At 46.0% G+C, this 573,685-nt stretch overlaps 27 protein-coding genes, 3 long non-coding RNA genes and 5 pseudogenes across 70 annotated transcripts; 28 read left to right on the top strand and 7 right to left on the bottom strand.

The window, feature by feature from the left end:
- Positions 1 to 35,756: 35,756 nt before the first annotated feature.
- On the bottom strand, positions 35,757 to 37,193 carry SLC25A2 (solute carrier family 25 member 2). Its single transcript, XM_527046.6, has one exon. The coding sequence runs from the start codon at positions 36,985 to 36,987 to the stop codon at positions 36,082 to 36,084; it is 906 nt and encodes a 301-aa protein (XP_527046.1). The 5' UTR covers positions 36,988 to 37,193; the 3' UTR covers positions 35,757 to 36,081.
- A 14,385-nt stretch (positions 37,194 to 51,578) lies between these two features.
- TAF7 (TATA-box binding protein associated factor 7) lies at positions 51,579 to 54,162 on the bottom strand. Its single transcript, XM_009449821.3, has one exon. It carries the CDS (start codon positions 53,131 to 53,133, stop codon positions 52,084 to 52,086), a length of 1,050 nt encoding a protein of 349 aa, XP_009448096.3. The 5' UTR covers positions 53,134 to 54,162; the 3' UTR covers positions 51,579 to 52,083.
- A 5,098-nt stretch (positions 54,163 to 59,260) lies between these two features.
- On the top strand, positions 59,261 to 62,866 carry LOC134809983 (uncharacterized). The gene is made up of 2 exons (XR_010157028.1): positions 59,261 to 59,709; positions 60,837 to 62,866. It is a non-coding gene; the product is annotated as an uncharacterized LOC134809983 (long non-coding RNA).
- Positions 62,867 to 63,626: 760 nt separating this feature from the next.
- Positions 63,627 to 245,522, top strand: PCDHGA1 (protocadherin gamma subfamily A, 1). Its single transcript, NM_001082555.3, is given in 5 exon segments — positions 63,627 to 66,008; positions 74,311 to 74,466; positions 227,350 to 227,408; positions 237,925 to 238,013; positions 243,490 to 245,522. Coding segments are annotated over 5 exon segments (2,799 nt in total). The 5' UTR covers positions 63,627 to 63,740; the 3' UTR covers positions 243,717 to 245,522.
- PCDHGA2 (protocadherin gamma subfamily A, 2) lies at positions 71,817 to 245,525 on the top strand. The gene is given in 4 exon segments (NM_001082568.3): positions 71,817 to 74,466; positions 227,350 to 227,408; positions 237,925 to 238,013; positions 243,490 to 245,525. Coding segments are annotated over 4 exon segments (2,799 nt in total). The 5' UTR covers positions 71,817 to 72,042; the 3' UTR covers positions 243,717 to 245,525.
- PCDHGA3 (protocadherin gamma subfamily A, 3) lies at positions 77,104 to 245,523 on the top strand. The gene is given in 4 exon segments (NM_001082544.3): positions 77,104 to 79,527; positions 227,350 to 227,408; positions 237,925 to 238,013; positions 243,490 to 245,523. Coding segments are annotated over 4 exon segments (2,799 nt in total). The 3' UTR covers positions 243,717 to 245,523.
- On the top strand, positions 83,143 to 245,525 carry PCDHGB1 (protocadherin gamma subfamily B, 1). Its single transcript, NM_001082569.2, is given in 4 exon segments — positions 83,143 to 85,710; positions 227,350 to 227,408; positions 237,925 to 238,013; positions 243,490 to 245,525. Coding segments are annotated over 4 exon segments (2,784 nt in total). The 5' UTR covers positions 83,143 to 83,301; the 3' UTR covers positions 243,717 to 245,525.
- PCDHGA4 (protocadherin gamma subfamily A, 4) lies at positions 88,002 to 245,525 on the top strand. Its single transcript, NM_001082560.2, is given in 4 exon segments — positions 88,002 to 90,583; positions 227,350 to 227,408; positions 237,925 to 238,013; positions 243,490 to 245,525. Coding segments are annotated over 4 exon segments (2,889 nt in total). The 5' UTR covers positions 88,002 to 88,069; the 3' UTR covers positions 243,717 to 245,525.
- On the top strand, positions 92,292 to 245,525 carry PCDHGB2 (protocadherin gamma subfamily B, 2). Its single transcript, NM_001082562.2, is given in 4 exon segments — positions 92,292 to 95,517; positions 227,350 to 227,408; positions 237,925 to 238,013; positions 243,490 to 245,525. Coding segments are annotated over 4 exon segments (2,796 nt in total). The 5' UTR covers positions 92,292 to 93,096; the 3' UTR covers positions 243,717 to 245,525.
- On the top strand, positions 97,123 to 245,525 carry PCDHGA5 (protocadherin gamma subfamily A, 5). The gene is given in 4 exon segments (NM_001082563.3): positions 97,123 to 99,712; positions 227,350 to 227,408; positions 237,925 to 238,013; positions 243,490 to 245,525. Coding segments are annotated over 4 exon segments (2,796 nt in total). The 5' UTR covers positions 97,123 to 97,291; the 3' UTR covers positions 243,717 to 245,525.
- PCDHGB3P (protocadherin gamma B3 pseudogene) lies at positions 103,091 to 105,887 on the top strand (annotated as a pseudogene).
- On the top strand, positions 106,862 to 245,525 carry PCDHGA6 (protocadherin gamma subfamily A, 6). The gene is given in 4 exon segments (NM_001082564.2): positions 106,862 to 109,455; positions 227,350 to 227,408; positions 237,925 to 238,013; positions 243,490 to 245,525. Coding segments are annotated over 4 exon segments (2,799 nt in total). The 5' UTR covers positions 106,862 to 107,031; the 3' UTR covers positions 243,717 to 245,525.
- PCDHGA7 (protocadherin gamma subfamily A, 7) lies at positions 115,323 to 245,525 on the top strand. Its single transcript, NM_001082556.3, is given in 4 exon segments — positions 115,323 to 117,963; positions 227,350 to 227,408; positions 237,925 to 238,013; positions 243,490 to 245,525. Coding segments are annotated over 4 exon segments (2,799 nt in total). The 5' UTR covers positions 115,323 to 115,539; the 3' UTR covers positions 243,717 to 245,525.
- PCDHGB4 (protocadherin gamma subfamily B, 4) lies at positions 120,338 to 245,525 on the top strand. Its single transcript, NM_001082561.3, is given in 4 exon segments — positions 120,338 to 122,921; positions 227,350 to 227,408; positions 237,925 to 238,013; positions 243,490 to 245,525. Coding segments are annotated over 4 exon segments (2,772 nt in total). The 5' UTR covers positions 120,338 to 120,524; the 3' UTR covers positions 243,717 to 245,525.
- Positions 124,555 to 245,523, top strand: PCDHGA8 (protocadherin gamma subfamily A, 8). Its single transcript, NM_001031620.4, is given in 4 exon segments — positions 124,555 to 127,867; positions 227,350 to 227,408; positions 237,925 to 238,013; positions 243,490 to 245,523. Coding segments are annotated over 4 exon segments (2,799 nt in total). The 5' UTR covers positions 124,555 to 125,443; the 3' UTR covers positions 243,717 to 245,523.
- PCDHGB5 (protocadherin gamma subfamily B, 5) lies at positions 130,565 to 245,525 on the top strand. The gene is given in 4 exon segments (NM_001082565.3): positions 130,565 to 133,146; positions 227,350 to 227,408; positions 237,925 to 238,013; positions 243,490 to 245,525. Coding segments are annotated over 4 exon segments (2,772 nt in total). The 5' UTR covers positions 130,565 to 130,749; the 3' UTR covers positions 243,717 to 245,525.
- On the top strand, positions 135,436 to 245,525 carry PCDHGA9 (protocadherin gamma subfamily A, 9). The gene is given in 4 exon segments (NM_001082557.3): positions 135,436 to 138,008; positions 227,350 to 227,408; positions 237,925 to 238,013; positions 243,490 to 245,525. Coding segments are annotated over 4 exon segments (2,799 nt in total). The 5' UTR covers positions 135,436 to 135,584; the 3' UTR covers positions 243,717 to 245,525.
- Positions 140,630 to 245,525, top strand: PCDHGB6 (protocadherin gamma subfamily B, 6). The gene is given in 4 exon segments (NM_001082566.3): positions 140,630 to 143,264; positions 227,350 to 227,408; positions 237,925 to 238,013; positions 243,490 to 245,525. Coding segments are annotated over 4 exon segments (2,793 nt in total). The 5' UTR covers positions 140,630 to 140,846; the 3' UTR covers positions 243,717 to 245,525.
- On the top strand, positions 145,312 to 148,563 carry PCDHGA10P (protocadherin gamma subfamily A, 10 pseudogene; annotated as a pseudogene).
- Positions 150,268 to 245,525, top strand: PCDHGB7 (protocadherin gamma subfamily B, 7). The gene is given in 4 exon segments (NM_001082570.3): positions 150,268 to 152,899; positions 227,350 to 227,408; positions 237,925 to 238,013; positions 243,490 to 245,525. Coding segments are annotated over 4 exon segments (2,790 nt in total). The 5' UTR covers positions 150,268 to 150,484; the 3' UTR covers positions 243,717 to 245,525.
- PCDHGA11 (protocadherin gamma subfamily A, 11) lies at positions 153,595 to 245,525 on the top strand. Its single transcript, NM_001082559.3, is given in 4 exon segments — positions 153,595 to 156,285; positions 227,350 to 227,408; positions 237,925 to 238,013; positions 243,490 to 245,525. Coding segments are annotated over 4 exon segments (2,808 nt in total). The 5' UTR covers positions 153,595 to 153,852; the 3' UTR covers positions 243,717 to 245,525.
- PCDHGB8P (protocadherin gamma subfamily B, 8 pseudogene) lies at positions 158,712 to 161,085 on the top strand (annotated as a pseudogene).
- PCDHGA12 (protocadherin gamma subfamily A, 12) lies at positions 163,204 to 245,525 on the top strand. The gene is given in 4 exon segments (NM_001082567.3): positions 163,204 to 165,796; positions 227,350 to 227,408; positions 237,925 to 238,013; positions 243,490 to 245,525. Coding segments are annotated over 4 exon segments (2,805 nt in total). The 5' UTR covers positions 163,204 to 163,366; the 3' UTR covers positions 243,717 to 245,525.
- On the top strand, positions 172,516 to 175,203 carry PCDHGB9P (protocadherin gamma subfamily B, 9 pseudogene; annotated as a pseudogene).
- PCDHGC3 (protocadherin gamma subfamily C, 3) lies at positions 208,489 to 245,525 on the top strand. The gene is given in 4 exon segments (NM_001082571.3): positions 208,489 to 211,088; positions 227,350 to 227,408; positions 237,925 to 238,013; positions 243,490 to 245,525. Coding segments are annotated over 4 exon segments (2,805 nt in total). The 5' UTR covers positions 208,489 to 208,658; the 3' UTR covers positions 243,717 to 245,525.
- On the top strand, positions 217,536 to 245,525 carry PCDHGC4 (protocadherin gamma subfamily C, 4). Its single transcript, NM_001082554.3, is given in 4 exon segments — positions 217,536 to 220,154; positions 227,350 to 227,408; positions 237,925 to 238,013; positions 243,490 to 245,525. Coding segments are annotated over 4 exon segments (2,817 nt in total). The 5' UTR covers positions 217,536 to 217,712; the 3' UTR covers positions 243,717 to 245,525.
- Positions 221,557 to 245,525, top strand: PCDHGC5 (protocadherin gamma subfamily C, 5). The gene is given in 4 exon segments (NM_001082558.3): positions 221,557 to 224,242; positions 227,350 to 227,408; positions 237,925 to 238,013; positions 243,490 to 245,525. Coding segments are annotated over 4 exon segments (2,835 nt in total). The 5' UTR covers positions 221,557 to 221,782; the 3' UTR covers positions 243,717 to 245,525.
- A 2,061-nt stretch (positions 245,526 to 247,586) lies between these two features.
- DIAPH1 (diaphanous related formin 1) lies at positions 247,587 to 351,211 on the bottom strand. The gene is made up of 29 exons (XM_016953957.4): positions 351,000 to 351,211; positions 320,365 to 320,391; positions 319,183 to 319,338; positions 316,265 to 316,366; positions 315,622 to 315,752; positions 315,343 to 315,429; positions 314,446 to 314,509; positions 312,884 to 313,023; positions 311,228 to 311,336; positions 310,655 to 310,765; positions 310,365 to 310,483; positions 309,615 to 309,731; positions 308,897 to 309,012; positions 308,371 to 308,435; positions 307,108 to 307,287; positions 305,615 to 306,349; positions 304,359 to 304,473; positions 303,861 to 303,869; positions 266,905 to 267,003; positions 262,211 to 262,305; positions 261,780 to 261,881; positions 261,310 to 261,549; positions 261,065 to 261,194; positions 260,181 to 260,306; positions 258,902 to 259,065; positions 258,643 to 258,778; positions 256,748 to 256,834; positions 251,512 to 251,564; positions 247,587 to 249,577 (listed from the first exon to the last, which is right to left on the bottom strand). The coding sequence occupies exons 1-29, from the start codon at positions 351,114 to 351,116 to the stop codon at positions 249,539 to 249,541; spliced, it is 3,771 nt and encodes a 1,256-aa protein (XP_016809446.4). The 5' UTR covers positions 351,117 to 351,211; the 3' UTR covers positions 247,587 to 249,538.
- Positions 290,761 to 297,684, top strand: LOC134809984 (uncharacterized). Its single transcript, XR_010157029.1, has 3 exons — positions 290,761 to 290,937; positions 294,257 to 294,360; positions 295,490 to 297,684. It is a non-coding gene; the product is annotated as an uncharacterized LOC134809984 (long non-coding RNA).
- On the top strand, positions 320,688 to 321,604 carry LOC134810041 (ubiquitin-ribosomal protein eS31 fusion protein-like; annotated as a pseudogene).
- Positions 351,212 to 353,082: 1,871 nt separating the features above from the next.
- Positions 353,083 to 369,042, bottom strand: HDAC3 (histone deacetylase 3). 6 transcript variants are annotated; one of them, XM_001151495.8, is made up of 15 exons: positions 368,902 to 369,042; positions 368,714 to 368,796; positions 366,978 to 367,120; positions 362,217 to 362,298; positions 362,033 to 362,089; positions 361,857 to 361,912; positions 361,346 to 361,479; positions 360,732 to 360,812; positions 360,287 to 360,360; positions 360,066 to 360,130; positions 358,366 to 358,455; positions 358,185 to 358,243; positions 357,857 to 357,936; positions 357,380 to 357,537; positions 353,083 to 353,739 (listed from the first exon to the last, which is right to left on the bottom strand). In XM_001151495.8, exons 1-15 carry the CDS (start codon positions 368,954 to 368,956, stop codon positions 353,670 to 353,672), a joined length of 1,287 nt encoding a protein of 428 aa, XP_001151495.1. In that variant the 5' UTR covers positions 368,957 to 369,042; the 3' UTR covers positions 353,083 to 353,669. The 6 variants fall into 6 exon arrangements, with proteins under 6 accessions (XP_001151495.1, XP_063666844.1, XP_063666846.1 ...); XM_063810774.1 differs by having other exon boundaries at positions 361,992 to 362,089; positions 368,902 to 369,011; XM_063810776.1 differs by lacking the exon at positions 366,978 to 367,120 and having other exon boundaries at positions 368,902 to 369,018.
- A 16-nt stretch (positions 369,043 to 369,058) lies between these two features.
- On the top strand, positions 369,059 to 374,050 carry RELL2 (RELT like 2). Of its 9 annotated transcripts, none has more exons than XM_054685247.2 (8): positions 369,059 to 369,901; positions 370,323 to 370,562; positions 370,948 to 371,013; positions 371,108 to 371,174; positions 371,617 to 371,802; positions 372,073 to 372,448; positions 372,565 to 372,598; positions 372,740 to 373,230. In XM_054685247.2, exons 2-7 carry the CDS (start codon positions 370,379 to 370,381, stop codon positions 372,595 to 372,597), a joined length of 912 nt encoding a protein of 303 aa, XP_054541222.1. In that variant the 5' UTR covers positions 369,059 to 369,901; positions 370,323 to 370,378; the 3' UTR covers position 372,598; positions 372,740 to 373,230. The 9 variants fall into 9 exon arrangements, with proteins under 9 accessions (XP_054541222.1, XP_063666854.1, XP_063666853.1 ...); XM_063810784.1 differs by having other exon boundaries at positions 369,082 to 369,894; positions 372,824 to 373,230; XM_063810783.1 differs by having other exon boundaries at positions 369,093 to 369,894.
- On the bottom strand, positions 373,135 to 383,649 carry FCHSD1 (FCH and double SH3 domains 1). 20 transcript variants are annotated; one of them, XR_010157024.1, is made up of 21 exons: positions 383,527 to 383,618; positions 383,199 to 383,296; positions 382,538 to 382,583; positions 382,066 to 382,133; positions 381,574 to 381,709; positions 381,351 to 381,487; positions 381,136 to 381,199; positions 380,147 to 380,275; positions 379,566 to 379,688; positions 379,303 to 379,398; positions 378,770 to 378,889; positions 378,255 to 378,359; positions 377,939 to 378,100; positions 377,181 to 377,309; positions 377,020 to 377,103; positions 376,734 to 376,851; positions 376,380 to 376,600; positions 375,158 to 375,245; positions 374,553 to 374,659; positions 373,858 to 373,913; positions 373,135 to 373,719 (listed from the first exon to the last, which is right to left on the bottom strand). XR_010157024.1 is itself a non-coding variant. In XM_016953963.3 (20 exons), exons 1-20 carry the CDS (start codon positions 383,545 to 383,547, stop codon positions 373,654 to 373,656), a joined length of 2,067 nt encoding a protein of 688 aa, XP_016809452.1. In that variant the 5' UTR covers positions 383,548 to 383,620; the 3' UTR covers positions 373,135 to 373,653. The 20 variants fall into 20 exon arrangements, 15 of the variants coding, with proteins under 15 accessions (XP_016809452.1, XP_016809451.1, XP_063666830.1 ...); XR_010157023.1 differs by having other exon boundaries at positions 381,574 to 381,730; XR_010157027.1 differs by lacking the exon at positions 380,147 to 380,275.
- A 1,951-nt stretch (positions 383,650 to 385,600) lies between these two features.
- Positions 385,601 to 414,072, bottom strand: ARAP3 (ArfGAP with RhoGAP domain, ankyrin repeat and PH domain 3). 9 transcript variants are annotated; one of them, XM_009449832.5, is made up of 33 exons: positions 413,991 to 414,072; positions 411,771 to 412,279; positions 411,569 to 411,630; positions 411,353 to 411,464; positions 405,423 to 405,626; positions 405,219 to 405,288; positions 404,832 to 404,952; positions 404,560 to 404,744; positions 404,371 to 404,477; positions 403,921 to 404,120; positions 403,724 to 403,809; positions 403,398 to 403,580; positions 403,093 to 403,228; positions 402,340 to 402,456; positions 401,744 to 401,891; positions 401,531 to 401,633; positions 398,255 to 398,474; positions 397,149 to 397,212; positions 396,760 to 396,923; positions 393,880 to 394,092; positions 393,522 to 393,627; positions 391,928 to 392,075; positions 391,557 to 391,625; positions 390,730 to 390,804; positions 390,516 to 390,630; positions 388,884 to 389,012; positions 388,670 to 388,803; positions 388,360 to 388,442; positions 388,230 to 388,265; positions 388,036 to 388,099; positions 387,788 to 387,925; positions 387,527 to 387,565; positions 385,601 to 386,634 (listed from the first exon to the last, which is right to left on the bottom strand). In XM_009449832.5, exons 2-33 carry the CDS (start codon positions 412,058 to 412,060, stop codon positions 386,149 to 386,151), a joined length of 4,407 nt encoding a protein of 1,468 aa, XP_009448107.1. In that variant the 5' UTR covers positions 412,061 to 412,279; positions 413,991 to 414,072; the 3' UTR covers positions 385,601 to 386,148. The 9 variants fall into 9 exon arrangements, with proteins under 9 accessions (XP_009448107.1, XP_009448106.1, XP_518000.4 ...); XM_009449831.5 differs by having other exon boundaries at positions 404,371 to 404,435; positions 411,771 to 412,311; positions 413,991 to 414,067; XM_518000.9 differs by having other exon boundaries at positions 411,771 to 412,311; positions 413,991 to 414,067.
- Positions 414,073 to 529,923: 115,851 nt separating this feature from the next.
- On the bottom strand, positions 529,924 to 567,997 carry LOC107974886 (uncharacterized). Its single transcript, XR_001717944.4, has 4 exons — positions 555,567 to 567,997; positions 552,018 to 554,242; positions 540,066 to 540,264; positions 529,924 to 539,714 (listed from the first exon to the last, which is right to left on the bottom strand). It is a non-coding gene; the product is annotated as an uncharacterized LOC107974886 (long non-coding RNA).
- Between the last annotated feature and the right edge of the window lie 5,688 nt (positions 567,998 to 573,685).

Here is a 573,685-nt window from a genome sequence, read left to right on the forward strand (position 1 = left end):
TATATTTTGTACCAGAATTTGCAGGCAACAAACACCAAAGAATGAAATTTAGGATAGATTATATGACCTAGATAGATCAAAGGCAATGATAGTCCCATATCCTCTAGAAAATAAGATATTGGTAGTCCCTGGTAAGCAACAGCAAAACATTTACTCAGGTTATCACTTGTGTTTATCTGGAATTAATTGCTTATTGAAGGTAATTCTCTGGTAAGCAAAGTGGCTGGTGTACCAAAGCATTATGGTGGGGAAGAGAAAGGTTCAGGGGATGTGGTGATTACTTTTGACTGCACTAGAGAATTTAATTAAAGAAAATAACGAACTTAGGGTTTTAAAATTCTTGGGTCAGGAAAGATATGAAAATCAAATATTTTTATGACTGCTTTAAAAACATCTCTTTTATCCCATGGCTACAGGACTACATAGATAAAAATCAGATGAAAAGTCTGATTCTTCAGGTTGACAAATAATTACAAAGCTGAATTCACAACCACAGCATGTTTTTTAATGAAATTGCTAGAGCATTGATCCAGAAAGAGTAGTATCCTTAGAATGGGAATGGGGACAGCTAGGTGAATTCAGACGTGATTGTATCTTGAATCCCCAAACCAATTGAGCCCTTTTTTATCCCAGCAGAAGCAAACTCATTTTCCTTTTTAATAAGACTGTCCTCTTTGCATGCATAGTCTGTAATGACCTCAGCTGAGACAGTTACATTGCAAGGGGTTGCTAATTTTCTCCATGCCCTTCATTTGCCAACTCTCATTGCCTCTAGACCTCTAATTAGATTCATATCCTAGCATGTTCAATGGGGACAAGCACAAAGCCAGTCCCAATATTAGAAGGCATATATACTGAAAGAATTGCATAATTTTGCTAACTACATCACAGAAACCTTAGGAATATGTTTGAGAACTGAGTATGCTATAACAGAAAACAAAGAAAAAACCTTTAGATTGAGTTGAATTTAGGTGGGTTTGTTTGCCAGAGATTCTGAATTCAGTGTTCAAGCTTTCACATGATTATCTCTAATAGTTCTTTTGGTCAGCTGACTCAATTCAATGACAGCCACAATTTAACAAAGGAAATTAAGATGCTAATAATGCCTTAGAATAATGTTATCCAGCAAAAGGGACTCACTACCTGATACGCTAGAAGCCAATAATATGACACTGCATTTTTGAGAAAAGAAAAGCTTTATATTGAAAGTCTTTGTTACAGCAACAAACACACAAAGGAAAGAAAATGGATTCCCAAGGAGACAGGAGTAAACGTCAAGTGTCTTCCCATGCTGGCTTTCAGGCAGTAATTTTGTTAGAAAAGCTTTACGGGGCTGGGCGTGGTGGCTCACGCCTGTAATCCCAACACTTTGGGAGGCCGAGGCGGGTGGATCACCTAAGGTTAGGAGTTTGAGACCAGCCTGGCCAACATGGTGAAACCCTACCTCTACTAAAAATACAAAAATTAGCCAGGCGTGGTGGCGTGCGCCTGTAATACCAGCTACTCAGGAGGCTGAGGCAGGAGAATCACTTGAACCTGGGAGGTGGAAGTTGCAATGGGCGGAGATCACACCACGGCACTCCAGCCTGGGCAATGGAGTAAGACTCCGTCTCAAAAAAAGAAAAAAGAAAAAAAAAGAAACAAAGGAAGAAAAGAAAAAGAAAAAGAAAATATTTACGGGGCAGATTCTGAGAGCGGTGATTAGCGGAAGGAAAGGGGAGGCATGGGAAGTCCTTGGGCATGTGCACTTACCTCTTCATGCCTCCGCAAGGGTCTTTGTGCAAATTCAGGGGAGTTAGTATGAAACCTGTGGTGGAAACTCAGGCTGTGATCTCAGCAAGCTCATTCTGTGCAAACTCCATTTATCTATCTAGGTTACAACCGATTTCAGCGAGTTCATTTCTTTTAAGCAGAGGGAGTCTCAGTGTTTCAGCAAGTTGTTTCTTATCTGCCATTATGAAAACTCAAGAATTTCTGTTAGTTACTGGTTTCTTTAACTCTTTGGGGCACAGTTTCAATAGCGTAGAGGAAAAAAACCAAACAAAACAAAACAAAGACTCAGGAAAATAAATCTCTATTTTTTTTTCTTTTTTCTTTTTTTTTTTTTTGAGACGGAGTCTGGCTCTTTCGTTTCGCCCAGGCCGGACTGCAATGGCGCTATCTCGGCTCACTGCAAGCTCCGCCTCCCGGGTTCACGCCATTCTCCTGCCTCAGCCTCCCGAGTAGCTGGGAAAATAAATCTCTATTTTTATTCTTGCCCTAGGTATCACAAATGTTAGGGGTGCTCCTGCTCCTCTGAGAGTCATACAAGGTTCTAATTATCTCACCATCCCATAGGACATCACATTTTTCCAGCACGCTAATGGGATCATGCTGATTGTACCTCTTCAATAGCAAGTAACATGTGCCCTAGATGCCTTCGTAAGACATATGTATGGCAGAAGAGGAGATAAGTAAGCCCCACAACAATTTAAGGAACTGTCCTCTCTGAAGTTTTGGGGGATTCAAAAATTTAGGGCATGTTAAGATATTTCCAAGAAAGTGAAAAACAAGTTGCTGCTGCCCTTCCTACACTCCCTACCATGAAGAAAAAGGCAAACTTGGTGAGCCTCTTGATTTTGGAGGCAACATGTTATCTTTTGGCATCCTTCTCTGATCTTTTTGCTGAGTCACTGTTAAGGCTGCCAGCTTTAAACTGAACTCCAAATCAAAGAAGGCTCTACAGGTACTCCAGAATGCATTAAGAACAGGAACACCACTTGGGAGTTATGACTCGGCAGATAAAATTATGTTTAACGCTGGGCGCAGTGGCTCATGCCTGTAATCCCAGCACTTTCGGAGGCCGAGGCAGGTGGATCACTTGAGGTCAGGAGTTTGAGAATAGCCTGGCCAACATAGTGAAACCCCGTCTCTACTAAAAATAAAAAAAATTAGACAGGTTTGGTGGCACAGGCCTGTAATCCCAGCAACTCGGAAGGCTGAAGCACGAGAATTGCTTGAACCCAGGAGGCAGAGGTTGCAGTGAGCCGGTATCACACCACTGCACTCCAACCTGGGCGACAGAGCAAGACGCTGTCTGAAAAAATAAATTATGTTTAAAGTGTCTACTATAGCAGAATGTTATATGAAGCCCAAGACATTCCCTAACAAGAGAATTGTAGCGTGGGCCTCTGGGATTTGGAACATAGTTCTACCTTTTCAGTAAATAACTATTATCCTGTTAAGAAATAGATCATTCTCGAAGCAGCTCCTCATATGATACTTGTTAATTACAAAGATATTGTTATAATATTTATTAATTACAGACGGCAAACAGTAACTTTACAGTGGAGACAAACTCTTTATCAAATAACCAAAGTTAACATCTCCAGTATGATACATTAACCTGACATATCTCCTGATATGACGACTGCACATCATTTCTGTATTATTCTTGCCAAAAATGTACAACCAAAATTTAGTCATAAGGAAATATCAGACAAACCCAAATTAAGAGACATTTAACCAATAGCTTGCCAGCACTCTTAAAAAGTGTTAAGGTCATAGAAGCTAAAGAACGACTGGAAAATTGTCCTAGATTGGAAGAAGTTAAGGAGAAGTTAATGACCAATTCCTAGACCAGAAAAAGGACATTAGTGGAACAATTGGCAAAATTTGAATAAAGTCTACAGGTTAGTTAATTGTATTAATGATAATTTCTTACATTGAGGATAAGATGTTAACTTTTGAGGAAGCTGTGAGGGAAGGACAAATGGAAACTCATACTATTTTTAAAAATGTTTTGGGTCTTAAATTATTTTAAAATTTAAAACTTTTTTTAATGTTTTTGGAGCTTCTAGATAGCTGCACATGTGGAGGCTCCTAGAGGGTAGTGCTCCCACAGAGGTCATGGAAGCTCCGCACCCCTTCCCCCATACCTCTATGCATCTCTTCATCTGTATCCTTTGTAATATTCTTCATAACACATTGGTAAAATTTATTTGGCTTTAAATGCTTCAGAGTGGAAGGGCATATTTGGGTCGATGCAGGGCACACAACACACTATTGAACAATTGCAGATGGCTATATGTGATCCAGGCACATAGGAGTGTTCCTGAGGGAACAGTCAGCCTAGTGAACTAGATAAAAGCCACTGTAAGTACTGACTATAAAACTGAGGAGCTGCTGGGTTCTGTCAACACTTGCACAGTGCCCTATAAACAGCTCTCAACTAACCACCCAACAACTGCTGAGTTTGTGGATGACAGCTCCAAGATTCCAAGGTGAGTGGGCAACCTCCTGTTTGGAAGGCTGCTCCTCAGATCAAAAAAGTGGTTCTAGGACCAGAGCTGTAACTACAAGTACTGGAAGCAGGGATGATTTCTAAATAAGAAACTGTAAATACGTTTTTAAGCCTCATATCAGAATTGCTAAGGGCCTGATGGGAGTGGGTTGTGCAAAATTGGGGTTAACAGTGAATGCAGCTATACTGCCTGGTGGTAAAAATGGTGCAATAATTTGGCACCTACATAACCTTAGCCTATCTGAATGGAAATGGACTGAGGAGAAGGTAATTACCAGTAGTGATGCCTACAATCTAGACCAGCACAGTATTGATTCTAATGTCCTTTGCAAAGCTTATTAATGAAGTGAAGAAAGAAGAGCAGCTGAGAATAAAGGAATAAATGGGTTATGAATTCAGATAAATCTAGTATCACATTACATTAACACCTTGAAAAAGGCTCAGAGCAAGAGATGACATTGTCTCTTAGTTCAATTATACCAGGTGTCTTACAGGGTGAAGCCAAGACCACTGCTGCTTTTAGAACCTGATAAGATCAATGAAAATCCTGCAAACTTGAGTGGCCTCACCCTGGGATACAAATTCATACAATATGATAATGGACTGAACTAATTATTAATAATTGAATAAGATTCTAGTAATGTGGCAGTGTCTTTTGAGTTGTATGTCTTTTTAAGTAAGGAATTACACATCGGAGGTAGACTGTGATATCATGAATTATGTATTTGGCCCTTGACCTCATTTCCTGGCATACCACTATTAAAATCCTTAGAAACTCCAGAGTGATGTCTTTGTATCCTAATGAGATGACTGGTGGCTGGAAGCCCCTGGGCAGCTTCAGAATTGGGGGCTGGTCACAGGAAAGACTAAGACAGGGTTAAAGGGTTAGGACTTTCCCACCCTGCAACCTCCAGGAAGAGGAGAGGTGCTGAAGGTTAAGTTGATCACCAATGATCAATGGTTTAATCAATCATGCCTATGTAGTGAAGCCTCTGTTAAAACTCCCAAAGGACAGGGTTTGGGGAGCTTTTGAATAGCTGCAAACCTGGCAAACCAGGAGGTTCCTGGAAGGTGGTGTGCCTTGATAGGGTATTGAAGCTCTGCTCCCCTCCTCTCCTATACCTTGCCCTATGCATTGCTTCTGTATCCTTTGGAACATTCTTTATAACAAACCAGTAAACATAAGTAAATGTTTCCCTGAGCTCTGTGGGGAAAAACAAAGGCTTTTTTCCCCACTTTATTTTGTTTGGTTTTTTTGAGACAGAGACACCCAGGCTGGAGTGCAGTGGTGTGACCATGGCTCACTGCAGCCTCAACCTCCAGGGCTCAAGTGATCCTCCCACCTCAGCCTCCTGAGTAGCTAGGATCACAGGTGCGTGCCACCATGCCTGACTAATTTTTTGGGGTTTTTTTGTAGAGATGGGGGTCTCACTATATTACCCAGGCTGGCCTTCTACTCCTGGGCTCAAGTGATCCTCCTGCCTCGGCCTCCCAAAATGCTGGGATTGCAGGTGTAAGCCTCTGCACCCAGCCTAAAAAATGTTTTTAATGGACATGAAGATGTACCACCCCATCCATCTTCAAGGAGGTCCTTTTGCCTAAGTGCTAGGAGTGTTATCAGTAGACAGAGTTTAGCTGTCAGGATCCTCAGGGATGTCCTCAGTTACACACATCTGCCTCATCTAAGGTCATGCCCTTCCTGGGGCATCCTGCATTTAATGGCAGATCAAGACAAAGGTATGAAGTTCCAGTCATTTTGGCTCAATGTGGAACAACTCTAAAGGTTCATTTTGGCTTCTGAGCTCCTGGTGGGGTTAGCAAGGCTATAGTAGGAACTGCATCATAGTTGGACTTTTCCCTCTGCCTACTTCCTTCCCCTTTTCTTCAACTGGTGGTAATCCCAAGGGTACACCCTAATAAACATCTTTTTCAATAAACTCCATCTCGTAGCCTGCTTCCCAGGGAATTATGTAACTATTGGTAATGGGAGTTGTCTTAGAAAGCAGGCAATAAGATGGGGGTTTCAAGCTGAATCATTTCTCAGCTGGCAAATAAGGGCCCTATAACTAGTAGTAGGTGGAACACAGCTCCTGCCACAAGGTGGCAGTCCAGTTGTTAAAATTTTCACTGGTGGTGAACTGGGATAGTGAATTCCGCTAGTGGAAGAGAATGCATTAACTGTTTCAATCTACAGGGCATTTGAGAAACAGTCAGCAAAAAGTAGCCATAGGGAAAATGGGAATGTGTGTCTATGGCCAAATTCAATTGACTTGAGAGTAATTAACAGAAATTGAAAGCCACACGTAAAAGCCAGCATGATTCCTAGGTGGAGTAAAAAGAGGCTTCTATTTCCTACAGAAGGAGGGCAGAGAAAGCTGAGGACAAGGCCAGGATATATAACTGTCAGATTAGCTAAAGGTTAACTCCCAGACAAGTCTACTGTGCCAGACTGAGGGCTCCATTTGGGAAAAGATGGTATCCTGAGTCATAAGATGAGAATATAGGGATCAATATCCCCTGCATCTTTAATTTCAAGATTTTCCTTGACCCTGTGAGCCTGCAGAAGTGGTCCACTCCTCCTTACTAAAAGATAGCCCTTTCCTCAAAGATATGCAGAGGCTTCTTCCCTATAAGACAATATATATTACCCTCAAAATCTGCCTCTACCTCCCCTTTCGGCCACTAAACTCACGTAGAGTTAGCTCACAGCATAACCCTGGAGATATGCTAAGCCTAATGAGGGAGTAAAAGAGCTCTACCCTAAAAGAGCTACAAGTCCTAGATAGCATATACCAGCAGGAGCCAGGGGAATGCTCCTGGTACTGGATTCTGAGGTTGCTCAATTAAGGCAGTTGGAGCATAAGATTAGATAAGAGTTTATTGATTTGGGAGACATAGGAATTAACACTCTGACAAGCATTTATATGGAATAAACACTATTAGTATGACTTCTAGAAGCATCAAAAAGTGATGGCACACACTAAGTTAAATCAAAATAACCAGAATTCTCATGGCAGACAGTAGAGGAAGAGATTAGAAAGCCTAGGAAAATTTGCATTCTTAAGTTTGGGGTCTTAGAGAAACAGAACCTACGATAGGGGGAAGTGTGTGTGGGGGGGGGTGGCTGTGCGATTTATTATGAAAATCAGCTCACACAACTATGGAGACTGAGAAGTCTCACTACCTGCTGACTGCAAACTTCAGGGCCAGGGAAGTCAGTGACATAAGTCCCAGAGTCCCAGGGCCCAAGAACTAGTAGCCCCATTATCCGAAGATGGGAGAAGATGGATGTCCCAGCTCAAAAAGAGAAGGAGAGAATTCGCTCCCCCTTAGCCTGTTTGTCTTATGCAGGGCTTCAAGAGATTGGATGATGCCTGCCCACATTGGTGAAGATGGATCTTGTTTACTCGGTCTACTGATTCAAATGGTGATCTCTTCTACAAATGCCCTCAAACACACTCAGAAATAATGTTTTACCAGCTATCTGGAAATCCCTTAGCCCAGTCAAGTTAACACATAAAATTAGCCATCAGAACTATGTAAGACCAGAAACTCCACTAGATAATTATGACCCATGAGAAGTCCTAGAGTTTACACCATTTACCAAAGCAATAAGTAAGGCACCAAGGAGAATGGCACAAACATCATTAAGAAATTCAGTGAGGCCGGGCTTGGTGGCTCACGCCTGTAATTCCAGCACTTTGGGAGGCCGAGGTGGGCGGATCACAAGGTCAGGAGATCGAGACCATCCTGGCTAACATGGTGAAACCCCATCTCTACTAAAAATACAAAAAATTAGCTGGGCGTGGTGGTGGGCACCTGTAGTCCCAGCTATTCGGGAGGCTGAGGCAGGAGAATGGCATGAACCCAGGAGGCGGAGCTTGCAGTGAGCTGAGATCGCACCACTGCACTCCAGCCTGGGCGACAGAGCGAACTCCGTCTCAAAAAAGAAAGAAAGAAAGAAAGAAATTCAGTGATGGCTACTCTCTGTGGATCATGACAATAGGAGACACCACTATAGAACCAGGCTTACTGATAGCCATGGGAATGACAGTAGTATGAAAAAAAAATAAAAGTCAGGTAGCAGCATTTAACTATCAAAATTTAGTGGGATGCAACTGAGTGGCAAATGTGAGGTGGTAGCCAAGGGTTCTTGATCCACAGAGAGCTGTGGAGATAGTAGAACATGGCTTCCCTTACAGGCATGATAGATGGACAGCTGATAAGGCTATTCTTCAACTTAAACTGTCAGAAGGGATAAAGGATGGATGATTCATTGGTTAAGGGCAGCTGTTCCAATAAAAGCCACAATCTCTTGCCCAATTTCTTGATCTCAGCCAGTTTCAGAACAGAACCCTTTGATTGGCCGGGCACGGTGGCTCACGCCTGTAATCCCAGCACTTTGGGAGGCCAAGGTGGGCGGATCACCTGAGGTCAGGAATTCGAGACCAGCCTGACCAACATGGAGAAACCCCGTCTCTACTAAAAATACAAAAAAAATTAGCCAGGCATGGTGGTGCATGCCTGTAATCCCAGCTACTCTGGAGGCTGAGGCAGGAGAATCGTTTGAACTTGGGAGGCAGAGGTTGCAGTGTCAGCCTGGGCAACAAGAGCAAAAAACTCCATCTCAGAACCCTTTGATTGAAGAGGAGACTGGGCTGCTAGGACAAAGGACTCTACAACATATGGCAAGGGTACACTGTAATGATTCCCCATCCTCCCCCAAATGTACCTACAGCCATTTACTTGTAAAACTGTTCACAGGCCGGGCGCGGTGGCTCACACCTGTAATCCCAGCCCTTTGGGAGGCCGAGGTGGGCGGATCATGAGGTCAGGAGATCGAGACCATCCTGGCTAATGCGGTGAAACCCCATCTTTACTAAAAATACAAAAAAAAAAAAAAAAAAAAAACTGTTCACAGGGAAAAGTAGTATATCCAAACACCTCAAGGACTGTTAGACACAGGGCCAAACTGACAATAAGATAGAGATCCAAAGTGTCATGGGCCCATTTAGAATGGAGCCATCTATGGATAAGGTAATAAATGAATTCCTCATCAAAGTGCAGTTCATAGTGGACCTACTGGGTCTACAGACCCGCACAGTAGTCATTTTCCTCATCTCCAAATATATAATTGGGGTAAACATTCTTAAGACACAACCTCGCATAGGTCCTTGCTGTATTGTAAGAACTATCATAACAGGGAATTCTCCCAATCCTGGAAAGATAGTATATCAAAAATGATATTATATCCTGAGGCATGGCAAAAATTAGTGCCATCTTTAGGTATCTAATGGAGATAGTCTCCATTGTGTCATCACTTAATTCATTGGTCTGGTTCCTCCAAAAACCAGATAAATCCTGTAGGATGACAATAAACTACCACAAACTTAACTAAGTAGTATCTCCAATAGCAACCTTCATATCAGATGTATCTTTGCTTGCTATGTGGTATGTAGCCATTGATTTGGCAAATGAATTCTTTTCCTATAAGAGGATCAAAATCAATTCACATTCACATGAAATGGACAATAGGACACAATTACAATCTTGCTCCAGGCCTATGTTATTTCTTCTGCCCTCTATCAAGTGCAGTCCAAAGAGATCTGGATTATTTGAGTATTCTAAAGATTTTCACATTGATCTATCAATGACATCATGCCAATTTGGCTGGGTAAGCAAAAATGGTTAGCATAGTGGAGGTCTTGATATCACACATGAACTTTAGAGGTTGGGAGACACGTCCTATGAATTTTCAGGTGCATTTCAAATCAGTAACATTTTTAGGGGTCTAGTGGCCAAGAGTATCCCATCCAAGGTAAAAGATAAATTATTGCATTTTGCACTTCAGCCACAAAAAATAGAAACAACACGTGGTAGAATTGTGCCACACCTGGGAATACTGCCTCTGTCTGTAGACTAAATGATACAAAAGGCTGCCTGCTTTGGGTGTATCCCATGAAGGAAGGGGCGCTGCAGCAGGTCCAGGTTGCAATCCAAGTGTCCTTACCCTTCGAGGACCAGGAGGATTGCATTAAAGCTACAAGTAGTGAGAAAAAATGCTATATGGGATTTATGGCAAGTCAGAGAAGAAGACCTACAACCCAGGTCCTGATGTACTAGAGCAAGGCCATATCACAGGCAAGAGAGAATTACTCACCTTAAAAACAAACTGATAAGGTTTGGATATTTGTCCCACCCAAATCTCATGTTGAAATGTAATCCCCAGGATTGGAGATGGGGCCTGGTGGGAGGTGTTTGGATCATGGAAGCAGATCCCTTTTGGCTTGGTGCTTTCCTTGTGATAATTAGTGAGTTCTTGTGAGATCTGGTTGTTTAAAAGTGTATGGCACCTCCCCTACTCTCTTTCTCTTGCTCACACTCTGGCCATGTGGTGTGCCTGCTCCCACTTCACCTTCTGCCATGAGTAAAAGCTTCCTGAGGCCTCCTCAGAAGTGAGCAGATCCCAGCACCATGCTTCCTGTATGGCCTGCAGAACCATGAGTCAATTAATCCTCTTTTCTTTATAAATTACCCAGTCTCAGATATTTCTTTATAGCAATGTAAGAAAGGCCTAACACACAAGCAAAAAAACTAGTATGCTATTTGGCCTAGTAGAGACTAAATACCTGATCAGGGGATACCAAGTTACTATGTAAATGGAACTACCTATCATGATCGGGGTTCTGTCAGACCTGTCAAGTCGTAAGGTGGAATGGATCCAGCAACAATCTAATGTAAAGATGGAAATGGTAACTATGGGATTGAATATAAGAAGAAACAGCATAAGCAAGCTGTATAGCTGTATTGAGTAGGTAGCATGGACACCCACCTCATCCACCCCTGTGGTACAGGAACCCCTCCCTCAGCTCCCACCTGTGGCCATAAGGAGGAACCCTTACAACTGACTGACAGGGAAATTCATGAATAGGTCAGTTTGGTATGTGGGTGCAAACTGCACATTAGTGTCAGCTGCACTATTGCCTCACTTAGGGGTTGCCTGGAAATTTGGTGATAAGGGAAAATCCTCCTTAAAGCTGGACAGAGCTTCCAGTGGTGCGCTTGGTCATCCACTTTGTGTAGTTAGAAAAGCAGCCTAAGGCTGGAATATAAGTAGATTTATGTTTAGTGGCTAATGATCTGGTTGCCTGGTAAGAGTCCTGAAAGCTTAGAAAATTGGGTATAAAGAGTTCTGGGTTAGAATCATGTTGATGGGCACAGGGGAGTGAATACAAAAGTGTGATGACATTGTGTGACAAGTCAATGGTCATCAGTGGGCATCCTACCATGGAAGAGGCACTAAACAATGAAGTAAACAAGAAGACTTATCCCATTGACATAAGACAGCCTCTCTCATCAGCCAGACCACTGCTGCAGTGATGAGCACTTGAACAGAGGCCACAGAGGCAAAGATGAAGGCTATGCATGTGCCTCACTTACCAATTCTGATCTAGCTGCTTCCTGTGTTGTAAGCGGGAGTGTAAGTCCCTATTGTGGGGTATTTAAGGACCACTCCAATGTGACTGTGGAAATTATACTGGGAAAGGCACATGAAATTAACATATTTATCATACACACAGGTGTCCTAGAGAGGGAAATGCAGCACGCCACGCGGGGGGCCCACAGGAAAGCCAAGGGAACACATTTCAACAAGCAGGTGGGGAACCAAGAGAGTGACCCCTGGGCAAATGCCTTTATTAGCAGTCAGAGTGGAGTGCACAGGCAAAAGGTGTGAGGGGATTTCATTGGTGTGTTTGACTGGAGTTATATCACAGTAGTCAGGGGAGGGCAAGAAGAGGAACTTGTGGCAGGGACCAACCTTGTTATACTTTTGCACCTAGTCACCTGGGCAGGGTGTTCACTGCCTGTTTGTGAGGATATTGGGCATCAGAACAACATGAAGTCTTAAAAATTTACTTAATAAACTTGCACAGCCAAATCTTCAACCTGCCAGCAATAGAGATCAGCGAGTGACCCAGTTACCATTGTTCCCAGTGACCTACTTAGGGAATTTGTGATTCCCATTTCTGCAACTCTGCTCTGCAGGGTTAGAAGTCCCAGTCCCTGAAGGGAAACATTTCTAACAGGGGACACAGCAAGAATCTCAATATATTTTAAGCCAAATCGGTGACCTCAATTCTTTGAGTTCCATGTGCTCAGGGTTCAGCAGGCAAGAAAAGAAGTCACCATCGCAGCAGGGGTACCTGACACTGATCATCAGATAGAAATAGGGCTGCTGTTACACAGTAGGAGCTAGGAAAAATATGTTTGGCACATAGGTGACCCACTTGGGTGCCTCCTGGTACACCCCTGCCCAATTATTTGGTAAGTGAATAAATGCAACAATCCCAGATAAGAAGGGAATGGTGACCAGGGCTCAGGTCTCTCAGGGATGAAGGTGTGGATTACACCACCAAATAAGCCACTCTGACCAGCAGACCAGCTAGTGGAGGATGAGGGAAAACTCAAATGGATAGTAGAGAAGACAGATTATGATTATCAGTTGTAACCTGAGACCAGCTTCAGTGGTGGGAACTGCAGTTCATCCCATTAAACTTTCTCGTCTAAGTTTCCTCCAGGAGGAGAGGCCCACTAGAATCAGAAGGAGCTGCTCTCTGAACATATATGAAGATATGAAAAGGATCTGAACAGCACAGAGGGTGGACTGTAAGAACATGGAGATGTACCACTCAGATCCCCCTTCCATGAAAGACCTGTTTTCAAGAGTGCTGCTGGGAGTGCCAGGAGTGCTGTCAGTAGGCACCCTTCAGCTGTCAATCCTTTGTGGGATCATCTCAGATCACACTTTTCCCAGGGTGGGCCACATCCAATGGCTAATAGAGATGGGACTATAAAGACCTGGCCTTGGCTAGGCGTGATGGCTCACACCTGTAATCCCAGCACTTTGGGAGCATGAGGTGGGAGGATCACTTGAGCCCAGGAGTTCAAACCAGCCTGGGCAACATGGCAAGACCCTGTTTCTACAAAACATCTTTTTAAAAATAGGCTGAGCATGGTGGTGTGAGCCTGTGGTCCTAGCTACTCAGGAGGCTAAGGTGGGAGGATCACTTGAGCCCAGGAGGTCGAGGCTGCAGTGAGCGGTGATCATGCTACTGGACTCCAGCCTGGGCAACAAAGCAAGCCCCTCTCCCCTACCACCCCACCCCCCAAAAAAACACACACACACAAAATAACCTGGCCTTTTTAGCTGAATGCAGCACAACTTTAATGGGCCATTTTAGCTCCAGAGCTCCCACTGCTCTTTCTGTTGAATCCTGCCTCTGTCACCTCCATCCTACAGATGCTAAATCCCCACAGAACTCCCTAGAAACCACCCTACACACTAATTCCATCTCAGAGTCTGCTTCCCAGAGATCCCAACCCTGTAACAATGTTCCTGACTTACTATTGAACCATGGTAGAGATTGAACATCTGACTATGGGACACTAAGTGAACATCTGATCCAAGCTGCCTATAGTGTACTAGATGTTACCTAATTTATCAAAACCCGGGCATAAGTAGCAGCACTCTATCTTTTTTCTTTTTTGAGATGGGGTCTTGCTATGTTGCCCAGGCTGGTCTTGAACTCCTTGAACTCAAGCCATTCTCCCATCTCAGCATCCCAAGTAACTGGGAATATAGGTGTGTGCTATGACGCCAGGCAGCACTCCATATTCAAGTGGAAGTGGTAATGCTAGATCATATATGAGCAGGTCTGGAATGCACAAGTATATTTCATGAGTAGGTAGTTTATACTAGCAAAGCACCTACTACTGCTGCATTACTAGTATAAAGACAGGTCTCTTTCAGCCTACATCTATGGCCTCATTAGGACTTTTTGGTGGTTAGATACTACAGAAAGAAAAATTTGAGCCCGATTTAGAAATACTGTCATGCAAAAATCTGGCACAAGCCAGAAAGAGACTTCTAGAGTATAACATCCCACAAGACTGGCTCAGGAAGAGGGAAGAGTTCCTCCTGAAAGGAAATATATCTGTTCATTTTTCCTGAAATATATCTGTTCAACTTTACTAAAAGGACAGTTGGCAAGAAGTATGGGTTTGCATTTGTATCAGTTTGCTAGGGTTGCCTTAACAAACTACCACAAAAGGAGTAACTTAAACAGAAATGTATTGTCTCACTGTTCCAGAGATTATAAATCCAAACTCAAGGTGTCAGCATGGTTGGTTCCTTCTGAGGGCTGTGAGGAAGAATGTGTTAGGCCTCTCAACTTGGCTTGCAGACAGCTGTCTTCTCCCTGTGTTTCTTTATATTTATTTATTTATTTAGAGACAGGGTCTCATTCTGTCACCCAAGCTGGAATGTAGTGGCACAATCTTGGCTCACTACAGCCTTGACCTGCTGAGATCAAGTGATCCTCCCACCTCAGCCTCCTGAATAGCTGGGACCACAGGTGCGCACCACCATGCCAGGCTAATTTTTTTGTTGTTGTTGAAGTTTTACCATGTTTCCCTGGCTGGTCTAGAACTCCTGAGCTCAAGGGATCCACCTGCCTCGGCTTCCCAAAGTGCTGGGATTACAGGTGTGAGCCACTGTGCCCAGCCTCTTGTCTCTTTATATGATCTTTCCTGTATACATATCTGTCTCTGTGTCCAAATTGTCCCTTTTTATAAGGACACCAGTTTTAATGAATTAGGGCCCACCGTAATTATCTCAATAATAATCTTGATTACTTTTGTTAAGATCCTATTCCCAAATAATATCATATTCTGAGGTACTGGGGGTTAGGACTCCAGGATTTCTTCTTTGGGGAAGACACAATTCAACCAATAACATCATGTATTCATGAGCAGTGGCTAATGCTTTGGCCTCCTGGTCATGGAATTAAAAGGAATAAGATTAGACTATTGATTATAAGAAAGCCTGGATACAGGATATGTTTATGGAACTCTATCAAAAGGAACACAGAGTATGTGGATATACGTGCCTCATATGAATGCCTATTAAATGTTCCACATTGCAGTTGTAGATTTTAATACTGAGGTAGAAAAGAAGGTTCACTACATGGATTTTTATTTAGCAAAACACTTACATAGTGCTTACTATGTGCCAGGCATAGTTCTTAGCACTCGAAAAAAATTAACTCATTTAATCCATAAAATATCAGATAACCCTTTCCTAAGCCCCAACAGTATTTGTTCAATGGGCCATCAGCAAAGTGGCCATAGCATTATGCATAGGTTCAACAAAATGATCATCTCTTTATCAAGGCTGATGTGGTTACCACCACTGCTGCATGCCAATCTGTTATCATCAAAGAAAAATGCCAAAGTCTAGACCCTCATGAGATAGCCAGCCACTGAACTTATGGACAAGACAGGGATTTGACCTTACTGGCATAGACATGTTTTCTAGATATGGATATGCCTTCCTGCCCTCAGTGCTTCTGCCAGCACCACCTCCATGAAATTAGTTCCATCCATGTTGCTGCGAATGAGAGAATTTTATTCTTTTTTATGGCTGAATGGTATTCTATTGTGTATATATACACCACATTTTCCTTATCCATTTATCCATTGATGGATACTTAGGTTGATTCTGTATTTTGGCTATTGTAAATAGTGCTGCAGTAAACATGGAGTGCAGGTATCTCTTCTTTACATTTATTTTCTTTCTTTTGGATATATACCCAGTAGTGAAATTGCTGGATAATATGGTAGTTCTATTTTTAGTTTTTTGAGGAACCTCCATACTGTTTTCCAGAGTGGCTGTGCTAATTTACATTCCAACCAGTAATGTATGAATTTTCCCCTTTCTCCACATCCTTGCCAGAATCTGTTATTCCCTGAAATCCTTGCCTTTAAATACAAATTTATACATATTATAATATGTTGTAGTTTAAAATGTCAAAGGCCCAACATAAATAACAAACAAATTTTTTAATTGTCTGAATTTTCATTTCTATTTCTTCTGCTATGTATTGATCAGACTCCTAATTTCTTTCCAGAGGAGTATGATTACATAAAAAAAAAAGTTCTTTGGAGACAGATTTGGCCACTTTTTTCCTTTAAGAATCTTGACCTGTAGTATCTTAGATTACTTAATAAGTCCCTAAGACTCATTAATCAACATTTCTACAAGCATGTTCTTATTTCTTCAGACTGATTAAAATAAGAATTTCATTAGGATTGGAGAATTTACTGCCTCAAGGATACATCTAAGATGTAAATTATGGGTAATGAATTCATTTTCATTAAGAGTCTATAGTCCTCATATGCACATTAAATGCCCTAATATTCAAGGCATTGCCTAGCTTCCATACTTTAATTCAAACAAGAATTATTTATATTTTGCAGCCTGGGTTCACCCTGAGTGAATTTGGGCTCAGTTGGCCGGTGCTTTCCCTTTACTGAGTCTTTATACTTAAGAACTAGGTGCTCTTGCTGGCTTGCAGGTGCCTCCTTGAATAGAAATTCAGAATTTCTGCCTAAACCAATACACATATCTGAGACTGTTTCTTCAAAGGCTTTACATAGAAATTATCTAGACTTCACTACAAACAAGTTGATAGAATATTTATTCTTAAGTCCAGACATTCTATCCATTTCTTTTCTTCCTTTTCTTTTCTAAGAGTGAGTTTATTTTACCTCTTAGCAAAAGGCTGAGTGGCATAATTCTAACCCAGAGATGGAAAAAATAGGCAGCTCTTCAATGGAAGTCCCCAAAAGAGATTTCAAAAAGCCTCTTGCCTCGGGGCTTGATTTCAAGAAAATCAGTGTGGGAAGTCTGTCTTATAATTTCTGGAGTAGAATAAATCTTAAGTCACAGAAACAATAATTGACAAAGGAACCAGTCCTTAAGTTATCTCTTCATTTAGATATGGTAGAGGCCTTCTATTGTACAATACTCCAATAATTCTTGGGACAAGTCTGAAAAAAAAAGTTTCTCAACCTCAAAACAAAATAGATTTTTAATAAAGAAACAGGTCAGATAAAAAAGTAGAACTGTGGGGCCAGGTGTCATGGCTCACACTTGTAATCCCACACTTTGGGAGACTGAGGTGGGTGGATTCCTTGAGGCCAGGAGTTAGAGACCAACCTGGGCAGCATAGTGAGACCTTATCTCTACAAAAAAATTTAAAAATTAGCTGAGTGTGAGGCTGGGCACGGTGGCTCACGCCTGTAATCCCAGCACTTTGAGAGGCCAAGGCGGGCGGATCACAAGGTCAGGAGATCGAGACTATCCTGGTTAACACAGTGAAACCCTGTCTCTACTAAAAGTATAAAAATTAGCTGGGTGTGGTGGCGGGCGCCTGTAGTCCCAGCTACTCCGGAGGCTGAGGCAGGAGAATCGCTTGAACCCAGGAGGCAGAGGTTGCAGTGAGCCGAGATCGTGCCACTGCACTCCAGCCTGGGCAACCGACAGAGCGAGACTCCGTCTCAAAAAAAAAAAAAAAAATTAATTAATTTAAAAAAAAAATTAGCTGAGTGTGGTGGCACATGCCTGTAGTCCCACCTACTCCGGTGTCTGAGGCAGGATAATCACTTGAGCCCAGGAGTTCAAAAAAAGGTAGAACTGTGATAATTTTTATGAGTGTTCAAAACTTATGGTGATCTCATATAAGCATATAAAGCATGTGGCTAAATATTCTGCAGAAGTCCCTGCTCCTCCATCTTCTAAAATGGTATACAAAAAGACACTCCCACTGTAAACTGGGTTCCCAAAGGAAGGGTGACCCAGAGAACGAGGGTGGACCTACTTTTGCATGGAATTTCCACATGAGTTCAAAACACCTGGATCTTCTAGAGAACTTCAAGTTTTGAATTTGGTTTACAAAAGTCCTCAATCAGTGCTCCCATATATTTGGAAGCTGCAAATGCAGATCCTCTCCAGAGAAGGTACCTTCACCACCTTCACCACAGGTCTCAAATTATTTTGCAAATACAACTATAACACAAAAAGAGTCAGGGAAACACTAGTGAGAAGCAGCTAAAAGAATATGCAAAAGAAACAGACCAACAAAAATTGGAATTATTAGACACAGACTACAAGACAACAGTTTTTTTACCTTTTTATATTGTAAAATATGACAGACATACAGAAAAATAACCAAAAATGTCCAGCTCAATAATTTTTCGCAAAACAAGCATGTAACCACCACTACATCAAAAAATAAAACCCTGGGCTGGGCTTGGTGGCTCATGCCTGTAATCCCAGCACTTTGGGAGGCTGAGGTGGGAGGATCACTTGAGGTCAGGAGTTCAAGATGAGCCTGGCCAACATGGTGAAACCCCGTCTCTACTAAAAATACAAAAATTAGCCGGGAGTGGTGGCAGGAGGCTGAGGCAGGAGAACTGATTGAACCCTGGAGACAGAGGTTGCAGTGAGCCAAGATCGCACCACTGCACTCCAGCCTGGGCAACAAAGTCAGACTCCATCTCAAAAAAATAAAAAATAAAAAAATAAAACATTGCCAATGTTTTAGCCACTCTCATGGCTCTTCTGAATTGCTACTTCCTCTCTCCTGCTCAGATAATCACCCTTCATGATAATCACTTCATTGTCTTTATTAACTTTTACCAGCTAAGTATTAGTTTTGCATATTTTTAAAACTTTCTATAAGTGGAATAATAATTATGTGTTATTTTGTGCCTGGCTTCTTTCATTAAACATTGTATTTGTGAGATTTATCCATGTTGCTGTGTGTAACTCAACTTTGTTCTCTTTCTCTGCTGCATAAAAATAACAAATTATTTTAAATTGAATTTAAATTTATATTTAAGTTTATATTCTAAAATTAAAGGATATGAGGATTGTTTCCAGTTTTTAGCTGTTATGAATAATGCTGTCATGAGTATTTGCTATTCCTGCATTTTTACATTTCTATATTAATTTTAGAATCATCTTGTCAAGTTCTAAAAAAGAAATAAGGACTTTGAATGAGACTGAATATATATATGAATTCTATATATTGTCTATGAATATATATGAATTCTTTTCAAACTTATATATAACATATATATTATGTTATACACTATACCTCAAATTTATATATATCCAACTGAGAGATATAAAAATCAGTTTGGAGAGAAATTATAGCCTTGTACTATTGAGTCCTGCTTTTGGTAAGGGCCTCAGGCTTCTTCCACTCATGGTGAAAGGTGAAGGGGAGCCATTGTGTGCAGAAATCACACGATGAGAAAGGAGGCAAGAGGGCCAGGGACTTCTTTTAACAACCAGCTCTCTCCAAAATGAGTAGAGTAAGAACTCCCTCCCTCCCTCAAGGGAGGACACTAATCTGTTTATGAGAGATCCACCCCATGCTCCAAACACCTCCCAGTAGGTCCCCCCTCCAACACTGGGGATCAAATTTCAATATGAGATTTGCAGAGGACAAACATCCAAACTATACCACAGTTCCTCACACTGTTTTTAGATCTAAGTCAGATCACCACACCAGACCCCATTGTTTGAAGGGGAAGCTGACTCCTTTTGAGGAAGGAAAATGCCCCTGCAACTATAGACTCCTGATGGTCCCTTCTGTCCTTTCTATCAGAGATCTGCAGCCATATGCCTGGGTAACCACACTTGGGAAAGTGGATTATCCAGACTTCTCAATGAAGGCTACATATAGTTCTTGAGCTACCTCTAATCCAAGGTGTCCTAAAACACCATCATGGTCCTCCAGTTACAGTGGAGGCTTATAGATATCAAGAGATGCATGGAATTTGGGCCCAAATTTATCTCTCAGTGGGTCCAAAGGATCAACAGACCTACCAAGTGGTTATTTCTCAGGCCTGTAAGTGTATAATTGGAGCAGATATTAGCTAGAAAAAGCTAGTGCAGCCGGGCGCGGTGGCTCACACCTGTAATTCCAGCACTTTGGGAGGCCGAGGAGGGTGGATCACCTAAGGTCAGGAGTTCGAGACCAGCCTGACCAACATGGAGAAACCCCGTCTCTACTAAAAATACGAAATTAGCCAGGCATGGTGGTGCATGCCTGTAATCCCAGCTGAGGCAGGAGAATCGCTTGAACCCAGGAGGCGGAGGTTGCAGTGAGCCGAGATCACAACATTGCACTCCAGGCTAGGCAACAAGAGCGAAACTCTATCTCAAAAAACAAAAACAAAAAACAAACAAACAAACAAAAAAACACTAGTGCAGAAAAGAGCCAACACAGTAGGTCTAATACTGCGATCCTTAGAAAGCTCTTCTTGTAAGGTTGGCTTTTGGCTGGCATCTGGGAACTGCGACTTTAAGAGTGTTCTCACCATCCCTTCTTACTGACTTTTTGGAAACCTGAATTCACATATCTTAATTGCCTGGACCTGACTCTAAGCTAAAATCTGACTATCTTCTGATGGACCATTTCAGTCTCAGAATGAGCTGTGCTAAACTGAAAGCAGGCATAGGCTCAAAATAAACAGAACATAGATTCTGCAACTGTTGCAGATTTAAGATACCTCTTTGTGGGGCCTTAATGAAAACGTCATAAATACTGGCTGGACCATCTATGGTGGTCAGATGCCCATGGGAAAGGGGTTATTCTCTGATGGAGCCATCTAAAATTGAGGTGCTGATTGGCTCTATATTTCTGATACAGAGAGATATACAGAGACTGGTTGCATTCCTAATTGCACTTTAGGACTGGGCACATCACAGTGACCGTAACCCCTCTCCCCATTCCTGACAGATCAGACTCTGGACCTCCTCTGGAGAAAGTCCCACTGCTGTAGATTTGTGTTTAGATTTCTGGATTGGTTGCAACTTGCAACAATTGACTTACAGCCTGAATCTACTTCCTTCACCTTTTTACTGGAATATTAAGACAATTTGATTGTTAAATGCAGCTGTCCCCAAAAAGGAACTGCTCTTCTCTGGGATGGTAGGCTGGCCACTGGATAAATGATTGTGACTAAAGGGATAAGAGTCTGTGTAAACTTAATTTGAAAAATCTTAGAAAATTCAGGTCATTGTGACCAATTCCTTACCATGATGTGTCTTTCTGCTTAAGTTGTGTAAAAATGTTTTTCTGTGAAAATGCTTTTTTCCCTCTTGCCTATAACCCTTCTGGATGAAAGGCCCTAGTGAGTAGGAGATGATTGAAAATATAAAGTTATAATTGTGAATGGGACACACTGATTTTGTAACAATGGAGAAACCACACCCAGCCCCTGGGAGGCACAGGGAGAGGTTAGGGTGTTAATGATTTTTGTTTTTCAGAACTGTTCCTGGAAGCTTTACCCCCTTCTTGAAGGAGAAGTCCCCATGCTGGCTTTCCAAGCTGCTGCGAGCACTCTGAATTCAAACAGATTGCTGAGCCCATGGTCACAGGTGACTATGAGACGGCAGAGGAACACTTCCAGATGTCACCCACACTTATGAGATGGATGAAGTGATATTATGCATGAACAAAACTGTTTGGAACTGACTGCCTCAGGCAGTCGTTATGAATCTAAGGACTGACCTGTGTTATTTGGACTGCACTGAGAATCCTGGAGCAGGAGGGCCCACAGTGGAAGGTTACATTAGAGGTCTTCTTAACCTTATTGCCTGACTAATGTATGTCCTGCTTGGGGTGTCCTAACAACTGTAAACTCATTGTTTCCAGGGGTACTGTGTGTGCCCTCTGGGCTTATATTTCTTTTGTGGGTACCCTGACTATCATGACACTGTCTCAGCCCTACAAGGCATTCGGATTAACTTTAACTTACTGGTCAGAGATGTGCTGTGCCTGAGTTGATGCCTTGGGCCAGATTAAAAGAAAAAAAAAAGGTTAATATAAAAACTAAAGGAGAAAGACACCTGGCTTTCTAAGATAGACCTTTATGGTTAATGGGATTTTTTTGTTTTGTTTTGTTTTTTGAGACAGAGTTTCACTCTTGTTGCCCAGGCTGGAGTGCAATGGCACAATCTTGGCTCACTGCAACCTCTGCCTCCTGGGTTCAAGCGATTCTCCTGCCTCAGCCTCCAGAGTAGCTGGGATTACAGGCATGTGCCACCACACCCGGCTAATTTTTTGTATTTAGTAGAGACGGGGTTTCACCATGTTGGTCAGGCTAGTCTTGAACTCCTGACCTCAGGTGATCCACTCACCTTGGCCTCCCAAAGTGCTGGGATTACAGGCGTGAACCACTGTGCCTGTTCCCAGGATTTGTTTTAATTGGCCAAATCTAGAAGCCATGGAGGACATAACTGAGGCCAATAATGTAGGCTGATCTCACCCTGCCATGTGGGATCCTATTGATAATAATCTTTTTGTAAAAAATGCCTTGGACAATGACCAAGTGGGTAGAAGAAAAGAGTTAATAAAACAGACCTGAGACTACTAAGCCTTCAAAGGCCGTGCTTACAAGGTAGGCCCTTGGCTTGCATTTGGGACTTGGATTTTGAGAGTGTCTGCATCATTTCATAACTGATAAAAGTGGTTTGCTGTGCCTAAACTGTATATACAAACAACATGGCTTATACTGAACACCTGCTTTCCTTCTGGGAATCTGGGATTTTGCTACCTACTAGGCAGAAGATGCCCACATGACCAGTCCCCAATAAAAACCCTGGATTCCTAGGTTTAGGCAAGCTTGCCTGGTAGATAACATTTTACACCTGTTGGTGCAATTTGATGCTGGAGGATTTAATCATATTCTGTGTGACTCCAATGGGAGAGGATTCTTGGAAGTTTATACCTAGTTTCCTCCAGACTTTATCTGATATACCTTTTCCCCTAGCTGAGTTTGCCTTGTATCCCTTTACTGTAACAAATCATAGCCACGAGTATGACTACATGCTGAGTGTTGTGAGTCTTAGAAAATTACCAAACCTGGGGTCTTGGGACCCTCTGACGCCAAACCTTTGTATTTATTCTCTGACAAATAAGAGAGTAAGACACATTATAGTGGAAACCCTGAAATGTCCCTTTCCCTAGCCAAGATAGTAAATCATAAGTAATGCTGCATCCTAGGAGGATTTTTAGAGATTAACACTACCTCCTGAGGCTTAAAGTGCACAGAGGTGATAGTCCTCATCAAATTCTCATTTAATTCATTTGTTCACCCTCTGCAAAAACTAGATAGATTGTTGTGATGACAATGGACTGCAATATACTTACTTAACCAAAGGGTAGCTCCAATTGCAGCTGTCATGCCAGATGTGGTATCTTTATTGGAGTAGATCAATGTAACTTTGGCAACTTGGTAGGTGGCTATTTTTCTGGTGAATGTACTTGTCTTAAATTCCACCAGGGAATAAAATCAAAAGCAGTTCATCTTCTCATGATAAGAAAACAGAACACATTCAACTGTCTTATTACAAAGCTATGTTAACTCTCTTGCTTTCTTTCATAATGTACTCCACAAATATTTCAACATTGAACATTCTATAGAACATAATGCTAGATCACTGCATAGATGACATGATTCTAATTGGACCTAGTGAGTAGTGAGTAGTAAGTAACAAGGACCCTAGATGGTCTAGCATGTCAAAGAGTAAAAGATTAACCCTATGAATATTCAGGTGACTGTCATATCAGTAATGATTCTAGGGTTCTTGGGCATGCAAAGAAATGCCCTCTGAGATAAAATATAAGTCATTATCACTTGCATTTCTTACCATTAAGAAAGAGGCACAGTCTCTTTGGATTTTAGAGGTAACATATACCACATCTGGAACTCAAAATGCTATCAGGTTTGAGAAGACTCTGGAGTAAGAGGTCCAGGCTATGATACTAGCCATCTGACACAAACCAGCCACTCCAGTGTTGCTAGTAATGCCCATGATGGATAACAATGCTGGGTGGAATTTCTGGCAGGGCACAGTAGGAAAGCTAAAGTGCAAATCTTTCAATGGTATAGACAGTAAATCTAAATGGGGTAGATCCATGCCTTCTACAGTAGGAAATTTCTCAGTGCTTATAAATAGATACTATCATGCTCCTTAGCCCTATTAGAGACTGAGTAGATGACAATGGGACACTGTGTTAGGTTGTTCTTGCACTGCTAGAAGTAGAAATAAAAGAAATACCTGAGACTGTGTAATTTATAAAGAAAAGAGGTTTAATTGGCTCATGATTCTACAGGCTATATAATCATGGTGCCAGGATCTGCTTGGTTTCTGGGGAGGCCTCAGGGAGCTTTAACTCATGGCAGAAGGTAAAGACAGATCTTGCATATCATATAGCAAGAGCAGGAGAAAGAGAGTGAAGGAAGTGCCACACACTTTAAACAACGAGATCTCACAGGAACTCACTACTGCGAGGACAGCACTAAGCCATGAAGGATCCACCCCCATGATCCAAACACCTCCCACCAGGCCCCATCTCCAACACTGGAAATTACAATTCAACAAGAGGTTTTGGTGGGGACAAATGTCCAAACTATATCAGACACCAAATGATTATGCCACCAGAGCTGCCAACAAGAACTTGGTATCATCAGATTTACTAAATTGTAAGGTTAAATAGGTATAAGAGAAACCCTTTGTATAAGAGAAATAGTAAATTCAGGATTAGCTCCAACCAAGTCCAGAAGGAATTTCATAAACACATGACCTAGACTCCTGTTTCACCAATCTCTACTGTGCCAAAGCAATTCACAATTCATACCTATATTTTCATTGGAAAATTCCCTATGACCAACTGACAGAGGAGAAAAGATATTGGTCCCAGTTTACAGGTGCTTGGTACATATGTTGGTGCAAGCCAAAAATGCTTAACTGCTAAGTTACTTAAGGGGAACCCTAAAGGACAGTGGTAAAGGAAAACCTTCTGTGTAAGCAGAGCTGTAAGAAATATACTTGGCCATTCATTTTTAATGAAAAGAGAAGTGGTCTGATGTGTGGCTATATGTAGATAGCTGAGCAGTGGCAAAGGGATTGGCTGGCTGGTCTAGCATCTGGAGGATACACAATTATTATATTAAAGACAAGAAAACTGTGGAAAATGTATATGGACGGGTTAGGAATTGGGCCAAAAAACAGCATAAAAAATCTTTGCATCTCACATTAATGCTCACAAGATAATTCTACCACAGGAGAGGTCTTCAACAACCAGGTGAATTGGATGACTTATTCTGTAGATATCAGTCAGCCTCTTTCCTCAGCCATCCCACTACTGGGACAACAAGTTGGTAAGCAGGGAGGCCATGGGGGTAGATGGAGATTTTGTATGGGGATAGCAGCAGGGGCTCCCTCTCACTGTGGCTGATCTATTACCCCTTCTGGGTTTTTTTTTTCATTTCTTTTTATCTTAATTATTTGAGCTTTTCTTTTGCAGAATATTACCACTTCTGAATGCCAGCAGAAGAATGCTGAGCCTTCAGTATCATTCCTTGAGGAAACCAGCCTGCCACTTAATGGCAAGTTGATTTTATCAGACTCCCCTCACTCTGGATAGGGCAGTAATTCATCACACCTACTCTAGAAAGTGGTGTTTTTTTTTTTTCTCCTCTCTTCACAATTCTTCTGACAGCAATATTATTCAAAGGTTTACAGAATGATGTATCAACAAGGTATCCTATAAACCCTGTCTTAGACTGAGGGACCCATTTGTGGCAAATTAAATAGATAGATATAGGACATTGGATACATGACCAAGAGATTCACGAATTTTACCATGTATGCCTTTACCTCCCACCACCATCAAACAATGAGCCAATAAATCAAGGCAAGATCTATTAAAAATCTTTACTAAGGCACTAGCTTTGGAGATCACTCTAAAAGATTCGGATGCTGTCCTCTAAAATGTAGAATAGGAGCTGAACCAACAATTCCATCCCAAGTAGCTAGAATACATGAGTCCATGAACCAAGTGGTGAAATAGGATTAACTCCTTCCACCAATGCTTCCAGTGATCTGATTGCATTTTTGCTTCCCATCCATGGAATCTCTAGGCTCTGCTGCACTTCAGTTGAATTTGAACCTGGTTACCGCCTGGTCATGTTGAGCTGTTCATACCAGTGGACAAACAAGCCAAAAAAGAGCTAATGTGATTACGGTGGTAAGTGACTTTGATTACCATGAGAAGCTTGGGTTGCTCCAACATAATTCGTTCAGTAAATCATATGTCTGGAATTCAGGAGATTCACTAGGGTATCTCTTGGTGTCTCCATTGCCAGTGTCAATGGTAAATGAGCAACTGCAGCAACCATGACATAGACAAGGCATTAAGCTCTTAAACTCCTCAGAGGTAAATGTCTCATCTCCAAGCAGGTCCAGAAGGAACCGTAGCTTGTTTCACTAACTCTTAAGTCTCTTCAGAAATCGTACTTGGTTATACCTTAGAGGAAAATCTTTTGTGGACTGGACTTACTCCTCTGCTGTCAGATAAGAAGTGAGGGCATACTCTCTGTCTCTCTCTCTTTCTCTCTCTCTCTCTGTCTCTCTCTCTCTTTCACACACACACATATGCATGCACACGCGCACACACACACAAATGGAGGCCCCATATTGAATAATAGCATGGAAGCTGGATACAACGGAGAATATGAGCAGGCCCATAGTGATACAGTGGATGGACTATATCAGATACTTCTTATGCTCCATTTCAGATGGCCTCAGCCTTGCCTATCTTGTGTTCCAGACATGGCTACTGGAAGCCAGCTCCGTGTGGGCACAGACTTCATATAGGTGCAACCTTAACAGTACTTTCTCCCTCATAACTATGTCACATGTCATTTGGCTCTCACCAAAGGCTTTCCTGTTGAAACCAATTTAACAGGATTGGAACCTTGCTCACCATGGAAACTTGCTCAGCACCCACACAGACACAATTCAGAAGTGTGGGGTAGTTCACGTCTGTGTGCTGAAACTTTGACCAGAGGGAGGTGAGGATAAAAAAATAAATTTTCCCCCATCACCACTCCTCCAACTAGCTCCCCTCAGACACAATATATATGACTTCTTGGAGAACTGGATTTAAGAAATCAGTTGCAATTAATAACAGCCAATTCAATAATGCACCCTCAAATTGGCTCTTCATCCTTTCTGGCTTCACTCTCCTGGCCCCTCATTTGTTTCCTAGGATTGCACTTCCTAATATATTAGTGGTATAAAAGCCCTTTGACATATTTTTTCTTTTTCGAGACAGGGTCTCACTCTGTCGCCCAGGCTGGTGTGCAGTAGCACAATCATGACACACTGTAGTCTCTATCTCTCCAGTCTGAAACAATCCTCCTATCTCAGCCTCCCAAGTAGCTAGGACTATAGGCTAATTGTTTTTCTATTTTGTAGAGACGGGGTTTTGCCATCTTGCTCAGGCTGGTCTTGAACTCTTGGGCTCAAGCAATCCATCCGCCTCAGCCTCCCAAAGTGCTAGGATTATAGCTGAGAGCCACTGCACCTGGCCTAGCCCCTTGTCTTCTACTCTGCTTTTGGGAGGACTCAGGCTAAAATAGCTACATTTTCTGTTACAAAAGGAGACATAGAACATATATTCATATTTGCATATTTGTGCATAAAAACACTATCATGATAGCCGGGCACAGTGGCTCACACCTGCAACCCCAGCACTTTGGGTGACAGAGGCAGGCAAATCTCTTGAGGCCAGGAGTTCGAGACCAGCCTGGCCAACATAACAAGACCCCATCTCTACTAAAAATACAAAAAATTACCTGAGCATGGTGGTATGGGCCTGTAATCCCAGCTACTTAGGAGGCTGAGGCAGGAGAATCGCTTGAACCTAGGAGGCAGAGGTTGCAGTAAGCCAAGTTCACACCACTGTGCTCTGGCCTGGGCAACAGAGCAAGACTCTGTCTCAAAAACAAACAACAAAAACAACAACAACAACAACAACAAACCCTACCATGATAAAAACGAAAAAATTATTTATCTATAGGAAATGAAGTGTAAAGGGGTAATGTGGGTGGGGTGGGAATAGGACTTCTCAGAGTAAGTTTTATATAGTTATTTGAATTGTGTAACTTATTATCTAATCAAAACAAAAACATTATGCCAAGCGAAATAAGCCAAACACAAAAAGATATTGTATGATTCTATTTGTATGAAATGTCTAAAAGAGGCAAATTCAAAGGGACAGAAAGCAGATTAGAGATTACCAGGGATGGGATGAATGGGAAATGGGGAATTATTGCTTAATGGGTACCAAATTTCTGTTGGGTAGTGAAAATGTTGGGAATAGGTAGTGGTGATGGTAGCACAACACTGCGAATGTAATTAATGTCACTCAATTGTACATTTAAAAGTGATTAAAATGACAAATTTTATGTTTTATATATCTATTTTACCACAAAAACAAAAGAAGTTAGGGAAAAGTGAACTCTTGTTTTTTTGAGACAGGGTCTCACTCTGTCACCTAGCCTGGAGTCCAATGGCATGATCTTGGCTCACTACAGCCTCGACCTCCTGAGCCCAAACAATCTTCCCACCTCAGCCTCCCAAGTAGCTGGAGCCACAGGCATGCACCACCACACTCAGCTAAATTTTAAAATTTTTTTAGAGATGAGGTCTCCCTATGTTGCCCAGGCTGGGTGAACTCATTTTTTAAAAAAGAACCATAAACAGCTGAGCAACACCCTGAAAAATATTCATCCTCAATAGTAATTAAAAAATGCAAAACTAGAAAAAATTAATTTAAAAGAATGAAAGTGAAATAAGGACAATCTAAAACAAAAATGAAGAGTCTTTGTCACTAGTAGACCCACATTAAAGGAAATTCTAAAGAATTTATTTTGGGTATAAGGCAAAGGATCATAGATGGAAACCCAGAGATAATATAAAAGCCAACACGTACACAGTTTACCAGACACCAGGCACCGCATTAACTAGTCTGCATATATTAACTCATTTAATTCTCACACAGCTCTATGAGGTAATAATCCTCATTTTACTGTTGAAGAAACCAATACACAGAGTTAGAAAACTTGACTAAGGTCACACACCTAGTACAGGACAGAGCCAGAGATATGACACCAAGTATTGAGGATTTTAAATCTGACACTGGCTAGGTAAGTAAATAAATAAAGCAGGCCATGTATGGACTAATGATGAGAGTCTATCATAATCCAATTCTGTGAATCTGAGGTCCAACAGGATTTGTTTTTAAAAAATTCTATATGTGGGCTGGGTGTGGTGGCTCACGCCTGTAATCCCAGCACTTTGGGAGGCCAAGGCAGGCAGATCACCTGAGATCGGGAGTTCGAGCCCAGCCTGACGAAAATGGTGAAACCCCATCTCTACTAAAAATACAAAAATTAGCCAGGCGTAGTGGCAGGCGCCTGTAATCCCAGCTACTTGGGAGGCTGAGGCAGGAGAATCGCTTGAACCCAGGAGGCGGAGGTTGCAGCGAGCTGAGATCGTGCCATTGCGCTCCAGCCTGGGTGACAGAGTGAGATTCCATCTCAAAAATAAAAATAAAAATAAATAACAATAAAATCCTATATGTGATAGAATATAAAGCACAGAAAATCACCAATGATGTATTCTTGCCAAACATGTTTAACTTCTCCCAGGCCTTTAGATCTTTTCTCCAGCATGGAAAACGCAGAACCTAGGAGACTTCCTGCCCAGCTCTATTGCAGGCACAGAACAGAATCAACCTGGAGAATCACTAGTGCTTGGACATAGAGCTAGGGTCTTATCGACTTGGATCAGCTTTGACTCCAGATGGCAAAGAGAAGAGGGGAGGCAAACAAAGAAACAGAAGCAGAAAGTAGAAAAATAAATCCCAGCTGGGCGCAGTGGCTCACGCCTGTAATCCCAGCACTTTGGGAGGCCAAGGCAGGCTGATCACGAGGTCAAGATATCTAGACCATCCTGGCCAACATGGTGAAACCCTGTCTCTACTAAAAATACAAAAATTAGCTGGGTGTGGTGGTGCGTGGCTGTAGTCCTAGCTACTTGGGAGGCTGAGGCAGGAGAATCACTTGAACCTGGGAGACGGAGGTTGCAGTGAGCCAAGATCGTGCCAATGCACTCCAGCCTGGCAATAAAGTGAGACTCCGTCTGAAAAAATAATAATAATAAATAAATCCCATAATGCATTCACCAGAAGACAGTCATGGTGCCGCAGCAGGCTGCAGACACAAGGGAAGACTAACTAACCTCCTGAGTTGCCTCTGCCTGTCTAAATGAGCATCTGAGTCCAGTATCAAGGAGTTGAAGAAGGCTTTTTTGTGGGCAACGTCGTGGAGAACCTAGATGAGAAACCCTGAGCACTGGCTAGAGGTGAGTCCACTATTTCTCCAAAGTCAGAAAAGCACACTTCTTCTAAACCCACAAAAGATCTGTTTGTAAATCAATGATTAAAGAAGATATGTAGAGAGATGCCCTAGTTCATGTCTGCTGAGAGACCAGGTTGTTGAGAAGGACCCAGTGAAACTCCTGCAGGCTGCAGTAGAAATACTCGCTATATACATAATTATCTGGCTTCCCAGTGGAAGAAATAATAATGCCCTTTCTGGGGACATTATTTTCACATGCAGAATGTGCATGATTGTTAAGAGACATCAATTATCTACAAAGCTACTTACCCACTTGTGATATTTTTTCTTCTCAACATGCAGACTAAAGCCAGCCTGAACTGATTTTGAAAAATCTACTAAGCCTCATGTAAGGAATAGAGCTTCACTACTGGTGATGCTACCAACCTTGAAGAGGTTGGGGAAACAGGAAGATAGCAGTCCACCTTTTAAACATCATTAACAAGAAGTCTGTATATAAGTGCTGGCATTAGGAGGAAGCCAAGAACAGTGTAGACAGTGGAGCTCAGAAAGCAGGCCACAGACCCTGATGATAGTTTTGTTGTAGTCTCAGCAATGCACCAAGATGTAACAGTCTCTCCTTGTCTGAGATAACACCCAGAGTTCTTTGTCCTACCTCCAAGAAGACACAAAGGTGAGGTTGGAGCGAAAGTTTAATAAGCGAAACAAGAAAGTTCTCTGTCAGCAGAGAGGGGGGCCTAAACAGGGTGCCCCGTGTGAGGCTGGGGTCCAGGGTTTTCAGGGACTGGGAAGAGGAAGGAATGTGCTTAGTCCCTGGGCTGTCTGGAGAACATGTGACTCAGCTTGACCTGACATCAACCAGAAAGGTTTGCCCGGGACCTTGGGTTGGGAACAATCAGGGGCTGAAGTGATGATTCATAGAGCCCAGACTTACAGTCCAAAAAAGAAAGAAAAGTGCCCACCAGAACCCACTAGAGCCCACTGTGCCCCTGCCCACAAAAGGAGAAGAAACTTTTTCCTGGGAGCCTGCTGACTATACAAAGGACAAAGGCATTTCTATGCCAGGCCTTGTTCCCTTATCTGAGTGGGCCGGAGGTTTATGTACGTTTTTATTTCTATGCCAGGCCTTGTTCCCTTATCTGAGTGGGCCGGAGGTCTATGCAAGTTTTTATCCAAATGGGCCGGAGGTTTTTCTATCTGTGCAGCTGTGGGCATGTCTCCAGGCACAACACCCTGTGCTAGTTCCTTATCGGTGCCTGCAGCTTGAATTTTTTTCCCAGGCTCCTTTTTATGTTATCTGGGGATGAGACACTGACCCATGGGCTGGGGGCTCTCCAGGGACCCTTCCCTTGCTCTCTACCTAAGGCAAGCTAACTAACTCCTTTCAGTTTCAACACTGAAATAATTTGCTTTCTAAAATGCATCTCAGGGAAGACTTCTGGCCTATTTCACATGAATAAATGAATCTCAGAGAAGATGTCTGGCCTATTTCACATGAATCTAGAGAGATCAGAGAGAGTAGAGAATTATAGACTTTGAAAACAGGGATTTTAAAGTTAAGGAGCTGCTCAAGTTGGAAGTGCAGGCCCTGGACAGAGGGATACTTTCTGGTCTTGAGCAAAAATCTCCAGTAGTTTCAGTCACACAACAACTTCCTGGAAATAATTATCACCCTCCTTAGAGGTCTGAGCCAGAAGAAAGAGAATCTACATTTCTTCTGAGTTCAGCAACAAGATCATGAAGAAAATGAGCAGCTTTGATACTCCATTGCCAGATATGATCCTTCTGAGATATCACATATACTTAACTACTACAGCTTAGCATCCAGTGAATGATAGGACACAGAAAGAATTTCTAAATACAATGTCTTTCAGCAATGCAAGATGCAGACCCTTTGGCCTTGACAATAGACCAAAAGGTATAATAAACTACAGAAAAGATTTTTCAAAATTAAGGGGCAAATTATGTTATGTGGAAGTGAAGAAAATTTTAAAATAAGGCTAGGCATCAGAAAAATGATTTGATCAATTTAAATCTTAGAAACAAATACCATGGCACTAATTTAAAGAATACAAAAAGCCACAATACAAAAACACAGTTAAGAGAAGGGGACAATCCCGGCACTTTGGGAGGCCGAGGTGGGTGAATCACTTGAGGTCAGGAGTTCGAGACCAGCCTGGCCAACATGGTGAAACCTCCATCTCTACTAAAAATACAAAAATTAGCCAGGTGTGGTGGCACAGGCCTGTAATCCCAGCTACTAGGGAGGCTAAGGCAGGAGAATTGCTTGAGCCCGGGAGGTAGAGGTTGCAGTGAGCCGAGATCATGCCACTGCACTCTGGGCGACAGAGCGAGACTCCATCTCAAAAAACAAACAAACAAACAAAAACAAAGAGAAGGGGACTGTTCGTTAAATTCAGAGATTCCATCACTGATTACACACACACAATATAAAATTTGGATTCCACTTTTTTCTTCTGAATTTTATTCTAAAATATCACTCTTCTAACTATAGAACAAACATCTAGACTGTCAGATCCTTAAAGTCAGAAACCAGATACCATTAGTGTCTGAATAGCCACAGTTCAATACAATACATTGTAAATGGTGTGAGTTAAATAAGTATTGTGTAGATAAATAATTTGGCGATAGAACCCTCAAATGTCTTTAAACACAGTATTTCAAATTACTATATTTTTGCTTAGAGATCTGAAATGATACAAGTTGTACCCAAATATTGAACTCTGAATTAAGCAAATAGGACAGGAAAAAAATTCTCCTGACTTAGATTTCTATTCCTCACTCCCACTATCCTTACTTGCCTCATACCATTTTTGTTGAAGGTATTGAGTTAAATCTTTAATGGATGACACATAAGAAGGTATGCTGACAACAAAGCTAACTTAGACTACCTCATGGGTGCCAGGCAGCGGGACGGTGGACTCTGAAATGATCCACTTCCTGTTAAACGCCAGTCCCGTTTTATATTTAATACAGGCCTGCTTCGATGAAGCACCACTCCATAGCTACTGACCATTTAAGTATGGAATATATAACTTAAATCTATAAATAACTTTAAAGTATAAACATGATTTTCTTTAAAAGTAAAAGTAAATAAATGGAAGATCAGCCATAGCTCTGGGGCACACCAGGCCTGACACTGAGCCTCCCCTCCCCTAAATGTCCGCAGCAACCCTTACTGGTCAGTATCTCATTTCCCTGACCATCTTGCTTCTGACACTAAGGCTAGAGTTACCACAGAGATTTCATAGATAGCAAAAAGCTTAAGGAAACAAAGTTTCCCACAGGAATTACATTCTGTCAAATAATAAACCCACATGGTACAGACTATTATTAAGACTGGTAGCCTGCTTCTTTTCAGCTTTAGAGGCTGCTTAAGAAAACTTGTTACTGAAAGAGACCCTGCTGGTGGTCTTGGAGCAACACAGAATGATGGGGCTTACTTTAGTGGTGACAAGAATGACATGGCCAAAGAACAGTTGCTTATCTCCAAGTCTGTGGGGATCAGATAAATGAAGTACGTTTTGGGGTTGGGGGTTGTTCTTTGTTTTGGAGGGGTTTTGACAGTGTACATATACATACATATGGTATATAGTTCAATAAAATTACTTTTCTTCTGTTTCATTCCTTAGTCACACCCCATACGTAGTTATCATTAAAATTTACTGATGAACAGTACCAAATTTAGAAGACTCTAGCACTGTAAAGGCATGGGAAGGTATTACGGACCCCAAGGTAAACTTCAAGAAAGGGTTGTCCCTAACATGACTCATTGTGGAGCAAAAGCACTAAGTTCTGTCTAGTTCTATCTGAGAGTAGATGACTTTTACCCACAAGTATTATTAGCAAACAGGGAACAAAAGCTTCGCTTAGCTTTGTCACTTTCTGTTCCCCAGGAAGGTTTCTGGCTGATGGAGGCAGAGAGGACAGTAAGTGACCCAAAATGAATCAACAACCTCTAAATGGGCCGACAGAACACCCTTGAGTCCTACCCAGGCCAGGACCCAGAGACTGGAAGCTAAGAACTGTTATCAGCCACATGGGTCTTCATCAAAGCATAGGTGCACAGCTCCTTCCTGGAACTAAAGCCCAGCTCCTTTGAGGGGGAGAACGGAAGCTGGCGCAGGAAGGCTGTGTGGATTCCCCAAGGCCTGATGATACTCTAGACCATCCCTAACCATATAGGCAGAGTGCAGAATATAATCCCGCTTTGAAAATGGATAACACTATATTAAGGGTATTGTTTCTTGGGAAAATCCACAATGCTTACTCTGAAACTTTTAACTCAAGAATGTCAAAGTCACACTGGTATGCAGGTACCTTCTCCTCTTAAAAATACAGATGAGGCCAGGCGCAGCGGCTCACACCTGTAATCCCAGAACTTTGGGAGGCCTAGGCGGGTGGATCACCTGAGGTTAGGAGTTCATGACGAGCCTGGCCAACATGGCAAAGCCCCATCTCTACTAAAAACACAAAAGTTAGCCGGGCGTGGTGGCGTGCACCTGTAGTCCCAGCTACTTGGGAGGCTGAGGTAGAAGAGTCACTTGAACCCGGGAGGCAGAGGTTGCAGTGAGCCAAGATCGTGCCACTGCACTCCAGCCTGGGCAACAAGAGTGAGACTGCATCTCAAAAAAAAAAAAAGTATATATATATGTATACTTTTTCTCATATATATATATATACTTTTTCTCATATATATATATACTTTTTCTCATATATATATATACTTTTTCTCATATATATATATATATATATATATATATATATATGAGAGAGAGAGAGAGAGAGAGGAGTATTTTGGTATCAAGCACCACACGAACATGTTTCAAAACTTGAACCGCCTAATGTAGTGCACATGTTAAGCAGACTTTAAAAGAGATCCTGGCCGGGTGCGGTGTCTCATGCCTATAATCCCATCACTTTGGGAGGCCGAGCTGGGTGGATCACCTGAGGTCAGGAGTTCGAGACCAGCCTGGCTAACATGGTGAAACCCCATCCCTACTAAAAATACAAAAATTAGCTGGGCGTGGTGGCGGGCACCTGTAATCCCAGCAACTCGGGAGGCTGAGGCAGGAGAATCGCTTGAACCAGGCAGGCAGAGGTTGCAGTGAGCCAAGATCATGCCACAGCACTCCAGCCTGGGCGGCAGAGTGAGACTCTGTCTCCAAAAAAAAAGAAAAAAAGAGAGAGTGATCCTGAGTAATCATTCATACCTATCTTCACAAAATATGGTCAATTCTGGGTTTGGGGGGCTGATATTTGAGATTATATATAGAACTAAATTCTTTCACTCACGACATAGAATCATCCAAACTGCATGTACACACAAATGGATTTATGCAAAGGCCCTGACAGAACGATATTTAGTTTTTCAGATTAGGTACATAGGGTCAACCAGCCCACCCTGTACATTCCAGCAAGTGCAAGAGCAGCAACTTTCCTATTTCAATACAATTATGGGCAGAAATTATATGATGTAAAGTAGAGGCCCTTCCATAAAGTTAAGATTTAGGGTAGAAGAAGGGAAGATAAAACCAAAATTCCCATGAAGTCAAAATTAGACAGTGGTCTTGTACTCTGTTGAACCCTGTGATGAACTGTAGTCCTCAAACTCATGGACTCGGATCCAGGTTCACCAAGACACTTCAGTATGCTTCCAACTGGTTCATCATCATCTTCCTGCTGTATTCGTAGGCCACAAACAGTGCCCCATTGGCAGGGATTGCTCGAATCATAGTAGCTTTCAGTCCAGAATATAAGGCTACTATTCCTTCATTTCTCACAACACTTAAGAGGGTACCAATAAATCCTGCCTGTTTCCCATACATGGAAAGAACTTGAATTCTGGATTTAATACAATCCACTGGGAACACGACAAGCCACAGGCAAATTCCAGCAACTCCACCACTTAACATCAAATGGACAGGGCCTAGTTCATCTTTTGATCTCCCTGACGCAAAAAACGATCGGCTCAGTTCATAGCCACCAAAGAAAAAGAAGTAACCCGGTACTTCTTGAAGTAGAGTACTCGAGAGTCCATGGTAGAAGCCCAAGGGGCCATCCTTTTTAAGGATACCCTTCACGACAGACCAAATTGTATTATGGCTTTTTGCTATCTTCCCTGACATCTCCATTTCATACATGGTCTGTAGCCGGCACTTCACAAGCTCAGTGGGGCAGAGAGCCAGTGCAGCAAATGCAGAGGCGAAGGACCCCGCGGCTGCAGTCTGGAGATCACTCAGCTTTGCCTGCTTGTCCATTCCAGCCACTTTCCTGACAAACTGCTGGCAGAACCCGTAGCACATGAAGAGGACCGAGTTTTCGGCGACGTAGGCCATAAGTGCCGGGCCGGTGCCCTTGTAGAAGCCCCGGAGACCCACTTGGGCGTATGTCTTCAGGAAGCAGTCGGTGAGGCCCTTGTACAGGTCAGGGAACGTCTGCATCTTCACTTTTATTGTGTCGAAGGGCTGCCCAGTCAGTACACACGCTGTCCCCCCTGCGGCCCCCGCTGTGAGGTCGATGGCGGCTTGGATGCCAGGACCGGACTTCATGTTCGCTCACTCGTCTGAGGGTCCCAGTGGAAGGCGACTAACTCCCCAGAGCGTGAGACCGGCTTTTCACGTCCAGCCGCAGCGAGCGCGGGGATTGGGGTTGGGGGTTGTGGGGTGGCTCTGCCGCCTGTTCTGGGCTCTCACCCCAGTGCGGGGGAAGCCGCTCAACCCCACGCTCCGCCGCGGGCCGCCCCCTCCCCGCGCACTAAAATAACCCCCAGCTGCCGGCCCCGCGCGCGGCTCACTAGCGTTCCTGCGGCTCCTGGCGCACTGGCCGGGCCCCCAGCCGCCTCCAGCCTGGGGCCGCCATCCCTGCACCCGCAGGCGGGGGACGCGGACCGAATAAATACTTTTAGTGTACTGCGACTGGGCGCGGTGGCTCACTCCTGTATCCCAGCACTTTGGGAGGCCGAGGCGGGAGGATCGCTTGAGCCCAGGAGATCGAGACCAGCCTGGGCAATATGGCAAGACTCCATATCTACAAAAACGAAAAAATACCCGGGCGCGATGGCGCGCGCCTGTGGTCCCAGCAATTCAGGAGAATGAAGCGAGGATCGCTTGAACCCGGGAGGTCGATGCTGCAGTGAGCTATGATCGCACACTGCACTCCAGGGTGGGCGAAAGGGTGAGGCTCTGTCTCAAAACAAAACCAAAACCAAGAAAACATGTAAAGCTTTTCGATAAATTCTTGCAATTATGGCCGGGAACTCTAGACGCCGCAGTTCAACTGGCGGCAAAAGAAATGCTGTCCTAATCAGTCAGCCCTGCTTCTTTTCTTTTCTTTTTCTTTCTTTTTTTTTTTTTTGAGTTAGGGTCTCACTCGGCCGCCTAAGCTGGAGTTCAGTGGCGCGATCCTGGCTCACTGCAGCCCCAATCTCCTGGCCTCAGGCGATCCTCTCACCTCAGCCTCCTGAGTAGCTGAGATTAGAGGGACTACAGGCGCAAGCCACCACATCTGGCTAAATTTTGTATTGTACAGACGGGGTTTCGCCATGTTGCCCAGGCTAGTCTCGAACTCCTGAACTCAAGCAATCCACCCACTGGCCTCCCAAAGTGTTGGGGCTTACAAGCATGAACCACCACACCCGGCCTATCCCACGCTTCTTACCATGCAAAAAACAAAAACAAACAACCTGAAAAGAAGATGCCCTCACTTGAATAGAGCCTGAATTCAGAGGGTCAATCTACAAGAAAACTGCTTTAAAGTAGATAAGACAGGCCAGGTGTGGTGGCTCATGCCTGTAATCCCAACACTTGGAGAGGCTGCAGAGGGAGGCTCATTTGAGCCTAGGAGTTCAAGGCTAGCTTGGGCAGCAAAATGAGACACCCCTTACCCCCTACAAAAAATAAAGTAGAGAAGACAAACTGTCAGAGGCGCTGGAACCACAGCAACTCCATCTTGACTAGGGACTGAGTAAAATAAGGCCGAGACCTACTGGACTGCATTCCCAGGAAGACAGGCATTCTAAGTCACAGGATGAGATAGGAGGCCGGCACAAGATACGGGTCACAAAGACCTTGCTGATAAAACAGGTTTCAGTAAAGAAGCCAGCCGAATCCCACCAGAATCAAGATGGCATAATAAGTGACCTCTGGTCGTCCTTACTGCTCATTATACGCCAATTATAATGCATTAGCATGCTAAAAGACATGCCCACCAGCGCCGTGACCACTTACAGATGCCATGGCAACAATAAGAAGTGACCCTATATGGTCTAAAAAGGGGGAGGAATCCTCAGTTCCGGTAACTTTGGACCCCTTTCCCAGAAACCTCATGAATAATCCACCCCTTGTTTAGCTTACATTCAATAAAAAACTGTAAGTATCCTTAGTCAAGCCGCCCAGGCCGCTGCTGTGCCTATGGAGTAGCCACTCTTTTGCTTCTTTACTTCTCTAATAAACTTGCTTTCATTTGACTCTATGAACTTGCCCCAAATTATTTCTTGCATGAGATCCAAGAACAATCTCTTGGGTCTGGATCGGGACCCCTGTCCGGTAACGAAACGATCTGAGGGTTGCTACATGAGAGACAGTGACTGCTTTTGATCAGAAAACCCTCAGCGATCTGCCCATGCTCCTCACTTTCCTGGGGGGCAAGGAGGGGAGTAAGGCACTGTGGGAATCCTTAGCCCTGGAGATGTGCTACTGCTTTCCTGCAGAGCTGGAGAAATGCTATCACATGGCAACATCCCCAAGGATCTGGGCTTGCAGCCCTGGGAACTGGTGGAACGTGGAGTCCTTATCATTTCTGAAGATAGAACACGGCACTATAAAATCAACTTGGAAAATAGATAGTATTTATATACTGCATTGCTAAGAAACTTGATAGAAAAGAGCTGGGTGGCTCAGCACTATGCTTTCTAAGTTTTGAGATTCTCTTTGAGGACCCACACAGCCTCATGCAGAAGTAGAAATTTGTCGTTTGTACACTGTTGGTGGGAATGTAAAATGGTCAACCCCTATGGAAAGCAGTATGGAGATTTCTCAAAGAACTAAAAATAGAACACCCATTCAACCCAGCAATCCCACTATTAGGTATCTACCCAAAGGAAAAGAAATCATTTTATCAAAAAGACACCTGTGCTGGGGACAGTGACTTACACCTGTAATCCCAGAATTTTGGGAGCCCAAGCCAGGTAGATCGCTTGAGCCCAGGAGCTCCAGACCAGCCTGGACAACATGGCAAAATGCCATCTCTACAAAAAAAATACAAAAAGTAGCCATGCATGGTGGCATGCCCCTGTAGTGGCAGCTACACAGGAGGCGGAGATGGGAGGATTGATTGAGCTGAGTTGGAGGCTGCAGTGAGTTATGATCCAGCCTGGGTGGCAAAACAAGACCCTGTCTCCAAAAAAAAAACCAGAAAACATCTACACTCATATGTTTATGGAAGCACTATTCACAACAGGAAAGTCACAGAATCAATGTAAGTGTTCATCAATAGTTGATTGGATAAAGAAAATGTGGTATATGTATACCACGGAATACTATGCAGCCATAAAAAAGAATGAAATTATGTCCTTCACAACATGGTTGGAGCTGGGGGCTGTTATTCTAGGTGAAATATCTTAGAACCAGAAAATCAAATACTGCATGTTCTCACTTATGTAAGTGGGAGCTAAACAGTGGGTACACAAAGACATAAAGATGGGAATAACAGACACTGGGGAATCCAAAAGTGGGGAGGGTGGGAGGGATTGAGGGTTGAAAACCTACCTGTTGGGTACTACATTCACTATGTGGGTGACGGGTTCACTAGAAGCCCAAACCTCAGCATTACACAACATACCCATGTAACACACCTGCACATGTACTCCTTGAATCTAAAATGAAATTCAATTTAAAAAGAAGTAGAAGTTCGGGATACAAATGACATGTCTAGCTTTCAAGGCAAGATGTTTTTTGGACATTAGTGAGGATACCACTGTCAGGACACACTTTTTCCTCCCAGATATTTATAATCCCAGCATTGGAATGAATTCTCTCCAGGCTTACATTCCAAGCCGTAGTCGGCCATGGGTAGTAAAAACAAAATCTGGGGGGAAGAAAGTATGCTGAAAGCATTCTCTTTCATTTAGAAAACTTTCCTTGTCTAATTATCCTTGGCTGTCAATTAGAAGTGAGGTACTTCAGAACAAAGGTCTCTGAGAAAATTTAAAAAAAAAAATTTTAATGAGGTACTAAAAAGCAAATTGTGCATGGATAATTTGTCACCAGGTAGTCTTCACTGTAGTAAATAGTAATCTGGGCTTTTCTTTGGGAAATGCCCAAATGTCAGCAGTTGCAGTTCTTTTCTCTGGTACCACATAGTTTCCTCAGAGAATGCTCTACGAGCCTTGACTGTGTGTGTGCAGGGTGTGGTGGGGGAGAGGTAGGTTATAAACCTAGATACTGATTTAAAGAGAACAAGAGAGGGGAAGAGGGGTGACACACCTGGAGTAAATATATAGACTTTCACATAATTTTTTCCTTATTTGACACTGTGCCTACTTTCTCTGAGTTTGGGCCTTCTTTGGTTCAATTTATCCAGAAAATAAAATTTCCATCTTCTGTGGGATGGAAAGAGTTATCTGGCTTCATAAAGTGGTATAGAGATCCTGGACACCCAACAACTCTGAACACAGACTTTAATGAATCTCACATCTCTAACCCTACACCTTCCCACCTTCCCTGGAATCTTCTGCTTGCAAAAATTTTGCATCTTACAAGGCTCTATCAAGTGGGTTTGTCTCTCTTTGGTATAACTACTTGCAGACATTTAGCATGTAACTTTTTCTGATCTATGAATTCATTTATCATTTCTCTGTTTTGGCCTTCAGATAATGGGTTGACATCTCTCATCCACTGTTGTCTCATTTCCTATTCTCTTTGTCCTTAGAAGTTAACATCTTTTAAAAATTCTTTCTGTTGTTTTATTTAGCAGCCTCTTAGGTAAAGCAGAAAGGATGAGAACAATCTGCAATTTGAAAATAGAAAACTTCATTAGGATTTTTAAATCCTTCATGTCATATTTGAGGAATTTTTTTCTATGTTTTGATTTCACTTTCAGGAAAGGGAAGGGGGGAAAAGGGTTTTGTTTTGGTTTGTCTTGCTCTGCTGCCCAGGCCAGAATGCAGTGGCACAATCATGGCTCACTGTAACCTCAACCTCTCAGGCTGAAGCAATCCTTCCACTTTAGCCTCCCATGTAGCTGGGCCAGAGGTGTGCACCATCACACCCAGCTAATTTTTAAATTTTTTGTAGAGACAGAATCTCACTATGTTGCCCAGGCTGGTCTCAAATTCCTGGGCTTAAGTGATCCTCCCATCTCAGCCTCCCAAAGTGCTGGGATTACAGGAATAAGGCACTGCGCTCAGCCCAGAAATTATTTAAATAATAACATATTATGTAGATTTTGCAAGGTCACCTAATATAAATTAGAAATTTGCCTTCGAAGCCTCCTGTAGTCTAAAAATAAACATTGAATGGCAAATGAAACAGATATTTGGAAATGGTTTAGCCATTAGATGTAGACCTTAAGACAAAGGGAGCCCATTATATGTGTAATAAATATAAGCAAGTCCAAGGCATTCCAAGTCTAGTGACATGGCATATAGTCTGCATTACTATTTCATTATGGAGAGAGCCTAAAACATATAATTAAGGTTATTTACTGTAAAGGTGTTATCTGAGTGAGATTTAAAAAATATTTTATATATTTTATCTTTCATTGCAAATAAATGGATTAAGTTCTACATTGCTATTTTATCTTCTTTTGCTGTATGAACAGCCATGCTAGGCTATTTTTGCCTCCATAAAAAGCATTTCACTGCATTCCAGCCTGGGTGACAGAGCAAGACAAAACAAAACCTTTTTTCCCCCCTTCCCTTTTCTGAGAATGAAATCAAAATATATGGATCCCACTGGGCTACAGTTCATGATGCACACATATTGCCAGTCTTTAAGCACTGTTTCTGTGAGTGGAAAAATGCACTCAAGATGTTTTGTGTCTGGTCACACCACAACAATCAACACAGCAGACTTCTGTGACCAAATGGGTCGGGGTTTCTCCCCACACACCAAGCAAGCAATCAGTTCTACAGCAGACACCAGCTGGGTGTTTTCCAATCCAATTCCAACACTATCTACCGGGAGAAAGCATCAGATCCCACAGGGTAAGTGCTCAGTATCCAAGACTGCACCCCACCCCACTCCTACCTCAGACACTAGTCGTTAAGTCCGGGGCTCCAGAACTTCTAACAGACCAGCTTCATGTTGAGGTTGCTATGGCCCCTCTTTGGGTTTAATTCACTAGAGCTGCTCACAGGACTCAGGGAAACACGTTTACTGGTTTACTATAAAAAATATTACAAAAGGATACAGATGAAATGATGCATAAGGTGAGACATAGGGAAAGAAGCACAGAAATTCCATGCCTTCCCCAGGGCTCCATCCTCCAAGAACCTCCATGTGTTTAGCTATCAGATAGCTTGCTGAACCCAGGGTTTTTATGGAAGCTTCACTACACAGGACTGGTTGATTGAATCATTTGCCAGTGGTGATCAGCTTAACCTTCAGCCCCTCTCCCCTTCTCTAGAGGTTGATCCTAATCCTGCCTTGGTCTTTCTGGCCACCAGACCCCATCCTAAGGCTACCTAGGGACTGCCAGCCTTCAAGTCAATCATTAGCATAGAAAAAAACATCACTTTGGAGTTTCTAAGGATTTTAGCAGCTGTATACCAGGAAATGAGTCAAAGACCAAATACATATTTCACAATATCACACTTTTCTTCACTTTGTCTCTCGGATCAAGAACACACAGAAATAACAATTGCTCCCAACTGATACCAACACCCAATATTATATCTTTTTTTTTCTAAACACTTGTACCAGGGGACCAATATTAGATCTTGAATTTAAGAGTTGAAGGCTCTCCATGTACTAATTCCATCTACTCTTCTAATGAACTCTGCTTATTTTTTCAAATGACATTTATGTACAAGCATTACTTATATACTTATGTACAATAAATCACTCCCAAAACTTAGTGGCATTAAAAAGCAATAAACATTTGTTATATCCCATAGTTTCTGTGTGTCCAAAATTCCAGAGTGGTTTCTCTCCATGTACAGACCTGATTTCTTTTTTTTTTTATACTTTAAGTTTTAGGGTACATGTGCACAACGTGCAGGTTTGTTACATATGTATGGATGTGCCATGTTGGTGTGCTGCACCCATTAACTCATCATTTACATTAGGTATATCTCCTAATGCTATCCCTCCCTCCTCCCCCAACCCCACAACAGGCCCTGGTGTGTGATGTTCCCCTTCCTGTGTCCAAGTGTTCTCACTGTTCAGTTCCCACTTATGAGAGAATATGTGGTGTTTGGTTTTTTGTCCTCGTGATAGTTTGCTGAGAATGATGGTTTCCAGCTTCATTCATGTCCCTACAAAGGACATGAACTCATCCTTTCTTATGGCTGCATAGTATTCCATGGTGTATATGTGTGCCACATTTTCTTAATCCAGTCTATCATTGATGGGTTGGTTCCAAGTCTTTGCTATTGTGAATAGTGCTGCAATAAACATATGTGTGCATGTGTCTTTACAGCAGCATGATTTATAATCCTTTGGGTATATACCCAGTAATGGGATGGCTGGGTCAAATGGTATTTCTAGTTCTAGATCCCTGAGGAATCGCCACACTGACTTCCACAAGGGTTGAACTAGTTTAGAGTCCCACCAACAGTGTAAAAGTGTTCCTATTTCTCCAAATCCTCTCCAGCACCTGTTGCTTCCTGACTTTTTAATGATCGCCATTCTAACTGGTGTGAGATGGTATCTCATTGTGGTTTTGATTTGCATTTCTCTGATGGCCAGTGATGATGAGTATTTTTTCATGTGTCTGTTGGCTGCATAAATGTCTTCTTTTGAGAAGTGTGTACAGACCTGATTTCAAAGCCACTCTCACACTTTATATTTTTATGGCAGCACCTCACTTCTAGGTAGGTAGCAAAAATTTGTACTGGTTATCTGCTGCTGCATCAGAAATTACTCCAAAATGAAGTGAAATAAATGAGCTACAAACATTTATATGTCATATAGTTTCTGTGGATCAGGAATTTAGGAGCAGCTTAGCTGGGTATTTCTCACTTAGGGGTCTCTCATGAGGTTTCTGTCAAGATGTCAGTTACAGTTTCAGTCATCTGAAGCCTTGACCAGGGGCTGGAAAATCTGATTCAAAGATGGATCACTCACATGACTGGCAAGTTCTGCTGGCTGTTCACAAGAAGGCCTCAGTTTGTCACCACTTGGACCTCTCTAAAGAGTGTCCCCACAATATTGTGGCGGATTTCCCTTGGCGTGAGCGATCCAAGAGAGAGGAAGCAAAAGTCACATGTCTTTATGACCTTGCCTTGCAAGTCACAAATCATTATTTCTGCAATAGCTTATCATTTACTCAGGACATTCCCATTCAATGTAGGAGGGGACTATACAAGATTAATACCAGGAGGTAAGAATCAATGGGAGCCATCTTGGAGGCTAGCTATCACAGTACCTGTGAGAAAAAAAAAAAAATCTAAGAAAAGATTGTAGAGAGAATGTGGGAGATAATTTCCATGGAAGGGTCACTCTCAGGCTTCAGGTGAATAGGAAGGGTGGGCATTGAGTTCAGGACATGTAGGAAATGGAAGTAAATCCAGGAAATGTAGCTCTTGCCTAGAAAAGAATATCCCAGTGATAAGGATACCCATGAAAAATTACTTTTTCTGCTTAGGAGTATGTTTTATTTATAAGAAAAAAATGTTAGGATTGTATAAAAATATATCATAAATATTGATAGGGGACATGAGAGTTTTGATGAGGCCAAGTGAATAAATTCATGAAGAGAAGAGCAGGAAATAAGCAAGAAAGGAGAAATGTTTTACTGGGTAAGTGCTCCTTTCTTGCTTATTTCTTGCTCTCCTCTTGATGCGTTTATTGTCTGGTACTGACTTGGAATGCGTGCACTTGGAAAGTCAATACTGGACTATAATTGTTTTATTTTCAATTTTCTCTCATGTTAGTACAGTACCTTACTTTGTATTCTGAATTTAGCTGCTCATTTATGAAGGAGAGAAAAGAGAGACATCTAACCTTTTCCCTTTTGCTCTTCTATAAGGAGATACAATATAGAAACTGCATATGGCAACAGAAAGAACAGGATTTTTAAAAATGAATATGCTACATTAACCATATGCCTGCTATTAATGGGAGTCAATGCACTGGCTACTATAAGAAAAAGAAACTGAAGCATAGATGTTAGAGAAATTTGAGGAATTAGAAGTACTAGAAAATGGCTGAACTGTGACACTGCCCCTGCAGTGGGCTTATTCTGGTGAGCTTCTTTTTTTTCTTCCCGAGACAGGGTCTCGCTCTGTTGCCCAGGCTGGAGTGCAATGGCCAGATCTTGGCTCACTGCAACCTCTGCCTCCCAGGTTTAAGCTATTCTTCCGCCTCAGCCTCCTGAGTAGCTGAGATTACAGGCACCCACCAAGATGCCCAGCTAATTTTTTGTATTTTTAGTAGAGACAGGGTTTCACCATGTTGGCCAGGCTGGTCTTAAACTCCTGGCCTCAAGTGATCTGCCTGCCTCGGCCTCCCAAAGTGCTGGGATTACAGGAGTGAGCCACTGCGCCCAGCCCTGCTGAGCATTCTTCATAAAATGTACCTGAAATGAGACAAGTCTTTCTCATGGGTAACAACCAAGGACTTCAGAATAGTGCTCTCTCAGGACATTGTCTCTTAAGGTAGAACACATTTCATGTGAAGCTTACAGAATGGGGTCATATGTTTCAATAGCAACAGTAATTAGAAAGAGATACATGATAAGAAAAGCCAAGGCCTTATACATTTTGAAAAACTGTACAAAACCCATGCTGATATTGAAAATACCTGCAGATGTTGAAAAACCAGATAGTGAAATTCTAGTTATGAGTGACAATTCATGGGTATTCTTTTGTTTTTTGATTTTTTTGTTCTTGTTGTTGTTTTTTATTGAGATGGAGTCTCGCTCCATCACCCAGGCTGGAGCGCGGTGGCACGATCTCGGCTCACTGCAATATCCACCTCCCAGGTTCAAGCAATTCTCCTGTCTCAGCCTCCTAAGTAGCTGGGACTACAGGTGCTTGCCATCACAGCCGGCTAATTTTTGTATTTTTAGTAGAGATGGGGTTTCACCTTGTTGGTCAGGCTGGTCTTGAACTCCTGACCTCAGGCGATCCATCTGTCTTGGCCTCCCAAATTGCTGGGATTACAGGCGTAAGCCACCATGCCCAGCCGGGTGTTCTTTTACAAGTAGAAAGACATCTACTAAAATTAGTGTAAGACTATTGCCTGACATGAGTTTCCAGTTAAGGGGTACCTGAAACTTCAACATGAGAATATGTTGTCTGCAAACTAGAATTTGAAAAGCAATGCTTATTTTTCCCTAGATATTAAAATTAGAACAAAAATAGACACCACCATGTAGCTGATCTTACAGAATGATTTAGAAAAGAAAGAGGAAGTCTTTCATCATCTCATTAGACCACCAGAGGTGAAACAGTGAGAGGAACCCACATACCCATAACTAAAGATAAATGTAAATGACAGTGTCCCAGTATGCCCCAGTTCCATTAAACAAAGTTATTTGGAGGAAAATATCACATTGGAAACCATACTCCATAACACCAAGGCCAGGGATCAGTACAAGAACATTAATACCTTCAATGAATTGTCAGGCATAATAACACAAGTAACAGAGGCAGATTCCCTGAGGTCAAGTTCTATGAAATACATTTGACCATACAGTTGGACTTGGAGAAAACAGAGCCAAGCATATACAGTAACATTGCCCAAGATAATAGGCAATCTTAAGCAATTAAAACCATTTCCCTGATTCCAACTAACCAAAATGATGCTGCTTCTGTTTTTAAGCACATATCCTCCAGAACACATATATTAGAAAATAGTAGCAAAGAACCTTCCAACTTTTTAATGAAGACCACTGCACTTGACATAGCACCTGACATGATGAAACATCTAAATCACATGCTTCTTAAGAATTAGATTGAATGGCCAGATAGGGTTACCAGAGAAAATAAGGGTTGAGTTGGGCCTTCAGTGACAAAAAGCTATCCATAAGAATATCTGGTGACTATTCCAAGAAAAGAGAACTGTAAGTGCTAAACTGTAGGAGGAAAGAGCTGAGTAAATTTGTTTATGCTGCAGATAAATTTGAAGCAAACCGTTTCTGCTGTAACCTAATTTATAAGCTTTCATTTAGAATTTTTTTTCCCATCTGAATTTGGTTGAAACTGATCTCTAAAATTTCTTAAATTTGAAAACAATTACATTTAGAATAGTTGTTTCCCTATAAACACTTTTTCTAACATTTCAGTCACTCTTTAATTATTTAGTATCTGTTATGGTCCATACCTTAATGGGTTGTAATAGTGGTAAATTTACTTCTGTTGTTTACTTACTATGTTCCAGGCATTGTTCTAAATAAGTCATTTATATGATTCAGCAGCCAGCAGCCAACAGCCCAATAACCCTATGAGGTAGGTAGTATTATTGCCTCCACTTTGGAGATGAGAAAATTGAGGTAAACAGATTGCTACCTGTGCAAGGTCACACAACTAATAGGTAACTGAGCTAGGATACGAACCGTGCATGACATGTCTTGATGTTAAGATTTTGATCTTTCTACTATTCTTCAGTAAGTTTACAGTCACTAATGTAGCAAAATATCTCAGTAAATTTAAAGCCAAGCAGGAGATACGAACAAAGGTAATTTACACTTTAGTTATAACAGATACTCATCCCAGTAGACCGTGCAGTGCATGAGTTTATAGACACTAAATGCTTTGTTCATCACTGCATATCCAGTAGCTTGTAGTTTGGTGCGCGCGCGCGCACACACACACACACACACAAAATGTTTGTCAAATAAATGAGAGAGGGAAGAACAAAATGCAAAGCCATAATAGGGTTGCTTAACCTAGAGGGAGAAAAGGGTCAGGAAAGCCTTGCTGAAGTCACTTAGGTTGAGACCTGAGGGTTAAGTAGGACTCAGACAAAGGGTAAAGTCATCTAGGTGGAGTGAACAGCTTGTTAAAAGGATCTATGGCCCAGGAGTGGGAGAATGAGTAAGCTCCTTGAAAAAAATGTAAGTTCAGAGTGGACCGACCATATACTGAATGCGGAGCTGAGGCTGAAAAGGTAAATGGAGCACTCATAATCTTGTGCATCTTTTTGAGAAATACAAACCTAGCCCTGAGAGCAATGAGATGTCACTGAAGGGTTTTCAGCATGGTAGTAACACAATCAAATATGTCTCAAAAAAATCAGTTTGGTGGCAGTGAAAACTAAATTGGATGGTAAAGAAGCTATTGCCATTTGATAGATAATAATAATGGCTTGAAATAGGACAGTGGCTGTAAGGATGAAGTAGAGTGAGTGAAGAACTTCTTAAGTAAAATCAAAAGTAGCAAGGGAAAGGGAGAAATGTAAAGTTATGGCTCTAGTGTCCAGCTTCCACAGTTGGGATGTGTGGTGGTGCCATTTATTTTTACTGGAACCCAGAAGGAAAAGCAAATTTTCGAGGAAGAGGAAAAGTTCCATTTTGAACCTGTATTTTTTTTTTTGAGATGGAGTTTTGTTCTGTTGCCCAGGCTGGAGCACAGTAGCATGATCTCGGCTCACTGCAACATCCGCCTCCCAGGTTCAAGCTATTCTCCTGCCTCACCCTCCCAAGTAGCTGGGATTACAGGTGCCCACCACCATGCCCAGCTAATTTGTTTTGTATTTTTAATAGAGATGGGTTTTGCCATGTTGGCCAGGCTGGTCTTGAACTCCTGACCTCAGGTGATCCACCTGCCTCAGCCTCCCAAGGTGTTGAGATATAGGCATGAGCCACTGCACCCGGCCATTTTGAACATTTACACTTGAGTTGCCTGAGAGATACTTTCAAGTATGTTTCTAGTACACATCTGGCTAAACTAAACCTGAAGCACAGAAGAATCAAGGTTGGAAATGTGGATTTTAGAATCCACTTAGAACTCATAACTGAAACAGGAATAGTGAGATCAATATACTATTTTGTTATTGTATCCAGAATCTTTCCTTTCTGTTATTGATGGAACTGCCACCATTGGTGTTGAGATCTTGGTAAGAATAAACTACTTGATAAATGATCCACTGTAAAGCCAGATATGGTGGGAGCTTTTCAGGTGTCAATCTTCTAAGTGTAGCAAAATACCTAGATTACAAAAACAGGAAATTTTGTCACCTAGCATCCTAAACTGTTTTTTTGTTGTTGTTTAATATATATTATTTGGAAACCTCAAGAAATAATACAAAACCTAGATATTGAGGGAAACCTTGCTTAAGCTTACATATTCTGCGCTAAAATCCTAGTCACGGCCAGGCACGGTGGCCCACGCCTGTAATCCCAGCACTTTGGGAGGCCGAGGCGGGTGGATCACAAGGTCAAGAGATCAAGACCATCCTGGCCAACATGGTGAAACCCCGTCTCTACTAAAATTACAAAAATTAGCTGGGCTTGGTGGCACATGCCTGTAGTCCCAGCTACTCCGGAGGCTGAGGCAGGAGAATCGCTTGAACCTGGGAGGCAGAGGTTGCAATGAGCCAAGATAACTGCACTCCAGCCTGGCGACACAGCAAGACTCCATCTAAAAAAAAAAACAAAAAACTTACTCATAAAAACGTTTCACTTAAAAAGATAAATTAGCCTTCTGAAGTCTGCAAATGTCAGCATATTTAATTATAGACCTGAGGACTAGGTAACTGACTTTTTTTTTTTTAACATTTTAATACTGTTTCTTGTCAGATAGAAGTAAAATGGACTTTAGGCCGGGTGTGGTGGCTCAGGCCTGTAATCCCACCACTTTGGGAGTCCAAGGTGGGCAGATCACCTGAGGTCATGAGTTCAAGACCAGCCTGACCAATATGGTGAAACCCTGTCTCTACTAAAACTACAAAATTAGCCAGGTGTGGTGGCACATGCCTGTAATCCCGGCTACTCGGGAGGCTGAGGCAGGAAAATCGCTTGAACCCAGGAGGCAGAGGCTGCAGTGAGCCGAGATCACACCATTGCACTCCAGCCTGGGCAACAATAGCAAAACTTTGTCTTAAAAAAAAAAGAGGCCGGGCGCGCTGGCTCATGCCTGTAATCCCAACACTCTGGGAGGCCAAGGCGGGCAGATCATGAGGTCAGGAGATCAAGATCATCCTGGCTAACACAGTGAAACCCCGTCTCTACTAAAAATACAAAAAAAAATTAGCTGGGCACGGTGGCGGGCACCTGAGTAGTCCCAGCTACTCAGGAGGCTGAGGCAGGAGAATGGTGTGAACCCAGGAGGCGGGGCTTGCAGTGAGCCGAGATGGTGCCACTGCACTCCAGCCTGGGTGACACAGCGAGACTCCGTCTCAAAAAAAAAACTTTAAATATTTTCAAACCCAAGCTTCTCATAAACCAACCTGTCAAACAAATTGCATACAACTCTGCCTCTTTTATCAGTAACTAATTTTTCAAAAATAGCTTATGTTGTGAGGCATTAGATTATCTTTAGAGCATGAGAAATTTGGTACCAACTTCCTTTATGAGCAATTTTGATGAAATAACATTGATAAATGACCTCAGTTCTCAGAATATTAATTATAGGAACTCAACTGAAGAAAATTAGAAATATTAATCCAAACCAATGGAATGGTTCATTGGACTGCACTTGATAACCACTGCTTTGTTTCCAACATTTTATGCAGGTAGATTTAGCGCTTTTTAAAAAAGGCACAAAGGCCTTCATCTACAAAAATTAGGGTACTTTAAGAAAGCTCTGTATCTAATGTTTCCCAGCTTTCAAGTAGATCAAATAGAATTGGAATCTTAATATGATGCAAACATGAACATTCCCAATTTCTTTACCCCTCTGTGTTCCTTTTTTTCATAAACCCTACTGCCTCTACCTGCAGAACGGGATCAAATTGCTTAGTCACTAAACTCCACGATGAAACCACCTCACAAGAGGACCTGACTCCCACCAACCATGAAAGAACAAGATACACTATAAAGTGAAAAACAGATGCTTTTATTTATTGTATTGGAAACAACTTAATAATTTGCATCTCTACATATAGAAAGCTGCTTTGAATAACTGGGAAAACAACTATTGCATGGGAAAACATATGCAAACTAGCATCATTGTCTCTAGACTAGGTTCTTCTTATTGATCTCACGTCATCACAAAGCAGCAACAGCAGCTTCTAGAAAATGGAGAAACAGTAAAGTCCTGCAATGAAGCTATAATTAAGGTTGAACCATACATTCCACTAATCCTGCAACTTTCCTACAATCATTTTTCTGCCTATACAATCCTGCTTCTTATAGGATGAACACCTAGCAAAACAATATAAATTTGCTGAAAAACAAAATTACAAACAAATGAAAGAACTTAACAGAACACACAGCATTAAAAGGACTAGGAAGCGCAAGGTCTTAATACCCAGTACAATAAAGCCAAGAATTTTCTAATGCTGACCAGTCTGAAGACTGAAATTAAATATCAGTTCTTTTTACTTCTCTAGGAGTGATTCTAGCTCCTCTTGCAAAGAGCTGAGTTGCTCCTTTTCTCGGTCTTCCTTTTGTTTGAGCTCATCCAGTACAGCCTGAAATCTGTTCTTGAGAGCCAGATTTTCCACTTTCATGATGAGATCCTCTTGTCGTTTTGCCCTGTCCTGGGTCTCTTGGAGCTTGCCTTTCATGTTGTCAATCTGCTTCTGAATTCCCATAACCAGCTGATTGGTTCCTTCATTTTCCTGGTGCTGTTCATCTGATTCATTTAGCTTGTCCTGTAGCTGTCTCTCCAGATCTTCCTCCGTGTCAATGATGTTTATATCTTCTTCATCTTGATGCTGGGTCTCATCTTCATCCTCACTGCTGCTGCTGAGGTCATTGAATATCTCCCGAAGCTCATCATGTTCTAATGAGTCATGGCCCTGCCTGTGACCAGACATTCCTGGAGAAGAGATATCCAGGCCTTGATTTTCTGCCTCCTTTGTTTCATCTTCGGCAATTATTTCCCACCGAGTACTAACAGCTTCAGCATCTGTACTCAGCAATCGTTTCACTTCTTTTTCAACATCTGGAGATTCAATATATTTCTTCTTTGCTGTCTTCCGGAACCTTCTCTTCCTGACATTCTTTAGAGGCAGAGTAATTCCGTGGTTCCAGATAAACTTTTTCTCTTTGTCCTTATCCTTTTTCTTGCTTGCTTTAGGATCAGTGCTAGCTACTGGCTCCTCCACAGGAGGATAGAGATCACCATCAACTGTGGATACAAGCATCTGACAGATATCAGCTGTCTTGTAAAAAGTTTTCTTATCAATGGTTTTCAAGCTCTCCATAACACAGGGCAGGTCTACTAATTTTGAGGCCAATGGAACACGATCCACTCTGACGATTCCATGACGCCCATCAGGATGTAACTCAATTGTCAGTCTGTCCTTGAGGTTGACATGACCAGACTGTACTGCCCTTCTCACAGTAGAGGCATATTCTGGAGGCAGACGTAAGATAAACTGGCTCTCCAGTTCGTGAGGAGCATCATCTTTGCTTTTACTCATCTTTATTTCCTTGTGATTCACTTCTCCAATAAATGCTGGTTACACTAAAAAGTTCCAGCTACTGCAATAGTTTAAAACACCAGTTTGCTATGAATTGAAATCTTTTAATTACAAGAAGTTCTCTGTAGATCAGCAGCTAAGCGTCTATTTTGCCTTAGTTTTTATTTAAGCTCCAAGTCTTTTCTCTAAATATGCTGTGACCGAATACCAGTCGTTAACACAAAGGCTTATTCACAGACTTAAGTTCATTAAATCAGATGCAATGCCAAGTCCCAACCTCTAGGTGCCGCTGCCGGACAACGCGGAGAGAGCTAGCGAGCTAGCTAGGGAACAGGAAAGCAAATGGCGGCTCCCCCGGAACGGTTTTCGGCCCAGAAAGCCCAGCAGAGATACTTTCAACTCACAAACTCTCCCGGAACAAAGACACAAAAAATCAGGGCTCAGCGAGCTCTCTTCGCCTCGGGTACTTACAATCCAGTGACGATTATAAGTTCAGTTTCACCGGGCCGGAGCGAAGGGAAGAGGAGGACGCAAGGAGCCAAGCGGGAGAGAGCCGAGCGTCTCCTTGTCGTTTCCTTAATTCTTCCTGCCGCTTGGCAGAGTGATCCACTACCGATTACTGATGAAAGGGCCCGGGATGGGCAGCGCGAAATCTTGCCGAGAGGCGCAGCTCGGATCACCAGACCCCGCACCTCGCCGGCCCTCCGTCCGGGTCGCCTACCCAGCAAAAACGGAAGTGCTGCGTCGCGACGCGGGGCGGGAGGCGGCTGTGAGTGACAGCCCCTCCGGGCGGAAGGGCGGAGCCCCAGCTAGCGCAGGCGCAATAGCGCAATTACGCTGCCCAGCGTGAAACTCATCTTTTCGCGAGAACTTGTTTTTCCGGGATGGAAATGACAGTGTTTCGGAAGAGCTGTTGGTTTCAAACTATTTAGAGCTTGGAAGTTCCAAGAAAGACACAGATTCGTCCCCCGCTAAGCCAGCACTTTTACGGGATCGCTGTGGGGCCGGATGGCTTCTAGACTTCCGGGTGATTCCGGGAGATGGGGGACGCCTTGCAGTAAGCGTCTTTGCTTCTGGAAACATCTCGGATGTTCCCTAGAGTCTAGCCTATCTGGTGCCAATACAAGAATGTGTAGTTACTATACAATGGATTTTAAAGTACCCAAATCAATGGAGTGAGGAGGACATGCAGCTTACTATATAATTCTAAGTCTCTATATATATGTTTGTTTGTTTGTTTGTTTTGGAGATGGAGTCTCAGGCTGTCACCCAGGCTAGAGTGCAGTGGCACAATATTGGCTGACTGCAACCTCCACCTCTGGGGTTCAAGCGATTCTCCTGCTTCAGCCTCTTAAGTAGTTGGGATTACAGGCACGTTCCACTACCCCAGCTAAGTTTTGTATTTTTAGTAAAGAAGGGGTTTCACCATGTTGGCCAGGCTGGTCTCGAACTCCTGACCTGAGGTGATCTGCCCGTCTTGGCCTCCCAAAGTACTAGGATTATAGGTGTGAGCCAGCGCCCATGGCCCAAAGTCTGTATTTTTTAATATAATTCCCTGTAGGGGAATTGTGCCTCTGGTTTTACTTGTGTTCTATAATACTTCTGGGGAAACAAGGGTGATTCCTTTTTATGTGCTTGATTTAGATGTAAATGTAAACAGAGAAGGAAGTGTTCTTTTGGACAGAATTGTCTGATAGACTGAGCATCTGGTTAAAGTAGATATAATTGAAGTATTGTTTCCTGTCTGTCATGTACAAGTAATTTTAAATTACTTTGACATTTTTTTTAACTCCACCTCTACTATTTTGCTGTTTTCTGCTTGTCTTTTCTATCAATAGTCAGGTATTCATCAACACATATTTTTATTATTTTAACATAACTGGGCAACAGTTGGTACTTATTTCTATTTATTTCCATTTATTTTTAAAATATCTGGGAGAGCATCAAGGCCGTTAATATTTCATTTCTATCCTCTAAAATATTAACAATTGCCCCTAAATTTAAGAGAATTCTCTTAAGATGTAATTAACATTTCCAAAATTCACTTTATTCGTGTATGATTAAAAGCTCCATGATAGTGATCTTTTTCTATCCTGGTCATTGTGTCCCAGTGCCTAGTACCGGAATGTGGGAGATACACAAAAAATATTTGCTAATTGAATGAAAAAACTGATCTGTCTAGAAAGATCATAGTCTCAAATCCTGTAGTGATTTCTGAGAGAAAATACATTCTTTGTCATTTTAAAATGAGATAGAGCCACTTTACATACATTTCCTTTCTAGTCAAGGACAATTCTAATTGTTATGAGGTGGGGAGGTTTACTAATAGTGTGTGTGAATGTGGTTTAGCTAGAATGAGATACTGTTGTGGGAGGAAATTAAAATGACCTGACGTTAGTTTGGTTTTTAATGTTAATTTTAAAAGAGAAAGTATGCCCTTCCAGATAACGGTAAATTATTTCTCTTTGCTTATAATGTGTTGAAGAATGTTAGCTGACTTACCTGTAATTTCCAGAATGATCTATTTCCTCTTTTTCAAAGATGAAGTTTTTTCTGTTACAGGCTTGAGCCACCTCGCCTGGCTGTGTTTTGTTTAACCATATAAAATGTGAGGTCATTATACATGAAAATAATCCAAATATTACTCAGCATCTTCCCTATGAGTTTTATGATGCTCAAATATTCTTATCATAGAAGGTAACTTGAGATAAATTGTATGCAATTTTTCATTTTCCAAAATTACTGTGTATTTTAGTTTCTAAATCTTTCTTTACATGGAATATTGCCAGACATAGTTAAAAGGATTAACTAAGGTTTTTTTTTAATGTATCTAGCTCCTTCAGTCCTGAAATACATTTTCTGCTTTTAACACATTTTCTATATGCTGTTTTAGAGGAGGAAATTATATTGACCCTAAATATTTTTTAAAATTGGATTTATCAGTAGACATTAAGATAATCTGCTGGGTGCAGTGGCTCATGCCTGTAATCCCAGCACTTTGGGAGGCCAAGGCGGATGGATCATCTGAGGTCAGGAGTTCGAGACCAGCCTGGCCAACATGGTGAAACCCCATCTCTACTAAAAATACAAAAAAAGGGCCAGGCGCCGTGGCTTACGCCTGTATTCCCAGCACTTTGGGAGGCCGAGGCGGGTGGATCACGAGGTCAGGAGATTGAGACCATCCTGGCTAACACAGTGAAATCCCGTCTCTACTAAAAATACAAGAAATTAGCCGAGTGCGGTGGCAGGCACCTGTAGTCCCAGCTGCTCGGGAGGCTGAGGCAGGAGAATGGCGTGAACCGGGGAGGCAGAGTTTGCAGTGAGCCGAGATCGCGCCACTGCACTCCAGCCTGGGCAATAGAGGGGACTCCTTCTCAAAAAACAAAAACAAATTAGCCAGGCTTGGCGGCGGGTACCTGTAATCCCAGCTACTCGGGAGACTGAGGGAGGAGAATTGCTTGAACCCGGGAAGCGACGGTTGCAGTGAGCCAAGATTGCACCATTGCACTCCAGCCTGGGCAACACTGGAGGAAAATTCCATCTCAAAAAGAAAAAAAAAAAAAAGATAATGTGATGTGGCAGGCCTCTGCCTATCACTAAGGCCTAAGGCCTCTGCCACATCACATTATCTTAATGTCTACTGATAAATCCCCAGTTTTTTTTTTTAAAAAGTTCCATTAGACATTCAGAAAAACTCTGAATTGATGAATTACACTCCTGTGGTTGTTCCATGGAATATCTGTGATACCAGTGAACAAAAGATTTGGGGAGAGCAATAAATTCCCCAGTGTGGTAACAAGTCCTCCAAAGACTTCCTGTCTGTGATTAAGGAGTGTGGCAATCAGGTTACTAATAATCGTGTATGTTTGAAAATTCCCTTTAATACACTTTCTAGTTCTTTAAAGGGCTCCAAAGTATAAGCTGCCCTTTAATACACTTTTTAGTTCCTTAAAGGGCTGCTTATACTTTGGAGGTTAAATTATGGGTGATGGGAGAAATCCTGCTTATATTTAGGAGGTAGAAAATTATAGGGGTGAGGAAATAGCAAATACCACAGAAAAGCCAGCTTACATATTGCTATATCACCATATATTTTAAAGATAAAAACGTTAACTAAAAATATTTAGCAGTTCTTGTATCTAGTAGGATGTTTTCTATAGGAAAACTTGAAATCTAATTTATGCTGGTTTAAACAGTAAGAAAATCTGTGATCCCAAAAAACAGGTAGTCTAGCACAGCATTGTCCTATAGAAATATAATGTGGGCCACAGATGGTCAGCCACAGATGTGATTTTAGATTATCTGGTAGCCACATTCAAATAGCAAAAAGAAACAAGTGAAATTTCAATAATTTTAATCCAATATATCTAAGATATAATTGCAACATATTTTTACAATAATGTAAAGATATTAATAATACATTTTACATTCTTGTTTTGTACTAAATCTTCAACACCTAGTGTGTGTTTTACAATTACAGCACATCTCAGTTTGGACTAGCTGCATTTCAAGTGCTCAGTGGCCACATGTGGCTGGTTGTTACTCTAGTGGACAGTGCAGGTCTAGAAGTTTCACTGCCTCTAGGCCAGATACAATCATGGTGTAGCACAAATTGTTTTTTCTTCCTAATTTTGAAGAATGAGCACTTATTTATACTTTTTCTATTGTTTCAGCTCTGCTTTCCTCTCCTTGTGGAATTCTAAAGGCTGTAGTCACAAGATACCAGCCAGCAGCAATAACTGGAGAACTTTCTTCCTTGTCCGTGACAAGAGAGTGACTCTCCCCAAACAGTCTATCTTTCAATCCAACTGGACCAACTTAGGCCATGTTCCTATTCTTAGCTCAGTAATACTAGGGAAATACCCTAAGCCTGTGTTTCTGAAAATGGTTGGGGAGAGGTGAGGTGACATTTGGTAATGTCTGGAGACATTTATGGTTGTCACAACTGTAGGGGGTGGGTCCTACTGGTATCTAGTACATAGAGGCCAGGGATACTGCTAAACATTTTACAAGACACAGAACAGCTCCCCCACCACAAAGAATTATATGGCTCAAAATAGTACCAGGGTTGAGAAGCCCTGCTTTAAGCTTATTATTTTAAGTCTATATTCCTAACTAAGCACTGTCAAGAGGATGAGATTATCATTATTAGATTAAATTTATCAGAACCTATTACAGCTCTGAATAGGTTCTGCTTCCCTAGGTACATTAAGGGCAAACACCTAAACTAAAAGGAAGTGTTACAAGAGGAAAAAGGGGCATGAGCAACCAATAGTATCCATAAAAGAGCTGATTATTTTCGTAATTGTGAAAGTATATATCTATTTTAAAAGTATGGATAAGCATTGAATGTAAATTCTTTGTATCAGTAGTTACATAATGCAATTATTCATAATTTTACATTTTTATTAGTATTTTCTATCTTTTATAGTGAAATTTTCTCCTTTAATATATTGAATTTACAGTGAGAATTTTTTATAATTTTTTTACAGTGGATAATTTCTTGAGTAGCCATTTTTACAAAAAATAAGTTTCAATAGTGTGTCATCTTGAAAAGGAAATGTCAAGAGGGAAAAATTTGTAAGAATTCTTAGTCGAATTTTAATGTATTTTAGGCTGGGTGCGGTGGTTCACACCTGTAATCCCAGCACTTTGGGAGGCCAAGGTGGACGGATTACCTGAGGTCAGGAGTTCGAGACCATCCTGGCCAGCATGGCGAAACCCCATCTCTACTAAAAATACAAAAATTAGTCGAGCATTGTGGTGTGTACATGTAATCCTAGCTACTAGGGAGCCTGAGGCAGGAGAATTGTTTGAACCCTTGAGACGGAGGTTGCAGTGAGCCATGATCATGCCACTGCACTCCAGCCTGGGTGACAAAGCAAGACTCTGTCTCAAAAAAAAAAAAAAAAATTAAGAATTTTAATAAATTAAAACGTTAGAACTAAATTTTGTGAAATGATCATTTTGTTAATATTTTATCAAAAACAATGATTTGTACCCTTCTTAGTAAAGCAGCTGGTATTTTAAAATATGTCTCGAGAAAAAAGCCAGTACAGTCTCTTGTGAGGACCTTGAAAACTAACCTGCTAGGGATATCATACTGGGCCTCTGGGTGCCGCTGTCCGCCAATCCGTGGCTGGAGGGAAACAAAGCAATCCACTGACGCAGCAGTCCCCGCAGGCTTTTGAGAAACACATTAGGAGAGGACTCTGCCCGCTGTCTGTCTCACAATCTGCTCGAAATATCTTGGTCAGGAATCTCAGGATGTCTAGTGACCCCGAGTGAGGTGCTGCCTTGTATTCCTGAGCATCTTTGGAAGCAGGAAGCAGGGAGCAACAGTAGCGAGAGGTATTCGGATCTGAGTATCAGCAGGAAGAAGAAACAGAGGAAGAAGTCCCCCATAAGGAAGGCGTGAGGAGCACAGGAAGCGCTGTTTCCCTGCCTGAGATCTTTATTCTACTAGGTCTTTATTCTACGTAGCCGTACGCTGTAAGATTCTGGAAGAGAAGGCTAGGGGTTTAAGGTTGGTAATCTCTCAGAAGATCTGCGTCTCGGTGACGGAAAAAACTAAGGGTAAGTGCTGAGAAGCCTCTCTTTACAGCCAGAGAACAAGCCAGAGCCGAGCTTGAGAATGACAGGATAGATCTAGCAGTTATGCCCAAGGAAGACCCTCGGCCCTTTGAATTTGAAGGCACTGAAAATCGTATAAATGTTTTCATATAAACGTATGCATCTTTGATATAAATAACAAAATGGCTTTTAGCACAAATTTTGTTTTGGAAATTCTGAAAAACGTCTTAATAAGAGGAATGTTTACTCTTAAGTCTGCAGTAGATTTTGAACACCGGCAGTAACTGTACAAATATATCAGATTAGTTTTAATAGCCATCTCCCCTTCCCCTACAAGTAAAGGAGAGTACTACAGCAGTCTGTACTCTGAACTGCTGCTATTGAAGAACCCCTGAGCCTGTGCAGTGGGGCACTCCTGTGGTCCCCATTACTCAGGAGGCTGAGGCAGGAGGATTGCTTGATGCCAGCTAGAGGCTGCAGTGCACTATGAGAACACCTGTGAATAGCCACTGCATTCCAGCCTGAGTAACATGGCCAGACCCCATCTCTTAAGAAAAGAAACCCTGAACCAGAGGAGCAGAGCTGCCACCACTTAGTGGTGGGGATGGGGCAGAACAGCTCAGGGCAAGACACAGGCCTTGGATGCCAATGCCAGCCGTCAGATATTGAGCAATGTGTAAGTGGGGTTAGCCTGCAGGAGAACCTGCTCGCCACCTCCTCCTCTTCATTCTTCAGGTGATCCCCATTGACCTAGACAATATCTTTAATATAGAGTTCTCCCGATTTTTCTACACAGTTTTACAGGGCATACAGAATATATTTCCTGTGCAATAATGACAGAAATACTTGATTTTGAAGAGTAACAGTTATAGCGTGGAATAGAAGACTGGAGGCAGTTTGAGGGCCCACTTCAGAGTCCTGGTTGAAATGGAGGTTGAGAAGTATAATGCAGTCAGTGCAGGTGACTTTCAGCTGGGTGTCTAGTCCTATCAGAGGTAAGAACTGTGGTTGCCCTAACCAAAACAATAGGACTAGGAGACCTTAAATGAAAGATGAAAGTTATTATAGAGAGAAATGATCATACTGGCAAACAATTCACCTCCAAGAATTATGATGTGATTCTTTGTCAGATACTCACAGATGGAATTCTAAACTGGTAGCAGACCCTGAAGGACAATGTCACCATCAGAACCACCAACAAGGACAAACTGTCCCTCTCCTGCATCACCCTGCATACCATCTGCATCCACAAAAATGCTCATTCTTCAACAAGCCTCCTATTTCTTTTGGGTGACTGGGAACACTGCCCAGCACCTCCATCACATGCTTTAGCGCTTCCCACCCTAACTTAGGGTCCCATATGCCTCCTGTTTCTTCTTGACCAGTGACCTGCCACTGTGGGCACTGTCATTCTACATGTCAGTGAGTGCAGAGTGCTATGGTTACCATGCAGACTATCTTTGAGGTGATTCTGCAGGCCAGTGACCAGGGTTCAACTTGCTCAGTGTCACCCTGAACCTGCATGTGATGGTGGATGACCGTTGCAAAAATGCAAGGACACTATGCCAGGAGTTGCAGCCAAGTGGGGCCCTCTTTGATGCTGCACCATTTGCAATGCAACCCAGCTATCCCATCACCAAAGTGGACACCAGCTGGGGCACAAAGGCTGACTGTCCTATCATGTGCTTCAGGCCAGCTAATGTGGCTCTTCAAACTAGGGATGTGCACGAGCTAGATGCGTGCCGTGTCACTGTGGGTAACAGAGATGCAACGTGCCAAGGTTTGTTGGTCACCGTGGTCAATGGTGAATCATCACGCTGAAACATCACCTGGTTGCTGCTCATAGTTTGCAGGAGTTGCTGCCAGACCTCAGCAATTGCCCAGCACCCAACAGCAGGCAGCAGACAGCACTCAACAGCTGGCGATGGCCGTTGCCTTGATCTCCATGCTGTTTCTCCTCAGTGTGACTCTGGCCATCTCTCTGAACCTGCAATGCCCCCTATAGCCCCATTGCCTGGGGCTGTTTTCAGCTGGATCTCTGGTCCAAGCCCGGATATGGAGTTGTCTCCAACTTAAAGAAAGGAAATTTGCCCTGTTCCTACAACGTATGTGTGGTTTTAGATATTTTTAAAATCTTAATTTCTTTAACTCAAGAAACAGCTTTGAATCAGGTATTCTCTGCAGTGCCAGAAATGAAGCTTTGTTTTATTTTTGTTTTTGTAGAAACGGGGTTCACTATGTTGACCAAGCTGGTCTCAAAATCCTGGCCTCAAGTGATCTGCCCACCTTGGCCTCCCAAAGTGCTGGGATTGCAGGCGTGAGCCACTGTGTGTGGCCAGCAATGAAGCTTTAAATGTTGCATTTGATTCAAATGTATTTGTGTGATATTTTAACATTTTTATTTTATACTTATCATCCTTTTATAAATCACTCCTGCGTGTTTTTGGTTGCTGAAAGTAGGGAGCTCTACAGGTTTACTTACTAGTTCTTATGTATATTTTAATTTGCCTCATTGGCTCACAATTTCTTTGGGGAAAAGTTTATGCCTATTAATGTGTATTCTGAAAAGTTACATTCTCTGTTAAAGAGTTACTTCCTTGCAATATTGAAGATGATTTATTGCACCTTTAAATTTCTACTCTTTGGCTCCATATACTTGTCTTTGAGAAGCTGAGAAACTGTAGATTTGGTTGAGAACTAAAGTTCTCTTTCCAAAAACTATTCTTGAGACCTTTCATTGTTTTCTTTCTTTCCTCATTTTTAACTTTTCTCAGTCATGGTGTCCATGGGTTGGCTGGCCGAATTGGTTCCTGAAATTATCAGACTCTGGAGTACAGATAGCACGCTTCTCTAACTTTGGGGTAAAGATAAGTAAGTCACTCTAAGCCTGAGACATTTTAATTAGTAACCCTTTGCTAATAGTGCAGTGATTAAAAAAAAGAAGGCCACATCCTCATCTTAACTGGTTAAAAAATACTGTTAAGAGAAAACCAACTTCTCTTGGAGAAAATATTAAGCGCGATTATAGAGGAATACATATTATAAGAGCCTATCTAAAAATAAAGATGAGACCATTTTTCTTTTCAGCTGTGAAGAATAATGTCATAGACTTTGTCTCTGAAATTTGAAATCTAAATTATATATTCATGTGACTTTTCAATGAAATTCCAAGAGCCCAGTTTTATTTTTTTCAAAATATATTGCCTTTGGTGAATCTTAAGAAATTTTTAAAAACCTACATAATGCAAAGACACTTCAAAAAAAAAGAGGAAAAATAAGGATAGGGTTAAACCATGCTCTTCAAAATCCCAAGGTTTCTGATAAATATTCAAATCATAATGGGAAGGAAATGGGATGGTATGATTTTTTTAAAGTCTAGCTTATATTCTAAAAGATTATTTTTCCCTCTAATACTTTTCACCCTCCAGTCAAAGGGGAGCTGCTCTATGTGGCCTGGGAAATTACCAAGTGGTCAAGCTTTACTACAGAAAAAGTGGAGAGATGATTTTGTCCTCATTGTAATGTTAGGTTTTTACTATCATTCCCTGAATAGCAAACAAGGAAAGCAGATAACATGGGAATACTTGGATTCTCCTGTATATTTCAATTTGGTGACATTTAGGCACATTTAAAGAAGTGAACATATAGTTTCTCCTTTTCATACATATATTGTAGAATGATTTCCTTGACAATAGACTAAAACTTAAGAAAATACCAAGTTAATGAGGTTTTCAGTATTTGCTAGGAATGCAGTAACTGGTTAGGACTGTGGGCGCCGCTGTTCACTAATCTGGTAGATACAGGCAGTACACATACGTCAGGAAGAGGAAAAAAAAAAAAAAAAAAAGCTCTCGTGCCTCTTAGAACCTCCATAACCGCCAGATTGAAAACAGACTGTCCAAGACTGCCTTAATCCTACTTCTGGATGACTCTCCACTCAGAATTCTCCTGAAAATTGGGTTAATTTCAGCTCAGAAAAGCAGAAACGATACCCTTGGTACTGGACTGGAAGAAAACTACGAAGTGAGAGAGCCATGAAGATTCAGAAAAAGCTGACTGGCTGCAGCAGGCTGATGCTTCTGTGTCTTTCTCTGGAGCTGCTGTTGGAAGCTGGGGCTGGGAATATTCACTACTCAGTGCCGGAAGAGACAGACAAAGGTTCCTTCGTGGGCAACATCGCCAAGGACCTAGGGCTGCAACCCCAGGAGCTGGCAGATCGCGGAGTCCGCATCGTCTCCAGAGGTAGGATGCCGCTTTTCGCTCTGAATCCTAGAAGTGGCAGCTTGATCACCGCGCGCAGGATAGACCGGGAGGAGCTCTGCGCTCAGAGCATGCCGTGTCTCGTGAGTTTTAATATCCTTGTTGAGGATAAAATGAAGCTTTTTCCTGTTGAAGTAGAAATAATTGATATTAATGACAACACTCCCCAATTCCAGTTAGAGGAACTGGAGTTTCAAATGAATGAAATAACCACTCCAGGTACCAGAATCTCATTGCCTTTTGGGCAAGACCTTGATGTGGGTATGAACTCACTCCAGAGCTACCAACTCAGCTCTAACCCTCATTTCTCCCTGGATGTGCAACAGGGAGCCGATGGGCCTCAACATCCAGAGATGGTGCTGCAGAGTCCCTTAGACAGAGAAGAAGAAGCTGTCCACCACCTCATCCTCACAGCTTCTGATGGGGGTGAACCAGTCCGTTCAGGGACCCTCAGAATTTACATTCAGGTGGTGGATGCAAATGACAATCCTCCAGCATTTACTCAGGCACAATACCATATAAATGTCCCCGAAAACGTGCCGCTGGGTACTCAGCTGCTCATGGTAAATGCCACTGACCCTGATGAGGGAGCCAATGGGGAAGTAACGTACTCCTTTCACAATGTAGACCACAGAGTGGCCCAAATATTTCATTTAGATTCTTACACAGGAGAAATATCAAATAAAGAACCACTAGATTTCGAAGAATACAAAATGTATTCAATGGAAGTTCAAGCCCAGGATGGTGCGGGGCTCATGGCTAAAGCTAAGGTATTGATCAAAGTTTTGGATGTAAATGATAATACCCCAGAAGTGACCATCACCTCTGTCACCACTGCAGTTCCAGAAAACTTTCCTCCTGGGACCATAATTGCTCTTATCAGTGTGCATGACCAGGACTCAGGAGACAATGGCTACACCACATGTTTCATTCCTGGAAATTTACCCTTTAAATTGGAAAAGTTAGTTGATAATTATTACCGTTTAGTGACTGAAAGAACACTGGACAGAGAACTTATCTCTGGGTACAACATCACAATAACAGCAATAGACCAAGGAACTCCAGCTCTATCTACTGAAACTCACATTTCACTACTAGTGACAGATATCAATGACAACTCCCCAGTCTTCCATCAGGACTCCTACTCTGCCTACATTCCCGAAAACAACCCCAGAGGAGCCTCCATCTTCTCTGTGAGGGCCCACGACTTGGACAGCAATGAGAATGCACAAATCACTTACTCCCTAATAGAGGACACTATCCAGGGGGCACCCCTATCTGCCTACCTCTCCATCAACTCCGACACTGGGGTCCTGTATGCGCTGCGATCCTTCGACTATGAGCAGTTCCGGAACTTGCAACTGAAAGTGATGGCGCGGGACAGTGGGGATCCGCCCCTCAGCAGCAACGTGTCTCTCAGCCTATTCGTGCTGGACCAGAACGACAACCCGCCCGAGATCCTATACCCCGCCCTCCCCACAGATGATTCTACCGGCGTGGAGCTGGCTCCCCGCTCCGCAGAGCCCGGCTACCTGGTGACCAAGGTGGTGGCGGTGGACAGAGACTCGGGCCAGAACGCCTGGCTGTCCTACCGCCTGCTCAAGGCCAGCGAGCCGGGACTCTTCTCGGTGGGTCTGCACACGGGCGAGGTGCGCACGGCGCGAGCCCTGCTGGACAGAGACGCGCTCAAGCAGAGTCTCGTGGTGGCCGTCCAGGACCACGGCCAGCCCCCTCTCTCCGCCACTGTCACGCTCACCGTGGCCGTGGCCGACAGGATCCCCGACATCCTGGCCGACCTGGGCAGCCTCGAGCCCTCCGCCAAACCCAACGATTCGGACCTCACTCTGTACCTGGTGGTGGCGGTGGCCGCGGTCTCCTGCGTCTTCCTGGCCTTCGTCATCGTGTTGCTGGCGCACAGGCTGCGGCGCTGGCACAAGTCACGCCTGCTGCAGGCTTCAGGAGGCAGCTTGACAGGCATGCAGAGCTCGCACTTTGTGGGCGTGGACGGGGTTCGGGCTTTCCTGCAGACCTATTCCCACGAGGTCTCCCTCACTGCAGACTCGCGGAAGAGCCACCTGATTTTCCCCCAGCCCAACTATGCGGACACGCTCATCAGCCAGGAGAGCTGTGAGAAAAAGGATTTTCTATCAGCACCCCAGTCTTTACTTGAAGACAAAAAGGAACCATTTTCTCAGGTAAACTTTTGTGATGAATGTATAAGCTATCTAGAGAAAAATAATTCTTGATTTAACTTACTAGCGTTCGCTCTTTGCTACAGATAGTTCTTCTAACCCATGTATCTTTGTAGCTTTTTATTACAAGTCCTGCAAAATCACGATTAAGTGAGTCTACACGTTCATATGCAGGTATATTTATAATTGTTCTTGCACTGAAAAGGAGACTGTGATCATAATGTAGGTGGTTGGGTTGAAGGTATGTGTGAGATGCCATCTCTGTTTGGAAAGAGCACTGCATTAGAAACAGGGCGATCTAGCTTCTAACATTTTCTTACTTGCCTCTGGGCTAAAGGGTTTGATTAGAAAAGGCTCACCAATATTTAAATGACTAACACTATTTTCAAATTTTCTTTTTATAAGTACCTGCTAATCTACCCCTGAATTTAATGTAGATGTCATCTGTCAGGACACTGTGATATTTTATTTGGGGACATTTGAAGAGGTGAAGATTGTCTAAAGTAGTATTTTTAGTTGTGTTCATATAAGATTATAGAGATCTATATAAACTGCAATTTTAAATTATTGTTGAATATTTTAGCCTTTTATTCTATCTTTATTATCAGATTTTTTTGGTTTTGAGATGGGGTCATGCTGGAGTGCAGTGGCATGATCATGGCTCACTGCAGCCACTACCTCCTGGGCTCAAGCAATCCTCCCACCTCAGCCTCTCAAAGTGCTGATATTACAGGTGTGAGCTGTGGTGCCTGTACTGAAGAATACATCTATTTAAGTAATTTATGAAGTAACAAAATGAACAACAGAAAATTTATCATGCAACTTGAGAAATAGCTTTGAAGCCTCCTGACGTATACATTATACCTGTAATGAAATCAACTAACAAAAATCAAGTATATATCCTATTTTAATGTGTGTTAACTTTTCAGAAGGAAAAAAAAAGTATGGTCGGGGAGTAAGTCCATGCTTTGATGTATTTACTCTGCTCCAATAAAATACAGAGATACATAAAATATAAGAGGAAAGCAAAAGCAAAGTGGTGAGCTAATCTAAAGCCATGTGAGTTATAGTCTTGGACTTAAAAGCAGAAATTGAAGGTTTGGAAACTGCCTCCAGCAATGTAATAGGGACAGAAGTGCTTCAGACTAGATAAATATCTGGACCAGGCTTACTGCCTGAATCCAAAATAAGCAATGAGGCCCTTCATCTGGTTAAAAAGGAAAAGAAAGATGCATTAACATGCTGCCTAGCTGGGCGCAGTGGCTCACGTCTGTATTTCCAACAATTTGAGAGGCTGAGGCGGAAAGATCCTTGGAGCCCTGGAGTTCAAGACCAGCCGGACAGGGCGGCCTGCGACTGTAGTCCCAGCTACGCGGGGCGGGGAGGGGCGGGGCGGGGCGGGGCAGGAGCTGACGTGGGAGGATCCCTTGAGCCCAGGAAGTCAGAGCTTCAGCGAACCGTAATCGCGCCACTGCCCTCCAGCCTGGGCGACAGAGCCACACCCTGTTAAATAAATAAATATAATAATAAAAGCTGTTTCCCAATTCCGGTGGTTATAACTTTCTTCGTAAGCTGTGTAGACCAAGAGAGAGAGACAGACACGGATGCTGGATAGAGACAGCGAACACCAAGTATCTCATATGTGAGCTGTGGTATCCAGAATATCACTGCTGTGCATCATTAAAGCGTCATTAAGAGACCTAGTTATGGCCTGGGACCTGAGGTCAGATAGAAACTATTTCAAAACCATTACAAATGAGCACTGAACCCAGGAGGGAAGGAGAGAGGGATATAGTGTAGAAGAGAAAAAAACAAACTAAAACTAAAAACAAACAGAGCTCTTCCACTAAAAATAAATATACAAACCAAAATTTCAAAACACACTTGTCTCGTAGAATTTATTGTTACTAGTGAGAAACTTTCTGTCAACACACTGTTATTTTTTAAGGTAATCTCTGTTTTCTCTCTGGTAACTATTGAAGACTTTCTCTCATTCTTGCTGTGTGTCTGTTGCATTTTTATTTTTATTTTTTGCTTGGTACCAAGAGTATACTCTCAATTGATAACTAAGTTATCTCCCTTCTGGACTTTCTCAGCTCTTATAATCATAATTTTTTTTCTGTGTATATACAAGTGAGCTACATTTACCTATTAAAGGACAAATATTACAAAACTGGTTGATTTTTAAAATCCATATTCTAATAATACACGTGCTTAAAATAAAAATACTCTGAAACAGTGAAACTAAATATATATGTACACACACAAAAAAAGAAAGCAGTCATGTTAATATTAATATAACAACAAAGTCATATTTAAGGTAACAAACACAAATTGTGATTTTAAAAAATGAACTGATTATAGTTGTAAAAAGAGCAGATGATCAAAAGGATATAAAAATATGAGCTTCTATTACTGAAAAATATAGCTTAGAAAATACCAGAATATTTTAACATAATTCCATAAGAAATAATAGACCCCACAGGAAGAAAGTTAGTTAACATAAAGAAGATTTGAACAACATAATTTAGAAGCTTGATCTATTAGGATTCTAATAGATCCGTTCTGCACACAACAAATATGGAATAGTCATCCTTGAACAAACAGACAATCTACAAGTTTATTACCTAGTCATTACAAAAAAGGGTTCAGCAAATTGCAAAGTGCCAATAATATACTTGCCTTACAACACATACTTAATCACAAAGCAAATATTTAAAAATAGAAAAGGGGAAAAAGTTTGGATATTTACATCTACACCCTTAAATAACTCTTGGATTTCAAAAATCACAATGACAATGAAAACTACTCAGAAAAAAAGGACTTAAATATTCTTTATTAAAAATTGTGAGATGCAGCTAAAACTAATTAGGAGTAAGTTTATAGAGAAATGCAATAATTTTTTAAAAAGCAAACAAAATTATTTAAAATACATGAATTTAGCTTGCCATTCAAGAAGTAAGATAAAAAACATACAATGAGTATATACTAAAATAAAATGATGGAAAAAATAACAAAGAGGTACATTTTTGAAATGCAACCATGGAAAAGTTCTGAGGATGAAGTAATGGAAGCAGACAATAAATGTAATAAAACCAGTGGGGAGAAAATGAAAATTCTGTCAAGTCTAACGTTAGGACTCATGTAAGAGAGCCAGGCACAATGGCACACCTATAATCCCAGGTACTGAGTAGGCTGAGGCAGTAGGATTGCTTGAGCCCAGGAGTTTGAATCCAGCCGGGGCAGTATAACAAGACCCAATCTCTATAAAACAAAAAAACACAAACACAAACACAAAAATAAAAATAAAAAACAAAAGCAAAATATACCATAGTAGCTCTACAAGAAAACATGGTGAGTTGGTATCAATTATTTCCAATACATTTTTCTTCAGTCTTGTAAGAGGAATGGATGAAAGTAAAAATGAGAAAATTTCAATAAGGAAGGAGCCAAAAGGCAAACAGATTAAAGTGTCACCAGAAATGGGCAATTCCACTTATGCCACATACAAAAATTAATTCAAAATGGATCAAAGAAGCAATATTCAGAAGCAATAAAACCCTTTTAGTTGTTATGTTTAAGAACTAAAACTATACAACTCTTAGAAGAAAACAGGAGGAAACCTTCGTAACATTGATTTTTGGCAATGATTTCTTGGATATGACACCAAAAGCACAAGCAACAAAAGAAAAAAATGGTATACTGGACTTTATCACAGTTAAAAACTATGTGCAGCAAAGAACAATATCAATAGAGTGAAAAGGCAGCCCACAGAATGAGAGAAAATGTTTCCAAATCATGTATCTGAGAATGGATATCCAGAATAAAGAACTCGAACTCAACAACAAAGAATCCCAAACAATTGGATGTTAAAATGAGCAAAGGACTTGAATAGACATTTCTCCAAAGGTGATATACAAATGGCCAAAACCATATGAAACAATGTTCAACATCACTAGTCATTAGGGAAATGCAAATCAAAACCATAATGAGATACTACTACACATTCATTAGAATTGCTGTCATAAAAGAAAAGAAAAATGTTAACAAGAATATGGAGAAATTGGAATTCTTGTGCATTGCTGGTGAATATAAAATGATACAACTGCTGTGGAAAATGGTATGGTGACTCCTCAAAAATTTAAACATAGAATTACCATATAATCCAGCAATTCCACTCTGGTTATTACCCAAAAGAAGTGAAAATAGGGACTTCAACAGATATTTGTACACCTATGTTTATGGCATCATTAGTCACAATAGTTGAAAAGTGGAAGTAACCCAAGTGTCCATTGACAGATGAATGGGTAAATAAAAAGTGGTTCACACATACAATGGGCTATTATTCAGCCTTAAAAAGGAAGGGAATTCTGTTACATGCTACAATATGGATGAACTTCAAAGACATGATATCAAGTGAAATAAACCTGTTATAAAATGACAAATACTGTATGATTCCTCATATATGAAGTTCCTAGATTAGTCAAATTCATAGAGAAAAAAGGTAGAATGGTAGTTGCCAGGGACTAGGTGAAAGGCAATGGGGAGTTGCTATTTAATAAGTACAGAGTTTCAGTTGGGGAGGATGAAAAAGTTCTGGAAGTGGATGGTGGTAATGGTCACACCAGAATGTAATTTGAATGTACTTAATGTCACAGAATTGTATGCTTGACTATGGTCAAAATGGCAAAGATGAAACAGGAGTAAGAAGACATCCACTGCATTGTATTTTACACCCTTGGAAAATGAATATCAGAAAAAGAACTTGACAACCTCAAACAATTTTGAGTGACTGATTCCTAGTGTGGTGAAAAACCCCTTCCAGCTCTAGCTTTATCAAATAGACCTGCTTTCTGTTTCTGTAATGTTCCATGCTGTCTCTTACCTTCAAGCATTTGTTCAGAGGTTCTAGAACACTTCTTCAGCCTTTTTCTTGATTCAATCCTACTTTTTATGATTCAGCTTCAATCATGCCCTCAAAAAGACTTTTCTGACCCCAAATCTAGACTGGATACCCCTCCTAGGTATTCCTCCATCACCCAGTGTTTCCTACCTCATATCACAGCAGTTACCATACTCTATTACACTCTCTTTACTTTCTTATGTCCTCCTCCAACCTTCACGCTTGAGACCAGGGCCTGTGTTGATCATGTTCACCATTTCTAGCTCCAGCTGCAATCATGCAAAGTGGGAGGCACATGTACCCAATTAAGTGTCTGATGATTCAATAATTTAAAGGCAGATTTTGAAGGTAAATGCTAAGCCATCAACCACAAACGTTCAAAATACATAACCTTAGAAGAAAACGTAGCTAACTTTTCTTAATTGATCTTACTGCTTCTGATTATACAATAAGAGATGGAAGATGTTTGGAGCAAGGGCAGTGGTGGCATTGATTAATGCCTTGAGCAGTCAATAATACTTTCCTAGCAACTATTATCAAGATCATGTTCATTTATACCATTCTTATTAATCCTGATAAAAAGATTCCTGTTTTGAAAGATCTAATTCTAGGGTATCTTAGAGCTGTAAGATTCTTTAAAGCACCTTGAAAGTCAACAAAGGCAAACAAACAAGAAGTAACTTAGGTTTTCCTGAGCAGGTGCAGAAATTATTTAGGCCTCTGAGCGTCGCTGTTGACCACCTAAGGAGTAAAAGGCAGCGAGACATCCAATCCAGCAATACGGCTCCCACAGCACAAGGGGGTGGAGGTTTGGCCCTAAAGCTTCAGGACACCAAAGAAATTCAGTCGAACAGCCCACCAGTTCTCTCCATAGGGACCTGGGTCCCTTGAATGCTGGTCATCTCACACCCTGAGGAATAAAGATTGGAATCCGCACTGGATGCTGGAAGTTGACTCGGAGAAAATTGCGACAGGAGGGAAATGGCGGCTCTGCAAAAGTTGCCACACTGCAGAAAGCTGTTCCTGCTGTGCTTCCTTTTGGCGACCCTGTGGGAGGCCAGGGCCGGGCAGATTCGCTATTCTGTGCGGGAAGAGATCGACAGAGGCTCCTTCGTAGGCAACATCGCTAAGGACTTGGGTTTGGAGCCCCTGGCACTGGCAGAGCAGGGAGTCCGCATCGTCTCCAGAGGTAGGTCCCAGCTCTTTGCTCTGAACCCGCGAAGCGGCAGCTTGGTCACTGCGAACAGGATAGACCGGGAGGAGCTCTGCGCTCAGAGCGCACCCTGTTTGTTGAATTTTAACATTCTGCTGGAGGATAAATTGACTATTTATTCAGTAGAGGTGGAAATAACAGATATTAACGATAATGCCCCTCGCTTTGGAGTAGAGGAACTGGAGCTAAAAATCAGTGAAACCACTACGCCAGGATTCCGGATTCCTCTTAAGAATGCGCATGATGCAGACGTAGGTGAGAACGCCCTTCAGAAGTACGCACTCAACCCAAATGACCACTTCTCCCTGGACGTGCGAAGCGGAGCTGATGGGAACAAGTACCCAGAACTGGTGCTGGAGCGCGCTCTGGACCGCGAGGAAGAGGCTGTTCACCACCTCGTTCTCGTGGCTTCTGATGGGGGTGACCCAGTGCTATCTGGCACCTCCCGCATCTGCGTGAAGGTCCTGGATGCGAACGACAATGCGCCTGTTTTTACACAGCCCGAGTACCGCATAAGCATTCCGGAGAATACGCCCGTGGGCACCCGGATACTCACGGTGACCGCCACTGACGCAGATGAGGGCTACTACGCTCAAGTGGTATATTTTCTAGAGAAAAGCCCTGGAGAAACCTCAGAGGTATTTGAGCTTAAGTCAACATCTGGAGAACTGACAATCATAAAAGATCTAGATTATGAGGATGCTACATTCCATGAAATTGATATTGAAGCTCAGGATGGTCCGGGCCTTCTAACCAGAGCGAAGGTTATCGTCACGGTTCTGGATGTGAATGACAATGCCCCAGAATTTTACATGACATCTGCTACTAGCTCAGTTTCTGAAGACTCTCTTCCAGGAACCATAATTGGGCTTTTTAATGTACATGATAGAGACTCTGGGCAGAACGCATTCACCACCTGTTCACTCCCCGAGAATCTTCCTTTTAAGTTAGAAAAGTCAGTAGACAATTACTACCGACTGGTTACAACTAGAGCCCTTGACAGGGAACAGTTTTCCTTTTACAACATCACTCTAACCGCTAAAGATGGAGGGAATCCCTCCCTGTCCACGGATGCTCACATTTTGCTCCAGGTGGCAGACATCAACGACAACGCACCCGCCTTCTCCCGCACATCCTACTCCACCTACATTCCCGAAAACAACCCCAGAGGAGCCTCTGTCTTCTCAGTGACGGCCCATGACCCCGACAGCAACGACAATGCTCATGTAACTTACTCTTTCGTGGAGGACACTGTTCAGGGGGCACCCTTATCCTCTTACATCTCTATCAACTCCGACACTGGAGTACTCTATGCACTGCGCTCCTTTGATTATGAGCAGTTGCGAGACTTGCAAGTGTGGGTGATAGCGCGGGACAGCGGGAACCCTCCACTCAGTAGCAATGTATCATTAAGCCTGTTCGTGCTGGACCAGAATGACAACCCGCCCGAGATCCTGTACCCTGCCTTCCCCACAGACGGTTCCACTGGCGTGGAGCTGGCGCCCCGCTCCGCAGAGCCCGGCTACCTGGTGACCAAGGTGGTGGCGGTGGACAGAGACTCGGGCCAGAACGCCTGGCTGTCTTACCACCTGCTCAAGGCCAGCGAGCCGGGACTCTTCTCTGTGGGTCTGCACACGGGCGAGGTGCGCACGGCGCGCGCCCTGCTGGACAGAGACGCGCTCAAGCAGAGCCTAGTGGTGGCCGTCCAGGACCACGGCCAGCCCCCTCTCTCCGCCACTGTCACGCTCACCGTGGCCGTGGCCGACAGGATCCCCGACATCCTGGCCGACCTGGGCAGCCTCGAGCCCTCCGCCAAACCCAACGATTCGGACCTCACTCTGTACCTGGTGGTGGCGGTGGCCGCGGTCTCCTGCGTCTTCCTGGCCTTCGTCATCGTGTTGCTGGCGCACAGGCTGCGGCGCTGGCACAAGTCACGCCTGCTGCAGGCTTCAGGAGGCAGCTTGACAGGCATGCAGAGCTCGCACTTTGTGGGCGTGGACGGGGTTCGGGCTTTCCTGCAGACCTATTCCCACGAGGTCTCCCTCACTGCAGACTCGCGGAAGAGCCACCTGATTTTCCCCCAGCCCAACTATGCGGACACGCTCATCAGCCAGGAGAGCTGTGAGAAAAAGGATTTTTTATCAGCGCCTCAATCTCTACTCGAAGAAGAAAGAGAAGAAACGTTTTCTCAGGTAATCTATCTTTTCACAACATACGTACTAGCTAGTTTGCTGAAGTAATTCACTTACTTGTTTACTATATCTATTTTGTTCCCCATATTTCCTTGAGGGTAGAGTCAAGTTTTAGGAAGTGAGTCTTGGTGAATTATTTCTTGGTAGGTCTTAGTGTTCACAGGCTGTAAGAGGAAGAAGAGACATGAGAATCTTTGTGCAATGAATGTAAACCAGGAGTTAATAGATAAGATTATCCAAAGAGCACTGCATTAGGAACTAGGGTGTCTGGTTTCTTATACTTTCTTCTCCATCCCTGGGCAAATCATCTCATCCACCCAGATCAACAATTTTTTCTTTGTTAAAAATATAAAGATTGGAGTTTATGTTTACTCAAGTCCTTTCTTCTTTTAAGTTATGACTCTTACTCTATATTTGAATCTGTATATGAACAGTGAAACATGTTAGTTGGCTAGTTCTTTCTCATTCAGTCTTAATACATTTCTTTCAGTTTGGCAGCAAAATTGTTTTCCTTAACTTGCATGCCCTTCCCTGTTAAAAATATGGAAATTTAGAAATATACATTCCTTACAGTGTTTCAGGAAGGTATGTCATATTATTTTGGCTTAGTTTTAAAAATCACATTAGCCTCTAAGCTATATGCTTCTTGAAGAAGTGACTGACTTATCATCTGCTCTATAATAAAGCTGTAGAGTGGTAATAAACAGGTTTCTCCTTTTTTTTATCTTTCTCATATGTGGGAACCATACTGTCTTTTAATCTTTAAAATAATATATATCCTCAATATAGTTTTGCTTAAAGAAAAGATACAAAAGATTCATATCATACAATTGCCCAGAACCAACTTCTTTATACCTCTCTCTTCTCAAGGTTTCTACTCACAATAGCTGCTAGAAATGTTCCCAATCCCTCACCCAATCCTAGTGCCCCTCTGATCAATTTTCTTTCCCCATTCCTCTTCCTACGTTGGCTTTTAGTGTGTTGGTTATGTATTTAATAACAGAGAATAATAAGCACACTAATGTTCTATGTAACTGGCATCATTTTTTATTTTTATTTGGAAATTATCATGTACCAATTGAGCCTTTTATTGAATGATACCATATTTCTCAAAGTGCTGTGATTCTTTCCGTTGCATTTGATCAAGAAAAAATTTTCTGAGACAACGTGTTGTTTTGGTTACTATTACATAATTCTCTATGAGTAAAATTGGAACTCACTGTGGAATAATATGTCATAATAGCTTTACTTGTAAGTGAATAATAAAGTATAAACAGGAAAATTAAAGCAAAGTTATTTTTAGTGTGTGTAGTAACTCCACAAGAATAAATGCCTTATGCATAGATATGTAATGCATCATGATTGAAACGACAAATATATTGTATTTATATTTCTGTGCTTGGAAACTTATGGGGAAAGAGATTCTGGAACATAAAAGCTTATTTCTACTAGTTTCAGTTGTGGGTTTTGAAAAAACATCCTTACAGTCTAGATTTAAACAAAGGAAACTTCTTTCAGTACCCTGAAGGTCTGTGATTTCTCTCTCACACCTAGGCATTGTCATGCTGTTCTCTCCCACATCCAGGCCTTTTCACTGATCCACTCCTCTCATGTTTCCTGGGAAAGCCTTTGCTAACATTAAAGGCCCAATTGAAGGCCCCCCTAACCCCCTTGGCTTCTCCCATTATGGTAATTATCTCAGTACACTGCAATTCCCTGTTTGCTTTTATATCCTTATAATCTCTGTGAAGGAAGCTACTGTGTCTATATTGTTCACCTTAAATCCCCAAACATATTGTCTGACGCCTAATTATGTGTTTGTTTAATGAATATTAAATAACAACAAATATCGAAACTAAGTTATCAGGTCACCAAGAACAAACTTAAAGAAATATAATGTATAAATATGGCTGATTTCTGTGTGTTTCTTTTCTTTTTTTCCTTGTCTCAGCTCTTAGAGAGTTAAGAGTATAGAGAGGGAAAGGTCAAAGAGGAGGTGGATATCTTATCAAATAACCCTGATAAATGTAGTAAGTATAAGAATAAACCCATTATCAAGGTTCAGTGGTGGAAGAACAAGTGGTGGTCATGTCTTTTAATAGTTGTGTTGGTCCTTAGGGCAAGTTCTTTGTTACTGTGTGTTTCTTAAACTGAACAATTCAAAACAGTTAACTCCACTATGTTTGAAGCAATATTGGTGGCATTAAGGTTAGCGCATGGATTCCCAAGAAAGATAACTTGAGGTGACACTGTTTAACATATATCAATTCAATTATGTTCAATCAACACTAGTCCTCTTATCTCTGACAAGAAGGATTTCAGGTCTTGGATAATTCAAAAATAATGTGTCTGAGAGGATGCAGTAAACGGTTAGGCCTCTTAGTGTCGCTGTTGACCAATCAAGAAGGAGAACGCAGCTGGAGACCTAGTCCACCATTTCCTTGCTCCTAAAATGCAAAGAACCAGCAAATCAGACTCAGAAGATCCGGGGCGGCTGCCAACCTCACCTCTTAGTCAACCAGCTGTTTGACCTGTGAATTAGGCCCGTAAAAGACTTCGTTTCTTGAGAAAATAAGATTGGAGTCCGTCGTAGGAAACTGGAACCGAATTCAGAGAAAGCGATTCACCGAAAAGGAAATGACCAATTGCCTGAGTTTCCGAAATGGCAGAGGACTGGCCCTGCTGTGCGCGCTCCTGGGGACGCTGTGCGAAACAGGATCCGGTCAGATCCGCTACTCGGTGTCTGAGGAGCTAGATAAAGGTTCCTTCGTGGGCAACATCGCTAACGACCTGGGGCTAGAGCCCCGGGAGCTGGCGGAGCGCGGAGTCCGCATCGTCTCCAGAGGTAGGACGCAGCTTTTCTCTCTGAATCCGCAAAGCGGCAGCTTGGTCACCGCGGAGAGGATAGACCGGGAGGAGCTCTGCGCTCAGATCCCGCTGTGTCTGGTAAAATTTAACATTCTGGTTGAGGATAAATTGAAAATTTTTGAAGTAGAAATAGAAATTAAAGATATTAATGATAATGCTCCTAATTTCCCAACAGAGGAATTGGAAATAAAAATTGGTGAACTAACGGTTCCTGGAACCCGATTTCCACTTAAAACTGCTTTTGACCCAGATGTAGGCATTAACTCCCTGCAGAACTACAAGCTTAGCCCCAATGACTACTTCTCCCTGGCTGTGAATAGCGTCTCTGAGGGGGCCAAGTATCCAGAGCTGGTGCTGGAGCGGGCCCTGGACCGTGAGAAAAGAGAAATTCACCAGCTTGTCCTGGTTGCCTCTGATGGTGGCGACCCTGTCCACTCTGGCAACTTGCACATCCAAGTGATAGTCCTGGATGCAAATGACAACCCACCAATGTTTACTCAGCCTGAGTACCGTGTGAGTGTTTGGGAGAACGTTCCTGTGGGTACCCGGCTGCTCACGGTGAATGCCACTGACCCTGATGAGGGATTCAACGCTCAAGTGTCTTATATTCTAGATAAAATGCCTGGGAAAATCGCTGAGATTTTCCATCTTAACTCAGTGAGTGGAGAAGTATCAATATTAAAAAGTCTAGATTATGAGGATGCCATGTTCTATGAAATTAAAATTGAAGCACAGGATGGACCAGGTCTTCTTTCAAGAGCCAAGATTCTAGTCACGGTTCTGGATGTGAATGACAATGCTCCAGAAATTACAATCACGTCTCTCACAAGCTCAGTCCCAGAAGAGGGCACCGTTGGAAGAGAAATTGCTCTTATCGACGTGCATGACCGAGATTCTGGGCAGAATGGGCAGGTTGAAGTTTTTGTCCTGGGAAATCTGCCATTTAAGTTAGAAAAATCAGTAGATCAATATTACCGCTTAGTGACGGCCACATCCCTGGACCGCGAACAAATATCAGAATATAACATTAGTCTGAGAGCCTCAGATGGGGGAAGCCCGCCACTGTCCACAGAAACTCACATCACCCTGCATGTGATTGACATCAATGACAACCCACCCACCTTCCCTCATTTATCCTACTCCGCCTACATTCCAGAAAACAACCCCAGAGGAGCCTCCATCTTCTCAGTGACAGCCCAGGACCCAGATAGCAACAACAACGCCCGCATCACTTATGCATTGACCGAGGACACTCTCCAGGGGGCGCCCCTGTCCTCCTTCGTCTCTATCAACTCCAACACTGGCGTCCTATACGCGCTGCGATCCTTCGACTACGAGCAATTTAGAGACTTGAAGCTACTGGTGACAGCCAGCGACAGCGGGAACCCTCCACTCAGCAGCAACGTGTCGCTGAACCTGTTCGTGCTGGACCAGAATGACAACGCGCCCGAGATCCTGTACCCCGCCCTCCCCACAGACGGTTCCACTGGCGTGGAGCTGGCGCCCCGCTCCGCAGAGCCCGGCTACCTGGTGACCAAGGTGGTGGCGGTGGACAGAGACTCGGGCCAGAACGCCTGGCTGTCCTACCGCCTGCTCAAGGCCAGCGAGCCGGGACTCTTCTCGGTGGGTCTGCACACGGGCGAGGTGCGCACGGCGCGAGCCCTGCTGGACAGAGACGCGCTCAAGCAGAGCCTAGTGGTGGCCGTCCAGGACCACGGCCAGCCCCCTCTCTCCGCCACTGTCACGCTCACCGTGGCCGTGGCCGACAGGATCCCCGACATCCTGGCCGACCTGGGCAGCCTCGAGCCCTCCGCCAAGCCCAACGATTCGGACCTCACTCTGTACCTGGTGGTGGCGGTGGCCGCGGTCTCCTGCGTCTTCCTGGCCTTGGTCATCGTGTTGCTGGCGCACAGGCTGCGGCGCTGGCACAAGTCACGCCTGCTGCAGGCTTCGGGAGGCGGCTTGGCGAGTACGCCCGGCTCGCACTTTGTGGGCGTGGACGGGGTTCGGGCTTTCCTGCAGACCTATTCCCACGAGGTCTCCCTCACTGCGGACTCGCGGAAGAGCCACCTGATTTTCCCCCAGCCCAACTATGCGGACACGCTCATCAGCCAGGAGAGCTGTGAGAAAAGCGAGCCTCTTCTGATAACTCAGGATTTACTTGAAATGAAAGGAGATTCCAACCTACTTCAGGTGAGTTTATTTATTTCTTTGATTATTAAGAACAAGTATGAGAATGTGGTTATTATAAAGCTTTAACACATATGTATTTGAGAAATAAAGCCATGAGGTTGTCATTAGTCCTTTGACTAAATATTTGTCCCCCTTTCTTTCTGGGCCTATAGTAGGACTGCACTCCCCGGTCTGGTTATGGTTGAGTGGGCTTAGGGAAAAAATAATACATCGTGAGTGGAAATAAAGTGTCACTTCCTAGAGGAATCTGCCACTGTGAGAATTTTCAGATCTCTAAGTTACTATTTGAAATTGTGACTGCTCCTTCTACCTGGGTCCTTGAGTAACTATGATGAGAGAAACACAACACTGGTTTGTATACCTGTGATAAATAGGCCTTTTTCATTTTAAATCCCTGTGCTTTAGAGTTTGTCATTCCAACCTGTATAGCTTATCCTGATACATACAAGTAAAAATACATATGAATAAAAGATATTTTGTGCCCATGAAATTAAATTATGTTTGACTCCTTCCAAGACAGATGACACTCTTTTTTTCTTTTCCTTCCTTCCTTCCTCTCTCTTTCCTCCTTCCTTCCTTCCTCTCTCTCTTTCCTCCTTCCTTCCTTCCTTCCTCTTTCTTTCTTTCTTTCTTTCTTTCTTTCTTTCTTTCTTTCTTTCTTTCTTTCTTTCTTTCTTTCTTTCTTCACAGGGTCTTACTCTGTCTGGAGTGCAGTGGCATGATCACGGCTCACTGCAGCCTTGACCTCCCAGACTCAAGTGATCCTCCCACCTCAGCCTCCCGAGTAGCTGGGACTGCAGGCACGAGCCACCCTCCCAGCTAATTTGTTTTTGTTTTTGTAGAGATGGGGCAATTGCTATGTTTCCCAGGCTGGTCTGAAATTCCTGAGCTCAAGTGATCTGCCCACGTCAGCCTCCCAAAGTACTGCGATTAGAGGCATGAGCCACCATGCCTGGCCTGTTATTCTTTTCATCTCAATAACATAAAAATTGGAGAACAAAAATGTAGAGGCTGGGTGCAGTGGCTCATGCTGTAATCCCAGCACTTTGGGAGGCCGAGGCAGGTGGATCACTTGAAGTCAGGAGTTCAAGAACACCCTGGCCAACATGGTGAAACCCTGTCTCTACTAAAAGTACAAAAATTAGCTGGGCATGGTGGTGGACGCCTGTAATCCAAGCTACTCGGGAAGCTGAGGCAGGAGAATTGCTTAAACCCAGGAGGCAGAAGTTGCAGAGAGCCAAAATTGGGCCACTGCACTCCAGCCGGGGCAATAGAGAGAGACTCCATCTCAAAAAAAAAAAAAAAAAAAAAAAGTAGAGGCTGGTCAAATGGTTTTACCTATAGTGCCTGTTACATATGCCTAAAGTATATACTTATGTGTATATTCATATTGATTTCAACATTTTGCCTGAGGGTGGAAAGTTCACCTAGCTAAATTATTATGAGCCTTGGAGTGGTATTTCTTGTCCTTGAGAAGAACATCAAAAACATGTAAAGGAATATGTCTCAGCCTCTGCGGGAGATTTCCAGACAATCTCTTCCAACAATGGAATAGAAGTCCCTTCTTTTGTCATGTTCTACAACTTTCTTGAGCCAGAAATTGTTGGCTTATTCTGCAATTTATGAAATTATTTTCACTCATGAAATCATATGAGAGTCATCCAAAATTAGACCAAAATATGTTTTATTAGAACTCAAACAAAAGAATAGATTCCTCCCTCAATATATTAGGAAAAGGCACATTTAAATGTATGAGACAACAGGGCCAGAACACAAAAGCTGTAAGCAGAGTAAGGTGTATTGTCACTCAAACATGGAAATACATCACAGAATTTAAAAGGCCCATAGCCAGGGGAGGACTTCTGAGCCTAGGACTTCGAGACCTATTGGGCAACATAGCATGACCCTGTCTCAAAAGAAAAAGGCATGTAACTTTTAACATATCATTTTTAGAAAAAAAATGTTTATAGTATCAGTATCACTTTCCCTGAAAGGAGAAAAAAAATTAATTAGCTGTGTCAGGGGAAATTTGGATGCTCAAAGATAATTTCTAAGAATTCTATATGAAACATAGCCTACATACGTGTCATGAAAATACACTGAGAGTATGGAACCCATACAATTCCACCTACTTGTACAGGTAATGGAAGATCTCAGACATCCCATTTTCACTAAAAAGGATTTATTTTTATTTTTTTGAAGAATGGGCAAGAATCCATTACAACAGAAAGGGAGGAGAAGTTCATAATAAAAGGAATGGAAAGTATAAAGGCATGATGCAAGGAAACAAGTGAAAAGGTATCTTAAGAAAACAGATAATAGGCTGTTTCGACTAGAGTATGAGTATGGGTGAGCACTGCAAAATAGCAGAATAAATTGTTGAGTTGGATCTCATTTGGTAATGCATTTGAAATAAAGGGATTTGCTTTGAACCAAGACTGGTTCTAAGCCTGGAACTACAGAATAAGTTCCAAAATTGGGTGTCTAAGAACTCTGAATACCTCTCCAATATTTACCAGTGGTCAAGTCAAACTCGTTTTGCTCATTAATGGTATAAGTCGGCTGGAGCTGAGAATTGGCATTATAGAGAATGTTTTTGAGACAGAGTCTTGCTCTGTCACCCAGGATGGACTTCAGTGGCATGATCTCAACTCACTGCAACTTCTGCCTCCTGAGTTAAGTGATTCTGCTGCCTCAACCTCCCAAGTAGCTGGGGTTACAGGTACCCGCCACCATGCCCGGAAAATTTTTATTTTTTTAGTAGAGATGGCTTGCACCATGTTGGACAGGCTAGTCTCAAACTCCTGACCTCATGTGTTCTTCCCACCTTGGCCTCCCAAAGTGCTGGGATCACAGGTCACTGCAACCAGCCTAGAGTATTTAATATACATTCATATAAAAAAGAAGCACTGGTTTCAAAAAACAAATGTACATTATATGAGATTCCACTTCATAAAAGCATGTATGTGTACCCCAACACTAACTTGGCCCTTTTAACAAAATATCAGAATTTGTCCTACTTAACTGGAAAGATTATCTATATTTTATAAAGAAGAGAAATATCTTAACATAATAGTAAGGCTGTGATTTCCTCTTTTTTGCAAAAACTATCTTTGAAAAGTATTACTGAATTGATAACATATATATGGAGAGATTTAAAATACTAGATAAGAGAGCTTATTCCGATGAATTTACAGAAAGGTAGGTATTTTAGTCCACTAAAAATATAAATAAAAATTATCAATTCACTTATTTGGATACAGCAGTCATGCCAGAGTTTATAAATATAGTGAAATCACTGAAGATTTTTTTTTGCCCCCAAAACTGAAAAAAATGGCAGTGTACCTTGTGAATTTTTTAAATGAAAAAAGAATACGAAATGATGAAGACCCTTATTTGATGATGACAAACTAGAAAACTGAAATGTAAAGGGGAAAATGTGAGTATGTGGTTCCTTCCAGCAAATTAAAGACAGGGTACATAGATTCAAGAGGTTGCGCTTTGAGGATAAAAAGCTGGGCCCTGTGCAGTTTTCCAAGACAACCTCTGGGCGCCGCTGTCGACCAAAAGGAAGTGAAGGCCTCTCAATTCTGCAGGAGCGTCAGGCAGGGTGCCTTCCTGCTTTGTCCGGTGCACTGAGCACAGACGCTGCTCCTGTTCACCCTCGAGCGCCTAACTAATAAGTCCTAAGCTCAAATCACAGAAGTCCAGGGTGCTGCCATTTCTTTTTGAAAAACATCCCAGAGGAAAGAAGCTCCGCGGAGAGTTCCTGAAATGCGGAGAGCCAGAGAAGCCGAAATGATGAAAAGTCAGGTACTGTTTCCCTTCCTGCTGTCTTTGTTCTGCGGGGCCATCTCCCAGCAGATCCGATACACGATTCCAGAGGAGCTAGCCAACGGCTCACGGGTGGGGAACCTTGCCAAGGATCTGGGGCTCAGTGTCCGGGAGTTGCCAACTCGAAAACTGCGGGTTAGTGCAGAGGATTATTTCAACGTTAGTTTGGAGAGCGGGGATTTGTTAGTGAACGGTAGGATAGATCGAGAGAAGATTTGCGGAAGGAAACTTGAGTGTGCACTAGAATTCGAAACGGTCACTGAAAACCCAATGAATGTTTTCCACGTGGTTGTTGTAATCCAAGATATTAATGACAATGCACCACGTTTCGTTGCAAAAGGCATTGACTTAGAAATTTGTGAGTCAGCCTTACCCGGGGTAAAATTCTCTCTGGATTCTGCTCAAGATGCAGATGTGGAAGGCAATTCACTGAAGTTATACACCATCAACCCCAATCAATACTTCTCTCTGTCAACGAAGGAAAGTCCTGATGGAAGTAAATATCCGGAATTACTGCTGGAAAAACCTCTAGACAGGGAACATCAGAGCTCTCATCGCTTAATCCTGACTGCCATGGATGGCGGGGACCCGCCTCTAAGCGGCACCACCCATATCTGGATCCGAGTTACGGATGCCAATGATAATGCTCCCGTGTTTAGCCAGGAGGTATACAGGGTTAGCCTCCAAGAAAACGTACCGTGGGGAACCTCCGTGCTGCGGGTGATGGCCACAGACCAGGATGAGGGCATTAATGCAGAGATCACCTATGCCTTCCTCAATTCCCCAATAAGTACCAGCCTCTTCAATCTCAATCCAAATACTGGCGACATCACAACCAATGGCACATTGGATTTTGAAGAGACAAGTAGATATGTGTTGAGTGTGGAAGCTAAGGATGGAGGAGTACACACAGCTCACTGTAATGTTCAAATAGAAATTGTTGACGAGAATGACAATGCCCCAGAGGTGACATTCGTGTCCTTCTCTAACCAGATTCCAGAGGATTCAGACCTTGGAACTGTAATAGCCCTCATAAAAGTGCGAGACAAGGATTCTGGGCAAAATGGCATGGTGACATGCTATATTCAGGAAGAAGTTCCTTTCAAATTAGAATCCACCTCGAAGAATTATTACAAGCTGGTGATTGCTGGAGCCCTAAACCGGGAGCAGACAGCAGACTACAACGTCACAATCATAGCCACCGACAAGGGCAAACCAGCCCTTTCCTCCAGGACAAGCATCACCCTGCACATCTCCGACATCAACGACAATGCACCTGTTTTCCATCAGGCCTCCTATGTGGTCCACGTGTCTGAGAACAACCCACCTGGCGCCTCCATTGCACAAGTAAGCGCCTCCGACCCGGATTTGGGACCCAACGGCAGAGTCTCCTACTCTATTCTGGCCAGTGACCTGGAGCCGCGGGAGCTGTTGTCCTACGTGTCCGTGAGCCCGCAGAGCGGGGTGGTGTTCGCGCAGCGCGCCTTCGACCACGAGCAGCTGCGCGCCTTCGAGCTCACGCTGCAGGCCAGGGACCAGGGCTCCCCCGCGCTCAGCGCCAACGTGAGCCTGCGCGTGTTGGTGGGCGACCTCAATGACAATGCGCCACGGGTGCTGTACCCCGCGCTGGGGCCTGATGGCTCCGCCCTCTTCGATATGGTGCCACGCGCCGCAGAGCCCGGCTACCTGGTGACCAAGGTGGTGGCGGTGGACGCAGACTCAGGACACAACGCTTGGCTGTCCTACCACGTGCTGCAGGCCAGCGAGCCCGGGCTCTTCAGCCTGGGGTTGCGCACGGGTGAGGTGCGCACAGCGCGTGCCTTGGGCGACAGGGACGCGGCCCGCCAGCGCCTGCTGGTCGCTGTGCGTGATGGAGGACAGCCGCCACTCTCCGCCACCGCCACGCTGCACCTAATCTTCGCGGATAGCCTGCAAGAGGTATTGCCAGACCTTAGCGACCGCCCGGAGCCCTCTGACCCCCAGACGGAACTGCAGTTTTACCTGGTTGTGGCCTTGGCCTTGATCTCAGTGCTCTTTCTCCTCGCGGTGATTCTAGCGATCGCCCTGCGCCTGCGACGTTCCTCCAGCCTCGACACTGAGGGCTGCTTTCAAACGGGTCTCTGCTCCAAGTCTGGGCCCGGGGTTCCTCCCAACCACAGCGAGGGGACTTTGCCCTATTCCTACAATCTATGTGTTGCCTCTCATTCTGCAAAGACAGAGTTTAATTTTCTCAACCTGACACCGGAAATGGCTCCCCCTCAGGATCTGCTGTGTGATGATCCTTCTATGGTTGTATGTGCCAGTAATGAAGATCACAAAATCGCTTATGACCCTTCTTTGTCTTCGCACGTGAGTTTCTGCAAATCTAGTTAAATTTTATATATTGAGGCCGGGCGCGGTGGCTCAAGCCTGTAACCAGGCTGAGGCAGGTGGATCACTTGAGGTCAGGAGTTTGAGACCAGCATAGCCAAGATGGTAAAACCCGGTCTACTAAAATTACAAAAATTAGTTGGGTGTGGTGGCATGCGCCTGTAGTCCCAGTTACTCAGGAAGCTGAGACAGGAGGATCGCTTGAGCCCGGGAGGTGGAGATTGTAGTGAGCCAAGAGTGTGCCACTGCACTCCAGCCTGGGTGATGGGAGGGAAACTCTGTCTAAAAAAACAAACAAACAAAAATTATATATTGCATTTTCTTCTCATTGGTGTATAAGTAATTTTGATTTTCTTTCATTGTTCTAGTGATGGTATCTACTGGGGGAGGGGGTACTAGATAGATGGAGATTGCTTTCTTGATTGCTCAGTAGTCTTGGCAATTTGATTTTCAATCTTTACTGTTGGCATTTCTGTATGGTTGGCAAATCTTGCTAAAGAGACCTGTTTCCTAGATGTTAACACTTAGTAATAGCAGTGCCTTTTCTTAGTTGATATGCAATACTATATTTTCAAGTCATTTTATTCTTAGCTCTTTATAAATGTATTTAGAGTTCTTCCCACCCAAGTTAAAGTTTATGTTCATCTTCGTCAATTACATTCTAGTTTGTCTTTTTGCAGCAACATGTATGTTTAATACAGCCTTCCAATTATTAAGACTCTTAACACTTTGTCTCATCACAAGTAGCAAATATTGTCCAATTTTATATTTGCATCACTAACTTTGAGTCAATATTATTCCCACTCTATAATTTCAGTCAACGATATTTCATAATTTTCTTAACCATTCCTAAATTATTTATTTTCATGCTCTTTCTATTTTGTCTCTATTAAAACAAAGAATGTAATGAACATTTGGGTTTATAAAGCGTTTTCCATACTTCTTGTTTCTTTAGTGTAGATTTCTGAGGAATTAGTTAAATCTATAAACATGTTGAGTTTTTTTAATGCATACTGTCAAATTTATTTCCAAACATCTTATTTCACCTCTCAATCATCCGCAGTTTGTGCGGTCTTTGAGGATTGTGAAATACACGTTTAATCTACTCACTCAAAGTCTGAGGGTTTTTAAATTCTGTATAGCTAATGCCCTTTTGTATGAGTCATTTCTACTGCTAATTGTTAAGTGAGGAATAAGCTTAAGAACTGATGTACTGCTTTGTCTCAAATTTTCACAGATTAGTAAATTACTGTAAGTATTCATAAGAAAGAAAGCGATGGCACATGCAATGATAATCCATGTTCGGCTACCAAAACATTTCCTTTTACTGGCTATTTCTAAAATGAGAGCCAAAGTAAAGTTAGAAATTGTAAAATAATACTGAATGTGTCATGTGAAAAAATCACTAAACTATTATCTGCACTTTATAGTTATTCAGTCTAACTTTTCTTTTTATTTTTAAGATCAGAGTTATTTACCCATTGTTTTAGGCTTTGCATTTGAACTGGTCATTCATGAAACATTGAAAGGTTTCATAAAAGTTACTACTCTATGAAAGGTATTGTTCTAAAGATTGAGAACACATTGTGAACAAGATAGTCATATGCATAGCTTGTGGCCAAGAATCTACTGTACACAAAATTAAGGAGCAAATTCTCTTCCCAAACCTATTATCCTATTTGTCAATCTCATTTGTACAGGGTAAGGCTAACTCTTGAACAGTAGGTGAGTTTTTTGCAAGGGAATTGAAGCATTGCCCCAGGTTCTAGAGGGTCAACTCATGTGAGGAAACTTGTTACTGCATAAATTGGGACTAAAGCCAGACCTCCAAGTTCCTGTCCCACTGTCTTTTCACTTATCTGTCTCATCCATTTTTCAAGTCCACCTTTGTCTTTAGGAGAGATAATTATGTCCCTCACACAATACGCTATACTGAGAATGGGCTGTGGGGATGAACAATGTGAAAACTGAAAAGAGGGAGAACACATTTTAGGAAAAAAAATCGTCATATTTTCTCTAAGAAAATAAATAACTTCATAAAGTTTATTGTACAGGAAGACTTGGATCATTCTTGAATTTTCATTGCAAATCAAAAACAGGAATTTGACTTTATTATCTTGGGAGAAATAGGAATAGAAAAGTGTATAAAAAATAAACTTTTTTTAACCAAGAATAAATTGCAGTAACAGGTTAAGACTCTGGGTGTCGCTGTTCACCAATCAGGGGGAAAAGACAAACCAGAAATTTAATCAGAATCACAAGATTTCTGCAGCACAAAGCACTGGCTCTGGAGCTTTATGAAAGCTTCAAGCGGAAGCCCTGAGAGCTCCGGCTGTGAATGCACTTTATTTTGGACCCAGAAGATCCTGGGGCTCCTCAGGCCTCGACAGAGGGAAAACCGAAGCACAGGCGACTCCGCGGCGGGGTTGTAATGGCGGCGCCTCCTGCTCGCCCAGACCACACCCGGCTGCTCCACATCTGCCTTCTCCTGGGGGTTCTGGTGGAAATCAGGGCCGAACAGATCCGCTACTCGGTGTTTGAGGAGCAGGAAGAAGGCTCAGTGGTGGGCAACATCGCCAAGGACCTGGGGTTGGCGCCCCGGGAGCTGGCGGAGCGCGGAGTCCGTATCGTCTCCAGAGGTAGGACGCAGCTTTTCGCCCTGAACCCGCGCAGCGGCACCTTGGTCACCGCGGGTAGGATAGACAGGGAGGAGCTCTGCGACAGATCTCCAAACTGTGTGACAAACCTGGAGATTCTTCTAGAAGATACAGTGAAGATTTTGCGGGTAGAGGTGGAAATAATCGATGTTAATGATAACCCACCCAGTTTTGGGACAGAACAGAGGGAAATAAAAGTTGCTGAAAATGAAAATCCTGGGACAAGATTTCCTCTTCCTGAAGCTTTTGATCCGGATGTAGGGGTAAACTCCCTGCAGGGTTACCAGCTCAACTCAAACGGTTACTTTTCCCTGGACGTGCAAAGCGGGGCCGATGGGATTAAGTACCCAGAGCTGGTGCTGGAACGCGCTCTAGATCGCGAGGAAGAGGCGGTTCACCACCTCGTTCTCACGGCCTTCGATGGAGGTGACCCGGTTCGCTCTGGCACTGCCAGGATTCTCATAATACTTGTGGATACCAACGATAATGCTCCCGTGTTCACTCAGCCCGAGTACCACGTAAGTGTTCATGAGAACGTTCCTGTAGGCACTCTGCTACTCACCGTAAAAGCCACTGATCCAGATGAAGGAGCCAATGGAGACGTGACGTATTCTTTCCGGAAAGTAAGAGACAAAATATCACAGCTATTTCAGTTGAATTCTCTGAGTGGGGATATAACAATATTGGGGGATCTAGATTATGAGGACTCTGGATTCTATGACATAGATGTAGAAGCCCATGATGGGCCTGGTCTCCGAGCTAGAAGCAAGGTACTGGTGACAGTTCTGGATGAAAATGACAACGCACCAGAAGTCACAGTTACATCTCTCACCAGCTCAGTCCAGGAAACTTCTTCCCCAGGTACAGTAATTGCACTTTTCAACGTGCATGACAGTGACTCAGGAGGAAATGGCCTAGTCACATGTTCTATTCCAGATAATCTGCCATTCACACTTGAAAAGACCTATGGAAATTATTATCGGTTGTTGACACACAGAACACTGGACAGGGAAGAAGTCTCAGAATATAACATCACTGTAACTGCCACTGACCAGGGAACTCCTCCACTGTCTACAGAAACTCATATTTCACTGCAGGTGATGGACATCAATGACAACCCACCCACTTTCCCTCATGCTTCCTACTCTGCTTACGTTCCTGAAAACAACCCCAGAGGAGCCTCCATCTTATCTATGACTGCTCAAGACCCTGACAGTGGTGACAATGCCCGAATCACTTACTCCCTGGCCGAAGACACCTTCCAGGGTGCACCTCTGTCCTCCTATGTCTCCATCAACTCCAATACAGGGATCCTATATGCTCTTCGCTCCTTCGACTATGAGCAGTTTAGAGACCTGCAGCTACTGGTGACAGCCAGTGACAGTGGAGACCCTCCACTCAGCAGCAATGTGTCACTGAGCCTCTTTGTGCTGGACCAGAACGACAATGTCCCTGAGATCCTGTACCCCACCTTCCCTACGGATGACTCCACTGGTGTGGAGCTGGCACCCCGCTCCGCAGATTCCGGCTACCTGGTGACCAAAGTGGTGGCAGTGGACAGAGACTCAGGTCAGAATGCCTGGCTGTCCTACCGCCTACTCAAGTCCAGCGAGCCGGGACTATTTGCAGTGGGGCTGCACACAGGCGAGGTGCGCACCGCACGGGCCCTGCTGGACAGAGACGCGCTCAAGCAGAGCCTTGTAGTGGTCGTCCAGGACCATGGCCAGCCCCCTCTCTCGGCCACCGTCACACTCACTGTGGCTGTGGCCGACAGCATCCCAGATGTCCTGGCTGACTTGGGCAGCCTCAAGCCTTCAGCAGACCCAGACGACTCGGGCCTCACACTCTATCTCGTGGTGTCAGTGGCCGCTGTCTCCTGTGTCTTCCTGGCTTTTGTCACGGTGCTGCTAGCACTCAAGCTGAGACGCTGGCACAAGTCACGCCTGCTTCACGCTGAAGGCAGCAGGTTGTCAGGTGTGCCTGCCTCGCACTTTGTGGGCGTGGACGGGGTTCGGGCTTTCCTGCAGACCTATTCCCACGAGGTCTCCCTCACCGCGGACTCGCGGAAGAGTCACCTGATCTTCTCCCAGCCCAGCTATGCAGACACGCTCATCAGCCTGGAGAGTTGTGAGAAAAGCGAGCCTCTTCTGATAACTCAGGATTTACTTGAAACAAAAGGAGACCCTAATCTTCAGGTGAGTCAATCTTATAGTAGATCATACCACACTGAAATATAGACAAAGAGTTGTGTAAATGTCTCTCATTTTATATGTAATATATCAAATAAAGGTGCCTCTTTTAATATTTTATTGCTTTAAAGAAAACTGGTGGATGACCTTCCAATAATGATCAACGGTATTTACCACACAAAAATGTTGTTTATTACTTATCCTTTTTGGTCTTCATTCAGTTGTAGTTTCAGCCAGAATTTTCTAATTTTACAACTCTGAGCCACCTCATTTCCTTAAATTTCCTTTTCTGTGCTGGGTGTGGTGGCTCACACCTGTAATCCTAACACTTTGGGAGTGTGAGGAGGATGGATTGCCTGAGCTCAGGAGTTCAAGACCAGTCTGGGCAACATGATGAAACCCAGTCTCTACTAAAATACAAAAAGTTAGCCAGGCGTGGTGGTGTGCGCCTGTAGTCCCAGCTACCCTGGAGGCTGAGGCATGAGAATTGCTTGAACCTGGGAGGCACAGGTTGCAATGAGCTGAGATCATGACACTGTACTCCAGCCTGGGCAACAGAGCAAGCCTCTGTCTCCAAAAAGTAAAATAAAATAAAGTAAAATAAAGAATAAATTTCCTTTTCCCTTAGGTGTTCCTGAAAAGATACAAGAGACCTGTGAAATAGAAGGCAATTGTGTAAATTCACATTTACAATATTCTTTCTCATGAAGCTATTGTTGGATCTGGACTGAGGGTTTTTTAATTTCCTATTTTCACACTGTACCATGCTTTGCTTGAAGTTTACTTTTCCTTCCTTGAAAGGGTATTTTGCATTATAACAGGCAACGTCAATTTAAGAATACTGGCAATTTATGAGTTTAACTTTTAGATATAACTTTAACAGGATATTTTCTCAATGAACTGGTATATTTCAAATATTTTCTTCTTGCTGTTCTGAGATGCACCAGAAGTGACTATGTGTGATTCCTCTGGTGCACTCCTGTGATTATGAGAAATATTTCCAAGTTAATTTCAGTCATATTTAAGTAGATTCTAGGAGTAACTTTAATAATTTTTAAATTGCCTATCATGACATCACTATTGAGACTTTCTTGATTTCCAAGGAAAATATAAGTTTTTGGAGTCTTTTCTCTTTTCATCATGTGAGCCTCTTTCAAAGGTTGAGTTACTTGAGTTCTGGACTGATATGATTTACGCTGCTTAGTAAGGTGGCCTCATCCCTATTGCTACAAATTGCTTTCAGATATTTCTGTCATCATGTGGCTCTGGGATTATTTTATATGAGGGAAAATATTTTGTGTGTAGGGGATATACAACACTTTTGTTCTTTGTGCTTTCATTTAGTTCTGTGAGAATTCAAAATTCATGAATGCATATGCTTACACAAATTAGTGTAATTTGATAACTGGAAGTTGTAGTGATAGACTGTGGAATATGCCTCAATTTGACTTACAAAGGAGAGTTTTAGTTTCTACATGGTTTTGTATTCATAGAAAGTTGTGGTGCAATACATAGAGTAAGCTGGAATATGATATGATGCAGTTACCCGGCTTGGGGAGCAGAAAACAGAAATAACAAGTGAATGTTGAGAGACAACTTACATCTGAGGAGAGATTGTTTAAAGTAATTAAGCCATAAAATATAATTTGGAAATGCTCAATTGGTCTGAAACTGTGTCAAGCATATTCAGGTGTTGGCATTAGGAATATATTCCAGAATGAGAGTGCCACATGTTTTAAAGGCCTAGGAAAGCGGTAGATAATTTATAACCTAAAATCAAATTTTTTAAAAAATGTGTTTTTGTTAGAATGGGCAGTGGGTTCCTTTTAGCAAATAACAATTTTGATTAAACAAATTGTTGTATATTCATATTATGGACTACCAGATAACTATATTATGGGCCACTAGATAACTATAAGAAATAAATAGGAAAGCTCTCTATGTACTGATATGATCTTTAAGATATAACAAATAAAAAAGCAATGTGCAGAATATGGTATGTTGTATGCTTACATTTGTGTAAAGAAGGAGACAGAATATTTATAAAAATCCGTTGCCCTATACAAGACATATCTCCGGAAGGATACCTAAGAAACTTTAACACTCATTTCCCCTGTGAAAGCATTTCTCCTCATCTAAAGCAGGGATGAAAGGAAGAACCTATGCTGAATGCATCTTTTGAATTTGGAACTATATGAATATTTCACATATTTTAAAACAAATGAAGACTTTATAAATTAAAAAAGAAAAGAAAAGAAAAAAGTTCTTAGCAAATATTGACAAGCCATTAGTGCAGTTTCCTGAGAAAACCTCTGAGCGTCGCTGTTGTTCAAAAGAACGAAGAGAAGCGTTTGGGAGCCTCTTAGAGGGGAACTTCCTGCACAAACCAACCACACAGAGAAGGCCAGTATAGATTCGGAAACAGAAAACAAAAGCAGGAAAAGTGACCTTAGCCCGGATTCTGCCATCCCCAGAAGGCTTATTCCTCCTATGGGCAAAGGAGCAAAGGGAGCCGGAAGATGAAGGCGAGCTCAGGGAGGTGCGGGCTGGTGCGGTGGCTGCAGGTACTGTTGCCCTTCCTGTTGTCTTTGTTCCCCGGGGCTCTCCCAGTCCAGATCCGCTATTCAATTCCAGAGGAGCTGGCCAAAAACTCGGTCGTAGGAAACCTCGCCAAGGATCTGGGGCTCAGCGTCCGGGACTTGCCAGCCCGGAAGCTGCGGGTTAGCGCGGAGAAGGAATATTTCACAGTAAACCCAGAAAGCGGAGACTTACTTGTGAGTGACAGAATAGACCGAGAACAGATATGCGGGAAGCAGCCTCTGTGTGTTCTGGATTTCGATACTGTCGCTGAAAATCCACTAAATATTTTCTACATAGCAGTAATTGTGCAGGATATAAATGATAATACCCCGCTATTCAAACAGACTAAGATTAATTTAAAAATTGGCGAATCCACTAAGCCAGGTACAACATTTCCACTTGACCCAGCCCTGGATTCAGATGTTGGTCCTAACTCACTACAAAGATACCACCTTAATGACAACGAGTACTTTGATCTCGCTGAGAAACAGACTCCAGATGGTCGTAAATATCCTGAGTTGATTCTACAACATTCTCTGGACAGAGAAGAGCACAGTTTACATCAATTGGTCCTCACAGCTGTGGATGGCGGAGACCCACCTCAAAGTGGCACGACCCAAATCCGAATCAAAGTCACGGATGCCAACGATAACCCTCCAGTGTTCAGCCAGGACGTGTACAGGGTCACCCTGAGGGAGGACGTGCCGCCGGGCTTCTTTGTGCTTCAGGTGACAGCCACCGACCGGGATGAAGGCGTAAACGCAGAGATCACCTACTCCTTTCATAATGTGGACGAACAAGTGAAACACTTTTTCAACTTAAATGAAAAAACAGGAGAAATCACGACAAAGGATGATTTGGATTTTGAGATTGCAAGTAGTTACACTCTGAGTATCGAAGCAAAAGATCCTGGAGATCTAGCAGCCCACTGCAGTATCCAAGTTGAAATTCTTGATGACAACGATTGTGCACCTGAAGTTATTGTGACTTCAGTATTTACTCCCCTACCGGAGGATTCGCCACCAGGAACAGTGATCGCCTTGATAAAAACGAGAGACAGAGACTCTGGAGAAAATGGAGAAGTTTACTGCCAAGTGTTGGGAAATGCCAAGTTTATTTTGAAATCTTCCTCAAAGAACTATTACAAACTAGTGACAGACGGCGCTCTGGACCGGGAGGAGATCCCAGAATACAATCTCACCATCACAGCCACCGACGGGGGCAAGCCGCCCCTCTCCTCCAGCATAATTGTCACCCTGCACATCTCCGACGTCAACGATAATGCCCCAGTTTTCCAACAGACTTCCTACATGGTTCACGTGGCAGAGAACAATCCTCCTGGCGCCTCTATCGCTCAAATCAGTGCCTCTGACCCTGACTTGGGCCCCAATGGCCAAGTTTCCTACTCCATCGTAGCGAGCGACCTGAAGCCGCGGGAGATTTTATCCTACGTGTCCGTGAGCCCGCAGAGCGGGGTGGTGTTCGCGCAGCGCGCCTTCGATCATGAGCAGCTGCGCGCCTTCGAGCTCACACTGCAGGCCCGCGACCAGGGCTCGCCCGCGCTCAGCGCCAACGTGAGCCTGCGCGTGTTAGTGGGCGACCTCAATGACAATGCGCCACGGGTGCTGTACCCCGCGCTGGGGTCTGATGGCTCCGCCCTCTTCGATATGGTGCCACGCGCCGCAGAGCCCGGCTACCTGGTGACCAAGGTGGTGGCGGTGGACGCAGACTCAGGACACAACGCTTGGCTGTCCTACCACGTGCTGCAGGCCAGCGAGCCCGGGCTCTTCAGCCTGGGGTTGCGCACGGGTGAGGTGCGCACAGCGCGTGCCTTGGGCGACAGGGACGCGGCCCGCCAGCGCCTGCTGGTCGCTGTGCGTGATGGAGGACAGCCGCCCCTCTCCGCCACCGCCACGCTGCACCTAATCTTCGCGGATAGCCTGCAAGAGGTATTGCCAGACCTCAGCGACCGCCCAGAGCCCTCTGACCCCCAGGCAGAACTGCAGTTTTACCTGGTGGTGGCCTTGGCCTTGATCTCAGTGCTCTTCTTCCTCGCGGTGATTCTGGCAATCTCCCTACGCCTGCGACGCTCTTCCAGGTCAGATGCTTGGGACTGTTTTCAGCCTGGTCTCAGCTCCAAGCCTGGACCTGGGGTTCTCCCCAGTTACAGTGAGGGAACATTGCCCTATTCCTACAACCTGTGTGTTGCCTCACAATCAGCCAAGACAGAGTTCAATTTTCTGAACATAACCCCGGAATTGGTTCCCGCGCAAGATCTCCTCTGTGACAATGCCTCTTGGGAACAAAATACAAATCATGGAGCCGCTGGGGTCCCTTTTGCCTCAGATACTATTTTGAAGGTGAGCTTTAATTAATTTATTTTCACTTCTGGCTTTATTGTTTCACCTAATGTGGGTAGGAAGTTCCACTGCGTATTTCTTTGTCTGTGAGTTAGATTTGGCCAATGTTGTGCCTTAATTGTCTTAATCTTATCTAACTGAATTTTAAGTGTTTTCTCTCTGAAATGTGAGATTTATTTACCCATGATTGCAAACCTTTATCACATGAGATATTGCACTGTATTTCTTTTTCTTCCTCATCTTTACATTACTTCTCTCTGCAGATTTGTTGCTATTGAGACTTTAGGCAATTACTTTCACCTTCAGGCTCTTTGTTATTCAAATTTTAGTTTTACTTCCTCTTAGAATCATAGTACTTCAGAGTAAAGAGAGTCTTCATTTTAGTAGGCTTTGGAAATTGGGAAACAAAGAAGAAAGGCTTTTGCATAATGGCATGGCTTGTTAATCACAGGGCATGGGTAGGACATTGTCCCATTGACTTGAAGACCAACACTCAGTAAGCTAAATGTCTTGGAATCACAAATGTATTTCTAAGGGACAGGCAATGTTTGAGGTCTGAGGTGTCTGCTAGAAAGAGTGCATTTAACAAATGTGAGAAATCATTCTCTAACATGCATTTTAACAAATTGCTCTTGAGAAAAACTACACATTGAGAAAAATCTTACAACCTATGTTCACATCATTTTCTACAAAATATTACTTAAAACTTTGCTTTTGAATTTCCTAATTATATAGAATTTTTATTTTCTTAGTTTTCTATGAAAGTGTTATTAAATAAAATGACTTTCTGAAATGTCCTTTTTTTTCAATCAAGAGGTTTTTCTATTTCTGTTGTCATATAAAGATGATAGCCGTAAATATCTGTCTCAACATAGAAAGGTCACTCAGTACTGCTCGACAAGTATCTGCTCATGCTTTCCTGCATGGATGATGAAATAAAACCCCATCCTCCACAGTTACTATACTGGTTGTCACTGGAACTACAAATATTTGAACATGGTAATAGAAAAACATAAAAATGCATAGTTAACCCAACTCAAACGCTGTCTGAGATAGTGGAGAGACTTTCTCAAAGTCCTCACAAGTAACAAAGATCTTTATTTCTTCTGCATATGACAGCTAATATAACTTACATAAATCAGTAGGCCTGTTTGGAAAGGTGCATGGAGAACTGGGTTTGTTTCCTTGGTATTCTTATATGCAAATAAGCACGTTTTCCTAAATTTATCCTAATAAAGAGATGAAATCTTGAATCCTACAAAGGTAAGAATTTGAATGTCCTAATTTAATGGACTAAATATAGATAAGAGGTAAATAAAGGACATAGGCTCCCCCGATGACGCATTAAATAAAATTTTTGTAAGGTATTGAAATCTAATAATCATATTGATCTCAGGGATTGTGGAAGTCTTGCTATTCAGAATTAAAGCTGAATTAACGGTCATAAACAACGCTACACAGTTAAACATTAAGGATATGGCAACATTATTAGAAATAAAATTATAACTAAACTTAGGAGAAATAAAAATGGAATTTGGTGCAGTCACTGGTTAGGACTCTGAGCGTCGCTGTTGACCAAAGTGGGAAAGAAGCTGCCGCAGAGGCGACCCGACTCTGCTCCCTCCATACTAAACACACAGACCAGACAAGCTCCTACGAAAAGCCAACCGTCCACGCCCATTTTCGTCAGGGAATATGTACCCATCGGCTTTAGATAAATAAGGAAACAGCAGGCTGAACCAGAACTAAGAGAAAATTGGGCAGAGAGAAGGCAATGGCGAGTCCACCTAGGGGCTGGGGCTGCGGAGAGCTGCTGCTGCCCTTCATGCTCCTGGGGACGCTGTGCGAGCCAGGATCCGGGCAGATCCGCTACTCGATGCCGGAGGAGCTGGACAAAGGCTCCTTCGTCGGCAACATAGCCAAGGACCTTGGGCTGGAGCCCCAGGAGCTGGCGCAGCGCGGAGTCCGCATCGTCTCCAGAGGTAGGACGCAGCTTTTTGCCCTGAACCCGCGAAGCGGCAGCTTGGTCACCGCGGGCAGGATAGACCGGGAGGAGCTCTGCGCTCAGAGCCCACTGTGTGTGGTGAACTTTAACATCTTGGTTGAGAACAAAATGAAAATTTATGGAGTAGAAGTAGAAATAATCGATATTAATGATAACTTCCCGCGTTTCCGGGATGAAGAGTTAAAAGTAAAAGTTAATGAAAATGCGGCTGCAGGGACACGGTTAGTGCTTCCCTTCGCGCGGGATGCGGATGTGGGTGTGAACTCCCTCCGGAGTTACCAGCTCAGCTCCAATCTGCACTTCTCTCTGGATGTGGTAATCGGAACTGATGGACAAAAGTATCCGGAGCTGGTGTTGGAACAGCCCCTAGACCGCGAGAAAGAGACTGTTCACGACCTCCTCCTCACAGCTTTAGATGGCGGAGACCCGGTACTCTCCGGCACCACGCACATCCGTGTTACGGTCCTCGACGCAAACGACAATGCGCCCCTGTTCACCCCATCCGAGTACAGCGTAAGTGTTCCAGAGAACATACCTGTGGGCACTCGGCTGCTCATGCTAACCGCCACGGATCCAGATGAGGGAATAAACGGGAAATTGACCTACTCTTTTCGCAATGAAGAAGAAAAAATTTCGGAGACTTTCCAACTTGATTCCAACCTGGGGGAAATCTCAACTCTACAATCACTGGACTATGAAGAATCCAGATTCTACCTCATGGAAGTGGTAGCTCAGGATGGAGGCGCTCTTGTTGCCAGCGCTAAGGTGGTGGTCACAGTACAGGACGTGAATGACAATGCCCCCGAAGTGATCCTCACCTCTCTGACCAGTTCGCTGTCTGAAGACTGTCTTCCCGGAACTGTAATCGCGCTGTTTAGCGTACATGATGGTGATTCTGGAGAAAATGGTGAGATTGCATGCTCTATTCCTAGGAACTTGCCTTTTAAATTGGAGAAGTCAGTTGATAATTACTATCACCTAGTAACAACTAGAGACCTGGACAGAGAAGAGACTTCAGATTATAATATCACTTTAACCGTCATGGACCATGGAACCCCGCCCCTCTCTACAGAAAGCCACATCCCCTTGAAAGTAGCAGACGTTAATGACAACCCACCCAATTTCCCTCAAGCCTCCTACTCCACCTCTGTCCCAGAAAACAATCCCAGAGGTGTCTCTATCTTCTCTGTGACAGCCCATGACCCCGACAGCGGCGACAACGCTCGAGTCACCTACTCCCTGGCTGAAGACACATTTCAGGGGGCGCCCTTGTCCTCCTATGTATCCATTAACTCTGACACCGGTGTCCTGTATGCGCTGAGATCCTTCGACTATGAGCAGTTGAGAGACCTACAGTTGTGGGTGACAGCCAGCGACAGTGGGAACCCTCCACTTAGCAGCAACGTGTCGCTGAGCCTGTTTGTGCTGGACCAGAACGACAATACGCCCGAGATCCTGTACCCCGCCCTCCCCACAGACGGTTCCACGGGCGTGGAGCTGGCGCCTCGCTCCGCAGAACCTGGCTACCTGGTGACCAAGGTGGTAGCGGTGGACAAAGATTCAGGCCAGAACGCCTGGCTGTCCTACCGCCTGCTTAAGGCCAGCGAGCCAGGACTCTTTGCGGTTGGGCTGCACACGGGCGAGGTGCGCACAGCGCGAGCCCTGCTGGACAGAGACGCGCTCAAGCAGAGCCTCGTGGTGGCCGTCGAAGACCATGGCCAGCCCCCTCTGTCAGCCACCGTCACGGTCACCGTTGCCGTGGCCGACAGGATCCCTGACATCCTGGCTGACCTAGGCAGTATCAAGACCCCCATTGACCCTGAGGATCTGGACCTCACACTCTATCTTGTGGTGGCAGTGGCTGCAGTCTCCTGCGTCTTCCTGGCCTTCGTCATCGTGCTGCTGGTGCTCAGACTGAGGCGCTGGCACAAGTCACGCCTGCTTCAGGCTGAAGGCAGCAGGTTGGCGGGTGTGCCAGCCTCGCACTTTGTGGGCGTGGATGGGGTTCGGGCTTTCCTGCAGACCTATTCCCACGAGGTCTCCCTCACCGCGGACTCGAGGAAGAGTCACCTGATCTTTCCCCAGCCCAACTATGCAGACACGCTCCTTAGTGAAGAGAGCTGTGAGAAAAGCGAGCCTCTTCTGATGTCTGATAAGGTAGATGCAAACAAAGAAGAACGGCGTGTTCAGGTTAGTTTTCTCTTTCGGTAAGGATGACCGGAACATTTTCATTTGTTTCCTTTTTCATGTTTCTGTCATATTCAGAATCAGCTAGTTATGTAAATAGTGGAACATTATTTGCTGTATTGGAGATTAATTTTTTTATATAATTCATGCTTTCTCCATTTGTTTTCAAGTTCTGTTTTGGGAAGTCTAGCTGATATCTGTAGACTTAAGTGAAACAAATACCTTAAAGGAAAGTGGTTAAATATAATCATTTTACCCAAATATTTTGTTATATTGGAACCGCAGTTCTATTAATAGAAAAGATGTTTTATTTATTCAAATTGTTAGATATATTGTTCTCTTTTGAGTGTCTGCCTAGACACCATTAGTGAATGTGTTTTGGAAAGGATAATGTATAGGACTGATATTTTAGTCTACCTGAAATTTGTTTAAGGAAATAATTTACAGTATTTACATAAATCAGTGGAAAGGTACAGAGAACTTCTGGGTCATAAATATCAGAAAAGAGGCCGGGTGCGGTGGCTGACGCCTGTAATCCCAGCACTTTGGGAGGCTGAGGTGGGCGGATCACGAGGTCAGGAGATCGAGACCATCCTGGCTAACACGGTGAAACCCTGTCTCTACTAAAAATACAAAAAATTAGCCGGGCGTGGTGACAGGCGCCTGTAGTCCCAGCTACTCGGAAGGCTGAGGCAGGAGAATGGGGTGAACCCGGGAGGCGGAGCTTGCAGTAAGCCGAGATCGCGCCACTGCACTCCAGCCTGGGAGACAGAGCGAGACTCCGTCTCAAAATAAATAAATAAATAAATAAATAAATAAATAAATAAATATCAGAAAAGTAGATAAAATTTATATTAATGATAACATGTAGCATTCTAAAGTCTGGAAAGTTTGTGTTAAGCCATGTAGTTATTGGATATGTGGGCTTGTTGAGAGAAGAAATCAGTGTAAAGGAACCTTAAAGTTGGGCTTCGTTCTGTGATGTAAAGCCTCCAGAGAGTTACATACTGCTGCACTCAATAAATGTAAATATGTCACACACTTGGCATCTTCTGTTATAGATAAACCCTTTACTTATTAGAATCAATACCTACTGCAATGTTAGCGTTTCTTTAAGTGTAGGTGCAATTCTTCTTTATTACTTGAGTTTAAGGTTGTATTTGAAAAAAAAGAACTCAACTTAAAGATGGTTCAAAATTTTAAATTTCATATCTAACATATGTGCTCATCTTAAATTAATAGATTTGTCTTAATGAAATACTGGTCTATGCGCCTCAAATTCCAGGAGGATGTGTTATGTAATGAAAGAACTACTAGATTTCCCTTCTGCATCTGATTTGCTGAAGATGATTTTCAGATGCTTCTTATTAAAATATTCTTAATCCTTCAAATTTTGTACTTTTAACACCTTGAGCATCAGCTTCAAATAACGACTAAATAAGGGGAAAAGGTAATAAAATATTACAAATGGGATAGTAAGCTACATTACTCAACCACATGAAAGGTTAATTGACACATTAAAGAACCTAAGACCACTTGATTTTTATTTTTTAAACATTCTTAAAGAGCATTCAAGTATATCTATATCTATATACATATACACACACATATATATACACACATACACACACACAAACACACATACATACACACGGACATTCTGACCAAAATGTAAAATGTACAAACTCACCGAATAGTGAATGCATCCAAAGAGTAACAAGAGAATCTATACAGTAGGTGTTGACATCATTCACTCCTATGTGAAAACTTGCTTTTCCATTTTTTTTAAAAGAAAATGTTATATGCTTCTTAGGGTAGGTGTTTGGGAAAAAAGTAAAGGTTATAGATTTGGGTACATTTCCTCTGAGTTAAATGTTTTGTGCAATGGAAAAATATCTTTAAACCCTCTATAAACTACTAACAGACTATAAAATGCTTGATCCATACATTTTGAATGTATGTACTGTATATACCATATACTTTTAAATATCTGAATCTTTAGTTTTATATGTGTTCTGAAGAATAATTTTTCATACTAATTGAAGTGTTCATACAATGAACACTTGGCATTGGGTTGGAAGGCACTTGCTTTGGAATGTTTTGGAGCAAAGTCTTGAGTCAGTTATATTTTTGATGTTTGTATAAAGGTGACAATGAGTGGCTGTCTAGAATTCTGGATACTGTGAGTAGTTTAAGATGCTATAATGCTTTTCCACTATAAGGTGAATTCGGTGTGGAACTCATTGCTTATTGCTGCACACTTGCCTAGTTTTAGAGTAACAATACATTATGTAGGCTAAAGATAATTTCTTTAGGAAGATTTTCTGGTTTGAAAATGGAATTAAAACTGTAAGACACCTGTCAGAAACATGGAAAATGGCATGTTATTGACCAGGGAAAAGTGTAAATAACAAAAAGTTATGATGATCAGATGGTAAACTGGGGACCAAGGAAAAGTGGACAGGAAGATTACTTACATAATTAAATAATATAATTATAAGGACTTACAATTCACTCCCCAATCCTAACAACGCATCATTGTTAGGCTACTTGAGAAGAAACAGTACATTTCAGGACAATTGTGATGTAGTATGAAAAAACATCCTTTGTAAAAGTTTTTCATTTGGGCCAGGGTGGTTCATGACTATAATCCCAGCAATTTGGGACGCTGAGGTGGGATGATTGCTTAAAGCCAGGTGTTCTAGCCCAGCCTGGGCAACATAGTGAAACCCCACCTCTATAGAAAAAAAAAAGTTTTCAATCATACTTATTTAATTAAAAGTAGATACTTGGAAACAAAGGAAAAGAGACCCTCTTGCTTTTTACTATACTTCTATTTTATAAGGTCAATCATTTCCTCATTACCTTTAACTTCTTTTGGGGGGAGATAATAAAGATAAAAGAGAAGAAAGTGAAACATAGAATAAAACTAAAAGCTATGACATATAACTTTTAGAAGTTAGAAGTAAAGGAAATAGAATGCAATAAGAATACACGTGAAGCTGATATTTCAAGCCTCTTTATACTACGCCTTCTGCCATCACCAAAAATAGCTTTCATTTGTATGATTTTCTATGTATTATTTTATTTGGCCCTCATTTCTACTAGAGTAGGCAGAGAAGATATTATTATGACCATTTTATGAAAATGGAAACTAAAAAGGTGACGGGATTGAGCAAGATTATCTCTGCCCTTTGACAAGTAAAAGGTACTTGATTTGGACGGATAAATCTCAAATTAAAAGAAATAACAGACTAAAGATATAGTAAGTATATTTAATGTTTTTTAAAAGTCCTTTTAAAATGGGAAGAAAGTATCACTATCAGTACACTGCCGATTTTTCTCCTAACTGGCTCCTTATTTGGAGCTGATTTAGTCACCATTACTGCAGTTCTGCAGCAGAGGCGCCGGGTGCCGCTCTTGGCTAGTGCTGTGCAAAATATTGGCTCCTCCCGCCGCAGCCAACTCGGAAGAAAAGTGCACTCTCTATCAGGCTTCCTGCAGCGGAGACACCCATTAGAGAACCCAAGCACCAAGACAAAGCAAATAGTTGGTCCTGCTCGGAGAACTCTTGGGATTATTTAAAGATCTCCTCTCCTCGGATTTAGAAAGGCAAAGGCGCAGAGAGCGGGATGGGAAATAGCTCCGGATGGAGGGGCCCAGCAGGGCAGAGGCGAATGCTATTTCTCTTCCTGCTCTCTTTGTTAGGCCAGGCGCTCTCTGAACCGATCCGCTACGCTATTCCCGAGGAGCTGGACAGGGGCTCGCTGGTAGGGAACCTCGCCAAGGACCTGGGGTTTGGCGTGGGGGATTTACCTACTAGGAACCTGCGGGTTATTGCAGAGAAGAAATTATTTACCGTGAGCCCCGAAAATGGGAACTTACTTGTGAGCGACCGTATAGACCGAGAGGAGATTTGTGGCAAGAAGTCGACGTGTGTTCTGGAATTTGAAATGGTTGCTGAAAAGCCTTTAAACTTTTTTCATGTAATTGTGCTGATCCAGGATATTAACGACAACCCACCGACCTTTAGCCAAAATATCACTGAGCTGGAAATCAGCGAACTGGCGCTCACTGGAGCCACATTTGCCCTGGAATCTGCGCAAGATCCTGATGTAGGTCTCAATTCGCTGCAGCAGTACTACCTCAGCCCTGATCCGCACTTCTCTTTGATTCAGAAGGAGAACCTGGATGGCAGTAGGTACCCAGAGCTAGTACTGAAAGCACCCCTGGACAGGGAAGAGCAGCCACATCACCACCTGGTCCTCACAGCTGTGGATGGGGGCGAGCCCTCCAGAAGCTGTACCACCCAGATCAGGATAATTGTCGCAGATGCAAATGATAACCCCCCAGTATTTACTCAGGACATGTACAGGGTCAGTGTTGCAGAGAACCTGCCCGCTGGCTCCTCGGTATTAAAAGTGATGGCCATTGACATGGATGAGGGCATCAATGCCGAAATCATCTATGCCTTCATCAATATTGGTAAGGAAGTGAGACAACTGTTCAAGCTGGACAGTAAAACGGGGGAACTCACCACTATTGGAGAACTGGACTTTGAAGAGAGAGATAGCTACACAATTGGGGTGGAAGCAAAAGATGGTGGACATCACACTGCATATTGTAAAGTACAGATAGATATTTCAGATGAAAATGACAATGCCCCGGAGATAACCCTGGCTTCTGAATCCCAACATATACAAGAAGATGCTGAGCTGGGGACTGCCGTTGCCCTGATCAAAACACATGATCTAGATTCTGGATTTAATGGAGAAATCCTATGCCAACTAAAAGGAAAGTTCCCCTTTAAAATCGTTCAAGATACCAAAAACACATACAGGTTGGTGACAGTTGGAGCCCTGGACCGGGAGCAGATCCCAGAATACAATGTGACGATCACAGCTACCGACAAAGGCAATCCACCGCTCTCCTCCAGCAAGACCATCACTCTGCACATCCTTGACGTCAACGACAACGTTCCCGTTTTCCACCAGGCCTCCTACACCGTGCATGTAGCTGAGAACAATCCGCCTGGAGCCTCCATTGCGCATGTCAGCGCCTCGGATCCCGACTTGGGACCTAATGGCCTTGTCTCCTACTACATCGTGGCTAGTGACCTGGAGCCGCGGGAGCTGTCATCCTACGTGTCCGTGAGCGCGCGGAGCGGGGTGGTGTTCGCGCAGCGAGCCTTCGACCACGAGCAGCTGCGTGCCTTCGAGCTCACTCTGCAGGCCCGCGACCAGGGTTCGCCTACGCTCAGCGCCAACGTGAGCCTGCGCGTGTTGGTGGACGACCCGCAACGACAATGCACCGCGGGTGCTATACCCAGCTCTGGGGCCCGACGGCTCCGCGCTCTTCGATATGGTGCCGCACTCTGCAGAGCCTGGCTACCTGGTGACCAAGGTGGTGGCGGTGGACGCAGACTCGGGATACAACGCCTGGCTGTCCTACCACATTGTGCAGGCCAGCGAGCCCGGGCTGTTCAGCCTGGGGCTGCGCACGGGTGAGGTGCGCACGGCGTGTACCTTGGGCGACAGGGAGGCCGCCCGCCAGCGCCTGCTGGTCACTGTGCGTGATGGAGGACAGCCGCCTCTTTCAGCCACCGTCACGCTGCACCTAATCTTCGCAGATAGCTTGCAAGAGATACAACCTGACCTTAGCGACCGCCCCACTCCCTCTGACCCTCAGGCGGAGCTGCAGTTTCACCTAGTAGTGGCGTTGGCCTTGATCTCAGTGCTCTTCCTCCTCGCGGTGATTCTGGCAATCTCCCTGCGCCTGCGACGCTCCTCCAGACCCGCCACTGAGGGCTACTTTCAGCCTGGTGTCTGCTTCAAGACTGTACCTGGAGTTCTCCCCACCTACAGCGAAAGGACTTTGCCTTATTCCTACAATCTGTGTGCTGCCTCACATTCCTCAAACACCGAGTTTAAATTTCTCAATATAAAGGCTGAAAATGCTGCACCACAAGATCTTCTATGTGATGAAGCGTCTTGGTTTGAAAGTAATGACAATCCAGAAATGCCTTCTAATTCAGGCAATTTGCAAAAGGTGAGTTTCTTCAAACTTTTCCTTCCATAAATATAATTGGGTTTCAATTCATTGATTTAGAGATAAAAAGAATACAGATTAAATATTCCCTGATTACATTATTTTATTGATTTTCTGGTGTAGAGTAGGGTGTCTAGGAAATTCTTTGTAGAATTTCCTGTAGAATATCTGTGTTGCAGTTGTTCTTTCATAGAAAGCCTCCTTTTGATAGTCTTGAAACTTTTCTTAATCCTAATACACTATAATCTGAAACATTTTTAATACAGTATTATCTCACACTGTCATTTTCAGACATATCTATCCAGAATTAGACCCAAATCCTCACAATTAAGTGGTTTACTTAGTTTTAATGCAGTCAATCCTAAAATATATGAAACATTATGTATATCTTAACACATTTTTAATGTAACCTGTATATAATATTTTTACTTCCCTTTGCATGTTTTTAAAAGTATACACAGACGTTGCCTATGTCAGGGCAGTTTTTAACTTCTATGCTAATCAAAAGAAATAATGGCATCTAAAATGGCAACTCTTGTAATGGGCACTGTAATGAATTGGTTCAAAATGTGTTTGTGTAGCATATGCCTGTAGTCCCAGCTACTCGGGAGGCTGAGGTGGGAGGATCCCTTGATCCCAGGAGGTAGCGGCTGCAATGAGCTATAATTGTGACCCTGCACTCTAGCCTGGGAGACAGAGCGAGACTTTGTCTCAAAAAAAGTGTTTGTGGTTGTTGGTACCCTTACTGAAAATGGGACTAGCATAAATGGTGGTGAAATGTGATGATAATTCAAAATTTACAGAAGATTGTAATATTATTTCTGTTCCCCAAGGTCCTAAGAGATATTTTCATAAAAATGAATGGTAAACTTCAGAGAACATTTAAAATTATTCAAAATAATCTCTTACACTCTTCTAAATGCTTCATTATCTTGGGGAGGGAAATATTATGAGTGTCATCTCTGCAGATTTAGCAGAAATAAAATCCTCTGTGTGATAGTTTCGCAAAACGATGCAGTATTAAGTTAGGACTCTAAGCGTCGCTGTTGACCAACCTGGGCAAGAAAATCAACGGAAACTCAAGTTACATCCTCCAACCACAAAGCAAATTAGACGGGAAAGCAGGAAAGCTGTGCAGAAATTCTGACCTGAAACGCTTCGCATCCGGTCTCTGCTTGTTGAAGGACCTTCACCGCCATTTCTGAGAAGAGCAAAAGTGATGCAGATCTGTTCTTCCTCTTCTTAATCCCAGAGAAGTCCCTAATAAGCCAGTAATGGCGCCTCCGCAGAGGCATCCGCAGCGCAGCGAGCAGGTCCTGCTCCTCACGCTCCTGGGGACGCTGTGGGGGGCCGCGGCAGCGCAGATCCGCTACTCTATTCCCGAGGAGCTGGAGAAAGGCTCCTTCGTAGGCAACATCGTCAAGGATCTGGGACTGGAGCCCCAGGAGCTGGCGGAGCACGGAGTCCGCATCGTCTCCAGAGGTAGGATGCAGCTTTTCTCTCTGAACCCGCGAAACGGCAGCTTGGTCACCGCGGGTAGGATAGACCGCGAGGAGCTCTGTGCTCAGAGCCCGCGGTGTCTGGTGAGTTTTAACATCCTTGTCGAGGATAAACTGAATCTTTATCCCGTGGAAGTGGAAATAGTGGACATTAATGACAATACACCCCGATTCTTAAAGGAAGAATTGGAAGTGAAAATTCTCGAAAACGCAGCTCCATCCTCTCGTTTTCCACTAATGGAGGTCTATGACCCTGATGTGGGAATGAACTCCCTTCAGGGATTTAAGCTCAGTGGTAATAGTCACTTCTCAGTGGACGTGCAAAGCGAAGCCCATGGGCCCAAGTACCCGGAGCTGGTGCTGGAGGGCACACTGGACCGGGAAGGAGAAGCCGTTTACCGCCTGGTCCTTACTGCCATGGATGGCGGCGACCCTGTCCGCTCAAGCATCGCCCAAATTCTGGTAACAGTTCTAGATGTGAATGACAACACTCCAGTGTTTACTCAGCCTGTCTACCGTGTAAGTGTTCCTGAAAACCTGCCAGTAGGCACACCAGTGTTGGCAGTGACTGCCACCGACCAGGATGAAGGAGTCCACGGGGAAGTAACTTATTCCTTTGTGAAGATTACAGAAAAGATCTCACAAATTTTCTGTTTGAATGTTTTGACTGGAGAAATTTCAACTTCTGCAAATCTAGACTATGAGGACTCGAGTTTTTATGAGCTGGGTGTTGAAGCCCGGGATGGGCCAGGTCTTCGAGACAGAGCGAAAGTCTTAATAACTATCTTGGATGTCAATGATAATGTACCAGAAGTGGTTGTTACATCTGGAAGCAGAACAATTGCTGAAAGTGCACCTCCAGGAACAGTAATCGCCCTTTTTCAAGTGTTCGATCGAGACTCTGGCCTGAATGGCCTGGTAACCTGTTCCATCCCGAGAAGTCTCCCATTTGAATTGGAAAAATCAGTTGGCAATTATTATCGATTAGTGACAAATGCAGCTCTAGACCGGGAAGAGGTATTCTTGTACAACATCACTGTGACAGCCACGGACAAAGGAACACCACCTCTGTCTACAGAAACAATCATCTCTCTAAATGTGGCAGACACCAACGACAACCCGCCCACCTTCCCCCATTCATCCTACTCAGTCTATGTCCTTGAAAACAACCCCAGGGGTGCCTCCATCTTCTCTGTGAATGCACTGGACCCTGACGTGGACCAGAACGCCCAAGTCTCCTACTCACTGGCAGAAGACACCCTCCAGGGGGCGCCCCTGTCCTCCTACGTGTCCATCAACTCCGACACTGGGATTCTGTACGCCCTGCGCTCCTTCGACTATGAGCAGTTGAGAGACCTACAGCTGTGGGTGACAGCCAGCGACAGCGGGGACCCGCCTCTTAGCAGCAACGTGTCACTGAGCCTGTTTGTGCTGGACCAGAATGACAATGCGCCCGAGATCCTGTACCCCGCCCTCCCCACAGACGGTTCCACTGGCGTGGAGCTGGCGCCCCGCTCCGCAGAGCCCGGCTACCTGGTTACCAAGGTGGTGGCGGTGGACAGAGACTCGGGCCAGAACGCCTGGCTGTCCTACCGCCTGCTCAAGGCCAGCGAGCCAGGACTCTTCTCAGTGGGCCTGCACACGGGCGAGGTGCGCACGGCGCGAGCCCTGCTGGACAGAGACGCGCTCAAGCAGAGCCTAGTGGTGGCCGTCCAGGACCACGGCCAGCCCCCTCTCTCCGCCACTGTCACGCTCACCGTGGCCGTGGCCGACAGGATCCCCGACATCCTGGCCGACCTGGGCAGCCTCGAGCCCTCCGCCAAACCCAACGATTCGGACCTCACTCTGTACCTGGTGGTGGCGGTGGCCGCGGTCTCCTGCGTCTTCCTGGCCTTCGTCATCGTGCTGCTGGCGCTCAGGCTGCAGCGCTGGCACAAGTCACGCCTGCTGCAGGCTTCGGGAGGTGGCTTAGCGAGCATGCCCGGCTCGCACTTTGTGGGCGTGGACGGGGTTCGGGCTTTCCTGCAGACCTATTCCCACGAGGTCTCACTCACTGCAGACTCGCGTAAGAGTCATCTGATTTTCCCCCAGCCCAACTATGCCGACACGCTTATCAACCAGGAGAGCTATGAGAAAAGCGAGCCTCTTCTGATAACTCAGGATTTACTTGAAACGAAAGGAGACCCCAGGCAACTTCAGGTGAGTTTCTTTCCGCCTAAGCGGGAAGAGTAATCTGATCTTCCCGCAACCCAACTAATCAGACAGGCTCATCAGCCAGATCGGCTGTTATAGAAGCGAACCTCTTTTGGTACAGGAAGATTCGTGATTTTGTAAAGTGGAAGACTCCCTTGTTCAGGTAAGGGTATCGTTTTTATTGGTTGACAGGAAAATTAAAGATTGTCTTTGATTAGTGCTTAGTTTTCTTAGTCCTTTGCAGAGAATCACATAATTCTAATGTTTTTCCTTTATATCAAAAGAATGTTCTGAAGTCTTAGTTTTGTGGGGGAAAATAATGCATGTCCTAGTTTTTCTTTACCTTTCTCTTCTTGGCAAACTATTTGTGTCTTGGATTGAGTACATCTCGTTTCTTAGGTTTTTTCCTACTATGTGACATTTGTAAGGTTCTTTCTTTTTCTAATGTGGGAAAAAAATAACCTTAATTTAGGTCAGTGTTAAAGATCAAGATCTTGGTTTTAGCTAGCATGGTGGTTCACGCCTGTAATCCCACCTCTTCAGGAGGCTGAGGCAGGAGGATCCCTTGAGACCAGGAGTTTGAGACCAGCCTGGGTGACTCTGTCTCTACCAAAAAGAAAAAAAAGTAGCCAGATGTGTGGCGTACGCCTGTAGTCCCAGCTACTCAAGAAGCTCTGATAGGAGGATTGCTTAAGTCCAGGGGTATGAGGCTGCAGTGAGATATAATTGTGTCACTGCACCCTAGCCTGGGAGACAGAATGAGACTCTTTCTCTCTCTCTCTCAAAAAAAAAAAAAAAAAAAAAGATTTTGTTTTTTCTCAGTGTTACTTGATAACTATAAACGACAGACATTCATACAAGAGATCTTTCACCTTTACTACTTAGGAATCAAAAATTATTTTTGAAAAGATAAGAGTCATTGGTAACTGCAGCAGGGGACACCTGATCTTTGGTGTTAAAAGACCTGAATAACATTCCTGTAACTATCTGTTATTTACTTGGGCCAGTTACAATCGCCATTATCTTCCAATTAAAATTAAGATTTAAAAGACTTCTCTTATCAGAGATAGGATCCCCCTCTGTTGCCCAGTCTGGAGTAAAAATCCACTTGTTACTGCTGCTTATAGAGTGTGTATCCAGGGCAACTTGAATCTATGTTCCTGGGTTGCAATCCTAAAGCTTGGCTCAAATAAGCTCTACTTATATTATTTTTTAAAACAAGACTTTCCTTATCTATCTGACTCAAATTCTAAGAAAATAATTTTATAACTTTTTTTCAAACTCTAAAGCAGCATAGTGAACACGTATTTGTTGACATCACCATTATTATAATTATTGGGTTGTTAACAATAACTAAGCACCGATGCTGTGTGCCTACTACAATGTCTTTTGCATACTGTGTGCCTGATAGTATTTAAGAGTGAAAATGGCCAGGTGCGGTGGCTCATGCCTGTAATCCCAACACTTTGGGAGGCCAAGGCAGGCATCTCACGAAGTCAGGAGTTCGAGACCAGCCTGACCAACATGGTGAAACCCCGTCTCTACTAAAAATACAAAAATTAGCCAGGTGGGGTGGCATGGGCCTGTAATCGCAGCTACTCAGGAGGCTGAGGCAGGAGAATCGCTTGAACCCAGGAGGCAGAGGTTGCAGTGAGCCAAGATCGTGCCACTGCACTCCAGTCTGGGTGACAGAGCGAGACTCTGTCTCAAAAAATAATAATAATAATTAATAAATAAAGAGTGAACATGAATTTTAAAACATGCTCGGTAGTGTCTGCTTACAGGACATATCTCTAAAAATAGATGACTGACTGGTGAATGGGAGAACAAATGTTAATGAGGTTCAAATAAAAATTTAAATATTTTAGCATTTTAACCCAGACAATAAGGCTTTCATCATATAGGAACTCTTTATTGAAATATTTCAAGAAAAAAGGGATTATCATTTAGAAGACTGATTAGTCTTATTTATTATGACTGAAATGTGCAAACAGAATCATTGTTTCATGAACAGAAAACAGCAGAGTTTTTGACTGTCAATGATGTTCGAATAGAAAATGGATCACTAAGGAGATAGGAGATTCTGTTATCGACAGTCTTCAAAAGTAAGTTGATGGCCCTGGAATGAATGGAGTACAGGGGATTCTCTAATTTGATGACTTGTTGAACTACATTATAGTCAAGATTTTTCTCCAGTCACGAGTTGGAAGATTCTACAATCTGGTGGTATTATAGAATGGATTGGCCACTTGTGCATCTGAATTTGTTATGAATGTGTAAGAAAAAAGCAATTGAGAAGATACCTTGAAAATAAATGAGAACCTCCTTTGTAACCTGACTTTGTCAGTCTTCATAAAGATAACATTGAGTTGATGTGTTTTTAAATAAGCTGCTAAGAGTAATATGTGTTTTTCTGAACCAATATTGTGGTATTTACATTTAAGGAATTGTTATAGATTTATTTATTTCAAGTTTCCAAAGGTATATACCTAAACAAGAGATCTAATCATACACATCTTCAAAGCTCATTTTCTTGTATCTTTGTGATATAATTTGATAAAATAACAATTTTAAACAACTTGAATCTTGGATATTAGTCTCATGAGTTAGATGGGCTGTTATACGTATGATTATTTCATAAACTCTGAAAGTGTGAAGGTTATTTTACTATACCACCAATTTGGGATGTTAAACTACATCTTGAGCATTTGTTGTTATAGGGAAAGCTCATTAACTACTTTTCATGGAGATCAGGCTGGTTTATTTTATTCTCTTATTACCTGTGACCATTTCATTTAAACAAATAAAATATTTCACTGATGGAAAAACTACCAACTTCTACTCTCACAAAAGTCATTCACTCATGTGGACTGACCAACTGTTAAACATCCTGGCAGTCATGGAATTTGCTAAGTTATGGCTAAATGAGGTTCTTTAATCCACCTGCAATACAGATCATTAATAATAAGATAGGCTATCTGAGGTTTTGAGAGTTCAGTATAGAATTTTGAAGCATCAGGAAAAAAAACTACCAAATTATTGTCTTATTCTTATTTTATGGTCTGTGAAAGCCTCTTTTTTTTTTTTTTTTTTTTGTCAGAGTCTTGCTCTGTCTCCCAGGCTGGAATGCAGTGGTGTGATCTCTGCTCACTGCAACTTCCTCCTCCTGGGTTCAAGCGATTCACCTGCCTCAGCCTCCCAAGTAGCTGGGATTACAGGTGCATGCCACCATGCCTAGCTAATTTTCATACTTTTAGTAGAGATGGGGTTTTACCATGATGGCCAGGCTGGTCTCAAACTCCTGACCTTAAGTGATCCACCCGCCTCAGCCTCTCAAAGGGCTGGGATTACAGGCATGAGCCATTGAGCCCGGCCTGAAAGGCATTCATTTCTGCTCAGGCTTCTGTTGAGGTGGCAATTGTCAAAGGGGAAGGAGTAAAATCTCAGGGGAGAAACACTGGAAAATACCTATATCTTTGCTTGAGAATGAAAATCTAAATGGAACTTCAAAGAACTGTTTTGTTGTTTGTTTTTTAGAAAAAAAAAGTCCCAAAAAAGAAAAGAGAGAAGATAATCAATTCGATGCCCAGGAAGCCAAATAGACTTTACATAGAATTCTTTTTAATGCAACCAAACAAATGGTCAGGATTCTTCCCAATATCTCAGTCAACAATAATATACACTCTTTAAACTACGAAATGATTTCAATTTGATACAATGAGCTTATGTTAGATTTTATTAAACATATCTTGGTGGTCTAGTAAAGATCTTTAATATTTAATTTTATGATGTTCGATAACTTAGAAAATGTGAATGCTAGAGACAATGAAGCCATTTACTCCATAGGGTATGTATGCTTTGTGTTCGGAGTAGTCTATAATTTAATTTAACTAGCTCTTATTTCCTTTTCTCCAAAGAAGGTACCAAGACACTATAAGTTAATTGAGACTTTTTTAAAACAGTAGAATAAGAAACAAATGTGAGATGAAACTATGAATTTTGAGGCATCAGGTAAAAATGGATCAAGACATTGAGAGCTATAACCTCCAAACATGAAAGTTTGTTTGAAAATATCTACAAGTGCTTACATTGTTTAATAATCATATACTTTGCTTGCCTCAACAAGAAGTTCAAAAGTGCTATTAAACAAATAGAATTTAACTCCAGTTTACAGAATTCATCTATAATACCTCTATTAGTTCCTTTAAACAAAATTTATCTACTTTGTGAATGCAAAGATAACTATGGATTATTTTGATAGATCAAAACAGAATCTCCTTCAAAGTGTTCCCTGTATTCTGGAACAATGCCACCAGAAAGCAGAAATAGGTTACTTAGGAGCCTCCCACAAAACAAAGTTAAGCTTTCTTAGTGTTAGTTCTGGATTCTCCTCCTGGTTCCACCAACTACTCTCCAGGACCTAGAAGAATTTACAAACCAAGACTGTTTCTTGCCAGGTCTTTATTCCAGAGCAGGTCATTCTCTTTTATTCTGCAACTATGTGAAAGGAGCTTTCTTTTCTTTCTGCTAGCAGAGGGTAGCCTCGGATCCATCAATAATTTAGTTTTACTCTATCAACATCAGTGGAGAGACGAGTACCTCTAAGGATCCTGTCAGGACAGTCCTGCATTTTGCTCAAATGCTGTATAGATATCCCTGTTTTCTCAATTACACTAGAATAGAGTAGGATGAAGATTTGAATTGCATACTAGGATGAAGACTTGAATTGAATTGCATAATGAAAAGAATCAGCCAATCCATTATCCAGTTTCTTATGAATTCACAGCCCAGTAGGATCTCTGCAGATTTCTGCCTTCTGTAGAAAATGGGTTGCTTCTATAGCTGATTGCTGCAGCCAAGACAAACAACGATTTCTTTCTTTTTTTTTCTCACAAGACTGGGAGTGAGAATATTTGGATTCCGACATTGTTCTACTACTATATAATCAATAATCAGGAACAAGGCAAGGCAATTCCCTCTTTCTTTCTTTCTTTCTTCTTCTTCTTCTTCTTCTTCTTTTTTTTTTTTTTTTTTTTTTTGGCAGAGTTTTGCTCTTGTTGTCCAGGCTGGAGTGCAATGGTGTGATCTCGGCTCACCACAACCTCCACCTCCCGGGTTCAAGCGATTTTCCTGCCTCAGCCTCCTGAGTAGCTGGGATTACAGGCGCGCGCCACCACGCCCGGATAATTTTGTATTTTTAGTAGAGACGGGGTTTCTCCATGTTGGTCAGGCTGGTCTCAAGCTCCCGACCTCAGGTGATCCGCCCGCCTCGGCCTCACAAAGTGTGGGATTACAGGCGTGAGCAACCGCACCTGGCCCCCCCTCTCATTTTTTAAACGGTTAAAATGAAGGTGTTAGACCGTCTCTAAGGTTCTATACAATCAAAAATTTATTAAAATAGGTCTATATATTTTACAACAATTTTGACTTTCTGAATCTTGCATCATGGTGTCTAGAACATATGTGTTCAATTAATACTGAATTAATTAAAATTTATATACACTGATGTAAATATTTTCTAAGTAAAATATTTCATATGTATTTAAATAAAATTTACCTTTTTGCCTTCAATAACTGATTTTCCCATGTGCAATAACGTGTGAGTCAGTGCCCAAAAGAGTCACTTGAAAGTTGCAAGGCAAAGCAGTTTTTAAAAAATTATCTAAGATTATCAAACACCGGTCCATGAACACTGTTGCATTAATTCAGTGTCTTAAAATGGATTTTTAATTATCAGGGATATCTAGAGCAAAGAAATCTAACAGGGAAATTTTGAAAGATGAAACAATTTTCTATGAAATCAGTGTATTGTGTGCATCAGTGTGGTGCAGTAACTTAGTAAGGACTCACAGCGCCGCTGTTCACCAACCAGGGAAAAATGGTGCGAGAGATCCCACAGAAACCACCGAGTTTTACAGCACAGAGAAACGACAGATTGCGATAAGCCCTCTTCCAGGCTGCACTAAACTCAAGCCTCTATCCTGCTGGATTCTGAGCTCCCCTTCCTAAGACAGAGGGGTCCACCCGGATACACCCGCATTCTGAAGCACTTCCCGAGATCGGCGCCTAAGCAAGAGAAGCAGGACGACTATGGCGGCTCAGCCGAGGGGCGGGGACTGCAGAGGATTCGTCCTGCTCTCCATCCTTCTGGGGACCCCCTGGGAAGCCTGGGCAGGACGTATTCTCTACTCCGTGTCGGAGGAGACGGACAAAGGATCCTTTGTGGGAGACATCGCCAAGGACCTGGGGCTGGAGCCCCGGGAGCTGGCGGAGCGCGGAGTCCGCATCATCTCCAGAGGTAGGACTCAGCTTTTCGCCCTGAACCAGCGCAGCGGCAGCTTGGTTACTGCGGGCAGGATAGACCGGGAAGAGATCTGCGCTCAGAGCGCGCGGTGTCTGGTAAACTTTAACATCCTGATGGAAGATAAAATGAATCTTTACCCTATAGACGTGGAAATAATAGATATTAATGACAACGTTCCAAGATTCTTGACGGAAGAAATAAATGTAAAAATAATGGAGAATACAGCTCCTGGGGTTCGGTTTCCGTTAAGCGAGGCTGGGGATCCAGATGTGGGCACGAACTCCCTCCAGAGTTACCAGCTCAGCCCCAATCGCCACTTCTCCCTGGCTGTGCAAAGTGGAGACGATGGAACTAAGTACCCGGAACTGGTGCTGGAGCGGGTGCTGGACCGGGAGGAAGAGCGGGTTCACCACCTGGTCCTCACAGCCTCTGATGGCGGCGACCCGCCCCGATCCAGCACCGCCCACATACAGGTGACAGTGGTGGATGTGAATGACCACACGCCTGTCTTCTCTCTGCCTCAGTACCAAGTAACTGTCCCCGAGAATGTGCCAGTGGGCACAAGACTGCTCACGGTACATGCTATCGACTTGGACGAGGGAGTCAATGGGGAAGTGACATATTCTTTTCGGAAAATAACTCCTAAACTTCCACAGATGTTTCATCTGAACTCGCTTACAGGAGAAATATCAACTTTAGAAGGATTAGATTATGAAGAAACTGCCTTCTATGAAATGGAGGTTCAGGCTCAAGATGGTCCTGGTAGTCTGACAAAGGCAAAAGTACTGATCACAGTTTTAGATGTAAATGATAACGCTCCAGAAGTGACTATGACGTCTTTAAGTAGCTCAATCCCTGAAGACACACCTCTTGGGACAGTCATTGCTCTTTTCTACCTACAAGACAGAGATTCTGGAAAGAATGGTGAGGTGACCTGCACCATTCCAGAAAACCTACCTTTTAAATTAGAAAAATCAATAGATAATTATTATAGATTGGTCACAACCAAAAACTTGGACCGGGAAACACTCTCTTTGTATAACATCACACTGAAAGCCACAGATGGTGGAACTCCTCCCTTGTCCAGGGAAACTCACATCTTCATGCAGGTGGCAGACACCAACGATAACCCACCCACCTTCCCCCACTCATCCTACTCAGTCTACATCGCTGAGAACAACCCCAGAGGGGCCTCCATTTTCTTAGTGACTGCACAGGACCACGACAGTGAGGATAATGCCCAGATCACTTATTCCTTGGCCGAAGACACCATCCAGGGGGCTCCAGTGTCCTCCTATGTCTCCATAAACTCTGACACTGGAGTCCTGTACGCGCTGCAATCCTTTGACTATGAGCAGTTGAGAGAACTACAACTAAGAGTGACTGCACATGACAGCGGGGACCCGCCTCTCAGCAGCAACATGTCACTGAGCCTGTTCGTGCTGGACCAGAATGACAACCCGCCCGAGATCCTGTACCCGGCCCTCCCCACAGATGGTTCTACTGGCATGGAGCTGGCACCCCGCTCCGCAGAGCCTGGCTACCTGGTGACCAAGGTGGTGGCGGTGGACAAAGATTCAGGCCAGAACGCCTGGCTGTCATACCTCCTGCTTAAGGCCAGCGAGCCAGGACTCTTTGCGGTTGGGCTGTATACGGGCGAGGTGCGCACGGCTCGGGCCCTGCTGGACAGAGATGCCCTCAAGCAGAGCCTCGTGGTGGCCGTCCAGGACCACGGTCAGCCTCCTCTGTCAGCCACCGTCACACTCACCGTGGCTGTGGCTGACAGCATCCCCGAAGTCTTGGCCGACCTGGGCAGCCTTGAGCCCTCCGACGGTCCTTACAACTATGATCTCACGTTGTACCTGGTGGTGGCGGTGGCCGCAGTCTCCTGCGTCTTCCTAGCCTTCGTCCTCGTACTGCTGGCGCTCAGGCTGCGGCGCTGGCACAAGTCACGCCTGCTGCAGGCTTCAGAAGGTGGCTTGGCGAGCGTGCCCACCTCGCACTTTGTGGGCATGGACAGGGTGCAGGCTTTCCTGCAGACCTATTCCCATGAGGTCTCCCTCACCGCGGACTCTCGGAAGAGTCACCTGATCTTCCCCCAGCCCAACTATGTGGACATGCTCATCAGCCAGGAGAGCTGTGAGAAAAATGATTCTTTGCTAACATCCGTAGATTTTCAGGAATGTAAAGATGACGTGCCAAGTATTCAGGTGAGCCCAGCCCTTCCTTTATTTCCATGAGGAATTTATTTGCATGATATTTCTCTATTATTTTGCAAAACAAATGTTTTGAAAATAGGGATTTAAAAAACTTTATAGAGGTAAAAATGAGTTTACCAGTTTCCTTCAGTGGTGACACTTTAATATAGAACACATAGGATATAGTATTTCTTTAGTGAAAGCCTATGGACAAGATTATGAATATGTGGACTATCACATTTTATAATTTCCACCTACTTTCCAATCTATGTTCCAACCTACTTTCTTAATTCATATATTTTATAAATTGGAATGAATCGAGTCTTTCATATTGCACAAGGTTAGCAGGAATAAAACACACCTCAGCTGCCTTCTCAGGATTCTCTTTAGCATTCAAATATGTAAAAGGTTCTGAAAGATTTCTTCCATGTGAAGATTTTTTTCTGTGCCTGATTGTGCCTCCATGTACCTCAGCTTGGTGGTCCTAAAAAATCTTGATTGCTTCTTGACCTATTTACAGTATAATCATTTATTAATGGGGTGGTAGTAGAAGGTTGGATTTATGCCTAAAGAATGAAATGTGTGTGTATCACACTTCACTAAGATCTATATCAAAGACAGACATCAAGTCTAATGCCACACTAAAGGCCATCGGACAAAACCAATAAAATATGTCAAATAAAATGTCATTTTAAGTGTTGTAATTGGCATTTGTGACATAGGCAATTACATGTTTTAACAGAGAATTCCAGTATGCTGTTTTAGTGGTACAGCCAGATGAAGTGTGTCTGTGGGCTATCGAAGTGGGAGATTGGGGATACTGGCTTTGTTTCAACTGTCTCACGTACTCAAACCTTAGACCATCTTATGTACACAGATCCTAGACCAGTAGTTGATTTTATTTATTACGTCTACTGAAAAAATCAGTTGGAAATAACCCAATCTGGGATTAACTACTTCCATATTCTTTTGTATAACATTTTAGTAAAGCTCAGTATATCGAGTGATTGTCATCCAGAAGGGGTGGATGACAAGGTAATCTTGATTCCAGAGACCTTCGAGTATTAATTAAAAACACACTTTTAGCCAGGTATGGTGTTGCAAGCTATAGCCCACCTGCATGGGAGGCTGAGGCAAGAGGACAGCTTGAACCCAAGAATTGGAGGCCCACCTAGATAATATAACAAGACTCTGTCTCTTCAAAAAAAGACTTCTTTTTAGACTAGTGTTGTATTTGGTAGTATTTTGCACATGATAGACTGTACAATAGTGTGGGGGATACATTTTTCTTTTTTGAGATGGAGTCTCGCTCTGTCACCCAGGCTGGATACATTTTACAAGTTCTGCAGTGTTCACATTTCAGATGTACAATCACTTGGGGTAGAAGACAATGTTGCTGACACCAACAATGTTACTGAGGGAAGGTCCTATGGCAGAACTACGGTTATAAGGTATTTTGTAAAAGAAAATCTCCTGTCCAAAATTTATTAGATGCATAAAATTGTTTTTAAGCAATGGAGAAACATAATCACTAAACTCAGTGAGCTATTGCAATCAAACTTTCCAGGGATTGTTTCCTTCAATTCAGAAGTCACCAAGGAATGTAAAATAAGTGCAGAGGTAGGAAGCAGTGCTGCAGTGCAGCAGATCTCAGTGACTTTGTGTTTTGAGGCTATGTATTATCCCCCTGATAACTTTGAAGATGAATGTTGTATTTCATAACCAGGAAAATAATTGTGTAATGAGGAGAGGAGTAGGCTACTGCCTGTGATCATCGAAATGAGAATCACATAATATTCCTGTAATGAAATCACTGAAACTATTGGGAAAGGGGGTGTATTTGAAGATAAGTATAAATTGCACCTTCTAAAAGGCAATTTTGGCATTACTGATACTCTCTGGAAAAAGTTGAAATAAATCAACTTGGAGGTACTTAGAAAAGTGGAGAAAATGTTAGGAACAATGAAAGAAAGATAAAATGTATCCAGTATATTTCTAATGAGTAAGTATGGAAAATTACTGTACTCTGAGACGGTTTAGGCCAAGTCTGTGTTATGGCTATCTTTATATAGATAGTGCATGTTTGAAGATTGGGGAAAGCTTATGTCAATAGATGTTTATGTACTTAATCTACATGATTTGCCTAAAAATCTTCAAAGTTGGGATGAAGGCATTCCTAAGAGTACATTTTTAGACGTCATTAAATATACAGACGTATCCACGTAGTTTTTGTTCTTTCAGTTAGGCACACAATTATAATTATTGCACTGGTTAACTTGAAGCAGCAGAGGCTGTAGTTTCCTAGTGCTGACTCTGGGCGCCGCTGTTGGCCAAAGTGGAGAGCTTGGCGCTCCAGATCTCCTCGCGCAGCCGCAGCGCGCTTTCCAGGGCAGCCCCAGCTCAGACTCCCCAGCGCCAGCCTTTACACCGCTTCCTCCTCGGAAAAAGAAGAATTTTTTCTTGAACTGGAACTGCAACTAAAGTCCGTTCGGAGATCCAAAAATCTGCAATACAGAGGTTATTTGTAACCCGGCGTCTCCAGGCCGGTGAGCAAGCTGAGGAGAGCAAGAGGGATGGGGAGCGGCGCCGGGGAGCTGGGCCGGGCTGAGAGGCTGCCAGTGCTCTTTCTCTTCCTGCTGTCTTTGTTCTGCCCGGCGCTCTGTGAGCAGATCCGCTACAGGATTCCCGAGGAAATGCCCAAGGGCTCCGTAGTGGGGAACCTCGCCACGGACCTGGGGTTCAGCGTCCAGGAGTTACCGACTCGAAAACTGCGCGTCAGTTCGGAGAAGCCTTACTTCACCGTGAGCGCAGAGAGCGGGGAGTTGCTTGTGAGCAGCAGGCTAGACAGGGAGGAGATATGCGGGAAGAAGCCAGCTTGTGCTCTGGAATTTGAGGCTGTTGCTGAAAATCCACTGAACTTTTATCACGTGAATGTGGAGATCGAGGACATTAATGACCACACGCCAAAATTCACGCAAAATTCCTTTGAGCTGCAAATAAGTGAGTCTGCACAGCCTGGCACACGATTTATATTAGGATCTGCCCATGATGCGGATATTGGTAGCAACACACTGCAGAATTACCAACTGAGTCCCAGTGATCATTTCTCACTGATAAATAAAGAGAAATCAGATGGCAGTAAATACCCTGAGATGGTATTGAAGACACCTTTGGACAGAGAAAAGCAGAAATCCTACCACTTGACTTTGACTGCCTTGGACTTTGGAGCTCCACCCCTAAGCAGCACTGCACAGATACACGTTCTAGTGACTGATGCCAATGATAATGCTCCAGTGTTCAGTCAAGACATATACAGGGTGAGCCTTTCAGAAAACGTGTACCCGGGGACCACGGTGCTACAGGTGACTGCCACGGACCAGGATGAAGGTGTCAATGCCGAGATTACTTTCTCTTTCAGTGAAGCTAGCCAGATCACCCAATTTGACCTGAACTCTAACACCGGGGAAATTACTGTTTTAAATACATTAGATTTTGAAGAAGTCAAAGAATATTCCATAGTTTTGGAAGCAAGGGACGGTGGAGGAATGATTGCGCAATGCACAGTGGAGGTAGAAGTCATAGATGAAAATGACAACGCCCCAGAAGTGATATTCCAGTCTCTACCCAACCTAATTATGGAGGACGCCGAGCTGGGAACACATATTGCTTTGCTCAAAGTCCGTGACAAGGATTCCAGACACAATGGAGAAGTGACTTGTAAATTGGAAGGTGATGTTCCATTTAAAATATTAACTTCTTCAAGAAACACGTATAAATTAGTGACAGATGCTGTTCTAGACCGCGAGCAGAATCCAGAGTACAATATAACCGTTACGGCAAGAGATCGGGGCAAGCCTCCCCTCTCCTCCAGTTCCAGCATCACCCTGCACATTGGTGATGTAAACGACAACGCTCCGGTTTTCTCACAGTCTTCCTATATAGTCCACGTGGCCGAGAACAACCCGCCTGGAGCCTCTATTTCACAAGTCAGCGCTTCTGATCCGGACTTGGGGCCCAACGGCCAAGTCTCTTACTGCATCATCGCCAGTGACCTGGAGCAGCGGGAGCTGTCATCCTACGTGTCCATAAGCGCGGAGAGCGGGGTGGTGTTCGCGCAGCGCGCCTTCGACCACGAGCAGCTGCGCGCCTTCGAACTCACACTGCAGGCCCGCGACCAGGGCTCGCCTGCGCTCAGCGCGAACGTGAGCCTGCGCGTGTTAGTGGACGACCGCAACGACAATGCGCCACGGGTGCTGTACCCCGCGCTGGGTCCCGACGGCTCTGCGCTCTTCGATATGGTGCCGCGCGCTGCAGAGCCCGGCTACTTGGTGACCAAGGTAGTGGCGGTGGACGCAGACTCAGGACACAACGCCTGGCTGTCCTACCACGTGCTGCAGGCTAGCGAGCCCGGGCTCTTCAGCCTGGGGCTGCGCACGGGCGAAGTGCGCACAGCGCGTGCCTTAGGCGACAGGGACGCCGTCCGCCAGCGCCTTCTGGTCGCCGTGCGTGACGGTGGACAGCCACCACTCTCGGCCACTGCCACGTTGCACCTGGTCTTCGCCGACAGCTTGCAGGAGGTGCTGCCGGATATCACTGACCGCCCCGACCCCTCTGACCTCGAGGCTGAGCTGCAGTTTTACCTGGTGGTGGCCTTGGCCTTGATCTCAGTGCTCTTCCTCGTGGCCATGATTCTGGCCATTGCCTTGCGCCTGCGACGCTCCTCCAGCCCCGCCTCCTGGAGCTGCTTCCAGCCTGGTCGCTGTGTTAAATCCGAATCCGTAGTTCCCCCCAACTACAGCGAGGGGACTTTGCCTTATTCCTACAATCTATGTGTTGCACATACAGGAAAGACGGAGTTTAATTTCCTAAAATGTAATGAGCAGTTGAGTTCAGGACAAGACATACTTTGCGGTGATTCATCTGGGGCCTTATTTCCACTTTGTAATTCCAGTGAATTGACTTCCCATCAGGTGAGTTTCCTTTAAGTATAATTTAATGCTCATTGCCTACCCATTTCTCCATATTCACAAGAAAATATACATATTTGCAGGAAAATATATAATTTTTAGATGTCATGAATCATTTTAGGAAAGTTGCAGTCAGTTAAAAAGCTGTCATATCATTCTTCGAAGGAGGAGTAAAGTAGGAGCAATTGTGTGGCCCAACATTTGTTTGTTTTTTAGCCAAGCTTAGATTTATAAAGCAATGAGGGTGTGGTTTTAACCACAAAGTGAAAGTGTTAGACAGTTGTTGGCTCTCTCCTAAAAAGTGAATGAGATTTTTCCTATACATTTTCCTTCTTGTTGACTAATATAAGATGAATACTTTTTTCAGCTTGAACATACCATAAATATAAAAATAATAAAGCCAAAGAATTTAAGCTAAAATTCAACACTTTTCTTAACTAATTTAACTGGTATGGTCTCCATAGTAGTCCACTGTTTTGTTTCCTGTGTTAACTTCCCTTTTGTTTCAAAAGCTCTTAGAATAAGGAGTCAACTGGATTTTTATGTCCATGGACCCCTTGTGATTATATGCAGTGTACGCTGTGTGTGCGTGTGTGTGTGTGTGTGAGATCCTTTTACTTAGAAAAAGGTCTACTATGCTCATTAGAAGATCAAAAGCAGATTCTCCTTACTTGTAACATAGGAGTTTCAGGATTCATCTGTATTCAAGCTCATTCTATATCCTTCATCAAAGAAAAGACAATGTTTTGTGTCTGTTGTCCCTCTCACACACAGCCCTAATATAGAATGTGTAACTGCCTTATCTGCAGCCCTAAACTAATATAGCTAGAGGTCTTCTAATCATTCTGCTACCTCTAGGAAAGAAATATAGTCTTGAAAACTGCCAATCTGGTGTGCATACAAAATATATACAAAATACCAAGGAACATTATATGAGCCTTTTGCTAGGTATCTCTAAGCAACTGCTTCAGTTAATGGCCACTTTACAAATTGCTGAAAGAAGGAAACGTCTTTCAATTCTTTTTTTTTTCTTTTTTTTTTTTTTTTTTTTGAGACAGAGTCTCTGTCTGTTACTCAGGCTGTAGTGCAGTGGCACAATGATAGCTCCCTCCAGCCTCAAACTCCTGGGCTCAAGCATTCCTTCTGCATCAGCCTCCTGACTAGCTGGAACTCAGGCTCATGCCACCAGACCTGGCTAATTTTTCTGTTTTCAGTAGAGAAAATATTTTCCTTCACTAATTTAACTGGTATGGTTTCCATTGTCTACCCAGTTTTCCATATGCATAAGAAAATATATTCACAGGAAAATATAAAGTTTTCAGATTTCATGAGTGGTTTTAAGAAAGTTTTAGTCAGTGAAAAAACTATCATACCATTCTTCAAAGGAAGGGTGAAATAAGTTGATCTGCTATGTTGCCCAGGCTGGTCTTGAAGGGAAACAGACTTTTTTGTAGTCATACTTATCCTTTGGCTTCTTAGTAAGTATTATATAGTCATTACTTTTTGCAGTTTTTTAGATCAAAGTGTTAATGTAGGTAAAGTTAACTTTAGAATATATGTAAAAGTCAAGTCTGCTTTAAATTTAATCATCTCTTTGGTGAAAGGGATGGGATGGAGCTTTGCTTTTTATCATATATTCATCTGTACCTTTCAAGTATTCAAATAGAAAAATATAAACAATGTAAATAAAATAGCAAAACAATGTAATATCTCATAAAACTGCAATGGTAAAAGCATTTATCCTATTGAAATTCCACAATTTTTATTTGAAAATATTATCGACATGTAATTCAAGTGGCGTTTAGAAGAATGATTTAAAAGCAACAACTCTATAGAAAGCTTGTAAAATGATTAAGTAGTTTAAACCAAATAAAACAATTTCTAAGTCAGTCATCTCCAGTAGGTCTATTTTAGTCTCAAGATAAATTCATTTCTGGTGACAACTGAAGTTCTTAGTTATTTGTTAGTATATATTGGAGACATTTACAATAAAGCTTAGAGCACAATGGGAAATGAAAGTATCATGTTTTTTTTAAGACCAAATGTATTGCAGAAATGTGAGTAATTTAATCCGATGCTACAATCTGATCATTCTGATCTAATCTGATCATTTAATAACACTAAATAAAACCTTCATCTCACATTCTTTGGCTGTTTCTTTTAAAATATGGGTTTACGGATAAATCAAATAAATTCAAAGCAAAGTAATAAGCAAATGATTTTTTTTTCTCAGTAATCTAGTAGAGTATTACATTTAGAAGTAATCTGTATCTCAGTGCAGTAACTATTTAGGACTGTAAGCGCCGCTGTTCACCTACTGGAAGACAAATGCAACCGAAAACACTCAGATCTCACACCTCACAAAGACCCACAAACTAACTGCTGGACTGCAGCGAAACCCCACCCCTGTTTGGAGGCACTCCAAGTTTCCGGAGGATTGTCATCTCCATAGCTGCGGCAAGAAACTAAATAAGACCCATTTATGCACAGTGAAGATTCTGAGAGGATTCTGCAGCAAAACAACAATGGCCGCTCCACAGAGTCGCCCCAGACGCGGCGAGCTGATCCTGCTGTGCGCGCTGCTGGGAACGCTGTGGGAAATCGGGAGGGGACAGATTCGCTACTCGGTGCCAGAAGAGACGGACAAAGGCTCCTTCGTGGGTAATATCTCCAAGGACCTGGGACTGGACCCCCGGGAGCTGGCGAAGCACGGAGTCCGTATCGTCTCCAGAGGTAGGACGCAGCTCTTTGCTCTGAACCCGCGCAGCGGCAGCTTGGTCACCGCGGGCAGGATAGATCGGGAGGAGCTCTGCGCTCAGAGCCCGCGGTGTCTGATAAATATTAACATCCTGGTTGAGGATAAAGGAAAACTCTTTGGGATAGAAATAGAAATAGTTGATATTAACGATAATAACCCAAAATTCCAGGTCGAAGATCTAGAAGTAAAAATTAACGAAATCGCGGTTCCTGGAGCACGTTATCCACTCCCAGAAGCTGTTGACCCGGATGTGGGCGTGAACTCCCTCCAGAGCTACCAGCTCAGCCCCAATCACCACTTCTCCCTGGACGTGCAGACTGGAGACAATGGAGCCATAAACCCAGAGCTGGTGCTGGAGCGTGCCCTGGACAGGGAGGAAGAGGCTGCTCACCACCTGGTCCTCACGGCCTCGGATGGCGGCGAGCCGCGTCGCTCTAGCACAGTGCGCATCCACGTGACAGTGTTGGATACAAATGACAATGCCCCGGTTTTTCCTCACCCGATTTACCGAGTGAAAGTCCTTGAGAACATGCCCCCAGGCACGCGGCTGCTTACTGTAACAGCCAGCGACCCGGATGAGGGAATCAATGGAAAAGTGGCATACAAATTCCGGAAAATTAATGAAAAACAAACTCCGTTATTCCAGCTTAATGAAAATACTGGGGAAATATCGATAGCAAAAAGTCTAGATTATGAAGAATGTTCGTTTTATGAAATGGAAATACAAGCCGAAGATGTGGGGGCACTTCTGGGGAGGACCAAATTGCTCATTTCGGTGGAAGATGTAAATGACAATAGACCAGAAGTGATCATTACGTCTTTGTTTAGCCCAGTGTTAGAAAATTCTCTTCCCGGGACAGTAATTGCCTTCTTGAGTGTGCATGACCAAGACTCTGGAAAGAATGGTCAAGTTGTCTGTCACACACGTGATAATTTACCTTTTAAATTAGAAAAGTCAATAGATAATTATTATAGATTAGTGACAAGGAAATATTTGGACCGAGAAAATGTCTCTATCTACAATATCACAGTGATGGCCTCAGATCTAGGAACACCACCTCTGTCCACTGAAACTCAAATCGCTCTGCACGTGGCAGACATTAACGACAATCCTCCTACTTTCCCTCATGCCTCCTACTCAGCGTATATCCTAGAGAACAACCTGAGAGGAGCCTCCATCTTTTCCTTGACTGCACACGACCCCGACAGCCAGGAGAATGCCCAGGTCACTTACTCTGTGACCGAGGACACGCTGCAGGGGGCGCCCCTGTCCTCGTACATCTCCATCAACTCTGACACCGGTGTCCTGTATGCGCTGCAATCTTTCGACTATGAGCAGATCCGAGACCTGCAGCTACTGGTAACAGCCAGCGACAGCGGGGACCCGCCCCTCAGCAGCAACGTGTCACTGAGCCTGTTCGTGCTGGACCAGAATGACAACGCACCCGAGATCCTGTACCCCACCCTCCCCACAGACGGTTCCACTGGCCTGGAGCTGGCGCCCCGCTCCGCAGAGCCCGGCTACCTGGTGACCAAGGTAGTGGCGGTGGACAGAGACTCGGGCCAGAACGCCTGGCTGTCCTACCGCCTGCTCAAGGCCAGCGAGCCGGGACTCTTCTCGGTGGGTCTGCACACGGGCGAGGTGCGCACGGCGCGAGCCCTGCTGGACAGAGACGCGCTCAAGCAGAGCCTCGTGGTGGCCGTCCAGGACCATGGCCAGCCCCCTCTCTCCGCCACTGTCACGCTCACCGTAGCCGTGGCTGACAGCATCCCCGAAGTCCTGACCGAGTTGGGCAGTCTGAAGCCTTCGGTCGACCCGAACTATTCGAGCCTTACACTCTATCTCGTGGTGGCAGTGGCTGCCATCTCCTGTGTCTTCCTCGCCTTTGTCGCTGTGCTTCTGGGGCTCAGGCTGAGGCGCTGGCACAAGTCACACCTGCTCCAGGATTCCAGTGGCAGATTGGTAGGCGTGCCTGCCTCACATTTTGTGGGTGTTGAGGAGGTACAGGCTTTCCTGCAGACCTATTCCCAGGAAGTCTCCCTCACCGCCGACTCGCGGAAGAGTCACCTGATCTTTCCCCAGCCCAACTACGCAGACACGCTCATCAGTCAGGAGAGCTGTGAGAAAAATGATTCTTTGTTAACATCCGTAGATTTTCATGAATATAAGAATGAAGCTGATCATGGTCAGGTGAGTTTAGTTCTTTGCTTGCTTTTAATTTCCTGATGAATTTTATTTGGCGTAAATTATGTTTTGAAAAACATTGTGAAGATAGTTGAAAATAATTTTTAAGGCGTATCACAGAGTTTTGGGTTTATTTTGGTGGTGTTACTATAAAATTGAACTCTAATAGTCATAGGTTATTGTTTCATTTGCTTTTAAACGACTTGGAAAAGATTGTTCAACCATTTTAAGCCTTCCAGTATTTTATTCCTTAAGAAGTACCTACCCGTCCATACTGGTAATTTTGCTATTGTTTGTGTGTGTGTGTGTGTGTGTGTGTGTGTGTGTGTGTGTATCCCAAACTAGAACTTCAGAAAATTATCAAGAAGTCTAAAGCCTTGTTATTAGCTTAGCAAAAGTAAAATATATCTCAGAATCTTTAGGGTTATGTTTAGCATTTGAACCTGTAACTAGGCTCTTGTAGATTTCTTCACTTTAAACCTCTTTTCTGAGCCCTGTTTCTGTACCAGTGCCCTTCAAAACTTTAATACTTCTTACCATCCTTCAAAACATGAACAAACTTTAAAGATGGATCTTGGTGGGAGATGAGACTGGTTACTAAATATTAAGTATGTGTGTCAGTGGTCACCTGGGCTCCATGCCCATGGAGACATGAAATCTAAAGCCTAGAATGTCCATTGCTCCCCCAAACAAAAAACAAAAGCAAAAACATTAGATCTGAATTAAAATGTAATTTTAAACTGTTGAAAGTGACTTTTGTAAAATATGAAAGAACATATTTCAATACAATTCCAATGAGCTGTTTCAGTTGTGCATCGATGTGAAGTGGTGAGAATGTTGATATTAAGAACCAATGTTTCAGGTACACAAGTTCTAAATAAGCTGATCAATTCAATTAAAGTTATTCAGTCTTGGCTGGACACAGTGCCTCATGTCTGAAATCCCAGCACTTTGGGAGGCTGGGGCAGGAGGACCGCTTGAGCCCCGGGGGTTTGAAACTGTAGTGAGCTATGATCATGCCACTGCATTCCAGCCTAGGTGGCAGAACTAGACCCTGTCTCTAAAAAAACTATTATTAGGCCGGGTGCGGTGGCTCACGCCTGTAATCCCAGCACTTTGGGAGACTGAGGTGGGTGGATCACCTGAGGTCAAGAGTTCAAGATCAGCCTGGCAAACATGGTGAAACCCCGTCTCTACTGAAAACTACAAAAATTAGCCAGGCATGGTGGCACGCGCCTGTGGTCCCAGCTACTCAGGAGGCTGAGGCAGAAGAATCGCTTGAACCCGGGAGGTGGAGGTTGCAGTGAGCCTTGATCCTGTCACTGCACTCCAGCCTGGGCAACAGGGTGAGACTCCGTCTCAAAAAAAAAAACTAATATTAATAGTAAAAACTCGGTATAGGCTATCCATTACTGTATTCCTGCATACCTTCTTGTAGCATTTGAATAAAGCTAATCCCTGAATTGATTGTTGTAAGGTAGAAGTAGATGACCCAATAAATGTTTGTTATTAATGAAAAGGACATTTCCTAAGGATTGTGTAGTGTTCTACTGTATGGTGCATATTCAGTGGAGTGGGAGTTAACTTCATAGTTTGTGTACCATTTGGATGCACATTTGAGAGGACAACATATTATTGGCACTTTGCAATTTTAAAAACTGGGATGAAAGTTGCCCTGGTAGGAAAGAAAATCCTTACTCTCCCTAAAAATGTTGGCTAGTTGTTTTTATTAATCTGACAAATGGACTAAAGAAGGTTGACCAATGTCCACAAATTTATGTAAATGAACTTATGAGCTTCATTTATCCAATTCCAAAGTCATTTCTTCACTACAGTGATGGTACATAGATAGGATAATAATGCAATCCACTAGAATATCCCTTTGTACCTTGTATTGCAGAATAGATAAGCATTTCCCCAATAACTCTTAACAATGAATTTATGTACTGTAAAAGATATGACATAAGACAAGTATTTTGAGATATGAAGAAGAGCAATGTAGTAGGGTATATCATTTCTTAGCTACATCATATGGGCAGTATACTTGAATGAATATTTCCTGAAGTAGAAGAGTAAAGAAAAATTATTTTTATAAAGAATGTTAATATAGTCAGGAAGAGGAGATGTTTGGGGATTGGTATAAAATTGCCACAACTTTACAATATAGTTTTAAATAGTATAGATTTCCCTAATATGTGTAATATAAAACACTAGAAATATTGGGGAGTTGGAAATCATAGAAATGAACAGAAGAATGATAAAATTGTTTCCATAGCTAATAAAAAATGAATTTTTGAAATCAGTATAGTATGAAGCCTCTGAGAGCAAGAACTGTATCATATTAATTATTATATTGCCAGTGACAAGGGCAATACTTAGTTCTAGCTAAGAGTTCAAGGTATGTTTGCAGAATGGTGAAAGAATGGACCAATGTATGCAGGTTTGTATAAAAACCCAACGTGATATTTCTAACAATTTGGAAAACAGAGAAAGATACCCTAAAGAAGGTGTTATAATTTTTTGTTAAGTATATGAACGTAAAAACTTGGCTTGTTAAGTTAGGCACACAAAAACAATTACTGCACTGGTTAACTTGAAGCAGCAGAGGCTGTAGTTTCCTAGTGCTGACTCTGGGCGCCGCTGTTGGCCAAAGTGGAGAGCTTGGCGCTCCAGATCTCCTCGCGCAGCCGCAGCGCGCTTTCCAGGGCAGCCCCAGCTCAGACTCCCCAGCGCCAGCCTTTACACCGCTTCCTCCTCGGAAAAAAGAATTTTTTCCTAAACTGGAACTGGAACTAAAGCCCGTTCGGAGATCCAAAAATCTACAATACAGAGGTTATTTGTAACCCGGCGTCTCCAGGCTGGTGAGCAAGCTGAGGAGAGCAAGAGGGATGGGGAGAGGCACCGGGGAGCTGGGCCGGGCTGAGAGGCTGCCAGTGCTCTTTCTCTTCCTGCTGTCTTTGTTCTGCCCGGCGCTCTGTGAGCAGATCCGCTACAGGATTCCCGAGGAAATGCCCAAGGGCTCCGTAGTGGGGAACCTCGCCACGGACCTGGGGTTCAGCGTCCAGGAGTTACCGACTCGAAAACTGCGCGTCAGTTCGGAGAAGCCTTACTTCACCGTGAGCGCAGAGAGCGGCGAGTTGCTTGTGAGCAGCAGGCTAGACAGGGAGGAGATATGCGGGAAGAAGCCAGCTTGTGCTTTGGAATTTGAGGCTGTTGCTGAAAATCCACTGAACTTTTATCACGTGAATGTGGAGATCGAGGACATTAATGACCACACGCCAAAATTCACGCAAAATTCCTTTGAGCTGCAAATAAGTGAGTCTGCACAGCCTGGCACACGATTTATATTAGAAGTAGCAGAAGATGCAGATATTGGCTTAAACTCTCTACAGAAGTATAAACTCTCTCTTAACCCAAGTTTCTCATTAATAATTAAGGAGAAACAGGATGGTAGTAAATACCCGGAACTGGCACTGGAGAAAACCTTAGACCGGGAACAACAGAGTTACCATCGTTTAGTCCTGACTGCCTTGGACGGTGGAAATCCACCCCTAAGCGGCACCACTGAGCTCCGGATCCAGGTAACCGACGCCAATGATAATCCCCCGGTATTCAACCGGGATGTGTACAGAGTCAGCCTTCGGGAAAACGTGCCACCAGGCACCACTGTGCTGCAAGTGTCAGCCACTGACCAAGACGAGGGCATCAACTCAGAAATTACTTATTCCTTCTACAGAACCGGGCAAATCTTTAGTCTGAATTCAAAGAGCGGAGAAATTACCACTCAAAAGAAACTGGATTTTGAAGAAACCAAGGAATATTCAATGGTTGTAGAAGGGAGGGATGGTGGTGGACTGGTTGCACAATGTACAGTTGAAATTAATATTCAAGATGAAAATGACAATAGCCCAGAAGTTACATTCCATTCTCTACTTGAAATGATTCTGGAAAACGCGGTGCCTGGAACACTAATTGCTTTGATCAAAATACATGACCAAGATTCTGGGGAAAATGGGGAGGTTAATTGTCAATTACAAGGCGAAGTCCCTTTTAAGATTATCTCTTCATCCAAAAATTCGTATAAGTTGGTAACAGATGGAACCCTAGACCGAGAGCAAACCCCGGAGTACAATGTCACCATCACAGCCACAGACAGGGGCAAGCCGCCCCTCTCCTCCAGCATAAGCGTCATCCTGCATATCAGAGACGTCAACGATAACGCTCCGGTTTTCCACCAGGCGTCCTACTTAGTCAGTGTACCCGAAAACAACCCTCCTGGGGCCTCCATCGCGCAAGTCTGCGCCTCGGACCTGGACTTGGGGTTGAACGGCCAAGTCTCCTACTCCATCATGGCCAGCGACCTAGAGCCTCTGGCACTGGCCTCTTACGTGTCCATGAGCGCGCAAAGTGGGGTGGTGTTCGCGCAGCGCGCCTTTGACTACGAGCAGCTGCGCACCTTCGAACTCACACTACAGGCCCGCGACCAGGGCTCGCCTGCGCTCAGCGCAAACGTGAGCCTGCGCGTGTTGGTGGGCGACCGAAACGACAACGCACCGCGGGTGCTGTACCCCGCGCTGGGTCCCGACGGCTCTGCGCTCTTCGATATGGTGCCGCGCGCTGCAGAGCCCGGCTACCTGGTGACCAAGGTAGTGGCTGTGGACGCAGACTCAGGACACAACGCCTGGCTGTCCTACCACGTGCTGCACGCTAGCGAGCCCGGGCTCTTCAGCCTGGGGCTGCGCACAGGAGAGGTGCGCACAGCGCGTGCCTTGGGCGACAGGGACGCGGCCCGCCAGCGCCTGCTGGTTGCTGTGCGTGATGGTGGACAGCCGCCACTCTCCGCCACCGCCACGCTGCACTTGGTCTTTGCTGACAGCTTGCAGGAGGTGCTGCCGGATATCACTGACCGCCCTGTACCCTCTGACCCCCAGGCTGAGCTGCAGTTTTACCTGGTGGTGGCCTTGGCCTTGATCTCAGTGCTCTTCCTCCTGGCCGTGATTCTGGCCATTGCCTTGCGCCTGCGACGCTCCTCCAGCCCTGCCGCCTGGAGCTGCTTCCAACCTGGTCTCTGTGTCAAGTCTGGACCTGTGGTTCCCCCCAACTACAGTGAGGGGACTTTGCCTTATTCCTACAACCTATGTGTTGCACATACAGGAAAGACGGAGTTTAATTTCCTAAAATGTAGTGAGCAATTGAGTTCAGAACAAGACATACTTTGTGGTGATTCATCTGGGGCCTTATTTCCACTTTGTAATTCCAGCGAGTCGACTTCCCATCCTGAGTTGGTGAGTTTCATTTATGTCTATTCTTTTTCATTACCCACCCAATTTTCTGTATTTACATGAAACTACCGTACATTTTCAAGTCCAATGAGTTGTCTTAGGGAAATCAGAGCTGCTCAGAAAGCTGTCCTACCATTCTTTAAGAGGAGCAGTAAATTGTGAGTTTTTATGTCGCATAAAAGAAGTAGCCTTATAGATTTACAAAGTAGTGAGAGTTTGCTCTTAGCTTCCTATCTAGCAAAAACATTTGGTGCGTTTTTTTGTCCTCTTTCTCAAAGCTAATGAATTTACCTATTCATTGTCTCATTCTTTAACATGTTTATATTTTATTATATGTAGATAAACCATTAAATTTAATGTATGTAACCATTTAATTCATCTTTTAAAGCAAAGAAACTGCTAGTAGATGTCTTTCTTCACTGATTTCACTGGTAGTTTTCATCTTTCTTATGTTCCTCATATATACTTTCTTATTCCTACCTAATGGATTTATGATTTTTTGAATCTCCTAAAATTTTATTAAAAATACTAAATGTTGGCTGGGTGCAGTGGCTCATGCCTGTAATCCCAGCACTTTGGGAGGCCGAGGTGGTTGGATCACATGGTCAGGAGTTCAAGACCAGCCTGGGCAATATGGTGAAAACCCGTCTCTACTAAAAATACAAAAATTAGCTGGGTGTGGTGGCGGGCGCCTGTAATCCCAGCTACTCAGGAGGCTAAGACAGGAGAATTGCTTAAACCTGGCAGGTGGAGGTTGCGGTGAGCCGAGATCACTCCATTGCATTCCAGCCTGGGCAACAAGAGCAAAACTCCATCTCAAAAAAAAGGAAGAAGAAGGAAAAGGAGAGGAAGAAGAAGAAAAATACTACATGTTATGTGCATGAGAGAGAAAGAGAGAGACTGATTCACTGAACTTAGAAGGTCCAAATCATCCAAATAATTTTCTAAGTTTATCCAGGTTTTCTTGGATGCAAAATCCTTTTCCACCTCTATATAATTACCAGAAGAAACTTACAAAAAAAGGAAATGCTATTGCCTGAATTTCTCTTGCTCGGAATCCTGACATATATTCTTGAAGAAGGGGAAAAAGACACCGGATTTGTCTTATCGTTTGGAGCTTTAAATATAAATGACTGGATGTTTTCTCAACATCCTTGTAGGACGGAAGGTGAATACAGGATTATTCCATTTTTAAGACAAAAACTACTAGTCTTGTGTACATACAAAGCTCCCATTACATGGTATAAGTCTTTTGCTTGGTTTCCCTTAGTATGTGATTCAGTAAATGGGTTCCTTACAAAGTGCTGAGATTTCTTACAATACCACTTACTTTTAACCTTTCAGTAGTTTTCTTTGTTGTATATTTTGTGTTCTTTTTCCCAAATTATTATATAAGTTTAAGTGATGCTTAGAATAATGTTTAAGACCACTTTAAAATTGCATAATTTATTGATGAAGGATTAAAATAGAAACTTGCTTTTCAGTGTATATGCATTTGAATCATTGAAACACAGTCTGTGCATGCATTACATATTCACATTAAAAAACTAAGCATTTTTTGAAATAGCAGAAAAGTTTAAGCAATTACAAAAATGTGAAAATTTCCAACTTTAATCCTGTTAATATTTAGCAATATTAGGCGAGAACATCTGTAACTGTTGCTGAATTAATATTACTTTTATAATACAAAAATTTAAAATAAATGTTTTTCCAGGAATTTTATCATCAAAATAAATTAACCCCAGAAAATAATTTCAAAGTGGATAATCTATCCTTATATATGTATTAATACAATTATATATTTTACATTTACAAATATATAGGTATAAAAATTAAAAATGACTGTACTTCCAAACAAGATTGCACATAAAAATTACTTCAGAAAATTGTTAAGATATACAGAAAAAATTGAAGCATCATAAAAAGGAAATTATAATAGTTTACATATCTAGAAACAAGAGTGCAAAGTTCTACCAAGAATAAGAATAAATTAATATTAAGCAATGGTTTGTGATTTTATAATACACTTACAGAAATTTTATTCCACTTTATTTACAACTCAGATATCTAAAAAATAGATTGCTTTTTAAATACAAATGCAAGAAACAATTGGAGAAATCTAAAATCATAATTAGAAGAGAGTAGTGTTTTCTTTATCAGCCATCTGATATAATGTTACACATCAGTGGGTGTAGTAACGGCTTAGGACTCTGAGCGCCGCTGTTGATCAACTCTAAGCGAAAATCAGGACTCCATCCGGATTTCCAGTTCTGCGACTACACAAAACCCGGCAGATACCACAAACCTGCTCCCAGGCTGCAGCAAAACTCAGCCTCTTTCTCCTAAGGAAAAGATCACCATACTTTGCAGGGTGGAAGAAAGAACCTGATGAAGCAGCGCGCACAGAGAGCCTTTTGAGAAAATTCCAAAGCGAGGCAGCAATGGCAGCTCCAACCAAATGCCAGCTCCGCGGAAGATTAGTCCTGCTATGCTCGCTCCTGGGGATGCTATGGGAGGCCAGGGCCAGTCAGATTCGCTACTCAGTGCCTGAAGAGACAGAAAAGGGCTATATTGTGGGCAACATCTCCAAGGACCTGGCTCTGGAGCCCCGGGAGCTGGCGGAGCGCCGAGTCCGCATCGTCTCTAGAGGTAGGACGCAGCTTTTCTCTCTGAACCCGCGCAGCGGCACCTTGGTCACCGCGGGTAGGATAGACCGGGAGGAGCTCTGTGCTCAGAGCCCGCGGTGTCTGGTGAACTTTAAAGTCCTGGTTGAAGACAGAGTGAAACTGTACGGAATAGAAATAGAAGTAACTGATATTAACGACAGCGCCCCAAAGTTCCAGGCCGAAAGTCTGGAAGTAAAAATTAACGAAATCGCGGTTCCTGGAGCACGTTATCCACTTCCAGAAGCTATTGATCCGGATGTTGGCGTGAACTCCCTCCAGAGCTACCAGCTCAGCCCCAATCACCACTTCTCCCTGAACGTGCAGACTGGAGACAATGGAGCCATAAACCCAGAGCTGGTGCTGGAGCGCGCCCTGGACAGGGAGGAGGCAACTGCCCACCACCTGGTCCTCACGGCCTCGGATGGCGGCGAGCCGCGTCGCTCCAGCACAGTGCGCATCCATGTGACAGTGTTGGATACAAATGATAATGCCCCGGTTTTTGCTCAACGGATTTACCGAGTTAAAGTCCTTGAGAACGTGCCCCCAGGCACCTGGCTGCTTACTGCAACAGCCAGCGACCTGGATGAGGGAATCAACGGAAAAGTGGCATACAAATTCTGGAAAATTAATGAAAAACAATCTCTGCTATTCCAGCTTAATGAAAATACTGGGGAAATATCAACAGCAAAAAGTCTAGATTATGAAGAATGTTCATTTTATGAAATGGAAATACAAGCTGAAGATGGTGGGGGATTGAAAGGGTGGACAAAAGTGCTCATTTCGGTGGAAGATGTAAATGACAATAGACCTGAAGTGACCATTACATCTCTGTTTAGCCCAGTGAGAGAAGATGCACCTCAGGGAACAGTAATTCTTCTTTTCAATGCTCATGACCGAGACTCTGGGAAGAATGGTCAAGTTGTCTGTTCTATCCAGGAGAATCTATCTTTTAAATTAGAAAATTCAGAAGAAGATTATTACAGATTGTTGACGGCTCAAATTCTTGACCGAGAAAAAGCCTCAGAATATAATATCACGGTGACTGCAACAGACAGAGGAACTCCGCCCCTGTCCACAGAAATTCACATCACCCTGCAAGTGACCGACATCAATGATAATCCACCTGCTTTCTCTCAAGCCTCCTACTCAGTCTACCTCCCGGAAAACAACGCCAGAGGTACTTCCATCTTCTCCGTGATTGCCTATGACCCTGATAGCAATGAGAATTCTAGAGTTATTTACTCCTTGGCAGAGGATACCATCCAAGGGTCTCCTCTCTCCACCTATGTCTCTATTAACTCGGACACTGGCGTGCTGTATGCTCTGTGCTCCTTTGACTATGAGCAGTTTAGAGATTTGCAAATGCAGGTGATGGCAAGTGACAGTGGAAGCCCACCACTTAGCAGCAATGTGTCATTGAGACTGTTTGTTTTGGACCAGAATGACAATGCCCCGGAAATCCTGTACCCTGCCCTCCCCACTGATGGTTCTACTGGTGTGGAGCTGGCACCCCGCTCTGCAGAGCCTGGCTACCTGGTGACCAAGGTGGTGGCAGTGGACAGAGACTCAGGCCAGAATGCTTGGCTCTCCTACCGCCTATTCAAGACCAGTGAGCCAGGGCTCTTCTCGGTGGGGCTGCACACAGGTGAAGTGCGCACAGCTCGGGCCCTGCTAGATAGAGATGCGCTCAAACAGAGCCTTGTGGTGGCTGTACAGGACCATGGCCAGCCCCCTCTCTCGGCCACTGTCACGCTCACAGTAGCCATAGCTGACAGCATCCCAGACATCCTGGCTGACCTGGGCAGTCTTCAGATCCCTGCAGACCTGGAGGCCTCAGACCTTACCCTCTACCTCGTTGTGGCTGTGGCAGTCGTCTCCTGTGTCTTCCTCACCTTCGTTATCACGCTGCTGGCCCTCAGGCTGAGGCACTGGCACTCCTCGCATCTGCTGCGGGCTACCAGTGATGGGTTGGCTGGTGTGCCCACCTCACACTTTGTGGGTGTAGATGGGGTTCGAGCTTTCCTACAGACCTATTCTCAGGAGTTCTCCCTCACCGCTGACTCAAGGAAGAGTCACCTGATCTTCCCCCAGCCCAACTATGCAGACACACTCATCAGCCAGCAGAGCTGTGAGAAAAATGAGCCTTTGTGCGTCTCTGTTGATTCCAAGTTTCCTATAGAAGACACCCCTTTGGTTCCGGTGAGTTCATTTTTTTTCTTTCTTTCTTTTCTTTTTTTGTTTTTTGTTTTGTTTTGTTTTTGAGACAGAGTCTTACTCTGTTACCCAGGCTGGAATGCAGTGGTGTGATCTCGGCTCATTGCAACCTCCGCCTCCCAAGTTCAAGCGATTCTCCTGCCTCAGCCTCCCAAGTAGAGTAGCAGGGACTAGAGTAGAGTAGCTGGGACTAGAGTAGAGTAGCTGGGACTACAGGCCTCCCAAGTAGAATAACTGGGACTACAGGCACGTGCCACCACGCCCGGCTAATTTTTTGTGTGTTTTTAGTAGAGACGGGGTGTCACCATGTTGGCCAGGCTGGTCTTGAATTCCTAACCTCAAGTGATCCACCCACCTCAGCCTCCCAAAGCACTGGGATTACAGGCGTGAGCCACTGCGCCTGGCCCTTAACTTTCTATTATAGTTAGCTTTCTCTTTAACTGTCTGTACTTAAGGTAGTATAAGTTGATATTAGTGTGTTTCTCATCACTTTTCACTGGGCCTAATTGTTGCTCCAACACTGAAAGGAGGCATTTATTAGTTATATTTGCTGATATAACTTTCATGTTCTCATAATTAACCTGCTGTCAACATAAACCATACTTCATGGGGTAGCTCTCAGCCTGCATTGACATGGGCTTTTTGGGTAGGGTTGCTTCATTGGTTGCAGTGGACTCATATCATAAAATTCTTACTCCTTTTTTTTTTTTAAGAGATGGGGGTGTCATTCTGTTGTCCAGGGTGGAATGCAGTGGTGTGAGTAAAGCTTACTGCAGTCTCAACCTCCTTCGCTTATGCAATCCTCCCACCTCAGCCTTCACAGTAGCTAGGACTGAGGTGGGAGGGCTAGCAAGCTATGTTGCCCAGACTGGTCTCAAACGATCTTCCTGCTTCAGTTTCCCAAAGCACTGGGTGAGGTGTGAACCACCTCACCCAGCAAATTCTTACTCCTACGATCATTTATTCAGGTCATACTATGTTTGTAAGGGTAAACTGATAAAAAGGTAAATGTATTCTTCTTAGAGAAACAGCTGAAAGCCCAGATTTATTGCTTCTATTCTTCCATTTCTATGACAGGAAAACACCTCTTTGAGGTTATATTTTTCAGATCACAAGTGTGTAAAGTCTGTTTGTGTTTACAGATATTTTCTGACGAAGATTCAAACTTTAGTTATCCACTTCCAAACCCTAGTAAACCAATTTTTTCCCTTTAATGGTGAAAGTTGTCACATCTTTTATTCTCATATCTTCAAAGGTCTCAATTTCCTAATGCTTTAATGTTAAATTATGGAGAATAGTAGGACATTCTTCTTTTCTATAGTATATGCTTGCTCAAGAGAAGTTTCTAAGACTGGACACTGTGAAATGACAAAACAAGGAATTAAAAATATTTCTCTCACATATATTATTTCTGGCTCAATTCTCCAACTTTTGAGTCTAGAAATGAACTTGCATATCAGATATAATTTAAGAAAATATTCTCAGGAACTGCTGGGAAGATTCTAAAACTATTTTACTGTTTTTAGCTATAAGGAAGAGAATAATGTATTATTTAATGTTATTTTAAACATAGTGTTGTTTCAAATAGTAAATAACATTTCACAAGACATTTGAAAATAAGCTTTGAAGTTGACTCAAAATTCTATGCTAAACATGTGATCCATAGATACACTGATGACTGCTGGCATTTCTGTGGAAATGAAGAATTGTTTTATTTGTTTGTAATTATTTGGGTTTCAGTTGCTTTATTTTTAAGAAAAAAAAGCTAAAGTGTCTGGGAATCCTTTATGACATACAGACATTTTAATTATTTCAAACACGTTTTCCCCCTTAAGCGGGTAGCAAAAAAAATAAAGCATACTTCAGGCTCATGTTTTTAACCATGCAACAAGAAAATTGTTACAATTTCTGTTCTGAGGAGTAGCCTTCATACTTAGTATTTATAAATATTGAAATGTGTGTTAATTTGGGGAAAACATAACAGATATCCATGAAGGCTTGTATGTCATGGTAGGTAGTTACTATTCGATACCACAAAAATGTCTCTTGCCCTTAAAACCAGAACACGAGGCTCACCAGACAGATGACTGAATGGAGTATGGAAAATCTTTATTTCTGTTTTTCTTAGGCTATGTAGGACTTAACTTATTGTGCATTGGTAACAGATTGTAGAACATAAGCTGAAAGATAAAATTCTTGACCTTAATGTCTCATCTTAAAAAGAAGCATTGGTTGACATTCTATATCTCGTATTACTTAAAAATAATGGGGGAGCGCTGTGTATATTAAACAAAGATTGGCTTTGTGGTGATCATTGTTGAAGGTGGGGTGATGGCTATGTGAAGGTTCACTATATATACTCCCTACTGTTGTATAAGTTTGAAATTGTGCATAATAGATTTATTTAAAACACGAAGCATAGAAATATCTACTATAATATTATGGTGAGAGCAAAATTTGAGGGGAATGTACACCTGCATTTTCGAAGAATATATACATTTCGGAGACCGAATTCAAAATGAAAAACCGGGCTGCTGTCCCGCACGGAGCCTCTGGGCGCCGCTGTCGGCCAGTGCAGAGCAAGCGCTGACGCCGGGGATCCGTCAGCCTCTGGCCTGGGATTCCCTGCGCAGCCAACAACAGAAAGAAGAAAACCAGCTCCCACACAGAGGCTCCCGGCTGCGCAGACCTTGCCCAGCACAGCGGATCGCTAGCTCCGAGACCCGGGACTCCTCCTGTCCTGGGCCGAATGCTCTTTTAGCGCAGTAGAGTGCACTTTCTCCAACTGGAAAAGCGGGGACCCAGCGAGAACCCGAGCGAACGATGGGAGGGAGCTGCGCGCAGAGGCGCCGGGCCGGCCCGCGGCAGGTGCTATTTCCTTTGCTGCTGCCTTTCTTCTACCCCACCCTGTGTGAGCCGATCCGCTACTCGATTCCGGAGGAGCTGGCCAAGGGCTCGGTGGTGGGGAACCTCGCTAAGGATCTAGGGCTCAGTGTCCTGGATGTGTCGGCTCGCAAGCTGCGAGTGAGCGCGGAGAAGCTGCACTTCAGCGTAGACGCGGAGAGCGGGGACTTACTTGTGAAGAACCGAATAGACCGTGAGCAAATATGCAAAGAGAGAAGAAGATGTGAGTTGCAATTGGAAGCTGTGGTGGAAAATCCTTTAAATATTTTTCATGTCATTGTGGTGATTGAGGATGTTAATGACCACGCCCCTCAATTTGATAAAAAGGAAATACATTTAGAAATTTTCGAATCTGCATCCGCTGGTACACGACTATCGCTTGACCCTGCCACGGATCCTGATATAAACATAAACTCAATTAAAGATTATAAGATAAACTCTAATCCTTATTTTTCATTAATGGTTAGAGTTAATTCCGACGGTGGCAAATACCCAGAGTTATCTCTGGAGAAACTCCTAGACCGGGAAGAACAGAGATCTCATAGCTTGATATTGACTGCCTTGGACGGAGGGGACCCACCAAGAAGTGCCACCGCTCACATAGAAATTTCTGTCAAGGATACCAATGATAACCCCCCGGTTTTCAGCAGAGACGAATATAGAATTAGTCTTAGTGAAAATCTGCCCCCTGGGTCCCCTGTGTTGCAAGTGACAGCCACTGACCAGGATGAGGGGGTCAATGCTGAGATAAACTACTACTTCCGAAGCACTGCCCAGAGCACAAAACACATGTTCTCATTGGATGAGAAAACAGGTATGATTAAGAATAACCAGTCATTTGATTTTGAAGATGTAGAAAGGTACACCATGGAAGTGGAAGCGAAGGACGGAGGTGGTCTCTCTACCCAGTGTAAAGTAATCATAGAAATCCTGGATGAAAACGACAACAGCCCAGAAATAATCATCACTTCTCTCTCTGATCAGATTTTGGAGAATTCACCTCCAGGAATGGTTGTTGCCCTCTTCAAAACACGGGATCTGGATTTCGGAGGAAATGGAGAAGTCAGGTGTAATATAGAAACAGACATTCCATTCAAGATTTATTCTTCTTCCAATCACTACTACAAACTGGTGACTGATGGAGCCCTGGACCGAGAGCAGACACCAGAATACAATGTCACCATCGTAGCCACTGACAGGGGCAAGCCGCCCCTTTCTTCCAGTAGAAGCATCACCTTGTATGTCGCTGACATCAACGACAACGCCCCAGTTTTCGACCAGACGTCCTACGTGGTCCACGTGGCCGAGAACAACCCGCCAGGAGCCTCCATTGCGCAAGTGAGCGCCTCTGACCCGGATTTGGGGCTCAATGGCCACATCTCCTACTCTATAGTGGCGAGTGACCTAGAGCCCCTGGCGGTGTCGTCATACGTGTCAGTGAGCGCGCAGAGCGGGGTGGTGTTCGCGCAGCGCGCCTTTGATCACGAGCAGCTGCGCGCCTTCGCGCTCACGCTGCAGGCCCGCGACCACGGCTCGCCCACGCTCAGCGCCAACGTGAGCCTGCGCGTGTTGGTGGGAGACCGCAATGACAACGCACCGCGGGTGCTGTACCCAGCTCTGGGTCCTGACGGCTCCGCGTTCTTCGATATGGTGCCTCGCTCTGCAGAGCCCGGCTACCTAGTGACTAAGGTGGTAGCGGTGGACGCCGACTCGGGACACAACGCCTGGCTGTCCTACCACGTGCTGCAGGCCAGTGAGCCCGGACTCTTCAGCCTGGGGCTGCGCACTGGGGAGGTGCGCACGGCTCGAGCCTTAGGCGACAGGGACGCAGCCCGCCAGCGCCTGCTGGTCGCTGTGCGTGACGGTGGACAGCCGCCACTCTCTGCCACCGCCACGCTGCATCTGGTCTTCGCAGACAACTTGCAAGAGATACTGCCAGACCTCAGCGACCGCCCTGTACTCTCTGACCCCCAGGCTGAACTGCAGTTTTACCTGGTGGTGGCCTTGGCCTTAATCTCAGTGCTCTTCCTCCTCGCCGTGATTCTGGCCATTGCCTTGCGCCTGCGACGCTCTCTCAGCCCTACTACTTGGGACTGCTTCCATCCTGGTCTCTGTGTCAAGTCTGGACCTGTAGTTCCCCCCAACTACAGTGAGGGGACTTTGCCTTATTCTTATAATCTGTGCATTGCACATACGGGTACAAAAGAGTTTAATTTCCTAAAATGCAGTGTGCCCCTACATTCCAATGAAGACATGGTTTGCAGTGTTTCTCCTGGAGCCTTAATTCCACCTCATGGTGGGGAGGATTTGACTTCACATCCTGAGACTCTAACTTCGGTGAGTTTCTCTTTTTTGTGTGTGATTTATCTAATAGTCTACTAGTTTCTCATATTTTAGGCATACTACTTTATTTTCATATCTAGAATCATATGTTTAAAATCCATAGCTTTTTACAATATTTTCTCAATGTTTTTTCAATTATAGTTTTCACTATGTATTTGGTTCATAAGTTGCTCTTTTTGTAAAATAATGTCACCAGACTGAAGATATTTTGTCTTTGTCTTTTTTTTTTTTTTTTTGAGATGGAGTCTCGCACTGTTGCCTAGGCTGGAGTGCAGTGGCGTGATCTCTGCTCACTGCAACCTCCGCCTTCTGGGTTCAAGCGATTCTCCTGCCTCAGCCTCCCAAGTAGCTGGGATTACTGGTGCCCCTCACCACAGCTAAATTTTTTGTATTTTTAGTAGACATGGGGTTTCACTATGTCGACCAGGCTGTTCAGAAACTCCTGTCCTCGTGATCCTCCCACCTTGGCCTCTCAAAGTGCTGGGATTACAGGCGTGAGCCACAATATTTTGTCAAGTTCTGACTATCGAACAGAAGCAGTGGTCTTGGCATCTAAGAAAACAAACAAGTAACCTATCTATTCAAATTTGCGAAGACTTAGTGAATTTACGATATCTTATTTATATATTTTTAAAGCCTAAAAATATTCAGAAGACAGGCCCAGTGGCTCACACCTATAATCACAGCACTTTGATAGGCTGAATCGGAAAGTATCACTTGAGCCCAAGAATTGAGACCAGCCTGGGCAATATAGGGAGACCCCCCCATCTCTACTAAAACAAAAACAAAAACAAAAAAAAACATTAGCAGAGTGTGGTAGCATTCCCCTGTGGTCCCAGCTACTTGGGAGGCTGAGCTGGGTGGATTGCTTGGTCCTGGGAGGTCAAGGTTGCAGTGAGCCCTGATCTTGCCACTGCACTCCAGCCTGGGCGACAGAGTGCGACCCTGTCTCTAAAATAAATAAATAAATATGCAGGCAGGGCCAAGTGTGCTGTAATCCCAGCACTTTGGGAGGTGGAGGTGGAGAATCTCTTGAGCGCAGGAATTTGAGACCAGCCTGGGCAACACAGGGAGACTCCATTGCTACAGAACATTTAAAAATTAGCAGGGTGTGGTGGCACATGCCTGTGGTCTCAGCTACTCTGGTGGCTGCGGTGGGAGAATCGCTTGAGCCCAGGAAGTCTAGGCTGCAGTGAGCTGTCTAGGTGACAGAGTGAGACCCTGTCTCAAAAAAAAAAAGACATTTCTAAGAAATAAATGAAATACTATTGCCTTTGCACTCAGTCTCTGATTCTCTGATAGAAGATTTTTGAAGAAAAAAGATAAAATCTTTGAAGAGTTCTATACTTGGAAGGCATAGTGACATAAACACTTCTGAACATCCTGTTCTCTGTGTGAAAGAAGTGAACTTCTATACCCTTTGCATTTGAGGGAATAATTGCTACTGGGTTGATGGGCACACACAGTTGAAGATATGTGAACCACTGGACTTTGGCCTCTGATACAAACTGCCTAAGAGAAGAGATTATTTATACTGGTATTAATGCTCTGATGAAAACAGGTCATTTGACATAAACACTTACTTGTTAAAAACCTATATCACTACATCTAACTTTGTTTTCTAAAATTTTTAGTACTTCAAATTCTACGTATTTCTTTTCTCATTACAATGCAAACAGTTTAATTTTCAACTGTAATATATGTTCATTTTAGTTTGTGATTACCTGCTTAATCATTTAAATAGGTCCATTTAACTTGTATCCCTGTAAGATAAAGTATGTTTTACACAAAAAGGTTGATTAAGGCTCAGTAAAACTATTCTAGAAGAGTACTTTAAAAACCTCTTACACAATCCTAAGCTAAATAAGTTTAATGAATTAAGTAGTTACAATTATAAAGCTTCAGAGTGAATTATCTCATGAGTTTATTTAATATAATCTTTGTATGAATGTATACTAAATAAAATTGGACTATTCAAATCACAATTTTAAATTATAAGACTTTTCTGAATTTACCTAGACACTAATATGACCTAAAATAAGTATTATTTACCTTTTATTAAAGTGTGTACATTTCTGTTGGGAAAACGTGTTGCAAATATATATTTAACCAAACATTATCTTGAAATATTTACAATATTTTCACTCCACTTTATCACACCTCCCCTAAGAAACCTACATATAGTAAATTATTTAAAGATAGGAGTGGAGAAACCAAAGAATCTATGTAAAATATAATAATCCAACAGAATAGAGTTTACTTTCCATTGCATGTATCACTTGGGTGCAGTAACTTCTTAGGACTCTGAGCGCCGCTGTTCACCTACTAGGAGAGAAAACGCAGCCAGAGCTCAATCCGGATTCTCAGGGCTTCAACTACACAAGCCCCACAAACCGGCTGCTGGGCTGCAGGGAAGCTCACTCCAGAATTTAAAGTGCCCAGGCTACAGAGACACCCTGAAGCCACATAAAGACAAAGGAACCGGTTGAAACACACAACGTGTCCAGTGAGGACTTTGCAGAATTCTGTAACCAGACTACAATGGCCGCTCAAAGGAATCGCTCAAAGGAATCAAAGGATTGCAGCGGGCTGGTCCTGCTCTGCCTTTTCTTCGGGATTCCATGGGAGGCTGGAGCCCGGCAGATCTCCTACTCAATTCCTGAGGAATTAGAGAAAGGCTCTTTCGTGGGCAACATCTCCAAGGACTTGGGGCTGGCGCCCCGGGAGCTGGCGGAGCGCGGAGTCCGCATAGTCTCCAGAGGTAGGACGCAGCTTTTCTCTCTGAACCCGCGCAGCGGCAGCTTGGTCACCGCGGGCAGGATAGACCGGGAGGAGCTCTGCGCTCAGAGCGCGCGGTGCGTGGTGAGTTTTAATATCCTTGTGGAAGACAGGGTGAAACTTTTTGGGATAGAAATAGAAGTAACTGATATCAATGACAATGCTCCAAAATTCCAAGCAGAAAATCTAGACGTAAAAATTAATGAAAATGTCGCTGCGGGAATGCGTTTTCCTCTCCCGGAAGCTATTGATCCGGATGTGGGCGTGAACTCCCTGCAGAGCTATCAGCTCAGCCCCAATAAGCACTTCTCCCTAAGAGTTCAGAGCCGTGCCAATGGCGTCAAGTACCCGGAGCTGGTACTGGAGCACTCCCTAGATCGCGAGGAAGAGGCCATTCACCACCTGGTCCTCACCGCCTCCGACGGGGGTGACCCTCTCCGATCTGGCACTGTCCTTGTCAGTGTGACTGTCTTCGATGCAAATGACAACGCGCCGGTCTTCACCTTGCCAGAATACCGAGTGAGTGTTCCTGAGAATTTGCCTGTGGGCACTCAGCTGCTGACAGTCACAGCCACCGACAGGGACGAAGGTGCCAATGGAGAAGTGACATATTCATTCCGAAAATTACCTGACACGCAATTGTTGAAGTTCCAACTAAACAAATATACTGGAGAAATAAAAATATCAGAAAATCTAGATTATGAAGAAACCGGTTTCTATGAAGTAGAAATACAAGCAGAAGATGGAGGAGCATATCTTGCAACTGCAAAAGTGTTGATTACAGTAGAAGATGTAAATGACAACAGTCCAGAGCTGACCATCACGTCTCTATTTAGTCCAGTGACTGAAGATTCACCTCTGGGAACAGTCGTAGCCCTTTTAAATGTGCATGATTTAGACTCTGAGCAGAATGGACAGGTAACCTGTTCCATTTTGGCGTATCTACCATTTAAATTAGAAAAGTCCATTGACAGTTATTACAGATTGGTGATACACAGAGCCCTCGACAGGGAACAGGTATCCTCTTACAATATCACAGTGAGAGCCACAGATGGGGGAAGTCCTCCTCTATCAACGGAAGCTCACTTTACGCTACAAGTGGCAGATATCAATGACAACCCACCTACCTTCTCTCAAGTCTCCTACTTTACCTATATCCCAGAGAACAACGCCAGGGGTGCCTCCATCTTCTCAGTGACAGCGCTGGACCCGGACAGCAAAGAGAATGCCCGGATTATTTACTCCCTGGCTGAAGACACCATCCAGGGGGTACCTCTGTCCTCATACATATCCATCAACTCAGACACTGGCGTCCTGTATGCACTCAGATCCTTCGACTATGAGCAGTTTCATGAGCTACAGATGCAGGTGACAGCCAGCGACAGCGGGGATCCTCCACTCAGCAGCAACGTGTCGTTGAGCCTGTTTGTGCTGGACCAGAACGACAATGCGCCCGAGATCCTGTACCCCGCCCTCCCCACAGACGGTTCCACAGGCGTGGAGCTGGCGCCCCGCTCCGCAGAGCCCGGCTACCTGGTGACCAAGGTGGTGGCGGTGGACAGAGACTCGGGCCAGAACGCCTGGCTGTCCTACCGTCTGCTCAAGGCCAGCGAGCCGGGACTCTTCGCGGTGGGGGAGCACACGGGCGAGGTGCGCACGGCGCGGGCCCTGCTGGACAGAGACGCGCTCAAGCAAAGCCTCGTAGTGGCCGTCCAGGACCACGGCCAGCCCCCTCTCTCCGCCACTGTCACGCTCACCGTGGCCGTGGCCGACAGCATCCCCCAAGTCCTGGCGGACCTCGGCAGCTTCGAGTCTCCAGCTAACTCTGAAACCTCAGACCTCACTCTGTACCTGGTGGTAGCGGTGGCCGCGGTCTCCTGCGTCTTCCTGGCCTTCGTCATCGTGCTGCTGGCGCTCAGGCTGCGGCGCTGGCACAAGTCACGCTTGCTGCAGGCTTCAGGAGGCGGCTTGACAGGCGTGTCCGGCTCGCACTTTGTGGGCGTGGACGGGGTTCGGGCTTTCCTGCAGACCTATTCCCACGAGGTCTCTCTCACCGCGGACTCGCGAAAGAGTCACCTGATCTTCCCCCAGCCCAATTATGCGGACACGCTCATCAGCCAGGAGAGCTGTGAGAAAAAGGATCCTTTGTCTTTGTTAGATGATTCGAAGTTTCCTATAGAGGATACCCCATTGGTTCCAGTGAGTTTTATTTTCATTTTTACTTTTGTTAAAAAACAAAGATTGGTTTTTACTTTGAAGTTTGCGGCATGATGGTGGAAAGTGTAAATGCTAAAACACTGATGAGTAGAATTTGATGTTTATTAAGGTTTTTTTTTTTTTTTTTACTTTCTGGTAAAATTCACCTAGTCTCAATCAAGGCCTATATGTCATAAGGCTTTGTTATGATTAGCTTTGCAGAACCTTGTAGTTTATAGTGTTGTTGAGTACAATATTGACAATTCCTAAGACAGACTTCCATACAGAAGTGCCTGTCAATTTATATTTCCTCCTGGGTGGTCACATATTGAAACTCCAGCCCCTTAAGCAACCCTCTTGTTCTGAAGGCAGGTCTGGTAAGAATAGGTAAGTATCAGAAAGAAATCTCCTCTGGAAACACAACCCAAATCCAAGAATACTCAATGCAGTTCTTCCCAAGGAGAAGGGCAATAGGCCTTTTTCAAACTACATTTTATATATTTTTCAATCTATACTTTGTGGTGATAGTTGCAGTTGAATATACTAAGTTTTTCATTAATATTGAATTAACAATTTATTTATAACAATGTATGCTTAGATTTTTCCAGCCCTATTTATAACTGATAACACTGCAGTATCCTTTTTGCATACAATTCTCTAATTTCACACTACTATGTGGAAGATACAGCATTTTAATTTAACTTTCATTGCTCAATAGGGATCCTGAGGAGGCTATAGAGGGTGAAATTAAGAATATTTGGGATTCTGCTTTTGTCTTTTTTGTTAAATTTTCTAGTGACTAAGGCTGAAAGTAAATATGGGTTGGGAAGACAGATAAATTTGTACATGTTCCCGAGAACAGGAGCAAGAGATACATGACAAAGCTATTTCAGTGGCTCTTTAATGTATAAGGAGGCAAACACCTGAAACTCTGAAAACTCTGAAATTGAGAGGCAAAATAAACTTAGAGTCAAGAAATAAATGCCATTTCTGCAGATCCGAATATAAACACCAACCACAGCTGTAAAAAAGAAAAGAATATATGCAACGAAGGGAAATTATATAAACAAAGGATCATTGGAGGTACTGATGAGTTCATTTAGTTCAATGAAAATAGTGATGTATTAGGTAGATCTCTTAATTTTATTACTAGTATTCTACTAAATGTGGTAGTATAAAGTCAAAAAGCATTCCGAAGTTTCTCAAGACCCTTATAATTCCATGATTTTTTTCAGGTCAGTCAACATTTGTTGAATGATAGGTCTGTGGAAGGAAAGCACACTCTTTAGGGTCATAGTTATTAACTATTAAACCATTGAAACTATTATTTTATATTTGTGTTAATGAGAGTCAAAATTATTGTGCATTCATCTCAAATAATTCTATTATTTTGAAAAATACAGGGTTTTTTTTTTTTTTTAAAAACTGCTCTTGACATTGTAGCTATTGTGAGAAAATATTTTGATTATAATTATTTAAAAGCAATACAGGACACCCTGGATGATGGTAATGACTAGGGCAATGATTGCATTCCAGTACTTAAGTATGAAATAAGGAATTATTACTTTCTAGGTGAATATAGGCTAGAATTGAAGATAAAAAAATTTGTTGCTTATCTTCAGTACTTCCAGCTTCATAGATAATTACTCTTAAAAGGAACAAGAATGACTTCCTCTGGATGGAGGAATTGGATGGCAATGGGCCGTGGGATAGGAGACCTATAAACCTTCATGCTATATTCTTTTGTGCCTTTTTAAATTTTGAAGAAAAAATATTCATTTATTCAAGATATATGTAAATTCAGTAAATAAAAAGATATGATAGTTATGACCAAGTGGAAATATATTTCCTGATGTAAAAGGAATCACTGAGGAAAAAGATTAAAATATTTTGGCTGTCAACTCGTAGTTAAAAAAAAATTCCTTGAAAGAGGTAGAGAAAAGTCAAGTTGCAGTCCCACACAGAGCCTCTGGGCGCCGCCGTCGGCCAGTGCAGAGCAAGCGCTGACGCCGGGGATCCCTCAGCCCCTAGCCTGGGATTCCCTGCGCAGCCAACAACAGAAAGAAGAAAACCAGCTCCCACACAGAGGCTCCCGGCTGCGCAGACCTTGCCCAGCACACCAGATTGCCAGCTCCGAGACCCGGGACTCCTCCTGTCCTGGGCCGAATGCTCTTTTAGCGCAGTAGAGTGCACTTTCTCCAACTGGAAAAGCGGGGACCCAGCGAGAACCCGAGCGAACGATGGGAGGGAGCTGCGCGCAGAGGCGCCGGGCCGGCCCGCGGCAGGTACTATTTCCTTTGCTGCTGCCTTTGTTCTACCCCACGCTGTGTGAGCCGATCCGCTACTCGATTCCGGAGGAGCTGGCCAAGGGCTCGGTGGTGGGGAACCTCGCTAAGGATCTAGGGCTTAGTGTCCTGGATGTGTCGGCTCGCGAGCTGCGAGTTAGCGCGGAGAAGCTGCACTTCAGCGTAGACGCGCAGAGCGGGGACTTACTTGTGAAGGACCGAATAGACCGTGAGCAAATATGCAAAGAGAGAAGAAGATGTGAGTTGCAATTGGAAGCTGTGGTGGAAAATCCTTTAAATATTTTTCATATCATTGTGGTGATTGAGGATGTTAATGACCACGCCCCTCAATTCCAGAAAGATGAAATAAACTTAGAAATCAGTGAATCCGTCAGCCTGGGGATGGGAACAATTCTTGAGTCTGCAGAAGATCCTGATATCAGTATGAATTCGCTGAGCAAATACCAACTAAGTCCTAACGAGTATTTCTCATTGGTGGAGAAAGACAATCCTGATGGTGGCAAATATCCAGAATTAGTATTGCAGAAGACTCTGGACCGAGAAACGCAGAGCGCTCACCACTTGGTACTGACCGCCTTAGATGGTGGGGACCCTCCCAGAAGCGGTACTGCTCAGATAAGAATCCTGGTAATAGATGCCAATGACAACCCCCCAGTGTTCAGCCAGGACGTGTACAGGGTCAGCCTTCGGGAAGACGTGCCTCCAGGCACCTCCATCCTGAGAGTGAAGGCCACTGACCAGGACGAGGGCATCAACTCAGAGATCACTTATTCCTTCTTTGGTGTGGCTGACAAAGCTCAGCACGTGTTCTCTCTGGATTACACTACAGGAAACATTCTAACTCAGCAGCCTTTGGATTTTGAAGAAGTAGAAAGATATACGATGAACATAGAAGCAAAAGACCGAGGATCTCTCTCAACACGGTGTAAAGTAATTGTAGAAGTTGTAGACGAAAACGACAACAGCCCAGAAATAATCATCACGTCACTCTCTGATCAGATTATGGAGGATTCCCCTCCAGGAGTGGTTGTTGCCCTCTTCAAAACACGGGACCGAGACTCAGGGGAAAATGGGGAAGTCAGGTGTAGTTTAAGTAGAGGTGTTCCATTTAAGATTCATTCTTCTTCTAATAATTACTACAAGCTAGTAACAGATGAGGCCCTGGATCGGGAGCAGACCCCAGAGTACAACGTCACCATCGCAGCCACCGACAGGGGCAAGCCTCCGCTATCCTCCAGCAAAACCATAACCCTGCACATTACTGACGTCAATGACAACGCGCTGGTTTTCGGACAGTCAGCCTACCTGGTCCACGTGCCAGAAAACAACCAGCCGGGTGCCTCCATAGCGCAAGTCAGTGCCTCTGACCCAGACTTCGGGCCCAACGGCCGTGTCTCCTACTCTCTCATTGCCAGCGACCTGGAGTCACGAACGCTGTCGTCCTACGTGTCCGTGAGCGCGCAGAGCGGGGTGGTGTTCGCGCAGCGCGCCTTCGACCACGAGCAGCTGCGCACCTTCGAGCTCACGCTGCAGGCCCGCGACCAGGGCTCGCCCGCGCTCAGCGCCAATGTGAGCCTGCGCGTGTTGGTGGGCGACCGTAACGACAACGCACCGCGGGTGCTGTACCCTGCGCTGGGTCCCGACGGCTCCGCGCTCTTCGACACAGTGCCGCGGGCCGCGCAGCCGGGCTACCTGGTGACCAAGGTGGTGGCCGTGGACGCCGACTCGGGGCACAATGCCTGGCTGTCCTACCACGTGGTGCAGGCCAGTGAGCCCGGGCTTTTCAGCCTGGGGCTGCGAACAGGCGAGGTGCGCATGGTGCGTGCTTTGGGTGACAAGGACTTGGTCCGCCAGCGCCTGCTAGTCGCTGTAAGAGATGGAGGACAGCCACCCCTTTCAGCCACTGCCACGCTGCACCTGGTGTTCGCAGATAGCTTGCAAGAGGTACTGCCGGATTTCAGCGACCATCCCACACCCTCTGACTCCCAGGCTGAGATGCAGTTTTACCTGGTGGTGGCCTTGGCCTTGATTTCTGTGCTCTTTCTCCTCGCGGTGATTCTAGCTATTGCTCTACGCCTACGACAGTCTTTCAGCCCTACTGCAGGAGACTGCTTTGAGTCAGTTCTCTGCTCCAAGTCCGGACCTGTGGGTCCCCCCAACTACAGTGAGGGAACGTTGCCCTATGCCTATAATTTTTGTGTGCCTGGGGATCAAATGAATCCAGAATTTAATTTTTTCGCATCTGTTGATCATTGTCCAGCCACACAAGATAACCTCAACAAAGATAGCATGCTACTGGCTAGCATTTTAACTCCCAGCGTTGAAGCAGATAAGAAGATTCTTAAACAGGTAAGTATTTAAAAATGTATTTAATCCTTTTTATATTACAATATGCCAATATATTCCAATATAGTGGTATTATTTTAAGATTCTAGATAACTTCTTCATAGAGTTCGCAAAATATAGGTCAAATTTATGGTTATCATTATTAAAACAAAAGTTTAAATTAAATGCCTCAGTCTTCCTACTATTCAAAGACATTTTAAAGCAAACTACATGGGTAATCTCCGATGACATTTTTATGAAGTAAAATACCTTTCGGTTAAAAATATAAAATACAGGTATATTTTTACGGCATGGTATTTTAATTGAAACCCTGATGCTACTCAATTTTTCTCAAGTATTTCATCTTCATTTACTCAATAAAGGAACCTTGTAAGAATTATAGTTAGGCATCCTACCTGATGATTTTATCGGGACCGTATTATTTCCACTTCCAGAAATGTCGTTCCTTTCAGTCGGTTAAAATCAATTGGAACCAACTACAACCTACAAGTTTTCAGCTCCAGTAATATTTTGAAAACTTTTTAAAAATTAAGCAAGCCCTTTTAATAATTACTCCTTTCGCAGGTGTTCTTGGTAAAGTTTTAACGTCACATAATATAAGTATTGTGTATCATCGTTTTTAAGCTCTACAAATACGTGTGATTCACAAAGGTGAGCGTAATCATTTCTTCTGGAATTTCTTAGTCGTTGCAATAATAAGAATGGGCTCTAGGCGCCGCTGCTCACCAATCAGGGAATGGGAAGCTGCGCGCCATTCAGTCCCTCCCTCCCCCCCCTCTACCACACAAAGCGGAATGAGATGGATACTCACAGATCCTGACACTGGAGACTTAGAAGTATTTTCCTTCGCTTTCTGATATATTTTGGATGTAGTCGGCCTAGGACTTCATAGATACATAAGCCGATTCACAACCAACCAGCTCGAGAAACCGCGGAATATCGGCTTAGAGCCTGCCATGGCGAATCGGCTACAGCGCGGGGACCGCAGTCGGCTGCTGCTGCTGCTGTGCATTTTCCTGGGGACGCTGCGGGGGTTCCGGGCCAGGCAGATCCGATATTCGGTGCCAGAAGAGACCGAAAAGGGCTCCTTCGTGGGCAATATCTCCAAGGACCTGGGGCTGGAGCCCCGGGAGCTGGCGAAGCGCGGAGTCCGCATCGTCTCCAGAGGGAAGACACAGCTTTTCGCTGTGAATCCGCGAAGCGGCAGCTTGATCACGGCAGGCAGGATAGACCGGGAGGAGCTCTGTGAGACGGTGTCCTCCTGTTTTTTAAATATGGAACTTCTCGTGGAAGACACCTTGAAGATTTACGGAGTGGAGGTAGAAATAATAGATATTAATGATAACGCCCCCAGCTTCCAGGAAGACGAAGTGGAGATAAAAGTCAGTGAGCACGCAATTCCTGGGGCGCGATTTGCTCTTCCTAATGCTAGGGATCCAGATGTGGGCGTGAACTCCCTCCAGAGCTACCAGCTCAGCCCTAATAATTACTTTTCCTTGCAACTGCGGGGCAGAACGGATGGGGCCAAGAATCCAGAGCTAGTACTGGAGGGAAGCCTGGACCGAGAGAAAGAGGCTGCTCACCTGCTCCTCCTCACAGCTTTAGATGGAGGCGATCCCATCCGAAAGGGCGCAGTTCCCATTCGTGTGGTGGTCCTCGATGTAAATGATCACATCCCAATGTTTACACAGTCCGTATATCGCGTGAGTGTTCCAGAAAACATCAGCTCCGGAACTCGGGTGCTGATGGTTAATGCAACGGATCCAGACGAGGGAATCAACGGGGAAGTAATGTATTCATTTCGGAACATGGAAAGCAAGGCTTCTGAAATATTCCAATTGGATTCACAAACTGGAGAAGTTCAAGTACGGGGGTCTCTGGATTTTGAAAAATATAGATTCTATGAGATGGAAATTCAAGGCCAAGATGGTGGAGGTCTCTTTACCACCACGACGATGTTGATCACTGTTGTGGATGTGAATGATAACGCTCCAGAAATAACTATCACCTCTTCTATTAATTCAATTCTGGAAAACTCTCCTCCAGGTACAGTCATTGCTCTTCTAAATGTGCAAGATCAAGATTCTGGAGAAAATGGTCAAGTCTCCTGTTTTATTCCTAACCACCTGCCTTTTAAATTAGAAAAGACTTATGGAAATTATTACAAATTGATAACAAGCAGAGTGCTGGACAGGGAGTTGGTCCAGAGCTACAATATAACGTTGACAGCCACAGACCAGGGAAGCCCGCCTTTGTCTGCAGAAACTCATATCTGGCTGAATGTGGCAGATGACAACGATAACCCTCCCGTTTTTCCTCACTCCTCTTACTCTGCCTACATTCCCGAAAACAACCCCAGGGGTGCCTCCATCTTCTCAGTGACCGCCCTCGACCCGGACAGCAAACAGAATGCCCTGGTCACTTACTCTCTGACGGATGACACTGTCCAGGGGGTGCCTCTGTCCTCCTATGTCTCTATTAACTCCAACACTGGTGTTCTCTATGCCCTACAATCCTTCGACTATGAGCAGTTTCGAGACTTACAACTGAGAGTGATAGCACGTGACAGCGGGGACCCGCCCCTCAGCAGCAACGTGTCGCTGAGCCTGTTCGTGCTGGACCAGAACGACAATGCGCCCGAGATCCTGTACCCTGCCCTCCCCACAGACGGCTCCACTGGCGTGGAGCTGGCGCCCCGCTCTGCGGAACCTGGCTACCTGGTGACCAAGGTGGTGGCGGTGGACAAAGATTCAGGCCAGAACGCCTGGCTGTCCTATCGCCTGCTTAAGGCCAGCGAGCCGGGACTCTTCGCGGTGGGGGAGCACACGGGCGAGGTGCGTACGGCGCGGGCACTGCTGGACAGAGACGCGCTCAAGCAGAGCCTCGTGGTGGCCGTCCAGGACCACGGCCAGCCCCCTCTCTCGGCCACCGTCACGCTCACCGTGGCTGTGGCCGACAGCATCCCCGAAGTCCTGGCGGACCTCGGCAGCCTCGAGTCTCTGGCTAACTCTGAAGCCTCAGACCTCTCGCTGTACTTGGTGGTGGCGGTGGCCGCAGTCTCCTGCATCTTCCTGGTCTTTGTCATCGTGCTGCTGGCACTCAGGCTGTGGCGCTGGCATAAGTCACGCCTGCTGCAGGCTTCTGAAGGCGGGTTGGCAGGTATGCCCACGTCACATTTTGTAGGCGTGGACGGGGTACAGGCTTTCCTGCAAACCTATTCCCACGAGGTCTCTCTCATTGCGGATTCGCAGAAGAGTCACCTGATTTTCCCCCAGCCCAACTATGGGGACACGCTCATCAGCCAGGAGAGCTGTGAGAAAAGCGAGCCACTCTTGATAGCTGAAGACTCAGCTATCATTTTAGGCAAATGTGACCCGACAAGTAATCAGGTGAGATTTATTTCTCTGCCTCCTAATTGTTGGTGTCTTGGCACAAGTCTTTTAAGGAGATGTTTTTTGAGCCTGTTATGAAAACTGTTTGGGGGGGTGGGGCGGCATATATTTAGTTCATATATATTTAGAGCAATACATGTGAGTTTTACTTTGCCTTTCATGAGATTACGATAATCTTTCAGAACGTTTTTGTGAAAGTCATTTTTCAATCTTGGCATATTTTCTTTTGATTTCAAAGGGGCCATTCAACTATGCTGGCTTGGTTTGAAGTAAGTTGAATTTTAGTATTATTTTTCTATTATCAGTGTATGAGGCTCTCAATTTATTATATATAGATACAAATTAATGATTCACAAACACTTTTTATTTCCATTTCAATTTTGCTGTGCCTTCACTGATTTGTAGTTATATTCCACCATTATTTGCTATTACTGCTAATGTTCAAATTTTGATCCTGTTGATTTAATAGCATGCTCCCTCTAGCTCTCCTTCTCATCTATCTATCTATACACATGCACACACACTTATACATGTAAGCTTTTCTCTGAGCAATTTTATTTTGATTCTTGGTGGCTGGTAATATGCTTAGATCCTGTTGACTATTTCAACTTTGTCTCATTTCTTCATCCTATCAACACAGACATATTGACTGGCTTTTAACTACTGGATTTCCTTGGGAGATAAAATTTAGATCACATTTTTTCTTAAGCTCTAGATGTCTTTTCCATTACTATGGTGAAGTTACATTGACTGTTCTGAGGAAATAATTGAATTATTGAACTGGTATTATTTCCTTTTATTCTTTTACTTTGGTGTCTGTGTTTGTATGTATGGAAGGTTTTTTAATGTAGTAAATCCATATATAGAAATAACTTGATTTTGATTCAGTGCTTTTCAAAAACCTATTTTCAAATGTGCTAAAGATGTCTACAGATTTATTCAAATAGAGTAGTTTGTGAATATATAAATAGATTGAAGGTATTTGGACTTTAATTAAACTGATTTAGCTAGTATCTTTCTGGCTATTTTTTTGTTCATTTTCAGTGTACTTGGGAGTCATAGATTCCTTCTTTCTTTCTTTATAAGGTCATTCTTATGGCAAATAGTACATTCAGTTCTTTTATTCAGACCAACTTGTTATTGAAGCTTGATAGTTGCCTGACATACATGTTATCTGAAGCAATGTCTAGGAAAGCCAAATGAGGAAAGGAGACTTATCTAGGGTTTTTGATCACAGGAATCATTTCCATAATCAATTCAGTCAACACTCTCACATCACTTCTAGGTATTTGCCCCAAATTACTTGGATATTTATGTTCCCTTTCAAGTTTAGTTTTCTCATTTAGGAATTTACCTTATGTCATTAGTTGTAAACTGACTATCTAGGGCTCGGACAAAAATAATTTCAACTGTAGGAAAGGCAAGTCTTCCAACAGATGCCTACATTTTTCTTGAAGTCAAGAAAAATGTTCAGGTATTTTGAGCATCTAGGGATAGGATTTATACTTGTGGAATTCCAAACTGAGAAAAATGATGTAAGGCATTGTACTTTGACTGGAATTAGTTAAATAAAAAGGATATGAGGTATTTGGCTGGGAAAAGGAGATTGTTCCATATTATAAAACCTCATCTAAACTAACTTCCCAAGATCGTGGAGAACAAAAAGGAAGGGTTGGCTTTGAAATGTGATATTAAGAGGGTTATGTTGATTCGGAGGTAGTGATAAAGTTCTGTTAAGGTATAACATATAGTCCCATTAAATAGAGGATAAAAATAAAACACCATCACATTTCATGTTGTTAATTCCTATGGCAACCTACTAGGCTATACCTTTATATTCTCTTTATGATGAAACATGAAACACTTAATAATCCTTTTCAGAAACCTCTTTTATAAGTGATAAGAAGGGTTTGGCTAACTTTATTCTGAATATGCCCTATATAGCTTTCAGTGCTCCTCCAGTTTTCTCTGATAAAACTAGGAGGAAAATTATCTGCACATCAGATTGAAAATAATACTGCATATCATTTCATAGTGGTCAAAATTTTCCCATACCACTTGATGGGGATGTTTTCCCACAAGGTTTTTGTTCTACATCAGGAGAGAAGACTTTGCCTAGTTCTTCCAATATGTGCATTGCTTCTGCTTAGAAAATAACAAACTTTTAAATTCTCTTTGCTGGGTTAATGACTGTTCTATAGGATCCCATCTCTAAGGAATCTTCTTTGGTAGTAAACACTGGAAAACAGTCACTACCAAAACTCATAAAATGTCTAGTTTCCTATACATTAGTCCAACACATCTGTCTAATTCTGAATCCCATTGAATTAGCAAAGGCTTCCGGCTGCAGTTTTCTAAATAGACTCAGAGCCCCGCTGTTGGCCAATGTGCTGCAAGAACTGGAGCCTGGGATCTACCAGGACGATATTCTGTTCAGTCACAGAAGCAAGTTGGAGAGTGGCCAAGACTTGGGCTTTCTGCTCCTGCAAATCTGATTCCATACGGATTGGGGTGCCCTCAAACTGGGAGCATTGAGTTTTCTATGTGTGGAAGTAAATATTTTAAAAGCACTTTGTGAAACATTTTCTCTTAACTTTGGAGACTGCAGCAACGCATGGGAAGGATGGGAAACAGGGTGAAGCAGAGAAGCAGGACCCGGCGGTGGCAAGCACTCTTCCCTTTCCTGCTGCCTTTGTTCTGCAGGGCACCCTCGGAGCAGATCCGCTACTCTATTCCAGAAGAAACGGTCCAGGACTCCGTGGTGGGGAACCTTGCGGAGGACATGCGGCTGCATGTTCAGGATTTATTGACCTGAAACCTTAGAGTTAGTGCAGAGAAACAATACTTTACCGTGAACACGGAGAATGGGAACATACTTGTGAGTGACAGAATAGATCGAGAGTCACTGTCTTCAAAATCCTCTGTGTCATACCCTTAGAGATTGTAGCAGAGAATCCTCTAAATGTTTTTCACATAAATGTGATGATAGAAGATATAAATGATAATCCACCTCATTTTCCCCCAAAATAGCATTGTTTTACAAATCAATGAACTAGCAATTCCAGGCATTCGGTTTGGCCTGGAATCTGCTATAGATGCAGATGTAGGGCCTCACTCTCTCCAGAGTTACCAGCTCAGTTCTAATGAACATTTCTCTCTGATGATGGACAAGACTAAAGGCAAGAACGCTCCAGAATTAGTGCTGGAGAAGCCCCTGGGCCAGGAGCAACAGAGCTCTCATCTCCTGGTCCTGAAAGCAATGGACATGGGTGACCCAGTCCTAACTGGCACTGCTGCAATTCAAATTGAGGTCACTGATGCCAACGATAATGCCCCAGTTTTTAGCCAGGATGTATACAAAGTCAGCCTTAGAGAGAATGTGCCCCCAGGCACCTCTGTACTAAAGGTGACAGCCACTGACCAGGATGAGGGTGTCAATGCGGAGATCACCTACTCTTTCAAATCCCTACGAGATGATATTGGAAATATGTTTGTGCTAGACCATCAAAATGGGGAAATTAAATCCAAAGACTTAATAGACTTCGAATTTCGTAGCAGTTATACCATGAGAGTAGAAGCTAAGGATGGTGGAGGCATGACCAGCGAATGTAAAATTATACTAGAAATCCTAGATGAGAACGACAATGCCCCAGACGTGGTTTTTACTTCGGTGTCCAGTTCTGTAACTGAGACGCAGAACCCTGGACGGTGATCACTCTGTTCAAAACACATGATAAAGATTCGAGAGAAAATGGGGACGTTACATGCCTCATAAACGAAAGAGTTCCTTTTAGAATCGAATCTTCCGCCAGTAATGACTATAAGCTTGTAACAGATGGGACCCTGGATTGGGAGCGGATCCCGGAGTACAACGTCACCATCACTGCCACTGACAAGGGCAAGCCTCCACTTTCATCCAGCACAAGCCTCACCCTACGCATTGGTGAAGTCAACGACAATGCTCCGGTTTTCCACCAGGTCTCCTACGTGGTCCACGTGGCCGAAAACAACCTTCCCGGAGCCTCCATCCCACAAGTCAGCGCCTCTGACCTGGACCTAGGGCTGAATGGCCAAGTCTCCTACTCCATCGTTACCACTGACTTGGAGCTGCGGGCACTGTCGTCCTACGTGTCCGTGAGCGCACAGAGTGGGGTGGTGGTCGCGCAGCGCGCCTTCGACCACGAGCAGCTGTGCGCCTTCGAGCTCACGATGCAGGCCCACGACCAGGGATCGCCCGCGCTCAGCGCCAACATGAGCCGGCGCATGTTGGTGGGCGACCTCAATGACAATGTGCCGCGGGTGCTGTACCCCGCGCTGGGGCCCGATGGCTCTGCACTCTTCGATATAGTGCCACGCGCCGCAGAGTCCGGCTACCTGGTGACCAAGGTGGTGGCGGTGGACGCAGAATCGGGACACAACGCTTGGCTGTCCTACCAGGTGCTGCAGGCCATCGAGCCCGGGCTTTTCAGCCTGGGGCTGCACACGGGCAACCTGCTGGTTGCTGTGCGTGACGGAGGACAGCCGCCGCTCTCTGCGCCGCTACGCTTCACCTAGTCTTCGCAGACAGCCTGCAGGAGGCACTGCCAGACTTCAATGACAGTCCTGTGCCCTCTGATTCCCAAGCAAAGCTGCAGATTTACCTGGTCGTGGCCTTGGCCTTGATTTCTATGCTCTTCTTCCTCGCAGTGATTTTGGCGGTCGCCTTGCACCTGCGATGCTCTTCCAGCCCCTCTGCCTGGGGTTGCTTTCACCCTGGTCTCTGTTCTAAGACTAGACCAGGGGTTTTTCCCAACTACAATGAGGGAACTTTGCTTTATTCCTGCAATCTGTATGTTCCCTCGGATTCTAGAAAAAGAAGATTTAATTTTCTCACCATGACACCAGAAACAGTCCCCCCACAAGATCTTTCTAATGAAGTTTCTCTGGTAGCAAGCTTCACTGAAGAGAATAACAAGATAAGCTCTAACTCTGTTGCTCCTACTCACGTGAGTTCCAATGAATGTCTTTCATTTACAAATGGATGAGGTTTAATTTTCAAACCAATATTTTGGCAAGAAAATCTTAAACATATTATATCTACTATTGCTTCAGGTTTGTTTGCCCACTCTTAATATTTCCTGTTCCTTTCTGTGTGGGCCAGTAACTTCATTATTAGCTTTCATGTATTTTTGAAACATTTTGACCATTTTTACGGGAGACTTTTTTTTTTTTGGACGGAGTCTTGCTCTGTGATCCAGGCTGGAGTGCAGTGGCGTGATCTCGGCTCACTGAAAGCTCTGCCTTCCGGGTTCTGGCCATTCTCCTGCCTCAGCCTCCCGGGTAGCTGGGACTACAGTTGCCCGCCACCACGCCCGGCTAATTTTTTGCACTTTTAGTACAGAGGGGGTTTCACCGTGTCAGCCAGGATGGTCTCGATTTCCTGACCTCGTGATCCGCCCGCCTCGGCCTCCCAAAGTGCTGGGATTATAGGCGTGAGCCACTGCACCTGGCCCGGAGACATTTTTTATACACACACACACACACACACACACACACGTGTGAAAAGTGGGTATTATGATACTGCTGTCATTGAGATATTTTAATTGAGGAATAAATTTTTTTCCTGTAATGTTTCTTGGGACATCAATATTTGAGTATATAAGGCTTTTTCTTTAATCCATTAACTATAAATTTTGAAGAAAATGCATGAGAAAATGGAGAAAATGCGTTTTTTTAAAAAAAAATTGAGATTAAGGTCTCACTATGTTGCCCAGGCTGGACTCAAACTCTTGGGCTACAGCGATCCTCCCACCTCAATCTCCAGAGTAGCTGAGACTACAGTTGCCTGAAACTGTGCCTGGCAGAGAAAAAAGCTTAAAAAAATAAGAACATGGTAATGATTTGATAATATTCAGTTACATTTACTTGTGATTCTTGTAATTCAAGTAAACTCAATTTTATGTCTGATATTTTCTCACAGCAACCTATATATTTCTTCCCAATTTAAAATATATTATTTATTTTATGCCTAGCAAATATCTTTACAGTATAAATATTTACACTCATGAAAGTACGTAGCCAGTTATTTCTTAGGGAGAATTTTTTCCCTATATTTTGATGGGCTTCCAAAAGTATTACCAGTAATTCTCAGTAATTACAATTAGGTCAGTTACCCAGGAAAAGGTAAGTCTGTAACATTCTTTGGACTACCAATTTTCTTTTACTAAGTTTCCTGAACAATAAATATTTTTGAAATATAATGTATTAATAGAATTCTGGAGTACTTCCATTATTTCCAGTCAATGCAATTTGGAATGCTTCTACTTTATGCTAAAAATATTAATGTTTCTTTTTCACTTGGGTTCTTGTTAAGTGTGATTCTGATAATGTATACAATCACATATCATTTTTAGGTTTCCATAATATCATGAAAATTTGATTTTTAAGCGTTACATGTCAACAACCTGGTAAAGTAATCCTTCCATTCAGGATCGTTCAAGGAATCTATTTAAAAATATTTTCCCCAAATTATAGCTGAATCAGAAAGTTTAAATTATTATATTATATGATTTGTCAAAAAGAGAAACTCCTAGGGAGACATCCCCCATAATAGGTGTGTTGGGGGAACAGTAATCTCAAAGCAGATGCACTAACATTATAAGATTAAAATCATTGTTTATAGAAACTTCCAATTCATTTAAAAGCTCATTGGGGAAAAAAAGCTCATTGGGAAAAAAAAAAAGCTCACTAAAGTTTCTATTAAAGCGAATACTGTAGAGTTCCATCCCCTTTTGAAGAACAGTAGGTGGAGCTATTTAAGATATAAAAACGAAATATCCTTTCTGGGAGTTCAAGATTGTGCAGTAATTGGTTAGGACTCTGAGCGCCGCTGTTCACCAATCGGGGAGAGAAAAGCGGAGATCCTGCTCGCCTTGCACGCGCCTGAAGCACAAAGCAGATAGCTAGGAATGAACCATCCCTGGGAGTATGTGGAAACAACGGAGGAGCTCTGACTTCCCAACTGTCCCATTCTATGGGCGAAGGAACTGCTCCTGACTTCAGTGGTTAAGGGCAGAATTGAAAATAATTCTGGAGGAAGATGAGAATGATTCCTGCGCGACTGCACCGGGACTACAAAGGGCTTGTCCTGCTGGGAATCCTCCTGGGGACTCTGTGGGAGACCGGATGCACCCAGATACGCTATTCAGTTCCGGAAGAGCTGGAGAAAGGCTCTAGGGTGGGCGACATCTCCAGGGACCTGGGGCTGGAGCCCCGGGAGCTCGCGGAGCGCGGAGTCCGCATCATCCCCAGAGGTAGGACGCAGCTTTTCGCCCTGAACCCGCGCAGCGGCAGCTTGGTCACGGCGGGCAGGATAGACCGGGAGGAGCTCTGTATGGGGGCCATCAAGTGTCAATTAAATCTAGACATTCTGATGGAGGATAAAGTGAAAATATATGGAGTAGAAGTAGAAGTAAGGGACATTAACGACAATGCGCCTTACTTTCGTGAAAGTGAATTAGAAATAAAAATTAGTGAAAATGCAGCCACTGAGATGCGGTTCCCTCTACCCCACGCCTGGGATCCGGATATCGGGAAGAACTCTCTGCAGAGCTACGAGCTCAGCCCGAATACTCACTTCTCCCTGATCGTGCAAAATGGAGCCGACGGTAGTAAGTACCCCGAATTGGTGCTGAAACGCGCCCTGGACCGCGAAGAAAAGGCTGCTCACCACCTGGTCCTTACGGCCTCCGACGGGGGCGACCCGGTGCGCACAGGCACCGCGCGCATCCGCGTGATGGTTCTGGATGCGAACGACAACGCACCAGCGTTTGCTCAGCCCGAGTACCGCGCGAGCGTTCCGGAGAATCTGGCCTTGGGCACGCAGCTGCTTGTAGTCAACGCTACCGACCCTGACGAAGGAGTCAATGCGGAAGTGAGGTATTCCTTCCGGTCTGTGGACGACAAGGCGGCCCAAGTTTTCAAACTAGATTGTAATTCAGGGACAATATCAACAATAGGGGAGTTGGACCACGAGGAGTCAGGATTCTACCAGATGGAAGTGCAAGCAATGGATAATGCAGGATATTCTGCGCGAGCCAAAGTCCTGATCACTGTTCTGGACGTGAACGACAATGCCCCAGAAGTGGTCCTCACCTCTCTCGCCAGCTCGGTTCCCGAAAACTCTCCCAGAGGGACATTAATTGCCCTTTTAAATGTAAATGACCAAGATTCTGAGGAAAACGGACAGGTGATCTGTTTCATCCAAGGAAATCTGCCCTTTAAATTAGAAAAATCTTACGGAAATTACTATAGTTTAGTCACAGACATAGTCTTGGATAGGGAACAGGTTCCTAGCTACAACATCACAGTGACCGCCACTGACCGGGGAACCCCGCCCCTATCCACGGAAACTCATATCTCGCTGAACGTGGCAGACACCAACGACAACCCGCCGGTCTTCCCTCAGGCCTCCTATTCCGCTTATATCCCAGAGAACAATCCCAGAGGAGTTTCCCTTGTCTCTGTGACCGCCCACGACCCCGACTGTGAAGAGAACGCCCAGATCACTTATTCCCTGGCTGAGAACACCATCCAAGGGGCAAGCCTATCGTCCTACGTGTCCATCAACTCCGACACTGGGGTACTGTATGCGCTGAGCTCCTTCGACTACGAGCAGTTCCGAGACTTGCAAGTGAAAGTGATGGCGCGGGACAACGGGCACCCGCCCCTCAGCAGCAACGTGTCGTTGAGCTTGTTTGTGCTGGACCAGAACGACAATGCGCCCGAGATCCTGTACCCCGCCCTCCCCACAGACGGTTCCACTAGCGTGGAGCTGGCTCCCCGCTCCGCAGAGCCCGGCTACCTGGTGACCAAGGTGGTGGCGGTGGACAGAGACTCCGGCCAGAACGCCTGGCTGTCCTACCGTCTGCTCAAGGCCAGCGAGCCGGGACTCTTCTCGGTCGGTCTGCACACGGGCGAGGTGCGCACGGCGCGAGCCCTGCTGGACAGAGACGCGCTCAAGCAGAGCCTCGTAGTGGCCGTCCAGGACCACGGCCAGCCCCCTCTCTCCGCCACTGTCACGCTCACCGTGGCCGTGGCCAACAGCATCCCCCAAGTCCTGGCGGACCTCGGCAGCCTCGAGTCTCCAGCTAACTCTGAAACCTCAGACCTCACTCTGTACCTGGTGGTAGCGGTGGCCGCGGTCTCCTGCGTCTTCCTGGCCTTTGTCATCTTGCTGCTGGCGCTCAGGCTGCGGCGCTGGCACAAGTCACGCCTGCTGCAGGCTTCAGGAGGCGGCTTGACAGGAGCGCCGGCGTCGCACTTTGTGGGCGTGGACGGGGTGCAGGCTTTCCTGCAGACCTATTCCCACGAGGTTTCCCTCACCACGGACTCGCGGAGGAGTCACCTGATCTTCCCCCAGCCCAACTATGCAGACATGCTCGTCAGCCAGGAGAGCTTTGAAAAAAGCGAGCCCCTTTTGCTGTCAGGTGATTCGGTATTTTCTAAAGACGGTCATGGGTTAATTGAGGTGAGTTTATATCAAATCTTCTTTCTTTTTTTTTTTAAATTGCTCTGTCTCCCAAGCTGGAATGCAGCGGCACGATCATAGCTCACTGCAGCCTCAAACTCCTAGGCTCAAGCAATTATCCCACCTTTGCCTCCGGTGTAACAGGGACTACAGGTGCAAGCCACCTACTGTCTGCCTATCTATCTATCTATCTATCTATCTATTACTTTCTTGTACAGACAGGAGTCTCACTATGTTGAGCAGGCTGATCTGAAACTTGGGCTCAGGCTAGCCTCCTGCTTCTCCCTCGAAAACTGCTGGGATTACAGGCGTGAACCACAGTGCCCCGCCCTTATCAGATATTCTTTTCTGGCTGGGCGCGGTGGCTCACGCCTGTAATCCCAGTACTTTGGGAGGCCGAGGCGGGTGGATCACCTGAGGTTGGGAGTTTGAGACCAGCCTGACCAACATGGAGAAACCCCGTCTATACTAAAAAAAATACAAAATTAGCCGGGCGTGGTGGTGCATGTCTGTAATCCCAGCTACTTGGGAGGCTAAGTCAGGAGAATTGCTTTAACCTGGGAGGTGGAGGTTGCAATGAGCTGAGATTGTGCCATTGCACTCCAGCCTGGGCAACAAGAGCGAAACTCTATCTCAAAAAAAAAAAAAAACTTTATCCTCTAGTTTCATCCATTGATGACACTTGCTTTAATCACTTATTACAATCACCTCCAAATGAAGATTTTATAATTCCATTGTTTCTTCTACAGTTGTTAATTGGCTTTCTACCTTGAAGAAGAGTTTTATATTCTCTATATATGTTTGTTTCTATGATTCTGGAAGCATGGTTTTCTATTTTATTCAATGGCCTGTAATCTGTTAATATCAATTATTTATTTTGATGCTGAAATTGTCCCAGGATTGGCCTTTGGGACTCCCTTTAGGCTGATTTCTATGTCCTTTCTGTTACAGCCAGCTTGGGATTATATCCAAGATTTGTAATTCCAATGTACTTACTTCTGTCAGTGTAAACAAAGTACGATTTCTGGACTAGATGACTTGGGCATTGTGGGGGAGGTGGAAATTAGAGGTATTCTCTGTTTTTCCTGTAGGATCTTGCATTTCTTCCTCTTGCTGCTTGTCTCTTTGTGTCGGGAACAGGCCCCCCAAAATCTGGCCATAAACTGGCCCCAAAACTGGCCATAAACAAAATCTCTGCAGCACTGTGACATGTTCATGATGGCCGTAACGCCCATGCTGGAAGGTTGTGGGTTTACTGGAATGAGGGCAAGGAACACCTGGCCCGCCCAGGGCAGAAAACTGCTTAAAGGTGTTCTTAAACCACAAACAATAGCATGAGTGATCTGTGCCTTAAGGACATGCCCCTGCTGCAGATAACTACCTCAATCCATCCCTTTATTTCCGCCCATCTCTTCGTTTCCCATAAGGGATACTTTTAGTTAATCTAATATCTATAGAAATGATGCTAATGACTGGCTTGCTGTTAATAAATATGTGGGTAAATCTCTGTTAGGGGCTCTCAGCTCTGAAGGCTATGAGACCCCTGATTCCCCACTTCACACCTCTAAAAAAAAAAAAAAATTTTTTTTCTGAGCTTGGAGAAATATATCCCTTAGTACACTTGGAATTCGTAAAGCAGACATCAATAAATTTATATATATGTGACAGATACCAACAACAATCCAGTCCCCTTCCCTCATACCTTATTTATGTACATATATTTTATATAATAGATATAATTTATTAACAATTTATAAAATTACTTTGTTAATACTCTATATCATTTTCTAGCTGAATTTATCAATGATAATGCTCTTTTCCCACTTTTATTTTTTTCCCATTGACCATGCAGCAGTTTTGTGTAGACCATCTGATAACAACTGATCTGTTTATCTAGGGGGGAGAAATCTAATTCAATGGAAAATATAAATAAAATTTTGATAAACTTTTGTAAATAGAGTGGCTTTTAACTACACTTGAGATGGCTAGCAAATTCATAAAGTGAATTTAGTTTCTTTCAAAGTTCAGTAATTCTTTCTGGCCATTAGGGATATGTCCATTTATACTTTCTCAGTATCCCAAGTCATTTCATGGTTTTAAATCATTCATGAACTTCCAAATATAGTGAATTTATTTCTTCTGCATTTAAAATTTTATCACTTAAATATACAATATACCGTATTGCCATGACGAAAAATGGTAAAGACTATTTTTTACTTCTGTTATGCATTTCATTAATACGATATCTGTATGTGTTTCCAAGTTAGATATTTCTTTTGCCCATTTCCTACACTAATGATACTAATGATGACTTTGTGGAATATTCAGAATTAACAAAATGTGTTTTGAGTGCTTTTTTTAGTACTGGGGCAAATTTGCAGTAATATCGCCTGCTTTCTACATTAAATTCCCCATAACTTTTACAACTATGGGAAAATTTCTGAAACGTGCACAGATTCCAAGTGTTTTCTGAGAACTTTATGCTTATTGTAGAGTGGTTACAGACACTGAATACTAAAGTGTATTACTCTTTGAAAAGCATTGCTTGATTTCTTTTGGTGAATTCTGTAAAGGTGTAGGGAAACATAATGTCCCAATTATTTTTTCTTTCTTCTTTGTTTGCTGCCTATCTACTTTGAAAGATACAATAGTTAAAACCCAGAAAAGAGATTGGAAACCACTTAGAGAATGAAAGACATCCAAGGGCTCTAAAATGCGGCAGTTGCTGCTTCTGAGACCAAAAAAGGGGGCAAAATATAGAGTGTGTGGTTCTACTTGTGTGATTTTTTGAAAGAAAGTATTTGAATTTATCTAAAAATACTAAATTTGTATTTACATTAGTTTTCAAATAGAATTTAATAAGTACAGTGTTCTATAGGTAATATTGAGAGAAATAGAGGACAATGAAACCTCTCTCCTCCATCATCTTGTATGAACTACCAAAATGTTTATCATATGGACAGTTCCCATATATAGTCAAATAGAAAGAAAGACATAATAGGAAAACAAATGACTTGGGAAACTAAGCTAACATGGTCTAATTATTCTGACCTCTGCTCACCTAACTTGATTTAGGAACAAATCATTGAGAGTTAGAGCATGAATAGTCAAGACTGTTAGACCATATCTCAAATATCAGTGACTTCAATCAACTATGTTTCCAGTTTAAGCTGAATAGGCTTTATTAAATAGTTGTTGAATGAATGGATAAACAAATAATGTACTCTGGGGATTACCTGATACCAGGATTCTGAATTTTCGGATGTATCATAGAAGGATAGCAGCTTTGCAATTAGGTAAATTCTTAACTGTGTCACCTTTAGCAAGTTATTTAATCTCTTTGAACTTCAGCAAAGTAGGAATAATCATATCTAATTTGAAAGGTCGTGGTGATGGCTAGGGCTAACAAAAATCTGATTCACAACATGCAATTAATTAACAGTAGCCATTTTTAGTGGTTGACAAAAAAAAGGACTTATATTTTCAATGCCAGCACACTCGATGTTCTGTTGGGAAAAATAATAATGATTTTTGTGTGCTTCTCCATATGGTATAATGGAATGATTTGTGGATGGAAATAAAACTGTTCTAAAATTTTTGTGAAAGCTGGTTTAAAAATCTTAAGTGCCTAGGCACATTCTTGATTGAGAAGCCACAGTTTTAGGCCATAAAAGATGGGGGAAAGATTTTTATATGAGACAATTTTGTGAGTGTTACTTTTTCTTTGTCTGAACCATAGTGAAATCTAAACAAGGATCTTGTGAAACTTATTTTAAAGAAGCAGTTTACTTCAATGGGATCTTAGATAATTTCACCAGAAAATGGATCACCGAAACCAGAAGGCTGGTGATCATTATTTGGTTTGGGCCATATAAGAATTGAAACTAACGGCTTAGCTTTAGGATTTTTAGGACACTTGTTGATAATTTAGGATTCGTAATTAACATATGTGTTGATTGTTTTCTGAGACTAACTGGGCAATGGGTTTGGATGTGTTTACATTTCTTCTGATTCCAGTCATAAAATTGTGTCAAGGACTTTCCTTGTCTTCTTATGTGTATGACAGATGTGTATGTATCCATTTCATCTAATAAGTTAAAGCGTTCAGTTATAATTTAAAATTTGTAGCTTCACTGTTTTATAGTACCTAAAATTGGAATGTAATCAGTCAGAAGACATTCTTCCACTGCTTTCATTCCAGAAGTATTATGCTTTTTGAAGCAGCAATAGCATAGGAATGTTGAGGAGACTATACTACACTTTTATAGCGTATTTAATCTCATAGATCACTTTTCAATGAATTATAAGGCTGATGACAAATGAGCAAATTGTATCAGTTTTCTTTATGACATGTAACAGAGTATAGCTGTGATCATGAATTGGATAGTTCTGGTGTAAAAATCTGCTTTATCCTCATATAAGATGTCAGGTTCAGAAAAGCAAACACATAGTTTCGAAGGGATATTGATCAAACTGATGAGGCTAAATCTCAAGAAAGAGACACAGTTACCCTCTAATGTTACACTTTGAGTTCACTTTTTTTTTTTTTTTTTTTTGAGACAGAGTCTCAATCTGTCGCCAAGCTGGAGTGCAGTGGCACTATCTTGGCTCACTGCAACCTCTGCCTCCTGGGTTCATGCTATTCTCCTGCCTTAGCCTCCCGAGTAGCTGGGACTACAGGCACGCGCCACCACACCCAGCTAATTTTTGTATTTTTAGTAGAGATGGGGTTTCACCATATTGGAGAATGGTCTTGATCTCTTGATCTTGGGATGCACCCACCCCACCTCAGCCTCCCAAATAGCTGAGATTACAGGTGTGAGCCACCATGCCCGACCACTTTGAGTTCACTTTTAAGAAACCATACTTAATGGAAAATTACCAGTAACAGGGCATACTGTTTAGGATGCATTCCTAAAATATTGATGGCAAAAGATAGCCAGCCTATGGCAAAGCTAATTGGAAAAAATATTTTATAAAGGATGAGACTTCTGGATACCATATGGGAAGGGCTCTGGTTCAGGAAAATGTTTTTAAAAAACTGTCATTGAAGAGACCATAGAATCAAACAAAATAATTTAATCTGTATGTAAAAGAAGTTGGTACCACCATAATTTTTCTTATACATGTCATATAAGGATCTACTCTGTGTATTGTCATTGAGGGCAGATATAATTTCTTAGTTCATCATTAACTCTATTTCACACAGTATTTCACACAGTAGTTTGTACACCTTCTAAGTACTCAATACAATGCTTGAGTTCAATTATTGGAAAGTGGTCTCTTGGAGAAAAAAGAATCATAGTGCAAAACCAATTATTTTACATGGACTTTTCCTCTATATCTAAGCCCTAATAAGAGGCAGCTGTCTGATATACATATATATATATATACACATATATATATATGTGTGTGTGTGTGTATATATATATATATATATATATATATATATATATATATATATATATTTGGAGTAGGGGATGGAGTCTTGCTCTGTCACCCAGGCTGGAGTGCAAGTGGTGTGATCTCAGCTCACTGCAACCTCTGCCTCCTGGGTTCAAGCGATTCTCCTGCCTCAGCCTCTCCAGTAGCTGGGATTACAGGTGCCTGTCACCATGCCCAGCTAATTTTTAAAAATATTTTTAGTAGAGACAGAGTTTCATCAAGTTGGCCAGGCTGCTCTTGAACTACTGACCTCAGGTGATCCACCTGCCTTGGCCTCCCAAAGTGCTGGGATTATAGGCATGAGCCACAGCACCCTGCCAACTGTCTGACTTATCTTAAAAGGCTAAGGACCTGGTTTGTTTGTCAAATTTTGAAAATAGATGCCTCAGTTCATAAGATTTCCATATTGTGTGGCAGGCGCCTGTAATCCCAGCTACTCAGGAAGCTGAGGCAAGAGAATCACTTGAACCCGGGAGACACAGGTTGCAGTGAGCTGAGATCACGCCACTGCACTCCAGCCTGGGCGACATAGTGAGACTCTGACAAAAAAAAAAAAATCCATATGTGAAAATTCTTAGAAGCTTCCTATACAATTTCAGCTGAAGATTCAGCCAACAGTTCATTCTGAGACTGTGTTCCATGGAAAAAGTAAAGCCCAGGCATGGAAGTGGGAATGGAAAGAAAGATTCTAAGCCTACAAATACTCAAACATCAAGAAGAAATAAAAATAAGTCATCACTTCGACTTCATGTGCTAACATCACTGAGGTTATAAATTCCCAGGAATATTTTATTGCAGGAGCAAGACTGCACTGCTGCCTTTCAGCTTGCAAATTCCAGTGAGAAACGTCTTTCTCTCTGCTCTCAACTAACTCTACAGAACGCTGTCCTCTCATTTCTTCAGGCTGCAGTTCTAGAGTAGGGACTCAGAGTGCCACTGTTGGCCAGTCTGGAAACAGAGGTAAATGAGCCAATCCCCAAACATTCTGGCTTGGTGGCTTTTCTAATTTCATGGAATGCAAATCCAAGAGCAGACCCACAACATTCCTATTATGGCTCCTAGTTCTACAAATTATAAGCAGGAACGGAACGGATTTACAGGCAATGAGTTCAGCTCCTTCTTGGCTGGAGATTCTATAATCCAAGAAGAGTTCGAAAAGGGGCTTATTTGGGCTGGAGCAGCAGCAACTCTAACTGTGGAAAAGATGGGGAATGGTGCTGGACTGACAGTCTGGGTAGAACCAAGGCAACTACTGCCTCCTTTCCTGCTATTTCTATCCTGCTGGGCATTCTCTATGATGCAGATCCGTTATTCAGTCCTAGAGGAGCTGGCCAAGAGTTTGGTGGTGGGAAACCTTGCCAAGGATCTGGGACTCAGTGTCGAGGACATGCCCACTTGAAAGCTTCGGGTTAATGCTGAGGAATAATACTTCATTCTAAGTGGGGAAAGTGGAGACTTACTTGTGAATGACTGAATGGATCAGGAGCAGATACGCCCCCCAATTATAGCTTGGGCCATAATGCTTTGAAATAGTTGAAGGCCAGGCATGGTGGCTCACACCTGTAATCCCAGCACTTTGGGAGGCCGAGGCGAGCAGATTACGAGGTCAGGAGTTCGAGACCAGCCTGACCAACATAGTGAAACCCTGTCTCTACTAAAAATACAAAAATCACTGGGCATGGTGGTGCGCGCCTATAATCCTAGCTACTCGGGAGGCCGAGGCAGGAGAATCGCTTGAACCCGAGAGGCAATCGCACCACTGCACTCCAGCCTGGGTGACAGAGCAAGGTGCCATCTCAAAAAAAATGAACAAACAGTAGTTGAAAATTCTTTAAATGTTTTTCACATTAATATAGAGATTCAGGATGTGAAGGATCATGCACCACGGTTCAGCAGGAATGTTATTAAGTTACATATCTCTGAGTTTACCCAGCTGGAACAAGATTTGCAACAGAACCTGCAGAAGATCCTGATGTTGAGAGAAATTCCTTACAAAATTATCACCTTAGCAGCAACTCTATATTTCTCTTTGAAGTAAAAGTGACCAACAGTGGAAAGACATATGTTGATCCTGTGTTAGAGAAGCTGCTTGACTAGGAAAAGCAGAGCTCCCATCCCTTAGTGCTAGCAGCCTTAGACGGCCCCCCAACAAAGCAGCATCACTCAACTCCTGATCCTATTGGTTGAAGCCAATGACAACCCTGTGTTCATCTAGGATGTGTACAGCGTCGGCCTTCAGGAAGATGTGCATCCGGGCACTTCTGTGCTGAGAGTGAGGGCCACCGACCAGGACTAGAGTGTCAAGGCAGAGATCACATATGGCTTCACAACCCAGAGTACCCATATCTAGTTTGGCCTTGATCAAATAGTGGAGAAATGAAAACTTTAAGTACATTGGACTTTTAAAGATTTTTAAATTTCCATGGTTTTGGTAGCAAGTGACAGAGAGGGACTCATTGTCCAGTGTACAGTTGAGACCGAAATTCTAGAAGATAATGACAATATCCTAGAGGGGATTTTTACTTCTAATTCCACAATGATTCCCAAAGATTCTGCACCTTGGACAGTAATCACTGTCCAGGATTTAAATCACAAGATCTTTAAATCACAAGATCTGGATTCAGGAGAAAACGAGGTCACATGTCTGATATAAGAAAATGCACCTTGAGAAAAATCTTCCTCCAATAATTAACTACATGCTTGTAACAAATGGGGCCGTGGACCAGGAACAGACCCAAGGTATAACATCAGCATCACTGCCACTGACAGAGGCAAGCCAACCCTCTTGTCCAGCCCAAGCGTCACCCTACTCATTGGCGATGCCAACGACAATGCTCTGGTTTTCTACCAGGCCTCCTACGTCGTCCACGTGGCCAAGAACAATCTTCCCAAAGCCTCCATAGTGTGCAAGTAGACACCTCCAACCTAGACTTGGGACCCAACAGCCAAGTTCCCTATTCCATCGTGGCCAGTGACCTGGAGCCACAGGCGCTGTGGTTCTAGGTGTCCTTGAGCGCACAGTGAGCCCTCGACCGAGAGCAGCCGCGAGCCTTCAAGCTCACGCTGCAGGCCCGCGACCAGGACTAGCTCGCGCTCGGCGCCAACGTGAGCCTGCGCGTGTTGGTGGACGACCTGAATGACAACGCACCGCGGGTGCTGTACCCCAGCTCTGGAGCGCAATGGCTTCGCGCTCTTGGATATGGTGCTGCATGCCGCGGAGCCTGGCTACCTGGTCACCAAGGTGGTGGCTGTAGACGCAGATGTGAGACACAATGCGTGGCTGTCCTACCACGTGCTGCAGGCCAGCAAGCCCAGGCTCTTCAGCCTGGAATGCGCACCGACGAGGTGCTGACAGCTCGCGCGATGGGCCACAGGAAAGCGACTCGCGGTGCACTGCGGTGGACAGCCGCTCCTCTCGCCACCGCCACGTCACCACCACTACCGCCCCTCGTCGCCGACAGCCTGCAGGAGACTCTGCCAGACCTCAGCGATCACTCTGCAAAGTTACAGCCTGAATCCAAAATTAATTTATATCTGGTGATTGCCTTAGCTTTAATTTCCTTTTTATTCTTCCTGATTGCATTGTTTGTGCTGGTTTTAAAGTGCCGAAGACCCCAAAATGATCCTGTCTGAGTCTTTCCCACGGATGTCTATCCCGCGCTAAGCCCCAGGTTTCTGGGTAACTGTAGCTCTATGATGCCATATTCCTACCAGGTGTGTGCTTCTCCTACGAATCCAGGGCTGAGTGAACTTCTTTTTTGAATCCCTACCCCTCAGGACTCAATAGCAGTTTCACTGCAGAAAGCCCCTTGGGGAAGGGGATGATTGTGATTATTCTAATTGCTTGGGCAGAATCCACTCTCTAAGGTGAAAAATTCTTGATGAAACTAAGTTCAGTCACAAGCAGGTTTTCTTCTAGCATTAAATATTTTCAGAGATCTCAGTAAAAAGCATTTCTAGCAGCAAGACCAAAGGCCTAAGATGAGAAATATTTGGCATGGTGAGCTTGAGGGACAGTAGTCAGGCAGACAAGAGTATCAGACATGCCAGAGCATTTGGGGCCTGTAGGTAAGGAGCATGTTTTGATTATATATATTTGTATGTGCTTGATTATATTTTATAATTTTACTTTGATATTCAAATTGTACTGATCCAAAAATAAGGGAGGGACAAATCTTGGCCATTGTAGTATGAGAGATGTAAATTTACAACTCAGAATCCCTGCTTATCACTTCTCCTTCAGCACACAACTGTTTCATTTTCTATTTAAGAAACTTCCTCTCACTGCAAAAAGACATTCTGGCTGATAAAGTTAGCCTATAATTTCAGTAAATCTAAGAATATGACTAATGGAAGTTGCCAGACCTAAACTTTGAAAATTATTGTTCCACTGAAGAGCGTCTTATGACTGAGTGTTCCAGTCTCCTTCTCAAGCTGAACCTTGCTTTTCAAACCAGATTAAGAACACTATCATAAGTTATACTGCATTTTGTTTCCCTACCCATGTCCACTGCATCATTCTCTGTAGTACAAAGAGCTTGTCTCGCCAGGCGCATCTATAATCTTAGCACTTTGGGGGGCCAAGGCGGGTGGATCACTTGAGCCCAGGAGTTTGAGACCAGCCTGGACAGCATGGCAAAAACCCATCTCTACGAAAAAAAAAATACAAAAATTAACAAGGTTTACTGGTCCATGCCTGTGGTCTCAGCTACTTGGGAGGCTGAGGTGTGAGGATCACCTGAGTCTGGGGAGATTGAAGCTGCAGTGAGTTGTGGTTGCGCTCCTGTACTCCAGTCTGGGTGACAGAATTAGACCCTGTCCCAAAACAAACAAACAAATAAAGAGCTTCTCTCCTTATGACTTATTTAAAGCTTGGGAAATTGTTTCAATTCAAATGCTTTAAATGGACTTGAGCTAAAACAGAATGTGGTATATGAAATGTTCTTATAATCAGGTGATTGTAAAAATTGATCCAGATAATGTTAGCATAGCATTTTACTGAACTAGTAGTTTACAAACACTTCAAAAATTATAGAATAACATTTGCATATAAAATTCCTCATACATTTCCCTATCAGTGAATTGGAAGCTTACAATATACAATATTACCAAAAAGACAAAAAAAATGAAAAGGAAACAGTTACCTTTGGAAAACATAATTAGGTAAAATGGGTAATATGGAAAGTCTGAAAACAGTGAAAAAATTACTGGTAAGTCAAGAGAAAAGGAATATTAGTAGGAAAATTCATAAAAGTGTGTCTGACTACTCACAGCAGGTTTCCTTATTGGTATGTATTCTGTGGTCCATCTAAGCTATGTTAATTTTATTTTAAATGCTACCTGGGTATTGGCTTCTAAAAGGAATTCAGTAAATCAGATAATTTGGCATCTTCAATCTAGATTCTGATGCTCACCTGAAAAGTCTGCTAAGGATTGGAAACCAAGAAAAGTGAAGTATCTCAACAGATATGTGTCACTTGTGTGTACTGGATTTTTTTTTTTTTTTTTGAGATGGAGTTTCACTCTTGTTGCCCAGGCTGGAGTGCAATGGCATGCTCTCGGCTCACTGCAACCTCCGCCTCCCAGGTTCAAGTGATTCTCCTGCCTCAGCCTCCCTAGTAGCTGGGATTACAGGCATGTGCCACCACGCCCAGCTAATTTTGTATTTTTAGTAGAGACGGGGTTTCTCCATGTTGGTCAGGCTAGTCTTGAACTCCCAACCTCAGGTGATCTTCCCTCCTTGGCCTCCCAAAGTGCTGGGATTACAGGCATGAGTCACCACGCCCGGTCGCGTACTGGATTTATATTGTGTAATACTTTGCTCTAGCAGTATAGTAGGTGAGACAGTGACTGTGTCTAGTGAGCAAAAGGCACTTATTTGACACTTTTGACTCTTCCTTTCTACTTATCTTATTTAAAATTGATGTTTGCATGTGGCATGATGCACCAGTTCATTGAGGTAGGGGTTGAAGTTCTTTATTTCCCATTTTTTTCAATACCATTTATTAAAAATATTTTCCTCTTTCTGTTGAATTCGCTTGGTGCCTTTGTTGAAAGTCATTTCACTGATATATGTAGTTCTATTTCTATATTCTTGATCATGTTTCATTTGTCTATTCTTTTACTAATAGCACACTGTCTCAATTATTGTAGCTTTATAGTAAGTCTTGCTACAAAGTCTTACTACAGGACAAAGCTTGTAGGATTTTTGAATGGGATGGCATTGCATCTATACCTTTATCAGGGAAAGAGGGAAGGAGGGAGGAGGATCATCTTAACAATATTGACACTTCAAATCCATGAACATGGTATATATTTCCATTTAATTACGTCTTTAATTTCTCTCAGCTATGTTGTATAGTTTTCAGTGTAGAGAGGTCATGTATATTTCTCATTAAATTGTCCCTACATATTTGATGTTTTCTAATGTTATTGTAAATAGTATTTTTAAAATTGTGTCTTCTAATTGTTCATTTCTAGTTTACAGAAAAATGAAAAACTATGGTTTTTATGTATTCTATATGCTTTTGAAAAGTAAGAGGTGCAAAGTGCTCTATTCTTACACTATATTGTGTGAGAATATAAGTCGAAACCACTCTGCATAAGTTCAGGCTTCCATTCTCTTCAGTTTGTAGGTTGAGAGAACCCATCCAGAAACAGTAAACATTGGTGTCTGCCCAAGTCTGGTCCTGGGTGGTTCATTCATTCATTTACATAACAAATATTTATTAACTGTCTGCTATATGCAAGGCACTGACCTATGGACTAAGGATGCAGCAATGAACAAGGCATATATGATTCCTGAGTTAATGGGCCCTATTCTAATACATGATATTTTACAGGTCTGATAAAAGCCAACAAGGAGAAATACAAAAGCACTAAGAGAAAGCTTATAGTAGGGAAGCTTCGCCTAATCTGAAGGTCAAGGAAGGCTTTCTTTTTTTCGGAAAGTGATATTTAGAGAGATGAATAGATTAATAGGATGAGTAGAAGTTATCTAGGTAACAAGGAGAGTAAAAAAGAAATTGTCAGGCAGAGGAAATAGCATGTGTAAAGATCTTTTTAAAAAATAAAAGGTGTGACTCAAGCAAATTAAAAGAGCTAGGGAGGCTAGAAACAGAAAATAAATAGATGAGACTAATAAGGCAGGGAGAGCCTTGTAAATCACACTTAAAATTCTGGATTTTGCTCTAAATACCCTTGTACTTAGGAGCTATTAAAATATTTTAAACAAGGCAGTGACAAGATATTTGAATTATTAAGCTTACTCTGGCTGCTATATGGAGAATTGATTTATGAGGGTTATAAATAGAAATAGGAAGATAAGATAGGAGACTATGGCAATATTCCTGGTAAGAAATGGAAGAAGAGCTGGCTTGGATTAAAGGGGAGGCAGTGGATGTAGAAATAAATGGATGAATTATAGATATATTTAGGAAATGGGTTCAATAAGACTTAATAATGGAATAGGTGGAATATAAATTTCGTGAGGGCAGGGGGTGTTTTGTTTATTATTATATTCCTAGGTGTCTGAAAATATTGTTGTCTTGCCTGGCAAGTGGTAGATCTTCAGTGAAATATTATTAACTGAATAAATACAATGGATAAATGGGGAGCAGGGATTAAGAGTGATTCCTGGGTTTCCACATTAAGGAACTGGATGGACAAAGCTACCATTTGGTGAGAATGGAAGACTAGAGAATGGTAGATTTAAGAGAAATCGAGTTGAGTTCCAGCCATGTTCATTTGAAGGATCTGAGAAACAGTGCAGATATTCAGTGTGTGATTAGACATATGGTCATCATTCTTTTTTTTTTTTGAGATGGAGTCTCGCTCTGTCACCCAGGCTGGAGTGCAGTGGCCCTATCTCTGTTCACTGCAATCTCTGCCTCCCAGGTTCAAGTGATTCTTCTGCCTCAGCCTCCTGAGTAGCTGGGACTACAGGCGTGCACCACCACACCTGGCTAATTTTTGTATTTTTAGTAAAGACAGCATTTCACCATATTGGCCAGGCTGGTCTGGAACTCTGATCTGCCCGCCTCGGCCTCCCAAAGTGTGGGGATTACAGGCGTGAGCCACCGCGCCCAGCCGGTTACCATTCTTTTACTCTGAGTTCTTCCATTGTGATCATCTAGTCAGATGGGTAGATCCTTATAAGGCTGAGCATAATAAGCTTCCTGATAGCTCTACACTGGTATGTTTTGGGGTTCATGACTGAGCTACTTTTGTGTTTTATTTATCTTCCTGACCTCTTTTTCACTGTAAGAAACATCCAGCACCCAGGGAAATTTGCTGTCTAATTCATACTCCACTCTTCAGACTAGTCCTAGTGTTCAGTTTTGTTTTTTTTTTTTCTGTGTCTGGAATTCTATTAAAATGTGTCAGGCTGTTTTAATTTTTGTTGTTTAATTTTCTTTCACATGATTATATGTGCTCCATGGATTTTTTTGTTTGTTTGTTTTTTGTTTTTGTTTTTGTTTAAGCGGGGTCTTGCTCTTGTCGCCCAGGCTGGAGTGCAATGGCTTGATCTCGGCTCACTGCAACCTCCGCCTCCCGGGTTCAAGTGATTCTTCTGTCTCAGCCTCCCAAGTAGCTGGGACTACAGGCGCATGCCACCACACCCGGCTAATTTTTGTATTTTTAGTAGAGACAGGTTTCATCACATTGGTCAGGCTGGTCTCAAACTCCTGACCCTGGTGATCTGCCCACCTCGGCCTCCCAAAGTGCTGGGATTACAGGAGTGAGCCACTGCACCCGGAGGAAATTTTTAACCTCAGTTTTTCTTCACCATCTGTAAAACTGCATAGAAGGAATGTTTAGGATAAAAGATGCATAACAATCATAACAAAATTGTTGGGTTTTAATGTTATGAGTACACTTGGAGGATTCTATGTCCACACATACCTTAAACATCCTATAGAGTCCTTAGCATTTTAAAGTTGAAACCAACAGTATGAATGATGGTAGAATTTTCCCCCCCAGGAAGTTAGAACTGTTCCATATCTTGATAGAGGGATGGGTTATAAGGATGTACACATTTTCCAAAACTCATTGAACTTAAGAGTCTTGCATGTGACTGTATATAAATTATACTTTAATTGAAAATAAATTTAAGAAAATAAAATTGGCTGGGCGTGGTGGCTCACGCCTGTAATCCCAGTGCTTTGGGAGGCCGAGGTGGGTGAATCATCTGAGGTCAGGAGTTCGAGACCAGCCTGGCCAACATGGTGAAACTCCGTCTCCACTAAAAATACAAAAATTAGCTGGGCATGGTGGCGGACACCTATAATCCCAGCTACTCGGGAGGCTGAGGCATGAGAATCGCTTGAACCCAGGAGGTGGAGGTTGCAGTGAGCCAAGATCATGCCATTGCTCTCCAGCCTGGGCAACATGAACGAAATGCCATCTTAAAAAAAAAAAAAAATTAAAAGAAAAGAAAATTAGCCTCCCCCACCCTCACTATACCTCAGACTCACCCCTGAAAGATCGCTACTATTCATCCCTGGTTATGTACACTTACAAACATTTTCTGTGTGTATGCGAATGTATGTGTGGGGTTTTCTTTGCACAACAGGATCATTTTACAGTATATATACTGTTGTGCAACTTGCTCTTTCCACTTAATATCTCAAGGAATCTTTTCTTTGAATCTTTATAGCCATGTACCTCAATCTTAGTAGTTTTCTTTATTTTATTTTTGAATAGGAAATACATTTACATGGTTTTAAAAATCAAAACAATATACTATGTATATATTGAGAAGTCTGACTTCCATCCCTATCCTACTCCTATTCCACCCTTGCTTCCTCCTGTCCCCTGTAGGTAAACATTTTATAACTTTATTAGGCATCCTGTCAGCATTTCTTATGCAAATACATACATATATTTTTATTTCCCCATTTTTTTTACAAAAAGATAAAATACTATACACCACTTTATATCTTCCTTTCTTCACATTATATCCTTTAAAAATATTTCCATATTGGCCGGGCGCGGTGGCTCACGCCTGTAATCGCAGCACTTTGGGAGGCCGAGGCGGGCAGATCACGAGGTCAGGAGATCGAGACCATCCTGGCTAACACGGTGAAACCCCGTCTGTACTAAAAGTACAAAAAAAAATTAGCCAGGCGTGATGGCGGGCGCCTGTAGTCCCAGCTACTCGGGAGGCTGAGGCAGGAGAATGGCGTGAACCCGGGAGGCGGAGCTTGCAGTGAGCCGAGATCGCGCCACTGCACTCCAGCCTGGGCGACAGAGCGAGACTCCAACTCAAAAAAAAAAAAAAACAAACAAACAAAAAAGAACTTCCATATTAATATATAGAAAGCTGTTTTTTTTAACAGTTGCTTAGTATTCCTTTGGATTATTAACCAGTCTCATAAACGAGCGCTATTGAATAGCCCTGTACCTACATCAGTTTTTACATATGCAGTATATCTTTGGGATGAATTCCCAGAAATGGAATTGAAATTGCTGGGTCAAAGAGTAAATAGGTGTAATTTTCTTAGGTATTTTCACAAGAAGTGTTAATTTTAACTTTCTGTTTTGAAATGATTTCAAATTTTCAAAGGAGTTGCAAGAATTGTACAAATAACTGTATCTCCTTCACCCGGATGCACCTATTGTTAACATTTTGTATTTTGCTGAATTTCCTTTATCACTCTGTGTGTGTGTGTGTGTGTTTGTGTGTGTATATATATATATGTATTATATAATTGTATCTGTAGGCCAGGTGCAGTGGCTCACTCCTGTAATCCCAGCACTTTGGGAGGCTGAGGCAGGTGGATTACTTGAGGCCAGGAGTTCAAGACCAGCCTGGCCAACATGATAAAACTCCATCTCTACTAAAAATACAAAAATTAGCCAGGCCTGTTACCCCACGCCTAAGGATGAGGCATGAGAAATGCTTGAACCTGGGAGGCGGAGGTTGCAGTGAGCCGAGATCGCACCACTGCACTCCAGCCTGGGCGACAGAGCAAGACTCTGTGTCAAAAAAAAAAAAAAGTAAAAAAGTTTTTAAAAAAGATGTATCTATATATACATATTTACATACACACCCAAGTGTGTATGTATATATGTTTGTGTGTATGTATACAAACACATTATTTTTATATGATATGATTTTTTTATGACAGGATTATTTTTATGACATTTGAGAGTAAGTTGTAGAAATTATGTTTCTTTATTCCTAAATACCTCATTGTGTATTTCCTAACAAGGACATTCTTTTATATAATTAAATTTCAATAATAAAAATCAGAAAATTTAACATCAATGCAATATAATTATTTAGCCTATAGTCCATATTTAAATTTTACCATACCTTATAGTATATTTTACTATACCTTATAGTAATTTTTTTTAGTCCAAAATATCACACATTGCATTTAGTTGCCATGTCTCTTTTTTTTTTTTTTTTTTTTTTTTTTGAGACAGGGTCTCACTCTTTTGCCCAGGCTGGAATGCAGTGGTATGATCTTGGCTCACTGCAACCTCCGCCTCCCAGTTCAAATGATTCTCCTGCCTTAGCCTCCTGAGTAGCTGGGACTACAGGCATGTGCCACCACACTCCCACCACACCCAGCTAATTTTTGTATTTTTAGTAGAGACAAGGTTTCACTATGTTGGCCAGGCTAGTCTTGAACTCCTGACCTCAAGTGATCTGCCCACCTCAGCTAAGTGCTGGAATTACAGGCGTGAGCCACCATGCATGGCCTAGTTGCCATGTCTCTTTAATCTACTTTAATCTGAAACAGTTCCTCAGCCTTGTTTGTTTATATGAAACTGACATTTGTAAAGACTAGAAGCCATTTGTCTTGTATAATGGCTTTAATTTATATTTGTTTTATGTTTCCTCGTGATTTTATATATAGAGTTTGTTTGTCTGTTTGTCTTGTCACCCAGGCTGGAATGCAGTGGCGCAATCTCGGCTCACTGCAACTTCTGCCTCCCAGGTTCAAGCAATACTCCTGCTTCAGCCTCCTGAGTAGCTGGGATTACAGATGCCTGCCACCATGCCTGGCTAATTTTTGTACTTTTAGTAGAAACGGGGTTTTGCCATGTTGCCCAGGATGGTCTCCAACTCCTGACCTCAGGTGATCCGCCTGCCTTGGCCTCCCAAAGTGCCGGGATTACAGGCATGAGCCACCGTGCCCGGACCTCATGATTGTATTTATTTATTTATTTAATATTATTATTATTATTTTTTTTTTTTGAGATGAGGTCTTGCTCTGTCACCCAGGCTGGTGTGCAGTGGTGCGATATCGGCTCACTGCAACCGCTGCCTCCCGGATTCAAGCAATTCTCCTACCTCAGCCTCCCAAGTAGCTGGGATTACAGGCATGTGCCACCACACCCGGCTAATTTTTTTGTATTTTTTTTAGTAGAGACGAGGTTTCACCATATTGGCCAGGCTGGTCTCGAACTCCTGACCTTGTGATCCACCCACCTTGACCTCCCAAAGTGTTGGGATTACAGGCGTGAGCCACCACACCCAGCCTTATGATTGTATTTAGACTAGACTTTTTTTGGTAGTATATTATTTAGCCATTGCTGTGTAACAAATTATCCCAAAACTTAGTGGCTTAAAAGAAGCATTTATTATCTCATAAATTTTGTGGATCAGGACTGGGTATAGCTTTGCTGAGTGCCTCTGCCTCAAAGTCTTACAAGGCAGCAATTAAAGTGTCACCTAAGGCTATTGTCTTATCTGAAGGGTCAACAGAGGATGGATCCGCATCTAATCTCTCTCACATAGTTAATGGCAAAATTAAGTTCCTTGTGGATTGTTAGACTAAGGGTTCCAGTTTCTTGTTGGTTGTTAGCTTGAGGTCTACCTCAGTTCCTTGCCATGTGGACCTCCATAGGGCAACCAGCTTCTGTTAGAGCAAGTAAAGGAGAGTGCCAGAGAGGGCAAATGTGATGAAAGCCACAATCTTTTTATAAACCTAATTTTGAAAGTGACATACAAGGCTAGGCATGGTGGCTCAAACCTGTAATTCCAGCACTCTGAGAGGCCAAGGAGGGTGGACTGCTTGAGCCCAGGAGTTCAAGACCAGCCTGGGTAACATGACAAAACACTGCCTCTACTAAAAATACAAAAATTAGCTGGTCTGGTGGTGCATGCCTGTAGTCCCAGCTACTCAGGAGGCTGAGGCCAGAGAATTGCTTGAACCCAGGAGGCGGAGATTACAGTGAGCCGAGATCACACCACTCCACTCCAGCCTAGGCCACAGAATGAAACCCTGTCAAGAAAGAAAGGAAGGAACAAGGGAGGGAGGGAGGAAGGAAGGGAGGTAGGGAGGCAGGGAAAGACCGAGAAAGTGACATACCATCATTTTTGCTGTAGTTTGTTCATTAGAAGCAAAATCACTTGGTCCAGCCCACACTCTGGGGAGATGATTTTCTAACTCCATTTGTAATAACTTATTCTACTTTTATTAGTTGGCATTATACAGTAAGAAAGAGCTTTCTTTTCTCTTCTTATTTATTCATGTATGGCTCATGTGTTTTTTCCAATGAGTTATATTCTATTACTAACATTTTTTATTTTGACCTCAAATTGTTTTAGATGTTACCAATAAGAACCTCTTCAAGCTGGTTCTTGTGTCCTTTTGCCATAACTCTCTCATTTTCTTGAACCCTTTCTTACTTTCTGATATAAGAAAATATTAGAGACTCATACTTTCCTTGTTCCAGTTCTGAGATGAACCATTTATCCAAAAGCCTTGCTTCATTTTGGTAGGGAATAGTATTTAGAAACTAAGATCGGGGTGTGAGGCATGCTCACTGCTAATGGGCTGTCACTGTTTCTAGGCCTTGTCAGCAGATGGAACTAGGAAAAACACACATAAACACACCCATATTTATATTTGTACACACACTCCCTCAAAATCGTGAGTTCATATTGATACCTCCAGTTCTGGTTCTTCCTAGCCTTCCCCCTTTCCATCTTTGTATTTTTATCTTCCAACAGTAAGAACCCTGGCTCCCAGTGCTATGAATATATTTACTCATTTGCTCCATCCACTGCACTCCAGCCTAGGCCACAGAATGAAACCCTGTCAAGAAAGAAAGGAAGGAATGAGGGAGGGAGGGAGAGAGGAAGAGAGAGAAGGAAGAAGGAAGGGAGGGAGGGAAAGACTGAGAAAGTGACATACCATCATTTTTGCTGTAGTTTGTTCATAAGAAGCAAAATCACTTGGTCCAGCCCACACTCTGGGGAGATGATTTTCTAACTCCATTTGTAATAATTTATTCTACTTTTATTAGTTGGCATTATACAGTAAGAAAGAGCTGCTGAAGATTTGCTTGCAATTGGTTGTCTTTAAACTGAGGGTATATTGTCAAAGTACTGTGCTGAAAAGTTACCTGTAGTATAGTTATGTGATTCATTAAAATAAAATTTGTTTCTATTATGTGCAGTTTTAGAGTTTTGCCAGTCTCTGGTTGATTAGTGTATTTTCTGTTGCTTTTTTGTTTTGTTTTGTTTTGTTTTTGAGATAGGGTCTCGCTATGTCACCCAGGCTGGAGTCCAGTGGAACAATCACAGCTCACTGCAGCCTCAACCTCGTGCACTTAAGCGATCCTCCCACCTCAGCCTCCCAAATAGCTGGGGCTGCAAGTGCACACCACCATGACTGGCTAATTTTTTAATTATTTATTTTTATTTTTATTTTTTTTTAGAGATGGGGTCTCACTATGTTTCCCCAGGCTGACCCTGAACTCCTGGTATCAAGTGATCCTCCTGCCTTAGCCTCCAAGTGCTGGTATTACAGGCATAAGCCACCACACCTAGCCTAGTATTCTTTTTTGAATATGTAAGACATTAACATAAAGTCAAAACTATTAAAAAAAGGTGTACTCAGAAAATTGTCATTCCTCCCCTATACCTTCTGCCTCATTCACACCACACTCTGTAGATAATCGATTTCATTAGTTTGTGGTTTATCCTCACTGTGTTTCTTTTTGCAAAATGCAAAAACAAAACCTATACATATTTATATTTTCTTATGGCCTCTTCTTTCTTACACAAAAGGTAACACACTATGTAGGTAGTCCTGGCTTTGAACAGTTTCACTATAAAAATATTTGTTACTACAGCTTAAATAACATAAGTCTCCTAAAAATAATTCAAATTTTAGTTACCATGGTATATTAACTTTGAGTAGTTCCATAAAGGACAAACTTGGCTGCTAGCCCTTCAGTCCACAGAGCACTTTGAAAATAACAGATGAGCAAAATAATGTGGCCAATCACATGACTTCTTTCAAAGTATGTCAGTGATCAGTCACTGTGTGCCTATAATTTAGTTCATGCACAGACAGCAAAGCATGTAGTCGTGTTGCCTTCCAGTGATAAACCCACATAACATTTTACAAAAATGTATTAAGAATTGGCCAGCAAAGATAAAAGTGCAGCAAAGAAACAAAAGTGATAATGTTTTCAGTGAAATTTGAATTGAACATAAATGGAGTTATAGAAGAAATAGCTGACCATGAGAATGTTCACACTGCTACTTTCAAGAATCTCTAGAAGGACAGCTAAAGGAGCTTAGTGAAGGTGAATTTATTGACATGAATGAGAAAAGTAGTTGTGATGAAAAGGATGAAGATGTCCCAGAGAAAGTAATGCCAGCAAAAACTTCACATTAAAGGAACTCTCAGATATTTCAAAGCATTGAAACCTCCAAGAATAAATAAAATGTTGGAAGTTGATCCAAACTTAGAAAGGAGTATGGCAACTTGTCAAGATGAAGAAAAGGTGCTTATTCCTTTTTATTTATTTATTTAGAGATAGAGTTTCACTCTTGTTGCCCAGGCTGGAGTGCAATGGCATGATCTCAGCTCACCGCAACCTCCACCTCCTGGATTCAGGCAGTTCTCCTGCCTCAGCCTCCCAAGTAGCTGAGATTACAGGCATGTGCCACCACGCCCGGCTAATTTTGTATTTTTAGTAGAGACAGGGTTTCTCCATGTTGGTCAGGCTGGTCTCGAACCCCCAACCTCAGGTGATCTGCCCAACTCGGCCTCCCAAAACACTGGGATTACAGGCATGAGCCACCATGCTCCACCTGCTTATTCCGTATTATATGTTATAGGATGAAAAGAGGCCAAACTAATCTTGACATGTTTTTTACAAGGAAATAATCCTCCATGGTTCTAATTTTTTTTTTTTTTTTTTTGAGACAGAGTCGCGCTCTGTCACCCAGGCTGGAGTGCAGTGGCACGATCTTGGCTCACTGCTAGCACCGCCTCCCGGGTTCACGCCATTCTCTTCCCTCAGCCTCCCGCGTAGCTGGGACTACAGGCGCCGGCCACCACGCCTGGCTAATTTTTTAAAAAATATTTTTAGTAGAGACGGGGTTTCACCGTGTTAGCCAGGATGGTCTCGATCTCCTGACCTCGTGATCCGCCCGCCTCGGCCTCCCAAAGTGCTGGGATTACAGGCTTGAGCCACTGCGCCCGGTGGGTCTAATGTTTTAAATTACACTGTGTTAAATAAATATTAGTTTGTTGGTTTTTTTTTAGTTTTTTTATTTCTCTACAAATTTACAACCAATAATAAGAGTTTTTAATGCTTTGACAAAAAATGTTAAAGGTCATAGTACAATCGCATTTCTTCCCATTGATTATTAACATCACTTTACATAGTTTCATCTTGCATTAGCAATTTTGTGTGTGTGTTTGCGGTTTTAAGGAGCGGAGAGTTTAATAGGCAAGAAGGAAGGGAGAAGATAGAAGGAAGGAGCTCCCCCTTACAGAGACAGAGGGAGCGGGGCTCCAAAAGAGGAGGTCCCCATCTACCACGGATACCAGCCAGGTATATATGCAGAGGCTAGTGGAGGTGATGTCTGATTTGCATAGGGCTCAGGGGGTTGGTTTGACCAGGCATATCATTCACGTAGCCCGAGAAAAAGCTGGCCCTCCCACCCCAGCCTTTTAATATGCAAACGTAGGGCGCCATGGATGTTCTAAACACGTGGAGATATGTGGGGGGCAGCCATGTGGCCAGGAACTTGTGGGGCAAGGGCAAGAAGGCTGTGGGAATCGCCAAGTTGAATGGACCTAGTTTCTAATGGCCTGCATTTGCATATCAAAGGTTGCCGGCCTGGCTCCTAGAGCCGGGGCTTTAAAAGAAACTTTTCCGGAGATGCTTTAAAAAATGAAAACTTCCCAAGGACCCCTTTTCCTGTCTATCTGCATAAAATAATTTCTTTTATTTTTTATTTATTTATTTATTTTGAGACGGAGTCTCGCTCTGTCGCCCAGGCTGGAGTGCAGTGGCGCGATCTCAGCTCACTGCAAGCTCCGCCTCTCGGGTTCATGCCATTCTCCTGCCTCAGCCTCCCGAGTAGCTGGGACTACAGGCGCCCACCACCACGTCCGGCTAATTTTTTGTATTTTCAGTAGAGACGGGATTTCACCGTGTTAGCCAGGATGGTCTCCATCTCCTGACCTCCTGATCCGCCCGCCTCGGCCTCCTAAAGTGCTGGGATTACAGAATAATTTCTTAATAACTCCTACCACATTCCTCCCTGTGGCGATATCAAACTAACTGCTGTTAGGAGGCTTTGGGCGACCATTGCTTCTGGCTACTTCCTGCTGAAAAGGGGCGTCTAATGGAGAACAGCAGCTAGGGCTCCTCCTGGGGTCGATCTAAGGGTCCTCGGAAGAAGGGCGTCCATGTGTGGTTCAGTTTACAGCACCGTTTGGAGTTTGATTGCTTCTAGGCGAGAAGAAACAATTCAAGTTATAGTATTGAGTATACAGAGTCCAAATATCAATACAAGACATATAAGCAAGAGAGTGCTTAATAAAGGGGTTAACCAATTCCATAAAGAAGACTGGAAGTAATTAAAGAGGGATTGTAGCCACTCGGGGCTGAAGCCCACATTTTCCCTGAGCCTGTCAATAATTTTGATTTGATTTTTAAGTCCCTGTAGATTTTCCTCTTCTTTACTACAGGTGTTAATCCCAAAGAAGCATGTTTCATTTTAAAATGCATTACTGGCCAGGCGTGTTGGCTCGCGCCTGTAATCCCAGCACTTTGGGAGGCTGAGGCGGGAGCATCATGAGGTCAGGAGTTTGAGACCAGCCTGGCCTACATGGCGAAACCCCATCTCTACTAAAAATACAAAAAATTAGCCATCCTGGTAGGGGGCGCCTGTAATCCCAGCTAATTGGGAGGCTGAGGCAGGAGAATCGCTTGAACCCGGGAGGCAGAGGTTGCAGTGAGCCGAGATCGCACCACTGCACTCCAGCCTGGGCAACAGAGCAAAACTCCATCTCAAAACAAAACAAACAAACAAACAAACAAAAACTGCATTACTAAATCCAATAAGAAGTCCTAGTAGACTCAATGATAGTAAAACTTTCATGCTTCCTTTTTGCCAGTAACTATTATCCCTGCTATAAGGATACTAATTAAGCAAAATACGACAGCAATGGAAACTCTGTCCAATATTTCAGTTAGAAGGTTCTACCATGGATAACCCTATTGCAAATAGTAGAGTGAGGAAAGCAGTTCCCACAAATGTGGTGTGGTAGGTAATTTCCATCTAAAATTTTACTTGCCAACATATAGAATTCCCCTCTGTGGGCCTACGAAGTTCCTTGGTTTTATTTTCCCAAACAAAGAAACCTCCGGGTTACAGGTACCTTACTTACTTTCATTACCTGGCACAATTTGCAAAATAATTGCCCAGAACTAGCATATTGATTCACATTTTTACGTTACCCATCCCTTCCCGCACCCCCCCCCCCCCCCCCGCCAAGCTGCAGAAGATCACCACTTGATTCACAGGAATAAGCAGGGCCAGGGTTAGTCTGAAATGTAGGCAAAAAGCTTAAAAACAATTAATGAGACTAGGGTTTAATGACAAATGTATGATAAGCTTTGGAGCAAAATTTTTCTCTCCAGTCCTCATTTTTGGTAAAAACTAATTATGAATGAACTTTAGTCTTATACTTGGCCTGATTATTTGCATGAAGTGCAGCAAGAATGGTTATTTCTACATAGGACTTTTGGATTGGCTTTGATGAAACACTGTTCCACAAGGAATTTCAGATAAGACTTTCAAAGCTGAGCCCAGACATGGGTTTGTATCCTCTAATACGTGTGAGTTGGGTTATCCTCTCCTCTTGAGGTCCCAAGATAAACTCAGAGCTTCCAGACCTGTTAGAAAGTGACATTCTTCACTGACCACAGGTTAGGAACCCTGTGTGGGGACTGTGTAGAGAAGGTGTGAGGCCAGTTCTCCCCAAGGGGCTTTTATTGGCTCTGCATGTCAAGCTTGATTCCTTAAAGGGAAACACACCCTTTCAGTTAAAGCCTTGGCAAAATAACCGGTTTTTCCAATTGTGTTCTGTTGACAAAGAAAAATGGATTCTTGCCGCACTGATGCGAACAACTATATTGCCGTAAGTTAAGAGTACTTACAGATAGTCTCCAAATTTTAGAGGAACCAGGCAGAGAAAAATGAACATGCTCCAAATTTTGTTCACAGTAGTATACCTTACTTGATTATTAAAGGCCATAAATAGTTTAAAATAAGTTTCCTTTCCCAGTCCATGCACCAAAATGATACGGCTCTGATGAGTGGAGGAACAACAGGGTTCCTGGTCCTCATGCTGGTTTAGATAAAATGACACAGACACACGTGGAGTGGTTTTAAGGAGTGGAGAGTTTAATAAGCAAGAAGGAAGGGAGAAGAGAGAAGGAAGACGCTCCCCCTTGCAGAGACGGAGGGGGGGTTCCAAAGCCGAAAGAGGAGGTCCCCCACATTAGCAATTTTTAAAATACCGTACAACTGCAGAAAATGAGGACTGCCTGTACATACTGTTTGACACTTTGTTTTTTTTTAAACTTATCAGCTTTATTTTGTTTGTTTCTTTTGGTTTTGGGTTTTTGTTTGTTTGTTTGTTTGTTTTGGAGACGAGTCTCACTCTGTCAGCCAGGCTGGAGTGCAGTGGCACGATCCCAGCTCTCTGCAACCTCCACCTCTCGGGTTCAAGCAATTCTACTGCCTCAGCCTCCCGAGTAGCTGGGATTACAGGTATTCGCCACCACATCCAGCTATTGGTTTTGGTTTTTGAGACAGGGTCTTGCTGTGTCACACAGGCTGGAGTGCAGTGGTGTGATCTCAGCTCACTGCAACCTCTGCCTCCCAGGCTCAAGTGATCCTCCCACCTCAGCCTTCCAAGTAGCTGGGACTACAGGCATGCACACCATGCGCAGCTAATTTTTTCTATTTTTTGTGGAGACGGGGTCTCACTATGTTGCTTAGGTTGGTCACAAATTCATGGCCTCAAGCAGTCCTCCTGCCTCACCCTCCCAAAGTGCTGGGATTACAGGCATGAGCCACCACATCCAGCCTTACCAGCTGTATTGAAGTATAATTTATATAACATAAAATTTACCTTTTAAAATTATACAGTACAATGCATTTTGACAATTGTTTACATCTGTGTAACCACCATGCAATCAAAATATAGAACATTTCTATAACCTTCAGAAGTTCCCTCATGCCCCTTTGCAATCAATTCACTACTTCTCCAGCTCCAGGCAACAACTGGTCTGCTTCCTGTCACTATAAATTAGTGTTGCCTCTTTCAGAATTTCATCTAAATGGAATCCTATAACATATACTATTTTGTATCCATCTTCTTTTGCTCCAAAGTTCTTGAAATTCATTCATGTTCCTGTGTGTATCAGCAGCGTGTTCCATTTGATTGTTGAGCAGTATTGCATTGTGTGGATATATCACAATTTGTTCATTCATTCAACTGTTGGTGGACATTTGAGTTGTGTCCAGTTTAGTGCTATTCTGAATTAAAGTGATGTGGACAATCATGTACAAGTATTTTTGTAGGCATATATTTTTTTATTTCTCTTGGATAAATACCCCAAAACAGAATTGTTTTGGGGGTCATATGAAATGGGAAGTATATGCTTAACTTTATAAGAAGCTGCCAAACTATTTTTCAAAATGGTAATATCACTTTACATTTTCATGAGCAATGCATAAAGAGTTCCGCTTGCTACATTTTCTCACCAATGCTTCCTATTGTCAATTTTTTAAATTTTAGCAATTCTAGTGGGTGTGTGATACTATCTCATTGAAGTTTCAACTGTTTTTCCCTGTTGACTAGAGACACTGAGCATCTTTTCATGTGTTTATTGTCTATTTGTATATCTTCTTGAAGCATTCGTTCTTCTTTAACTGAGATGAACGCCTTCTTAAAATTGAGCTATGGGAGTTTTAAAATATATCCTTGTAGCTGGGCGTGATGGCAGGTGCCTGTAATCCCAGCTACTCAGGAGGCTGAGGCAGGAGAATCGCTTGAACCCAGGAGGCGGAGGTTGCAGTGAGCCGAGACTGCACCACTGCACTCCAGCCTGGGCAACAGAGTGAGACTTCGCCTAAAAAATATAATTATACATGTAATTATATATGATTATTATATATGTAATATACATATTCTTGATGTGAGCTCTTTGTCACATACATATTTTGCGGATATTTTATCCCAGACTATGACTTGTCTTTTCATTTTCCTAGTTGTGTCTTTTGAAGAGCAGAAGCTGTAATTTTGATAAAGCCCAATTTATTTTTTCTTTTATAGTTTGTATTTCTTATGTCCTATTCAAAAACTCTTTGCCTACTGAAAACTTATGATGATTTTCTCCTATATTTTCTTTTAGAAGTTTTATAGTTTTACCATTTATAATTTGGTCTATGAATCCTTTTGAGTTGATGTTTATGTATGGTGTATGGTGTGAGGTAACAATGAAGATTCATATTTTTTTCCAAAGGAATATCCAATTGTCTCTTTGGAAAAATATGCTGAGAAGGCTATCTTTTCCCCACCAAATAATCTTAGCACCTTAATCAAAAATCATTTGGCCATGGACATATGTAGGTGTGGGTTTTTTCTGGGCTCTCTGTGTTAGACAGATAGATAGACAGATATAGATATATAGCTGTGTTTACACATATGTAACTGTAAACACAGTTATATACTATATATCCACCAACAGTTGAATGAGAATAAACTATTGTTATAAGCATATATACACATTGTATATATATGTGTACATATACATATTGCATATGTATGTATACATATATACACACAAAGTATATATATGTATGTATACATATATACACACTTAAAGTAATGGCCTCCAGTTCGATCCAAGTTGCTGCAAAGGACATTATTTCATGCCTTTTCCTGGCTGAGTAATATTCCATGGTGTATATATATATATGTGTGTATATATATATGTATTATGTATATATATATGTGTGTGTGTGTGTATATATGTGTGTATATATATATATACCACATTTTCTTTATCCACTCATTAGTCAATGGGGACTTAGGTTGGTTTCACATTTTTGCAATTGTGAATTGTGCTGCTATAAACATATGTGTCCAAGTGTCTTTTTCATATAATTACTTATTTTCCTTTGGGTAGATGCCCAGTAGTGGGATTGCTGGATTGAATGGTAGATCTGTTTTTTGCTCTTTAGAGAATCTCCATACTGTTTTCCATAGAGGTTGTACTAATTTATATTCCCAGCAGCAATGTATAAGTGTTCTCTTTTCCCCACATCCACACCAACATCTATTATTTTTTGACTTTTTAATAATGGCCATTCTTGCAGGACCAAGGTGGTAGCTCGTTGTGGTTTTAATTTGCATTTTCCTGATGATTAGCGATGTTGAGCATTTTTTCATATGTTTGTGGGCCATTTGTATACCTTCTTTTGAGAAATGGCTATTCGTGTCCTTTGCCTACTTTTTAATGGGATTGTGTTTTATTTTTCTTGGTGATTTGTTAGTTCCTTGTAGATTCTGGATACTAGTCCTTTGTCAGATGTGTACTTTGCAAAGATAATATTTTGGATGTTATATTTCCATTATAATTTAGTTCAAAGTATTTTCTAATACACCTTGCAATTTCTTCTTTGACCCATGGATTATTTTAAAGTTTGTTATTTTATTTGTTTATTTTGAGACAGAGTTTCGCTTTTTTTGCCCAGGCTGGAGTGCAGTGGCACAATCCCGGCTCCCAGATTCAAGCGGTTCTCCTGCCTCAGCCTCCCAAGTAGCTGGGATTACAGGTGCCCACCACCACACCCTGCTAATTTTTTTTTTCTTTTTTTTTGAGACAGAGTTTTGCTCTTGTTGCCCAGGCTGGAGTGCAATGGCACGATCTCGGCTCACTTCAACCTCTGCCTCCTGGGTTCCAGCAATTCTCCTGCCTCAACCTCCTGAGTAGCTGGGATTACAGGCATATGCCACCATGCCAGGCTAATTTTGTATTTTTAATAGAGACGGGGTTTCTCCGTGTTGGTCAGGCGGGTCTTGAACTCCCGACCTCAGGTGATCTGCCCGCCTTGGCCTCCCAAAATGCTGGGATTGCAGGCATGAGCCACTGCACCCAGTCCAATTTTTTGTATTTTTAGTAGAGATGGGGTTTCATCATGTTGGCCAGGCTGGTCTTGAACTCCTGACCTCAGGTGATCCGCCTGCCTCGGCCTCCCAAAGTGCAGGGATTACAGGCATGAGCCACCATGCCCAGCCTAAAGTGTATTGTTTAGTCACCAAATATCTAAGTATTACCCAAATATATTTGTCACTGATTTCTAATTTAATTGTATTGTGATCCAAAAATTTACATTGTATGGTTTCTATTCTTTTAAATTCGTTAACATTTCTTTTATGGCACAGAATATGGTCTATCTTGGTGAGTGTTGCTTACACACAACTGTGTAACTGAAAACTGTGAATTCTGCTTCTCGTGGTTGTTGTATCCTATAATTGTCAACTAGATCAAGTTAGTAACAGTGTTGTTCAGTGATCTTTTCTTCTTCAGTGTTTACTGTATTTGCTAATCCCATCCAGTGAAGTTTCCATTTCATATATTGTATTTTTCACTTTTAGAAGTTCCATTTGACTCTTTCATTTCCATCCTCATTATCTTCATATTTTTCTTTAAATTTTTGAGCACATTTATAATGGAGGTTTTAAAGTCCTTGTCTGCTAATTTTGTCACCTCTGTAATTCCTATGATGATTTTCTTCCTGGCTTGGGGTCATAATTTGTTGCTTATTTGCATGTCTAATAATGTTTTTATTGGACAGCAGACATTGTAAATGTTATATTTTTGAGTGTTTGGATTTTGTCTTTCTTTAAGAACTATTGCAGTTTGTTTTGGAAGGCTACTATGTTTTTTGCAGATCAGGTTGATCTTTTCAAGGCTTGTTTTTAAGCTTTGTTAGGACAGGTCTATAGTAACTTTTGCCTTGGGCTAATTTAGACCTACCACTTAATTCTGACTTTTTTGATTAATCTGAGTGTTCAGCAGGGTCTCTTTATTATGGCTAAATGAAATTCAAACATTTTCCAGCCCTATGTGACCACCAAGAATTCAGCTAATAGCTCCCTGGCAGTTCTTCGCCCAGCTGCAGAAAAGTGTCAGTGCACTCTATGTATGCTCAGATTATTATTTAGCCAAAGACTTGGGGATCCATATTAATATTCCTGGAGTTCTTTGTGTAGCTCCATTCTCTTTAGTACTCTATCCCATAAATTCTGGCTGCCTCAATCTCCTAATCTCCCCAAACTCTAATATCTATTCCTCAACTCAGCAAAACCATGGTGTTATTCTTGGATTTCCCCTTTCCTGCCCCACAGTCTGAAAGTTGTCTCCAGGCAAAAACATGGAGATCCTAGTTTGCGGATCCTCATTTGCTTCTCCTTTTTTTTTTTTTTTTTTTTTTTTTTTGAGATGGAGTCTCGCTCTGTCGCCCAGGTTGGAGTGACGTGGCGTGATCTCGGCTTACTAGAAACTCCGGCTCCCGGGTTCATGTCATTCTCCTGCCTCAGCCTCCCGAGTAGCTGGGACTACAGGTGCCTGCCACCACGCCCAGCTAATTTTTTGTATTTTGTTTAGTAGAGACGGGGTTTCACCGTGTTAGCCAGGATGGTCTGGATGACCTCGTGATCCGCCCACCTCGGCCTCCCAAAGTGCTGGGATTACAGGCGTGAGCCACCGCGCCCGGCCTGCTTCTCTTCTCTTATGGATTAGAATCCTGCACTGTCTTTTGAACAAATGTCTAAAAGCTTTTATCACACATTTTGATCCACTTCCCAGTTGTTATAGTGGTATATCTGGTTTCACATGACTGAAAGGAAAAGTTTTCACTTTGCTTTTTGTACTAATAATATATCCTGGAAATCATTCTATATAAATTTATAGAAATCTTCATTTTTAAAATAGCTTCATGAAACTCCATTGTAAAAACCGTGTGCAGTGGCTCATGCTTGTAATCCCACACTTTGGGAGGCCAAGGCGGTTGGATCACCTGAGGTCAGGAGTTCAAGGCCAGCCTGGCCAACATGGTGAAACTCCGTCTCTACTAAAAATACAAAAATTAGCTGGGTGTGGTGGTGGGCGCCTGTAGTCCCAGCCACTTGGAAGGCTGAGGCAGGAGAATTGCTTGATTTCAGGAGGCGGAGATTGCAGTGAGCTGAGATTGCGCCACTGCACTCCAGCCTGGGCAACAGAGCGAGACTCCGTCTAAAAAAACAAAAGCAAAAAAAAAAAACTCCATTGTATGTGCACATATCATTATCTGTTCAACCCATCTATGACTTGTCATTTAGGTAGTTTCCAATATTTTTGCAATATAAAAAATGCTAATGAAGAACCTGAGATATATATATATATCTATATATAGATATATATGTTTGTTGTTGTTGTTGTTGTTATTTTTGAAGTGTGTATGTATAATAAATTCCTAATAGTGTGATTGCTGCATCATAAGGTAAAGGCATATGTAGTTTTGTTAAATATAGCTATTCCCCATCTTGCATTCCTACAAATAGATGAGAATGTCCATTGTCCCATAGTCTCCTTTGCAGAGTATATTGTCAAGCTTTTTAATTGTTGCCAACCTGATGGGTAAAAAGATATCTCCAAATAATTTTAATTAAAATTTATCTTATTATGAATGAGGTTAAATAGTTTTTCATATGTTTAAAAGCCAGTTTATATCTTTTTGTTTTTTTAGAGACAGGAATCTTGTTCTGTTGCCCAGGCCAAACTGCAGTGATGCAGTCATAGCTCACTGTAGCCTCGCACTCCTGGGCTCAAGCAATCCTCCTACCTTAGCCTCCCAAGTAGCTAGGACTACAGATGGACGCCACCATGTCCAGCTAATTTTTTTATTTTTTTGTAGAGATGTGGGGTCTCATTATGTTGCCCAGGCTTGTCTTGAACTACTGGCTTCAAGTGATCCTCCCACCTCAGCCTCCCAAAGTGCTAAGATTACAGCCATGAACCACCACAAATGACCCTATATATTTTTTTGAATTGTCTGTTCATGTCTTATTTTCATTTTTCTAGTAGTTTTTTTTTAAGTGTTTTAGCCTAAATTTGTAAAAAGTTTAGGGGATATATGAAGGTACTCTAAATGTTTATGAAGAAATTTAATTAAAAGATAAAAATAAAAATATAAGCTTTATTTTTCAACATGAGCCCCATCAAGTTCAAGGCACTTTTGTAAGCAATGATACTAGCCATTTAGTTCACCCCTAAAGAACTGAGAGTCCTGGGAATTTAGCCATGTCAATGCAGTATTTTTTATATTGGTTACTGAAGAAAAAATGGGTGCCCTTTAAAGTTGTAAGATTAGGAACAAAAACAAGTCAGAAGAAGCCAAATCAGCACTGAAAGGTGGGCACTTAATGATTACCCAAGAAAACTCTCACCAAATTGCCCTTGCTTCATGAGAGGAATGAGCGGGAGCATTGTCGTGGTCAAGAAGGATTCTGGGGAAGTTTTCCCAGGTATTTTTTCTGCTAAAGCTTTGGTAAGTTTCTCAAAACACTCTCATAATAAGCAGATCTTATCACTCTTTGGCCCTCCAGGAAGTCAACCAGCAAAATGCCTTGAACATCCCAAAAAAGCCCTTGCCATGACATTTGCTCTTGACCAGTCTGCTTTTGCATTGGTCAAATGCCACCACTTCCACCTCTTGTGCTTTGTTTTCAGGATCAGACTGGTAAAGTCATGTTTCATCTCTTGTTACAGTTTTTTTTTTTAAGAAACCCTTCAGGATCTTGATCACATTTGTTTAAAATTTCAACTGAGGCTGGGCCCAGTGGCTCATGCCTGTAATCCCAGCACTTTGGGAGGCCGAGGCGGGCAAATCACGAGGTCAGGATTTCGAGACCATCCTGGCTAACATGGTGAAACCCCATCTCTACTAAAAATACAAAAAATTAGCCGGGCATGGTGGCGGGCGCCTGTAGTCCCAGCTTCTTGGGAGGGTGAGGCAGGAGAATGGCATGAACCCAGGAGACGGAGCTTGCAGTGAGCTGATATCATGCCACTGCACTCCAGCCTGGGCAACAGAGCGAGACTCCAGCTCAAAAAAAAAAAAAAAATCAAGTGAAAGCTCTGGTCTTAAACTGCAGCTGATCTATTTTATTTTTATTTTTTTCAGACACAGCCTTGCTCTGTTACCCAGGCTGGAGTGCAGTGGCACCATCATGGCTCAATGCAGCCTTGGCCTCGTGAGCTCAAGCAATCTTCCCACCTCAGGCTCCCAAGTAGCTGGGACTACAGGCACATGCTACCATGCCTGGATAATTTTTTTGCAGCTAATCTAGATGTAATGGTTTTGGCACCCATCTAATGGAAAGTTTGCTCAACTTTAATCTTTCAGTCAGAATTGTGTAAGCTGAACCGAGATGTCTATGGTGTTGGCTATTGTTTCTGCTGTTAATTGTAGGTCTTCTTTAATTAGAGCACAGACAAGATCATTTTTTTTCCTCCCAAATTGATGTAGATGGTCTTTTGCTGTGGGCTTCATCTTCAACATTGTCTCATCCCTTCTTAAAACAAGCTAGCTACTTGTAAACTGCCGTTTTCTTTGGAGCATTGTCTCCATAAACTTTTCACAAAACATCAGTGATTTCACCGTTCTTCCACTCAAGCTTCATCATAAATTTGATGTCTGTTCTTGTTTCCATTTTAGCAGAATTCATGTTACTCTGATAGAGGCTCTTTTCAAACTGTTATCTTATTCTTCTTAGTGCCTCAAACTAGATCCTATTCAGACATGTTATAACAAGTTAGTATGGGTTTATTTTGGTGCAAGAAATATTTTGAAATCCACACATTTTTTTCATAATATGCATTTTCCATGAAGTTTTTGAAAACTCCTTGTATTAGGAATATTAGTCCTTTGTCCAGTAAACAGACTGCAAATATTTTCTCACAGCTCATCATTTACCTTTTGGCATTTTTTTGCAATGCAATTTTTTTCCCTTTGTTTTTGTTTTTTGTGTAATGAATCAATGTTTTCTTTTTTTTTTTTTTTTTAGACCAAGTCTCACTCTGTCACACAGGCTGGAGTACAATGGTGCAATCTCAGCTCACTGCAACCTCTGCCTCCCAGGTTCAAGTGATTCTCATCTCTCAGCCTCCCAAGTAGCTGGGATTACAGGCACATGCCACCATGCCTGGCTAATTTTTGTATTTTTAGTAGAGATGGGGTTTCACCATGTTGGCCAGGCTGGTCTCGAACTCTTGACCTCAAGTGATCCACTCACCTCGGCCTCCCACAGTGCTGGGATTAGAGACGTAAGCCACTGCCCCCGGCCAAATCAACGTTTTCTTATATTGCATTTAGGTTTTAAGTCATAGTTAGAAAGCCTTTCCCCACACCTAGGTTATAGAAACATTCATTACTTTTTTCTTCCAGTGCTAGTACTTGCATGGTTTTTGGTTTCCACATTTAGATCCCTGATCTAATTGGAGTTTATTCTTTTGTGTGCTGAGATATGGATCTGATTATATCTTTTTTCCCAAATGGCTATCCAGTTGTCCCAATGCCATTTATTAAGCACTTCATCTTTGTCCCAGTGATTTGAGATAGCATCTTTATCATGTACCAAACTTCTATAGTGCCAGAAGATTTTTATTTTTTTTAGACAGGGTCTGGCTCTGTTGCCCAGGCTGGAGTGTAGTGGCACAATCCCAGCTCGCTGCAACCTCCGCCTCACAGGCTCAAGTGCCCGCACCTCAGCCTCTCAAGTAGCTGGGACTACAGGCACATGCCACCACACCAGGCTGATTTTTATATTTTTTTGTAGAATGAGATTTCACCATGTTGCCCAGGCTGGTCTCAAACTCCTGAGCTCAAGCAATCCGCCCACCTCAGCCTCCCAAAATGCTAGGATTACAAGCATGAGCCACCACACCCGGCTGCCAGAAAATTTTAATGATCAGAAAACCACAATTCTGTCTTCCTCTGTTATATGTTGAAGTAAATTACTTCATTTAGAAAACTAAGCCGGGCACAGTGGCTCACACCTGTAATCCCAGCACTTTGGGAGGTTGAGGCAGGCAGATCACCTGAGGTTAAGAGTTTGAGACCAGCCTGGCCAACATGGTGAAAACCTGTCTCTGCTAAAAATAGAAAAATTTGCTGGGCATGGTGGCGGGTGCCTGTAATTCCAGCTACTTGGGAGGATGAGGTAGGAGAATTGCTTGAACCTGGGAGGCAGAGGTTGTGGTGAGCCGAGACCACGCCATTGCACCCCAGCCTGGGCAATAAGAGCAACGGTAAACTCCATCTCAAAAAAAAAAAAAAAAGAAAGAAAAAAGAAATAACTCAGCCATACAAGGCTACCCATTTGGTGAGAACTAATAATAAGTTAGATAGCAAGGTAATAGCAAAATGTGGGTGCAAAATTAAAGCAAGTTATTTCTGAGGAGAATGTAGGTCTCATGGAAGATTTTCATGTGGACAAATTTAGTAAATTTTTTGCAGGTAGTTTCCTGACATATTTAACATTTGTGATATAGTAAACAACAAGAAGGTACTAAAGGCTGAGCGCGGTGGCTCACGCCTGTAATCCCAGCACTTTGGGAGGCCGAGGTGGGCGGATCACAAGGTCAGGAGATCAAGACCATCCTGGCTAACACGGTGAAACCCCGTCTCTACTAAAAATATAAAAAGTTAGTTGGGCGTGGTGGCGGGTGCCTGTAGTCCCAGCTACTCCAGAGGCTGAGGCAGGAGAATGGCGTGAACCCGGGAGGCGGAGCTTGCAGTGAGCCAAGATCAAGCCACTGCACTCCAGCCTGGGCAACAGAGCGAGACTCCATCTCAAAAATAATAATAATAATAAGGTACTAATATGATCCAGACTAGAAGAGAATAGCACTAAAATGGGAGATGGGGTAAACCTGTGGTTTTTTTTACCTTAGGCTTTTGACTTCCAAAATTATTGTTTTTGCTGGGTGCGGTGGGTCACTCCTGTAATCCCAGCACTTTGGGAGGCCAAGGTGGGAGGATTGCTTGAGCCTAGGAGTTTGAGACCATTCTAGGCAACAAAGCAAGAACCTGTCTCTAAAAAAATTTAAAAATTAGCCAGAAATGGTGGCACATGTCTGTAGTCCCAGCTACTTGGGAGGCTGAGGCAAGAGGATTGCTTGAGCCTTTTGAAGTTGAGGCTTCAGTGAGCCATGATCACCCCACTGCACTCCAGCTTGGGCAACAGAGCAAGACCCCATCTCAAAAAATAAAACAAAATAGACTGGGCACGATGGCTCACACCTGTAATCCCACCACTTTGGGAGGCTGAGGTGGATGGATCATGAGGTAAAGAGATCGAGACCATCCTGGCCAACATGGTGAAACCCCGTTTCTACTAAAAATACAAAACTTAGCTGGGCGTGGTGGTGCACACCTGTAGTCTCAGCCACTCGGGAGGCTGAGGCAGGAGAATCGCTTGAACCCGGGAGGTGGAGGTTGCAGTGAGCCAAGATTGTGCCACTGCACTCCAGCCTGGCGACAGAGTGAGACTCTGTCTCTAAATAAATAAATAAATAAAACAAAATAAGTAAAATAAAATAAATGTTTGTAGTTCCAAAATATTTTGATGACATAATTTCTTCTTGTTCTAACAAAACTACATATGCATTTGTCCTATGACCTAGCAATCACACTATTAGGAATTTATCATAAATACACACCTCAAAAATTACAAAAATACATATATACCAGCTTATTTATTACAGCGTTATTTGTAATTGCAAAAACATTGTAGATAAAATGGAGGTCACATAAAACTTATTCTTAAGATTCAGACCGGGTGCAATGGCTCACGCCTGTAATCCCGGCACTTTGGGAAGCTGAGGCAGGCAGATCACCCGAGGTCAGGAGTTTGAGACCAGCCTGGCCAGTATGGTGAAACCCCATCTGTACCAAAAATACAAAAATTAGCTGGTCGTCGTGGCACGCCTGTAATCCCAGCTACTCGGGATGCTGAGGCACGAGAACTGTTTGAACCCCGGAGGCAGAGACTGTAGTGATCTGAGATCATGCCACTACATTCCAGTCTGAGCAACAGAGCAAGACTTCGTCTCAAAAAAAAAAGATTCATAGATCATCTTATCAAATCAAAGTATGCAAAATATTCAAGTAAACTTCAGATAAATATGAAGGCTAAACCATTCAGCTTCTTCACCAAACCCTTGAATGTCCCACCTGTCTAAATTGAGATACATGTTTGTTTGATTTATTGGTTAACTGTTTTTATTCCATTTTTCCTCAAATGATCCCATAATTTGACCTTAGGAAGCTGTTCAAATAGACACATTAGGTTGAATGGAAAGACTACTCGATGATATTTAGGATTTTAAGAAGATTTTATGTATTTTTTCCTTGTGTGCAATAATTTAATAGCATCTTGAATAGGATTTTCTGATATTACTAACCCTCTGGGAATAATATTAGGTAATTAGACAGTTAGCTAATATTAAAATATGTATCAGGTAATATTTATTGAGAGTTTCCTCTGTGCCAAGCAGGATCAACTTCATAGGCAGGCGACCTGTGCGGGGACACAGGGCTTCATGCTTAGATAGGCCCCCTTGCTTTGAAGGCCCCTACCCTTTTGTTAGGGCTCTGCTGTTACCGTCTTGAAATTCTTAATAATTTTTATTTTATTTTTTTGAGTCAGGGTCTTGCTCTGTCGCCCTGGCTGGAGTGCAGTGGACTCACTACAGTCTTGAATTCCTGGGCTCAAGCAATCCTCCCACTTCAGCCTTCTGAGTAGTTAGGACGACAAACACACGCCACCATGCTCAGATAAGTTTTTTGTTTGTTTGTTTGTTTTTGTTTTTGTTTTTTGTAGAGATGGGACTGTCCCTATGTTGCTCAGGCTGGTCTCAAATTCCTGGCCTCAAGTGATCCTCCCACCTCAGCCTCCCAAAGTGCTGGGACTACAGGCATGAGCCACTGTGCCTGGTCAATCATTTTTATTAACAAGCCCAAGCCCTCTTTTTTTTTTTTTTTTGAGACAGGGTCTCCCTCTGTTGTCCAGGCTAGAGTGCAGTGGTGCGATCTTGCCTCACTGCAACCTCTGCCTCTGGGTTCAAGTGATTCTCCTGGCTCAGCCTCCCTAGTAGCTGGGATTACAGGCACCCACCCCCACGCCCGGCAATTTTTTTGTATTTTTAGTAGAGACGGGGTTTCACCATGTTGGCAAGGCTGGTCTCAAACTCCTGACCTCAAGTGATCCACCCAACTCGGCCTCCCAAAGTGCTGGGATTACAGGTATGATCCACTGCGCCCGGCCTCCAAGCCCCCTATTTTTATTTTGCACTGACCCTACAAGTTACGTAGCTAGGCTTAGTTATGTTTTTAGCAAGGAAAGTGTATAATCTCATGTACCTTTTGAAAGATTACTCAGGTCTCTGCATGTGAAATGGAATTTAGGGAATGCAAGAGGGGGAGTAAAAATAACAGCGAGGAAGCTATGATAGCATTTAAGGTTGCTTTGACTCAGGGGTAGCAGTAGATAGGGTAAGTAATTGATAGTTTCAAAATATATTTTGGGAGTAGTAAGCATTGGTATGGATTAGTAATATACTGGATGTGGGGATGCAGAAAAAAATATTAAAAATTACTTCTGAAATTCTGGCTGGAATAGAAGTGCCACTTACCAGTTAAGGAAGGTTGGAGACATAACATATTTGAGGGTGTGGTCAAAAGATGAGTTTGACATTATGCTATGTCATATAAAAGACATATAAAAGACTATTTTATAATTCCTTTTTAATAAAATATTTGGAAAAAGCAAAACTGTGGTTGCCTGAGGCTGAAGCTAGGAAGATTGACTACAGACAAGCATGAGGGAAATTTTGGGGGTGATGAGAGTTTTCTAAAACTGGATTGTGGGGTTGGTTGCATTACTGTATAAATTTATTAAAAATCCCTGCATCGTATAGGGGCACTATATTGTACGTAGAAAGCTGTGAAAAGATTTTAAAAATGATTGACATGTCTGTGGTTATATCAATGAGTACTATTATTATTCCCATTTTATACATAAAGAAAATAAAAAAGAAGTTAAAAATAAAAGTTTCATGGTTACATAGCTACTAGGTGTAATATCCAGTATTGGAATTGACACTAAGACCTTACTCTCGATCATATAATACATTCACTTTCTATTTTAAAGTTATATTACAGCCAGGCGCAGTGGCTCACACCTGTAATCCCAGCACTTTGGGAGGCCGAGGCAGGCAGATCACGAGGTTGGGAGATCGAGACCATCCTGGCTAACATGGTGAAACCCCATCTCCACTAAAAATAGAAAAAATTAGCCAGGCGTGGTGGCACGCACCTGTATCCCAGCTACTAGGGAGGCTGAGGCAGGAGAATCGCTTGAACCCAGAAGGCAGAGCTTGCAGTGAGACGAGATCATGCCACTGCACTCCAGCCTGGGTGACAGAGTGAGACACCATCTCAAGAAAAAAAAAATTATATTATAAATGCTGCATCTCATTGCTCAGAAGCTCTCTTGAAATTATAAAACAAAGAAGAAAAAAGATAAAGACTGGGAAATTGTGTTGAATCAGTATATAAATCCTGTATACCGGTCCTTCCATTTCCCCTAGAAATAAGTGATACAGGCCAGGCACTGTGGCTCACACCTGTAATCCCAGCAGTTTGGGAGGCGGAGACTGGCAGATCACCTGAGGTTGGGAGTTCAAGATCAGCCTGACCAACATGGAGAAACCCCCGTCTCTACTAAAAATAGAAAATTAGCTGGGCGTGGTGGCACATGCCTGTATTCCCAGCTACTCGGGAGGCTGAGGCAGGAGAATTGCTTGAACCCGAGAGGAGGAGGTTGTGGTGAGCCAAGATTATGCCATTGCACTCCAGCCTGGGGAACAAGAGTGAAACTCAAAAAAAAAAAAAAAAAAAAAAAAGAAAAAGCAAAAGAAAGAAGGAAGGAAGGAAAGAAGAAAGAAAGAAGTGATACAACAAGTTACGGCATCTTTGTTTATTATCCACTGTGAGTTGTATTACCACACTTTACTTGGCTCTTTGGCAAACTATATTATCTCTTCAGATCACTAGGGCTAGGAAGGCCCACTGGTAACTTGAAGGAGTAAATGTATCTTCTAAAAAATGCTTACTTCCAGGGAGATTGGATCCACACAAGTGAATACATATATAGTCCTTAGTGTATGCTATGATTATTTTACTATGTCAGTAGCATAAAGATTGCTATATTAATAAGCATTAAGTGCCTGCTGTGCTAGACAGTGAGGATACAAGTGGCCACCAAAATAGCATAGTCCCTGCCCTCCTGGAGCTTCTTTTTTTCTTCTTCAGTGGGGGAAGCAGATACTTTGCTTATGCAAAAATAATTATAAAATTTAAAGTTGTGCCAAGTTCAATGGAAAAAATATAAGGTGTTCTGAGAGAGCATAACAAATGATCCTGGTTTTAACTGGGGCCTAATGGAAGACCTCTATTAGGAAATAACATTTAAACTAAGACCAGAAAGACCTGTAGAAATTAGCAAAGCAAAGGGAGGGAGGAAAAAGCAGCTTTCCTGGCAAAGGAATAACTCGTGTGAAGGCCCTGAGACAGGGAAGGGCTGGGGTTCTGACCACCCTCCAAGTGGTGCAATGGAGTATAGTGAGAGAGGGAGAAGACACGAGAACTTGGATACTATGCAAAGGATTTGGTATTTTAATTCAAGAGCAGTATGATGCTACTGAGGAGCAGCTGGACAATTGTGTGATCCAATTAAAATTTTAGGAAGATGAACCTCGCTATTGTGGAGAATGCATACACAAGGGTTCTGTTGGTTCATGAAGAGGTCTTAAGAAAACTATGAGCTGGGTGCAGTAGCTCAGGCCTGTAGTCCCAGCTACTTAGAAGTCTGAGGCAGGAGGATCCCTTGAGCCCAAGGAGTTGGAGGTTACAGTGAGCTATGATTATTCCACTGTACTCCAGCCTGGATGACAGAGCGAGATCCTGCCTCAGAAACAAAAACCAAAACACAAACAACAACAAAAACAACAACAACGTAAGTCTCAGAAAAGTACAGGCCTTATTATCAAGAAAATGACAGGCCTTATTATTGAGAAAACTACTTACATTTTTAAAAGCTGATTTTCAAAAACCAGATTGTGAATTAAGTGATGCTGAATAGGGGAAAAAAAGACTGATAAACCAGTGTATCTCTGAATAACCCACTAGATCAGTGCTTGTCAAACTTTAATGTGTTTTCAAATCACCCTGATGTTTTGTTAAAATGTAAGTCCTGTCTCAGTAGGTCTAGAGGAGGGCATTTCTGCATTTCTAACAAGCTCCCCGGTGATGCCTAGACCATTGGTCCTCACACTTTGAGTAGCAAGTGATTGGGCTATACTCTATGTTCTAAATTCTAAATGTATTCTATCCTCTAATGCCTATTAGCCCTCTTGCTGGTCTGGCTAATTATCAAACTTGAGCATTTAAAATGGGGTTTTCAGAGATTAATTGAAGTTTTAAAGACATGGAAATATAGGTCACATATGGCTTTTCATCTCTTCTGGAAATATCCTATATATCCTTACTTCTTTTCTACCTACCTAACCTATGTGCCTACCCCTTCACTTATGTTCAAGGTTCTGTTATACTTCAAAAGGACTCTATGCAATCAAAGTGATGTCCAAGACAAATATACAGAAATAGTATGAGGCTCTAACACTTTACATCTAATGGAGTGGTTTGCATCATTAATTGAGGCTTACTCTGTGCCAGGCACTTTACCTGCCTTCTTCATTTAATAGGATAGGAGCAGGAACCCTTAGAGGTTCATTTCTTGTTCAAGGATATACATCTCATCTCTGGCTTATATCACAGTGGACTCTTTTATTCACTATCCTAATCATTATAATTTTGTTTGGTGACAACAATTCTAAATGCAGAAAACTTAAGGCTCTTTATTCTGTGACTAAAGGCTTTGTATTCTCTAAAGATTTGTGGAGCTTTGCTGCCATTATTTCAATAATTTTATAAAGATCCTAGGTGGTAAATAGGCCTGGCTTTTTTTCTTTTTAAAATCTTCTCCGTCTTCTTCTTCATTAGCAGTGCAACTTCTTGTGGCATATGGTACCCAAGATCTTGGGGAAATGATTGATCAAGTAAAGGGAAATGATAGAGAGAGTGTGCTCTACAACTGAGATCATGCTCCTTGTGAAAGACAGGGTAGGGAAATTTCTTATTGCTCCCTGGTTCTTAAGAAATGAGAGCTAACAATGACACCCAGTTTTAAAAGAAATAAAATCTGAATTGTACTTTTAAATTTTATAAGCCAGAGTTAAACCAATAGATTGTAACTCCTGCTAATTTGATAGTAGCTCCAGATAATAAGGAAGTGACAGGGAATGCTAATTTCATTTGGTAAGAGATAAAACTGAAATTATTAATGTCTCCACGGAAATGCTAAATGCCTCCTTACAAGTAGGGTCCGGCTAATTGTCTGTCTTCCAACAAGCCAGATTTGTTGGTGTTTTTCCAGACAATGTTGTGTAGTTTTCGGTTTGGTTCGATCCCCTTTCTTGTGATCAAAGAAAGTGATTCAAATGTTTAATTGGTCTTGATTTGGATTGGAGACTTGCAGAACGGCTAGCCTCACAGCCCCAAGGCTGGCTTTCCCTAAGGTAGGTTTTCTATGCACCGATACTGGCAAGGCGCTTTGGCTGGAAACTCTGGAAGGAAGCCAAAGGAAAGTGAAGTTCCTGGCGCTAGCGCGTGTCCTGCTCAGAGAGCCCGGCGCTAGCTCATTCTTCGTGCAGTTATTGGCTGGGACTCTGTGTGCCGCTGTCGGCCAATGAAGACGCTGGAGATCGGGCCCCTGCCCGTCCCCTTTCTGCGCCCCGGGATGAGGCAGAGACTGAACAGCCGGCGAGCAAATCAACGGCATCCAGAAAGCCATGTCGGACTCGGCGCCCAGCGCCCAAGCGCTAACCCGCTGAAAGTTTCTCAGCGAAATCTCAGGGACGATCTGGACCCCGCTGAGAGGAACTGCTTTTGAGTGAGATGGTCCCAGAGGCCTGGAGGAGCGGACTGGTAAGCACCGGGAGGGTAGTGGGAGTTTTGCTTCTGCTTGGTGCCTTGAACAAGGCTTCCACGGTCATTCACTATGAGATCCCGGAGGAAAGAGAGAAGGGTTTCGCTGTGGGCAACGTGGTCGCGAACCTTGGTTTGGATCTCGGTAGCCTCTCAGCCCGCAGGTTCCGGGTGGTGTCTGGAGCTAGCCGAAGATTCTTTGAGGTGAACCGGGAGACCGGAGAGATGTTTGTGAACGACCGTCTGGATCGAGAGGAGCTGTGTGGGACACTGCCCTCTTGCACTGTAACTCTGGAGTTGGTAGTGGAGAACCCGCTGGAGCTGTTCAGCGTGGAAGTGGTGATCCAGGACATCAACGACAACAATCCTGCTTTCCCTACCCAGGAAATGAAATTGGAGATTAGCGAGGCCGTGGCTCCGGGGACGCGCTTTCCGCTCGAGAGCGCGCACGATCCCGATGTGGGAAGCAACTCTTTACAAACCTATGAGCTGAGCCGAAATGAATACTTTGCGCTTCGCGTGCAGACGCGGGAGGACAGCACCAAGTACGCGGAGCTGGTGTTGGAGCGCGCCCTGGACCGAGAACGGGAGCCTAGTCTCCAGTTAGTGCTGACGGCGTTGGACGGAGGGACCCCAGCTCTCTCCGCCAGCCTGCCTATTCACATCAAGGTGCTGGACGCGAATGACAATGCGCCTGTCTTCAACCAGTCCTTGTACCGGGCGCGCGTCCTGGAAGATGCACCCTCCGGCACGCGCGTGGTACAAGTCCTTGCAACGGATCTGGATGAAGGCCCCAACGGTGAAATTATTTACTCCTTCGGCAGCCACAACCGCGCCGGCGTGCGGGAACTATTCGCCTTAGACCTTGTAACCGGGATGCTGACAATCAAGGGTCGGCTGGACTTCGAGGACACCAAACTCCATGAGATTTACATCCAGGCCAAAGACAAGGGCGCCAATCCCGAAGGAGCACATTGCAAAGTGTTGGTGGAGGTTGTGGATGTGAATGACAATGCCCCGGAGATCACAGTCACCTCCGTGTACAGCCCAGTACCCGAGGATGCCCCTCTGGGGACTGTCATCGCTTTGCTCAGTGTGACTGACCTGGATGCTGGCGAGAACGGGCTGGTGACCTGCGAAGTTCCACCGGGTCTCCCTTTCAGCCTTACTTCTTCCCTCAAGAATTACTTCACTTTGAAAACCAGTGCAGACCTGGATCGGGAGACTGTGCCAGAATACAACCTCAGCATCACCGCCCGAGACGCCGGAACCCCTTCCCTCTCAGCCCTTACAATAGTGCGTGTTCAAGTGTCCGACATCAATGACAACCCTCCACAATCTTCTCAATCTTCCTACGACGTTTACATAGAAGAAAACAACCTCCCCGGGGCTCCAATACTCAACCTAAGTGTCTGGGACCCCGACGCCCCGCAGAATGCTCGGCTTTCTTTCTTTCTCTTGGAGCAAGGAGCTGAAACCGGGCTAGTGGGTCGCTATTTCACAATAAATCGTGACAATGGCATAGTGTCATCCTTAGTGCCCCTAGACTATGAGGATCGGCGGGAATTTGAATTAACAGCTCATATCAGCGATGGGGGCACCCCGGTCCTAGCCACCAACATCAGCGTGAACATATTTGTCACTGATCGCAATGACAATGCCCCCCAGGTCCTATATCCTCGGCCAGGTGGGAGCTCGGTGGAGATGCTGCCTCGAGGTACCTCAGCAGGCCACCTAGTGTCACGGGTGGTAGGCTGGGACGCAGATGCAGGGCACAATGCCTGGCTCTCCTACAGTCTCTTGGGATCCCCTAACCAGAGCCTTTTTGCCATAGGGCTCCACACTGGTCAAATCAGTACTGCCCGTCCAGTCCAAGACACAGATTCACCCAGGCAGACTCTCACGGTGTTGATCAAAGACAATGGGGAGCCTTCGCTCTCCACCACTGCTACCCTCACTGTGTCAGTAACCGAGGACTCTCCTGAAGCCCGAGCCGAGTTCCCCTCTGGCTCTGCCCCCCGGGAGCAGAACAAAAATCTCACCTTTTATCTACTTCTTTCTCTAATCCTGGTTTCTGTGGGGTTCGTGGTCACAGTGTTCGGAGTAATCATATTCAAAGTTTACAAGTGGAAGCAGTCTAGAGACCTATACCGAGCCCCGGTGAGCTCACTGTACCGAACACCAGGGCCCTCCTTGCACGCGGACGCCGTGCGGGGAGGCCTGATGTCGCCGCACCTTTACCATCAGGTGTATCTCACCACGGACTCCCGCCGCAGCGACCCGCTGCTGAAGAAACCTGGTGCAGCCAGTCCACTGGCCAGCCGCCAGAACACGCTGCGGAGCTGTGATCCCGTGTTCTATAGGCAGGTGTTGGGTGCAGAGAGCGCCCCTCCCGGACAGGTAAGGTTTAGCAAGTCATGCTTGACCCTGTTAGTGCTTTTTTATTCCTACATCATATTGAGGAAGGAATGGAGCTGTTTTTTTAGTGATGAAGATGTTTTCCTGGTGATGCATTCACACTTTCAACTGGCCCTTCCTAGATCAAAGTTAGTGCCTTTGTGAGATGGTGGCCTGCCAGAGTGTGGTTTGTGGTCCCATTTCAGGGGGAAGATACTTGACTCATCTGTGGACCTAATTCACATCCTCAGCACTCTTTTGCTATCACAACTAACCAATCTTGCTAAGGGATGGTTAAGCTAAAACACAAGATCTCAGCGATCAGAGTTTAGCTTGGTATCATTTACATTAGGAATAAGCTGCTGGATACCTCTAACCAGTGGCAGCTTCTAGGAATACAAAAACTACCTCATTCCTCCACCTTTCAAGTGATTGTGACATTTGTATTAAAACTAATAGCTTTTTGATAATTTTCCTTTGTTTATACAGATCGTGTACCTCATTCTCAGATAATTTTTTATGAATGAAATGAAATTCCAGGCATCCTTTAAATTTTATTTCAAGCATTCTACTGGAAATGATGTGCACCCTGCTTACAAAATATTTTTACCTTATAAAAGTAATGCATGTTTGCTAGAAAATTCAGAAAATACAGAAAAGTATTTAAAAAATTAAAACTATAATCTCCAAACCCAAAGATAACCATTTTTAATTATAAAAGTAATAATTTATTTCAAAAATAAATCTAGGCAACCCAAGAAAACATAAAGTAGCCAGACTCAGTGGTGTGCACCAGTAGTTCTTGCTGCTCAGTGCCTGAGGTGGGAGGATTGCTTGAGCCCAGGAGTTCTGGGCTGTGGTGCACTATGCTGATCAATTGATCAATCCACTGTCTGCACTAAGTTCAGCATGAATGCAGTGACCTCTTGGGAGGGCAGGACCATCAGGTTGCCTACAGAGGGGTGAACTGGCCCAGGTTGGAAATGGAGAAGGTCAAAACTGCTGTGCTATCCAGTAGTGGGATGACATCTGTGAATAGCCACTGCACTCCAGCCTAGGCAATATAGGGAAACCATGTCTCTTTAACAATAACAACAACAACAACAAAAATCCCAGAAACTACAAAAGGAGAGTCTTTTTGGTGCCTCCAGTGTTAGTCCCTGTCCTTCCAGCCTTATTTTTCTTAAGTATATGCACAATGTGAAAGGTAGATAAATTCATATCCTTAGACAGGTAAAGCATTCATTAATTCAGGGTGGTATGCAAGGATACTATCCAAGGCATGGTATCCATGCAAGGTGACTGCAAGGCCTTTGCCCTGGAGAGAACCCTATACATACTCTCAACTGTAGGAGAAACACTGTTATTTTGTTACTCAGTGCATCATTGCTATCAACTCTTGGATTTGGCAGTTAGTCAAATGAGGTTCTACCATTTACCAACTATGAGTCTGTGGCCAAGTTACTCAATCTCCTTTCTAAGCCTCTTCTTCATATGCAAAAAGGGAATAATAAGTGTTTTATAAGATTCATGCATGATATAATGTATGCAAAGTGTTTAGCATGGTGCCTGGCATATCATAACTGTTAAACAATTATTAGCCAGCTCCTAGCATTTTGGGAGGCTGAGGCAGGCGGATTGCTTGAGGCCAGCAGTTCAAGACCAGCCTGAGCGACATAGTGAGATCCTGTCTCTACAAAAAAAAAAAAAAAAAAAAATGTGTTTTCATTAGCTGAGTGTGTTGGCATGCACCTGTGGTACCAGCTACTTGGGAGGCTGAAGTGGGAGAATTGCTTGAGCCTGGGAGGTTGAAGCCTCAGTCAGCTGTGATTGCACCACTACACTTCAACCATGGCAATAGAGTGAGACCCTGTCTCAAAAAAAAAAATTATCAGCTATTACTATAATTATTTTTATTAGTTCTTCACCCACCTAAAATCTCAAACACACCTTAGAAATACACATATGAGAACAACCAAAAATGACAAAGTAGAAGCACATATGAAAAGGCTAAGAAAGCATGAAAGCCAGCAAGAAATAACTGCCGCTCTTCTGGTCAGCCTGGAAAGCAACTGGCATTTTCCCTAGAACAATGTTTTCAAACTTGGTTGCACATTAAAATCACCTAGAGACCTTTTAAAAATTCTGAAACCCAGGCCACACCCCGACAAATGAAAGCACAGTCTCTGGGGGTGGGACATAGGCATCATTTTTTGAAGGTCCCCACTTGATCCTAATGTGCAGACAAATTTGAAAACCACAGCTTTGGGAGGCTGAGGTGGGTGGATCATAAGATCAGGAATTTGAGACCAGCCTGGCCGATATGGTGAAACCCCGTCTCTACTAAAAATGCAAACATTAGCTTGCATGGTGGCGCATACCTTTAGTCCCAGCTACTCTAGAGGCTGAGGCGGAAGCATCAGTGAGGGAGAATCAGTGAACCCAGGATGTGGAAGTTTCAGTGAGCCCAGATCACACCACTGCACTCCAGCCTGGGCGACAGAGCGAGACTCCACCTCAAAAAAAAAAAAAAAGAAAGAAAGAAAAAAGAAAAGCAGTACTCTGGAACCTACCAATCCATCATTTAGCATATTTGTGAAGTAAAGTGTTATTCTGGTATTTGCAGAACCAGAATCCAGCTTTATTGGGCCAGGCCCAATTTTTTTAAAAAACATGGTAAGGTCTCCCAGCCCTAAAGTATTACATAGCATAGCTCTAAAAGATCACTGTAGGAAGACATAAAATGGTATTTCAGTCATCTAAGGGAAAAACCTTCCTAAAGCACTAGCCCCTGGACAACTATTATTTAAACATCTACAGCTGTTCAATAGATATTGGGTTCTTTTTGGAGGGATGTGACAAAATTTTTGTATAATTAGATTGTGATGATGATTGTATCAGTTTAGTACATGTAAATACACTGAAAACCATCGGATTATACACTTTAAATATGTGATTTGCATGGTATGTGAATTATGTCTCAGTAAAAATCTAGAGATGGGGCTGGGCTCAGTGGCTCCCGCCTGTAATCCCAGTACTTAGGGAGGCTGAGGCCAGCGGATCACCTGAGGCCAGGAGTTCAAGACCGGCCTGGCCAACATGGTGAAACTTCATCTCTACTAATAATACAAAAATCAGGCTGGGCCTGGTGGCTCACGCCTGTAATCCCAGCACTTTGGGAGGCGGAGGCGGGCGGATCACGAGGTCAGGAGTCCAAGACCAGCCTGGCCAACATGGTGAAACCCCGTCTCTACTAAAAATACAAAAATTCACCGGGCATGGTGGCTGAGGCAGGAGAATCGCTTGATGGTGGAGGTTGCAGTGAGCCGAGATCGCGCCCCTGCACTCCAGCCTGGGTGAAAGAGCGAAACTCCATCTCAAAAAAAAAAAAAAAAAAAAAAAATCAGCCAGATGTGGTGGCAGGTGCCTGTAGTCACAGCTACTTGGGAGGTTGAAGCAGGAGAATCGCTTTAACTCAGGAAGCAGAGGTTGCAGTGAGCCAAGATCATGCTGTTGCATTCCAGCCTGGGCAACAAGAACAAAACTCACTCCATCTCAAAAAAAAAAAAAAAATCTAGAGATGGGAGAATCATATGGCTGGCATAAAAAGGTCAAGTCAAAGATATGTAAGATTAAGGCTTTACGATGCCTTAATCTTCTAGTAAAACAGACCAGGTACTTGTTTTGGTGTGAAATTGCCAATATAAGTATAGTACTGTACATATTAGTTGTTTAGCTTTAGATAAGTCTTTTAATCTCTTTAAACTCCAGTTTCCTCATCTATAAAATAAAGAGAATATCTACTTTGCAAACTTGTTGTGAGAGTGAAAAGTAATGCATATAAAGTCCCTGTATGGAGCAAGTACTCAATAACTATTTGTTGAACTAAAAATGATAATACTGATATTCACCATTTATTAGCATCCCTATGTGCCAGACACTGTAAACAATTAAAAGTTATCATTCTGGTACCCAGAGTACAGTATGAGACAGACATGCAAAAAAAAAAAAAAAAAAAAAAAAGATAATGGAGATCTGCATAGCATAAGATGCAGTGGGACCAAACGGGAAAAAACACCTAAATGAGCCTGGAGAAAGGAAGAAATGATAGAGGTGGTGATGCTTGAGCTATGAACTAAAGGTTGAGTAGTAGCTTGTCAGACAGTAAAGGGGAAAGGACAGGGCAGGGAGGGGCCATTGCAAGAAATTCTATGCAGAGGGATTATGGTATTTCATTATCACTGAACCTTAAACTGTGTGTGTGGCCGGGTACGGTGGCTCATGCCTGTAATCCTAGCACTTTGGGAGGCCAAGGTGGGCAGATCACTTGAGGTCAGGAGTTTGAAACCAGCCTGGCCAACATGGTGAAACCTCATCTCTATTAAAAATACAAAAAATTAGCCAGGTGTGGTTGTGGGTGCCAGAAATTCCAGCTACTTGAGAGGTCAAGGCAGGAGAATTGCTTGAACCTGGGAGGCAGAGGTTGCAATGAGCTGGTGTCAGGCCACTGCACTCCAGCATGGGCAACAGAGAGAGACTCCATCTCAAAAAAAAAGTGTGCGTGTAAAACAGACAGTCTTTGTAGGAGATGAGGTGAAGCAAGTAGTCAGGAGTTAGATCCTGAGTTACCTTTGGGCCAAGCCAAGGAGTTTTTATTTTATTCCATATAGATGACAGTCACTGCAGAAATTTGAACTGATATGCATATATCATGAGGTTTTTTTGTTTTAGAAAGATTATTCTGTCAGTCATAAGTGAAGGGACTGGGGACATTGGGACTGGAGGCAAAGAGATCTTATCTCTTTGCAATAGTTTGAAAGCTATTGCAATATTTGAAGAGAAGATTGATAAATGCTTGAACCAGCACAGTGGCAGTACAGATGGAGGGAGCTGACTACAATAAAATCATCAGGACTTGTTGATTGACATGATATAGGAAGTGAGGGACAGGGATGAGTCAAGGCTGATCCCCCTAGATTCTGACTAAGGAAGCTGGGTGGTTGACAGTGCCATTCACAGAGACAGTGAATTCTGGCATAAACACCTAATAGGTCAGGCTGGTTTACACCTCCATCATTCCCATGGGAGAAGGTATAGAGGGGTGTGTGTGTGTGTGTGTGTGTAAAAGAACACAGAAAGCCAGATTCCTCTTTTTGACACCAGAATATTGGTTCCCACCATAGTCAAAAGGATATTCCTGAGGATCGAGGCTTGGAAAAATATTGGGGAAGGATAAGAACTCCAGTTGTTGCTGCTTTTTTTGGCAGCCAGTGTAACCTAGGTAAGGACTTGGTTGAATTAAGAAATTTCATGTCCAGATCAGGATGGATTTTTCTATTTCTCTGAGCTCTGGTGTGTTTCCCACTCAGATTGCAGGTCTTAGGTACCTACAGTGTGAATTGTGTTGTGTTTCTGTGCTTGTGCAAGGGAGTAGCTAGGTTGCTGGGAGGTCTGGATGAGGGTGGGGGTGGGGTGAGATCAAGTCTCCAGCTCCAAGAGGTCCCCTGGGGCTAAGTGAAAAGCTTGCTCTTTTGAAATGGTCTTCGTTGGTAATTAACAAGAGATCAAGAATACCTTGGTGTCAGATAAAGGGAATTTGTAGGCACAATGCTGTTGGTAGCTGATCTCAATCATTCAAGGAAGCTGTTAAATCTATGAACATTAGCATTCTGCCAGGTAAAGAGATCTGGTCCTTAGCACCTCCCAGACACACTGATTCTTTACTGTTTTGAAACATCTCCCTCTCCTGGCTTCCTCCACCCCGCTTCCATACTGTCCTTGAAATCAATGAATGGTAATTTAGTGTATCTAGTGTATCACTAGCAAATGTCTGAATAAGAGAGGTTTGGTTTCCGCTGTGCCTCCTGTTACAATGAGAATATGTACTGCATAAATTTAATTGGCTACATTAATGTGTAAGCCTTTTCTGCAAAGAGATGGATCCGTTTCTGAATATTCTGCAGAAGGGCAGAGTTTTGAGTATATGGCAGTGGTTCTAATTAGCAGTTGCTCCAATACAATCAGACTGAGACGGAAGCTACTCATTTAGAATACTGGTTGATGACAACACTGGCTTGAACAAAGTGACCACTCTCCAATGGCTACTCTCCCTCTCAGTGGGCCGCAGGTTGCTAGGGCTCAGGCTGTGGCTGTTTTCCCCGCCGAAAAGGGGCGGGGTCAGTCGGTGTGTTAGAAAAAAAAAAAAATATATATATATATGTTGTCTGCCTCCCCACAGAGGTAACAACCCGTGGAAAAACATGCCGTTGAGCGGGAGGAAGGCGAAAAGATAGGCTGGGTTTTTTGGGGGGTGGGGGAGCGTGGAGGATAGGGTGGGCTTTTTCCCCTCCAATGCTGCGACGCATTAACCCTGCTGCTGTTGGGACGTTCTCTGCTCAGCCTATTGGCTGAGCCCGGGAGCCGCTGTCTGCCAATCGGGTGGTGAAAGGCAGACAAATCTACCCCGCCACCAGCAAAAACGGCGCGTAACCCTTGCGGCGCCGGCCGAACCGCGCCAGAGCTGGCGCGGGGAAAGGGAGATAGGTGTCTCCAGCTGCTGTGGCTGTTTGGGGCGGGTCGGCTTCATCCGCGTCTCAGGAGCAAGTAGAGAATTAGCGGGCGGCAGCAATGCTCCGCAAGGTGAGAAGCTGGACAGAAATCTGGCGGTGGGCTACCCTTTTGTTCCTCTTTTACCACCTGGGTTACGTTTGTGGGCAGATCCGCTACCCGGTCCCAGAGGAGTCACAGGAAGGGACTTTTGTAGGGAATGTCGCTCAAGATTTCCTGCTGGATACGGACAGTCTGTCAGCTCGCAGGCTGCAGGTCGCTGGAGAGGTGAACCAAAGACACTTCCGTGTGGATTTGGACAGCGGAGCCCTGCTCATCAAGAACCCAATCGACCGAGAGGCACTGTGTGGGCTCAGTGCCAGCTGCATCGTGCCCCTGGAGTTTGTCACCGAAGGTCCTTTGGAAATGTACCGAGCAGAGGTAGAGATCGTAGATGTGAATGATCACGCCCCCCGTTTTCCGCGGCAGCAGCTGGACTTGGAAATTGGGGAGGCAGCTCCTCCAGGACAGCGTTTCCCGTTGGAAAAGGCTCAGGATGCAGATGTGGGGAGCAATTCAATTAGCAGCTATAGGCTGAGCTCCAATGAACACTTTGCACTGGATGTGAAGAAGCGCAGCGACGGCAGCCTGGTCCCAGAGCTGCTCCTGGAGAAGCCTTTGGATCGAGAGAAGCAATCGGACTACCGCCTGGTGCTGACTGCTGTCGATGGAGGGAACCCGCCGAGATCTGGCACCGCAGAGCTCCGGGTATCCGTGCTGGACGTAAACGACAACGCCCCAGCCTTCCAGCAATCCAGCTACAGGATTAGTGTGTTGGAGAGCGCACCAGCGGGCATGGTGCTCATCCAGCTCAATGCCTCAGACCCGGACCTGGGTCCCAGTGGTAACGTCACCTTTTATTTCAGTGGTCATACCCCTGATCGTGTAAGAAACCTCTTTAGCCTGCACCCCACTACTGGAAAGCTTACTCTTTTGGGGCCCCTAGACTTTGAGAGTGAGAATTACTATGAATTTGATGTGCGGGCTCGCGATGGGGGTTCTCCAGCCATGGAGCAACATTGCAGCCTTCGAGTGGATCTGCTGGACGTAAATGACAATGCCCCTTACATCACAGTGACCTCAGAGCTTGGAACCCTCCCCGAGAGTGCAGAACCTGGCACTGTGGTGGCACTTATCAGTGTGCAGGATCCAGACTCAGGGTCAAACGGAGATGTGAGCCTCCGCATTCCCGACCACTTGCCATTTGCCCTCAAGTCTGCCTTCAGGAACCAGTTCTCCCTGGTGACTGCTGGACCCTTGGATCGAGAGGCCAAATCTAGCTATGACATCATGGTCACTGCTTCTGATGCTGGGAACCCTCCTCTCAGTACCCACAGAACTATTTTCCTCAATATTTCAGATGTGAATGATAATCCACCCTCTTTCTTTCAGAGGTCACATGAGGTGTTTGTTCCTGAGAACAATCGCCCAGGGGACCTGCTTTGCTCCCTTGCAGCCTCTGACCCAGACTCTGGCTTGAATGCGCTTATCTCCTACTCACTCCTGGAGCCCAGGAATCGAGATGTATCAGCTTCCTCTTTCATCTCTCTGAACCCCCAGACAGGAGCTGTTCATGCTACTCGATCCTTTGACTATGAGCAAACCCAGACACTGCAGTTTGAGGTGCAGGCCCGGGATCGGGGCAACCCACCCCTTAGCAGCACTGTAACAGTTCGTCTATTTGTGCTGGACCTCAATGACAATGCCCCAGCTGTGCTCCGTCCTCGGGCCCGGCCTGGTTCCTTATGTCCCCAAGCACTGCCTCCATCAGTTGGTGCTGGCCACCTAATCACAAAGGTGACTGCTGTGGACTTGGATTCAGGTTACAATGCTTGGGTTTCCTATCAGCTCCTGGAGGCCCCAGATCCCAGCCTGTTTGCCGTCTCTCGATATGCTGGGGAGGTGCGGACGGCTGTTCCCATCCCAGCTGACCTCCCACCACAGAAGCTGGTCATTGTGGTAAAGGATAGTGGTAGTCCACCACTCTCTACCTCTGTTACTCTCTTAGTGTCCTTAGAGGAAGACACTCATCCAGTTGTCCCAGATCTTCGAGAATCTTCAGCTCCAAGGGAAGGAGAATCTCGTCTAACCCTCTACTTGGCTGTGTCCCTAGTGGCAATTTGCTTTGTCTCCTTTGGCTCATTCGTGGCACTACTCTCTAAGTGTCTTCGTGGGGCAGCCTGTGGAGTGACATGCTTTCCTGCTGGCACCTGTGCCTGTCTCACCAGATCTCGAAGGAGGGAGGGGCTTCCCCCTTCCAATGGGATCCTCCGAATCCAGCTAGGGTCAGATGACCCTATCAAGTTTGTTGATGTGGGAGGCCACTCTCACGGCTGTACACCCTTGGCTTCTGCACCCACTCGGAGTGATAGCTTCATGATGGTGAAGTCACCCAGTGCACCTATGGCAGGGGAGCCTGTTCGCCCAAGCTGCCCACCCTCTGATCTTCTCTATGGGCTAGAGGTGAGACCTTTGCAGGCTCAACGAATGCTTGAGGGTTATTCTGATCCAGGCATATGGCTAGGCCATGTCCTAGACAGTACTGGCCTCTCAGTAAGTGCCCATAGTGATGTCACCATTTTTGTAAGAGGTAACTATGTGGTAGACGCTGTGCTTTGTAACTGTTTCGTGAATTAACCAGAGTTGTCACAATTTAGCATTGGGGGCGGGTCATGCCTATATCTGAGTAAGAAATGAAAGTAATTGGTGATCAAGAGCCAGGCTGTTGTGGAAGCATGATGATGGAATGTGGGAGCACAGGAGGCTACAGTGCACAGGGTACAGTGCACCAGGCAGTCACTTGGACAAAGGTGGCTGTTTTCTCTACTCTTCCTGAAAGAGGGGATCAGATTCTGAAGTACCTTAACTCTAGGTTACCATTTCCCAAGGGATTGAGGGGAAATAAAATCTTTGTCTCCCAGTATCTAGTACACTGTGAAGGGACCTCTCTATTTGAAACATAGAGACAGCAGAAAGAGGAGAGAACTAAAGGAATAGAGAGGCATGCATCAGAGTGGTAGCATAGATCTTTTGGTCTGGGTCTTAGGACTCATATCAAGTCCCTACTGGGGATTTGAACTAGATGCGGTAAATTGGAAGGTTGGGGCAGGTTGGTCATCACCTTTGGAAAAAACAGTAAGTGAAATCACTTATGTCAGAAAACTGGTTTACAGTTGGCTGATTCATAGAAACAGCCACCCTGTGCATCTTTAAGTTGAGTTCTCCTGAATTTGGTGAAACCATGAAACCTAGAAGCCAAGCCATCCATGCTTGGCCTCTGACCACCCTCCTGGGTGACCTGATTCAGCCCCAGAAATGTTCCCCTACCCAAAAACTGTAACACTCATTCCACATTTGGGGTCTGGGGTGTCAGAAAAGCTAAGTCCCATGTCAGCTGACATTGAGATTTCCGCAAAGCATTGCTGGAGAGTCAGGACAAGACTTTACAAGGTTCTTACTAATCTTTTCTCTCACCTTAGCAGCATTCAGCAGGATGGGGGAGGGTGGGGGAATACATGGGCTTTGCCTCTCCCAGAAGGACAAGATTTTGCTGGTTCAAGCAAAGTGGTGGAAGCTTCTGAAGTCATGCAGGAAGTTGCTGGGACAGAACGCTGAGGAGTTTTGTATCACTTTGTCTTCCCTGTTGAGTACCATCTGAGCTGTCAAACTTTGCTGCCAAGGGGGCTGAATCAACCTGCAGCACGAAGTGAGTGGGGAGGTAGGAAGCTTCTGTGACACAGATTTGCAGCCTGTGTTCCCAAGGTTTCCAGGATTGAGGAGACTCCATAATTGGTTGAGAGCACACAGACTTTTTGGCCAATCAGACTCAGAGCTGAGGTGGGAGATCTGCTCTTCCAGCCCGCCTCTCCTCCTCCAGCTCCCTGGCTCCACTCAAATTCAGCTCCCCTCCCCCCTGCCCACCCCCGCCACTCGGTGACTAAGAAGAACTGCTGCAAGCAGGCAAACCTCCGAGCAGTTTTTAAGAGGCTGGAAGGAGACATAAGAGACTTCAGCTGCTGCATTCCAAGCCCTGGGTCTACCTTGGAGACAGGACAGCACAGACTTACTCTCCACAAAGGGACTTCTGGGTCATGGGGCCCAAGACACTCCCACAGCTCGCTGGGAAATGGCAAGTGCTGTGCATGTTGTCCTTGTGCTGCTGGGGCTGGGTGTCTGGGCAGCTTCGTTACTCAGTGGTGGAGGAGTCTGAGCCGGGGACGCTGGTGGGGAATGTTGCTCAGGATCTGGGCTTAAAGATGACAGATCTGTTGAGCCGGCGGCTGCAATTGGGCTCTGAGGAGAATGGGCGCTATTTTTCCCTGAGCTTGATGAGTGGTGCCCTGGCAGTGAATCAAAAGATTGACCGAGAAAGCCTATGTGGAGCCAGCACCAGCTGCCTGCTGCCAGTGCAGGTGGTGACTGAACACCCCCTGGAGCTAATCCGTGTAGAGGTAGAGATCCTGGATCTCAATGACAACTCTCCTAGCTTTGCCACCCCTGAGCGAGAGATGCGCATCTCAGAATCAGCGGCATCTGGGGCACGATTCCCACTGGACAGTGCCCAGGATCCGGATGTGGGCACCAATACTGTGAGCTTTTACACTCTAAGCCCCAACAGCCACTTCTCTCTGAATGTGAAGACCCTAAAAGATGGGAAGCCATTCCCAGAGCTGGTGCTAGAGCAGCAGCTGGATCGTGAAGCCCAGGCAAGACATCAGCTGGTGCTTACTGCTGTGGATGGGGGGACCCCAGCCCGCTCAGGGACCACCCTTATCTCTGTCATCGTGCTGGACATCAATGATAATGCTCCAACCTTCCAATCCTCAGTTCTACGTGTGGGAATCCCAGAGAATGCACCCATTGGTACTCTGCTGCTCCGCCTCAATGCCACTGATCCAGACGAGGGCACCAACGGCCAACTAGACTATTCTTTTGGAGACCACACATCTGAGGCAGTGCGGAACCTCTTTGGCCTAGACCCTAGCAGTGGGGCAATCCATGTGTTGGGTCCCATAGACTTTGAGGAGTCACGTTTCTATGAAATTCATGCAAGAGCCCGTGACCAGGGACAGCCTGCCATGGAGGGCCACTGTGTGATTCAAGTGGAGGTGGGGGATGTCAATGACAATGCCCCAGAGGTGCTATTGGCCTCTTTGGCCAACCCTGTCCTAGAGAGCACACCAGTGGGCACAGTAGTGGGGTTGTTTAATGTGCGAGACCGGGACTCAGGTAGAAATGGTGAAGTGAGCCTTGATATCTCTCCGGACCTGCCATTTCAGATTAAGCCTTCTGAGAACCACTACTCGCTGCTAACCAGCCAGCCTTTGGACCGGGAGGCCACATCCCACTATATCATTGAGCTGCTGGCCAGCGATGCTGGTTCACCTTCCCTACACAAACATCTCACCATCAGGCTCAACATTTCAGATGTCAATGACAATGCACCCCGCTTCAACCAGCAGCTTTACACTGCTTACATCCTAGAAAACCGGCCTCCGGGCTCCCTTCTTTGCACTGTGGCTGCCTCAGATCCAGACACTGGGGATAATGCCCGCCTCACCTACTCCGTTGTAGGAAATCAGGTTCAGGGAGCCCCAGCCTCCTCCTTTGTGTATGTCAACCCAGAGGATGGACGGGTCTTTGCCCAGCGTACCTTTGACTATGAATTGCTGCAGATGCTGCAGATTGTGGTAGGGGTTCGAGACTCCGGCTCTCCCCCATTGCATGCCAACACATCTCTGCATGTGTTTGTCCTGGACGAGAATGATAATGCCCCAGCTGTGCTGCACCCACGGCCAGGCTGGGAACACTCAGCCCCCCAGCGTCTCCCTCGCTCTGCTCCTCCTGGCTCCTTGGTCACCAAGGTGACAGCCGTGGATGCTGATGCAGGCCACAATGCGTGGCTCTCCTACTCACTGTTGCCACAGTCCACAGCCCCAGGACTGTTCCTCGTGTCTACACACACTGGTGAGGTGCGCACAGCCCGGGCCTTACTGGAGGATGACTCTGACACCCAGCAGGTGGTGGTCCTGGTGAGGGACAATGGTGACCCTTCACTCTCCTCCACAGCCACAGTGCTGCTGGTTCTGGAGGATGAGGACCCTGAGGAAATGCCCAAATCCAGTGACTTCCTCATACACCCTCCTGAGCGTTCAGACCTTACTCTTTACCTCATTGTGGCTCTAGCGACCGTCAGTCTCTTATCCCTAGTCACCTTCACCTTTCTGTCAGCTAAGTGCCTTCAGGGAAACGCAGACGGGGACGGGGGTGGAGGGCAGTGCTGCAGGCGCCAGGACTCACCCTCCCCGGACTTCTATAAGCAGTCCAGCCCCAACCTGCAGGTGAGCTCGGACGGCACGCTCAAGTACATGGAGGTGACGCTGCGGCCCACAGACTCGCAGAGCCACTGCTACAGGACGTGCTTTTCACCGGCCTCGGACGGCAGTGACTTCACTTTTCTAAGACCCCTCAGCGTTCAGCAGCCCACAGCTCTGGCGCTGGAGCCTGACGCCATCCGGTCCCGCTCTAATACGCTGCGGGAGCGGAGCCAGGTGAGGGGCTCGGCGCCGCCCTGGGCGACCCCAGGGGGCGGCACTGGAGAAGCCGCCCGTCCTCATAAGGGATTGAACTTGCATCCACTCCTCTCCGGCCGGCTTGGTCGCTGGCTGCGCTCCACCCGATTCTCGGGATCATTGGACCGTTTGCGCGGAACCAGAGAGGCCGATTAAGGGATGGGGCTCCGAGCACCGGGGGTGGTGGCGACTGTGGGCGAGGGGAGGTGGGACCGACCCCCACCCCTACACTCAAAAAAGGCCGGGGCCCCCTTCGAGCTTCCGGTGAATTTCGGGCGATTTCCGCGGGTGTCGGGGGTCCCGGGAGGAGGCAGTCACAGATCCACCCCTGCAGCCAGCCTCCTAGGCGCCGGCTCCGGCACGCTTCGCCGGTCTGTAGGTTTCCTCTTCGATTTCTCCCCAGCTCCCAGCATCTGTGACTTCACTGTTACCCTCCCTATCCCCGCATCACCCAACCGCACCTGTCTGCGGGACTTAGGTGTGCGCGCGGGGCTCATGCGTGTCCTCCCTGCAGGCCACCCCCACGGCCCACACAAGTTGCACGGGCTCGCCACGCCCCGCCAACACGTGCGCGGACGCACGCACGCACTCCTCGCACGTGGGCTTACGCGAATACCAGCTTTCACTGCCACTCGCTCGCGGCCAGATTCACAGGCCTGTCCCGGTCCACTCGCAGCTCCCCTCTGCCGCTCCCTCCGCCGGGCTCAGGAGTACTCGTAGCTGATTGTGCGCGCCTGAGGGTCCCAGATCGCGGCCGCCCAGGACCAGGCGAGGACTCCGGAGCCTCCTCTCACCTCTCCCACCTGCGCCCCGGGCTGGGCCGGGTCGCCTGGGGGGCGGCCTGAGCGAGGCGCGGGGCCAGGAGCGCTGGAGCGACTGCCGCTCTAAGTGCCGGGCGGGCAGGACTCTACGATCCTTGGGCCAGAGGTCCGGATGGTCCCGGGACTCCGTCTCAAGGGTCGGCGACCCCTCAACCCAGAAGCCTCGAGCAGGCGGACAGGCAGAGCTGCCCAGTGGCCGAGGCGCGGCAGGGCTCGGCGTTGGGCGAGTGAGTGAGCCTCTATAGGACAGCAGGCCTGGGACTCCAGTGGCACCAGCGGCCCCTTCCTCCCGCAGGAAGTGAAAGCCTGGAGCGCCCTGGCTCTCAACCCCCAGAGATACAGGCTTTTGGCGCCGTCGTGATCACAATGTGCCCAGCGATCTAGGGTCAGAGATTTGGAGGTGACCAAACTATCTGAGACTCTAACAAGTCCTGTCTCCTCTGGCAGATGGAAAGCTATAGGCTCTGCCAGATGCCAGGGTGCCCTTATGTGTGAGGAAACTACAATAGTAAAAAACACAAGTCTCCCCAACTCCAGGAGCTTTTATTCAAAATATATCAATGCCTAACTCTGCTCCTAGGACTGTATTTTGAAACACCCCCAGGTGATTTTGATAGCTGATTGAGAGAAACTTACTATATAACTCCTTTGAGAACCTCATCTCATTTGCTCTTCCCACCATTGCTGTTGGCTAGGTACTAACATGCCTCTCTTATAACAGCTTCACAGAGGTCAAGTGACTTGCTCAAGTTCACAGAGCAAGTAAGAGAGATTCTAACCCCTGTCTAACTCCAGAATGTGTGCTTTTAATTTCTTGGCACTTGGAACTTTAAAAGCTTGAGGACAGGAGAGGGGAGTTGCCTCTGCTGGGATTTTGCTTCTGCTGGGATGGGGCAAGGGTGGGGTTCCTTCCCTTTTAGGACCTTACATGTGGGGAAAGTCTTCTGTGGCTCCTCATTTCTGAGCAGTCCCCGCAGCGCAAACTTGGCCAGTTATCCTTTTGGAGGTTGAGTTCCCCCAGCTCCGTTTCCTCCTATCACAATCACTGCATTTCCATGTAGATTCTGCTGTGTCTAAGAATACAGTGGCTGAGGGCTGGCCATCCCTGTGCCCTTCTCCATGGCAGCCCCAGAATGGTGCTGGTGACTCCCAATACACCTGGAATGCTAGGTTTCTGGGTTCTGCTCATATCACTGCCACCTGTGAGCCTTGAGTGAGCCACTGGCAGTTCCGGAGCTTCCTTCTCCCTGGAGTAATCTGAGATACTCACACTCTCTGCTTCTGGGAGCAAGTATGAGTATTAATTACCAGCCCACCCCAGAACCAGTGAGGAGGTGGCTCTAGGAGTGCTCCATGAGAGTGTGCAATGGGATAACACATCCCCTGGAAAGACCAGAAGGGACTCAGGAATGAAGTGGCTGGCCAGAGCCCCACACCTTCAGCTAGGTGGGAGATGGCTACACATCAGCCCCTTGAGAGCCCTGGAGACTTAGTTGGCCCTGCTTGGAGGCTGTGGGAGCTGGATCCCTCCCCGCTGCATCCCTTCCATTTTTCTCCGTCTCAGACAGAGCAGCCTTGTTCTCTTCTCCTTAGTCACAGACCATTGTCTGGCACGGAGTTCTAGGGGTGAGAAGTGTCCCGGGACTTGGATGCCCCGCAAAGGCCCAATCTGGCATGACTCCTAAATTAATAATGTATTTAGCTGTGGGAAGATATTCTTGCGAGCCAAGGGCCCAGAGAAGATGTCCCTGTGAATGTGTCACTGCACAACCTGGCACCAAAAGGGTTACCAGGAACAGCAGCCATCTTGCTGCAGAGGATGCTTTGTTCCCAGCTGAGGAGTTGAATAAATTCATTCTAGGGCTGGTAGAATTCTCATTGAAAAGCCTCCTTTGCCACTTTAGGGGGGCTTTCTCTGCACCTCTTCCCCCAGTTCCACAGAAGATGCCTTCAGTCCTTGAATTTTGGCTCAGGAGTTCTGACTCTGGGGGCAGGGAGGAAGGGGCCATTTCTTTAGGAAAGGAGTCTCAGCTTGCTCACTGTGGTCAGATGAAATGTGATTTATCTCTTGGTTTCTGGTACCTCAGACCTCTGAGACCTGAGGTGTATTTTGTCTTTGGAGATGAGTCCACCCCTGCCCCCTCTTAGTCCGTTTTCTTCTCTGTGCCCACTCCCCTCCTTCTCTCCCGGCCCATCCCTAGGGGCTCGGGTGACATTCTAACTTCTCACGGGTACTCAGCCCCTTTCCCTCTGTTTTCTCCACAGCAAGCCCCGCCCAACACGGACTGGCGTTTCTCTCAGGCCCAGAGACCCGGCACCAGCGGGTAGGTGACTCATTCTCCAGCCCACCCTCTTCTCTGCGGCATTTTCTCAGGGATGACGTGGGAGGAGATGGGGGAGGGCCCAGCATTTGCTACAAATGGCTTGTCCCTCAGTTTGAGATCCCAGGGAGGTCTTGGTGTGCGGGGGGCTGGCACACAGACCCCGGAAGGAAGAGGCGACTGCCCTGACTGTTCAGGAAGCTCAATTCACATGCTTGCCCCTTCCCTCCTCCCCACGACCGGCACCTTTTCCTATCCCCTGAGGGCACTGTGGAACCAAAGGATGGTCTTAAGCTGGTCTCTGGGTGAAAGCGAGGCTTTCTATGCCCATGTACTGCCAACCCCCTCCCCTGAGTTGAGCTGGGCTCCATTCTGACCTGGGGCTCAGGCAGAAAAACATTTGACCGGAGGAGGCGGTCCGCACTCAGCGCCTCCTCCAGAGCCTCCAGAGCCGAGGCTGACTGCAGCCTGGGGAGAGTGGAGGCAGCACAGCTGGAGGTGGAACTGAGGAAGGACTGGGCGGGGCATGGAGCAGGCCCCCCTCTCCGGCCCCTCCTCCCACTGTCCTCTGCCCCTACTTGTCCTGCTCTCTGTCTGTGGGGTCTCCGTGTCTCTGCCCCTTTTTCTTGAGTTTCTGTCTTTGCCACTCTCTCTTACCTCTCAGTCCTTCCCTCAGTCTCTATCTCGCTTTGCAATCTCTGCCTCTCCCTCTCTTCTCCATCTCTGTCTTAGCTTCCGTCTTGATTGCTGCACCTCAGCCTCAGTCCCTTTCATTTGTCTACTTGCATTGATCTGTACCGCCCACTGTGCCTGCCATGGCATAAGTGCTCAATAAATGTGGAGTGAGTAACTACACGGGACCCTTAGTCTCTTTCTCCTTCTCTCTCTCTGCCTCCCTGTCCTTGTCCTGGACCTCTTTTCTGTTTCTCCTTTCACCGTTTCCTAGCGCCTTGTGTTCTTCTATCCCCAGCCTCTATGTTTCTCTGTCTCTCACTATTTCTGCTTTCCTCTCTGTTCTTTGTCTCTCTTTGTCTCTGTCTCTGTATATCTTTCTTTGTCTCTGTCTCTGGTCTCTGTGCCTGTTGTCTTTTTCTGCCTCTTTCTCTGTTACTCTTTCTTTATCTCTCTTTTTCTTTTATCTTGTCTTTTTCTCTGAGCCTCTGTCTCTGTCTCTCATTTTTTTGTGCTTGTGGGCAAGCCAGCACACAAAACCCCCATCACACCACCAACACCCCGCTCTCTTCCTTCCCTGCCCCTCACACACTGAGCCTTTGATCACAGCTCTCCACCAGACACCCTCCCATCCAAGCAGCCCCAGCTGCTCATTTCAATCTGGTATGAATTCCTGCTGAGACAGGAACCCCCTGCGGGCTGAAGGGGAGGGAAACTTCAGCAGAAAGACCTTCAGTTGGTCTGAGCAGAGTGGGATAGGCTCTGCGCCAGGCCTCCCAGTTAGAAGTCAGGAGCCTGGAGGAGTCTCAGAGCCCAGGGAGAGAAGCAGGAGCTTGGGCCACCTTACCCTACCTCCTCAATGGTTGAGTACTTGCTGTCAACATTTGCCAAGTTGCTACAGATGCTGAGCTTCCAAGAGTTATCTTTCCCCCATCCTGCAACCAACCAAACCCTTGTTGCCACAAGGACCCAGGAGCCCTTGGTGTATGGCAGAGATTCCAGCTTCTGGGCATGCACAGTCCTGTCACCCATTTTAGGAACGCAAAGCGCTTCTTAGAAGGCCCCTAAAAAGCAGCAGATCAAAAGGCTTGGGCTGCCCTTGCCCTTCCTTTGACCCCAGCTGTTGTCCTTCTCCCTGCTGGCCTTGCCAACCTTCTCATAAGTTATCCATTAAGTCATTAATGTATTCATTCGTTCATTTATTCAACAAATATTTATCGAGCATCTACTATGAGCAGGGCCCCGTGCTAAACATTGGGCTATAGGAGTGAACAAGTAGATGTGATCCCAGAACTGATAGGCTTCCAGGCCAGCAGAGGAGACTGAAAATTTGCAACAAGTAACACTTAAAAAAAAAAAAAAAGGCTGGGCGCTGTGGTTCACGCCTGTAATCCCAGCACTTTGGGAGGCCAAGGTGGGTAGATCACTTGAGGTCAGGGGTTTGAGACCAGCCTGGCAGCCAACATGGTGAAACCCCATCTCAACTAAAAATACAAAAATTAGCCAGGCGTGGTGGCAGGCACCTGTAATCCCAGCGACTTAGGAGGCTGAGGCAGAACTGCTTGAACCCGGAAGGCAGAGGTTGCAGTGAGCTGAGGTCACGAAAAAAAAATAATCTAGCCACAAATCACAGTAAGTTCTGAGAGGCAGAGAACAATGTGAGTGTAATGGGGGGGAAGATCAGAGAAGGCTTCTAGGAGGAGGTGACATTGAGAAGTTCTAGGCCATTTATGTTCCCTCTACCTACCACCACCCCAGGCCATACACTGGCTTTGAAGCAGAATTCACCATTGAACCTGGAAGCCCCACCAACTGCCTCTCATGTGTCCTCTGGGGTGAGCACCTTACCCCTGCCTCAACTCCCATTCCATTAAATGAGAGGCTTAGTGGCCTGGAATACATGTGGGAGCTCTTGGAGATATGGAGGAGAAGGTGCGGAACCTCTCTCTCTCTCCTCTCTCTGCTTCCTTAGTTAACTTGTGGAGGATGCAACAAACCTTTTTTTTTTTTTTTTTAGACAGAGTCTTGCTCTGTTGCCCAAGCTGGAGTGCAGTGGTGCGATCTTGGCTCACTGCAACCTCTGCCTGCCAGGTTCAAGCGATTCTCCTGCCTCAGCCTCCCGAGTAGCTGGGACAGCAGGTGTGCACCACCACACCCAGCTCATTTTTGTATTTTTAGTAGAGACGGGTTTCGCCACGTTGGCCAGGCTGGTTTCAAACTCTCCGACCTCAACTGATCCACCTGCCTCAGCTTCCCAAAGTGCTAGAATTACAGGTGTGATCGCCCCCGGCCACAACAAACATTTTTGATTCAGCGGCTCCAAAGTGAAATAAGCGTTAGGATCTAGTCCAGTAACTTCAACTTCTCTCCTTCATTCATTCAACAAATGGTCAGTGAGCACTTTCTGTTGGCCAGGCAGTGTTCTCGATGTGGGAGGCCCCTGCCCTCAAGGAGTTTACAGTGCACTGAAGGAGACAAATATTGACCAAATAATTACAAAAATAAATGTGAGACTGAAACTGTCATAAATGCTAGGTAGAATTGTATCTGGTGGTGTGGGCGTATAATAGGGATTTGATTTAGGGAGCAGGAGGACATCCTGGAAATGAAGTTGTGCTGAGATCTGAAAGACAAATACAAATTAACCAGCTAAAGAAAAGAAGGAAGAGCATTCCAGATGGTCAGGCATACCAGCTTCAAAGCAGGGCTAGTGTTGAGTTCTTCAGTAAACTTGGTTCAAGATCAAGCCAGCTCTGGGTCACACTGCCTACACAGAAGGAAGAGCATTCCAAATGGGAAAAGCCTATGCAAAAGCCTTGTGGTGAGGCCTCCTGGGATCAAGGGAATGGCAGGGAGTTTTCTCTTTGCTGGCACTGGAGTGAGGGGATGAAGAGGAGAGGTTCCTTTTATCCAGTCTAACCCTGGTTCCAGCCTTCTGTTGATGCCCTGCCTCACTCCCTCCCCACCATTTTGCCCACTGCTCTCCAGCCTGGTCTGGTCAGACACACCAGCTTCAAAGCAGGGCTAGTGTTGAGTTCTTCAGTAAACTCGGTTCAAGTTCAAGTCAGCACTGGGTCACACTGCCTAGACAGAAGGAAGAAGACCTGGCCAGGTGTGGTGGCTCACGCCTGTAATCCCAGCACTTTGGGAGGCTGAGGTGGGTGGATCACCTGAGGTCAGGAGTTTGAGACCAGCCTGGCCAACATGATGAAACCCCATCTCTAGTAAAAATACAAAATATTAGCCAGGTGTGGTGGTGCACACCTGTAGTCCCAGCTACTCAGGAGGCTGAGGCAGGGGAATCGCTTGAACCCAGGAGGCGGAGGTTGCAGTGAGCTGAGATCACACCACTGCACTCCAGTCTGGGTGACAGAGCGAGACTCCATCAGGAAAGAAAGAAAGAAAAAGAGAGAGAGGGAGGGAAGGAAGGAAGGAAGGAAAGAAGGAAGGAAGGAAGGAAAGAAAGAAAGAAAAAGGGAGAAAAAATGAAGAAGACTTACATTCTGAAGTTCCTGCTTGGCACATGCTTCTCCTCCCCACCACCACTATCCCTTCTCAGGTCATCCTTTGGGTGTCTGATCCCAATAGCTGTTGTCTCAAGCTCTGAGCCCAGCAAACCATTTCCCCCTTCTTAGGCTGTAACCCAGGCCCTGCCCTGCAGCTGTCCCCAGCCTCTGCACAAAGAGTCTCCATTTGGTCCCTAGCCTGTTCTCTGATGGCTCCACACTACCATCCCTCCTCTGAGAGACAGTATCCCTGCTCTCTCTCAGTTTGGGCAGTCATTCAACAAACAAATAGCAACTTAATTTTTTTCCACTTATAAAATAGTACATGCTCATTATAGAAACATGAAAAATAGAAAAAAAATTAAAAGGAAAACCACCCATCATTTTACAATCTAGGGAGAACCACCACCAACTGCAGTTTAATATGAAACATTTCAAATATGTACAAAAGTAGAGAGAATGGTGTCATGAACCTGTATGATACCACTATCCAGCTTCAACTAATGCCTTATCTTGTTTCACCTATATCCCTACCCTTATCCTGTCCTTGGATTCTTTTGAAGCAAATCTCAGACATCATATAATTTCATCTTGGTCTCCACCATCTTTAACAGATGACTTTTTTTTTTTTTTTTTTTTTTTTGGAGACAGAGTCTCACTTTCTTGCCCAGGCTGTGGCACAATCTCAGCTCACTGCAGCCTTCACCTCCCGGGTTCAAGCAATTCTCATGCTTCAGCCTCCTAAGTAGCTAGGATTACAGGTGTGCACCACTACACACAGCTAATATTTTGTATTTTCAGTACAAACAGGGTTTCGCCATGTTGGCCAGGCTGGTCTTGAACTCCTGGCCTCAAGTGATCCACCCTCCTCGGCCTCCCAAAATGTTGGGATTACAGGTGTGAGCCACCTTGCCCGGCCAGATGATTCTTTCATAAGGTCCACATTTTATATTTGAGTGAGTGTCTCTTAAGTATCTTACGCTCTTTTAATGTAAAAGACTTCCCCTCCATCTTCCATTTTTGCAATTTATTTGTTGAATCCCTACCTTTTCATATATATCTTTCTAAACTTTTCTTTGTGTAATCAAAGAACATGCATGAGCTTCATTTTTATTTTTATTTATTTATTTATTTATTTATTTATTTATTTATTTATTGATACGTAGCCTTGCTCTGTCACCCAGGCTGAACTGCAGTGGCACAATCTCGGCTCACTGCAAGCTCCGCCTCCCAGGTTCACGCCATGCTCCTGCCTCAGCCTCCAGAATAGCTGGGACTACGGGCGCCCACTACCACGCCCGGCTAATTATTTTGTATTTTTAGTAGAGACGGGGGTTTCACCGTGTTAGCCAGGATGGTCTCGATCTCCTGACCTCGTGATCCGCCCGCCTCGGCCTCCCAAAGTGCTGGGATTACAGGCGTGAGCCACCGCGCCTGGCCAAGCTTCATTTTAAAAAAATCTCATTCACCTAAATAAGTTGTTCACAAACTTGTCACACTTTCATGTGACACTTTATTCACATATTAAGAACTGTTATTCCCAGTCATACGGTACATTTCCTACTAGTTTTTTAAAAATAGCAACTGAGGCCATACTGTCCAACAGAGTTATAGCTTTTTTCTTCTTTGCAGTGTATCATGAGAATTTCCCTATGTCTTTCAAAATTCTTCCCAAGTCATTTGCAGAGTAACTCCTCTTATGAATATACATATTATTTTACAGAATAAGTCCTCATATGAATATACATATTATTTTTCTAATGCTAATGGGCTTTTGCTACATTAGAAAACATACACATTCATTTACAATTTTTTTTTTTGAGACAGAGTCTCGCTCTGTCTCCAGGCTGGGGTGCAGTGGCGCCATCTCGGCTCACTGCAAGCTCCACCTCCTGGGTTCAAGCAATTCTCCTGCCTCAGCCTCCTGAGTAGCTGGGACTACAGGCACGCGCCACCACGCCCAGCTAATTTTTGTATTTTTAGTAGAGACGGGGTTTCACCATGTTGACCAGGATGGTCTCAATCTCTTGACCTCGTGATCCGCCTGCCTCAGCCTCCCTAAGTGCTGGGATTACAGGCGGGAGCCACCATCCCCAGCCTCATTTACATTTTAACACAATTAAATTCAGGCTGTTGTCAGGGTGACTTCCTAGATTTCTCAGTTTTTTGAGCATGATGTAGGGAGTATTTTATTATAGTCCAGTCTATGGGATATTCCCTTATACACACACACACACACACACACACACACACACCCCAAACTCAATAGGGCAAGAACCATATTCATCATCTCTTAAATCCTAGGTCCTGTCACAGGCCACTGCTTGGAAAATAGTTGACTAAATGTAGTCCATTTCTTCCATTTTTACTTTTCACTATTCCCCAAATCCTGGAAGAGTCCCTCATATCTGCTGCTGGGGCTCCAAGGCCTCCAAGCTGAAGCCCAGTACGTTGTTGTGCATAAGATCATAGGCCCTGGAATCATATTAGGCTGGCTTTCAGGTTGCAACTCTACCAGTTCCAGCTGTGTGACTCTGGTATAGTCTCTCAACCTCTCTGAGCCCTGTTTTCATCTGTTGGAAAATATAGATAATCACAACACTTATCTGCAGGGTGGTTCCGAGGATAAAAAAGACAAATATATTACCCAGTCAGCTTAGAATAGGAAGCTCTCAGTAAATGGTTAAAAAAGAGGTCTCTCTCCCTCTGCTCATCTCTTACCCAGCTTCACATAATTGGCAGCCCACCCACCTGTTTGGCCCTCAACCTTCAACCATTTCCCAGGACGCCTCCTTACACTCCTGATCATCATGGTTCCAACCCCACTTTTCCACTCAGCTTTGTTCCCTCAACACCACTGCTCCCTGTGACAGGTCATCCTCCTAACCTCTGGCATCTGGTCCCGTTGTCTCCCTGACAACCCGCATGCTCTCCTCCCTGCAACCCCCGCCGCTTGCCTGCTCTCCCTACTTTACTCCCATTAGCCCCCTTCACCTGGGGCTGAGAACACCTGGCCTTGACCCTGCACCCTCAGCCAGGCCCACAGAGCTCAGTCGGGCTGGAAGTAAGGACCCCAGATATTCAGTTGAGGAATTTAACATTAATACAATAATATAGAATCCACCAGCAGATTTTCATAAATGTTCTGTGTGTTCTTTTATCCTTTTTTTTTAATCCAGGATTTTATCAAGGAGCATAGATTGCATTTGGTTGTCACGTCTTTCCTCTCCTTTAATCTGGAGCCAGCTCCCAGTCTTTCTATTTTTTTTAATGACATGGATATTTTTAAAGAGTCCAGGCCAGTTGTCCTTTAAAATGTCCCCGAACCTGGATTTGCTGGCTATTCTCTGATGGTTAGATTCAGATTACACACCTTGGTAGGAATACTTCCCGCAGCATCACAGTGGGACTCATCTAATGTCGGCCTGTCCCACTATCAGTGATGCTGAGTTTGTTCGTGTGGTAAAAACAGTGTCCCAGATCTCTCCATTATAAAAATATATTTTTATAAAGATATTTTAAAATATTTGTGAAAATATAAGTAATCTGTGGATGATACTTTGAGATAGGCAGCAACCCTTCATGCAATTTTAGTATTCCCTGATGATCCTTGCCTGTATCTGTTTTTACATCAGTGATTACAAAGTGGTGATGTTCTGTCATTCCTTCTACATGTATTTGCTGGTATTCTTCTGAAAATTACCTGGATGATTTCTTCAGATTTAAATTCACTGTCTTTTCCTTGGGGAAGCCTGGACTGGCTGAGCTGCCTAACCCTGACTCTCTGTCTTTTTTTTTTTTTTTTTTTTTTTGACAGGGAGTCTAGCTCTGTTGCCAGGCTGGAGTGCAGTGGCAACCTTCACCTCCTGGGTTCAAGCGATTCTCCTGCCTGATCCTCCCAAGTAGCTGGGATTACAGGCGTGTGCCACCATGCCCGGTTAATTTTTTTTTTTTAATATCTATTTTAGTTGAGACAGGGTTTCACCATGTTGGTCAGAATCGTCTCGATCTCCTGACCTCGTGGTCTGCCCGCCCCTGCCTCTCTTCATACCCTCTGGTAGCCCCTGACACAGCCCATGGCAAGTATCACAACTGCAATTACTCTATTGTGTAATTATTTAAAATCAGCCTCTCAGTGCCCACCATGAGCACTGTAAAGATGGACAATTTCTATCATATTCACAGCCATAACCCCAGTACCTAGCTCTGTGTCTGGTACATAGTAATTGCTCAAGAAAGAATTGTTGGAGGGGCACGGTGGCTCACGCCTGTAATTCCAGCACTTTGGGAAGCGGAGGCAGGTGGATCATGAGGTCAGGAGTTCGAAACCAACCTGGCCAATATGGTGAAACCCCGTCTCTACTAAAAATACAAAAATTCGCTGGGCATGGTGGCATGTGTGCACTTGTCGTCCCAGCTGCTCAAGAGGCTGAGGCAGGAGAATCACTTGAACCTGGGAGGCAGAGGTTGCAGTGAGCCAAGATCGCGCCACTGTACTCCAGCCTGGGTGACAGAGCGAGACTCCAGCTCAAAAAAAAAAAAAAAAAAAAAGAAAAGAAATAATTATTGAATCAATGGAAACGGAATTACAACTCTTCCCACTTTTGGGAAGGAGAATTGAGATTCCTGCTTTCCCCTTCAACCCTAGCTTTATGTTTGTTGTGATGGTATAGAGGTCACACATGGCAGCCTTGTGTCTGTTCTTAGGCTGAGTTCATCTACTTAGGGACGGGGAATCCCAGATTGGGCAAAACCAAAAGCAGGGACAGACCTTGGAAAAATTGTAAAGCAGTTTTTGGTTGTGCTCACCCACCATGACAAAATATGCACACACACAACGCAACACACACACACACACACACACACACACACACATTTTCATGCCTTCAAGGCCTACCCTACAGCCTTTCCCATGGTGCCAAACCCTTCTTCTTACCTTACAGTCACTTAACTGTCTCTGCTGGTCTCTTCTCACTCATTTAGGCAACAAATATTTATTGAAAAACTTCTCTGAGCCAGATGGTGCCAAACAGTTACCTAAAGGGCAGACTGTGTGTGTGCCAGGGCTGTTTGCCGCCAACACTCCCCTGCAAATTGAAATAATTTCATCCTTGGAAATTCAAAAAAATCATGAAAATTGTCACTGTGGGAAAATTCCAAGTAGAGCTGAACTTTCTAAGAAGCAGAGAGTTTTTCTTATGGTTTAGTATTTTTTTAAATTATGAATCATTTCATGTTTTTTCAACACTCGGAGTTTCTAAAAGTCTCAATTAGGTCCAAGTGCTAGGCTTTGTGCTAGGTGCTTCAGTAGGAAGCAGGTGGAGTCGCTGCCTCACAGAAGTCAGTGTGGTGGAGGAACAGACAGGCACTACAACAGCTGCAGTGTGACTAGTGCCATGTGGGGCAGCCGCTGGGATGGGAGTACAGTGGAGGCACCTGCCCAGTCTGAGTGGATCTCCTCTGATATATTTTATTCATGTCATCATGGCAAATGTTGGGGGACTGGCATTCTAGGGAACACCATCTGCCCAGGATTCACAGCAAGAGGGAACTTGAGGGATAGGAAAGTGCACCTTGGAAAAGGTTTGATGATAGAGTGTTTGAGGGCCGGGGGTGGGGGTTCTTGTAAAATAGGAGGGGCAGGTTCTTCTATGGCCGTGGATTTTACTCTGAGGGCTTAGGAAGCCATTGAATTTTAGAAATTTCTTCTCCCTGCTCCAGGGTCTCTTGGGGCCTCCTACATCTCCCCCTAGGTACCTCCTAGGTCCCCACTTTTTCTCTAGCTCTGGAACATTCTCTTCCATTTCCCACCTTCACAGTCCTCTGGAGAAGGTCTGATCTCCCTCACTATGACAGGAAGCCAGGCTCTCTCATGGTGGGTGGGGGAATGCACTATGTTCAATGCATCGGACCAGCCTGGCCAACATGGTGAAACCCCGTCTGTACTAAAAATACAAAAATTAGCCTGGCACAGTGGCAGGTGCCTGTCATCCCAGCTACTTGGGAGACTGAGGCAGGAGAATCGCTTGAACCCAGGAGGTGGATGTTGCAATGAGCCAAGATCACGCCACTGCACTCCAGCCTGGATGACAGAGTAAGACCCTGTCTAAAACAAAAAGAAAAAAGCATCGGAGACAGCAAAGAGCTGGTTTGAGGGACTGACTTGTGGGATTCTGGCTTCTGAAGGATTGTAGAAATGCCTCCTACCTTGCTGAGAGAAACAGGTCTTGGGCATGGGGTAGGGTTAGGGTACTAGGTTTGGGAGCCCTGGGAGAGGACAGGAGGGGCATGAGCTTGTGCCGGCCTGGGAGTCTGTGCTCACCATCCAACTTTCTCCCCAGCTCCCAAAATGGCGATGACACCGGCACCTGGCCCAACAACCAGTTTGACACAGAGATGCTGCAAGCCATGATCTTGGCCTCCGCCAGTGGTAAGTGGTGTCAGTGTGTGTATGGAAGAGTGGGAGACCTGGGGTTCTGGGGTGCGTCTCACAGCCACCATGCCCACGGACTGGATGTCAAACCTGTGTAGTTTCTCCAGATCTTTCGGCAGGTCTGAAAGGGCCCACAATTCCAAACATAAAGCCTGGAATTGTGGCTAAGGAACAGCAGAGGGGTTGGGGGTCCTGGGATGCCTGGAGGAGAGCGAACAAGGAAAAGACTCATGGAGGGAATAGTGGTTACAAGTCTAGCTCTGGAATGGGACAGTGTAGCTCAGGTCCTAGCTCTGCTACTATCCTTGGGACTTGGATCAACTTGCTCAATCTCTCTAAACCTCAGTTTCCTCAGCCTAGAAAGTGGGGACAGGGACCCCAAAGGGTTGTTGTAGAGATTAAATGAGATGATACCACAAAGCATAGAGTTCTGGGCCTGGCGCTTGGAAGCCCTCAAGCAATGAAAGTGGGTGTAGAAATCCCCAGCAGAGAGAACACCTCTTCTTTATGCGAGGCTCCTCTTTCGCTGCCCCTAACTCCAGAGTAGGATTCTGGTTTTCCCATAAGGTTGACTAAGGGCTTCCTTTGTAATAGAGATTCGGCTAGTGGTGGTTGTCCCTGAAGAGTCACTAGGGCCCAGAGCAAGAGAAGAAGAATATCATTTGTCCTTAAGAGCACAGGCTTAGGCTGGGCGTGGTGGCTCACGCCTGTAATCCCAGCACTTTGGGAAGCTGAGGCGGGAGGATCATGAGGTCAGGAGTTCGAAACCGGCCTGGCCAACATAGTGAAACCCTGTCTCTACTAAAAATACAAAAATTAGCTGGGCATGGTGGTGCGTGCCTGTAGTCCCAGCTACTTGGGAGGCTGAGGCAGGAGAATCGCTTGAACCTGGGAGGTGGAGGCTGTGGTGAGCAGAAAATCGCACCACTGCACTCCAGCCTGGGCAACAGTCTCGCTCTGTCTCAAAAAAAAAAAAAAAAAAGCACAGGCTTTAGAGGCAGGCCAATCTGGATTCAAATCCTGGCACCTGGCACCACCACTTAGCAATGAGTCCTTAGGTAAGTTATTAAACCCCCTCGGTTTCACTTACTATTAATGGGCACAGTATTAATGGATCTCACTGTGGTGTTACCAGGGCCAAATGCAAGTCCCTCAGCACAGGATTGGCAGAGAGTAAGGGCACAATATATTATTATCTTTGCTGACCCAAACCCGTTTTTTACTGGGTAGAAAGCAGAATTAGAATAATGCCTATTAATAAAGACTAGCTTCTGGAGCAGCAAATCCTGGGCTTATAAGGAGGCTGGCAGAGGATCAAGGCATTGCCCTATATCATGAACTGATAGCCCTGCCCTCCAGCACGTCTGGAGGACTGGTGGGTAGAGAACCAGGTGAAATCACAAGAAGCACTGTCATCACACCTGGGCACATGCTAAACAAACTTTAGGGGCCTCCTGTCAATGAATCCTCTCAATAGCTCTGCAAGGCAGGTCTGATTTCTCACATTCGACAGATGAGAGAACCGAGAAGGCACTTGCCCCAGGGTCCTCAGTTTTGAGCTGCCAAGCTGAGGTTCTAACCTGCCTCAACTCCTAAGTTTATGCTCTTTCTACTATAGGGACCATGGCTGCCTTTGGATCCAGCCTCGGCTTCTCTATTACCTGAGCAGGATGAGAGGCTGTCCTCTTCCTCGAGCTCTGCTTTATTCTTCCAGATCAGGGTTGCCAGATAAAATACAGGATGCCCAGTTACAGTTGAATGTCAGATAAACAGCAAGTACTATTTCAGCATAAGTCAGTCTCAAATGTTGCATGAGACATAATCTACTAAAAAAAAAAATGCTTATTGTTTACCTGAAATTCAAATTTAACTGGGAGCCCTGTACTTTTATTTACTAAATCTGGCAACTCTACCCCAGATGTCTGTGAGGTTAAGTGGGGCCAGGCCTACAGCTGACGGAAGGACAGAGAGAGAGGTGGCAGGGACTGCTGGCTTCCTGAGGCAGAGCTGTCCCAGGTCTGGTGGGGCTATGATTCCAGAGAGGCCAGCGACTGAGTATGAAAGTGGCAGGCGGCTGGGTCTGAGGAGTTGCCAAGTTGGCCTCTTGAGGGAAATAAACAGGTATATTTAGCTGTTGTGGCCTTGCGCCCTGGCCCTGAGGCCAGGAAGCAGCTTTTTAGCCTAAATCCAGATGTTAAAAACAGAAATGAAATCAGTATTTATGGCCCCAAACCCTCCAAGCAAGTCATGCAGCTCGTTCCCCTGTCAAGGCCTCCCACCTTTGGCCCACACAGGGCCTGACCCTCCTCTAAGCCTGCGCCCTGGGGAACGGACCCTGGGGGTGGAGGTGGTGGGTCAGGCCCTGCTCTCACTTTCACACCCGCTTCCTAGCCCTGAAACCAGAGAGGTTCCTGAAGTCCAGCCCAGCCAGGCCTGTGGGGCTGCTGAGAGGGGTTAAGTAAGAGGGAGAGTAAAAACCGACACTTGGGAGGAGGCTTTTAAAATAAACATCTGCGGGGAGGGATGCTCTCAAGGAGGCTGCGGTTTGCAGCTCAGCCAGCTGTGTTCCAGCTAATCAACCTCCTTGGGCTACTCTGGAGTTGCTGCCTTGGCCCTGGGATGGGGTAGGTTAAGAGGACAGAGGGAGGTCAGAGAGCTGGGGGCTGAGTTTCCCTGAGTAGAGGCTGGCACAGGAGAGAAGGCATCACCCCCACCTCGTCCAGGCCAGAAGATGTCCAGCTTCTTGAGGTTCTCCTAAGTCTGCCTCTCCTTGGACCAAGAGAAAATCCCGGTCCTTGACCAAGGTGGGCCTTGGGGGGAGTGGGGTGTAGAGGGAGGGGCACTGGAGAACTGACTCTACAGAAAGTCAAAGCTGGCAATCCAACTTCTTCCCCTCAGATTTATAGATGGGAAAACAGGCTTGAGCCACGCAGAGACTTGACCAAGCTCACACAGTTCCTTAGTGGCAGAGCAGAGCAAATATTCTCTTTCTTTTACATTCTGGATTTCCATATCTTCTCTCCCTCCTGGTCCAGCCCAACCTCAGGGCACCCCCCACGAGGTGGGCGGGGGATGGCTTTGTCACTTGCACCCACTCGGGGTGCTACTCAGAGATCTTGGGTGCACATAGGACGTGGGTGGGCCGAGCTTCTAGCTACTCCGTCAGGCCCTTCCTGTCATTCTGTTTCTGCCTCCCTTCTCCCTGCTTCTCCGTGTTCCTCCTCATTCTTTTCTGTGTGCAGGGAGACTACACCCCCCACCCCGCTCTTTCTCTGGCGCCTCTGAGGTCCCCCCTCTAGCCCCTAAATCACTCTGGAATCCTGGCTCTTTGAAGCCAGATCTGGGCCCCCCTCCCCTACCCCTTCCATTCCCAGGCTGGGAAAGGCTGAAGAGGCTGACGGCTGGAGGGGAGGGGGCGGGGCGGTGGCGGATCTGGCTTCCTTTTGGAGTTAATTAGGGAAAACAGAGAAATGTCAGCGGAATGAAAGGGCTGGGGGTGGGGGCCATCTGGGGTAGGAGAGGAGGAAGTGGGCAGCTGCTCCCTCCCACTCAACCCCTCTCCCCCGCCCCCAGAAAGCTCTCAGCTCCGGGGATTTGCGACATGAAATGGGGGCTGTAGAAACCTGAGCGCTGGTGCGTGAAGAGAAAAACCGAGGCGCATCCCGGCTCTCCCCTCCCGTGTGCCCTCCTCCTCTTATGCCGGCTTGAAAATATTTCCTGTCTCTCTATTTCTCAATCCCTGGTTGATGTCCCAGGATTACTCAGCCTCTCCGGCTTTAGTCACTCTCTCTACCCGCTCCCAGGGTCCAGGGTGGAGGCAGAGGGAGGCTGGGAGAGAAGCTCTACTGCCAGCTGGGCCTGGGCTGGCCTGGGCATCCCTGAGGTTTTAACTGTCTCCTAACCACAGAGGCTCTCAGGGCCTCCAGCAGCGAGCCCCAATGAGTCAAATTCTTGTTTCCTCCTCTCCCACCCCCGACCCAGTCAGGGCAGGTGAGGGGTAGAGGTGATGGCATGCTGGATGTGACGGTGTTGATGATGTATTGCACAGGATGAAGCACCATCTCATTTAGTCCTCACAGCAGCCTTCACAGTGCGTACAAATCAGCTGGCAATTCCGAGAGGCTGCATTCTAAACAAGTTCCTGGGTGATGCTGAGCCAGGGCCAGAGTGTGGACTTCTCTGGGCCCCAGTTTCTTCTTCTGTACAGTGGGACGTTGGACTGGAGGTGCTGTCTGATGTCACCTAGCTGTGACACTCTGAGCCTGTGCCTAAAGTGTCCCTGAGATGTCTAGTCCCCGAGATCATCATCTCCTCAGCTTCATAGAGCAGGGCTCTTCTCCATCTTCTCTCTACCTCCCATTCACTCAGAACAGGGATAAGGTCCAAGCTGCTGGTGGTGATGGTGACTGACTGTCCCTTCCAGCATGCGCTTAGGTACACTTGGGCCTGAATGCCCCTCTAACAAATGCTACTGGGTATGGCCTTGGTCCTTCTAACACTTGGTTCCCTCATCTGTAAAATGAGGGTCATACCACATAGCTGGCTGGGCTGTTATGTAGAGGTTAAAAGTGATTGTGCATGTGAAGCATCCAGCAGAGTGCCTGGCACACAGTAGGTGCTCAAATGCTGTTTTGAAATACAAAAATTAGCTGGGCTAGTGGTGTGCACCTGTAATCTCAGCTACTCAGGAGGTTGAGGCAGGAGAATCACTTGAGCCCAGGAGGCAGAGGTTGCAGTGAGCCAGGATCGCGCCACTGCACTCCAGGCTGGGCGACAGAGCAGGACTCCATCTTAAAAAAAAAAAAAAAAAAAAAAAATGCTGTTTTGAAATGGAGGCTTGGAAGAGCGCTCTTCACCCCCACCCCGCACAATTACTAACGGAACTACCGAATCTCTACTCCGTGCCAGGCCTTGCTTGGCAAAGGCTAGGGGCATGTAAAGCCATGGTTTCATGGCTGCTGCCCTCCAGGAGCCCATGGTCTAGTGGGGGAGTCAGAGGCTCCCTTGAGAAAGCCAGGGCAAGGAACTGAGAGCCCATGTCACAGCCCTGAGAGAAATACCAGCGAATGTGTTTTGAGCACTTACATCTACCAGGCACTATTTTACGTACCTGACATACATTTTCTAATTTAGCATTCACTAAAACCCGAAGAGGTGGTTACCATTATCATCCCCATTTTGCAGATGAGAAAACTGAAGTGGCATAGGGAGGTTAGGTAGACTTGCCCAGGATAACAGTGAGTAAGGAAAGGAGCTAGGAATCAAACCTAGACTTTCTCACTCCAGAGCCTCTTAACCTCTACCTTCAACTCTTGTGAAGAGAGACTACCTTGGTGACCCCTATATTCCCAGTGCTCAACGTGGTCAAGGCCCAGGGTGCTGTATAGGCATTCATTAACTGCTGGGGATATAAGACAGTGACTGTTGAGGACCCTAAGTTTAGCTCCCACCTGATCTTCCTCTGTCTCTGCAGAAGCTGCTGATGGGAGCTCCACCCTGGGAGGGGGTGCCGGCACCATGGGATTGAGCGCCCGCTACGGACCCCAGTTCACCCTGCAGCACGTGCCCGACTACCGCCAGAATGTCTACATCCCAGGCAGCAATGCCACACTGACCAACGCAGCTGGCAAGCGGGATGGCAAGGCCCCAGCAGGTGGCAATGGCAACAAGAAGAAGTCGGGCAAGAAGGAGAAGAAGTAAAATGGAGGCCAGGCCAAGAGCCACAGGGCGGCCTCCCCCCAACCAGCCCAGCTTCTCCTTACCTGTACCCAGGCCTCAGAGTTTCAGGGCTAACCCCCAGAATACTGGTAGGGGCCAAGGCCATGCTCCCCTTGGGAAACAGAAACAAGTGCCCAGTCAACACCTACCCCCTTCCCCCCCAGGGGGTTGAATATGCAAAAGGAGTTCTGCTGGGAACCCCCATCCAATCAATTGCTGTACCCATGGGGGTAGTGGGGTTAGTGTAGACACCAAGAACCGTTTGCCACACCCCGTTTAGTTACAGCTGAACTCCTCCATCTTCCAAATCAATCAGGCCCATCCATCCCATGCCTCCCTCCTCCCCACCCCACTCCAACAGTTCCTCTTTCCTGAGTAAGGTGGTTGGGGTGTTGAAGTACCAGGTAACCTACAAGCCTCCTAGTTCTGAAAAGTTGGAAGGGCATCATGACCTCTTGGCCTCTCCTTTGATTCTCAATCTTCCCCCAAAGCATGGTTTGGTGCCAGCCCCTTCACCTCCTTCCAGAGCCCAAGATCAATGCTCAAGTTTTGGAGGACATGATCACCATCCCCATGGTACTGATGCTTGCTGGATTTAGGGAGGGCATTTTGCTACCAAGCCTCTTCCCAACGCCCTGGGGACCAGTCTTCTGTTTTGTTTTTCATTGTTTGACGTTTCCACTGCATGCCGTGACTTCCCCCACCTCCTCCTCAAACAAGAGACTCCACTGCATGTTCCAAGACAGTATGGGGTGGTAAGATAAAGAAGGGAAGTGTGTGGATGTGGATGGTGGGGGCATGGACAAAGCTTGACACATCAAGTTATCAAGGCCTTGGAGGAGGCTCTGTATGTCCTCAGGGGACTGACAACATCCTCCAGATTCCAGCCATAAACCAATAACTAGGCTGGACCCTTCCCACTACATAATAGGGCTCAGCCCAGGCAGCCAGCTTTGGGCTGAGCTAACAGGACCAATGGATTAAACTGGCATCTCAGTCCAAGGAAGCTCGAAGCAGGTTTAGGACCAGGTCCCCTTGAGAGGTCAGAGGGGCCTCTGTGGGTGCTGGGTACTCCAGAGGTGCCACTGGTGGAAGGGTCAGCGGAGCCCCAGCAGGAAGGGTGGGCCAGCCAGGCCATTCTTAGTCCCTGGGTTGGGGAGGCAGGGAGCTAGGGCAGGGACCAAATGAACAGAAAGTCTCAGCCCAGGATGGGGCTTCTTCAACAGGGCCCCTGCCCTCCTGAAGCCTCAGTCCTTCACCTTGCCAGGTGCCGTTTCTCTTCCGTGAAGGCCACTGCCCAGGTCCCCAGTGCGCCCCCTAGTGGCCATAGCCTGGTTAAAGTTCCCCAGTGCCTCCTTGTGCATAGACCTTCTTCTCCCACCCCCTTCTGCCCCTGGGTCCCCGGCCATCCAGCGGGGCTGCCAGAGAACCCCAGACCTGCCCTTACAGTAGTGTAGCGCCCCCTCCCTCTTTCGGCTGGTGTAGAATAGCCAGTAGTGTAGTGCGGTGTGCTTTTACGTGATGGCGGGTGGGCAGCGGGCGGCGGGCTCCGCGCAGCCGTCTGTCCTTGATCTGCCCGCGGCGGCCCGTGTTGTGTTTTGTGCTGTGTCCACGCGCTAAGGCGACCCCCTCCCCCGTACTGACTTCTCCTATAAGCGCTTCTCTTCGCATAGTCACGTAGCTCCCACCCCACCCTCTTCCTGTGTCTCACGCAAGTTTTATACTCTAATATTTATATGGCTTTTTTTCTTCGACAAAAAAATAATTAAAAGTTTCTTCTGAAAAGCTGAACGTTTCTGTATAAGCGATGGAAGCTCCAGGCATGTGTGCATGAAGTGATGAGCTGAGGTGGGTGCTGGAAGAAGGGCGGAATCGGGAGGCCACTTTGTGTCACTGCGCGTCTAGATGTTTCCGAATTGCGTGTGTGTGTGTGAGACTGTGCAATATGGTTGTGTATGCTTGCAATGCCGTTGTGCCTATGAGACAGTGTGCGATTGTGTGCCTATGGATCTGTGTACCGTGTGCCATTGTGTGATCGGTCCGCTGTGGGGGTGGGGATCTGAGTGCGGCGTGTCAGTGTGCAGTGGAGTGTGCAGTCTACGCTTGCGGCTGTCTCCAGGCAGAAGAGGAGACCACGGCGCGGGCGGGGGCGGGTTGGCGCGGGCGGGGGCGGGTTGGCGCCGGGCAAACGCCTTGGGTAGAGGGGAGAGGACGTTTCGTTAGTTCCCGCCCCTTCCTGACTAAAGTTGCCTACCCGAAGCGCCCCGGAGGGCTTCACGGGAGGAGGGTAGACTCTCCTTTGCCCCCGCACCCCCACCCCCGCTGCCTAGGGGTTTTGGGAAAGCCGCGGGAGTGGGAGGGAATGCGGGAGGCGATTCTTCCAAAGCCAAGTCTGCAGCTCGAGCCTCAGTTTCCCCATCTGGAATTCGCCTTCCCGCTGACATCTCCGTAGCGAAGCCTAAGAAATTGGAGGGCTCATCTTCTTCTTGCGGGGGTCAAGGGGACTGAAAGGACGTGCAGGAAATTAGATCCATCGCAGACTCAGCTCCCCTCCCTCCTTCCTGTCGGTGCTTTTCCACTCACTCGCCTGCTCTCCCATCTCCCCGCCCCCTCCGCCTGCCTCCTCGAAGCACTGTGGGATTCCGAGGTTGCTGCAGCCAGAGAAGCTGCAGAAAACACGGAGCTGGGGGTGAAAGGGGACTTAAAAGGGGAACTACCCGGAAGGACCCAAGAACACAAAGACAGAGCCACTGGGGTTATCTGGCTGGTCAGCAAGGGTATGCGGCTTCCTCCGCGCTGCGGAGGCTCCCAGAGCCAGGTCACCCATTCTGCCAGCTCAAGTCTGTTGTCATGGGAACCAAACCTTCCAACTTAAGAATCTGGGGGCGACTTTCTAGCGTGGGAGGAAGGGTGGTGTGCACGGTTGCTGAGATGGAAGCAGGGTTTTGTTACTCAGAGCCAGGCTGCGGAGGGGCGGGGTGCCGGGCGCCTGGGTTCTATTCCAGGCACAGCAGCAGACTGGCAGAGCGCGTGAGCAGCTGTGGTTTGTCCCCTAATTGGTATGTGTGCCTATAAAGCTCTGAGCCAGAAAGGCGTGGCCTCCGGGGGGACGGGAGGGAGGCGGCAGGCAACCCATCCCCACACCTCAGGCCATACTGAGGAGGCAGCTGCCCAGGCTCCAGGGCTATTTAAAAGGCTTTTATTTCCAGTTCCAGAGCCCGCCCGAATGGGTTTGTGGTCCTCTCCAAGGCCTCTCCCTGTCTATCCTGGGCCTGCTCATTGCTGGTCTGGCTTTTTTGTGCAGGTCATAACGTGCTCAGACAAGTATGGCTCCAAGTGGCAAGTCATCTGGAGCATGACCTCAGGCTCCTAACCTCTGCTGGGCAGGCTCAGGTTTCCACCCCAGGGTAAACCCCTCTACTCTGGAATGTGGTCTGTGGCCACCAACAGAGCAGAGGGGATGAGAAAATGGGAGCCAGATGCTTCCCTCAGCAAGAGACACAGGTACTGCCAGGAAACCTTGCGTGACATCTGGGAACATGAAAGGTTCCAAGTGAGTTCCAAAAAAGGGCTCCAAACCAAGTAGCAGCAATGTGGAAGAGTCAGGGAGCTGAACCAGGCGCCCACTCCTTTACTGTGGCCAAACGGCCCTGAGGTGAGCTCTGGTGGGGCAGCAGCCGCCATGTATTAATCATCTCTAGCCCTGTGCCCAAGTAAAGTGTCTGGCACCTTTAGCTTTTTCACAGTGATTTGTCAGGTCAACCAGGGATTTGAGGCAGGAAAGACTAGAGGAGCCTGGACTAGAGTGAAAAGAAAACAGCTCAGAAACTCACACAGGAAGCTGTAAGGCAGTACTGTTTCAATGCTTTATTAACAGTTGGAAACAAAACCAACAAACTGGAGGTGATGACATCCCAGAAGCCTATGAGGCAAGGGAAACAGGTTTGCATTTTGTCCCCCACACCTCTCTCTCTCTCTCTTTTTTTTTTTATTAAATGCATCTTAGCAAAAGTAGATTAAAAAAGAAAGGGTCAAAGCCCCAGATGTCAGCGAGCGGGGAGGAGGTGACCCAGGGGAGCAACAGACGCCCTGCATCAGAGTCCTCCCAGGAATAGTCCAAAGGAGCTGCTCTTGCCCCTTTATACACAAGCGCCAGCAACCAAAACCCTCCCTCCTGGCAGTAAGGCCTCACTATAGTTGCCCTCATGCTTCCTAAGCTCTCTCTTGCTCTAATAACTCTAATTCTGGGCCAAGCCCAAGAGTGCCATTCTTTCTTCCTAGTTGGGGATGGAAAGCTGAGAGGGGCACAAGGAGGGCAAAAGTATCACCCTAAGCCAGAGAATTGGAGCTTCCTGTGGTTGGGACCACCAAACAGTTCAGTGTGCCCACCCACTTCTCTTTTAGAAGAGAGCTGGGGTACAGTGTATGAAGGCACTCCTGGTGCCCAGTTCCCCAGAATGTCCAGTTAGCATCTGCACATTTGGCTTGATACATTTATACATTTATAAAAAACTCTGTGGTCTTAGAGTTCCCGCTACTCTTAGGCCTGGCCCAGCTCAACCAGAGAAGGGGTTCCTCCTGTGTTGGATTCCCTGGGAGAGAGGATCTGCCTTGGACTCAAGGGTCCAGAAGGTCCAGGGGCACATTCAGGATTGGGCCTGTGAGAAGAAATCCCAGAACTCTGTAACCTGCCACCAAAGCTTCTTACATTATGGAGGGGAAAGGGGGAAGGAACAGTTTTCTTTAAAAAAAATTTTTTTTTTCATACAAAAATAGATCCATTTGCAAAACAATTTCTCAGCCAGGAGGCTCCACCTCCCATTTCCTTGTAGACAGAGGGTGAGGTGTTGGGATGGTCACAGTACAACCCATAGTCCAGATGAGATGCACCAAAGCTCAGGGAAGGCATGAGGAGGGAAGGTGGCTCAGTAGCCTGGGGTTGGTGCAGAGCGTCCAGAGAGGCAAGGGCATAAAGCGTGGCAGAAGCTGGGGGCAGGTCCCACACTGTCGCTATGCCCTGCCTGCCTGCCCACAAGCTCTGGCCTGGGCCACAGCACAGCAGGGAAAGTGGTCCAGATCCTTTGCTTTGGAGGCCTTTCCCGGGAAGGTGGGGTAAAGGTGGGATTTGCTCCCTGCTTCCTTAGGAGCAGCTCCCAGTGCCACACCACTAATAATAAATAACCACAGCCAGGAGAGGGAAGAGCAGAGACAACAGCAATGAAAGGAGGGATCTAGCCCAAAGGTTTACAAGCCCCATGCTATTCTCAGGGCCAGAGAAACCACAAAAGAAAAGCACAAATCCAGCAAGATTGACCTAGGGGGGAAAGCCCATTAGAAAGTCAGGGCTGAGAAAAAGCAGGCTGGGCCTTGTCTGAGATGAGGCCCTCTGAGTAACAGAGAGGAGACAGGGTTAAGGCAGCAAACATGGACCCTGCTTTGGTAATACAACAGCCAGGGCTGGCTAAGTTGGGCTCAGGCCTCCCCTGCACTGCCCTTTCCTTCTGGCCTCCAGGCAGCTGAAGCTGTATGTGATGTTGAGAGAGCAGCAGGCCAGAGAGAAAGACAGGGTCAGGGTGGTGGGAGTGGCCACCCCAGAGGAATATCCCCTTGAGCCTTTAGGCACATGCTGCAGGGCAGGACAGTCTGCGGCTCCGCTGAGGAGCTGCCGCGGTCACAGGACCCACATTAGCTTGCACGGCCAACCAACTCCTTGGCTTCCTCAAGGATTGTGGGGAATGTCTCACTGTTCTTGGACACCTTGGCAGGAACAGCAGCCATGGCATCATCCTTGGTCAGCTCCGAAGCTAGCAGAGATGTGACTGCACACCCGGCCTTCCTGTTGGCTGCAAGAGAAGACGAGAGATTCTGTCTATGGGAGGCCTCATTTCTAATTTCTTTCAAACTCTACAGCAGATAATCAGCGTAAGCCATGCAGACATGACTACCTTGGCCACTTCACAGAGGCCCTTACTTTGAAGAAAGGGGCAGAGATCCAGCATGTGGAATATATTGTTGGGTGGCAAAGAATGTAAGAGAGTGTGGTGCAACAGGAAAGCAAGCCTTGCCCCCTTGCTTCCCTGTGTGAAAACAGCACAAAAGTTTGAACACAGACAGACAGAACTGGGCTGAAGTGTTAGCTATGTGACTTAGGGAGAGATGAAGTATTCAAAGTCTATTTTCTCGTAATAGGGATGTTGGAATTAAATAGACTAAAGTTTAGTACATAGTATTATTTTTGTTTTCTTGACAGGTCCCAGGAAACTCCTAGGCCAAAACACTTCTCAGTCAGCCCTGGGAGGGTTGTCCCTAGCAGAAGGCAACCTTCCGTAAGTGGCTGGAGAGACTCCCGCAAAGAGGAACAGCAGCCACGCACTGACACCGCACTCCCACGTGTTCCTCCAACAACAGATGCCCACATGCCTTAGCTCTTTCCCACCCCTTCAAAGGTAGCAGCCGTAATACAAATGCCAAGGGCCCTACAAGGTGTGTAGAATATGTGGGGGTGGCATGGCGGGGGGGAGGTAGTAATAAAAACTGTGCCAGGGAAGCAGAACTGGGATAAAGATGGACAGGAGAGGACCCCTACCAAGAAATCTCAGCCCAGGTGGCTAAGAGATGGTCAAGTTCCGGCTGTCATACCAGATTAGAAAAGAAGAACCAAATCAATCCACGAGTTTCTGTTCTAACTGCTGGGTTTCATCCCCAAGACTCTCATATTCATTTATGGTATCTAGGCTTATGGCCCCAGTATCTGCAGCAGGAAGGCCACTCCTTGAGACCATGCCCATCTCATGATGTTTCCTCCTCCCATGCCCCAGAACAGCACAGAGCAACTGTGTATACACAAACAGCTGTCTGGGATGAAAGAAGCCTGACACGAAAGGCCATATGTTATGGGTCAGCTTCTGTGAAATGTCCAGCACAGGCAAACCCAGAGATAGAAAATAGACTGGTGGTTGCCAGAGGCAAGGGGAGGGGAGAATCAGAAGTGACTGCTAATGGGTATTATGAAGTTTTTCTTCTGGGGATGATGAAACGTCCTGGAATTAGATAGTAATGGTTATACAATCTTGTGGATATTCTAAAACCCCTGAATTATACATTTTTAAAAGGTGAATTTTAGGTATGTAAATGATAGCTCAATTGGAAAGAAAAAAAAAAAGACTTCCTGGAGATCTGGGAAAGCTGGAGTGGAGAAAGCAGTACCGGAATGTTTTAGAAGCAGGACCAGATCAAAGAGCCGAGCACTCCTAAATAAAGACCAAGACTGGGGCAGCTGCATGACTGGAACGAAGCGCCTTTTTGGACCAGCAAAAAGCTTTAGGTAGGCAGAAGCCAAACAGGATCAGATAGCCCGTCTTTTTTTTTTTTTTTTTTTTTGATGGAATCTCAGTCGCCCAGGCTGGAGTGCAGCAGTGCAATCACAGCTCACCGTAGCCTCAACCTCCCAGGCTCAAGTGATCCACCCACCTCAGCCTCCCTAGTAGCTGGGACTATAAGCATGTGCCACCATATCTGGCTATTTTTGTATTTTTTTGCAGAGATGGGGTCTCTCCATGTTGCCTAGGCTGGTCTTGAACTCCTGGGCTCAAGCAATCCTCCCACCTTGGAACCTAAAGTTCTGGGATTACAAGCATGAGTCACCACAGCCTGCCAAAGCCCAAGTCTTAACCAAGTCTTCTCTCCCTGCAGAACCATGACCCAGAGCTACTGTTTTCATCCCAGGAGAGGCTGCCCATAGATCAAGCAGGGAACACTCAGCATGCACACAGGTTACCAATTTAAAGGTCTCCTCCTCCTCCTCTACTTCCCAGGGGCACAAGAGGTTGTCTACCAAGAGGAGAAAGAATAGTGAAGACCCTGACTGACAGCCACAGGACTTATCTAGTTACAGATCATAGGTATGTGCCCGAGACTGTGGGATTTTCACAAAACCATTTATTGGATTATGAACATAAACTAATGCCCCGTGACTGAGACAAGTGAGGAAAAGGAGCCTACGTGAGTGTGACTATGATGGTCTACATGTGTGCATTTCTCATACTGTCCTTACCACCAAAATCTTCCTCAGGCCTCCTACATTTCCACTCTCTTCTGAAGTACTCCCTCTCTAGACCCCATTTCTCATATCCAGAAGGGTAGTAGTTTCCTATCATTTTATTATTTCTTTGAATTCAGTGTCCAACAGTTGAGAAGACACTGCGACTCTGTGCGTGTGTGTGTGTGTGTGTGTGTGTGTGTGTGTGTGTGTGTGTGTAACTCTAGTGGTATATATATGTTGAAATAACATCTGACTCCAGACCTTGGGAAAAGAACACTTGGCCACTTGTCCTGGGCAACACAGGAGAAGGCAGAGGTCCCATGTGGTAGGTCTTTAGCTGCTGCTTTCTGTGGTTTCTTCCTCCAAAATAAGAAGATACCAGTTGTACCTAACCAAGTGGTGTTTCTAGACTTTTCTGGACTCAAGAAGCTTCTGATGTATTACAAACTTCATAAGAACCAGGAGCAGAGAGTAGGTAGGGAGAAGATCAAAATTTCCCTTTTAAGCCTTGAAAGCCTATACACCAGGGAGGGTGTGATGTGGCCTAAGGTCAGGGGATGAGAAAGCTCTTGTTGGAACAGGTCTCCCAGCTTTCCACTCAGTCACCATTATGCTCAGCAGGTTGAACAGTCAAGAAAAACTGACCTCCCCATGCTTCCCCCAACTTACTCACTTGTTATTAGACTATTGAAAAGTAGCCATAGAACCAGATAAATATTTTGACTACAAGAGAACAGTCCCACAGGCTGTGTGGGAAAAGGGAACAATGTTGAGATACTGGTGAATGCTCTCTGAGGACAGATTCCTAGAAGTTAGGGGTGGGCTAGGATAAAAACACCAGCAAAATCAACCATATAACGCAAGTTTTAAAAAGGTTAGTGATTTGAAAAAAGACCTTTATAAAACGTAGGCTAGGAACTATTACTAAAGAGGAAGTGCTCTTGTTAATACATTAAGCTTCCTTAGGGAAGAGGAAACTAGGACAGATGGGGCAATCATCATCACACTAAATAACTCATTCTTGTCTCAAACTCTCCTAATTATGTTTCTTGTCCTATTTACAAAAGTAGGGGGGAGAATAAGTAGTGGTACAGGAAATATTCTTAGCAACCTTCTCTAGATAGGAGGTGATATGGTTTGGATGTATGACCCCTCCAAACCTCATGCTGAAATGTGGACTACAATGTTGGAGGTGGGGCCTAGTGGGAGGCACTTGGGTCATGGGGTGGATCCCTCATGAGTGGCTTGGTGCCCTCCCCACAGTAATGAGCTCATACAAGCACTGGTTGTTTAAAAGAGCCTGGCATCTCTCTAGCTCCCACTTCCGCCTTGTGATACACCTTCTCCCCCCTTGATTGGAAGCTTCCTGAGGCCTCAACAGCAGATGCTGGCGCCATGCTTTCTCTACAGTCTGCAGAACTGTCAGCCAAATAAACCCCTTTTCTTTATAAATTACCCAGTCTCAGGTATTTCTTTATAATAATACAAAATAGACTAACACAGGTGGTCATGAGAGCACCTTCCTGAAGCAATGTCATTATGTCCAAGACTCTCCTTGCTGGAAGGTATGAAAGAATATTTCCGGCCCATACTGTGGGTTCACTGCCGTCTCCTGTTCAATCACGCAGGCTGAGGGGAAACAGGCCTGGACTTGGAGTCACAAAAGTGGGCTACAGTGCTCTGTCATTAGATAGCCATGTAGACCTGGGCAAGACTTTATCTGTTTTTTATTTTTATTTTTTTGAGATGGAGTCTCATTCTGTCACCCAGGCTGAAGTGCAGTGGCGCAATCTCGGCTCACTGCAAGCTCCGCCTCCTGGGTTCATGCCATTCTCCTGCCTCAGCCTCCTGAGTAGCTGGGACTACAGGTGCCTGCCACCACACCCGGCTAATTTTTTGTATTTTTGGTAGAGACAGAGTTTCACCGTGTTAGTCACCTTATCTGGTTTTAATCCCTTTCCCTATGAGAAGGTTAGATACTAATCACTGGAAGTCTTTAAGGTCTTTCCAACTCTATGGTTCTATTAGATGGATGGAGCTTATAGGGAAGCTGGGAAATGGTAGAGGGAAGGAAAGGAAGAGTTGAATTTCTTTCTTCCCTTGGCTTTTATCCCAGTGAGCAAATGACTTGTATATAAGAGGCCACAATTCAGACATGGAGATAAAGTTGAGTCATTAAAACCACAAGCTGACTCAATCATGGGCCCGAAATAGCTAGCTGTAATACAATCACATGGATTCTTCCCCTTGACACTCAAACCATTGTTCTCCCACACCCTGCGGATCACAGGAGTTTACATGTTGCTTTTAATGAACCAAGCCTGATAGTAACTCTCCTCTTCCAACTCCTCAATGAGTCTTTGTATACTGGTCACTCCCCCAGGTCTCCAGAGACCGGAAGAATTTAACATTCCTTTAAATTCTAGGGAAAAAGCTAGTGTCTTTGAATAGGGACAGCTGCCTCTCTGGAAAAAAGGAGGGCTATGAGGCAGATATGTTCCACAGTGCCTCTGTTTTTTTAGCTCAAAGCAATCAGCCAAGAGGAATAGTCAGAGACAGCCAGGCAAGGGGTGGAACAGCCAAATTCAGTAGCCGCATAGAGAAACCTATAGCCAGTGGAGCCTTTGTATTTTGAGAATGGGGCCATCTAAGTCCAGCCTCTCTCTCCTCTTAATCCTGTTGTCACTGCACAAAAAAAATATTAGAGCTGGAAGGGACCCTGCAGACCATTCATTCTAGTCCAACTCTCATTTTATACCTGAGGAACTGAGTCCCAGAAACATTAAGTGACTTGCTTAGGATAACACAGACAGCATCAGAACTAGATGTGACTTTAGGTCTTTTGATCCCTACCTAGCCCTGTGTTCCTTGTAATCTACTCTGATGGCTATCCTCCTGTTTAATGTGAGGCCACATCACATCACTTTACATGATGTGAATGCACCAGGGTCTAAAGAGTTACCAGAATAACTACAAATGTCTCCCTTGAGATTCTCCCAGATATATTCAAGTGTATTTAGTGGACCCAGAGCCTAGAAAGATAAGCTTATAGGCTAGAGCCACTTAAAATATATGTAATTGTCATTTCACCTACTTTCCAATTTAGTATCTCCTAGTATAAGTCTCCTCCTATTCCCTCTTGCATGGGAGAGAGTACTTTGACTAATTCAGGTCCTCTGCTGGAAGGTTAGTTTCCAACAAAATTCCTCCTTCCTCCACCTGTGAGTTCCGATTTTCTACTTGGAAAGAAGTGAAGAATGGGGCTTCCCCAGCAGAGGGAAGCCACTGATGTCTGGCTACCTGTGGACAGGAAGCATCTGGGATTCTAGTATAGTTCCACAGGAAGAGGCTTAAAAGGGAATTCCCCACCAAAAGTCTGATGCAGGCACTTAGCCGACGGGGTCAAAAAAAAAAACAAAACAAAAAAAACAATAAGATGCAATGTATTTTTGTAAGGCTAGAAATGCTTAATGTTAAGGCCACATCACCTTGTGTGGTCAGTAGGAAATAATGTTGTAAGAACCTATAAAGACAAAATACAGGAGTAATAGTACCTCTAGCTGTACTCTCCTTGCAAACACCTATCTATAAGACTAAATGCTCGAGCCCAGAGAGTACTCAGCTCTTCATATCCACTTCTCCCCCCGCTTTAGAAAGCCTGTACTCAGAGAATGCCAGAAAATGGGTAAGAACTTTGACTCGGGAGCTTTCAGTTTGGGGAACATTCTGAAGTCATACAAGAGAACCCTCAGAAGGGAGTATCACTCTGGTTATTCAGAGTATAGGCAGAAATGGGCAGCCAGCCATTACAGATGAAACTCACAGTGATGGCTGTTGTTGGGCCAGAATACTGAGTTTCCATAGGCTAGTATGCTCTAAGGTCCCCCTTTCCAGGCTGTGGCAGGTACTACAGGCCCTACAGATACCACTGTATTAATAGCTAAGCACTGGCCAAAGCAAGCTGTGTAACTCCTTCTGTTTACAATAATCTCAAAGTATAACTATCAAATGGGCCTACACAATGCAACAGCCAAGAAACAGGGAACATAGATTTAAGTCCCTCTGAAGTAGAAACCTTTAATGATGCCTTTTTTTGTAATTCCCACTCTTCAAATTAGTAAAGAAGCCACCACTCCTAGCCTCAAAAGACCTTCACTAGACACGATAGTGCAGGTCAACTCCACATGAGGGGCAGACTTGCCTATACCTTCCTTTGAATTAGTCTCTTGGCCACTGTAAGCTTCCCTGAAAGGGAACTTATTCATTAATCTTTTCCCATACTAATGCCTGGATCACTTGTCCTAGCTCCATAATTCTTTTTAGAATCTCTAGCTCAATGTAATCCACTTAGATCTTCCAAAGGACATGAAAGGAGATTGCAGGGCAGTGATGGGGAAGGCAAGGGCAATAGAGGCTAACTGCACTCAAGGAAAAGGTAGTTTTCAGACACGGCATAATCCTTCAACTGAGATGCTCCTCTATATTTTTCTATCTGGGAATAATGATGCCTAAACCTGTCTACAAAATTTTATACTTTCTATTATTAGTTCTCTCTACGTATGTCTTCTACTTGTGAAGTCCAGGGTAAGGACTCTGACTTATTTTTTCTTTGAATTTCAATCTATACCTAATATACATTTTGTATTTAGATCAACTTTTGTTCATACACACAAATGCCAACTCAAATCCCTGGGTCCTGCAGCTCAGTTCCTTTGTTCCAAATATCTGCTTCAAGAGTGGGGAGAAATGCGGCATAATCCAATGTAACTGATTTATTGCCAGTCCCTTAAACCCCAGTTTTCTAAGTCGCTACTCTGTAACATGGGAAGAAGAGGACTAGATAATCCGTTCTGGATGCAGGGACTAAAAAGATGCTTAGAGCATCATTATTTGCTCTTTAGCCGCAGACTGGCAGGAGTAGAGAGCCCTCACCCCCTTCGACACCCAGGATGAGCTCCATGTGCTTACTTACCTTGACGGGGCCCTCTCTTCCGTCGGAATGCTGCCCCTGACTGCAGGGCTTCTAGAAGACTGTCCATCACACCTGTCTCATCGCCCTCTGTTATAAAGAACAAGATGGAGATGTGAACTCTTCAGCCAGAGCAGCATGGCAAATATCAAGCCCCACACAAAATGCATGGCTATTGCTTGATTTCCCCTCTCCCACAGCAGCTGGCAGCTAAGAAGAGGCAAAGAGAGCTCAGCCTTAAGTCTCACACGCTCATGTTTACTTGTATCTGCTCAAAAATGGTTAAAACAAAAGATCTCATTGCCTATTATCCAATGCAGACCTTGGGATATTTTCCCGCAATGCCATCCTCCCCACCCCAATCAGGACTAGCAACAAAATTATACAACTGCCCAACTCCAAGACCAGGATAAGTAGAGACTACGATTGTGAAATTACTAAGCAACTATATCACTCCCTTTTATCCTAAAGTGTTTTGCCTGGTTAGGTTTCAGAGCAGGGCTGAGGAAAGACCACTGATCAAAGAGTACACTTTCCTGAAGTACTGCCTCCAGTGGCTAAGTCTTCCTGAAGTCTAAGTCCTCTGCATCTAAGAGGAGCAGCCTGGCTGGAATACAAAGAGTTAATGTAGAATCCTTGTTCTAGCCTGGCTCGGTTTCCATGGCAACAGCTTAGGATAGTGAAATCTGAAACTGTGAAATCCGAAAAAGTCCATAGGCTGCCAGATCCAAGGCTGGGGCTCACTGCTCCCAGCGCCACCTGCTGGCTGAGCATCACCAGTGCAGCTGACCTACATTCCACCCTCATTTGCTTGACCCGGGTACTGGAAACTGGGCAAGGTCCATTACGCCACCTGTTGACCGTGTGCAGCCCTCATCCCACATGTCAGCGGGACTCCACCTTCCCCCACTGCATCCTAGCCAGTACCTGGGGACAAACCCTGGAGTCCCAGGGGAAGGTGAAGGATACTTGGTGTGGGCTTTAATAGCATTACGAAGTTGTGGCTTACAACTAAGGGCAAGGAAATTGCTTTACAGAAAAGTATAAAAAGTCCCTGGTAGCAAGAGGTATCAGAGCAGCCCTTGTGCCTGTGCTCTGTAAAATACTGATTCCTAACAAACTCAGCAGCTCTGTGAACACCTCTTCATTTGCAGAAGGCTTGTGGCCCCTCAGGTTCAGAGGAGGGTGGCATCAGCTCAGTGCTGTGTGAGCAGCGTATGCTGTATTGGCGCTGCCCACAGAGACAGCAGTGGGGGCGAAGGGGTAGGGAATCTGCAGCAAGAAAGAAGCAGAGACAGGAAACAGAGGGCCAGTAATTGAAACCATATGTTTCAACAAAGACATGCTTCTGGGAGTGAAACAGAGATTCTGCTGAAGAAAGAAGAGGGTGACCGGCTCCCCACCCGCTCCAAAAGTTCAATCCATTTAAAATCTAATTGTGCGTACAACTGGGCTAAGGTACTAGGGACATAGTACTTTGTGAAATAAGCAGAAAGGGAAGACACGCCACAATTAAAAGATGGGAGGAGCGTCAGGAAAATATTTTAGAGAAAAAAACCCGAAAGATTTAGTGGAGGGAATGAGAACAGGCCAGAGGAACCTTTGGACGGACAGAAGGAAAACAGTATATATCACAGCAATACCACAATCACAGAGGAATGAGAGAGAACGCAAGAGCGAGCAAAGGAGAGAAAAGGTAATAGTTTAACCAGGGCAAGTTGGAATGCGCATGTATCAGAATTGGGGTTAAAGTCCGGCATCAGGATCTCGGAGTGAAGACTGCCAAAAATCATTTGCCAGGAGGTGAGCTCAGACATGAGACTCTGCCTCTAGACTCTAGGCAGAGAAGTCTTCCCAACATTCCTATCTCAGCCCATCAACCCGTCTTCACTCCTCACCTGCATTCATGTCTATGAGTTGCTCTCTCTTCTGCTGCTTCTCTAGCCGCTCCTTCTCTGCCTTCTCCTTGGCTAGTTTTGCTCGCCTCATCTTTTCTTCTGTCTCCCGCCGCTTCTGGTTCTCCTTGACTGCTTGCTGGGGCAGGGAAGAGGAGGAAGGAACACATGGGCATTGTATACCTACTACCAGCCAACAGGAACCCAGGGGAAAGTGAGAAATGCCCACAAAAGATTCAGTCAGCAAGTATCCCTTGCTCACCAAAAACATATTCCGAAAATTGTGAAGATCCATGAAAAATTCTTCAACAGACAACTTCTTGGGGTCAAAGAGGAAGTACTCGCCCAGCTCCTTATAGAGGGTCTCCATGTTAGAATGCATCATCCGCAGCTTGTTATACTGTTCCTGTGCATCCTTCACAAAGCTGTGCAGCCAAGGAGTAAAGGACCAAGACCAAGACCAAGAAGCAGACCCACTTCTCTAGCCCAAGGAATTACTCAAAGATGAGTACTGGCATGCAAAGGGATGTTCAATACAGCACTGTTTATAACAGCAAAAACCAAAGCCATGTAGGTACCCCTAAATAGGGGAATAGTAAACTGTGAACTATGGTACACCTATAAAAAAAGAAGGTGGCAGTTTAAACTGTTGTTTGTTTGTTTGTTTGTTTGTTTTGTTTGTTTGAGACAGGGTTTTGTTCTATCGCCAGGCAGGAGTGCAGTGGCGCGATCTTGGCTCATTGCAACCTCCACCTCCTGGGTTCAAGCAATTCTCCTGCCTCAGCCTCCCAAGTAGCTGGAACTACAGGCGCGCACCATCACGCCCAGCTGATTTTTTTTGTATTTTTAGTAGAGATGGGGTTTCACCATGCTGACCAGGATGGTCTCCATCTCTTGACCTAAAAGGGGGTTTTCTATAAATACTATTATGGAAACATGGCCAAGACATATGTGCAAAACAGAATACAATGCAGTTTTTGTTTAAAATAAATGTATGAGGTGCAAATCAGAATAAAGTCCAGTGGCAGTGGTTACCTTTGGGGAGGGGAAGGAGAGGGAAGCATGTGTGAGCGTGTGTAGTGGAGACGGGGTACAGACAGGGGAGTTGGTGGGACTTTTATGGTTGATCTGCATGGTTTGCTTCTACTCCACAACAATGGAATGCTCTCAGGAACTATGCAGCCTGGGCAACAAAGTGAGACCCCATCTCTAAAGAAAAAAAGGTTACAAAAAGTTTAGCAGGGCCTGGTGGCACATGCCTGTAGTCCCAGCTACCAAGGAGGCTGAGGGGGTAAGGATCGTTTGAGTCCAGGAGGTCAAGGCTGCAGTGAGGCGTGATGGCACCACTGCACTCCAGCCTGGGTGACACAGAGAGAGCCTGTCTCAAAATACTAACAAACCCAAAAAACTATGTATTTAAAGAAAAAGAGTTTTTTAAGAGAAAAAAATTGCATACTGCCCTATCTATCCTGTTTTTCCCCCACTACAGGAAGTTTTCTTTCCCTTCCTAGGGAACAACTCCCTCCTTTCAAGAGAGGATATGGTCATTTTTTCAACAAACTTGTCTTTTTCATCTGTGGCAGCTGGGAAATTCTGAACATCACGTTCCACATCAGAAATTTGTTTCTTCATCTGATCTAGGTTCTTTTGCAAGTTTTCAGCAGAAACTAAAAAAAAAAAAAAAAAAAAAAAAAACCATAAAAACAGACAGCAAGAGCTTACTAATAATCCCAGCCTCAACACCCCTTAGTTTCACCTTTCAGAGCATAGCTTCAGTCTATACACACATTCTGGTACTTAATAATTTTAGTTCCTTATGTACTTTAGTTGTGTCACATACTTAAGTTTTCATCTTTCCAGTGAAACTATAAATTATTTGATCATTGAACCTCCAGCCTTCACAAGGTATGCAGTACTAGGAACAGAAGACAGACTTCATTTAATTTAACATGAATCTATGAAATCCCCTGAGATCTTGGTCTCATTTATTTTAGAGAACAGGGTTTGGGAGGAAGGAGATATACATAGAAATATAGAGGCGGGGGCAGAAATCTGTTCCAATTTCCAGTGAATGCTGCTTTTTCTTTGTCTAGTTCCAGGACAGTGAGGCCTAATTTTTGTTAATGTAGTCTATGTTTTCTTAATGAAAAGAACTATTAACCTAGACTAAAAACACCTGCCTTTCTAGCTGTTTTTTGGTGTTTGGTGTTTCCTTAGGAAGAGAAAGAGTGCTTCCTATTTCTACACATAAAGATCTCTCCTCAGCCATACGCTCTGCCCTTGTGACTTAGGCACCATGCCTAAATCCTATCTCATTTCCACTTGAAATAGTCTGAACTGAAAATGCTCTCACATCTAGACTGTGTCTTATTTCCCTCCCCATGCAGAGACTTTTGGGCTCTAGCTTCATTCCAAACTGCCCCACCTCGGCTGGCTTTCTCCACATGGGCAAGCTCGTCTGGAAACTTGAGGACATCGGGATAGTCATTCTCACACAACTCAGCCAAGAAGTGTAACAACGTCATCTTCTGATCTGTGGACTTGGTGTCTCGAAGCTTAGAGAAAGAGGAGAAACTGTTAAATCCTGACATGTCCAAGATGGCCTCCTGCCAACACTGAACTCATAGAGGCTACAGCCTTGTGTTGTCCTGCTCTACCTCTTTGGCTCACCTTACAGAGGAAGCTGATATTGAAGCCAAAAGCACCAGCATTTCTGGAGCCAGCATTCATGTAATTTCCAACAAGCAAGGTAATCTCTAGGAGACTGGAAAAGCTCTCACTCTTACGTAACTCCTCACATGCAGCAGTGACAGACACAATCTCTGGCTTGATATTCTCCACTTGCTCGCTGAATTGTAGCTTGAAGAGAATGGCATTGAGGCGAGGCCGCAGTCGGGGCACAGTGCCCATCTAGTAAAGAACACAAGCAGTTCCATTACAGTCAAAAGAGGGCGAAGTCAGAAAAAGATACACGCTTGAGCCTCCTATGGGAGGATCACAGCTCCAGAGCAGGGAGAAGAGAGAGATTAAGACAGGTTCAAAAACAGACAAGTGGCAAGGAGCATATGCCCAGGCTGCTCTCTAGAGGGGAGGGGAATACAGGAGGTGGAAAACCGCTTACTGCCACAGGCCTCACTCACCACCACGCCAAACTGCTCTGACTCAGCCAGGTCATCATATTCATCCTTCAGTTCAGAAAGCATTTTTAACTGCTCTGGCTCTGGCATTTGCTTAATGAGGTTCTGAAAGACAGAAGAGACATCTCAGCTGGAGGGGAATTCGCTAACAACTCAAGCCTAAACAACTTTTACTCTGTTGTCAGTCCCACACTCTGCTCAAGGACCATACAGAAAGAAACATATGGTGGGAGAAGAGAGGCAGCTACTGAGATGGGGGTACTTTTGCAAAATATACCAGAAGTAATCTGACCACCAGAGAAAAGGCAGTTTCTCAAAGCCAGCATTCATAAGTCAGCAATGCTGGAGGAGGATCCTCTTCATCTACACAGAGATGAGGCCAGTGCCCAGCGACACAGAAGAGCCTGCTCCAGCAGAACCACCTTACTCCTTACCTGGATCATAGACTCAGTCAGAACAGCCTCATTCACCTCCAGGATGACATTCTTAATCTCTTGATAGGGCATGCGGAAGGAACCCAAAAAGATTGCTGCCAGAAAATGAGATATTAAGACATGTTCTTCTCGGTCTGTTCCCGCTTCCAACCCATCCTGCAAACCTATGCTGGATAATCTTCCTAACAGGGCTCTTTTAGGCCAGGCACAGTGGCTCATGCCTGTAATCCCAGCACTTCGGGAGGCCAAGGTGGGCGGATCGCTTGAGCCCCAGAGTTTGAGACCAGCCTAGGCAACATGGGGAAACCTCATCTCCACAAAAAATACAAAAACTAGCCAGGCATGGTGGTGTGCACCTGTAGTCCCAGCTGCTCGGCAGGCTGAGGTGGGAGGATCACCTGAGCCCAGGAGGTCAAGGTTGCAGTGAGCTGTGACCGCACCACTGCACTCCAGCCTGAGCAACAGAGCGAGACCCGTCTCAAAAAAGTATATATACGTCAAAGACTTTCACCCCACTCTACTTTAGTTCCCCACTCTCAGGACGTGATCCTCAAAGCTGCCTTGACCTTAAACCACCATATCCTATTCCCTAACAAATACATCCTGTTTTTTCAACTCTCCCTTTCTAATCTCTCACTTGACTCTTCAGCCTTATCAGGACCTCTCTTTCCAGTCTCCTGACCATTCTGTTTTCACTGACATATCAGTTCCACTCTGCCTTTCCTATTTCATTAGGAGCCTCTAAACCATCAGTTCATTTGCTCTCTACTATGACTCCCATTAGTATTATTACTCCTACTATTACCTTTCTTTTGCTTCCTTCTCCTTCTGGTCCCTGGTCAGTCTAGCCATTTCATTTCTCTACTCTGACACCTAGGCTGATGCGGACTGGAGTCTATGAATTTGCAGTAGCACCAATGATAACTGGGGCCTCTGTGCTGTTAGCAATTCTCTTTGTGTGTCCCAATTCCACTCTCTCCCACCCTTCTTGGCAGGTGCTCCAACATATTCCCACTTTCCCCACTGCCCCACCACTTCCCCATTTGTTCCAGGAAGACCCTGCTCCTCCTTCACTGAGAAAAATCAAAGCCACTGGTCAAATTACTTGCTCAGCTTTCTCTTATCCTACTTAAAAATAAAGCACTAGGGCTCTTGGTTAGAGCCAGACTAGAAAAGACTCAGATAAGCCTTTTGGAATCGCCTAGAAGAAAACTATACCAACATTTTCGTAAGCTTATAGGAGGCATGTGTTCATATACGTATTTACGTCTAAGTATATATACTCCCATGTACTCATCCTTTCCTCATGTGTCAACAGAAGAGGCAGCCCCACAGACCCTTCCCTTCAGCATATATACATAATCAAGTTTTTTAAATCTTACTCAATGTTCCTCTCTAAATTACCAGTTTCTCTTTCTTTCACTTTATAGCAATCTAAACTAGCCTATTCTCTCTCACTTCCACGACTCTGATTTATTCCATAACCACAAAGCCAATGAAAAGATGGCAGCCACTTAGAGAATATACTTTAAGTAAGACACCAACCTGCTACCTCTCACATCCACCTCCCCGAAAAGACAATCTATTCTTGCTGAATTTTCCTATTTCAGTAAATGGTACCACTTTCCGCAGAGTGACCTAAACCTCAAAGCACCTTCTCCTTTATCCCAAATCACTAAATTCCATTAATTTTACCTTCTCTCTCTCTCTCTTTTTTTTTTTTTTGAGACAGCATCTCACTCTGTTGCCCAAGCTAGAGTGCAGCAGTGCAGTCATAGCTCATGGCAGCCTGGACCTCCCAGCCTCAAGCAATCCTCCACCCACCTCAGTCTCCCAAGTGGCTGGGACTATAGGCATGCGGCACCACATCTGGCTAGTTTTTTATTTTAATTTATTTATTGCTTGAGATGAGTCTCACTCTGTCACCCAGGCTGGAGTGCAACGGCGTGGTGTCGGCTCACTGCAACCTCCGCTTCCCAGGTTCAAGCGATTCTCCTGCCTCAGCCCCATGAGTAGCTGGGATTACAGGCGTGCTCCACCATGCCCAGCTAATTTTTCTATTTTTAGTAGAGACAGCATTTTGCCATGTTGACCAGGCTTGTCTCGAACTCCTGACCTCCAGTGATCCACCTGCCTCGGCCTCCCAAAGTGCTGGGATTACAGCCATGAGCCACTGCACCTAGCCTAATTCTACCATCTTAATATCCTCTCCCTCTCTTATTCTCATCACCTTAGTTTCAGGCCCTGATCACATCTCACCTAGTTCAAAACAATGACATAACTCATCTCTGCCTATAGTCTCCCCTTACCTTAGCAATCCAGCCTCAAAATCACTGCCAAAGCAGCCTTCCTAAAAATTACACAGGATAATCTCACTCATTTTCCTGATTTAAACTTTACTCAGTTGTATTCAACTACTTGCAGTTCCTGAACTGCACAATGTTATCTCATGCTCTCATACATGCTGATCCCTCTCCTGAAACAAGCCAACCTTCCTGCCTTCACTTAATTTTTTGGTTTTTTTTTTGAGACGGGTCTTACTCTGTTGCCCAGGCTGCAGTGCAGTGGTGCAATCACAGCTCACTGCAACCTCAAATTCCTGGGCTCAAGTGATCCTTCTGCCTTAGCCTCCTGAGTAGTTGACTACTGGCACACGCCACTGTGCTCAGCTAGTATTTTATGTTTTGTAGAGACAGGGGTCTTGCTTTGTTTCCCAGGCTGGTCTTGAACTCTTGGTCTCAAGCAATCTTCCCACCTCAGCTTCCTGCTGGGATTACAGGAATGTGCCACCATGCCCAGCCTCCTTAATTGGTCTTTCAACTCAGTTTAAGTAGTACCTCCTTTAGAATATCTTCTGGGATTTGCCCCTCCAACACTAACCCCCACTTGATTTAGATCTCTCCCTTCCTAGTACTCTCATAAACATTCTAGCATACCTCCATCATAGCATTTATCAATCTGCGCTGTTATCATCTGCCTTTCTGTCTTTACCAAATACGTGGCTCATGCAGACAGGGACTATTGTCTTATTCAGCTTTGTATCGTTAGCACATGAGAGACATTTAATCACTGTTGAATCACTAAATTCCATCTTCCAGACCATCCTATCCTATACTACTCTCAATTTTTTTTCTTAAATTCTGTTTTCCATATCAATATCATAACACTAGAAATCATAATGTACTACACCATTGTCTTTCTTGTATCATTTTTTAAACCAATTACTCATGTCTTATGTTCCTAGAGATACTCTTGGGAAGAGGAACTGACTCACAATACTTTAATCTCCATAAGACTTCACCACAGACACTATGTAGTAATAGTTATTGACAATAATTTAAGATTATATAATCAAGAATAATGTGACAGTTTACTGGTCTCATTGTATCACTGACTTTACTTATGGGTATGTGTACTTATTGGCAGTGTGATCTGGGCACTTCGCATCATTTAAACTTTGGTTTTCTCATTTGGAAAAACAGGGACAATAACTGCATCACAAGACTATGAGTGGGTTTTACGGAAAATACCCTTTCATCTCTGGAACACATGCCTAGTATGTGCCTAATAGAGCCTATAACATAGCACACCCTGAAATATTTGTCAAATAAATATTTAAGTCTATATTTCTTGGTATGAAGTAGGTAGATGAGTAATTAAAAAGAACAAAAATTTAACATTTTTCCTGATCATCAAATAAGTACTACCTATATCAACTTTGCAGAGGAATTTCTCATTTGAAATTTTGCTACCAAAGAGTTACAAGTATACGTGGAAACTTCAGAACAGAACCCTTCTCTGGAGTTACTGATCCTACTCTGAGAAGTACAAAATTTACCTTAGTTATTTTAAATCACAAAGTAATTTTAAATTTAATTGAAGCCAAGCTAGTACCTTTACTTATCAGAAAGTGAAAGCTGGGCATGGTAGCTTACATCTGTAATCCCAACATATTGTGAGGCTGAGGTGGGCAGATCACTTGAGGCCAGGAGCTTAAGACCAGCCTGGGCAACATAGCGAGACCCCTTCTCTATTTATTTAATAAAAAAGCAAAAGTGGGAAAGAGGAAATGTCCAGTGGCTAGACCATCTGTGGTAGACTTTCTGTGAATGCAATGGACATAGTAAGAACTTTTAAATAAGAAAGTCAGAGGCACGGCTGGGCGGATCACCTGAGCCCAGGAGTTTGAGACCAGCCTGAGCAACATGGCAAAACCCCATCTCTACAAAAAATTAGCTGAGCATGGTGGTGCACACCTGTAGTCTCAGCTACTTGGGAGGCTGCAGTGGAAGAATCAACTGAGCCCAGGAAGCTGAGGTGGCAGTGAGCTGTGATCGCATTATTACACCCCAGCATGGGCAACAGAGTGAGACTGCGTCTCAAAAAAAAAAAAAAAAAAAAAAAAAAAAAAAACAAAGGCTCAAATCCCAGACCTCCTTCTTACTAGCTTTATGACTAAGCAAATTCCTAAAAGTCTTAGCTTGTTTCCTTGACATAAAACTGGATACTTAAAAATCTTGCAGTGCTATTGAAGAAATTAAACATGATACTGAAAATTCACTGTGCAATGGTTGGTATATAGCAGGAATTGAACAATTAAAGTTCCATATCAAGGGACCATAGATTCAAGAGAATTAAAAATTCTTAAAAGAACTCCTTCACATTTTGAATAGTTGGGACCAAGAGATACTCACAGAGATTCTGGGCTGTCTTTGAATCCAACACCTTTAACTCTTTTACTTTTTTCTTTTGCACAGATTTCTTTTCTTCTCCACCTTCTTGATCCTTCTTGGCTAGCAGGGAAAAGATTAGAAAAGCATGATTAAGAGTAAGCCACCTCTGTGCTTTACTAAGCAACTACTGTCCAGCGTGAAATGGCCCCTCACTTCCTCTCTATTATAATGGTCTATTGTATTCCTTCAAAACTAACCTCCTCTTCAAACAACCACCCTTCTATTACTGAACCTCCCCCAACTCTAATAAATATCTCATTTTCATTTCTTCAATATTTATCAGTAATGCTTTCCTACCTACATCCTATCTACTTGCAGGGATCAGCAAGATGCCTGTAAAGGACCAGACAGTAACTATTTTAGGCTTTGCAGGCCATATGGTCTCAATTATTCAACTCTGCCACTGTAGCATGAAAGCAGGCACAGACAATACATAAATGAATGGGCATGGTTGTGTTCCATTAAAACTTGATTCACAAGAACAGTTGGTTAGTAGTAGTTCAGCAGTCCCCTTCCACCATGTTATCCTTCCTTTTGTGCCTATTTAAAAATCCAACTTATCTTTCAAGCTCCATCTTTTTTGTTTGTTTTTTGAGACAGCATCTCACTGTGTCACCCAGGTTGGACTGCAGTGGCGCAATCATGGCTCACTTGCAGCCTTGACCTCTTGGGCTCAGATAATTCTCCCACTTCAGTGTCCCAAGGAGCTGGGACTACAGGTGCAGGCCACCACGCCCGGCTAATTTTTGTATTTTTTGTGGAGATGAGGTTTCACCATATTGCCCAGGCTGGCCTCAAACTCCTGGGATCAAGCAATCTGCCTGCCTCAGCCTCCCAAACTGCTAGGAGTACAGGCATGAGCCACTGTTGCCCCACCTTAAGCTCCATCTTGAACATGACTTTCTCTAAAAAAATTTTGTTTTCTCAACTGCCTATGATTGAGGTAAAATATACTTCTGCCTTCTGCATTCTTTTCAGACTATCCAAAGCCATCATATTCTTCCCTTCTCATGAAACGTTCCCTGATAAATGATACTCACTCTCTGCTTTGATAAACTTATTTTCATGGTATTTGTTATCTATATCTCATCCAACAATTAATTATTCAATGTTTTGTGACATTGCATACGTATTATCTTGATCTTTTTAAAGCCTCTGTTATTTAATAAGTGTGGATATTTCTCATCCCACCTAGATTTTGAACTTCAAGGGCATGGGCAAAACAGTATTTCATTGTATCACTCCCTTAATGGCTCTCATGATAGTAACATTCTCTAAAAAATGGTTGATGCTGGCTATCCAAGGAGGGTTGAGCAATACATAGGAAAAAACCAAGTAACTATTCTGGACAGATATAATTGTAAAATACTTTGTACTATAGTGTAACTTGGTATCAAATTTTCAGAAAGTCATATGGGAATATCCCTGAAAGGAGAGTCGAGAAGCTGACAAAGCTAGCTGCCTCTGAGCAGAGGAATGGGGTGTTTGAACACGACAGTGGGAGGAATACTTTTGAACACAACCTTTTTATACCATTTGAATTTTAAACCACATGAAAAGTATTACCTGGTACAAATAAACAAGAATTAAAACAAAAAAGTTACATACAAAAGGTACAAAGAACTATAAAACACATTCACTCTTGGCTGGGCACAGTGGCTCACACCTGTAATCTTAGCACTTTGGAAGGCTGAGGTGGGCAGATCACTTGAGCTCAGGAGTTTGAGACCAACCTGACCAACATGGCAAAACCCTGTCTCTACAAAAAAAATTCAAAAATTAGCCGGGCATGGTGGCACGCACCTGTAGTCCCTGCTACTCAGGAGGTTGACGTGGGAAAATCACCTGAGCCCAGGAGGTTGAGGCTGCAGTGAGCTGTGATGGTGCCACTGCACTCCAGCCTGGATGACACAGTGAGAACCTGTCTCAAAAAAATTCACTGTTTTGGAGCTCAGTAGTCCCAGTTTGAGGAAGAAAAATACTAAATACACAAAGATTAATTATCTCAATAAATATTTATTGAGTACCTATATGTGCCAGGCTCCATTCTGGGCAATGGAAATAAAAGAAGTGAACAAAATAGAGAAAGATTCTTGCCTTCATGGAACTTACGTCCTAACAAAAATAAATAAACTAGACCATTTAATAGATAAAATAGTATACTATATTATCATAGCTGCTGTGAAAAGAAAAAGAGGGAAAAGGATGGGGGATTTGATGACGGGGGCAGTTTACAATTTTAGAGGGATGGTCAGGGAAGATCTCACTGTAAGTGACATCTGAGTAAAGACCTCTTAGAAAGTGAGGGAGCAAGCCACATAAACATCCAGGGGAAAGGGGCAAAAGCATTCCAGGCAGAGGCAATAACAAATGCAAAGGCCTGAGATAGAGCATGTTGGATGTGTTGTTGAAGGAGGAGCAAAAACGTCACTAAGGCTAGAAGTAGATGCAATGAAGGGAAGAGCAGGAGATGAAGTGAGAGAAGTAGGTAAAGACAGATCACATAAAAAAAATAGGCCTGGCATGGTGGCTCATGCCTATAATCCGAGCACTTTAGGAGGCCTAGGTGGGAGGGTCACTTGAGTCCAGGTGTTTGAGACAAGCTTGGGCAACATAGTGAGACCCTGTCTCCATTTAAAAAAAAATTTAGCTGGGCATGGTGGCACATGCCTGTAGTCCCAGCTACTTAGGAGGCTGAAGTAGGAGGATCACTGGAGCCCAGGAGGTTGAGGCTGCAGTGAGCCATGACTGTGCCACTGCACTCCAGCCTGGATGACAGAGAGAGTCCCTAGTCTCCAAAAAACGAAAATCATATAAAAAATGAAAATTGGCCAGACGCGGTGGCTCATGCTTGTAATCCCAGCACTTTGGGAGGCTGAGGCGGGCGGATCACCTGAAGTCGGGAGTTCGAGACCAGCCTGACCAACATGAAGAAACCCTGTCTCTACTAAAAATACAAAATTAGCCGGGTGTGGTGGCACATGCCTGTAATCCCAGCTACTAGGGAGGCTGAGGCAGGAGAATCGCTTGAACCTGGGAGGCAGAGGTTGTGGTGAGCTGAGATCGTGCCATTGCACTGCAGCCTGGGCAAAAAGAGCAAAACTCCGTCTCAAAAAAAAAAAAAAAAAAAAAAAAAAAAAAAAAAAAAATTATGGTCAGATAAAAATGGAGACAAAACACATCCAGATTATATCACAAAAACTTAGAAGCAGGGAAGGAGAAAAAAAGTATCTCATTTTACATAGGAAAAGTGAAAAAATATACATACATTATTGATGTTGAGAAATAGAAAACCATACTCATTTTTTTCTGCTTGTAGTGAGAAAAATAAAAGGTATAGATAGAAGGAAGGGATGAAAATGTCATTTTTGTGGAAGATATGACTATATATAGCAATTCAAGACAACCCAAGGAAGAACTACAAGAATTAATCATTCAGTAAGGTTGACAGATAAAAGACAAGCATATGCACTTCCAGTTCCACCAAAATGGAGTAGCTTCATGTAGAGGAAATACTTAAGACAGTTATATTTAAAAAGTGAGGAGGGCAAAGAGACTTAAATGGAAAAAAAAGTTGCTACACTTCACTCAACCTGGTAAAACACTGGGATAGGTTATGTATTAGACTGGGATAGGTTATATACGTATATTGTAATACCTACAACAACATCTAAGAAAACTATATAAAGCAATATACTCAAACACTGCAAATAAATCAAAATAGAATCTTTGTTTTTGAGGGGTTTTCTTGAGACAGGGTCTCATTTGGTCACCCAGGCTGGAGTGCAGTGGCTCAATCATGGTTCACTGCATCCTCAACCTCCTGAGCTCAAGCAATTCTCCCATCTCAGCTTCCCAGGTAGCTGAGACTACAGGCATGAGCCACCATGCCTGGCTGTTTTTTGGTTTTTTTTTTTTTGAGACAGAGTGTCGCTCTGTCACCCAGGCTGGAGTGCAGTGGCGCAATCTTGGCTCACTGCAAGCTCCGCCTCCTGGGTTCACGCCATTCTCCTGCCTCAGCCTCCTGAGTAGCTGGGATTACAGGCAACCACCACCACACTCGGCTAATTTTTTGTATTTTTAGTAGAGACAGGGTTTCACTGTGTTAGCCAGGATGGTATCAATCTCCTGACCTTGTGATCTGCCCGCCTCGGCCTCCCAAAGAGCTGGGATTACAGGCGTGAGCCACTGCGCTCGGCTTTTTGTTTTTTGAGACGGAGTCTCGCTCTGTCTCCCAGGCTGGAGTGCAGTGGCACAATCTCGGCTCACTGCAAACTCCGCCTCCCGGGTTCACACCATTCTCCTGCCTCAGCATCCCAAGTAACTGGGATTATAGGTACCCACCACCATGCAACCTCCGCCTCCTGGGTTCAGGTGATTCTCCTGCCTCAGCGTCCCGAGTAACTGGGATTACGGGAACCCACCACCATGCCTGGCTAATTTTTGTATTTTTAGTAGAGACGGGGTTTCACCATGTTGGCCAGGCTGGTCTCGAACTCCTGACTTCAGGTGATCCACCTGCCTCAGCCTCCCAAAGTGCTGGGATAACAGGCGTGAGCCACCGTGCCCAGCCCACCTGGCTAACATTTATATTTCTTGTAGAGACACAGTTTTGCCACGTTGCCCAGGCTGGGCTGGGCTCAAGCAATCCACCAACCTCAGCTTCCCAAAGTGCTGGGATTATAGACATGAGCCACCACACCCAGTCAATAGTTTTTCATTAAAGATTTTTGCTACCATATTCATAAAAAATATTGCTGTATAGTTTTTTCTTATGATGTCATTGTCTGATTTTGCCATCAGGGTAATACTAGCCTCATAAAATGAGATGTGACCCAGGCGTGGTGGCTCACGCCTGTAATCCCAGCACTTAAGGAGGCTGAGGCAGGCAGATCACTTGAGGCCAGGAATTCGAGACCAGCTTGACCAACATGGTGAAACCCTGTCTCTACTAAAAATATTAAAAAATTATCTAGGCATGGTGGCGCACACCTGTAATCCTAGCTATTTGGGAGGCTGAGGCATGAGAATCACTTAAACCCAGGAGGCGGAGGTTGCAGTGAGTGGAGATTGCCCCAGTGCACTCCAGCCTGGGCAACAGAGCAAGACCATGTGTCAAAAAAAGAAAAGAGTTGTCAAATATTCTATTTCTTGGAAGAGTCTGCAAAGAATTAGTGTTAATTGTATTAATTCTTCATTAAATGTTGGGTGGAATTCAGCAGTGAAGATATCTGGGCCTTTTCTTTTTGGGTAGTTTTTTGTGTGTGTATGTTTTTTTTTTGGGTTTTTTTTGGTATTTTTAGTAGAGACAGGGTTTCACCATGTTGGCCAGGATGGTCTTGATCTCCTGACCTCGTGATCCACCCACCTCGGCCTCCCAAAGTGCTGGGATTACAGGCGTGAGCCACCGTGCCCCCAGCCTTTTTTGGGTAGTTTTTGACTAATGATTCAATCTCCTCACATGTTACAGATCTATTCAGATTGTTTATTTTTTCTTGCGTCAGTTTTGGTAGTTTGTATATTTCTGGGAATTTGCCATTTCATCTGGGTTATCTAATTTGTTGGTGAACAGTTGTTCACAGTATTCTTTGTAATCCTCTTTATTTTATTTCCGGAAGGTTGGTAGTAATGTCTACTCTTTCATTCTGATTCAAGTCTCTCTTTTTCTTGGTCAATCTGGCTAAAGTTTTATGAATTTTGTTATCTTTTTAAATAATAAGCTTTTGGTTTCACTGATTGTCTCTATTTTTTTTTTCTATTCTCTATTTTGTTAATTTCCTCCCTAATCTCTATTATTTCTTTCCTTCTGCTTGCTTTAGATTTAGTTTGCTCTTCTCTTTCTAGTGTCTTAAGGTTGAAGGTTAGGCTATTGATTTGAGATCATTCTTCTTCCTTACTATGGGCATTTACAGGTCTAAATTACCCTCTAACCAGTGCTTTCTGTATATCTCATAAGGCATAAGGTTGTTTTTTTTCTTTTTTTTGAGACGGAGTCTTGCTCTGTCACCCAGGCTAGAGCGCAGTGACATGTTCTCAGCCCACTGCAACCTCCGCCTCCTGGGTTCAAGCAATCCTCCTGTCTCAGCCTCCTTCTCGAGTAGCTGGGATTACAGGCACATGACACCATGCCTGGCTAATTTTTTTTTTTTTAGACGGAGTCTCGCTCTATCGCCCAGGCTAGAATGAAGTGGCACAATCTCGGCTCACTGCAACCTACGCCTCCCGGGTTCAAGCGATTCTTCTGTCTGAGCCTCCCAAGTAGCTGGGACTACAGGCGCCTGCCACACGCCCAGCTAATTTTTATAGTTTTAGCAGAGACGGGGTTCCATCATACTGGCCAGGCTGGTCTCGAACTCCGGACCTCGTGATTCGCCTGCCTCAGCCTCCCAAAGTGCTGGGATTACAGGCGTGAGCCACCACACCCAGCCTAAGTTTTGTATTTTTAGTAGTGATGGGGTTTCGCCATGTTGGCCAGGCTGGTCTCGAACTCCTGACCTCAGGTGATCCACTCACCTTGGCCTCCCAAAGTGCTGCGATTACAGGCATGAGCCACTGCACCTGGTCTCAGGAAAATTTTTAAACAGACGTGACACCAGCACTGTCACCTATCAAAAGATGCCATTTCAGGCCGTGTGTGGTGGCTCACGCCTATAATCCCAGCACTTTGGGAGGCTGAGGTGGGCAGATCACCTGAGCTCAGGAGTTCGAGACCACCCTGGGCAACATGGTGAAACCCCATCTCTACTAAAATACAAAAAATTAGCCTGGTGTGGCGGCACTCGCCTATGGTCCCAGCTACTCTGGAGGCTGAGGCATGAGAATCGCTTGAGCCCGGGAGGGGGAAGTTGCAATGAGCTGAGATCATGCCACTGCACTCCAGCTTGGGCTATTTCATCAAATATATGATGGCAGCAATTATAAAATACACACTATTTTATGCACCATTAAAAATGAAAGAGTCCTGCCAATGAAACTATGACATCCACTGTGAGAAACATCATGATTTCAGAGATGTTTAAAAAATCATATCAGCATTTGACAAAATTTAAAATCCTATTCATGATTTAAAACTCTAGGTAAACTTGGAATTAATGGGAACTTCCTCAACCTGATAAAGAACATTTACGAAAAATTTACAAATAGCTTTATGCTTAATTGTGAAAGATTGAATTCTGAGACTCTAGAAACCAGGAACAAGGTAAAGATGTTTGCTCTCACTACTCTCTAAATTATATTTCTTTATATATACTTAAGGGCTGTGCACAGTGGCTCATGCCTGTAATCCCAGCACTTTGGGAGGCCAAGGCAGGTTGATCACTTGAAGTCAGGAGTTCGAGATCAGCCTGGCCAACGTGGTGAAAGCCTGTCTCTACTAAAAACACAAAAATTAGCTGGTGGTGGTGTGTGCCTGTAATCCCAGGTACTCGGGAGGCTGAGGCATAAGAATCGCTTGAACCCGGGAGGCGGAGGTTCTAGTGAGCCAAGATTGTGCCACTGCACTCCAGCCTGGGCAACAGAGCAAGATTCTGTCTCAAAAAAAAAAAAAAGAAAGAAAGAAAGAAAAAGAAGAAAGAAAGAAAAAGAAATGAACAACTAGAAAGAGAAATAAAGTACCATAAGAAAAAAGCAAATAAATAAATAGAAAAGAAGAGAAAGAAACACTTCAGTTACATTTCAGTTATGTGAACAAAAGTTACGTGACCCAACTGTATGCTAAAAACCACAAAACACTGATGAGAGAAATCAAAGACCTATATAAATGGAAAGATACATGATGTTCATAGAACATAAAATTCAACATTGAAAGATGTATATTTTCCCCAAATCGATCTACAGATTCAACATATCCTTTCATCCTATTAAACGGAATCACCATGTGACCTAGCAAATCCACTCCTAAGGCATATATCCCCCAAAACCAAAAACAGCTACTCAAATGGATACAAGTACATGCACATTCATAGCAGCTCTATTCAAAATAGACAAAAGGTAGAAATAGTCTAACTGTCCACCAGGCGCAGTGGCTCATGCCTGTAATCCCAGCAGTTTGGGAGGCCTTGGCAGGCGGATCATGAGATCAGGAGTTCGAGACCAGCCTGGCCAACATGGTGAAATGCCATTTCTACTAAAAATACAAAAAATTAGCTGGGCATGGTGGCGCATGCCTGTAATCCCAGCTACTCGGGAGGCTGAGGCAAGAGAATCACTTGAACCCAGGAGGCAGAGGTTGCAGTGAGCCAAGATCGTGCCACTACACTCTGGACTGGGCAACAGAGTGGGACTCTGTCTTGGGAAAAAAAAAAAAGAAAGAAATTGTCTGTCTGTCAATTAATGCATAAACAAACTGTGGCATATGCAATGGAATATTATTCTGCCATAAAAAGTAATGAGCTACTGATAACATGATACAATGTGGAGAATTCTCAAAAACATCATGCTAAAGTGAAAGAAGCCAGACACAAAAGTCACATATATTATTTCACTTATATGAAATATTCAGAAGAGGTAAATCTATAGAGACACACATAGACTGGTGATTGTTAGGAGCTAAAGGGATGGAGGAATGAGGAGCAACTGCTTAAAGTGTAAAGGATTTCTTTTGGGAGTGATGAAAATGTTTTGGAACTGGATAGATATGATGGTTGTACATTATGAGTATACCAAATGCCACTAAATTGCTTGCTCTAAAATGGTTAATTTTATGTTGTGTGAATTTCATCTCAATAAAATTGTTTATTGTCTTACATGTTTAAAAACTAATTCAATTGGTGAAACTTGAATATGGATAGTATATTAGATAACAGTATCCTATCAATGATAAATTTTCTAAATGTGATAATTACACTGTGGTTATAGAACTTGTATTTAGAAGATGCATGCTGAAGAATTTAAGGGTAAAAGGTCATGCTGTTGGTACTTCATCTCAGTTTAGTTACAAAAAAAAAAAAAGAAAATGTTCATAGTAGCATTATTTATAATAGCCAAAAAGTGGAAACAATCCTAATGTCCATCAACTGATGAATGGAAAAAACAAAATGTGGTGTCATAAAAAGGAATGAAGTGCTAATACATGCTGCAACACGAACCTTGCAAGCATCATGATTAGTGAAAGAAGCCAGACACAAAGGGCACATACTTTATTAATTATATTGACACAAAATGTCCATGACAGGCAAATCCATATGATAGTAAGTAAATTAGCAGATGCCAAGTTGGGTGGAATGGGAAGTAGGAAGTGGCTGCTAGTGGATTCAGGGTTTCTTGTAAGCATGATAAGAATGCTGTGGAATTAGATAGTGGTAATGGCTGGACAACTTTCTGAATACAGACTATCCCTGACTTAAGATAATTCAACCTAACAATTTTTTTTAGCTTATGATGGTGCAAAAGCCATATGCATTCAGTAGAAATTGTACTTCAAATTTTGATTCAAAATTCATTATCAACATTATAAAACTGGCTTTGCGTTACATTATTTTGTCCAATTGTAAGCTAATATAAGTGTCCCGAGCATGTTTAAGGTAGGCTAGGCTAAGAAAGATGTTTGGTAAGTTAGGTGTTATTAAATGCATTCCAACTTAACAATATTTTCGACTCACAATGGCTTTCAGGACATAATTCTATTGTAAGTCAAGGAGCATCTGTACACACACAAAAAATGGGATTGTATACTTTAAAGATGAATTTTATCATATGTGAATTATATGTCAATACAATCAATAAATAAATGTATACATGCATATAGACAAGCATGCATCTATACAACGGACCATAGAACTAAATGGAAAACCTAAAACTACCAAACATCTAGAAGAGAACAGGGGAAAATCTTCACAGCTTTGAGGTGGTAATAATTTCTCAGGTAAGACACACAAAAAAGTATAAATCGGCCGGGCACGGTGGCTCACGCCTGTAATCCCAGCACTTTGGGAGGCTGAGGCAGACAGATCACAAGGTCAGGAGATCGAGACCATCCTGGCTAACATGGTGAAACCCTGTCTCTAGTAAAAATACAAAAAATTAGCCGGGCGTGGTGGCGGGCACCTGTAGTCCCAGCTACTCGGGAGGCTGAGGCAGGAGAATGGTGTGAAACTGGGAAGTAGAGCTTGCAGTGAGCTGAGATGGCACCACTGCACTCCAGCCTGGGCGACAAGAGTGAGACTCCATCTCAAAAAAAAAAAAATAAAAATAAAGAAAGAAAAGAATACAAAACATAAAAAGAAAAATTGATGAAGCAGACTTCATCAAAATTAAAAACTTCTGTTCTTTTGAAGACATTATTAAGAAATGAGAAGACAAGATTGGGAGAAAATATCTGCAAAACACTTATCCGATAAAGAACTAGTATACCCAACACAGATTAAAAAGTTATGACTCGATCATAAGAAAACAACCCAATTTTTAAAAATGGACAGATTTGGAAAGTCACTTTACCAAAGAAGATATACAGATGGCAAATTAAGCACAGAGAAAGCTGCTCAATATCATCAGTAAGTCATGAAAACTATGTACTAGGAATTAAACTCATTAGGAATTAAAACTACAAAGTCTAACCTTTTAAAATCACTAAAAACAAAACCAAACAAAACTGATGAGACTTAAGTGTTGGTGAGGATGCAAAGCATTTGCAACTCTCATACATTGCTAGTGGAAATGAAAAATGGTACAGCCACTTTAAACAGTTTGGCAGTTTCTTATACAGTTAAACATACATTTACCATACCATATGACCCAACAATCTCATCCCTAGGTGTTTATCCCTCCAAAATGAAAATATATTTGTCTAGACAAAATCCTGTATGCAAATGTTTCTATCAGCTTTATTCATAATTGCCAAAAACTGGATACAACCCAGATGTCCATCAGCCAGTGAATGGACATAATGGACATTATGCTAAAATCAAAGAATCCAGACTGAAAAGGCTACTTAGTGTATGATTCTACTTATATGACAGTCTGAAAAAGACAAAACTGTCAGAAAATACATCAGTGGTATGCCAGGGTTTGGCAATAAGGAGGAGGACTGACAAATGAACATGAAGGATCTTTTTGGAGTGACTGTGATTATATGGCCGTATACATTTGTCAGCCATATAATACTGTACACATAAAAAGGGTGAATTTTACTATATATAAATTATATCTCAGCAAACCTGACTAAACAAATTGTATCTTCAAGGCCAATACAGTAGGATAAAGCTAAAATAACTATAATAGTGTGAGAACAGCTGGACACAGTGGCTCATGCCTGTAATCCCAGCACTTTGGAAGGACAAGTGGTAGGACTGCTTGAGTCCAGGAGCTCGAGACCAGCCTAGGCGACACAGTCTGTCTCTACAAGAAATAAAAAATTAGTCAGGCATGGTGGCACATGCTTATAGTCCCAGCTGCTTAGGAAGCTGAGGTAGGAGGATCCCCTGAGCCCAGAAGGCTGAGGCTGCTGTGAGCTGTGATTATGCCACTGTGCTCAGCCTGGGCAACAGAATGAGACCCTGTTTCAGAAAAAAAGCAACAACAAAAAACAGTGTGAGATGATGAGAGAAGAACACATTAAGCAAATAAAGAAATAAAAGAAATTCCATAAACAGACATATATTTTAGGCTTCGTGGACCATATATTAATAGTTTCTGTTGCAACTACTCAACTCTGCTGGCATAATATGAAAATAGTCATTGACAATGACAATAGAATGGCTGTGTTCCAATAAAACCTTATTAACAAAACATGTTGGCTGTAGTTTGCTGACTCCTGGTCTAACCAATAGTGTTGGGACGACTGGCTTTCCATTTTAAATGAATATAGTAAGATCCTAATTTTATGATATTCACAAAACTAAATTCTAGATACATTAAAAATCTAACTATAAAAAACAGAAATATAATCTTGAATAAATGAAAACTTCCCTAAGAATAACAAAAAATCAAGATGGTATAAAGTAAAACATATGAGACTCTGGGGCTGGGCACAGTGGCTCATGCCTGTATCCCAGCACTTTGGGAGGCTGAGATGGGCAGATCACCTGAGGTCAGGAGTTTGAGCGCAGCCTGGCCAACATGGCGAAACCCTGTCTCTACTAAAACTACAAAAATTAGCCAGGCATGGTGGCGCATGCCTGTAATCCCAGCTACTCGGGAGGCTGAGGCAGGATAACTGCTTGAACTCAGGAGGCAGAGGCTGAAGTAAGCCAAAACTCCGTCTCAAAAAACAAACAAACAAACAAAATATGAGACCAGCCAGGCGCGGTGGCTCACACCTGTAATCGCAGCACTTTAGGAGGCCGAGGCAGGTGGATCACGAGGTCAGGAGTTCAAGACCAGCCTGCCCAACGTGGTGAAACCCCGTCTCTACTAAAAATACAAAAATGAGTCGGGCATGATGGCAGGTGCCTGTAATCCCAGCTACTTCGGAGGCTGAAGCAGGAGAACTGATTGAACCCGAGAGGTGGAAGTTGCTGTGAGCTGAGATCGTGCCACTGCACTCCAGCCTGGGCGACAGAATGAGACTCTGTCTGAAAAAAAAAAGAAAAAAAAAAAAAAGAGACTCTTCTCCTTAAGCTGGGAGCACAAAAGGCTATATCCTTAAAGTTGAATAAAACAGGCTCACAGCTGAAAGCCTTAGAAAGACTACACTCTAGGAACAGGGTGAAAGAGGTAGATCAAGCTTTTCCAAAACCACAACCACGTCTTGGCACAGCTCAATTCCTGACTGGATTAACACAATCAGCCTCTACTATTATCTGTCTAGAGAGCAAAGTGTGACTTCTCTTTTCAGAGAAAAGTAACATCATCTGGAGTTTCCACCATTGTTATATGCAATGCCTGGGCATTTAATCAAAACTACTAGTAATGTCAAAAGGGAGGATCATTTGCCCAAAGTTCAAGGAACAAACCAATAGGAACAGATTCACATACAACTCAGACATTACAGTTTCCCAAAAAGGACTTTAAAATCACTCTGGTTAACATGTTCTGGAATATAGAGGAAAAAATAAAAATAAATGAAGACGGAGAAGTTCATCAGAGAAGTAGAATTTACTTTTAAAAAATCTATGAACATTCAGCCAGGCGCGGTAATCCCGCACTTTGGGAGGCCAAGGCGGGCGGATCATGAGGTCAGGAGATCAAGACCATCCTGGTTAACACAGTGAAACCCCATCTCTACTTAAAATACAAAAAATTGGCCAGGCATGGTGGCAGGTGCCTGTAGTCCCAGCTACTCGGGAGGCTGAGGCAGGAGAATGGTGTGAACCCAGGAGACGGAGCTTGCAGTGAGCCAAGATCGCGGCACTGCACTCCAGCCTGGGCGACAGAGCGAGACTCCGCCTCAAAAATAAATAAATAAAAATAAAAAATAAAAATCTATGAATATTCTACAACTAAAAAATATTAATATAATTGAAATTAAAAGCTCAACAGATGGGTTTAACAGTAGACATAGTAGGAATGGGTGAACTGGAAGACAGTAACAAAGATCCAAACTAAAAGCACAGAGGTTAAAAATGGTAAGAATGAAAAAGAATGTAATGGACAAGTGAGACACATTGAAAAGGCCAATGGTCCAACATATGTATAACTGGAGGCCCAGAAAGAGAAGAAAAATTGGACAGGAGCAAGATTTGAAGAGAAAATAGTTGTGTATTTTTCAGAAGTGATGAAAGCCTTCAACATACAGAATCAAGCAGCTCAGAGAAACTCAAGTATAAATACAAAGAAAACCACACTGTGGCATATCATCATAGTAAAACTGCTAAAAATTAGAGTTAAAAAAAAAAATCCTTGCTGGGTGTGGTGATCCAGATGATTCACACCTGTAATCCACTTTGAGAGGCTAATGTGCGTGGATTCCTTGAGCCCAGGAGTTTGAGACCAACCCAGGCAACACAGTGAGACTCCATCTTTACAAAACAACTAAAAAATTAGCTGGATGCGGTGGTGCACGCTTGCAGTCCTAGCTTCTCAGGAAGCTGAGGTAGGAGGCTCACTTAAGCCTGGGAGCTCAAGGCTACCATGAGCTATGATTGCGCCACTCCACTCCAGCCTGGGCGACAGAGCAAGATCTTGTTCCAAAAAAAAAACCCTCAAAATAGCAGGGGGTGGAACATATTATCTTCAAATGAAAAACAATAAGACTGACAGTGGAATTCTTTAAAAAAAAAAAAAAAAAAAACATCTTCCAAAATATGGATGAAATAAAGATATATCCACAAAAAAACACAATTCATTAGCAGCACACCTGAACTAATATAGTAAAGGGAGTATTTATTCAGGCAGAAGAAAGAAAAAATTATCCCGAAGGAAATACAAAAATGTAGACAGGAAGCAAAAACACTAGAAAGGTGTTTCTAAGTGACTACTGGTATTACAAAGTAACAGTAAAAATATTTGTGGGGTTTAAAGCACCTACAGAATCAAACTGCATGACACCAATAACTCAAAAGGAAGGTACATAACAGAGCTAAAATGTTCCAGCCTGGGCAATAAGGGCAATAAGGTTGAGACCCTGTCTCTACAAAAAGTACAAAAATTAGCAAGCATGGTGATGTGTGCCTGTAGTCCCAGTTACTTGGGAGGCTCAGGTGGGAGAATCACCTAAGCCCGAGGAGGCTGAGGCTGCAGTGAGCCACAATCATGCCACTGTACTCCAGCCTGGGTGACAAAGTGAGACCCTGCCTCAAAAAAGAAAAATAAAAAAAGAAATGTTGTAAAGTTCTAGCATTATCTAGAGGGTAGTAAAATTATAATTTGTATTAGACTATCCTAAGTCAAGTATGTATATTGTAATTTTTAAGATACTCACTAGGAGGATAGTAAAAAGGTATATAACGACAGGGGAAATGTGAAATAATACAGTTCTAAATTAATCCGTAAGAGGGCAAAAACAGAAAAAAGAACATAAATCATGAAAATCAAACAGAAAACAAATAGAAATAGGGTATATATCAACTCCAATGGATTAAATATATGAAAAGACTAAAACTGTCAGACTGGAGTTACAAAACATACTAAATATGTGCTGCTTATAAGGGACACACCTTAAATAAAGACACAGATATATTGAGAGTAAAATAGTGGAAGAAGATGTACTAATCAAAAGAACAATAATCAAGAGAAAACTGGTGTAGCTATACTAGTATCAGATAGAGATATCATCTCTAATAACTGGCATGATACATACATTTCATAATAAAGGGTCAATCCTTGAGGAAAATATAATAATTCTAAATCTAAAAATATCCAATAATTTAGTTTTAAAATATATAAAGTTAAAAATTGAGTGAACTAAAGGCTGAAAAAGACAAATCCATAACCACAGTGGAAGAATTCACACCCGTCACACAATACTAATAAAACAAGCAGATAAAAACTTGGAAAGGACGTAGAAAATCTGACCATATCTAACAAAGTTAACTGACATGTTAGAACAATGTACCCAATAATACTAACATATCTTTTTTCATATGTATACAGCATATTTGCCAAAATTTACCATATATGGGTAAAAGCAAGCCTCAACAAATTTCAAAGGATAGAAATAATTCAAAGTACTAAGCTATCAGTAAAAAGATAACCAAAAAATACCCAATTATTTGGATATTAAGCAAATATATAAATAACTCTGGAGTCAGGTAAGAAATCACAAAATAGAAAGAAAAAAATATTTTGAATGGAATGAAATCAACACATCACATGCAACAAATGGAACTCATAAAAAGCACAAAATAAGATGGTAGATTTAAACCTCAATATTTCAGTAATTACATTAAATGTAAACAGACTACACACTCTGTATTGGTTAAGACCAATGGTGTCAAGTGGATTAAAAAACAAGAGTCCAAGGATATGCTGTTTATGAGAAACATCTAGAGCAAGGATACAGAAAGGAAGAAAAAGTATAGCTATACCAGGCAAATTCTAACTACAAGAAAGTTGTCCAAGTTGCATTCACATCAGACGAAAATAGTCTTTAAGGTAACAAAAAGCAGTATAAAAGATAAAGAGGGACTTTCTATACTGATTTAAAAAAAAGTTTAGTTCATCAGGAAAATGTAGGATTTTTAAATTTGTATGTACCTAATAACATTATCTTAAGATAAATAAAGCACCAAAAATGTATAACCTGAATCTAATAATGAGGACACGAGACAAATCCAAACTGATGGACACGTTAAGGTCACAAAAAATAAAAACTGAGGAACTATAACAAAGAGTCTGACTTCATTTTTTGATGTTTAACTGCTGACAGCTCACCTCTTCCTCTTTCTCTCATGTCCTATATCTGTACATAAGCCAGATGTAAACCTCACCTCTTTTTCTTTCTCCTAAGTCCCTTATCCAGGCAAGCTGATATGAAAGTCTAGCTGTTCCTTCCTTGGGAATCAGCAAGAAATCCAAACTAGGCAAAGTCTGCTCTTGTGTAAGAACTCTCACCCCAGCCCAAGCCCCTAACCACAATAAAAGCCCAAACGAATCTCCTTTCCCTGTTCTTTCTTTTCTTTTTTTTTCAAGACAGAGCCTCACTCTATTGCCCAGGCTGGAGTGCAGTGGCACAATCTCAGCTCACCTCCACCTCCCAGGCTCAAGCAATCCTTCCACCTCAGCCTCCTGAGTAGCTGGGAATACAGGTGCACACCACCATGCCCAGCTATCCTTTCCTTGTTCTCTACAGTCATTTCAAACCTGCTTGAGAGGATTGCCCTGCTCTCCTGGACCTCAATTATGTTAAGTTAATAAACCTTTTCATACCCTCTTGTTATGCATGTAACACGAATAGTCTTAACATCCAAACCAAATTTTAAGTGGGGGTCTATAATGCCCTTGCAGGTGACCATAACAGGAACTGTTCCCAATTAAATGAGACTAAAGATAAAAGACAAATGAATGCAGTACATGATCCAGGACTTTTTTCTATAAAGGACATTATTGTGACAATTGGTAAAATCTGAAGAAAGTCTGCAGTCGTGTCTAACTTAACCCTCAAATAGTTCAATAAAAAATACTATACTCACATACACATACATAAATAACACACACAGAGAGAGAAAAGGGTAAGACAAAGGTAAAATATTAACAGTTGATTTGGAATGTGGTCAAGCAAATGCAGGAAATTTTTTGTACTATTCTAGCAGCTTTTCTGTATGTCTAAAATTATGTCAATATAAAAAAATCAAAAGAAAAAATATAAAATAAAACCAAATAGAACTACAATGCCTACTCCACAAAGTGAGATATTTTGACTACTTTTCTCAGTAATTGATAAAACTAATAGAATACAGAAAATTCAAACAACACAATTAACAGACAAGAACAAATGGAGACATACAGAACACTTCACGTAACTGAAGACCATATATGTGTTCTTTCAGTGCACACAGAACATTTATAATATTTGGCAATATTCTGAGCCCTAAAGCAAAACTCTACAAATTTCTAAAGACTGAAATCACAAGAGCACCTACCAGAATGCAATTAGCTGGAAATTAACAAGAAATACAAAAAATCCTGAAAATTCCATGTGGTAGACAGAATAATGGTCCTCCAAAGATGTCCACATTCTAATTCCCACAATCTGGGAATATTGAACAAGCTTATGCAGCAGAAGAGACTTTGCAGGCATGATTTAATTAAGGATCTTGAGATGACAGGATTAATCTGGATTATTTGGGTAGGCTCAGTATAATCACAAGTTGTTTTTGTTGTTTTTTTTTTTTTTTTTAGAGTTGCAGTCCTACTCGGTCACCCAGGCTGGAGAACAGTGGTGCAATCAGAGCTCACTGTAGCCTTAAATTCCTGAGCTCAAGCAATCCTCCCGCCTCAGCCTCCTGAGCTGTCAGGACTACAGGCACATGCCACCACACTTAGCTACAAGGATTCTTATAAGAAGGAGATACGAGGACCAGAGTCAGAGAGGAGATGTGATGACAGAAGCAGAGGTCAGAGAAAGAGATTTGAAGATGCTATGCTGCTGGCTTTAAAGATTGAGGAAGGGACCATAAGCCAAGGAATCTGGGCAGGCATTAGACATTGGAAAAGGAAAGGAAGTAGATTCTTCTTTAGAGCCTCCAGAAGGAATACAGCCCTGCCAACATTTCGATTTTAGAAATTCTGGCCTCCAGAACTGTAAGATAATACATTTGCATTGTTTTAAGTCACTAAATTTGTGGTAATTTGTTATAGGAACAATAGGAAACTAATACACTCCATATATATGGAAATTAAGTACTTCAAATCTGATGTGTCCTTATAAAGGAGAGGAAATCTGGACACACAAAGAGACACAAGGAATGCGCACACAGAAGAAAAGACCACACAAGGACACAGCAAGAAGGCAACCATCTGCAAGAGAAGGCAAGAGGCCTCAGAAGAAATGAAACTTGCTAACACCTTGATTTTGGACTTCAAGCCTCCAGAACTGTGAGAAATAAATTTCTGTTGCTTAAGCTACTCAGTCTGTGGCACTCTCTTACGGCAGCCCTAGCAAACGAATACACTTCCTATCAAGACTTAAGGGATGTGAGCCAGGCATGGTGGCTCACACCTGTAATCCCAGCACTTTGGGAGGCTGACGCGGGCCTATCACTTAAGGTTAGGAGTTCAAGACCAGCCTAGCCAACATGGTGAAAAAACCCTGTCTCTACTAAAGATACAAAAATTAGCCGGGTGTCATGGCACACGCCTGTAACCCCAGCTACCTGGGAAGCTGAGGCAGAAGAATTGCTTGAACCCAGGAGGTGGAGGTTGCAGTGAGCCAAGATCGCACCACTGCACTCCCGCCTGGGTGACAGACTGTCTTTTTTTTTTGACCCTGTCTCAAAAAAACAACTTAAGAGATGTGTCCCAAACAATAATTTAAACAAAAACAGTCTCGGCCGGGCATGGTGGCTCACGCCTGTAATCCCAGCACTTTGGGAGGTCAAGGCAGGTGGATCATCTGAGGTCAGGAGTTCGAGACCAGCCTGCCCAACATGGCGAAACCCCAACTCTACTAAAAATACAAAAAATTAGCCAGGCGTGGTGGTGGGCGCCTATGTAATTCCAGCTACTCAGGAGGCTGAGGCAGGAGAATCGCTTGTACCCAGGAGGCAGAGGTTGCGGTGAGCCAAGATCACACCACTGCACTCCAGCCTGGGCAACAAGAGCAAAACTCTATCTCAAAAAAACCCCCCAAGAAAACATCGTCTCAAATGCATATATGACAGGGAAAAAAGACTAAAAACTAAAGAGGTAAGTACCTATTTAAAAAAATTAGAATAAGAATAGTAAAATAAACCAAAAGAAAAATTTAAAGATAGAGACAAGAACAGAAATTAGTGAAATCTGTAGCAGAGGGGATTCACGAAGCCAACAGTTTTGGCTTAAAACATTTTTTAAAGACCAGTTAAATTCAGTATTTTAAAACAAGAAAGAAAAACAGAGAAATCAGGCATAAGTAACTAACATCAGGAACAAAATACAGGACTGAACTAAATATGGCTCAGGCTCAAGCATTAAGAGGAATAATATCAGGCAGGGCGCGGTGGCTCATGCCTGTAATCCCAGCACTTTGGGAGGCTGAGGCGGGCAGATCACCTGAAGCCAAGAGTTTGAGATCAGCCTCACCAACATGGTGAAACCCCATCTCTACTAAAAATACAAAATTAGCCAGGCATGGTAGTGCATGCTTGTAATCCCAGCTACTCGGGAGGCTGAGGCAGGAGAATCGCTTGAACCTGAGAGGCAGAGGTTGCAGTGAGCCGAGATTGTGCCACTGCACTCCAGCCTGGGCAACAAGAGCAAAACTCCATCCCCACCCCCCCCCCAAAAAAAGGAATAATATCATACAAAATATGTCTGCAAATTTAGATAAAATTGATAAATTTCTAGAAAAATATAACACATCAAAACTTATCCAATAAGAAAAAACCAGTCCTATAACCATAAAAGAATTAAATCGGTGATCAAAAATTTCTTCAGAGACCCAGATGACTTCACCAGCTATTATTTCAAACACTCAAGGAATAAATAATTCCACCAATTTTACGCAAAAAATTTTTCCACAGAATAGAAGTATATTTTCTCAACTCATGTCATGAGGCTAGCATAACTTCACTATCAAAATGTGAAAGAACAGTATCAAAAAAATCATAGGTACTTTCACTCATAAACATAGGCACAAAATTCCTAATAGCAAAGTGAATTAAGGGGTATAAAATAAAAATAATAACAGATCACATTCAAGTTAGATTTGTTTTAGGAATGCAAAATCGGTGTAACAGAAATCAGTTAATATGCTTCCCACAATTACAGATTAAAGGAGAAAATTATATGATCATCTCAACAATACAAAAAAAAACCTGACCAAATTTAATATCCATTCAGAATAAATAGTCTTAGCATACTAGAAATCGAAGAAACTTCTTTGACAACGTGTATATATACCAAAAGCTACAGGCAAAACCCTTCAGGATGGTGGGTACTCTGAGTTGGGGGTGGAGGTTCAGTTGTAACTGGAAGGGGGGTACATAACAAAGGGCATCTTGGTCTCAGACCCTGATTACATGAATGTAAATTTCCTTTTAAATTTTTTGAAATTTAATCCTGCATAATGAGTTGTACACTTCGACCTGAAATAAAGAAGAACTAAGATACACACACACGTCCCCCTCTGATTACAACCATGTAAATGCTATATATACAGCACAGGCAAAGACTACAAGTGAATATGAACAAATTAAAACAGTTTGATTTGTTAACATAGTGTGATAATGTAACTATGTGTAAATTTTTAAAACTGTCACCAAACAGGAAACTGTGAGAAAGGTGAAGACAGATATGGCTCTGGGCACCACCTATTTTATTTTCATATCCTTAGACAGGTAGGCCTGGTTCAACTTTGACGGTGGGTTAGGAAGAACTCCCACTGACAACCAGCAGTAAGGACAGGCAGTCAAATGTAGAACCCATAGAATGCTCCCATTTGCTGCCTTCCCAGCCTTCTTACAGGAATGGTGCACTAATTAATCATCCAGATACTAAAGCACCTAATATACAACCTTATCAATGCTTGGGTTCCAGCCCCCATTTTCATAAGAGCAAAGATGAGAAGTCCAGAACAAAGGCCTCATGCTGTCCCTCACCCTAAAAACAACATCAAGGGCTGAGTAATTTCAGTTTACAGAATTGTGTGAAATAAGGGACCAAAATAGGTGGGTATAGATAGCACCTTAGCACAAAGGAAAAGAGGAAAATTTTTTCTGCAAAGGCTGTGACTCTCAACAAACAATAGTAGAAAAGAGAGACCCTTACACCTAGCTATGTGGTTAAATAGTGGCCGTGCCAGGATCCGTATTTCTAGCTGCTGCAATCCTGACCTATTCAGCAGATTCTAAACCCTTTGCTAGTGGGAACTATAGTTTCCAAACTAGACATGGGGCCAATCTAGTCTCCACAGACCAGACTCTACGAGTGTCCTGCCAGCCTTGCCAAGAAGCCAGACCCTGCTAATTCCCTTCTATCACCTGTGCCCTCCCCTTGGGCAAGGGAATAGACTGCTTGCTGTGGCTGCTGAAAGTCAGAGTCACTGACCCATTTCAGAAGTGGGAGAAGAATATTAAGCAAGAACTTTCATCTGATCATTTGCATCTAAGTCAGTCTCAGGGAGTATCTCCAAAAAGGTCAAGGGAAGGACTAGCGATATTATAATCCTGAAGCCATAAAGGACTTTTCACCACATCCCCCCCGGCCCCAACACAGTATTATATTTTTTCTTTCTGTAAAAGTCCATGAAGTGCTGTTAATTCATTGAGTCTTACCAGGGAGAAAGCTGCTACTTAAGTAAAAAAAGTATTCGGGAAAAAAAAAGCTGATACTCTAGAATCACCATAGGGATGCAGCTATTACACAGTGGCCAAACACAGTTGTCCCAAAGCTTAAAAGCTCTCCTTTAATTCTTAGAACAGGTGAGGCCCACTTCTATGACCATGTTCTCCGTTGACGGCAGTGTGCAAACTTTTCTCAAGACTTTGGGTAACAGATTATCACGTCAGGAGAAAAGTAAGAGTCCAGCCCTTTCTCCCTCTGAAGGTGGCAGGGCATTGCTCCTTCACTTGGTCACAAATAGCCTCTGTGGGAAATCCTAAAGAAGAGGCTCTGCTCTGGCAAGAAGGGAAGTCTGGCTTTGTATCTTCTCAGTCCCAACCTGAGAGATCTTCTTTTTATTTATTTATTTATTTATTTATTGAAATGGAGTCTCACTCTGTCACCCAGGCTTGAGTGCAGTGGTGCAATCTTGGCTCACCACAACCTCCGCCTCCCGGGTTCAAGCAATTCTCCTGCCTCAGCCTCCCGAGTAGCTGGGATTACAGGCATGCGCCACCAGGCGGCCCGGCTAATTTTTGTATTTTTAGTAGAGACGAGGTTTCGCCATATTGGCCAGGCTGGTCTCAAACTCCCAACCTCACGTGATCCGCCCGCCTCGGCCTCCCAAAGTGCTGGGATTACAGGCGTGAGTCACCGCGCCTGGCAGAGATCTTTTTAAAAGAAATTAAGTCTATAAATAAATTGCAAAATAAAAAATAAAAAAGAGACAGCATAAGAGAGAACCTATAGAGACATCAACCAACTGCAATGTGTAGACTTTATTTGGCTCTGATTCAAATGAACTATTAAAAAAAACAACTATCATAAGATAATTTGGGAAATTTAATACTAACTGGCTATCTGATATTAAAGAATTTTTTAGATGTGATAATGGTAGTAATTATCTTCTTTTAAAAGTCCTAATTTTTTTGACACACATTCTGAACTGCTTAAGGATTAAATAATATGAACAAGGATACATGTAAAAATAATGGGTGGCAAAGACAAAGTTGATACAGGTATATGAAACAAGACTAGCTGTTGATTAAGTTTTTTAAATGGGTGATGGACATAGGGGTGTTCATACTAGTCTCTACATATGTGTGTATGTGTGCGTGCATTTTTTTCACGGTTTCAAAAATAATATTTTAAAAAAAAAATTCAGGACCATTTCCCCAGAGTCCTTGGGGCATTTGATTCTTCCCAGACAGCTAAGTGAAAGGGGTTCCTTTTTTTCTTCTTTTTTTGGGGGTATCTTTTCTTATCTGATCCTATAATTAAGAAAATTGCCCTAAACATCTCTGTAGCAAAAACACCTAAACCCAGGATTAGAGTCTAGATGAGGCAGAGGGGATGCCCTGCCCTGCTGCCTCAAAAGCTAGCACTCTGTCACTGTCAGTAGGTGTCCGGCAGCCAAACCATTTTGCTCTGTGCTCTGCTGGCAAGGACTTGCGGCATCGATTGCTCAGGATGCAGGCAGCCTGCAGCAAGGTGTGTCCCTGATGAGCAACTGCTGAGTAAAAGAGTACGTAGCTGCGCCTCAGCCAGTCTCCCTCCCTCTGCAAACCAGACTCCTCCTTTGCCTAACTCCTTTTTTTATTCCTGCGTCACAAATACAAAATGGAGTTAGCTGGGAGCAAAAACAATCTGTCTAAAATGGCTGAATGCAGTGGGGAGTGCCAGACAGTAAAGCGAAGGGAAAGGGCACCCCCTGGCGGCCAAGATAGGGAGTCTGTTTTATGTTCTTCACTACTTTTGCATTTCAAACGAACCAGTCCTACAGAGTCCAAGTTAATTTTGTCACAAATCTTGATGTTGAGCTCTAAAATTCAAATAATAGAAACTGAGGCACAAGAAGGGAAAATAATTTTCAGTCTCTAAAGACAAAGGGCACAAGTCAACAGCCCTGAGTTGCAGTTACTGCTTGGTTATGATTAGTAATAGTTTCTAGGAGACAACAGAACGGAAGGGAGGTCCTTTTATAGTACATGATTCCCCAGCTTCAATAATGGACTAATGACCCCCGGAATCCCACCGCTATAGCCTGCACTTCCCCAGGAATTCCTGTTTAAGGCGTCTCTCAATGAAGACCACAAACAGGAAATGGAGGAGTGGGGAGTTGCCTGACATCCTGGAAACTACGTTCTTAAAGAACTGCAGGTAGTAAGTGGGATAGAAAAATGGGCTTTTCAAAAACTGCTGAGAACACGGACTGAGTCAGTTGTATCCGCAGGGCTGGAAGACAGGCAGCTCCACCTAACCTCACTCACTTACTCAGGACCAAAACCCTACTTGCTCTGCCCAAGATAAAGCCTGCAGCATTTGTACCTATTCTACAGGGAACACCCTCCATTATCTTTATCTTACGCTACACCTCCCTTGAGTAAGCCAAGTACCTATGACTAAAAGAGAACATGTAAGAAAGGTGGAAAAAACAGAAATTATCTGGAAAAACTTGTGGGTACAAGTCATTAATGGTTGCCACTACTTAAATGAGGCTACACAAATACGCCAGTTTATCCAACGTCCCTAAAGTGAGATAATGGCAACACATACAACACAGGTGCTTAAACACAGGTGATTTAAAAATCACAAGTTGTTAAAAAAAAAAAAAAAAGACTCTGGCATCACTATAGTTTTCTCTGAAGAAATAGGGTCTTTGTGGAAGAATCCTAGATCTCTCAGGCATATATGAAAGATCAGAACACTTAATAATCTCTCCAGGAAATAACTTTCTGTGAGGGTAACATAGCTATGGAATTGCCAAGTTCACCTAGCATACAATAAGCCATGTCTATTAAGCACTACATCAACTCTCTAATTCTGGGAAGAGGAGAGAGTAAGAGGGTCTTAATGTTAATATAAGTGTTAATATAAGAAGCTGCCCAAATGGAGGACTTCTGATTTATATTCTTCATGGTTGTAATATACATAAGGGATAAATACAGCACTTTAAAACAATCACTAACGTATACATTATAGAAGGAAAAAATATCATGCCAACCGAATAGCAGTTATCCCTGCCCAAAGGTAACCATATCACTGATATCTTGGCCAAAATATACAACTATCTGCAAAATCCCACAGAACTAGACCATTACAGATGTGCAAGCTGTAAGGAGGGACAGGGCAAACTGGCATTAATGAACAAACCTGAAGGACAAGAACAAAGCCACACAGAATCCCAAAGGAAGAACCAGATGCTGAGAGTTATAAAGAAGGGGACAGATATAAGTCTGGAAGGGTAGCAGAAAAGCAGTATTAAAAATCTGGGCACTTCACCAAGCATTTGGTCTTTCAGATAATATAGTCATTGAGTTTCCCACAGATACTTTCCCAGCACACCCAGGATGGTGACTCAATTAGGGAGTGCTAAAAAGAGGTCTGCTTCTAGGATGTGGGTGGGGAAGGACTGGAAGGACAGGCACTATCCCAAACAAGGACTCAGGTATGTCAGCAAAGAGGACAGGTTTATGCAAGGAAACAATAGGCTAGAGGGCAGAAGAAAAGGCATTAAAATAAGGTACTAGGAATAAAACTCTTTTCCTGGATTAAAAAATGTTTTATTATGGGAAAAATTAAACATTCAAAAACACAATTATTAATCCCCATGCATACATCACTCAGTTTCAACAGTTATCCACTCGTGACCAATTCTGTTTCATCTACACCCCACTTCTAAATCCCATAATGATCCGCAATTATTTCTGTACACATCTCTAAAAGATGATGACTTTTTAAAAAATGCCATGAAACCATTATCACACTAATTTCCAGCTGTCTCAACTGTCAAGTGTTTTGTATAGCTCATTTGGATCAAGATCTAAATAAGTTCCATATACTGTACTGGTTGATAAAATTTAAAATTCCCTCTTAATCTATATGTTCCTCTCCATCTCATTTTTTCCCCTGAAATTTATTTGTTGAAGAAATCAGGACACTAATCACTGGTAAAAATCAAGAAGCACTAGCACAGTTACTTTACACTGTCAGTCACTGGAAGCAAGCACCTGAGGTTTCTCTCAACATGCCTGCATTCTTGCCACTCCCTTTCACTAAGTGCTGGATTCTGAGCCCAATATATCTAGGCTCAAATTCTGGCTTGGTGTTTACTTGCTATAAAATCTTAACAAGCAAAGGACATATTAATTCTCTTTTATATCTCTCAATTATAAAACAAAGATAATACCAATTAGGCATTATGGAAATAATATTTTGATAATTGGAAATAATAGTTGATAATCCCCTGTCACAAATCTGACATTAAATAGGTATTCATAATTTAAGACTGAATGAGAAGGCAAAGTACCTTCATCTTTTTTTTAGGTGCTCCAGATCAGTTTTAATCTCTGCTGTATCTCACCCACGCTAACCTAAATAAATACTGAGTAAACTGCAGAATTCTAAACCATTCTCCATAACAAAGGATTCTAGAAATATTCTGTTTTATTCAGGGTTGGGAAGGGAAGTAACAGGGTAAGAGCAGAACAAAGAGAACAGATGGAATAAACACCCAGCCCCCAGCCTGAGCCTGCAGAGACAGCTGCTGGTTTTCGTCATACTGCTGTTTTTTTCCCTTCTTTGTTCCTGAGGTGGAAGCCAGGAAAGGGTGGGGAAAGATGAGGGGGGGAAGGGGTGGAGATGGGAGGACCGCCATCTCTGTTACTGAAAGTCACCTGATCTTCTCCTCCAATCCCTAGTCTCTGACCTCACAATCTGGAACCTGAGCCAAAATAGCTCAACTGCGCACACCCCGTGGCCGAAAAGAAAAATGCAAGCAGAATAGGAAAAACGGGAAATTCTTGGGAAGGATTTTTGCAGTTTTTCTTGCTAAAAGAAATGCAAACACACACACAGGAGAGTGCCGTATCTTCCCATCTAATAGATCTAAAAGAAGAAATCACTGGCTCTAAGAAGAGTTGGGGTTATTGTAGGATCAGGAGGAAAGAATGGTTCCATCCCATCTTGCAGAAATGGGGTTACCAATGCCCTTCTGTTATATCACTGGGGTCCCTTGTCCAATGGTACTTAGAAGTGAAAAGAGTTTTGTTTTTTTTTTTTATATTGGAGTCTGTTTTTTCAAAAAGAAACTGTTAAGAGTGAAGTAAAGGATACTGTTACTTGCTTTATAGAACTGAATGCTAGTACTTGGCTTGGCAGACGAAATCTCAGGTCCAAGTACTTCTAGAAATCTAGAAGTGCTCTAGAATCTTCTCCAAGCATGTCAGACACTGAAATTTCCTTTTTAACCCTGTGTCTTTTTCATTATAAAAACAATATAACCACATTATAGAAAAATTAAAAGAAAAAGTATGTAGTACCCTAACAAAATCTCTGTTAGTCTGGTATATTCCCTTCTAATCTTTCACTAATGCATTTGTTTTTAATATGAAACAATTGTAATAAGGTGTACATAATTTGTTTCCTGCTTTTCCCACCAAACACTGAATCACAAGCATTCTTCCACACTGTTCCAAAGGCAATGGGCGAGAGTTCTAATACATGGAACAGTTACAGGACACTAAGTTCTAGAGCAATTCATCTCCAGAACAAAAACTGAAATGGAAGCAAGAAAAAAATAAGGTAGGCCACTCCTTTCCTTTAAAGACCTTTTATAGAGTAGCATCCCTTTGCTAGCAGTACAAAGATCTCCTCCTGTTCAAGTATCACACTCGAGTGAAGTCTGGAAGGTCCCCTGGCTGAACTTTGCAAGTCTCTCTTCCCCATATCATAATGGCTGTAAGCTCTAGCATAAGCTGCCATACATTTACAGAGCTGATGTGGGTAACTAACTCTTCAATTCATTGTTATGTATGAGTTTTTTTAGGAAGATCAAAAGGACATGTATACATGCTAAGATGCAGTCAGATCAAATGGGTTACTGTAGCTACTGTTTCAAAAAAAAAAGAACAATTATTTCATTACTCTACTTTTGTTTTATCCTTGTGTTCATTATAAAAGTAATGCCTGCTTATTAAAAACTTATAATTTTTTTAATGAGGAAAGTCTCTGCATACTGATACGAAGACTCTCCAGGATATAGAAGCTTTTTCCTTGTTTTGGTAAGAGGAAGGACAAGAATCTGTATCAGTATTTGTTTATAACTGCACTTTTTAAGAAAGTCTAAAGGATAATCAAACTAATAAAAATGGTTACCTCTAGAAGGTAGGGGAGGGAGAAGGATGGCATTGATGAATACTAGGGTGGGAATGAGACTTTTTTATACTGTTTTGACTTCTGAACCACTTACCTATGCAAAAAAAAAAAAACAAAACAAAAAACAGATAACAGAGAAGCTGAAAGAAAAGCCCCAGAGGAAACATTCTGTGGAGACATCCTTAGCACTCCTTGCAAACTAGCCTGTCTACAACCTTATGTTTGGAGGGAGACTTGTTCAGCATCAGCAGCAAAGTCATTTCAGGTCCAACAATTCCCAAATAGTGTAAGGTCAAGGGATCCTCAAAACAGTGCCTTTTCCTTAAGGCAACAGTTTTGGGTTCTAGTATGTAGTAAGAGAGCACTGGATCACTCTTTTGTTCACCCCAATCCTTAGTTCTGCTTTGACACTTGCTAGATATCCCATTTCTTTGCCTAAACACATCTCTGATGTCTACCAACTCCAGGTCTCCATAGCAAGAGAATAACCAAGCTTGAACAAAAGTTATGTCTGTATAACTGTAACATTCTTCATCTTGATCTCTATCTCCTCCAGTTTCTCACAACTCCTTCCGTGTTGTACAAGCCCCAGTCCAGCACAATACTCTGCCCTAATCACTCTGCCCTCCATCCATCCTCTCCAGCAGAGTCAATCTCTAAGCGGTTCCGAGCTAGTTCACTGACCACAGAGGACTTCTTCAAAATGTCCTTCTAAGATGGCTACTGAGAAGTTTGGAAGATGGCAAGAAAAGTGCCTCTGAAATAGTGACTCCATAATTGACTGCCAAGTCAACAGAAAATGTTGAATTGTTTCCTAATCAATCTTATATGACCTCCATAAGAACAGGGATAATACTTATATAATACCTATTCAGATACAGATATCAAAATATTATTAAGAGAACAGGTGAAGAGTGGCTTAATTCACACCATTAACATGTAAACATGTTACATGTTACAAACATGCTCCTCATGTAATCCTTATACTAAAGTTTGAGATTTACTGGTATCAACAGACATTTAAGGCTAGGAACTGACTGTACCAAGATGTTAGAAGTTTAAGTAATACTGACCCCCCAACTAGATGGTCTAAGTCTCAGACAATGACATTTAAAAGGACATTTGGTTAGAAATAAAATCTGGAATCCACAGATAATGGCAGATGGTACCTTGGACTTAAAAGATACCATTTCAGTCTATATGTTTCTAGAAAAGAGTAATACAGGCACACACTAAAGCTGGGATGGCTAGAAAGAGGCTCTAAAAATGAGACTAGCTGGGGATAATTAGGAGTTAACATATGACACAAAGGGTTGACTTTGACCGTGAAAATCTTTCTGCACCAGCATATTCTATCCAAGTTAGACCAGGGGAATTCCCTGAAGAAATGGATTCAGTATATTATCTCAAGCTAGTTATCCATATATAATGTGGGTAGGTTCTATTATGTGCTTAAAGTAGTTTTTCAGCAGAAACTGAGACAGAGATGGGATTATGAGTGTGTATATAATGAGGCTACAATGAGCTACCAAGCTGATAAAATACAAACCTCTCTTTGAGCCCTCTCAAAGGAAGGCTATGCTTTCATGAAGGTATCAGACTAAAGAACAAAAACCTTTCCAGCCTCTGGACCCCAAAAAGAACACGAATATTGCTACTATTGAAAATACTAGCTGCAACAGGACAAGATCCTTTTGTAAAAGGGCAAGCTGTAGCTTTCTGCATAATTTAACTGCTGATCAGTCCTCCAAATAAATTTCCTGACAGGTAGAGGGCAGTATACTAATCAGCTTGTATTTGGAAAGGACAGAGGTTGCCTCTCTCTAACGTGATGACATCACTACCAAACGCAACAATGACACATCTAAAATAAAAGGGATCCATGTGCCATCTGGTGGCTGAAAGCAGTAAAGCACACTGCTAGAAATAAAATATCAAATTCCCACGGTTGAGAAGAAAATTAAAACTTAATTCCTTTACCTGATGATGCAGTCCCTTAAATTTCCAACAGTAAGTCTTCTGTGGAAACTACATCAGCAGCCTTCGCGCAATAGTTTTAAAGTTTTGCCCCAGTTTAGCTCTATACTCCTAAACACTGGTTGTAAGCAAGCAGCAGCTCCTGATGCCTGACCTTTGGTGCATAGAATAAGAGAATGAAACTCAGACCAAAACAAACAAAATAACAAAAGGACTTGGAAGGCTGTCAGAAACAAAAGAAGAGTTTGACATGACAGATAACACCAAAGACAGCTTATTGCAAGGAAAAAAAGTAACAGAACCAGAAGTTTAAAACTGAAAGATATCTTTTAGGTTCATGTATCTCACTTTACAGATAGAGTCAAGGTATGAAAGATAACCCCTGGTGCAATCTTATTAGTGGTCAGACTAAAACAACATATCACTTTTCCCCTACTAGACATTACCATAAATATTTTTTTATTTTTCGTGGAAGTATAAATTGCTACAATCTTATACCTAGCAACTTGGGCCCACAAATTTTATTTTTAAGAATTTACTGTGCAGAAATACAAGTTTGCAAAGACAATTAAAAATGGATGTTTCCTTCAGCATTGCTTGTAATAAAAAAATGGAAAACTTATTTGTATTATATGACAGAATACAACTATCAGAAATAATGACACAAATCTATATGTAAGGACATCAAGATGCTAAAACACGTTAAGCAAAATACAAAACAGTATATACTGTATAAGATCACACCAATTATATTAAAAAAGAAGTGTGTATACCCTCATGTTTCTGTAATTTTATTTTTAATTCCCTTGCCCCTTTTCCAGTAAAGTTTTATTCAAAAATTTACCTTTCTCACTTGAACTAAAGAAGAAAAGGATTTTCCCATTCCTTTATTAGAATAACATATGTATATAAAAAGTATGATTTAACCACAGTCACTCTGGGGGAGGACACCTTTTTACCCTGTATTTCCAGTGTATTCTACATATTTGTTAAAATGATGATAACAAATTAGTCCAGGAACTGGCTTTAGACAGGACCACGGTAACAGAGGAAGACAGAATTCTGCTAGGTAAAAGTAATGATGGAAGTCTTTGGAAGTTCCTTTTCTGTTTGCTTCAATTTTGTCAGTGAAGTAGAAAGAAAACATCCCCAACTGAGAATGAGGATGAGGGAGGTTTGGGCTGTTGAGGAGGAAAAAAAGGTGTGAAATAACCTTTAGGAGAGCAGGAAATTCAATGAATTTGTAATGCTTCAAATATGAGTGCCTGGCAGTATCAAGGGCCAAGCAACTTCACAAATTAAGCAGAGGAGAGTTGGGAGAAAGATCAGCCAGTGAGTTAGTAGGAAAAGTAAGTGTTTCCTGTCCTGAAAGCTAAGAGAAGAAAGTCTGTCAAAGGAGGGCCCAGTTGTGTGGTATTCTCCAGCCATGTTCAGTTGCACAGCTACAGAAGCAGGACAAAGACAGAAAAGGAATTAACCGGGATTGTGGTTTTGCCAATCGAGTATGAAATGAGAGAGATAATGGAAGAACAAAACCCAAGCGAATGATTATAATGATTAACCAAGAAATTTTAGCTCAGGGAAAGAGTGAAGTCATCAGAAGGTGAAGGACAGTGAAATGCTGGTAGGACAAATGGATTAGCGGGGCTGGAGGCCTGTTGGGGTCAGGATAGCAAAGGGAGTAAGGTAAAAAGATAGAACCTGGGTGGTATGACATGAGATCCTAGAAGGGGGGAATGGTTGAGGTAGGATAGAGGACAAAATCAGTAGAAGAATTCAAGGAACTGAAAGGCCAGAATATTGGTAGGATCATGACCTTTTCGTATAAAAATTCCTAAGAATTAAGTCAGAGGTAGTATTGGAGTATAGAAGAGTGGATATGAGTCAAGAGCTAAATTGTTTGAGAAATGAGGAGTAACATGGGTGTCAGTAGATGACAACATGAAGAGAAAATGGGTGACATAACGATGTCATAAGATTTGAAATTGTTGGTTTTTAGGAATTGTTTCCTTTTAGTAAAGAGGCAAAATGATCTGAGAGTGGCAATGAATAACAAAGATTACATCTACCCCATCTCCAAGCCCACTGGGGTGAGGTCTACGAGAACAAAGAAAAACAATCACATGGGCTGGGCCTAGTGGCTCATGCCTGTAATCCCAGCACTTTGGGAGGCCAAGATGGGTGGATCACCTGAGGTGAGGAGTTCGAGAGCAGCCTGGCCAACATGGTGAAACCCTGTCTCTACTAAAAATACAAAAATTAGCCAGGTGTGGTGGTGCACACCTGTAATCCTAGCTACTCGGGAGGCTGAGGCAGGAGAATTGCTTGTGACCAGGAGGCAGAGGCTACAGTGAACTGAGAGCTTGCCACTGCACTCCAGTCTGGGCAACAGAGCAAGACTCCATCTCAAAAACAAAACAAAACAAAACAAAACCACATAAGCAAGCAAAAGGGAAAGTGGTATTGAGAGAAAACCAGGTTTCCAGTAGAGCAAAGTGAAAAAGGTTTTGCCAGTAATGGACCATGAATTCCAGAGGGTACAGTGGACCAGTTTCAGGAGCTTAGGTGGGATGGGAGGAGACAGAATAGGAACCACACAGAACCTTATCGCAATTAAACTATGGGAGATGAAGGATGACCCAGGAGTCTGGGGCTGCCTGTGGTAAGTGACATAAACCAAGATAAATGGCATAATATTAGATCCAGTGGATTAAAAGAAAATGGTGATGGAAAGGTTGGGGTGTAGAGGGGTATATGAGGGGGCAGTTTAGGTTCCTTTTTTATAACACTAGTGACAGTGAGATGACAACCTGGAGGAGGTATGGTACTTTTTCCATGTGAAGAAGTTCTGGACACCCCAGATAATAGGGATAGATTTATGTTTTTAAATCACAAGGGACTATTATCTTGATATTATAGAACTTCCCAATTTCTTTGTGCTAGTAGTCTGACCCTACTCAAAACCCAAGAGAAGCTAAGTAATTAAAAGGTAAGACTCCCAACAAGTGTTCACTTGACTAGTACCTCTAGTCCTAATCTTACTGATTTGAGTGGAATAAGAAACTGATGGAACAGACATCTTTCTGCTAAGAGACTCACTGAACAAGGTAGAGCAGGCTGAGCTCTCACAAAACCTTGCTGCTAAAGGTTAAAGCTGCAGAAGCTACAAAAATTCACGAATAAAGATGCAACTGGGTGAGTGCCACCTAGTGGACAGAAGAGATATCACAGGGAAAAAGAAAAAGACCCTCAGATTCTTTTTGGGAAAGGGGCTCCTGCTGAAGCCTGAAGCAAGAAAATTATGTCAGGGCAGCAGACAGGTAAACCTATCTGTTACGGCTAACAGTTCTGACTTCTGGAACAACAGTACTGGACCCACACAGTCAAATGCTAACTAGAATACTGTTATTTTTTAATAAAATTCTCAATTCTTAGTGAAGGTCTTTTTAGCCAGAGTTTTTTCTAAATTACTGCCATTAAATATTTGGAGAACTGTTCTGATGCTCACAGTTCACATAACACACCTCTTACTTTAACAAGTCTAATGTTCCATATTGTTTCTGGAAGGAAGGAATAAACCTAAAAATAAAAGTCACTGTACTATTTATTTAAGACATGAGTTATCACTCACCATGCTATGGTTCAAGAGGTGGTAGTGTAATGATCACATAATCAACAAAAGACAGCGAAGAGAAGAAATGGAAAATGAAAAACTAGTTTATCTTGTACATACAAATAATGAGCTGCCTAAGGCTACTACAGCAATGAAAATGCTCCCTTGGAGAAAATGAAACAAACAAACAAAAAAAAGAAATTTAACTATTGGACCTGTTTCCAAGAAATTCAAAAAGAGTCAACAAAGAGTCCATGATAAAAGACTCCTTGCTGATCACTATAAGGAAAGTGAGAATGTGAAAAAGGACCAGAAGTTTTATGGCACTGCCTATCAAAAGTAAATTCAAAATATTCTCTGGCAGGGAATAAGTTAACTGAGTAAGTAAATACCTCATTTATGGGAAACAAAGCCTTCAGAAACAAGACACTAATCCTTAAAAGAGAAATAATGTGTAAAAGAATCTGGAGTATAATATTCTAGGACCAGTTCCTGTCTCTCAGCTCTTCTCTTGTAAAAAGGCACACATATTCTGCTTCAGAATATGTGTAACAGGAGACTTTTCACTACAGGAGGCAGATGTGCAGAGTGAGGCAGGTGCTTTCTTCAATGCCCATTCTTGGAGGGGCCAGTAGGTATACCGAAGGTTTTAGGTATCAATAAAACATAAGGGGGATACAGGCATGCTTAACAAATAGCAGAGTTGTGTTTAGCAAGCAAGAGAGGAAATAATGCAATATGATGAAAACCCAGTGTCCAAATAACTTCTTCATCAATACTGGCAACCACCTGGACTGAAATCACCTAAGCAGTGCTTCTACTAGATAAACATGTCTTATTTCTTCAACTGGATTAGTTTTGCTAGCGTTGAATACACTCAGAATATGCCTTCTCTTTTATAACCCTAAATATCTAGTATCTCACTTACTTTTTTAAATCTATTATTGTTCCCTTTTTTCTACTCAGTCACTGCCAATTCAAGGACATTTGCGTCTGAATGAATGAAGTGCTTCGTTCCTGAAGGCAGCATATCCCCTTTCTTGCAGCTTTTGTCTGGATCTAAGCTTTCAGAGGCTCTTAGGGCAAGTACATACACACTTCTAAGAAGTAGAAGGCTAGAGCAAGGACTTTGGAGTCACTGTTTGGAGTCTGAATTCTGACACTTTTTATACAGTTTGGAAAAAGTTATTTAATCTATGTCATTACTTCATCTGGAAGATGAAATATTTACAAGGTTGATAATGAGTAGTTATCTATCATTTAATTATATCATCAATATCAAGACTATGAATGAGAGACTTGGTAACTGACACTGGCTTCAGTATTCAAACTGAACTGGTTCAATATTCAATTCAGTATTCAAGAATTACTTTTAAAAAGTAGTAAGGATGGCCGGGCACAGTGGCTCATGCCTGTAATCCCAGCACTTTGGGAGGCCAAGGTGGGCAGATCACCTGAGGTCAGGAGTTCAAGACCAGCCTGCCCAACATGGTGAAACTCCATCTCTACAAAAATACAAAAATTAGCTGGACATGATGGTGGGTGCCTGTAATCCCAGCTACTCAGGAGGCTGAGGCAGGAGAATCCCTTGAACCCGGGAGGCGAAGGCTGCAGTGATCACGATCGCGCCAGTGCACTCCAGCCTGGGCGACAGAGCAACACTCTGTCTCAAAAATAAAAATAAAAATAAAAAAAATAAAAGTAGTTAAGGATGAAGATCTTTTTCTGAAATATAAATACTAGAGATGTTTAAAGCACTGAAGTAAAGTATACTTGCTGTCATACTGAGGAGATCTGGGTCTTCTGAGTGCTTGCAATTTTTGAGAGCTTGAAATTCCTTATCTGACAAAAACCTAAACTCTAAATAAGAAGCACAAAGATCTTTTACTAAAGTTTTCTTTTTATTGGCCTTTTGTGACTAAGGGGGCCACTTTGGTATTTTAAAAAATACTACCATATCCCAATTCATAATGAGAATATAATGCCAAGGAAGACCACTAAACTGTATAAAACCCAACTAGAATTAATAGGAATACAAATGCACCAAATAAAAAGATGGGGATGGGGGTGGGGGGAGAAAAGGGGCCCAGTCAGTATTCATTTGCAATGGCACTAAAAGTGCAGAGCCCAGACTCAAGAAAGAAACTTATGCCAGAGGCCAACATAGGGATTCTGTGAACTTACAAATTAGAAAATAATTTAATTTTGACTTTGTCAACTAGTCTTTATTGATAGACTAATACAGTATATGTGGTTACCATCCCAGTATTTTAATTAAGAGAGTGGAATTAATCCCTTAGGCTGGACTTTGACATGGAAGGTGACAATTTTCTTAGAGGAAAAGGCCATTTTGACCTGAATGACAGGGCAACAAGACAGATCTGAGCATTATGGTCTTATACTCCTAGATACACACACACACATATGTAACTAGGGGCCACCAAGGCACCTCACAATCTGTTAGACTCCTTATTAGAACAAAGTGCAGCCTGTTTCCATCAGATCACTTTAGGAAAAAAAAAGGAATTGCCTTTAAAAATACTAATTGACTAGGGGGAGGTGGGGAAAATAAATGCTCCAAAGTTGCACTTAATTTTCATCACTAGGGTCATAGTAAGCCTCTAAACAAACAAAAATGCTGGAAGAAGATGAAAATATGAAATTATTGGGCTATAATTGTCATTATACATGACACAATCTTTCAAATACTATCTCAGGGGAAGTAACTATAAGTACCCTATCACAAGGTAGCACAAAACCACAAGAATTAGGAAGTGAAGAAAGAAGAGGGCAAAGTAGATCAGCTCTTGTAAAATAAAAGGAAGCATATGAAGGCTAAAAAAGAAAATCAAGAATTTATATAGAAAAAATGGACCAGAAGTCAAGACTCCTGGTTCTGATCACATAACCTTGGGAAAGCTACCTAACTGTTCAGAGTCTATGTATGCTACAGAATGGAGATGATACACATCCTGCCTGTCTCATAAGGCTTCTTTGCATATCAAATAGGGTCATATATGTTAAGGCACTATGAAAATTGTAAAACAGCACAAATGTAAGGTAATAGTATTATTGCTTACGTTGTCCCTCACCTTCTAAAGAGATTAAGTATGTGGTAGTTTAACGGGAAGCAAACTTTCCTCCCTATTAGTTAATGCCAAAGCTATTGGTCATTTTGAACTCCAGGGGACGAAACAAAAACAAAAAACACCTAGCAAAGACAAGTCAACCCTCAATCTCTGGTCTCAGTTTTCTAATGAGAAATTCCTTTATATCTATTTCATCTTTTTCTCTAATATTCAAGAGACCAAACTAAAAGGCTCTTTTGTATTCTTACCTTTGGAAGCTTCAGGAGCAAAGTGCCAGGAGGGAGAAGGCATCCAATATTGGAAAGAAATGGAAGGAAGAAAAGGAATCACATATGGTTCTTGTTACTGTAGACAGTCACTCAGTCACCCAAACTGTTAAAGACTCTTTCCAACCCTTATTAATTATGTACTTAGAACTGGAAACTGCACCTTAAGGCAGTGCCAGAATCTGTTCAAAAGTATCAAAATGGGCCCAAATCAAGCTCTGTCACTTTAATCTCATATCCCTAACAAGTTATACTGATACAAAATACCCACATACAATAGTTCTCTTTCCCAAACCAAGTAACTCCATAATATTTAATACAAAAACATCTTTTCTTTCTTTTGAATGGGAAAATCCATCAGTCTTCCATCCAACATACCCTTTCTATCTTCACCCAGGGAAGGGAAGGGAATAGGAAACCTAATGAAAAAATATTCTAAGCCCTACACTGGACCTTTGCATCAAAGAGGAAGGTACTCACTCTTGGTCTGGGCAGAGAAGGTAAGGGTAAGTTTGGCGAAAAGTTCATTGTTCTCAAAGCGGTCCTCCTTCACCTTTGTCCAGAAGCAGTCCTGGGAGAGGTCCTCAGCCACAAGCTGTGGATAAAGGCAGGGTGTTAAGAATTAGTAAACTGAGCCCTGTACTTTCCGTCCTAGAAAACGGATGAGGCTGTAAAATAGGAGGCTGGCTGATTATCAGCAATGTCTTACTAGAATAAGACTAACTTGAGGCACAGAATAGCTGCAGTGGGATTAGGAGAGAATACTTCCAGTTCATCTGTTAATTGGTGATTATTCAAGAACTAGATTCATATATACTACGTATCCTCCTCCTAACTCCAAATCCTCTAGCTTCATAACCATTAAGGCTTTATTTCAGAGAAGTCTTGCTCATCATTAAATTTCTCCCACCAGTTTGGCTAACTGTGCCAAATTTGCTCATTTTATGAGCAAATCCCTAAGGTCCTTTATATTAACTTGGTTTCTAGAAGAAAAAGGCTAACTCACTCAGAATCACAGGCATCTCAAACACATCATGGGAACAATACTGTGCATGCAAATATGGCCTATGTAGGCCAGGTGTGGTGGCTCACGCCTGTAATCCCAGCACTCTGGGAGGCCAAGGTGGGCGGATCACAAGGTCAGGAGTTCGAGAGCAGCCAGACCAACATGGTGAAACCCCATCTCTACTAAAAATACAAAAATTAGCCAGGCATGGTGGCACACGCCTGTAATCCTAGCTACTCAGGAGGCTGAGGTTGCAGTGAGCAGAGATTATGCCACTGCACTCCAGCCTGGGCAACAGAGCAAGACTCCAACTCAAAAAAAAAAAAAAAAAAAAAAATGGCCCGTGTAACTCACATCCTGCGGAATTGGGATAGGAGAGTGGATTCATAAATCCATGACTTTGGGATCAGCACAATTATCAGTAGTTTGCAGACTGGTGAATGACTATTATCAAACTGTGTGTTACCATGGTATTCACAGCCTCAGAGAAAAGGCAAAAAACATTAAGTTAAGATTAAATTCAGAATACAGGGTTCACAGAACTCTCCGTGGTGATGTATGGAATAAAGAAGATGCCTAATATCTCCTGAATAAACATAAGCATGAGTGAAGCTTAAAGATAGAAAGATGAAAGCCTTAAGGCGCAGCCCATCCACGCACAAAATACAAAGTAGAAAACTGAAACTGTTTCTTAAGATTGACTGGTGAAGAAATAGACAGAAACTCTTACCTTGGACCAGTTTGGCCTCCGGAGCTGCACCTCTGGCTTATAAAGCTTTTTGGGGGTTAATCCAAACGGCAGAACTGGGGCTGCAGGAACTCCAAATCCAAATGGGGGAGGTGGAGGCATACCCATTCCGGGTGGAGGTGGAGGAATGCCAGGGCCTCCGGGAAATGGAGGAGGTGGAGGGATTCCAGGACCACCAGGAAGAGGGGGAGGAGGAGGTGGCATTCCTGCTTCTCCAGGCAAGGGAGGAGGTGGGGGGGGGATTCCAGCACTCCCAGGCAAAGGAGGTGGTGGTGGGGGGATTCTAGCACTCCCAGGCAAAGGAGGAGGTGGGGGGATGGCAGTACCTCCAGGCAAAGAAGAGGGTGAAGGGATGCCAACACCCTCAGGCAAAGGAGGGGGTGGAGGGATGGTAGCATCCCCAGACAAAGGAGGGGGTGGAGAGATAGCAGTGCCTCCAGGTAAAGAAGGGGGTGAGGAGATGCAAACACCCCCGGGCAAAGGAGGTGGAGGAGGTGGAGGTGGAGGTGGAGGAGGAGGAGGAGGAGGAGGAGGAGGAGTGGTACTATCCCCAGGAGCAGGTGGTGGTGGAATAATAGTGCCAGAGTCACCAGGTAAAGGAGGGGCAGCGGGAACAGGAGCACGACTAGGAACAGAAGGAGGTACAGTAATAGCTGCCGCAGAGAGGGAAGCCATTTCTTTCTTGGCATCTTCCAGTTCCTTTGTCAGCTTGGCAACCTACAGAAATAACATCAATGTGAGTACTTCTCACCCCACTTCAGGGACTACTGGGACTGGAAGGAACCTAATAAACGACTTAATCCAAACTTCTCATGTTACAAATGGAGGAACTGAGAGGAGTCAGAGAGATGACATGATCACCTAAAGTCACACTGCTTAGCAGCAGAGCCAAAACTAGAATTCAGGTCTTCATGTTCTTAGTTCAGCATGCTTTGTATTAAGAAGACAATTTCAACCTTTATGTTAAACTCTCCCTTGATTAGCAAATGTAAAGGTCAAGTAAATCAAATGTTCTAGTTATATAACTAATATATGTGCTACACAGATGATTATATAACCACATAAGTAATCAAGTTATCAGATATCAAAGATCATTTAAGTATTTACTACGGCAGAGAGAGTGTGTAAGGATAAATCTGTGCAGAGGTGACTAAAATAACAGGAAATTAGTCAATTTTTAACAGTTTAGTTTTTATTCCTAATTTATTAGGAGACCTATTACTTTTATTTCTGGGTGGTAATGAAACTTACTTTATTCTTAATGTTTTTCTGTATTTTCCAGATTTTCTGTCTTATGTATTACTTACCCCCAACACAAACCAAAAACCAGTATATTATTTTTAAAATATGCACCATGTAACTAGATTACCTATTAGTAGCTGAACCCTCCCTAGGAGCGAGATGACTGACTCCTGTTCCAAGCCATGTGCATCCTGAGGTTACAGGTCATTCTGCCTTCCCTGCTCAGGCATTACCTCTCCTGTGAGCTGGGACACCTCTGCTTCCAGATCCTGTTTCTCTGTGGCAATTTGCTGCTTTTCAGAATGCAGTGCATCTTTTTCTCCCTGAAGATCTTGAAGCTTCTGCTCAAAGTCACTTTCCATCTTTTTCATTTCCACCTGTAGCTCATGTCGGGCTGTTAACTCTAAGTCCAACTAGAGAAAAAACGAATCAGGCTCCCAGCAAGCTCTCCATCTCAGTAAGAAGCACAAGTATTATTACCGATAATTCTCCCTACCTCCTCTTTTGCCTGGGGGTGCTGGAATCCCCCCACTGCCTCCTGTTCTGGGCCAGTACTTGATTTACAGAGCTCATAAATCCAGGCCATGCTCGGGGAAAAAAGCACCATGATTCTGACCTTAAAATCAAGGTTTGGCTGGGCGCAGTGGCTCACGCCTGTAATCCCAGCACTTCGGGAGGCCGAGGCAGGTGGATCACCTGAGGTCAGAAGTTCGAGACCAACCTGTCCAACATGGTGAAACCTCGCCTCTACCAAAAATACAAAAATTAGCCGGGCATGGTGGTGGGCACCTGTAATCCCAGCTACTTGGGAGGCTGAGGCAGGAGAACTGCTTGAACCCAGGAGACAGAGGTTGCAGTGAGCCGAGATCGCGCCACTGCACTCCAGCCTGGATGACAGAGTGAGACTCCGTCTCAAAAAAGAAACAAATAAAAATAAAAATGAAAATAAAACAAGGTTAAAGGAGAGGGGAATCAGTTCATTTCCACAGATTCTCTATTTTTATAGTTAAAAAAAAATAAGATTTTAAAGGTATTTAACGAGGACAACCATGGTAGTACAATCCCAATATTCTCTAGGATCAAAAACCTATTAACCACAATAAGCGTTCTTAAAAACTGAAGAGAAAAAGAGAACTCAGACATCCTCTAGTTCTATTGCTCTAAGGACCCCAGTTCCTATTGTTCTAGGGGTAAGAGGCCTAAAATGCCAAGCAAACCTGAGAGTGCCATTACTATTACATGAGTATCATCTGTCTTTCTTTTCCTGCCCAGTAGCCCAAGAACTCAAAGCCCACCACTAGAGCTCCCTATGAAGACATCCATATCACTTTCTCCAATGACTACCCTATACTGGAAAGGTTTCCCCTGGGAACTACACTATTGGGTGCTAAACGCTTCCAAAATACCACAGAAGAAAACTGTCTCATAGATCAGGAAAATAATAATTCTCAAAGAAAGATATACTCAAACACATGTTTTTGGTCTCTCATATGCACCTTCTTTTCCAGCTCTGCAGCTTTGGCTTCAGATTTCTCCACCTTTGTCTTATCAATCATTTGATCTGAAAAGAAGAAGAGTCAGTAAGTAAAGCTCCTAATTCTCTTGTTCTATTTCTTTCACACTACACCCTTCCAAAGAACAGTCTTTTTGATCATTTTTATTATCTTTCTTAATGTTCTGCACTAGACAAAGAAATGGAACTTTCAGTTAAGTTCAACATGTAATCTGAGTGTGCGGTAAGGCCACCATGCTGGGTGGCAAGAAGAATGCCTATGAGTGATATTTTTGACTCTCTGAGACCACCAGGAGTTCCTGCAAAAGGTGCTGGTGTGTGTTTTATCTAAAAATAAACTAAAGACCTATAGATTCCTAGCAAAGATGCTGGTTATGACCTAAGGAAGGACAAAAATAGAACTATCTGGGGACTGGAAAGGTATCTTCTCTGACATTTTCACTGAAACAAGATGCAAAATGAAAGGAAGAAGCAATACTTGGAGGAGCCAGATAGAAGAGTATGCTTACCAATTAATCCCTCAATCTCAATCTGGAGGTGCCGGCACCTGAAGTCAGGATCAGCCCCGTTCTTGTGCAGAACTATCTGGGAAATACATTCTTCAATCAACTTATAGTACTGAGGTCTACAAGAGAATAAAACAGGGTCATCAAAGGAAAATCAAAATATAATTTTCAGAAGTATTCAGGACCAAGAAAACTTAATTGCTCTGACAACTGAGAGACCTGGAAAAACTTTTGTAAAGTTAACACAAGTATCGCTGCCATGCTAAGAAAACTCCTTTTTCCACATCAGCTACCCTACCCTATCTACTTCAAATAATCAAAACTTCTTGCCATCTGCTCCTAGTGCCAATACTTTCCCATCTAAAAATTTGCGTTTGATCCTTCCTGTGATGGATAGTGCTATTGCTAAATCTATACTTCCAGGAAACTAGAAAGAATTTTAAATTGCCACTTCTGTTTGCTAACATCTTCATCCTATTTACCTACTCCCCTCCAAAAACAGAACGGCATTGCACCTTATACACTCTGACCTCTTCCATAGGGATGCCTTTGAGTTGGATTAAAGAAATAAGACAACTTCCTTTATATCTGTGACTAATGAACCCTAATCTTGGGTCTTTGTCTTTACATTTTCCCTTTACAGAACAATCTTTGAATTTAAGGAATTCACTCTCTCCACTTAGGCTCAAATTCAAAACTTCTCATAAGCACAGCATCTTACCTGGCCTCATAGTCATTTCGGACCAAGAGTAAGTGCTGCAGGATGGAAAGGAAGTGTGGCTCTGCCTTTGAATCCTTCACTGTGTTTAAGAGAATCTGAAAGACTTCATTAAAGTCAGTGGAAAAGGGAAATAGGCTAAGGAAAGCAAATATGCAGAAATTATGTTTGACAGGTGGCTTATTTAACTCTTGAAAAAGCTAGGGAAAAGTAGCAAGACACCACTTCCATTCTACTGACTGTTCTTCCTGTAAACATCACCAGAAACTTTAAGCTTTCTAAAACGTCCTTTAAGGGACCAGTGAGTTGGGTGGTACTATACACACAGAGGATTCCTAGTAAGTACTTGGCTTGAAGATCAGGCAGTAGACAGAAACTAAGAGGTAACTGCCTCAAAGTCACTTACTGAAAATATTAACAGGTAACTAAATTACTCCCTCTGTCAGTCCAAACATCTCTAAAAGCCAGTTCTACATCTTAGTAAGCTAAGCTATCACATTCTAGGAAGTTTACACTGATTTTGATGGCTTCCATGCTCAACAACCCTCAGATCACCTTTACTGACTTCCCTGATCTATGATAAGGTAAGTAAAGCCAGCGCAATAAAAATACACCTGCCTTATTTAATGAGAAGACACATAAGCCTGATGCTCTGTTCTGAGTCATCATCTCCCAAACCATTCCACACAGGGATCAGGGAACTAAATACAATGAATGTCTCATCTGCCTTGAACCTAGTCAGCAAAAGGATATTCCATCTCCATGCGAATGTCATCCAGCCGTCCCTTCAGGTCATAGGAATCCTCTTCCCCTTGTTCATCAAACACATTTAGTTGCACTCTCATATCTTCATTTTCAATCTCTCGAAGGTCCTGTCAACAACAAAAGTAGAAGTCAGGGAACCCAAAAGTATCCTCTGTGGTTAGAAACCTAAGCTTTTCAACCTGGTTTTTAATCGAAAACCAGAATTATCCCAGGGATTATTGGGGCTGTAGAGCAAGAAGGAACCAGTCTAGCCGTTCTAATGAAGTGTAATATCTTACCTGCAACACCTGATGTAGCCCCAAACGCATCAGTTCACTTCTGATGTGAACTCGGAAGTCAAGTTCCTCCGCTGGTGTGATGAGAGCATTGATCAGCTGTAGGCATCCAACCTAAAATAAGAAAATTCAGCAGCTATGTCAATGCTAACTCCTGGAGATCAAGAATCCATTTTCTTTACATGCATTCTTAGGTCCCCAATACAACCTGAAAGATACAATACAAAAACTCTAAAGATGACTTTTCTACTATAGCAATGAGACCTGGTTTGAGTACAGATCCGGAGAGCCTAAACTCTAAATGGTTTCAAGGATTTGAGAGTATATGTTATTGTAGGTCTTGGTTTTCCTAGATTGTAAATAGATATCATGCCTTTTTCCATCTCATAATGAGGAAAACAGTTCATTCTTTACCTTCTTAGAAAGAAGGTTAATCATTTTCCCTTCATAACAGATTCTGAAATGTAAAATATATAGTTGGGAGGCACTCCATGTATTTTATTAAAAGGTCAAATGAATTTAAGTCTGTCCATCTTGAATTCTATTCTTGGGCCCAGTTTCAGGGGATATACATGCCTTCAGTGCAATAGTGGTTCCACTTTTTAATCCATCCAGCAGTGGCTGGAAACGTTCCACTTCATCCATCTCAGCTCTTTCTGTCATTGCCTCCAAAACCCTTTCATTCCTGCCCAAGAGAAAGGAAACGGAGAGAACTTTCCAGGTACTGTGACACGGACACGTATAATGAGTAAATTACACAGGGGCACAGACCAATTAGGAAACATGACATTATCAGTGTTCCAGATTTCTCACATTATTATTCTCACCACTCAGTTTCCAGAAACTGCTGAAAGCTAAGGACCATCTCTTTAGGGAAATGCATTCCCTACAATCCATCCCTAGGCTCCTGTCCATAAATACCAAATCAAGTCCCCTATTCAATGAAGTATAAATTGATACAACTTTTGGAGGGGCATTTAACAGTACTAATCAATTTCTCATGCATGTAACATATAGACTACTTCTAGAAATGTATCCAACATATGGGCATAAATGTGAAAGAAGATATGCACAAGGATGTTCACTGCAGTATCATTTGTAAAAATGATCACCTAGAACAGATAGTGAAATCTGCTTTAAAAAATATCTGTAAGTTGGCTGGGCGCAGTGGCTCACGCTTGTAATCCTAGCACTTTGGGAGGCCGAGGCGGGCGGATCACAAGGTCAGGAGTTCGAGACCAGCCTGGCCAATAGGGAGAAACCCCATCTCTACTAAAAATACAAAAATTAGCCAGGCGTGGTGGCGGACTCCTGTAGTCCCAGCTACTCGGGAGGCTGAGGCAGGAGAATCGCTTGAACCCGGGAGGAGGAGTTTGCAGTGGGCCGAGATCGCGCCACTGCACTCCAGCCTGGGGAACAGAGCGAGCCTCCGTCTCAAAAAAAAAAAAAGGAAAAAAAAAAATCTGTAAGTCCAGCAACAGGGGAATTGTTAAATAAATTATAGGCCATACATACATGTATATGGAATACTAAATAGCTACTAAAGATAATAAGGTAGATCTGTAAGTACCAACAGAGAAGAAATGTCCAAGATCTACTATTAAAAAGAAACAGGTTGAAAAGAATGATTTAGCTTTGGTTAAACCAAATCCCTCTTCAATAATAAAAACCTATCCTATATATGCAGTTGGTTTTATAGGCGTAAGTGTCATTCCTCAGCTCTTAAGATACTATCTTTTGCGGTGGCAGATGTCTAGAATCAAGGGAACGCAATATGTTTGTCTATGCTTAGGAAACGTTCTATGAGACTATACCATGCCATTAACAGTCATTCTCTTTGCAGAATAGGATTTGGCAAAGGGATGAGGCAGTTAAATTTTACTTTATATACTTCTATATTGTTTGAATTTTAAAAATAACATTGTGCCACTTCTGAATTAAAAAAAAAAAGAATAGTAAAAAGAAACCCTCATCCTAGACAATACAGATATTAATGGAGATATAGGAGACATTTTGCTATACCTCTGATGACCAGTGGAACATTCAGGATAGCACCCATCACTTAGGAATTGTTCTTAAATGTTAAGATGCTTAGTGTTCACTTCTGGGAAGAAACACAATCTTACCTAGTATTTATGACCGAGAGGACACCCAACCAACTCAATTGTCCTCTGAACTAAGAGAAAATGATAAAATTGAAAATGGAGAAGAAAAATTATTCCAGTCACATACATGTCCTCTGGCTGCGGTAGAATACAAAGAGCAGAAAGCAGCTTAGCTGCATCAATCATCATGTTGGGAACAGCAGGATCCATGGCTCTGACCAGCAGTAGGATTCCTTCTTCTGTCTCCAACATGGTCTTGATTCCAAACTGGTAGGACCAAGAACAAAGAAAGGAGGCTGAAAGACGAAAGCATCTAACTGGGGGACAAGTTTACGGGTTGTTATGGGTTGAATGGTGTCCTCTTAAATTCCAGTGTTGAAGTCCCAACCCCCAGTACCTCAAAATGTAACCTCATCTGGAAATACACTCATTGCAAATATAATTAGTCAAGCTACAATGAAGTCCTGCTGGGGTAGAAAGGGTCCTTAATCCAATATGACCAGTGTCCTTATAAAAAGAGGAAATTTGGATATGGATACATACAGAGGGAGAACACCATGTGATCACATAGGCAGAGATCAGGATGATGCACCTACAAGATAAGGAGTGCCAAGGATTGCCAGCAAGCTACCAGAAACTAGGAGGGATATGGAACATATTACCATATACAGCTTCAGAAAGAACCAACCGTGCTGGTACCTTGGATTTTGAAATTCTAGCCTCTAGAATTGTGAGATAATAAATTTCTGTTAAGACATCTAATTTTGTGGTACACTAGCAAATTAATACAGGGGTAGAATACTTTTCCCAATATAATTAAGAGATGAACATACCAAAATAATTTTCTAGGAGGCACAACAGAATTAGATGTCTTCCAAGACTAAAAGTCTTTGATTTATATGTTTCTTGTTAATTCTCTCCCCGCAATCCAATGGAATAAGTTAATTATAACAAAATTAAACAATGAGGAAGAGAGATTTGTCCTCAGAGGCACAGGACTGTGGGCTCACTAGGTTGAATTACTAAACAGACAAAAAGAAGATAAAAATGGAGCAACAGTCTAGAAGAAAAAAGAAACAGGAAATAAAGCAAATATTGCAGAAACAATAACTACAGGTCAGGAAATTCAAGAATTAGCAAAAGAAAGTAAAGAAACAGGCCGGGCGCTGTGGCTCATGCCTGTAATCCCAGCACTTTGGGAGGCCAAGGCGGGTGGATCACAAGGTCAGGAGATCGAGACCATCCTGGCTAACACGGTAAAACCCAGTCTCTACTAAAAATAAAAATTAAAAAAAATACCCGGGCGTGGTGGCGGGTGCCTGTAGTCCCAGCTACTTGGGAGGCTGAGGCAGGAGAATGGCATGAACCCAGGATGTGGAGCTTGCAGTGAGCCGAGATCGAGCCACAGCACTCCAGCCTGGGCAACAGAGCGAGACTCCATCTCAAAAAAAAAAAAAAAAAAAAAAAGAGAGAAACAAAATTGAGCCTGTCCTCTGAAACAGAAGTTAGAACTGAGAAAAAAATATCCACAGAAGCATGTATATGTGGCAATGAAAAACAGTTATGATACTAAAAGAGAAAGCTAGAAGTCCTGAACCTCATATTCCTAGTTCCTCTTTTGGTTTGCCAATAGAAGAGAAAGAACAGGCGTCCAGATGGGGTTTGGAATGAGAGTGGGAAAAATCTCACCTTGTTGTTCATAAAAGCTTTCAAGCAGCGAATGATCTCATGCTTGTTCCGGCTATCGTAACTCCTGTATATAGAAGACATAATCAGTGAGGTCCCTTTATTCTCTACCCCTTTCCCATTTTTAATCTTGCAAACAAGGTTCTTAGGAACAACAGCCCCATCTAGCAGATGAGTAAATTTTAGGAAATAGCACCTTGCCCAGAAACACTGAAGAAAATAGATAACTGAAGAGGGATCTTCACCATCAACAAATCTGGCTGATCCTCTTGTAATCCAAGAATTTAGTATTATATTAAAACCTTCTTTTTAACTCTCCCTAGGCTCCTAAATGCTAAATTCTATCAGGATAACATCCCATCTATTGCTGCTTGCCTTGCTACTAGAGGTTTCAAGTCTGAGAAGATATATGTAGGTCTTGGCCATGTTATTATTTTGTTTCAGAAAGATTCCAGGAAGTACTCTGCTTCAGGCTGGCTTCAAGGTAGCCTAAGAGAGTCCAAGGTATACCTAAAATTATTCCAACCTTGAAGACTGTCACAATACTAGTCCCAAGTATATTATAAGACTTCCAAATGGGTATTACCCAGACCAGATTACACAGCAGCACTAAATCAGATTTTATTTCCAGATTGAAAAAGAACCAGTGCTGGGAGACTAATAATATTCTGTGGTATGTATTGAACTTATCCAACATGAAATTTAAGTTCCTCCTCCCTTTCCTATATCTATAATCATCATTCATCCTCTAGCCACCACTATGATAAACCCCTTCTTGGCTAACAGTACATTCCCCTAGCCCACAACTTTACATTTAACTGCTACTTTCTCCTTCAGAGCAAATAGCCAAGTCCCCTGTGACTCTCCAACTTGAAGTTGCAAAGACTTGGAAGTCCTCACCCAGCAGTCTCTTCTTTCTCATCATGAAGTCGTTTAAGAATGTCCAATAAGGAGGCCAAGCCTTCAGCACCAAATGTTTGCACCCAACTGTAAGGAACAGAGAGAGGCAATGCAATATCAAACCAATAAATACTTATTTGCCAAACAAAGTTTATCCTGACAACTTTCTACTCCCAATTCAGACTATTCTCATGCTTCCCTGGCTCCTTTGATCTTCAATCACCACCAGTGAAGTCCAACATTTGGCTCCTACTCCTGTTACCTCCTCAGAATCCTCACCTGACAGGGTTGTTGTTGAGAGACACACGAAGGGACTCCAGGCAGCTGAGCAGAGGCATATCCCGCAAGCCTGACCTCAACTCCTGAATATACATCATGGCAGACTTAGAGCTCTCCTTCTGGCTCATGCCCTAGACAGAAGGCATAGACAGAGATTAGTAATGGTGGACCCAGTCATAAATTAAGGACTAGTATTAGTCAATAGAGTTTATACTTTATTTTTATTTTTTATTTTTAGCAGAGACAAGGTCTTACTACGTTGCCCAGGCTGATTTCAAACTCCTGGGCTCAAGTGATCCTTCTGCCTCAGCCTCCCAAAGTGCTCAGATTACAGGAGTAAGCCACCATGTCAGGCCACGTTTATCAGGGCAGATACCCATCTCACATACCACCAACATAAATGAGACTTAGAACTGCCTATCCCATTCCCTATATTTACATACTTCATGAAAATTTAACCAGGCAAAATGTATGTAAGAACGGTAACTAAATAAGACAGTAAAAAGTGAACAGGCTTATATAATGGAATGAAACAGAATTGATGCAGACATAAAATGTTACATAAAATTGGCAAAAAAAAAAAAAACAGGTCCAAGACAAGGGCACAGTCTCCCATGTCATGGGTACCTGTCCCAGGACTCACAGCCTTGGAGGTGTACAAGTATTGGGACACCATCTCCCTCTTGATGATGATGTCCTTCTCCCTCAAAGGTTGCTGTTTCTCCTCATTCAGGTTCATATCCAGCTAGGAGAGGGAGAAAAAAGAGAAAAAACAAAATTGCCTCAAATTCTTTACAAATTTTTAGTGTTTAATATTAGTATGCTTAGTGAAGAGTTGAGCATGTAAAATGCTTAAGTAAATAAATCTTTTTGATCCCTAGAAATTTAAGCTATTACAGCTGATGAAAATTCCTCAAAGATAAGTATAGTTAACATTTTAGTATAAATCTCTATAGACATATACACACTTTTTTTCTCTAAGAAAAATGGACTCAATATAAATGAAAGATTTATTTTGTATTATTGAAAGAAAACCACACACAATGCTTTCTGCATCAAGGATGGACCTTAAAAATCTCTTCAGACTGAAGCACTGGATGAATGGCATAATCTAAACACAAGCAAAATCAACAGCAACAAACTCTGCACCAACTCTAGGGCCTACAAACCCATTACTCCTGGTCAACTCAGTCCCTGTACAAACTCCTTTCCCACAAAGAAAGAACTGGAAACTCTATGATAAAGCAGAGGCCCCCTGACAGACATAATCTGATGTATGTTTGGGGAAAGGCTCTGCTTGATCTTTCTACATATATAACAACTATGTGTCCAAGCCTAGTACCTTGGTGGGCACAAATTTAGCCCTAATAATTCCAGAATGTTATTTGAATTGAGAAAAATATGGATGGGGGGATGTATTCTGTTTCTTCTGCAAGCAGCAAAATTAATCTGAAGTTTCTGTGACTTAATTCCTGGTGGGTTTTTTTTTTTTGAGACGGAGTCTCACTCTGTCACCCAGGCTGGAGTGCAATGGCACAATCTTGGCTCACTGCAACCTCCACCTCCCAGATTCAAGTGATTCTCCTGCCTCAGCCTCCTGGCAGTAGCTGGGATTACAGGCGCCCGCCACCACACTCAGCTAATTTTTGTATTTTTAGTAGAGACGGGGTTTCACCATGTTGGCCAGGCTGGTCTTGAACTGCTGACCTCGTGATCCACCCACCTCGGCCTCCCAAAGTGCTGGGATTACAGATGTGAGCCACCACTGCCAGCCAGATGCATTTTTCCTCTTGCAGATAAACTGAACACAGAAGTTACAAAATGGTGGCCCTCAAGCTAAGTCAAACCCAAAGATAAAATGTTTCACTTGGCTAGCTCAACATTTTAAATCTGGGGGACCTTACATAAAGATACAGATCTCTAGTAAAACAGCACCAAAGGATTCATCCATCGAATTTTATGTTGTGGGAAACTCTACAGGTCAAACAAACGGTTTTTTCAACAATTTTTTTTTTAGTATCAATAGTAAGGATAAAAGAAAAAGAGGTGCAGTGGCTCATGCCCGTAATCCCAGCACTTTGGGAGGCTGAGGTGGGTGGATCACAAGGTCAGGGGTTCGAGACTAGCCTGGCCAACATGATGAAACCCTATCTCTACTCAAGCTACAAAAATTAGCCGGGCATGGTGGTATCCACCTGTAATCCCAGCTACTCAGGAGGTTGAGGCAGGAGAACTGCTCGAACCCAGAAGACGGAGGTTGCAAGTCTTGCTCTGCTTGCGACAGAGCAATACTCCGTCTCAAAAAAAAGAGGAAGGGAAACCTATAGTTTAAATGAAAATTGAGAATACCAGTACAGTGGACTATATTTGGAATTGTGATTTGAACAAACTGGTTTTTAAAAAATGACCTAATTGGGGAAATTCAAATAGTGACTAGGATATTTTATGTTATTCAAGATTTATTATTTTTTTAAAATTACGGATTGCTGACTTCTTTTGAAAAATAGAAATATCTGGCACTACTAGGCAAGTATTCCCAACTGGAATGCAACCACCTACTAGAACTGAGTTGTGGCTGGCTTTTCTAACAAAAATGCCAAAAGCCTCTCTTCAATTTGCCACATTCCCCACTTCTTTTGCCATCTTCTATCTAGCCTGCTTACCTTATTTATAAGGTAAGCCTGGCCCAAGAGACATTTAAACTTGCAATCCAAGGCCAAGAGATTATCTTGACAGACCATACTCTTAAGACTCTTAATGCACTTGGAATATTAAGAGACAAACTGAAAGATTCAGTGAAAAATAACAACAGTAGTACCAGTTGAGTGCTTACTATGTACCAGGCCCTGTGCTAAGGATTTTAAACCTAAGCTTTTAATTAAGCTAGGCCTGCCACTAGTCTCTATTTGAATCTGAGATCACATATCTATGCAATATACAGGTCTTAGGAAATCTTGTACTCATCAAAACTTTCCAAGACTTACCACTAATGGACACTCACTGAATATCCTCCTTATTCGGTGTTCCTCACCGAGGACAACAAAGTAAGTCACATGCACATATACTTTGTTACTTAGCTGACTTCAGACACAATCTTTAAAGGTCTTCTAGCAATTCTATGTATTTTCTTTCCAGATTCACCACTATACAGGACCTTGAGCAAATGATATTCCATCCTCAGTTTCTCCTTTATACAGAGTTTGTTGTGAATACTTCCACACTTTATCTGCTCTGGCTTAACCCAAAGGTGGTCTCCATATTACCAACTCTGGTACACAGGGTTAGATGGTCCACTACGTCTTTGTGGCTAAAGTGTTGCTGGGCAGAAGACCATGAACAAGACAGTGATCGGATGTTTCCAAGCACAGATTCCAATTTTATGAACTGGTATTTGTATATTTAGTCCCTAATTATGGGATTAAAGGGTTAATATTAAAAAGTTCCATGTTAAGCCTGGAATTCTTTGTAATAAAGGGCTAGTTGGGAACTATGCACCAAAAAGAGCCCACCATGTCCATAAATGCACAGGAAGAAGCAACATTTTGGGAATGGGAAACTTACCAGCATCTGTTCAAAGAGAACCAGCACTTGTTCATCTGAAACATCTTGCAATGACTGTGCTGTGGGATCATCCCCATATGATGCAGAAGAATTTCTATGAGCAGAATTGGGCTTTTCCTTCTCCTTCTTAATTCTCATGCTGGTAAATCTCTCCAGCTGAGAAACAGAAAAAAGCATTAGCAGTGATCCATTTTCACTTACATAACAAACCACACATCAAATTCTTTACCCCTTTAACCTCTTACACAGGCATGGTTCCTCTGGTTCACGAGCAGTTCAAGACTCTTCTGACATGAAAAGAAGAAATCAGTCTTCCTCCTATCTAACTTAGCATACTGACTCTGTACTCTCATCTATGTTCAAAGATAAGAGGACCAAAGTATTAAGATTTCAAACCTCTTTAAAATAGAAGAAACATTGTTCTTGATCTCCCCTGCCATTTCTAAGCCTTGTAGTAGTACAGAACTGAAAGCCTCTCATGACAGAGTTCTATCAATAAAATGCCCTTTGTTTCCTTCTAGCTACCCAACAATAAATGTTGCTAGGACCCCAGAGGATGTCTCCCTTCAAGAGGTATTACTACAGATTTTAATAGATACAAGCCAAATAGGATAAATTTGTCCTTAAAGTCAGGATTCATTCCTTTCTCTTTAATTTGTACACTCCAAAGCACTTGTGTAATGTAGGCAGCAAAAGTTCAATATATATTCTTCAAAATCCCCTTTGCATGACATCTCGTCAGCAAAGAATACAATGTACCTCAGGGGTATATATGCCATCTCTCTGCCAAACAAATGCTAACAAGCCATTCCTCAAATCTCAAATACTGATGCTCAAATCAACAAGAGTCACCAATAAGCAACAGCTTATCAGCTCTCCTTGTTTGAAAATAACAGTAATTATCTGTAAGTATTATAGGGCTTCAAGTGATATGAGTGGCATTCAGACTGCAAGTCAGCTTTGAGTTTAAAGAGCATGCCTAACTTCGGAAGATAATGAAGGTCCACGGAAATGCATGCAATGGGCCAAACACAGCAAAGAGTTAGGAAAAAAGCCTTGAGATACTGTGTAGAAGCCATATCACCACTATAAGTTACAGAAAGTCAAAGTTATGAAAACTGGTAAATATGATAGTGTAGGCAATGAGCTAGAACATGCACATGCTAAACAAAATGTCCTTACCTCATCTGCCATGAGCCGCTTCAGAGTCTAGGAAACAGGAAGAAGGAGGGAGAAGAAAGAAGAGAAATCAGTGAAGTACAAGGAAACCTCCCAAACACCAGACGGGTTGGGGAAAAGAGGGAGAGAAGTTGAAAGGATCCAAGCTACTTTCCGCAAGCTAATGATTTCTGTCAAAGTATTCCTTAGCACATTCCCTCAAGTAAGGGGCAGGAAGAGTTTGAAGGTCACTAACATATGACTCTTAAAAAGGAAAAAAAAAAAAAAAAGAAGATGATGCAGAACTGAACAGAATCCGAATCTGATGACCGATACACTTATAAGATATGCTCAACTTCATAGTAAATGAGGCAATGCAAATTAAAACCACAGTGAGATATCAATTCACACTCCCAAGACTGGAAAAAACTTTCATGTCCGTCTAGTCACAGACCAACAGGAACTCTTGGTGGTACTATAGAATGCTATAGCCACTTTGGAAAACAGTAAGGCATTGTCCAGTAAAGTTAAAATATGCACACGTACTACAACGCAACACATCAATTTCTATGTTATCTACCCTGCTGAATTTTGCATATACGTAGTGGAATGTGTATACCAGGAGTGTTCATAGTAACACTATGACATGTAAAACAGAAAACAATGCAAATGGCCATCAAGAGTAGAATGGGTTTTCTGATCCGCCATCTGGATATATTGGAACCACCACCAAAACACAAATTTTCATAAAAATCCTTATGGGGGAGGCCATCACTCTTGAGGTTGAATCCTTGGATAAAACAGAAAATATAAAGGCCAACATCCAGGATAAGAAAGGAATTCCTCCTGACCAATAAAGACTGATCTTTGCTGGCAAGCAACTAGAAGGTGGATGTGCTTTGTCTGACTACAGCATTCAAAAGGAGTCCACTCTTCATCTTGAGACTTTGTGGTGGGGCTAAGAAAAAGAAGTTTTACACTACTCCCAAGAAGAATAAGCATGAGAAAGAAGGTGAAGCTAGCTGTCCTGAAATCCCATAAGGCCAATGAGAATGGCAAAAGTAGCCACCTTCGTTGGGAGTGCCCTTCAGATGGATGTAGTGTTACAGTGTTTATGGCCGGCTGGCCACTCTGACAGATATTATTGTGACAAAAGTTGTCTGATTTATTGCTTCAACAAACCAGAAGACAAATAATTGTGTATGAGTTAATGAAAGATGTGAACTAAAAGAGTAGCGTGGACAAACAAACTGGTATATTGGTACAAGGAAAGCAATTTCACAAAGAAAGTGAATGAACTTACAGCTATTCATAAACATAATACTGAATTATTATTTCATTTACATTCAGTTCAAAAACATGTAACACTGTATTATTTGGTATGTAAAATTATTATATAAAGGAAATAATCACCATAAATGTCAAAACAGTGGTCACTTGGGGTGGGTGGGGTGGGGTCGTGACTGGGGAAGGGGACAAAGCAGCTTCTGGGGTGTTTATGATATTCTGTATCTTGACATGGATCATATGACTGTCCAGTTTATAATTATTCTGTATGTTTTACATTCTCTTCTGTATACATGTTATACTTTACCCCTCCTGCCCCCCAAAAAAAGTCTGAATGAGCAAGTCTGGGAAAGTTTGAATTTTTCTTCATCCTGCCTAATTTTAAACAATATTTCTTTTTCATTAATGTCCTTAGACGAGTATAGTAAATCTTTTTTTTTTTTAAAGAGACGGGGTCTCCCTGTGTTGCCCAGGCTGGTCTCGAACCCCTGGGCTCAAGTGATCTGCCCGCCTCCACCTCCTGAGTAGCTGGGATTGCAGGTGCATACCACCATACCCAGTTGGTAAATGCTTCTTGAATAACCTTCCCCAACTAATGAAAAACTGGTTCCGTTTCTGCCACAAAGCTATTTTTCCTCTTTCATGGACAAGAAAAATCTACATTATTATGTTCACGTTCCCCATATAACACAATTCAGTTCAATCCAGTGTAAACTGTGAATGTATACTTTGTCCATTTTTCACCAACCTGGTGCTTTTGAAATAAAACAAACAAGCAAACAAACTTTGACCTCCATTGTCCAGAATAGGTCAAGCTTCCACTGGCTGAGGGCTAATCACTCACCCAAACCATGAGAATCTTGCCATGAGAAAGGGTCCACGGAATTTAGTTACTTCATGTGTTCTGATTATGTAATAGAAGCAAAGCAGAAGGATGATGAAGCAGAAAGCACCACCCAAGACAACCAACAACATAGTTCCTTTTGTCACCACCCTAAGTCCCTTGGCATATAGAAGGTGAAACAAGCACAAAAGGGATGAGTGCATACAATTTGGGTTACCGTAGCCAAGGTTAAACTTATTTGCTCCCAGAGTCATTGCTTCCAAAATCTTGTCCCCCAAACTCAAAGAGTTCCCTCAGAACCAAGCAACAAGCAAACAACTCTAGGATAGATGTAATGTAGATAACAGAACCTGCGTCTAAAGAATTAATGGCAGCTGAATTGTTCACAGCTGAAGCTTAAGTTTAAAAAAAAAAAAAGTGTGGGGGGTAACCAGCAACCTGTTCTTTCTGCCTACAGACTCTTGATTCGTCTCTCTTCCATCCATGTCTACTAGCACTACCTAAGTTCACACCATTATTGTCTCCTGTTTGATTTACTCCAACAGGCTCCTAACTGATCTCCCTGCCTTCAGTCCCGTCTGCCCAATACCACATCCATTCCCCATACTATATCCAAGAGGAAATCTTTCTAAAATGCCAAGCTGTCCATGTTATTTCTCCATTGAAAAGCCTTCAATAACTCTCCGCTGCCCTATGTTAAAATCAAAATTCCTGTGCATGGCATATGACTCTCCTGGCTTTTCCCCCCAGTCTCATCTTCTCAGCAAACTCTCCACCTCAGACTCCATCTTCGTCTCCAAACAGATGACGCTGCCTCAATGCCCCAGACTTGCCCTAGGCTGCTGCCTCCTCAGCCTAGATTGTGCTTTCACAACTCCAACAGGCCCTACAGAATGATCCCTCCTCTAAATGGATATGTACCTTTCCTTGTGTTTCCATAGTAATAGGCACTTGCCTGTCTCACAGCACTAAAAATGGATTACAATTGTCTTTTGATTGTCTGTTTCCTCTACCCATTTCCAGACTAAGTTACTTGATGGCAGAGCCTGTAACTTAAGTCATTATATCTCCTATGAACAAATACTATAATCTAGGCTTGCTTCCCTAAAATATCAATCCCTGGAGAAACTCTCCAAGTCTATTACACCTCTTCGTTATATCAATGAAGAGACTGAAGCCCAGCCAGGTGAAGTAAATCACTGAGGTCATATGATTAGGGGATGAGTTGGATACAGAACTCAGGCATCCAGACTCCAAAGCCGCCAAATCTTTGCATTCCCCAAATTCTTGTGCCTTTTTCCTATTCAATATCCACTAACTCTCGCCTTTAGATGGAAAAGGAAGGAAGGAAGACGGGGATATATACATATATATATATGTGTGTGTGTATATATATATACATATATATATGTATATATATATGAAGGAAGATGCCAGTTTCCCTTGCTTTCCTAGGGCATCATCAGAAACAGATTTTATCTTAAAAAAAAAATTATCTGCCAGGCACAGTGCCTCACGCCTGTAATCCCAGCACTTTGGGAGGCCGAGTCGGGTGGATCACGAGATCAGGAGTTTGAGACCAGCCTGACCAACATGGTGAAACCCCATCACTACTAAAAATACAAAAATTAGACGGGTGTGGTGGCGCCTGCCTGTAATCCTAGCTACTCAGGAGGCCGAGGCAGGACAATCACTTGAACCCGGGAGGCGGAGGTTGCAGTGAGCTGAGATCGCACCACTGCACTCCAGTCTGGGTGACAGAGCGAGACTCTGTATCGAAAGAAAGAAAGAAAGAAAATTTAAAAAAAATTACCCATGTTTTAGTGTTCAATTTGGGGAAGGACAGCAAACATGATCCACGAGGGAAAAAAAGCTGCATTTCCTGAGCTAGTCCAACAGAGGGCAGCAACAACCAGCAAAGTGAATCACAGCCCAGTCAGTACAAGCAAAACGGTTTTAGAATCCAATACAACACTCAAACAGCAAGCTCAATTATTAAAATAGAAACCTGCTGCTACAGTATATTCAGAGTGTATTGTTTACTTAGTTAATACTATGTGTGTTCTTACAGATTCTATGTTGGCAAACAGCTTTGTTCAGTAGTCATTTTTTAATTGTATCATTAGTTGTGTGTATTCTCTGAAATACAGAATAAGTTCCTAGATCATGACAAGTTAACAACAACAACAACAACAACAACAACAACAACAACAAAAACGAAAACACAGGAGTCCAGGAAGATAAATGCTACTGGAGCTTTATTTATGTATTAGGTCTCAGATATCCAAGATTCTTAAAATTAAGTCTCTAATCATCCTACCTACATCTAAATGCATCCACTTTCATCATTCTCCTTGTTTGCTGTCAATTCTCTTCTGGTCCCAAACCAAACCCTTACTGTCCTAGCCTGGCTGTGGTAAATATCTCACTTCCTGGCCCTTCTATTGAGTCCTCCACTAAACATTAGCACTTATACCTTTAACTACAAATATAGATACTGAAGGAAGCATAAATACAGAATGAATTTTTTTTAAATATCCAAATCTGGCTTAGGAATCCAGATTAATAGGAACTTTCAGGTAAAAGATGTCAGACTGAACCAAAACATCTAATTTCTCTCCTTCTTGAAACCTCACTAAACCTACAGAAAAGGTGTTTTTTAGAAAGTAAGAAGTGATGCAAGGAAAGAGCCTACAAGGTTGGGAAGAACAAAAGAGCAACTGCAAATTTTGAAGACTGGGACTAGAAGAACTAGAGGTATTAAATCCAACAGATCACAGAAAGCTGAGTCCTAAACCGGAAAGAGCAATAACCAACCCATTACACTTTAAGGATCCTCAAAAGGCTTAGGAATAATTGGCACCAGATACCTATGGAAATGGGAGTTAAAGGAGGGGGAGGCTAAAAATAAGACTGGTTGGAAGCTGTTCGAGAAGCAGTTAGATCCCTAGATCATACCCCACCCCTCAACCATGCCATTGGGAAACTACCCTCCCTTCTTCCAGCAGAGGTCTGGAAGTTTGTTCTCAGAAGAGGGTAAAACGGAGGGTCTCTGGATTGGAGCATGCCAGGGACCCTATACTAAAAAGAAAAGTAAACCTAGGCATAGTATATACTGAGACACTCAGCACTTTTCCCCCTCTAGTCTCTTAGAGCCCCAGCAGCCTGGCCTTTCCCCTTGAGACAGAAGGTTGGAAGTGTCTTCTCTGGGGAATCAACTTAAAGCTTGTGACATAGTCCAAGTAGATCACTTCAGAGCTCCATTGTCCAACATGTACCACTAGGCACATATAATTGTACAGCACTACTAAGGTGGCTAGTGTAAGTGAGGAGGAATTTATTACATTTTATTTAACAAAATTTAAATGGCAAATAAACTTACGAAAGAAGCTCAACATCATATGTCATCAGAGAAGTGTAAATTAAAATAAGATACCACTACATACCTACTAGAATAGCCAAAATCCACAACACGGATGACACCAAATGCTTGCAAAGATGTGGAGCAAGAACTTTCTTTTCTTTTTTTTTTTTTTGAGATGGAGTCTTGCTCTGTCACCAAGGCTGGAGTGCAGTGGCATGATCTCAGCTCACTGCAACCTTCTGCCAGGTTCAAGCCTCCCGAGTAGCTGGGATTACAGGCGCATGCCACCACACGTGGCTAATTTTTGTATTTTTAGTATGGGGTTTCACCATGTTGGCCAGGCTGGTCTGGAACTCCTGACCTCAAGCGATCTGCCCACCTCGGCCTCCCAAAGTGCTGGGATTTATAGGCGTGAGCCACCGCACCCAGCCGAGCAAGAACTTTCAATTCATGGCTGGTGGGAATGTAAAATGGTACAACCACTTTGGAAGAGTTTCACAGTTTCTTATAAAACTAAACATACACCAACATAAGATCCAGCAATCATGCTCCTTGGTATTTATTTATCCAAAGGAAGTGAAAACGTATGTCCACACCAAAAACCTGCAGAGAAATGTTTACAGCAGCTTTATTCATAATTGCCAAAACTTGAAAGCAACAAAGACATCCTTTAGTAGGTGAACAGGTAACTAAACCATGGCACATTCAGACAACAGAACATTATCTGTTGTCTTAGTGCTAATCTTAAGGGCATATTGCTAAAAGAAAGAAGCTGAACTGAAAAGGCTACATATGGCCGGGCGCGGTAGCTCACACCTGTAAACATGGCACTCTGGGAGGCTGAGACAGGTGGGTCACTTGAGACCAGGAGGTTGAGGCCAGACTGGCCAACATGGTGAAAACACCGCCTCTACTAAAAATACAAAAATTAGCTCAGCATGGTGGTGGGTGCCTGTAACCCCAGCTACTTGGGAGGCTGAGGTATGAGAATCGCTTGAACCTGGGAGGCGGAGGTTGCAGTGAGCCAAGATCGAGCCACTGCACTCCAGCCTGGGTGACGGAGCAAGACCCTGTCTCAAAAAAAGGAAAAGGCGGCCAGGTGCGGTGGCTCATGCCTGTAATCCCAGCACTTTGGGAGGCTGAGGCAGGTGGATTCCCTGAGGTCAGGAGTTTGAGACCAGCCTGGCCAACGTTGTGAAATCTCTTCTCTACTAACAATACAAAAATTAGCTGGGCATGGTGGCGGGTGCCTGTAATCCCAGCTACTTGGGAGGCTGAGGCAGGAGAATCGCTTGAAACCGGGAAGCAGAGGTTGCTGTGAGCCGAGATCACGCCATCGCACTCCAGCCTGGGCGACAAGAGCGAAACTCCGTCTCAAAAAAAAAAAAAAAAAAAAAGAAAAAAGGAAAAGGCTACATATTATATGTACCCAACTATATGACATTCTAGAAAAGGCAAAACTATGGAAAAAGTAAAGAGAACTGTGGTTGCCAAGGGTTGGGGGAGGCAGGTAGGGTAGGCAGGTTATGAATAAATAGAGCACAGAGGGTTTTTAGGGCAGTGAAAAATACTCTGTATGATACTATAGTGATGGATGTATGTCATTCATGGATTGTACAACACTAAGAGTGAACCCTAATGTAAACTATGGACTGGGTGATGCTGATGTGTTAATGCAGGCTCATCAATTGCAACAAATGTACCACACTAGTGGGGGATGTTGACAATGGGGGAGGCCATGCGATATGGTTTGGCTCTGTGTCCCCACCCAAATCTCACCTTGAAATGTAATCCCCATAATCCCCATATGTCAAGGGCAGGACCAGGTGGAGGTAATAGGATCATGGGGACAGTCTCCCCTATGCTGTTCTCATGATATCAAGTGAGTCTCATGAAATCTTATGGTTTTGTAAGCATCTGGCATTTCCCCCGCTTGCACTCACTCTGTCCTGCCACCCTTAGAAGGCAAAGCAGAAGGTGCCTGCTTCTCCTTTGCCTTCCATCATGATTGTAAGTTTCCTGAGGCCTTCCCAGCAATGCAGAACTGTGAGTCAATTAAACTTCTTTCCTTTATAAATTACCCAGTCTCAGGTATTTCTTCATAGCAGTGTGAGAACGGACTGATACACCATGCACGTGTGTGGGCAGCGATATATGGGAAATCTCTGTACCTTCATCTCAATTTTGCTGTGACCCTAAAACTGCTCCTTAAAAAAAAAGGCTTAAAAAAATTTTTAGGGACTGGCTGTGGTGGCTCACATCTGTAATTCCGGCACTTTGGGAGGCTGAGGCAGGTAGATGGCTTGGGCCCAGGAGTTGGAGACCAGCCTGGGCAACATGGCAAAACCTGCCTCTACAAAAATATTTAAAAATCAGCCAGGCATGGGCCAGCCGCGGTGGCTCACGCCTGTAATCCCAGCACTTTGGGAGGCTGAGGCAGGTGGATTGCGAGGTCAGGAGATCGAGACCATCCGGGCTAACACAGTGAAACTCGTCTCTACTAAAAAATAAATACAAAAAATTAGCCGGGCGTGGTGGCACGCGTCTGTAGTGCCAGCTACTCGGGAGGCTGAGGCAGGAGAATCGCTTGAACCCGGGAGGCAGAGGTTGCAGTGAGCCGAGATCGCACCACTGCACTCCAGCCTGGGTGACAGAGCAAGACTCTGTCTCAAAAAAAAAAAAGTAATAATAATTAGCCAGGCATTGTAGCGCTTGCCTGTAGTCCCACCTACTCAGGAGGCTGAGGTGGGAGGATCAGCTGAGCCCCCAGAGGTTGCAGCAAGCTGAGATCACATTGCTGACAACAGAGCAAGACTATCTCAAAATAAATAAATAAATAAATAAATAAAAATTTAGCGTCTCAGTTGAGATGTCTGTAAATGTAAAATAAACACTGCAATTCATAACAATATAAAAAAGTAAAATATTTCATTAATAATTTTTATATTTCATTCATATTGAAGTAATATTTTAGATATATTATATTAACTTAATTTCACATGTTTCCAAAACTAGAAAATCTAAACTTACAATGTGATTCACATTAGATTTCTATTGGATGGTGCTGTCCTACAGCAAAGCAACCAGCTTTCAAATCCTACCCACGCACCTAGAGTTTCCAATCTGCTTTGTAATCCCTCATTCTTAAACATGAGTAGACAATCCAGGATTATCAGACATCTGAGGAAAGCTCCTAACATGAGAGAAAGGGGGGCTGGGGGAAGCAACTTGCCAAATAAACAGTATGCAACAAGAAGAAAGATGTTCTAAAAATCATTAATATCCACAAGAAACATTCAGAGGAAAAAGAGCTCATTAGAAGTTTAAAATACAAGAACAGAAATTAAAACTCAATAAAAGGACTGGAAGAATTAAGGAAATTCCCCAAAAAGTACAGCAAAAAGATAAGAAAATTAGAAGACCAGTTTGGGAGGACCAATATCCAAATAATAGGAGAAAACATAAAATAGAGAGCAAGTTATCAAGGAAATAAAGAAAATTTCCCAGTATTGAAGGATAAGTCTCTAGCACAAAGGACAAAAATAGATTATTCAAAGGCATATAATGGTGAAATTTCAAAACACCGGAATACAAAGAAAATCCTACAAAATTCCACAGAAAGGATGAAAACAGGTCATATACAAAGGAATCAGAGCAGTTCTGGGTTTCTTAACAATAATATCAACAGCTGGGTGGCAATGGAACAAGGCCTTTAAAAATCTGAAGAAAAATAATTTCCAAACTACAAATCTATACCCAACAAAAACTATCAATCAAATGTCAGCTTAGAATAGACATTTTCAGACATTTAAGCTTTAAAAAATCTGTTCCCATATACCGCAGGAAGCTACTGTAGGACATGCTCCACCAAAATGAGGACGCAAACCAAAAAAGTGCAAGACTTGAAATACAGGAAATGAAACCTAACACATGAGGAAATTGAAGGAAATCCCTGGGATAAAGGTTCCAGGATGACTGTATGTGCCAGGTACAGAGAACCACCAGCTAAAAGGGAGCAATGAGACTTGAGCCAGACCCTTGAAGCCTGTCATCACCATCATCTGCTTTTGTTCTGGCTTTTAAAATTCACAACACCTGGGTGACTGTGACCCAGATGGTTGGCCTGTCTGGACCATATGTTAACAGTTTTTTTCTTTCCTTCTCTGCTCTACTACCTGGACTGTCAAGGATACTCATTCCCACCCCACAGAACTTTCCCGCTTTGACTTATTCAGGAGACCCAGAGGTTACATATGGTAAGCTCAGAAGCAGAAAATACAGAGCAGTGTACTCCCTCAACCTTATTCCTGTTGAATGTCTAGTACTTGGCCCTCACTGCAGGCCTGCCAGATGCTCAACTGTGGTGAACCCTGTTTCCCAGGCCTTACTTATGTCCTGGCCAAGTGATGTCCTTAAAATCTAGGTGCACTCGTAAACACTCACAGAATCTGAAGCTGGGCTATGACTCTGAGATGGTATTCAGTTTTTCTCTGCCTGGAAGACTCCATCTAACAGTGGCAATGCCAACTTTTATACACATGTTAGATTTTTGTTTCTTAAGTTTTATATATTTCATTTATATGCAAATAATTATTAATGAAAACAAAATATTTTTAAAGGGGCAGAAAAACATTTATTCTATAGGAGTTTTATGCAATAGAATTAGATGACTAGATAAATGTCTAAAGGTCATTAGCTGGTACAGGAAAATAATTTAATAGAATTGCATGTATTAAAATGAGCTTCTCTTCTCCAAAAGATTCTCAGTGCTATCAAATCTTACTTAAATCAATACAAATTGCTCAAAGGTACAGTACATCAAAAATAACAGCATCAAATATAAATATATTTGGCTGGGTTCTTCTCTGCACTAAGACCATCCATCAACATAAAAATTAAAAGCTGTCCCTTTACTCCCCTTCCAGAGAGTAATTCAAGTTCTGATTCAGTTACCACATCCTAATGTAATATGTGGTAAGATAAATCTTTTGGTTACCATCTACAGGAAATTAGAAACTTCCTAGATACTTTATAGTTTATAACGACAACAACAACAAAAAAGTCAAAAGACCCCAAGGTATTTATTCCCTGTAAGGTCAAGCTAATTAATAACTTAATGAGTTTGAAACACCCTGATTAATTATTATCAGAAAACATAAATGAAGTTTAAAACTTATTTTGCATATCTGGATTTGTTCTTGCAGTGGTGGTGGTTGTGTGTATTAATACTTCAGCTTTTTAAAAACGGTCCAATGGCAGTCTTCTGCACAGAGGCTCCCTCTGTTTGCTTAGTAACAGAATTCAATCTATTGTAAATTCAGGACACAAGAAAACTCATCCAAGAGACTGATTCACCTCTACTTGATTCTCTGAATCTTTAACTTTTCACTTTAATCAGAAAAAGGGCCCAGAGAATACTCAGACAACTAAGCATGGTCTCTTGGCACAGGATGCTCATGTAGCCAAGCAAAAGGTAATTGGGTAGTTCTTAGCAGCAGAGAGGTTAGCAGGGATCTAAAAAGAGAGTATGACTAAACATTACTCTGAACACAGAGTACATTCTACATAGCAAAGTGTTTCTAATTCCTACTTCTGTGCTTCACATGGACAGTTAATCATGGACGGTAATTGCAAGAACCATGTGGCCAGCACACGGGAAATATAAACCCACACTGTAAGCCCGTATTTCATTACTTTCTACAGATTTTGTTAAGGCTAAGTTGTAATAGACAACTACAATTATATTTGAGTTCTTGGCTAAATGGACTACCACCAGAACAGCACAGCTGAATGCCACTTGGTCCTTACACTCTGATGATTCTAGGAGGCCCAGGAACCCTGGGAACTACAAAGGTTTTTGTGTTCTTGGCTCACTGCAACCTCCACCTCCTGGGTTCAAGTGATTCTCCTGCCTCAGCCTCCTGAGTAGCTGGGATTACAAGGCACCTGCCATCATGCCCAGCCAGGTTTTCTTATATGTATAATCACAACACAATTCACTAACTCCCTCGGTATACACTCCTACTTCTCTCTTTTCTGACATCCACCCTTGCTCATGGGCTAATTTAGTGTGAGGAACATGTTTAATGTGATAGGTGGAAGTCTAAGATGTCCCCCAAGATTGCTAGCCTGATGTACACACCCTGTATAATCATCAGGACTGTGAATATGATAGGATATCATTCCTGTGATTAGATTACATTTTAGGCAAAATTGACTTTTTTTTTGGTCTATGTTTTTTTGTTTTGTTTTGTTTTGAGACAAGGTCTCACTATGTTGCCAGGCTGGCCTTGAACTCCTGAGCTCCAGCAATCCTCCTGCCTCAGCCTCCCAAGTAGTGGGGACTACAGGCATATAGCACCATGCCTGGCTCAGGCACAACTGACTTTTAAGAAAGGGGAATCATCCAAGTGGGCCTGACCCAATCCCATGAACCCTTTAAATCTAGAGGTCAGAGACACAAGGATTCAGGATGCCATTTCTGGCATGAAGGTGGAGGGCGCCAAAAGGCAAGGATTATAGGCAGCCTCTGGGTACTGAGAACAGTTCCCCGGTGACAGCCAGCAAAGAAATAGGAACCTCAGCCCTATAACTGCAAGGAACTGAATTTGGCAAACAATTTGAATGAATCTGGAGGCAGATTTTCCCCCAGAGCCTCCAGGTGAGAACTTAGCCCAGCCTGACATTTTGATTTCAGCCTTGTGATATTCTGAGATCCCAGATACACAATCCATGCCAAACTTCTGACCAACAGAACTATGAGCTAATAAGTGTGTTTGTTTTAAGCTAGTTAAGTTTGGGGTGATGTTATAAGCAATAGGAAACCAATACATTAAGCAAACTGCTGAACTCTGGAATTTATCTAGAACTTCGCTAAAGGAAAAGGCTCATGAGTCCTGATTTTTATTTCTGGCTTCCTAGAAAACTACAAGTATGATTTTGAGCAAACATGCTTAATTCTTCATGCTTCAGTTCCCCCATTTATTAACCCCCCACATATACCTCTTACGACCACTGAGGTCATAAACAAAATGGAGTGGTGAGAGATCATTCTGTAAAGGCAAATGTGCTACAAGACTTCTTGTAAAATACACACCTGAAGATAGACTAGTGGATGCTTTATGCCAACAGTATGGCATAAGGAAAAATCTATTCCTTGTCTATAAATTATACACTTAGCCACAATTCTTACACAAAAATAACTAAAGGACTCACTCAAGCCAGGTTCTAAATATTTTATACTAGAACTGCCTTTTTTTTCTTGTCCTTTGTAGGAACATGGATGAAGCTGGAAACCATCATTCTGAGCAAACTATCGCAAGGACAGAAAACCGAACACCGCATGTTCTCACTCATAGGTGGGAACTGAACAATGAGAACACTTGGACACAAGGTGGGCAACATCACACACCGGGGCCTGTTGTGGGATGGGGGGAGAGGGGAGGGATAGCATTAGGAGATACACCTAATGTAAATTACAAGTTAACGGGTGCAGCACACCAACATGGCACATGTATACATATGTAACAAACCTGCACGTTGTACACATACACCCTAGAACTTAAAGTATAATAAATAAAAATAAAAAATAAAAATAAAATAAAAATAAAATCTTAGACACAGAAAAAAAAAAAAGAAGAACTCCCTCTTTTTTGAGATGAAGTATCACTCTGTCACCCAGGCTAACATGCGGTGTGATCTTGGCTCACTGCAACCTCCGCCTTCTAGGTTCAAGTGATCTCCTGCCTCAGCCTCCCGAGTAGCTGGGATTACAGTTGCACACCACTATATCTGGCTAACTTTTCTATTTTTTTAGTAGAGAAAGGGTTTCGCCATATTGGTCAGACTGATTTTGAATTCCTGACCTCAAGCGATCCATCTGCTTCAGCCTCCCAAAGTGCTGGGATGACAGGCGTGAGCCACCGCACCGGGACTATATTAGAACCTTCTTAACAGATCATTTGTTGTAACTTTTTCTGTGAACCAGACTAAATTGCATGAGGGCAAAATCATGTCTTATTCAAATGATGTGGCCCACATTTTAATAAATAAATTTTAAAATTAGCATCACTATAGGTTTAGGAGCATCATCCGAAACAGTATATTTATTCTTTCATTACTCTATTCAAATTGAGAAAAGTAAGGAAAAGTTTCAAGTCAAGGTATATGACAGTACACTATGATTGTTACGAATAGCTCAGTAAATCAAACCTTCAAGAGTAATGTCTTTCCTTATGAATGAGACCAAGGAACCTTGACTGGAGCCCACAGGACAATAAGCCCTCAATAATGACAAAGTCTACCTATGGGTAAAATGGGAAATAAGTATCACTACAGCCAAAAATAATTTCCTTTCATATCCTAATCTACCTACCCAGAAAGAACAGGTAAGGTAAGGCATATGTCACTTAGAATCATGCAGAACAGAGAGATAAGGGTCCAGCTGTGATTAATTTCTTTATTCAGGATTGACACAGTTCCTTAGGGTACTGAGGCAACAGAGGGTCATAATAGGATCTTGAATTCAGTTACCATTGAGGCCTGATCTAGCTTTGCCACAAAAAAAAAATTTTTTTTTTGAGACGAAGTCTCACTCTGTTGCCTATGCTGGAGTGCAGTGGCGCAATCTTGGCTCACTGCAAGCTACGCCCCCGCGTTCAGACCATTCTCCTGTCTCAGCCTCCCGAGTAGCTGGGACTACAGGCGCCCATCACCTCACTCGGCTAATTTTTTGTATATTTAGTAGAGACGGGGTTTCACCATATTAGCCAGGATGGTCTTGAACTCCTGACCTCGTGATCCACCTGCCTTGGCCTCCCAAAGTGCTGGGATTACAGGCGTGAGCCACCGCGCCTGGCCTTTGCCACAAAATTTATCACATTTCCACTAAAGGAATGTAAAGTCAGGGTAAGCTTTTAAAAATCGACCACAGTTTCAGTCTTCCTATCTCTAGGGCTGTGTTGTCTCAGAGGACTAGTATGAAGAATAAATAATAAAACAGATACAAAGCACTTTGTTTTGCAAAGTACTTTGTAAAAGTTAAATAATATATGATGGAACCACTGAAACTGGCTAGTTTCCCTTCTTCAATTCCCACTCCTTAAACAGAAGTCAGTCAGAACTAGAGAAAATGAAATAATGGACAACTTTAAATGCACAGAAGAACTTTCCCTTCCATTTTCAAGGAATGGCCCAAAGACAACAGCAATTGAATCAACATTTCATCTAGCATTTACAGAGAAACAAACTAGATTCTGACATCACCACTTATTGGTGCCTGCAGCCTACACAGGCGTTGTGTAGAGTTGGAGTACCCATTTCAAAAAGAAAATAAAGGAAAGAAAAAGGGTACCTCAGAGGAAAGGAAGTCTAGAAGAGGGGCACAAAATGACCAGGAATTTAAAAATATAAACTATAAACCTAGAAAAGCTAAATGTGTTTAAGGGAAAGAAGGCTGAAGATTACCTAGCAGTCCCCAGAAATGGAAATGATAGGCTCATGTTCTCCATGACCACTGAGGAAAAAGTGCTGAAGGATTAGGTAAGACTGTAGCAGCTCCTCCATTTGGTTCAGAGTGCCTCAGCAGCCCCACAGCTAAACTAAGCACTGGAGAGTTGAACTCATTAGTTCCACAATGTATACATATATCAAAACATCATGTTGTATACCATAAACAATTTGTATGTCAATTATACCTCAATAAAGCTGAGAAAACATAAATAAATAATAAACTTGTTAGAATTCATACAACAGCCAACAAAGGAAACATAGTAAAAGACAGTCCAATATCTTTTATTCCTAATTAAAAGAGTTCTATCAATCTACCCCTGCCTTCCAAAATCAGCATCTTTTTCCTAACCCCACCCGGGAACAATGAAAGATTCTAGGCAGTGGCCAGTGTCAAGCACAAGTTAGAAATGCCGTATAAAGAACAGTAGTAACTGTAGTCCATTCTGTATTTCAATAATTTGCTTATAAATTTGAAATAATTTACTTATAAATGTAAAGCAACTAACTTAAAGTCCTGCACAACTGTCTAAAACTGTTGGTGAGTCTGCTTTCCAATAAACCTTATTTCCCAATTATAATTAAAATGAGGGGAAAACTATCTTAATATTAGAATTGGATCCTCTAACAGGTCCAAAGTATCACTTCTCTAATAGTCCAAGAAGGCAAGTACCTTGGGGAAAGGGAAAAAGTTAACTTTTTGCCTACAGCTCAGCTCATCCTAAAGCCCTGCAACTGGCAGCCGGCATCCTAGGTAGTTGATAGCCCAGAGGGAAGGAGGAGAGGCCACGCTGGTATCACTATTCCAGCACAGCAGAACAGGTAGAAACCAGGCTGAGGATGCTGCATTCCTCCAAGTCCATCCATACAAACTGCCAGTCCTTGCACTATAAAGCACACATGGTTTGGGCAAACAAGCTGCCAACAGAGAAAGTGCTCAGAGTCTGGAAGTCCTACTTTCCTATCAAGTATCACAAGGTGTAGCAGGCACACCGGTATCTTCTGCTGTTCAGAAGGTGAAAGCCAGCATGCATAGTCTGTCATTTGGTGACAGAACAGTAAGCAAAGCTTCCTTCCTTTCAAACATTCTAAGGTTCCAATACAACTTTTGAATACATATACAGGAAACAAAACATAATGTTAACCAATTTTTCCAAAATTTCAACATATTTCTCAAGCTTCAAATATTGATACTTGCTCTTCCTTTCTTACTAGGCCTCTCCCTCTGCTGCCTGAGCTTAGAGAAGACTATGATCACTCCTTTAAAAAAAGGGGTGTTGTCCATTCATTTAGAAATAGTCAGTGACTCAGGAATGCTGTTTCCCAATCGCCGTAGCAACTGTCTTCTCCTCCCATGTTATGATGTGAGTAGCAGGACATCTACTCTTCCTCAAGGGTGGGCATGTGTGTGACACACCCAAAGCCTAGCAGACAGCAGGAAGTTTCTGCAACTGCTACCGCTTCTACATACAGGCACCAAGTATGAGGACACCTTGTTTTAAATCCCATTCCTAAAGTCCTTTCATTTCTAAATAATCTCTTTTTTGTATCCTCACACCACTCCTGAATACCCAGAAATAATCCTACCCCTACTGACAACCGCTTAACTAATCCAAAAATTATACTACTACTCAATGAGCCAGACTTGATCCTACGAAACCATAGAAAATATTTTTTGGCCTGGTACACATTCAGAATAAGATTTTGAAAAAATCTTAGGGAGGAGGGGAGAAGAGCATGAAGATGAAATATTATTATTTCTCTACCACCAGAAATATAAGTGTTAAAATAAGGTTGTTCTGATACTTCTAGCAATTGTACTTGTGTTGAACTATGTTCTAACACAAACACACACAGAATTTCATGCCAAAGTACTTAGGATCCAAAGAAACTTCCATGTATCATGTACTGTTCTCTTTGGTTCTAACCATTAAAAAAAATTAATTTCTGAAAAACAAAGTATGGGACTGTTTTACTCTTTTTATATACATTTGTATTTTCTTAGAAAAAAACTATCACTTTTAGAATACACATACATTTCCATTTCAAATTAAGGTGGCAATTTTCAAAGATTAGAAAGCTGGAAAATTTTTATGACACTATTTTAAAAGCAAAAAACATCTGTAAACTATAAAGGCAATGTTGTAAAAATATTTGTGCATAGAGATAATGACTAAAATATACAAAGACTGTAAAATAAAAATGAAAAATAGAAATTTAGGGTTCTTACATATTGTTTCAAAAATATATATGTGTTTTCAAAAAAAAAGCACACACAAAAAATCATTAGCACATCATCTAAAAGCAAAACATCATCATCCAATTACCATATGCAAAATGCCTATCAGTATTTACTCTTCTCCAGTGGTATTTTGCTTAAGGAAACACTCCTGACAAGGCACAGTTGCAAAGTTTAGGTATGACAATGCAATGTGAGAAAGAATACTGAGAAGAATATTAGTGGAGTCTAAAACCTAGGTCATCTAATTATATGACTTTGAGCAACTTAATACCACTAGGCCTCAGTGTCCTCCTAATTTTAAGAGGCTGGCTCAGATCATTTCTAGGGTCTCTTCCGACTCCTTAAAGACTGTACTTAGGTACTACTGCTCTTTTTGAGGGCAGCCCAATGCCTGCTGCTTGCCTGATAATACATATCCTACAGTGGCTTCTCACCACTTCTTCTTGCGGTTTCAATCACAGGAAACAGACGTCACCCACAGACCTAGAAGTAAGTAACGAACAGCCCTGGCGGATGCAAAGAGCTGCCAACTAAGACCAACTCCCATCTTTTAAAAATACAAGAATCAAGAAAGAAATCACTAGAGACCTCTAAGCCTGACACACATCTTTCACAAAAACTAAGAAAACTAAAAATATCCCTCTAGGCCCCATGCAAAATGAAATAATTTTAGAATAGTCCAAAACTATTTTGCTTCTATGGCCAAATGAAGGAACTGAAGGAATTCTTATAGCTCTGGGTGGGAGTATATGTGCTTATGAAAAAAATGGTGCACTCCTACTGCCACTAGTACTTTTTGTGGATATCCAGACATACCCTGAGGACTTGAAAACTCTTCCCTGTTCTCTTCATTTAATATTCAATGTAAACCTTTCTGTAGCCATTAAAGATCATATTAATAGATTCAAATAATATGGGAACTTAGCAATTATTCACTTTAAATGTATGTAACAATCCCTAAGGGCACTGAGTCAAATCCTGCTTTCATTTTTATTTATTTATTTATTTATTTTGAGACAGAGCCTCGCTCTGTCGCCCAGGCTGGAGTGCAATGGCACAATCTCGACTCACAGCAACCTCCACCTCCCGGGTTCAAGCAATTCTCCTGCCTCGGCCTCCCGGGTAGCTGGGACTACAACTGGGCACCACCACGCCTGGATAATTTTTGTATTTTTAGTAGAGATGGGGTTTCACCATGTTGGCCAGGCTGGTCTTGAACTCCTGACCTCAGGTGATCTGCCCACCTCGGCCTCCCAAAGTGCCTGCTTTCATTTTTAATAATAAAAGTTGATAGCCTTACACTATGTAAAATAACATAGAGTTTTTTTTAATCCTACAGACATGTTCTTTCATTAAACACAAGTCAAAACTATCTCTCCAGAGATGAATAATAATCTCTTCTCAACAGAGTTCTTCTGGTCACGTATAGTTACATTAGTGATTCTCTCTGCCCCATAGTTACTTTGGTGAGAGAGAATTAATGTTTTCAAAACTGTCAGTCTCCTATATTAGATCACAGAAACAGAGAGCCTTGAAAATAATCAAGATTCCCAAGGCTATTAAAAAAAAAAAAAGGAAGCAAACCTTAAGATGAGAAAAAAGAAAAAGATTCCCAAGGTTAACATTAAAACTAAAATATAAAATACATAAAGGATATTAACTAACATGAGCTAAATACTACCACTACTCTTAGAAACCTTACAATCTAGATGGGAGATAAGACCCCAAAATAAGATATAAACATATATTTTTGCATTCAAGAAAGACAGAAGAATACTTCAAATAAGTATGCAATCAAAAGCTAAATTGTACTGTATTAGAGAACATTTAGAAGAAACAACAGGGCCCAAAGATAGACTCAGATTGTTTCAACAATGGCATTACCTATCTGAGCCCATAATTTTCTTATACATCCTTGAGATCCAGCTGAAGAGTCACGTCTTTTAAAATCTAATTTCTGAAAGTCTAAAAAGATCGATGTATTAAAATTGGTAAGGACTGAAAATCAAATAAACTTAACTTTCTAAACTCCATCTACGTAGCGGAAATAACTTGCTGAAAACTGACCTTAACACTATTCCTTCTTGGATATTCCAATGTACTTACTGTCACCACCACTTATCACATGGCCAAAAACGGACATCAACATGTATCACAACCTGTTACAAAATGCTAAATTTCAATCCTGCTTTCTGCAGGTTTTTATAGAAAGGGAACCTTAAAGCCCTTACCAGGGATAAAATAATTTCTATGAAGTGGCTTTACCTTTCTTAAATGGTTCTACTAAACCTCATATAATTGCTATAATCAGGCCATTTCTCTTTACTACAGCCACATATTCACACCTAAGCCTTTGTTCTGCTGCTCCCCATCTCATGAATTCTTTCCCTCTCTACTCTGCCAAATCTTGGATTTTATTCAAGGCCCAGTCATATCCCCCATCTTCTAGGAAGCTAAGTTAACACTGCCCGCAATTACATTCTGGGTCATTTACAGTATCTGGGGCATTAGCAGAGATGTTGGAAATGATTCATAATAACCCCCTAATTTTACAAAAGATAAAAAGACGAAGAAAAGTAAAATAACTTGCTTAGAGTTCACATGGTTAATTAGCGGTAAAGACACAACTAAGCAGCTACATATGGAAAGAATAATTCAGACAGGGTGGGAGATAAAGGTTCTATTTCTAGTTTTAAATTTGGACAGATCACTTGTCTAGTCAACATTTCTTAATCTATAAAGTAAAGGGGTTGATAGCTGGGCCCGGTGGCGTGTGCCTGTATCCCAGCTACTCTGGAGGCTGAGGTGGGAGGACTGCTTGAGCCCAGGAGTTCCAGGCTGCAGTGGGCCATGACTGCACCACTGCGCTCCAGCCTGGGCAACAGAGTAAGACTCTGACTCTTAAAAAATAAAAAATAAAGGGGTTGAATTAGGTAATTCTTAGCATCCTTTTGACTCCAGCATTCTAAGATTTTGAAACTTAGGCCTTCTGTCAGTCCAATAGCCTTTCCACTTAATTCCCTCACTTCTATGAATTTCTACAGCATTTAAAGTCTAAGATCACAGCCTTAGAGCTTTTTCTATCCCTCTTTTATAGACGTGGTTGAAATTACAATTTCTTAAAGAGCAAGAACTGAACCTGATAGGACAGTCTCATGACTTCTTGGTCAGTCTTTGGATCTAGAGTAGATACATGTAGACTCAGGAAATCAACAGAAACTCTTCCCTACTCCTCACCACTAGTCACCAGAAACAAATCCCAGTTCCAGGTACTTGGACCTCTGTGGCAATGTCTTAATTATTAACCACTGGCAAATAACTGCCAGGTCTAAAGAACAAACTTCAGCAGTTCCCAGACTCAGAAGAGATCCTGGTTATTAGCCATTTGCAATCATTACAATAGTCAAATTTCAGGAGCACAAACAGAGGTCTTTAAGAATACCAAACGTCAAATTTAAAATATAAAAAGGATAACTATAGAGATAGTCTAGTAACAGCTTCCCCCTTCCTGTAACATTGTTACCACTACTTGTGGCTCTCAGCAATTTAAACAACTAAAACTCCTGACAGGTGATGATGTTAGAGCTGTTCTACTTACAAAGGAGAGACAGTTACATTAAAAAATAATAATTTAAGCATCATCCTAATAACGCATGAGCCAAGGGAAAGATAGGTTTTGCAAGCACTGTAATAGCTATTTTTTCATGCCTAAAAAAGGTTTAATTAAGATTCTTCCAATGGCTTCAAAGTCTAAATTACTAAATGCAAAAAAAAAAAAAAAAACAAAAAAAAAAACAGGCATTTAGCCACTATGCTTTTTACATCTAAGCCTAGTACTTTTTTCCTGCCAACTGAACTCTAGGAGAATCCAGTTCATTTTAATAGACTGTAGATGACCAAAGAACTCTAAGGGAATACCACCAAAATTTTCTAAGAAATTCCTAGCAGTGAATACTCTTACACTGCAGTCCAGTTTTACACTGCAGGCACAAAAACTGGACACACATAAACTGTCAGTACAATGTAGTGAGTAAGTCCATGAGTTTTGAATCAGCTAGGCCTAGGTTTGAATTCTAGCTCTGTCACTAACTAGTTCTATGTCTTCAAGCAGGCTGCTTGATCTGAGTTCCAGTTTCATTACCTATAAAATGGGAATAATAACAGTACCTATTTTATAAGGTCAATGTAGAGATTAATGAGATAATAAATCTAAGGCTCTTTAGCACTGCACTAGGGATACAGTTAAGTATGCAACAAACAACTGCTTTTATTACTGCTACTGTTATTATTCCCTATCCTAGTCTGGAATGAATTAATTTTCCTTATCTATAAAGATGCTAAACATTCATTAATATTTAGAAACAGGAAGACTGGCATTACACAATCTGTAGTATACTGAATACAGGAAAACAAAAGGTTGCTAACACCACCACCTAACAAGAAAAAAATGCTTCCACGATAAATGGAATGAAAGTCCCGAAAACCTCAGAGTATCAGAAATGTTCTCTGTTGACCACAGGTGACAATTTATATCCCAAAGTGAACATGTGGAACTCACATATGCATGATAGGAAAGAGGGAAATTTAAAAGCTAAATCTATACAAGTTCTAGAAGAAAAGAGAGAAGCCGAGCACAGTGGCTCACACTTGTAATCCCAGGGCTTTGGGAGGCCAAGGCAGGAGGATCACTTGACGCTAGGAGTTTGAGACCAGCCTGGGCAACATAGTGAGACCCCATTTCTTTCTTTCCTTCTTTCTTTTTTTTCTGAGTTGGAGTCTCGCTCTGTCGCCCAAGGGTGACATGATGTATGGCTCATGCAACCTCCGTCTCCTGGGTTCAAGCAATTCTCCTGCCTCAGCCTCCCGAGTAGCTAGGATTACAGGCACCCGCCACCACACCCGGCTAATTTCTGTTTTTGTTTTGTTTTGTTTTGTTTTGTTTTGTTTTTGAGACAGTCTCACTCTGTCGCCAGGCTGGAGTGCAGTGGCACAACCTCGGCTCACTGCAACCTCCACCTCCCAGGTTCAAGCAATTCTCCTGTCTCAGCCTCCCGAGTAGCTGGGATTACAGGCACGCACCACCACGCCCAGCTAAGTTTTGTATTTTTAGTAGAGACGGGGTTTCACCATGTTGGCCAGGATGGTCTCGATCTCTTCATGTCGTGATCCACCCACCCTGACCTCCCAAAGTGCTGGGATTACAGGTGTGAGCCACTGCGCCCGGCCCAATTTTTGTATTTTTAGTAGAAATGGGGTTTCACCACATTGGACAGGCTGGTCTCTTGGCCAGGCTGCTCTCAAACTCCTGACCTCGTGATCTGCCCACCTCAGCCTCCGAGAGTGCTGGGATTACAGACATGAGCCACCATACCCCGCCTAGCGAGACGTCATTTCTACAAAATAAAACATAAAAAAAATTAGGCCAGGTGCAGTGACTCATGCCTTAATGCCAGCACTTTGGGAAGCCAAGGTAGGAGGATCACTTGAGCCCAAGAGTTCAAGACCAGCCTGGGCAACATAGTGAAACCCCACCACTATAAAAAAAAAAAAAGAAAAATAAAAAAATCAGCCAGGCATTGTGGTGCATGCCGGTAGTCCCAGATACTCCAGGAGACCCAGGCAGTTGGATTGCTTGAGCCCAGGAGGTCGATGCTGCAACTGAGTTGTCATTGCACCACTGCACTCCAGATTGGGTGACAGAGTGAGACTCTGCCTCAAAAAAAGAAAAAAAGAAAAGAAAAGAAAAATTAGCCAGGCATGGTGGTCCCAGGTACTGGGGAGGCTGAGCCCAGGAGTTTCAAGGCTGCAGTGACCTATGATTGTGCCACTGCACTCCAGACCAGGCAACAAAGTGAGATCCATTCTCTTTTAACAACAACAAAAAACAAAACAGAGGAGAAAACCTTAGCGACCATAATTTTAGCAAAGATTTTTGAAATATAACACACAAAACAAAAATGAAAAAAAATTGGACTCCATCAAAATTAAGTTTTTTGGTTCTTCAAAATACACTGTTAGGAAAATGAAAAGACAGCCAGAAGTGGTGACACACGCCTGTAGTCCCAGCTACTTGTGAGGCTGAGGCAGGATTCCTGAAGCCCAGGAGATTAAGGCTGCAGTGAGCCATGACTGCACTACTGCATTCCAACTTAGGCAACAGAGTGAGACTACCATTTCAAAGACAGAATGAAAGACAGACAAAAGAAAGAAAGACAGACAAAAGAAAGACAAAAGACAGAAAGGAAGGAAGGAAGGAAAAATCATGAGCAGATTCTTCATGGACGATACATAGATAGCAAATGGGCAAAATCTTGAACAGATTCTTAAGAAAGATATATAAACAGCAAGTAAGGACAAGAAAAGATGTTCAACATCATTAGGGAATGACAAATTAAAGCATACTGCAGCCGGGCACAGTGGCTCACGCCTGTAATCCCAGCACTTTGGGAGGCCCAGGCGGGTGGATCACCTGAGGTTAGGAGTTCAAGACCAGCTTGGCCAACATGATGAAACCCCATCTCTACTAAAAATACAAAAATTAGCTGGGTGTGGTGGCAGCCTCCTGTAATCCCAGCTACTCAGGTGGCTGAGGCAGGAGAATCCCTTGAACCTGGGAGGCAGAGGCTCCGGTAAGCCGAGATTATGCCACTGTACTCCAGCCTGAGCGACAAAAGTGAAACTCTGTCTCAAAAAATAAAAAATAAATAAATAAATAAATAAAGCATACTGAGATATCATCACATACCCACTAGAATGGCTAAAATTTAAGACTGATCATACTAACAGTTGACAGGAAATTGGAACTTTTATACATTGCTGGTAAGAATGTAAAATGATACAAGTTTGGAAAACAGTTTGGCAATTTCTCAATTAAGCATAGATCTACCAAATGACCCAGTCATTCCACTCATGGGTACTTACCCAAGAGAAATGAAGACATATGTCCAGCCCAAAAAGTTGTATGAGAATGTTCACAGACAAAAACTGCACTCCCAAAACTGGGAACACCCCAAATGTCCATCAATAGGGTAAATGAATAAACAAATTGTGTAAGTCCATACAATGTAATAGTACTCAGCAATATAAAGGATTAAGCTATTGATATATGAAAGACCACACATCACAATAAAAGAAGCCCCAGCAAAAGGGTTCATACTGTATGATTCCATTTATATAAAATTCTAGAAAACACAAACTAATCTACAGTTACAGAAAGAAAATTGGTGGTAATCTGGAGATGGGAGGACAAGGATGGGTGAGAGGGAGGGATAACAAAGGGAGAAGGAGGAAACTTGAAGGTGACTGCTATATTCATTATCTTGACTATAGAAATGGTTTCATGAATAAATATGCAGTTTATTGTATTTTAATTATATATCAATAATGCTGTAAAAATAGAGATGAAGGGTATCTTTTCTACTTGATCTTAAAGTTCTGACACTGAAAATAAAACACAGACAGATCTGAGATGTAAGGCCAACTACCAACGTATGCTCTTTGGTTTTCTGTGACCTTCAGTATCAAAAATGGTTTACAAATCATCCTGTCTTGGGTCCTTACAGTATTTTAAATCTTAAAAGAAATTACAAATCCAAAGCCTTCAGATGACACTACTCACAAGACAGGAAATAAGTCACAAAATCAGAAATCCAGAAAATTATACAGGACACCATAAATTCCACCTATATTTGCCACCCTAACAAAATTCCCAGATAGCTACTAAGGACCAGTCATATCCACCACCAAGGATGGAATTTTCCCATCCTCCGTAAGAGAATGTTTCCTTTAATTCAATTACATTATGCTAACTCTCATTTGCATCCCCTTATCTGTTCTATCCCCCGCCTTGGAGGAAAGAAATTTAAACAAATATTTAAAGGGCAAACTGACTCTCCCTAACTGTTACAGAGCCAAGCAATAGAGAGCCAATTTCTTCAATCTTTTTCCTTTCAATCTCACAGCTTCTAGTATATCTGTTCCTTTTATATAATCTCTTTCTACTACTCCAGCCATTCCCAAGATCCTAAAATTTAGTAAAGAAAATGTAGAATCCAAAATTTCTGCTCCTCTTCCTCCACTTGTTCATCCAATTTCCACCTCTTAGCCCCCTGATGTTTCCAACCTACAACTGCAGAAGTGACTGTTGCACTGAGTGGGTGTTTGGACTTGATGACATTTAAAGTCCCTTCCAACTCTGAAGTTTTAAGGGTACCATTCACAGTAAGATTTAATAATGGATGGAAGTAAGAATTTCAAAGTTGAAAGAACAATGAGAGTTATCTTGTAATCAGTGGTAAAATTCATTAAAATATTAGTCTATTTCTCTTTTCCTTCAGTAATTCTTTTACTTCCTTAAAAAGGGTTTCTTGGTCCTAAGAAACGTGTTAAAAAAAAAAGGAGAAATACAGTAAAATATGTTCATAGTAATTATTCTTTACTTTTCAATTTTAGCTTAAAAGTTTTAAGAAATTTTATTATCAACAGCTTCTGACTGCCCCTAATTCCCCAAAGGCCTGGCTATTCATAGGGCTCAAATCAGCCCCCACATAAGTAGGAAAGGAATAAAAACACAGGGAGGAGGTGACAGGCAGCCAGGCAAGGGGAGAGTGTGGCTTTGTCTCACCTAACCCCAAGGAGGGGCAAACATCCAATGCTTTGCTGGTAGCACAAAATGATTTTTTTGCCTACTGCTTTCAAACAAAGGTAATTGAGAAAAGGAGGCTCAATGAAAAAAGAAAACCACTTAAGTAATACAAAGTTTGTTTCAAAATGGGGATGATTTTTGCAGCCATAAATAATTTCAGCTACTGAGACATAAAAAGGGATATATAAACCTGCATATACAAACTCCTTGCTTCTCTATAACATCTAGTATTTATCAATAAAAATTATTTTAACCTGTTCTTCTAAATCATATGTGACATACAACTTATCTTTTAAATCTCTATTACATTTCATGGAAGATATATAACACTCCCTGAGAATAGCCTGGCAATACATTTATAAAATACCAAGGGCCTTGGGGAATAACAAAAGGTGATTCTAAGACACAGGAAATAAAATTATTCTGACCCGTGCACCCATCAACAAAATTAAATCATGTCTCACTATTTTCTTAGCTTTCATAATAAACATAATTTACGGGTCATAAAATTTTCAGCTCTTTTTTAAAAAAATTTACCAACTCTCCCAAGGCAGAGATTTTAATTCTAAGGCATTCCCTCACTTTCACCTCCTGTGAGGGAGAATTTTCTTTGAAAAAGTACAGGTAACCATACCAAGTAGACTCATGATCTGTCCTTAAGACAAGGCAGGAAGAATGGCGGAAATTTTTAAGCTACCATTCTGTCATCTCAAACATCTCACTAACGTTCCTGTAGGCTCCCCTCCCTCTTTCCAAACTATATAATCCTTGCGTTCATCATGTTAAAAAAAAAAAAAAAAAGGTGTACAAAGCGCTCTGTATATTTTTCAGTTTTCTGCAAACTTTTGCAAAGCTCTCTGTATATTTTTCAGTTTTCTGCAAACTTTTGGATTAAAGTTAATGTTTTAAGAGGATATAAGCAGAAATCTGCACGAACAACTCCACTTCTTTCTGCCTGGCATCCTTTAATTTGTCTCCTTTTGGACAGGAGTCTACTACTAAACATTTATACTCTATTACTTTGCATTTAGAAGACTGTGTAACTGCAACATGATCATAACTCAATATAGGAATCCAAAATTAAACTAATTTTAATAATTTTAATAATAGTAAAAATCATTCTCTTGGCCGGACGAGGTGGCTCACGCCTGTAATCCCAGCACTTCGGGAGGCTGAGGCTGGCGGATCACGAGGTCAGGAATTTAAGACCAGCCTGGCCAACATGGTGAAACCCGCCTCTACTAAAAATACAAAAATTACCCGGGTGTGGCGGCGTACACCTGTAATCCCAGCTGCTTGGAAGGCTGAGGCAGGAGAATCGCTTGAACCCAGGAGGTGGAGGTTGCAGTGAGCCGAGATCGCGCCACTGCACTGCAGCCTTGGACAGAGCAAGACTCGTCTCAGAAAAAGAAAAAAAAAAAAAAAAAAAAAAGGGCCGCACGCGGTGGCTCACGCCTGTAATCCCAGCACTTTGGGAGGCCGAGGTGGGCGGATCACGAGGTCAGGAGATCGACAACATCCTGGCTAACACGGTGAAACCCCGTCTCTACTAAAAATACAAAAAAAATTGGCCAGGCGTGGTGGCAGGTGCCTGTAGTCCCAGCTACTGGGGAGGCTGAGGCAGAAGAATGGCATGAACCCAGGAGGCGGAGCTTGCAGTGAGCTGAGATTGCACCACTGCACTCCAGCCTGGGCAACAGAGCGAGACTCCATCTCAAAAAAAGAAAAAAAAAATTCTCGCTAATGCTCCTAGTTAAATCAGGAAGCAATATTCTCTCTTACAATGCATCACTTTCTCGATTATATGAGAATGCATACAAAGTCTATTAAATGTAAGAATACTCTGCAGCCTCCTAACATCCCGGTTCTACTTATTCCCCTTACGTATATTTTGGAAATCAGTCTATTTGACACCCACATTGATCACTGCTGAAAAGTCAGAAAACCCTCTGTTCACCTAAAATTTTTATTTTCCTTCATCTTAAGGACTTGTGAAAGGAAATGGAATAATGCTGGAGAAGGGGTATGCTCATGGCCCAGGAGAAGACAGACTCATGAAGAACCAAGGGGTAATACCAGGCAGCCTGGCTTCAGCCACTCACTGTCAGCACGTCTAACAATCATGTGTTTTTAAAAGATGATGCCCAACCACTTTTAAACTGAGGGTCCATCTCCTTTCCACACAAGATGCCTCAGAGGGTAAGAGCAGATTTCAGACAATTTGTGAGCTCTGTGTTCTCATCAGTTAATCCGTATTTAGAACCTGCATAAGCCAGGAAAGGTATGTAGCAGCTAAAGGAATTATAACCCCTCAAATGCAAACAACCTTCGGGCACACTTAGTCCAAACCAGTGCAGTTTTATACAGTACATTCTTAATGGAGTTCCAGAGGACACATACTCTAGAAAAGGTGGAGGCGGCGAAAGAGCTTTGAGTTCAGTTTTAGCCTATAGTTCAAGAAAACTAAGCCACGGGTATCAAAAGCACACCAGCAATCTCGCCCACTCCACCCACCCACGTATACATACACAGACACAAAGAGAAGTGGATTGCAATGCTCCTCCTCATCTCTCATTTCCACAGAGTTCTCATAAAAAGAGCAAGAGGAAGAAAGAATATTCTGATGCCTTGAGATAGGTTACATTTGGCAATAAAAGGGTTAAGCAGCACTACCTTCCTAGAAACCTTCCAATTCCGTAGCTACTAATGCAATTTTCCTCATTACCTGAGCTATTTAGTTTTAAAAATTCAGCAGATTAAGGGTTAAGACTAACACCGCAGAAAGAAAAGAGAACTTGGTTCAGCTCCATCCTCTCTAAAGCAAATACCAACAACCCTGAGCCAAATCCATTAAACATATAGAAGACTTCATGGACATTCCAAAAGACAGGTGAAAAGGGGTTGAGCTTCCTCAGGTTTCTCACCTTACAGTACCACACACATAGTAGACTTCACAAGTTCGTGAAATAATTGTTAGATAAAATAGAGTACATATAAAATTCTACTCAAGACATGAAAACAAGTCACTGAGGTCACCACAAGTCAGCAGCAATAGCTGGAATTTGGGTGAGGAAGGTCAAACAGTACTCATGGAAACAAAATCAAAACAAAAAGATACAGAAATAGAAGGAATATGAGCCCTAGAACTTAAGTTTTGGAAGGAAAGCTAACGGGGGGGAGGGGTCAATTCTTATCCTAAAGAAACATACAAAAATGCTGCTTTAGTCACCAAAGAAGGAGGGGGTGTCAATACTCTTAACCTTATATTTCTAGGGGGGGAAAAAAAGATGTTCACCAGATAAAAACAGACGGTTACTGACATCTCGGATATCACCGGAAAGGGCAGTCCAGGAGCACTTGGTCTTGCTAGAAATAGGAAGAGATGAGACACTATTTTAATTCTATTTAGAATTAAACATCTAACCCTCCAGGGTTAACATCTCAACCCTCTAGGTCATAAAACAACATTTTCTTCCTGTTTCCATCGCTTTATCAGTTTTCTTCCCAAATTTGTGGAGCTGGGTCAAAATGTTGGGAGGTGGGACTAAGAGTTACAAGCCATTTGTTTAGTAGAAAGATACACTAGTGTAAGGGCATAAATACCTGGAAGAGAAGACAAAAGAGCTACAGTTATAACTAGCTATTATAATGATCATCAATATCCAAGACTCTTCCTCTCCTGGACAGTGCCCCGTATCTTACAAAGCTTTTATAGCAAAAAAGCAACCAAACGGCTCCCTGGAGAGAGGCGTTGGTGTGGGCAAAAGGTAATGAAATATGATAGGGTTACATGTATATCACTATTCCTTCACTCGGATTGAAAGTAACTGGCACTTGAGGAAAGCTTACTCTTCTACAGGCACGCAAAGGGAAGCCGATAGTCGCCTTGCGGCACAAGAGGCAGTAGAAAAGGAGTAGAGGAGACAGTTATCATGGGAAATGTATAAAAAACAATTCAATTACAAACTTCTTGAACTCGCAGTCCAACTTTCTTCCCACAGGAGAGGTTTATCACCATCCTAGGTCAAGAAGGGCATAATCATGAGAGTTCGAATCCTCTGAAAAGTGATAAGCAACAGGGCAAAGAGAGAGGTTCTCTGGATAGAGAAATACTGGTAAACAAATAAACGTCATGCCCCAGTGACCATAGGACCTGGGCAGGAGCCCATTCCTGTAATCGCAAGGACAAACGTCCAAAGAAGGAGTTGGGGGTAGGGCTCAAGTCAGGTAACATTCCTCAGGGGAAGGATTATCAAGTGACACCGGGCGGAGGGCCCACGGGGGACTGGGCGGGAGGAAAGTTAGCAGGTAAAAAGGATGAATCATGGAGAAGGAAGTGACCTTTAGGAGAAGGAAATACGAGAATACCAAAAAAGGTGTAAGGTTAAGAAGAGAAAATGGACCCAGAAGAGGGGACCAAAAAAGAGGAGGCGTGTTCGGGTACTGGAGGAAGAAGAAAGGAAGTGAGGCTGAAAGGGGAGAGACGGGGCTGAGAGCCGGCCGGGGATATGCGGGCGGGAGGGCAGAATGTAAGGGCTGGGGAACGAGGGAAGCCCCGAGGTGGCCGGGGCAAGAGCCGGGTGGGACTCCGGGGCTTCCCGAGGTCCCGAAGGGAGAGGATGTCGGGCTGCAGAGCTGCGGACCGAGCGAAACGAGGAAGGGAGGCGCGGGGGCGGCTCCCCAAAGCCGGGCAGGCGCCCCAGGGGCCGGCAGCAGGGGTCCAGAGGGCGGTTACGGGGCCAGGCAGGAGCGGGATGGGAGGGACACTCACAAATTTCTTAGATTTGCCGCCGTCGCCGCCCGCCGAGGGCAGCTCATCTGGGCTCCGGCCCTTCTTCTTGTCCCGGGTCCCGCGGCCCGGCCCCAGGCTCCCGCCGGGCGGCTCCATGTCCCGGTTCACGCTGGCCGGCGACCCCGCGCCTACGCCGCTCCCGCCTGGCAGCTCCGCGCCCGTCGCCGCCCAGTCGCTCTTTAGCCAGCCGCCGCGCCCCGCCTCATTAGCATGCCGGGCTGCGCGCGCCTCATGAATATACAACGACGACGCCTCGCTCCCGCCCGCCTGCCCCACTTCCGCCCGGACCCGCAGCCCCTACCAATGGGGGAAGGGAGAGGGGCGGAGGGAAGCCGCGGAAGCGCGCTACCTGCCCGGCGGACCTAACCATTCGGACCCACGTGGGGGGGGGGGGGTGAGTGGGCGGTGCAGCTCTCCGCGGCCGCGGCGGAGAGTACCGCCCCTGGCGGTTGGAGCAGCGCAGGCCTCTGGCTCCCACGCAGCGCCCACGTGGCTGTACAGCCTGACAGCCTGGACCCTCTCACACCCCAGACCAAAAATCGCGTGAGACCATTATCCTGGCAGAAAATTAGTGACAGGTTTTCCAAGAGAATGCAGTTTTCAATGTGTGCAATACCCATGGAACACATGAAAAAAATTATAGTGATAGCCACCATGTTTTGAAAGCAAGGTAGCAAGAACAGAGCTCGGTCCAGGGCAAGCACTAGACTAAACCAGACTCGCTCTGGAGTTTAATTTCCTAGTTCGAATTCCAGGTTAGGTACCATCTAATTGTTTCTAATCAGGACAAACTAATTATTGCCAACATGTGCCTAAACAGCAATAACAGTTACCACTTAACCATGCCCTTTGCTCTCTGCTAGGCACTAGGCAAACACTCTACATGTATTTTTCTAAGTCCCCACAGTCCCATGTGATAGATTCTGCTAGCCTCACCATTTTATAAATAGTAAATTTGGACTTTTGAGAGTTGAAGTGACTTGCCCAAGAACGCATAATTGATATAAAATTTAAACCCAGCTTAGTCTGATTTGCTGCCAAACCCTATGTTTAACCAGGATTCCCCACTGACATAAACCAAACATGAGTGAAAAGAATGAGTATTCTCCAAGAGTATATTCTTTGCTCTTCTAGCATGACTTTCTCCCTAAGCAATTTCATCCATTCTCCCAGCTACATCTGTCCCTTGTGTGACAGTTATGTGGCTACCAGTCGGCCTTCACAATATGGACTGAATATTCTTGACCACAGCTAGCAAGATTTCAAGCATAAGTTCCTGAAGGGCAGAGTCAGTGACTTACTTACTCTAGAGCCCCAGTACCTAGTCAAGGGCCTGAGATATACCAGGGACTCTGCCAAGCTGGCTGGCTCCTAAATTTGGCATTCATCTCTCTTGTGGTCCAGACCTTCTGATGGTGATCGGATAGAATGTTACATAGAGCTGTCCATCCCATACTTCAAACTTGACTTAGTGCTGAGCTTTCCAGACTTTTTGTCTAAAAAGTCCAAAAGCTACTTTCTAAGTTAGTGTTGAGAACAGACAGAATCAGAGAATGGAGGGGAGGAAGTGACCCATCTATCAGTCCTCTTTCTTGTATCAGTCTGTATCTGCTACAATATTTATCATACTACTGACTGGAATGTAAACTCTTCTAGAGAAAGGTCCATGTTTGTGGCTACTACAGTATTTAGCATTGTTCTTCACATAGACAGATAATGGGCAACTTCTTCTGTCAGGCACTGTGCTAAGCACTTAACATGTTTTATCTCAGTGTATCTTCACCAACTAGCATCACTACTCTAAACACCCAGATTCAAAAACCTGAAGTCATCTTCTACTCCTCTCAAATCTGCCCAGGTTTGTCTAACTCTTAACCAAAATCCTCTATTAACTTCTTATATTTACAATAATAAATGTAGAATACATACACAGGGCCTAACGTAGGATAAGTGCTGAATGAATGTTAACTATGCTTTTATTACATGCATCATCATGCCCATTTCCCTCTCCTTTCATAAATAGGAAACTAGCAAGAATTAACATTCCTAGAAAGGCGAAAGGTACAAAAAATACCGACTTAGTTTATTGGATAAAAACAGTGGTAAAATGGACATAAAGCCAAAAGTGAGAACAGAACATTTTCATATCCTCCCCACACTTGAAAACATACTTCCCATCATCTGGGATTCAGGTGTTAGGGAGCCAGAGCCCCTTCCAAATCTCTCTCTCTTCATCTTCCCTGGAAGCAAGGGGAGGAAGAAGTCAGAACCCAGGGGAGGAGGAAGTCAGAGGCAATCTCAGTCCTTGTCTACCCGTTCATCCCTCAAAAATCTCTGGGTTCGAGGGAAGCAGGGAAGAAATAAGGGGCAAGGGGGGCTAGGGACTGGCCTCCAGGGCCCACTGCCAATAATGTCCCAGATAGCTATCCTTGTCCGTATCTCATCCCTAATAGGTACCATTGTCAGGCCTTGGGAGAGAGAGGAAAAGCAGGTAGATGGTTCGAGAACCAAATGTGGTCTCCAGACTCTTTCCCAGAGTCAGCAAAAGCCCTGGGGTGACCCCCAGGACTCTAGGAGCCACTCCTTTTCCCTCCAGCCCAACCAAGAGGTGAAAAGAAATTCCTTGGGACACAGCATCCCAAGCCACTCTTAAATCTCCACATCGCTTTCCTTGTCATTGTCATGGTCTCCATCATAGAACTCATTGGGTGCCTCTGGCCTGCAAAGCAAGGGGAGAGAGGTCAGGATCTCACTCTAAGTTCTAATCTTCTCCCAGCACCCTTTTCCAAAGCCATTTCTCAGGCCCCGTTGAGAACCACTCCTCCTCTTGTTGGTAGAGACTGCTATTCATTCACCCATTCACGTATCAAATAAACATTAAGGAACTACTCTATACAGACACTGTCATAAACCTTAGCAATACAGTAGAGTAACAAGCTGGACAAGGTTGTCTATCCTCAAAAAGCTTACCTAATAAATGAGACTAGTAACTAACAAAGTAAATAAATATAATAATTTCAGATGATGGAGAGTACAATTAATAAAATGAAGTGATAGGACTGAAGGTGATGAGAGGAAAAGGGTGAAATTTCAGCCAGGACTATTGGGACATAAGACCTAAAGTCTGAGGAGGAGCTAAGCAGGCAAAGACTTCAGGAAGGCCATTCCAAGCTGCAAGAAAACCAACTACAGAGGTCATGAAATGGAAAGAGACTGATGTATTCCAGTAAGAACAAGGAGGCCAGGACAGCCGGGAGCACTGTGCATGGAGGAGAGTAGTTAGAGATGAGATCCTGGATGTAGGTAAGGGCTAGCATGCAGGACCTTTTTAAGCCACAGTCAAAATTTTGGATTTTCTTCTAAGTGCAAGGTAAAGGAGAGTTTTAATTTTAAGAAGAGTGACGTGGTATTATAAACCCATAGTGAAAGAATGGATGTGAAAGCAAAACAGGGCCCAACAGGTACTCAATATTGGTTTCTTTCTTTTTGAAAAAGTATTCTCAAAGGCCGGGCGTGGTAGCTCACACCTGTAATCCCAGCACTTTGGGAGGCCAAGGCAGGTGGATCACAAGGTCAAGAGATCAAGACCATCCTGGCCAACATGGTGAAACCCCGTCTCTACTAAAAATACTAAAATTAGCCGGGTGTGGTGGCACATGCCTGTAATCTCAGCTACTGAGGAGGCTGAGGCAGGAGAATCGCTCGAACCTGGGAGGCGGAGGTTGCAGTGAGCCGGGATTAGCCACTGCACTCCAGCCTGGCAACAGAGTGAGACTCCATCTCAAAAAAAAAAAGAAAAGAAAAAGTATTCTCTGGGACACAGAGAATTGAGAAAGTCATCAAAGAGAAGCTGAGGCACTAAGCCAGGAAAGGCCTTATCTGCATGGTGAGCAATGTCTCAGTTACTTCTAAGTGCACAGGGTTAAAGGTGTGGAGTCAGAGAATCAGGTTGAATCTCAGCCCTGATCTTTAACTAGCCATGTGACCTTCAGAAAGTTACTTAAGTCTCGCCGGGGGCGGTGGCTCACACCTGTAGCCTGTAATCCTAGCACTTTGGGAGGCCGAGGCAGGCAGATCACCTGAGGTCAGGAGTTCGAGACCAGCCTGACTAACATGGAGAAACCCCATCTCTTCTAAAAATACAAAAAAAATTAGCCAGGCGTGGAGGCTCATGCCCGTAATCCCAGCTACTTGGGAGGCTAAGGCAGGAGAATCGCTTGAACCCGGGAGGCAGAGGTTGTGGTGAGCTGAGATCATGCCATTGCACTCCAGCCTGGGCAAAAAGAGCGAAACTCCGTCTCAAAAAAAAGAAAGAAAGAAAGAAAGAAAGTTACTTAGACTCTCTGAGCCTTAGATTCCTCCCGTGTTAATCTGAAAATAAGAGCCATCAGAGTTGTCTGATGGCAACAGAATGATCATATATATGTTGTAATAGACAGCACTTAGTAGTGTCTGGTGCTTGGCAAACCTACAAAAAGTGGTAACTCTTCCTATTTCTACTCTGCAAGTCATATGCAAGCTGGAGCTATAGGCATCAAAGAAGAACAGAAACTCAGTGGGTGGCCTGACAGAGAGGTAGGGCTTAGGAACAGGAAGAGGCCTGAGGCTTCTGCTGGCTGTGACAGGGCTTGGTATTATTATAATGCAGAGACTAGGTCCAGATGCCAGCCTGGAGCTATTGATAAAAAACCCAAAAGGAAGAACTTAAAAACAGGTTTTACCAAACCAAACCAGACAATGAAAAGCAATTTCCAATAGTCCTGGAAGCCCTGAAGCCAGATGTTCAGACACTTCCTCACTCAGAAGGGATCGGGGGATATCCTTGGAGGAGGAGAGTTGCAGAGATCCCCAAGAGTCAGAGCAGTAAAGCCCAGGTCCAGAGGAGAGATTCGGAGGCCTGAATTCTAAGACAGAAGCAGATTCTAGAAGGGTCTGAGAAACCCATCAGGCTCTGCAGCAGAGCCGGCTCAAACCTCTAACCCTGCGTGGGAGCAAGACAGTGTGTCCCACAAGTGTCCAGCTGTGGTTATCCCTCAGTCATGTAAGGAAATCTGTTCCCCATTAAGTGCATCTGTTTCTGCACTTCTTGGTTCTGTTGTCTTTCCCTTTCATTTTTCAGCAAAGTTTTGGGATTAAAAAAAAATTCCATCCTATCCTTTTTACCCCCTAATTCATTCCATCTACAAATATTTTGTATGTATCTCAGAAAGATAAAGACTTTAAAAAAAAAAAAAAACATAACCACAATGCAATTATCCCACCTGAAAAAATTAACAGAGCAAAGAAATCAAAGAGCCTTAGAGAGTAGTACGCAGGCAGTGACCTGTCCAGCTCAAGACCTGGAAAGACTGAGAAAAATGCTGGCAAGACTATAGGCTGCTACAGACTTTCTGGACGGCAATTTGGCAACAAATATAAAAAATTTTAGGCCAGGCTCAGTGGCTCACGCCTATAATCCCAGCACTTTGGAAGGCCGGGGCAGGAGGACATTTGAGCCCATGAGTTTGAGACCAGCCTGGGCAACAAGGCAAGACTCCGTCTCTACCAAAAAAAAAAAAAAAAAAAATTAGCCAGGTGTCATGGTGCACACCTATGATTCCAGCTACTCGAGGGGCTGAGGCAGGAGGATCGCTTGAACCCAGGAGTTCAAAATTGCAGTGAGCTATAATCATGCCACTGTACTCCAGCCTGGGTGACAGAATGAGAACCTGTCTCAAAAAAAAAAAAAAAATTAATGCACACAGCCTTTGACCTAGCAGCAACCATTCTACTATCTAACCCACTCAAACAAGAATGCAAAGATGTATAATGTAAGGGGGTTCATTGCCACATTATTATTGTAATACCAAAAAATGGAAAATAATCTATCCACATAGTAAATTATTATACAGCTGATAAAATACTGAAGCAGATCTATATTAGCTAGCTGGAAACAGCTATATGATGTAAAGCAGCATACGTAGAATGACCCTATTTGTATTTACGAAAAACCAAAAACCACACAAACTGTAAATGAGTGTATATGTGTTTGTTTATATGTACATACAGAACAGTATATTTGCAATCTATAGAAAAAGGTCTATCCAAAACAATAAAAACTATTAACAGTGGTTACTCCTGTGGAATAGGTCTGGGATTGTGTGAAAGCCAACACCATATTTTGGTGCTGTTTTAAAATTTTGCAATAAATACGTGTTACTTTTGTCATTAAAAATAACAAAGAAAAGAGTGAGGAAATTGTAGCAGACTAAAGGAGGTAAGCCAGAGGCAATTAAACTAATACCTTCCCATTTACTTTTTCCCTTTTAAACCTCCCCAGCAAGCCTATTGAAAGTAGGCTGAAGTCCCTGCTCCCAGACCTGCTATAGTTCTCCTCAGGACCCCTCTCCTCTGCATCAGCCTCATCAGTCCTGTCATAGGTCAGGAGGTCTGCAGGCACGTCATGAATCTGGACACTAGGTGCATGGTTCAGCATCTTCAGGTTTTCAAAGATTGTCTGGCGGATCTGGTCCAGATACTGGTTGGAAATGAGGAATACAGAGTGAGCAGTTTCCAGAGATTCCCAGGACATGGAATCTCCTAGCTGCCTTTTACCCCTACCATCCTGGTTTTCATCTCAGTGGTACCTCTAGTTCAGGTCCCCCAACTGATAGCTCTCCCTCCCCACCAACCCCAAATGCCCCTACTTTAAACTGGACTGCCTCCTAGCCAATCACAGTGACTGTGATGGCTTAGAACTTCCTTCTCTTTGGTTTTTCCTACTTCCCACATCTTTGACCTCTCCTGGGCTCCACCTTTCAGGAGAAGTTTGTGCTCAGCTTTTCTGAGCTGCTGACCTGGCGTGAGTTCTGATTCTCGATGCGGGTGCTGACATCTGGATGAAGTGTGAAGTCTGGGGCAAAGTACTCGAAGTATTCTTGGGGAGGAGAGGAGAAAGTATGGCTCAGACTGAGAAAGGCAGCTAACAAGACTTCCCAATCTTTTTCCTTCCCATCCAGAGCACCTACATAATAGCTGCCCAATCTTTTCCCTGCTCTGAGCCCAGGGGTTTAGTCTGCAGAGCTCTGAGAGTGTAAAACTTCCCATCTGCCTTCAAACCAGGTCATTCTGGAATCTGGTGAGAATGGCCTTCCTGTTATGGGGGTGTTGTGGGGTGGTCCTTACCACTATAGGGAAGCTCCTCACTAATGGCCTCTTCTACCAGCAGCGATGTCTCATATGTCCTGAAACCAACCAGCAGAGGGGAGCAGGCTGACCAAGTGGGCTGAAGGGCCCATGTGGCCGTATCTGAGGGACACCCTAGCTCACACTGGACAACAGGGGAGGAAATCAGGAGAGTGCTCACCAGCAGCGGGCAACATTTCGGACAGTATAACCACCACCACCCAGCACGAGTAGAGGGATATTGAAGCTCTTGACATATTCAACGCATTCCCTGTTAAAAGGAACCAGAGGAAGATGTGGAGGAGGTTATCAAAAGACAAGGTAAATACCTTTAGGTATTGCCTGAAAGGAGCACAAGAAAACTATAAATGTTCTAAATCTTTATCTTGATAGTGAAATTCATTATGTTATACCCTTAAGATTTGGGTATACTTTATATGCTGTGTCTCAATAAAATTTTTAAAATAAAGCACAGTCCCCCCTCTGTTCTGCTCAACACCCTCCCTGGCACCCTGCCTCCTAATCAACTATTCTCATCAACCCAAGTTCTGTCAATTCTAGCCTTGAAAATATAACTCACGCCCGGCGCGGTGCTCACGCCTTTGTAGTAGTCCCAGCTACTCAGGAGGCTGAGGCAGGAGAATTGCTTGAACCCAGGAGGCAGAACTTGCACTGAGCCAAGATCGTGCCACTGCACTCCAGCCTGGGTGACAGAGCAAGACTCCATCTCAAAAAAGAAAAAAAAAAAACATATATATGTGTGTGTGTGTGTATACATACACACACACACATACACACACACACACACCTCTCAGATCATCTACTTCTCTCCATTGCCACCCCCTCCACCTTAGTCTGGGCACCTAACCAACACCATGGCTTCCTAACTGGTCTTTCTACTTCCATCTCCATCCCCCCTACCCAAACCTTTCTCTATTCAGCAGTCAGAATTGTCACTTTCAAACACAAATTGGATCATGTCACTTTCCTGCTTAAAATCCTTTGATGGTTTCCCATCATCTTTGGAATATAATTCAAACTCCGTACCAGGGTTTAAAGGCTCTGCACAATCTCACCATGGCCAGCTTCTCGGACCTCACCTCAACAGACTGAAGTCCAGTGGCACAATCATAGTTCACTGTAACCTCAAACTCCTAGGCTCAAGTGATCCACCTGCCTCAGCTTCCTGAGTAGCTAGGACTATAGGCATGCACCATCATGCCCAGCTGATTTTGTTTTTTATTTTCTGTAGAGATGGCTCTCACTATGTTGCCCAGGCTGGCCTCAAACTCCTAGCCTCAGGCGATTCTCCCACCTTGGCCTCTGGAAGTGTTGGGATTATAGGTGTGTGCCACTGGGCCCAGCCCTCAGAGCCTTTTGTGGGCCTTTGTCCATGCTTGGGTCAGGCTTCTCTCTGCTCCTCTTATGACTCACTCCTTCTTAGTCTCCAGGTCTCAACTCAAATTTTACTTCCTCAGAAAAACTTTCCGAAATCATGCTATCTCAAGTAGGTCCCCCATTGTATCCTGTGTCTCAGCTTTCTTTTTTTCTTTCATAGAATTTATAAGAATCTATTTATTTCATTTGATTATTTATTTTTTGTCTGTTTCCTAAACTGTAAACTCCATGGGAGACTCCTTATTCCATCCCCATGATGTGGTATGATGCCTGGAACATAATAGGTGCTTAATAAAAATATATCGTGAATGAATGACCATCTAGGGAACCCTGTTCAAGATGACATTTCTAGTTCAAGTACAATTTGTAGCTATTTTTGATTTCCAAGAAGAGGTGAGGCCCATTCCCCAACTACCCCCACCCACGTACTGAAGTCCAAGGCCACTTAAAAACCTTGGGGAAAAGAAGGAGAGCAAGTCTCACCCATGCCCTCGGATGCTGAGGTTAAAGCAGCCCAATCGATCACAGCCCAGAGAGTCAGCTCCACACTGCAAAAAGCAAAACCCCAGGAAAGTGCAGTGATCAGAACTGATCAGAACATCACAGATACCCCTTCCACCACCAACCTAAAGAACCTCCTCTTCCCTTGCTCTCTTTCCCCAAGCCCAGGCAGAACACTCCTGAGGAGGAACTGACAGTATTACCTGGAGCACAATGCACGTGGGTTGGTAGAAGTCCACTACCTGGTTGATAACCGGCTGGAAAAGGTGCTTGTAACCTGGGAGAGGGCCAAAGATGGGCACCTGGCACCCCAAGGGGATGGGGAGACAGGGAACAAAAGGAAAAAGGGGGTTGAGCGAGCATGTAGCCCAGGAAAGGGGCAACCCAAAAGAATCAAATCACTGGTCTGAAACTTCTGGAAGGGATCCCAGACTGCTATGAGTGACTGATGAAAGCCAATGACTTTTCCCAGAAAAATGCACATACACATGATATGTTGCATACAATTTCCAGAGATTCATGGTCCCTCTGGAGGCCATTCATCCTTAAGGACAACTGGCCCAACAGCAGACAATACCAGGCAGAAGAGGTTATTTCAAGGAGAAAAAGAAGGGGCCTAGGGAACAGAGGGAAGACTTCGGTACTTACTCTGGTCATCAATGCCATCCCGCAGGGGCACGTTCAGACAGTAGTAGCGGCCACTCTCTGCCCCGACTTCATACATGTCACCTGTAGGGAAGTGGGTGGTGGTAGCCACACATGGGAAGCACCCACAACCCAGCTGTTTCAACCCCAATCTGCACTCTGGGAGCCTCTCATTCCATCTATGTAGCTTCACCATAAACTCCCTAGAGCCACTAAATCTCTTGCACCTTGCATTCATTGGGCAAATAGTTTTGGGGGATCCACTCTGAGCCAACTGTGTACTAGGCAGTAGGGATGCAGCAACGAATGGAACTAATGAAATTTACGATATCCCACCAAGCTTATATTCTTAGGGAATAGCCATGAGGAGGAGGGAGGCAGTAAACAAAACAAAACAAAAAACCACAATAAACACAAATAGCAGTGAGTGTTCTGAGGGGAACAATGAGGCTGATGTAACAGAGGAATGGGGAAGGAGGTGATTATGATAACTGGAGTGGTAAGGAAAGGCTTCTCTGAGGAGGGGACACCTGAGATGAGACTAGAAGGCTGAGAAGGAGGCACTCATAGTAAAGAGCTGAAGGGTGCAAAGGGGAAAGTAATCCCTATTCCCATACCTGTGCCAGGGAAGAAGTAATTTCCATATTTGTGGAAGGACACCGTCATGACCCGGTCAGTGAGGTAGAAAGCTTCTTGAACCCCATCACCATGGTGGATGTCAATGTCAATGTAGAGCACCCGAGGGTGGTACCTAGAGGGAAGCCAAAGCCAGGGTCTGAGCTAGAAGTGAACCCCCCAACCCACTCCTCTCAAACACCGGGTCTCGAATTGTGAAGAGTCTGCTTCTGCCCTGGCCACCTGAAACTTAATGTCAGCAGTTCCCTAAAGGCAACTGGGGGCTCCAGCCTAGAGGCTAGAGGCAGGGACAGGAGAGGGATATGCAGAGAAGGCTGAAATGTGAGCAGGCAGTAGGGAATCTGCAGCAGTGGAAGAGGCAGCCTGAATAAAGCATCAAGAACTTGGGAGAAGCTAATCAGGGAGGAGGGAGGTCAAGGTCAGGGTTGAGACTGAGAGACCTCCTCAGCCAAGAATCCCGTAACTGCCCCCATCTCCTCCTGGGCTACTTACTTGAGCAGCTCCAGGATGCCAATCACAATGTCGTTGACATAGCAGAAGCCAGAGGCCTATGGCAAGACAGTGGTCTCACAAAGAGAAGAGCAATTCCCCTCCCAGCTGCCCCCCACCATCATCCTAAACACCTACCCTAGGATGGCCACTGTCTTTCCCATCACCTCCTCACTCACCTCAAACTTCTTGGCATGGTGCAGACCACCAGCCCAGTTAATGGCAATATCACAGATCTGAAAGACAAACACCTAAGTCACAGTCCTTCCTGCCCACCCCTCAAGCTGGGAGCCCAGGATCAGGGTTAAATCCCGAGTCCAGGGATCCAGAGGAAAGGAAGAACAGGACTCGGGACTATGTCACCTTGTTGTTCAGCTGGGTTGCTCCTTGCAGAGATGCGCCTGTGTAACGCGAGCAGAACTCAAAGAGCCCGGGAAACACTGGGCTGCAGGGAAGAGGAACAAGTTGGAACCCTCCTGCCTCTGTCTGGGCCCTTCCCATATCTCCCTCCCCATCCTAGATTCCTCCAATCTCCATTTTTCAAGAACCTTCTCTCCCTCTCCTACACACCTGGGCTATCTGCAAATTTATTCAACAAATATTTTGGACCAAACCATGTACCAAGCCCTGTGCAAGGCACTGGATGGGAAGTAAAGAAGCACTTAACTGTCAGGGAGTTTGTATCCTAGCTGCGGAAAGAAGCAAGCAGCTTCCAGGTACTCAAGTACAATGTAAAAAGGAAATCAGTTGAAAGAAAACATGAGCTCTGTTTTTCTTAGTCTTCTCAGTGTAACAAATTTTAGCATAATGTTCAATAATATTCTTCAGTCACATATTTTAAAGAAAGAATTGTATACCTACATATGTGAAACAGTGATGAGATAACCCACGAAAAGCCTGTAGCACAGTATACGGTATCCGCTAAGCCTTTAATAAATGTCAGCTATAATTATTACCATTGTTATCCTTTATAAAAAGTAAAGGCTTGAAGCCAGACACAAAAGCCTACTTACTGTATGACTCCATTTATGTAACATTCTGGAAAAGGTAAAATACAAGGACAGACATCATATCAGTAGTTGGCTGGATCTAGGTTGCAGAGAAGTTATTAACTACAAAAGGGTGAGTGACCTTTGTTGGGTAGTGGAAATTTCCTGTACCTTGATACTTTTTTTTTTTTTTTTTTTTGTAGAGACAGGGTCTCACTATGTTGCCCAAGCTGGTCTCAAACTCCTGGGCCTAAGTGATCCTCCCGCCTTGGCCTCCCAAATTGTTGGGACTACAGGTGTGAGCCATCGGCGCTGGCCCTATACCTTGATATATTCTATCAAACCTCTCAGAACTCTTACACCTAAAAAAGGTTAATTTTACTGTATGCAAGTTATACCTATATAAACCTGACTTTTTAAAAAGGAAAGGCTTAGGCAATCCCTAGTTTTAGATCTCAAAAAAAAAAAATAGTGCAGCTGATACATTTGACCATGTGAAAACAGAACTGTAGGGGTTTTTTGTTTGTTTGTTTTTTGAGATGGGGTCTTGCTCTGTCGCCCAGGCTGGGGTGCAGTAGTGCGATCTCGGCTCACTGCAGCCTCCGCCTCCCGGGTTCAAGCAAGAATTGTAGGGTTTTACAGTTTCTCAATAGGCTTGGAAAGAATTAGTGATTAATACCAGAAAACTAAGCAAATGAAAAAATAATGCAATTGTCAGCTCCAGGAAAAACAAAAAGCTGTAGAAGAAAATAGATTAAATCACACTACACTATTTGGCTTGATAGTAAATGAATCTTTCAGAGTTATAATAATGTAAACACAGAATACTGATTTATTTTTAAATTACTGTGAAGCTGAAAGGGGAAAGGAAGCCAACGTGATGGTGTAAGAAGACTAAATGCTCATATCCCATACTAAAAGCTTAACAGATAATGCCTAAAATTGACAGACGAAGAAATAGCAATGAGAGACAATACAGGAGGGGAGTATGATTACAAGCACCGATTCTGGAGCTAGACTACCTAGGTTCTTTAACACCTACTAATGATAGTGAGGTTGTACAAACTGTTTAACCTTTCTGTGCTTAAGTGTCCTCATCGGTTAAAGGAAACAATAATAGACCCTGCTTCGTAGGGGTTGTTGAGATTAAATAAGCTAATGGCTGTAAAGCACTTAGAACAGTACCTAGTATATAACAGGTATTACCTAAGGATTACAGATTAGTAATAACAGTCAATTAATATTGTTATTATTTAGAAATCCAAAGGTAAATACCAGAAGACATAGGGGAAAGGAGCTGAAAGTGGCTGTCACTGGGCAGAGGGATTTATGGGTGAAAAGGAGAGGTCTGGATTTTTTTTTTTTTTTTTTTTTTAAGACAGAGTCTCACTCTGTTGCCCAGGCTGGAGTGCAGTGGTGCAATCTCAGGTCACTGCAACCTCCGCCTCCCGGGTTCAAGCAATTCTCCTGCCTCAGCCTCCCGGAGTAGCTGGGACTACAGGCACGTGCCACCACACATGACCAATTTTTGTATTTTTAGTAGAGATGGGGTTTCACCATGTTGGCCAGGCTGGTCTTGAACTCCTGACCTTAGGTGGTCCGCCCGCCTCGGCCTCCTAAAGTGCTGGGATTACAGGCGTGAGCCACTGCGCCTGGCTTGGGACTACTTTTTTATTTTTTTCATTTAAAGGCCTATAGTACAATTTGGCTACTTATGTTAGAATACTTTGAAAGCAATCAGAAATTCATTAAACAGAAGAAAAATTCCTGATTCTCATCGGAAATACAGATAAGCACAACTGTAACTTGTTTGACAGGAAGACTGATGCAGCATAAATAGCCCAGAGATAGTATTCTAATTAGCATTCCCTAATTGCACAAAGAGCATCTACAGGACCCCAGTGTGGCGTAAGGGCTGACCCTGTATTCTCAGAGCTAGAAAGTGAGCTCAGAAATAACAGCAGGAATACTAACAAAAAAACAAGAAACCTCCCCAGACAGCATGTGACTGAACGCCAAATGAGCAGTGCAGTGTGTGCAAGACAGAGCTCTATGGGCTGGTGTGGTCAAGAAAGGTTTCATGGAGATGGTGTGAAGGCTGAGAAGGCCTTGAAGAGGTTGAATAGAGAACTAAGGGCATTCCAGGAAGGCATCCTGTGCAGCTGAGGTGTAGGGATAAAGTTGGAAAGGTGCCAATGCCAGCCTAATGAGTTGGCCTCTAACCTACAGCCCTGGCTGCTTCTGTCATTAAGATCTTTCAGGAAAACAGATTAGTGGTTTAAAAACCTGGGATCTGGATCATGCCCCCTCCAATGACCAGTTATGTGACTGAGGCTAAGTTACCTAGATATTCCCAAACCTCAATTTACTTATATATAACATCAGAAAAAGGTCTATTATAATACATCTAAGGATTGGTATAAGAATTAAGTGGATTTACCAGCAACCCTTGGCATAATACCTAGCAGAGTAAGCACTCAATAAATGGTAGCTATCATAAGAAATTCTACAGGATCAACAACCTGGTTTCTTCAAGAAATAAATTCAAGGGGGTGACAGAAAAGCTACAAATTAAAAGTCTTAAGAGACATATCAACCAAATGCACTGTATAGACCTTGTTTAGATCTGGATTTAAACTAGCTACAAAATAATTATGAGACAACTGCAGAAATTCGAATACTGATCCCATATTTGATGACATTAAGGAATCACTGTTAACTTTTTAGGTTTGATAATGATACTATGTTTTTTTAAAAGAGTATCATTTAGAGATACATAATAAAATATTTATGGATAAAAGGATATAACATCTAGGATCTGCTTTAAAACAATCTAACATGAGGGAGTATAGATGAAGTAAGAGTGGCCACTTGCTCAGCTGGGTGCGATGGCTCACGTCTGTCATCCCAGCACTTTTGGAGGCAGAGGCTGGTGGATCACCTGAGGTCAGGAGTTCAAAACCAGCCTGACCAACATAGTGAAACCCCATCTCTACTAAACATATGAAAATTAGCCAGGCATGGTGGCAGGCGCCTGTAATCCCAGCTACTGGAGTCTGAGGCATGAGAATCGCTTGAACCCAGGAGGCGGAGGTTGCAGTGAGCCAAGACTGCACCACTGCACTCCAGCCTGGGCTACAGAGTGAGACTCTGTCTCAAAAAAAAAAAAAAGAGTGGCCATTTGCTCATAAGCGTTGAAGCTAGGTGATGGACGTATGGGAGGTCACTGCACTACTTCACTTTCAGAAATTTTTGAAATTTTCCCTAATAAAAAGTTTAAAAACAAAAGTAAGTAGAATTGAGCAACTGGTAGCTGTGATGGTTACTATTTTTTCATGGATATAGAGTAGAGTGTGGCTTATCTTTGTTGTCCACTCCCTTCCCCAGAGGGTCTAACCCTGACTCTTCTATGGATGATACAAGCTCAATGTAAACCTAATGATATCAAACCACTCCTTTGTTGTTTTTTTTTGTTTTTTTTAACTGCCCATAGCCCTCTTAAGATCCCTTGCTTTTTAAAACACTTTGATAGCTTCCCTCTACTCTACGGGTAAAAACCCCAATTCATAATAGAGCTGTTTGCTTTTAAAAGGCCCTATTTCTTTAGCCTCAATTCAGTTCACCTCCTCTTCATACTCTGCACTTGGCCTTTTTTCTGTTCCTCAAATGAGTCATACTCAGTCCTACCACAGACCCTTAGCACTTGTCCCTACTGCCTGCTATACTTCTCCCCTCACCCTCCAACCATCTTTCATCTGATTACTTCTACTCTTTTTTCAGATCTCAGCTCAATCTTTACTTCCTCTAGGAAGGCCCCACCGACCAGCCACTCCACCAAGCTAAACAATCCTCCACGTATACACTCTCATAATCTGTCATACACCTCCTCTTTATAAGACTTAGCAAAAACACAATATTAAAATTTTGTTTTTGTTCATCACTGCAATCCCAGCACTTAGCACAGGGCCTGCCTAGAACAAGTGACCAATAAATATTTATTGAATAAACAAATAAAGTGAATTATGATTCATTGACAAGTAGGCCCCCCTTGAGATCTTCCCACTGCTGCCAAAAGACCTCACTGAAGGGCTTGGCATTAAACTGTTAGACATCAAAACTCCCAGTCCTCCCTCACCAGTCATCGCCTACGTTGAAGGCATTAAGACTCTTGGTGAAGCCTTGCATATTGGTGGGGCTGACTCTCTGCAGGAAGTCAATGTAGTCCTCGGAGTGGAAGCGGCACATGTCATGCTGGGAGGCCTGGTATGGCTTGAAGACCTCGGGATGGAGACACAAGATGAACCCAGGCAGGGTCAGCCCCACTCCACAGGCTCAGACCACCCATACTGAACCCAGTCCTGGAGACTATATGAAGCCAAACATAGCATTCCCCTCATCCCACAATCCTTAAGTCAGTAGAGAGACTCCGATTAACCAGGTAAGTTATTACAAATGAGCCCCTTGAAGACCACTTCTTTTCCTTTCCACCTCCAGCTCAGCCTATCGTACCTTCTCAACTTTGAGCCCTGATCCACCTGCCCTGTTCCTTGGAATCTCCTATTCCCAGTACTCTCCATGCTCATCTCCTCCCCCAAGCTCTGATTCTGTCCTCTTTCCTCTGGATTCTTCTTTCTGGAGTCAAATATATGGGATATATGTCAACTTTCTAATTAAAATCAAAGATTTATTATCTTTGGAAGGTCAGGGGGATGTGTCACACCTCTTTGAAAACTGGACAAGAAAGAGCTTTTCTTCTCCCAGAAAATGCACACAGGTACATATAGGCAAACAATCTCAAGGGATATAGATTCCTGCACTAACATCACCTCAGTCTTTTCTATGACCAATCCATTTCTCTGTGCCTTGGCACAAGCAATGAACATTCATTCATATTGTTCACTAGTTTCCCTAGCAACACATAAAGCCTGGGTTTAGCTGTTTTGTCTTATTTTTTCTTTTGAGACAAGGTCCTCCCTGTCAACTCAGGCTGCTGATCATAGATCACTGTAACTTCAAACTCCTGGGCCCAAGCCATCCTCTCGCCTCGGCCTCCCAAGTAGTTGGGACTACAGGCACACCCACCGCACATGGCTACTTTTTTTATTTTTTATTTTTGTAGATGTGGGTCCCACTGTGGCCCAAGCTGGTCTCCAACTCCTGGCCTCAAGCGATCCTCCCATTTCAGCCTCCCAAAGTGCTGGGATTACAGGCATGGGCCACCACGCCTGGCGTGGCTTAACTGTTACTATCCCATATCACAGCCATAAATTCCAAGCTGGGAAGACAGCATGTGTATGTCTGGTAGATGAAAAACTGGATAGCGATTAAGCAGAACCATGTAGAGGTATTCCAGGCTGAAAAAGGAATATCTAAGATATCGCCTCTGTTCCACACGCACATACACATTTACAAAGACGGCAGCATCGTTCCACCCTGGAGCCCTAGCTCCTTGGAGGTAAAGAAAGGTGGTAAAAGAGGAGTGGGAACTGAGGGTAAACCTCACACCCTGATACAGTGATATCCGCTCCCCTAACCCTAATTCCTGAGGCCAAGGCCCTATCCACACTCTAAAATGCAGAGGAGGAACACACCTTCTGTCTTCAAACCAGCCCCACATCACGCTAACCCTAGGCCAAGGGCTAGTGTGCCTACAGTCAGAGGGTGGCCGACCTGAGGTGAGAAAGTACTTTCCATTAAGCAGAGGACGCCACCCCCAACACCCTGCACTTTCAAGGTACTCCTGGTGACTTCTATCCAGCTCCCCGATACTCTAGGGGCGGGTCGCACTTCATGCACTCAGTCCAGCCCACCCATCCCTACGGCCACAGCTCGCCCCACCCCCCAACCCCCGGCCGAGGAGGCGGAACTCACGATCATCTTCTTATAGAGACCGTAATGCAGGACCAGGCTATGGGTCAATGCCAGGCGATGGGGCTTCATAGGGTGTCCAGCTCCTGGGGGTGGGGAGAAGAGAGTTCGTCAGCTCTCACCCCTGGAGTTGCAACCCCGCCTCAAAACCTCCGTGTCCCAACCCCTCATGCATAGCCCTGTTTCCTCACCGTAGTGGAAGTTGCCCACGTCGGGGTCGTAGAAATAGGCCACGGTCTTGGCCATGGTGCCGGCGGGAGCAGGCCCCGCACCTCCGCCGCCCGCCGCCCGCCCCTCCCCGGCCGTGCGTGCTGCGAAAGCACGTAGCCGGCCTCTGCGGAACTGGGCGTTGCGGCCCCGCCTCCATCCACACCCAGGCCACGCCCCCAGGGGAGCTCCGCCCCTCGCCCGGCTCAGCTCTCCCGGGATCTGGGGCTTTGAGCGTCCCGGGTTGGGCAGGGAAGTGGCAGCATCGCTCCTAGGATGCGAGGGCCATTTGTCTCCGGCCGGGGGTCAGATCCTCGGGAAGCCGAGCCATCCCATCCAGCCGCTTGCCCCAAACCGGGCGCAGGCCGTGGTCACTTCTCTAGGAAGCTCCGAAGATCCCGCCACTCCGTCCCTCAAAGGTGCGGAAAGCCGGCTTCCCCCAGCCCTCGGAGAAGATTCCTTACTCTCCGCTCGGTCGGGGCATCTGAGGGCAGGAGCTGCGCCAGGCGTACCGGATAGACCAGTGGACAACACCCACGCCGGACCGCCTGTCCCCTACCCGGACCCAGACTCGGCGCCGCACATTGCCCCGGGGGGGCCCGGCGCAGTCACGCGCGCGCAGAGCTCACGCTCTCCGCCCCGCACACCTGCGCTCCGCCCCCTGGTCCTGGGCCCGCGACGGGTGAAGGCATTTGGGAAGCCAGGGCGGCTGCGGAGGCGATCTCCCTGACCCAGGGCCGGAGTTGCCCGGAGCCTGCCGCCGCTCTCAGCCAGCCCGCATCCTTCTCTGTCCTTCCCTCCCCCCGCCTGCCACGGCGCGGGTATCCGCAGCCACAGCCCGGGGCCGGTGAGGCGGCGAAGGGGGAGGGGAGGAATCAAGGGATGAGCGCCGGAAGGGCGTCGGGGGCCCTGAGCCGCACTAGGACGCCCCTGGAGCCGGAACCCCAGCAGAAGCCGGAACCAGAACCAAATCACCGGTACCGGGTGGGCCAGGTGGTCAGGGTGGGAGAAACCAAAAAGGGAGAGGGGTGCGGGAGTACTGAGAGGAAGGGGCTGCAGAGGCCTGGCTCAGGCCGGCGTGGAGGAGGTGCGGGCGCTGACTCAGGCAGGATTTCTGCTCCCGCCGCCTAAGAATGCCGTCCCATCTCGTGCTGCAGTGTCCTTGGGAGGGACAGAAGCGCGAACAAGCTGGAAAGGGGAACGCTCGGGGCGTCGGGGAAGCGGGACCAGGGTCGTGGTAGAGAGCTTGCGTTGCCGCTGACCTCTTGCCGAAAGGCGAAACAGCACTCCTGGCCCGGACAGCTCCCTGGTTGGGTAGGGGGTGGGGCCGGACCTCAGCCGGACGTCTTAGACGTGCTTGTTTCAGATCCTGAGGACGGCATTCCTACCCCTCCCCCATTCCCAGCTGCAGCCCCCTAAACCCAGGAGGCGCCCTGGCCCGCGCTCGCCCCCCAGGGCCTCATGTCGGAACCACAGCCTGACCTGGAACCGCCCCAACATGGGCTATATATGCTCTTCCTGCTTGTGCTGGTCTTCTTCCTCATGGGCCTGGTAGGCTTCATGATCTGCCACGTGCTCAAGAAGAAGGGCTACCGCTGCCGCACGTCGAGGGGCTCTGAGCCTGACGATGCCCAGCTTCAGCCCCGTGAGTGAGGAGCCTGGAACCCTGGCTCAGTCACCTTTCACCCTTCTCCCCACACCTCTGCCTCCCTGACCAACAGACCCAGGCCAAATCCTGATCAAACCTGCTCAGGAAGCCTAGTGATGCACTCTTGAGTTAGCAAGTGGGGTGACACCACTCTGAAAGCAAAACTAGAGAAAGCAGCATGGGCAGGAACAGTCCTCTGGATGGTAGTCTTGGGCTTGCATTGGTGTCCCCATCTTTTCTGGTCCCTGAAATGCTGAGGTCCAGCATGATAGCAAGTAGGTAAAAGGGTATGTCCTAAGCAATAAATGATGGGAGCCACCAGGTAATATTCCCCCAAAGCTGACTCATTCCTGCTTCCTTGCCAATCTCTTTCATCCTTCAGCTGAGGACGATGACATGAATGAGGACACAGTAGAGAGGATTGTTCGCTGCATCATCCAGAATGAAGGTGGGTCTAGCATAGCCCCTTGCTCCCTCTTCTCCAACCTTCTCTTGCCCTGACCTCCACCTCCACTGACTCCCTCTTTTCCTTCTTCCCTCAGCCAATGCTGAGGCCTTGAAGGAGATGCTGGGGGACAGTGAAGGAGAAGGGACAGTGCAGCTGTCCAGGTGAGCTGGAAACAAGGGCCAGCATGACTTAGCTTGCCTTGGAGAGTATCCTCTCCTCCAGCACAATCCTCTCCCAGCCTCCTTGCACGTATGGGGTTGGGGGAAGGGCAAAGCTGGCTAACTTATAGGAAGAAAGTTGTTTTGTAGAAATCGCGATTCCTTCAAACCATCTCTCTCATCTAGATATCATCAAGCCTAACATTCACCTCTAGTGCCACTCCTTTGGGTTAAGCAGTGTTCTTTTTAGCAAACAGCCCTGGGAGGAAGAACATATGGTCACTAACATCTTAATATTGAGTTTATTAGATAAAGACAAGAAAAAATGGGGCTTGGGGAAATTGGGGCTTCTGGGGTTTTAAGGAGCATGCTGAAAGAACGTAAGAAACAAAACATGAAGGGAAATGGAAATGTTACCCTTACTCCCCTCCTCCCTGCTGTCCAGTGTGGATGCCACCTCCAGCCTGCAGGACGGAGCCCCCTCCCATCATCACACAGTGCACCTGGGCTCTGCAGCCCCTTGCATCCATTGCAGCCGCAGCAAGAGGCCTCCACTTGTCCGTCAGGGACGCTCCAAGGAAGGAAAAAGCCGCCCCCGGACAGGGGAGACCACTGTGTTCTCTGTGGGCAGGTGGGGCAGGTGCTCCAGGGAAAGGGAGGCTGAGGTAGGGGGCCCAATGATCAGGCACCTGATCCCAAAAGTGGGCCTTGGCTCTTTCCTCCTGGACTGGGAGCTCCGGCAGAAGTCAGGCTACACAATGTGCCCCACAATCTGAGAAGGCCTCCCCTACCTTAGGCCAGAGGGAAGTAGCCACCAAACTCAGGATGTCCCTGGTCAGAGGGGAGGGCCAAGCAGCCTCTGAGTTGTGGTCCTAAACCCCAGTGTTCCCTCCCCTCCCAGGTTCCGGGTGACACACATTGAGAAGCGCTATGGACTGCACGAACACCGTGATGGCTCCCCCATGGACAGGAGCTGGGGCTCTGGTGGGGGACAGGACCCAGGGGGTGGTCAGGGGTCTGGGGGAGGGCAGCCCAAGGCAGGGATGCCTGCCATGGAGAGGCTGCCCCCTGAGAGGCCACAGCCCCAGGTCCTAGCCAGCCCCCCAGTACAGAATGGAGGACTCAGGGACAGCAGCCTAGCCCCTCGTGCACTTGAAGGGAACCCCAGAGCTTCTGCAGAGCCAACACTGAGGGCCGGAGGGAGGGGCCCAAGCCCAGGGCTGCCCACTCAAGAGGCAAATGGGCAGCCAAGCAAACCAGACACTTCTGATCACCAGGTAGGAAAACACAGCCGGGACTGCACTGGGCTGGGCTCTTATTGCTCTCTACTCTGGGGGGCACTGATAGGACCTACTCCTGGTCTCTCATTGTTGACCCCTCCCCTTTCTCTCAGGTGTCTCTACCACAGGGAGCAGGTAGTATGTGAGGTGAGTCTGCCTGAGCCCTAAATGAGGTAATCTCATCTTCCCATCACCTACTTAAACTATTTAAGCCTTTCGGCTCTCTGAACCCCCAGAGTAAACTGCAGGCTTAGCCTTTGCTATAAATCCCTTGGTTTGGTGGTGCAGGTAGGGAAGGTCCTGGAGCCCCAGGGGAAAAGCTGGACACAGCTTGAACAGGAAGCAACAGTGTTATTCTTCCTCTTCTCCAAGTCTCCTTCATTGTGCTGATGGACTACCAGCTGGCAGGGCCAGGGGGTGGGTGGGCGTGAAAGCCCTCCCCTCCACTGAACAGCACTGCCCCCCAGCTGAGGGACCAGCTCTACTTCCACCTGGAGTTGCACAGTCTCAGGCTGGGGGCCTCAGGAGAGGTCACAGCCCCTCAGTCTCTTCTCCTTCCCCTGCCTGCAACAGGCTGCCTGCCCCGCCTTCCCCAACACCTCGCTCCATGTGATAGAGCGTGGCAGCTGGGAGCAGGCCCCTGCCCGTGGTGGGCCCCTAAAGCAATAGCACCGTAGGCCCCCTGCCCTCTTAGCACAAGAGGCCCAGGCCCTGGCCTGGCCTTCGTGCCCTTTATTCATTGTCAATAAATCCGCTCAGACCATTACAGCTGCTTCGAATCCTGGCTCCAGCTCCTGATTCCCAAGGCCTGTTCCTCTCCCCAGCCCAACCCCAGTGACCCTGGCATCCAGAGTGGGGTGGGTCATGGAGCCAGGGTGGGGAAAGAGGTGGGCCAGAACCACTAGAGACCTTGATGGATGGTTTCCAGCCCCAGAGATTTCAGGCATTTCACCACCCTAGATAGGGTGATGACAGAAGAGAAAGTAGTAGTTCCGGTCCTAGAGATGATAGAACAATGGGAAAAAAAGGAGTGGGTTCCAGCTCCAGAAATGGGAAGGGGCAAGTTTCCACCCTTGGAGGTGAGGGTGGAAATAAGGGCGATTCCAGCTTTTGGCTGTGTTGCTCTGGATCATTGATGGTGTGGTCTGACAGCTTGAAGATAGGGACAGCAGCATCACTGGGGGTCAAGGCTTCCCTGGCCTTCAGGTGAGGGGATCTGGGTGGCCAGGATCCGGGGCTTTAGCCGGCGGGGGAGGTGGTGGACGCATCTGTAGGGAACACACAGTTAGTGCTCCAGAGTTCTCCCTTAAGGGTATCCCTGTCTATTCCCTCAGCCCTGCAGACAAAACAGGACTGGTTGGAATAACCCCTCTACATACAATCTCCTCCAAGGCAAGGGTCCTTACCGGCCTGAGTCGAGGTGCCATCATGTCCAGGAACCCGGGGAAGTCCAGGGCTTTGTCTGGAAATAAGAACCACAAGTCAGTCTTCAGACTTTGTTTTGTTCAATGCTGTATCTCCAGCACTTAGGACAGTGGCATTCTATAAATATTTGTTAAATTAATGGTCACCATCCTAGACCATAAAATCCATCACTCTATCCACTGTCCTCAACATTTATTGGGCAACTGCTGTATAATCAGCTCTGCTCAAGGTACAAAACTAAGGGAGATAGGATGCATAGTGCTCCCACCCCCAATGGCTGTCAAGAAACCAATAATGAAACCTCAACAAACACAATAAATGACTAAGTGCTAAGTCACGCAAAGTGAACTTGGGGTGGTGGAGATGGTGGTAACTCCAGGGAGGGAGACTCCTTGTGGACAAGGTGGAAGTACCAGAAGGTTTTAGAAAAGGCAGGCATTCCACAGCCATAAAAAAGAATGAAATCATGTCCTCTGCAGCAACATGAATGGAGTTGGATGCCATTATCCTAAGTGAACTAACTCAGAAACAGAAAACCAAATATTGCATGTTCTCACTTATAAGTGGGAGCTAAACAACGAGTACACATGGACATAGAGATGGAAATAACAGACTCCCAGGACTCCAAAGGGGGCAAAGGTAGGAGTGGAGGCAGGGGCGAGGGTTGAAAAATTACCTATCAGGTACAATGTTCACTATTTGAGTTACAGGTACACTAGAAGCCCAATCTCCACCAGTATGCAATATATCCATATGACAAACAAGCACATGTACCTCCTGAATCTAAAATAAATAATAAAATAAAACTGCTATAGACATTTAAAAAAGAAAAAAAAGTGGGCATCAGAAAAAATAATGATACAAAGCTAGGTATCTGGACACTAGGAGCAAAAGGTGCATATTGGGAGGACACCGTGAGAGAAGTTAGCTAATTTTTAAAATAATAACAGTGACTGCATACTTACTGTGTGCCAGGCACAATGCTGTGTGGTCCACAGGCATCTTTTTTAACTCTCATAAGAATTCAATGAGCTAGTACCTTTTCCTTACCTCATAAAGAACATAAACTGAGGCCAAGACAGGTTCAGAATCCCACCACACACTTGGAGATGACAGAGCGGGACCTGAACCAGTCAGCCTGGCTCCAGAGCCCAGGCAAGTGCTCTCCACCAAGCAAGATGCCTGAGGGCACGGAGAGGACCAGAGCGTGACCTGGGAGTCCAAGCTTCCTCCTTCTTCCTGTCTGTTAGCCTCCCAGGGCTCCCAGTTCCTTCCACTCACCCCCAGGCAGGACAGGTGCAGGGGGCCCATCCAACACAGAGGTAGGTGCAGGTGGGGAGAAGCTGGGAGGAGAAGGGGATGGCAGCATCTGGAGGTGGGGTGGGCACAGAGTTATTCCTGGCATGTGGGGAGGTTTTACCAGCTTTTCCTCTCATCCCATCTCCAGTTCCTTCCTCATCACTTCTCAATACAGGAAGTGGCCAAATGCTTGCATTCAGGTGGGGGGTGTAGCTGACAAATATTTCAACAGCCAATATGTATTGAACGCTTATGTTTACTATGTCTCAAGTGTTCTGCTAGCACTTCACGTGTACTAATTCATTCAATCCTCACCACTACCCCATGAGGTAGGCATTTTTAATAATATGACTCCTATGTTAGAAGTGAGACCCAGGTTAAGCCAGCTGTCCAAAATCACGAAGCCAGTTATTGGCAGAGTGCTGGCTAGAACCCAGTTCTCCTGATGTCCACTCCTATTCTCTTTCTGCTGTATGTATATACATTATAACAACAGATATCTTATATTGAAACACCTTCTGCATTCCAGTGCACTAAAGGCTTTGCCTCGGCGGGGCGCAGTGGCTCATGCCTATAATCCCAGCACATTGGGAGGCCAAGGCAGGCAGATCACCTGAGGTCAGGAGTTTGAGACCAGCCTGACCAAATGGAGAAACCCTGTATCTACTAAAAATAGAAAATTAGCCGGGCGTGGCGGCACGTGCCTGTAATCCCAGCTACTCGAGGGGCTGATACAGGAGAATCGCTTGAACCTGGGAGGCAGAGGTTGCGGTGAGCTGAGATCGCACCATTGCACTCCAGCCTGGGCAACAAGAGCGAAACTCTGTCTCAAAAAAAAAAAAAAAAAAAAAAGAAGGCTTTATCTCGATTATCTCTAATTATGACAGTGAGCCTGCTAAAGTAGGTATTATCCCCATTTTACATGTGAAGAAACAAGCTCAGAGAGGTTAAATCATTGCCCAAGTCATACAATAGAAATTTGAACTCAGATCTATCCAGCACTAAAGTAGGACCCCCCAAACTCCTATGAAGGCTGCCTTGGTTTCCCTTTTCCCTGCCCCCCCATAGGAGATGGGAGGCCCAGGCCACTATAGGAGGTAAAACTGGGGAGCAGAGGAGGCATTAAGATGAATATGAGGCTTTATTGGGGTGGGAGGGTCAACCCAGAGGTGCCTGGGGAGTTCAGGGAGAAGGTAAGCCTCACCTGTTCAGGGTCAGAGAGTTCAGGTGGCCCTGGGGGGCCAAGCAGCTCTTCCACCAGCAGGGAGGGGAAGACCCCAACACGGCCCCCAAATTCTCCCCTCCAGAAGCCGTCATCTACTCCATCTTGGGCCCGGGGCAGCAGACGGATGAGTGCCCCCTCAGGGAAGCTCAGCTCCTCTGCACTCTGTCCGGTGTAGCTGTACAGGGCCTGTGCCAGGAATGCTACAGAGGCCCAGGAGAGACGGTGAGAGGGAGGTGGGTAGCGGTGCCCCAGGACCATGACGCCCCAGGGCTACAACCCCTAACAATTCTTCTCCATACCCAGGGTCCTCTAACCCACAATTTCCCTTCTTACCTGTGGGCTCTGCCCCGCAGGGATTGTCACTGTCTTGGCTGCTCTCTGGGAGGGAGAGGTCCGGGAAGTTGAGATATCGCTCAGGGACAAAGCCTACCTCGCCGTGCTGGTTCCGAGCCTGCTCACCCAGCAATGTGAACAGATATTAGACTTACCTCAGCAGTCCATGACCCTGGCTCTCTTCTACTCAGGCTTCTAGCTTTGCCTAGAAGGGTCTATGGAGGCCACAGAGAAGTCCCTCCTACTGCCCCCAACCCAAGGTCAGAGCCCGGGGTCCCATACCCACCTTGACCCATTCGTCAGCATCTCCCTCCTCTATGACCTCCAGCCACTCACCCTCCGTGATTGTCAGCTCATCCTCACGCCCTGCCTGGGCCACACACGAAGGATTCAGGACTTGGCTGTCCCCCACCCTTGCCCATCAGAGGTCCCCACCCCCATTCATACCTGATAGTGAAATACCACGTGTGCAGGGCAGGGGAGGGCCCTCGTGGCCAGGGCTTGGGGGGCAGGCTCCTCAAAGAGCTCTCCCGTCTCCTCACATTCCTCAAAGTCAGAAAGCTCAGCATCCTCAGCCTAGAGGGGCAAAGAACAGACCTCATATGGGGCCCACTCTCAAGCACTGGTTCTATCTCCCACTCTTCCATCTTTCCTCTAAAGGACACCATGGATCCCCCTCCAAGGCAGTTGCACCCATCCACTCACCATGTACACAACCACAGTCACCACAGAGCAGGATAATACTAACAGTAATAGCAGAGTTACAGTAATTGAGTGCATACTATGTGCCAGATACAATGCAAAGTATCTTGTGTATATTGTCTCATGTAATCTTCATAATGACCCAGTGTTAATAGTTTTGCACAACTATTAACCTCACTTTATTTACAAGGAAACTGGGGTTCAGAAAGGTTAAGTCACTTTTCGAGATTGCACAGCTCATAAGTGGAGTGGCTGGTACTCAAAGCCCTTACAGACTGCCCCAGAACCCTACTTCTTAATCATTCTATTATGCTCATAATAAAAATTTACTGAGGACTCTATGCCAGAAATTATGCAAAGAATGATATATGAATGATTTCACTTAAGCCTCGTAATAACCCTTTGAGTTAGGCACAACTGTGATTCCAGTTTTATAGGGTTTGCCTTCCACTGGAGTTTTTCCCTTCTAAGTAAGGATGGGTAGTGTTGGGGGAGGAGCTCACGGTTGGAGAGAGGTCCCTCTGGGACAGCCGAGCCTCACTGAGCCGCCGCTCCTGCTCCACCTCATCCTGGGCCTGGGTCATGGCTGGCTTCAGCCAGCGCTCCACATCTAAGCCAGCCCCCTGCAGCAGAGCCAGCCGGGCAGCCCCCTTCACCTGGCTCACCTGCCATGGGGAGGAAGTAAGTTAGTGGAACCTGGCTAATGGCAGTGTTTACTCTCTGCTTCTCCCTTCCTTCCTCCCACCATCAGAAAGAAGAGTAGAGGGAGTGGGGCTTGCCTGAGAAGGTGGGATCTCTAACCTCAGGGGTGTGCCTCACCTGTGCCCGGCGGATGCTCTCTCGCACTTCCTGTAACCTCTGTTCTATGCTTGAAGCCTCCCGCTCTGAAGCCTGCTGCCGCCTCTGCTCCAGTCGTTGCAGTACCTGGTTGGGAAGGCAGAGAACAGGGGTGGGTGGAAATACTGTGGGGCATGACTTACTATGGGACTGGTACTTTGCTAGTTGCATCACATACATTATGTCATTTAATCTTCCCTATGAGGTGGGTGCTATCATTGGCCCTACTTTAGTGATGAGGAAATTGAAGTCCAGAGAGGTTAAGTCACTCCCTTACCCGGGGCTACAGAACTAGGAAGCAACAGAAGAGAATTTGAACCTATGTCGGTCTAGCTCCAAAAACTGTGCTCTTAACTATTGTGCCACACTGTTACCTTAAAATACCTTTCCCTCCCCTCTGTAGCTCCATGACACCCTCAATGGCTCCAAGATCCCCTCTCTCAGCTCTTCTTGCTGAGACAAGAAGGTGCACATGACACCTGTGCCCCCCACCTCACCCGATGCCCATGGTTCTGGATCTTGTAGTCACGGGCAGCTCGGCTGGTCAAGCGCTGAACCTCTTTCTCCAGGCCACTCTTGCCAGCCACGCCTTCTGCTCCCCACTCCAGGACACACACCTGAATGGGTCAGGGGGTGCTGTGAGGAGGACCTGAGGCTGCTCCTTCTCTCCAGTTCCCTCCTTTTTCCACTCTATCTTGACCTCCAAGGACAAGGACAAAGAGAAAGGGGCACATGCCTACAGTCATGGACACAGGTAATGTGGACACAGAGATACAGAGCTTCAGAAATGGGATCCAGGTCAAGGGACAGAGGTAGAATGAAAAGGATGGTGCAGTCAAGTGACTGAAAGGTGGACTGAGGTGTGTTTTTTTGTGTGTGTCCTGTTGGGAGGGAGGTGAGCTGGAGTTCTGAAACCCCCTCTCCACGGTGTACACTCACTAAGTTAACACAAAGACAAAGATAATGGAGGAGGCCTAAATCATAGTCGCCTTTATATGTGGCCTGGTTCCAACAAGCAGGAAGATCTCACCTGATCAGTCCCTGCTGGCTGAAACTGCTGAGGTGGGGTGGGGGAAAATACACCAGGCTCCTGAAGAAACAGCTTCAGGTCTTGCTCCCAGCTTACCTAGGGGTTGGGAAAAGTCAAAGTCACTCATTCACTGACTCACTCTCCAACCCTGTCCCTAGCACTTCTTGGAAGAAAAAGGACAATGTGTGAAGCAAAGAGGGCTGCATTGGGAGGGAAGGGTAAAAAGGATCCCCGGGGAAGCTCTTAGAGGCCACAGCCCTCACCTGGGAGGTTGTCTGCTCCCCGCGGTGGGCATGCTCCAGGATGACCTCTGCGGCTTCCAGCTCAGTGCGGCTCAGGGAGGTCAGGGGGTCCCTCAAGTGCTCTGACAGCTCACTGACCAGGGCCTAGAGAGAACCCCAAGATACTGACACCACCCTTCCCCCAGACCTCTACCAGACCTCTACTGTAAAATAGGCTCGTTCCAGATTTGACAGGTGATGGGCATGAGGTATAGGAAGGAGAGAAGAAGACATTCTTCATGAGAAAGGCCCTCGTGTGCAGAGCACTTAGAAGTTTAAAACACGTTCACATCCGTTCTCTCCTTTGAGCCCCACTAGTGCTATAAGATAGGCAGAGAAAGGGTTATCCCTGATGAGGAATCTGGGGTTCAGAAGAGTTTAAGTGTACTGTACAATGCCATGCAGCCAGCTAGGAGCAGAACCAGAGCCCACGTATGTATCATCTACCCACTCTAAACAGACAAGATCCCCTGCACCACCCACTGTCATGGGGATCAAGAAGCAGGGGGAGGTCCTCCTTTCCCTCCCTGCTGAGGGATAGGGGTGTCTGGGTTAAAACTGGCCTTGAGCAGAGCTGGCAGTTCCTCCTGGTAGTAATGGTCGAGGTGGGCATTGGTAGCCACCAAGTTAAGCAGGTACTCATTGCGGGCTGCTTGCAGCTGCTGGGAGTACTGGGCTGACTGGGCGGACAGCTAGGAGGGTAAACTGATGTCAATAGGAAGCCCTAGACCCCCAGAGTCCTTCCAAGACCAATTGAGAAGCCAGATCCAGAATGGATTCTCACATTATTGAGTGCTTACTATGTGCCTGGCACTACACTAAAAATGTTGCATACACACAACTCCTGCTCAAAATCCTCTAGTGCCTTCTGCACGCATTTAAAATAAAATCCACTGTTCCTTACCATGGTCCACCAGGTTCAATATGAGCTGGCCCCCGCAACCTCTCTGACCTCTTTTCAAGCGCTTGTTCCCTTGCTCACAGTACTCCAGCCATACTGGCCCTCTCTCAGTTCCTCGAGCCTACAAAGTTATTCCCACCTCAGACCCTTTGCACTCACCATTTCTTCTCTCTGGAATGTTCTTCCCCTAGATCTTTGCAAGGCCAGCTCCTTCTTGACAGTTAGGCCACCTATTCAGAGAGGCCTCCCTCTAAATTCTACCCCCTTGTTATTCTTTATCATAGTACCTTGTTTTATTTTCATCTTAATCTAAGTATTTATTTGCTGTCTGTCTCTCTTAACCAGACTGTGAGGGCAGGAATTCCACTGGTAGTGTTCTCCACTGTATCCATAATGTCTAGAACAGTGCCTATTATATACAGATCCTCAATAAATGCATATTAAAGGACTTAAAAAGAAGGGTATTCTTTCCATTTTATAGAAGAAAATAAGGCTCACAGAGATCAAGTAAATTAACCAAGGTTACCCACCCAGGAAGTAGGAGAGCCTGGATTCAACCCAGTCTTTCATACATATGCACCTATGTTCCAAACCACTAGACTACTCTGCCTCCCTCTTCCCTGCCCCCACTCATGCCCTCATCCCTCGAACCTTGGTGCTCAGTTTCTGGAGACTGGTCCGAGAGTGGAAGATCCCATGGTCACTTCGGTTTAGCCTGTGCAGATGAGAGAAAGGAGTCAGGCCCACCCCAAGTGGGAGAATATGAGATCAGAGTCAGGCCCAGCTTTGGTGACTTGGCTCCACCCCTAGACAGCCCCACCTCCCTGTTCCCCAACCTTGGGCTTCCTCACTCTCCATGACCCCACCTGGCCTGGACATCAGCCGCCTTCTCCTGTGCCAAGGCCCACACACGTTCCCGCTGCCCATACAGCTTCCGACTTCGGCTCAGCTCCCGGACAGACTGCAGCACCTCAGCCTGCGCCCTCTGGAGGTTCTCTGTTCCCTATTGGGATGCATACACAAAGTCCTTACCTAGACCACCTTTGGTCCCAAGCCAGCTCTTCCTTCACCCCAACCTCTGAGCCATACCTTCCTAAGCACCTGCTCCTTGGCGCTCCGCCCTGTACCCCCTGCTAGGTCACGGTATCGGTCAGACGCCTGGAGTCGGGTTTGGCCCCCAGCCACGGTGGCATCCAGCAGGCAGCGCCAGGCACCGAACACTGTCCTGCCCCTCCCCAGAGAAGGTCTGTGTTGAGGAGGAGAGCACTCCACAGCTTCATGAGACCACCCCCACCTCCTGCCCCCTGACCAACACCATGGGAGACAGAGTGCTTTCCCATCCTCCCTTGTCTGGGAGCCCATCAATCGATCAGCCCATTAGCTCAGCCACAAGCCTCACTCCTGCCCTCCACCCCACCCACAGTGTCCTTGCTGGGTCAGCTCCTCTGCTGCTGCTGTGTCAGCTCTACCTACAGCTCACGTGCCTTCCCCACTTGCTAGGCCTTCATCCCCACAGGTTCCTGGGGCTGAGCTCCCCATCACTTTTTGGCCTCTGTGGCCCTCCCCCTCCATAGGGCCCACCTGCTGTCCATCTCACCGCTCCGGTGCCCTTCCCTCTTCAGGAATGGGCCAGCCAGTTTCTGGAGTGCCTGGTGAAAAAGCCATCACAGAACCAAGTTCCCTTTCAAAGACCCACCCCAACTGGCAGAATATGACATCAGAGTATAATCATACCATTCTTTGGGTACATTATGTGCCACTTGCTTTGCTAAATGCCTTATAGTCATTAATTTGTTTAATCCTTACAACAACCCTACATGAAGGTAAGGTATTATTATTATTCCCATTTCACAGAGAAAGAAACTGAGGTCAAGAAAGGTTAAGTAACTTGTCCAAGGTCACATGGCTATAATTACACAGCAGGGATCTGACACCAGTCTGCTTGACTCTAGGCATCTGCTCTTGACCACAATAGGGATAGGTATGGACAGACATTACTGGTGATGTAAGAGAGGCTGGAACAAGAGGTAAGGTCCAGAGAAAAGTCCCATACCTGCCCATACTCCCGTTCAATGGCTGCCCTCTGCTTGCTGTAGGATCTGCGGAGATTGCAGGTCGGGGGTGAGGTGGGGGATAAGGTTATGTTTGGTCCTGTTCTCCCATCCTCAGTCCTCTACTCTGGGCAGGAGGGAGCGGTTGGGGGGAGCCAGGTTCCTAGAGTGTAACTACACCCAGAGGGAATGGGACTGATGGGAGTCCTTGAGATCACCTCGGGCAGCTGCAACACAGGAAACCCTCACCTTACTGCCCCGGGCCCCAGCAGGATCCTCCCCACCCCAGAGGTTCATCTGTAGGCTTAGAGGTGAAGACTGATGGGGGCCTGGGTACGATGTCTGCCAGCCTTCCAACAGGTCTGGAAGAGGGAGAGGGATTCTGCCCTAAGGTTGATTGTGGGGTTGGGGGCAGTGGTGTGGAGTCAAGGGCTTTGAGGGAGGGTTCCTGTGTGTTTATGTGGGTGGGAGGGGGTTGGGGGGGGTTAGGTGGGGGAGCATTCCTATCCAGTATCTGGAGAGGCCAGGCCTAGGGTGAGGGCTGTGGATGGGTCGGCTGGGGAGCTCTTGGCCCCTGTTCCTCCACCCCAGCACATGTATACTGGGGAGAAGTGGCGCACAACGACGAAGGTGAGTGTAAATGAAGGGGGTTGGGGGGGCTACCTGATGTCCTCCAGCAGATCCGCCTCCCTCTGCTGCCAGGTCTGAAGGATGCTCAGCTGTTCCAGGAAGCGAAGCTTCACCTCCTGGGCCGGCTTCACCTGTGGGGGCAAAGAGAGGATGAAGACCCCAGCGCAAGGACCTAAAAAACACTCCGCGCAGGGAGCGGTGAGGGGGCGGGGCCGGGGGGGTGCTGAGCTCTTTCCTCTGTTACTTCTGGTTTGGGGTCTGACCCCTTCCGACTTCCCGTCTCCTACCCCAAGTCGGATGCCCCCTTAGCTCCCTCCGTTCCCCCAGCCCGCCAGGAGTCCCCATTCAGGGCCAAGCTCACTTTTCGGGGCGGCGGCTGCATCTCCGCTCCAGCAAGGCGGTCAGCCACTGGACTCCGGAACTGGAGGAAGCCCCGCCCACTATGGAGCCCCGCCCACTATGGAGCCCCGCCGCAGGCTAGGTCAGGCCCCGCCCTCTGCCCGCCCACGACTTGTCCGGCGACGTCGCAGGGCGCGGAAGCGAGAGGGGGCCACCGAGAAACTAAACCTGTTACTGCTGCGAATACGCCGGCAGGGTCCGGGTGGCGGGGCGGGCGGGGCGGACGCAGCGTCCGCTGGGCGGTGGGAAGAACCCCAGGCATCTGAGTCAAGACGCCTAAGTTCTATTTGTAGTGTAACCACTGATTCAGCCTGTAATTATTGATAATTATTCATTTGCATATGTAGATCCCCAGTCCCCGAGCTAATGATGAGGAATGGAGAGGAATTCAGTGTGTGACCAGGGAAACTGAGTCACTGGGCACCTGAGCAAAGATGCATCTGACGAAGAGAGGGCTGGTCCCAGACCTTTTCCTAATTCCCGCTTAACTGGAAAAGCCAGCGTGAGCGGGGTGAGAAAGATGCCTGGATCCAGGAAGGAACCAGGCCCAAAGGGAAAAAGACTTGGCCCCACTGAAAACTAAACGATACCAGTGAGTCGGCGAGAGCGGGAGATGCGCAGGAAGCCCCTGCCACCTTTAGGATCTTCCAGCCCTAGCACTGCTTCCTGAGGAGCCTCTCCCCAATTCCTCATCCTCCTCACCTAAGCTTCTTTGGCTCAGGCACCTGTCCCAGTACCCCTGACATGTCTCAAAACTCCAGATTCACATTCCAACTCCCCACTGACACCTCTGCTAGTATATCTAATAGGAACCTCAACTTTTAAAGCTTTTAAACCTCCTTCAACCTGATCCTCCCCCCGTAACGTTTTAAATGGCACCGCATTTCCTCCAGTCAGTTAAGTCAGAAACCCAGAGTCAGTGTGCCTTCTCCTACCCCTACATTCTATCCATCAGTAAGTCCTACAGGTTCTATTTCAAACAACAATAAACAAACAAAAACCTCTTGATCCACTTCCCTCAATTTCCAAGACCACCATCCTAGTCCAAGCCCCCATTATTAGACTTCTGGTCTAATATCTGATCTCCTTGCTTCCACACTGCCCTCACCCCAACCCACTGTTCACACAGCACTCAGAGTGATCAACCTTTTTTTTCTTTTTTAAAGGGAAATAAGATCTCATAATTTACTTGCTTAAAATGCACTTGCTTCAGAATAAAATCCAAATAGAATCCATGGCCTTCAAGGCTACGCATGGAAGACCCTGCTGGTCTTTCTTACTTCAGCCTGTACTCTCCTCCCACTGTCCGCTCACTGTGCTCCAGCCTCTTTGCTGTTCCCTCAGTAGACCAAGTCCCTTCCAATGCAGAGTTCTTCATGCCTGCTTTCTTTCTCCAGAATCTCCTCCTTCCAGCGTTCCATCTGTCGCCTCCAACAGCTTCTTTCCCTTACTTTGCAACTCTTCACAGATGCCTTCCCCATCCACCCAGTCCAAAGACCATCTCCACAATCACTCTTTTTTTTTTTTTGAGATGGAGTCTTGCTCTGTTGCCAGGCTAGAGTACAATGGTGCAATCTCGGCTCACTGCAACCTCCACCTACCAGGTTCAAGTGATTCTTCTGCTTCAGCCTCCCGAGTAGCTGGGATTACAAGCACGTGCCACCACAACCGGCTAATTTTGTATTTTTAGTAGAGACACGGTTTCACCATCTTTGCCAGGATGGTCTCGAACTCCTGACCTCAGGTAATCCATCCCCCTCAGCCTCCCAAAGTGCTGGGATTACAGGTGTGAGCCACTGCGCCTGGCCTCCACAATCACTCTTCAAGCTCATCACTTTGGTTCAGTTTCTTCACAGCACTAAACTCACTTGTTCAAGTACTGGTTTATGTGTTTATTTGCTATTTTCTGTTCCCCTCCACAACGGAGGATTCATAAGAGCTGGGGCCCTGTTTGTTTTGTTCATGCTATATCCCCAGACCTGGCACCAATTAGGTGCACAATACATATTTGTTGAATGAATGAATGAGAATGGTAGTCTTTTGGTTCCCAGGTTTATTGACAATTACTCATCTATTTTTGACTCCCCGAGGCCCAGCTCCCAAACTCGCTGTCCCTACTCCAGGCTTCACGGTAGTCCCAGAATGTAGGAAGTGGGACAGGATAGACTTTAACATCACCCAGGCCTCTGGTTTCCGAAGCATTTTTTTTCTTTAATGCAGTAAAACCATTCCTTTAAAACCCAAAATCTCTCATGGAACCCCTACATATCAAATATATAAAGCAGGAGCTGCCCTTGTTCAGGGATAATATGTGGGGCTTATGGCTCTAAGAAACACAGTTTGACATTCACTGCTCTCCTTACTTCAGTTACCTCATGGTATAGATAAATGGGCTGGGCCCAGAGAGGGGCCATGACCTGTCCTGGAACACGCAGCCACTGAAGCCTTTAGTCCAGTGCTCCTTCCACAGCACCACACTGGATTCTGGAGTCTTTCCAGCCAGGGCAGAGGAAGCTGCAACAGTGCCACGATAAGAGCTTCTGGGTCTTCTGGTACCTACCCTCTCAGACTGCTGGTCCTAGGGTCATGTGAGGGGCTGGCTGGAGGGTGGACTGGAAGTGCATGGGGGTTGGGTGGGGAAGCCAGGTGTCTGTGTTGGAAGGCCAGTGGGGCTGGGGGATTGGGGGCTGGATGGCTGGGAAGGACTTCCCAGGCCTGCAGTGGTCTCTCCTTTCCTCAGGATGAGGCTGCTGAGCTCCTGGAGCAGCTGTTCCTCTAGGGACCCCCGTGCCTGGGGACCGCTCTTTGAAGGGGGGCCTGGAGGGGGCTCAGGTGGCCTCTCCTCCTGGCCAAGGGTGCTTGACTTGGAGAGAAAGGGTTGATCCAAGGACTTCTGGCTGGTGAGGGGGTTCTCTGGCTTCACTGTCCACTCCCGTGTGGTGGAGAAGGAGGTAGAAGTGTCCTGGATCAACTCAGGGAAGGCCCCTACTTCCTCATACACTGGCTCCTCGTACACAGGCTCCTCCAGCTCCTCTTGCTCCTCCACAGACCCCTGGGATGACTTCATTGGCTGGATGGGAATGGAATGGCAGGAGTGGGCACATAGTTAAAGTTACCAGATTATGAATCACTAACATTTACTGAGCTCTTCCTCTGGGCCAGATGCTGTAAAATACTTGGCATGTATGATACTGGAACAACCCTGTGCAGTGGGTTACACTACAAAAGAGTCAACTGAATGCAAAGGGGTTAAGTAAGTTGCCCAGCATCACATAATGAGTGAATGGTAGAGCTGGGGTTTGAACCCAGGTCTGTCTAACTCCAAAATGCATTCACTTCATCACTTTCCTTCTATTTCACAGATTCTGTGACAACTTTTTCCTTTTTTTTTTTTTTTTTTGAGACAGAGTTTTACTCTTGTTGCCTAGGCTGGAGTGCAGTGGTGCGATCTTGGCTCACTGCAACCTCCGCCTCCCAGGTTCAAATGATTCTCCTGCCTCAGCCTCCCAAGTAGCTGGGATCACAGGCATGCACCACCACACCCAGCTAATTTTGTATTTTTAGTAGAGACGGGATTTCACCATGTCGATTAGACTGGTCTTGAACTCCTGACCTCAGGGGATCCACCCACCTCAGCCTCCCAAAGTGCTGGGATTACAGGCATGAGCCACTGTGCCCGACCTTTCTCCTTTTATTACTGCATATTACATCCCTCATTTTCCTCATTCTTTCTGGCCTCCTCTCTCTCTCTGTCCTGTCCCTCTCCCTCTCCCTTTTCCTCGCTCTCCCTCTCTCTCTCTCTCTCACACACACACACACACTCTGATGGCCTACACACACACACACACACACACACACACACCCTGATGGCCTACATGAGGAAAACAGCACACCTGGGGCTCAGGCAGCACAGAGGAATACAGGGTTGACAGACACACCGCTGGAGCAGGCACAATACTCACAAAGAACATGGACAGGGTCCTCCGGTTGTGTAGTCGCCGCTGGACACAGGTGGGGTGGGGACAAGGGGAGGGAAAGACATAAAGACACAGTGAGGACTAGCAACAGGAGACAGGGGTGGGGAATGGGGGTGAAGAAGGCAGAAGGGAGGGGGACAGTGAGCATAGGGTGGCACCAGGCTAGCAGGCACACCACTGCCTACTGCAATGTGACAAGGGCTACACGACAGGAATCAGGGGTTGGGGCAGGCTGGGGTGCCTTACCAGGGTCTGATTGGCAGAGAGGAGGGTGGCTCCACTGTCATCCCCACGGATAGGCAGCAAAGGCATAGTGCCAAACTTCTGACGGGCAAGGTCAGAGGAGGAATGGCGTCGTAAGACCACCGGCTGCTGGTCATCGTGCTGGTGGGAGCATGAGGGGTTGGCATCAGTGGGCATGAAAGGCACTGAGGAGGACAGCTGGGCCCCAGGGGGACCACAGACCCAGCCCTCAGCCTTTTCTTTCCCCTCACCTGGGCTTTAAGGATGCTGGTGGTCCAATCCCACATTTCATCCTCGTCAGTGCAGGACAAGTAGCTGGGGTGATCAGAATGGAATCAGAGGGAGAGAGAGGTCACAGCTATAGGAATGGAGCATACAAAGAGGGAAGAGAAAAGACAGGGTGCAGAGCTGGGCCAGAGGAGAAGCCAGGGCAGGAGGTACTCACAGGTGCATCTTCTCTAGTATCAATGTGAAGCCCCACCTGGGAGACAAAGAACAGTGATGGGGCAGTCAGAAAGGGCAGGGGGGTGAAGGCAGGAAGGCCCTGGAAGTGCGGGCTGGGGAAGAAAACTCACGGTGTTGGGGGCTTTAACTTCTTGCGGATTCCCAGGTAGACCTTGGCACCTTCCAAAGGCCACTCCCGTTCTGGTTTAGAGCTCTGAGAACAGAAACAGAGTCAGCGAGATCGAGAGATGAGAGATCATGGTTAATGAGGTCAAGACGTCATGGAAGCAATGGGGTCTGTGGTCACAGGGTCACAGAAGTCGGGGGCAGGGAAGCAATGAGATTGATGAGAGTATGGGCTGTGGAGTCAGAGGGTGGGTGCAGTCATGGCTTCTCTCCATGGCCACCCAGCATCCCACGCCTCTGGCCCCAGGGCCTCACTTTCTTCTCCTTGAGCAGCAGCAGGCAGCGGCCACGCAGCAGAAAGAACCTCTCCTGGAAGCGGCTTCCCAGCAAGCGGGGTGGCTCCTCACGACACCGCAACAGCCCCACCCGTGGGCTCTCACGTCGGATACCTGGGCATAGATGGGCAATCCTGGGTGGAGGATGCTAGGGGAGAGACCTGGGGGATGCTGGGCAGAGGAAGGAGGCTCACCTGTGAAGAGGCAGCCAGCTTGGGCCAGGGGGACTTTTTTCAAGAGCAGGGAGGCTGAGCAGGGCTCTGGGAGCTGGCACCATTGTAAGGCCTGCTCTAAGACTTTTTCCTTGGGATGCAGTGGCCGCTCTTAAGGGGAAAGGTGAGGGTTTATATATCAATCAGAATATCCATACTAAGCCCCCAGCTCTCACCAGTCATTCATTCATCCATTCAACTATCCAACCACAGACATTTATTTTTCACTGTCTCTATGCCAGGTACTGTGCTGGCCCTGGGATACGGTGCTGAGCATGATACACATGGCCTCCCTTCACAAAGCACACAGTCTAGTGAGGGTACAGACAAAAAAATAATTGCAGACAAATAATTGCTTTGCAAGAAACAATAAGCTGAGCAAGCAACAGGACAGCAACTGAGATAGGGTAGTCAGGCAAGACCTTTCAAAAGTGGCACTTGAAGATGAGACTCAGAGATCTGAAGGATTAGGAAGAGCAAGCCATGCTAAGATTGGGTGGTAGAAGATTTCAAGCATGACAAAATGCAAGAACAAAGGCTGGCAATCAGGAAAGATGTATTTGGGGAACTAAACAGCCAATGTAGCTACAGCAAAGAGGATAGATACGAGAACAGGTGATGTGAGATGAGGCATGGAGGACGCAGGGGCCAGACATTCAAGGCCATGTGGGCCATGGTAAGGGACTGGAATGATACTTTAAGTTCAATGGGAAGCCACTGAAGGGTTTTAACCATAGGAAGGATATGAGCTGATTTATGCTTGAAATATTCACTTGGCTGCTGCATGGAAAATGGATTGTAGGGAGGCAAGCATGGAACATTGTCCAGCTATCCCCTTTCTGGGGCCACACATTTTAGTGGTTACTGTTGACAGACAAAAACATAATGATGACTTCAACTAGGATGGTGGTAGCAGTGAAGATGGAGAGAAGTGATTGATTCTAATGGAATCGACAAGACTAGTTGGTGAGTTGGGTATGAAGATGACACAAAGGGAGGAGTCCCAGAGGACTCCCAGGTTTCTGGCCTTAATCACTGGGTGAATTGTGGTACCATTTACTGAGTTGGGAAAAACTGGAGAATGGCCTAGGCTTTTTTTTAAGGAAAGGGGACTAGACATCATCTAAATTGGTCTTAGATGTTTTACATTTGAGTTGCTTGTCAGAAGTGGAGGTGTTGAGTAGGCATTTGGATATGTGAGTCTGGAGCTGAGAGGAGAGATGTGGGCCAGATATACAAATTTGGGTGTCAGGTTATTAATGGCATTTAAAACCATGAGAATGGGTTAATTCATCCAAGGAGAAATGTAGATAGATGAGAGAAAAGGGCCTAGGATTGAGCCGTGGGTCTCTCCAACATTTGGAGTCTGGGCAAAAGAGGAAGAGAAGCTCCCTTTAAGGTAGAAGGTAAACTACGAGCTTGTGGGGGTCACTAAGGCCAAGATGGAAGAATACTGAGAAAGAGGGAGTGAGTCAACTGTGTTGAATGTCCCCTCGCATGGATGAGTGGATGAGTCCACTGTATTTGGTAACATGAAGTCACTGATGACCTTGACCACACAACCACACACACGCATATACACATGCATGAACACACAGGCGTGGTCATACTCACCCAGCTCCCCATGCTCGCGAATCTCAAAAGTCACCCACAAGTCCATCCCAGCTGCTGTCCCCCGCATCTCCAGTACCTGGTTAGTCAGCTCCTCAGCAGTCAGGGTTGGGGACACCTGGGGTCAGGGCAAGAGCAGAGAATCCATGCTGGTCAGGCTATTGCCCCTGGAACCTCACTATCCTCTTATTTCCCCTCCAGTCCCCTCAGGACCAACCTTCAGGGTGACACAGTTGTCTGGGAGCTGCTGCTCTATATAAACTTCCATGATGAGGTCTCCAGCCTGAGACAGCTGAGGGGAGGGGTAAAAAAGTCAGAAGGGCAAAAAAAGGGTGCAAAAGACATCAAAGTCAGAGGGTTCCTCGTGTTGCCTCATAAGTGACTCTTCCAACAAAGGTCTCCTCCCAACCCTAATGTCACTCAGGCTCTTAAAAGGGAGACCTCTGGGAGTGGCAGAACTGCATCTTTAGGCTGCATATGTACTTCCCAAGGCATCATAGTGGTTGGGAGGACAGATGTGGAGTCAGACTGCCTGGTCTCTGCCACTCGCTACAGGGTGACCTTGAATAAATGACCCGCTGAACCCGTTTATTTGAAAAAAATGAGACTACCTACTTCATGGAGTTGTATCATACTAACATGAGATTAGAGATGCTTGGAATATAGTAAGTCCTCAGCTATGTTTGCTATTATATTTATTATTATTATTCTCACTGCTTTGTCTGACTTTACTAACTCCTCCTTGGATCTCTTACACTTAGTAGTATGGTCTCACTTGATGTTCCCACAGAAAACCAAAACCAACTATCCAGTGCCAAGATTATCACCAGGAAGAATCCTCATGGTGGAACAAATGGAGCAAACCCTAACCAAACCCCACTCCCCAAAGCACTTCTCTCATTGGGTTCCCCCTGTCTCCCAAAGAGCTGAGTGCTAGCGTCCAGAAGGACAGGCTGGAAACTTCCTCAACTGGGCAGAAAGTCAGCTTCCTGTCCTGATGTCTCCTCCTGCCCCATTCAGGAGACTAAGGTCAGGACGAGTTACCTGCACATCCTTCCAGGTGGTGATAAGACTGACCTCCAAGTCAATCTGAGCTACCTGGTCAGAATCGATCTGTGAAAGAGCCAAAAGAGAGTGTTGGGGTGCTGGAAGAGGATCTGCCGGGAAGATCTCAAGGCCAAGGAGGACCTGTTTAAGAGGGCTGGAGGCCAGAAGAGCTAAGAACCAAGGGGGTGAGGATGTTGGAAGTGAAGTTGTGGGAGAAAAAGGCCCAGGGCTCTGGGAGGTAGTTCCTGGTATAGCTGGCCACCAGAGGCCTGGGCTGGGGGCTTGTTGGGGTGATCAGGATCCAGAGTCTCTGGGTCCTGCAAGGGTAGGGGAAAGGGGTTGTGGGTTAGGGGTCAGGAAAGCCTTACATCAAAGACAGAGATGTAGCCATCAATGAGCTCTTGCAGCACTCGCACCTCGTGCTCCCCTCGCCCATCCGTCTGGAACACGCTGGGTGCAAACAGCAGAGCCAAGTTCCGCGTGCACATCTGGTTTAGAGCCGCACATTTCTGCACCCTGCAGAGGGGTGCCACGGTCTTCATCAGTGTAGCCATTCATTCAGCAAACACTTATTGAGTCCCTATTGTATGCCTGGGCTAAGTGCTTGGAATACAGCAGTAAGATAATATTGGCCTCAAGGAGCTCCCAGTCTAGGGGAGACAGATAAGGCAAGAATCAGCAGACTTTTTATGTAAAGGGACAGATAGTAGACATTTTAGGCTTGCAGGACAGACAGTCTCTGTTGTAACTCTCAGCTCTGTTGCTGCATCATGAAAGGAGCTATAGAAAATATATACATGAATGGGTGTGGCTTTACACTTTATGTACAAAACTTTATTTACAAACATAGGCAATAAGCTGGATTTGGCCCATGGGCCTGTAGTTGACCAATCCCTATAATATAGTATATTTTTATTATTTATTTATTTTTATCTTTTGTAGAGATGGGATGTCTCACTATGTTACCCAGGCTGGTCTCCAACTCCTGGGCTCAAATGATCCTCCTGCCTTGGCCTCCCAACATGTTGGGATTACAGGTGTGAGCCACCACACCTGGCCCCTGTAATATAGTATAATCAGTGCAATACAGAAATGGCTTCTCCCCAGAATTGCTCAAAGGCCTGTCTCCCTAACAGATTGGTAAAGGTAGACGTGCATCTTATTCATTTTTGTGTTTCTTATATCTAACCCTTTCCCTGACATCGCATAATAAAACAAAATAATATTGATTGCTAACCATTTCTGAAGGCTTTTGAGATGCCGGATGTACTGGCATGTACTATAGTTAAGAATTTTATGAATCTTAACTCTTTTTGTTCTTTTTTTTTCCTTTTTTCTTTTTCTTTTTTTTTTTTTTTTTGAGACAAGATCTCCCTCTGTCACCCAGGCTGGAGTGAAGTGGTACAATCTTGGCTCACTGCAACCTCCACCTCCTGTGCTCAAGCGATTCTTGTGCCTCAGCCTCCTGAGTAGCTGAGATTACTGGTATGTACCACCACACCAGGCTAATTTTTGTATTTTTAGTAGAGGCTGGGTTTCACCATGTTGGCCAGGCTAGTCTCAAACTCCTGGCCTTAGATGATCCGCCCACCTCGCTTCCCAAAGTGTTGGGATTAGAGGCATGAGACACCACGCGCCCAGCCTTCATTTAACTCTCTCATAAACTATGAGGTGGACATGATTCATTACATCATCCATTACTTCCTTTTAGAAATGAAGAAATTGAGGCCCAGAGAGAACAAGTAACTTACCCAAAGTCACACAGCTAGAATGACAGCACCAGATTAAAGCCTAGGTCTGCCTGATCCCTCAAATCCATTCTCTGAACCTTAGTGCTATGATACCTTCACTTAACAACTGTTTGTGGAATGAACAAATAAATGAATGAATGAATGAATATATGAAAGTGCAGGGTCAGATTGAAGTGAGGAAGGGTCCTGCAGAGGGTCTAGCCATACTGACCGATAGAGATGCCCAATGAGGGTGGCCAGTGTGCGGCGGTTGACCCGCGGCAGGCAGCCAATCACATCTTTATATTTCTCCAGGCGCTGATTCTTCTGGGGCAGCTCTGGGGATGGAATGGAGGAGGGTTGGGGAGGACCCGGGAAGAAAGAGTGGCAGCTGGTATGGAGGGAGGGATTTTTAGACACAAATGCAGGATGGATGTGTCTCTGCCCCTTCCCACCTCCCCCTGAGCCAAGTCTCTGGATGATCCCCTAGGGTGGGAAGTGATGGGGAGGAGGGCTGCCAAACCATGGATTCTGGTGGGGGAAGGCAGAGATCCTGGTTGGGCCTTGGTTCTCAGGGATCTTAGGAATACCAGCAGCCTCCCTCCAGCGAGGCAGCAACCGTGCAGAGGTCACAGGGTCATCGAGCTCACGAAAGAAGCGTTTCAGTGTGTCAGTGACATCCTCCACAAAGTGCTCCCCTGGTCGGAGCTTCACCGACCGGGCATCCCGACGGAACTCAGCCAGGAGTCTCAGGCTGCGGGCACGAGCGCCCCCTTTCCGGTATACACCTTCCAGCCGGAGCCCTGAGGAGAGCCAGCCGTCTCTGCTCACCATGGTGCAAAGGCTACCACCACCCACCACGGCCCATCTGTGGCCTCCCTATGTGGTATGTGGCTGATGGGGGCATGGGATTCAGAGAGGAGGAGATCTATGCCTCCATGTTCTTGATTCTCAGGTCTCTGCTGGAGTCCTCATCCTCAGAAAGTCCTTCCCTGACCTCACTGTCACAAGTAACAACCCCCATCACACTGTATCTCCTCACCACTTTTATTTTTAAATAGCACTCTCTGAAATCACTTTATAGTCCATCCTCATTATCTGTGGATTCCATATCTGCACATTCTCCTACTTGCTAAAAGTTATTTGTAACCCCAAAATCAATACTTTTGGCATTTTCATCATCATTTATGAACAGAGTGAAGAAAAATTTAAGTTCCCTCCCCAATGTGCATGTTCTTACTCTAAACAAGTGTATCCTTTTAATGGTATATTTACAGCCATATTTTTGTGCTTTTTGTTGGTGACTTCACTGTTTAAAATGGCCCAAGTATAGTGCTGAAATGCTGTCTAGTGTTTCTACGTGTGAGAAAGCTGTGACATGCCTTACAGAGAAAATACATGTGTTAGATTAGCTTGAGTTACAGTGCTGTTGGCCTTGAGTTCAGTGTTAACAAATCAAACAATATATATAAAATAAGGTCTCTTTACACAGAAAAACACATAAAACAAGGATACATATTGATCCCTTGACTAAAATGTTATTGTAACCAGAGGCTAGCAGGAAGCTAACCCTGTATTTCCTCTGGGGCAGTGATTCAGTATTCACCAATTAAATGTTTGCAGTGACTTAGAGCATAACTACCACAGATAACAAGAACAGACTATGTTTGTTTTCTTATTTATTACCTAAGAGATTGGTAATAAATAAGCTTCCTAGGACCCTCCTAGGACCCACCCTGCTTACTGCCATATCCCCAGTGTCTGACACATGGTAGCAGCTCAACCAATGTATGCTGACTAAACAATGGTGGTGCAGGAACCTTGGAGGGGAGGGGATGAACACCCAGATTCTTTCTTTTTAATTGAGATGGAGTTTTGCTCTTTCACCCAGGGTGGAGTGAAGTGGTGCCATCTCAGCTCACTGCAACCTTACCTCACAGCAATTCTCCTGCCTCAGCCTCCTGGGTAGCTGGGATTACAGGCACCTGCCACCATGGCTGGCTAATTTTTGTATTTTAATAGAAACAGGGTTTCACCATGTTGGCCAGGCTGGTCTCAAACTCCTGACCTCAGGTGATCCACCTGCCTCGGCTTCCCAAAGTGCTGGGATTACACACTTGAACCACCACGCCCGGCCCCATATTCTTTCTTCAGGGCTTTCTCACTGGGCCTCTGACTTATTTCCTCCTTCTAACACGAGAGAGGCTGAGAAGAGGATAAGAATGTAGCGAGTGGGGGAGGTCACTGAACAAGGCCACTGCCAAGGCATGGAAAATGTTATTAGCCACTGACTTTCCATGTCCCATGACTAGTAACAATTATGTGTATGTTTGTGGAGGCACTGTTTTTTTCCTTACAGTCAGCCCTCTGTATCCATGGGCTCCACAACTGCAGATTCAACCGACATCAAAAATATTTGGAAAAAAACCCCAAGATAACAATATAACAACAACAAAATACAAATAAAAACAATACAGCATAACAACTATTTCCACAGCACTTGCATTGTATTAGGTATTATAAATGATCTAGGGATCTGCCCACCTTAGTTTTCTGTGAATTTTCCTTCTTAAGAGTCCAGCCTTCTAAAGAGGGTTCACAGGAGAAATAGATTCTTTTCGGTCCTTATTTAGGATAAAAAACTTACAAAGGGCCAGGTGCGGTGGCTCACACCTGTAATCCCAGCACTTTGGGAGGCCAAGGTGGGTGGATCACCTGAGGTCAGGAATTTGAGACCAGCCTGGCCAACATGGTAAAACTCACCTGTACTAAAAATATAAAAATTATCCAGGTGTGGTGGGGCACGCCTGCAATCCCAGCTACTTGGGAGGCTGAGGCAGGAGAATTGCTTGAACCCGAGAGGCGGAGGTTGCAGTGAGCTGAGATCATGCCACTGCACTCCAGCTTGGGCAACAGAGCAAGACTCCATCTCAAAAAAAAAGCAAACAACAACAACCAAAAAAACTCACAAAGAATTATGGGGGCCACTTGCACAGCTGACCATTTAAGCCCAGAAAACCTCCCACACAGAATAATTCTGCTTAAAACTTCTGGAAATGTGCCGCACAGCTCAGCTCTCACCTCGCAGCTGCTCGCTGTTTGCCATGGCTCTGTGTCCTCAGTCACATTTTCAGTGCTCCTCCCCTACTCCACACTCTGACGAAACTTCTGAACACTTACTACATGCCAGGCCCTGCGCTCAAGGCTTGACAGGCATTGTCTCACTGTCACAATTATCCTGGAAAATGAGGACCGTTGGCCCCATTTTACAGATGATGGAACTGAGGTTCAGAAAAGCAAAGCAGCCTGCCAAGAGTCAAATGACCAGCTGGGGTCCAGCTGCAGTTTCTGGAGGCAAAGCTCTTCCAGGCTGTGCTCACGTTCCACCCTGGCTGTGCTCACGTTCTCCACCCCCTCATCACCCCCACCCCCCACCCCCATTGGCTCAGTACCAGCCAGTGCCTACTCACCATGCTGGGTAACAAAACTGATGCAGGCATCCACGATGATGGGGATGTCACCCCGGCTCATCTGCTGCTCCTGCAGCCCTGTGCCGCCCCCACCAGCCGCGCCCCCAATGGCTGCGTTCCATGCCGTGAAGTCCAGCCGGCCCTCTCCTTGCAGATACAGGGTCCTGAGACCCCAGAGGCCTGAATCAGAGCCAGCTCCGACAGGCCCAGATGCATGGGGACCAGACTTCCCAGAGCCACCAGCAGAGGGCAGCAACACCCAACCCAAATCATCCGGGAGCAAGGGAAGAAACTTTGAGGAAGTGGGCAATGGCCCAGCAGGCCAGGTTGCAGAGTATGGGCTCTGCTCCAGGAAGGGGAGCCCCAGGTCAAGGGCAGGGGCAATTTACCTTCCTGTCTCCACCAGGACCAAATGCTCTTTCTTATCTGGGGTGTCAGCTGCAGAAACCACACCTGGGAGGAGAATCAGTGGACATTTTCATGATTATCGTCTTCATTATAGAGACTATTATTTATTAAATGCTTAACGTGCATAGATGCCAGGCTAGGAGCATTACAAAAAACGTTCAGTTGAATCCTATGAGTTATGTACTATTATTCCCATTTTATAGGTGACACATTAATCTCAGAAAGTTTAAGTAACTTGCCCCAGATTACTTGCTATAAAATGGCAAGGCTGAGCACAAACCCAGGTCTCTTGTTTCCAAAGTCCTAAAATATTATCTTACATTGTTCCTCTTTTAGGAGAAAGGAAAGCAGTGAGGGTACCCAGTCCCCTCTCCCAGGACCCAACCAGCAAGTGATTCCAAATAATAATAATATTTATAGACCGGGTGCAGTGGCTCACTCCTGTAATCCCAGCACTGTGGGAGGCCAAGGTGGGTGGATCACCTGAGGTCAGGAGTTCAAGACCAGCCTGGCCAACATGGTGAAACCCCTTCTGTACTAAAAATACAAAAATTAGCTGGGCGTGGTGGCGGACACCTGTAATCCCAGCTACTTGGGAGGCTGAGGCAGGAGAATTGCTTGAACCTGGGAGGCGGAGGTTGCAGTGAGTTGAGGAGTTGAGATCATGCCCTTGCACTCCAGCCTGGGGGACAGAGCGTGACTCTGTCTCCAAAAAAAAAAATAATAATAATAATAATAATAACATTTATTGAGCACTTAAAAAATGCTTGTCAGGCTCTGCGATACATGTTTTAGATGCATTACCCTATTTGAACCTCACTACAACCCTCTGAGGAAGGTGTTATTATTGTGCCCATTTTAAAGATGAGGAAACTAAGGCACAGAGAGGTTAAATAACTTGTCCAGGGATATACAGCTAGGAAGTGATGAAGGTGGGGTCTAAAGCTGGGCAGTTTCCCTTCAGAGCTTGTACCTGAAGCCACCATGTTCTGCTGTTTCCCATAAGAACCCCCAAATAATAAAGGTCTGCTTCCATGCACCCGCATGGCCACCCTTCATCCCTGTCCCCCCAAACCTCCCCGCTTACTGATCTCCTGTAGCCGCCGCAGATGCACCATGTCCTCAGGGGCTGGGGGGCCAGGGCCCGGCGCTGAGCACAGGAAGAGGTGGTCACCACGAAGGAGGCCAAACCCTGACAGCCAGAGACCAGGGGCCGGGGCTGTATGGGAGGGGGACCGCAGCCATAGGCGGCCCAGCCGCAGCAGCCCGGGACCCAGCAGCTGGTGGCAGCTCAGCGGGGAGAACCACTGTAGAGGCAGGGGGAGGACAGGAGAAAGGGGGATGGGGGAAGAGACAAGGAATAGGGGAGAGAAATGAGAGTGACCGGGGTAGCGAAAAGCAGAGAAAAACATGAAGAGAAAGCAGAAGAAAAGCAGGAATGAAAAGGGATGCGAGAGAGCAAAGGAGACAGCCAAGGAGGAGACATGAGATGGTTGGAGAAAGACAGGAAAGAAATTCAATTCAATTCAGTTTGCTCTCCCCAACATAAAGAAGACCCCTGTGTGGCAGCCTCATGCCCTTAATTGAGGTGTGGGTATAAGAAAGAATACTCATTCTTGTGCAGTGCCATGATCATGGCTCACTGCAGCCTCGACCTCCCCCAGCTCAGGTGATCTTCCCACCTCAGCCTCCTGAGTAGCTGGGACTACAGGAGCATGCCATCACACCTGGCTAATATTTTTTTACTTTTTTTGTAGAGATAGGGTTTTGCCATGTTGCCCAGGCTGGTCTCGAACTCCCACCTTGGCCTCCCAAAGTGCTGGGATTACAGACATGAGCCACTGCGCCCAGCCAAAAAGGCATACTCATTCTTTATAGCCAAAAATGCTACACCTGAAGACTCATAATGCCCTGGGAAATCCCACCACCCTAGGGGGCTGGGGAGAAGCTTCATAGAGGAAAGGATGTTTGAGGTCGACTGCAAAGCAGTGCTTCTCAAACTACCTGCAGTAAATTGCAGTAAAGGACCAGGGTTTTTTCCTTTTTCTTTCTTAAAGTCCCAAGCTGTCACTAACCAATAGTGTACTTTCTTTCTTTTTTTTTTTTTTGAAATGGAGTTTTGCTCTTCTCTCCCAGGGTGGAGTACAGTGGCATGATCTCGGCTCACTGCAACCTCTGCCTCCCGGGTTCAAGAGATTCTCCTGCCTCAGCCTCCCGAGTAGCTGGGACTATAGGCGCTAATGTCTGGCTAATTTTTTGTATTTTTAGTAGAGACGGGGTTTCACCATGTTGCATGGCTGGTCTCTCCTGACCTCAGGTGATCCACCTGCCTCAGCCTCCCAAAGTGTTGGGATTAGAGGCATGAGCCACCACGCTCGGCCAGTACTGTATTTTCATTAAAAATAATAAAAGTGGCCAGGTACGGTGGCTCAAGCCTATAATCCCAGCACTTTGGGAGGCCGAGGCAGGCGGATCACCTGAGGTCAGGAGTTCGAGACCAGCCTGGCCAACATGGTGAAACCCCATCTCTACCAAAAATACAAAAATTAGCCGGGCGAGGTCATGTGCGCCTGTAGTCCCAGCTACTCAGGAGGCTGAGGCAAGAGAATCGCTTGAACCCAAGAGGCGGAGGTTGCAGTGAGCCAAGATCTCTTCACCGCACTGTAGCCTGGGAGACAAGAGCGAAACTCCATCTCAAAAAGAAAATAATAATAATAATAAAAATGAGTTGCTAGAAAATCTGGATGAAAAAATGAAGAATACAACCCGACCCGCTTTTTTTTTTGAGACAGGGCCTCACTTAGGCTGGAGTGCAGTGGCATGTTCACAGCTCACTGTAGGCTCAACCTCTGAGGCTCAAGCAATCCTTCCACCTCAGCCTCCCCAGTAGCTGGGACTACAGGTGAGCACCATCATGCCTGGCTAATTCTTATTTTTTGTAGAGACAGGGTCCCAGGCTGCTCTCAAACTCCTGGGCTCAAGCAATCCTCCCTCCTCAGCCTCCCTAAGTGCTGGGAATTGCAAGTGTGAGCCACCACCCCTGGCCCAAGCCCTTTTTTAATAATTAGATTCAACACATAAAATTACTATGTCAAATTGCTATAAAATATTCTAAATGCTTACTCTCAAGTTCTGTGCTTATCCTGTCATGGACCATAACACATAGTCCAGGGGCTAGTATGGTGTGACAGTCTTCACAGCACCCTCCGGGTAGCACTGCCTTAAAGGATGGGATAGCTTTTTGGAAAGTGTAGATAATAATGAGAGGAGACTTAAACCTGGTTGGGAGGGCCACGACAGAGCCCTGAAAAGATATGGAGACAATGTGTTAGTGTGAGGAGTTGTAGGAGACCTGGGAGAAGGGGGTCAAAAGCCAGAGCAGTGGAGCATTTCCCATACAGGAGTGCCGGATGCTGCAGAGATGACCTGGTGAGGCGGGGAGGCAGCCTTGGCCTTTGGAAATGGGAAGGCACTGGTGACCTGCCAGGTAGCAGTTCAGGAGGGCATGGGCAGAGGAGGGTAGCTGCAAGGGGTCAAAGGGGAACTGCAGGCTGCACACGACTTTCTGACGCATTGTCAGGAGGGAAAGGAAGGCACCAAGGTGAAAAGTTGAATATGGAACAGATCTTAGGGAAAAGCTGTCTTAGGATGGGAGAGACTGTCGTCATCATCGTCATCATCACTACCATCATTATTATTTCAACGCCCACATACTGAGGGCTTGCTGTGTGTGGGCCTCACATGTCATTTAATCCTCAACCCTAGGGGGTGAGTCTTTTACACCCACCCTACAGATGTGGAAAAGCTCACAAGGCTGAGAGTTGTGAGACTCAAATCCCAGGATGTCTGACTCCAGGGCCTGAATTTTCAGTTTTGGGAATGGCATACAGGAGAGAGATACTGGCTTATCTAAGAATGGAGAAGCTGGGAAATATGAAGGTAGCTTTGCCTCTGGGCCTGCTGGAAAACTGGAGCAGAGGGTGGGTAGTGGGAATCAGAGCCAGCTTCTTCGTGGGAGGAGGCATTGGCACAGTGAGGTTTGGGCCGTGAGCTTTGCAGACAGAGGCCTGAATTTTAGTCCTGTGCTCTGCTGCCTCCTAGCTCTGTGACCTTGACCAAGTGAATTCGTAAACTCTAAAACTCAGTTTCCTTATACTTAAAACCTCACCTCAGAGAGTGGTTGTGAAAATTAAATGAGATAACGAGTGGGCAGTGCTTAACACAGGGCCTGGCACAGAATATGTGCTCAGTCACCCTTAGCTGTTAGTGGAAGAAGTGGCTGTAGGAATAAGAGAGGAGAAGATGGGAGCATGTGGGGACAAGGAAAGCATGAGATGCTGCAGAGGGCGCTCTCCTGTCTCACCTTGCCCACAGCACTAGTCCAGGCCTCCAGACTGTCAGCTCCATCTGTGCCAAAATGCTGGATCCTCCCCCCAGTGAGGATGAGCTCAAAGGAAAAGGGGAACCTGGAGAGAAGATGAGGTCAGGGAGGAGAATGGGACCAATGAGGGGGCTGTCAGGCTGGAGGCTGGGAAGAGAAAAGGGGGAAGCTCAGTGGTCACAGAAGGGCTATTACCTGTCAAGGTCACCTGGGTCAGTGGGTGGGGGGCTCACACCCAGACATACAATATCCTGGGGCTGTATGAGGCTGAGGGGTTCAGGGCTGTTTTCCGATGCAAACATTTCCAGAGCTGCTCCCAGCACACACCAAAGGCGCGGGGGAGCTAAGGCAGAGGGAGATAGTCAGGGGGCAGCAGACCTCTGCCCCCACTGTCATAGTTCCAATTTACCAGATATTTATTCTGTGCCAAGCCCTTTGCCCATATATGATCCCATGTAATCTTCACAATAACCCTATGAGGTGTTATACTCAGTCCTGTTTTGCAGATGGGGAAACTGAGGCTCAGCTTCAGTAGCTTGCCCAAGACACATAGGTAGGAAGTAGCAGAGCTGGGATTTGACCCAGACAGTCTGACTTCAGAACAGATGCTCTTAACTATCACCCAATGCTGCCACTTGGCATGGTCCCTCTCTCACCCCCAGGACCCCAGCCCATTCCCGGGCATGGCCCCACTTTCCCATCCCAGCCCTCTCCTCTTTGTCCCTCTGCAGTACCCTCACACCCATCCACTTTCTGTCCCTGTATCCTCCCATCCCTTGGCTCCCCCTCACCATCCCGGCCCCTGCGAGGGGGTGAGGGTCCAGCTTTGTTACTGACGGGACTGCAGTACAGGAAGCCGCTGTAAGTAGCAGGCACCACCACCTCATTGTACACACCAGGGGAGGGGTCTGCAAGGGGAAGGGGAAGTAGTCAGGTCAACCAAGTGCAATGGGATAACCTGACCCCCTCTGGGGAAGGGATGAAATGGAGAAAGACAGTGGGACCTGACTCCACTGGCAGCACAGCCAAGTAGAGCCCAATGGAGCTGGATCCCTCACTACCCAGATTGCAGAAGAGAGAGGCAGGGGGTAATGAGACAGGGAGGCCTCTGGCCCAGCCCCTGCCCACTGCCTCTCCCTACCAGCCAGCCAACCAGGCTCTTAGCTCTGGGTGAGCACCTCAGGGCATGTACCATCCTGCAAGGGTCTCAGCCCCCTGGCCTGACCAATGGAGATGAGTGTCACTAAGCTGATCACTTCTTTGAGAGAACACACTGTCTCCAGGGAGACTAGCCCTGACCTATGGGTCGGCCCTGTCAGGGGTGGACCAGCACTAGCACCTGGAACACCCAGACCCTCCCCAGCCATGACCGTCATCAGCTATCACATGACATCAGGAGATAGGCCCTGGAGGATCTGAGGGTTTGGGAAACTGCCCAGGCTGGGCCATTGTGATCAGCTAATTGGGGCCCCTTGGAAGAACTGAATCATAGGTTGGGTCTGAGAATTCCTGTAGGGGAAAGAGGAGGCACTTGGGGGAATGACCTGAGGGCAAGAGGCCAGGGCAGCTGCCATCAAGGGCTGGGGGGAACCAGGGCTCCTCGCCTTCAAAGGCCTCAACACAGAGGAGCTGGGTCATGTTCTTCAGCAGGTTGGGTCCTGCCACAGCTGCACACAGTGCCTGCAGGGAGGGAAGGGCCTCTGTCAGCCCCAAATCCCAAACTGAGAGCACTGGGGACAGTCGTATTATCACTAAAAACAGTCCCCACCACCCAAGTCTAGGCATTCCAACTCCAGAGAGTGTTTCCTGACCCCCCCACCCCAGATCACCCCCGCTCTGTCCCTCCTACCTGGAGAAGCTGGCTATGATCTGGGTACTGAGGGTGGGGCTTCCGGAAGAGACCCAGACGGTACTTTCGGGAGATGAACTCTCCCCGGGGGCCAGGGGTCGCATCTGGATGTAGTCCCTCACCTGGGGGTAGGGTCCCTGCCCAGAAGCGGTTGGCACGATCATTTCCCAGGACAATGAACAACTGTGGGATGACAAGGGACAAAGGCAGGTGACAGGAACTCAAGAGTCCTCAGATGTTCCATTCCTGTCCCCAGGCTGGCCCAAGGCCTGCTTCTGGACGCTCCCTTCTACCCCTCCCACCTTCTCCCTCTTCTGCCCGCTCACCTGTACTATCTCATTACTCCAGACACTCGTGTCCAGCTTCAGGCTCTGCACCTTGGAGATCCCGGAACCCAGGGCCCGGTGCTGACCTGTGAGGGTGTGAGGGTGTGTGAGGGTGTGAGGGGCATGTGGCACGGGTACCCTGAGCCCTCTAGTCCCAGCCCTCCTGTTCCCCACATGGGCTTGAGGCCATTCCTCACCTGCACACTGCTTGCAGATGACCACCCCCAAATTGACAGCAGCCCAATCTGGGCGGGAGGACCCACAGTCCGCACAGTGCCGGTTGGCCCGATTAGACCAGATCTTCTCAGCCACCTCGTAGTCAGACAGGGTCTCGGTTACTGCTTCCTGCAGAGCGGCCGCCCAGCTCTGCCGAGCACCCCCAGACTCGGCTGTGAAGCTGAGGGGTGGACAGCCAGTCCGTGGGCATGGACCTACCTGCCATGTCCCATCCCCCTGGCTCTTCCTGCAGGAGCCACCACAGGCCACACCTGGGGCAGCCCAGACCCTTCTGACATCTTGACCTAGCTCACTGGACTACCATCTGTGCATACCCTCTGACGTCCTACTGAAGAGGCCTCTAGTCCTCTGCACCCTTGTGCCTCCCGCAAAAGTCCCCCAGCCTTGCCTCCCACTGGCCCAGGCCCCACCTGAAGCAGCGATGGGGTGTGAGCAGGTCAAAGCTTCGACTCTTGGTCTCCCGGACGCTGCAGCCCTGCAGTTCAATGAAGCAGATCCCGATGCCCAGAGAGAAGGCCTGGTGGGGTCAGGGGGTGGGCATCATGAGGTGCCAGAAGGGACTAGTTCAGGCCCCTCAGCCCTGACCCGGCTCTCCTCACCTGCTCACTCTTGTACAGTGCCAGCTCTCCAGGGCTCAAGGCAGCAAACACCTTGGCCTTGTGTCCACGCAGCTCCAGCATGCCCGTGCGGAGGGGTCGGGGTGGTTGGGGGGGCCGGGGGTGGCCCAGGAGGCGCTGCTCCTTCAGACAGGACTGCAGCGTGGAGCACCACATGTCCCGCTGAGCTGGTGGGGATGGAGAAGCAGGTCAGTGGCTGTTGCTCACACAGGCTCCCTCCCTCCTGCCCTGACTCAGGGGGCTGTGGCCCTCACCCTCGCTCTCTGTGCGGAACACGAACACCCTCTGGCCGGTGATGACCTGGAACTTGTTGTCCTTGCTGCTGCGGGTCATCTCAATGGCAGTCAAAGGTATCACACCCTTAGGGAAGGGGTCCTGGAGAGAGAGAGTTCAATGACCCATGAGGACAGGAACTGAGCCATGTGTGCCAGCCCCTGGGTCCTGCCCCAGATTTTATAAGATTGGCATTAAATCCACAAGCAGTGGGTACAGCTGCTAAGCCAGCTACTTTAAATGCTGACATCAGTCATGCAGTCACTGCCCCCACCCACACACAATGGACTTCCCTCCTTCCAATTCTGAGCCCCTCTCAGCCCTCCCTCTCCCTCATCTCCATGTCGTCACATCTCCCAGCCCCCCACCTTGTCACTGCCAAAGTACATCAGACTCCTCCCATTGAACTGCACAAAGCGTCTCTGGAAGACATAGTTTCTGAGGAAGGAAGGAGCCAAGATCAGTGTTTGAGGTTGCATGGGGTTAGGGGGATCATAGGGTCTGGGGGCACTTTCCCGCGCAACCACCTCCCAGCCTGTCTTTTCTCCCTCCCTTCCCCTCCCAGCACCCACCCCTGAGGGGAGAGCTTGTCTAGCCAGCCACTGAGCAGGGGCGTGAGGCGGTCTGCCGTGAAGGAGAAGCTGGCATAGGGTGAAATGAGGTCATCACTGGTCTCCTCTGTTTCCAGGGTGGGCGATAAGAGGGTGGAGTCTCCAGGTAGCTCAAGGCTGGCATAGCCAGCATCCTCCCGTGCCTCCAGATCCTGTCTGCTGAGCCTTGTGGGGGCCAAGACAGGGAGGGACACACATTAGACAAGTACCCCGGACACCCTCTTTGTACTTTCTCCATCCTACTCACATCACCTAAGAATAGAATGCCTGGCAGGTACTGGATCTGATTTTCTTTTCTTTTTCTTTTCTTTTTTCTTTTTTCTTTTTTTTTTTGAGATGGAGCTTCGCTCTTGTTGCCCAGGCTGGAGTGCAATAGCGCAATCTCGGCTCACCGCAACCTCCACCTCTCGGGTTCAAGCGATTCTCCTGCCTCAGCCTCCTGAGTAGCTGGGATTACAAGAATACGCTACCACGCCTGGCTAATTTTGTATTTTTAGTAGAGATGGGGTTTCTCCATGTTGGTCAGGCTGGTCTCGAACTCCTGACCTCAGGTGATCCACCTGCCTTGGCCTCCCAAAGTGTTGGGATTACAGGCGTGAGCCATCGCGCCCAGCCTCTTTTGAGACAGGGTCTCTCTCTCTCTCTCTCTGCTGCCCAGGCTGAGTGCAGTGGTGCAATCATGGCTCACTGCAGTCTCAAACTTCTGGGCTCAAGGGATCCTCCCACCCTGAGTAGCTGGGACTACAGGCATGTGCTGGCCACCACACCTGGCTAATTTTTTATTTTATTTTTAGTAGAGATGAGGTCTCGCTATGTTGCCCAGGCTGGTCTCAAACTCCTGGGTTCAAGTGATCCTCCCACCTCGGCCTCCCAAATTGCTGGGGTTACAGGTGTGAGCCACTGTGCTCAGCCTGGATCTGCTTTTCAAACAGGGGAATAGGGAGGTTCAGAACCCTTAAGATTGGCATGGAGCTGCTTTCCTGAGCATACTTGGAATTTTTATTGGGAAAATTTCAGTCCATCTTCTTTGCTGTTAGTATGACTTGGATGGAAAAGACCGGGAAGGGCTGTGTAGATGGCTCCCTGTCATGGTTGCCCATGGCTAATCAATATGTCTTGACTCTTTGTCCAAAACGTTCTTGACCTCTCCCTGGACCAAGGACCAAGTTCCCATCAACTCTCACCAGGGTGATGCAAATTCCCTAACTGGCCATCTGCTTTCATTCTTGCCCTCCCTCCCACACTTATTCTCCCACAGGCACCAAAGTGTTCTTTTACAAATGCAGATGAGACCATTTTACTCCCTTGCAGGAAGCCCTTCAATAACGTCCCATTTGCACTTTGGTTAAACCCAAATTCCAATGGGCTGCAAGAACTTGTACGGTGAGGCCCGTAGGCCACTCCCCTGACTGCATCCTGTGTTGCCCTGGCCCTTGCTTATAGCCACATTCTCCTCCATGTTTCAGAGCCTTTGCACACGCTCTTCCCTCTACCTAGAACTTGCCTCCTTCCATGCTTCCCTGGGCTGCTTTTTCTCATCCTTCAGGTCTTTGCTTATGTCATCTTCTCAGAGAGGCCTCCCTTAACTAACCTGAGTAGATTCCTCTATTATTCTCTGTCACTTTCCAGGGGTTCTCAACCTCAACAGCACAAAATCACTTGGGAAACATTAAAAAATATCAGTACATGGGCTCCACACCAGACACTTAAATGTGAATCTCTGGGAGAGGGCCCAGGCACTTATAGTTTTAAAAGTTCCTCAGCCTAAAAAAAATAAAATAAAAAACAAAAAAGGCTGGGCGTGGTGGCTTATACCTGTAATCCCAGCACTTTGGGAGGCCGAGTCGGGCAGATCACAAGGTAAGGAGTTCAAGACCAGCCTGGGCAATATGGTGAAACCCCGTCTCTACTAAAAATACAAAAAACAATTAGCCAGGTGTGCTGGCGGGCGCCTGTAATTCCAGCTACTTGGGAGGCTGAGGCAGGATAATTGCTTGAACCTGGGAGGCGGAGGTTGCAGTGAGCAGAGATCGAGCCACTGTACTCCAGCCTGGGCAACAGAGCGAGACTCTGTCACACACACAAAAAAATTTCCCCAGCCTATGATACAGCTAATGTTGAAAACTGCTACTGCAGCCTCTGTTTCCTACTTCACTGAGAAATTGAAGTAATCAGATAAGAACCCCCACAGACTCCCAGTGCCATGTTTACCCAATTTCACGCACATATTCTGCCTTCCTCCTGTGACTATAATAAACACTGGTGTCTAAAGCCAGACCCTCCTCTGTGCCCTTAATCCTATTCCTCTCACCTACACAATCACTTAGACATCCCTCACTCTCCTCTCCCCTACATAACTGTCCCTCCCTACCAGATCATTCCTATTCACCTACAAACCTACATAACATTGCATCCAATAAAAAACTCTTGTTGGACAGGTACAGTGGCTCACGCCTGTAATCCCAGCACTTTGGGAGGCCAAGGCAGGCGGATCACGAGGTCAAGAGGTCGAGACCATCCTGGCCAACATGGTGAAACCCCGTCTCTACTAAAAGTACAAAAATTAGCTGGGTGTGGTGAAGTGCACCTGTGGTCCCAGCTACTTGGGAGGCTGAGGCAGGAGAATCACTTGAACCCAGGAGGCAGAGGTTGCAATGAGCCGAGATCACGCCACTGCACTCCAGCTTGGGTGACAGAGCAAGACTCCGTCTCAAAAACAACAAAAAAACTCTTTTCTTGACTCAACTTCCTCTAGCAACAATAGTTCCAACTCTCTGCTCTTCTTTGCGGAAAAATTCCTCAAAAGACACTGTCTGTACTTTTCTATTCTCTCTTAAAACCCACTCTGATCGAGCTTTCACCCCATCACTCTGAGACTGTACTTGTCAAGATCCCCAGTGACCTCCAATTCCAAGGGTCAATTCTAAGTCCTATCATACTCAGCAGCAGACCCCTCAGCAGCGTAGGACACAGCTGGCCTCTCCCTTCTTCTCCTACATTTTCTTCACTTTGCTCCTATGACATCACATTCTCCTGGCCTTCTACTTTGCTATTTCTCTTCTGTCCATTTTGCAGATTCTTCCGCTTCTCCCAAACCTCTAGATATGGGAGTGCACGAGGGCTTTGATCTTGGTCCTCTTCTCTATCTGCACTCACTCACAGCTCTATGCACCCATCTAAGTGCTGACAACTCTCAAGTTCAGGTCTCCAGCTCCGACCTCTCTCTAGACTCTAAGCTCGTCTACCCAGTGGTCTATTTTTCACCTCTTGTTGGAGGCATAACTTACACCTCAAATTCAACACGTCCAGAACTGCACTCCTAATCTACCCTCACCTCCCAGCTGCCTGAACACAGTCTTCCCCATCTCAGACCACGGCGGCTCCAGGAACTTTCAGGTGCTCAGGACAGTGCTATCCAGCAGAAGTTAATGCGAACCAAGTATGTAATTTTAAACTTTTCAGTAGCCACGTTTAAAAAAATTAAAAGAAACAGGTGAAATTAATTTTGATAATATATTTTATTTAACCCAATATATCCTAAACATTAACATTTTAGTATGTAATCAACATAAAAATTACTATTTTTTACTACATAAAAATTCTGTAATCAACATAAAAATGTAAACATAAGATAATTTATGTTTATATTTGTTATATTCATCCAGTATTGCTTTTTCTCATATTAAGTCTTTGAAATCTAGCAGGTGTTTTACATTTATTGTGCATCTCAAAGGATACTAGCCACATTTCATAGGCCCAGTAGTCACGTGTGGCTAATGGCTACCATACTGGTCAGCACCAGCTCAGATGGAAGCCCTCAAAGTCATTCTTGACTGCTCTTTTTTTCTCACATCCCAAGTTAATCTGACAGTTTGCCTTCAAAATAAAGCCACTTCTCATCATCTCCACTACTATCACTACACTCTGAGGTCTCTCACCTACATTACTGCAAAAACCTCCCCACTGGTCTCTCTGCTTCTCCTTTGGCCCCCTACAGACCACTCCCAACATAGCAACCAGGGGGATCCCTTTATAAAGTCAAAACCCCTCAATGGCTTCCCATTTCACTTAGAGTAAAAGCCAAAGTCCCTTATCTGGCCTCTTGTTTTTGTTTTTTTGGTTTTGTTTCGTTTTTTGTTTTTGTTTTTGTTTTGAGACAGGGTCTCACTCGGTTGTCCAGGATGGAGGGCAGTGGCATGATCTTGACTTACTGCAACCTCCGCCTCCCGGGTTCAAGTGATTCTCCTGCCTCAGCCTCCCTAGTAGCTGGGACTACAGGTGTGTGCCACCACCCCCAGCTATTTTTTTTTTTTTTTTTTTTGAGACGGAGTCCTGCTTTGTTGCCCAGGCTGGAGTGCAGCGGCACGACCTTTGCTCACTGCAAGCTCCGCCTCCCGGGTTCACGCCATTCTCCTGCCTCAGCCTCCTGAGTAGCTGGGACTACAGGCGCCCACCACCACGCCCGGCTATTTTTTTGTATTTTTAGTAGAGACGAGGTTTCACCATGTTGGCTAGGCTGCTCTCAAACTCCTGAACTCAGGTGGTCCGCCAACCTTGGCCTCCCAAAGTGCTGGGATTACAGGCATGAGCCACTGTGCCCGACCCTTATCTGGCCTCTTTTACCTCTCTGACTTCATCTCCTGCCATTCCTCCCACCGTGGCCCACCTGCCCCAGCCAAGATGGCCTGGCCTCCTCACTGCTCCTGGATCCCCTTGGGCACACACCCGCCTTGAGGCCTCTGTTCCAATCACTTGCCCTACCGGGGCACTCTTCCCCAGTTATCTTCATGGCTAACTCCTTCACCTCCTTCAAGTTTTTGATCAAATGTCATCTTCTTAACGCTCCGCTAACTGTAAATGAAAAATTGCAGTCCACCCATTTTGCCCCCAAGCCCTCTTTTTTTTTTTCTTAGTCACTGCTACCTCCACCTCCCAGGTTCAAGCAATTCTCCTTCCTCAGCCTCCTAAGTAGCTGGGATTATAGGCGTCCACCACCGCACCTGGCTAATTTTTGTATTTTTACGGAGTTTCATCCTGTTGGCCAGGCTGGTCTCAAACTCCTGACCTCAGGTGATCCGTCTGCCTCAGCCTCCCAAAGTGCTGGGATTACAGGTGTGAGCCACCATGCCCAGCCAACCCCCCAGCCCTCTTACTCTGCTCTATTTTTTCCATGGCACTTAATACCTTTTAACGTTCTATAGTATTTAATGTATTATGTTTATTGTTAATGGACTATCTCCCCACAAGGGCAGGGATTTCTGTGTACGCTGATCTATCCCAAGCATCTACATCCGGTGCATGATAGTTGCTCAATAAATATTTGTTGAATGAAAAAATGAAAAGCACTTCTCCTGGTTGGGCACAGTGGCTCATGCCTGTAATCCCAGCACTTTGGGAGGCCAAGGAGGTAGGATCACCTGAGGTCAGGAGTTCGAGACCAGCCTGGCCAACATGGCGAAACCCCATCTCTACTAAAAATACAAAAATTAGCCGGGCATGGTGGCACGCACCTGTAATCCCAGCTACTCGGGAGCCTGAGACAGGAGAATCGCTTGAACCCAGGAGGGGGAGGTTGCAGTGAGCCGAGATTGTGCCACTGCACTCCAATCTGGGCAACAAGGCAAGACTCCGTCTCAAAAAGAAAGAAAGAAAGAAAAGCACTTCTCCCAATTTTCCATTATATGACCATTGGTTTGTCTACTTGTTTTATTCCCTGTCTGTCCCACTGAGTCACAAGCTGCCTGAGGGTGGCACTGGGTCTGTGATACTCATCCTGTATCTTGAGTGCCTGGCTGGTGAATACTCAATGCACATTTGTTGAATAACTGGATACATGGCCGCCACCGACTCACCTGCTCCTCCCTCCCACCACTTCCCTATTTAGTACTCACCTGTGTTCAGCCCTGTCCTGACAAACACCTCTGCTCTCTCTTCTGTCGGGGGCTCCTGGAGTCCCCACAGGTTGGACACCATAGTACAGGCAACCAGGATCCATGATGTGCACTGGCAGGAGGAGAGGGGAACGCACAAGGAAGAGGAGATCGCTGGGAGTGTATGAGGTCCTGCCGGCACTATCCCTCTCCCCCAACCCGTGATAACCCAGTTACCTGTGCCTGTTGTGGGCCTGAGGGCAGGGGTGGGGGCAGAGATTTGGGAGCTGTCTGGGGCCCTGAATGGAAAGGTCTATTGGTTACTTAAGGAGAGAGGAGGAAGAACAAGCCTTCATGCCCTGCTCCCCGCCTCAGTCCCCCTCATGCTCTCCTCCCCACTCCTCCCAGCATCAGTCCCTAGGGAGCCAACTCCACTCACTTGTCCTGAGCTGCCTGTGCCCTGCCTCTTGAGTCCAGGCCAAAGTAGATGGAATTAGGCATCATCTCCACAGTATTTAGGGCTGAAGACTGCTCAGAGGAGGAAGTGGGGAGAGGAGGGGGCCTTGGGCTGGGCTCTGGGCTCCTGGACACTCCTGGTCCCCCGAGGGCTGGGCTCAGCCCAGGTCTCTGAGTGGTGGCAGGGCCACTGAGTCCACCAAACACGGTCCTGGGCTTCGGCACGGGCTTAGGGGGCTGGGCTTGCGGGGCTGGGCTGGGGGATGGTTCCATGGCACTATCTGATTTGGGATCCAGGGAGCCCTCTTCGGTGCCTGTCTGCAGCAGGCGTAGAATGCGTTTCCGGTGCCCTGTGGCGCTGATGCCCAACTGCTTCAGCTCCTCGTGGCCCAGGCCCCGGGCTGCACCTGCTGTAGCCAGGCCATGCCGTCGGAACGTGTCTGCATACTGCTCCAGGTGCACCGTGGCCAGCCACACAGCGATGTCCAGGTCCTGAGGGGCAGCCATGGGGGCTCAGGCCATTGCTGGGGGGAGGGGCAGGGTGAAGGGAGGGCTCAGGCTGAGAATCCCCCTCCCTGCCCCAGAGTCTGAGGCCTGGACAGTGAGCACCAGCCTCCAATCTTCCTCCAAAGAAAGATGCTGAAAGGCCTGCGATCTGGAAGCAGAGCCATCCCAGAACAACAGCAATGGCTCTCTACTTAGGGAAGGGACTTCATTTGAAGTTAAGGAAACTGAGGCCCAGAGAGGGGAAGGGGCTTGCCCCAGGTTCACAGTAAGTCAGTGCTAGAGTTGGCCCCTCAGTTCCTGCCCACCCTGGGTCTGGGTCAAAGCTCTGCTCCTGCCTGACTGCACATCCAACTGAGTAAGCATGGGACAAGATGCTAGAATGCTGTGGGGCACAGTGGGATAGGGAGATGCAGAGGAGGGGCCAATGATGTGGCCAATCAGCTCTGGAGTAAGGTGGGGAGAGGGGCAGCCTAGATAGGAGGAAGGAGGTGCAGACGCCCCCTCCCTCTTGTTTCCAGAGCCGATGTATGCAGGCCTGCCATCCTAATCCTGGTTGTTCCCAGTCCCTCCTCCCCTTCCACCTATTGTCTCTGCTCAGACTTCCTTCCTGTCCCTCCAGCCCTGGCCGCCTCCACATCCTGCCTGCTTTGGTCAGGCTGCCGGGAGAGCCCTAACCAGTCCTAATGTGTGGGGTCCCGGCCCTGGGTGGAGGCTAATTGAAGAATAAGGATGGGGATGGAGAACCAGGCCAGAGAGATGAGGCCTGACCTCTGGTCAGGGGTACTCCAGAGGCTTCTGGACTCTTTGCCCACCGGCAGCATGTTCACATGCTGTTCACCTGTGTGTGCACATGCCCTGTAGCGATTTGGCAGTGTGAAATGCCATCCCCCCACCTCTGCTTTCTCCAAGCCTTCCTTTTCTGAGCTTGCCTTTTCCCTGCTCATTCCCTTGGGCTCAGGTCTCTGTGCTCTGTCCCCCTTCCACCAGCCTGACCCCGACCCTGACCCTGGTCTATTTCATAGACCTGTCTCTAATTCTGTGGCCCCTGAGTTTTATCTCTGCCTTGTCACTGTCCCTGCCCCATTCCATCTCAACCTCTCAATTCTTCTTTGTCCCTCTCCTTGTCCCACCCTGTTTTGCTCTCTGTCATTAAGCTTGTCCTTGACTCAGTCTACAATTCTAACCAGATCTTGAGTTGTATCTGTGTCTCTGTCTGCCTCTGAGCCTGGGTTTCTGTCTTCCGCCTCGGCCTAGGCTCTCTCCCTGTTACTCTTGTGCTCTGTCGATGACCAGGACGCCCTCTCCGTCCCAGCATCACTGCTGGCCTCCCTCTGCCTCTCTCCAGCTGGGCCTCATTCCCAAGCCAGGGCCCGCGTGCTGAGCCTCGGGCCCTGACTCAGGGCCCGGTTTCCCGGTGACTCAGGCCGGGCTCGACAGCACGGGGCTGGGAGCTGAGGTGCTCGCGGGACAGGAGTGGCGGGGGCGGGGCGGGCAGTGGCGGGCAGCGCAGGCTGCGACGAGGGAGGGGGCGAGGAGGGATGAGGCAGAGGCCGGGCAGCAGGAGGGAGGGGCGGGTCGTGGCAGGGATGGGGAGGGCCGCCGGCGCCGAGGGGGCCTGGGAGCCCACGAAGGCCCTCGAGAAGGTGATGGGGAGGAGTCTGGGAAGCAGGGACCCGGGGGGCGCGGGGATCCTCACCTCACTACGCGGCCGCCGTCCGCTCGCGGGTGCCCGCCGCTCGTCCGAGGTTCTGGGTCCCGCCGCGCCGGCCCCGCCTCCCCTCTGCCCTCCCTCGACGGGCCCAGCCCCGCCCCGCCCGGCCGGTTCCCTCCGCGGGGCCCCGGCCACTCCTTGTGCAAGCGCAGGCCTCCAAAGGGTTTGGGCTTCTTGCCCAACCGCCGCGCTTATCTCCGAGTCTGCCCCCAGTCTGCCCTCTCGCAGGCCGAGAAAGGACCAGAACACGTTGGGACGAAGACAACCTCAGGGAGAGGGACAAAGAGGCAGAGACCGGGACGGAGATTGGGACGGAGGTAGAAACTGAGAAAGGGAGAGTGCCAGGGACGGCTTTGCATCCTCTCCGCTGCTCCCATGCCCTCCAGTCCTGCCAAAAGGGAGGAGGAAAGGTCGAGCCCTAATCCCCCAGGGCACCTCTCCCACGCCCAGAAGGGTGGCTGGACCCTGGCAACTAGTTTAGTGTGGGGACGGAAGCTGGACATCCAGAATTGAGACTTGGCCTGGGCAACAAGCGCAGAGGCCCAGCAGAGGGGTACCCGTCTGTTTCTCCCCACTTCCATCCCCAAGGGCCCGGCCTAGGTTCCTTCGAGGGATGAAGGTCCGCAAGGCACATCCCTACTTCCAAACCAAGGTTTGGGGCTGCCTTTTTGGGACAGGCGGACGCCCTGCAAGCTCAGTGACCAAGCAAGCAGCTGTTTCATTCATGGGAGAAGCCGCCCCTTCTCCCCAACTCCCACCCTAAAATTTCAGGGGGGATGCCGGGGAGGCCTGAGGAGGAATGGCCCTTCTCTCCTTCGCTAATCTTGCCGGAACCCCGGTCCTGGAGCCTGTCTCCCGGGGGCGGAGGCACTTCCCTCTCTGAGCAGGACCAGTGTTTGGGTTGGGGGGGGGGGTGTTTGTGTGTGTGTGTGTGTGTGTATGTGTGTATGTGTGTATGTGTTGGGGGTGGCGGGGGCGCTGGCCGGCTGTGTTTTCCTGTTTGTATGAGAGGAAGTTGGCTGTGAGTCAGCAGACACAGGAACTGTCAGTAGCTAGGGGAAGACCCCTGCCTCAGGGGAAGAAGAGGGGAGTGGGAGGAAGTGGTTCCCACCTCTTCCAGCTGCCTCAGCTAGGGGAGGGACTGTCATCTTCAGCCTACTGGAGCCCCACTTTCCCGGCCTTCCCTTTGAGAAAGAGAATTATAGTAATAAAATAATAATTGCAATAGCCATAATAAGGGCTACCAATTATTGAGAGCTGACTGTGCTCCAGGATCTATGTAAACATTGCTTTGCAAACTTTAATCCTCACAAATATCCCTACAAATAGGAAATTTTATCACCTCTATTTTACATATAAGGAGACAGGGAGCATTAAATAACTTGCTCAAGACTCTGCAGCTAGAAAATAGCCAACCCTCCAAGTCTATATCTATAACTACCATGCTCACCTACCACCCTGGACAGGACCCCTGCACCATGTCCTTTTTTTCGGATGGGCAACTGTGGTGGCAGTGAGAATGCTCCTCACAGATCTTACACTGTGAGGAGTGAAATTAACCAATGGCCCCAGCTGCTTCTCTCTGAAATCTAAGGCCAGCTTCCCACTGGGCTGCTCCCAGCCAGTGACAGAGCTCAGCAGAGATCCTAAGGCAGACCCATTCCTGGGAGATAGGGGACTCCTTTGACAGCTGACTTTGGATCAAGATTTCCCAATGGCTTTGCTGAACTTTCCTTTGACTGGTGTTTTAGGATGCTCCTCTCAACCTTTATTCCTTCTCTCTCTCCTTCACAGCTCTCCTAGCTCCAGGCTCCCTTCCTCTCTCACAGGCATCTCCCCTAGTCAAATCCTTGCATTCTGCCTTGGCAGCTTCTTCTTTAAGGGACTCAGACTAACCCAGCAAAATAAGGGAGCAGGAAAAGACAGTAAAGGGCACAGGGAGTTTTGAGGAATGGATGCCGGGGAGTTTGGGTCAGGGGCTAGATGCAAGAGTTCTGAACCTTTTTGTGCCATGTTCTCCTTTGGCAATACGGTAAAGTATGTGGCCTCATCTCAGAATAATATTTTAAAATGCATAAAATAAAATATATAGGATTACAAAGGAAACCAATTATGTTGTAATACACATATAAAACCGATGTGATATAGTAATATATGTGCTTATTTATTAATGCTTTAAATAAGATCTAGTGGTAGGTTGATACCTCACATAACTTTGATGCAGTGATGAGCATAAATGGTATTTCAAAAGATCTGCAATATTGTAATATGATATAAAAATATATGTGATTTCTACTGGTGACAAAGCCATAGTTATGGCTAAAATGACTGGTTTGTTGCTATTGTCATAATTGGAGGAAATGTTAAATTTCAGCTAGAGATTAGTGAAAGTAATATTCTTTTCCCATCCAAGTCCACTGACTCCAAGTTAAGGACACCAATGCCAGATGATGGGGCAGAGCCACAGAGAGGGAGACCTGGCTTCCTCCCTCAGACCCCACTTCCCTTCTTTGGCTCAATGATATGGGGCAGGTGGAGGCTTCTGACCCCTGGCTTGTGTCTTCCTGAGTTCAAGCGATTCTCGTGCCTCAGCCTTGTGCCTCAGCCTCCCGAGTAGCTGGGATTACAGGTGCCTGCCACCACACCCAGCTAATTTTTGTATTTTAGTAGAGACAGGGTTTCACCATGTTGGCCAGGCTGGTCTCAAACTCCTGACCTCAGGTGATCCACCCACCTCAGCCTCCCAAAGTGCTGGGATTACAGGCATGAGCCACCATGCCCGGCCGAAATTAGTAAATCTTAAATCTTAATCTTAACACATAGGACAAAAGGGACACTAGTGAGCAGAGGAAGAGGAAGAACGAAGCAATGAGGAGATGTGGAAGGGAATTCTTCAATAGCCCCTTCCATGTCTCGATTTGTTCCCCACTCAAATGATAGACTATTAAGCCACAATCACTTTGGAGGCCACTTTGTTCACTGAAAGTGGATGGTATGCAGTAATTAAGAACAAGGTCTCTCGGCTAGGCACTGTGGCTCACACCTGTAATCCCAGCATTTTGGGAGGCCAAGGCAGGAGGATTGTTTGAGAGCAGGAGTTTGAGGCCAGCCTGGGCAACATAGCAAGACCTCGTCTCTACTAAAAATTTTAAAATTAGCCAAGTGTGGTAGTGTGCACCTGTAGTCCCAGCTACTCAGGAGGTGGAGGTGGGAGGATTGCTTGAGCCAGGAGGTGGAGATTGCAGTGAGCCGAGATCGTACCACTGCACTCCAGCTTGGGTGACAGTGAGGCCTGTCTCTAAAAACAAAACAAAACACCACCCCCACCAACAACAAAAACTAAAACAAAAGGTCAACAAAAAAACAGTCTCTAAAATAAAGCCCTGATGCCACCTCTACCAGCTGTGACCTGAGCAGATTATTCATCTCTATTTTGCCCTGTGTGCCTCAGTTTCCTTTTCTGAAAAAAGGAGAGAGAATAGTGCCTGACAGGGTTGTAAAGATTAATCTATGGAAATATATGGGTAATATGTGGAAAGGACCTGACATTCAATGAGTGCTCAAAGTGTTTCCTGTTCCTTGTTCCTATTTTTGCCAGTTACTTCCATGATAACTCTGGTATGCACCCAGCTTGCCTGTTTCTTCATCACTCTGGCATATCCCGTTACCTATTTTAATCAATCAGCCTGTGTCATCCTATTGCCAAATTAGACCACATTGTACCCCTTGTATTTTCCCCAGGGTCCCCAGTTGTCATCTTGTCTGTTCCATCACTTTTGTTACTCAATTTCCTGTCACCCCTGCAACTCCTGATCGCCTCCATGGTCTCCAGTGGCCTCCAGGTCACACTCCTTTCCTGCCCTTACCCTCTGGATGGTAGAAGGCACAGCCATCACCCACATTTGGTCCTGATGAGATGGGACAGGGCCTAGGGGGATGCCAAGGTGCAAGTTTCTTTTTATTTATTTATTTTTTTGAGACAGAGTCTCCCTCTGTCGCCCAGGTTGGAGTGGAGTGGTGCAATCTCGTATCACTGTAGCCTCCGCCTCCCAGATTCAAGCGATTCTCCTGCCTCAGCCTCCCTAGTAGCTGGGATTACAGGCGCCCACCACCACATCCGGCTAATTTTTGTGGTTTTTTTTAGTAGAGACGCAGTTTCACCATGTTGGCGGGGCTGGTCTTGAACTCCTGACCTCAGGTGATCCACCTGCCTTGGCCTCCCAAAGTGCTGGGATTACAGGCGTGAGCCACCGCGCCCGGCCGAGCATGTTTCTTACAGGAAGGAAGACTCCCATTCAATCCTTTCATTTATTTCTCATGTTTTTATTAATCATCTTTTCTGGACCAACCACTGCTCAAGGGTTTAGAGATGCAATGACGTGCTCAGCAGATTTTGGGGAACATGACCTGCTCAAGAAGTGAGACATTTATCAAACAACCCCCAAATAAATGTGTAATTACAAACCAAGATGAATTTTCTGAAGGGAAGCACTGTAAGAGCATATAACAGAGGCAGCTGACCTGGCCTGGGGGTCTGGGAGGCTTCTGCAGGGAGCTCTGCTTAAGTTGAGATCTCAGAAAGATGGGTAGGAGTTAAGCGGGATGGGAGGGAGTGTTCTAGGCAGAAGAACCACGAGTGCAAAGGCCCTGAGGTAGGAGTCAGCCTGGTGAGGAAGGGAGACAGATCAAAGAGACAGGGAGTTTGGGACCAGCTGAGACTGAAAGGATCTCAGGGGCCAGGCCATGCAGGCCCTTGGAGGGCTTGTATGAGATTTGGTCTCCATGCCAGGAGCCATGGGGAGCCAGGGAAGAGTTTAAGCATGGGGCAATAGACTCATGAATTTAGGTTTGAATTTTAGGAAGATGGCTGCATGGAGACTGGTTAGGGTCAGCACAGCCCTCCCTACCCCTAATTCCTCTGGCCTGAGGGCTGTGCCATTTCCCCCTGGACTCCAGAGCTACCCTCCAGGGAGCCCCTTCCCACTTCCCTCCTCACATTTTTGTGAGGATGAAGTCATCATTGAGGAGAGGAGGGAGTTCCAGGCCTCTACGCCTTCTTTATCCTGGAGAACTGGGGCAGCCCTGGGGTCAGGGGGAGGGAAGGAACAAACACAGAACACCTCCCTTCCCCTGCATCCTCACTCCCATGACTGGGCCCTGTCTCCTTCCACCCTAGGCTATTGACATGAGCTGTATTTATAAGATTTTTAATGCAATTTTACTGCAAAATGTTTTATAAAGGGCATCTAGTACTACAGCTACTACTAACTCCCCTTAGGGCTTGGGGCAAGTCATCTCTCTTTGGGTCTCAGTTTCTCTATACATAAAATTAATGGCAGTGCTATTTGATAGAATTTCCTGCAATGATGGACTGTGTTCTATATTTGTGCTGTCCAATATGGCAGCCGGTAGCCACATGTGGCCATTGAGAGGTTGAAATGAGGTTGGTGAGCCAGAAGAGCTGAATATTTAATTTAATTTAATTGTAATTAATTTAAATTTAAACAACCACTGGCTGCCAATATTGGACAGCACAGGCAAATCTCAAACTTTTTTGAGACTCTGGTGACAGTTATGGATCTCTCCCTAGAAAAACACCCTGCACCCAACTCTCAAAGACGAGGGCCCTTCCAATCCTGTTTATGCATCCCAGGCAAAGCAGACTGTAGACTGCTGGGGCTCAGGTCCCTCATCTCCTCTTCCCTTCCTGCTGCCTTGAAAATGCTGAAATAGGGCTTTGCCTAGAGGCAGGAGAATGACAAGGATGACTCCAGGAATTAGCAGACCTTTGTTTAAAGCTTCTGGTGCACCACTGCACACATCTAAAGAAAGATAGAAGAGTGAAAGCAGCGGTAGGTGCAAGGAGAGTATTAGGGATATTTGGACATGCTCAGTCTCTGCCCTACCTCCCTGCAAACCACCAAATTGCTGCTGGGCCAGTCCTTTTTTGGACACAAAACTCCATCGGAGTGTGAGGCTGTACTCCAGATATGGGGTTGTGCCCTGGGCATGCAGTATTTATGAACTGGGGCTTTGGGAGTGACCAGAGGGGGTGGGGGGGCTATCTTAGTCCATTTGCATTGCTGTAACAAAATACCAGATACTGGGTTATTTATTTATTTATTTTTTATTTATTTACTTTTTGAGACAGTCTCACTCTGTCGTCCAGGCCGGAGTGCAGTGGCGCTATCTCAGTTCATTGCAACCTCCGCTTCCCAGGTTCAAGTGATTTTCCTGCCTCAGCCTCCCAAGTAGTTGGGATTATAGGCATGTGCCACCATGTTTTGCTAATTTTGTGTTTTTAGTAAGGACGGGGTTTCACCATGTTGGCCAGGCTGGCCTCGAACTCGTGACCTCCGCCAAAGTGCTGGGATTACAGGTGTGAGCCACCATGCCCAGCCAACCGTTTATTCTCTCTTGATGTTTTCACTGTCCAGAGCATCTGTGGGTCAGACACTGCCCCCACCCAGGAATATGGAGCCCTGAAGGTGTCAGGAGAATGCACTCCCTGCCTTGCATGGATGCAGTTGTCTACTCCATGGAGAAAAGATAATATTTTTCTCCCTTCTCACTTCTAGGATCTAATCACTCTCTCCCAGAAAACTCACTGCACAGACCCATTTACAGGGGGCAGTTTTCACTGGGACTTAACTTCCTACCCTCTGATCTCCCCACTCGCTTTCTTGACCATGCCTGCCCCTCCTCCCTCATTGCTCAGATGTCCATCTATACTTTCTCTCCCATCTGGAAAGTAGTTGCTTGGTTCCTGTCCCCCGGGGTCTCCATTTCTTTGGCTTCAGCAGAGATGCTGGACTGGTTAAACTCAGGCTCCAGCGGTGACCACAGTGTGGGACACAGATGGGGAAACAGCTTTCAGGAATCCCTTTGTCTTAGGTCTTTGAGAAGCAGAGCCTGTGGTCAGGATTCAGGTGGAAGCCCTGAGCTGAGGGAGAGGAAATGGAGGATGCAAGGTGAGACAGTGCGGTGCCTTCCCGTCCTGCCCTGCTTCACACAAGCCCCTCAGAGACACTGCTGGCTACTCAGCAAGGGTGCTCTCTCTCGGCACATGGGTGGGACTTCTCCAGAAGGTAAGGAGGAAATCCACCTTGGAGCAGTCCTCAGCTCCCACGCATGACCTGTCTCCCATGGGTCAAGGTTCACCCCACAGAGTCACCTTCCCATGCTTCTGGGTTCTGTTACCCAGCCCTTGGTGGCACTTGGAAACCAGGTTCCACACTGTACAGTGTGGCATTTTATCTAAGTCTGAAAGTAGAGGAGGAGGTAGTGAAGGAATTTGAGAAGAAAGGTTCATGTCTCAGGGCAGCCCATTTCTCATGCCACTGAGATCCACTCAAGTCCTCCCATTATACCTGACTTCTATGCCACCCTACAGGACATTTTCCCCCACAGGGACAAAGTTGCCCTCACTCTTTCCTCATGAGGGAAAGTACAGTCCACTGGAATCAAGTCCCCTTCCAGAAAATGCCAGATGTGGTCTTAAGGAAGATAAAGAGGAGAGGGCTAATGAAGCAAGCTACAGTCCCACTGCTGTAGCGTGTCTTGAGTCCATAATTGACATTCTCTCCCTCCTTCCGTGACCCTCCGCTAGCCCTCTGCAGATCTGGGCTACTTGCCTGATGAGATTATACAGACTTTCATCCCCAAGAGATCTGATTCCTTTGTTGCCCTGTCCTTTTAGAATTGTTGTTGAAGTTGTCCATTGTCAATTACTACCGGGTGGGAAGTTCCAAGAGATGCCACAGCGAATCCCCTGGCTGGGGCCAGACTCCCCGCCTTCATTGCATCTATGCACATTGTATCTACAGCCCTGGTTCCTCATGGCCATCAGGATCAATGGCCCTGGCCAGCACATTAATGCCCTTCTTTGTCTATTAGCCCACTAGAATTAGGAGCATAAGGTGGCCACGTGGCTGTCACAGCTTCCAGTTTAGTGGAAACTACTGTGTTCTTTCATATAAGTTCTCCCTTCCTGGCAACTAGAAACTCGAATTGGCAGAGCCACCAGTTTTGGGGACAGAAAGCAAATATTCTACAAATGTGAATGAGATGGGCCACGTCCACTTCCACATTTGACTCCAGGACTGGCAATTTCTATGTATAAGGAACATAGTACTGGTCAAAACAAATACCGCATCAAGGAGTTGAGGGCCCCAACCCACAGGTGTCATGTTCCTGCCAGTGTCTTCACTGAGCATTCGACAGGCTGTCCCCTTGTCCCATCAGGCTGGCAGCTTCTAGGTGATGAGCAGCAACCAAGTGAGCCCAACGAATCTGTTGATCGGCATCCCATACACCATATACAAAGATGAACTCAAAAATGGATCAAAGACCTAAATGTAAGAGCAGAAACTATAGAAGTCCTTGATGACCCCATTATTGTACTTTTTTGGTAAAAACACTGTGGAAGACAAGCCTGAATCTGGAGCATGCACTGTTTCCAGTAAGAACGAATTACTGTCCCCTCCAGAGTAGAAAGAATAGGGTCAGTGTAAGTGATCTGTGGCCAGAGGCTTGGCTGGTCTTCTGAGGAAGAGAGCCTTCTGAGGGAGGGCCCAGCACTGGTCTTGGCTGCAGGCAGGTTGAGTGATCAAAGTGGTAGAACTAGCTCATCCTTGGTGAGAGGGAGCCCATGCTGTTGGGCTCATACATAGCCTCCATCTCTGGTAGCATGACTACTCTGTTCAAGGGCTTTTGAGCAGGCATTCAGGGTAGACAGGGAGAGAGATTCACTCACCAGGCGAATCATTGTATCTCTGTGGAGCGTGTCCTGGCAAAAGATGCTCTGCTGGGTGTTTACCTGAGACCCAGAGGTTTGCACACTTGGTGCTCACTCTCAGTCCACCCATCTACCTCTTTCCTAGACCACTTTGTCACTTGCCTTTGGCTTTTGTTCCTTCAGGTTCCTGACTAGGGGACATTCACTATTCCACAGGAGCCAGGGAATATCCACAACTCAGGCTATTTGTTCGTCTAGAGAAAGCTAACGCCCAAGTGTACTGCTCAAAGCTTTGCACCCTGGAACCTCCCTTCCCCACTGTCCTTTGGGGCTACCCCAAGACGGCCATAATGTGGCAGCAATCCATTTCTAACTCTCACCAACATATCACACTGACCATCTGTGAACCAGGGCTGAGTCCCTTCCTCATCTAGCATTTGACCACAGGGAATTTGAGAAGGTTCTACAAAGTTTGTGACCCAATATGGCCCTTTCACTCCTATCTGCCTATGACTTCCTCTTTATTCCTGACTCATTGGGAAGTGGCCCCTCACCTCCAGCCTCTGATCTCCTTTCATATCTTTGCCAGACCAGGCCAGATGGGAGTGGGGCTGGGGTGCTGCCTGCGCAAGGCCTCAGCACCCTCACAGTAATAATAATGATAGCAACGACCACAGTAGCTGCTGCTGATGAAGTGCTCCTCATGTGGCAGGCATTGTGCTAATAAGTAGGACCAGGAAGAGGACGAAGAGGGTAAAAGCTTAGGCGACAAATTGTAAGGAGATCTCAAGGTCGTGCAAGTCGAAAGTCCTTAAAGTCCTGGTCCTGCTGAGAAGCTCCTAATAGATATTATCTTCTTTTATTCTCACAAGTAAATTTTATCACTCCCATTTTACAGATGAGGAAACTGATTCAGAGGTTAATTTGCCAAGGTCATACAGCCATATTTGACCCAAGCTCTTCACCACTAAGCTGTCTTAGCTCATTCACGTTAGCCTGGCCGCCCCGTGGGAAGTTCCCCTGCCCGTGATCCTCCGGAAGACCGCAGGTCCCTATGCCCACTCAGACAGCCGGCTGTTGGGAATCTGCAAGCTGGCGTGACTTTGGTGCAAGCAGCGCAGGAAGAGGCTGCCGCCAGAGCGGGCAGGAAAGGGCGCGTTCCCACATATGTCCACTAGATGGCGCCCCAACACCGAGCCACTGAGCTCCAGCGGCCGAATGGACAGGCCCCCAGCGGGGAGGCGCTGTGCGAGACCCTCCCCGCTGTCCGTGGACACAGGTCTCCAACCCTGCGACGCTCTCCCTGATTTCTGCATCACCGATCCCCTTCGCTGCTACCCCCAGGAGATGGTCTCGGGGAGGAGAGACTTCCCAGGGTACTTGGGAGGGATTCTTCCTTCTTTCCCCTGGAACTGTCTCTTAGCGGTGCCCAGCGCTTCCCAGGGCCTCCGCAGCACTGCCTCTCCCTTCGTTCCCTTCCTGAATTCCCCAGGCCCTCCCTGTCACTCCCACTCTCTCAACTTCTGCCAGTCTTCTGAGGCAGGGACCATTAAGGCCGATTCCACAGATTTCGTGATGCAAATGCATGCAAATGTATGCAAATCGCCATGTAAAGGAGGCTTGCCACTGTGGTTCTAAGTGGCTGTCACAGCTTCTCTGACACCTGTTTTGGGAGACAGCTGCCCTGCCCCCTCCTCCTCGGTGTCTATCTGCTATTTGCCCCCCTTTCCTTTCTCCAAGGCTCTGGCCCCCTTTCCTTCAGCGACCCTGGTTGGCTTCTGGTTACAAAGGACCCTTGGGGACTTCTCTCCAAACCCCCTAAAGGGGGCAAGGCGAGAAGCACATCTTATTGGGCACCGACTTTGACATCTGATAATTTCACCATTTTCTAGCTGTGTGACCTTGGGAAAGCAGGTTAACTTCTCTGAGTCTCAGTTTCATCGTTAGCAGAATGAGAGTAGGCACCTAATAAGGCTGCGGTAAAGACTCTATGCTACACTGCGTGTAAAGTGCTTGGCACACAGCCCGAGCATGGGAAGCATGTGGCTATCAATGTTATGATGATCACTGACCCTGTGGGTCATCCTATTCTGAGAACGCGGGCTTGGAGACAGAGATATGCAGGTGGACCCAGCTCAGGCATGTGCACATGTGTGCTCATCTCTGTACATGCGCGCGCACACACACACACACACAGCTGACAGCCTCACGCGCTGGAGGGGCGCACGCGCGGGTACACACGCATTCAGAAACACACACAGGAGGAGGCTGTGGGAGGTGGAATCTGAGTCATCGAGACCAGAGCTGTGGGTGGTGCTTTTGTCCTGATTTCCGGGGCTCAGTGCTCCATTTCGAACAAGGAAATGTATGCGGATGGCACAGCTAACCAGCCAGCTGAAGGGCCAGTTGTGTGGACCCCTTTCTTGCATCAGCCCCTTCCCCAGGGTTGCTATTGTGCCAGTCCCAGCCTAGCTCTGTGTCATCTGAGCTTTTCCTTCCTCTGACACTGCCCCTAGCTCCACTGAGACCTAGTAGGTGGGATGGGGCAGGCCCACTGAGGTGATAGAGCAGGCTCTCAATGACGTCATAGAGAAGGTGATGCCTGCTGCAGCCGCTCGCTGCAGAATGCCCTGGGAGTTTGATGGATGTAGTGAGGAAGAGGGTGTGAGGGATGTGGCATACAACGGTAGTTAAGAGCACTATCTTGAGAATAAGGTGAACCAGGGTTGAAGTCCTGGCTCTGCCTCTGTGTGACTTTTTGCAGTTCTCTTAACCTCTTTAGGCCTCAATTTCTTTGTCAGTAGAATGAAACCAGTCATACCTAACTCAAAGAGTTTTGTGACTTTTCAATGAGATAATGCACATAAACATGTGCTCTGTTCAGTGCTGCATGGACTGAATGTTTGTATGTGGCCACGATTTTGGATGATGCTGATTGAAGGGCAGCCCCACCCACAGCAGTTTCACGTCCTTCCTAGGAGTTGCCTCTCCTTCCACACCACTCAGGCCTGGAGGGAAGAAGAGAAGCAGTGCTTTTGGTGCCTGGGGTCTCCTGGGTCAGTATGGGCTAAGGTATCAATAGGTAGGTGTGTTGTCCAGCTTTTCTTCTCTGATTAGATGATTAATCAAGATAGGTCGGAATCACAACCTTGCCAAAAGGGAAAGAAAGATGCTGTAGTTTACTGTGCACCTGTTATATGGTAGGCACCATGGTGGGTGCTGTCCCACGTGAGCTCTCATCAACCTCCCAACAGCTCTGTGAAATAGGTACTAGCATCTTCAAGGTACGACCCAAGAAGAAACGAAGTAACTTGCCCTAGGATGTATAGTCGGTAAATAGAGAAACTGGGATTCAGACCATCTCCCATTCCACACTCTCTACCTTGCCATATACATCCACAGTTTTGATTCCTGTGGGCTCCATGGATGTGGCAATGGGGAGGATCAGTTCCTTGGATGTGCAGCCCCTGCCTCCAGAGCTGCCCAAGTCTGCTTGGGCCTTAGAGGGGTAGGGGTCTGTATTTCTCCGGTCAGTCTCTTGAGAGCCTTGTGGGCAATGGTGGAGCTAGTTAATCACCAAAAGTGTCCCCAGGTGTTATGCTCTTGGCTCCTAGCCAGTGGTTATATGACATCAGGGAAAGGACACAGGTGCATGGGACACAGGTGCATGGAGGTTGGGGGTGGGCTAGGGGCAGCCTAGACACCTGCTGAAGGCTCGGTTCTGTGTCAGTGGGGGGCATGCGGATGGGGGGAGCAGCAGATGGATGGGGTCGGTCTGGGGCAGGGATGCTGAATCGGCTCTGAAGCCCAAGGTGACTCGAGAGCCTGCCAGGAAGAAGAAAGTGTGAAGGAGAAGGAGGGAAGGAGAGCTATAGTGTAGGAGAAACTGAGGCAGCTGAGGGAAAGGACAGTGGGGTCTCAGTGTGGTTGGCCAAGAGTGGTTAGTGGTGCAGGCTTTGGAGTCAGAAGGCACAGGCTCTTATTTCAATGCCACCGCTGATGAGCTATGTGGCCAAAGGCGAGAACTGTCCTCCAGTTTCCTCAGCTGCAAACAGGGTACAAATAGCACCTCTACAAATAGAAGTTCTATCCCTAGAACCTCTAGTCCTTCACCACCAGAACCTAAACTTCACTGCAGCCTGGCTGCCAACTAACCACCCATAGGACCTAAATCACGGACAGGGCCAGGAAGGACCTGCCTCAGACGGCTCCAGGGTCCGGCTCCCACCCAAGTCTAACCACACACTCAATTTTTTTCTCCAACTGATGGCCACCTTTTCCTCTGGGCCCAGGTCTAAAGGTCTACCTGTCTTGCTCATTGGCTAAGCATCCAGCGCATAGTAGGGGCTCCTACTATGAAAGGAGTAATATATGTCAAGTGGCTGATATATTGTTCAATAATTGCACCTTAGCTGATTTCATTTCAGTGAATATTTCTAGAGCATTCACCCTGTGCCAAGCAAACAAGACTGAGTCCCTGTCCTCACAGATTGGTGGGTGAAGGGTTTAAGGGTGCAGTGAGTGTTACTGAGGTGACTACAGGCACATTCCCAAACCAGGGCCCAGGAGAAAAGGTGGCCAATGCTTGAAGGAAAAAACTGTGTGTGGTTAGGCCTGATTGAGATTTGGCCCCTGGAGCCTTCTGAAGCAGGCCCTTCCAGGCCCCAACAGTGATTAAGGTCCTTGTGGCTGGTTACTCCGCAGCCAGGCCGGAAGAGAGAGCCAGTAATTAACAAGCTGGCACTCACACAACCACATGTCAGCACGCCCAAGCGCTGGGATAGCTGTCTGTCAGTCGTAGCTGCTGGTGGAATTTTTTAGACAGCTGGGCTCAAGCCGGGAAATGAATATAAGTTGCATTTCTATGCATCGTTGTTCATAGTGGTAAAAAAAATTAATCAGTGACATAGCTGTGACACATACTCATTTAAGAGTCTACAGAGAAATGTTCATTTGTCAGAGGCAGCAAAGAAGAGATTATGTGTCAGCTGGGGAGGGGTGAAATATTTATACAATGGCTAATAAACACCGGTGTGTAAGGGGGTCAATTGATTGTGTCAGTGGCCACATGACAAATACAGCATTGAGCAGCCATGGGCACTACCCTTGTGCCCGGGGGCTCCATTCTGATGACAAATACATAACGCGTTACTGTTGATGCTCCCCAGCAACCATGCGCTCAGCCCTCTTTGCCGGCTGGGCGGCTGAAGATTGCTAGGAAGCAGAGCTCCCATGGAAGCTGCCTACCCCAACTTCATTAATTCGAACTTGAAGTTGGTAAATTACTCCCCAAATGCCAAAACAGCTGCAAAAAAAAAATTTCTTTGTTGTGTGCAGTTTTTTAAATTTCGTATTCCTGAATTTCAAAGGGCTTTCTCCCTGCCTTCACCAAGACCATATCACCAGCACCTCCCATGCAGACCTCACCCTGCCCCAGGCTCTGCACCTCACTGTGTGGCTCCAGGGCAATGTAGGGCACCTGGGTTCAAGTTCTTGTCCAGCCAGTCTGTTAGCTAAGTTGGCCTCCTTCCTTGTTCTCACAGCTGAGGCCAAGGCCTAAGTTGTTCCCCAGTTATAGGAAGGAGTCAATGTACCATCCCAGGCACAGTGATACTTCCGTGACCGGACACCCACCTGTCATTGCCTAAGGGGAAAGTAGTCTGGTTGGGACATCTGTCATCCCCAGGCAGAACACCTCTGCCTCTCAGCCCAGCCCATGAGCAGCCCACCTGGGGCTGTGTGATAGGTCAAACTTTCCAGAAGGAGGAGAACGTTGTATCAGTGCTGATAACTACTAGTTTTTGAGCCCTGATCATGTGCCGGGCACTGTGTCAAGTGCTCTCTGTGCATTATTTCACTGAATCTTAAGACAACTCTTGAGGTGGGTCTAATGATCAGTCCAGTTGTATAGGGAAGGAAACCAAAACCCAGAGAAACAGCTTGTCTAATGCCTATGCTATGTAGATAGAGGTGGCATTTGAACCTGGTTGGTAGGACCCCAGGGCACAGCCTTTCTGGCCCTTGTTCACCTGTCTGACCATGTTGGAACTACGTCTCATGGTTAACACCTGCAAATCTTAATTTCAAAGCTTAAACCATTCAGATTCTAAGAGATCAATTAACAAACCTTGAAGATGGTAAAACTTGTGGAGGCATGGGCTGTATCCCAGACTCTGCTCAGAGCATTCACTCTAGCAAAACCCAGCTGATTTTCTCTCATCTTAACTGGGGCAGATAGAGCCGTTTCCCCTCCCCAAAGTGTCCCCACCATCCTGGTTTAGAAACATGGGCATTTTCACCCCTCCAGAGACTGACAGAGGCCCCTTCCACTCCCCTGCATACGATCCCTGCCTCCAGCCCGCTGTCGGTTGCTGTAATATCCCTATCATTCCTGCGACATCCAACATCCGTCATTTGATTTGGGATGGGATGACACTCAGAGAAAACAGTTGCAGATGAAATTTCACACATATCGGTGAATGTGGAGATTGCAGATAAGCACACGTTGCAACTTGTTTTTACTTTTTAAAATGAGATTCTTCCCTTATGAAGTTGTGCTCCACCTTAGATTTCCCACTGTGAGGCTGTTAGTAATGATAACATTAGTGATAGTGACAATAACATAGATTGTGCTCATTTAGTATTTATTATGTGCTAAGTACTTTGCACATTGTTTTGCTTAATCCTCACAACAACCCTATTTTACAGATGTGAAAACTAAGAACCAGAGAGCCTAAGTAATTTTCCCACAGATGTGTAGCTCGCAGGAGCTGGGCTTTGAACCTAGGGGTATCAGCAGCAGAACCCCTAGACTCTTACCCATGAAGGCCTGAGTTCAGTCCTACTGCACCGGAACAACTCCATCTAGCCCACACCCTGGCTTCGGCTGTATAAACTATGCTAGCTCCCAGATGGTCTTGCTCTCTTTCACCTCAGCACCTTTGCAGGTGCTGTTCCCACTGTCTAGAAAGCCCTTCCTTTTATCTGTTCTGACATGGGTACCTCACTGGTGACTGTAGGGAGGAAACTTTGGCTCTTACACCTCATCCCATCCACAATCCCTGCCCCAGGACTCTGGAGGCCCCTGTGAGCTCAGCCAAGAGTGCTCTGGAAGGCTGCCCTCCCCACATCCTCACAGCCTGCCGGGCTGGCTCCAAGGGTCTAACACCAGAGGTGACTACAAGGATCCTGCTCTGGAAAAGAAAGCATCCCAGTACCCTCCCCTTCCCCCAGTCTCCACAGCATCCTTACACAGACATGACCAGGTCACTCCCTGCCACATCCTCCCACCCACCAACACTATACAAGCCTCACCTCTCTCCTCCCTGTTGCTGTCCCAGCCAAACTGCCTCATTTACAGGGTTCCTGAGCAGTCCCCACTCTCTCTTGCCTCTGGCTTCTCCTGCTTGGAACATTCTTCCCTCTTCCTTCTCTTCCACCTTCTTCCTATTCATCCTTCAAGATTCATCTTGGGTACCCTTCCAGGAAGCCTTCCCAGATTTCCCCAGCCTGGGCTATCTACTCCAGAGCAGGACATGGTGCCACTGTCCACCATGGTATGCCTAGTGCCAGCCACAGAGGAAGGCCTCATGAATGTTTAACAAACCAATGGGTGAATAAATGAGTGACCTGGGAATGCAGACAGCCACAGAAAAGAGAGATCCCCAATGATCCTAGACTCCAAGGAAGAGGTTCTGGAGGCTTGGTGTGAGTAGGGGCATTAGTTAAGCCACAGAACCTATGGGTAGGAGTTAAAGTCTCAGATTATTCAAACAGACTAAGATTGTATCCAGAGTCTGAATAGCCTGTATGACTCAAAGCAAGTTACTTAACTTCTCTGAGCTTTGGCCATCTCATATGTGACGTGGGGGCTAATAATATGGCCAATATCATAAGGTTGTTTTGGGAGTTAAGTGAGATAATTCAAGTTGTGTACATATATGGATACTCAATTATTTGCTGTTGTTGTTAAGAGACTGGAATGGCATAAGAGCTGGAAGGGTTTACACTGTGTAGGCTACTCTGGGTTTCAGCTTCAAGATCCAGGGCAAGTGGACAATTAAGAACCCTGGACTTTCAGGAACTTGTATGGTCGGCCCAGTTCTGCCCCCCACAGGCTGTGTGACCTCAGAGAAGATTCCTTCCTCTCTGAGTCTTGGTTTTCTCCTCTTCGAAATAAGGACATTAATTCCTGCCCCCAGTAATTACCCAATAGGATTATTGTGGGAGATCATATGAGATAATGTATATGAAAATGCTTTGAAATGTGCTCAGGGCTGCATAAATAAAAGGAATTATGGTTATCTACAGGCAGTTTGTATGGGCTTAATTATTAGTCAGCATTCATGGGCACTGAAGCTGTGGAGCAGTCCTGCAAATGTTCCCTTGGCAGCTTTAGCAGAAAGGACCCTGTGGAGAAACTGAGGCTGGGTTGCCAGCATGTATCCAGGGGACCTTGGCAGTAGCGGGTGGGGTGGGGAGGTGGTGCTGAGATGGGACAGTATTGGGGTTCCACCCTGGCCTGATCCCCAGTTTTAGGACCTCCAACCATCTTTGCAGAGGTGGGAGTCTGCAGGAAGAGGGGCAGGAACTCCTTGGCTTCAGGTGTGAAGTGCTTGGGCTGCTGCCAAGGGTGGCTCTTCTGGGTTTGCTCCTGGCAGCTCCTCCAGCTGGAGGAGCTGGAGACAGTCACCAGCAGGCAATGACTCGGCATTTGCTAGACCCAGCTGGCTGATAAGGGGAGAAGGGTGCCCAGCCTCCTTGTTTTTGGAGACCCAGAACTATGCTCTTTGGAGGGTGGAAAGGAGGTGGACCCAGGGCCTGCCCTCAGGAGTGCGGCTCAGGGGCAGTGGTGGGGCTACTCTTCACCAGGGAGGGACAACCAAGGATGAAAGGGCCCAGACGTGGCCTGTGAGTGGATGGCTAAGAAGGAAGGAGATGGAGAGAAGTGAGAGGGGGAGCAAAGAACTGGTCCTAGGACATCGAAAGTCATTCCTTTGAAGATGGGGGTAGAGGGTCAGTGGGAGGGACTAAAACAGGAGACATGGAGTTCCAGTGCCATCCATCCATTTATTTCCTCATTCAAAACCTTTCTTGAGCACCTAGTATATGTTGAACACTGAAGATAGAGCGGTAAACAAGAAGGAGCTTCCCTGCCCTTGTGAAGTTGAGTTTAGGAGATAGATACAAGCATGTGAATTTCACAGGGGAAGTACAGGAGGCTTTAGAAGGTAAAACAAGAGGCTCTACCTAGCCCTAGCAGCAGGGAATGCCTTTCCTAAGAAGTGAGGTTTGAGATGAGGCCATTGGACGTCAGCTGGGGTGGTGTCAATTCTACAAATATTTATAGATCATTTACTATCGACCAACCAATCGACAGAGTCCCTGTCCTCAAAGAGGTAGCTATTAGAAGGGAAAAGAGTCCCAGGAAAAAGGAATTACACATACAAGGGCAGAGGCAAGAGAGGCCAAGTATGTCGCAGGAGCATAGAGAGCTCAGAGTGCAAGAGGCAAGAGATGAAAGATGGGCAGGAGATGAATGACAAGGCAGGAGCAAAAGACAGCCCCAGGCCATGCTAGGGTGTTTGGAGCTTGTCCAGGGCCATGTGTGATGGTCGGATTTGCATGCTTGAAAGGCCACTCTCAAATATTCATTGGCACCATGGCAAATGAAAAGTCGCATGTGGCAGCCTCTGTCCCACATTCCCCACTATCAGGCTGATCCGAAGGCAGGAGAGGGTGTATCTAGGCTGCATGTCTGAAAGGCTGAGACTGAGTGTGTCTGCCACTGATTGAATGTGGGAGCGACAGAATATGTGTGCCTGCCTCATGCCTGTTCATGCCATTATTGGTGTTGTTGACCTTATTGCGGATCAATAACAATAGCCCCTCACATGGGCCTGGTGCCTGTGTCCATTTGAGTTTCATGAGAGATATCTCCAGGAAGCAGAACCAGGATTCCTACTCCCATTTTACAGATAATGATGCTACTAATAATAGTTGACATATTGAGTGTTTAGTGTATGAAGGCTCTGTGTGCATACTACCTCATGGAACACACACTGCAATCACTCCCATTTTACAGATGAGTCATTTGAGGGCACTTACAAGCTTGCAAGGGCACTTACATGCTAGTAAGTGGCAAAACTGGGACTAGAACCCATTTCTCCCTACCTTCTGCCCTTGTCCCAGGTAATCCTAGCCTCTCCTCCCTCCTTTCATCTTTCTCCTTCGAGTTGCAAAGCTGCCCAAATAAACAATAGCCTGGTACTGCTGAAACAGCCCCATCTCCTGAGCTCAAATTGTAAACTTTGCCTCTTCATACCCATACCCCTCCACCCTGGCTCAGCCCAGCCTTGAGGGCAGTGCCCCTGAAATCCTGGGCATCTGGCACCTGAGTGCTGCAGGCCCCAGCCCACAGCAAGCACTGGCATTCCCCTAAATCTTTCCAGAGCCAAGACCCCTCCCGCCGCCATCTCAGAGCCTCACTTGGTCAGAGCGGCCAGGGGAGGCAGGATCGATGTGCAGAGAACTCAGTAATAATCCCAGCGCAGGCAGCCAGGCTGCTGTATAAAGACAGATTAAAAACTCATCGGGTTGAGATGAGGAAATAATTCAGATGCTTGGCCATAGTGGGAACGCCTAGGGCTGCAGGTGCTAGTCGGAGTACATGTGAGGGGGTGGCCGGGACCCAGATGACAGCGGCTTTTGGCCTTGGGAATCTGCACTCCCCCACTTCGTTCCACCCCCAGAGCTACCTTCCTTTGCTGCCTGCCTTGAAGCCAAGGCTGACAAATCTCAGTCCCCCAGGGAGCAGTGAGGGGGAGGCAGGCTGGGGGAAACCCAGAGAGCACAGTTGCTGCCTAGCTCCACACCCTGGTTTATTTCCTCCGCAGCACTGAAATTATTTTGCTCATTTATTTGTTTACTTGTATGCTGTTTCCTCACCTAGACTATAAGCCCCGCGAGGCCAGGGACCTGTTCATCTGTGTACTGCAGTACCTCCAGCCCCCAGCCTACAAGAGGGACTTCTTAAGAACTGTTGAGTAAATGAATGCATGGATTGGAATCCTGGCTCTTGCTGTATGACCTCGCTGAGCTTCCGTTCTCTTAGCTGTAAAATGGGCACGGTAATGGCTTCCAAAGGAGATCTCAGCCCAGCGCCAGGCTTCTAGGAAGCGCTCAATTGAGGATTTTGTTACATTGATGTCAAAAGAAAATGGAAACCGTGTCTGCCGCTTGAGACGCCATCAGGGGGCGCCCTTGTGCAAGGCGCTCGGCGTGCTGCGCCTTCCGCAGGCTCCCGGGTGAGCGCATCCAAGGCCGCCCCCACTCCCCGCCCCCACCTCTGGGGGGCTTATCTCCTCCCCTCTCCGTCCCGTTCACACGCCCACCCTCACTCCGCCCGCGTCCCCGCTCCGGGGACCGTCTCCGCAGCCCCGTGCCCACCCTTCCCCACCGCCAGGCCCAGACTCCTTCCGCCCACGCGGCCCCATATGCTGGAAAGAGCCTCCCACTCCCCATCTGTCAAGCCACTTCCTTGCCCCCATTCCCGGCTTCGCCGCTGTCCCCTCCTCCAGGAAGCTGGTCCTGATTGAGGGGCAGAAGACTGCCAGCCTCGCCGGTCAACCGCCCGGTATCCCCGTTCCCCCAACCACAGGGCTTTAGGGAAATGCCCGCTGCCCTGGGCAGATGACCCCCAGTGCTGAGCTCTGAGCCTCGAGTCAGGGTTTGCGAACAGATGCGAGAACTCTCTGTGCGCTTCAGACCCGTGGGGAAACCCTGCCGAGGAAAGGAGTGGGAGGGCCTGCGTGGAAGGACCCCTCGTGTCACGGCCGGCTGGCTGGGGGTGGGAGCGGGCTTCGGGGCATTGCCGGCTGTTCGCCTGGAGGACTCAGGGCTTGGGGAGCGCGGTACAGACAAACACAGGCTGCTTTTCTCGCCCGAAAGACCGGTTTCATTTCGCAGATTGATTATTGCTGCCTGAGTGTGTGTGTGTGTGTGTGTGTGTGTGCGTTGTTAGTTTTTTAAAAATGTAACTTGCTTGTCTAATGAATGTTTGATTGCACCTACATCCGGAGGGTGTTTTAATGAAAGGTGAAGGCTCCTGGAGGGAAATAAATAAATAAAGGATCGCTCCCCATCCGTTGGCACCCGCTCCCCCGGCAACTCTCTATCCACAGCTATCTTCTGAAGCCCATGCCCTCGCGGAAGAATTCTGTTCCTGTTTGAATGTTCCCATGTAAATGATGCTGCTCTCCCAGGGAAATCACACCCTTCAATCGGTCAATCTCAGGGCTTTTATTAAGGGTGTGAAGGGGAGATGAATGGGGAGAGGGAGCTCTGGGGGAGCGGGGAGAGGAGCGAGGAGGCCTCCTTTCCCGCCGCAGGCTGGACTGGGTTTTGCTCGCTTGGTGAGTGCACACCCACTCTGCGCCAGGCTTTGTGCTGAGATCGGTGGACACGGAGAAAGCAGGCACAGGGTAATGCCAGTGCTATCAGTTCAATTCAGCAATTATTTGTTCAGCATCCCAGTACCACATTGTGACCCTGGGGGATTCGCTGAACCTCAGACAGCCTCAGTTTCCTCATCTGTAACATGGAGATTGTAATCATATTTATCTCATTATGTGTTGGTGGGATTAAATGAGAGAGTGCACGGCACACAGTAAGCACTCAGGGAATGCTAGCTGTTATTATCTACTATGTAAGTAGTAGTGTAGGGGCTATGGGAAAGCAGAGCGGTGTGGAGCACAGACCTAGGAGATTATTAGAGGGTGGATTTAAAAGTGCATCCCTCTTACAGGTAGAATGTCTACGTTTAGGCTCAGTCCCATTGATCAGTCAACTGATAATTACTGACTGCTGGCATACCAGCCACTGTTCTTCACTTTGTGGATACAGCTATGAGACAGGTAAATCTGGTCTCTGCACAGAGAGCTCATGTCTAGTAAGGGAGACCTAGGTCCATAAACAGCCTGGCCACAGGGTGGGCAGAGCCGTAACAGAACAAGCCCAGGCAACTGTGGGAGCACAGACAAGGGGTATTTCACCCGACTTGGCTTCCCAGAGGAGGGTAATTTAACCAGACAAAGATCGAGGGTTAGGAATGTGTGAGGGATGGGAGGAAAAATATTCTAAGCCCAGGGAATTGCCTGTTGGGAGGGCACAGAGATTAAGAGAGTGAAGTCATGAGTGATTGAAGAACTGAAATTTCCATCTCCCATAATGGTTAAAGAAACAGCTTTGGAATCAAATGCCTGGCTTCAAATTCTGGGTCTGCTATGTGCTAGCTGTGTGACCTTGGTCAAATTATTTCATCTCTCTGTGCCTCAGTTTTCTCTTTTGTAAAATGGGTCTATTAATAATAAGGGTTAATAATAATATCCATTTCATTGGATTGTTGTGGAGAATGGATGAGATGGCATTTGTAAAATGCTTAGCCCAGACCTGGCATGAGGTTAACATTCAGTAACTGTTAAATAGTATTATTCTTCACTGTTGCTGAAGATGAAGCCGTGGTGTGGGGAGGGTGAGAGGTGAGGAGGAGGCTCAGATCATGAAGGACCTTATAATCCATGGTAAGGGGTTTGTACAAGCCTAAGAACAATGGGGAATTGATGGAGTGACAAAATCATATTTGCAGTCATCCCTGGCATCCTTCCTGACACCTTTCTTTCACACCCCACATGCAGTTCATCAGAAAACATTGTCAGCTCTACCTTTGTAACTCATTCAGCATCAAACCACTTCTTACCACTTCCATAGACTCTACCCTGGTCCGAGCTATTATCATCTCTTCCCTGTGTTACTGCAATGGCTTCCTAACTAGTCTTCCCACTTCTACCCTTGTACCCTTGCTGTTTGTTCTTCACACAGTGGGTAGAGAGGTCCTGTTAAAATGTAAGCCAATTAAAATTATTGTGTCATGCCTCTGCTCAACCCCTCCACTGGTGCAGCATCTCACTCAGGGTCAAAGCCAAAGACTTTATAATGGCCTATAGACCCTGCAAGGTGTGGCCTTCTGCCAGATCTCTCCCTCTTCTCATACTCCTCCAGCCTTACTGGTCTCTGTGCACTTTCTCAAACATGAACTTGCCAAGTGCCATCCCACCTCAGGATTTTACACTTGCTGTTCCATCTGCCTGGAATAACTCCAGGTATCAGCAAGCCTCACTCCCTCACTTCTTTCAGATGTCTGCTCAATGAGGGCTTTTCTCCCTACCTTATATAATAGCAAGCCTATATCCTGCCACAGGATATACTCCCTGACTCCCTCCTCTGCTTTCTTTCTTTCCATAGCAATGATCACTGTCTAATACTATACATTTACTTGACTACTTATTATTGACCCCTCACCTCCCCACTGGAATATAAGCCCCACGAGGGCAATAGTTTTATTCATTGCTGTACCCCCAGCATCTTGAACAGTGCCTGGCACAGAATAGGCTCTCAATAACTATTAGTTCAGTGAATGAATGTGTATGCATCAGAAAAAGACCACTGTGATGCAATGTACAGAATGAATGGGGTAGGGTGGGGCAATAGCAGAGGCTGGGAGGGAGACCTTTGCAATCTTCCAGAGCAGGGATGATGTCATCACATATGGGCCAAGGTGGTAGAACTGGAGAGGAGTGAGTGGTCTGGAGAGAAATTTCGGTTTCATCTGCAGGGTGGGGGCTGTAAAAGAAAGGAGGAGGTGAAGAATGATAGAGATGCCCAAGTTTTTGGCTTAGACATCTTGGTGGACAGTGGTGCCAATTATTGAGATGGTGAAAGGGGAACAGGCTGAGGTGAGGAGTTATTGATGTGAGCATCTCTGAGCCTTGGTTGCCTTATCTGTGGAATGTAGAAGATGACCTCTGCCCTGCCCACTTTCTGGGGTGGTTATAGAGACAGAGAGAGGTAAAAGAAATGGGATCCCTTTGTATGAGTGCCCGGTGGGTTCCCGGATGTAAAGCAAAATTATTACTATTATTACTATTAAAGTCAACTCGGGGAGATCTGACAGAGAGGTAAAATGAGAACCTGCAGCAGAATCTAATCAAATGCCAGCCTGGGTGGAAGCAAATGCCAGGAAGCACGATTTAGTCGATATATGCAGTGGGTGGTCAGGAAGGGGAAAGAACAATGTGACCTAAGCTGTCAGAGGCCATGTGGAGGTGGGAGGGGGTACTCAGCTGGATTCTGGAGTGACAGAGGGGGAACCAGAGCAAAGGTTGGGGTTTGGTCAGAGGTTCACAAGCAGAGAAGCCGCGGGGTAGCTTGGGGATCTGGGGGTAGGCAGAGAACCCTGGGCACAGGATGAATGATGGTCACCACCACAGACTTCCTTTTCCCATCTCCACCTACCAAATGAGAAAACAGTGGTAATTCTCAGCTGGTAATTCAATCCAGGAGAATGGGCAGAAACCATCAGAGCATGGCCAGTGGGGATCTGCCTGTGCTGTGTCATCCAGCCAGTTTTGCTCATGCCCATACTTGGTGCTGAGTAGAATGGGAAATACGGAAATTCACTCTCTAATGTTCATCAGGCACCTACTAAGTGCCAAGGAGTCATGTGAACTTGTAGACTTGGTTCCTGCCCTCTGAGAGTTCAGGGTCAAGTAGGGAGACAAGCATTCAATAAATACTTTGCAGAAGCCCTGAGGTAGGTACTGTCATCCTTGTTTTGCAGATGAGAGGCTCACAGATGTTAAGGTCATCTGTGGTAGAACCGAGATTTGAACCCAGGTAGTTTGTCTCTAAAACTGTAACCACTGACGACACTGCCCATGGTCAGAGAGTCTGTGATCCTTGGCTTACACGTGGCAGGGGCAGACTTGTACTATTCTGTCACCAGAGCCCTGGAGGGGTCAACAGGAAGAACTTGGGAAACTGGAGGGAACTAAAGGAGCCCCATAGAGCGAAAAAGGATCTTAGAGGCCCACTTGCAGACATGGCTATTTATTTTTTTACAAATATTTATTTCATTTCTTCTATATTCCAGGTACTGTGTGAGATAGTGATAGGTAGAAGATTCATTTATTGATTCACTCAGCAACTATTGAGCACCTACTATGTGCCAGACACTATGCTAAGCTGTGGGGTTACAAGAGAAACCAAACAGACAAAACCCTTGCCCTCATTGAGCTTATGATCTAATGGGAAGACAGAAAGTAAACAAGATAAATAAGTTTAAATATATATATGTAGTATGATAGATAGTGATAAGTGCTAAGAAGGATAAAAAAGGAATTATGTGAAGTTGAAATTTTAGACAAGGTAGCCAAGGAAGGCCTCAGTGACATGAGGTGAGAAGGGCAGGCCAGGCTCAAGTCATGTAAGGCATTGCTGGTCCTTGTAAAAACTACATAGCTTTATATTTTTAAAAATCTAAAACGCTATGGGAGGCCAGCAGAATTTTTCCCTTTTGTTTTTGTGTGCATGATATTATGTAGGAGTTCCCTGGAGACCAATGCTCATGGAAGAGGGGCAGGAGGCAGGAATGGGCAGAGGGAGAAGATGAGCACAGGCCCGGCAGTGGCCTTGGCCGGCTGGATGAGGAACCCCAGTGCTGGACACACCTCTTCCAGAGCTGTCGTGAGTTGGGCTGATGGCTCATCCTTCATCTCCCCCATCAGTCAGTGCTTGGGTGTAGAGATCCACGCAAGTGGCATGACCTTGGATGAGGCAGTTCTTTGCAGTTGATGCAATCCCGGAGGGGCTTAGAGCTGGAGGCTATTTCCCAACAGCAAGCCAGTACCAGGGGCAACGAGCCCTTCTCTGAACAGGGGCCTGGGCGGCTGTTCATACTGTCCATCCCATCTATCTAGGCCTTTCTTTTTCGGCCTATGATAGTGTTTATTCAGTGGAAGTTTTTAACCATAAATGATATAATCTGATTCACATATAATTTTTTAAAACAATCACTCCAGTTTCTGTGTGTGGAGAATAGACTGGGGTGGGGGCAGGGTGAGGTGGGGAGACCAGTTTGAGGCTGAGGCATGTGGAAGTCCCAACAGGAGCCCCTGGGAAGCAGAGGAAGGACAGGCTCCTTGAGGCTCGGTTGGGCCCTGGGCCTGTGCCCGGTGACCCTTCTCCCACAACAGAATAGCAAACACAGCGACCAGTCCGCACCTTTCAACCTGGGTGCGGTCCCAAGGTCATCCTGCATCTGGAGCCACAGAGGTGGTGGTGGTGGAAGACTAAGTCCTCAGAAGGTCAAGTGAGCTTGTGGCCAGGCGTAAGTTCCTTTAGAGTCAGGAACCTCAGCTCTGTGGACCCCTGTTTCCCAGCATCTGCATTTCCCCCTTCTTTCCCCTTTTTTCTTCCCTCTGTTTGGTTGATACGTTTCCTTTAAAAAATCTTACCTTATCTTAGCAGAACTGAGAGGAAAGGAGGTGTGCCTGCACTGGTGAAGGCTGGCTGGCACACTGTTTCCCCACTCCCCACCCCATCCCCCGGGCCAAGCATGGGGGTGTCGGGAACCTGTCCCAGCCAAGAGGAGGAGCAGATGGGCAAACCAGGAAAGAGAAGGCCACTGAACCTCCTGCCTGGAGTGGACCTGTCCTTCAGGAAAGGAGTTGAGGGATGGGAGGGCTGGAAGTTTCCTTGGGCAGCCATTGGCAAGATAACAGGGTTGATCTGGTTTCTGGTTTCTGCTCAGATGCGTGATGCGTAGTCCCTAGCCTGGGAAAGTCCTAGCTAACAGATAGACCCAGGCAGCAACTTTTCTACCCTCACCAAACGGACAAGCAAGCTGCTTGTCTCACCCTCAGTAGTACCAGCGAAAGTCAAAGCTATGTAGGGTGGAACAGATCCCTCCAAAGAAACTGGACCCAGTGCAGGACCTGGTGCATTTGTGAACTCTTGCACTTGCTGTTCATTCTGGGAATATTTTCCCCAGCTCCTGCATGGCTGGCTTGCTCACCTTCGTTCACGTATCAGTTCAAATCTCAGGCCCTCTGGCCACTCTGTCTAAAATAGTCCTCCCACTCCCTCCCCATCACCTCACCTGTTTGGTTTTGTCTCCCTAATAAGCACATATCACCATCTGAAATGATATCTTTCACTGGCTTATTTCTTGTATGCTTCCTCGGGCTGGATTGGAAGCTCCATGAGGCCGGGCCCCTTGCCTGTCTTGTTCATCTCTGTATCTTCAGTGTCTAAAATAGTGCCTGGTAGGCACTTACTACATTGTGAAATGAAGGAATTAAGTGTCTTCTTCTCCCTCATCCCTCAAAACGTCAAGGATAAAATCAACCCTGTGAGCATATAAATGGCCATAGAGGGACAGCCCCTCCAAAGAGGTTGGGCGCAACCCTAAGATCCCAGGCCATGAGTCCAGAGTGGGAGTGTGTGTGTGCGTGCACACGTGCGCGTGTAGTGTGCGTGCATGTTTTGTGTGTATGTGTCATTGTGCATGTTGTGTGTGTGTTTTTTGATGAGAAGAGAGAAAACCATTCACTCCAAGCTGAGGTTCCTGCTGCACTAAATACAGGGACTCCCAAAGTCTGATCAAAGGCCAGCTTCTTTTAGGGAGCGGGAAAGGAACAGGGGAAGGAGAGAGGGCTTCTGAAAGTGACCCCTAGGGCTCTGCAGGCCTTTGCAAGGCCTTAGGCTGTCAGCTGGGGGTGCCCACCCAAGTATGACCACATCATCCCCACAATTTCCAGACCCTCTGAACCCTGGCTGCCCCTCCTCCCAGAAAAGCGTCAATGTGAAGAAGGGGAATTTGCTCTATCAAGTGTGACCCAGGGTTGGTGATGAATACCAGAGATGGTAGGATCAGCTAGAATAACATGTCACACGGTGGGCTGCGTCCAGGAATGCTGGATTGGGTAACTGGCAAATTGAAAGGCTGCTTCATACTATAATGGTTAAAGAAAAAGGGAATTATCTCATGCCTTTCTTTTCGTCTATCAAGGTGTCAGCATATGCTAATTACCTGGCAAAGGCTTCAACGAGAAGAGGAAGAACAACTATTATATTTCTGAGGAAAGATTTATCTTGCGTTATTGGCGCCAGTTGGAGGAGGAGGTGGGGGTGGTAGGGGGTCAGAGAGGCAAAGTGAGAACTGTTTTTTGACTTGAATGGAATAGAAAATGCCTTTGAACTGAGGTTTTTCTCCTAAGATTAGAAATAATAAGCCTTGTTGGGAGAGGTTTTGCTCTGAGCCTGTGGGCAGAAGAGGGGGCAGCATGGGTGGAGGACTCTAGCATCCTAGGAGGTTGTGGGAAGGGGTCAGGCTGGGCAGTCGACTGGGCAGGGCACGAAGAACTCCTCCATTCATCCATGGATTGTATTAAGGAGGCTGTATAGGATGGGTGTTCAGAAGCACAGGCTTAGAGTCAGGCAACCCTGGGTTTTGAATCCTGGCCCCACTACCTCCTAGCTGTGGTCTATGGCACATTGCTCTATGTTTCAGAGCCTCAGTTTCCTCATCTGTGGGGAAAATAATACCTACTTTATATTGGTTACTGTCTTAGCTAAATGGTATCATGTGAAAGAGATGTTCAGTGTAGCTCCATAAGCAAGAGCACCAGTGGATATTATTACTCAGCATATGTTTTCTGAGCACCTACTGCAGTTCAAGCACTAGGGAAACAGGTTAATAAGTCAGATAGGGCTCTGCCCTCCAGGAACTTATCACAAAATGGAGGGCCTGTATCTCCTTTGGTTCCCTCAGAGATCCCAGAAAGTGAAGAAAAGGGGTACAGGGAACAGGGAAGGGCCCTCAAGCTTTACACGAGGCTGTGCTTCCCCCATTACAATGATAATAACAGTGAACTGGATGCTTGATACACATGAACTCGAAGTGGAGATTTGGTGGGTAAGCGTTGAAGGCTAAAGGATCACCCCAGGAAGGAGCTTGGAGGTGTCAGAGCTTAACAGGATTGAGTTTGCAAGAGACAGGCGAGGGGCTGGTCAGGATCCAAGCTGTGGAGACCAACATTGGGGGTCTAGTACCTCCAAGGGGGTCTGTCCTCAGGAATGGAAGGTCCTGGGGCCAGATGGACTGACTCCCATGAGTTGACCCCAATGCCAATGTCAAATTTCAGCTGTCCCAGGCCCCTCCATTCAGGATCAGCAGCTGTGAGCAAGTGAGCTGGAGAGGCAGCCTGGCATGGTGGCAAGTGTGCAGCCAATGGTGCAGAGATCTGAGTTCAAATCCTATTTCTCATACTTATCAAATGGTGGACTTGGGTCAGTTCCTAACCTCTCTGTGCCTCTGTTAAATACAGAAAATGAACTCTAACTGTGGGGTTGTTGGGCGGACTAAAAACAAGGCATTCGAAGCACCTGGTGCACAGTAGATGTTCCCAAATGGTAGAGGTGATTACTAAAATTGGCCATCCTTGCCAACTATGTCTGATTCACTGCTGGCCCCAACCCCTGTGGCCTGGAGAGGCATTTACTGCTCTGGGGATGGCAGAGGAAGGAATGGGGGTGGCACCAGGTGGGTTGTGTGGCAGGCAGAGACTTTGAGCAGGTAATGGCTGTCACAGACCAGCAAATCACAGGTGTCAGGAACAACAGGAGTTACGCTCAGACTCCAAAGAACAAACACGCAGCACAAGACGTTTTGCCAAAGCAAAGCTGTTTTGATCGTTCCCGGATGTGACATGTATCGCATGAGGAAAGAGAGCCTCTTGCACTGAGGCTGCCTAATTGACAGCCGGCGGCTCCAAGCAGAGTGGCACTGGGCAAGGTGAGGATGAGGGTGGAGCACCCTCCTCATACTGCTGGCCTCTCCATCACCGCAGGCAAGGCTTCATAGCAGAGGCACTCTTGCCTGTGGAGTGAGGGAGGCTCACTATTCCCAATACCTCCAGATCCAGCCCTGGCCTCCACCTCTGCAGCCCCAGCCTGCATCACTCCTGGAACCCAGGCTCTGTGCCAGTCTAATTGAACTTCAAAACTTTGCCAAATGCGCCAGGCTCTGTCTGGCCTCCAGGCCTTTGCATATGCTATTCTCTCTGCCTTGGATTCGCCTCCCACCCACCTGGCTAGTGATGGCAAATGCCTACTTAATAACAAAAATAAAAGCAGCTTACATTTATTGAGCACTTACTCTGGGTTAAGTACTTACCCAATTTTATCTTATTTAGTCCTCACAACAACCTACAAGGTAAAAATACTGATAGTTGACATGAAGTATATCCCTAGTATTGGCCAGCCACTGTTTTTTTTTTTTTTTTTTTTTTTTGAGACGGAGTCTCGCTCTGTCGCCCAGGCTGGAGTGCAGTGGCGCGATCTCGGCTCACTGCAAGCTCCGCTTCCCGGGTGCACGCCACTCTCCTGCCTCAGCCTCCCGAGTAGCTGGGACTACAGGCGCCCGCCACCACACCCGGCTAATTTTTTGTATTTTTAGTAGAGATGGGGTTTCACCGTGTTAGCCAGGATGGTCTCAATCTCCTGATCTCATGGTCTGCCTGCCTTGGCCTCCCAAAGTGCTGGGATTACAGGTGTGAGCCACCGCACCTGGCCTCCAAGTGCTTTCTGTGTATTAACTCATTTATCTCCCAACCTTACGGGGTTATTATTATTATTATTATTATTTGAGAGGGAGTTTTGCTCTTGTTGCCCAGGCTGGAGTGCAATGGTGCGATCTCAGCTCACCGCAACCTCTGCCTCCCGGGTTCAAGCGATTCTCCTGCCTCAGCCTCCCAAGTAGCTGGGATTACAGACATGTGCCACCACGCCTGGCTAATTTTTGTATTTTTAGTAAGACAAGTTTTCACCATGTTGGCCAAGCTGGTCTCAAACTCCTGACCTCAGGTGATCCCCCTGCCTTGGCCTCCCAAAGTGCTGGGATTATAGGCATGAGCCATGGCGCCCAGCCTAAGTTGCTATTACTATGCTTATTTTACACATGAGGAAACTGAGGCACAAAGAGGTCAAGGAACTTGTCCAAGATCACGAGCTTGAAGTGGCAGAGCCCAGGTTCCAGCTCAGGTTACCTGACTCCAGACCTGGAATTCATAACTGCTGCACCATCTGCCCCTGTATGTCCTTTAGAATTCAGCCCAGGGGCCACCTCTCCCCCAGAGGCCTTCTCTTTTCCCTGATTGGGTCAGGAGCTTCCAGCCTTCATCTTGTGAAGTCTGCTTGTCTGTCCCTTAGGCTGGAAATTCCCAACAGCAGGGACTGTCTGCCTGGTTCAGCACTATATCCTCAAAGTCTAATACAGTGCCTGGCCCCTAGCAGGGACTCCACATAGGCTGAAAGCCTGCAAGAATCCTGCTGGAGCACATTCCCGCCCTAGCTTCACCTTTTCAATCACAAAGACTGTAATACCCCATGATACATGGTAACTGGGGTTGAAAAAATTCAATCACATAAAATCTGGGTCTTGATTTTTATATAGTTAGTGAGAAGCGATGTTTTTTTTCTATTATACTTTAAGTTTTAGGGTACATGTGTACAACGTGCAGGTTTGTTACATATGTATACATGTGCCATGTTGGTGTGCTGCACCCATTAACTCGTCATTTAACATTAGGTATATCTCCTAATGCTATCCCTCCCCCCTCCCCCCACCCGAAGCAATGCTTTTTCATCCATCTGAATTGGCACGTAAAGCCAAGATAGTAAGGCATGCTGTACACCACTGACCCTATGCTGAACTGAGGAAATTCCAGATAATCACAGGGCATTCACTTCCTGACACTCCCATTCCCTTTTGAGAAATGGAACTGGTTGTAGGACAGGAGCTCTTTGCAGCCCTTGCTCATGCTGTATTAAATTTGTGTTTCCTGTGGGGAGCATTAGGAAGAGCATTGCCACACCCGCTTTGTGGCCAATCTTGGCCACATGCTCCGAAGGTCAAGGAGCCAACAGAGTAGCTGAGAGTCAGAGGGGCCTGGAGAGCGTGAGGGGCTCTGGTCTCACTCCACACATAGTTTCTGTTCTTAAGCCATCATAACACTGTTGCCTGAGCAAACTCTTGCACCACGTGTTCACCTTCCCACTGCCAAGGGTCACTCTTGTTGACTAATTCTTTTTGAGATGATGCAGAGATAACAAGCTCTGCCTTGGGAGGGGCTGTCAAAGAAATGAAAGAGATGGACAGCTCAGAGGAGAGTAAGAATCCCGAGGGCGGGCAGGTCCAGGCAGGCTCCTTGGAGGAGGTGGCATTTGGTCTGGCCTCTGCGCCCTGCTGGCCTTTCCCCTGTGGTTATAGAGAACACAGAAATGCCATGTGAGCCTCAGCCTAGATTTCCCTTTGAGCCAATGACAATTTGGGGAGAGGTTATGGCAGCCTCCAGGAGATGAGAAGTGAGTCCTTATCACTGAACCACTACCCCCTCAGGTGTGCAGCCTGCCCAACCCTAGCTGAGAGGTGTGGGAGCCTTACTTTCCTCACCAATAAAATGTAGATAATGATAATACCTTCCTCCCAGGCCTGTGGTGAAGATCAAATGAGAGAATGCAGGGAAAAGCGTCTTATATGCTATAAAAGGCTCTGACAAATGCTCATTATTTCTTCCTATTCTTCTCCTGGAATTTATCAAACACTTTATAGGCCCTGGAGGTATTTTTTTGACTCCATTCTGCATGGCTTTCTCTGGCCATGCTTCTCCTGTCTTCTCCTGCTGTACTTTAAGGGAGGCAGGATAGTGCAGTGGTTAAGGAGGGAAGAGCAGGCTGGCCTGGGTTTGAATCCTGGCTCCTCCTTTGCCTAGAGGAATGCATGACTCAGGGCAAGCCACACCACCTTTCAGAGCTCCCTTGGCTCTCTCCTGTTTATCCTGTTTAAAATGGGTATAAAAATTGAACTTAACTCATAGATTGATGTGAGGACTAAATGAGATATTTTGTGAACAGTTCTTAATACTGTGCCTGCTGAGTGCTTAATAAATGTCTGCTGTGTTGTTTTTTATTCTCTCTGGTAGGTAGAAATCTACCATTTTTGAGTAGTAGGACCACTGAAAAGAGACCTCAGGCACAATTTTTACAGGCTTCCTTGTCTCCACACTCAGGAAACGGGTAGATCAAGAAGCAGATTAGGTGCTCATTCATGCAGCAAGCAGTTTTTGAGTGCCTACTCTGTGCCAGGTACTCCTAGAGCAATAGGATGATGAAATTACAGTCCCCATCACTGGGGAGCCATGCTGCAGTGAAGAAGATGTTTATTGATTCACTCACTCACTCACTCTCATTCATTTGGTCAATTATCACCCATTTGCCAGGGTCTCCACATGCAGGTTCTGTGCTGGGCTCTGAAGCACAGAGCTGGGAACAGGGCAGGGAGCCTACTGCAGAGGTCAGGCTGGAGTCCCTTGAGGCCTCAACCTCTTTCTGATGTGTCTTCCCACTTCCTGTCACTTGGCCTCAGTCTCTCCATCTGAACGTCAAGGGGTCACTTGAGCCGGTCTCCAAGCTCCTGGCCCACACCAACATTCCAGATTTCTCAGCTAGGATGGACAAATGCTGAGTGACACCCCCATCCCTGCTCCCAGCCCACACACTCACTTGAAGCGCCAGCATCGATCGGCTTGGAGCTCATTAGCGGCCGCGCAGCCGTTGCTGCATGTCACAGGCTCTTAAAGTCTCCATTACCAAGGCCCCTTGCTCCTCTGTATTTTTAGCCCGCATCAGGAGGAGACGGCTGACGTCTCCTGCAGTTATACACGTCAGGTTCAGCGGTTTCGACAACTTCTCAGGCCTTTGGGCACCTGGAGGTGGGGGCCCCCAGATCTGCTCCTGGAAGAGAAGCTGGTGGGAGGTGTGAGGGCCAGGGGTGGGACCAGGTGTCCTCTCTCCTGCAATCCCCCCGTCCCTTCTTGTGGGATACCGCCTCCCAGGTATGACAGAGCACAGGGACCCCCACAATTTCCTGGCTATTCTGGGACCTAGGAGGATAAACAGCTCTCTCGATGACACTGGACTGAGAGCAGGTGATGCCAACTTGAGAACAAAACCCAGGCCACTTGGACATCCCCAAGGATCAGCCACCATCTCTGGCTGCAGACAGGTAGAGCAAAACGCACAGAAGCCACCCAGCAGCGTGCTGACATCCAATACTGTGAAAGCAGGTTTCTTCTGCCTGCAGGAGACAGAGCAAGCTCGTGCAGCCAGCCCAGCTTGCAAGAGCCTGGGTTCCTTTGGCATTGATAAGAACTGTAGCTCACAGGCCCCAGAATGTGGGAGAAAGAATGTGTTTCCTGGTGAGAGACACCAGGAAGGATGAGGCAGGCCACAGCTTGCCTGGGAGAGGTAGGAGGTGCAACATGGAGGGGGATGGGGAGGAATCCCAACGTGGGGAGAGGGGAAGTCCTCAGTCCTGAGATGGGAATGGGGCTATTCCCATATTGGGAGCACCAAAGCCTGGACTTCCAGGAAGAATAAAAGCCTCAGTCAATGACATAATTTAAATTTCTCTATTCCCCAACAGCCTTATACCCTAAGACTTGCTAATAAAATAATAGTAGTGAACAATTATTAGTCTGTTACTCTAAGCCAGTTACTTAGTGTACTAAGTGAGGTCCTTATATTTCCTGATCATCTTACCAATTCTTCACTTTAAGAGAGGAACTATTTTATTCTTCTTCTCATCTTATAGATGAGGACTGTGACGCTCAGAGAGGCTAAGCAACTCACCCAAAGTCACACAGCTGGAAAGTGCCAAACATATGCAGAATTTCAATCCAGAGTCCAGGCTCGTCCTACACCATGTATGTAGCCTTCAGATGCCAAGGGAAGAAATGAAGTAAGTTCTCACTCAACAGTGACATTTTACTGATAATGCAGCAGGAAGAACATCATTTTGGAAGGTTCTGTGTCTATGCCAGATGTGGTTCTGACAAATCCCTCTTTTCCTCTGGGCCTCAATAAGGAGATAGATTGAGGCGTGGATGGATCAAAGCCATATTATACATCTGTTCTGAGCTTCCATCTGAATCTGAAAAAATGTTAAATAATAATAATAATAGCAAACATTCCTGGAATATTTACGCTGGGCCAGGTATATTATATGTGTTGTTTTATTTAATCTTCATACCTCCCCTGTGAAGTATTATCCGTAAACAGATGAGGGAATGAAGCTCAGAAAGGCTGGGCAATCTGCCTAAAGCCACACAGCTAACAACGAGGTGAGGCTGGAATTAGAAATGTGGCTTGCTCTGTCTTAACCACTTCTCTTTTCTGCCTTCTGAGGGTTCAGTGCTGGAACACCTAAATGTTTTGAGAAGGAGGAGCTTCAGGTGTCTTCTGTCAGAGCTGGAGGGGGGCCAGGGGCGGAGCCTATGTGATCTGCTGGAAGCACTCAGTTTTCTGTTATTTGGGTGAGAGTAGCGGCTTCCTTATTTTCAGGCTCAGGACACTGGCCTCCCTTTACACCACCCTATTCCATGCCATCTGTTATTGACACCCCACTTAGCTTAAGGTGCTGAGAGCTTTCCAAACACAGAATAGCTCCTGAAGGAGGAGGAGGGGGAGAACCTGCAACACTTTTGCTCCTCCCAGAGGGTCCTGGAGGGGCAATGAGAGTGACACCTGACACAGGAACCTGGGGGTTTCCAAGCTTAGCCACCATCTATAAATTCACCAGATACTTATTGTCTGGTTATTCGGTGTCAGGCACCTTTCCAGGGCAGGGCTGCCATACAGAGTTGCATGCTGCACAACCTTCTGGAGGTGCCAATCATATTGTAGACACTGTACATGACATGACTGGGGGCTGGGAATGTCGTGGTAAGCAAGACCAACCTGGCCCCTGGTCTCACAGAGGATGGAGTCCCACAGAGGCCTCAGTCAGGCAAGGCAGGAATGACCTTACAGTATGGCCAGGGTGGTGATGGGGGAGGAACAGGGGCTGTTGGGACTTGCAGGAGAGGCCCCAAGACTATATTTGGTAAGTCAAAGAAGGCTTCCTGGAAGAAGTGACGTCTAAACTAAGGCTTGAAGGATAAATAGAAGCAGGCTGCTTAAGGGGGAGTGTTCCAGGCAGGAGAAGCACGAGCAATTAATTATAATCCAAGGTAATACAGGCTGTAACATCAACATGAACACAGAGCTGTGGGAGCCTTTATTCATTCTATCAGTCGTTTACTCATTAAGGAGATGGGGAATAGTTATGCCCGGGAGCTGGAAAAGTTTCACCCAGGAAATAACCCTTGAACTGGGCCTTGGAGGATAAGTAAGGGTTTTCTGGGTTTAGACGGGCAGAAGAAGGGGGAGAGAAGCATCTGAGGAGACAAAACCACATGAGCAAATGCATGCGGTTGGAGGTTTTAAGCATGGTGCCTGCACAAAGCAGAGGTTTAGGACACCTTTCCCAGGCTACTCTTGGTAGCTCTTTGTCTCTCAAACCTAAACTTGATATTTACTATTCACTTTTAACATGACCTCATTCGTTAATAAGGGTTCAGATAGGAATGTTGGATGTATGCATGCATGAGTGCAGGAATCAGTGGATGAGTGGAAAGACTAATAAATGCATGAATGAGGGAATGTATGAAAGAATGAATAATAATACTTAACATTTTATACATGCTTTCCATGTGCCAGGAATTGTTCTAAGTGTTTTTTATTTATTAAATCATTAAATCCTCACACAACCCTAGGAGGTAGGATTTACTATTATATGCATTTTACAAATGGGAAAAGTAAGGCATGCAAAGTTAAGTAATGCACACAGTGCCACACAGCTAGGAGGTGGAGTGCGGGGACAAGGGTTTGAACAGAGGCAGTTTGGCTCCAGAGGATGTTACAGCCTGGGTCCCAGGAACAAATGCTAGGAGTTGGGCAGTTCCTCATTTATCCAGATAACTCCTCTCTCACTCCGTAATGGTTTCTTGGCTAAGCCTCCTCCAGAAACGTGCTGCTTCCTTGGAGCAGACCTGGGTCCAGGCAGCCAGAGTCTGTCTGGGAACTGCCCTGGCTGGTGGGGACACACAATACCTGCAGCCCTCGCAGGGCAGCTGCAATGTGGTGAGGATGTGTTGCTCCTCCCCGAAAAGGCTGGGTGAGAAAGTAGGGCCTTTAGCTTGCACAGTGGAGAGCATCCTTGCTCTGGGAGTGCCTCTCTGATCACTGAACAAGAAGCTTGAAGTTTGCCTTGCAGTTGATAGTATTAGCATTTCGGAAGAATCCCCCTTCCTGGGAAGTGTATTAACGATTCACTCTGGCTGGTCTCTCACCCAGGGCAGCCTCTTCGTGAAGTGCCACAGATTTCCTAGAAATCCTCTGAGACATTTTGACATTCTGATTGTCACTGCCAACATGGGCTGCGAAGGAATTAATTGACACAGATGAAACCCTCAATTTCCAAGGGCTGTGTAATAAAATAAAGGTTATTGTATCATTGCAGATTCCACCACTAATGAAAAAGGACTAAAGACCATAATGACCATATGGCATGCTTAGTGAGTGGGAACTCACTTTGATTTTCACAGGCAACCATTCTGAACTTTAGGGAATATTAAGGGTGATAATTATTATTTATCGAGAATTTATGATATGTTAGGTACTTTACTAAATGATCTATCTATATATTATGTATTCCAACTCTATGAATGAGATGTTATTTTCATCTCCATTTTACGGGTGAATAAACTGAGGCAGGGAGAGGTACAGTAAACATGGCTAGTAAGTTGGAGAGTAGAAATAGACAACCTTATGGCTGAAAGATATTCTATTTTCTTGAGGATGAAGGATGATTGAAATACCTGGGCAGGCAGGGTTAAGATATGGCTAAGCATAAGGAATTCTGGCTGGTAGAGTATTATAAGTGTCTGTACACACTTTCTAGACACTGAGAGAACACCACTGCCTTTTCTCTGAGACCACAGGAATCCCATCCATCCATCTACCCATTCATCCAAACAAAAGAGATTCACCCATTCATCATCCACCCACCCATAGATCCATTAATCTGCCCATCAATCCACTCATCAATTTATCTATCATCCACCCATCCATTCATGCATCCATTCAGTTAGTCATATATTCATGTATTCACTTATTTATTCAACTCAGGGATGTCTCTGACTACCCCTCCCCAGCTTCTGTCATGGAGGTAGGTGCCCCCCTTTCCTATAAGTGCCTGCTATGACAGATGTAGCAGGTGGAGGAAAAGCAGCAGAAGAACAAGATGCTGGGAGATACAGTACCACCTCCATAATTTGTAAAGAGTTCCTTTAACTTTCTCATCCCCAGTCTCCATATATGTAAAATGGGAATAATATTTGCAGGCTGTTGTGAATTTAAAGCAAGCAAATGTGTGATATGTTTTGGAAATATGAAAGTTCTGCATAAATTTATGTCTGTATCATCATTATCATCACTAGTGCAGTATGTACTCAAATCTATGACTCCCTTAAGTTTGAGAAGTCAGCATCTGTAAAATGAACCATTTCTGATTTTGTTTTAAAGAAATTCTTTAAAATTTATAAACATGAAATTCAGTAAAATAAAATTACTTTAAATCATGCAATTGTGCAGTTTTATAATAATCAGATCTATTTATTCCACATTCTCTTGAGGCTACAGGAAGTTTTGGAGATTAGGAGTTGGAAAGGGACTTGGTAAAAAGGGATACTTGATCATGAAACATCAGTCCTGTAATTCCTGGCTTAAGGGATAGAGCTCTCCAGAATAATATTACATATCAGGAAGACTGTTTAAGGCTAATTTCTTGTTGGTTATAAGAATAGGTGAAGGAAGGCCGGGCGCAGTGGCTCAGGCCTGTAATCCCAGCACTTTGGGAGGCCGAGGTGGGTGGATCACAAGGTCAGGAGATCGAGACCATCCTGGAGAACACGGTGAAAGCCCGTCTCTACTAAAAATACAAAAAAATTAGCTGGGTGTGGTGGCAGGTGCCTGTAGTCCCAGCTACTCGGGAGGCTGAGGCAGGAGAATGGCATGAACCCAGGCGGCAGAGCTTGCAGTGAGCAGACATTGCGCCACTGCACTCCAGCCTGGGTGACAGAGCGAGACTCCATCTCAAAAAAAAAAAAAAAAAAGGAATAGGTGAGGGAAGACTGTAAGGAAATATGTGCCTGAAAATCCAGGAAAAGATGAATAATCAGGCTACAAGATGAGCAGGAACTGCTGTAAATATAGGCTGTGTATCAGTCAGTGTGGGTTACATTATGTTGCAGTAACAAACAGTCCCCAAATCTCTGAGGCCTATGACAAATGTTTATTTCTCCCCTATATTACATATCTGTCATGGGTCAGCTGCAGCTCTGCTCCCCTGCTTTCTTCACTCTGGAGCCCAGGCCAATAGAGCAGCACACTGATTCTTAAAGCTTTCCCTCATATTTTATTGGCCAAAGCAAATCGCATGGCAGGCCTCTCATCAATGGGAAGTATGTTCCACTTTCAGAAAGGGCACCCAAGGGAGGAACAGCAAATATTTTGAACAATAACACAACTTTCCATATACATTGTAACTGAACTAGGTTATTTGAACCTCGGAGTGGCTTAGAGGAAGGACCTTTGGAGGAAGAGGTGGTAGCTCAAGTAATTTAGCCTCTCTCTGTGTCTGCCTCTTCTCCTCTCACCACCCATTTTCTATGTATTGTGGCTTTTGCTTTTGTGTCCTTCTTTTTTTTTTTTTTTTTTTTTTTTTCTAAGGTGAGGTCTTACTCTGTTGTCCAGGCTGGGGTGCAGTGGTGTGATCTTAGCTCACTGCAATCTCTGCCTCCTGTGCTCAAATTCTCCTCCCTCCTCACCCTCCTGAGTAGCTGGGACTACAGGAATGTGCCATCACACCCAACTAATTTCTTTCTTTTTTTTTTTGGAGACTAGAGACTTACTCTGTCACCTAGGCTGGAGTGCAATGGCGTGATCTCGGCTCACTGCAACGTCTGCCTTCCATGTTCAAGTGATTCTCCTGCCTCAGTTTCCCAAGTAGCTGGGATTACAGGTGTGAGCTACCATACCCGGCTAATTTTTTGTATTTTTAGTAGAGATGGGGTTTTGCCATGTTGGCCAGTCTGGTCTCGAACTCCTGGCCTCAAGTGATCTGCCTGCCCTGGCCTCCCAAAGTGCTGGGATTACAGGCATGAACTGCCGCACCTGGCCTGCTTTTCCATCTTGAGATTCCCGTTTCCTCATGACTCTGGCTTCCCCTTATGGTCCTTTTGCCCTCTTTCTCCCTTATGACCTTTTACCTTCTGATTTTGCCATTAATTAGCCAGAATTCTTTAGTGTCAATTGCTAGAAACCCAATTCAAAGTAGTTTAAGCAAAAGGGAAAAGAAGAAAAATTTTGGCTCATACGTGAAAAATCAAAGGTAGAGCTGGACTTCAGCATGGCTAGGTCTCTGGGCCTTGATAATATTCTTGCCATCTCTCATCTATTCTTTCCACTGTGTTAACTCCATCTTTGGGCAGACTTTCCCATCTTGTTGATGGGATGGTTGCTATGGCAGAGGCTCCTGGTTGCCTGACAACAGCTGTTCTCCTTTTCTTCCAATGTGGTAGAATATTTTAGTTGGCAAGATGGCCTTTCTTGCAATTAGTTGTGCTTTAGGACTAAATTCTGGCTAATCATACATGAGCAAAAATGATGTGTGTAACTTTTGGGCTGTTCCCCTAAAAGAAATTATTGTGCTTCCCCTTCCTTTTTATTGCCTTCTGGCTGGCTGAAATGTGGTCATGGTGGTGGTAAGTGTCACCCCCCAGAGGGGGCAGAGCAACAAAATAGAAGGAGCTTGGGATTCTGAGAACTTTTGTGGAGCAGAACTACTATATCTACTTGAGCTTTTATATGAGAAAGAATTAAATTTTAATCTTGCTTTAGCCCTGTTATTTGGGCCTCTTTGTTACAGTAGCTTGATCAATATCTTAATTAATTCACTTCCCCATCCTGAGCCCATCATTGTGGTGAGGGGATAAAATCTACTGACTGGGTCAGGCCTGGGAATTAGGGTCTTATTGCAGAATCTGGGGTGAGACTACCTCACTTAAACTCTTAGGTGAGACTAGCTCATCTAAACTCTAGGACTGTACCCCAAGGAATATTGGGGTGCTATCACCAGAAAAACATGTGAAATGAGTGCTAGGCAGGCCAAAACAACACATGTCCATCACACCCTGTCAACTCCTCATTCTTCTTATGCTTGCCTGCTTAGATTCCCTAGAAAGACATTAGATTGGCCCAATTCATCTATTTCCTTTCACCAGGCCACTACTTATCTACCAGGTGCCAGGTAATGGCCCAATCAGCTGTGGCTATGGAGATGGGTCACCTGTGGCTACCTGTTTGGTAGCCGTGGTGGACAGAGTAGACAGCATAATTCACGTATCTTCAGAGCCCTCTGTCCACTTGCTGTAGTGGGTGGGGTTCATGTTGAGGCCTGGGAGTAATTCAGGAAGTAGACTAGTGTTTTAGTCTGTTCGGGTGGCTGTAACAAAATGCCATAAGCTGGGTGGCTTATAAACAACAGAAACTTATTCCTCGCAATTCTGGAGGCTGGGAAGTCCAAGATCAAGGCACCAACAGACTCAGTGGCTGGTAAGCGTTTACTTTGTGGTTCATAGAATGGTGCCTTGTCACTAGTCCTCACATGGTGGAAGTGGCAAAGCAGCTCTCTAGGGCCTCCTTTTTCATTTCTTGTGTGTGTGCTTTTTTTTTTAAGAGATAGGGTGTATAAGGCCATTATCTCATTGCCATAAAGAAATACCTGAGACTGGGTAATTTATAAAGAAAAGAGTGTAATTGGCTCATGGTTCTGCAGACCTTACAGGAAGCATGATGCTGGCATCTGCTCAGCCTCTGGGAAGGCCTCAGGAAACTTACAATCATGGCAGAAGGTGAAGGAGGAATAGGCACTTCACATGGCCAGAGCAGGAGCAACAGTTGGGGTTGGAGGTGCCACACCCTTTTAAGCAACAGATCTCATGAGAACTCACTCACTATCATGAGAAGAGTACCAAGGGAATGGTGCTAAACTATTCATGAGAAATCCACCCCTATGCTCCAATCACCTCCCACCACGTCCCACCTCCAACACTGGGGATTGCAATTCAACATGAAATTTGGGTGGGGACACATCACCAAACCACATAATTCCACCCCGGCCCTTCCCAAATCTCATATCTTTCTCACGTTTCGAAATACAATCATGCCTTCCCCAAAGTTTTAACTCATTCCACCATTAACTCAAAAGTCCAAAGTCCAAAGTCTCATCTGAGACAAGGCAAGTCCCTTCTACCTATGAGCCTGTAAAATCAAAAACAGTTTAGTTACTTCCAAGATACAATGGGAGTACAAGCATTGAGTAAACACTTCCATTTCAAAAGGAAGAAATCAGCCAAAAGAAAGGGGCTACAGGCCCCATGCAAGTCTGAAACCCAGCAGGACAGTCATTAAATCTTAAAGCTTCAAAATAATCTCCTTTGACTCCATATCTTACATCCAGGGCATACTGGTGTTAGAAGTGGGCTCCCAAGTTCTTGGGCAGCTCTGCCCCTGTGGCTTTGCAGGGTTCAGCCCCCAAGGCTGCTCTCACAGGCTGGCCTTGAGTACCCGTGGCTTTTCCAGGTACAGGGTGCAAGCTGTCAGTGGATTTACCATTCTGGGGTTTGGAGGATGGTGGCTCTCTTTTCACAGTTCCATTAGGCAGTGCCCTAGTGGGGACTCTGTGTGTGGGTTCCAATGCCTCATTTCCCCTCCACACTGCCCTAGCAGAAGTTCTCCATGAGGCCCCTGAAGCAAGCTTCTGCCTGGGCACCCAAGCTTTCTCATACATCCTCTGAAATCTAGGTGGAGGTTTCCAAGCTTCAACTCTTGCACTCTGTGCACCTGCAGGCTTAACACCACGTGGAAGCTGCCAGAGCTTAAGGCCTGCACCCTCTGGAGCTGCAGACAAACTGTACTTGGGCCCCTTGGAGCAGAGGTTGGACCTGAGTAGCCAGTGTCCTGAGGCTGTGCAGGGGAGTGGGGTTCGTGAGCCTGGCCCATGAAACCATTCTTCCCTCCTAGACCTCAGGGCCTGTGATGGGACAAGCTGCCAGGAAGGTCTCTGAAATGCCTTCAAGGCCTTTCCCCCATTGCCTTGGCTATTAGCTCTTGGCTTGTGTGTGTGTTTGTGTGTGTGTGTGTGTGTGTGCAATCTCTCTAGCAAGTGGTTGCTCCGCAGCCTCCTTGAATTCCTCTCTCAAAAACAAACAAACAAACCAAAAAAAAAACCTTTTCTTTCTCTGTCACATGGCCAGGCTGCAAATTTTACAAACTTTTATGCTCTGCTTCCCTTTTAAATATAAGTTCCAAGTTCAAATCTTTCCTTTGTTCCCACATCTAAGCATAAACTGTTAGAAGCAGCCAAGCCACTTGTTGAACACTTTGCTGCTTAGAAATTTCTTTCTCGGCTGGTCGCAGTGGCTTACGCCTATAATCACAGCACTTTGGGAGGTTAAGGTGGGTGGATTACCTGAGGTCGGGAGTTCAAGACCAGCCTGACCAACATGGAGAAACCCCGTCTCTACTAAAAATACAAAATTAGCCGGCTGTGGTGGCACATGCCTGTAATCCCAGCTACTTGGGAGGCTGAGGCAGGAGAATTGCTTGAACCTGGGAGGCGGAGGTTGCAGTGAGCCTCACACCATTGGACTCCAGCCTGGGCAGCAAGAGCGAAACTCAGTCTCAAAAAAAAAAAAAAAAAAAAAAAAAAAAAAGAAAAGAAAGAAAGAAAGAAATTTCTCCAGATACCCTAGGTCATCACGTCCTCTCTCTCTCTCTCTGTTTTTGAGGCATGGTCTGGCTCTGTTGCCTGGCTGGAATTCAGTAGTGTGATCCCAGCTCACTATAGCCTCCACCTTCCAGGCTCAAGTGATCCTCCCACCTCAGACTCCTGAGGAGCTGGGACTATAGGCCCAAGCCACCATGCCCAGCTAATTTTTATATTTTATGTAAAAATCGGGTTTTGTCATGTTGCCCAGGCTGGTCTTGAACTCCTGAGCTCAAGCAATTCACCCACCTCCACTTCCCAAAATGCTGGGATTATAGGCATGAGCCATCAGGCCCAGCCCCCAGGTCATCACTCTCAAGTTCAAACTTCCACATATCCTTAGGGCATGGACACAGTCCAGCCAAGCTCTTTGCTAAGTCATAACATGCTTGACCTTTGCTCCAATTCCCACTAAGTTTCTCATTTCCATCTGAGACCTTGTCAGCTTGGCCTTCATTGTTCATATCACTATCAGCATTTTGGTCACAACCATTTAACCAGTCTCTAAGAAGTTCTAAACTTTCCCTCATCTTCCTATCTTCTTCTGAGGGCTCCAAACTCTTCCAACCTCTGCCTGTTACCCAGTTCCAAAGTTACTTCCACATTTTTTTTTTTTTTTTTTTTGAGACAGAGTCTCACTCTGTTGCCCAGGCTGGAATGCAGAGGTGCGATCTCAATTCACTGCAACCTCCACCTCCCAGAGGCGATTCTTGTGCCTCAGCCTCCCAAGTAGCTGGGACTACAGGCATGCACCACCATGCCCAGCTCATTTTTGTATTTTTAGTAGAGACAGAGTTTCACCATGTTGGCTGGGCTGGTCTCAATGTACTGACCTCAAGTGATCTGCCTATTTTGGCCTCCCAAAGTTCTGGGATTCAGGCTGCTTCCACATTTTCAGGTATCTTTGTAGCAATGCCCCACTCCTCAGTACCAATTTTCTGTATTAGGCCCTTCTTGCATTGCTATAAAGAAATACTTGAGACTGATAATTTTTTCTTTTCTTTTTTCTTTTTTTTTTTTTTGAGACAGAGTCTCACTCTTGTCACCCAGGCTGGAGTGCAATGGTGTGATTTCGGCTCATTGCAACCTCCACCTCCTGGGTTTAGGCAATTCTCCTGCCTCAGCCTCCCAAGTAGCTGGGATTACAGGTGCCCACCATCACACCTGGCTATCTTTTTTTTTTTTTTTTTTTGTATTTTTAGTAGAGATGGGGTTTCACCATGTTGGCCAGGCTGGTCTCGAACTCCTGACCTCAGGTGATGAGACTGGATAATTAATAAAGAAAAGAGGTTTAATTGGCTCATGGTTCTGCAGGCTGTACAGGAAGCATGATGCTGGAATTTTCTCAACCTCTAGGGGAGCCTCAGGAAACTTACAGCCATGGCAGAAGGTAAAGGGGGAGCAGGCACATCACATGGCCAGAGCAAAAGTAAGAGAGAAAGAGGCAGGGAGGTGCCATACACTTTTAAACAACCAGATCTCATGAGAACTCACTATCATGAGAACAGCACCAAGAAGGGGATGGTGCTAAATCATTCATGAGAAATATATCCCCTTGATCCAATCAGCTCCTACCAGGCCCCACTTCCAATACTGGTGATTACAATTCAACATGAGATTTGGGGTGGGGACCCATATCCAAACTATATCATGGGGTCTTGCTATGTTGCCCAGGCTGGTCTTGAATTCCTAGGCTCAAGCAATCCTCCTGCCTCAGCCTCCCAAACTGCTGGTATTACAGGTATGAGCCACTGTGCCTGGCCAAGAGGACTCTTTTATAAGGGCACTAATCCTAATGATCTAATCATCCCCAAAGGCCCTAACTCTAATACCATCACATTGGTGATTAGGTATTCCACTTATGAATTTTGAAAAGAAACCAACATTTAGACCATAGCAACTGGGCTCTCCAGCCATGGAAAATGGGTTAGGGAAAATATGAGAACTGGCTAAGAGTATCTGTATGCTCTTAACCCCCGTCTCCAAAAGTTGGTCTCTGCCCATGACCATCTGTGTAAAATGACACAAGGATCCTAGTTGGGTCATCTTCACTGTGCCAAAGGCAAGACAAGTTCTTTAAATTTACTGCAAACGCTCATTGGGGATGGACCAGAGTGTTTGTTAACTCCAAACACCAATAAATGCTAATAAATAATGCTATTAAAAATGTGTTATTGCTCTGACACTTTGTTATAACATCTTTCCTCTTACGTTTTCCCCATGTAACATTTACTTTAAAAGGCCCCAGCCAAAAGCCGAACGCCAATAAAACTGCACCAAGTCTCCCAGAACATCTTCATTTATGAAACAGTCAAAGACTCAGCTTCAGGGAGAAGCCAGTGAGATATTCCACTGTTTTGTAAACTTTGAAAAATCTGTAGCTCCTGTAGTTGAGGCCTAACTGCACATTGCATTTGAAATTTTGAAGCTTCAATTGCTTAAAAATATTGTAACTGCTTCTCAAACAGGAAAATTGCATTTAGATTTCCCTCTGTGTTTAACCTCAGATTGGCAAGAGATAGTCTTCAAATTTCCCCAGCAAATGAAAATCACTTTAGGATTGAGATTGCATATGGATAGTTCCTGCCATGAGAAAAAGAAATCTCCAGGAACAAATACAGTCATACCTTCTGTGCTGGGCCCATAACGTGGAGAAACAGATGATCATTTTGTCCTATAATCCACAGCATGAGGGATTTGGGACAGAGACAAGGAAAGACATTCTTGAATATGAGGTTCAGCCAGATCTGAACTGTTACTAAGGGAAATTGCAGTGTCCTGCACTCAATTTTCTTAGAGCCAGCCTCCTATAAAATTGTTCCATTCCTTTGGCACTTTCCATGTCAAAATTCCCATCTTCCCCACGGAGGCTCTAGTGCTTTCAAACTATCTCTTCTCAGTCAATCTTATAATTCATTCAAACTAAAGTGTGACAGTTTGCATTTTAAAGGGATCCAATGGGAAGAGGGCAGTGCTTTACTCAAAGGAATTAGTCAACATTGGTAAAATTATAGGCAATGACAGACGGTCTATTAGATGGAGTGTTAAACAGTGATCTACTTATAAGAGTGGTTTTACCTCTGATAAATGCATCCACTTTCCTCCCTCCCTCCCTCCCTCCCTTCCTCCCCCTCTACTTCCTCCCCTCCCCCCCTTCCTCCCTCTCTCTCTTCCTTTCATCTATTCAACAAACTTCTCTGGGGTGCCTGCTCTATTCCATTCTTTATGTTCAGTGTCGAAGTCTTGGAACAGGAACTTCCCACAACAAAGGGAACTGAGCCCAAGAAATAATAATCATAATCATAGAACTACAATTACCATTCATTGAGTGGGTGCTTACTACATGCTGGGAACTATGCTAGGAGCTTTTTCTGGATAGCATTTAATCTTCACAACAACCCAGTGAGGTAGGTAGTATTACTCCCTTTTCACAGACAAGAAAATAGAGGCACCATTCTTGGTCCAAGTTCGCACATATTAGGGTGTGGTACTGGGATACCAACACAGGCAGTCTGATTTCAGAGCTTTCTGTTCCAAGCGAGATTAGATTAAAATAAGCATATAGGGCAGGCTTTGAGGGGGCAAAGTACTTAAGGTGCTCTGGTCTACCTGAGGAGTTGTTTTAAGGGGCCGCAAGAAAAGCCAGCCTCTTGCTGAGTGTATAGGAGGCTCAGGTGAGGGGAGCCCCAGAGGGTCACCCCACTCTTGTGCCCTCTCCCCCACGTCATCCCCTCCTCCTACTAGCAGATAGCAGAAGCCAGCAGCCTGGCTGTGCCCCAGGCCTGGCTCTGGTCAGGAAGAGGGGATCTTTTGTGAGTTTCTGGCCTGGTCTCCATTAACACCAATTAGCGTTTCTGCCTGCTTGGAACTGCAGGGCCGACAGGCTTCTGTGATCCTGGTGGCTGGAGGTTCTGGCCTAGAAATGCTCAGGATGTGAGACAGAAGTCAGAGAGTCTGAGGGGAGGGACTTTGTCATTGAATGGAGAGGAAATGGGGTTTCACAGAGGCTCCCTGGGGCCCAGCAGCCTGGAGGACAGGGTTCTCTGGGGCCAAAGAGAAAGAAGAGAAAAAGACATCTAGGACTGCCTCCACCCCACCCACGCATATCCCACTGTGTCTTGGCTAGGAAATTGGGGACTGGTTGTTGAGAGAGGAAGAGAAGTTCAAGAGTGGGCTCTGACATTCCTGGGCTTGTGCACCACTCTAGGACGAGTTCTTCTAGGAGCTTGGCTATCTAGAGTTGTGAGTGCCTTACTTCACCTTAAAGCAAGCCCAGAAAATTGGCCTCTGATTCCTCAGTAATCTAGGATTTGTGGCTGGCCATGGGTAAGCTTGAATAAATGGTATCAAGTTAGCAGACTGAGTCCTTAGGAAGAGCTGGGAAGGGGACTGCCAGGAAAGCCTTGTCACCCCTTTATGAGGCTGTCTTTGGCCTTCTGGATGGATGTGGGTGAGAGATCCCTGAGTCCCTGTGGCCTGGGGAATGGCCCGTGTCCACCTGCCCTAGATCTTCCTTGTCTGCGTGTTCCCTTAACTCTCCTCCCTTATCCTCTGGCCCCCTTCGTGTTGTCCCCTCCATCTGTCCTTTTTGTCCAGTTGTGGGCTTCTTCTTGTTCTTCTCTCTCCATTGAGCCTGCTTAGCCGGCCAGCCCTCCAGCAGGGGTGATCATTCGTTTTCACATTTCCAGTGCTTACTTGGACTGGACCACTCACCTTGCTCCTGCTTCTTGCAGGAGGGCTGTCTCCCATGTTGTCTGAACAGCCAGTAGCTACAGATGTCCAGGAGCTGGTGAATATCACCCCTTGCCTGGCTCCAGCTCCACCTGGTTGCCCAGATCTTCTTCAGTGACTCACCTAGGTGCCCCAGGGTTTTCCAGAACCCCATCACTATAGATTCAAGAACATCGCTTCACCTTTCAAACACAGAACTTACTGCCTACCTCTCCCCTACTCACTACTGGGGCCTTTCTGAGCAATGCATGAAGGGACGGGGAAGTGGTGTCCACAGTAGGAAGGCCCCAGGCCCAAGCCAAATTTTCTCTTTTTGAACCTCTGGCCCCGCTTCTCTTCCTTGCAGTCTCCACTCTCTTCTTGGGAGCTTCTCCAAGTTCCCATGGCAACCACTACTTCCTGGCCCCAAATCCCTAGGACATGGACAATTTCAGGTCAGACAGAGTTCTGAAGGGTGATAGAGGCCTTATATTGGCTTCCCAGGCCCCTTCTCTGTTGCTGCAGGATTCCTAAACCTAGATGACAAATGATCATTTCTTTCTGTATTGAAAAAAAGAAACTCACCATCTCCAAAGCCTCTCTTATGAGAGGCAGGTACTGCTGCCCCCTCTTCCTTTCTAAGCCTCTTCTCTCTACTTCTTGGCCTTATCTGAGCTTAGGCTAAAGCCCCAGGATACACCCCAGTCAGAAAGAGGCTCAGGCCCAGTCGGGCAGGGCATGCTATGGCCATGAAACAGATACCTCATCAGCTTTCACTACGTTGTCTACTTCGGGTCTCCTGGGCTGTGGGAGGCATGGGAGAGGGGCAGGGGACATTGCTGTGCTCTGTGGCAGGACCTGAGAAAGGTGCTTAGATGCCTATATACTAAGGCGTTTTTCTGCAGCCTGGACAACCTGTGAGGTTTTCCTGTCTGCCTTTGAGTTGAGATCGGATGTCCTGGGCTCTGACTGCACATCAGCCACTAATATTAATGCAGATGGAATCGGAGCATTTAGACAAATACGTAGCTCCCATCTCCTGAATAGTTAGTGAGAGTCACTCAAGCATCATAACCTTGATGGAGAGAGCTACAATTATCCCCATTTTACAGATGAGGAAATGCAGGCTCAGAGTGGTTGAGTACTTGCCCAAGAACAAACAGCAAGAATGGCGTGGAGCTGGGATTTGAATCCAAATGTCCAGAGCTCCTGCTCTTAAATGTTGCAAAATACTTCATAGGCAGGACTCTTGCCACTTCCCGCAGCTCAACTCAGTGCTTTAGCTGGGCGTTGTCACCACTGGGGCTCTGAGGCCAGAAAGCTAGAGTCATGAGAGGCCAGGAGCTCTAAGGCCTGTCTCAATGGACCTGCTAGTGTCAGGGCTCTGGGGCTGGGAAGGAGCTTTGAGAGGCTTTCTCTCCACCTGATGGCCACCCATACCCACCCTGTCATTGGGGGCCGACAGGAGCTGCTTTGCCAACAAAGGTGTCCCTGAAGCTTTCTGCAAGCTCGTCACATACCTCTCCCAGGCAGGGAGTCACTGGGCTTGACTCTGCCTTTCTAGCAGGTGCTGCTGCCACTCAGGGCTTCCTGGGGAGGAGGAGTCCTGCCAGGGCCTGCCTCATGCTCCCATAGCTTGAGATACACAGTCAGCATGTTCCTGCCTTCCCCCCAGCCCTTTGAAGCTGGGGTCACTAAGCTCTGGAGAAATAGCTCCCCACACCTAGCAGACAGAGCCTGGACTACCCGGTGTTGTGACAAGCTGGAGAACCTCCAACTGGCACTGGGGCCCTCTGTCATCTAGATCTCCCTTCCTTACACAGCTGCTAGCATGGGTTCCTTCCATCAGACTGGTCCCATGAACTGGCCCCTGGGCCTTTGCTGTACATGTTGATTTCATGCCTCTCCTTTTCTCTCCCCTTCTCCCCTCTCTCTTCTCTGTTTGTCCAAATCCTGCCCACACAGGAAGGTTGAGCTCCACTCTCACCTCCCCCAGGGAGCCTCTCTGGACTACTCCAGCCTACAATAAGAGCTCCTTCCTCTGAGCCTTCACGGCTCACAGAATATAACTAAATTCTATGGTATCTCTCATCATATATTAGTCTTGTTTTTCCAATTAGTCCATCAGTCCCTTGAGGGCAGGAGACCACAGGTGACCCCTTTTTGCCTCTCCCAGTGCACTTAGAGAAGGGTTGGGCTTTCTTGGAACTCATCCATGACTGGTTGGCTAATTGGAATCTGCTGAACTGTATTCAGGGCCTGGCATGTATGTGTACACTGTATATAGATTTCATGTGTCTGTGTGTACCCTTGATTTACATGTTTGCACACATATGTAAGGTATCTGTGCTCATGCATGTGAATTATGGTTCATGTATGGCACTATGTGAATAAATGGTTTAATTAATTCAACAGGCATTTATTGAGATCCTGTCACAGCTGGGCACTGTGCCAGGTGCTGGGGATATGATGGTGAGTAAGAAATGGACAGCCCTAGCCCCTCAGAGCTGGGAAGAGAGACCATTAAAGAAGTGATAATAATAAGTGAGCTAAGTGCCATGATGGGGGAGCACATGCCAGAGGCCCTGACTTTAACCAGTCTAGGGAGACAGATCAGGGAAGAACTCATGGAGAAAGGAAAAGTTGGCAAAGACTTAGTCTGTTGAGGGTTAAATTGTGTCCCACCCCCTCCAAAATATATTCAAGTCCTAACTCCCAGTACCTGTCAATGTGACCTTATATAGAAATAGGGTCTTTGCAGATGTCATCAAGTTAAGATGAAGTCATACTGGATTAGTGTGCACCCTAATTGAAAGACTCTGGTGTCCTTCTAAGAAGAGGGAACACAGACACAGACACAGGAAGAATGCTATGTGACCACAGAGGTAAGATTGGGGTGATGTGTCTACAAACCAAGGATTGCAGCCACCGGAAGCTCTTGAGGGCGGGAGACCACAGTTGACTGCCTTTTGCCCCTCCTAGTGCACTCAGACAAGGGTAAGAACCTTTCTGGCACTCAGAGAGAGACATGGAACAGATTTTCTCTCTGAGCCTCCAGGAAGTAACCAATCCTGCTGACAGCTTGATTTCAGACTTCTGGCCTCCAGAAGTGTGAGAGAATAAATTTCTGCTGTTTTAAAGCTGCCCAGTCTGTAGTAATTTTTATGGCAATCCTGGGTATCTCATATAGAGGCTTACTAAGAATCCACCATGTGAGGAAAAGAAGGGAAGAATGATTCCATCATAGAGAACAGATTACACAAAGGCAAGGGGGAGTTAGAGGCCATGGCAGAGAGAAATGAAAAGTTTACTGGGGTTGGAATATTCCCTAGGAGGTGGGAATGGGGGGTTACATTTTAGAGCATGTATGTGTGTCCATATGGTTTGCATGACTGTGATTATATGTATGTGAAGTTTATACATGCATGTGCTTTTCGGAGTTTTGCATGTTTCAGCCTGTTTTTATGATTCATGTGTTTCTGTATGCTCTTGCATGATTTGTGTGTGTGTCCTGACCTGTGAGCATGTGTGCCTTGCATGTCAGTGCATGTATGTGCACAGTCTACAGGTGTGTGCATTGAACCCAAAGAAGTTGGTCTGTGGTTGGTCACAGGAAGATTTGAAGCCAGGCAGAGCCCTGTTTCCTCATCTATGTGGTTGGGGCTCACTGTAAATGGCAAAAACTTGGTCAGACTGTGCAATGACTCAGGTAGACACCAGGAGCTCAGAGCTCATCTGTCTTGATTCAAGAAGATCAAAGCAGAGTTGATGATGCCTTGACTGCATTGGTTAGCAAGAGGCATGTGTGGTACAGAACCACTGAGTCCTTGTGTTTGACAGCTGGAGGTGGCCTTGGAGATGGTTCTGATTCCTCTTGCACCTCAGCCCAGCCCCACTGGCACTACTCCTGGGGAGTGCCCAAACTCAGTGCATCTTCCCAGAGAACATCTTCTTGGTAGAGTCCCACTCCCTGGGCAAGTTTTACAGTGGAGGGCAGGAATCAGGAAGGACACCCCTATCCCAGGCCCTCCTGATGGGATGTGCAAAGGGTTGGGTATATGCATCTTTTTTCTGAGGAGATTACAGCCAGATAATCTGTGACCCAAGAAATCTAAGAACCACTTCTCTAGTCTAGGCTGACATTGAGAGTGTGAGCGTGTGCATGATATGTGCAGGTGTGTGCAAGCATGCGGAACTCCCAACCTGTTTTCTCTCTGAGAATATGGTTGGATCAGGATGTCAAGTGCAGCCCCAGGCCCTACCAGCTGCTGTGTGGTCAGATTGCAGGGGCTGTCCTTGACAAGGCTGGCAGAACAGACAGAGCCAGTGTTAAGGACAAAAAGGGAGGGGCAGAGGCTGCAGCTCTGTAGGGAGGGCTGGCTTGTAACCTGAAGGAGCTCATCGAGATCAGCTCCCTGATCATCCCCATCCCTTATATGATTCACATTGATGATGAAGCCTTGAAGGTGGAGCCAGGGTGGGTGTGTGGGCAGGGATGGGACCATAGGGTGCACAAGGAGCATCGTGAAGTTCCCGTGTAACAGGAATTGAGGCTGTTCAGGACCTTGGTCAGCACCCCTGGGTTCCCGCAGCACCAGTTTCTCTGCCTGTTTCCAGCCTGCCCTATTTCAATGCCTCTGGCTATGATGGAGATGCTGAGTACAGTGAACCTACATATAAAGTTCAGGATATAGTTGAGGGCCTTGTCAGGGCTACAGGAATTTTTGAGACACCGGATGTGAAAAAGGAGGGTCTCTCACATGGGAGACTCAGTGAGGGGATACTGAGCCCCAAAAGAATGAAAAGAGAGGATCTTCCAGAGGTCAGGGTGGGCAGTGGTGGCGGGGAGGCTTGATGTGGGAGCCCTTGGCTTCAGACTCATCCAGTGGGAAGGAAGAGGAAGAGCATCCTGGTGAGGAAGGGGAGGAAGATTCTCCAGCTCGGGTTGTGTTTCTCTTTCCTCTTCTCTCAGGCACTGGGAAGAGACAGCCTGAGCCTTACCACCCTTGCCCAACCAAACTCTCTCCTGCTGTGGGCTCCCCAAACATTCCAGGATCAGAGGCTTCCCTGAGGCTATTCTCTGAGACTTGTCCCATGTCCCTTCCTTCTGCTGTCCCACTCCCTTCCTTGCCTGGCACCATCACAGCCCTGCCCTTTGCACCCCTGTCCTAACTGGTAGGACTTTGCTGCTGCCATCCTCCGGCTCCCAGACATGATGGCTCTTTTCCTTCCAAAGAAATTTTTACAAGCAATTAATTAACCTCATCAGATCCTTTCTGTGGGTCCCAGTGCTAGGAGGGAGGCAGGAGAAGTGCCTTGTCCCCTGAGGCCAGTCAAGTGGATATGTGGCTACCTAGGCAGCTGCTGGGAGGATTCTATCTCAGGCAGCCACCTCTTACTCACTCTGGAGCCAGCAGTGTGGGCCCAGGTCCTGGGAGAAGTGAGGTTCACCCTGTCTGCTCGCAGCCCTGGCTTAGTCTCCAAACTGCCTTCCTTATTGGCTCCCTCCAACTTCCCTTTTCTCCTAGTTCTCCCCCAGGCAACTTCTGGGATCAAAGGTTGCATGCAAAGTACAGGGAAGGAATGCAGGTAAGTGTAAAGGAGCATGACCTCAGGTAGCAGTGATAACCTTTCCCCTGCATGCTGAGCCTGCCATTTTGGTGTAGCAAATGGCATGGAAATACAGGCAAATGCATAGTGTCTGCATGCAAATTGGCCCAGACATCCTGGCCACTTCCCTGGCAGCATGCAGCCCCTTGGTGTACCTGCAGGGTCTGATCTCCTGCGACCCTGAGGAGTGGTTCCTCAAATGCTCGGGCACTGGTGAGGGGAACACTGGGCCTACCTCAGCTGGTCCTGAGGCCTGTGGATGAGACCCCTTCCTTCCACTCTGAGATCCCAGCTAGGCCCTGGGGTTTACTTAGTGTGTGACAGCGGGGGAGAGGCTGGGGCTGAGAAGAAAGGCAGAAGGAAGAGAGACAAAGTGGTGCATTGATTGTGCAGCTATCAATGCTGGGCTCTGAGCTAGACATACAAGTTAACTCATGTTCTTCTGACACCCCAAGAAGTTCTTAAAGAACCTGAGGTTTAATGAAATGCAGCAACTGGCTCAAGATCTCACATTGAGTAACTTGTGAAGCCAGAACTAGACCAAGATTTTTATTATCTGAGCAAAATTAAAATGTAAATCAGATAGTGCCATCCTCTGCCCAAATCACTCTCATGGCTTCCCAGTGCTTTTAGCAAGAAATTCTCTTCCTTTCCACGGCCAGCAAGACCATGTCCCTTTCCTCCACCTCATTTCTCACTCTGCCTCAGCACCAGGCCTTTTTATGTTCCTCTAGCACATGTGCTCATTCTCTTCTTAAAGCTCTTGCACTTGCTGATCTGCCTGCTTGGAAACCTCTTCCTCTAAATCTTTATAGAATGGCTTATTCTCATTCTTCAGGTCAAACTCCACCTCTCAGAAGGCCTTCCCTGACTGTCCAGGCAATAGCAGCCTCCCTCCTTCCCTCTCTACCCCTTCTTCCCAATTTATTTTCTTCACAGTACTTAACAGCATCCGAAGTTATTTATCAGTTCACTTGTTCATTATCTGTTTTGCCCACTAGAACATGAGCTCCTTCAGGGTACGAACTGTGTCTCTTTGGTTCACCATTGTATTCCCAGGGCCTGGTGCTTAATAAGTGCTCAATAAATGTTTGATGAATGAATGACTTCAGAAAAGCTTCACTAGACCCCAAGGGGGCAGTGAGAGGAAGGAGGACAGGCTGGGTAGAGCAGTCAGCTGCTGGGCTGCAGACCACATTGAGGCCTGATCACTGAGGCTCTGGGGTTCATCGGAGAGAGTCCATCTGCCCAGCTGTCATTCTGATCATGAGGTGGCCTGGCCTCCCTTCCAGCACAGCGAACATGTGTGAACACATTTCTTCAGACTTCGAGTGAAGCCAAGTGAAAGGGACAAGGCTGCCTGGTGTTCCTGGACCAGAGATGTATGCCTTTGGGCTCCCTACATGTTCCCAGCCTTTCTTTATTTTGGGTGAGGTTTACGGTGGCTCTGCAGCCCACCCTGCCTGCCCCCAGGGTTGCAGCAGGCATTGCCTGGCAGGGAGAGACTGCTGCTCAAAGAACCCGATCTTTTGCATTCACTGACATTCTTGGATTTGGCATTTACAACCTTAGGGCTCTATTCCGAGGAGGCCTTTTGCATTTGATGTAAATATTATGGTGATGAGAGGTGACACTGAGAATACCCTGTAGGAAATGTAAATCCACCCCCACCAGGCTGGGAGCCTCTCCCCACTGCTGCTTTGGGTTGTTATTCAGGGGACTGATTCCTTCCAGTTCTTGAGTTAACCCAGAAGAGCCCGCTTCACCTGTAGGCAGCAGGGTCTAGGAGCAGTACATTAGTTATTTCTCTAATTTGCAGAGGCACATTCATCCATCAATGTGGGATGCAGTGGCAGGGCCAAATGGCCCTGCAGCCATTCATTAAGAGGAGGGATGTCTCCTCCAAGAGGAGGCTTGGGCAGTTAGCTCTGGAGGGGTGGGGTTGGGGGATCAAAGCTAGTAATGGGCACTGTATTCCCAGAAGTCAGCTACTCTCCCAGCTACTTCCTCATTGACTCCCGGTTTCTACTTGTCTCCCAACAGAGTTTAGCCCTGGATCTGTGTGTCACTCTAAGCACTGGGGACCACTTTCAGCTGCAGTGCCCCTTGGTGCCACAATTTTACTCTCTTCCCAAACTCCCAGGGAAATGATGTTTATAATCCCCACTGGCAATCATGGTGGGGTTCTGGGACTGGAGCAGCTGTGCCAAGATGGTTTGCAGGATCAAGGAACTCTTGGACTCAAGCAATCCACCCTCTTCGGTCTCCCAAATTGTTGGGATTTCAGGCGTGAGCTACCATGCTCAGGCACTGGACTTTGTTCAAAGTTTTGATTTCTCCATCTCTAAGAAGGAAGTGATAATAGAACCCATGTCAGATGTTGTGAAGATTAAATGGGATAGTGCTTGGCATATAGTTGGTTCTTCATGAATGTTACAACAAAACGTTTTGTGAGGCTGGGTGCAGTGGCTCACACCTGTAATCCCAGCACTTTGGGAGGCTGAGGTGGGCGGATCACCTGAGGTCAGGAGTTTGAGACCAGCCTGACCAACATAGTGAAACCCTGTCTGTACTAAAAATACAAATTAGCCGGGTATGGTAGTGCATGCCCATAATCCCAGCTACTTGGGAGGCTGAGGCAGGAGAATCACTTGAACCCAGGAGAAGGAGGTAGCAGTGAGCTGAGATCGCACCATTGCACTCCAGCCTGGGCAACAGGAACGAAACTCTGTCTCAAAAAAAAAAAAAAAAAAAAAAAAAAAAAAAAAAATTGTGAGGTGTAAGAGGAGACTCTGGATTTGAAATAAAAGATCTGGGTTTGGCCGGGCATGGTGGCTCACACCTGTAATCCCACCACTTTGGGAGGCCGAGGCGGGCAGATCATGAGGTCAGGAAATCGAGACCATCCTGGCTAACATGGTGAAACCCTGTCTCTACTAAAAATACAAAAAAATTAGCCAGGCGTGGTGGCAGGCGCCTGTAGTCCTGGCTACTGGGGAGGCTGAGGCAGGAGAATGGCATGAACCTGGGAGGCAGAGCTTGCAGTGAGCGGAGATCACGCCACTGCACTCCAGCCTGGGCAACAGAGCGAGACTCCTTCTCAAAAACAAAAGAAAAGAAAAAGAAATAAAAAGATCTGGGTTCAATCTACTTCCATCCCCTATTTATTTACTGTGCCATCTTGGGCAAATCACTTCACCTCTATTTTCCAATCTACAGATAGGATACAATGTCACCTAGTTTCAGATTGCCATGAAGAAACCTTAACATTTGGCATGGAGAGGAAGCTTACTATTTATGTAATAAATGAACAAATGAATGAGGTAGAAAGATTTTAGGATCTGGATTCAGAGAACTTGCATTGGCATCCCAGGTTTATTGTTTACTTTCTGTGTAATGGAGGACAAGTGACTTCACCTCTCTGAACCTTGGGTCCTCTCAGTATAAAACAGGGTAATAACTATCCCCAGCATTATTGTAGAATTAAATTAGACAGTTAATATTAAAATACCTTGTAAACCACAGGGCACTGTGCTCACTCTAGTTTAATATTACTTTGTGCAGAGCCCTGGGCAAAGAGCTATGAGGGCTCCAAAGATATGCAAAGTCCTTGCTCCTAGCCCTAGAGGAGCTATGATAGACTTGGGGAAGGAAGGCGTGAAATGGGGGGCAGAGCTACACAGAGATTTCCACCCATTCATTGATTGCACACATATTTACAGAGTGCCTTCCAAACACTAGGCATGAAAGGTCTCCTGGAGATATTAGGTTAGGCCAGATGGAGGGGCCTTGAACACCAAGGTAAGGCCTTTGGATTGACTGTTCCATGGGTAGAGGTTTCGGAAAGCTCACATGTCATCTATGCTCCTGAGTTCGCTTGTGAACCAGGACTCTGGCTTGCTGAGTCACTTCCCTCAGTCACTCTCTGAGGGCCAAATGTGCACAGTCCATTGTAAGGAGAGCATTTAAATTAGCCATTCAGTGGGTGGCCCCTCCTCAAAGGTCAGTGGCCTATCTGGCCACCACAGCTGGCGGCCACAAAAGACCTGCCGAGAATCCTGCCGAGAATCCAATCTAATGGAGTGGTAAAGGCTCAAGCCACTCTTCCTGGGAGCGGGAGGGTGAGTTGCAAGGTGATTTTGCTGCTGTCACAGTCTCCCTTTAGACACAGCCTGTCCTCGAGGGCAAAAATAGCAGCTTTAGAGGCAGGAGAGTTCTGTGACATCATCCCCAGGTTCAGCCAGCAAACCTCACTCCAGCCAGTAGATCTTGTTTGCCCCTTGGAGATTTATGCCAAGGTCCTAAGGGACAACTTTGGTGGCCCTGGGGCTCCTTCCAGCCCCCTGGCCCCAGTTCTGGACCCTGCCTACGAACCAGAGTCCCCACCCCCACCCCACTGTTTACACACCAGGTGAAGAGGAGCACAGTCACTAGTGCACTGTGGCTGGACTCGTGTCTACCTCCATCTCTCCAGGGCTGAGTGCTATAGGCCTGCAGCCTCTCTGGGCTAGGAGCACACAGGCTGAGCTGAAGAGGCTGAGGATGGCACCTAGCCTGGAGGCTGAACTGAGGGGAAGACATTCTGCAGTCTCTGGGAGGTGAGAGGGAGGGAGGGTGGTTTGCAGAGAGAATAAAGGAGTTTATGCACAACTCTGGGTGTATGTGTGTATTTGCATGTGTGTGTGCCTGTCCTGCAGCAGAAGATGGCAGGCAGGAATGGGGACTCCACAGCCTCCACTGATTAGAAAGGTTTTGAAATTGATAAATTACTTTGTATTGGGGCAAAATGATTTGACCAGGTTTCAAATGTCTCAGAGAAGGGAAGCTTCTCTTGGGCCAAGTATTTATTGCATTTAATAGAGCTGGGACTTTCTCACTTAAAAACAACAAAATAAACATCTAAGAGAAAGCACCAAAACACGTATGCTCGCTCTCTCTCTCTCTGTCTTTCCTTCCTTCTTTCCCTTCTCTCTAAGGACAGGTAGGGATCCAGAGACCCACTCAAGTCTGGGGTCGGGGCAGGGGCAGTGCCGATGTCAGAGCCATGGAGTTCCTTTGGGGCAGATTGATGGTGGGGGCTCAGGAGAACAGGGAGCCTTGGGTTGGTCCCGTTCTTCACAGATTGATTTTGCCAAACAGCAACTGTCAGAGCCTTTGATAAATCACTAACCCAGTGATGAATGCCCTGAGGCTGGGTGGGGTGGGGGGAAGGATGCTGGTCTGGGAGGCAGCCCAGGGAGGGAGAGGGGCAAGGATGGAGGGCTGAGGGCAGCAGGAGCCAGCTAAGGAAAAGTGAGTCCTAGAAATCCAGTGAGATACCCCTGGCTAGCTTATCCTGGACTCATCTCTCAACAGGATTTGACCATAATTATTGACTCAACAGTGCTTCAAATTTCATTTTCAGTCTGTCTCTTGTCTGTCTCTTGCTGTCTGTCTCACTGTCTGCCTCTTTATCTGGCTTCCAAATGGACTCTGACGGTTTCCTCCCAAGAGATGATTCCTTTGGACCTCTTGGAAAGTGGAAAAGAATGTGGGGAAGGCTGGAAGCAAGTAGGGCCTTGGCAGTGGGAAGTGGGAGGGGAGGGGCGAGGTGACCTCCTGGAATGGAGGGATGAGGCCCAGCAGGGACCTGGACCAGCGGGGTGAGGGAGGGGCTGAGAGAAGGCAGATGCAAGCTTGCAGATCAGACCTTGCCAGAAAGAAGCCAGTTTTTAGGAAGTCTTATTCTTTATGGAAGGAAAAGTTATGCCATGGGATTCTCTTATCCATCGAAGTAGTGAGAACAGAGACCTGCCCCAACTGAGCTCCCTGAGGAATAAGGGCAGAGGGGGAGAGGGACCAACCCGGAATCACAGAACTGATCTCTCCTCATGGCCAGAGCCTGCCTTGGAGGCAGCCCAGTTCATAGACCACAAGTTTGAGTCATCCCTGAGTGACCTTGCATGTGTGACTTAGCCTCACTCACCATCTGGTTCCTCATCTATAAAATGGATGTTAGAATAGGGTTACATGAGGTTTATATTAATTAAGATCGTGTGTATAAAGTGCTGAGCAGAGGGCCTGGCCCATAGCAAGCACTCAGTAAATATTAGCTTGGAACATTAGTGTTCTCCCTGGTAGCAGCATGGCAGATTCTGAAGTCACAAAAACTCCTCGCTCTGCCTGAGAGTAGAGAACTCTACCCAAGTTACTGATCTACAGGCCAAGCCACGTCGATCTTCTGTCCCCACTGTCAGTGCTTATGCACCCTGGGCAGAGGCCTACACTGCCTTTTCGGTAAAGGCAGCTGGCCCCTAGCCCTCCGGATGCCTGCTGGCCGCCGGCAGGTGTCTGCTGGCCCCCCGGTGCCTGCAAACGTGAGTGGGACTTGGTGCTGCTTTACCCGTTGCACACAAGGCCGCTCCCAGGCTCCCTCAGCCCTTGGCCCTGTCCATGGTGCTAACCCACATCCCAGCCCAAGTGGAATTTCTGACTTCAACCCCGCTTGCCCCCCAACTTTAACATCTCTGAAGATCCCCTCCATCACCAGGAATGAATTCTGAGCTCACGTTCTGGAATGCTGCCAGGAAGAAGGAAGCGGTGTTAGTATAAAGAATCACACAAAAGGCCGCAGGTAATTATGTCTCTTTTAAGCCGCTAACAGGATTGGCCGTTTGATAAATGGGAGGATTTGAGGCTGTTTTGTCACTGACAAGCTGTTGTAAGATCATATTGGAAGTTGAAGACAGTTTATCTTCATGTGTATGGTGGAGAGAGGGGAATTCTCTGTGGATTTTACACCCTCTTTAAATTAATGTGATTTCCTAGGCTGGTCCTGTGCACGGGAGTGAGTGATCTTTATGACTCACCCCCTGATTAGATTACCTGGCTCAGTAGCCACCTCCAGCCCCTCTGAGTGCCCTCACCCTCCCAGGCCCCTCCCTGCTCTCATTCCTCCAGCTCCCCTCTGACATCCCCACTCCCTCCTCTAGCCCTACTCTCAGGTCCAGCTGCTGAGCGAGCCCACAGTTCAATTACTGCTATCTAGCCTGAGAGACAGGGAGATCTAGTTTCTTCAGTTCCTCTGAAGGGAGCAGAAGAGAGGGAGGTAGGATGGGAAGAAGAGGGAGGTAATGGGAGAGGGAGGGACGGAAGCAGTGGAGGAGAGAAGAAATGAGACAAAGAGGGAGTTGAAACAGAAACAGAGAGCCAAGCTGAGCCAAAGAAAGGAAAGAAAAGAGATAAAAACAGTAGCAAAGAGAGAGGAGGGATTTTTCTTTTATTTCCAGAACCTTCCTTAAAACACAGGCACCAAGGTGGCCTCCTTCCTTGAACCCCCAAATTAAGCAGTCCCTTCCAGGCATACTCTATCAGGTAACCGTTTTATCTTCCTCTTAGCACCTGCCACAATTATCTTGTTTATTTATTTGCTTTTACAATATTTGTCTTCACTGCCAAATTATAAGACCCATGAGAGTAGAGATCCTGGCTGCCAGGTTCTTCCCAGAACCCCAGCACCCAGCATATAATGAGTTCTTGGTCCATGTTTATAGAATGCATGGTAAGGCAGGGATTTGAAGGGGGTCTGAAGGGGCAGGGCTGGCTTGCCTTCCTAGTAGAGGTCTAGAGGTGAGTGGGAGAATGCAGAGTCCAGGGCTGGATCACCATGGGGAGACACTTCTGGGGAGGAGAATGCTTCAGCAATTATTTTGGGCAGAATTAGGTATCCTTTAGGACAATGCTTCTTAAAATGTAATCTGTGAACTACATGCATCAGAGGACTCTGGGAACCTGCATTTTCACAAGCATTTCATAGGATTCTGATGCAGTGAAGCTCACACTTTGAAAAACACTCTCCTGAGAAATGGGTAAACTAGAGGCTCCTGCTCACAGGGAAACCTCAGCAAAACCAGGGATCTGGCCTCAGGGTGTGTGTGAGTGTGTGTGTGTGTGTGTGTGTGTGTGTGTGTGTGTGTGTGTGTGTTAGAGGGGTAGTGGTTGGAATACCTGCAGTGAAATAAGAAAGCTAAAGTCCATTATTTCCAGCCCAGGTGCCACTTCATTTTACACACACACACACACACACACACACACACACAATTCGGACTACTTGTAGGGGAACTGCCAAGTTCAAAGGAAGGGTTAAACCTGCTGGAAAGAGTTTTCCCACCCTACCCAGGACCCTTGAGAGTGAGGAGGACAGCAGCAAATGTGAGGAGAAGAGCCCTCCCTGCCCTGTGCCCAGGGGCCTCTGCTGCCCCCACCCACTGAAGTCTTTGCAGCTGGTAAGTCATGCCTCATTTCCCAGGCAAGCTGCACACCCACCCCCAAGCCCCAGGCCAGTCTCCCTTTTCAGGGGATCTCCCCCAGACTTGTCAGCAATGTATGCTACAGGATTGATTGGCTGCTACCACAGCATATCACCCCCTAATACACACACACATGTCACAGCCCCATCAGACCGGACATGGGCAGGGCCCCTACCAGATACCTGAATACAGCGGTGGGTGGTCAGGGGTGAAGGCCATATACTTGAGGAGTGGGACAGCCTGGGTATGTCCATGCTGGGCCTCATCCCGGGCCTGAGAATAGGGGAGGAGTATAGAAGACAAGATCCAACCAGTTTGAAAAGACAACTCATCTGCACTTCCAGCCAGTAAAATCAAAGCATGTGGATGGAGCTACCACCACCTCCCACTCACTCCAGGCTCCAGTGACTCTGTCCTTACTTCATGCCCCAAACAATCCAAGCCCTCTCTGCCTCAGCAGTATCCTCGCTTATGCCATTCCCTCTGCCTGCAACATTCTTTGACATTATTCCATCCCTTTTGCCTGGTGACTTCTGCTTCTCTTCCTTGGTGGACCTGTACAGATCCCAGGGCTCTGTGCCACCGTGGCTCTATATCTTTCACCATTTGCACCACTTGGCACTCTGGTCATTATGTATTCAATGTCTGTCTCCCACTGGACTGTGAGCACCATACTAGGAAGGACCATGCTTGTGTGTCTTGTCCAGTACTGTATCCCTGCCCCACCCCCTTGCAGTACATGACACATGGGGGGCACTCAGGTGGGAAGAATGAGACTTAAACAGATTAATTTATTTCAACAAATGGCTCTTGAGCATCTGCTATGTGTCACATATGGTGCTAGATCCTGAGGTTGCAGTCATAGCCAAAAAGGCACTCTCTCTCCTCTCACAGAGGCTATGATCTAGTGGGGAGGTGCATAGTTGCCTGTACAGATAAATGTAAAAGTGCAACTGGGAGAGTGCTATAAAGGAGAGGCTCATGGTGCCAACACTAATATATAAAAGGAGGATTTGGTTAAGTCAGGAAGGTTAGAGGAGGCTTCCTTAGAAGAAGACATTTTTGTGAGAAAGAGAAGCTTGTGTAGAGCAACAGTGGAGGAAAAAGTGTTCTGGAGAGAGGGCGGGAGCAGTTTGTGCAAAGGCCCTGTGGCAGGAGGTAGCATGGCTTCTGCAAGGAAATGAAAGTCTAGAAGGGCTGAAGTGTGTGGAGTGAGTAAGGAGGCTGGAAACTAGACAGAGACCAGGCCATGCAGAGCCTTGTCAGCTGACAGAGGGAATTTGCTTCTTCATCTAAGAGCGAAAGGTTTAAACACTGAATAGTTTAAACAGCAGGGGGCTGAGCATTGGAGGTAGTGATATGATCAGAATTGCATTTTGAAAAGGTCACTTAGGCTTCAGCACGAATAAGGAAGGGAGGGGGTCTAAAGGAGGCAAAGAGACCAATTAGTGGCATGTTGCAACCACCTAGGCTTGGACTATGAAGGTGGTGTTAGAGACTGAGCGTTGTAGAGTTTTGAGAGAAAGTTTTCAAGCAACACCACAGATCAGTGGCAAAAGCAGGACTAGTACCCATCCCCAGCCTTTGTCCCTTCCTGAAGCCATTGGCCTCCTTCTGGTATGTCCAGTGGGCCAACATCAGGAGGGGTTCTCAGGCCTCCTCCAGAAGTATCCCCTGCTCTCTGCACACACAGGTGCCCATGTTCTGTACTGTGTTCCCTTTGGGATGCCCCTATGCATCTTCCAAGCTGGAAGGCTCTGGCTGGATACCATCTAGGAGGTGGGTTCCTCTCACAGCCTCAGGTGCTTTGCATTCTGGGAATCGTAGTTCTAGAGCAGGAAAGCTGGGCCTGCTCCTGACTGGGTCTGGCAGGCAGCCTGGTTGCCATGGCAGCAGCTGGGCTGGAGCCACCGAACCATTTCATCCACAGCTCTGCTGGCTCTGAGAGCCTCCCAGCAAGAAAGCTTGGGCTCAGGGGAGGAGGGGGAGGGAGGAGAGGGAGAGAAAAGAAGGGAGGGAGGGGAGGACCTCCCGGGCCTCATCCTGCTCTGGGGCTTGTGGACTGAGTCGGAGAGAAGTCACCAGGTCATCCGCAGAGCAGGACTCCTTGACCACTGGGAGTCAGCTCTGCTGCTCTGTTCTTGTCAGTCAGTCAGACCCTGTAGGTTCAGTTCTGTGTATGCAGAAGCCTGCACCAGACACAGAGAAAGGAGGGAGCAGCCTTCATCCCCAGGGGAACTTGGAGCCTGCCTAGAAAGGCAAGAAAAGTCCAAAAGAATGACAGAGCCAGGGAAAGTCTGGTCCATTTTCCCCCCCTAAATGTTCCTGGAATCCATTCCCTTTTCTCTGCCCCTTGGCCACCATCCTGGTTTGTTCCATCTCCCCTGGATAAGGCTTTCTAAAACACACCCCTGCTTAAAATTCTTCAATGGCTCCCCTTTGCCCACGACTGGATCCAATCCAAATTCTCTAGTAGGACCATTCATAGCCTTTCAAATACTGGCCTGAGGCTCCCCATCTAGTGTCTCCTCATGCCTTCCCCTCAGCTCCAGCCACACAGAAATCCCCTAGTTCCTCTTTCATAACCCCCGCCTTTGCACATGCTCACCTCTGCCTGAAGTGCCCTTCCCTCCCTCTGCCAACCTCGGAGCCGACCAAACACAGCTGAAACACCTCCTCTTCAGCGAAGTCTTCCAAAATCCTCTCCACCAGAGGAAGAATTAATGGCCTGGTGCTGTGAGCTCCCAGAGCACTTTGTACATCCCTCTCAAGCACTTATCACCCATGTTGTGATTATTGTCTCTGTAGCTGCCTCTCCCCCCCTCTCTCCTGCATCTGAGCTGTCTTTGGGTCTCCAGTGCCCAGCACAGTATCTGACACAAGGTAGGTACTCAATAAATGGTGAATGGGATGGAGTTCACTGAAGGAAGGCTATTTGGGTCTTCATCACTCACTCTCCCTCCCTGTGCTCGGCTGCTGTTCCTGGGCCCCTTCCCTCCCCTGCTCCTCCCTTGGGTACCTGCATACCTCAAACATTGCAGCTGATGGGCAGACCTTATCGAGCGGTGCCTTCTATTCTGGGCAGGGTGGCATGGGGACCTGCATGTGGAGGCTGCAAGCCTCTTCATGTCACTGGGAACTCACATCAAGTCATACCAGTGTCCCTAGAGAGGAGGTACCTGTGCTTTCAATGGAGCCATGATTTATGGATCCAACTCCAGGAGCTGAAGAAACCAATTAGGCTTCCTTGCTTCTCTATCTGGAGGCAGGATAATTCTAGGAAAGTTCTTCCTCCAGGGAAGAGGCTCCATCTGCTTGGACCTAATCCCTGAGGTTTGCCCATCCAGCCTTTTACCCACCTTTATCGCCTACTCCTTGGTCAGTAGCTCCAAACCTCCTGGGCCGGCTTTCCCTGCATAAAAATCGTGCCTCTAACACTTGAAATGTGGGAAGTGAGAGCCAGATTTCCATTCTTTCCTAAATCTCATTTCCTCATTATAATAATAGGATAAAAGTCCTTGTCTACCTAGGTTGCTCATTCATTTATGAATGTATGTATCATTCATTCATTCACATATTCCCTTCCATGAAGATTTAATAGACATCTACTGGATTAATCACTAAGGATGCAGACATGAACCAGAAAACATGGCCCCTATCCTCAGGGAGCAGCTTACAGTCTATGGGGAATATCAACCTCAAAGTGCTTTGAGGTAAAAGTACAGACTATTAAGGACAGGCTTGGCCTGATCTTGAACCTCCACATTTATTTACTCAATAAATATTTACTGTGCACCTATGATATGGCAGGCATGGGAGATAAGGATGGAACCAACTCCCCTCACTGAACTCCTTTTCTCAGCACAGAGACACACACAGCACAGAGAGGACTCTGAACAATCACTGTATACTACAACTGTATAGACAACTGTGGGAGGACCAGAGGAGTGGAGAACACAGGCTCTGTAGCCAAAAACATGAGGTCCAGACTTCTCAAGGTTTTGGATGATTGCCTGAGATGGAGAGATGGGGTCCTTTGTACTCCATAGCAGTGAAAATGAAAGGATGGAGTCTTGGTAGGATTCACTGGGCTGGGGGAAGAAGTAGCCTTCCCTTGATAGGGCCTAGAGGATGATGGAGCAAAGGGCTCTCACAGACAGAGGTGTGAAATGGGAGAAGCACTAGCCACACAGGGCCTGGAGAAGGCAGTCAGTTCCCACAGCACATGGAGGCTACTGTGTCACTGCCTCCACCATTTGGTAGGACCTTTATTTTCTCCATTCTGGAGGTTCAGGAAGAGCTGGTCCAGGTGTCAGTCTAGTATTGTGGTGAGGAGGACAGAGGCTGGTATGGTGGCTGGATCAAGCTGTTCTCCTTCCTGCAGCCCCTAATGCTGGGCCCACAGCCATGAGCTGGCTCCTTAGTCCCTTCTTCTTTCTGCTCCTATGACTTCTGGGAACCAGGGTCTTGACTCAAGGGGCTCCAGATAGACCGTGGTGGGGAATGGGGAATAGGGTGGATGGGTGGAGGTCCATGACTAATTCTTGATGTTTCCAGAGAAAAAAATAGATGCTGGCTTGCTCTGTGAGTTCTGGGGTCTCAGTTCTCCCATCTCTAAGATGGTGAGGTTGGATTAGGCAAACTCTAAGGGTTCTTTGGCTTCTCTTTCTTCTGCAGCTGCGAACAGGGAGATGGTGGAGGGAGGCTCTGCAGAAAAAAGCTGGCTCCACCCTCTGCCAAGGGACCAAATCAGCATTTGCTGACATTTCTCAGGATGCCCTCAGTGCTGGTGACATTTCAGAGACTTGCTCCCTGGCAGGGCTAGAGGATACAGGGCTGACCCCAAATCCACTGCCACAGGCCCCACACAAGGACAAGCCTCACATTCCAAACAGCAGCAAGGCACCAACTCTGAGGTTAGTCCTGACTTTGCTAAGGGGCTAGAGCCCATTTTGAAAATGCTGACTGGGACAGGAGCGTAGCAGGTCTGGGCCCAGAGCGTTCCTCACCCCAAGCCTCAGTGTCTGCATCTATCAAATGGAGCCCATTTCCCTGCCTCCTTCAAGGGTAGTCTTGGGATTCCAACTACATAAATGTGAGCAAAGGAAAGTGTTTCATAAACAAGTGTGAGGAGCTCTGATGGAGGCATTAGGGCCAGGGCTGGGGTCAGGGGGAGCAGAGCTTGGAAGGATTAATGGGATGCAGAGGCTGGAGGAACCAAGTCATATTCTGGCAAGAGCCATATGGTGAGTAGAGGCCAGCAGAGGGGACCCAGAGAACTCTGTGATGCTCTTGCTGATGCTGACAGATAGTCACAGAGCTGTGGGCAATGTCAGAACCAGCCACATCAGGAGGAGGCCCCAAGCCTTGTTCATTAGCTTCACTCTTCAGCCTTGGGAATGGGAGAGAGGCCAGCTTGAGAGGCCAGGTCAAGGAGACAGTCAAGTGCCTGAGTTATGGAGTCAGAACTAATCCTGGCTCCATTGATCATGAGCTGTGCAGCCCTAGGCAAGTACTTAACCTCTCTGAGCCTCATTTTTCTCATCTGTAAAAGGGTCGGAGCCTAGTAATAATGCGTACCTTGCATGTTTCTTGGGAGAATTCGAGAAGCTAATGTTCATAAAGCACTTAGCATGGGCTGCCACATAGCAGTTGCTGAGTCGAGTTGCTTCACTGATAACCATATTAGTGGCATCAGCTCTCAACCAGGAGGCAGATTGGGGTTCACCAAGAAGCTTTTCCACCTCTGGTCAGCCTAGTCCATAAGGAGAGGAAATCCCCCTCCCCCGAAGGTTTTTACACATTTAAATGTGCACCAGACACCTAACGTGCTCCCAACTCAGTATGGTGGGAAAGAGGAAGAAAACTTGATTTCTAGTCTGAGTCCTAATTTGCTGATTGTGTGAGCTTGAATGACTATGTTCCCCAGTCTGAGTCTCAGTTTTTTCATCTTTAAACATGAGAGTAATCAGGCAAGGATTACGTATTGGTATTAATAACCATTAGGTGAATGGCTGATGGGGAAATGGACATTTGCGTGGTGTCAGAGTAACCCACAAACATAATTTACTAGAAGGAAGATGGGGAGGAAATCATAACTATCATCAGCAGGTGTCTATCTGAGCATTTCTCTTGGTGGATGAATTTGATGTTCTACGTCTTCTGATACGGTGCAAAGTGAAGTATATGACATCGCCTCACATGTGTTCTAGCCAAGAATGTTGAACTTGAATTGTTCTAGCCTTTAGATCTAACTCCCTGTTTATAGGAAACACTGGGATAGTTTCACAACCTCAACAACAGCACAAGGAAGTAACCAGGCAGTTGGAAGGAAGAATATTCTGTGGGGAAACTAATCTGAATATTTCAATGCATTAATGACCAAAAAAACCAGGGGAATGCACCATTTTAAGCAATTTAATACACATAACGATCAGATGCTATCCCTGTATTGGATTCGGACCAACTGTAAAGGACTTCTTGGGGGTCATTTGGGGAAATTTTTATAGGTTCTGGGCATTAAAAGGGATGAAAATTTACTGAAATAGAAAAGGTAGAGATTGTTGGTTAAAAAACAGATCATAAAGCAGTATGTATAATTCAATCACATTTTGGTAAAAAGATACTTGTATGTAAGAAAAAGATCTGGAGGGAGATGCATTAAGGTGTTAATGGTGGTAGGAATATGATGTTTTTATTTTTATATTTTTGCTTTCTGTACTTTTAAAATTTTGCACAATTCATATTTATTACTTCGGTAATAATAAAATACTATTTAACAAATAAAATGGGAATAATAACTGTGTACCTTGTAGGGCTGTAATGATGCAGTGAGATAATGCCGTGAAGAACAAGGCCTGGCATAAACACATGCTCAATAGCTAGGTGCTGCTAAGATGTTTATGCTGTTCCACCCCCAGCCACCATTAGACAGAGCAGGCTTATTAGAGATGTTCTCTCTGTCCCCAGGTTCTGGCACAGAGCAGGGCTCTACTGATGCTTTCTGAAGAAATTATTTCCATTGGTCCAGCATTTGTTGGACATCAAGGGAAGCATGTTGGAAATTGTGGCCTCGTGCTCGCATAGGTGTAGGTCCCCAGAGCCCCCTCCACCCCCTCCCATGAAACTAGAGTGTGCCCTCAGCTAGGTCCTTGCAATAAGCAAGACCTCTTGCAATAAGCAAGAGGAGGTGACCCTCTGCCAGTGAAGTAAAGCTGTAGTGAACTGAGCCAAAGGGAACAGGCAGTTTTCCCCCTCCCCAGACCATACTCACCCAACTATTTTTGCCATTGGCTTCCAAAAGCTTCCACCTTCTTGACTACCCTAAATTCTGGGACTGGGCTAGGGGCTGGAGGTTGAGTCTGAGGCTATTCCACAAATATGGACTGGGATTAAGGCTAGCCCTACCATTGGAGGGGGTTCTTAGTCTGAGTGTAGCTTCCCAGATAAAGACTCAAAATTGGGACCAAGCTGCAGTCTGTCCACTTCTAGGGCCTGAGGATTCAGTCTAGGTCCGAGGCTAGCCCCCTGTTGAGAACTGATTTAAGACTTGAGGTGTGCCTCGGTCGATCGGAAGCTTGCTCTTGGCTGAAAGCTGAAGCTAAGTCTGGTCCTTGATAAAGGAGAGGTTGCCCCTGACTAGGGGACAAGGGCTGGGCTATTTCATTCTCTGTCAAGGGCTGGGAGCTGGCTCTGTAGTCAGAGAAGGAGCCTGGGAGGGGACGGTCGGGAGAGGGGATGGCAGAGCGGGGCGCTGGAAAGGGGCTCTCCATGGAGAAACAGAGGCGCCTTCCGTGGATCCAGCTCTGGCTCCGGCGTCGGCAGCACCCGTTGGGGGTGAGGACGGGAGAGGAACGTCCCGCCCCGGGGCAGGGGGTGGTGTTGGGAAGCGGGAGAGGCCACGTGTGTGTGTGTGTTCTGGGGGCCCTCGGCACTGCAGACACGCGGTGCGGAGGGAGAGAGACGGGCGCCAAGGAGAGGCTTCCGAGGGGGTCCCCGCGGCTGGAGAGAGGCCCCGCCTGTGTGGATAGCGCCCCATTACCCCCAGCTCCACCCCTCCGAGCCAGCCGGGCTCCCCGCTCATTAGGCCGACATCTCCTTAATAAAAAATACATGAATAAATAAATAATAACAGCCACAACCGAGCGGGAAACCGCTTGCCACTCTTCTGTTTCCCCAGCTCCTTCCTTCCAGTGCGGCCCCGGGGGCTCCCGGGCTGGCTCGGCCAGTAAAGGCCCTCCTCTCTCCCGCCCCTCAGTGCCGCAGGCATCCCGCGACTGGAAGGGGACCGGGCTGGGGCGGGCGCCGCTCTTAGGGGGACTGAGCAGGCCCTTTGCGACCCAGACCTGCTCTTAGAGGGGCGTGGGACGAGAGAAATCTGGAGGGGAGTCTTTTCTCTCGACCTTCGAGGAGGAAGAAGCAACAGCTGAGCCTTTAAGTCCGGGTCTTTGGGTGGTCCCCAAGCACACAGACCCCAAATCAGGGAGAGGCCAGACACGGCGTGAGAGAAGGAAATGGAAAGTGGGACGTCTAGAGAGTTTCAGGGGCAAACGGGAGCGAGGAGCTGGCATTTGCATAGAATGAGGAAACCAAGTACTTGGGAAGATTACCTTTCTTAAAAGGAACAACAAAATCACTTTTTCTTCCTCCTGGCAGTCTCGCGTTGGACTCTTTAACCCTGTGTGTCTTGCATACACTCTCTGTCTCTCTCCAATGCCTTCCCTTTCACTATCATCTCCTTTCTTACTCGGGTCAGAATGCCTCCGAGATGTGTGCCAGGAGCCACCTCTTGTTCAAGGTTGAGAAGTAATTCTGCCCCGGGACTCTGATTCAGGACCATGGAGAGCATCCCATAAGGGAGCGGTCCTCTCCCAAAATAAAGCAAGAACCCTGGATCGCCTGTGGAGAGTAAGGGAGCAGGTGAAGTAGAAGTAGGGCGGGGGGGGGGGGGGGGGGGGTGGCAAAAGATAAGGTTATGGGCCAAGGTCATTCCCAGCCTGGTCCTCCTAGAATGCATGTCTCTGAAGTAGGACTCAGAATTTTTGCTGCCAGGGACCAAAGGCCTTGGTTCCTCCATATCCCCAGCCCCAGCCTCAACCACCACCACCACAGGGTGGGGAAGGAGAGGAGCAGCCTGTCCTTAGAGTGTGTGGTTCTGGAGCACAGCCCATGCCAGGAAGCTCTGGGAACCTTTCTGTGTAGAGTGCAAAGCTAAACACATGCACAGATCCTGGCACAGAGAACCATGTGACCCTCGAGCAGATGTTGGGGAGGCTGTGTGGGGTATGTTGGGTGTTACAACCCTACGGGTGAGGGGGTGCTCAAGGGTAGGGAGAATAGGAGACAGGAACCAGAGTTCTGTTAGGCTAGTTCATTCTGGCAGCTGCAGGCTGGGAGTGGGGGTCAGGCAGAGCCTTCCCTGGCCCCAGCTCTGAACTAATGGGACCCAGGAGTCTCCTCTTCCCTCTAGCAGCTCCCTCTGGATGGAACAAGGAGCCAGATTTCAGGAGCAGTCCAGATGTTCAGGGGAAATGCAGAGAAGTGAAGCAGATGGGACCTGGGATTCCTGTGGGGGCTGGGGAAGGAGGGCAGCAGCTGGAGGATGTGCTGGGGTAAGTACTAGAGCTAAGGCTGGCTTCAGCATGTGCCACGGCATGTGCCACAGTGTGTGCATAAGACATGGGGCTTGGTCAGAGAGCAGTCTAGGTCAGGTAGCCCTGGGTGCTTTCCTGGTACCAGCTACTGAGATCTGTCCTGAGCTGCCTCTGGCTGTGGCAAGGCCTGAGGGGTATACCCTCCGTGCCAGGTGCTGTGCTGGGAAACAGAAGTGAGCAAGATAGACCTTGCCTCTGCTCTAGGAGAGTTCAGCCTTTCCCCTTAATGCAGGGCTCTGACTTTGGCCCAGGGAACCCATGTTTCCACCGTGAGGCCAGAGTGGCCATTCCTTTAGAGCTGGAGAAGAAAAGCCTTCCTTGCCCAGAGGCCTGAGTGAGATGGCCCACACTGTCCCTTCATTTTCTACCCTGGGAGACCAGTTCACCCTCCCACCCAGTGCCTCAATCCCTGGCCATGTCATCCCTGCTGTTCCTTGAAATTTCTATAGTTCTCGGGAAGCTGTGGGACAGACAAGGCAAAGGGGTCTGGACACTAATGGCAGGATGAATCTAGAACTGATATTGCTCCTGCCTTCCCCATGAACTCAAGAACCCTAAGGGCTTTTGTGTTCCACCCCTACTTTGCTGCATCTGGCTGTGGCCAGCTCATCATCATCACACCAGCCTGGGAGAATGGTCATGAGCTCCACTTGGTAGAAGAACAAACCAAGGTACAGAGAAGTAAAATCACGGGTTGATGGCACACCTCTTCAACAGAGCCTGTTTGAAGTTTGCATGGCTCTGTTTTTCCTCAACTCCTCCTCTAGGCAATATGGTCATTCTGGCTCTGCACACCAGCCAGTTGTGTAGCACCCTGGACTAGTAAGTAGCTTTTCCTCTCTGGGCCTCCATTTCCCTATCTGTAAAACAAAAGGGTCTAAATAGGATTATCTTGAAGAGCTCTTCCCATTTTGCTGTGCTGTAGCATCAAAACCACCGTCTGTACTGGGACAGGGCGCAGTGGGGGTAGACTGCATGCTGATGGTCCCCTAACTGAGGCAAGGCACTGACCAATCTACCACTTCTGCCAGATCTGTGGGGCACCCTAGAATGTCAAAATGCTTGGCTGGGGTGGGGGGTGGGGAGGATGGTCCTCTGTAGGCTGCAGTGCTAGGGTTGGAGTGGGGCTGAGGGAGCCCAGGCCCTGAGCCCAAGCTCTGCCTGCTGGGGAGGGAGAGCAGAGGGAGGTCTGGGGTGGAGAGTGGGGCTAGCTGGGCAGGCCAGAGCCATGTGGGCAGAGCCAGGCGGGCAGAGCAGAATGAGGCTCAAAGCTCCAGGGCTTTACAAATGGATTTTGCTGAAATGGAAATTTCCACCCATCCCTGAAATGAGCCTGGCAGTAAGGCCAGGTTTGGTGGGGGCTGCGGCAGCTGGGTACGTGGACAGGGACAAAAGCCAAACTGTCAAAGCCTCTCAGGCCTATCCACCCCTCTCTCCATGCCACCCAGCCCCCTCCTTCACCTCCTCCTCTGCTCAGGTCCTCCAGGCCCTCAGGGACCTGCTCATTCCTCCACACCTTTTTCTACCCTTCTCACTTTCTCTCTAGCCACTCCGTGCACTCTTACATCCCCTCCACACCTAGCACCCCCACCGCATACTCACTCTGGCTGCCTGTCACCCTGCATACCCCTCCCACCTCTCCCTCCACCTCTCCTTCACACACCCCACACACCTGACACTTCCCTCCCCTCCTACTTTATCCTCACCCTGCCCTTTGACCCCTCACCTGCTTTGCAAACTCCTCCATCCTATCCACTCTACCTTCTATACCTGTTCACATGCCTGACAATTCCCCACTCCTGTTCACCCCTCACATCTCACACACCTCCCCCACACTTCATGTGCCCCCCTCACATCACTCTTTGGAATCCTCTCCTGCTCCTGACACTCCCGCACCCCCTACCTCTCCCCTTGCACCCCTGCATGTACCACACCCCTCTCCCATCCCTAACACTCTTCTCACCTCCTTACAGCCTTCCACCATAATTCTAGGCCAAATATCTCCTGGGGAAGAGCAGTGCTGTAGGGTCAGAATCATAGCTCAACGCCTCCTGGCTGGGTGAGCCAGGAGGTTCCCTAATTTCACTGCAACTGTTTCCTCATCTGTAAAATGGCTTTGACAACTGCTCCTGCCTCTTGGGATTGTTGTGTGGATTGAGTGGGCCAATGCTTGTAAATCCCTTTGCCTGGCACACAGGAGTGTTGATCGTGTTTATTGCCATTTAGTTGAATTGCCATTCATTGATACTTTGGGGAAAGAGGTCAGAGGTGAACTTGATAGCACAGGGCCAGAGTAACAGGATAAGAGCTAACTAGGCTGCTGGGAAAGGTAGTCAGCAACCCAGCCTGCAAGTGATGAGTTGACAAAGGTGAGTCGACAAAGGTGTGGCACTCTCCCTCCCCACCTCCCACCCCCAGATGGACTGAACCTGAGACACTCCAAGGAGCCTGGACACCCTTTCCTCCCTAGGTTGCTGCCGGCTATTGCCACTAGAGGGCAACACACTGTCTCCCATGGACAGTGGGGTGTGGAGTGCCGGGAAGGGAGCTGCCTTCCATCACCCAACAGGCTTTTCTAGGAGCTGGAGCAGCGAAGAGGACAGGGCGCAGGCTGGGACTGGGAGGTCCCTGGAGGGCTCTCACTGGCTCCCTGCTGAGTGGGAGTGAATGGGGAGAATGTCAATGGAGGACAGAGTGCAGGAGCCAAATGGGGTCAGCAGGAGAGGTGTGGGGCTCGACTTGTTGTGGATTCCTTCCAGGGACTTCTGGTACTTAAGGCCTGTGTGGGAGTCGGGGACTGGCCTGGCCCCTCAGGAAATTGTGATCCCCGGAGACATTGGGATCCCCAGGACTGTGGGGAATGAGCTCCTTTGGCCCAGTGTGGAAGGCAGAGAGGAAGCCAAGGCAGGAGTAAGTGGAGAAGACCCTGAAGGCTGAATGAAGGGGGGACCACAGGTGAGAGACCAAGTGGCAGGACCCAGCGTAAGCAAGGGGAAACAAGAGGCTGATCTGGCTAGGACCTGGGCAGTGCAGGGGCATGTGTGGCCAGGCTCCAGCTCACTCCCCTAGGGCAGGGCCCAAGGAGCACAGCCACATGCCCTCATCCTCTAATTACATGTTGACTTATTACCCATTATTAATTAAACAGGAGCGCTGAGCTGCTCCAGGCTTCCTCCTGCCCCAGCCCCAAGTGCTGGGCACCAATCTTAGAGCCTGGGCTGAGCTGAGCCAATGATAGAAAGAAAGAGAGGTGGGAGTGTGGAGTTGTGGGGGACTGCCCCCACTGTCGGTGAAAGGGCAGTCACTGAGTGCTCACTCCGAGAAGTAGCCCTGGGTCTGGGGCCTGGAAGGAAGAGAAACGGATGGGTAGAGGAAGGGGAGCTTCCTAAGGATGGGGCAAGGGAGAGGGACGGAGAGCCCGATGGACGTGGGGAGCTGAGGAATGTGTGGAGAGTTGGCAAAGTCTGGAGGTTTGAGAGGCCAGGGGTGGGCAGGTTAGGGATGGGTGACTGCTGGACCGGGGGTGGACTATGTCTCTAGTAACTGCTGCAAGGTGCAGAGCATGTGCTTACGACCAAGGGGCTGCCTGTGAGTGAGGCTGAGCGTGTGCCTGCGGCTCTGCACTTGCGGGCTTGTTCCTCTGAAACTGGGTCTTTCTCACCGTCTTGAACACCCAGCGCTGCGGGGGAGGGGAGGAAGCACCGGGGGATTGAATTACCTTTCAAATCTAAAGCCTGAATTCCTCCAGGCCCGGCAGGTGGGCGTGTGCACACATTCCCGAGAGCATTGTGGGATGTTGGCTGTCACTAGGGAGCCACGAGGTTTCCTTTCCACGGGCAAGGAAAAAGAGAAGCCTGTGACCCCAGAGAGGAGGAGGGAGGCAGGGAGGGAGAGAATATCTGACTTGGCCCCAGCCTGCAGCCCCTCAGACAGGACTAGGGAGGCCTTGGTTAGAATCCTGACACTGCTACGATCTAGCCACACGTGACGCTGGCATATGACAACCTCCCTGGTTTTCTCATCTAAAAAGAGGATAATAATAGTGATAACAGCCGGCATGAACCAGCCTTTGTGCCAGGCACTGTGCTAAGAATTTTCTTTTTCTTTTCTTTTTTCTTTTTTTCTTTTTCTTTTTTTTTTTTGAGACAGGGTCTGGTGCTGTTGCCCAGGCTGGAGTGTAGTGGCAAGATCAAGGCTCACTGCAGCCTAGACCTCCCCGACTCAAGTGATCCTCCCACCTCAGCACACCCCGTACCCCACCAGTAGCTGGGACTACAGGCACCGTGGGGTTTTGCCATGTTGCCCAGGCTGGTCTCGAACTCCTGGGCTCAAGTGGTCTGCCTGTCTGAACCTCCCAAAGTGCAGAGATTAAGGGCGTGAGCCACCACGTTCAGCCCAGGCACTTTATTTCTTTATGTCTTCATACAACCCTATAGGGTAGGTATTCTTAACCTCCCTATTTTGAAGACGAGAAACCAGGCTCAGAGAGGTTAAGTGATTTTCCTGTGTCTCACACAGCTGGTAAGTGGGAAGGCTGAGACTCTGTCTGACCCCAGAGCCTTGCCCTGAATAGCCTATGTTACCCATATATCAGGGGACAGGGGATATATGAGGAGTAAATGAGATAATGCACATAATGAAGTATTTAGAGCCGGGCATGGTGGCTCACACCTGCAATCCCAGCAACTTGGGAGGCCGAGGCAGGCAAATCACCTGAGGTTGGGAGTTCGAGACCAGCCCGACCAGCATGGAGAAACCCCGTCTCTACTAGAAATACAAAATTAACCAGGTGTGGTGGCACATGCCTGTAATCCCAGCTACTCGGGAGGCTGAGGCAGGAGAATCGCTTGAACACGGGAGGTGATGGTTGCGGTGAGGCGAGATCGCACCATTGCACTCCAGCCTGGGCAACAGGAGCGAAACTCCGTCTCAAAAAAAAAAAAATATTTAGCCTAGTGCCTTGCACACAGCGAGTGCTCAAGAAATATACTGTTAATGTTTGTATTATTTGTTCATCTGTACCGGTGCTCAGATGTTTCATTTTATGGCTGCTCAGGTGGCAGGGGGCTGAAGAGGGGATGGAGAGGCTGGTTATGGGCCTGGGAGAGGGGAAGTCAGCTGCAGGGAGGCTGTGGGGCAGGGGGCCGGTGGGCTGAGATGGGAGTAGGAGCCTGCATGCAGAAAGCAGGGGAGGGTGAGGCGAGCAGAGTGGAGGAAACGGAAGTGAGTGACTATGTATTTACTTAAAGACTTTGCTCCGGTGAGCGCCTCATTGGCCAGACATCTGGTTTCTCTGGGCATCCCCAGGGAATGGAAGTCAGACAGTATTACTTCAGCAGCTCTGATGCCATCTACCTCAGGCTGGCTTGTACTCATGGAGCTCAGGATGCTCCCCTGCAGAGTGGGGACCAAGAGCTACAGGCCTGATCTAGAGCTCACTGGGAGGAAGTGGGAGTCCCTTCTGGCAGCCAGTTGGTCACTCTCCTCTCACCTGCTCCAAGCTAGAAGCAATGGGGTTTGACCCCTAAACACACTCCTCCTCCCCCTCCTGACCTTTCCTCCTAAATATGGTGGTGGGTAATGGCCAGGAGCTGAGGAGGGCACTGAGGAAATCCTCCTCCATGCCGTTCCCCTCCGTAGTCACTTGGAGAAGAGGCCTGATGGAGAGGGGTCCACCAGGCGGCTGTCCGGGGCACTCATCTCTAAGGGGCACTAAAGCTTCACTAGTCACCTAATGAGTTGGGGAAAAGAGTATCTACCAGGCACAAGCCGCTGTGGGGGTGGAGGGTGTTGGCAGGAACACTTCCATAAGCTGCTAGATACAGAGGTGAGATCCCCAGGGGCCGACGGGCTACAATTGTTCATTAAACTCCCTTCCCTTCCGAGGGGGCGGGTCCTGGAGAACCAAAGAGTTTTGGTGAAGCTCAGTAGGGCCAGCAAGGTTAGGGCCAGCAGTGACCTGTTCAGCAGGTGGAGGAGAGGCTGAGGGCTGTGAGCAGGCCCCCTTCTCTGCACAGTCTCCGCGCAGCTTCTCTTCCAAATAAATATTGAACAAATATTGAAAGAGTGTTGGTTTGAAGAGGCACCAAATTATTAGCCTGCCCTTGGCTCTAATTTCCCAGTCCAACCCTGTTACAAAAGTACCATAATGATGGCTTTAATGATTCCCTTCCTGTCTTGGTTCATGCCTGCATCTCATTCATTCATTTATTCATTCTCTCATTCACTCACTTAACAAAGCTTTCCAAGCACCTACTATGTGCCAGGCACTGTTCCAGGCACTAGCAATAAACAACAAACTGCTTCTTCTCTCCTACTTCTCACCACCTCCTGTGTGATTGAACCAGTAAGTGTTTAGAGTCTTGTGTGCTTAGATTGGATTGGGTGGGGGTGAATCAGAAGTCTGGAGCTCGGCTTCTGCCCCAGGAAGAAACCATTCCCTTGGGTGACAAGGAGCCATGGTAAGGGTACCATTTTTGTGCCTGTCCACAGCTTAGCCCCACCTCCCCAGCTTTTCTTGCCCTCAAGACCTGGTGTAGTCTTATAAATTCACTGTGTCCGGGAAAGGGTGTGTGTGTGTGTGTGTGTGTGTGTGTGTGTGTGTGTGTGTGTGTATGTTTTGATCTCAAGGAGGGTCTTTGCAGAGAGGCTGCATTCTCCCTAAGCATAGCTCTGAACTGGGCAGCTGGGTGTGGGGAGCTGGGTAGAGGGGAACAGCGGATGATTCTAGACTCCTCCCTCACACCTGTTGTACACCCCACCTGAGCCTCTCTGATGGGTAGCGTTGCCTACAGGAACCCAGCACCCAAACAGGAGACCAGGGGTTTCTCTCAATCACCTGGAGAGAGGACCTGCAGGAAGCCAAGAGGTAGGAGGGACCCTGGGACTTGACAGTCATATTCCCTGAGAAGTGCAACATACAAGACATCCTTAGAGCACATACTCTCTCTCGCCCACTACTGCCACCCTAGGGCTCCACTCAGCTGCCTGGACTTCTGCACCTAATTCCAGTACTGAAAGGTAGGAAGAGGTCCAGTCCTGACAGGCTTGTCCCACCCATCCTACATGGCTTGAAGGGAGAGGGAGAGGAAACCCGTGAAGCCACTTTCGGGAAAGTGGGAGATCCCCTGCCCTAACCCTGGATCCTGGGCAATGGCTGCTGCCACAGAGGCAGGCTGTGAGGCAGGGGCGTATATGGGGAGAACTGGGGGCTGGGTCTTACATGCTCAGAAAGAGGGGGCCTATGTCTGCACAGGCGTCCCCCCTACACTGTCTGACAGAATGAGATGCGTCCTTGCCGTCTCTATTTTTAGTCAGAACTGGAAGGAAAGGAAGTTCGAGGGCCAAGCCACCAGCCCCAGCTCCCGCTGCCAGCACCCACGCCACGTGGTGCGGGGGCGCTGGAGGAGCCCCGAGTCCCAGCTCCTCGGGGAGGCAGGCATGGCTCACCTCCCACCTGCCAGCAAGGCTTGGGCCTGATGGATCTCCAAGCAAGGGGACATGCTCTGGGTTGGGGGCTGGGGAGGAAGCGCTGCCTCCTTTCCCTGCCCAAACACAGGGCTCTGCAGTAGGTCTTGTTGGCAAAGAAGGAGAAGGGAAAGGAGGAAGACCCAGTTTGGTCTCCCAAAAATAGGACTTTGGTAGCTCTGAGGTGCTTTCTTTTGTAGGTTCTTTGAATGGAACCCTGGCTTCTTCCTTCAACATTTAAACATCTTGACCTCTATTAGCAGTGTTTGGGGCTGGCTCTTCCTCAATAGGAGGCTTGTATGAGACAAGAGCCAAGAGACTCTCCTCCACCCATCCTTCTGTAGAGCTAGAGGAAGAGAGGGAGGAGTTTTTCAGAGTGTTCTCACTTCCTAGGCAAGAGAAGGACTCCTTGGCTGAAACCCCACAGCTGCTACAGTCATTACTTGTGGGTCAGAGAAAGGCTGTCCAGGTGGCAGTAGAGTATAGCGGTTAGAGCTTGGACTTCGCAGTCTGCAGACAGACCTGGGTCCAAATCCTGACTCCTCCACCTGCTAGCTGTGTGACATTGAGAAAATGGCTAAACTTCTCTGAAACTCTGTAAAATGGGGATAATTATGGTTCCTACCTCATAGGATTGCAAGGATTAATTTAGAGCATGTGAGAAAATGCACACAGTATGTGCTCGACTGTTTATGAAATTTTAAAAGCAGATTCGCTGCAGTCCCGGGTCAGAACCCCACCGTGTGGCTGATCTCTGGCCTATGTTGCAGAATCTATAGCTTTCAACAGATTCTTCAAGGGATCTAGGTACTCCAGACAGTTAAGAACCACTATTGACTAGTCTGGAAGTCAGGAGATGTGGGTGTTAGATCTTGTCTGCCTCTCACTCCTTGGGCAGGAACCAACCTCCTCAGTTTTTCTAGCTATTCCATGAGGGAGTTAGACCAACTGAGATCTATGGACCAGGTGGGGCATTGTCAGACTCTGTGGAGTCTGATGAGCAGTGATGGAGAGAGTAACCAGAACTGGGGCTTGGAGGGCAGGTTCCAGGAAAGTGGGAGAGGGCTCCATCTCACCCTTCCCAGGAGCCAGTTTGGTCCATCAGCCAACATGTCAGCCAGCCAGCAGACAGAAACTGAGCTGCATCCCTCCACCAACCCGGGAGGCTGTTGCCATGGCAACTTCATATTTATCCACTTTAGCTCCTAATTAAGGGGAAAAGCATATAACATATTGGATGTCAAGGAGGCTTTGTGAGCCTCAATTTAGCGGCCGTGCCTGGATGTCAAACTCAAGCGTGATTGCTGTTAATCACCTCCCAAATTACCAAGACAGGTCACAAAGGGAAAGGTCCCCAACAGTGGGGGCAGCTGAGCCCAGGGGAGATGAGGTGGTGGTAGGGGCAGAAAGGGAGACTTTGTTCCACAACATGACCTGGGGGTGCTGCTGGATGGATGCTGGCTCTGTGGGTGTCTGATTATGAGGTCTGTGGGAACAGTGGCTAGATCTGTTCTCACTGAGATCAGGGATCTCCACCCCAGAATCTCACAAACCAAGGCCCTTGGTCTGTAAAAATGGACTGACCAATTGATGAGCAAAGCGGCAAGTAAGGACCACGGGGTGGCCTCTGATGTCAGAAGAAAGATTGACAGATGACCAGGGCTGGTAAATTCAGGCTGACGTGGTATCTGGATGGATGAATGGATGAATGCCACATGGCAGATGGCAGATGGAAGATCCACTCAGGAGAGACTAGCTGGATGGCTGGATTCACACGTTCATCTCTCATCTCCCAAGCAAGTGCCTGGCCTCTCTACTCCTATTTGGGACCCAGGGCATTCTCAGATGCCAGTTAGGTCAGACACTGCTGTGGTTTTTCTTGCCTGCCAGTACAGGAGCTGTGGCCTGAAGCCATGCTCCTTGGGAGAAACTTTGGCAGGTTTCTGGGGATGTGGGAGGCAGGGAGTAGAGACTGATAGAGTAAGGTTAGGAGTTGGGGGCACAGAGGGGAGGACATCAGCAGTACAGGTAAGAGCATGAGTTATGGGGTCAGGCAGGCCTAGGGTAGAGTTGCATCTTGACTATTTACAGCTGTGTGGCTTTGATCAAGTCACCTCACCTCTCTGCTTCTGTTTTCTCATCTGTCAAGCAGGGATGATGATAATTCATACCTCATAGGGCTTTGTGAGGACTTAGCAAGATGGTAAATGTAAGGCACTTGGCATGGTGCCCAGCACATGGAAAGCCTTCAAGACAGGTAGGCCTGGAAAGGAGGAGCAGGAACATGGTGACTGTGAGCTGGGCCTGGAGGGAAGTCAAGGAGCATTTTCTCCGTGTTCCCTTTCGGTCAGGACTCCAAGAGAAAGAACTCACAGAAAGGAACCTTAATGGGAGGCCAGCTGAGAGGGCATGGAAACAACTGGAACTCACTGGGCCTGTGTGGGCTATTTCTCAGCCTAAGAGAGGACCATAGGGAAGGAGGCCCTTGTACTCAAAGTCCTGCTGTCAGATCCAGAAGGGTCCTTAATGATGCCCCAACCTGGGAGATCATTAGAACTACCTGGATGATTCCATAAGCTCTACTCTCTGGGGTTACCCCAGACTCCCTGAATGAGAATCTCAGGAGTAGGGCTTGGGATATTAGTTTTGAAATCCTCCCAGGATGGTCTGATAATCAGCTGGGTCTGAGACTTACTGGTCAAAACCAGAGGCCCCTGTGCATCAGCACTGGGAAGAGCTGGCAGGAGGCGTGAACAAGCATTCTTCCAACACATCACTTTTCATATATGGTATCGGGGTTCTGCTTAAAAATTTGCATTTGAACATAAAAAAATCTACAGCTAAAAAGTTTGAAAAACACCAATTATGATAATGGTAATAACAATAATTACAGCTAACATTTATTTGTTGTTGACTGTGAGCCAGGCACTATGCTAAGTGCTTCACATGGGTCATCTCTTTGAATCCTCTCAGTAGCTGCGGAGGTGGGTCGATTTGTTTATATAGAAGAGGAAACTGAGGTTCAGAGAAGTATGTCAAAGGTCACACCTTGTTAGTGGTAGATCCAGGATTCTGGGCTTCTGATTTCAGGCTGGGCCCTCTTCTTATTCTACAGTTGATGAAACGGTAGTCCCAAAGAGGTAAAGTGACTTTTCCAAGGTCACGAAGCAAGTTAGAGGCAGAGGAGGGATGAGAACCCAGGAGTTCTACCCATCCTCCTGCTCTCCAACCTCACCCTGAAGATGCATTGGGCAGAGAAAAGTTAAGGACAGGCTGATCTGAGGGAAAGCATCTCAGCTCCGTCCCTCTGCTATAGGCAGAGTCCTGGAAACAGCGGGTGGAGTGGAAGGGGCTTGGAAGTTTCCTGACTTGGAGGGACAAGGAGAAGCTCAGGACATGGTGACCATGGCCATGGCAGCCCTGTTGGCCTGGTAGGAGGAGTTGCTGTGGCCTGGTTTCCACAGATGTGGGCTGCAGCCGTTCTGTTGAATAGGAGGCTATTAAGGGAAAATGCTTTGCAAGGAGCTGAGCAGCTGGGAGAGATCATCAGAACTCTGAATGGGGAACTTTGTCCTGTCAGGCTCTGGCAGGCACTTGCTCCCTGGTCTGTCTCAAGGAGACTGGCTGGTCAAGAGGCCAAGGGGAGCTACCCCAAGAACCATTCCCTCCACTGCCTTCCTGTCCCTGGTCCCCACCCCCACCCCTGTGCTGCCCCATATCCAGGGTGGCCTGGGGGTTAAGAGCACAGGCTCTGGGGACTGACACCAGGGCCACATTCTGTAGGTGTGAAGCATGTTACTGAAACTCTCAATGTGTTAGTCTCATCATTTGCAAAACGGAACTAATAAGAGTATCTCCTTGTAATGCTGTTATGAAGATTGAGTGAGAAAATGGAGTTCATGCCTCAGTGGACTGGTTACTGTAGACATTATCTCCAGCTGAGGAATCACTCTTCCTGGTTTCTTTCCATCTCAGGCCCTCCCAGGGTTCAAATTCCTCTCCTGGGTCTCACCCTCTCTCCTTCCTTTCCCCAACAACCAGGCAGGGGCTCAGGACAGGTCTCCTTGTGGAGGCTGCGTGTGGAGAGAAGGAAAAGTATCAGGAGGACCATCCCAGCAGGGAGAGCTCCCAGGAAGGAGAACAAACTCTAGCCTGCATGGTGCATCATTGCTTATGGCTCCACTTCGACTCAGGACACTCATCACACAAAGCTTGCATGTCTTCTCCCACCCAGGCCTTTTCCGGGGCTGTTTTCCTCTGCCTGAGACACTCTTTCTCCCTTTTGCCTGGCTACCTTTGCCCAGCTAACTCCTATTTGTCCTCCAGATGTTAGCTTATACAAGCCCATCTCCAGGAAGCCATTCCTGAGACCAGGGTGTCCTCCTGTGTGTCCCTCACCCTAGCACTGATAAAGCACCCAGCCCCCTTCACTTTAGGCCATGAGTATCATGAAAGTAGGCACCTTGACCTGTTTACTTATCCCCCAGCCCATAGCACAGGGCCTGGATTAGAATAATCAATCTATAAATATTTGTTGGATATTGAATGAGTGAATGAAGTGAATGAGTGAATGTGTGAGTGGGTGAATGAAGGAATGACTGGGTTCCCTGGCCCAGGGTGGGACAGGGGAAAGGAGAATGTCTGGTAGGATGAAGAGAAAGCAAAGTGGGTGCTTCCGACAAGACCGTAAACACATCAAGTTTAGGGTCTTCTCCAGGACAACGACCAAACTGACCCCCTCTTGGGACCCTGTCTTGAAGTTAGGCGACCAATGTCTGTAGCCACATCATGATCCTAAGTTAATGTTTACTGAGGACCTACTGTGTGTCAGCCACTATGCTCAGCACTCACACACACACACTTACTGTGTGCTACCTCACTGAATTCTTAAAGCAGCTCTTTGAGACAGGTACCATAATTATCTTCACTTTACAGAACAGAAAACTGAAGTTCAGAGAAGTCAAGATGCCTTGCCCAAGGCCCATCCAGCTAGCAAATGATAGGGCTGGAGGTACGGTTAGTGGTCAGACATGTTTGCTTGTTTCTAGAGCTATGCCTCTTAGCCACTAGGCCATGTTGCCTTCCTTGTAGGATGGAGCGGAAGTCACCATTCCTCCCTCCCAGGAAGTGGAAATTGCTGGGAAAGAAAGCTGGAGAAAGTTCAGACCATTCAGTTAGCTTTTGGTGAGCAACCATGGTGCACTGGGCCCGGCAGGAAACGCCGAGTTGGCGGCCAGCCCAGCCATCCAGCTCCCCATCTAAGCAGACAGACCGACCCCAGGAAGAAGGGTGGGTGATGACAGCGGACTGGTGGGGTGCCAGCCCATGCGGTGGTGATGGCTGGTGTTCGTCACCGGGTGGCTCGAGGGTGGACGGTGGTGGGCCCAGGAATGGGGCATGGTACACAGAGCTGTTCTCGGTCGGGCTGCTTGGATGGCTGTACACGCTGGAGGCTTCACCACTCGGCGTGTGCCGAGCCCAGACATGGCTCTTTGGCACTCAAGTCACTAACAGAGATGACTCCTTTTCCCATCGCCGCAGAGAATGTTTTCCTGCTTTTTAGGCTCAGCAGAGCACTCTTAACTTGCTCATTCTCACCCAACAGCTGTAGGATCCCAAGCTTTCAGAGTGTCCTTCTCTCCTGACAACTGTAAGCACCATCCTTTCAGCAGAGCACAGAGCCCCTTAGTCTGTGAGAGACCCTGGGGGCTGCTTTCCCTGATTGTCCACCGGGCTGGAAGCAGGTGGCCCATTAGGCTCAGGCTTTGGTCTTGTAGAAATTACCCAGCAAGGTGTGAGGAACAGCAATGATGGGGTGGCCCAGCCAAGTGCTAATTTCTTGCCATTCTTCAGGAGAAGCATGGCTTCTTAGCTCGGGCCCAGCGGCTGGTGTCACTGGGGCCGGTGGCTGGGAGCTGAACATAGCAGGAAGAGCCCAGACTCCTAGACTTAGAGCTGGGACCTTGAGCACTCAAAAAGTGGGGGGCACCACCCTGAAGTTCCCATGGCTTGGTGGCTTGGCTCAAGATGGCAGTCCTCTAACCCTCAATCAGCCTTGTCTAGGTGCCACGGGGCCAAGCCAGGGGCTAGATGTAGTGCCAGGGCAAGTGATTGGCATCAATTGCAGTTAGGAGGTAAAATTGTTGTTGGAGAAGGGGTTGGGTCAGGTGAGAAATAAGGACTGGGAAGGAAGTTGGGGGTGGATTTCCCTATGAGATGGATATTACAGTAAGAACTAGGGTTGAAGTCTGGGATGAGTGATGGATTGGTTAAGATTAGACTGGGGTTGGAAATGATATTAGGATTCTAATTGCTCTTAGAGTTTGAGTTGGAGCACTTTGGCTTGATTTTGGTATGAAGGGTGGGATTAGGGTTGAAACTGTAGTCGGATGAGGCTTGGATTTAGAGGTGAGGAGTGGGTCAATAGGGTTGTGGTTGATTGTAGGTTTGCTGTTGGTATGAGGCTTGGTGTCAGAGTGAGATTATATTTGGCTCAGAGTTAGACTTGGAAGTGATTGGGAAATAATGAGAAGCAAGTTTTCTCTTCATCTACCGGGGTGTACATCTCCTGAGCATGTGGAAAACCCAAAGGGAGAATACTGGGGCCTTCTCAAAAGTTAGCTGCCATCTACCTATCACCGGTCTCATCCATTTACCTCCACCTTCCAACCCTTACTCCCATCTCCCCTGACTTCCTTCTCTTGCTCTTGGGCAAAACCAAGGCTCAAATGCTGTCTCCTTACTGATCGCAGCAGACATGACTGTCTGCGGCCCGTACCATACCCTTTTCCAGGCAGCTGCTTATTGCAGAGTCCTCCAGGCTGGAAAGTGGAGCTGAAAACAAGGCATTCTGGGTAGATTTCCATCAGCCGGGCCCTCATCCTAGGGGTGAGTGGGGACATGGAGTGCCCCCCCACAACTCTTTCCTGGCCCTCGCCAGGGCCCTGACCTCTCTCCTCCTTTCTGCAGAGGCCCCAGCCCCTGCATGCCTCCTCTCGCTTCTCAGGGTGACAACCTGACATCCTCCAGCACTCAGCACTGGGGTCAGGCTTTTAAAGCTGTCACTGGGGAGACTGTGGCCCCTCTCCCCCTCACTCCCCTGCCCCGTGTCCCTTCAGGCAGAAACACGCATCAGGGCATGAAGCAGAGGACGTGGATGGCACTGTGATGCCTTTTAAATGCAGGCAATTAGTGGCTAAATAAAATATAGAACGAGCATCTCTGCCTGTTTCTGGCAGGGACTCACTAAAGACTGCCAGAGTTAGGGACCTTGGAAACTGATGGGGGAACAAAAGAGAGTGGGACTCCACCCAGTCCGCTGGTGTGGAGTCTCTTGCTGGGATAAAGTTGTAGAGAAGAAAGGCTTGCAGACTCAATAAACCTCTTAACCTCATTCAGGGATGTCTTAGTCTGTTTCAGCTGCTACAACAAAATATCATAAAATAGGGAGCTTGAAAACAATAAAAATTGATTTCTCACAGTTCTGGAGGCTGGAAAGTCCAAGATCAAAGTGCCAGCAGATTCGGTGTCTGGCAAGGGCCCACTTTTCCTAGATGGTGCCTTTTTGCTGTGTCTTCACGTGGCAGAAGGAGTGAAGGAGCTCTCAAGGATCTATTTTATTAGGATACTAATTCCATTTACGAGGGTTCTGACTTCTTGACCTAATCCCCTTCCAAAGGCTCCACCTTGGAGGTTAGGATTTCAGTATATGAATTTGGAGGAGACGAACATTCAGTCCATTGCAGGGGAGCACAGGGGGTCTTGGGGGAGAGTCCTGCAGAATAGTAAGAAGCAGAGGATAGTGGCTTTAGAACATGACAGGCCTGGGTTTGTACTCCGGCTTTGCCACTTACCAGCTGTGTGACTTGGGCAGGTAGCTTACCCTTTCCAAGCCTCAGTTGCCTGGTCTGTAAAATGAGGTAATAGTTGTACCAATCTCTTAGCAATGTTGTTAGATTTAAATGAGGTACTAAATGCTCCATACCCCTCAAAAAAGGACCTTCCAGAAGGGAGTGAGGCTGGGGCATGAAATAGTTGGAGATATTGCTGAGAGGTCCTGGCATGGATGAGAACTCAGGCCACGGCAGCTGAGCAGACCTACTCCTGGGCCAGGGGCTCTTTCTGTGCTAAAGCCCCCTCTCAGGTGTTCCAGGAAGAAACAGGTGGTTAGAGTCTGACCATTAGAGCATGAAAGAGAAAGAACTTAGACCTAGTGATTCTGGTAGTAAGTTCCCTACTCGGTCCTCCTCCCCGGCACCCTCCTACTGGAATGCCATGCACAGATAACCACCTTGGATGACTTAATGTCCCGGAGCCTCAGTTTCCCCTGTATGTCTTTAACAAAAGCATGTATCTTGACTTCAGAGAGCCCTTAACAAACACACTAGCTGGTAACACCCTCACAGAACTCGGGCACCTTGCTTCTTGGTTAACCTGTTGGTCTCCCCATACTGCTCCCATGCTGAGTAGGGCCCTCTCTAGGGTGCTTCTCAGGGGATGTGGCAGGAGTCGTGAGGCAGCTCAGCAGACTGCGGGTTGGGGAATAGAAGAGGCCAGGAGCTGGGAGGCCAGTCACTTGGCTTTTGCTCCCACATGGTCCCCCATCCTGAGCTCCAGCTCAGCCCTTTTCTTTAAATAAAAGGAATGACGTCATCCTTGTGCTTAGCTGCTGAGCTAGAGGGAGGTGATCTGAGATACTGTAGAGGGGAAGCAAGAGGAGCTGGGGCTGGGGGTGGGGAAGCCATGGGACAGATGAAGGACAGATACCGAGACTCCTCTGGGGATACCTTTGTGTGTGTGCATGTGTGTGTCTCCTGGGGTCCACCCATGTGTATGTGTTGGTGAATGGGCAAACTGCAGACTCACAAAATGTGAATGCTTAGATGAGACTTCACAGTACTGCTAGAAAAAAGGCTCATAGGTAACATAGTGGAGTCAGATCTAGACAAGGTTCTTCATGTTTCTGAGTCTCAGTTTTTGCATCTGAGGGGGTAACAATGATTTGGTCTTGCAAGCATTTTGTGAAAGGATTGGAAGAGAGAATGGCTGTAAGTACCTGTTACATTGTAGGTTCTCAAATAAATGGTGCTATTAGGAATATGGACAGAAGCAATGCTGGGTAGCAAAAGAACACTGGCTAGCGTCAGGAGGCCTGCTCTGGGATCAGCCCAACCCTTCCTGGCCCAAGTCCTGGGCCCAGGCTCTGCCAGGTCAGGGAGTGCATGGTCCTCCCCAGTAATTTCAGTGCACCTGCCAGCAGCTCCCCTCTGAGTCCTGGGAGCTGCCTCTGCTCTCCTGCTCCAGGCACAGCCCTGGATCGTCCTGCAGAAGCCCTGGGTTCTGTTTTTCCTGAGCTTCTCGGAGGCCTCTCTTCAGGGTCTGCTCAGGCTCCTGACGGCTCCTTTCCATCTGAGCTCTCGATCCTTCTCAGGGTCCCTTTTCTTCTCCCTCCCCCAGGCTCACAAATGCCTCCTCTTCCTTTTGCTCATCTCTGCTTCCTTTCTTCCGGGTTCCCTCCCTGTGAGTGTTTGCTTTTTCCCTCAGTTACTCTCCCTTTCTCTTTTCCTATTTCTGTCTCTCCTTGTCCATCTCTGATCTCTGTCTTAATTCAGCCTCCATCCCTGCCTCTCTCTCTTTCCCTGTTTCCCTGTCACGCCTTGCTCTGTCCTGTCCCTGTCTCTGATAGGAGCTCTCTCACTGCCTCTGTCTGCCAGCCCTGTGTATTTCTCCATCTCACACATGTTCTGCTCCCTAAAATGTGAGTCCCAAGCCTTGAACAAAGGCCCGAGGGGCCAGGGCCGGGCTAGCTCTCCGGCAGGGAAGGGCCCCTACCCCCACCCCCAGCCCTCTTCCTCACCCATGTGGGGTGCAGCCCTGGCTTTCTGTGCTTCCTGAGCACGGGTGTGTGTGGGCCGAGGGCAGAAGGCCCAGCTTGCCTGTCATCTGGAGAGACGTGTGTGCAAAATGTTAGTTCTATGGCTCTGATTCAGCTCCGGGGCGGCTCACGGAGGGGGGTGATGGGGACCTGGAAAAGGGAACTAGCTGGGCTGAAGTTGGAGTCCTGGGACTTTGGCAGAGGACTTGGGGATGCCTGGAGAGGACCCTGGGTGGGATAATGGAGGGGTTAGGTGGAGGTCGTAGCACCTTGGGATGCAATCGGATGGGATGAAAGTGAAGGAGGTTCAGTGAAAAGGGCCTGGAGGGGAGAAGGGGCATTTGGTGTGATGAAGGGGACACTGGCTGGAGTGATGGGACATTGCATGAGGTTTGTTCAAGGGATGGTGAATGTGGATGAAGTGGATGGGTCAGAAGGAGGTATTAAAGGAGATGAAGAAACCTGGATATGGTGAAAGGCCACTGGGTGGGCTCCTTAGAGCTCCATCTACCTGCTCCTAGCCTGTCTCCCCGGCTGCACCTAATGGCAGGCCTCTGCTCCCAGTACTCACTTTGCTGCTTCTAGCCCTCACCTCTCAGTCCTGAGGCTTCCCCATCTCTCCTTTCCCTGTGCAGTTTTGAGTTGCCAGAGGTCCTCCCTATTTAGGACATTCCCCTTAGAGATCCTCTTATCACTGTGGTCTGGCCCTGCAGGTGGTTCTGTGTTTCAGGGTTGACCCTGTAGAACTGTCTGTCTGGTCCAGAAAGAAGAGCCCAAGTTCCCCCTTGCCCTGGTCTGGTTGATCAGCAGTTCTCACCTGACGAGGAGCTGATGGTAGCTCCTGAACCTGGGTCTGTGAGCAGGGTGTTCTGCTGGTGAGCATCAGAACAGGGATGGAGCCTTCAACAGTCATTAAGGCTGGCTGATGACTTCACGGGGAGTCCCAATAAGTGCCAGGGGCCAGTGTGTGTCCAGGCCACAGATGGCACATAGTCACCCAGAGGCCAAACTCACCTGCTGCTTCCCCTCCCCCGGACCCTGCAGCCTATGTCTGCATCCACCGGGTCCTGAAGAGAACCACTATGACCCTTTGGTTTTGGGGGAGGGGAGAGCAATTTCAAATAAACGATAACAATAATAATATAGGTAAAAGCTTTCGCGCATTGATTGCTCACTCTGCTAGGCTATGAGAAAGCTGGACATTTTAAACTCAAAATCTCCCCGACCATCTGAGGTGGACACTGTTTTTATACCCACATCACAGAGAAGAAAAAGGCTCATAGGTCCCCTTCATCAAACCCAATGCCCCCTTCTCTCCTTCACAGAGAAGAAAACTGAGGCTCAACAAGGTCAAGTCACATGCCTGGATTCATAACAGGGCCCATTTTCCTCCACAGCTTGCACTTTTAGCCCCTGCAGGCCCTAGGCAGCCCCTACAGTCAGTCTCCTCTGGTGGGACCCTGGGAGGTGTGAGTGGGGCAGGGATGGGTCCCGAACATTCCAGGAAGACGCTCATTCCAGGCTACAGCTTTGGGAGGGCTGGGTGCCTGTCGCTCCTCCCCCAAGGCATGGGACCACCTCCAGGGCACAAGAAGCACGACCAGTCCCACAGGGCCTGAAGATCCCCCCCTGCCTCCATCAACACCCTCAAGAAGCTGCTAATTGTTTGCACTTGTAGCCAATGGAGGGCAGGTGACCTAAATGTAGGCCACTTTTCTGGGCTGTAGGTAGAAACCCGGGGTGAGAGTGAGGGGCTGTCCAGGGTCCATTCCTGCTTTATCAGCCTTGCCCTACAAGCTGCGGGACCCCTGCCAGCCTGTGGAAGTGCACCAAGACCCTCTCCACGTGTCTCCGTGTGGGTGCGCTGGGCTGCTGTGTTCCTGAGGCACCGGTGGGTGCGTGACGATGGCAGCTCCCACCCAGCAGAGCCGCGAACAGAAGGGGAGAGCTGCCGGCAGCTTTAAATAGCTCCTCACTGTATCTCACTTGCTGAAGTCCCATCCCCCCCTCCAATACTGGCTGTCCCAGGGAGGGGCTGTGAGCCCCAGAAATGAGGCCAAGACAGAGGGGCTCAGCCCCCAACTCAGAAACACCTACCAAGCAACACCTGCTCAGCGCTATGCCTGAGGCACAGCCCACTTTCTTCCTCAGGGGCAGGAGGATCCAGGAAATCTCTTAGGGATTGCGGGTTGTCAAGAGACAGGTTTCCCTGGGCCTGCATCTTGGCTGGAAAGATGTAGCAGGCAGGTTTGTATTCAAGCCTTCCCCTAAAGGGGACACACTGGTCACCCTGCTAGCCCAGGTACGGCCCTAGCCCTTCTGACACTGAGAAGCAGCTCACTACCTGCTGCCCCCAAGAGCAGTCAGTGGCAGCCCCCTTGGTCATCAGCTCACCTCCTCACCCTGGCCCGCATCTCTATGCACAGTTCTTCCACGATCTGACCCTCCACATTCATTTCTCATCACTCTCCCCAAGCTACTTACCTCACTTGAGGTCCTTCTTGCTGTTTCTCAAACATGTCCAGCTCATTCCCACCTCAGAACCTTTGCACTTGCCGTGCCCTCTGCCTGGAATGCTCTTCTGTGGCTTTTCCCATGGTTGGAGCAAGAGCCACAGTGTGATTTGTGTGGGTCCTAGGCACTTGCCTTTGTGGGTCCCTTTCCTTCATGAAAATATATACAAATTATATTTTAGTACTGCATTGGTATAAGCATGGTTATGTTAAAGAAACTATTTTGGCCGGGCACGGTGGCTCATGCCTGTAATCCTAGCACTTTGGGAGGCTGAGGCTGGCAGATTACCTGAGCTCAGGAGTTCAAGACCAGCCTGGGCAACATGGCAAAACCCCGTCTCTACTAAAAATACAAAAAATTAGCTGGGTGTGGAGGTGTGTGCCTGTAATCTTAGCTACTCGGGAAGCCAAGGCATGAGAATTGCTGGAATCTGGGAGATGGAGGTTACAGTGAGCCGAGATCACGCCATTGCACTCCAGCCTGGGTGACAGAACGAGACTCTCAAAAAAAAAAAAAAAAAAAGAAAGAAACTATTTTAACCTATAGTTTCTTTAACCTAAAAGTTCATTGTTTTCTTCTGATTTTAAAAGAAATTAAAATATTTTGAGGGCCCCTAAAAGTATTGTGGGCACTGTGCTACTGTCCTTAATGGAGAAGTGGGCCCTGGTTGGATCCTTCTCATAATTTAGGCCTCAGTTTAAATGTCACCTACTCCAGGGTTCCCCAACCCCCAGGCCACAGACCGATACCACCTGAAGTCTGCCTCCTGTCAGAGAATGCTTTAGATTCTCATAGGAGCGTGAACCGTATTGTGAACTGCACATGCAAGGGATCTAGGTTGCGTACTCCTTATGATAATCTAATGCCTAATGATCTGAGGTGGAACAGTTTCATCCTGAAACCATCACCACCACCGCGACCCCCACCCAGGGTCCATGGAAAAATTGCCTTCCATGAAACTGGTCCCTGGTGCCAAAAAGGTTGGAGACCACTGACCTACTCCAAAAGGCCTTCCTTGAAGCCTGCATTTAAAATATCTTCTGGCCGAGCATGGTGGCTCGTGCCTATAATCCTAGCACTTTGGAGGCCAAGGCAGGAAGATCACTTGAGCCCAGGAGCTCGAGATCAGCCTAGGCAACATAGTGAGACCCCATCCCTACAAAATATTCTTTAAAAAATAGCTGGACATGGTGGCTTGCTCCTGTAGTCCCAGCTACAGACTGAGGTGGGAGGATCACTTGAGCCCATGAGTTTGAGGCTGTAGTGAGCTACGATTCCCACCTCTGCGCTCCAGCCGTAGTCTGGGCAACAGAGTGAGACCCTGTCTCAAAGATAAAATATATCCCATATCCACTTGCTGGCCCATTACCCCCATTTAGTTCCTTCACAGAATTTACACCATCTGACAATAACTTATTTATCTGTTTATTTGTTCCATGTCTCCTGTAACTAGAATGTAAGCTCTATGAGGGCAGGGACTTTGTCTTTCCACTGCTGAATAACCTGTGCCACCAGCAACAAGCTCTATAAAATTGGTGAAAGAATAGCCTGAATTGCTTGACCAGAATATAGAGTCCCTCCTCTCAGCCACTCTAACATCTGTGCTCTTCCTTATTGGGCCCCCTCAGACTTTACTAGGGTGGAAGGAAGAAAGGAATTCATGCACAGGCCTCAGACACAATCCACTTGTCCTCTCAGAACCTCAGTTTCTTCATCTGGAAAATGGGAATAGTGCTGACCCATTCTGAGAATGCAACAAGACAGCATACGTAAAGCAAAAGACCAGCCCACTGAGAGGGTGCAGTAAATTCAAGTTTCTTTTCCCCCTTCTCACTGTCCACCTCGGAGATTGTTCTTGGCTAAGGCAAAGAAACCTCAAGGCCTTGAGTCCCAAATACCTCGAAACACAGTAGGTGCTCAATAAACATTTGCTGGTTGCTGGTTGACCACGTCCGTCCTTCCCCTTCCAGCAAAATCTTAAACAGTAGCCCAATGGAAATTCACAACATCGTCTCCTCTTGCTCTCTTTCTACAAATATTTACAGAGCCCCTACTATATAACAGGCACCATGCTGGGCTCTGTGGAATCAATAATAAGTAGAAAGAATATATGGTTTCTGTCCTTCCTAGAGCTGGGTCCCTTAGTCTGGTCTAGACAGACATTAATCAAATAACCACTTCCATGGAACTATAATTGTGCTAAACACACCACAGAAGAGGCTCACCTGGCTGTGAGAACACATGATGGGAGAATTTGACCAGAACAGAAAGGTTGGGGACAGCGTCCCTGAAGAAACAATGACTGATCTGAGGTCTCTAAACGAGTTGGAGTTCATTAGGCAAGGAGCCTAACTGGACAGTAGGAGCATTCCAGGCAGTGGGAACAGTATGTGCAAATGCCCTGTGGCCAAAGCTATGCTAGACAATGAGATGGACTGGAGGGAGACATAGGTGGCCATGTGATGTAAGATGGGCTATGACGGTGGGCAGTGGCTGCACTGGGTAAGACACTATGTCATTTTCTCTTTGTCTGCAGGTTCCTCAAAGGATTTTAAGTCATATGATTAGGTTTGTATTTTGAAAAAATTACTCTGGCTGCCTACGAAATAAAGATTTACAGATTTATAATTTATAAGAAAAAGATTCCACAGTCCTACTAGAAGAGGAATGGCAAATATATGCCATACTTGTCACAATTCCCTATTCTCATGCCCAGAGCAGACAGCACTAATCAATTACAGCAGAGGTTCTCAAAGTGTGGGCCTCAGACCAGCAGCATCAGCATCACCTGAGAATTTCTTAGGAATGCAAATCATCAGACTTCACACCAGACCCCTTGAATGGGAAACTCTAGGGGTAAAAGCCAGCAATCTGTGGCTTAACAAGTCCTCCAGGTGATTCTGATGCACATTGGAGTTTGAGAAGCACTGGACTATTGTATAACACTTTCCTATGAAGCCCCGTGCAGCATCAAAAACCTCAACACAGCACTCTAGGCCATCACTACTAATAGAGGCTACTTACACAGAGTGCTGGGCTGGGGCTCCTCAGAGAGGGCTGCACAGACCTAGGTCTGGAATTTTAGAAGCTAAGACCCTGACAAAGACCTAAATTTGGGCCAACAGCCAAGTGTGCCAGGAAAGAGAGCTCTGGACCGAGTCTGGAGATCAGGCCTCAAGCCCCTGCTCAGCCCCCTGCTCAGTGGCAGCACATCCTTAGGAGCCTCTTCTCCCTTCCAGGTCTCAGTTTCCCCATCTGTGCATTGAAGAAAATTTCTCTGTGCAGCAGCCCATTCTCCTGCAGCCTCCAAGCCAGGGTGAAGCAGATGCACGTGCAGTCCCCGGGGAAAACCCCTATAAATCTGCCTTCCCACAGGGGAGTGGAGCAGGGAGCACAGCAGTAACAGAGATGTTGCCCAGAGCTTGCAAGAGGCACACATGACTCAGCCCTGCAAGGAGGCATCCATCACCCTGGGCAGTCAGCGAGGCGGCAGGAGAACCACGGGAGGGACCGTGTGGGAGTGAGGGAGTGAGGGAAGGAGGAGGCGGGGCTCTTAGCCTGTTTGCTCTACCACTTTCCCAGACCCGGGACCCATTAACAGACAAGAGGACTGTAAGCGCAGAGACAGGGGAAACCTGAGATAAAGAGTTGGGATGAGGGGCAAGGAGTCCAATTCTATGAAACCATGCAGGATGCAAAAAATGTGGCCCTGAACTACTTACAAATCTCAGGATTTGTAAGTAGTTCCTCAGATTACTCGTGAAGTTCAAGCCCATGCCCCTTCCCTCAGGTTAGCCTAGGGTGGGAGAGGCCCCCGTGACCCCTCCTCCCTAAGCAGGGAGCCCCCACTCCCTAGTGACTTCCCTCCAGCCAGCTTCCCTACAGACTCCCCTGGGATCGCACAAATCCTGAGACTACTCACAAGAATGCCTCCTCCACATCCACACTCATCTGGCTTCTTCTCAGCTCACATGTCACAGCCCAAATGTCACTTTACCAGAAAGGTCTTCCCTGATGAGCCATCTATCCCCCACCTGCCCGTGACCTTTTCATTGTCCTCATAGCTCAGATCACTCTTTGGAATCCCCCACTGATTTGCTTCCGGGCCTATGGTCATCTCCAGCATCCTCCTGGGAAGGAAGCTCCCTGAGGGCAGGGGCCCCCCTGTCGTATTCTATCACCTGCCCGTAGAACAGCATTTGGCACAGAGTGGGTGCTCCACAGAGCTCCCACTTACCATGTGCCAAGAACTATTTGAGATGGTTTGCATACATTATTTTATCATGTCCCAACAATCTTGGAAATAGAAGGTATGATTATTTATCATTTTTCAGATGGAAACACTGAAGACAGAAAGATAAGTGATTTGCTAAAGGTCACACAACCAGGAAGTGGTAGAGTCCCTGTTTGGGCCTAAATCTGTCTGACCTCAAAGCTCGGAACATTTGGAATGTAGGAGCAAAGGGGCTATTAGAAATCTTGCAGAGGGCCGAGGGGGTAGTGTTGACCCAAACCTCCCAAGTTACTGCTAAGGAAGCATCAGCCCAGAACCAGGAGGTCCCTTCTAAAGCTGTTGTTACTTAATTTAGGATTTCTAAAGGGAAGTCCTGTTTTACCCAGCTGCTGTCCAACTTCTGGAATTTGTTACCCCCAAGGGGTCTTCACAAGCTGAAAATAGAATGGAGTTCAGAAAGGGTTGCACAAAATTAATGGATGACAGGTCCCCAGTGGTAATTAAAGGAAGCAAGAGATGCTGGGGGTTTGGGCCTAGACGTTTGAGGTCAGCATCATGCTGGGGACTGCCATGGTCTCCCCCTAAATGGGTCCCAGGTGCCCCAGCAGAGTGAGCCAAGCCGCAGGCTGGGAAGCAGGGGGGAGGTGAATGATGTCAACGTCCCCACCCACTCTCTGGCAGGATTTGGCTGCCTGGCTGCTTCCTCCTCCCATCCCCAGGCCCAGCTGGGCTGTCAGGGGTTGCTGACTCACTCACCTGGCCAAGATGGCCAATTTGCACATGTTCTCAATATTTTCTTTGCTATTTTTAAAAAATAAAATGCTATTTTTGCAAAGTCTTCATTACTTCCTAATTATTCATACTCCTTCCACTTTTTTGTCTTGTTAAATACAAAACTCAATAATCAGCTCACTTTTCTAAGATTACTTGTGAAGTTCAAGGCCATGCCCCTTCCCTCAGGTTAGCCTAGGGTGGGAGAGGCCCCCATCACCCCTCCTCCCTAAGCATGGAGCCCCCACTCCCTAGTGACTTCCCTCCCGCCAGCTTCCCTACAGACTCCCCTGAGATTGCACTGCTTTATTTGACTGTCCTGGCATCCCCACCTCTCCTTATCTTCCCCTCTCCATCCAGAGCTTCTCCCTCTGTGCTCTCTTCACCCACCCCTCCCTTCTCCCTCCCTTCCTTCCTTCTATCAGTCTATCCACCCTCCTGTGGCCTCCCCCTCTACCTAACCAAATTATTCATCCTCCTCCTCCACCGGCCCCCTCCTTCCCCAGACTCCTTTCCTCCCCTATCCTTTACCCTCCCCTCCCCTCCCCAACGCAGCACCTTCACACCTGGGAGCTACCCTCAGAGCCTGAAGGGTCTCTCTCACCCTACCCACCTCCTCCTGAAATATCATCCGCAGGCCTCAGTGATGCTGCACCGCTGGCTGCTCCAGCAGGTGGGTGCTGCGGTTCTCTCCGCTGACAATTCATTCCCCCTAGCCCTGCATAATCCTCCTTAAATCAGTTAATCCCTGAAAACTCACTTCTTCAGGCCCAAGAGCAGCAAGGAGGAGCGGGACGGGTCCCTAGGACTATAAATCCCTAGAGTACTGGGGCCAGGATGCAGTCCCTCTTTCAGCCACGCTGGAGTGTCAGGGATGAGACTAGCAGCTCCCCGCAGATCCTGCTGACAGGCCAACTTTATGGAAGCCTTGGCAGGGACAGCAGCCCCCTCTTATCCCAGGTAGGGGAGTCTTGTGGCCACCAAGGGGTAGGTGGATATGATGGGGGAGTTGCTGCTGGACCTGAGCCCCTTCTTCCAAATAACAGGCACCCCTGGGCTCTCTGGCGGGGGCCTGATTTCTGCCTGGGCTTTTGCTGCTGCAGTTTCCAATGCTCAGACACCCGCATGTGTGTCCACGTGGCCATGTTCACATGGCACATGCATCCACCTCACACATCTCTACACACTGTATACATCAGAACAGGGCTTCTCAAATTTGGGTGCACCAGAATCACCTAGAAATCCTATTTGAGTGCTAAGCCCCACTTCTTGGGTTTCTGATTCAGTAGGTTTGGGGAGGGGCCTGAAAATGTGCATTTCAAGCACATCAAGTGCTGCTGATGCTGCTGGCCCGAGTACCACACTCTGAGAACCACTGCTCTAGAGATGCCCACATGTGCATACACACAAGAGTACACGTTCATGCACAGAAGGTTTTGCAAAATGAGGAGTGAAGCTACTAGGAAGAACTGAAGCTGTGAGCTCAGTTTGGGGATTACTCAGCCTAAGAACACAAACTCGCAATATCATTTTCTCTCTCAGTCTCTGATTCTTGCTACTTCTCCACGGTCTCTGCATTTCTGTGTATCTCTTTCTCGGTCCCCCCGTCGCCCAACTCCCTGCAGCCTCCAGGTGTCCTCCCAGCCCCTTTGCACACATGAGCTCATCCATCTCCATCACCCAGCAAGTGAGTGGCAGGCAGGTGAGAAAGGAAGAATACAGAAGAACAGGCTCAGCTCCCCGCCAACAGGGAGCTCGCTCACCATGAGAACACAGCCAATTATTCCCCCCGTTCTGGGGGATAATCATTAATGCCACAGGAAATTCTAAATAAATGATTAAATCATTACTGGGGAAGACGCAGCAAGCCTGTGCCACCATTAAGCCTCCCTTGTACTGTTGGTTTTCAGAGAGCTTACCTGGGAAGTGGGGAAGAAAGGGGCAGATGGGCATCATCACAGCCCTGCAGCATCACCAGCAGCCAGTCTGCCAGGGGCCAGCCCTAGAACCACCTTCCCCTCTCTGAGCTGCACACCCAGCAACTGTCTGAGAGCCCCTCTTGCCCTACCCATGATGAAGACTCTGTTCCTGCAGCCCTTCATGATCTCATGCCTCCTGATGAATCCATTTATTCAGCTGACAAACATTTACTGAGCACCTACTATGTGCGAGGCCATAGTCTAGGGACTGGGGATAAAATGGAGAACAAGACAGATGAGGTCCCCGTCCTTGTGGAGCTCACAATCTAGTGGGGAAGGCAGATCATAAAAGTAAATAAGAAAACAACTAACAAATGTGGCAAGTGCTCAGGAGGAAACAAACAGGAGACTCAGTGTTTTGAGTGGAGTGTATACTTAGAGGATCTCGGAGTCCCCCTACACTCTAACAAACAGCCTGGCAGACCATACCCATCTCTTGGGCCTGCGGATCATGTTTTATACGAACATCTGCAATGTCTGAGCATCCCTCTTCTTATCCTGAATCCCCAATATGCTATCTTTGGAAAGATAACAAATATCTATCTATAACAGCCACTGTTTTTTAGCACTTACTATGTGCCAGGCATTGCACAAAGCAATTTACGGTCATTACATCATTTCATCTGCAGAATAATAATAACATTATGAGGTGGGTAAAATTCCCCATTTTACAGATGAGGAAATGAAGACCTGGAACATTTGAGCCATTTGGCCAGGTCCTACAACGGGCAACTGAGGGTTCAACTGATGTCTGAGTCCTGAGCTGGGGCATTTCACCCCTACCTTGTCCTAACTCCCAAGAGAAACATGACAGGGCTGTGTGAGCTTCTCAAGATCTATTTCAGGGCTAAGAGGTGCAGCTGGCTCCCTGTAGAGATGGGGCTGCATTAGTGTTGTCCAGCCACGGCTGGTTACTGGCTACTAAAATATAGTAAGTCCAAGTCTCCAAAATGCAGCCCAGAGAGGAAAGCGACTTGATATGGCCAGGGCAGGGTCCCACTCACTTGGGGACCCTAGGCCAGTCCCCTTTGACTTCCCCAGCCTGTGGGTCTCTGTAAAACCCAGAGAGACCATCAGCCCTACCTCCTGGCTGCCCCTCAGGACCCTGTAGCCTCCAGAGGGCTCCTCTAAGTGTCCCCACATGCCCTCCACCTCCTGCCCCTGTGGCCAGGCCACACTCCCTAGGGCCAGTGGGGCAGCCTGAGGCAGACAAGACCAGAGCCTGGGTCTGCGGTGACTAATCGGCTGGTGCTTAGGAGGCCATGGTGAATTATTCACACAGATTCTGTGAATTATTCACATTGTTATTATTTATTTTTCAGATGCGCCTGCGGCAGAGCCTCCAGGCCCATGTTCAAAGGATGACATAACTCCTGACTCCTAATCGCCTTTGTCTGTGGAAAAGGAGTCAGGCCTCTCTCCAGTCTTACCTGGGAGTCCCAGGGAGCAGGCTGAGGGCAGGGGGCTGCTGCCTTGGGGCAGGCTCCTGCAGGGCCCCAATCCTAACACCAATTAAGAAGTAATAGTCACCACTTACTGAGTCTTCGCTGTGCCCCAGCACTGTACTCCCCATTGACAGGCTCGAGTGAATGTCACAACTACCCTGCGAACAATACTGCCAACCCCATTTTACAGATGCTGGGATTGAGGCTCAGAGATGCCGTGGCCCTTGTTCAGGGCCGCCAGTTAATAACTGGGATGCAGGCCCATGTCAGTGGACTGTAAAGCCAGCAGCAGCCACATTGCATGTGTCAGTCAACATTGCACCTGACAAAGTCCTACGGAATCCCTTTGCTGCCCCAACTTGCCCACCCCCACCTGCAAATCATGCTGAGGGCAGGCCACGCCCAGTGCCGCCAATGCTGTCAGACGAGCCAGCTCCCCATCTCCATGGCGACAGGATTCTCAGCAGCCAGAGCTGAGCTGGATCTGCCTCTGAGGAGTGGAGGTGGCCTTTGCCCATGGAGCCCCCCAGGTGTCTCAGACTTCTTAGCAAGTGTGATTCAGGGCTCCCCTAGGTGCCCCACAGCTTCACAGAGCTCCCCTGCCTTCCCCCAGACACACACACAGCCCCACTCCTCCCTCACAGAGCTCTGATGGAAGAAGCCATCCCCAGCCTCCGTTCTGCGCTCCTTCCCATGACTCGCCTGCTGTCTAACCTCCATCCCCCTAGCTGCAGCTTCCTTTCCTCTCAGAATCTTCCTTCCTTTGCCCTCATAGCTGCCATCTGGAGGAGACGAGCTGGACATGTGGGCTCAGCCCTGGGAAGGCCCTGAGGGCCCCTTATCAAGGTGACCACAGTCTCACAGAGATACCTTCCTATGGGAGGGTGCCTTTGTCTTCCTGTCACCACATTCATTCATTCATTCAATAAATGCCTACTGGGTGCCCTTATTCAATAAATACCTACTATGTGCCAGGCATTGTTCCAAGGGCTAGGGAAGTGGACAGCAGCAGCAGGGCTACCTTGTTAGGGCCCCTCCCATCCCATAGTAGCCTGGGCCTGCCTCCCAGCACTAGCATAAGCAAAATCACAGGCAAACTGGATTTGAGCCTGACTCTTCCAGTCCCTGACTCTGGGTCACCTTGAGCTAGCCACTCCTCCTCTCTGCCTTTCCCCTTTTTAAAATAAGGGAGTGAGACCAGAATCTGCTTTCTAAGGACCCGCCAGGCCTGCTTTTCTCAGGTGTAACTCAATAACTGGAACAACATAATCATTTCCATCCTACAGCTGTGAAAGTCAGAGCGTTGGACGTGCTTCATCTCAGGTGGACTTAATAACTGTCCCTGTCTTCCCAGCTCTGTGCATTTTAAAGAGGAGTCTGGGGATGTCTCTGCTGCTAATGGTGGATTTCAGTTGCCAGAGAGGAAAGAAAACAAACATTTGCAGGATGCTTGTGCTTTCCTTGCAAATGTTCTTTATTAATCTTTGCAGAGGTAGAGTCCACTATCCCCGTTTCACAGGCAAGGAAACTGGGATTCAGGCCACACAACCAGTAAGTAACAGGGCTGGGATTTGAACCCAGGCCCAAGACAACACATGCTCTTGCTGCTGTACCCGGCTGACTGAGCTGGGCCCTGGGGATGGCGTGTGGCTTCCTCTTGCAAAGCCTGTGTTGGAGCTGGAGGGAGGGCAACTAGGTCAGCACTTCTTCCAGGGAGTTGGGTGCCACTGATTTGATTTCTACCTTCTCCACCAACCAACAAGCGGACACCTTGGGCCCAGCTTGCTGAGATTCAGGGCCTAGGAAGTCCAGGTTTATATTGACCCCAAAGCAGCCACCTCGGCAGGGTTGGGACTGGATTTCCTCTTTATCTCAAAGCACCTGGACTAATTCCATGTGGGCCGGCAGGTGGGGAGAGACCTTGGAATCTGGAATGCAGGGGCGGGGCCATCTCCTGCCCTTGCCGCACCCATACTCCTGGCCCAGTCAATGACCTTGCAGGCTGGATACCAGCCTGGGCCTTTCCCCAGTGGTCCTAGGGCAGAGTTCTCCAAGTGCAGGTCTTGGATCACCAGCATCTGAATGGGGAGTGGGGGAGGGGGGCTGCTAATATAACCAGATCCAATTTGCATATTCCTCTAGACCTCCAGAACTGGGCATGGGGGGATCCTACTCAATATGGCTTCCCCCATTCTGAGCTTCCCCTAAGCTCAGAAACTGCTGAGCTAACTGCAGAGCCCAGGCTCTGGGACAATCCTGAGTTTGAGCCACTGACTAGTTAGGCAGCCTCTGACCAGGCGTTCACCTCTCTGACCTCAGTTTCCTCATCTGTAAAATATGGATGATTCCTGTACCCTCCTCACAGCGTTGTTATGAGGATCGTGCTGGACAATGTAGATAAAGGGCTGAAGACACTATAGATAAAGGCCAGTTCAAATTACCATCATCCCTCCCCACTCATTCCATTCCCTTCCAAGCTGATGACCTGGGCCTGGGGCTGCAGTTCTGGGAATACTGAACTTGTCCAGCAGGTTCTTGGCTTTCAGAGCTGCAGCAGGCAGCTTGCCCTCCAACCACAGTCAGGTGTACCTGTTGGTCTCTCTCAAGGCTCCAGCTGAAAGCCAGCTCTCCAGACCTTTATCTTGGATAGAATGGAGTGGTATGGCCCTTGCTGGACTGAAGGTCAGACGTAGGGGTCAGAGAGGGCTGCCTCGTGGTCTCGGGGACAGAAGATCTTGGGCGAGGCTTGTGATCTGAGACCTGAGAAGTGGCATGGCTGCTGGGGCAGCTACCATTTAGGGAGAGCCTGAGTCCCAGGCAGCTTACATCCCCTATCACACTTCCTCTCACCCCTGGCTGGGGTAAATACTGTTATTGGTTCTGTCTACCGAAAGCAAACCCAAGGCTCCATCTTGTGCCTAAAGTCATTGAGCTGGTAAGTGGAAAAGCTGAGATCTGAACCCAGATCTGCATGATTCCAAGGTTCCTGTAGTGCCCAGTATGTGATACCACCTCCCTAAAGCATCATCGTGATCGTTGAGCACTTGGTGAGGGCCAGGTTGTGAGCTAAGCACTCTATATGCTTTTTTCTCTTTTAACCTCCACAGTCGCTCTCTAAGATAGATACTATTATTATTGTTCCCATCTTACAGGGAGGGAAATCACCAGGCAGAAAGGCTAAGGACCTAAAGTAACTTAGCTTGACTCTTTCACTATTACATCCAGGGTCCGGGGGAAGTAACTTTCCCAATTATTAATCTTCCATGATGGTGCTTTACCTCCAAGTACCCCTCTGCCTCACCCATGTCTGCAACCGTTACTTCTTTTGGGGGGTCTCCTTACCCCACCCATGCTCCCATTCTGGCTCCTCTGAACCTGAGTGCAGGATTGCAGATGTAGGCCCCACTCCCACCTCCAAACAACAAACTGCCCTTCCCACTGCCTCCAGGCCCACTGGGAATCTGCCCCTAATTGCATCTCAGGCTGGGAGGCTATTAGCCTGTGATTGCATCCCCAGTGCCTGCCTTGCCCCCTGGGTCTTCACTGTCAGCTTCCACAGGGGTTTGAGATGACGTCAACAACCCCCAATCCCAGGGCCTGGCCAGCTCTGCTCCCCAACACCCGCACCATCCAGTTCTAGGTGGGCTCCTCCAGGGAGCTGGGCGTTTTCACTGTGGGCCAGCCAAGAACATGGGCCTGAGGAGGGTGCCCAGCCATGAATCACAGCACACGCATGTCTGCACACACATCACTGGCCCTGCTGCTGTGGGATCCTCCCACTGAACCTCTCCCCACTGCAACCCCTCTACACCTCCTGCCATCTGCCTCCCCTCCACCATGGGAGGACAAGGGTCTGGGGTTAGGACTCCTGGGTTCTTTTCCTGGCTCAGATACTCCCTCTGTATGACCTTGGCCAAGTCCCTTCCACTGTCTGGGCCTCAAAAATAGAGAATTCTTCCAGGCGTGGGGGCACATGCCTGTAGTCCTAGCTATTTGGGAGGCAGAGGCAGGAGGATCGCTTGAGTCTGGAGTTCAAGGCAAGCCTGGGCAACATAGTGAGACTCTCTCTTTAAAAAAAAAAAAAAGTGAGGGGGATTGGGATTCGTTTCAGTTTTCTCTATGCTTCTACTAGCAGAAAAGAAAGATTACCATTGGGTAATTCCTGGGGTTTCCTTCCACCAATATCTAATGAGTCCTAGGCACCATGCCAGGCATTGAGGGTTCTAGCAAGGCAAGTTCCTGCCCTGAGAGTTACAACACAAAGTGATCAGGGCTAGGATGGAGGAAGCACAGGCAATGGCAGTAGGGGCTGGGGGTGCCAGCAGTGACCCTGGGGTACCTACCCAAAGGAGAAACGTTATCTAGCTTGGAGGTATAGTCTGAGAAAGCTTTCTAGTTTCTGAGACCTAAAGGATGAGGAAGAATTAGCCATATAAACAAGGATAAGGTGTGGGGCTGGACATGGAGAATGTTCTAAGCAGAAGGAACAGGACTGAGAAGAAGCCTGGAGGCTTTGGTGTCAAGAGCAGAGGCTGGAGGGTGGACAGAGGCTGGCTTGAGAGCTTGGACTTTATTCTGAGGGCATTGAAGAACTATAGAAAGATTTTAGGTAGGAGGGTGATAGGGCTGCCGTTTGGAGGGAGGATTGGGGCCCAGAGAGGAGAGAAAGAGAGACCTTCAGGGAGGCTACCAACCATCTGTCTTACCTCCCCCAAGTGTGGGAACAGTCCCTCCTGTCTGTCTGTGTTAGAAGGGGAGGCTAGGCTTTGCTTCCTCTCCTTTCCCTCTACACCCCCACACTTCCCTCTCCTAAAGCTTACACACACAGACACTCTCATACACATGTGTGTGCATACACACATGACCTGCTGCAGATCCTCTGGAGGGGAAAGGGCAGAGGTGGCTTTGGGGAGGCGACACAGAGCCATCTGCCCCAAGGGAGCTAGAAGAGAAGGGGTCTGGGGGTTTGATACCCAACTGAAGCTCCACTAGGGAGAGCACACTCCCTGCCACTTGGTGCAGTAACACCTTTCCCTTCTCCCCTCTCCCCTAAAGGGTTAATCCCATCCTGAGCCACGGAAACTGGAGCTGGGAGTTTCACCACCTTATCACCACCAGAGAGCCTCCAAGATCCTCCTTCCCCTCCTTCTCTCTCCTACTTCTCCCACCTCCTCCTTTTTCTCCTAGGTGCGCTCTAACTCCCTGCCTCCCTTCTACCAGGGCTCATCAGAGCCTGAAACATGCTGTGTGTGCATCTGTGTATGGATGTATGCGTTAGGGGGCATGGTATGTGTGCAAGAAGCACAAGGAGGTGCCCACCAGCCACCATCGGGAGATGCGCCAGAGGGCTGTGCAAGGCTGAAAGGGATTTCAGGAGGATTCAGAGATTAGAGAATTAAACATCCTGCTACAGCCTCCCTTGAGCCTGGAATCCTTGTGGCTCCAGCTGCACAGAGAGCTCAGCTGGGCCAAGCCGGAGTTGCAGGGGATTCCTGGGCTCCTTCTCTTTACCCTGCCTCCTGCTCCCCAAGGCTCCCTCAAGCCCCTTCCCAGACAGGGACCTGGGCCACAAGACGCCTCCACCCCAGGGTCCAGATGTGCAAACCTCCCCTCAACACATGTACCTCTTCCAGGCACCCTCCAGGGGTGGAGTGCGCAAGCCAGACTCTTCAGCCAGCAATCATCAGAATTCCAGCCCTGGCCACAATCACTCCTGGAAGGCACACGTCCATTTTTCTCCATCTCTGCAGCCCAGGCCCATTGACCTCCTCACTCTCCATCCTCACCCCTCTCCCTTCCAGTCCCTGCACTGAAACCAGGCAGATGTTTCTATAAGAACACCCATGTCACTGCTCTCCTCAGTGTCCTACAGTGGCTCCACACTGCCCTCAGGATAAAAGCCAAACTCCTCCACTCTGGCCTCAGCTCCCATTGCACAAGGTCCTGGGGTCCCTGCTTGCTCTCCCCTCCAGGCCTGGGCGCTGATGGTCTCTACTCTCAGAGTCTCCGTCACTCATTATCTCCAGGCAAATCTCTCTGTTCCTCAGGTCTCAATTCAGAAGTCAGCTCCTGTTGGAAGCCTCTGACTACCACTGAGGCACCCCCTTTATGGGTGTGGGTTGTCATGGCCCCCAGCACTTAGCCTGCCATAGCACTGACCACACTGTACTGTAAATAAGTGCCTGTTGAACATATTCAGCCCCCACACCACTATATCAATAAAAACTCAATCATGTATTCCAAGTGTATGAAGAAAGGAATGAGGCAGGAGAGAGGCGGGGTGGCAGTACCGTGCTGCAGACTTCAAGTGCCAAAGACACTACTGCATTTATAATAGTTGCAGCTATTATTGATTGTGTGCCAAGTCCACACCAGCCACTCTGCTAAGCATGATCTCATTTCATTCCCCCCAGCAACCTTGAGAGAGAGGCATGATTGCTATCATTCCCATTTTATAGATAAGGAAACTGAGGCTCAGAAGGATTAATTTACCCAAGGTTATACAGCCAGAAGGAGGTCCAGGCTAGATCTTCCTAAAGGCTGGGGTAGGGGCTTTAAGGTGGGTAAAATGCAGCCCACTGAAAAGGCCATGTATCACCTCTAGATCCTCAGCAGGCCTGGAGAAGAAATCACTAGAGTACCCCATCTTCCCCTCACACCAGGAGAAGTTCTGCTTCTCTGGCTACCTGGTGTGAGGTTCCTGAGGACCTAGGAGAAAAGTGTATGACCCCACCCTGGAAGCTTCCAGGAGGAGTAAGAGAAGCAAGTCCCTCGTGACGTCCTTGTTCCCACTAGTGTCTCTTTCCGAAGCAGGATTCTGACAAGTCCGGAGTACGTCCCCTCATCATCAGGGCAGGAGGTAACGTGCTGAATTTAATAGCAAAGCAAATTTTGCTGGAGAAGAAATGAGATTTCTTTGTCAAGGTGAGTGTGTCTGGGAGAGCCAGGAACAGGGTGGAGTTGGGGGATGGGGGCACTTTGGAGGGGCTGCAAAAGGGGAGTGTGGATCTGGAATTATTAGAATGTTGATTATGTCCTCTTGATTGTTAATGAAATTCTTCACCTGGGGTTTCTGGACCAGGGGGAAAGCTCCCAGAGCTCATTTTGCGGCTGATGAGAGCAAGAGAGAGGGCAGGAGGGGGCAGAAGACTCTCGGCTTAGGGAGAAATTAAATTCCTCCTAAACAAATGGAACTGGACAAGTCTGACCACCACCGTGTGAAGGCAGAGCCCTAGGCTGACCTGAAGTCCCCTGTGGAAATGGGATGGAGACCCCTGGCTGGGTAGGGAGTGGCCCAGAGGCTTGACTCAGGCAGCAGAGTGCAGCTCCAATAATAATAGCTGACATTACTGAGTACCTTCCATGTAGCCAGAGCAAATGAATGTGCATGTATTATCTCATTTAATCCTCCCAACAACTCTTGCAGGTAGGTAGTATGATCGTTCCCATTCTGCAGATGACAACACTGAGGCACAGAGAGGACTGAAGCTTGTCCAAGCTCCCACAGCTGGAAAGTGGAGGTGCCAGTCTTTCAGCCCAGGCAGCCTGCACCAGCACCTATCCTTTGAGATTTGAAAGACGCTCCAGCTCTCCTACTTTCTTTTCTTTCTTTTTTTTTTAAGACAGTATTTCTCTTGCTCTGTTACCCGGGCTGGAATGCAGTGATGTGATTGTGGCTCACTGCAGCCTCAAACTCCTGGGCTCAAGCAATCTTCCCACTCATCTTCCAGAGTAGCAGGGACTACAGGTGTGTGCTACCATACCTGGCTAATTTTTTTATTTTTAATAAGTCAGGGTCTTGCCATGTTGCCCAGGCTGACCTCAAACTCCTGGCCTCAAGCGATCCTCCCACCTCAGCCTCCCAAAGTGCTGGGATTACAGGCATGAGGCACTAGGCCTGGGCTCTCCCACTTTCTTCACTACCTCCCTGAGCCTCAACTGCGTCATCTGTAACATGGGGCCAGTAATCGTTGTCAACATGAAGAGCTGTTGTTAGGAGCCAATGAAATAAAAATAAATTTAAAACAACTTAGTACAGAAATAGCATTCCCTTTGAAGCCTTGCTCTCTGCCTTCCAAAATGGGAAGTGTCCCTTCTTATCCGGCTAGTTGAGGACCTATGACACAGAGGTGCTGTTCTAGGCACTGGGAATAGAACAGTGAACAAAATGAACAAAAATCCCTGCCCTTGTGGAACTTACAATTAGTGGGAGACAGACCATAAACAAGACAAATAAGTACATTATAACCTATATTAGAGAAGGTAAATACAATAGAACAAAACGAGGCAACAGAGGAGGGGTTGGAGTGCTGATTGGGAAGGGCTGCAGTTCAAACAGGGCAGTCTAAGTTGGTCTCACCAAGAAAGTGACTTGAAGGAAGCAAAGGAGTGAGCAAATATTCAGGGTAATAGCACTGCTCAGAAAGAGGAAACAGCAGTGCAAAGGCTCTGAGGTGGGACTGCACTGTTCGTGTTACAGGAACAGTAAGGAGGCCAGAGTAGCTGTGTTAGCAAAGGTAGCATAGTAGGAATCGGAGTCACAAATTCCAGAGGAAGTGCAGCTAGTGTAGGGTCTTGATGGTCTTTGTAAGGACTTTTAGCTTTTATCTGAATGAGACAAGAATCTATCAGAGGGTTTTAGGCATGATCTGATTGATGTTTTAAAGGTATAGCTGGGACAGCGGTATTGAGACTAGACTATAGGGGGCCAAGGGCAGAAGCAGAGAGGAGAGTTAGGAAGCTATTGCAAAAACCCAGGTGAGAGTAGGTGGCAGCTTAGTTCAGGGAGGTAGTGACGGAGATGATGCTGAGGTCTGATTCTGGATGTATTGCGAAAGGGAAAGCCCCCAGGATGAGCTGATCATCAAAAGTGAGGAATGGGAGAAAGAAGCAATCACCGCGGATGATTCTGAGGATTTTACCCCTTCCACCTCTCAATTCCTGAAGACCCATCCCTTCCTTTTAAAATCCAACTCTGGCCGGGCATGGTGGCTCACGCCTGTAATCCCAGCACTTTGGAAGTCCAAGACGGGCAGATCACGAGGTCAAGAGATCGAGACCATCCTGGCCAATGTGGTGAAACCCCATCTTTACCAAAAATACAAAAATTAGCCGGGCGCGGTGGTGCGCACCTGTAGTCCCAGCTACTCAGGAGGCTGGGGCAGGAGAATCACTAGAAGCTGGGAGGCGGAGGTTGCAGTAGCCGAGGTTGAGCCATTGCATTCCAGCCTGGTGACAGAGCGAGGCTCTGTCTCAAAAAAAAAAAAAAAAAAAAAAAAAAAATTCCAGCCCTCTCTCTCAGGGCTCTATTGGAGATCCACTGCTTTCATCCCTCTCTCTTTCCATTGTCCAGGCATTTGCCTTACAGAGCCCAGGGCAGAGGACCCTGGTCAAACAACTTGACCCAGGGTATAAATCTGCCTCATGGCCTTCTGGGGCTCCCCCAGTCCTTACCCTGGCTCAGAAGGTCCCATCACAGTCTGCCATCCACCTCAGCAGCCCCTCAAGGTCCCTTGCTCCTCCTGACTGCAGTACCCCTTTTCTCGCTCCCTGGAACTGGCTCTGCTCTTCTATCTCACCCAGCTGCCCACCATGCTGCCCTCAGGTCTCAGTGGGAGCATCACCACCCCTGGGAAACCTTCCCTGACCTGCTATTCTGGAGGAAGCCCCTGATTCCAGGCTCTCAAGCCCTGAGCCTCTACCACAGGGTTGCGTGTCTCTTTCCTTGTGTGATTATTTGATGAAAGCCTGTCTCCCCACGTGACTATAACCTCCATAAAGGCAGGGCCCACCTGTATCGCTAGAAGCAGACAATTCACCAAAAGAGACATTCAGTGGATCTGACTTGGACCCTTAGACTTTTGGTAAATTAACTTTCATTGACCTAAAGCCTCCAGCTGCTAGGTAAATGTCTGGCACATAGCAGGTACTTCACATATATTTATTGAAGGAATGAATCAGAGTTCTCTAAGATCTTGGGCATGTGACAAACTTCCTGAGCCTCAGTTTCCCCATGTGTAAGGATGGGAATAAGAATACCTATCTCATGAGTCATTGTGAGAATTAAAAAACCTACGGCATGAGCAATGCCTCACACTAGTAGATGCTCAATAGTTGTTCCAGTGCATGTTCAGACAATTACCACCTTACAACTCCCCTGTGCTTCCCCTCCCCTCCCCCACTCCCTCTCATCCCTCCTTCCATTCTCCAGCCTCCTCCCCTCCCCACCCTTCCCCTCCTAAGGACTCCCAGATGTGGAATCACCAAAGCCTCTGAGCGTTCCCCTTCTCCCCCAAGATCCCCCAATGCGCCACTGGTTACATATTGATCCTGTTTAACTTTCCCAATGGATGATAAACATGAAATTAAAATGACTTCCTGGAATATTAATGTAGTAAATGGCCCTATTAAAAGAAAGAAAATACAGCTGAGAAAATTCGCTTTGATGTAGCGTTTCTGCAGGAGGCTCATTTATCTGCAGCTCAGACTCTCAAAATGAGATTCTGAAGGTTTCTCTGATGTCTCTTATTTTTCCCTCACCCAGAATTTAAACAGAAAATAGAATCACAAGCTAGTGTCATAAAACGTGGGCCTTTTCCCTTCTCCACCAAAAAGCAAATGAAAACAGGGCCAGGTAGATGTCAGTCTCTGCAAACATGGGGCTGAGGACTCACCTGCTCCTCCCAATCTCCTCTGTATCTTGCTCACTGCGGCCTGGTCCAGGCTGCCAGGCCAGCTGCCTAGATTCAGCAGGGGTTCCCAGAAGCCTGTGCTGCTACTGCTGCTGCTGAAGTTAGGAAAGTTGCCTCAGAGCTGGGTGCAGTGGCTCACGTCTGTAATCCCAACACTTTGGGAGCCTGAGGCAGGTGGATTATCTGAGGTCAGGAGTTCGAGACCAGCCTGACCAACATGGTGAAATCCTGTCTCTACTAAAAATACAAAAAAAAAAAAAAAAGGCTGGGCGTGGTGGCAGGTGCCTGTAATCCCAGCTACTCAGGAGGCTGAGGCAGGAGAATCGCTTGAACCTGGGAGGTAGAGGTTGTAGTGAGCCGAGATTGTGCCACCGCACTCCAGCCTGGGTGACAGAGCATGACTCCGTCTCAAATAAATAAATACAAATTTTAAAGTAAAATTTAAAAAAGGAAAGGTGACTCAGGACCCCAGGAGGCTGTGCCCCAATGTGGGTAAATACTGTAGGTTTGGTGGACTTGAAATCTCGGTTCTCTCACTTGTTAGCTATATGTTCCTAAAGTACTGCACCTCTCTGGGCCTTGGTTTTCTCATCTGTAAAATGAGGATACGAGTGCCTCGCTCACAAAGCAGTTAAGAAAAGTAAATGAGATCATATAGCTTGCATGTGTCAGGTGCTCAGTATTGTAATCATTTGTTACCATTATTACAAATGATAACTCATGTTGTTACTATAATCATTGAGGCCTAAGCAGAGAAAAGAAGTTTTTCTGACCCCTAGGCTGGGTCATGTGCTGCCTCTGGGTCATGTGCCATAGCCCTGAGCTTCTCCCATCCCAGGCTGGTGACTTCCCTGCCTCTTCCAGCAGCCTGCTTATTCCATGAAGGCTGGCCTGGGTCTTGCTCATAATCATGTCCCAGCAACACATGGCAGAATTTGAATGTCTTGGAGTCAGAGCCAAGGTGCTCTGGGTGATATCCTGTCCCCACCTGGCATGGTTGTGACCTAGGGTCCTTCCATGCAGCCATAGGAGCTCCAAATGCCCAGCTTGGCAACAGCTATCCATCCACCTTCCGCAGACCTCAGGTCCCTTGTCTGCACCTTCCCTAGGTCTCACCTTGATTCTGTTATGCCCATTCCTTCCTCCCCAGGCTCAGAGAGGTGGCAGACAGAGCATTCAGATTAGGTCCTCTGGGATTAACTCTTCCTGTCTTTCCCCCTTCTCTCATCTGACTTCCAGCTTCCCCCTCTCCACAGCAACTTCTGCTGACATCCTCAGTCTCCCTCACCTGGGTTTGTTCCTGTGGGCAGGTAGAGGGGTACTGCATGCCTATTGCCTGGGCTGACTCTCCTGGGTGCTGCTGGATAAGCCTAAGGTGGGCCCACAACTTCCCTAGCCACATTCCTGTTACCTGCAATTCAGGCTCTTTTTGCCCTTCCCCACTGCCAGAAGGGGCTCAGGACGTTTTCTGCTCCTCCTAGGCAGCCAGGACCCTGCCATAGTGCTTCTGAACCATTCGCAGTCAAGCCCCAGCCTCGTGCGTATGCACACAGAGTCGCCCTCAGATCCGCAGTCACAGGATCTCTGTTCTCCACAGCCAAAGGCAAGAAAGAAGAGGACCCCCTGTGGACAAGGGGCAGGGGCAGAAGGCTTTGGAAGATCAGCTTGCCTCCTGGGGGCACTGTCCCCTAGAGACCCCTCCCCAGCCAGCCCATGGCCCCCTAGCAGGAAAATAAGAAGCTGGAGCAGAGGGGTTAATTTGGGGAAAAGCAGCAGCTGCTTGAAACAGGGAGGGTAGGCCCAAGGCAAGAGCTGCTCCTGCTGAGGTAATGATTGTGAGGGATGCTAGAGCTGGGGCCACCCACAAGCCCCCCAAACACACTCACCCCCAGGCAAGTTATCTGCTTGGACACCCCCCACACACACACACATAAAGAAGCATCATAATCATCTGGGCATAAGACACAGTCCCTTCCACACAATTACACAAGCACTGCAGTCCCTCCCCGTGTTTGAGGATAAAACTTTTTTTTTTTTTTTTTTGAGACGGAGTCTCACTCTTGCGGCTCAGGCTGGAGTGCAGTGGCGCAATCTCAGCTCACTGCAACTTCTGCCTCCCGGGTTCAAGCGATTCTCCTGCCTCAGCCTCCTGAGTAGCTGGGATTACAGGTGCCCGCCACCATGCCCGGCTAATTTTTGTACTCAGTAGAGACGGGGTTTTGCCATGTTGGCCAGGCTGGTCTCAAACTCCTGACCTCAGATGATCCACCCGCCTCAGCCTCTCAAAGAGCTGGGATTACAGGCGTGAGCCACTGCACCTGGCCTGAGGATAAAACTCTGGAGATTTCAGAGATGAGAGCTGCAGGCAGCCCTGGAACTCAGAAGCCCAAAAACACACACACATATAGCTACACCTTTTTCCAGTCTCTGTATCAGGATATCAGTCTCTGTTCAGCACGCCAAGGTGACCCCCATCACTGTACAAGGGCAGAGGACCCCTCCCTGTGAAAGTGAGAGTTGGGGGCTGGCTGCCTTTAGACCTGCTGGCGTCTCCTTATTCCTGGAAAATACACGTTACATAACATCACACACAATAAAACACAACCAGGTCCCACATTACCTATGACTTGTATATAGCCCTGTGAGCAGCTCTGCCGTTGGCATAATGTTAGGTTTTTGTAGGCATTTAATTAAGCATCTGTGGCTTGTATTTCTTCATGTGAGTTCTGGTTGTATTTGAGGTCATTGAAAATTGTCAGCAGAACCCTCAAAAGCCTTTAGGGCTTGGGTCTCGGGTTTATGATGAGTGATGGATAACAGGACCCTAGTGAAAGGGGTGGTTGGGGGAATGTTGCCACTGGGAGCCCAAGTCCGCTTTGGTGACAGCAAGCATGGATAAGCCGGGGACTCACGGGCAGGACACACTCTGAGGTCCTAACTCGATTGCCACCAGTTACCATCTCTCTTGGAGCCAGAGAGAAATCAAAGTGAGCTGCGGGCCCAGCAGCCCCTACACTAAGACGCAGACTTTACCTGTACGATACTGACCCAAAGACCACACCTGAACACTGTGTGCAGGCACCAACACAAAAATACACACAGGCCCCAGCACACACACTCTGATATGCACATCCTCAATGCCTGGACACATACCCCCACTAAGAGCCATTACCCCAACACCTAGGCACACACTTGGACACACTCCCCAGCAGACCAGCTCACCCCACATCCCCCAACACAGAGATCCACACACAGTGGCACAGAGGTACCCCTTGGGCAAAGCTACAGATGGACACCCATTCCGTCACTTGTATCCACACATCAAGACATACCAGGCACATAATTAGAGATACCCACATTTGAACACCCTCCCTCCTGCTTCTTCTCACACCCACCCACACATGCTCCCTGCCCTGTCATGGGGAGACAGAGCATCTCAGCCCCAAAGAGCCCAAGGGTCCTGATTAACAGGAAATTCTACGAATGCCAATTAGAGCAAAGTTTACTGAACAAATTGTTTGCAGTTGTGCCCCGGAACCATCATGAATTTTAATCTTGCATTGATTTGCACTTATGTGAGGTTTGCAGATGGCAGGGCCTTTGGTGTCTCCTGCCCCTCCCACCCATCTGGGAGGAGTCATCACCCAGCCTCAGATGCAGGAGCTCTGGGGGCAGCCTTCAGCCTCTACTAGTCCAGAGGCCAGCACCACCAGCCCAATTGGGAGACCCAAGATGCCCAGAAGATGGGCAAGAGTTTTGGAAACATACATGTTATGGATGAAGAAGACCCTATGTTTTCTTTCTTTCTTTGACATGGAGTCTCATTCTGTGGCCCAGGCTGGAGTGCAGTGGCGTGATCTCGGCTCACTGCAACCTCTGCAACCTCTACCTCCTGGCTCAAGAAATTCTCCTGCATCAGCCTCCCGAGTAGCTGGGACTACAGGTGCGCATCACCATGCTCGGCTAATTTTTGTATTTTTAGCAGAGATGGGGGTTTCACTATGTTGGCCAGGCTGATCTCAAACTCCTGGCCTCAAGTGATCCCCCTGCCTCAGCCTCCCAAAGTGCTGGGATTACAGGTGTGAGTCATCGTGCCTGGCCAGACCCGAAATTTTCAAGAACACCAGTAATCTGGGGAAAGGGCTGGAGGCCTGGAGCCTCTTGCTTTGGACACAAAAGCAAGATCACAATATGGCAGAGATACATAGAGTCGGGTGCAGATGTTGTAATAGTTCTACTACTGCTTCAACCAACATAACTGCCAGTATGTTTATAATTGCAGTCCAAAGGACCTCTTCCAAAATTGATTTGTCTTCCTCTCCCTTCCACCAAACCCTTTTCTCAAACACTTCCGTAGTTTCCTGTTACTTAAAAAAAAATCCAGCCGGACACGGTGGCTCACACCTGTAATCCTAGCACTTTGGGAGGTCGAGGCGGGCAGATCACCCAAGGTCAGAAGTTCGAGACCAGCCTGGCCAACATGGCGAAACCCCATCTTTACTAAAAATACAAAAATGAGCTGGGCGTGGTGGTGCGTGCCTGTAATCCCAGGTACTCGGGAGGCTGAGGTAGGAGAATCGCTTGAGCCTGGGAGGCAGAAGTTGCAGTGAGCCAAGATCACACCACTGCACTGCAGCCTGGGCCACAGAATGAGGCTCCATCTCAAAAATAAATAAATAAAAATTAAAAATCCTTGCCTGATCTTCACCCCACCCCCAATCATCTCACCCATACCTCCTCCTCTCACTCCTGCCCCTCTTATCCAGCCACTGTCAGCCCCTGGTAGGAGCCGTGCTTCCTTCAAGCCTCAGGGCTCTTGCACATTCTATTCCTGTCTGGAAGAGTTTACCTAGTTAACCTGTACTCATCCTTCAGGCCTCAGTTCGAGTGTCACGTCCTCAGGGAAGCTTTTTTGACCCCCTACCTAGATCAACACTCCCTGCCATGAAATGCTCTCATGGCCCTCTTATCATTAGAGAATCAAATCCATGAGGGCAGGAACTGTATCTGGCTTTGTTCACCACTGTATCCCCAGGACTTAGCATAGGGCCTGGCACATAGTAGGTGCTCTGTATTAATTAGCTTTTGCCACAGTAATGCTGTATAACAAACCACCCAGAAAGTCAGGGTCATACAGCAATCAATAAGTATTTTTTCCTGCAGGTTGACTGGATTTTGGTTGATCTAAACTGGGTTCAGCTGGGCTTGGTTCCAACCTGTGAACTGGGTGCAGGTCTGCGCCCCCATCTCTCATCCTTATTGAACTAGCAGCAGGCATGTTCTTTAAAAGACAGGAATGCAAAAGAGCATGCCTGACTATGCCAGCTCCCCCTTGGCCAAAGAAGGTGCTGATGCCCTGGCAAGGGCATGGAAGTGGTGGAAGCAGTGAAGAATTAGGACCAGTTGAATCTATCACAGGCCCAATAAATATCTGCGGTGTGGAATTGAATACTTGCTCTGTGCTAGGCATTGTACTAAGCACTTTACATGCACTAATTCATTTAATCCTCAAGTCAACCCTCTAAGTATTATTAACCCAATTTTTAAAAAGTAGTTTAATTGAAAAAATAAAATCTTCACAAAGTAAACAACTCAAATAGTACCAGCTATACTCAATGAAGAGTAACTCTTCTTCCTACTCCAACCGCAGCCCTACTCCACAAAGAAGCAGTGTTTCCATTGTTTTGTGGACTTTCTGATATAGTCTATGATATGCAAGCCCCGCCCCCACCCCGCCACATAGAGATATCCCTTTTTAATCATTTGGTTTGCTTCATACTATATTAAAACGGTTCTGCATCTTGGTTTCATTTTGTTTTCAAAGAATAATATATATTGGAGCTCCTTCCTTATCAATCAAATTGATCTACATTATTTTTCACTTATTTCCATTTTACAGATGAGGAAACTGAGGCTTAGAGAAGTTAAGAGACCTATACCAGGTATTGCAGCTCAAAAGAGTCAGGGCTGGGATTGAAGTTTACATCTTCCTGACTTCAGAGCCTGTGTTCATAGTCACTCTGCTTTACTGACATGGCTGGGGGACCCACAGGGTCCCCAGCATGGGCAGAGTAGACCTAGACAAAAATGTCTGAGCTCCAGCTGGGCGTCCTCTCTGGGATGAGGGATAGCAGTGGGAACTCTCATGGTGCTGGGTCCACCCAGGCTCTGCTGGAACCACCACCAGCGCTGGGAAGTGCCTTGGCCCCGGCCTTTGCCCTCAGACCACCCACCCTTCTTGGTGCCCCAGCACTAACTCTAGTGATATGAATGAATAAATGATAATGAATCAATGATATCAGGTCCACAGTATCTTAGAGGGCTGGATGTTTTGGAATTTCTTAAAAGATATATTAATAATATCTCCCCCAATGCGACAAGCCTCATCTTCCCCTCTCCTCCCTTGTGGAAGAGGAAAATGTCTTAGGCAGGAAACCTGCCCTCATCCCTAGCTGTCTTTAACTTAGTTTATGCCTTTGGGCAAGCCACTTGCCCCTATTTGCGAAGGGGAATCATAATTCAGAGAAAAGCGGAGAGGGCCTACTGAAACTGCAACCGTGTGGCAGAGTGTCTGCTGTAGATGCTGACTTGGAGGCATGGTCAGGGTGCTCTGATCCTTGTGCCTGGGCTGGGACTCACCGGGAATCCACAGGAACAAGCCAGAATTCAGCCTCCTTCCGTGGAGCTGGCAGCTGTGCGATGGGGGACAGTGCAGTATGGTGGCTCATAGCCTGCCTCCGCCTCTTACTTACTCTGGGGCCTGGGGCTCTGCTAATAATAGTTACAATCTATTGAACTCTTAATATGTTCCAGATGTAGGCAGCCCTGCCTTGTTTAATTCTCCTGACAATTCTATGGATTAGAAATTAACTCCAATTTACACAAAGAAACCGAGTCTTAAAGAGGCTTAAGTGACTTTCTCAAGGCCAAGGGGAAGGGAAGCAAAATACTTTGAGTCTCAGTTTCCCCATCCATAAAGTAGGTACGATAATGCCCATCTCTCACAGTTGTGGTGGGGATTCACTGAACTAATGTAAGCAAATTAAACTGGCATAGCCACAGACACATAGTAGGTGCTCAGCCAAAGGAATTCCCTTCCCCCTCTTCTTGGAGATGGAGATTGTGTTGGGACAGTACATTAGAATCATCTGGGGAGCTTCAGAAAGGACTGATGCGGGGTCCTAGCCTCAGAGACCCTGATTTAAGTGGTCTGGGTGCAGCCTAGGCATCAGCATTCTTAAAACTCACTGAGTGAATCTAATGCTTAACCAACATTGAGAATCACTGTATTCTAGACCCTGACTGAGTGGAGGGTAGACATTATGTGAGGCTCGCCACTCTGTAAGCTCCTGAAATAGCCTGCTCACTGGTCTTGTGACTTCTACTCCTATCCCCCTCCCCATTCCATTCTTCGTTCAAAAACCAGGGGGATCATGAAAAACTCAAATCATTCCCCTTCAGTAACTTCCCATTGTACTTAAGAGTAAAAAAAAAAAAAAAAAAAGTTTTACCTTTTTCCAAGGCCCTACATGGCCCACACCCTGCTGACCCTGTCCATTGGTCTCTGTATCACTGTCCCCTCTGCCCTCCCTCTTCAGTCTGTGGCTGGACAGTTCCCATCCGACCTTTATTTTTTATTTATTTATTTATTTTTGAGATGGAGTCTGGCTCTGTCACCCAGGCTGGAGTGTAATGGCTCAATCTTGGCTCACTGCAACCTCCGCCTCCCAGGTTCAAGCAATTCTGACTCAGTCTCCTGAGTGGCTGGGATTACAGGTGCACACCACGCCTGGCTAATTTTTGTATTTTTAGTAGAGACGAGGTTTCCCCATGTGGGCCAGGCTGGTCTCAAACTCCTGACCTCAGGTGATCCACCTGCTTCAGCCTCCCAAAGTGCTGGGATTACAGTCGTGAGCCACCGGGGCGGCCCCCATCTGGCCTTTAGATCTTATCTTAACTAGCACTTCCACAGCCCTCTAGGGTTGGTCCCCTCAGTTTTGCTCTCCCACATACTGTTAAATACATGATGAAATGAACAAAGCACATTTAATGTTTTTTCATATTATTATTATTATTATTATTGAGATGGAGTTTTGCTCTGTCGCCTAGGCTGGAGTGCAATGGCACGATCTCAGCTCACTGCAACCTCTGCCTCCCAGGTTCAAGTGATTCTCCTGCCTCAGCCTCCCAAGTAGCTGGGACTACAGGCGGGCACCACCATGCTTAGCTAATTTTTTTTTTATTTTTAGTAGAGACAGGGTTTTGCCATGTTGGCCAGGCTGGTCTCAAACTCAAACTCCTGACCTCACGTGATCCACCTGTCTCAGCCTCCCAAAGTGCTGGGATTCCAAACATGAGCCACCACACCTGGCCTTAAAGTTATTTCATTTGTACATTTGCCTATTCAATGTCTCTCTCCCTTACTAGACTCTAAGCTCTATGAGGCAGGGTTCATGTCTGTTTTTGCTCATCATTGTACTCCAGTGGCTAGCATAGGGTCTGACACAGAGTCAGTGCTTAATAATATTTGTTGAATGAATGCCTAAGTGATAATGAATGAATGATATTAGCTCCACAGCATCTTGAAGAACTGAACGTTTTGGAATTTCTTAATTATTTTTTAGAAATATGTATTAATAATAGTTCCCATCTAGTGAGTATTTACTGCGTCTCATTTTCATAGAATGAGAGAACTACAAGGGCCTCCTTGTCTTGCATTCTCTCTCCACCCTCCACAGCTTCTCTGTCTTCTCTCCAGCTCACTGTTCTTCCTCTGCAATCTGCCTTTCAGACTCCAGTCTATAGAACCACCTTCACCTCCTAATGTCCTCCCTTGGGCCCCTCAGCAAGGCCCCTGACACCAGCCAAAGCAGAGGGGGAACCACAGGCCTTTTCTAGAGGCTCGGCTCATGATGCAACTCTAGCACCAGGCATGGCTGCAGGGGAAGATAGGGCAGTGGAAAAGGCAGTGAAGAGAATTAGGATAACAGCCATGATCTGGTGGTCCTGGTGCAGGGAGAGGATGAAGAATAGATGCCTCAGAGGCCATCATGCCAGGTCTTCAGCCCTGCCTCACCCTTCCCACCTGAATCCCCAGCCTGCTAATTTCCCCTGAATCTTACCAGGGCTGTCCCAGCCCTTAAGGGAGGACAGGTGTTTAGAAGAAACCCTACTGCCAGCATCCGTATTCTCTTCTTCTCATCTTCAGCTTCATGGCTGGCTGTGCCAGGCACTGCACCAAGCACTTTATACACATCCTCTCAGTTCATCCTTACAGCATCCTCAGGTCATCATGATCATTATTCTTGAATAGACAAGAAAACTGAGGGTCCAAGTGGTTGTGTTATTTGCTCAAGGTCACCATGTTTGTCTGATCTCAGATACCAGCTCTTAACCATAATGCCATACTTGGTTCCCAAAAGGCTACTGCCTAGAACCATCAAAATCCCTAATCCCAAAAGGACAGCTTCAAATAAGGCGGTGTCTTGCACACCTTCTTCTCAAGAAAATAATGGCAATGTAGTTGAGCCCTTCTGTCACTTTGATAGTAGCTTTCCCTTCACGCTTAGTAAAGGTGCTGCAATTACTATGGGCACCTCTGGTAAGAGGAAATTTTAAGGAAGACAGAATCATAGGATGTCAGGCTAGCAGAGACCTAATGCCATACCTCTCAGCTCACAGGTGAAAAAAAAAAGGAGGTCCACAGAGGCTTCCCACACCCACCTCAGAGCAACCACCTAAATTTGCAATTTGAGTTCTGTTGATATTTCTGCCCATGTTCTCATGCCTGAGCTGGGTCCTTTGCAACCAGCCTAGTTGCTGCTTTGGTAGATCTCCATTTTGAATTTCAGCTATCCTACCCGCAAGCCCCTGGGAGCCTCCTGCTTCCTCTCATTTCTTGTGTCTTTAAAGAAAACTCTCCTTGCCTGAGCTCCCTCCCATTGGATTTTGTCCTTTGGAGCTGGGTCTGTCTCCCTCCCTTCCTCTCTTCCTTCCTCCCTTCTTCTCTCTCTCTCCTCCCAGCAAGGCATCTCCCTCTTCCTTATTCAGCAGGAGCCACAGGAGGCCTCAAGCCCCAAGTGTCCGCAGCCCAAACATGGCCACATGCCCACCATCCCTGGTCGGGGCAAGGAGTGTGGACGCCCTTTGGCTGCACTGCAGTGCCTCTAACTGCAGCTTCTCCCTCTCTCTCAGGGTTGCTGGAAGATTATTAGATAATTTTCAAATTTGTAAAGCGCCTTAAGCTCCTCGGAGGAAAGGTGGTATATGAGTGTAATAACAATAACAATCCTATCTGTCAGAGCCATTGAGAAAATGAATCTTGTTATCCTCAGGAACCAGCCAGAGGAACTTCAGCAAGAAACACGAAAATAAAGCACAGAGCACGGCCTCCTGACCAGTCAGCAGAGGGGAAAGTGCCCACCAAGGGTGGAGGGAGCATTCGAGCCCCGCTCCCTGCCAGCCCAGTGCTGGTGCGAAGGGGCTCTCAGAAAGTCACCCAAATTGCCTCTGACACTTCACCAATTAAAATGACTTTAGGACAAGTTGAAATCAACTTAGGGAGTGAAGCATTCTGATTTCTGAGACTCTCCCAAGGCAGCGGGGAAGGCAAGTGTCTGAGCAGGTTGTCACTCACTCAGGAGTAATGATGGGAAAATCCATCCCGGTAACGTGATTGAGTTTGGTGAATTAGTAAGGATGTTTACACTGTGTGCTGCAAGTTGGAGTGGGGCTGGCAGGGGTTTTGACACATGTGGCAGCTTCACTCCTAATGAGGTTCTCGGACTCCACACTCAGCCCGGCTGGACTTCAAGTCGGGCTGGGTCTTACCCTTCAGGCGAGTGGCTAAGGGCAGGGGTGGGCTCTGCAGGCAGACAGGACTGGGTTTAAGTTCTGACTCTGGTCACCACCAGCCCTGTGACCTTGGGCAAAGCTCTGTGCTTCTCTAAGCCTCAGTTTCCCCGTGTACACAATCTGCATTATGATAGCACAATTCATAATGCTGGCTGTCGTAATGAGAAACATGAGATGAGCTATCTTTTTATTTTTTGTTCACCTCCACAGGCCAGCATGGCCACGGAGATAAAGGAAAGCCAGGTTTATCTCTTCTCCCCTGGAGTATCTGTTCCCTTAAGAGCCAAGAAGAGACAAGGAAGGTGGGAACCTGCAGAAAACATAACCACAGTTCTAGTCCTGACGATGCTTCTGCCTGGCTATGTGATCTCAAACAAGCCACTTAACCTCTCTGAGCCTTGTTTTCCTCATCTGTAAAATGGGATAAGCACGCAACTTCTCTGTGGGTATCTGAACAGAACTTCTAAAAGTTCTGAGCAGACATTTGTTGGTATGCAAGGCAATGAGTGGCCTCTGGGAGAAAGTTTAGAGAGGGAGAATGAGAACAGGTTGCTCTTTCTGGTGACCATGGCTCCCTGATGGGGGAAGAGAATTTAAGGACTGACAAGGAGATTGTAAAACCTGAGGGAAAGAGGCAAGAGTGGGAGAGGATCCTGGAATTTATCAACTAGGCTTGCTGGGAACTCACCAGAGGAAATTACAGAGGACTACAGCATGAAAGACTGAAGTCAGACTGGAAACAGACTTCCAGGCAATCAGGCAACAACAGGCCTAGTCCTTCCTGATATCTTTGGCTGTACCTGAGTAAAACCCCAGGAAGGGACGCACAGCCTGACTGTGCTGGAAGGAAGGCAGAAGGATGGACAGGGAGACCCTGAAGATGCTTCCGCAGGACCAGAGAAGGAGGCAGCGGAGGCACAGCAGTCCCTCCCCGAGGCTTTCTTTGAGCTTCATCCTCTGGAGGCCTTGTCGGAACCTACGGTGACCCTGAAGCAGAGGCCATGTCCTCACAGACATGCCCAGGTCAGCACTGGGCCACAGCTCTATTATTTAAGTGTTTCATAAAAGAGCAAACCTCCGGGGCTGGAAGAATGACCGGGATCCTGACTCTTCCTGCACAGGAAATGAAGTAGCTGTGTCCAAGCCCTGGCTTGACCTGCAGAGGACTCACCAGCTCTGGCAGAAGTTTCCCAGCCTGAGAGGGCCCTGCTGTGGCTGAGATGATGACACCTGGGCCCAGACTGGGTCCCTCCCCTCCACACGGAGCCAGGACCCACCGGTCCCTACACCCACTGCTTGTGGACTCTGCAGCGATTTTACTGTAATTTCCTCGTTGTTGCAGTTAATAGCATTAGTTTGTTAATTACTGTATATTTTAAAAGTAAGACGAAAGGGAATTCCCACTGGAGACTTGTTCTTGGCTGAAACAATGTGATATGAGGGAAGGAAGAGTGTTCACGGGTAATGAGCTTGCCCTGCTGCTTTCTGTTCCCTTGACAGTGCCTGGGGCCAGAGATGGGGCTGCCAAGGTGGGAGGCAGGGGCCCCCCACAGAGCCCAAGCCCATCCCTGGAGGGAGTCCTCTGTAGCACCCCACTTAACTCCAAAACCTCTGCCCGGGTCTTCTATCCCCAGCCCTGCACTATTGTCAGAGGGAGGCTTCAAGCCTCTGAGGAGGAGGGGTCTGCCTGAGGAGCCCTGGGACCGAGGGAACCAGACCAGAGTGAAATAAGACACAAGGAAACCTGGCCTGTGACAAGGAGCATTGATTGAGTAGGATGGAATTTTTATTAGGAAACAGCTGGAATTTGGGGAGAGGCTGCTACATTTAAATTCAGCCTGAGACTGCAGCCCTAGAGGGGAAATGGGAGTTGGGCGGGTGCGGGGGCGGGGGGCGGGCAGGCACAGGTCTTGGCAGAGGCAGGAGCAGCAGCTTGTGGTTGTGCACAGAGATCTGGCTGAGGGGGACAAGCAGGGCCTGCCATTGAGCCCTGACGCTGCTGTCAGGGCTGTGGGCTGGGTCAGCTCAGAGGAAGGGTGCCTTTGGTAACTCATCCAACTGAAGGGGGTTGGTGTGTGCTCCTAAAGCCCTGCATGTTCAAGTTGCCCCCATTCTCCCCACCCAGAGCCATAAGGGAATGGAGGCTGGGGCTGAGCCCCAGGACTCAGGAGGAGTTGGGGGCAGAGGCCGGAGAAGAGCGGATAGGGAGAGAGAGGGAGGAAGGGAGAGAGACTTAAGACAGAGAAGGATGGAGGACTGAGAAAGAAGTTCATACAATCTACAGGAGCTGATTAAAATCCTGGAAGAAAATGTGATGGAAAGACTTTCTATCTTTCTATTGAGACATTTAACCTAAAAGAAATGAGTTAAATAATTTATACAGAGAACGAGTGAAATTTGCTTTGATCAAATTAAAAAATATGACTCTGGAAGTAAAGTGTCCGCCGCGTCCTTTCCAGGCAGCAGAAAGAGCTGCCGAGAAACAAAATGACAAAGACATAAAAATAACTAACCCTAACCCGGCGAATATTAGCACCATATTTTTTGGGAGATTACACGGCATCACCGTAGGCCAAGCAGAGAAATCCTCTCTAAGCACCAACAGGAGAGGTTTTGCTCATTGAGGAAGCCCCATAAAAGCCAAAAAACGGATAAAATTTTCCTTTGCAAAAGTGATCCGACTTCACTCAGGGGTTGGCCCAGAAGCCACAAGGGATCAAGTTAAATTTCCCATTTGTGCATTTCAAAAAAAGAAGAAAGCCGCTCAGCTCCCCTCCCCAATTCTGTGTTTCTTGAAGATTATTCCTCTCCCATTTACCACCCACCCCCCCCACACACACACACGCACCTGCCCTTTCTAAAAAAAATCCGGCAACACCTCATTCCATAAAAGTAAGTGTTGCGTTTCATCTCCTCTTAGGAAACATCACGGACAAGCTCCAAAACTCACAAGCTATAAGCATAAATGCCAGTGACTTAACCTCTTAGAGCCTCAGTTTGCTACTCTTTAAAATGGGGCTAGCATCCACTGCACAGAGTCATGGTGAAGATTAAAAGAGATGAATAGAACCTGGCAGATGGAATATTCAGTAAGTGTTATGAACACTATCTTCCTCCTCGACCTAAAGAAATATTCAGCAAGTATAAACCAAAATGCCAGAGATCTCTACCCCAGCTCTACCCCCACCTGGAAAGCCCATGGTGGGAAACCATTAGTCCAATCCTGGAGAAAATATTTTAGCTTCACGGACAGCAGTCTCTCTGACTTTGGGGGCCCACTTGACTAAAAAAACCACTTTTGTTTCCAAATAGTTGGGGAGAACATCCACAGATTAAAAGCAAGGGCTTCAGAGTCAGTACCAGGTTCAAATTCTGACTTCACCACTTACTTAGCTGTGTGACCATGGCCAAGTTAGCTTAATCACTCCAAGTTTTACTTCATCTGCAAGATGGAATAATAATGGAACAACTCTTATGGGATTGAACAAGATAAGGGATGTAAACAGGGTACCTACTGTAGAGTAAAAGTTCAATAAATGACAACAGATATTATTTTTTGCAATGACCTTGGGAGAGACATTCAAGGTCACTGTGATTTTTCTTCTCAAACCTTCAGTAATGGTTTCTGATCCCCAGATGGGAGGAGGGCCTAGCTGGCCTCTGTTCCGGCTGCACCACAGGAAGGACTGTGGTCAGCATTGGAGCCACCTTTACTGGTTCTCTGACACACCCCGGTGGCACTGAGCAGGGGAACTAGGATGAAGGAAGGGCTCAGCCCACTGACGCATGAGGCCTGGAGGAAGGATGGGGAAGGTTAGCTTGAGACCGAAGGTGTCATCAGGAAGCTGGAATGGCAGCCTTCAGATTTCCAAAGGTCTGGCATTTGCCAAAGGAAGGCTGAAAGTGAATATGAACTCCTACTGAAGAAGCTCTCTTTGCAGTAATATAAAAGGCTGCCTCCATAGCCAGTGAGCTCCCTGTCCCTGGGAGTATGTAAATAGAGCCTGAGGGCAATACAGAAGGGCTTTGAGCATCCACTGAGGATTGCAATAGGTGCTCTCCGTGTGGCTGTCAGAGTCTGCCAAGAGGGCTCCGAAACTACTCAGCCTGTTTGGTCTCAGGTTTTCTGCTTCTGCCTTTCTTCTCTGTGATCCTCCTTCTTTTCCTTCTCTATGGAATTATCTTCCTTCTCCCCACCGCATCCCTCTGAGGACCCCTGAAAAAAGCAAAGACCATATGGAGATAGAGTCTGTGCATATTGCCGGTTTGTTTGGTTGAATGGTGTGAAGATGAAGGAGAGTCAGGTGATGGAGAGGCAGGTGATGTATGTATGTGTGTGTGTCTGTGTGTGAGAGAGAGAGAAAGGGAGAGATTGGAAAAGGAGGAAGAAGAAATAGAGAAAACAGGGAGATACAAAGAGAGGAAGAAGCAAGATAGAGAAGAGCAGATGAACAGAAAAAGGGGAAAAAATCAGAGAAAAATGCTGAGGAAGAAAAACAAAAATGAGAGACAGGCGATTGAGGGAAGGAGAGCACAGCTAAGGTGGAGAGTGGCGGTAGCCCTGCACCTGCAGCTGTTGGTGCAGCTGGGCGGTGGGTGGGCCCAGAGCACACGCGTGTGCATACAGAAGTCGAGCCGCTGAGCCACTGTCAGTGCAAGAATGTCAGCCCTGGGATGGGGATGAGCCGGCTTTTATCTCTTCCGGCTGTGCAGGATTTACAAGCTTTTGAAACGCAGGATTAATAAGAAGAGGCCGGTGTTTTAATCTATAATGGAACAGAAAGTATCATTATTGTTAAATAATGCACAGCCTGTCGTTTATTAAGAATTAATGGTTTATCGAGTGCTCAGGTTGCTGCAGCCGCCTCTGCCCTTCCAGGCCTGGGCTCATAGCCACTGGCCTGGACTGACTGGCCACGAGCAGGCTGGAAAGGTAGCAGCCAGCTGGTCAGCCTGGGATGGAGAGGCTCTGGCTCTGGTTCAGAGGCTTGGCCTCTCTCAGTGGTCCACCCTTGCTCAGGCTGGGGGTGGGAAGGGCTAGAGTGGAGGGAGAAGTTATGGGGTGTGAACCCCACCTCATTTCTTCAGCCTGGATCCATCAACCCCTTCTGAGGAGACAAAAAAAGAAGCATCCTCACCGCATGGGACCTACCCATTCTGCTTCTTTTTCTAAGCCTATAAAGTTTAGTTTCCCCCTCTCATGTTTAGTCCTCTGGAGGTGGTGACAACACAGATGCAGGGAGACAGGAGTCCCTTCTTTCTCCTTCTCCCCTCTGGGTCCTGGAGTGATGGATCACACACTTCCCAGAAGGAGAAACAGAAGCATCTGCAAAGGCACCCTGGCGAGAAGGGAACCACATTTCCTGAGAACTTTCTCTGTGCCAGTTGTTCCATAGATATCATCTCACTGTAATCTGTATCATCACCCTAGGTGGTACTATTGTCTCCATTTTATAGATGGAAAAACTGAGGCTTGGGGAAATTAAATCATCTGCATAAGGCCACAATACAGATGGCAGAACTGGACTATACTATTTTATTTCAAAGCCCTTTTCACTCCACACATTGGGGCACCTGCTCTGGGCTTCCCCGTTGTCTCAAAATGAATGACCTCAGAGACAGCATTTGAGAATTCCTAAGGGTCTCTGCATCTGTCATATGGAAATGCAACTACAATGATGCACCAAGCAACAGCAGACCTAGCATCTCCACCAGCCAGGAAAACAGAGTCATGGATGGCAATCCAGGAGCCTGCCACTCCACTCAGCACCACAACCGGGCTCCATTCTTGGGCTCTTGTGACACAGAACTCCCTGCCCTCCCCAGTCACCAATCTGCATGGTTTGGGTCTTCAGCCAGAAATACTCAGGTCCAGACACAGAAGCTGACCATATGCCCACCGTATCTGAGGCAAGAATCAGAGCTGTGTGACTTTGGGGAAGTTACTCAACCTCTCTGGACCTCTGTCAAATAGTAATAATGCCTGCCTCAAAGGATTATTGAAAGTACTAAATGGGGTCGTCCATGAAGGAGTTTGGCACAGACTCCACCGTGAGCACTCAGTGTTGATATTGAGGAAGAGGTGTGGCATTGATTCCAGCAGGAGAGTTCTCCCGCTACAGCCCAGCATTTCTCACCTCATTCATTCAATCCACAAACACGTGTGAGCACGGACTATGTGACAAGCACACACCTCCTGAGCACTTGTGCTGGGCATAGAGGTGAGCTAGTCAGAGGCTGTGCCTATTTCCCAGACACTCTATCCCTCATCGTACCCTTCTTAACCACCCTCTCTCCCACGCCATCCTTCTTCATCTCACTCAATCTTAGCTCCCATCCCAATTTCTCATCTCCACCTTCTTCCTGCATCCCATGCTCCTCTCCACCTTGCACCTTCCACCAGCTCCCTCCCTCTCCCCATCCCAGCCTCTTCTCCATGCGCAGGTCTCTACCTTCCATTTCCTCCAACTCATCCCTTCCTCCCCCTGGCCTCATTCCCGTCTCCTTCCTCATTCCCCTTTTCATTTCTCCATCCCCAACCTGGACTCCACTCCCATCCATCCCCATCTCACCCCAGTCTCCCACCCGATTCCCATTCTAGTCTTTCCCTGCCATTTTTCTTCTTTACCCCATCTCCATCTCTCCCTTTCCCCAGCCCCAGCCCCAGAACTCCAACCCTTCTGATTAGAGGGCCCCAGTGGAACCCATGGGGGAGGGGACACTGCCCCCAGAGGCCACTATGGGAAGGTGCATTCCAGGAGACGAACCCCAAGTCCCCGAGAGCTGGTGCAGCCCCAGAACCTGCAGTTGGCAGAGTCGGGGAGGGCGGCGACTGGGCAGCAAGCAAGCTCCTCGCTCCCTGCCCCCATCCGTCCCCCTCTCCTCCGGGCGGGCCACCACGCTGGGACCTCGGCCCACAGCCCGGCTCCTCACGCGGCTCCTGTTTTATTAACCTGACTGTCGGGGCTCTCGCCACTGAATAGGGCCTGTCGCGGGGGCTAAGGGGGTGGGGGGGCCTGGGCTTTGCCGTAGATCACCATGGAAACGGCAGCCTCGGCCAATCAGTGGACAGGCAGCACCGAGTGCAGCAGGCAGCTTGGTCTCCGAAGCCTCGTGCAGCCGCAGGCTGACTCCTGCCTGACAGGCCTTCCACAGCCCCTGCGGTGGGAGAGGATAAGAGCGGGGACAAGACCCTAGGAGAGGGGGCAGACGCGCAGGAGTGGTGGGTAGTATGAGGCCAGGGGACACTGAGGGTTGGACTAGAAGATGGGAAGAGACTGGGGAAGGGGATCAGAGACTCCTGGGGTGGGGTTTTGGAGGAGCCCGGGGCAGGGGGCTGCATTTCTCCCCAGCTGCAGTTCTCTGCCTAAGCCAAGGTTTCTCAGCCTCAGCACTATTGACATTTGGGACCAGGTGCTTCTTTGTTGTGCGGGCTGTCCTGTGCACCGTAGATTGTTTAGTTGCATCCCTGGCCTCTACCCACTAGAAGCTAGCAGCATCCCCCCACCCCTAGTTGTGACAACCAATGTCCCCAGACATTGCCAAATGTCCCGTGGGGGGGAAAAACCACCCCTGGGTGAGAGCTACTGGTCCAGGCACTCATAGGGCAGTGGTCATTGTTTATGTAACGTGCTCTCTCTGAGCTGGCTTCTCTAGGGAAGAAGGAAGGAGGAAGAAGAAGATGAATAGGAGTGGGAGTGAAAGAGAAAGGAAGAGGAGGAGGAGCAGGAGGAGGGAGCCCAAGGCAGGGTTCCAGGTGGGTGGGAGAGCCTCTGGAAATAGGGATGTAGGAGAGAGACGCCCCAGGAGGGAGACATAGGGCTGCCATTTTGTGCTGCAAGAATGAAATAAAGTAAGGTTCCTAAATGCCTTTCCTCCTGGAGTTCCTTCTACCTGCTACAGCCCTTACCAACCCTGCTATAGAAATATTGTCTTTCCTTCAGGCCCATATCAGGCACCACATCCAAGAAGCCCTCCCTGATAATCTCAACACATTGAATTTTCTTTTTTTTTCGTTTTCTTTCTTTCTTTTTTTTTTTTTTTAAGATGGAGTCTCACCCTGTCGCCAGGCTGGAGTGCAGTGGTGCAGTCTCAGCTCACTGCAACCTCTGCCTCCTGGGTTCAAGTGATTCTCCCACCTCAGCCTCCCCAAGTAGCTGGGATTACAGGCACCCATCATCATGCCCGGCTAATTTTTGTATTTTTAGTTGAGGCAGGGTTTCACCATGTTGGCCAGGCTGGTCTCAAACTCCTGACCTCAGGTGATAACGTCTGCCTCGGCCTCCCAAAGTGCTGGGATTACAGGCGTGAGCCACCACGCCCAGCCCTCCTTCTTTTTTTTTTTTTTTTTTTTTTTTTGACAAGTCTCATTCCATCGCCCTGGCTGGAGTGCAGAGGCATGATCATGGCCTACTGCAGCCTCGACCTCCTGGGCTCAAGCAATCCTCCCACCTCAGCCTCCCGAGCAGCTGGGACCACAGGCACGTGCCATCATGTCCAGCTAATTTTTAAATTTTTTTGTAGAGACAGGATCTCTCTATGTCACCCAGGCTGGTCTTGAATTCCTGGACTCAAACGATCCTCCTGCCTTGGCCTCCCAAAGTTCTAGGAGGTGTGAGCCACCATGCCCAGCCCAGATTGAATTTTTATTTTCTCCAGGACTGCTCGTCACTTTGCTTCTACCTCCATGCTAGTACTCAGCACCTTGGTTCACCTACTAACAATAGTTCCCTTTAGTGAGGGTTTCCTGTGTGCCAGATGCTGCAGCAAAGGCCTTAAGCATGCTTTCTCATTTAATCCTCCTCACAGCTCCCTGCATCTCCAGTACTATTATCATTTTACAGATAAGGAAACTGAGACACAAATTAAGTAACTTGCACAAGGTCACTCACCCAGTTAGAAATAGTAAAGTGAGGATTCAAGCCCAGGTTTTCCTGACTTAGGTGCATGCGTTTTAAGCCTCTGATAGTGTCCATCTCCCCCATTAGATTCAAAATCGCTGGCAATGCCTAGCACAGTGCTGGCGAGTAGTAGGCACTTGAGAGCTGTTTTGAATTGGCTGGTGGTCTCTGGAAAGGTCTGCCTGGGCAGCTGAGAAGGCGGGACTGAATTGGCAGTGCCAGGGTGTTGAGTGCCCTCTAAAGGCCCTCAGGTTTTGCTGGGGCCTGGATGAGCTGGGCCAACCTCATGAAAGGCAAATGCCACTGAGGCTACATCTCAGCCACGCTACCTTACTGGGCCACCTTGGGTCTCTGGACTGACCTGTCCCTCAATCCCATGGATGCTGGGCCATGGCCCCCCCTAGTGGCCAGAGGGTCATGGTAGCGGTGGTGTGGGGTGGGAGTGAGGGCAGTTGGAGATCTCACAAACAGCCCAGTAGGCTTCCTTCCCTCTGAGCCCTATTCCTAGGTTCCAAGCTCTCTGAGGAATTGGAGCCAGATGCCTCAGGAAACTGTCATTGTGGAGCCTGGCCCCTAACCGAGGCTGAGAGAATGAAGCAAACCCCCTTTTTCCCCATTACTTCCCTCCACCCAGTAAGAGCCCCTTTCCCTCCTGCCCCATTTGAAATGAAGGGGGTAGTGTTGGCAGACAACTTCCATCACAGCCCGCCTCCCCCCAGGGTTGATTCCACCCCCATCCCTGCCTTACATTCCACAGAAAAGGGTTTGAGGCTGAGGGGTGTCTGACAGGAAGCATCGCATGATGCTGCTTCCCACCCAGGTTAAGGTTTTGATCTGGAATCCAGGAGCTAGAGTCCCAGGGGGCTTACATCAGAGCTGCTCCCCCACCCCAGACACGCATACACCACCCGCCTCCCCCAGGAACCTGCAACACACGCACCTCAGCTTTGAAGGCAGGGCTCCTGACAGGCTGCCGTTCCCATGGCAACCCCATCCCAGGCTGCCCTACCCAGCACTTCCTTCCACCCCCCTTCCTCCACCCTGAACCCGCATCACCTTCATTCATAGAACAAGAGCTGCTTCACATTGGCAAAGTGGACACCCCTTCCCCCAGTTCTCTCCCTTTTTTTCTTCCTCTTCTTATTCAATGGAGAACCCAAAACCAGAGAGAGAGAAATGGATGGCAAGAGTAGGACTAAGGTGGATGAGGGGTAGGACAGGAATGGGAAGGAGCCATGGCTCAGTGCCTTCTGCCAACCTGTGGACCCCCCAACCCCAAGGCTCCAGTGTCTACTCTCATTCCCAGATCTGTCTCAGTTCATGGATCTGTGCCTCTCCCAGCTCTATCTCTGTGGAGATCCAAGACCTAGCCAGGCTGTCTGATGGCCTTATGGCTCCAAGCATAGCAGGGCCAGGTCCCAGCCTCCAGGCCCAGGTCTCCAGCCACCAGCCAAACTGTAGCTCAGAGGCCAGGTGCAACAACTGGGCTCTGGAACTCAGCCCAGGAGTACTGAGGCTGCTCCTGTCCCTAACTCTGGTGCCCCTCCAGCATAAGACACTACCTTGCAGAGGTCACTGGGGAGTGAGGGGACTCTAATTTACAGTAGGATTGTGGGAAGGGCTAGAGGGGAGTCTCAGACTCCAGTCCTAGTTAAACAATGCAACTTCTCCTGCTGGGAGAAGGAAACTTGGCTTTTGGACCATTGGCAGGTGCTGTTGGAAAGTCAGGACAGGCATCAATCCCATCTCTGCAGGAGGTGCTGAGCAATGGTCAGCAACTCAGCTTCAGAATCAACCAGCCTGGATTTGAATTATCATGCCCTAATTTATTAACTGTGTGATGCCTACCTTCTCCAAGACTTGCTTTCCATATATGAAAAATGGAGATAGTAATTATATATAGGTATATGACCAATATTTATAAGCTCTACCACCCTTCCAGAGACAGTGCTTGAGATGTAATATCTCATTTAATCCTCATAACAGCCCAGTGAGGTAGATATTATTATTACTGTATCTAGTTTATCCTACAGAGAGGAAACTGAGGCTCAGAGATGTTAAGGTGGTTAAGGTGACCCAGCTATGGGACTTTTTCTTTAACAAACAGGGTCTTGCTATGTTGCCCAGGCTGTTCTCGAACTCCAGGGCTCAATCAATCCTCCTGCCTCAGCCTCCCAAGAAGCTGGGACTACAGGTGTGCAGTACCACTGTCCCTGGCTAGGAGCAGAGCTTTTAATCCCAGGCCCTATAAGAGAATGTATGCACAGTGTCCAGCAGCTGCTAACTAACCAGTAAGTGAAGATTTTCTTATTAGTGAGGTTCTAGGCCCTACATTGGCCTCATCTCTCATTTCCCTCACTCTGGGGATATACAGCCTCCACTGGCAACCAAGATTGTGAACTTACTGGGTGAGAGTCAGGAAGGAGCCCAGGCTTGGTGAGATTGAGGATGTGGTATGGAAGGGACCTAATTTTGTGGCTGTGAGAGACCATCTCTAGCTGACCCTTCAACTGTGGAAATAGAGCAAGAGGGTGAGGCCTCCGGGAGGCAGTGGCTTGTCCAAGGTTACCTGGTGAACAGACAGCTTCACTCCTCCTCAGCCCCCCAACCCAACCCTTTGGACAACACATCAAGGTCAGAAGCCTCTGAGGATTAGAATCTCTGGAGAAGGGTGGAGAGGTGTAGAGGGGAAGCAATATTTGTACTAAAGGGGGCTGTCCTGGAGCTCAAACCCACACAACCAGACTTGGAATCCTCACCTCCCTTAAGGCTCACCCCCAGCCCCTCCAGCTTCCATCCACCCCTTCCCCAAGCAGCCCCGCCCCTCGAAGAACCTCGGAACCCTGGGGCCTAACCATCTCCCCCCATCCCCCATCTTGAGTGAATGGGCCGAACAAACAGCATTGTTCCCTACACAATGGACACAAAGAACTTGGGAATTCACAGAATGGTCCTGAATTTCTGCTTCCTTCCCCTCCAAGCCCTAGAGAGATCCATTGTCTGTAAACTCCACTTAAAATATGCACCATAGCTCCAGCTGGGGAGCCACTTAAGACTTGCGGAAGCTCCTCCTCCCACCCCCACCCGCTGCTTTCCCTCCTTCCTAGCCCTTTCAGAGCTAGGCAGAAAGGAGGGGGAGCAGCAGCCACCTAAAGTCCCTGATGGAGTCTGAAGCTGGGAACGACCCTGTCCACCCCCAAGTTCCTTAAGTCAGACGCTTATCTCACTGGGTCAGACCCAGCACCACTCAGCACCTGGGGCTCCCATTGTTACAGCTGCGTTGGGGTTGAAGGACCTGGTCAGCTGGTGGACTACTAATCACAGAACCTTGAGGCTGACATGAAGACTCCCTGGGGCACCTCCCTCTATTCTCCTGTCTGCTTACAGACCCCCAAGGACAGGGAACTCACTACCTCCTAAGGCACCTGTTCTACCCCTGAAACTTCTCATTCTTATAAGACCTTCCTTAGAAGGAACCCCACCCACTTCTCCTTAACAACCCACTTCTTCACCTCCCTGCTCCTATGTTAACATGGTCTTCCTCTGCAATGTGACAGCCTCGTGGAATTTGAAGGCTGCCAATATATTTTGAATATACTGAATATATTGAATATATTGAACATAGAACACATTTGAAGGCTGTCAATATATTCCCCTGTATAAAGGGGATACAGATAAGTTACACAGATAAGATAACAAGCCCTCAGGCTGGGAATGTGACTCATGCCTGTAACCCCAGCACTTTGGGAGGCCAAGGCAGGTGGATCACTTGAGGCTAGGAGTTCAAGGCCAGCCTGTCCAACATGGTGAGACTCTGTCTCTACTAAAAATACAAAAATTAGCTTTGTCGTGGTGGCGGGCACCTCTAGTCCCAGCTACTCTGGAGGCTGAAACATGAGAATTGCTTGAACCTGGGAGGCAGAAATTCCAGTGAGCCAAGATCGGGCCACTCTACTTCAGCCCGGGCAACAGAGCGAGTATGTCTCAAAAAACAAACAAAAAATCTCAGATAACCAGCTTTCCCAGAGGGTTGTAATTCTGGTGGGAAGTCAGATACTAATATCAGATAAGATAATGCATAATTACTAAGTAAGATAAGAAGTTGACTATAGGAACTTGGTAATATGAAAGCATCTAACAAAGGAAACTGATCTAGTGTAGAAGGTAGAAGGGTGACCCACCGTAGGCTTCCTGAGAGCTAAAGAAAGTAGGATTTGGCCGGGCACACTGGCTCATGCCTGTAATCCCAACACTTTGGGAGGCTGAGGTGGGTGGATCACCTGAGGTCATGGGTTCAAGACCACCCTGGCCAACATGGTGAAACCCCATCTCTACTAAAATACAAAAATTAGCCTGGCATGGTGACACATGCCTGTAGTCCCAGCTACTCAAGAGGCTGAGGCAGAAGAATCACTTGAACCTGGGAGGTGGAAGTTGTAGTGAACAGAGATTGTGCCACTGGACTCCAGCTTGGGTGACAGAGTGAGACTCCATCTCAAAAAAAAAAAAGGCCAGGCACGGTGGCTCACGCCTGTAATCCCAGCACTTTGGGAGGCCAACGTGGGCAGATGACCTGAGGTCGGGAGTTTGAGACCAGCCTGACCAACATGGAGAAACCCTGTCTCTACTAAAAATGCAAAATTAGCCGAGTGTGATGGCACATGCCTGTAGTCCCAGCTACTCAGGAGTCTGAGGCAGGAGAATTGCTTGAACCCGGGAGGCAGAAGTTGCGGTGAGCCGAGATCGTGCCATTGCACTCCAGCCTGGGCAAGAAGAGAAGAGAGAGGAAAGAAGAGAGAGGGGAGGGGAGGAGAGGGGAGGGGAGAGGAGAGGGAAGGAAAAAGAGAAAGAAAGAAAAAAAGAAAGAAAGAAAGAGAAGGAAGGAAGGAAAGAAAGAGAAAGAAAGAAAAGAAAGAAAGAAAGAAAGAAAGAAAGAAAGAAAGAAAGAAAGAAAGAAGGATTTAATTCCTGAAAGAGGGGAGGAAACAGTATGCAGGGTGATGGGATCAGACTGTGCAAAGATCCTGTGGCAGGAGGGAATCCATCTTATTCAAGGACCTGAAGAAACCAATGGGATTGGAGGCCAGTGGGTGGGGTTGTAAGACTGTAGGTCTCAGTGAGGAGGTTGGCATGATTCTAACAGCAATGGAAAGATACAAATGTGTACGTGCAATAAAAGCTGATTGACATTTGCCTCAGAATGACACAGATCCCTAGAGTCACTGGCCCAAAGCAATTCTTCCGAGCTTTTGCACTTGCTGTGCCCTCTGCCTGGAATGCTCTGTTCCCAGATTTTTTCTGAGGCTGATTTGTTCTCATCATTTAGGTCTTGACCCAAACCACTCGTCCTAAAGGAGCTCCCTCTACATGCACTGTTGCTCTCTATCCCTTTATCTTGTTTTATTATTTTTACAGCACTTTCACGATCTAAAACTAAATGTTAATTTCTTTGCTTTACTGTTACTCTTTCCACTCGCTAGAAAAAAAGCTCAGTATGGGCAGGAATTTTGCCTTAGCGACTACCACATTCTAGCATCGGCATTGTGCTAGCCCACAGTAGGGCCTCAATAAATAATAAATGAACAAATGAATGAATTACTGAATACACACCAAGATAAAAGGGCCAGTATTTACCCACAAACATACACATATAAATGTATGGTTATTCATGGGCAAGTGCATGAGTACCCACGGTGACTCAGAGATCTCCCTCGCCCACAAGGACCACCTCTCAAGGGGCCTTTTAGGCAATCCAGAGCCTGTACAGTTCATTGCCCTAGTCTAGCTAATCAATATACACCTCCTCTGGCTGGATGAGGACCTGCACAAGCAGACCTGCCTCAGGTCAGCCATTGGTTAATCAAAGACTAGGGTGGAATTTAAAGTGCCCTATGGAGGGGCAGTGAAAACAGATTGATCCATGTGGCCTGGACACAGTAAAACCCCTTACAGGCTCCATTTATTTCCCACCTCTCATCTCCCCTCTCCTCCTGGGGCCCCAGCCCATCTTCCACTGCTCCCCATTTCCCACTCTACTGGAAGTGGCTGAACCAGGCATTGTGTGGGACTCAGGACAAATAGATTAGAATTTAGTGGGATTTTACAGGGTTTGGGAATTTGACTAGGTGGGCAACATTTTAAACAAGGATTTATTGTCTTAGCAAGTACCTACTAAGTGCAAAGCTTGGCTAGGGACTGCCAGATTCATTACATAATAGCTGATTCAGGGCAGACTGTGAAAAATGATTTAGTCAGAAACCCTAAAGGTGGAATCCCTGTGTTCCCAAGGTACATGTCAGAGTGGGACACAGTTAATTCCCAGTTGGGGAGCTCTGGGATAGCTTACTAGAGTATCATTCTAAATAACTACCACTTTAATAGAGCATTTACTGTGTAAGCACATTTTACATGTGACCTTTCTGATTTAATCCTCACTCTTAAGCCTCTGGGTATGTGTGATTGCTATTATTATCCCATTTACAGATGGGGAGACTAAGGCTCAGGGAGGATTAAGCGAGTTGCCCAAATTTTCCACAGCTATTAAGCAGCAGAGTAGATTTTCAAGTTCAAGAGGAGACGCCAGAGTCCCTGCTCTGGGACCCCACCATGACAATGGCTATAGCTGTGCCTTGACGCAAAGGTAGGACTTACTTAGGTGGGAAGATAGGAGAAGTCCATTCTAGGAAGAGGACACAGTTTGAGAAAAAGCTGATAGGCAATGGTGCCAGAAGTTTTTCTGTGTGTGTATGGATTTTGTTTGTTTGTTTGTTTGAGACTGAGTTTCGCTCTGTGGCCCAGGCTAGAGTGCAGTGGCGCGATCTCAGCTCACTGTAACCTCCGCCTCCCAGGTTAAAACAATTCTCCTGCCTCAGCCTCCCACGTAGCTGGGATTACAGGCATACGCCACCATGCCCAGCTAATTTTTTTGTATGTTTAATAGAGTCGGGGTTTCACCATGTTGGCCAGACTGGTCTCCAACTCTTGACCTCAAGTGATCCGTCCACCTCGGCCTCCCAACGTGCTGGGATTACAGGCATGAGCCACCGCGCCCAGCCTAGATGTTTTTTAAAACTCTCTGGTAGCTGGTCAGGTGTGGTGACTCACACCTGTAATCCCAGCACTTTGGGAGGCTGAGGCAGGCGAATCACCTGAGGTCGGGAGTTTGAGACCAGCCTGGCCAACATGGAGAAACCCCGTCTCTACTAAAAATACAAAATTAGCCAGGCGTGGTGGCGCATGCCTGTAATCCCAGCTACTCGTGAGGCTGAGGCAGGAGAATCGTTTGAACCCGGGAGGCGGAGGTTGCGGTGAGCAGAGATTGCGCCATTGAACTCCAGCCTGGGCAACAAGAGCGAAACTTCGTCAAAAAAAAAAAAAAAGAAAAATCTCTGGTAGCCTGAGGTCCTAGGAGATTTAAAACAACAACAACAAAAATAACAAAAACAAACAAAAAACAACTATTGCTGAATTTTTTCTCTATCTGGTCTTTAGGATATTAGCCCCAGGATGGATTCTTGCCCTGGGTGTGTCTTTCTCTAGTTCCCAAACACAATTTTATCCAAAGGTGGATGATAGGGGGTGAGGGTGCAGTATTTTTGGTGAATTGGTCTTCTCCCTACCCTGGCTGGGATGGGGGCCACTTGGGGACACTTTCCAGGCCCAGCTGGTCCTCTGCCCATCTGCATCCCTGCCTCCTGACTCATTTCATTCCAACCAATAGAGTCTTAGCATGCAAATTTAATGAATAGGCAAAGAAATGATTGGCTCATTTTCCCTGATGTAATAATGCCACTATTCAAGTAACTCCTATGAACCCTACCCCCACCCCAGTTCAGGGCATTTGATCATGTTCTGGCAAGAATCCCCAACTCCTGTTTTCCCTTTTTTTCCCCATTCTGAGTTAGCGAATCACTTCAAAATGCCCGACTCATCTCTCCAAGGGTGGGATGTCTGGAGGGCCAGGAAGCCACCCTTAGGCCTGAACCACTGCCATCTTTCTGGGAGGCCCCTTATGCCTCTGCGGACTGTGGGTAGCATCAAATCCAGGATAACAGAGCCCATTTACTAAGACGTTTTGCGAGAATCCATGTCCAAAGCCTTCCTGAAACCAAACCCCAGCATATCGGCTGTTCCTTTCAGCCCCTAATTTAGTAATTCTATTGAGAAAAAGAGATTGTGGGTTTTTTTATTTGGTGTGATTTATTCTTTATCATATAAATAATAATAATTTACACAAAGCTCATCCCCAAACAGAAGAGAATCTGTACATAAAAATAAACAAAAATTAAACTGAGCTGGGCCTGGTGCCCAGAAAACCAGCCAATTCCAAACACAACCAGGGGGAACAAATTCTCCAGGTCCTGGGAGCTCTGGGGCCTTGGCTGGAATTCTGGGTGGAGACTCTGGTCTGGGAAGCCATTGCCCTCTTTCCTGTAGATCCTGTGCCGGATGATGGCACCTCTGGCAGCCAACACTCATGGACAGCCAACCAGCAAGCTCATTGGGTTGGGAGGTGGGTGGGACTTGAGCTTAAGGGAAGAATCAGTTTTAAAACTCCTGGGCAGTGTTGCTTGCTTCTGGCTTCCCCAGGGGCTGTGAGAGATACTGTGGCTGGGGAGATGGGTGTTGGCCACCACCCAAAGGGGTGGAAGCTGCCTATGGCTCCATCTTTCTCCTGTAGCTCCTTAGAGGCATGAGTTGGACAGAGTACCCACTGGTCTTCTTTTCCCTTGGAGCTCTAGCCCCCTCTCTGGAGGCTCGTTATTTCTTATAGATATTGAAAGATGACAAGCAATCTTCTTGGCCATTGATTAATTTCCCTCAGCAGGCACTCTTTGGCTGTTCGAAACTTCTCCTTCACCACCTTCATCTTATTGCAGAAAAATATCTTAAGAAGAAGACTGCCTTCCACATTCTGGTTTCGTACCTTTACTTACAAAGGGAGGAGTATATGTGGCTTAAACTGCTGTTTGGTTTGACTGTAAGCCCCATCCTCCCATCCCAAGGCAGGGGTTAGATCTGCATTGGTCTATAGGTACACAGTCATTTGCAATTAGAGACTTTATAAATGGTGAAGTTGATCATGATAGTGAACGCGATAAGGCTAAAATGGTGATGGAGAAGATAAAAGGAAAAGGGATTTTGATAGCAGTGCTGAGCCTGCCCTTGTGTCTGGGGTGATTATCTGGCTTAGCCTGAAATGAGAAATTGTGAAGGTGGTGGTGAAAGCTAAGGTCAGGAGAAGAGGAAAGTGAAGGTAAATGTGTCCAGGTACAGGTGAAGCTTCCAGAGAAGAGAGGTAGCACAGCCCAGTGGTTAGGAGTCTAGATTCTGGGGCAGGACATTCTGGTTTCAAATTCTAGCTCGACCACATACTAGCTTAGGGAAGTATTTAACCTCTCTGAGCCTCAGCCTCCCCAGCTGTAAAACGGGAATCATAATAGTACCTGCCTCAGAGGGTGGCTCATGGTAAGCGCTGTATGAGCATGTGCAACCTAAGGTATAGGTGGGGTTACAGTTACAGCCAGAGGAAGGGCCACAAAGCACAGCAAGCAGCACTGGGAAGATTCAGGAGATCTTGATCAGGCCCCATCACAGTCCTGTGTGACTTTCCCCATCTGGGCCTCAGGTGCCTTGTCAAAGGAGAGTTGAAGTAAATAATATTCAGCCCTCAGAAAGTCCCCTTGGGCAGCAAAGCTCTGTATGCATGACTGGTCATTGTCCTGTGGGAACATCCAGCCCCAGAAAGGACTCTACAAGTCTGTAGGTCCAGGTGTAGATTCAGCAGGCATGCTTGTGTCAGGGGTCAAACCGAGGGAGTTGCTGAGCCCGTTGAAACAGCCTCCTTTTAGGGGTAATAGAAAGATGAGAGGTGAGTTCTTGCCTGGGAGAGGAGGCTCCAGCTGTCCCTCTCTCCAAGGAAGCTGCTGGGCTCCAAAGTACAGCCTGATGGGGCTGAGCCGCCGATCCTGGTTGTACTGTGACTGCAGCCATGTTGGCATCTGCTCCCAAGTTTGGGCACATGAGGGGTTTCACTACCAGAACCAGCCTTTTCCAGTTCTGCCCCTTGTTTGCATTCTTGAGTTTTTTCCTACCCCCTGGGGTTAAAGGACAGGAGGGATAGAAAGGGCACTCATGCCCTGTGCCAAATTAAATCTTTATAGACCCCCTTCTGTAGGCCTTGTCTAAGGATGTCAGAGCCCTCTAAAGCCCTCCAAGCCAACAGGAGGCTATCAGAGGCTGCAGGGCAGGAACTGGCCACAGGATGTTTTCCTTTTATTCTGCCCTAGAAGAAACCCGGCTTCAGGTTCATTGCTCCCTGAAAATCAGGGGTAAGGAATGGAGTTTGGCCTTCAGTACCCAGGGGGCTTCATCAGTCCCTCACCTCTTCTCCTGACAAGCCCTTCAGCCACTCTTCCACCTGAAGGAGGGAGAAGAGCCCTGCTGTGTCCTGAATTCCAATCCTGGGAACTGTCACTCACATGGTCTCTGGTCCCAGCCTGAATTTAATCCAAGAGCGGAGGCCTGCCTGGTCCCAATCAATCTAGGTACGGGGGATCATGGGCTATGTGTGTGCATTTGGTTGGTGCTTAGAAGATATAATGCAAATATTAGCAATCCACTTGAACTCTTACTCTGTCAGGCTTTACGCTAGATGTTCCACATGCATCACTTCACTGAATCCTTATTTCAGAGTAGGAAACAGGCTCAGAGAAGTTAGGTCACTTATTCAAGGTCACACAGTTAGAAAGCTTCAGAGTCTAGATTTGTGGACCTCTCTGATTCCAAAGGCTGTGCTCTTATTCACTGAGCTTTGCAACATGTACCTGGATGAACATGAGGTCTCCCGCCTGACACTCAGTTTACTAACAATGTGTGCTGAGGACAGTGTAGTGGGCCAAGGGGGGCCACCCTCAGGCCTCAGATCCACCTGCCCACCCATGATCTCCTGTCTACCTAAGAGTGTCCAGGGATACTCCCAGAAAAGCTGGAACAGAGCCCAGAGCCATGCCGATGCCTCAAGGAGGCAGCCAAGTCTTTGCTGAGTCTGCAAATCCTCATCTCTAGGCCCCCCATGAGCTCATTTTGAGAACCCCCCCAATACCTCTCCCAGCCCCTGCTCCCTCCATCGAAGTGACCCTCCAACCCCTCTTTCTTTTCTCTCCTACCTCCAAAGCATTCCCTGCAGCACCCCCAGGTTCCCTTCTTCCTGAAGCCCAGACCTGTAGGGTTAGACTGGTCCAGCCTGCAAATCTCCCAGTTGAGCTTCTTTTTGGGGTCACAGCTTCAGAAGCATCTCTGCATCTTGCCTGTACTTTGATAAATCGTATGAAAACCTGAGTCTCTTCGCTTCTCCTCTGGAACCCCCTCCTCCCTGCAACTTCTCTCTGCTCAGCAGCTGCACAATGCAGTCAGAGGGAAGGGGGTGGACTGGCAGAAACCAGCTTGTTTCTGAGGCTGGAAAACAGAACTGTAGGAAATTAACAGGCTGAGAAATGTCTGCTCGGCTCCGCGTTTGTTTTGCACCCTCAGTCTTTCTCTCTGCAGCTCTCTCCTCCTGCCCCTGCCCCTCTCCCACTCCCTGCCGCTCAGCGTGGGCACCTGGGGCTTGGCGGCTCTGTGTCTGGGCCTTGCAGGAAGGTGCATCTTGGTGTGTGTGTGGGAGTGTGTGCATGTCTGTGTGTGTTTCTCTGTGTGTGTTTAGGGATGGCAGACCTGCCCCTCCTTCAGAGGCAGCTTAGCCAGAAACGCCAGCGGCAGAGACAACTGTGCGGGTGGGGATGCTGAGCGCAGAGCCGGCAGAGCCCGCGGGCAGGCAGAGAAGCACCACACAAGAAATTGATTCCATTAAAAAGTAATCTTAAATTTAATAAAAGTTATGATTTGTTTATAGCCACAGAACCTACAGGCAAGAGGGAAGGGGGGTGGATTCTAGTGATGGATAAACAGAAAGAAAAAAAAAATAAGAGAAGGGGAGGGGAGGAGAGAGAGACGCTTAGGTTTGGATGGATGAGAGGATGGAAAGACCTGGGGGTGGGGAATGAGACCATTTTCTCTCCCTCAGATGGAAGAAAAAAGCCTGTGGCTGGATTCCAAAGAGGAAGCAAGAGTGAGGAGTGAGTGAGGAGATTGAAGGAGCTCTCGGGAGATGGAGCTGTTGGAGGGGGCTGGGGACATGCAGGCACGGCCTGGGAGAGGCAGATGTGCAGGAGGGACGGTCTGGAGCCCTGGGAGGGCAGGTAAGGAACGCAAAGCACCCATTCAGCAGTCAGACAGGCAGTCCTGGGTTTCCACTCCAAGTCAACCTCTTCCTAGCAGTGTAACTTGACTTCTCAGACCTTCATCCTTCTCATTTGCCAAATGGAGCCACAGAGATAGTGCCTACCTAACAAGGTGGTCGTGAGAATGAATGAAATTGTGCAGGTGCATCTCCTGGGTGCCCAGTAAAGGACAGCTCCCTTCCTGACCCTCCCCGGATGGAGGTCATTACCCCAACACTGCCCCTCCTGTTTATTTGCAAGCAATGGCCAATCCTACTCCTTTCTTTTATTCTTTTTGCAATGGAGGGGACTGAGTGGCCTTCATCTCCAATCTCAATCTGGAGGCTGGTTCTCCTGGGTAGTTGCATACTTTGTCCTTTGCCCACCTCTCTAGAGCATGAAGAGGGCATGGGCAAGGCGCTCTAGAGCCCACTTCCACTATGAGCTAAGGGACCATCTAGGGGACACATTCCCTCGCCTAATCTGCCACCCCCTACCCTGCTTTTTCTCTCTCCCTCAGCCTAGAATCATGTGTAAACACAGAGCTGAAATTCTCCTGACCCCTGAGAAGTGTCCCTTGGGTGAGACTGCCCAGGTACAGCCCCTTGGCCACCATATTCAGGTCCTGTTGGGTAGAACATTTGGCTTTCAGGCAAGTCTCCTGTTGTTCCTTCCAATGAGCCTGGGCCCTGTCTCTAGGCCGGCTGGGAGGGAGCTAGGACCTGCAGGGTCAGCACCAGAACTGGTGATTGGGGCCTAGGCAGGAAGCCAGGACATCACTGTGAGATGCTATGTGAGGCGAGAGCCAGAAGATCTCAGCTATCCCAGAGTCCAGGGACTGAGAACCAGGAAAAATCGTCACAGCAACAGGAGTCTCCTGGGGAAGCAAGAAATCATTCTGAGGATAACACGGCCAGTTCTACTCAGTCATCTCCTCCTACCTGGGCTGCTTTTAGCAAAGTACCTCCACCTGAGTTCACTCTTGCCTCGTGGCATGTTAAAGGCACCTGCTGGTTGGAGACATTGAGGAAGACAGGACAGGTGGTATTAGCGTCTTCATTTTACTGATGAAGAAACCGAGGTCAGAAAGGGAAAGCTACTGTCCCCAGGCCACACAGCATGTAATATATGGAGGTGGAACTGAAAGCAAGCATTTAGACTCTGGATAAAGGCACCACAGCCTACCCTACTGAGTGTCACTCATCATGGCTACATGTACTGGAGGCCTTGTCACCACTGCTACCACCATGCTGCTTAGCTCCCGCTTTTTTTTGCCAATATCACCACCTCGGGCCCCATCACAGCGGCTGCTGGGCTCACACACACATCCTCTTCCAGGAAGGGCAGCCCAGTCTGGGATTCTCATGTCCTGTGTGGTTTCCAGAAGAAAGAAACTATAGCCCTGAAGGTGGGGCAGTGGCCTACAGACAGTGGAGCACAGTGACCTGCAGCTAAGAGGCTCTTGGCATTGCTGAGGGTCTGGCTGGGACTATGGATGCAATCTGGCCACCACCTCCAAAGGATTTCCAGACCTCTCCCGCTGAACCAAGACAGGGAGATGGATAGGCCATCCTGGGTAGGGACCTCCAGTGGGGCACCCTGCTGCTTCTCTCACACTCATGCTGTGTGTCCAAGACAGAAATGTCACCCTGCTGCCCGACCTCAGTCTGTCTGATGTCTGTTTTCTGGTTCTATTCTCTGCAAAGAGACCAGTCTAGCCACTCCCTGTGTAAAAGCCAGCCACCCTCCTCTTGTTGAGGAGGATTCTCTTTCTCCTCTTCTGCAGAGACTGAGGCATGGAGGGCAGTGTCTGGGATGAAGGGATCATTTAGGAAGAGGGCCTCCAGTAAGGTCTGATCTCTGCCGGCACCCTAGGCTGTGTTCTCAAAAGCAGATCCTTACAACTTTACGTGAAATGGTCCTTACCTCTAAGAGTTGCCTTTAGAGGTGACCTTTAGAAGGAGCCACTGTGGAGTCCTGACTTCTGTGTGACGTTCATTAATAAATCACCTTCCCCAGCCACTCCCCAGAGCTTGTCTTCCATGATGGATGCAGAAAAGGGTTCAGTCAGGGAAAGGAAACTAACATGGGCCAAGAGCCTACTGCGTACCAGGCCCACACTAGAGGATTGACCTACAAGATGCCATTTGATCCTTGCAACAGCTTTGTGAGGCGGCTCTTACAATTTCCACTGGGCAGTTAAGGAAACAGAAAATCAGAGAGGTTAAGTGACTTAACCAAGGTCACACAGGAAAAAGGTGGCAGAACTGGGATTTGAACCCAAATACATCTGAATGGAAAGTCCATGCTCTTTCTACCCGGAGTGTCTTTCATCACTGGTTCAGCCCTAGGGATGGAGGGCTCCTTCACAGAAAAAAGTTCTCCACTCCAGCTTGGCAGTATTTTTCAAAATGAAAAATTCACACATATTTTGAGCCAGCAATCTCTCTTCTAGGAATAAATCCTCAAGAAACACTCATACATGTGCACTAAGTGTATTAGATGTTCTTGTTTGCGAAGCAAAATATCAGAAACAAACTAAATGTCCATCAGTAAGGGACTGGATAAATAAACTGAATGACTATGTAGCTGTAAGAAAGGAGGAGCGCCGGGTATGGTGGCTCATGCCTGTAATCCCAAGTTTGGGAGGCTGTGGCGGGTGGATCACCTGAGGTCAGGAGTTTGAGACCATCCTGGCCAACATGGAGAAACCCCATCTCTACTAAAAACACAAAATTAGCAGGGCATGGTGGCACATGCCTGTAATCCCAGCTACTCGGGAGGCTGAGCCAGGAGGATTGCTTGAGCCCAGGAGTTCAAGAACAGCCTGGGCAACATAGGGAGACCTCATCTCTACAATTAAAAAGGAAATTGGCCGGGCGTGGTGCCTCATACCTATAATCCCAGCACTCTGGGATGCCAAGGCGGGTGGATCACTTGAGGCCAGTAGTTTGAGACCAGCCTGGCCAACACGGCAAAACCCTGTCTCAACTAAAAGTACAAAAATTAGCCAGAGGTGGCCACGTGTGGTGACTCACGCCTGTAATCCCAGCACTTTGGGAGGCCAAGGCAGGCAGATCACTTGAGGACAGGAGTTCCAGACCAGCCTGGCCAACACGGTGAAACCCCATCTCTACTAAAAATACAAAAATTAGTAGGGTGTGGTGGCGTGCACCTATAATCCCAGCTACTTGGGAGGTTGAGGCAGAATAATCGCTTGAACCCGGGAGGCGGGGGTTGCAGTGAGCCAAAATGGCACCACTGCATCCAGCCTGGCCAACAGAGCCAGACTCCGTCAAAAAAAAAAAAAAGAAAGGAAGAAAGGAAGGAAGGAAGAAATTAGCAAGCCATGGTGGCAGGCAACTGCAGTCCTAGCTACTCTGGAGGCTGAAGTGGGAGAATTGCTTGAGTCCAGGAGTTCGAGCCTTCAGTGAACCATGATCGCACTACTGCACTCCAGCGTGGGTGACAGAGCGAGACCCTGTCTATAGATAGATAGATAGATAGATTGATTGATTGATAGATAAAGATTGGTCTTGGAGCAAGGATTACATGATGAGTTGTTAGTAGGGACATTGGTTGCAACTGATTGCTGACTGTTCAGATAAACTCCAATGACCTTGTCTTCCTCCCCACCCCAAGTAGACCCACACCCTGTGCAGACTGGAAGCTCAGATAGACTACTGTCATTACACAGACAGCCTATGTAGCAGCAAAAAAGCTTTCATGAAACCTCAGACTGGCCCATCTGGAAAATCATCTTTGGCTGTGTGTTCTTTCCGATAAGTTATGTTATTCCTGCTTCACTGTTGAATGTCAGTTCAGTGATCCTAAAGGACAACCCCACCCCCATGCACACCTGCTTTCCCATCAGACTCAGTCCTCATCCCTGTAGTTGTGTCTCTCTCTAGGTTGTCTTTCTCTGCCTCTGTTTCTCCTCTCTTTTTTTTTTTTTTTTTTTTTTGAGACAGAGTCTCACTCTGCTGCCCAGGCTGGAGTGCTGTGGTGCAATTATCGGCTCACTGCAACCTCCGCCTCCTGGGTTCAAGCAATTCTTCTGCCTTGGCCTCCTGAGTAGCTGGTACTACAGGCATGTGCCACAACACCCGGCTAATTTTTTTTATGTTTTTAAAGTAGAGATGGGGTTTCACCATATTGGCCAGCCTGGTCTTGAACTCCTGACCTCAGGTGATCCACCCACCTCGGCCTCCCAAAGTGCTGGGATTATAGGCGTGAGCCATCGCACCCAGCCTCTCTCCCTCTGTTTCTCTAAGTGGACTTAGAGTCTCTTAGATGCAAATGACAAAAATACAACTCAAACTGGCTTAAGCTTTTTTGCTCACATAACTGAAAAGCACAGGAATAGACTTCAGGCATAGCTGAATCAAGGCGCACAGACATTGTCACCTGGCATCTGCCTCACTCCAACTTTTGGGTCTTTCTCCATTGTGTTAGCTTTACTCTCTGATAGCCACTTTCCAAGCAGTTTAAGAAGCTCCAGTCTTACACTGACCAGTGTGGCAAACCCGACAGAAAGAACCCACTCATCTTTCAATAGTTCAGCAAAAGATCCACTGCTAATATTATTGGATTAACTCTTTTTTCTTTTCTTTTTTTTTTGAGAAGGAGTCTCGCTCTGTTGCCCAGGCTAGAGTGCAGTGGCACAATCTCGGCTCACCACAACCTCCGCCTCCTGGGTTCAAGCAATTCTCCTGCCTCAGTCTCCCGAGTAGCTGGGATTACAGGCACCCGCCACCACGCCCAGCTAATTTTTCTATTTTTAGTAGAGATGGGGTTTCACTATATTGGTTAGGCTGGTCTCGAACTCCTGACCTTGTGATCCACCCGCCTCGGCCTCCCAAAGTGTTGGAATTACAGGCGTGAGCCACGGCACCCAGCCAGATTAACTTTTAGTGAGTCACCGTGTCCTGGAGATGGAAGACACAGATTGACCAGGTCAAGTTACGTGCCCACCCTGGGATCCTGGGGTAAGATCAGCTTAGGTCACAGAGACAAGGAAGGAAGATGGGAGACTTGACTGTCTGACCATGACACTGACATCGGGGAGTTCTTCACCTTCTAGATCTCAGTTAGGTCTTATGAAAAACTGGGTATGGCATCCAGATCTGATTCTCTGCTGTTGGGACACTTGCAGTCTAGTTTCTTTTCATAGCCTTAGGCAGATGATCTGAATTAAAGCAGCTTCCAGATCTTTCTGTCACCACCACTCTCACTACTCACCTATTTCAACTCCCAGTGGAGACTCTGTGGTATAGAGGGGTGAGGGAGGAAGAAAAGAGAAAGTAAGAGATGGGATGGGAAAGAAAGAGAAGGGAAGAACAACAGAGACAAAAACTCTGGAGCAAACCTCCAAGGCTGCACTGGTCCTGGGCCACCTCAGCCCCCATCTCCATCCCACCCACTGGCCCACATCCTCCACCTGTGAGTGGTGCATTGCGGCTTAGCTGTTCCAGACCCCCTGGCTGGGCTGGGCTCCAAGCTCTGCTGCTTTGTCAGGGTATCATTATCCCCATTCTGCATTGTCACCTGGAGGCTCTTTCTTCTTCTCTGGCCCACCCACCAACACACAGGTGCCTCCTGCCTGGCTTTCAGCTCCTCCTACCTGCCACCTTCTTTCAGGGCCCTTTCCATTGCCACATAGTCAGTGGCTCTGCCCCTAAGGGTGCCATCCCAGCCCAGGACCATTTTCCCTCCTCTTCTCTTCCTCACTGAGTTCTCCACCCTTTGTCTAGAGAGAGCCAAAGCCTCTGCTCTAAAGGGTTTCTTTTTTCTCCCTGGGAGGAAAAAGGTGAAAAAGGTATCCAGGGTGCTGGGCAGATCCAGATAACTGATCACTCCATGAGAACCAAGCACTCACCCGTGTCTGGTCTGCAATGCATCCACATTCTTCTCCACAGCTCAGAGTGGAAGCTCCTTTTCTAGTTATCCCACACTCAGGGCTTCTGAAACTCACCACTTTCCCTGAGTCCCTTGTCAATACCTAGTTTTGCAAATTCCACCTGGGTTTCAGGAGATCGCAAAAGCTTTGAGATCTGCCTGCAACTTGCTGTGAAAACCTTGGACAAGTCCCTTCCCTGCGGACTCCTGGGTTGTACTACAGTGAAGAGGTTGAATTAGATCAAAGAGGTAAATCCTAGCACACATGCCACCATTTCTCATCCAATGCCCATGGCAGACATTGCTAATCAACTACAGCACTCTCTTTTCAGGATGCATTCCAGGAAGCTGCTACTCATCATTCAACATTAGCTCATGACATGAAACATCTTTGCCACTCCTGGACTAGCTGATCTCTGAAGGCCCTTCTCTCATTGACAGCAAGGATTGTGTGGCCTGGTTGAATCAATATTACTTCTCCCTAGTTCCCACTTTTCCCTCCAGCTCATTCTTTTGATCATCCCCATCCCTCCCTCTCTCTCATCTTGCCTTGTTTCCAAGTCTCTGCCGCTGAGTCCATGTAAACCCTAGATGATGTCTGGGTCTCCAAGGTTCTGTTTACTGTCACTCAACTTCAGGCTCTTTGAAGGTTACATTTTCCAGGCAGTCACACTTACACATGTTGGGCGGTTCCGTGGCATTGGCTCAGGGGAGGGAGGCAGTGATCGAGACATCAGAGACAGTCAGAGGAGGAGCAGGAGGAATAAGACCAAAGAAATATTAAGAAAGAGATAACAGGATAGACAGACAGTGGGGCTAGAGGTAAATTTATGTATCAAGGCCATCCTGGTAAGAACAGGGAGCAGGAGTTTTAATGGAATTTATCCTGGACCCCCAAGGTCACAGTGGGAGGGAGGATCAGGGAGGACCTAAAAGCAAAGGACAAAGGGAGCATATAAATTAGTAGCTCAACTGACAAACATGAAAGAGGTGAAGGGATTCTTTGGTGGGGGAAACTATCAGGAGTTGCCATAATAAGATGGACTTAACCATGCTTCACGAGTGTAAAAGCATCCACTAGTTATTGATCAGAAGAGTTTGGTAGAGTCAGGCAGGTGCTGGCTAGCAGCCAATTAGAGGCTTAAAGCAAAGCCCAACCCAGGTTGCAGGACATGTCTTATCTCCTCAGAACTGCCTGGAGCAGTTTTAGAGTTTCAGGAAATGCTACCAACTTTATCAGATGGGCATGTGCACTGGTGGGGCATGCACAAGGGCCAACCAGCCAAGAGCGGAATGACCAGAAGAAAGCCCATGTGGCTGTGCACGGTGGCTCATGCCTGTAATCCTAGCACTTTGGGAGGCTGAGGCAGGAGGATTGCTTGAGTCCAGGAGTTCAAGACCAGCCTGGGCAACATAGCAAGAGTCTGTCTTGCTACAAAAATTTTAAAAATTAGCTGGGTGTGGTGGCGCATGCCTGTGGTCCCAGCTATTTGGGAGCCTGAGGCAGGAAGATCTCTTGAGCCTGTGGGGGTGGGGGCGTTCAAGGCTACAGTGAATCATGGTGATGTCACTGCACTCCAGCCTGAGCAACAGAGCAAGACCCTGTCTCAAAAAAAAAAAAAAAAAAAAAAGGAAGAAAAGGAAGGAAGGAAGGAAGGAAAGAAAGAAAGAAAAAAGAAAGGAAAGAAAGAAAAATAAGGAGGAGTGAAGGAGGGAGGAAGGGAGGGAGGGAGAAAGGAAGGAAGGAAGGGAGGGAGGGAGGGAGGGAAAACAGAAAGCCCTACATGCTATAGGTCTGGGTTCAAATCCTGGCTCAACTACTTACTGAGATTTTGGTCTCAGTTTTCTCCTCTGTAAAGTGAAGACAAGCAGCACCTAACTCATAAGGTTGTTGAGTATTAAATAAGAATGCATGAGGCTGGGCGCAGTGGCTCACGCCTGTAATCCCAGCACTTTGGGAGGCCAAGGCGGGTGGATCACCTGAGGTTGGGAGTTTGAGACCAGCCTGACCAACATGGAGAAACCCCATCTCTACTAAAAATACAAAATTAGCCGGGCGTGGTGGCACACGCCTGTAATCCCAGCTACTCGGGAGGCTAAGGCAGGAGAATCACTTGAAGGTGGAGCTTGCAGTGAGCCGAGATTGTGCCATTGCATTCCAGCCTGGGTGACAGCGTGAGACTCCATCTCAAAAAAAAAAAAGAATGCATGTAAAGGGCTTAGCACAGTGTCAGGCTTGTGGCTGATAATAAATGGTAGCCGGTAATGTTAGCATTAGTATTATCATGGGCAACATGTCTAAGGGGTCCCTTGAGTGACCCCTACTACACTCAACATATATACATAAACTTTAATGGTGGGATCCTCCAGGCACACCACCTAATTTGCATGTGATAAATTTTGTCTAAACCAAAAAAGGCTGTAATTCAAAATATATGCTCTTGAGTGGGATTGCTCATGTATAGGAAGAGCTGGACAGCTCCTGTGGGCCTAAGAGGAAGAACTGATTCTTCCCTAGGATGCAAAAGCCAGATGTGGGGGAACAGCAGAAGTGCTGGGCTGACAAAGGCTCGGAAGAGACCCAAAGATGCTGACAAGAGGGGCAGGTTCTGGTCAGTTCTTTGTCTCCTTGACAATGCTGTGGTTGGGGCCCTGTCCAGGCTGCCTGCCCTGCCCAGCACTCCTTTCCTCCTCCCTGAGAAGGAAATGGAAGAAAACAGGACTTCTGCTGTCTGGAAGGCTGCATGGCTGGGGTTGGCAAGGGCCAATCAGGCCTGTAGGCTGGCAGTCAGGATGCCAGTCAGCTGGGGATGAGGAGCTAGGGATGAGGCTGACGGGGCAACTTCCCAGAGACCCTACAGCTGGCCGCTGCTGCCTTCCTGAGGCTGTGCAGTGGGGTGTGGAAGGAGCCAGGGATCGTCTGACCCCATGTGTCATGCCCGCTGACTCTTCCATGTGGCACAGAAAGAAACCTCAGCTTCCCAGTAGACTTCTATCCCCAGGACATGAGTGGTGCCCACCTGAGCCTGAGACCACAGTTGCTTTTCAGATGTCTCTCAGCAGGGTTCCACATCGTCATGCCCTGGCACAGGCACAGAGGTTAAGGGGAACCTGGCACAGAGGTTAGGCTGTGGAGTCAAGCAGACCTGAGTTCAAGTCTCAGCTTTGCCATTTACTGGTGTGACCTAGGGCCAGCTCTGTGAGCGATCCAGGCCTCAGTTTCCTTACCCAGAAGTTAGGGATGATAAAAGGAAGTTCCTGACAGGACCAAGTGAGAATGATGCATGTGAAGTATTTGGCCCAGGTCTGGCGCATAGTAAGTGCTTGAAAAATGTTAGCCATAGTTCTTCTAATTAATTATTACTATAATTTGTGAGGTCCCCAAATGTACTATGATTGAGCAGTTACATAAATTCCAGCCAGAAGTCCATATGGCCCAGTATGGGAATGACTATCTCCAAAGTCCAGGGTGATTTGATCCTAGTCTTTCTGTCACACTGAGGATGTGGCGCAGGTCGGGGCTGGAGTCCCTTCAGACCACTGGAGAGCCTCCCTTTCCGTGGAAACCCATGGGGAATCTTAGATGATATAGCTCCTGGATTCCCTTTGCCCTCAGGCCTGGCCAGGGTGCGGAAGGAGGCAATGGGGATGGGGAATATATGCCTCTGAACAGCTGTGCCTGAAGTGGCCCACTTCCACATCCCTGGGACCAGGACGCCCTCCAAGGGAAAGGACCCAAAGCTGCCTGGATTTCCAAAGATTTTGGTCCAGACTCTAGATGGTCAGGGCTGGTGGCTTGGGGAAGCAGCCCCCACTTCTCTGAGCCATTGCTGAGAAAGTAGGAGGGAACAATGGCTTATGGTGACAGACAGGAGGCCACGAGGAGACCCCAGACTCTTTTGCTAGGGACCTTAGTTCAAGAGCACCACCTGGCAGTATTCTCCTCCCCCTGCCTTATTTCTCCTCAGGAACAGACTGTGTTCCTGTGTTTACCTGGGGGGTGAGCTGGGTCTGGGTATTTCTCTGTATGTGGGCCCTTCCTTGTCCCCCACCCAACGGATGCCTGGGCTGGATTGTATATTTCCGGAGTTGCCTACTTGAATCACAGGCTTTTATTTTTAGAAGATTACAAATGCGGGGGCTGGAAGAGAGAACTGAGGGCCCAGAGCTGGGGTGGGGGAAGAAGTTCAGGGTCTGAATATGGTGCATATGGGACAGGAGTGGGGTAGGCACTAATGAGGAAGGAATAATTGAGATGGTGGGAAAAAACGAGGTGAGGAAGTTGGGAGGGGTCCCACTCTCCCAGTGCTCCAGCACCTTGTGCGGGATCAGACTTTTCTCGGGCTGGAGAGGGCCTCTGGAGGGGAACGGGTCAAGGGCCACCTCTCCGGCATGTAGCTGGGTCCCCTGAGAGGCTGAGGAGCCTGGGAAAGAGATGAGAAAATCACTCCCCTTCCCCCTCTCCCAGGCCTTTGGGACTGGGAGAGAAGCTTCCTGTGCAGACAACTTCTCCATCCCCTGGGCTAGGACGTCTTAACCCTTCTAGTGCTGGTATCAGAGAAACAGCAACACAGATGTGCACATACATTCTTGCAGAATGGCCCAAGTGCTACGTCCCACACAGGTGTAGGCCTTGCTCTTCTTCTGCCGTGTTCAACGTGCACCTCCCAGCTCCTGACCCCAAAGCCCCAGATTACTCAAAGCAGCAAAATTCAGCGGATTCTCCTACCAGAGCACAGACTGAGGAAAATGGAGACCCTTCACCTGGGCATGGGTGGCACAGCATCTCTTCCTTCACTATTGGGTAGTGAGAAGACATCAGACAGAACTTAGAGCTTGTAGAGTTAGGAAGTCCCCATCCTGCCATTAATAGGGAGCTCCAGGCTGACAGGAAAGGAGCCTTAAAGCCAAGAGAGCTGGTTTGCATTTCTGTCTCTGTGTATGACCTTGAGAAGTTACTTAACTTTCTTGACTTTAGGTGCAGCTTCTGAAAAACACGAGGAAATCAAACCAGAGATGGTCTGGTGCCGTAAGAGGCAAAGAAAGGATATCTTTCTTTGGCTTTTCATTCCCTGGAATCCCCTGACCAAGGCAGCCCCAAGTCTCCAAACACCGAATTTCAGGGCTTTCCTCTCCATCTGCTCCATAAAGGCAAGAAGCCATTTGCTTTCTCCACCCCTGAATGACCATGCCCAGCATGGTATCTTGCACACAGTTGGCTTCCAATAAGCTTGTGATAAGCAACTAAATAGATACATGACCCACCTTGACTTTGGGATGGGTTTTTTTTTTTCTTTTTCCATTGTCTTCTCAAGAGTACTAGACTAGAAGTTAGAAAGACCCGGCCCAAGGCTGGGCGCTGTGGCTCACGCCTGTAATCCCAGCACTTTGGGAGGCCGAGGTGGGTGGATCACGAGGTCAAGAGATCGAGACAATCCTGGCCAACATGGTGAAACCCCATCTCTACTAAAAATATAAAAATTAGCTGGGCATGGTGGCACACACCTGTAGTCCCAGCTACTCAGGAGGCTGAGGCAGGAGAATCGCTTGAACCCGGGAGGCGGAGGTTGCAGTGAGCTGAGATCGCAGCACTGCACTCCAGCCTGGGCAACACAATGAAACTCCATCTCAAAAAAAAAGAAAGAAAGAAAGACCCAGCCTTGGGTTCATGCTCTGACTGTTACTTACCACTTGTGAGGCTTGGGACAAGTCACATTGCCTCTCCAAGCCTCAATTTCATTTATCTGTCAAATGGACATTAGAAAGAAAGCATCTACCTTATGGGCCTGTTGTCAGCATAAATCCAAAAAGCCTTTGAAAACTCTAAGGTGATATACAAAAGCAAGTAGGATTGTTATCGGTAATACTGGTAGTCCTAGACCTAATTTCAGGGGTGGTCTGAAGTGTGGCACTTTTGAGCCTGAGGCAGCAGCTTGACAGATGTATGATCTTGAGCAAGTTTCTAAACCGCTCTAAGCCTCAGTTACCTCATCTACAAAATGGGGATTCTAATAGTACCTGATAGTAAATATAAATGGTTTGCACCATGCCTGGCGCAGCAAACTCCATAAATAGTGGCTATTGTTATCCTCACCTCCCCCATTAACTCCTCCAGCAGCTTTGCCCCCACCTTCCCACCTCGAGGTGGTTGTTGCACCCATACCTTTCTTGCACAATGACAGATATTCCCAGCTTTCTACTTTGGCCTGATTTGGATGAAAATTTATCTCCCAGAAGCTGCCTGCCTCCCAGCCCTGGAAGGAGACAGAGTAGGAGTGAGGGTTGCTCAGGGGAGGCCAGAGGCTGAGGGGCTTTGAATTGACTGTGTGTGTGGTGGGGTACGAGGATCAGAGGCTGACCCAGCATCCCCACCAGCCACCCCAGATCGAGGCTGCTCAGCCTGCCAGGCGGGGCACATTGATGCTGGGAGCTGCTTATCAGGTTAGAGCGGAGCCACTGTCTCTGGCTGTCTCTGCACATTACCCGACCCATCCGTCCTGCTCTCCTGTGCGCCCTGCCTGCCCCCAGCTCTGCCTGCGCTAACTAGTTAATTGGATCTTGGCTAACCTGGTTATGGGCCAAGTCAGCCAACTCTCCTGCCTCCAGAAGCAGGGTGGGGGAGAGGCAGAGCCGCTGTGCATGTGTGCATGAGCATGTGTGTCTGTGTGCTGGAGCCTGTCTTTGGACTGGATCTTGGTCCCTAAGGTGAGCCCAGAGCACCCTGCCCCACTGTGACAGGTGGAAGGCACTGAGTCACACGACCTGATTCCAAAGCGCAGCCATACCACAAACATAGTCTATATGACTGGGGTGGGAAGCTGAACCTCAGCTTCCTCCTCTGTAAAATGGGGCTTATAAAATGTACCACCCAGGGTGGTACATTTTATCAAGAGAAACAGAACATTCACTTCAGTGCCTGGCACTTAGTAGGCACTCTGGGAATTACAACCAATCATCATCATCTTTAGTCACATTGGGTTCCTGCCATCCTCCCCAATCCTGGGGGGTTTGTAGGAAACATCTCAGGGTGGGGGGTAGGAGAAGCTTTCATTCACTGTTCTTTGCAGGTGTTTCCTCTGAGGCTCAACTCCAATCTCCTCAATTGTTCCTTATGCAAATGTTATGCTAATGATCACATCAGCGCTCCCCCGAGCCCAGCGCCAGGAAGGTGACGCGGGGCTGACTCCCCAGCTTTCACTTTGGCCAAGTCCCTCGCCTTCCTCCCCAAAAGAGGAGCAAATGCTGGTCCTCTGACAACACCAGTCCTCAGGGCAGAGAGAGAGAGACCTCGATGGAGAGAGAAAAAATGAAAGGCCCCAGTCTTGGTAGGAGACGTGCAGCCTCGTCATCACCATAATCATCAACATCAAAAAGGCCTTTGGAAACTTCAGATTCTTCCCCGCCTTGTGCGGATTACTCTACAATTATAGAGGCCCAGCCCCCAACCCTGAGGAGCTGGAGCTGGGGCTGGAGGTGGGGAGGAGCTGGAGAGGGAGAGGGAGAAGGAGAGCTAGAATTTCTTTTTTTCTTTTCTTTTTTTTTTTTTTTTTTCTGAGATGGGGTCTCTCTCTGTCACCCAGGCTGGAGTGCAGTGGTGTGATCTTGGCTCACTGCAACCTGTGCCTCCCGGGTTCAAGTGATTCTCCTGCCTCAGCCTCCTGAGTAGCTGGGACTATAGGTGCCTGCCACCACGCCTAGCTAATTTTTGTATTTTTAGTAGAGATGGGGTTTCGCCATGTTGGCCAGGCTGGTCTCGAACCCCTGACCTCAGGTGATCCACCTGCCTCGGCCTTCCAAAGTGCTGGGATGACAGGCATGAGCCACCACACCTGGCCAAGAGCTACAGTTTCTAACTGGCAAGTAATTTTCCTTAAGGGCAGGGACCATGCCCAGCATCGCCCCTCCCCAGCGCTCAAGCTCCAGGAGGACGGAGGTCCCCCAATAAAGTGTAGAGATCAAAACTGAGGAAGTGATCCCAGCAGTTCTTGTCCCGCCATGCTTTCACTTTCTTACCAGCTATGTGACTTCATCTGTTTGTCTTGTTTCCCCAACTGTAAGACGGGTATAATAATTCCCACTTTTTAAGGTTTACTATGAGAATTAAATAAGTAAAATCTTGTAGGCCTCCAGGAAAGTCAATCATAACTGGGGAATAGAGTGACAGCAAAGGAAAAGCAAATGCCCATTCCTGTTCTGTGGCCCACATTAGCTGGGCGGTCAGATACAACCTGTCCCACTTTGCACCTGGCAACTTGATGTGGGATCAGTTTTCTGAACCAAGGCAAATAATAAAATCAAATGGTGTGTGCCCTCCTGGGTTTGAGATTGGGGTCTCCGCTGAACATTTAACCTGCCCTCTGGGTTAATGTTGGACAAGATTTATAGCTGGACTTTAGTCTTCTGACGCTATCCTCTAAATGGTATAAAAATAGAGATGGAGTTGGGGGAGGTGCCCAAAGGCGACACTGTAGGCACAAGTACAGCAGCAGGGCAGGGGTGCTGATGAGGCCAATGTGGAACCAGACTCTTCCCTATGGGGAACCTCCTGCTGACACTGCCAGGTTTCTGTGTGTGTGTGTGTGTGTGTGTGTGTGTGTGTGTGTGTGTGTGTGTGTGTGTGTTGTGGTTTTTTTTTTTTTTTTTTTTTTTCCTGAAATGCCCAGGCCTGTAGGCAGCTCTCTCCTGATCCCTCCAGTCTCTATAGAGAGGAGCTCCAGCACTGGGAGCCTACTCCAGGGCAGACCCAGCCCTCCAGGCATAGTAGGTGCTCAGTAAATACAAATTGGATGGACTAGGGAGATAGCCCCGAGGACACTGCCAAATAAATAACAAATTGTGCAAGCAGCAGGCCGCTGTAATTAGACCAAGGAGGACAGTCAGTTATTAATATCAGACACGTGGCAGGGTTAACAGCCATTGAGGGTGGGTACAATGAAGAGAGTCACTTTCTGCACCCTCAGGGACTTCCCTTGTGATGGCCTTCTAAAGAGGGCTGAACAGCACCAAGTGCCCTCGCTGCCTCTGGATCCTGCTGCCCTCCGCGTGCCTTGGTGCCCCACAACTAGGGCCCTGGTCCCTCCCATGTCCCCCTCCCTCCTACAACCCCTCAGCCCCTTATCTGCCCAGCCATTATGATGCCTATCAGTATGAAGCCCAGATGAGAGTTCTTTATACTCGAGCCTTATCTCCCCTGTGGGATTCTAAACTACCCAAGGGCAGGATTTATCCTGTGCCCATTACTGTATCCCCAGTTGTGGGAGCAGGGCCCCTGTCCTGTAAGGTCTGCTTAATAAATGCTTGTTAAAATGGAGAATTCCAGTGGGGAGGACAGGGAGCATGAGGGAGAGACTGGGAAAAAGAAAAGGAGGTTAGCTTGAAGAAGGGAGAGAGAGAGGAGGGAAGGGGGAAGGAGGGAAGAGAAGGAACAAAGGAAGGAAAGAAGGGAGGGAGGAAAGGGGTAAGGGAGAAAGAGAAGAAGGGAAAATAGCAAGGCTATATTATGTGTATTCATGGGATCGGGAACAGAAGCCTTGCTGTCCTCGGTGCTTAGAGTCTATTTGGAAAGACAAGGTGGCAGGTAAAGAGCCCTGCCTCTGCCCTGCTGCCCTGCATCTGCTGGGGCTGGCTGGCGTGTCCCTGGCCCGTACCTGCTCTCTGCCCTTCAGCCCCGGCTCCCCTTGGCAACTCGCCTCTGAGGAGGTACTCCTGGGAGCCTTCCAAGGGGTGGGGGCCGGGCAGGAACCCAAGCCAAGCCAGGGAGCATGGCCAGGAAGGAGTCAGCAAAGCAGATGCCGCCCCTCTCCTGCTGTCTTGATTAGAGAAATTGAGATGTTAATAATATTCTGAGATGCAAGGTGCTAATTAAAGTTAATTACTGTTTCCTTGTGAAGTAACCTCTCCTCGTGTTTACCAGGAACAAGGCTGCCAGCCGCTCCCCTGGCTCGTGCCAATCACGATGCCCGCTGCTTGGTGTACCCCTGCACTCTCACAGGTGCCCTCAGCTGCCCCAGACCAGCCTGGCCCAGTCCAGGCAGGCACAAGGATCTGAAGTTCCCAAGCTCTGCCTCTTGGCATGGCACCAGACCAGTCCTGCCAGGAAGCATGGGGACACATGGGCATAAGTGACCCCTGGGGCCTGGGGACAGGACTAGTGGCCTCAGCAGCTGGCATCCCTGTCCTGTGCCTCCTCCCCTCCTACAGAGTCTTGACCTGTCTGTTTCCAGCTCCTTGACCTGAAACAAGTTACTTAAACTCTTAGAACCTCAGTTTTCTCATCTGTAAACGGGGCTAATAGTTCCTACCTTGTACTATTGCTGAAAATCAAATGAGACACTGCCTGTAAAATGTTTACCACAACCACATAGCTGGAATTTAATAAACTCTCAATTAAAGATAATTGTGATTATTGTTGTCTTTGTTAATAATCATCCCTCCCAAATCCCTCTCCTGTGTGGTCTGACTGCAGGACTGGGGCTGGGTCACCTGGGTATATACATGTCCTCTGTGGATACGGGGACACCACCCAGCTACGCTGCACACATAATCCCACACCAAACCACACATTTGCGAAGCACACCCCCTACCCACCTTGTGGAGGGCCTCCCCCTTACTGGCACCCTGACACATCCTCTTCCCACGGCCCCCTCCCTCGTGTCAGCCTCACCCAGAGAAGTAGAGAGAAGAGGGGCAGCTGAGGAGTAGAGAGAACCCAGAAGTAGAGTTCTGCAAAACCGTGTGTGTGTGTGTGTGTGTGTGTGTGTGTGTGTGTGTGTGTGTCTCCACTCTTGTGTTCCAAGCTTTACAGGGCTTTGGGGGAGAGGCCACCCCCTTGGGCCAGGTTACCATGACAACCACTGCAGGTGCACACCTCCAATCTCCTCTGCTCCCTCACCCCCACCCCCACACACATAGCCACTCTGTCCAATTCCGGGGAGACACTGCTTCTCAGGGGAATCTCCCCACCCCCCAGCCTCCAGGCTATCTCGCCTGTCCCTTGCCTGCCTTCTCAGGAAGCCCCTGGGCTGAGGAGAGGGCCAAGGAACAAGGTGAGGCCCTGTGAAAAGATTACCCCTCAAATCCAGTTTCCTCTAGGGGCTTAGTGCTAATGAGTTAATATTGCCATCACCTTT

The sequence above is a fragment of the Pan troglodytes genome, chromosome 4, assembly GCF_028858775.2.
Source record: "Pan troglodytes isolate AG18354 chromosome 4, NHGRI_mPanTro3-v2.0_pri, whole genome shotgun sequence".
Lineage (NCBI taxonomy): Eukaryota > Metazoa > Chordata > Mammalia > Primates > Hominidae > Pan > Pan troglodytes.

Excerpts from the sequence above, each read along its gene's own strand:
- FCHSD1 (XM_063810760.1), bottom strand. The coding sequence starts at position 383,547 with ATGCAGCCGCCGCCCCGAAAA. Across the intron at positions 379,399-379,565 it reads GGGAGCAGACAACCTCCCAG|GTAAGCTGGGAGCAAGACCT; the intron begins GTGAGGGCTGTG and ends CCCAACCCCTAG. Across the intron at positions 378,101-378,254 it reads AGAGCATCCGCCGGGCACAG|GTGAGCCAGGTGAAGGGGGC; the intron begins GTGAGGCACACC and ends TCCCCATGGCAG.
- HDAC3 (XM_024356757.3), bottom strand. The coding sequence starts at position 368,956 with ATGGCCAAGACCGTGGCCTATTTCTACGACCCCGACGTGGGCAACTTC. Across the intron at positions 368,797-368,901 it reads CGTGGGCAACTTCCACTACG|GAGCTGGACACCCTATGAAG; the intron begins GTGAGGAAACAG and ends CCCCACCCCCAG. Across the intron at positions 361,480-361,856 it reads GGCATCCTGGAGCTGCTCAA|GTACCACCCTCGGGTGCTCT; the intron begins GTAAGTAGCCCA and ends GCTTCCCTCTAG.
- TAF7 (XM_009449821.3), bottom strand. The coding sequence starts at position 53,133 with ATGAGTAAAAGCAAAGATGATGCTCCTCACGAACTGGAGAGCCAGTTT.
- DIAPH1 (XM_016953957.4), bottom strand. The coding sequence starts at position 351,116 with ATGGAGCCGCCCGGCGGGAGCCTGGGGCCGGGCCGCGGGACCCGGGAC. Across the intron at positions 315,430-315,621 it reads CTCAACAACAACCCTGTCAG|TTGGGTGCAAACATTTGGTG; the intron begins GTGAGGATTCTG and ends TGTTCCTTACAG. Across the intron at positions 314,510-315,342 it reads GAGAAAGAAGAGACTGCTGG|GAGTTACGATAGCCGGAACA; the intron begins GTGAGGACTTCC and ends TTCTATATACAG.
- SLC25A2 (XM_527046.6), bottom strand. The coding sequence starts at position 36,987 with ATGAAGTCCGGTCCTGGCATCCAAGCCGCCATCGACCTCACAGCGGGG.
- RELL2 (XM_063810779.1), top strand. The coding sequence starts at position 370,379 with ATGTCGGAACCACAGCCTGACCTGGAACCGCCCCAACATGGGCTATAT. Across the intron at positions 371,175-371,616 it reads GGGACAGTGCAGCTGTCCAG|TGTGGATGCCACCTCCAGCC; the intron begins GTGAGCTGGAAA and ends CCTGCTGTCCAG. Across the intron at positions 371,803-372,072 it reads ACTGTGTTCTCTGTGGGCAG|GTTCCGGGTGACACACATTG; the intron begins GTGGGGCAGGTG and ends CTCCCCTCCCAG.
- ARAP3 (XM_518000.9), bottom strand. The coding sequence starts at position 412,294 with ATGGCTGCCCCTCAGGACCTGGACATCGCTGTGTGGCTGGCCACGGTG. Across the intron at positions 404,478-404,559 it reads CACTGTACAAGAGTGAGCAG|GCCTTCTCTCTGGGCATCGG; the intron begins GTGAGGAGAGCC and ends TGACCCCACCAG. Across the intron at positions 388,443-388,669 it reads TGCTGCTCAAGGAGAAGAAA|AGCTCTAAACCAGAACGGGA; the intron begins GTGAGGCCCTGG and ends TTCTGTTCTCAG.